Source organism: Stegodyphus dumicola, chromosome 8 (assembly GCF_044657685.1).
Source record: "Stegodyphus dumicola isolate Sdum_Otavi_A_Nest chromosome 8, ASM4465768v1".
In the NCBI taxonomy this organism is placed as follows: domain Eukaryota; kingdom Metazoa; phylum Arthropoda; class Arachnida; order Araneae; family Eresidae; genus Stegodyphus; species Stegodyphus dumicola.
The window spans coordinates 191,932,133-192,508,848 of record NC_140775.1 but is presented as its reverse complement, the minus strand read 5'-3'; the positions used below and the strand labels follow the sequence as shown (position 1 = coordinate 192,508,848).

General features: G+C 33.9%; 1 protein-coding gene and 1 long non-coding RNA gene across 2 annotated transcripts; one reads left to right on the top strand and one right to left on the bottom strand.

Moving 5' to 3' along the window:
* The first annotated feature begins 104,862 nt into the window (after positions 1–104,862).
* Positions 104,863–471,106, top strand: LOC118205105 (uncharacterized). Its single transcript, XM_085822858.1, has 4 exons — positions 104,863–105,008; positions 423,900–424,059; positions 436,321–438,247; positions 470,809–471,106. Exons 2-4 carry the CDS (start codon positions 424,048–424,050, stop codon positions 470,892–470,894), a joined length of 2,025 nt encoding a protein of 674 aa, XP_085678984.1. The 5' UTR covers positions 104,863–105,008; positions 423,900–424,047; the 3' UTR covers positions 470,895–471,106.
* A 19,533-nt stretch (positions 471,107–490,639) lies between these two features.
* LOC146996063 (uncharacterized) lies at positions 490,640–508,776 on the bottom strand. The gene is made up of 3 exons (XR_015042429.1): positions 508,181–508,776; positions 499,412–499,629; positions 490,640–490,855 (listed from the first exon to the last, which is right to left on the bottom strand). It is a non-coding gene; the product is annotated as an uncharacterized LOC146996063 (long non-coding RNA).
* Positions 508,777–576,716: the final 67,940 nt, after the last annotated feature.

The following is a 576,716-nucleotide window of genomic DNA, read 5'->3' as shown; positions in this document are numbered from 1 at the left end:
ATTTTTTAATATTTCCGAAAAATGTATTTTATATTAATTAAAAAACAGCAAAATTTTCAGTACCTAAAACCAAATTTCTTTTAGAAATACTTTTTCTCTTATGTATTAACAAATTTACTTCCATCATTTCTTAATTACATATTTAATAGTGGCTCCAAATTATTTTGTTGCACAGCACAACTAATATTAATACAATGAGAAACTTGCGCTGAAATAGTTTATGTTCTGAAGCTACCTGCTAACTTCATACTCTATAAATAATTTTAAAGTAAAACATGTGCTCTAAATTACTCTTAAATTAGAATAGGTAACTCTAATAAGTACAATTAAAAATAGCGTATATCTAGATGCAAGAAGGAATTAAAACCAGAATCAAGCATCCGACGGTTATATATGAAAAAAGAAAAATGGGATAACTTGAAATTTCATGCTTCCTTTCTAAATAAAAATATTTTTAATAAAAAGAAGTGTATAATTTCTGGCTACTACAGATTAATCGTTTTTAAATTTTGCATATAACAAGACAATTATTTGTCTCGGGTACATTTTGCTCATTGTTAACGTCGCAAAGCGTAGCGGAATTGTAGCGCCCTCCTGCGGTCAGTAGAAATTTCACAGAGGCAACCGAAAACACAAAAGAATATTTTCACACTGGCAGGCCTTGAGTGTAAGTTGGCCTTGCTTTAACTCAAGAATTTTTCCACTTTACTAAAGTGGATCTATTTCACCACTATGACGTTCCCCGTAGGGTAAATAACTGCCGAGTCAAAGTCCTAAGGACTAAATACTCATTGATACTTCAATTCCTGCCAATTCATAAACTTTCAAAAATATAGTTACATTTACAAAAAATTTTCCAAGAAGGCGACTTTTTTTATAGCAAAGCATTCTAAAATATGTGCGAACAAACTTTGTGTTTTGCAAGTAAGCGAACAAACCTTTTTCAAAATCAACGTATTTCTAGGTACCGAACTACTAACTACTTAACATTGCTTTAAAATGTTTGGAAAAGTGGAGGAACGCTTTTGATTGAGGAAAACATGCTACCAAAGTATGATGTTATGTAACTACCTCATATGACAATTCTTTGACTGAAAATGGATTACAGTCCCTATAACAGCATTCCCTATATTGAAAAATAATTTTAAAATGAGCATATCTTTAGAATTTCCGATACACAGTCTCGCGCGCTTTTGATAAAAATGTTTTTTTCCCGTACAGTGTTGCCATTCCTCGCTTTGAAATAACTTAGTTTGTTAATCAAAAACTTGCTGAAGTGTTACAAAACATGAAATCGATAAAAAAGCAAATTTCAAATTCAAATTAGGACTTCCATATGCCCATATTCTATGGAAGATTCCGTTTTTCAAATTTTGATGGCTGTAGGTACCGTTGTTTTATCACAATGCGAGAAACATACATATATTCATGCAGATTCTTCCTTATTTAATTTCTTTAAATATAAAACAGGACGATAATATTTGGTGGCAACAATTTGAAAAATGAAACAACGCTTATCGTGAATCGACGCAAAATGCCAAAACGAAATTAATAGTCACTCTGGGCCAATTTCCCCTTTGGACTTATAAAATTAAAAAAAAGTCTGAAAGGTTTTAGATTTCATATTACACCCTAAGGATGTTCCAGAGAATATCATGTCCTTCGCAATGAAACCATAAAATTCAGTTCAACAGCATTATCGCAAAATAACTTTGATCTTTAGATCAGCATATCTTTAGAATTTCCGATACAGTCTCGCGCACTGGAGATAAAATGTTTTTTTGTTGCCACGCCTCGCTTTGAAACCATGAGTTTGTTGATCAAAAATTCTTTAATTTTTGACAAAATAGGTAATAAAACAAATTCCAAATTCGGGCTTCCAGATGCCTATATTCGAGTGGAGAACAACGTTATTCAAAATCAACGCATTTCTAGGTACCGAACTACTAGAAATTCAACGTATTTCTAGGTTCTGTTGTTTTTTCGAAGCACGAGAAACATACATAAGATTTACGCAGATTTTTCATTTAATTTCTTTAAATATAATGCAGGGCTCTAATATTTGGTGGCAACAACTTAAGTGAAATATAGTGGACGACGCAAAATGCCAAAAGGAAATTAATAGCCCTAAAAATTTGGGCCAATAAAAATAAACTCACTAAATAAAACAGCTCAAATAATTTTGAAATTTATCACTCTGCCAATTCAGAGGTAGAAGCAAGCAAAGACAGCCTAAGCCACGCCCACCGAGATAAGGGTTTCGCTGATAATTCCTAACCGGTTCCGCTCTTTCAGGATCTTCTTGATAATTTTGCTTTGATTTTCTTTGCATTATTAATCTATTAAATCACAAACCGTAATGGACAGTTTTCCTTTTATTTCGAGTTTCGAATGCACTTAATCTGCATAATTAAAATAATATTTTCCAAGCCTTGATATACTGTAACTTTAATGCCAAGAGTTTTGTCTACTTACAAATCTGCAGAATTGAGCTTTGGTTTATTTGATTATGGCAAAGCACTCGAGGGCTATCTGCCTAAGGGTAGAGATGCCTTCACGGAGGATTTTCTAAGAGAAACTGGCTCGTATACACATTACACACGGGGATAACTACAGTGTGGTCCAAATAAAACCTACTAATGTTAAACACAAATAACTTTTTTATTTTTTGATATAATTTTTTTCCCCCCTTTTGTAGGTTATTATTGAATTCTTGGAAATTTATTATGGAACCATGCAGTGCAAAACAACGCGTTAAAATGATAGAGCTTTTCTATTCTTGTCAACGATCAATTGCGTAAATATCGGCATATTTTAATTCAAGTGTACTGTTTGGTGCGGTGTTATGGTAATAGAGTTATCGGCCCATATTTCTACAAGAATCTGGATGGAACGCCGGAAACAATTTCCGGACCTTCTTATAGAACAATGCTTGAAAGGTTTTTGCGGCCAATGGCAGAGCAGAATCCAAATTTGTGGTTTCAACAAAACGGAGCAACTTCGCCTACTGCTAGGCAAACCAATTTCCAAAAAAATACAGGGTGTTTATAAAGTCCCGGACCCATTTTGATGTTTAATAACTCATAAAATAATAAAGATAGATTAAAATTAATAATATAAATGGTTAGATAGACTCAAAAAGTTTCATGACCCTTGTCAATGAAGTTCCACGTGTGTCCCCTTCGTCGCACGGAGAATATCAATTTGATATTCAATTTCACGCCAGGTACCGGCAAACATGTGGGCATCCACAGAGGCTATTGCAGTTGTAATTCTGGATTTTAGGTCATCCATGTTCGACACTCTCCTTCTGCAAACGTTATCCTTTACAAATCCCCAAAGGAAAAAGTCCATAACATTGCAATAGTTGCCAAAAACAAAAGAGAGAAAATGCAATTAATAAGCAGACGATATTTATAAAAGTACAGATATTTAGATTGGAAAATGAAATTATCTGAAATTAACCACACGCGCAGACGATATTTACAAAAGTAAAGATATTCAAACCTGAAAAGGAAAATATATAAGTTATTCCATCAATAAATGCCATAAGTTTGTTTATATCTTCATTATTTTATGAGTTATTAAACATGAAAATGGGTCCGGGACTTTATAAACACCTTGTGTATTTAATGTATAAAAAATTAATCAAAATAAATCATTATTACAAGAGTTATCCGTGTTTAACATTAGTAGGTTTTATTTGGGCCACCCTGTAGGAAAGCGCGCATGCAGCTAGCCCGTTAGCGGGATTCGAACCTCGGACCGAACTACCAGTGTTGAAGCTCGGCCGCCGGTGGGCGGTAGGAATGCGAGATACAGCAAATTATTCGGAAGGTTTTTCGAATACAGTGAAGGTTTGGTTTGGTTTGGTTTAGTTTATTAGATTACGGCAAAGCACTCGAGGGCTATCTGCCTTAAGGAAGGGATGCCTTCGTGGAGCACTTTTTAAGGGAAACTGGCTCGTATACACATTACACATGGGGGGAAAACCACAAAAAACACCCATGCAGCCAGCCCGTTCGCGGGATTCGAACCTCGGACCGAATTACCAGTGTTCAGCGACGTTATCGCTCGCCCGCTGGTAGGCCGGAATACAGTGGAGGAAATTTAGAATGATGTTGTTTTGGGAAGAAGACATTTGCAGCATTCAAAGTGAGACAGGTAATAAAACTGGTAATTCGACTTTTTTTTTTTTTTTTTTCAGTTGTCAAAAAATGAACGGTTATACTGTGAACTACCGTCCATTTTTTAATTCATAAAATTACCAATTGTCGGTAATTTTTTTCAGTTGTCAAAAAATGGACGGAAATACTGTATGTGTGAGCGCGCAGTTTTCTGTTGATATAAAAATTAAAATTTCCTTGAGACAAATCGTTCAGAGTTAATTCTTAAGAACGGTTGCTTAATGCGTACTCATTTTAAAGAAACAATTCAATCTGGTGCAGGTATATTAATAGGAATTCTGTATTTGCTGTAACGAAATATTTGCTTTCCAGTACTTTCACTGGTCTTTAACATCTTAGTACGAACTTCTAAGAATTATGTTAATTTTATTAACAGTTAAATTTTAAGTTCCTTTCCTGTCGATTCTTTAACTTCAACTGCCCACTAGCGGCCGAGTGGTAAAGTCGCTGAACACTGGTAGTTCGGTCCGAGGTTCGAATTCCGCGAACGGGCTGGCTGCATGGGCGTTTTCGTGGTTTTCCCCATGTGTAACGTGTACACGAGCCAGTTTCCCTTAGAAAGTCCTCCACGAAGGCATCCCTTATCTTAGGCAGATAGCCCTCGAGGCTTTGCCATAATCACACACACACACTTTAACTTCAACTTACCACTTCCAGCCAAAACATAGTTTTAGAATAACGTCTGAATACATAATAAGGAAGAGCTGTATTTAACCGCGAAGTTCTTCGGTCTTAATGAGAGAGTTATCAGATATTCTGTCTGCACGGGTCCGTCTTTTTAGGCTACTCCCTCGTAAGCTATTATTACGCTCGGCCGTACTTTAGGCCCTTGATTGCTTCGCAGTCAGTTAGCGTTAAGGCGCCAACTCGGTTAGAATTCTGATAACTTCGGCTATATCTCTTTAGCTTAGATTAGTTTTGGTTTACTTCTTAGCCTCTTAAGTTCAAGCCCTAGTGTCGGCTTTTATTGTACACTCCAAGACGGAGTTCTGTTAAATCTTATTTGAATAATAAAGGGTTATTTAACCTTTCATCTTGTTTCTTCTTGTCACACGAACTCAACCGATTATTCGCTTATCAGTTCTTAAGATTCTTCACGTTCAACTGTAACTTAGCATTTATAAAGTGAGGAACTCTACAAACTAAAGGAAGTGTTGCACTCACGAAAAAAATCCGAGTATCATAGTCGAACGAAACATCCATTCTAACCGCTATCGGATGCAATTCAGCGATGTTTTTTGCGTGACATCTGTACGAAAGAACAGAATAAAGAACTCTTTCCCCCCAAACGAATCATAAAACTGATTTAAAATGGATAGAAGAGATTTTTTTCATGGCGTCTGTGCGTACGTATGTATCTCGCAAAACGAGTAGCCTCAGAACGTTGAAATTTTATATATAGGACTGCTATAACATGCAGCTATGCACCTCCCTTTTTCGTTGCAATCCACCGCACCAAAAGTATGTAAAAATGTATATATATAACCACTCTGTTTCTGGGCTCGGTGAGCTTAGTTTTTTTAATTCTTATAGGTTGGTAAAATGTGCAATTTTGCTTTAAAAATGGTTGAATTATGTTTTTCTTCTTTTCTGCATGCAATAGTTGTAAAATCTGCATGCAATAGTTGTAAAATTATCAATAATTTAAAAGTTGTTTACGCACGGCTATACCTATTTTTTTTTTACCATAGTAACCATATTTGTTTACATTTCAAACTTCATGGAATAGTAAAATAAGTTCTTCTGCACCTTCAGTGTCTTTTTGTCAAGTGGACCAAGAGTAAACTTCCAGTTCTGTGCACCGAAAAACCTGCCTTACTGCCTGCTTGTTTTTGCGTAGAAACTAATTTCAATTGTAAAAATCGTTTTTTAAAATTGCTTTAACTGTATTTGGTGTTTTATGTTTTTCTACATTTTTTGAATTTTTAACGACGTTACTTTGAGCTTTTATGTATTTTTACCTTGCAGCGAAGTGAAAACTGAATTAATTGAATGAGAAATACATCTCCAATGAAATTTGAAGAAATAAGTCTAAATGAAATGCAGCAAAAGATGCGTATAATTTAATATTCTGTACAAGGAAGTGGTATGGTGTACACATCATATTTTTTCCTTTACATTAATATTAAAAGAATAATATTTTCATATTTTTTCTTTTGAAACTTTAATATTTTATCGATGCTCATGCTTTTGGTGTTGACATGATACAATAATTATGGAATGGAGTTATGTTTTTCACAGTCCAAACAATTATTTACTTACTAATTAAATTAATATTTGTGATTTTTAACATCAAATGGAAGTAGTTATCAGTCGAGAAAATGTCACAGAAATCAGTTGTCATGACATCTACAGAATTTCATAATTTACGTTTAGTAAATCATTAAAGTTGCATGTTAAGTGATAATCTCTCAAGTACCTTCGCGTAGATTGCTCAGTAAAAAATACTAATCTGTAACTTCATTCAGAGATTTTTGTTGATAATCTTTTATTTCCTGTTACAGTATGTAGATGGCAGCAGTAACAAGTTAAATCCCAAATCATGCTGAAGGAGGTAATCTTACTTTCTCAAAGAAACTGTATAAAACTGTATAAAACTATTTTCTCAGAATAACGAATAACCGATTTATGCGATCATAAATGGAATTAAATTAAATGCTGTCAAGCTAAAATAAATTTGGGAAAATTTTAAACACCTAAAAAATCACAGCAAAAAAAATATGAACTGGAACACATTCTAACACTAATCTAATAAGATCTTGATTTTTATAATTACGATTTATTTCAAAGAATTAGTTGCAGTTGTAAGGTAACTGCTATAAGGTAATTAGCACGCATCTGTGATTACATAAATATCGTTTTACACACTAAATAAAACTGTTTAAACCTGAAATAGGACAAAGTTATTCCTTTTTATTACACGCATCTTTTCAATATCCTTTTTGAAGTAATTCTATTAAAATTCTTCTACACACACGCACGCATGATTAACCTTCCCCCCCCCAGCAAAATACAAATGAGTGTGCAAAGAGTAATAAATATATTTTGTAATTAAAATCTTAAAAATATTTAAACTGAAGATAATTATTTCTTTACTTCCCTCCCATTAAAAAAAAAAAAAAATTAAATCTTTTACCTAACTTTTAATAAACAGCAAACTCTCGCGAGTATTTTTAAAGTTACGAGGTTTTGTGATGCCCAGTAGATTCGTATTTAAGCAAAAAGCAAAATGTTGTGTCGCTTAGCTCACATAGATGAATATTTTTTTTTTGCTATTATAAATGCTATTAGGTAATTTTGGCCGCCGGCATGACAGGCACACGTTTTCATGAATTTATTTGTCAGGTAATTTCAAGGCGTATTAGTGATGTGTGGTGTGATTAGTGAAGCGCTCACTAATGTGTTAAGAGGAGCGCCGGAATTTAGTTTTTGAGCCGAGAAGGACTAGCGGAAGCTGATAATTATTATAAATCACATTGTAATAATTACTACTTAATTATCAACAGTCTAGTTCTGTGAATGCATGATTTATGTCAACGAACTAGTTTAGTGCTTGCAGTTGTAAGTTAACTACTACAGCGTCATTAGCATGCATCTACGATATATGGTGTCGACGATTGGATTCATATGAAGATTGTAAGAATTATGTTAATTTTATTAACAGTTAAATTTTAAGTTAAATTTCCTTTCCTGTCAAATTCTTAACTTCAACGTACTACTTCCGGCCAGAACGTAAATTTGGAATCTTGCTGAATATTTAATGAGGAGGAGCGGTATTTAAACCACGAAGTTACTTACTGAGTCAGAGAGAATCAGAGTTTCTGATTTACGCGCGTCTGCCTTTTTGGCCACTCCCTCTCTCAAAGCTTTTATTACGCTCGGTCGTACTCAGGCCCTTGCTAAGCTTCGTAGTCAAATAAGTTAAGGGGCCAACTCGATTTGAACCTTGATAGCTTCGGCTATATTTCTTTAGTTAATCTTAGTTTTAGTTTAATTCTTAGTTCCTTAAGCACAAGTGAGGGCATTGTTTGTACACTCCCAGGCCGAGTTTTGTTAAATCTTATTGGAACAATAAAGGGTTAGTTACCCTTCTATCTTGTTGTTTTCTTGTCACCCGAGCTTACGGACGGGTCAAAAATTGATAACGCTGTAGGCAGTGCCTATATAGCCTATATAGATGGAAACATAGCAAAGGAATGGAAGGGCCGTCTGGGCGCACAGAACTCAGTGTTCCAAGCGGAAGTAGTTGCCCTCACAAAGGCAGTGAAATGGGCAATTGACACACGGCAGAGTCGAGCTACGATATTTACTGACAGCCTGTCAAGCATTTATGCTATCAACAACCCTCTCCAGCGCTCCGCACTAATCTCGCACCTGCAAGAAATCCTCCGTCTACCAAGAAAAGTCAATGAGAATCCAAATTTCCTGGGTGAAGGCGCACGCCAGAATCCAGGGAAATGAAGCAGCAGACGCTCTTGCCAAGGAGGCTGCCCAAAATGAGGAAACGGAGCAGATTCAAGTGCCCCTGCCCCGGTCATGCCTAAAGAGGCAAATAGAGGAGACCGCCATTGGAAACTGGCAGAAAGAATGGGACCAAATCCCGCAAAGCCGCAGAGCATATGAGTTCCTGCCCAAGGTAGAGGTGGACCGGCTCATTTCAGTGCACTACCTCACGCGATATACAACAGGCCACGGCCCCTTTCCAACGTACTTTGCAGAAAGGGGTCTAGGAACAACTAATATGTGTGTCTGTGACAACTTGGGCTCACCAGACCACTATGTCACAGAGTGCCCCTTAACAGCAGAATGGCACATCAAATTCCCAACCAACAATGTTCTGCCTTTTAAACGCCTCCTCGTGAAACATCGAGACACGCGGCAAAAGCTTAAAAGCATAATGGACAAGCTAGAAAAAATGGGCATATACCTCTGCAGGCCGGAATAGGGCACATGCAATAAACATAATTGGCATAACGATTCTCAAAGGTTAGCGAAGTAGCTAGGACAGAAATGGTATGTGTATCCGTAGTATGGAAATGTAAGTTTTTAGTTATCCACGAGCCGACGTGCCGTTCAAGGCTATTAGCACAGTAATGGACAGTGCACATATAATATTGTAGATGTAACGTGACATGTATTGAGCACACATCTGTTAAGCGTCTTACAACTGTGAAGTCTCTAGATGGTTGCAGGGCCAGGGTAACACCCGAGTAGTCATAGAAAGCTGTCCGGGTGCCCTGTCCTGCTGTCATCTGTCACCTGTCACCCAAGCTTTAGCGATTATTCGCTTATCAGTTCTTAAGATTCTTCACTTCCAACATTAACTTAGAATTACAAAGTGAGGAACTCTACATTATAGTAGGCTATTACATTAATTGTTAACGACCAAAAGGGTAATTTGCTCAGAGAAAAACTATTAATTCCGTTTTGGCACTTTGCGTCGATTCACGATAAGTGTTGTTTCACTTTTCGAATTGTTGCCACCCAATATTATCGCCCTGTGTTATATTTAAAGAAATTAAATAATGAAGAATCTGCATGAATGTGCAGGGTGCGGCAACGTTCATAGCGTAATATGACTTGCGTAGTACAATGACGTACTGCATGACGTACTGCACGAATGTGGCAGCTCGTGCCACATTCGTGTACTAATGAGCTGCCATTTCGAATGCCGACAGTGATATGGATCGGAGGAGTGCACAGCATCGTGCCTTTGTTGTTGAAAGTTATTTCAAGAATAACTGCTCTGTTATTGCTACCCAGCGACTATTTCGGCAACATTTCAACTTGGGACGTCATGGGAAAGTTCCAGATGGAGGGACCATTGCGACAGACATTTCTAGGTAGAGTAATTTTCCGTTTTGGTGACATTCCTAGCTGCCTCGCTCACCTGAGCTTTCATGTGTAGACTTTTTCCTTTGGGGCCACCTGAAGCAAGAAGTTTTCCGAACACGTTGTGCCACCACGTTGTGAGTTGAAGGATCGCACCAGAACTGCCGTCGTCAATGTCCCAGGGAATACGTTACGCCGAGTTATGGCAAGCTTCCAATGCCGCCTAGATGAATGTCTTGTGCAGAGGGGGCATCATATTCAAAAATTAATCCACGCAATAGACAATGACTTACACATTAGTAAATGGTATACCTTTAACTATTAATTGACATAAGAGGTAATAAAAAAATTACAGTTTCTGCCTTATGGTGTGTTTTTAATATCCTACTATGAATGCTTCCGCACCCTGTAAGAATTGGAGGCTCCCTTCAGCCCACCTGGACACGAGTGTCCCCATAGCTCAAAAGAAGGGGCCCCGTATCTCCACAAACGAGGGCAGCCAGTAACCCAGCTACCCCCAAACAACAAACAAAAACACTAAATCAAAAATAAGTAAGCACATCCAACACAAAATTACTGACCAACAAACAAACAAACAAAAATCCATAAACACAGATTCACAACATAGAACACGACAGATATCTAAAACCCACATAAATACAAAATTCAATTTTTAACAGAAGATTCCTACCAGCGCCCTATTTTCATTGATATACTTCACTAGAACAATAGAATATGATTTAAAAACTTTAAAATTAATGACACTTACATTAAAATCAGTAATGTTAAAAATCTGTCTAATAGGGGCTGTTAAACTACAATCAACCACGAAATGCCTAGCATCACCATCAACTTGACAACTATTACATAATTTATTTTCCTGCAGATTAAATCGGTTGAAATTGAACGGAAACGTACTATGTCCAGTTAAAACCTGATTAAAGTCAATATTGTTCATACATTTCATTTTATTCGTGGTTTTGATTAGTTCCATAAATCCTTTGTTTTTAGGTGAAGAGAACCACTGTATTTTCCATTTGTTAACGTAGAATTTTTTCATTCTTCGAATTGCAATTCTCTTCGAACCTGTTACTTCAATATCCATTGCACTGACATTTGAGACCGCCTGCTTGGCCAGGCTGTCGGCCCTCTCATTACCAATAAAGCCTATACCGGCTTTAACCCAATGTAGCTTAATATTTAAATATGAACTCAAAGTTTCTAAATGACTCTTAATTTCGACAATTAATGGATTGAAATTGTCTGGGCGAGAGAGCGCATGGAGAAGTGACAGGCAGTCAGTGTAAATATTTACAGACGTGGGTATAAACAAGTTATTTTTAATCCATAATAAGGCTTGTTTGAACGTTTCACTTTCTGCCTGGAAAACTGAATTATATATATTCAACTTAAACATTCTATGATCTACATCAGTTCCATAGTAAAAAACAACAAAGGCAGCTCCTACGCTCCCTCCGACCCCAGAACCATCTGTATAAATATCAAACGCATCAACAGTTGGATTACATTTATCAAAAACAAAACCAATTCTATTGGAAGGATGTATTAAATGAATATTGAATTTTTCAAAAACATTCTTTGTAATTAAATAATCTTCATACATTTTCAATTCCATTCGTCCAGTTCTAAATAAAAATTTCTCATTGAGAGAGGAGGCAGCCCTGCCAACACAAAGACGACCTCGGTAGGCACCGCTCTAAAACATCGGGTTAAAGCTAAACCCCAAGCTCTCTGAAATACTGTCTAACTTCAACGTAATCTAACCAATTCCCCTGCCCTGGATCCCCAGGCTCCAATTCCATATATGATAATTGTAAGTACTACATTTAAGTAAAGCTTTCTCAAAATGGAGGATTTTAAGGCTAAAATCTCAGCTGAAAAAGTTCTTCCATAATTTAATAAAATCAGATCAGTTCGTCTTTGTACCAAATTAAAATGTTCTATAAAATTTAATTTGTTATCAATGATAACGCCAAGATATTTCATATTATCTACAAATTTGATTCTTTTGCCTTGATATTTCAAATTTGGTGGTCTAGTCTTTTTACCTCCTCTGGGAAAAAACAATGCACATGTTTTTTTCAATATTAAATTGCAATTTTTCTTTCTTTTGCCAATCACTTAGTATTAGAGCAGTTTCATCAAATAATTTTTCCATTTTTCCAAGAGAATCATGTTTCATAAGAATAATAATATCACCAGCATATGCAATTAATTCCACATTTTGAGGAAACTTCTGCTTCAGCAAGTTATCCACAATAATGTTCCAGAGCAGGGGAGCACTGCAGGAGCCCTGAGGGCATCCTTTATAAATATTCATTACTAAGTCTTTACTTCCGCACCCTGTATGTATGTATGTTTCTCGCACTGTGATAAAACAACGGTACCTAGAGCCATCCAATTATAAATGACGTAATCCTACTGCGAATATGGGTATCTGAAAGCCCAAATTTGAACTTTGTTTTATTATCCACTTCATATTTTGTAAAATTTTCACGAATTTTTTAATATCAAACTAAACAATTTCAAAGTGAGCAATGGCAACACTGTACGAAAAAATAAAAACATTTTTATCTCCAGCGCGCGAGACTGTGCATCGGAAATTCTAAAGATACGTTCATTTAAAAATTATTTTGCAATATTGCTGCTCAATTGAATTTTATGGTTAGAGTACGTAGAACATGATATTTATTAAATAAAGGTAACACACAAAACGCTAAAAAACGCCCCTTTGGATGTAATTTAAAATCTGAAACATTTATTGGTTACATTCATAACTTGCATTTGTTGATTATCTTATAGAGTTCACGCTTAAATTTCTAACCACTTATTTAATTCACTGTCCTGTAGGCCTCATTTCCATTTTTCCTGCCAGAATATAAGTTTCTAGCTCGTGTGATATTGAAAACAGGTAGGAAGAGGATAAAATTCCTTTATGTAGTATCTTCAGAACCACAGCGTGTTCTGCCTGTTTGAAGACCACGTTGCTAATTCGATTCTCTTGCGAATAGTATACTGTGGCGTTGAGAGCCAGCTTGCGCGTTATTCCATTGGTACAGCCGTTGTAGAGTCATTAGGTTAATTGGAAGCAGAAAAGATGAAAAATATGCAACCGCCTTTGACGGGAATTGAACCACGGACCTCTGAAATACCGGCCCAGTGTGCAGAACCACTACACCACGAAGGCTTGCTAGGGAAGTGGGAGAAATACCTTATACCGTTAGGGTGAATTTGCTTTCTTATTTTTGGTTAATGTACTATTTTTGATTTAAGGGGACTCATACACCTTAAAACGTATAAGATTTTCGAATATGGGATATCGCAAGTGTTGAGATGACTTATTTAATTTAAAAGCAATTACTTTCATTTTTTTACAGCCGACTATATAATATAGCTGCTTTCTGAGAGAGTGATCAGAAAATTTGTGTTGCCACAAATATTTTTATAATTTAATTCGTTTTGTGACAAAACGTTTCGTCATCTTTCCACCTCGCGCGCACAGTTTAAAACATTCTGTTGCATAATTGAATTCCATATTTAATATATAGTTTTTATAACATTTGGAAACTACTGTGAACCCAAAATTCTAAGAATTTCATGTTAAACTTTTATTTTATTTGGAGTTGAGTTTATAAAATGTATTTTATTAAAAAATCTGTCATTTTTTCCTGCATAACATTTTTTAATATTGAAATATTCATCAGATTTGGGGTTCCGTTAGAAAATAGTGCCCATATAAAGAATTCCGTCCAATTTCAAATATGTACCATTAGCCATTTTTAAAATATCATGCGCGCAAGGTGGAAACGTGACGAAACATTTTGTCACAAAGCGGATTAAATTACAAAAATATTTGTGGCAACACAAACCTTCTGGGTACTAGTTTCCAAAGCAGCTATATATTATGTAGTCAGCTGTAAAAAGTTGGAAGTAATTGCTTTTAAAATAAATAAAATATCCTAATTCCTGCAACAGTTACGTATTCGAAGACCATAAGGGGTTTAAGGTGTATGAGCCCCCTTAAGCCTGTTGGCTTCTGTAAGCACGCGTTGGTGCCGTCTATTAAAATTTTATTTGACTGAAATAAAAGAGACCTTTGCATCCTTTTCCTGTCTCTGTGGTATCTACAAGATGTACCAATTATTCGCCACTAGTCATTATAAGAGTTAGTCATAAGACACAATAACACGTCGAATAAATACTAATTCAGAAGTCAAAACAACACTTTCAATTTGGTTGGTCCGAAAATCACACTTTTTCTGCTGCTAAAATTATTCAAAAAAAAAAAAAAAAAAAAAAAAAAAAAAAAAAAAAAAAAAAATCGTCCATTGGAGAACTAGATTTTTTAGAGGCATTTCACATTCAAAAAAAATCTTTCTGTTCTAGTTAACGATCCTAATTCCAATCCATCTTTGTCTTCGGCCTTTAAAGAAATTATGTGTTAGTTCTGGTTTCATCAACAGATGGCGCCACTTGCTTATTCTGGTCCAGGCTTTCTTATCTTATCTAATCATTATTTCCTATCTTGTTCATTTGCGCTTTTGCAGCTGAGGATGGTGGTTCGGTGAAACCATCGAAACTAGTCCTGTGAAAATTTTGAAAATATAACGCTGATTTTTGTTGTTTGACTTCTGAATTAGTAAGAGTTAGTCTTGTTTATGTTACCTAACAAGACCAAACTATTAAATCTAAGTAACCTTAGAAAGTTCCCCACGAAGGCAACCCTTCCTTTAAGCAGCTAGGCGTAGATGCTTAGCCGTAATTACATAAACCAAACCAAACCAAACCAAACCAAACTTAATCTAACTAACTAAAGAGCGATCTGCTCTTTCGAATCTATGACGGAATGACTGGCACAGATGTCTCGGAATCTCTACGAGCTTTCACGATCGAAGAAGTACTATTTGTCTTACACATGACATTCAGGAAAAAAAAAAAAAAAAAAAAAAAAAAAAACAATAACACCAATAAAACTGCAACGATGTGTTAAAAATACGATTTGTAAAAACAGTTATAAACAAGTTATAAAAATATAGATATAAAATTAATAAAATTATAAGAAAGAAGGGATACATACAATAGACGATATTACGAGTAAAATATAATACAGAAGGAAGACGCTATATATAATATTGCTGCTCTTAGCTAGTGGCTAAGAGGTGTATTTAATTATGGCAAAGCACATTAGGGCTATCTGCCTAAGGGGAGGGATGCCTTCGTGGATGACTTTCTAAGGGAAACTGGCTCGTATACACGTTACACATGGGGAAAACCACGAAAACACCCATGCAGCCAGCCCGTTTGCGGGATTCGAACCTCTGACCAAACTACCAGTGTTCAGCTACTTTACCGCTCGGCCGCTGGTGGGCCAGTGGCTAAGAGGAAAAGATCTATTATGCATTAATATTTCATAACTTCCCATGCTGATAAATAACTGATGTTTCTATTAAGATTACAAATCTTTTCGTGAGGTTTAATTTTTACTTCTTTGTACGGAAAAAAGGAAGTATTGTATTCGCGAAAAATTTCTGGTACCATATTGCAACGAAAATATCCATTTTGACCGCTGTGGAACGCAATTTAACGATGTTTTCAGTGACATCTATACGTATGCCCAAAATAAAGGACACGTTTTTTCCAAAACGGATTGTTAAATGGACTTAAAATGGATTCAGACGAATCATAACTCAAAAACAAGTAGCCGCACAACGTTAAAATTTTTATATATGCGGTTACTATAATATCTAGCTGTGCACCTTTCTTTTTCGTTATAAATCAGCCGTACCAAACGTATATATATGTGATGTACCAGCTTTAGTCGTAGCTTAAATTATCAGACGATAAGTTTTTTTAAAAAAAGGATCCATTTATTATTATTCAGGAGAAATAGCAGTTACAAAATCAGATATCCGGAGTAAATAAAAAGAATTACTAATAACTTTTTGTATGAAGTTTACTGCAACGTTACATTAAAGAAAAGCCACCGATATTCCTTTGCGAGTTTTTTATAGCCTCTGGAAAGGCGGAGCTTCCAAGAAATGACGTCAGCCTCGTCAGCCAATCCAGTTCGCTTTAAATAGTTCCAGAACATTCTATAACTGTATGTGTAGAAAAGGCGGAAAAAACAACTTGACTACGGGGCTGTAGATTTAATTTCACGTACTTTCAAATAAAAGACCATCGCCATTAAAAATGAAAGGAACATACAGTTAGAATTTTAAGTGTATTCTTAAGTATGGAATTTTATTATTACATATATATAAATTTATATTAGGAGATAATATAATCAATATTTCTTTAGACTCCCTCTTACCAGGCTCAGTGAGCTCTGTTTTTTACTCTTATATATTAGTAAATTGAGTTTTTTTTGCTTTAAAAGAGACTGAATTATGTTATTCTTGTGTTCCGTTTAAGATTTTGTGCCTTTAGTTAATATGCATGCAATAGTTATAGAATTATCAATAATTTAAAAGTTGTAACGAGTCCGCCATTTGTTTACATTTGAAACTTAGTAGAAATATGGAACTAAGCCCCCGGTTTGTGAACCAACTTCAGTGTCTTATTCCCAAAGTTAACTTCCACTTGTTTTTGCTTAGTAACTCTAATTTTAATTGTATCTAAAAATTGCTTATTTAACCGTTTTTAACTGTATCTGGTGTTTTAGGCTTTTCTGTATTTTAAAATTTTTGATGAAGGTTGAATGTTTATGTATTTTTGCCTTGCCGAGAAGTGAGAACTGAATTGACTGAATGAGAAATATATCTCTAACGAAATTCGATGAAATACGGTAAAGGAAGTGCAGCAAAAAATGTGTATAATGTAATAGGCAGTACAAGGAAGTTATGCAGTGCCCGCATCAGATATTTTAAAACAAGTTTACTCTTCAAAAATTCCCTCCTAGTTCACACTGAATTTAAAAGGGCCTATACCACTAAATAAAAGCAGAAATTCCTGCTATAAATTTAAAACTTCATAAATTAATGGAAATAGAAGCAAATAGAGACTGCGCCTTTCAAAACTTACTAAACTAAAAAACTAGCTATTTGTCTGAAAAGGTGGAAACCCAAATAAAAAGGAAATCCTGGAGTAAAAAAGTAAAAGGATCTGTCTTTATTTGAAAGAAGAGTGAAAAATAAATTAAAAAAAGTAATAAAATCCGAAAGCTTTCAGATTTATATTACACCAAAGGTTTTTTTTTTAACGTTTTGTGTGTTACCTTTATTTATCAAATATCATATTCTTCTCACTTAAACCATAAAATTCAGTTTGTACAGACATTAGGCATTTTTGGAAGCAGGCAAGATGAAAAATTAGCAATCGCCTTAGGCCGGGAATCGAATCACGGACTTTTGGAATACCGGCCCAGTGTGCAGAACGAAGGCACGCTAGGGAAGTGGGAGAAATACCTTATAAGTTCAACGGCAATATTGCAAAATAATTCAAAAATGAGTATATCTTTAGAATTTCCGATACACAGTCTCGCGCGCTGGAGATAAAAGTGCTTTTTTTCCCTCTCTCCTACAGCATTGCCAATTGCTCGCTTTGAAATCGTCGAGTTTCTTAATCAAAAACTCATAAATGCTTTATAAAATATGAAATCGATAATAAAACAAATTCCAAATTCGGACTTCCAGATGCCCTTATTCGGGTGGAGATGTTCCTTACTCAAAATTGGATGGTTCTAGGTGCCGTTGTTATATCACAATGTGAGAAACATACATACATTTATGCAGATTATCCATTATTTAATTTCTTTAAATATAACACAGGGCAATGATATTTGGTGGCAACAATTTGAAAAGTTAAACGCCACAAAATGCCAGCATGGAAAATGCCCTTTGGGCTAAAAGAAACAATCAGTATGGAAGGCCACGGCTTCGGACATGCATTTAAAAAGGAACGCAAGGTTGGTTTCATAGCATTTCTTAACTTTAACTCTTTCATTTCTACATATTCATATCCAATAAACAAAATTAAACAGAGAACACCTGTCAAATGCATCGCGAAAGATGATGCATCAACAGAGTTTATTAAAATTTTATTAGTAAATGAATAACTTCAGTAATATGTGGATATTTTTTATAGTTAATATTGATACATAAGTGAACATCAATAGATTTTTAATAGTTAATCTATTGAAATTATAATAGTGATACGAGAATACTGTAAGCCTCAAAATTCCGACCAGTACAGACCTGTTTTCTAAGGAGGCAACGAAGAGATTAATGCGCATCTTGGAAATCTCTTATAATCTGTGCCCTGCTGGGGCGGCAGCCGCGATCATTACTTCCCACCCCCTTTGTGACGGAATCTATTAACAATGTACGAACCTCTTGCTAAGCCACAAGGTACACACAAAAGTGAGCGAAATTCTTCAACGGCGGGTACTGTAACCTTGTTTTTGACAAGAACAACAAAGGAAGAGAGATTAGTGGATGCGGAATTCGAACGTGCGACCCATCCATTATCCTACCCAAGGCGCAGCCTAGGGGGGTTTCAATTATTATTAAAGATTCTTAATCCGCCGCTCCAAGACACAGCGGAAAGGCTTGCACGCAAGACCGTTAATCGTTGCGATGTTTTGTACCGTCCTCGGAGATCCCGGAAGTTTTTGACAACTTTTCTTAATTTAGGAGAAAAGAATGTTTTTCGCGGGCTTCTCTTGCAGCCGCAAAGAATCTAGGAGTGAATAAATTTTAACCGAACAACAGGTCTTTGCGTAATTAATCCTTTTCTGAATTTATTTCTTCTCGCAAAAACTTTTCAGAAGTTATGTGTGGAATGCATTTTCTTTGATGGCACGCGGTTCTGTTGGAACTTAATGTATGATGTAGATGTATTATGTATCTTTGTATGATGTTCCACTTCCAAAGCCACGGCCGATTTTATCTATTAAACCTTAGACCTGATGTACTTTTCATCAAAAGCAATAATACCTTTAATTTTTTTTTAATGGCTCACCAACGGCCGAGCGGTAAAGTCGCTGAACACTGGTAGTTCAGTCCGAGGTTCGAATCCCGCGAATGGGCTGGCTGCATGGGCGTTTTCCTTAGAAGTTTCCCTTAGAAAGTCCTCCACGAAGGCATCCCTCCACTTAAGCAGATAGACCTCGAGGCTTTGCCATAATTACACATACATACATACATACAATTTTTTTTTTAAATTTCATCATTTAATTTCCATTCTGTTTAGTGGGTTGTTTCTGACTTTGATTGGTGTAGTTTTGTTTTAAGTAAGGTATATTTTAAGTAAGGTTGTAGAGACATTAGGATTTTTTGGAAGCCAGAGAGAGGAAAAATTAGCAACCGCCTTCGCCGGGAATCGAACCACGGACCTCTGGAATACCGGCCCAGTGTGCAGAACCACTACACCACGACGGACGCTAGGAAAGTGGAAGAAATACCTTATATACTCCCCTTTTTAAAGGGTGACTAGGGTTTTAGGGGACCTAGTCCAAAGAATCTCTAAGGAGAAGAATGAAAGCTTCCATAGACGCAATGTAAACCTGTTTCGCCTCTGCGCCGCTGTACCGAAGAGCCACGGTTATGCAGTGAAACACCAGCGCAGGGTGAAATTTAAACAGCGCAGTTCGAGGAGATAGTAAATTTTTTACTTTGAAATAACTCAAAATGTTTTACTTTCATACATTTCTGGAGTTTTATGAACAAAAGGATGTTAGTTGGAATTTTGGGGCGAATTATAGAAATCCTGTCCAATTTTTACTTTCAATTTAAACAGCGAGCCGTACGAAGACAAAATTTAAATGAAATAAATTTCTTAATTCTTTTCTTCTGTAAACTTAAAAAGGGGGGAAAACACATGTCATACAAAACGTAATAAATTTTTATGAATCCATAGTTAAATATCTACAGTGAAATTTTAAAAGCAAAATTTGCAATAACTAACTGAAACAGAAAAAAATATTTAAATACAATTAAAGGCACCCCTAAATAAACTGAAAACACTGAAATACATTATAATTATCCGACAAAAACTTTAAAAACAAATTACCATGAAAAAGTTTAGACAATTATTTGGAATGACCATTGTGAAAGCCAAGAGCAAAGTTTTTACCCAATAGCCAAAACCATTTCACTTACAGCATTACATTTAAAAAGTCTTTAAAAGAATTTCACATAGCTAAAACCAAGTACCTCTGACTACAATAACAAAGAACGTTTTCGAACAACGTGGTAGATTGCTAACATGGCCGACGGCATGCTGCTTTCTTTGATGCTGCTTTGTTGCCTCCTGATGTTATTTCGCACATGCGCAGTGAGGTACGGAGGGTGGATAGCTTTGGAATGGTTTGCCCCTTTAAAGTAAGCTTCAGGGATATACATAATGTGTCTCTTCGGTCTGACGGAGCCACATTTGCCCGGAGAACCTTTACTTCTTCTCCTTAGAGATTCTTTGCCTAGTCGTCAAATCCTGGGTGTGGAGAATCATCATCCACAACCCTTTTTTAGTTCGGGCGCCACTGTCGAGGCATTAGGATTTTTTGGAAAAGTCAGAGAATTGCAAAATGAGCAACGCCTTCGCCGGGAATCGAACCGCGAACCTCTGGAATACCAGCCCAGCGTGGAGAACCACTACACCACGAAGACGCTAGGAAAGTGGGAGAAATACCTTATAAGGTATATTATACAGAAACCAGCAGCTAACCCTAAATTCCATTTCTGGTCCTACTTACGGAATCACCCATAGATGGCAGCACGCATAAACGATTAGATCACCACCTCGGCCGGCTTTCGGACTTTATTTTCTACTCCGTTGCCAGTTTTTAGGGGACTTACTTGAGATATTTTTCTTCTCCTTCCTTCCTCTCCCTGCTCCATCCATGGGATTCATGAACCTTTCAACACCATGCCCATTGTGGATTTCCTTCAGGCTTACAGGGAAGTACTGTGAATGCAGTATAACTACCTCTGTATCAACGTATCAAGGTATATTATACATTGTAAGTAAGGTATATTATATTTTAAGTAAGGTATATTATACATTGTAAGGTATATTTTAATTTTAAGACAGTTATTTTAATGTGCTTTCCTATCGATTCTTGTTTCCGCTTACAACTCCCTACCAGAATGAGGTTTTAGAACCGCGTTGAATGCAAATGAGTTAGAAGTAGTATTTAAGAAAGGTTCAACTTACATCGCGCGTGCGAGAGAGATGGGAATCCCGAGTAGCGCGTGTTCGCCTTCGGGCTAAGTCACTCTTGAAGCTGTTACGCTCGGCCGTATTATTACGCGACTTCTGATATTCGCCGGATAGTTTAAAATCGGGACCAACTACGTTAGATCTTGTGTGTAGCTTCGGCTAAGTCTCTATGAGTTAATTATAGTTTAGCCTTTATTTCTTATTTTGAGTTCAAGCTCGAGTGGAGGCTATGTTGTAAGCACGAGAAAGGGGCCACCTGTTCATCTTATTTTGAATGAAATAAAGAATAGTTAACCCTTCTTGAGTCTACATCTTTAGTTATTTGAACTCAGTTATAAGTCGCTTAAAAATTCACTAGGTTCCTTAACGTTCATTTAGTAGAATAAGAGCGAGAAACCCTTTAAGAGTGATAAAACATCCCAAGTTCCTGAATTTTTAATAATTGCGAAATAGACTTATCATAGGAGAGGTTAGGCTATTTAATTACGACAAAGCCTCGAGGGCTATCTGCCTAAGGGGAGGAATGCCTTCGTGGAGGACTTTGTAAGGGAAACTGGCTCGTATACACGTTACACATGGGGAAAACCACGAAAACGCATATGCAGCCAGCCCGTTCGCGGGATTCGAACCTCGGACCGAACTACCAGTGTTCAACGACTTTACCGCTCGGCCGCTGGTGGGATTATCATAGGAAAGAACTGCTACTTCAAATTGACTAATAGCAATAAATATTCGCTTGACTAGACTTTTGTGTTTCATTCAAAGGCTAATCACGAACTGACATCTATGAACGCTTCAATATTAGGACAGCGAATTTACTAACAAAATCCTTCTTGTAAAATGGAATGTTGTTGCCAGTCCATAAGTTATAAAATCCTTCCTTTATCTTTCAAATTATGATAACTATAATAGTATATTGCAATACTTATTGCCGCTCTGTGCAGTACGATGAAAAGCGAAGCCAGCTGGAATATTGTGGGGTCAAAGTTCGAATTCCGATGAAGATACAGATGGTTTGTAACGTCTTAAAAGGGATGGGGCATAGATGTATAACGTCTTAGAGGGATGGGGCATAGATGTGTAACGTCTTAGTGGGATGGAGTTCTTAACTCTTTGAGAGCCAAGAAAGTGCAATTAACTTTTTCAGCAAAACTCGTTTTTTTACTTCCTTGTACTAAGTAAAAAGGAAGGATTGTAATCGCGAAAAGTTTCAGGCAGCATATTTCAACGAAAATATCCATTTTGACCTCTATCGAATGCAATTTAACGATGTTTTTGAGCGATATCTGTACGTAAGGACAGAATAAAAGACTCGTTTCCTCCAAAAAAATTATAAAACTCCTTTAAAATTAATTCTGAAGATAATTTTTCGTGGCGTCTGTGCGAACGTATATCGCATAACCCAAAAACGAGCAGCCTCAGAGCGTTGAAATTTTGTATGTAGGACTGCTATAACATGTAGATGTGCACCTCGTATTTTGGTTGCGACCGGCCGCTCCAAATGCATATAAATATATTTATATATATATCCACTCTGTTACCCGGCTCAGTGATCTCAGTTTCTTTACTCTTATATGTTTGTCAATTGTACATTTTTTGCTTTAAAAATGATTGAATTATGATGTTCTTATCTTCCGGTTAAGGTTTTTATGCTTTAAGTAAATCTGTATGCAATAATTTTAGAATTATAAACAATTTTAAAATTGTTTAAGTGCTGCTAAGCCTAATAATGTGTTTGATGGCGGCCATTGCTCTTGTTTACATTTGAAACAGCAGGATAGTGGATTTGTTGCCAATCTAGAGAAACTTAGCTTCGCAACAACAAATATAACGCCTTCATTTATTATTTAAATCATGCTTAATCCTTTCTGGAATTTTTTCGAGGAAATAAGCGTTTAAGATTTACTTCGTAATTTTTAATACAGATATTTTGAGTTTTATGTATTTTTGCCTTGTCGCGAAGTGAAAAATGAATTAATTGAATGAGAAATACTCAATCGTCTGTGAAAAACTGTTTCTTTTTAGTTTTGTTTTCTTAATTTCTTTTATACATCGTTCTAGCTTTATTTGAATAGAACATCTGGGAACGATTAGATAATTCTTTAAATGATATCAATTTTGTGCGTTTTGAGTTATAATATGAACGAAATATAATACTGTTAAGAGAACCTAGCGCCAGAGTGTCGCTATGGTAAACAAATAGAGTGAATTTTAAAGAATGCATTTATTCTATTGTGGTTTATGCGCTGTCGGCGAAGTAGATTTAATTCAATCCAATAAGTTTAAATGAAATGCAAGAAAAAATGCGTATAATTTAATATTCCGTACAAGGAAGTCATGTGATCTTCACATCAGATTTTTTATTTACTATATTAGTGGTCTCACAGAAGACATCACTACAAATCAGTCTCTATGGTACTCAAGGAAAAAAATTTTTTTTTCAAGCAGAGTGCAAACTTTGCACTGTTTTTATAGGCTTTTTCTTGGTACTACAAATTGCACATCGTCGTGATGTTGCCTTCGATGGCTGATGCTTATTTTCTTGAAGATGCATTGCTGCATCAATTACTGGCTTCTGTTTCTTGATTGGCTTATGTTTCTTTATTGCCATCTACTGGAAGGGGACTTCAGAAGCGGTCAGTCTTGAAAACCATTCACGCGAGTGAGTAAGATGTTCAGTAGAAAGGTGATTACTGTAGGTAACCACCACTCTTCAAAAGTGAGTAAGATGTTCAGTAGAAAAGGTGATTACTGTAGGTAACCACCACTCTTCAAAGAGTTAAAAATATACCAAGTCGAAAGTCTCATCAAGTAGTAGTGATAGAGGAGGAAGAGTACAAGATTCTTCGTTTAATACGATACAGTTAGATGTCCTAGGTCTTAATCAACGATAGGGTTATCGCATCTCGTTCATGAGTGTTTATGTTCTGGTAATTATATTTCCGGGGGTACGGATTAGCAACCCCAACAAATTCATTGCCAACTCTTTAGAACCCATACATGTTTATAATGACATTTTGTTGATTTTCCCGACTAAAAATCTGTTTATTGACATTTACTTCATTAATAAAAAAGACTTTTCTAATTTCATGTATAGAATAGCTTCAAAAGATCCTGGGAATATACACTGAAGTGACAAAAGTCATGGGATACCTCCTAATATTTTGTCGGTCCTCCTTTTGCCCGGCGAAGTGCAGCAACTCGACGTGGCATGGACTCAACAAGTCGTTGGAAGTCCCCTGCAGGAATATTGAGCCATGCTGCCTCTATAGAAGTCCATAATTGTGAAAGTGTTAATGGTGCAGGGTTTTGAGCACGAACTAACCTCTCGATGATGTCCCATAAATGTTCGATGGGATTCATGTCGGGCGATCTAGGTGGCCAGATCATTCGCTGGAATTGTCCAGAATGTTCTTCTAACCAATCGCGAACAATTGTGGCCCGGTGACATGGCCACAAATGGTGACAAATATTGTCACCCATAAAAATCCCATCTTTGAGTACGTGAAGTCTATGAATGGCTGTAAGTGATCTCCAAGTAGCTGAAGGTATCCATTTCCAGTCAATGATCGGTTCAGTTGCACCAGAGGACCGAGTCCATGCCATGTAAAAACTGCCCAGACCATTATGGAACCACCACCAGCTTCAACAGTGCCTTGTTGACAACTTGGGTCCATGGCTTCGTGGGGTCTGCGCCACACTCGAACCCTACCATCAGCTCTTACCAACTGAAATCGTGACTCATCTGACCAAGCCACGGTTTTCCATTCGTTTAGGGACCAACCGATATGCTCCCGAGCCCACGAGAGTGGCTGCAGGCGATGTTGTGCTGTCAGTAAAGGCACTCGAGTCGGTCTTCTGCTGGCATAGCCCAAGGAAGACAAATTTCGCCGCACTGTCCTATCGGACACGTCCCTCGTACGTCCCACATTGATTTCTGCGGTTATTTGACGCAGTGTTGCTTGTCTGTGAACATTGACAACTCTACGCAGACGTCGCTGGTCTCGGTCGTTAAGTGCAGGTGGTCAGCCACTGCGCTGTCCATGGTGGGATGTTATGCCTGAAATTAGATACTCTCGGCACACTCTTGACACTGTGGATCTCGGAATGTTGAATTCCCTAACGATATCCGAAATGGAATGACCCATGCGTCTAGCTGCAACTACCATTCCGCGTTCAAAGTTTGTTAATTCTCGTCGTGCGGTCATAATCACGTTCAAGCCTCTTCACATGAGTAAGACACACAAATGAAAACCCTGCCAAAGCACTTCGCATTTATACATTTTCTACGCGATACTACTGCCATCTGTATATTTGCGTATTGCTATCCCATGACTTTTGTCACTTCAGTGTAATTTCTTGCATGAAATAGTGAAAACAGTGGGAAAAATTTGAAGCTTCAACGACGTCACATATATGGCATGATAGCTACATTACTTTAATAGTAATAATAGCAGCAGGTTTTCCTTTAATGCGCATGTAGCGTACTCAATATTTGATGCAACATTTATGGAGCAGCGAGTTTTAATTTTACCTACGAAGTATATAACATGATAATACTGGAACATTCTACGTATTCGTCCCACACATTTCCCGTTATGTCTGAAGATTTTTCGTAATTTCGTAGCTTGAAATGATAGTGATTCAGATACAGTTATCAAATTCACTGGGTCATATCATCTAATGATACAATCAAAGGTAAAAATATATTTCAAGGTAGCGAAAATTGGTAATTTTTTAGCGCCATTCCAGTTTACGTCCAACTCTCTCTCCAGTAAAATAGGGTCCAAAACGTAATGTAATATAACGTAATTGAAACAAAAAATATGCAGGGTGTCTCGTAAATGTTGCGACAAACTTCGGGGAGAGGTGTGGCAAATCATAAGGGCTAAGAATTGCAATAGGAACCCATGCCCAGAAATGTTAGCGGTAAGTGGTAGCAGAGGTAGGAGACGGGAAAAGAAAGAGAGCGATTAATTTGAACATTTATTGGACATGAATGCAAATGATGTACGACAGCTTTTAATGTTACAACAGATGCTCGAAGTTTGCACCATCAGATGCCAAACATACCTGACACCGACGGACCATTGACTGCCGGACATGTTCGAACACACCGGGAGTTTCTTTCACTGTAGCGCTGCGCAGGCGAGTCTTGCCACGAGATCCATTTCAGACACAATAGGGTTGTGATACACGACACTTTTGGTAGCGCCACACAAAAGAAATCAGGGCTCAATAAATCCACGGAGCGTGAGAGCCAGGGAACCGGTCCACCACTTCTATCAATCCATCGATTCGGGAATGATCTGTTCAAATGGCTACGAACATCCAGTCCAAAATGAGCCAGCCCCTGTATGCTCTGTACATGTAGCGAACTAATTTTATCTTAAGTTAGCTTATTCGGATTTTCTTATTCCTTGTATACATTTATCTCCTTGAACTGTGAACCTTGAATTATGTATTTTGCCTTATTTTATGTATTGTTTCCACTGTTTTGCCTTTTTTTATTTTATGTATTATTTCACTGTTTAGTATTTTACTTCTTATTACTTTTAGTATTTGTAACCACCTATCCATAACTCTGTAAATATGTAACTGAAATTGTTCTTCTCACCTGCAATACAACCTTCTTCCAGCATTTGTTTGCACTGCCCCCAGCAGTCGTCTTGAGCAACAATAAATATGTATTTATAAGTATGTTATTTTGTTCGAGTTATTTCCGCCAGCGGGGCTACCTGGCCGATATGCTAACTACCCAGTGGACCGGCTGCCTCGCTGTCGGTGGAAAGAAAGAAAGTCCAAGATGAACAGGCCCTCCATCATATTGAAACCACATGGTCACAAGCTCTGGGTTCGTATAGAGTTCGATGATCTTCGTATGGTGCCTACCGCTCGAACGAGACAATCCTCACTTTCCATTAGCACTCTCCTGTACAACGTGGTAAAGATGAGCGGTAACAAAGTTTAACTTTTTCGATCTCTCTCTTAGCCCATAGGCTTTCTTTCGTATTTCTTAGCTGATGCTTCTCTCTCAGCCAATTCATTTTATATCAACGAAGATGTGGAGGTTATTGCATTAATTTGCGAAGGTACTCCGTAACAATAATGTAATGCCTTGGTCCTGTACAACACCCCCTGGCGAAGTATAATGACGTTTCTGGGCAGGGGATCCTGTGCCCTACTTTCCCCAGAAGTTGTCGCAACATTTACGGGGCAACCTGTATAATCTCAATAAACTGACTTTTAAATCAAATACGAAAATAACATAAGAACGTAAATACATGTTATGAAATCTACGCAATACAAAAAGGAAATATCGACTTACCTTATTTACAAATTTGTTTCTTTGGAATGCGAGACACACAGAATTCCTTAACAGCATCCAAAATCTATTTAAAATTATCTAAACTAGAATCTGTATACTGCTGTCGCCACATAAATGAACGAAAGTAAATATCAAAAATATTCTCTGCACTGTCGGAGACATTTTTTTTCGTAAATCCCTTTTTATTACACCCCCATACCTATCAGACACTTACTGGAGAAAATTATGATTAATCTTTCGTATGTTAACTTAAATGTTTACATTTGAATTTTGAACTGAATTGTAATTTATCAAGTAAAGAACCACTGAGAACTAGAGTTTCAGTGGTTAAATCGGAAATGATCTTTCTGCTAGTTCGTAATTGGAGTTGGTTTGAATTTCGACTTATTTTGGGAATTCCTCGTTGGGTGTTTATTCCTGGCCCTTCCCGGTGTTTTATTTGTACGGTGTGTTTTGATTTTGTTTTGATGTTCTGCGTGGTTTGTGTATGGGTGTTTGTCGTGCGTTGAATTTTTGTAACGATCCGTATCATATCTGTTTTTATATGTCGCACAGTACTACTTAGGTACTGTGCACAGAACGGTAACTGATTCTTTGGTGCAAATTTATTTCCGTGAATTTATATTATCTTAGTCTCTTCTTTGAACCCTACTTTTATGCAGTTATCTCACTGGCCACCCTTTCCTTATATTCTTATATTCTGTGCAACGTTAACTTTGTGGTCTATATCTTTTAATTATGTATCTAGGAATATTATTTATGTATACCCTATGCCTACTAAATATGTATATTTTCTTTCCTATTTGCGTATGTGTCTATTCATTATTTTATTTATGTCATTTACTCACTGCGTTGAGTATTCTCCCTTGTTTGGACATGTACATATTTTTAAATTTTTGAATAAATTCCCGGTGGCCCTTGGGGTAACGGACGGCGCGTGGGCTTGGATTAGGCGTTGTGTCTCGGTGTTGGGTGTGGGAGGCCCATGTGTGGTTGCTCCTTCACTGGTGTTGACTCTAGACAAGGGTGGACGCAGTGCAATACCGATTAACCTCATGGCAAAGGGACAGTGCCCGCGTCCTCCGTTACTTGTCACTTGTTGGTAGATGTTTGTATTTCCTTCTCTTTTTAGTTTATTAAACTAACAACATTATTTTGATTTAATTATCTTTTGTTTCTCTCTCATTCCTTTCTGAATGAATGTTTTATCAGATTTGCGGCCATACAAGTTTGTACTTCTTATGTTTGCTTTTGTTTCTTTATTTTAACGGTTTTGTTACCCGGACTCATTCCTTGGTTTCTCGTGGCAATTTTAATCTATCTTTTGCTCGGTGAGCACGGACGGGCCGCTGGTCGCCGTCGTTTGTGGTTCGACGGAAGAAGCTCCGATAACCATACGGCAGCAATGCCAGGCGGGTGGACTTCTCTCCTTCTTTCTTACCCCCCCCCATACCTACCATAGTGTTGATATGAGCTACGGTTTCCGTATCCTTAGATCTCACTGCGTAATTTACCGAGAGGTGAACGAAGCCATTTAAATTTTCATTTACACACCAGACAATCAATGTTTTCTTTTCAAATCGTTCTAAAGAATACAGGAAATTGAGGTTAATCGCACCACCAGCAGGTATTTTTCTGCGTAAAGCACAAAATAAGCAACGCACTTCTTAACCAACATCCGACACATAAATAAGCCCTCACAAATACTTTCCCATCAGTCAAGCTCACCGTAATCACGCAACCATTCACGTTATAATAGGGTTTCCAGAACATTTAACTACTCAGGTTACTATAAATGAAAGAACAACTTGGCGATAAATGAAACCACTTGGCGATAATCCAAGGGGTATCCTAAAATATAGACTAACCCAATCAAATAAGGAGCCTGAAGTCCATACTCAGCAGGTTAGTGTTTTCCAGCCACCATATTGGGAAGTGTCATTAAGTATATCGCTAAATTACCGAAATTAAATACTTTTTTCATGCCATTCAGGAAGATTATATACAAATATTTGACGTGGACACCACATGACTTCCTTGTATAGCCTATTAAATTATACACATTTTTTTTTTTTTGCTGCACTTCATTTAAATTTGCTTCCTCGAATTTCATCAGAGATATATTTCTCAATCAATCAATTCAGTTCTCAATTCGCGACAAAGCAAAAGTACATATAAACTCAAGGACACTGAAGGTGCAGAAACTAACTTAATTGACAATTCTGCTAAGTTTCAAATGTGAACAAATGTGGCTGCTGTGTTAAAAAATTAGCCTCGGCTGCACTTAAAAGCAACTTTTAAATTGCGGATAATACTACAACTATTGCATGCAGATTAACTAAAGGCATAAAAACCTTAACCAAAAGATAAGAACAATATAATTCAATCACCTTTAAAGTAAAAAATGTTCAATTTACCAACATACGAGAATAAAAAAACTGAGATCATAGAGCCGAAGTTCGGGCGCCACTGTAGAGTAATTAGAATTTTTCAATATCAGGAAACTGAAGAAATGAGCAGCGCCCTCTCCGGAATTCGAACCACAGAGCTCTCGAATACGCGTCGAGTGTGCTGACCACTACACCACGAAGGCATGTTAAGAAGGCAGGAGAAATACCTTATAAGGTTCTTCGACGTTCGTCTTCGACAAAAGAATGAGGGAACCTACAGGCTGTTAAGAAAGTATACATTGGTAATCTGAAAAACGTTAGAGTATGTGTATATTAGATTACGGCAAAGCACTCGAGGGCTATCTGCCTTAAGGGAGGGATGCCTTTGTGGAGGACTTTTTAAGGGAAACTGGCTCGTATGCTCGTTACACATGGGGAAAACCACGAAAACGCCCATGCAGCCAGCCCGTTCGAGGGATTCGAACCTCGGACCGAACTACCAGTGTTCAGCGACGTTACCGCTCGGCCGCTGGTGGGCGAAAAAAAAAGTTAGAAGTTACAACTTTCTGTTTATTGTTATATACATATTTACATAGAGATTTATACTACTTTTATCCATAAACATTAATATCTTTTGACATGATGCGAAAGCCATAAAAATAATTTCCATTTCCATTTTGTCATTTTTCGAGTAGGTAGACTGAGAATGTTCTTAAGTTAAAAAAAAAAATACCATTTATGCACGGTGAAAGAAGAAAGCACGGAGATTGAAATGTCCAGCATGATTCCCCAAAGGAATGAAACGAATGCTCTTTGTCCTCGATTTTTAGATTCTCTAAGCTATTTCACTATTTCCTAAATCAGGTCAAACAAAAAGAGAAGGCGTTTTCTCCCTTTCTATAGGAAAACTGTTCTTTCTTCGAATGGAAGAATTTTCGAACATCACAAGAAGAAAAGACATTTTTACTTTAGTATAGATGTGCAGAACCGTACGTTCTTTTCTTAGAGTTCGGTACCGAAGTTGGTTCATACCGAATTTATTTCATTTATGTTTGTGAAATGCCCAAGGAAATCTAAAACGTCTAGGGAAAAATTGATGGTGGCATATTTATTGCTTCCACATAATCGCGAAGAACTTAAATATGATGTTAGTTTTTAGAGCTTTTTTTCGACCAGTTCTTGCGTCGGTTTCAATTCTAAGTTCTTCAACATCTTCTTTGAGTTCCAGAATTGGCATTGGCCGTCTGTTTTATCACCATAAATGTTGACATATTGTAGAGACATTAGGATTTATTTGGAAGCAGGCAATATGAAAAATATGCAACCGCCTTCGCCGGGAATCGAACCATGGACCTCTGGAATATCGGACCAGAATGCTACCGTTACATCACGAAGGCACGCTAGGGAAGGGGGAGAAATACCTTATATACTCCCCTTTTTAAAGGGCGACTAGAGTTTTAAGGGACCTAGTCGCCAAATCCTGGATGCGGAGAATCATCATCCGCAACCCATTTAGTTCGGGCGCCGGTTGTAGAGACATTAGGATTTATTTGGAAGCAGGCAATATGAAAAGTATGTAACCGCCTTCTCCGGGAATCGAACCATGGACCTCTGGAATACCGGCCCAGCGTGCTACCGTTACACCACGAAGACACGCTAGGGAAGTGGGAGAAATACCTTATAATATGAGCTGCAAGAATGTCTACAACTTTTGAAACTGAATACATTTATTAACAGTAGAAGAAATTTTGGTTGATTTATTAAATTACATCAAAGGATATCTAAGGCGAGGGATGTCTTCGTGGAGGACTTTCTAAGGGAAACTGGCTCGTATACACTTTTACAGATTAAGGAAAACCACGAAAACCAGCCTGTTCGTCGGTATCGAACCCCGGACCGAACTACCAGTGTTCAGCGATTTTACCGCTCTGCCGCGTTTGGGCACACGAGTAAAAAGGAGGGAACAGTGAAATGAAGAAAGCTTCCTTGCGAGTTTAATTAGACAAACACATGATTTAGAAGTTTAGATTAACCTTTAGAGAAAATCTAGGAAACCTTAATTTGCCTTAGAAATCGCGAAGCTCAAGATCGGCATAGATTTAATCAATAACTGAATTCATTTCGAGGGCAAACAAGTGCAGGTCCTTCTTCATCATTCTCGCAGATTTCTTTGCTCCTGGTGAAGAGGGATCTGTACCTGCTTGTCCTAAAAAATCGACAGAGATTGACTAAATCTAAGCCAAACTAAAAGGTTGTGGATTTGATAATTTTTATCTTTAGAAAAATTTCGTTAAGTCTTAAATTAATGAAAATCAAATATACGCGCATCTGAAGAAATACAGATAAAATAATTCAACATGATACACAATGCATATCAAATTGTAGAGTTAAGTTTTTATAAGAACTGAAAAATTAGCTGTACCTTCTTTGGGACTCAATTTCACAGCTAGACGCACATGTTATCAGCTACACCAAGATGTCATGTCAGGACCTCCGACAGCACGCAAGATCTTACCATCTGCCACTAGTCTCTTTCAGCTACAGAAAGACGAATAACATCAAAAAATATTCTACGGAAGCCATAAACATATCGTATCAGCACTTAAATGATATCACTTACGATAATAGTATAACTGCTATCTGCATCCATAGCGATTCTCAACAACTGAAATTCAGTTATACAAGAGGCGGTTCATACATTTTTTAAACTATTTTGCTTTGTTATTGTTGCTGTAATTTAATAAATCAACCAAACATTCTTCTAGTGTCAATAAATGTATTCAGTTTCAAGAGTTGTAGACATTCTTGTAGCTCATATTATAAGGTATTTCTTCCACTTCCCTAGCGTGCCTTCGTAGTGTAACGGTAGCACGCTGGGCCGGTATTCCAGAGGTCCGTGGTTCGATTCCAGGCGAAGGCGGTTGCATACAAATTCGTCTGCTTGGAATTTTTTTTAACTACAACTATATTTTTGAAAGTATAAATTATCGTCTGCAACTTGACAGCTTTTTTTTCATGCAAAACTAAACTTTTAAAGAAGCAATTTTTTTCAAGAATATCTGTGTTCTTTTCGAAGACTATTCGTATCTAGATATTACAAAATACCGGGAAAGCTATGGTGTTTCAATAGCCAAAGCTACGACAAGTAACATTGTCAACAAGAAAGGGAAAAAAAAAAACCGTCAAAGTTTGGCCTACAGTGGAAAAATTGTCCCAAATACATATCCAACAAAAAAAAAAAAAAAAGGGGGGGGGAATGTTTTGAATGTTGCAAAGGTAAGATTTTTTAATGTTAAAAGAAATTCCGCTAAGTCAAAGGACAGTTTCAAAATCATTAAAATGCTCGGTGTCAATTGTAAACAAAGTGAATAATATTAATTTGAATCTTAAAAATGGGAAAAAATATAACCTGCATTGTCTTTCTGGACGTCATATTACCGAATGCAGGAGACGCAGCAGAAGTCTTTGAGAGAAACGTTTATCCAGACAAAAATGGAAATATGTTGCCACCAGAGATGAATCCTCGATGTTTTTAAAGGGCTGCAATAAAAAGGGAACCATTTATTATCATCAAAGTGGAGAAACAATTCTTAAAACAGGGTTCAAAGAAACCAAAGAAAGTTTTTCAAAGGGATTTATGATTATTGTTGTTTTTTCTTATAACGACAAATTAAAAATAAAGTGTGTTTGTGTGATTCTGGCAAAGCCTCAAGGGCTATCTGCCTAAGAGGAGGGATGCCTTCGGGGAGGACTTTCTAAGGGAAACTGGCTCGTATACACGTTACAAATGGAGAAAACCACGAAAACGTCCATGCAGCCAGCCCGTTCGCGAATTTCGGACCTCGGACCGAACTACCAGTGTTCAGCGACTTTACTGCTCGGCCGCTGGTGGGCTAAAAATAAAGACAGTGGAGAAGAAAAGTTAAAATCAACTACACATGCTGTCAGGAACATATTTTATGCCCAATTTTCAAATATGAAATACACTGCGAAAAAAAAAGGGGGGAAACAATTCTGAATCTTCCAAGCTACTGGGGCGATTGACGAAATTCAAATTGCGTTTTACCTGTCTCGAAAGCGCGACTTAGGATATATATTAGATTTGTATATAACAATTGTTTTAATATAGGTATTTTAACACAAAATCGAACTTTTTCTGAAATAGCATAATTTTATTTTCCGTATTTCGATTCTACGAATCAAATTATGCCTAAATATTAAATTTTGTAAAAATTGACGCGAATTTTACGGAGAAATTTAAAAATTTAACTTGGCGAATTTTTTTAACTTTGCGCCAAGAATAAGTCACTTGGCAAATTTCTTAATATATGGCAACCTATTTTCCTTTCTACTTTCGAATAATTTCAACAAAGTGCCTAAACCACATTTGATGTTATTGTCGCTTTCCGCTTTCAACAAATATGCCAAATTTCAAAAAGCGCCAATATATCATTGGAAATTTTCAATAAAAGCTAATTTTCTGCAGGTATGCTTAGAAGTACATCTACTTTAAGATGATGGTAAAAATTTTATAGGTTATAATTCAAAATATTTTTCAAAAAATTTATATAAATTATTTAAAAATAGAAATTTTAAAAATAAATCATAAAAAATAGGCGAATTTTATTTGGAATGCACCTACGCTTCGAAATATCAAAGGAAGAATCAAATAAGTTTAATAAAAAAAGAGAGATTAATAAATATATACCAAACTCAATTAACACTGAGGAGCTAAAATTTTGAGAGTACATTGTTTTAAAACTACTCGTGTGATTTTAACAAAACTTGGAACTTTGGCACACTTCAGGTCGAATCATTATATGGAAAAGTATTGGCATGCCACTTCAGTAAAAGTCCGATTTTGTGTCAAAATACCTATATCAGAACGATGCTATATATAAATCTAATACATATTCAAGTCGAGGTTTTGAGACATGAAAAACGCAATTTAAATTCCGTCAATAAGCTCAGTAGAACGGGAGATATAGAACTGTCTCATTTTTTTTTATTTGCGCAGTGTACCTTTAACCCATAGAGCCATTAATGAATAGAACTGCATCAAGACAAAGAAAACAGCCACATCTCAAAATCCACTGTTGATTTCGTGGAGAAAATGGCACAGGAAAAGGTAATCAAAACCATACCCTACACCGATATCCCTCCTAAATCTTCAGATGTATCATCCACGGATATTTGTGCTTTTAGACTTTTAAAACGTCGATGTACAACACTCTTTGGACTTTGAAAGGTTGTTCAAGAGGAAGGGGTAAAATACCTCTTCCGATATACTATAAAAGTCTTTACTGTCTTGGAAATTTCGGTTTAGAAAGACAGTGAAGAATAAAGGTTATCAAAGAGAACATTCAAAGAAAAAAAAAAAAAAAAAAAGAAAAAAAAAAAAAAAAAAATTAGGTAAAGTATTTTTGTACATATAATGAAAATCGTCTAAAAAATGTCCGAACAGCTTCTGTAGATTCGAAAATTGGCAATTAGTACTGTCTGCATAACTTTGGCAAACCAGCATTATTCGCGACAACAACGGTATTTGCTCATTCCCCCTCCATGTGGAATATCGCTACGAGTTAGTTTATCCTGTACTGGTTTGGTTTGGTTTGGTTTATTAGATTACGGCAAAGCACTCGAGGGCTATCTGCCTCAAGGGAGGGATGCCTTCGTGGAGGACTTTTTAAGGGAAACTGGCTCGTATACACGTTACACATGGGGAAAACCACGAAAACACCCATGCAGCCAGCCCGTTCGCGGGATTCGAACCTCTATCCTGAACTGATACACGCTGTATATAATAACAATATATGCATATAACAATATAACAAATATTGACAAAATTTTACAATTGCATATTGAGTTTATGAAATTTGAGGGGCTTTAAACCCATCTGACTATTATTCAACATAATTGTGCGTCTCCTTTGTCATAAAAAAGAGGAATCGGATTTTCCAAAATGTCTTAATACTTTGTTTCGAAGGGAGACGTAACGAGATATCAGGAAATTTAATCCACTGATATATAAATCTTATCGAAATGGTTTCATTATATTCTTTTAATTACTTAAATTTTATAGTTATTTCATTTCGAATTTCATAGTTTGACTAAACCTCAGATTATCTGTGAGTTCTAGAACAACAGAATCCATTTTCAAATAACTATTCAAAATCAAATTTTCAATTATTTACAGCGTAAAGGTATCAAACGTAAAAGTTGACTGAAAATTCTATTAAGAGTCTAAATTATAATTAGTAGTAGAAATAAAATATTTATGCTCACCTGGATTGGCATTGCTTTTGTGCGAGTTAAAACGACTTCAGCAACAGTTATTTGTATTATTGATAAATTCTTCGCCTTTAATTATTGCTGGCTCTTTAGGAATTCTTTTAACGTTAGTTCCACTAAAAATATCGGCGTGAGTTTTCTGTTCAGAATTAGATTTCTTTCGAAGCTTTCACGTTCACAGAAATCTGTTTAATTAATGACTTTCAATCCAGAAGCTATGTTTCTAATTTTCAGTTTCTTTATTATTGAATTAAAGTTTGTTCAAAAGTCTATTTCAAAGCTTTAATTACGTCTTTTTTCTTTACCTTATTTACGTTAAAGATTTCCCTCCTTTTTAACGCCACCAAACCTCATACCTGTTACGCAGATGACACTACAGCGGCTGTTCGCACATTTTTTAGACGGTTTGGTAAGCGTTAATAAAAAATCGTTTGCTGCAAAAGAAGTAATTGCAATTGTACTATGTTTTTAAAAGTCAAGATTATCGTCTGTGGCTTGAAAGTTTTGTTTTTAATCAAAATGGCGAATTTAACAAAGCACTGGTTCGAAGGCTACATTTACGCTTTTTGCGAAGAGAAATATGCATACTCCGTTATCCAAAAACGATGTGACAGTCATAGTTTTGTGATATCTAAGGCGTCGATAGGGAATATCATCAACAAGAAAGGAAACAAACGTCAAATTCGAGCCTCAAGTGGGACAAAAATTCCAAACAAGTATCCAAGGAAAAAACGGACATCTTCGACTATTGCAAAGGTACGTTGTTTAATGTTAAAGAAAATCCCCCTAGTCAAAGGAAAGTTGCAAAATCATTAAAATGCTCGGTGTCCACTGTAAACAAAATGATAAACGTTGATTTAAATCTTAAGAAAGCGAAAAAACGCAATGTGCATAGTCTTCTTCCAAAGCATATCGCTCAACGCAGGACACGCTGCTGAATTCTATATGAGAAACAAAGAAAAATGGAAAACAATTGTCACAATAGATGAAGCATGGTGTATGTAAATGATTGTAACAACAACAACAACAACAAAAAAAAACAAAACAAAACAAAAAAAAAAGAGCCATTTATTATTATAAAAGGTGATAAAAAAAATTTAAGTACATGGTTCAAAGAATCGAAAGAAAGTTTTTCTAAGGGATTCATGATTGTTGCTGGTTTTTCTTATAATATCAAGTTAAAAATAAAGAGAGTGCAAAAAAATGTCAAGATTAACTCCAAATACTATCAGGAACATATTTTATCGCCAATTTTTCTGAATGAAATACCATCGCTTTACCCACAGTGCCATCCATCTGTGAGACTCCATCAGGACAAAGCTAGCAGTCGCACATCAAAATCCACTGTAAATTCCCTAAAAGAAATGGAACAAAAAACTGGTATCAAGGCCATACCCTTCACTGATATCCCTACTGAATCTCCCGATGTGTCAGCTATGGATTTTTGTGCTTTCGGACTTTTAAAAACTGCATTATCCAAACGTTGTCCCCAAACCCTAACAGGACTCTGGAAAGCTGTTCGGGAGGAATGGGATAGAATACCTCTTCTGCCACCTCAAAAGGCATTATTACCCTGGAAATTGCGGTGTCGAAAGATAGTTCAGAATAAGGGATGTCAAATATAACTTTTAAAACATAAGAATTTTATGAAATTTAGTTTTGTGAGTACAATATACCTCGTCTAAAAAATGTGTGAACAGCCTCTGTACGGGGCTCTCAAAATACCTTAACCCGGAAAACGCGCTGGTCTGAATACAGGATCGCATGAAGAAAATTGAGAATTAGTGCTTAAATTCGCGTGCTGCCATAAACCTTAATAAGTCAAATCTGCTGTTCGTTAGCAGACATAAATGTCGTCCAGACACTAAGCAATTGCACTTTTTGGAAAGTTCCCTTAGTAACTAATGTTACTTATCTCAGAGTTTCTCTAAGCAATTCGGTTAACCTGAAAAAATCGTAATAAAAGTGTAGTAAGTAAATCCATAAGAATTTTTAATTTGGTCGCAAATGCTTATTTAAAAAAATTCGATGTGTATGTTGCCACGAAAGACAGAAATTGGAGAATGTCTACTTTCACCGGAGAATATCAACATTCACCAAATACGTCGGTGAAAGACCGAATATTGCACTACATTCTTGTACTATATTCGGACCCTCACCGGTGTATGTCGACAATCACAGATATGCTCTGGTGAAAGTCGAAAAGAGAGGTCATAAAGTGCCATAATAGTTTAAGTTGTTGCAATAAATAAGATTTGAATCACATAATTTAGTAAGTTTTTTATGACTGTTATTTTATTTTCTCATATAGAACGTACTGTATAATTAAGTAAGTTTTTAACTTCAATTATTTTCCTTTCTCATTTTGAATGTATTGTGTGTTTTAGGTTCTCATGTTCTAAAGTTCTTATTCCAAGTCTCAAGTGCGTTTATTCGCGACTGAATGACGGAGAAGAAAATATAATATTGTTATACGTTCAACATTCACCATTGGTACATGGTGAATGTCGACATTGACCGGTGTAAGTCAGAAATAAGAGTATTTGGAAAATATTTCGGACATACACCAAGAGACTATGTGAATGTTGACATTCACCGGTGAAAGTCGACATTCTCCAGATTTCGGTGTTTCACCGTAACATGTACGCCACATAACTTCCTTGTAAATTATACGTATTTTTTTCCTGGGCACAAAACTAAAAGTTTCCTTTGGGTCCCACTCTATATTCCTCACCTCCAGTGTCTGAAGACACTGGAGTTACGGAAAACCTTAATTCACTACTCTGCTAAGTTTCAAATGTAAACAAATATGGCAGCTATGACAACAAAATCTGATGTGTGCAACACATGACTTCCTTGTACGGAATATTACATTATACACATTTTTACTTGCACTTCATTTAAACTTTTCGGATTGAATTAAATCTACTTCGTCGATAGCACATAAACCACAATAGAAATAAATTCACTCTTTAAAAGTCACTATATTTGTTTACCATAGCGACACTCTGGCCCTAGATTCACATAACAGCGTTACATTTAGTTCATTTTTTAACTCAGAATGCACAAAATTTATACCATCTTAAGAATTATCTAATCGTTCCCACATGTTCTATTCAAATACTGCAATAAATCTAAAACGATGTATAAAAGAAATTAAGCAAACAAAACAGAAAAGAAACAGTTTTTCACAGAAGCTTCAGTATTTCTCATTCAATTAATTCAGTTCTCACTTCGCGACAAGGCAAAAATACATTAAAACTCAAGATGTCTGCATTGAAAATTATGAAGTAAATCTTAAATACTTATTTCCTCGAAAAAATTCCAGAAAGGATTAAGCATGATTTAATTCGCAATAATAAATGAAGGCGTTATCTTTGTTGTTGCGAAGCTAAGTTTCTCTAGATTGGCAACAAATCCACTATCCTGCTGTTTCAAATGTAAACAAGCAATGGCCACCATCAAAAATATTATTAAGCTTAGTGGCACTTAAACAACTTTAAAATTGTTGATAATTCTAAAAATATTGCATACAGATTTACTAAAGGCATAAAAAACTTAACCGGAAGATAAGAACAACATAATTCAATCGTTTTTCAAGGAAAAAATTCACAATTTACAAACATATAAGAACAAAAACCTGAGATTATTGAGCCGGGTAACAGAGTGGATATATATATAAATATATTTATATACGTTTGGTGCGGCCGATTGCAACCAAAAGACGAGGTGCAGATCTACATGTTATAGTAGTCCTATATACAAAATTTCATCGTTCTGAGGCTACTAGTTTTTGAGTTATGCGAGATACATACGCATAGACGCCACGAAAAATTCTCTTCAGAATTCATTTTAAATAGTTTTACAATTTTTTTTGGGAGAAAAGAGTCCTTTATCCTGTCCTTATGTACACACGTCACACAAAAAGATCGTTAAATTGCATTTGATAGAAATTAAAATAGATATTTGCGTTGAAATATGATGCTTGAAACTTCCTCTTTACTTCGTACAATGAAGTAAAAAATAGCCTTAGACGCACTTAAATAACTTTTAGTTTCTTAATTTTACAATTATTAATTACTGCCTACAGATAAACTAAACGCATAAGAACCTTAACCAGAAGAAAAGACCAACATAATTCCATCTTTTTTAAGCAGAAAATGCACAATTCACTAACACATAAGAATAAAAAAAACTGAGCTCATGGAGCCGAGTAACAGAGCGGATATATATATAATAATAAAATTCCATAGTCAAGAATACACTTAAAATTCTAACTGTATGTTCTTTTCATTTTTAATGGCGACGTTCTCTTATTTGAAAGTACGTGGAATTAAATCCACAGCCCCGTAGTCAAGTTGTTTATCCCGCCTTTTCTACACGTACAGTTATAGAATGTTCTGGAAATATTTAAAGCGAACTGGATTGGCTGACGAAGCTGACGTCATTTCTTGGAAGCTCCGCCTTTCCAGAGACTATAAAAGGACTCGCAAAGGAATTTCGGAGGTTTTTTCTTAAATGTCACGATGCAGTAAACTTCATACAAAATATTATTAGTAGTTCGTTTTTATTTACTCAGGATATCTGATTTTGTAACTGCTATTTCTTCTGACCAATAATAAATGGATCCTGTTTTTTAAACTTATCGTCTGATAATTTAAGTTACGACTAAATTTATGATTCTTCAACAATCTATTTATTCCTGACAAAAGCTGGTACATCACATATATATATATATATATATATAATTTTTGTGCGTCCGATTGCAATCCAAAAGTGGGGTGCACAACTGCATGTTATAGCAGTCCTATATACAAAATTTCAACTTTCTGAGGCTACTCATTCTTTAGTTATGCGAGATACATACGTACGTACAGATGACACGCAAAAACTGTCATTCGATAACGGTCAAAATGGATATTTTCGTTGAAATACGATACGCGGAATTTTTCGTCATTATAATACTTCCTTTACTTCGTACAAAGAAGTAAAAATCTTCTCAACTCGACCTGGCAAGAAAAAGATCTTTATATTTTTCTAAACGCATGCCGCTCCTGCTTGGAGTTCAGCATCTGACAAACTTCAAACAACTTCAAGATTTTCAAAATGGCCATGCTGAGAAAGATTACTTGCTCTCCCTCGTTCGTGCGAAATGAAGTACTGCACAAAGACTTCAAAATCACTTAAACCACCTGAAATTTTTACAATAAAGCAATTAATAATTAATAAGTGAACTATACCGAAAATTTTAAATATGAAATCATACATACCGACTTCCTACTCAGATTATGGGATCCACCTCCAACGGAAACATTCTGTAGGTAGATAACTGTATCTATTCATCTTTTCTTTATTTTTAATCGGGACCTATTCATTGTATTTGCATTTGTATCCTAAATTACTTTTATTTAAGGCTTGTAAATTTGACGGAGGTAAGTTACGGAGGCTGTTCACACACTTTTTAGACGATGTGTGTTGTATTCACAAAACTAAATTACATAAAACTCTTGTGTTTTAAATGTTCTATTTGACATCCCTTATTCTGAACTATCTTTCGACACCGCAATGTCCAGGATAATAATGCCTTTTGAAGTGGCAGAAGAGGTATTCTATCCCATTCCTCCCGAACAGCTTTCCAGAGCCCTGCTAGGGTTTTGGGACAACGTTTGGATAATGCAGTTTTTAAAAGTTCGAAAGCACAAAAATCCATAGGTGACACATCGAGAGATTTAGTAGGGATATCAGTGAAGGGTATGGCCTTGATACTAGTTTTTTATTCCATTTCTTTTAGGAAATTTACAGTGGATTTTGATATGTGACTGCTAGCTTTGTCCTGATGGAGTCTCACAAATGGATGGCACTGTGGGTAAAGCGATGGTATTTCGTTCGGAAAAATTGGCGATAAAATATGTTCCTGATAGTACTTGGAGTTTACTTTACATTTTTTGCACTCTCTTTATTTTTAACTTGCCGTTATAAGAAAAACCAGCAACAATCATGAATCCCTTAGAAAAACTTTCTTTCGATTCTTTGTACCATGTACTTAAATTTTTTTATCCCCCTTTTTTAATAATAAATGGCTCTTTTTTTTGTTAGAATCATTTAAATACACCCATGCTTCATCTATTGTGACAATTGTTTTCTATTTTTCTTTGGATAAGTGTTTCTCATATAGAATTCTGCAGCGTGTCCTGCGTTGAGCGATATGCTTTGGAAGAAGACGATGCACATTGCGTTTTTTCGCTTTCTTAAGATTTAAATCAACGTTCATCATTTTGTTTTCAGTGGACATCGAGCAGTTTAATGATTTTGCAACTGTCCTTTGACTAGGGGGATTTTCTTTTAACATTAAACAACGTACCTTTGCGATAGTCGAAGATGTCCGTTTTTTCCTTGGATACTTGTTTGGAATTTTTGTGCTACTTGAGGCTCCAATTTGACGTTGTTTTCCTTTCTTGTTGATGATATTACCTATCGACGCTTTAGATATCACAAAACCATGACTCTCACATCGTTTTTGGATAACGGAGTATGCATATTTCTCTTCGGAAAGAGCGTAAATTTAGCCTTCGAACCACTGCTTTGTTAAATTCGCCATTTTGTATAAAAACAAAACTTTTAAGCCAAAGACGATAATTTTGACTTTTAAAAACACAGTACAATTGCAATTACTTCTTTTGCAGCAAACGAGTTTTTATTACCGCTTTCCAAAATCGTCTAAAAAATGTGCAAACAGCCTCTGTAGTACCTCCTTATTGAAAAATGTCATTGTGTTTGTGGCAGGTGAGTATTTCATGTTTGGGGTTATTCGAAGATGCCAGTTATAGAGCTAAATTCGTTATTCAGTAATGAAGATCCGAATAAGATTTATAAGGTATGTTTTCCCTTTTTTGAACATGCCTTCGTGTTGTAACGGTTAGCACACTCGGCGCGTATTCAAGATGTACAGGTTAGAGTCCCGGCGAGGACATCGCACATTTTTCTCTTCTCCAAATAAAACAAAATAAAAAAAAATAACCTAATGACTCTACAGATTGACTCCGATTTTCATACAATTTTGGGGTAAAATTTTTACAATGAATAAATATTGCAATAAACTGTTACAATAAGAAAATTTTATAATAATGTTGTAAGTACTAAATGTTATGGTATTATCTAAAATTAATTAATGATGGGAGGTTACCATGCGTGCCGAATCAACACGTTACCTTGAAATAGTATAAACCCATTGCCATCATTTACTATTCATTATATACAATGCAAAAACCCAAACCGTCATTTATTCATTATATACAATGCAAAAACCTGATTTTAAAATTATGATAAAGCTAACCAACTGGGATACTGGTTAGCGACGTTTGACTGGGCCTGGGTTCGAATCCCAGTGAAAACATGGACGTTTGTAAGTGTATCGTGCCAGTACGACATGGAGACATTCTAAATACGCGGCGAGCCGAAGTCCTCTCGATAGGTTGCTGATAAGGAAACAGGGGGGGTGGAGACCAGGGGCGTAGCTAGAGTTTCCAGCGCCCGGGCACAACTGAAGAATTCGCGCCCCCTTTCTGTATGCCCAAAATGGAAAACATTTCATTAAAAAATTTCGTAGCATCAATTTAACGCCTCTTGCATGCTGCGCGCGGTGGGACAGATGTCCCCCCTTGCTCCACCCTAGCTACCCTAGCTACGCCATTGGTGGAGACCCTCCGCAGTTCTGTCCATCAAAATTGTGGTCAGAATTGAGCAATTATTGTCAGCTGCATGCTCAAGACTGTTGCCAACGGTGCTCAAAACTGTTGCCAACGGCAGGCGTAATCTTGCACTTGTTGACCCTATGGAAATTGTGGGCTTATTCTGATGTTACTGTGAAACAAGTTAGATAAGTCACAAAAACAGTAACAAAATTGTGAATAATGTTATCTTTTCATCTATTACTAACAAATTAGAATAACAATTGTTCTTATTCCATACTTAACCAGTGCTAATAAAACGCACTTCAGACAATAAGACCCAGTCTGACATGTGATTGCGTCATTTCTATTTTTTAGTAGCTACTAAATTAATTTTCGGTATTATGTGACATATTTTCAAAGGTACTTCAGATTCCACCATCGTGTTTACAGTCCTCGAGATCCAAATTAATTACACACGGTCATGGGACACATGTCCATCCGTGCTGCTACATGAACTTTTGACGGAACACTGAACACGAAAAAAAAAAAAAAATCATTTCTGTTGATCTGTTCCTGAATTATTCCTATGGAGATTATTTCATAGGAATAATTCAGGAGATTATGGATGGACTTACAAATTAATCTCCATAGGCTGTTCCCATGGAGATTATATAAACTTTTGACGGAACACTGAACACGAAAAAAAATCACTGCTGTTGATCTGTTCCTGAATTATTCCTATGGAGTTTATTTCATAGGAACACTTTTCAGGAGATTATGGATGGATTTACAAAATAATCACCATAGGATGTTACCATAGAGATTATATAAACTTTTGACGGAACACTGAACACGAAAAAAAATCACTGCTGTTGATCTGTTCCAGAATTATTCCTATGGCGATTATATCATAGGAATAATTCAGGAGATTATGGATGGGCTTACAAAATAATCACCATAGGCTGTTACCATACAGATTATATAAGCTTTTAACGGAACACTGAAGACGAAAAAAAATCACTGCTATTGATCTGTTCCTGAATTATTCCTATGGAGATTATTTCATAGGAACACTTCAGGAGATTATGGATGAACTTACAAAATAATCACCGTAGGCTGTTACCATAGAGATTATATAAACTTTTGACGGAACACTGAACACGAAAAAAAAAATCACTGCTGTTGATTTGTTCCAGAATTATTCCTAAGGCGATTATATCATAGGAATAATTCAGGAGATTATGGATGGACTTACAAAATAATCACCATAGGCTGTTACCATAGAGATTATATAAACATTTGACGGAACACTGAAGAAATTTTAGGCGAAAAAAAATCACTGCTGTTGATCTGTTCCAGAATTATTCATATGGAGATTACTTCATAGGAACACTTCAGGAGATTATGGATGGACTTACAAAACAATCACCATAGGCTGTTACCATAGAGATTATATAAACTTTTGACGGAACACTGAACACACACAAAAAAAAAATCACTGCTGTTGATCTGTTCCTGAATTATTCCTATGGAGATTATTTCATAGGAATAATTCAGGAGATTATGGATGGACTTACAAAATAATCTCCATAGGCTGTTCCCATCGAGATTAGTTTGTAAGTATGAAGGAGTTGCACCTAAATTACGTCTACTTTAGGCGACAGCACGTGGCACGTGCACACAATAGCGGGACAAGTTCTCAATCCGAAAAACATCATTGTATGAAGATAATTACTTCAAAATGAAGTTCATCGAACCGTTCTATGTTGTTTTGAGCTTACAGTTGTCTAGATTACACAAGTCAAATTTTGCGAGAGTTGAAGATTTTCATTACAGCATCACTGAAGACATAACGAGAGGAAGAAGGTAGAGTGAGGCTGAAGCCCCCTTCCTTGTAGTTCCACTTTCGAAAAAGCAGGGGACTTGGACTCTATAATTGACCGAGCTATTGCGAAGAGCAATGTTGCCGGTTCCAGAATTAAAGCCCAAGGACACTTGACATAAAGAAATCACGACGTGGAAAAAATCTCAGATGAGAAAATGGAGAAAAGGGGAAGAAGAAAAGTACCAAAAGGAGCAAGACAATCCAATCGGACAAGTTCGCAAAACGTGGCGAGCGATCATAGCTTTCAAGGAGGACCCAAGACAATGCAAATCAATGACAACAATATGAGAGGATACACTACAGCAATGGTTCCAATGACAAATTCAAATACAAACAGGGAACAAAAACATGTCGGTCAGAATTGATGCAGTCGGGACCAACGAATTCGATGAAGATTAATTAATCGCAGTTTAACGTGAGCGCTTGCTTCACAGAAAGCGAAGTTGAACTTTTGCCACGTTTTCTTTTCAAAACAATGTTTTGATGCGCACTTTAAATAAAATCAAGCGAATACGATTCTTGGTGAGTATAAACTATTACAACGAATTTTGTGCTTAGATAAATAATTTTTGTAGCACAAAATTCGTTGTAATTTGTAGAATTTGTAGAGTTTTTGTAGAACTCTACCCTTTAAAATAAAGTAAAATAATTGTATTTTTCTGTGTAATGTAGCGCGAGACCAATTTTAAGAGAAAGCTTTGCAGTGAAAGCAAGAATACAGAGGCACGTGCATTTATGATCAAGTAAATGGACATCTCAGTAATCTCTATTGGAACTGAATAAATGCAATTGACCATTATATTAGCTGTAACCGTAATTCTACCCTCGTATTACTATTCAGTAATTTCGAGAAGTAGAAAGTACTAGAAATATCTCGTGAACGGTTGAAAAGTATTTAAGACCGAAGAGAGAGCTTCTTTAGTTAGCTGCTGCTGTTATTGTTGCGAGTTCAGAGTGAGATCAGATAAGCTTTCTGTTTAGATGCCCTGTGCATTGTGTTTAACGTTTTTAGTAGTTTGAAGTATACTAATGATTATTGCTGCGTGATATTGTAAACACTTGTACGAATATCTCTGAGGAAAATTCAACAGTTGTGATGTATTCTTTTGATAGGAATAAATTTTATTAATCTTATATTGGACTTGCGCATTCAATGTATTACGAATCTGTACGAACGCAACAATATTTTATCCTTTAAACGCAGATGCTTCAGTTGTTTTATCCCGCCTCATTTCATAGCCTCGAGTGCAAAAAAATGGAGACTCGGAAATTCTCTTTTTCTAGCAAATTCTGTTCTAAGCGTTCCCCTTTCTTTGCATTAAATCATGAAAACCGCTACGTCGAAAACTTCACTCTCCGTCTTCGAGAATTCCCATTTCAGGTCGTTGATGGAGCAATTAAAATAAAGATTAGAACTTGAGACTTCTACTTTTGCGAACGGGTGAATTTCTTATTTATAAACTGGGATGTTAATTGTTCTTACTTAACTCTTACACAGATACAGATACAGTTACAGTTAGGCAGACCGTAAGGACCTAATCGTTTTCTTATTTATGTTTCAGCTGGTAAGGCCGATGGCGAGTATCTACTACAGAGAAAGTGTATTAAACAACACACATTAAATGCCGTGTTATTTAGACATGAAAGACGCTAAATTTTAGTTGCAACTGCATCGAGCATCCGTTACAAAATATGAGAAAAAATGTCTGAAAGGTTTCAAAATTTAAATTACGTCCAAAGGGGCGTTTTTTAAACGTTTTGTGCGTTACCTTTATTTATAAAATATCATGTTCTACGTACTAAAACAATAAAATTCAGTTCAACTGCAATATCGCAAATTAATTTTAAAATAAGCATATCTTTACAATTTCCGATACACAGTCTCGCGCGCTGGAGATACATTTTTTTTTCGTACAGTGTTGCCATTACTCGCTTTGAAATCGTTTAGTTTTTTTAATCAAAAATTCGTTGAAGTGTTACAAAATCTGAATAAACAAATTTCAAATACAAATGAAGGCTTCCGCATGCTCATATTCTATGGAAGATTTCGTTATCCAAATTTTGAGGGCTTTAGGTATCGTTGTTTTATCACAATGCGAGAAACATACATACATACATTCATGCAGATTCTTCATTATTTAATTTATTTAAATATAAGACAGTGCGATAATTTAGGGTGGCAACGATTTGAAAAGTGACACAGCCTTTTAAAAGTTTCGGCGCAAAATCGCGAAACGAAAACAGTCCTTCAGGGACAAAGCCCCTTTGGACTAATACTGCTTTTATTAAATATTTTAATTTTATTTGGTTGACATACTTGCCTTTTAATGAAGTTCGTTGAAACACGTAAAGCAGAGAAAGCGTTTTTAACGCAATTGTCACAAAATTGCGCAATTGTTAGTGTAAATTTTTAATTATATTCCTTCCAGATCGTTCCATAAGGATTTAGTGACATTTCCCACAAAACTTTGACTTTCGGATACAATTATATTTAGCCCAAAGGGGTGTTACTACCCAAAGGATTAAAGGACATTTTGCGCGGCTTCACTTTCTGCGTTTATTCACTTTTCAAACTGTTGCCACTAAATATTTTCGCCATGCATAATATTTAAAGAAACTAAATAATGAAGAAGCTGCATGTACGTATAAATGTTTCTCGACATCCAAATTTTGAATAACGTAGTCCTCTGTAAAGATCGTGACTTGTAAAGATCGTGACTCGTAAAGATCATGACTTGTAAAGATCGTGACTTGTAAAGATCATGACTTGTAAAGATCGTGACTTAAAGAGAACGTGAAATATAAATAATAGGACAAGAACTTGCATTTTACGGTGTGGCAACAAGAAAAGAATTCGGAAGATTTATATATATATATTTTTTGGAAGGTTTAAGATTTTAGTATTTTAATAGTTGTAAGAGTTTTAACTAGTAGCTAAGAGTTTAAAAATTTAATAGTTAAGAGCTGCAGCATTTATTTTTTTTGGTTCTGTTCTAAAATTCAAATAAAAGTATTTTGTTCATTCTGAAAATTTAGCTTTGTTCTTCCTGCAAGGTTCAATATCCATTATATTGAAAGAAGAAAAGGATATTTACTTCCTCCAAAGGAATATGGGTACTTGGAAGCCCGAATTTTGAATTTGTTTTATAATCCATTTCAAAATTTGTAAAACTTTAGCGAATTTTTGATTAGCAAACTCAGCGATTGTAAAGCGAACAATGGCAACACTATAAGGAAAAAAACATTTCTATCTTCAGCGCGCGAGACTGTATCGTAAATTCTAAAGATATGCTGTTTTTAAATATTTCGTTTAATATTGCTGTTGAATTTTTATGTGGTTCACGGACGAAGGACGTATTTAATAAATAAAGGTAACACATAAAACGTTAAAAAATGTCCTTTTGGGCGTAATATAAAATCTTAAAGCTAACAGATTTTCCTTTTTTAATGCGTTTGTAATGTCCAACAATTTAAAAGTTTACCCTTTTGGCTACGAATTAAAAAAATAATTTTTTTTACCCCGTTTTTTATCAGAGAGAACAAAATATGTCCTAAATAAGGTAAATTTAGCATTTGGGATTTTTTTGACAAACGGTTTTCAAGCCAAAGACTGGGACACATATGTCCCAGTCGTAGTTAATGGTGGGATACCATAGGTCCCACGCGTAGCGATTGACTTACTATACACGCATCTATTATTCTGGAAAACTATTATATGAAATAGATTTTGCATCGTATGGTACAGGGTAAAGCATTCTTTGTCTAACGGAACATTGGGCAACTCATATTTGTTCTTTTTTCTATATTCATTTATGTACAACGAGAACACTGGCGTCTTGATTTTACAACTATTGGAAGATGATCCTCAACACTCAGGACATTCTAAGTACGTTTTAACCCAGCAGTAATTTTCAAACTTTTAGTAGGACATTTATGTCTGGTTAGTAGTCAAAGGGTTAAGAGGTGCTAAGCGTAATGGTGCTGCCAGTTGTTTACATTTGCAACTTAGCAGAATAGGGATTCAGTCAATTGGTGCACCAACTTCAGTGTCTTTTTGCAGAGTGGGACTAAAAGTAAACTTTCAATTTTGTGCACCAAAAATTCTGTCTTCCGCTATCCGAATTGCTTGCTTTTACGTAAAAACTTTAATTTCAAGGGGTATCAGAAACTCCTATACCGACAATGTTAAATTGGCCATTTTCGATGTACCTTTTCTCAAAATCTGCTGTAGATACAAGCTTGAAATTTTTTCTGTAATTAAAGTATACCTATCTGATTATACTGAATTGAGCTTTTGAAACATTTTGAATTTTAGAGTAAATTACAGGATATTTTGTTAGGCATAGTAAAATTTAGCACTTTTCTCACAGAAAAAAATTAAAAAAAAAAAAAAAAAAAAAAAAAAAAAAAAAACCTTTTTCTAAGTTTATTACAAAAAGCTCATTTCAGTAAATATTAGGGAACCTAATAAATAAGCCATAAAAAGTTTAGATACCTGTGAGCAATAGTTCCTGAGAAAAGGTACATCGAGTATAAAAAAATCACGTTTGGAGAAAAAGTGTGTTTATGTAAAAATCCTCATTGATCAAAGCAGTAGATGACAAATTAAAACTAGATTTCTTTTACAGTTCTAATTTTCATAGAGATTAAAGAATGGTATTTTTAGAAAGATAAAAGAGTAGAGAATTTGAAAATGCAAAAATCCGAAATCACAATTTTTTGAAGATTTTGGGGTTCTAACTCCCCTTAATTATAATTTTTTTTTTTAAAAATTGCACTTGGTGTTTTATGTTTTTCAGTATTTTGAAATTTTTAATGAAAGCGTTTTGAGTTTTTATGTGCCTTTTTTTTTTACCTTGCGGCGAAGTGAGAACTGAATTGGTTGCATTAGAAATATATCTTTAAATTGATATTCGAGAAAATAAGTTTAAATGAAGTGCAGCAAAAATGTTTATAATTTAATAGGCCGTACAAGGAAGTCATGTGGAGTCCACCTCATATTTTTTTCAAAAATAAAAATAGTTTTCTTTTTACAAATAATGTTGCCACTTGCAATTATATAAATCACCACCGGAAATATAAAAATTTAAACAACATGCACATTGCATTATAAATACGTACTTATAATGATCTTTAGTGCTTCTGCTGCCAAGTTATTTGGCGTGAATTTAATTTCCTTCTGTGCTAAATTAATTACTAAGCTAATTTAGCTAAATTAAACTAAATAAATAAAAAAAATCTGAAATGTTTCAGATTTTAAATTACGTCCAAAGGGGCGTTTTTTAACATTTTGTGTGTTACCTTTCTTTATTAAATATCATGTTCCTCGCACTTAAACCATAAGATCCAGTGCAACAGCAATATCGCAAAATAGTTTTAAAACGAGCATATCTTTAGAATTTCCGATACAGAGACTCACGCGCTGGAGATAAAAATGTTTTTTCTGCACAACGTTGCCATTGCTCGCTTTGAAATCCTTGAGTTTGTTAATCAAAAATTCGTCAAAGTTTTAAAAAATAGGAAATCGATCATAAAACAAATTTCAAATTTCAAATTTGGTCTTCCACATGCTCATATTTCGTTGGAGGATTACGTTATTCAAAATTCGATGACTCTATGTACCGTTGTTTTATCACAATACGAGAAATATACATACATTTATGCAGATTTTTCATTATTTAATTTCTTCAAATATAATGCAGGACTCTAACATTTTGTGGCAACAGTTTGAAAAGTGAACCGACATTTATGAGTCCGACGCAAAATGCCAAAACGAAACTAATAGTCCTTCGGGATTCAAATCCCTTTGGACTAAAAATAATTTTTAGCTTCCATATGAAACTTAAGTGAAAGCGACGTAATCTTATATAAGCCAATTTTAATTGGGTATTTTTATTTGCACAATTATTGTATTTTTCATTCTTTAAGAGCTTTTGTCAAACCTAAGAATAACACAATTTGAAACCACCATTCATTATTCGAGAATGATAAAATTATTACTCAAATACATGGAAAATTTGAGCAATAGAAAAAGTTTTATTTCTAGATTATAAGTCTCTACGGATTTAATCCATCCCTTTAGCTGGGATCAGAGTTATGAAGAAAGATTAAAGTGCTGCAAAGATAAAAAGCACCTTCGTTAAGTTGCGGCTACATAATATTTTCCAAGTTCTTAGGTTATACAGAAGCTTCATTAAAACATGTTATTTTTTACCTGGTAAAGCAGACATGCTGAAGGCTCGCAAATTACAGATTTGCCGGCATGAAATGATCAAGAATCATTTTTTTTGACTTGCACGCCATAAGAGGATGAAACAGGATTGAGAAGAACTAGCAGAATTTCCAATTAGTCCGAGGTTTGAGTGAGATGAGAATAAAACGAACACTTCTCAGAAAGACTTAGATCTGTATGGAAAAGATTATTTGTTGATTTAAATCAAATACTTATTTATTTTTATCTGTTTATCTTACGACTGAAATTAATTCGTGAGGATGCTATTGCTAACTTATAATTTTAACTAAAAGATTAAAAGATCCAGATTATTGGATTAGATTAAATATAGGATTATCGGCTAGAATTTATGTTCATAGATATAAATTATAAAAGATAATTTCTGTAGCTGTAAACTGCAATAAATTTCTTGAAATGTACCAAAAGTGCACAATAACTTGCAACGGAAATGTAACGTACTGCTAAATTCACCATAAGCTGAAAAAAAAAATCCTGAAAGGCTTCAGATTTTATATTAAATCAGTTTTTTAAAGTTTTGTGTGTTACCTTTATTTATTAAATATCATGTTCTACGCACTTAAACAATAAAATTCAATTCAACAGCAATATCACAAAATAATTTAAAAGGAGCATATCTTTAGAATTTTCGATACACAGTCTCGCAAGCTGGAGATAAAAAAAATTTTTTTTTTCCGCACAGAGTTGCCATTGCTCGCTTTGAAATAGTTGAGTTTGTTAATCACAAACTCATAAATGCTTTATCAAATATGAAACAGATAATAAAATACCAAATTTGGGTTTCCAGAAGCCCATATTCAGGTGGAGACTTGCGTTATTCAAAATTGGATGGCTCTAGGTACCGTTGTTTTTTCACAATACGAGAAACATACACACATTTATGCCGATTATTCATTATTGTATTTCTTTAAATATAATATAGGGCTGTAATATTTGGTGGCAATAATTTTAAAAACGATTCCGACTTTTAAAGTTTTCGACGCAAAATGCGAAACGAAATTAATAGCTCTTCTGGGCTAACGCTCTTTGGGCTAAGAAATATGGTTAACTCTAGTTAATGAGTAAGGGAATCCGGATCTCGAGGATAATTATGTTATCCTTTATACATTGTTATCAAAACTGGTAATTCACCGATTCTCAAACGCATCGTATAGTGGTTAAAATTAAAATGACCAACCAACGCAATGTATCCTTCTCAACGTTCAACCCTTGTTTTCAATACCCAATGTTCTGTCTCGAACTGAATGTTAATGCAGATGTTAACTCTTGGAGCGTGTGGATCTAAACTTTGTTTTTTAACTCCTAAGGCATCGCTTTTAGATTTCCTTCGACTACCCTCATTTTCGAAAACATTACTCGTAAACGTAAGTATCGTCAGCTGAACGCGGCAACGCCATACACATTTTTTTCTTTTTTCTCCTTTTTGAATCATATTAACCAAATGCTGATGTCGCTGCTGAAGCTGGACATAGTAATTAAAGTAACAATAACATCGCTCAATCATGATAATGGTTATTGAGTCTGACTGCCATAGCGAAGGGCCGAGGTTCGAATCTCTAAAAAAGCATGGATGCTTATGTATAGTGTCTGTGCGGCATGGGAGCACTAATTATGCGACGAGCCGAAAGTCCTCTCGAGAGTATGGAGGTTTTGTTTTGTTTTTGTTTTTGCTAGAACGCCCCAACCCGCCTGATCACAAAGTGATCTTATGGTCCAAAAAGGGGGCGTCCCATTCACACCACATTCCGAGTAACTAAAAATGTTAGCATAATCAACTAAAGAAAACAATAATTATACATCCAGCAAGGTTGCCATACGACTATATAATTTTATTTATTTATTTATTTTTTTTAACGGCTGGATCAACGACACAACAGGAAAGAAGAAAACCAAAAATAACTAAATCGAGAAAACTGTATTAGTAAAAATGAAAGCATAAAATAAGGAAGGAAAACACACTTAAAACACACAACGAAAATATGACATACAGTCACACATATCATCAAAACACGACGAAAAAGACATCCTAAAATAAACACATTGAAAATAAAATGAACTTAGTTAAAAACCCCAACCGCATGTCTATTGCCATTAATAAAGGCCATCAATTCTCTTGCATATAATTTCAAATGTTTAAAATCAAAATTCAATAAATCAAAATGTATATCACAAAAACATCGTCTAATAAAATCAGTCAACTGGCAGTTCACCACGAAGTGTTTGGCATCACCAAAAACATTACAATTTAGACATAGATCATTATCTTGTACATGAAATCTTGGAGGAGGGAGGTATGGAGTATGGAGGTAGGGGAAGAAGAGGGAGGGGAAAGACCATCAGATATGTCTCCCCCCTGGGGTACTTTTTTCTGTCTCCGTCATTAAAAAATATAGCCGTTATTTAAAAAAGAAACATTGACCGCTGAAAACAGCTGTTACGAAGGCAGTTAATGATAACCTGAATCACTAAACACGGACCTGAATGTTAGAAATATAGATTAGATTATAGAAATTATTTCCACTAATTTTGAACATCTGGTCGTAGTTGAACAACTACTTGAACCACTTTTGTAGCTTGAGGAATTTGAAACTGCACAAGAATACGAAGAACAAGTATTGCTTTGGCAATTTTTAGCGAAGCAAGAAAATCGAAGAATTTTGGAAAGTCGTGAAAACCTATGGGCCTGCAACGGCCCCTCAATTAGAACAAATTTCTAACTCTGACAGCAAATACCAAAATGCCATACTTCCAGATTCTGCGGAGATGACGATTCAAAATGGCTTACCATTTGGAATAGTTTCGAAACGGTTCTAACAATCATGAGTCCCTAAACACGGTAGATAAATTTATTTATTTAAAACGCTTATTTGAGAAGATCTGCTTTGAATACTGTCGAGGGTTTTTTTCTATTTCTTCAGAATCCTACGATAAATTTATACAGTAATTAAAAAAATCTGATGTGTACACAACATGACTTCCTTGTACGTTATATTAAATTATAAGCATTTCCCCCTGCATTTCATTTACACTTATTTCCTCGAATTTCATTCGAGATATATTTCCCATTCAATTAATTCAGTTCTTACTTTCCGACAAGGCAAAATACATAAAAAAATGAAATTATCTTTTATTAAAAATTGAAAAATATAGAGAAACGTAAAACGCCAAATACAATTAAAAAATTTTTTTACAATTCAAATTAAGAGCTTCTACAAAAGAACAAGCGATTCGGCCAACGGGCAAGAAGGCAGATTTTTCGGTGCACAGAACTGAAAGTTTATTTTTGGTCCTACTCGGTAAAAAGGTACTGAAGGTGCAGAAACCGAATTCACTATTCTGCTAAGTTTCAAATGTAAAGAAATATGGCTGCTTTGGTAAAAAAATTTAGCCGCACTTAAACTACTTTTAAATTGTTTAATAATTCTACAACTATTGAATGCAGATTAACTAAATCCATAGAAACCTTAACTGGAAAATAAGAACATACTTCAATCATTTTTAAAGCAAAAAATGCGCAATTTTTCAACATATAAGAATTAAAAAACTGAGTTCACGGAGCGAATAACAGTGTGTGTATATATATATATATATATATATATATTGAGATTGCAACCAAAACGAGAGGTGCAGAACTAGATGTTATAGCAGTTCCTACATACAATATTGCAACGCTCCGAGTCTGCTCGTTTTTGAGTTATGCGAGATACATACGTTTCCCTACAGAAGTCACGAAAAAAATCTTTTCTGAATCCATTTTAAATACTTTCTGCAACTCCCATTGTGAGAAAAACAGTCCCTTATCCTCTCCTTACGTAGAGATGTCATGCAAAAAATATAGTTAAATTTCATTCGATAGTGGTCAAAATGGACATTTAATTTTAAATAAGACACCCAAAAATTTTCGCGATTATAATACTTCCTTTACTTCGCATAAGCAAGTAAAATCTGATTTACCAATTCCGAGATATTGATTCAAGGAGACATGAACAAGATTCTAATTTAACAGCCATTAAAAAACTCTAATGATATTAAATCTTTTAAGAAAATTTGTCGATAATTGTAAAGTGCAATTAAGAAGCTTAGTGTCATTAGACGTGTTTATAGTATTTTTTTCATTAGGAAATTAGTCAAGTTTGGCATGTGAGAACAAATAATTTGGTGATATATAAACAAGGGTACTTACGTATTAACGCAACCAGGCCAAAATTCGCATAAATTGCCAAATTTGGCGACCCTACTTACGGCAACCCTACGTGTTATACGTAGTTTTGTTAAAAGAGCATGTGGAGATTCACAAAATTTTCCTGCATTTTCGTGCAAATTTTTGTAATTTATGAGAAAATAGCAGTGTACATGGATAAAGTCAAGAGTGTGCGCAATGCCATTTTTGTGCAATTCTGGGACTTTTTTTAAGTAAAAATAAGTCGACGTGTACATGGTTATGGCGAATACTGTTTTCAATCAGCGCTAAAAGCAATAGCCAAAAGATTTCCGCCGAAAAAATAATTCTGCAACTTATTCAAATTCGAAACCGGAAGGGTTTAATTGCTATTTTATATTTTAAAACAAAATAATATAAAAAACTGTATTAAAAATTATTTGTAATTAATAAATGTACATTTTCTTTCTATTCATACTTTTTTACTCAAACTTACAAATCGCGCCAACCTGGTTGCGATAATACGTAAGTACCTAAACAAGTGCTAGATAAAAACTGCGATGCAATTCTCACTAAGAAAGCGAATGTAAGGAAATATATGACGTGTGTGTGTGTGTGTGTGTGATTATGGCAAAGCCTCGAGGGATATCTGCCTAAGAGGAGGGATGCCTTCGTGGAGGACTTTCTAAAGGAAACTGACTCGTATATACGTTACACATGGGGAAAACCACGAAAACGCCCATGCAGCCAGCCCGTTCGCGGGATTCGAACCTCGGACCGAACTACCAGTGTTCAGCGACTTTACCGCTTGGCCGCTGGTGGGCGGAAATATATGACGAAGAAGCATCAAGATTTATGCAAAATGTTTCATTAAAAAGACTTCATAAAGACCTATATCTGGCCAGACAGAAAAGCTCGTGGGGTAAGAAGAGGAGAGAGAGGTCCACCCGCCTGGCAGTGTTGCCTCATGGTTATAAGGACCCTCCTCCATCCATCCACAAACGATGGCGTCCAGCGGCCCGGACATGATCCCCGAGCAAAGATATTGTTCTGAGTCACGGGAAACCAAAGACTGAATCCGGTAACTTAAACGTTAGAATAAGGAAACCAAAGAAAACCAAAAAAATACAGACCTTAAATGGTCACAAAGCTGATACAACATTCAAACAGAAAGGAAAGTGAGAGAAACCAAAGAAAGCTAAATCAAAATAAAATTGTTAGTTTAATAAACTAAAAAGAGAAGGAAAATCAAACAAAATTCAAACATACAATTAGCAGCCACATCAAACCACGCACATAGACATAAAATCACACTCCCAAAAATAAACATCAGGAAGGGCAAAACTAAACGCGCTTCGAGGAATTCCCAAAAGAAGTTAAAGCTAACCATTGACGAGTTGAACCGATAGAAGGATCACCTCTGATTTGACTGCTGAGACACTAGTTCTCAGCAGTACTATACAGATTATAAATTCAAAATGTAGATATTAAACATTAAGTATGATATAATAAACAGTTAATATATCTCTCAGAGATGATTTCATGTTTAAAGCATTTAGTTGAACATTGGTTAACACTCCATGAGCTAACGCTAACAAAATTAAATACATTATTGCCCTAACAATAACCTTTCAATAGAAGTGTGTAAAAGAAAGGACACAACACAATAAAATCAGAAAATCAAAACTCTTTCGGGTTTACAATAAAATTCAGATCATATGTCTTACTCCATAGGCACGTATTGTACCTTACAATATAAACATAAAATACATAAATTTCACAGCACAGTTAAAACTTTCAAAATCTAAAACAAAGCTTCACAATAAAAACACAAGGCTAAAATAATTCCTTCTATATACATTCTAAATATCAAAGTTAAAATATTAAAATCACAATGTAAATTCATAAAACAATACAAAGTCAATGAATTATAAAATCAGTAAATATCCATAATTATTAAAAACACAAAGGACATTAAAACAGCGTTAAAAAATTCCAAAATCTTCCAATAAAATCATTCATAATAAAATCCAATGATGTACACATAAAGTTAAAAGAAATATCAAATTAAAATACCACATTCATTTCTATTTGCATTCAAGTAGCTCAGAACGGCCTCCGCGTATTTAACATATTTCCTCATATCCATAACATGACTATCTGTAATCCCATATAAATTTCTCAAGTCCTTTAAAATATCACAGTAATAAAAGAAATGATTTGCATCAGCAGGGACTTCACACCTTGGACACAAGTCCGATTCCTGAGCTCGTGAAGCTCGTGGGGTATCGGATAATACTTCTACATTCGTAAACGATATCAGTAAATATACCCAACTATATTTTGACAGAGAGAATACACCATACTGCATGCGTGTTTAATAAATATTATAATGTACCTAGCTCGGGTGCGGACAGCTATTACAGGATCTGCCTGGAAATTTTACAAAGAAAATGCAACGAATTACATTAAGTGCGTTTACATCATGTGAAAGATTTTACCTTATTTACAGGTTTAATTTATAAAGAAGAATGTTTGTGTGTTTGTTCGTGATTAACTCAGTCACTAATATAGTTATCGCCACCAAACTTTCTACAATTCTTTTCCGGGTTCTAGAAAAAGGTCGACGTTCCCTTTTTTCAAATAAATAAATTTAAAAAAAAAAAAAAAAAAAAAAAAAACCGAAAGGTTTTACATTTTAAATTTCGTCCAAAGGAGCGTTTTTTTAACGTTTTGTATGTTACCTTTATTTATTAAATATCACGTTCTTCGCACTTAAACCATAAAATTCAGGTCAAGAGCAATATCGCAAAATAATTTTAAAATGAGCATATCTTTAGAATTTCCGATACACAGTTCCGCACGCTAGAGATTAAAAGGTTCCCCCCCTGTAGATTTTTGCCATTGCTCGCATTCAAATCGTTGAGTTTGTTACTCAAAAATTCGTTAAAGTTTTACAAAATATTAAATAGATAATAAAACAAATTCCAAATTCGGGCTTCCAGATTCCCATATTCGGGTGGAAACATACGTTATTAAAAATTGGATGGCTCTAAGTCATAATAGTCATAATACAGGGAAGACCCAATCCTCCTAGTCCCACTGGACCATATGACCATAAAGGGTCGACCCCCTCAAGACCAAAAAAGGAAAGAAGAGAGAAAAAGAAGCTAATTAACTAAAAATAATTGGAGATTAATTAACGAACTAAAAATAAGGAAGAGACATACAAACAACGAAGCACAGCACGAAACATTCAAAATCCAAAAACAATTAAAAACCCCACGGGCAAACAGAGTGGCGGAAACTCTCAAGAAACATTCATTCACATGAATTTTTGGAACAGGCACAGGCGGTCCAAAGCCATCGAGGAATTCCCAATTTAAATAACCTGTAGAAGGTCAAACCGAATTCCCTACAATATTACTTTAATAGCATATTATTTGTATAATCATAATTCTATTTAAACTATTAATTTATTTCAAAAATTTACTTTAATAGTCCTACCACTATCTGAATTCAAATGTATTAATTATCTTTAATAGTCATAGAAAAGAAGCTCCAAGACTGCCAATAACCAAAAACCAAAAACCAAACCAAAACCAAAACTGGAAAAACTTAAGATTGCCATGTATCATATTAAAACTTTAGCAATTACTCCATTAAGAACAGAATATAAGAAAAATTTTAAAACTTTAAAATTTCAGAACATTTTAAAATCAAAAACTACAATTTATGGCTCTAGGTACCGTTGTTTCATGCCAATGCGACATACATGCATACATTGATGCAGATTCTTCATTATTTAATTTCTTTAAATGTAATACAGGGCGATAACATTTGGTGGCAATAATTTGTAAGGTGAATCTGACATTTATAGTGAACCAATGCAAAATGCCAAAACAAAAATGATTTACCTTCAGGAAAAAAAAAAAAAAAAAAAAAAGTCAGAGATTTTAATTAAAAACGCTAATTTTTTATCCTTATTTTTCCGAGTGGCAACAGTCGCACGCTGGAGATAAAAATCTACTTTGTTTCGAGAAGTGTTGCTACTGCTCTCTTTCAAATCGTAGAGTTCGTAAATAAAAATTTTCTAAGTTTCACAATGAAACAAAAAAACATTGCTAGATAAGATATTAAATACGTAATTTCGGATTCCAAAAATTCGTGGAAGCCATTTATTTCGACTTTAATTAGCCGAGATATTAATTAAAAAATTGAAAGCGCTAATTTTCGCCCTCATTTTTCCGAGTGGCAACAGTCTCGCATGCTAGAGATAAAAGTCTGCTTTATTTCAAGAAGTGTTGTCACTGATCGCTTTGAAATCGTAGAGTTTGTTAATTAAAAATTTGTAAGTTTTACAAAATCACAGACATTCTTCTTTACATATATATATGTGATGTATCAGCTTTAGTCGTAGCTTAAATAATCAGACGATAAGTTTAAAAAACAGGATCCATTTATTATTATTCAGGAGAAATAGCAGTTACAAAAATCAGATATCCGGAGTAAATAAAAAGAATTACTAATAACGTTTTGTATGAAGTTTACTGCATCGTGACATTTAAGAGAAAGCCCCGTTATTTCTTTTGCGAGTCCTTTTATAGCCTCTGCAAAGGCGGAGCTTCCAAGAAATGACGTCAGCCTCGTCAGCCAATCCATTTCTCTTTAAAATATCTCCAGAACATTCTATAACTGTACATGTACAAAAAGGCGAGAAAAACAACTTGACTACGGGGCTGGGAATTTAATTCCACGTACTTTCAAATAAGAGAACGTCGCCATTAAAATTGTAAAGAACATACAGTTAGAATTTTAAGTGTATGCTTGACTATGGAATTTTATTATTACATATATATATATATAAAGAAGAATGCCTCTTTGTGATTTTTTGCTTCGCGTTATGATTTTTGATTAATGATCTATTTCTTGACATATTTAATCGACTAAAATTGAATATAGGTGAATTATTGGATGGAACTTGAGCTTTTACGACTATTTGATTAGAAAAACGGAAATCATTTAAAAACTGCTTGCCATTGTTGCCGATATAATGAGAGATAATTGGCTTATGTTTCTATCGACATTTTTATGCGAGTTCTATATCGCGTCAGAATGGAAAATGTATGACTATGAATCGTATTTTTTGCATCGTTATTAGAGCAGGATTACAGCCGTATTGTTCTCTCTGTTCTTAGTTACATTACTCTCAAACTAACTTAACTGGCATCGGGTACTTTCGCTAGTAATATAACATATGTAGCGCGGGTGCAGGCAGCTGTTACAGAATCTGCCCTTAAAATTCACAAAGAAAATGCAACGAATTACATTAAATACATTTTCGTTATGATAAAGGAGTTTAGCTTACTTACAGGTTTAATAATTTAATACATTAACACTGAAACACTCACTGTAGTGGATAAGTTCTACGACAGATGTGAAAGCCATAGTTCGATAATCCAAAATTTAGATGATTACAATTACCTCATCAATCAACCACTTAAATGCCCTTGCAGTATCTCTCGTAATGAAAGACGATAACTGGTCATTTATCTAAATGGCAGTGCTATTTGCACGCGTGAAATGATAATCAATGTTTCTAAAGGAGTGTTCATAATAGCCTGCAAGTAGAGGTATATCGGGTGGTATTCGGTTAAAATGTAATAATCTTTCGTATCAGATTTAACAAAATATTCACTTCGATAATTGCAAAAACAAAACAGTAAATAAAGACCAACAAATGGGAAAGAATGAGCATGTATCAGCGCGATATAAGTGAGCATTACGTAATGTTTAAGTTCGGTTTACAAGGTTTGGCAACAGCAAAGCCTCGAGGAATGCCTTCGTGGAGGACTTTTTAAGAGAAATTGACTTGTATACGCGTTACACGTGAGTAAAACCAGGAAAACGCTCATGCAGCCAGCCCGTTTGCGGGATTAGAACCTCGGACCGAACTACCAGTGTTCAGCGACTTTACGCTCTGCCACCTGGTGGGCCAGGTAATGTTAAGACATATACGATTTGGTTCGATATTTGCAATGCATGCTTAACTTTTTTAGTGAATCATACACAACGAATTTTATACCATTTACAACAAATAAAAAAAAAACTGAAAGGTTTCTGATTTTGCGGTCGCCCATAAGAGTTTGTTAAGGTTTTTCTACGCTCCCGCTGGGCCCAGCCAGCGAGTTTAATAAGTGGCTTGTACTGTAGTTATTTTTGTTTTTAAAGCGTAATAAAAAGGTTAAAAATATAAATGAAGTTACATCGTGCTTGCAACCATTTATTTTATTTAAAATTTGAGTCTGATGTGGGGCCCACATGACTTTCTTCTATGGCCTATGAAAGAGTACATATTTTTTGCTGCATTTCATTTAAACGTATTTCCTCGAATTTTAATTAGAGCTATATTTTTCATTCAATTAATTCAGTTCTCACTTCACGGCCAGGCAAAAATTCATAAAATCTCAAAACATCTTTCTTAAAAATTGTAAAATAAAGAAAACACCAAATACAGTTAAAAATTGTAAAAACATAAAACACCATATACAGTTAAAAAATTACAATTAAAATTAGAGTTTCTAAACAAAAACAAGCAGTTCAGCCAGCAGTCAAGAGTAGATTTTTTGGTGCATAAAACTGAAAGTTTCCTTTTGGTCCCACTCGGCAAAAAGACCCTGAAGGTGCAGAAAGACTTAATTCACTATTCTGCTAAGTTTCCAGTGTAAACAAATATGGCTGCTACGGTAAAAAAAATAGGCTTAGCCGCACATAAATAACTTTTAAAATGTTGATAATTCTACAACTATTGCATGCAGATTAACTAAAGGCACAAAAACCTTAACCGGGAGATAAGAACAATATAATTTAGTCATTTTTAAATCAAGAAATGCACAGTTTACCAATATATAATAATAATAAAACTAAGCTCACCGAGGAAGGTAACAGAACGGTGTGTATATATATATATATATATATGACTGGGAAAAGGGGAGTTGCACAACTACATGTTATAGAAGTCTCATATACAAAATTTCAACGTTCTACGGCTACTCGTTCTTAAATTATGCAAGATACATACGTACGTACAGGCGTTAACCCCTTAACCTACGATTTAGATTCGAAGATTTTGGGCCGAAATTGTATACAAGCTCGCGCAGCGTTCGGGATATTTGCACGACTTGTATAACACGCTAATCCGGGCAATCGTAAACATGACGAATTATGTAATTTTCGAAGAAAGTATAGGCGAATAATTATTGATGATACATCCGATGACGATCAACTACCAGAGTCCTCGCTTTGGAAAGAAATAGTCAAAAACTCTGGGGCTATACGATGACGCCTGGCATAAGAGAGGAAGCCTTATGTCAATTAGGAGGAAGTAGAGGATAATTTGATATATTTAATCTAATATTTGATGACATATTTTGGAAGAATATTGTAACCGAAACGAATCAGTATGCAGATCAAGTACGAGAAAATCCACATAGAACACGAGTGTCAAAAAAGTTCCGTTACATGTACCAGAATGCACTGAAATATGTCATACCATTACATATTACTAATTTTGTATTTTGGAGTTTTGTATAAATAAACATTTTGTAATACTTGCGTCTACCACAATTATTGCATCAGACTGTAATTGTAAATAATCAAATATTCCACGTAATATTCACTTCTGGCCTGATCACCCGTACGAGGGCTATGGCCGTGAAAGTTAAGTTTGGCCCGACCATCGTACGCGGGCTATGCCCGTCATTGCAGATTAAGGGGTTAAGGGGACTCATACACCTTAAACCCCTCATGATCTTCGAATATGTGACTGTTGCGAGAATTGGGATATTTTATTTATTTTAAAAGCAATTACTTCCAACTTTTTACAGCTGACTACATAATATAGTTGCTTTGGAAACTAGTAACCAGAAATATTGTGTTGCCACAAATATTTTTGTAATTTAATCCGCTTTGTGACAACATTTTTCGTCATGTTTCCACCTTGCGCGCATGATATTTTAAAAATGGCTAATGGTACGTACTTGAAATTGGACGGAATTCTTTATATGGGCATTATTTTCTAACTGAACCAACAATCTGATGAATATTTTAATATTGAAAAATTTTATGGACGAAAACATTCAAAATTTCTTTAATAAAATACATTTTATAAACTCAACTCAAAATAAAATAAAAATTTAATGTGAAAGTTTTAGAATTTTAGGTTCACAGTCGTTTCCAAATGTTATAAAAGCTATATATTAAATATGGAATTAAATTATGAAATAGAACGTTTTAAACTGTGCGCGCTAGTTGGAAACATGACGAAAAATGTTGTCACAAAGCGGATTAAATTATAAAAATAACACAAACTTTCTGATTACTATTTCAGAAAGCAGCTATATTATGTAGTCAGCTGTAAAATGTTGGTAGTAATTGCTTTTAAAATAAATAAGTTATCCCAATTCTTGCAACAGTCACCTATTCGATCAGCTTATGGGTTTTAAGGTGCATGAGTCCCCTTAAGAAAAAAAATCTCATCTGGATCCATTTTAGAAGGCTTTTTTGGCAAATACAGTTTTTTATTCTGTCCATATGTACAGATGTCAGGCAAAAAACATCGTTCAAATGGTTTCGAGAACGGTTGAAATAGACATTTTTATTGAGGAAAAATCATCGCAAAAATGTGCAAAGTCCGTATTACTTAACATTGCGTGCAATTCTTAGATTATTTATATAATTTTTCATTTTACGCTAGAGCTATCTGCCTAGTGAAATCCTCCGATAAAAATTGATAGCTGCACACATAACAGCACATACACAGGTAAAAATTAATTTTCTGGACATTTGTAGCGAAAGATATCATGTCACCAACATAGTAGGCCAACCTTATTTGATTTAGTTCTTTGAACTGGAATCCTTATCCTACGATCTGATTCAAGAGACATTTGTCATGCGCCATTTTTGAAGCTAAAATATACATACATACATTTGTATGCATGTAGATGTATACGAGCTTATTAATCTACGAAAAAAAAAAGAGAATCTTAAGTAAAACTAGCAACTTTAACTCTTTTGATTGCATATGTTGCTTATGTTGGCAAAAGCGATAAAAAAAGAGTCTCTTGTTGTCAAGGGCACTTGAAATTCTTTGTAAACGCGGAGCAAAAGAAAAAAGATGAAAAGTACATAAAAAGTGCCGATTTGTCTATTCTTCATGTAACTGGCACACTAAGGTACGTGTTGTGGAGAAAAATTATTGAATTTTTTTTTAAGCTATCCAAAATTCTGGTAGGGGGTCCACTAAAAAAAGTTATAGTGACACAGTAAATAGGGGTATGAATATGCATTTCACATGCTTCAGCATCAAAGCGCTTCATCCCAGGCAATTTTACGTGATTATGAACACGTGAAAAATAGCGAATATAATGCGGCAGAAATTCTGAAAATCAAATAATGCGACTGTCCATAAATCCAATGATTAGTTTATTAGAAACGATGGCATAAGCTAAACTAGAGTCACTTAACACGATGAACGCGGCGCCGGTCCCTGGGGACCGGCAGTGAACTTTCCGTGTGGCCGGGGCCGGTCCCTGGGGACCGGTACTGGAATTTTCGTTTGGCCGGCGTCGGTCCGCGGAACCGACAGCATTAAAGTTAGAAAATAAATATAGTCTCAATGAAATGTGATCAAATTTAGTTTTAATGAATTGTATTGAAACATTCTAAAAAAAAGAAAAAAAATACGGCTAAACCCGCTGCCGGCTGAATGGACAGGACAGCAAATTCGGCGCCGCGCTCAAAGTGTTAATTGGGCTTTCCCGAACGAAATTTTAGATATCTGTCCCTTATTCGATGCGGTTATTACTATTACTTTACGTATTCCGCCTTAAGGCACTACACGGAAGGGAAAGATGCCTTCGTGGAGGACTTTCTAAGGAAAAATGGCTCGTATTAACACGTTACACATGGGAAAAAGCACGAAAACGGCCGTGCATAGAGCCCGTTTGCGGAATTCGAAACTCGGGCCGAACTACCAGTGTTCAGGGACTCTACCGCTCTGCCGCTGGTGGGCTTTTCAATGCGGTTAGAGTCTCGGAGGTCAATAGATTCCTTTGGATTTTTTCCTCGATTTGTTACACTTTAAATTCATTTATACGAAAATCACATGCAATATATTCTTGTACAATCTTCTTTTAGTTTTTTTTTTTTAAAGTTTTTTTTTAGTCCAAAGGGGCAATTTGCCCAGAAGGACTATTCACGATAGGCGTTGTTTCAGTTTTCAAATTGTTGCCACCAAATATTATCGCCCTGTATTATATTTAAAAAAAAATTAAATAATGAATAATCTGCCTAACTGTATGTACGTTTCTCGCACTGTGATAAAATAAAGGCACATAGAGCCATCAAAATTTGAATAACGAAATCTTCCATAGAATGTGGGCATGTGGAAGCCGGAATTTTGTATTTGTTTTATTATCGATTTCATTTTTTGTAACACTAAATTTTTGATTAACAAACTTAACGATTTCAAAGCGAGCAATGCCAACGTTGTATCTCCCCCCCAAAAAAGAAAAATCTGCGCGCGAGATACTTATCGAAAAATTCTATAGATAGGCTCAATTTGAAATTATTTTACGATATTGCTGTTGAACTGCATTTTTTGGTTTTAGTACGTAGAGCATGATATTTAATAAATAAAGGTAACCCACAAAACGTTAAAAAACGCTCCTTTGGACGTAATTTAACGTAACAGCCCAAGCTGGAGAGGCAAGCAAAACCTTTGGTTTGGTTTGGTTTTATTAGATTACGGCAAAGCACTCGAGGGCTATCTGCCTTAAGGGAGGGATGCCTTCGTGGAGGACTTTCTAAGAGAAACTGACTCGTATACACGTTACACATGGTGAAAACCACGAAAACGCCCATGCAGCCAGCCCGTTCGCGGGATTCGAACCTCGGACCGAACTACCAGTGTTCAGCGACGTTACCGCTCGGCCGCTGGTGGGCCAAAACCATTGGAACCTTTGGAAATAAAGCGTTTTTATCTCTAACGCTCGGGACTGTGGCCACGCGGATTAATAAGTGCGAAAATTATTGTTTTCAGAATTTTTAACTAATATTTCGGCTGATTAAATTCGTACGAAGATTGAAACAGTCCAAATGGCTTTCCAGGAATTTTTGAAATCGGTAATAATGTATTTAATGTTTTGCAATGCTATTTTTATTTCACTGTGAAACTTAGAAATTTTTTGTTAACAAAACTCTACGATTTCAAAGCGAGCAGTGGCAACACTTCTCCAAATTAAGGAGATTTTTATCTCCAGCGTGCGAGACTGTTGCCACTCGGAGAAATAAGAGCGAAAGTCAGCGTTTTCAGGGTTTTTAATTAATATCTCCGATTTCAGCTACTTTTTGTTTGGAAAAATGTCGACGTGGACCTTTCGAAGGACCCAGAAAGGAATTGTAGAAAGTTTGGTGAAGATAGTTATAGTAGTGACTGAGTTAATAGCAAACAAACACAGAAATTCTTCTTTATAATATATATAATAGGGGGACCGGAAAGTAATGTCGCTTTCTTACATTAAATTCAAACGAATAAATTTGTAACAAATTTTTATTTTTGATCAATAATGTAATCACCCTCGCTATCAGCAACCTTTTGCCGTCCAGTATGCCGATTTCAGTCCCAGACCGATAAAAATCAATTGGTTTTTGAGCAATTGGTCTCGAGATGGCATTTTGGACATTATCCAAATTTTCAAAATTTGTGTCACTAAGAAAATGTTGTAGGGATCGGAATAAATGGAAATCCGAGGGGACGATATCGGCGCGAATATGGTGAGTGGGGCAGTACCTCCCATCCCAATTCATTATATTTTTCCAGTGTTCGTCTTGCACAGTGCGGTCTTGCACTGTCGTGTTGCAGAATGACGCCTTTTCCGTTAACAATCGCCGGATATTTTTCGATTAAAGATTGGTTCACTGTTGTCACACTCCAACTGTTCACAATAAAGGTCTGCATTAACAGTTTTTCCAGGTTTCAGCAATTCAAAATGAACAATTCCGCGAATACTCCATCAAACACACAGAAGCGCCTTTTCGGGATGTAAACCCTTTGTAACCCTTATTAAAATTGCCTTTTGAGTTCTGGATTATCATATAGGACTTAATTTTTTGTCTCCACTCATCAAACGATCAAAAAACGGTTCTGTATGGTGGCGTTGAAGCAATACGTTGCATGTGATGGATATGTTGGGTTTTTTTCTTTTCGGACAGATTACGGGGCACTCGCACACCTGCCTTGCTTATTTTTCCATTCTGCTTTAAATGTTCTTGGATGGTCGACCAAGGTTGGTTAAGAGTGTTTGACATGGATTTGCTTCCACTTCTGCCCTTAGCGTGTTGTTGTCGACATGGGCAGAAATATCATTACTTTCCGGTCCCCCTATTAGATTCACCATGGATTTGAAAATTATGACTTACATAATGATGAAACATCTTCCATACGATTTCTTCAGGAACGAGGAATCGTTCCCTCTGGCAGAAAGTACACGAAAAACCACAAAATGAAGTTCCGACTTCAATTCGGAAGAAGCGCCGGAATGGAGATGTGAAGATCCAGATTTGAACATTTATGCGTTAACTATAAGTACAATTTTATCGATGCCGATACTATTTATCAATGCTCAAACTTTTGAAAAGTTACGGGCAGTGCGAAACAGACTTCAACGTGGCAATGAACGTTACCAATTAGATTTTTATTTGGGTTAATTTTAAAACGTTCGTTCTAAAATGCAAATCTAGCGTTCTAAAACGCAAATCTTTTCAGACATTTGAATTGAAATTCGCAGTGTCGCCCCTCTGCATTCACCTAAATTCCCTACCGATTTTTTATTCTAATTTCTCTTGCAAATTGCTTAATTTACATTAAAAATTACGGTACTATTCGGTTTTGAGGGCCGTAAAAAATTCCAAACTATTGTTGATGCCAGTGCTGCCAAAAACAACTGCGGCAACTCTAACGCAAGAAAGGAAGTATAATAGTAAATAACTATCTAAGATTGATGTTTTATTTAGATGAAAGGGTTAATTTCATATAATACATTTTTATTATTATAATTTATATAAAAAAAACTAAACATGACTGAATGGAAGCATAAGAGTAAATAACTATTTCAGATCATTATTAGAATTTATATAAAAATTGCTAAACATAACTGAATGGATGCCTGCATCTCTATTTCGCTACCGAGTTATCGCTAAAGCATAATTTCATCTCGTTGGTTGTTCAACCATAATTTTCTATAATGAATGATGCCTTTTCTTTGAAAAAATTCTCGGTAAAGTGCAGAATCGTGCACTTATTTGTTTGCCGCTTTTTACAAGGGTAAAAACAATTGCATTTTTGTCAATTTTCTTTTACTTTTTAAGTAAAATAGGTCGATGTGTACATAGATAAAGTCAAGGGTGTGCGCAGTGCCATTTTTGTGCAATTCTTGGGGTTTTTTTTAAGTGTAAATAGGTTGATGTGTACATGGATACCGAGTATGTGAAATTCTTAAAAACTCGTCAAGCAGTGAGTGATTCTGCCACTTTACCCAAAATTCTATTGCAGACGTTTCGTCATGGGTAATTCCCAAATCGTTAAATCCATAGGATATCAAAAAAGGATTTAAAATCAAAAAAGGATTTAAAAATTAAACTAGTATTTCAATGGCGTCTTAAGAAATATAGAACTATATAAACTTACGTAGTCTGAAATCAGCGCGTACGCTAGATTTGGCGCTTTTGCGCATACATTTTCGCTGCAATTTTTTTACGGTCCTCAAAATGGAATAGTACCAAAATTACTAATTTTACGAATATCTGTTACGTTATTTTTTTCCTTGGATTTTTCGTTAACTAAACCGTATAATAAATATTTTGGCGATTATTCTTATGCTCGGAATGTTTTGCCAGATCGTCAGCTTTTGGCGATACCCAAGTCTGGCCCATCTAACAGAATAATACCGACTTTCCTTGCAAGACATGTAAAGTAAAAACATGAAATAATAATAGGTTAAGTCGCAAATTTCGGGTTATTGTTTCACAAGATTAACTGAAAGAATTGTACAGTACCTGAAAATCGTTGTTTAAACTTATACTTCACTAGTGGCCGAGCGAGAATCTACTGAATACTGGTAATTCGTCCTGAATTCGACCCCAAGTAAAGAAGCCGGCTCTGTCTTTCATTTTTTGACCTGTGAAAAGTTTGATTTGGTTTAATTGATTATGGCAGGGATATTTGTCTAAGGGAAGGGATGCGTTCGTGGAGGACTTTCTAAGAGACCTATATAACTAATATATATTTCTATAACTAATATATATCTTTCTTCCTATTCTTCTAATATATATTCTATATAACTAATATATATTTCTAAGGGACCTTTTCTAAGGGACCTGATTCGTATATACGTTAGACATGGGGAAAACCACGAAAAGCTCATGCAGCCAACACTGGAATCGAACCCAGGTTGAACTACCAGTGTTCAGCGATTTTACCGCTCAGCCGCTGCTGGCGTCACGTGTAAAGGGAATGTGAGCTATTTTCCCTGACAAAATATTCCACGAAGACTTAGGTAGATAGCCCTTGTTTTACTACATTCAAATAACCAACCTTTCCATATTTATTTATTTGGAATAAATTTAAAATTTAGGTAATATTTAAATTACATAATGATCTTATTCGTTAATTTAAATTTTTAATTTTACTGGGCAATACTTTAATTTTTTTACAACAGCGTTTGTATGACCCTTATTAAAATTTATTAAGAAAGGATCTCATTAACATACTTTTTGTGTATTTAGGTTCTGTAATTTTTATCTGTACAGGCAAAATTATCTAATCAGATGCGTGGATGACTGTAATAGACAGGGTTGTGTCTGCGATGCGGGTGCCTTTTAGAATGTCTGGAAAATTTAAGATTTGATTAATATTTTAGAATGAAATCATGACATAGAAGACGCATGTAAACCGCATAAACTATAAAAATAGCGAAGTACAGTTGTAGAAGTAATATGAAAGAAAAATAAAAGTTGTGTTGAGAAAAAGTGCTTGTTAGTCAGTTTCTTCTTAAAGGGGAGTTGCAGAATAACATGCCAGAATAAAGAAAAAAAAAAAAAAAATTTTTTTTGGCGGGGGGGGGATGATTAAAAGAATCAGGAAGGCTGGAACAGCTTAACAACAAGAATGATACAATTATGAATAAAATGTAGAACTGTTTCTTCAAAAATAAAATTGTATTGTAACAAAAAAAGTACAAACTGACGTTGATAAGGACGAAAACGGTTGTGGTTGATCTTTACAATATGGTAACTGGTAGTTTGGCGACATTTTGGAGGCGATAAAGGTTACTACCTGGCACTTTGGTAATAATGTAAGCAGTACTCAGTTCCGATTACGCATTATTTTGTGTGAGGGAAATGAGAGATCATGGGATATGTCATGTGATATTAATGGACGAATTACGGTTCTTTAATCGGAAAAGGGGGGAAATCGGGAAAAAATCTGGAAATTTTATATTTGGCTTTATTCTGTGTTGTGTGAAACAGTGTTCGTGAATTTTTGGATCCCATGGCCGTAACTAAAGTGAATTCGAAATGGGTATTTATGTATGTATTAATTTAATGTATGTGCTCATTTATATTTTAAGTAGTGTTTTTGAATTTAATTATATTTTAATTAAATGATAGTTATTTTGTAAATTTTATGTTTGTAGGAATTTGGTATACGTTTTAGTTGAAGTAAACGTGCATGGAAATAATTTAAATATCTGACACTAAGTATTTGTAATGGTTGCGGTATGAATTCGTTGGTGATGTGTATAATGTAATAGATGATTTAGAGGTAAAAGTTTTTGGATATTTTATTTATTTTATATGTGGAAATGTTCATATTTGGAAAGGGTAAATACTTTTTCGCGATCAGGTAATTTCATATATGTTCTTTTTATCGGGTTTAAAGATTGAGAAAATTGTCATGTATTTTCGTGAAATTTTTCTAATTTATGAGAAAAAAGCAGTGTACATGGATATAGTGAAGAGTGTGCGCAATGCCATTTTTGTGCAATTCTGGGATTTTTTTTAAGTAAAAATAAGTCGGCGTGTACATGGTTTAGTGATATTTTAATTAAATGATAGTTATTTTGTGAATTTTATGTTTGTAGGAATTTGGTATACGTTTAAGTTGAAGTAAACGTGCATGGAAATAATTTAAATATTTGATACTAAGTATTTGTAATGCTTGCGGTATGAATTCGTTGGTGACGTGTATAATGTAATAGATGATTTAGAGGTAAAAGTTTTTGGATATTTTATTTATTTTATATGTGGAAATGTTCATATTTGGAAAGGGTAAATACTTTTTCGCGATCAGGTAATTTCATATATGTTCTTTTTACCGGGTTTAAAGATTGAGAAAATTGTCATGTATTTTCGTGAAATTTTTCTAATTTATGAGAAAAAAGCAGTGTACATGGATATAGTGAAGAGTGTGCGCAATGCCATTTTTGTGCAATTCTGGGATGTTTTTTTAAGTAAAAATAAGTCGGCGTGTACATGGTTTATGTGTATGTGTTATTTTGAAAAACACGTAAGGAGTATGGTATTGTGCACTTTTTCCCAATTTTGCAGTGAATATTTGTCATGATTAAGCAGTTTTGTTAGATAAAATTTCTAGCATAAGTGTAATTCGGCTAGTAGATTGTTGGAAGAAGTGTTCAGTAGATAAAAAGAAAAGAAACATGTCTTTACTTCGTGAAGACAAAATGGCGGCGGGAAAAAAAATAGAGGGTTGCTGTAGGAGAGTTGGTCGCCAAATTTTCGCCAAAAAAACGCCAAGTTACCATAATGTAAAGATCAACCACGGTTGTTTTTAATGTTTATGAACCATTAAGAACTTAGAAAAATGTCCCCAGGTCAATAATGGAAAGAACACATAAAAAGGAAGTATTAAGGAAAAAAAAAAAAAAACATTTATTATCTTACATGTAACATTTCTTTGCATCGGGTTTACAGACTTCTAAGAGGTGCTCGAACTGCTAACCATGTGCTAGAATGCGTGACTCACAACGGAAAACATTATGCATTCTGTGCGGGAAAGGTGTTGTGTGTCGCACAGACAGCACTTTAACACCAACCACAAGATTGTTGCCGAATTTGATGACGCTGAGCGAAAGGTGTTTATTGGAGGGAAATTGAGGAATTATAATTACCAGAAAGTTGGTTTTTGTAATTATATTTCTAAAATAAACCATATAACAACGGCCAGCTTTTAAATTTCACTGTGCCTGGCAAAACACGGTAAATCGCTCTTTCATGGGGATTTAATCAAAGAGGTTTTGGTCACGCGGCTGCAAAAAGGTTCGCCGCCATGGGTCTAGGGCAACATCCTCCCGGCACCGCACGAGGACCGCATTGGAAGTTTTTGGAAAAAAAAATGGAGGTAGGAGGTTATGGCCACATTTTATGCTTCGTTCAACATATGCGTACATACTAGGCACTTGACAATTAAACATGAACATAAACGTAACATTTAACATGCACTTAACCGTTAAACAGTACACTTGCATATTACGCTTCGTTCAATAAATACTTACATATACTGTGCTCTTCACAGTTAAACACTGAACATACAGTGGATAAAAAAAGTATTAGCAATTGCCTGTAATTGATCATATTAGGTAGTAAATGAAATGTCTGACAATTTCCGCTGAACATAACAAACACGGGAGGCAATAAACACACAAATCTAATGAAACTTTCATTTTAATTTGCCTTTTACACAAAATATTAAAAAAAAAAAAAAAAAAAAAAGTCAAAAAAGTATTGGCAAAGTTCTAACTACAAGTTTTGTTATGTTGAGGTTATTTGTTTAGACTGATAGCAAACCCCGTTAGTATAAAATGTGAATCTTCGGATTATGGTAACTTGGCGATATTTTGGCGAAAATTTGGCGACCAACCCTGTTACAGCAACCTGCTAGTTTTTTTTTTTTGACGCCATTTTGTTTTCACGAAGTAAAAGCATTTTCGGTTGATCTTTACATTACGGTAACTTGGCGATTTTTTGGCGAAAATTTGGCGACCAACTCTCCTACAGCAACCCTCTATTTTTTTTTCCCGCCGCCATTTTGTCTTCACGAAGTAAAGACATGTTTCTTTTCTTTTTATCTACTGAACACTTCTTCCAACAATCTACTAGCCGAATTACACTTATGCTAGAAATTTTATCTAACAAAACTGCTTAATCATGACAAATATTCACTGCAAAATTGGGAAAAAGTGCACAATACCATACTCCTTACGTGTTTTTCAAAATAACACATACACATAAACCATGTACACGCCGACTTATTTTTACTTAAAAAAACATCCCAGAATTGCACAAAAATGGCATTGCGCACACTCTTCACTATATCCATGTACACTGCTTTTTTCTCATAAATTAGAAAAATTTCACGAAAATACATGACAATTTTCTCAATCTTTAAACCCGGTAAAAAGAACATATATGAAATTACCTGATCGCGAAAAAGTATTTACCCTTTCCAAATATGAACATTTCCACATATAAAATAAATAAAATATCCAAAAACTTTTACCTCTAAATCATCTATTACATTATACACGTCACCAACGAATTCATACATGAAGCATTACAAATATTTAGTATCAAATATTTAAATTATTTCCATGCACGTTTATTTCAACTTAAACATACACCAAATTCCTACAAGTATAAAATTCACAAAATAACTATCATTTCATTAAAATATAATTAAATTCAAAAACACCACTTAAAATATACATGAGCACATACATTCAATTAATAAAAATTACCTTACAATCCTAATTACTTTAAACTAAATCATTGCTAATAACAATTTTCCCAATAATACCAAATTTCTTTCCACCTTACATTTCCAACAATGCATAAAAATAATTAAAAATACTAACTTACCTAATCTCCTTCAGAATCTTCATTACGTGGCGGATACACTTTTCTTCATTCTCTTTCAGAATCTTTAAAATCATACTTATCTTTCAAAGCAAGATACCAGGTAAAATAAATAACATAATAAAACATGTTTATTTCTCTCTCACACAACCTTAAAAAACATTTCTTACTATCCTTTTCAATACCACTAAATACCCATTTCGAATTCACTTTAGTTACGGCCATGGGATCCAAAAATTCACGAACACTGTTTCACACAACACAGAATAAAGCCAAATATAAAATTTCCAGATTTTTTCCCGATTTCCCCCCTTTTCCGATTAAAGAACCGTAATTCGTCCATTAATATCACATGACATATCCCATGATCTCTCATTTCCCCCACACAAAATAATGCGTAATCGGAACTCAGTACTGCTCACATTATTACCAAAGTCCTAGGTAGTAACCTTTATCGCCTCCAAAATGTCGCCAAACTACCAGTTACCGTAATGTAAAATCAACCGCATTTTTCTTTTTTTTTAACTCAACATTATTTCCAACAATCTGCTAGCCGAATTACGCTTATGGAACTTTTATGGAACAAAAGTGCTTAATCATGACGAAAATTAGGTACGAAATTGGGAGAAAGTACAGAATCGCCCACTGCTTCGCGCGTTTTTAAGAATTGCACATACGTGTTATCCATGTACACGTCGACCTATTTTCACTTAAAAAAACATCCCAGAATTGCACAAAAATGGCATTTCGCACACCCTTGACTTTATCCATGTACACATCGACCTATTTTCACTTGAAAAGTCAAAGAAAATTGACAAAAATCCAATTCTTCTTACTCTTGTAAAAAGCGCCAAACAAATAAGTGGGCGATTCTGCACTTTAGCAGCGAAATTGTTTCTAAGTGCTTATTAGCTAAAATCACAATCGGAATTTTCCGGAAAATGTCACATTACATGTCTCATGATCTCTCATTTCTCTGAGACAAAATAATCTGTGATTCGAACTGTGTACTTCTCAGATTATTGCTAAAGTCCTACCTAGTAACCTTTATCGCCTTACCAAAATGTCACCAAACTATGTGTTACTATATTCCAAAGATTAGCCCGATATTTTGCTAATGTGATAAAAGGGATTCGAAGTCGAAGGAGTTGTATGTTAAAGTTAAAAACATGATTCTTCAGCACAGAAATGAGGATTTAACTTATCGTGCTATAGGAATACAACTGAACATAAGTTGATTTACTGTTAGGTTAGGTTAGGTTAGGTTAGGTTAGGTTAGGTTATTTAATTACGGCAAAGCCTCGAGGGCTATCTACCTAAGGAGAGGGATGCCCTTCGAGGAGGACTTTCTAAGGGAAACTGGCTCATATACACATTACACATGGGGAAAACCACGAAAACATCCATGCAGCCAGCCCGTTCGCGGGATTCGAGCCTTGGACCGAACTACCAGTGTTCAGCGACTTTACCGCTCGGCGGCTGGTAGGCTGATTTATTGTTAGAAGTGTTGTAAAAATATTCAACGAGACAGGATCGACGGATAATAACATTACAAAGAGACGGCCTCGAATGTTTTCTGCAAGGGAAAACGGGCGTTATCAAAGATGTTAGGAAAAACCCTAAAATAAAATGCACTCCAGTTAGTCAAAGGTGGTGTGGCTAATATTTCGCATAAAACTTTCAATGCACAGACTATACGAAATGTTATACTTGGAAATCAACCCAATTTCAACAATACCAAATTCACAATGTATTATTTCAACCTTTTAACGATAATTAGAATTACGGTTTTTTAATAAACTTCATCCTAGATAAGTAGAATATCACTTGTATAACATAAAATTCACAATGTATTATTTAAACTTTCTAACGATAATTAGAATATACAGATTTTTAATAGACGTATTAGAAAGCACACCAGAGAGAAGTAGAATATCACTTGTATAACATAAAATTCCCAATGTAATTATTTAAACTTTGTGATGATAATTAAAATACACAGTTTTTTAATGCAAACAGCAGAGCAATTGAGAACACTCAACATTTAATCGAACATACTTATTTAGTTAAGATTAAAAAAATTAGAATAATTATTGAATTTTTAATGCTTAAATTGCGTCAAAATATTTAATATACGACTTCATACAAGTTAATCGGAGTCACAATGACTTCAGTTTCGAAGAGAATTTCATTAGAATGCTATATAACTTCTTAACCACAATCTATTTAAAACAGATCACATTTATTTACCTACTGCACGTCCTTTTACGGTGGAAATCTGTTTATTAGCAAACCTCGAAATTTATTAGCACCGAAATTTATTAGCTGTTTCTTAGCATCCTCGAAAAAGTTCCATAAATATTTATAAGGGGATTACAAGTCTCAGAGTCTTTCCGCAAATTCAGTAACAATAACATATTGAACCTGCTGTAAGATAACATGAATAACTCATGGAAGTAGGATGAAATTTGTGACAGTATATACTAAAGAAATTTTGTGAAGCCACGCACACCAACCAATAAAACAGCAAGCAACTGGGAAAGCCTTCCTTTTCACCCTTGGCAAGTTTCTACCGTAACCTGCAGCTACTTCACAATCAGCAAATACTTTTAGGTTTGCTTTACAGAGAATGAATGAAGAAACACACTAGAATGAGTTTCCTTCCACGTAAAGTATCGAGCTATATATACTTTTAAGAAATAAAGTGATTGAACACTGTTCTGGGATTTTGCCATACAGTATTCATTCCAATGGAACTCTTGTTCGATTTGAGAAAAGAAAGCTTCCGAAAAGCTGATGTTCTCAGTTGAAAAGGAGAAAACACAGCTAAGAAAGAGAATTTCTCCGAGTTAAATTCAAGCATTTTAGTGACACGCATAAAGAATCCCGCCAAATTGAAAATCAGATAAAATTAAATTTTGAGAAATTAATTTTTACGAAATACCGTCTGCCTTAGGATATGACACGTCTCTCTTTAATCAGGAGGTAAATATGATGCCAAATTTCATAGCTTAAAATCTCTACATATAATAAAAGAAAGAGTTTGTCTCTCTCTGTGTGTATGTCTTTCGTTCGTGATGCGCTAAGCTAATAGACCCACGGCTACGAAATTTAGTACATAGGTGCATCTAGACAAGAACCAGTGCACCTCGAAGCGATGCTTTCGAAATTCGAATTCGAATTTTTTATATTTTATGTTTTGTGACGAAATCGCGTCATTTTGAGACATAATGGGTTACAGGAAATCGAGATTTTACTCTACACACTCCATTTTCACATCGTCATGAAACGTAGGCACTTAGCTATTTTACGAACTTAAAATAAATTTCCTGTTTCAATAAATCGATTAAATACGAATTTATTTAACAAAGTGAGCTTAACATCTTTTCAACGGGATTTTTTCTAAAAAAGTTTATTTTAAAAAATGTACAGATTATTATTATTATTAGTCCAAAGGGATTTGAATCCCGAAGGACTATTAGTTTCGTTTTGGCATTTTGCGTCGGACTCATAAATGTCGGTTCACTTTTCAAACTGTTGCCACAAAATGTTAGAGTCCTGCATTATATTTGAAGAAATTAAATAATGAAAAATCTGCATAAATGTATGTATATTTCTCGTATTGTGATAAAACAACGGTACATAGAGTCATCGAATTTTGAATAACGTAATCCTCCAACGAATATGAGCATGTGGAAGACCAAATTTGAAATTTGAAATTTGTTTTATGATCGATTTCTTATTTTTTAAAACTTTGACGAATTTTTGATTAACAAACTCAAGGATTTCAAAGCGAGCAATGGCAACGTTGTGCAGAAAAAACATTTTTATCTCCAGCGCGTGAGTCTCTGTATCGGAAATTCTAAAGATATGCTCGTTTTAAAACTATTTTGCGATATTGCTGTTGCACTGGATCTTATGGTTTAAGTGCGAGGAACATGATATTTAATAAAGAAAGGTAACACACAAAATGTTAAAAAACGCCCCTTTGGACGTAAATTAAAATCTGAAACATTTCAGTTTTCAGTTTTTTTTTTTTTTTTTTTTTTTTTTTTTTGATTTTTGGACACGTTAAACTTTTATCCTTGCGACAGCTTTTACAAAAAGAATTTTGGAAAAATGATAATATTTTGCATTTAAAAAAATTTTTTAAATAAAGCTTCCGAGTACACTTCTCACATCTTTAAAAATGTGATTTTGGAAACAATTTTCCTTTCTTATTGTTGTTGATAGATTTTTGATGCAATCGCATCATTTTGAATAGTTTCATTCTTTTAGAAATATGGGTTTGGCAACAATATTTCATCGTATTTCTTATGTCACTGTTTTTAAGAGATTGGCATATTTCATTGCCTTTTTTTATATATATATAATACATTTTGTTTGATAAAGTTGTTCTGCAGAGTAAAATTCTGCGCGGAATTTTTTGTTTTTTGAGTTGCTTTCATGTTATTGTTTGCTTATTTCACTGTTTGTAAGATATTGAAAAGTTTTGCATGATTTTTTTTCTTCAACGGAAAGTTGGTTAATTTTTTTTTATTAGGATAATTAATATTTGTATTAAGGGATATAGCTTATTTCATTGTAATTTTTTTCTCTTGGAAATGTAAGATAAAATATCATTAATTATACTTTTCAGAAATTTTTGTTTTTGTATTCTTTTATGTTATTTATTGTTCATTTCACTGTATTTACGATACTGAAAAGTTTTGAGTGATTTTTTTAGGAAACAAAGTTCTTAACCTCCTTTATACCATTTGAGTTCTTAAGATTCTTCAAAGGGAAGTTGGTTAATTTATTTATTAGGATAATTAATATTTGTATTAAGGGATATTGCTTATTTCATTGTAATTTTGTTATACGTAATAACTTTTTTTATGAAGTAGTTTTGCAGAGTAAAATTCTACGCAGTTTTTAAAATTAACGTTTGGTGTTCCCTTCAGCCATTTTTACGGTACATTTAAAAGCCAGACGGAGGCTGGTAGCGAAGCTGCTAGTGCAGAATAAAATTATAAATAACGAAAAATAAAAATGCAGGCAAATTACTAACATAGTTTCTTTTTACATTCTGTTATTTAAGTTTCTTTTATGAATTACTTTAATACATAAATACTCAGAAAAAAATCTGAAAGCTTTCAGGTTTTACATTACACCCAAAGGTTCGTTTTTTTAACCTTTTGTGTGTTACCTTTATTTACAAAATATCATGTTCTTCGCACTTAAATCATAAATTTCAACTCAAGAGCAATATCGCAAAATAATTTTAAAATGTGCGTATCTTTAGAATTTGCGATACAGTCTCGCGTGGTGAAGATAAATTTTTTTTTCGTAGAGTGTTGCCATTGCTGCTTTGAAATGTTTGAGTTTCTTAATCAAAAAATCATAAATGCTTTACAAAATATGAAATAAATAATAAAACAAATTCAAAATCCAAATTCGTGCTTCCAGATGTCCATATTCGGGAGGAGACGTACTTTATTCAACATTTGATGTTTTTTTTTTATACTTAAATTAGGTGCTATCATTTTATCACAGTGCGAGAAACATACATACATTTATGCAGATTCTTCGTTATTTAATTTCTTTAAATATAATACACGGCTGTAATATTAGGTGGCAACAATTTCAGAAGTGAAACAAGCATTCAGAAACTTTCATTTCTTTGAGTCTGTTAATGAAAGATCCATTAACGGGTTTACAAAATATGACATATAAAATTCGAGTTCCAGGTCGGTATTCGGGTGTAGGACTACATTAATCAAAACAGTCTCGCGCGCTGGAGATAAAAATGCCCTTTTTTTTCCTTGCAGTGATGCCACTGTTTACATTGAAATCTTTGCGTTTGTTAACACAGACTTCGTTATAAAGTTTTACAAAATATGGAACTAAGAAAACAAATTCGGAAATTCAAAATTTATGCTTCAAGTTGCGTGGGGACTACTACATTACTCAAAATATAAAGGTTCTAAGTACCTTTTCTTTACAGTACGAGAAACAAGCATACATTCCTGTAGATTCTTCATTATTTAATTTCTTTAAATATAATGCAGGGTGATAACATTTGGTGACAACGATTTCAAAAGTGAAACGCTGATTATAATGAAACGCCACAAATTGCCAAAAGGTAATAGTTAATAGCCCAGGGCTATTACCCTTTGGCTAATAAGCCGATCTATAGCTATGTTTGATAATATTCTTCAGAAAGAAAAAAAAAATTCCTGAGTTTAATTCCCATTTTAACAGATTTTTTTTTTCTAATCTAATATCTAATTTTTCCAGCATTAAAATCAAATGATCTTAAACTTGTGTTTTATAACTGACAAAAACCTATGCCATTCGCTGCAGTGTCAGGTAAACTGATTAAATATAATTAAACCAGATGACGACCTGATTAGGCTAAGCGCCATGACAATTTTGCAACTGTTGCATGCAGATTAATTAAAAGGCAGAGAAATCTTAATATAAGAACATGAGTTTTGATTTGTATTTGAAGTATCTGAGTTGAATATAAGTTTAATAGAATGGTAAAATATGTACTAAAATATCACAAATACTGTGGTGTATAGTTCTCATGTAACTGGTCCTCTTGGTTTAAATTGCAACAACACTATTCAAGTATTGATAGGTTAAAGAAGTTAATAGTAATGATAAATAGGAACTTTGCTTATGCTATGCTGTAAAGCTAACATAATTCTGCTATTTTACGGTAAGATGCCTTTAGAGGTTTTTAGAATTAAAACTCTACGTCCTATTTAGGAAGTTCTTTTTGAAAAAAAAAAAAAAAAAAAAAAAAAAAAAAAATTTGGCTTAAAATTTACTGGTGTACCAATGTTTTCTTGTATCCCTAAGACTCTAACGTTAAATTGTATATAATTGTCTGAATAAGAAATGTTTTATAATTATATATCTAAGATGTATGTTTATGCAGACTATTTATTTTTCTGAAAACAGTAATTGTAACCCTGGTCACAGGAATTATTTATAGAACTGTGTAAAATTGCATGTCTGAAATCAATATTAATGGCTTAATTATGTCGCAAAGGACTGATTGTAAATAAGCTGTGATAAATGTATGACGCATGTATTAGAAGAAAAAAAACTGTAAATCCAGACTATGTATTGAAACCTCTGTTGCACACTGGCCTTGTTTGCCCATGTATCTGTTTGTTTTAAGACTCAGTAATTGCCGTCTGACCTGCCACCCACCCCGGTTGTGGGGGAGCGGGTTCTCTGGTGTATAATAATAATAATATAAGAACATGAGAACAACATAATTGAACCACTGTTAAGGCAAAAAATGCACAACTTACCAACATGTAAGAATAAAAATATTGAGCTCAACAAGGCGAGTAACAGAGTGGATATATATTATATATGTTTGGTGCAGTCGATTGCAACGAAAACTGGAAGTGCACAACTACATGCTGTAGCAGTCTCATATACAAAATTTCAACGTTCTACGGCTATTCATTTTTGAGGTATGCAAGATACGTAAGTACGTACGTACGTACTAACACCACACAACAATCTATTTTGAGTCTATTTTAGAATCTGTTTCGGAAGAAAGAGACCTTTATTCTGCCCGTAGTACAGATGTCATTAAAACAAAAAATCATTCAAATGGATTCCAGAACCGTCAGAATTGATATTTTCGTTGAAATATGATAACCGACATTTTTGCGAGATTAAAATACTTCCTTTATTTTGTACAATCAAGTAATAAATTTTAGGGTAAATTGCCTCAACTTTCGTTTGCTAAACACAGGCTGCTAGGTAACCTTCTCCGATTATTTTCTCACTTCCGTAATTTACTTTGGTGGAAATCTAGTGAAAATGAATTACATCAGTTAGATTTTTAACTCATGAGTTCTTGATTTTGTCTACGAAGGATACCGATTGAAAACAATCAGGTTCTTCGAACTGTTAGGCGAAAGCAATTTTACACATTTTTATAAAAAAGAATTTATAACAATTCGGTAAAATAAAACACAAAACGAAATAAAGTATTTCGCTCTTAGGACATAAATTTTCTTAATAACAAAGTTCTCGTGATTTCACAAAATGTAATGATGGAAGTCTTTTATTTTTTTTTTAAGAAACCAAATATAAAAAGCATATTGTGGGGAGATGATTGAAGTAAATAAGATTAGGATATCTTGAACGAAACATTTTATTTAATCCACATCGGAGCTGAATTTGAGACAAGAAAAGTGAGACAAACGTTTCTAGAAGTGACCATATGGTTGTAAATAAATGTTGAATTCTTTATCAGTTATTTCTCTCTATCTGCAAGGGAACGTGCTCAGATAGATAGTGTTCCTTAAGTAATATATAGAGACATGTTATATATTTGTAGTAAGACAACGTTAGGACAAAACGTAGAATAGGGATCTTTGTATTAAACATCTCTGCTTATTTAATGTGTAAGTCGTGAATTGCTTTAGAGTTCTGTCTCCATATTGCAGGCGATAATTTCCGTGCTTAGAAAGGAATAAAATATATGTATCACATTATACATATAAGCCCACAAGGGGCGAAGCGATAAAGTGGCTGAACAATGGTAGTTCGGTCTGAGGTTCGAATCCCGCGAGCGAGCGGGCTACATGGGTATTTTCAAGGTTTTTCTCCACGTGTAACGTGTATACGAGCCAGGTTCCCTTAGGAAATCGTCCGCGTATAAGGTATTTCTCCCACTTCCCTAGCGTGGCTTCGTGGTGTAACGGTAGCACGCTGGGCCGGTATTCCAGAGGTCCGTGGTTCGATTCCCGGCGAAGGCGTTGCTAATTTTTCATCTCTCTGGCTTCGAAAAAATCTAATGATTCTACAAGTGGCGCCCGAACTAAAAAGGGTTGTGGATGATGATTTTCCGCACCCAGGATTTGGCGACTAGGTCCCCTAAAACCCTAGTCGCCCTTTAAAAAGGGAAGTATATAAGGTATTTCTCCCACTTCCCTAGCGTGCCTTCGTGGTATAACGGTAGCACACTGGGCCGGTATTCCAGAGGCCCGTGGTTCGATTCCCGGCGAAGGCGGTTGCATATTTTTCATCTTTTCTGCTTCCAATTGACCTAATGACTCTACACACGAAGGCATCCCTTCCCTTGGGCAGATAGTCCTCGAGGCTTTTCAATAATCATATACACCAGTTGTTACACAAATAAATCTTAAAAGCTCCTCACAGTGTAAAAATTCGGCACTGTTTAATATTCAGTTACTCAGTTCAAGCAACATGTTATAATATATATATATATATGACTGAAACTGATATATTTTCTACCAGTTTAAGTCTACAATTGCTGGTAAAAACTTTTGCGCACAAAACTGCTCTTAATTACTGCTCTTATTAGACCCTTATTAGATTAAGGAAAGTCAGTCACAAATGCATGTTTCTCGCATTGTGAAAACACAACGGTACCTCGAGCCATCAAATTTTGAATAACGTAGTCCTCCAACCGAAGATGGGCACCGGGAAACCCGAATTTTGAACTTCGAATTGGTTTTATTATCTATTCCATATTTTGTAAAACTTTAATGCATGTTTGATTACCAAACTGAACGATTTCGAAGAGAGCATGGAAACACTGCGCAGAATAAAATATTTTTATCTCCAGTGCGCGAGACTGTCTACCGGAAATTCTAAAGAAATGCTGTTTTTAAATATTTCGTGATTTTGCAGTTGAATCGAATTTTATGTGGTGTAAACGTCAAGAATGTGATATTTAACAGATAAAATAAACGCATAAAATGTTAATAATAAAACTACAGAAAAAAGTTTTGTAAAACGATTTTAGTAAGAAAACAACATTTTTGTAATTTTGCTGTTGAATTCTATATGGCGTAAGGGCGAAGAAAATGATACTTAATAATAAAGCTAAAAAGACAAAAAAAAAAGGTTAGTAGGAATGAGTGTAACAGCAGGCTGGTAGACTGCGAGCTCAGCGAGAGTGTAGGAAGACCTTAACAAAACCTTTTGTGCTACCGTTAAATTCCGAAACCTTTCTGATTTTTTATTTGATTATTTATTTAAATCATGTGATTTTACTCTGTGCTTTACAAACTACACTCCTCTTTTATCCCAACCACAATTATTCTTTTTATTTAAAAAGTTTCTTAAGAATATTGTCTTTCGAAAACTCTACATCAATTTAAGAAGGGCGAAATGATGAAAATACGTTAGAAAAAAATCTACGAGAGATTTCAGGAACAATTTTACCAAACGCAGTCTCGTAGACGGAAGTAGTGACACAGAGGTGTATAAAGTGGTGTCTTGAATATAAAGTGGTGTTCAGTAAAGAAAATAATGGATATAATTTCCCGATATTTGCAAGCAACAGTTATGATAAGCGTGAGGATCGCAATTTTCTGCTTAGATTTTTTACTTTCGTCTTTTTATCTGAGTATTATCTCGCACTGTTAGAAAAGATGTACTTTTAAGAATCCGAGATTTCTAGAAAAATCCTAAAATTGCAACGATAACTGTAGATATACAGAAATACGCTGTCACGTTTCAGAAATTAACCTCATTTTTATATAAAATAAGATTATATATCATTATTACGAAAATGGAAGCTAATGACAATTTTCTTCTAATTAAAATTGCTACAAAATATAGTAATATCCATATAATATCGTGTACCTGCATTTATATGCTTAGCCAAGTGTTACCTTTTCAACAGCTGTCCAATCGATTAGTGTATTTGACTGCTTACCGAAGGGCCCGGGTTCAAATTCCGGAGAAAACATGGATGTTTGTAAATGTATAGTGTCCTTGCGGCATGAAGGCACTCTAAATATGCGGCGAGCCGAAAGTTCTCTCGAGAGGTTGGTGGTAGGGGGGGGTGGTAGACTTTTTGACCCATTGCCTTTCCTTTACTGTTGTTACTTAAAATACAGACTTCCTCTATATATGAACTCGTAGCGTCCTGTCCACTGAACCACATGAAATGAAATTTCAGATATTATTAGTTCAAGGTATGTGCTCGAGATTGGGATGAGCTCTCACGATTACGGTTACAGCGAAAATAGCTCGAAATTTTGGAATGGCAAGATTCGCTGTGTTTTTTTCACAAACTGATCGCGCACTGAGAAACCATAAATGGCGTTGGAATGATACATGCATGAAGGAAATTGCCGGCGTAAAACATTTGCAAAGAAAAGCACTTTTGGGTTTAAATCTTCAGAATCTCGAGCTCGTACCTCCAAATAATATGTGAAATTTCATTTCGATTGGTCGAGCAGATAGGCCGGTAGGGCTTCCTATATCCGTGAAGTTTTTTCTTAATGACCACCTTGTATGCAGGGCACCAGTGACCAGTGGCCTACACAGCCATCGGTGACCAACTGTTTTGGTAGATTCTGATGTCCATTGATTTAAGTTTTAATGTTACGAAGTATGATTTATTGTACCATGCAACATTGATGATTGATGTCTCGGTCCAAGTGAACCTTAGTCGTAAACGATTTCGATTAAGTTTTAATCTTTCGATCTTCGATTTTATATTAATAGACTGGATAATAACACGAACAATGCCTGGGCGTAACTTGAAGAGGCTGATACAACCCAGTAACATGCTGTGTAGTGCTCTTAATTTGTGAGGTTTGCCTATTTATTTTGAACTAATAGTTAATTTTAAGTTAGTACTTTCCTATTACTCTCTTTTCACCAGGGCTTTTCATGCCAGAATGTAAATGAGACAGCGAGCGTTTATTCAGATTAAAGAAGAATGAAGTGTTATTTAAGCGAGCGTTTATTCAGATTAAAGAAGAATGAAGTGTTATTTAAGCGAGCGTTTATTCAGATTAAAGAAGAATGAAGTGTTATTTAAGCGAGCGTTTATTCAGATTAAAGAAGAATGAAGTGTTATTTAAGCGAGCGTTTATTCAGATTAAAGAAGAATGAAGTTTTATTTAAGCGAGCGTTTATTCAGATTAAAGAAGAATGAAGTGTTATTTAAGCGAGCGTTTATTCAGATTAAAGAAGAATGAAGTGTTATTTAAGCGAGCGTTTATTCAGATTAAAGAAGAATGAAGTGTTATTTAAGCGAGCGTTTATTCAGATTAAAGAAGAATGAAGTGTTATTTAAGCGAGCGTTTATTCAGATTAAAGAAGAATGAAGTGTTATTTAAGCGAGCGTTTATTCAGATTAAAGAAGAATGAAGTTTTATTTAAGCGAGCGTTTATTCAGATTAAAGAAGAATGAAGTGTTATTTAAGCGAGCGTTTATTCAGATTAAAGAAGAATGAAGTGTTATTTAAGCGAGCGTTTATTCAGATTAAACTTTTGTTTAATTTTGTTTTAAAATCATTTAAAATCAGACTTTTGTTTAATTTCATTAAAGAAGAATGAAGTGTTATTTAAGCGAGCGTTCATTCAGATTAAAGAAGAATGAAATGTTATTTAAGCAAGAGTTTCGGAAGTTAGTTTCAGAGCGTGTCTGCTTATTTCAGGCTACGTTGTGCCGTGATTATTAGCGACAGGATTTAATGGCGTTGAATGCATCTAGCCATTCGGCTTTGTCTCGCCGGTTTCCTACAAGCCAGAGCCTTCCCTGCGTGTTAAATAATACTGAACCTCGTTCAAAATCTACCTCATTTTGAATTTATTAAACGTTACTTATTTATGTTAAGCCAGAAGTGCTTGGCTTGTGTAAACCTTAGCTCGGTTGCAGACACATTAGGTTATTTCGGAACAGAAGAGATGAAAAATGAGCAATGCTCTCACCGGGACTCGAACCACGAACCTCTCGAATTCACGGCGACCGTGCAGACCACTACACAACGAAGACATGCTAAGAAGGCGAGAGAAATACTTTATAGGGTAATTGTTAGGTTTGTGTTTGAATAAAAAGATCTTTTACACTTTTCTTCTGACTTTTGTTTTGTTTCCTAAGGCTAGAAGATAGTCAATAGTCATTTTTAAAGTATGTATGCTTCCTAAAAAACATATACTTTATAACTTATAATTTAAATATTTATACTATTTAAATAGCTATATTGAAGACTATTTGTGCTTCATAAAATTTTGAAGATTTTGCGAGCAAACGAAATTTCATACATTCATAATTTTTAATACAGTATTTCAAGATACTTTTCTCAAAATTTATGATTTGTAAGTCAGTAGAAACTTTCATTACATGCGTTTAACATAAAAACCTAATGGTGTGAAGTTATTAAAGCTGGAATAGAACATAGTGATAGCTAAGACACAATAACACGCCAAACAAGTATTAATTTAGAAGTCAAACAACAAAAATCAGCATTATATTTTCAAATTTTCGCATAGAAAAATTTGACAATAAAATTTGAAAATTTCACAGAAAAATTTGAAAATATAACGCTGATTTTTTTTGTTTGATTTCTAAATTAATTAATGATAGCTCTTAGAAGCCTTTTATTTTGAATAATTTTACTTGAGTGTTTATAACTTATTAGTTTCAAAATTATTCCCAGTAGTGGAAAGCAACCCACGGCCGAGCGATAAAGTCGCTGAACACTAGTAGTTTGGTATCAGGTTCAAATCTTACGAACGGAGTGGCTGGCTGGCCATTTTCGTGGTTTTCCCTCATGTGTAACATGTATACCAGCCAATCTACCTTCCAAAGTCCTCCACGAAAGCATCATTCCCCTTAGTTAACAATGACATAGTTTTGATTATCCTGACGGGTATATAATCGGAGTCATTAAAACTCTAACGAATTTCTGATTAACAAACTCGACGATTTCAAAGTGAGCAGTGGCAACAATGTACGGAATAAAATATTTTTATCTCCAGCGCGAGAGACTGTCTGTCAGGAACACTAAAGATACGCTGTTTTTAAATATTTTGCGATTTTGCCGTTGAATCGAATTTTATGTGGCTTGAGCGCCAAGAATGTGATATTTAATAAATAAAAGAAACACAAATAATAATAATAATAATGAAAAAAGAAAAAAAAAATTGTAACGCCATTTTAGTTAGCAAATGAATATGAAATACGATGAACTGAGAAAAGTGTGTGAAAAACATAAAACGTTATGCCAACACACTTAACGTTGCATTAACAAATCTAAACGTATGCTGCTTTTAAATTTTTTGTAATTTGTTGAATTAAATATGGCGTAAGTGTGAAGAAAATGATGTTTAATAATAAAGCTAAAAAGACAAAAAAGGGGAGGTTAGATAAGAGCGAATGTAAGAGCAGACTGGTAGACTGTGACCTCAGCGAAAATGTAAAAACCTTAACAAACCCTTCTGCGCGATAGTTAAAATCTGAAAGATTTCTGAAAATTTTTAAAATTAATTTTGTACTTTAATTGAAACAACCCTTTCTTAAAGAACTAAAGAAACATATATGATTAACTGAATTTTACTTCTTTAACTATTCTAGTAAAAAATGTAATGCTAAGGTCTTCATTGCGTTTCTTTTTTAACCATTTCGTAGGTTACTTAATTTAGTTTGGGTTTATTCGATGAAATATTTCATAGCTATATATGTAAGAGAATGAATTCACTTTCGACGTTTTCTCTGGAGCAGTAAATTCATGTTAAAATATCTTAGATAAGGCGGTTGCAGCATCTAGTGAAAACGCTTAAATTTTAGTTTAACTTATGACATATCGTATCTAATCTGCGTATCTATCTATATATATAAAGAAGAAAGTCTGTTTGTTTGTTCTCTAATTAAGTCAGCCACTACTATAGCTATCGTCACCAAACTTTCTAAGATTCGTTTTTGTGCCCTGGGAAAGGTCGACATCCACTTTTTTTCCATAAAAGAGCGGCTAAAATTAGATATATTAAATAAAAACTCGGAAAATGCTAAATTTCGTCTTCATTTTTTCCAGTGGCAACAGTTTCGCAAGCTGGAGATACAAATCTGGTTTATTTCGAGAAGTGTTGCCACTGCTCGCTTTCAATTCATAGAGTTTGTTAATAAAAAAATTTTCAAGTTTTACAATGAAATAAAAATAGTATTACCAAAATTTAAATAGATTATTCCCTATTCCAAAAATTCGTGGGAAGCCACTTTGATTGTTCCCATATTCGTACGACTTTAATCAGCCAAGATATTAATTAAAAACTCTGAAAACATTAATTGTCGCACTCATTTTTCCGAGTGGCAACAGTCTTGCGCGTCGGAGATAAAAATGCTTTATTTCCAAAAGTGTTGCCACTGCTCTCTTTCAAATTGTGGAGCTCGTAAATAAAACATTTCCAAGTTTTACAATGAAATAAAAATAGCACTGCCAAATAGTAAATACATTATTTCTGATTACAAAAATTCGTGGCAATCCATTCCGACTGTTTAATCAGCGGAGATATTAATTAAAAACTCTGAAAACATTAACTTTTCCACTCATTTTTCCTAGTGGCAACAGTCTCGCGCGTTGTAGTTTTGCCACATTTAATGGACTGAAATTGAATATAGATGAAATATTGGTTTAAACTTGAGCTTTCAATACCGTTTGATTAGAAAGACGAAATTCATTCAAAACTGCGTGCGATTGTTGCTGATATAATGGGAGAGAATTAGTTTATTTTTCGATTGCAATTTTTTATGTGGGTTCCATATTGTATCAGACTGAAAAATGTATGACTATGAATCGTATATTTTGCATCGTTATTAGAGAAGGATTACAGTGGTATCGTTCTCTCTATTGTTAGATACATTATTCTGAATCTAAGTTAACTGACATCAGGTACTTCCCCTAGTGTTTAAATAAACTCGTAAAAGTTAATATGTAAAGAAGCAAATTTCAGAGAAACAGTCAAGTTATAACAATGTCATTCTTCGCTCAGTTGATACAAATCAACTTAACTCGCATAAAAATACTGTCAAGTATTTTGATATTTTATATCAACCGCACTGCGTTTTGTTCGTGACTGTTGAAATATGTTTTCCAAGAACTGTTTGCAGTCCACAACAGGTAGGCACGCATTAAAATCGATTTTTAGAACGTTTCTAGTTTTGCAAATTTGCATTTCTGTCTAATTCATTAGACATATGAGAAAGGAAAGAGATCTTCCAAAGCCATCAGATATGACAGGACAAGACATTATGGTAGTCGTACGAAATGAAATGAACAAAATTTAAGCAAAAAATATTACTGAAATGAATTCCACTAAATATTTGAGAACTCAATCGCACCAACATTTCATATTTTAGTTAGATTTTCCGATTATTGTCTTCCATTTCTAAAATAAGAAATTATATTTATATAAAAAATAAATTACTAAAAAAATCTGAAAGCTTTCAGGTTTGACATTACGCACAAAGAGACGTGTTTCTAACGTTTTGTGTGCTAACTTCTTTATAAATATAAGCGGCTGAAGTGTGTGTCGCCGATAGTTTATTGTTGCCACTCGGAAAAGTGAGCGCGGAAATTAACGTTTCCGAAGTTTTAATTAATATCTCCGCCGATTAAAGTCGTACGAAGATGAGAACGGTATCGATGGATTCGGAGAATTTGTTCGAATCCGAGGATACGCGTCCCGAATTTCAACTCGGCCTCGTTCCGTAGATATTCGAGAAAAAAGAATTTGTCACGTAGCCAAATCCCTCTAATAGGAAAAACCCAAGAATGAAAGCAGATAATGTAGGGAAAACGTAGGAGAAAATTAGTTTTTAATTAGTATCTCGGCTAATTAAAGTTCTAAGAAGACGCGAATGGTCAAAATGGCGTGCCACGGACCTGCGAAATCCAACGGTGTGCTTCACTAAGCCCGGGAGCCAGCCGTTTCGGAGGAGATGATGTTACTTCACCCCATATATATATATATATATATATGCGGCTTAAGTGTCCGTTTGTCGCGGATAGTTTATTGGTTGCTTGCGTAACTGTACTAGCCAATGTGGTGAAGTTGCCACGGCACAGGATTGCCGTTTCAATTGAGACGTAGACAATTTCCTGTAAAACTTGCCTTTGCTATGACCATCAATAAGTCTCAGGGTCAAACGCTTAAGCGTGTTGGCATTTTTTTACCTGAGCCTGCATTTGGACACGGTCAATTTTATGTTGCCTCTTCAAGAGTTCGTGAAAGAACGGACGTAAAATTAAAAATAATGGATGGTCCTCTGCAAGGCGAGCTTAAAAATGATGGAAAGATCTACACAAGAAATATTGTGTACAAAGAGATCTTTGACATGTGAATTAACATTTTATTATTTAAATCAGCTTTATTTATTGAGCTGATTTAATGTTGTGTACAAAGAGATCTTTGACATGTGAATTAACATTTTATTATTTAAATCAGCTTTATTTATTGAGCTAACGGTGGCTCTTAAGAAATGTACTGCCAGTGGTTTCCTTCATTGCACTCTACTTTAAACAATTAAGCAAGTAGAAGGGGGAAACCCCGTGGGCAGTTAAGCAAAGAGGCATCCTCGCCGCCTGCCCTGCGTAATTCAGTTTAAATTAGCAGACACTTTTGCGCAAATCATTTTAAGTACAATTTATTATATCTAAAACAGCGGTCATTTCGTATGACCGCCAGGCTTTCTAGTAATTCATTAAATATCATGTTCTTCGCACTTATACCATTTTGTTGAATTCATCAGTAATATCGAAAATAATTTTAAAATGAGCATATTTTTAGAATTTCCGATACACAGTCTCGTGCGCTGGAGATAAAAATATCTTTTTTCCCCGTACAGGGTTGCCATTAAGCGCTTCGAAATCGTTCAGTTTCTTAAACTAAAATTCGTTACACTGTTACAAGGGTGTCCGCCGTTAACATCGCGGACGAAAACGTCGCAGAGAAAACAACGCAAGGCGAAAACGTCGTGCTACAAAACATCGTGAGAGAAAACATCGCAAAGAGAAAACGTCGCAGTTCTAAAACATCGTGGTACAAAACATCGTCGTCGAAAATAAAGCGGTTCAAAAACTTCGCAGTTAAAAAACATCGTCGTCGAAAATACCGTGGTAAAAAATAAAGTATCTACAAATCATCGCGTGACGATAACATCGCAGACATTCTTTTTTCAGACTTTAATAACTGTAAATGGATATTCCCATAATAATTTGTGAGCGAAAGATAGAAAGAAGGATAATTTGTTTTTCATATTTTATATTAACTAATAAATTTTTGCTGACAAAATAAGAAGGAAACTTAAGCATAGAAAATTAATGCAACTTATAGCACTTAATAGAATTTTAAACCGGCATAGTTAAACTAACAAAGACCATTAATAAATCATTTTTTATAAAGTTTTTACTGGTGATTGTTCATATAAAATATAATCTATAAGTTGCATTTAATTTTCTATGCTTAAGTTTCCTTCTTACGTTTTCAGCAAAAATTTATTAGTTAATAAAAAAATGTGAAAGTAAAAATTATCCTTCTTTACATCTTGCGCTCACAAATTATTACGGGTATATCTATTTACAGTTATTAAAGCCTGAAAAAAGCATGTCTGCGAAGTTATCATCATGCGATGATTTGTAGGTACTTTATTTTTTACCACGATATTTTCGACGACGATGTTTTCAAACTGCGAAGTCTTTGAACCGCTTTATTTTCGACGACGATGTTTTGTACCACGATGTTTTAGAACTGCGATGTTTTCTCTTTGCGATGTTTTCTCCCACGATGTTTTGTAGCACGACGTTTTCGCCTTGCGTTGTTTTCTCTGCGACATTTTCGTCCGCGATGTTTTTGCCGCGGTGTTTTCGGCTGTAACCGTTACAAGATATGAAATCGATAATAAAACAAATTCCAAATTTGTGCTTCTAGATGTCCATATTCGGTGGAGGATTACGTTGTTCAAAATTGGATGGCTCCAGGTACCGTTAAAATGCCGAAACGAAAGTAATAGTCCTTCTGGGCTAAGGCCCCTTGGGTTAGAAATATCTTAGCCTTTAAAACGATGTCAGTTTTGCAGAGCAACTAACGATTTTGAGAGATGTTGAGACGGACTTTGTCCGTCGAGAAGCAAAAATATTTTTCTCTAAAAATACTGGAAATACATCACTGAAATGGACAGTATAAAATAAAGAGCTAAAAAAATAATAAAAATTTGAAAGGATTCAGATTTTAAGGGCCTCCAAAAGGGTTTATTAAGGCTCTTAAGCTCTTGTTGAGCTCGCTGTCTACCAATCAGCTGTTACATTCACTCCTAATTAAACCCTTTTGTGCTGTCTTTTAAACTTTATTATTGAGTACCATTTCTTCGCACTTCTGCCATATGCAGTTCAACTGCAAAATTACAAAAATTTAGAATTCCAGATGCAGCAGTAAGTGTTGGTATACTTTTTTTTTTCAGTCTTTTGTCAGTTCAGTTCATATCAATGCTCAGTTTTCTTACTAAGATGAATTATGAAAACATTTTTTCTATCGTTTGATTATTAGCGTGTAATGCGTTTATTTTATTTATTAAATATCACGTTCTTGGCGCTAGAGTCGCATGAAATTCGATTCAACGGCAAAATCACAAAATATTTAAAAACAGCATATCTTTAGCCTTTCCGATATTCCGACATTTCCGAATAACTTTAAGTTTTCAGTGTCGCGTCTGGCGATAAAATTTTTCTTCCGTACAGTGTTGCCACTGCTCGCTTCGAAATCTTTGAGCTTCTTAATGAAAAATTCGTTAAAGGCACATTCTGACAAGATATAAAACATGCCGTGACAATGCGAATTTCATTACTTTTCCTCCTCCTATATGCTATCATTGTGTTAAGCAGCTCTGATTTTCTGTATGTGTAGTGATTGTCTTAATTTTTGACGTAATAATCGAAATGTTGTTAATAGTAAACGATTGAGAACAATTAATAGAGTTTAATAAATATTGTTGCGTACGTAGGGGTTCATAATACATTGAATGCACAAGTCCGAAAAAAAAAGGTTAATAAAATTTGTTCTTATGGAAAGAAGTATAACATAATTCTGGAATTTTCCTCAGAGATACTCGTACAAATGCTCTCAATATCACGCAATATAATCAGTAGTTATTCTTCAAGCTACTAAGAACGTTAAAATACAGGAGAATGCAAAGATAAAGCTACTAAGAACGTTAAAATACAAAAGAATCCAAAGATAAAGTTACTAAGAACGTTAAAATACGAAAGAATGCAAAGATAAAGCTACTAAGAACGTTAAAATACAACAGAATGCAAAGATAAATCTACTAAGAACGTTAAAATACAACAGAATGCAAAGATAAATCTACTAAGAACGTTAAAATACAACAGAATGCAAAGATAAATCTACTAAGAACGTTAAAATACAACAGAATGCAAAGATAAAGCTACTAAGAACGTTAAAATACAGCAGGATGCAAAGATAAAGTTACTCAGAACGTTAAAATACAACAGAATGCAAAGATAAATCTACTAAGAACGTTAAAATACAACAGAATGCAAAGATAAAGCTACTAAGAACGTTAAAATACAACAGAATGCAAAGATAAAGCTACTAAGAACGTTAAAACACAGCAGGATGCAAAGATAAAGTTACTCAGAACGTTAAAACACAGCAGGATGCAAAGATAAAGTTACGCAGAACGTTAAAATACAACAGAATGCAAAGATAAAGCTACTAAGAACGTTAAAATACAGCAGAATGCAAAGGTAAAGCTACTAAGAACGTTAAAATACAACAGAATGCAAAGATAAAGCTAATCCCATCCTACGTTGAACTCGCAGCAATAACAATAGCAACTAAACTGAGAGGTTCTCTCTATGGCTTTTTATCGGTCGAGAGAGAGTTCTAGTAATTCCCTTTGCTTCTTGAGATTTCTGAAAGACCAATAAGAAGATGGAACTTTGGTTACAGATAACATAGTGTGTTAGCGGATGGAAAGTAGACACCAACGTTCGTTACTGCGTTTATTAAACTGTGTGAAGAACAAGTTCGTACAATAGATATACAAGTAGTTCGGCGCTCGCAGGCGCCCTCTTGCAGGGAACAAAATCAAAATTTACATAAGGCGCGAACATGCCGCCCACCTTGAAATACTATTTCAACATTTAGTGGTTAAAATTCAGTAAATTTAAAACACAATACAATATTAAAATTATGATGTAATACTTAATTTATAATACATGAATTAAAACTCAAATTGGTAATGGACACAATTTTGTAATATTTCTTTTAACCATGCCATCTGAAGTCTTAATAGTCACAACCCTAACAATATTATCAAGACCAGGATGTAACTGAGTAATTCTACCCATTTTCCATTTAGTTGGAGGTAAGTTATCCTCCTTTATGAGACACAGATCATTAACTTGAAGATTTTTAGTTGGCAAAAGCCATTTTGGTCTTTGTTGTAATCGACACAGATATTCTTTGTGCCAACGCTTCCAAAATTGTTGAACCATTTTTTGAATATGTTGCCATCTGGTGAGATGGGAAACTTCAATGTAATTTGGTTCAGGAATGCTTGTTAATGATCTACCAATAAGAAAATGACCAGGCGTTAATGCTGATAAGTCATTTGGATCATTAGACAAACTTGTTAAAGGTCGCGAATTACGACAAGCTTCTATTTGTGTGAGAAATGTTTCAAATTCTTCATATGTCAATCTCGCCTCACCAACTACTCGTTTTAAATGGTATTTTGTTGATTTTATGCCAGCTTCCCAGAGTCCACCCATATGTGGCGCACCTGGAACGTTTAGATGCCATTTAATGCCATTATCAACCAAATATCTGCTAACATTTTGGTTATAAGTTGCAGACCTAGCAAGCCTTTCAAATTCCATCAGTTTGCGTTTTGCTCCAACAAAATTGGAACCACAATCGCTATATATATCACTGCTTTTGCCTCTGCGGGAAATGAACCTCTTAAGAGCTGCAATAAAAGCATCTGCTGAAAGATCAGTCACTAATTCTAGGTGAATAGCTCTTGTCGTAAAACAAACAAATAGAGCTATATATGCCTTGAATGACCTAGAGCCTCGACCCTTATTTGCTTTAATTTGAAAAGGACCTGCGTAATCCACTCCACAGCGCAAAAACGCAGGAGCAGGCGAAACGCGACTAGACGGCAAATCGCTCATCAATTGATTAGCGACAGATGCTCTAATTTTGCAACACTTTATAAATTTCCTAACTAAATCTCTGATAACAACTCTACCATTTATGATCCAATATTGTTCTTGAATGCAAGATTGCATAAGTTGTGGACCTGCATGCAAAAGTCTTTCATGGTAATGTCTAACAATGAGATGAGTTAAAATGTGCTTCTTTGGAAGCAAAATTGGATGCCTAAAACCATATGCAAGGTTTGCATGTCGCAAGCGACCGCCCACCCTGAGAATACCTAAATTATCTAAAAATGGATTCAAAGATAAAATTTTGCTTGTACCAGATAATGATTGATTTCTGCCTAAAGTGTTAATTTCATTCTTAAATTCAACATATTGCATTAATTTAATTAACACATGCATAGCTTTAGTTAATTCCCTTGTTTTTAGAAATCCACTTACCTGATCTTCTGAATTTTTACAGTTATTTACAAACCTCAGACATAATGCTACAACACGTTTAAGTTTAGTGAGAGAGGAATATTTATAAAATAAATCATGAGCGTCTGTCAAGTGACTGGCAGCAGTTGTAGACTGTAAAGCACATCTTTGCTCTGGCACAGAATCATCCAGTAGTGGTGCAGATAATGCTTGCTGAAAAGGAAATAAATTATACAATAAATCTGGACCACGTAACCACAATGAAGTAACCAGTGCAGATGATGACACACCACGGGTTGCAAGATCAGCAGGATTAGCATTTCCACTCACATGATGCCACTGGACAGGAGAGGATAAAGTCTGGATTTTTGCTACTTTGTTGGCGACGAAGGTCTTCCATCGGCTTGCATGAGATCTTATCCAGGCTAATACAATAGTGGAATCAGTATGAAAATAAACTTGCGATATAGGAGTATTTAAAGCCCTACAGGTGAAATCCATTAATTTAGTCAACAGTAATGCTCCACAAAGTTCCAATCGGGGAAGTGATATGGTTTTTAGTGGTGCAACTCTTGTTTTGGCTATCACTAACTGAACATTAATTTGTCCAGCATCTAACACAGAACGATAATAAATTGCAGCGGCGTAGGCCTTCTCTGAGGCGTCACAAAACCCATGCAGTTGAAACTGGTTATCTGATTCAACCAACAAGAATCGTGAAATTTTGATACTTTTAATGAATAACAAATCTTCTGTAAGTTGTTTCCACTCACATTCAATATCTGGAGGAACCTTTTCATCCCACTGAAACTGATGTTTCCACAATCTTTGCATAATCAATTTATACCGAACCGTGATCGGTGCCAACCATCCAAGAGGGTCAAAGGTCTTTGCGATTATTGAAAGTAATGTTCGTTTGGTTAAGACTTCAGGATATGATGAATTGACTTTGAATAAAAACATATCTGAAGCTGGATGCCACAGGATACCTAACGTTTTTACAGTATCATCATTGTCTATGTTCAAAGAAACATTTGATAAGCACAAATCTGGATTAATTGAATTCAAGACTTCTTTGCTGTTAGAAGCCCATTTTCTTAGAATAAATCCTGCACGTGACAACATCTGATTCAATTGCATTTGTAATTCTATAGCTTCAGTAACTGAATTGGCTCCGGACATCAAATCATCAACGTAGAAGTCCCTAAGACATGTCTTGGAAGCCGAAGGAAAATTAGTTGCTTCATCTATGGCTAACTGCTGTAAACATCTTACCGCAAGGTACGAAGCTGATGCAGTACCGTAAGCAATCCTAGTTAATCGAAAATCCTGAATTGGTTTATAAAGTGAATCGCGCCAGACTATTCTCTGAAAGTCTGCATCTTTTAGTATAATTTGTCTGTACATTTTCTCTATATCTGCAGTTATAGCTATTCTGTGAATTCTGAAACGAATAATTAATGTTGTCAGATCAGTCTGCAACTGTGGACCAACCATCAATTTCTCATTAAGAGAAATCCCGCCAGAAGATTTTGCAGAACCATCAAATACGACTCGAAATTTATCACCATTTTTATCTGGAACAGAATGGTGCGGAAGGTAAAAACTAGAATTAGCTGGAACATCAATTTCATTTTCTGGAATCAATTCCATATGACCAAGTTGTTGATAGTCCTCCATAAATTTGTGATATTGACTGGAAAGAGATTTATTCTTAATAAATTGACGTTCAATGCTTTGTAAACGATGTACAGCAACATCCCTTGATGACCCAAGTTCATTTCCCGATCTACGAAATGGAAACTTAACAACAAATCTACCTGTTGAATCACGAGAAAAATTCCGCTTGAAATGATTTTCACATTCAATTTCCTCTTCTGTGTAATGCTTTATCTCCGAAATTTCTTCCAATTTCCAAAATTTTTCAAGCTGGAGCTGAACATTGGTACAACTAGCATGATTCGATACAATTGTCTGCGATACACTTTTAGTCTTTCCGATAATGACCCAGCCGAATATTGATTCCAAGGCTGTTAACGAATGACCCGGAACAGTTAAACGTCCATGAAGCATTATCTCGCCAAATACATCTGCGCCCTAAAGAATATCTATTGGGCCAGGCTGGAAACAATTTGTATCTGCCAACCACAAATGTTTGAAAGATGTCAAAACAGATCTATCAACTTGATATTGAGGGAGGTCACACGTGATCTTGGGTATAATTAATGCATTAACTGAAATGCTTGCGTTTTTATAAAATGGAGATGTTACTTGTAATTGAACTGAACCTGAAACCTTTCCAATTTTTTGCGAGCTCAGGCCATTTACACTTACGTTTGCACTAGTGCGCTTTAGCTGCAGTAAATTTACACAGTGCTCTCGAATAAATGAGCCCTGGCTACCTGAATCAATTAGCATCCTGCATTTTTGTAAATCGCCATTAATATCTTTAACATAAACAACCGCAGTAGGCAATAAAACTGCTTGCGCAACAGGCACCGTGGTGTTATTGCTACTAATAGCAGAAGTTCCGTGTTCCATGGGTATATGACATTTTTCATCATTTGAATTTTTCGAACATAACACTGTATTATGTGGCTTTGAACAATATTTACACATTCCTGCACGACATTTAAAAATGGGATGCGTTTTACTATCTTTCAAACAATTAGCACATAACTTATTCCTTTTAATAATATCCCATTTTTCTTTGATAGGGAGTTCTAAAAAACTATCACATTTAAATAACTGAGAATGAGAATTACTCTTACAATGAACGCACACATTAGCCACAAGTTGGGACGAAAAAGCGTATCTGCTACCTGAACCGCGAGTTTTAATTTCAGAAGGCAAAATTGACTTCTCCCTCTGGCACCTCGCCAAAGAGGCAATAGCATTCGCTCTGTTTAAAACAAAACGCTTGAATTCAGCGAAAGCAGAAATTTTCTTGTTCGAATGCTCTATCGTCCACTCTTTTAGTGTTTCATGATCAAGTTTCCCTTTTAACAGAAAAATAATCATAGTATCCCAATGCTCTACCGGCTGTTTAAGGATTTTTAATGTATCAATACACTGTTGTGTTGTATCAATTAATCTCCGCAAACCTGAAGCTGATTCATGTTTTAGAACAGGTTGTGAAGTTAATTTATTTAATGCTGCGTTTATTATTTCTATTTCGTTTTCATAACGTTCAGTAAGCGCTTCCCATGCCTTTTCATAATTCGCGTTTGAAATTTGAACTGATTGTAGTAAAACAGCAGCTTCACCTTTCACAGAAAGCTTAAGATATTGAAATTTTTGACTGTCACTTAATGTACTATTATTTCCAACACTGGCAAGAAATAAATCCCTAAATGATACCCAGTCAACATAATTAGAAGTAAACACTGGCAATTCCACGCGAGGAAGTTTCAAGCCGTTTGCATTAGCATTTATCATATCTTTGCCTGAATTACTAAGTTTTCTTGATTCTTCCTTTAAAGTAATTTTTAATGCATCTAATTTGGAAAATAATTCATTCATTTCTATTTCATATTTACTAAACTCTGCGTCAGAACAAGTACCAAGAATGTTATCGTTTAAACAGTTCACTTCAACACTTAATGCACCAACATCATTTTCGTACACTTCAATGGCAGAAAAAGAATTTTCTTGATTTTGTAAACCATTTACTTGTGAAATTAAACGAGTCAACTTACCGTTAATGATTCGCCTTTGCTTTAAAATCAACTCCATGTTCCTGCCGCTGTTTTCACAATCCAGACAAAATATAAATCCGTTTTCCCTGCACGAAATGTCCTTCTATACCAGAACGTTAAAAATTCATTCACATCATCCAAAGAAATGCGCTGGCTCACGACGGACCATGTTAGCGGATGGAAAGTAGACACCAACGTTCGTTACTGCGTTTATTAAACTGTGTGAAGAACAAGTTCGTACAATAGATATACAAGTCGTTCGGCGCTCGCAGGCGCCCTCTTGCAGGGAACAAAATCAAAATTTACATAAGGCGCGAACATAGTGTTCGATTACATTTATTCAGCTTAAATACGAATTACTGAGGTAAACGTTTACTCAATGTTAAGCTCCTGTATTTTTACTTTTCCGGCACGTCTTTCTCTCAACTCGTCTCGCACTGCATTGCATGGAGAAATAAAACAATTTTAATTACGATTCTACTAAAATTAGCCATCTAAATACAAAATTCATAACAATAATTTGAGGATTTTCTATTTCAGATAGTGAACTTACTCACTGTCTAAAATGATAAGATTTAATTAAGATGTAGAGATATTAGGTATATTTCTGCAAGCAGGAAAGATGAAAAATAGCAAACGCCTTCGCCGGGAATCGAACCACGGACCTCTGGAATACCGGCCCAGTGTGCAGAACCACTACACCACGAAGGCACGGCTAGGGAAGTGGAGGAAATACCTTACAAATAAAAATATCGATTACTAATTTTATTTACGAAATCTCAGTCGAATCGGCTTTTATTTAAAGAAGATCAAAAATAATATCCTTCAGATTTGATATTACGCCCAAAAGCGCGTTTTTTTAACGTTTTGTGTATCACTTATTAAATATCATGTTCTTCGCACTTAAACCACATAAAATTCAAATCAACAGCAATATCACAAAATATTTAAAAACAGCATATCTTTAGCATTTCCGATACAGAGTGTTGGAGATAAAATGTTTTTTTTTTCGTACAACGTTGCCATTGCTCGCTTTGCAATCGTTGAGCTTATTAACCAAAAATTCGTTAAAGTTATATAATATTTGAAACTGATAATAAGACAAATTCGGAGTGCCAAGGGCCCATGTACGGTTGGGGGACCACGTTATTCTAAATTGGATGGCTCTAGGTACCGTTGTTTTTTCACAATGGGAAAAAACATTCATGCAGATTCTTCATCATTTAGTTTCTTTAAATACAATACATGGTGATAATATTTTGTGGCAACAGTCTGAAAAATGAACCAACGCAAGAAACCGAAACGACGCAAAATGCCGTTTTAGGACTAATATCCCTTTGGCTCTTATGCTCCTTTGGGATAAAAATATCTTTCGTTTTTTACTTCTTTGTACGAAGTAAAAAGGAAGTATTGTAATCGCGAAAAGTTTTAGGTAGCATATTTCAACGAAAATATCCATTTTGACCGCTATCGAATGCGATTTAACGAGGTTTTTTGCATGACATCTGTACGTAAGGACAGAATAAAAGACTCTTTTCTTCAATATATATATATATAAGACTGCTTTAAAATTTATTCTGAAGAGAATTTTTCGTAGCGTCTGTACGTACGTATCTCGCATAACTCAAAAACGAGTAACCTCAGAACGTTGAAATTTTGTATATAGGACTGCTATAACATGTATTTGTGCACCTCGTATTTTGGTTGCAATCGGCCGCACCATACGTATATAAATATATTTATATATGTATCCTATCTGTTACCCGGCTGAGTGATCTCAGTTTCTTTACTCGTATATATTTGGAAATTGTGCATTTTTTGCTTTTAAAATGAGGGAATGATGTTGTTCTTATCTCCCGGTTAATTTTTATGCCTTTAGTAAATCTGCAAGCAATATTTGTACAATTATCAACAATGTAAAAGCTGTTCAAGTGCGGTTAAGCCTAATTTTAAATAACCTGGAGGGCATATTTGTTTGCATTTGAAACAGCAGAATAATAGATTTGTGGCCAATCTAGAGAGACTAAGCTTCGCAACAACAAAGATAACGCCTTCATTTATAATTGCGAATTAAATCATGCTTAATGCTTTCTGGAATTTTTTTGAGGAAATAAGTGTTTAAGATTTACTTCGTAATTTTTTATATAGAAATTTTGAGTTTCTATGCATTTTTGCCTTGTCGCTAAGTGAGAACTGAATTAATTGAATGAGAAATACTAAGTCGTCCGTGAAAAACTGTTTTTTTTGTTGTTGTTTTGTTTGCTTAATTTGTTTTATACATCGTTCTAGATTTAATATAGTATTTGAATAGAACATGCGGCAACGATTAGACAATTCTTCAAATAATATTGCGCATTCTGAGTTATAATATGAGCGAAATATAACTCTGTTAGGTGAAACTAGCGCCAGAGTGTCGCTATGGTAAACAAATATAGGGAATTTTAAAGAATGCATTTATTCTATTGTGGTTTATGCGCTGTCGACGAAGTAGATTTAATTCAGTCCAAAAAGTTTAAATGAAATACAAGAAAAAAGGCGTATAATTTAATATTCCGCATAAGGAAGTCATGTGGCGTACACATCAGATTTTTTTTTCTTTGTACACTAGCGGGAAAATGGTCATCGTTTATACTTTCAAATAATTTTGACAAAGTGCGTAAATCACATTTGGTGTTATTATGGCTCATAACAAATATGCCAAATTTCAATACGCTCCAATATGTAAATTCACATATATATTACGAAATTTTGAATACAAAACTGTTATTTTTTGCAAGTATGCTTAGAAATGCATCTAATTTAAGATGATTATAAAAGGTTATAATTCAAAATTTATTTTGGAAAAATTTATAAATATATTTAAAAATACAAATTTGAAAAAAAAAAAAAAAAAAAAAAAAAAAAAAAATAAGTCATATAAAATGATGAGCGAATTGTATTTGGAATGAACCTAAATTTCGAAATGCGAAAGGAATAATCAAATAAGTTTAATAAAAAAAAGAGATATTTATAAATATACATGAAATTCAATTAACATTAAGGAGCTAAAATTTTGAGAGCCAATTTTTTAAAAACTACACGTGCGAGTTTTACAAAAGTTGTCAGTTTCGCATAATTTGAGTCTTAGAATCGGAATACGAAAAAAAAAAAAAAAAAAAAAAAAAAAAAAAAAATGGCATGTCATTTCAGAAAAAGTCTGATTTTGTGTCAAAACACCTACATTAGAACTACATTAGAATTTTCCTCATTCTCTTTCAAAAAAAAAAAAAAAATCTAGTAGCTCTATAATAATATGCGCCACATTGCAAAACGATGCGGTTAATTATAGAGGAGTCATAACATTTGAGTAGGTTTTAGTATAAATAAATGCTGGAATGTTTAGAAAAATAGCAAAGTGCGTAAAACAAAATTTTCCATTCCAATAGGCATTTCTTGTTTAAAGAACCACCCATTCAAGGATTAAGGAGAGATTGAAATAAAAACAGGAGATATATTTTAAGGGAGGGAAAATTCCACAACCTACGCGCCAGGAAATAAGAAACAGCGCGGACGCACAAGAGATAACCAATAGGCGGTCTTGTAACAGCGTATGACGTCAGTGGATCTATGCTAATTCACTGCGTGCGCGTCGGATAAAAGTTGATTTTGAGCAAACGATCCGACCATTCAACGACTTTGCCTGAATCCGCCTTGTTCCAAGAACTTGTCGCGTCTCAACTAACTTTTAAAGAATTCTTCACTCAACCGTAAGAGGTAAGATTTTTCCCCCCTCCAAATTTTGACGATATATGTAATAAAATACAATCTTAGCGGTATAAAGCTTTAGCGATGGTTGAAAAATTTCGATAAATAAATTTATAAACTTAACCGGACAAGCACATTTTGGAAAACTCTTCACAAAAATCTTTTTTACAAAATATTTAAAGATCGTTCAACAACTCATATTTCATTTGTTATGTTTAGTGATATATAGTAAACAATATAATAATTTATTGAGGCGCATCTTGAGTTTTTGTATTATAGATGTTGCTTTTATTGAATTAAAAGCAAAAACGTGAAAAAATTAATATTACTAATCTTTTGGAAAATTTAAATGTCTTCAAAACTATATAGGCTATCTTACTACTGTTGCAAATTTTCATTAAAAAAAAGAAAATTAAAAAAAATCCTTTTTAAAAATTACTTGTTTTATTTTTTAACACTAATAAATTATAATCGTCAGCATTTACGGATATTATTCGATGAAAAACTGGTCGTCTGTGTCTGAATTTTTAATGCTTTAATGTTTTGCTTCAATATCAAATTGAATTATAAACGTTTGGAATAAGGTTCAAGAAATTAAAAATATATTAAAACACGGACATCAAAATTAACTTCTGGATTAACTGCCACTACCCTCACGAAAATAAAGAAATTTAACTGAGAAAAGCTTTAAAGAATTCTCACAATTTCTTCTTTCACAGAAGTTACTTACTTATATGAGTTTTAAAATTTCGTGAAAATAGGAGTCTTGCCATTTGCAATGTAATTTAAACTTTTGAAATGATTCCATGATTATGATTTGATTACTTTATTGATTATTTTCATTCAAGATTTATGAATAAGATCTTAGAGCATTTGAATTTAAAATATGAAAAAAATATCTAAATCAACGAATATCTAAATCAACGGCGTGGCAGCAGACTTGATTTGATTTGACTTGACTTATTTTTACTTGACTTACTTAATCCATTTTAAATTTGTGCCTCCCTCGCATTTTATAAGTACTTTATATGTTCTATCTTTGGCGCGGTACAATTCCGATCCAAATTACATCTTACCTCTGGAACATGATACATATTCTTACAAAATTTTAAAATCTATGGCAGAATATTAGATGCGGTTCAATTCTATATTAGTTCGCCCAAATTCCTTATCTCCTTTCTTCTTGCTTAAAAGCAAGATTTGAGCTTTGAACTTTGAACTTGAGATTTACGAGTTAAGATCTTAGAAAAACTGAAATTAAAGTATGAAAAATCTGATTATCTAAATCAAAGTCGTGGCAACAGGTTTTAATTTATATTTTAGTCGTGGCAACAGACAGGATTATTTTTACTTCTGATTTATGAATAAGATCTTAGGATACTTCAATTTAAAATACGAAAAACGTGAATATATAAATCAAAGTAGCGGCAACAGACTTTTAGTACATAAGGCAAATGTCCAATGAAGGTCACTGAATGTTTTTATATCATTTTCAAATTAGTATTCAATTTAAACTATTTTAATTTTGAGTCTCCACTCGCATTTTATAAGTACTTTATACGTTCTATCTTCGGCGGGGTTCAATTCCGATCCAAATCACATCTCATCTCTGGAACATGATGCATATTTTTATAAAATTTTAAAACCTATGGCAGAATATTAGATGCGGTTCAATTCTATATCAGTTCAATGAAATTTCTCCATGTTTGTAGAAGTATGCGTTGTTAATTCTTTCAGAAGGCGGGCAAGATACAAATATGTATTTAATACAGTTTACAGAGTATTAAGTAAAAATATTTTTTATAACAAACATGAATAACTTGACAGATATAAGACAATAATGTTTTCTGCATAATTACCAAAACTATTAACAATTTAATTAGCTTTGATAATTAACAAAATTCTTTAACGTTGATAAAAGGTATTGTATTTTTACTAACTAAGCTATCTCTCTATGTTCTTCGATAAGAATAATAATAATAAATAAATAAATCTAACCTAAAGAAATTCTCGAATTTTGATTTCAAAAGGACTGTAAACCTGTACATTTTATATAGACTGTCAGTTATAAAAATGTAAATATTATATTAATATCTCTTTAAAATTAGAATAATGAGCTAAAAATGTGGTAAGTAATTAGGAAAAACTTCATGCAATATATTTGCGAATAAATAATTTTCCTAAAACTTTTCCAAAGAAGATAAATATTTGTTTATATGACGACTTAACATGTTTATGAGAGCCGCTTTCAAAAATGGTCATACTTAAGAATTTGTAGCAAAAGCGCTATAGCCCGGATTGGAATTCGAATATTAAGCCCAATATTTATTAATTTCAACGTCATGTGATTTTGAATAAAACCGAGCTTTTGATTATTTCATTGACTCACTTTAATTTTCAAAAATTGAAAATGTAAGGATGTATAGATAAGACATTCCACAAAAGTGATCGTACATCGAAGCTCATTTTCGTAAAATTTCATAAATAAACTTAGCATCTACCACTTTTTTTTATTTTTGCATTTTGGTGATGTTTAAAAAATCGTTTGAATTTATTCTTTGCTTGTTTACTTCGTTATATTTCATCTAATATTTAAAAATGCCTCGTAGTCGTAAGGAAACAACGAGTAGCATTCGAAAATTGATAAATTTTTCTAAAGGGTGGAAAAATCGGCCCGGAATATCGCTAAATTAGTAAATTTATCCCATTCTACAATGCTGCATTGGAGTTTTATTATTTGAAAACATACGTCTCCGCGTGAACCACATATGTACAACACGTGGCTTACAGAAGTATAACTTAAACATTAAAAGTTACATGCATAAATAAAACGAACAAAAGCAGAGAACAGCAGTCTGTACTTCACTAAAACAGATAAGTTCACTGACCAAGTCACTCCGAACATTTTCGAATCGTTCTGCAAGCATAATCTAGGGCCATCAAATGTAGGGCCTGAGAAAATCAAATGTTCCACATCTTGAAGTACTCTTTTTGAACATTCACATAAATTGTTTGACCTTAGATTAAAACGAAATGGGTAACTTGCAAATTTACGTAACCAGATAAAAACTGAGAAACTGAGAAAATTTATAGAGAGGAAAGACTCGGAATGTAGTCTATGGTAAATAGAAGGAAAGATCTTTTTGGTGTCTTCAGCATTACAAGATTAAATATATTCCTCATTCCACTTAGTTAAAAGCTTCGTATAATGAAAGGACTTACAATAGCTCTTTGGAATGTTAATGTTGATATCAATAGGTAAATTTAAGGCATCTTCAGCTAAGAAATCTTCTCTTTCATTTCCACAGAAACCGTGATGAACACGCACATAAGCAAAGCGGATATCAATTCCTATATTTCTAAGCGAACTGACAGTTAATAGGGTTTCGATAACTAATTTGTCGCAGCTGGTAAAATTTGGGTATTGGAAACAACTTTATTTTTTTTTTATCAAGATAAGGATCGTAAGCACACGGCCTTCAATGTTCGCCTCATGTGCACCTTTAATTGTCCACTAGTTCTGAAACCACCAATCTCTACCATATTTAAACCCAATAGAACACATCTGGAGAGAATTTAGAGGTAGAATACGAAGACGCAACATTAAAACGAAAACCGAACTAAAAACAGAAACAGTGAATGATGAAAGAATGGAGGAACATTTTGGTAGATATTACCAAAAAACAAATCCTGTGAACTCTATCCCCAGCCGTTTAAAAGTTGCCATAAATATTGCAAGATATCCTACAAAATACTTACTAGAAGATACACTACAATATTTACTAATATGTGCAGATTTCTGTAAAGTGTACGAAGGCTTTTGTGAGGTCACTTTTCTGTTATATTTCGATTATTAATTCCCCCCCCCCAAATCTTAGTATTTTCATAAAATAATTAACGCTAAGAGAAATTTATATATAGATATGTGATGTACCAGTCGTAGCTTAAATTATCAGACGATAAGTTTAAAAAAAAACAGGATCCATTTATTATTATTCAGGAGAAATAGCAGTTACAAAATCAGATATCCGGGGTAAATGAAAAAGAATTACTAATAACTTTTTGTATGAAGTTTACTGCATCGTGACATGAAAAAGCCCCGATATTCTTTTGCGAGTCTTTTTATAGCCTCTGGAAAGGCGGAGCTTCCAAGAAATGACGTCAGCCTCTTCAGCCAATCTAGTTCGCTTTAAATATTTCCAGAACATTCTATAACTGTACGTGTAGAAAAGGCGAGGAAAACAACTTGACTACGGGGCTGTGAATTTCATTCCACGTACTTTCAAATAAGAGAACGTCGCCATTAAAAATGAAAAGAACTTACAGTTAGAATTTTAAGTGTATTCTTGACTATGGAATTTTATTTTTACATATATATATTATTAAAAATTCTCATTCTCAAATATTAATTTTTATTAATGAATAAAGCAATATTTAATTGAAACTCGTAAGTGTGGGAACACGTTTTGAAGACATTATATGTCGGTCATGGTTTACAAAAATGATAATTAAATGACCGAACTACCATAATCCGAGATAAGAAATTTATTTGCTATCTTTTCTATTAATTGGGGAGTAAATAATAAAATTAAGGAGTCAGTAATAAATGACTTTAGTATAATTCTTAGATATTAGGACACCTTATATAACTTGTGTAGCTTTCAGATGAAGAAGCATAAAAATGTCGTCTTATGAGATATTATTTTAACATATATAAAATGAAAAGGTAAATTAACTTAAAAGATGAAAAAATAAAGGATCAATCATATTTTTCTCAAAAAAAAAAAAAAAAAAAAAAAAAAAAAAAAAAAAAAAAAGGGGTAATCGAATATTATTAAAATTTGTTATAGAAAATCTTTACATCCGAAAAAAGTGCGAAGGCTGTTCACACATTGTGGTGTGGTGTTAATGCTTCAAAGGTGTGGTGTTGAACTCCAATGAAAACGCTAATGATGAAACATCGCATGAAAAGTTTTATTGAACGCCAAAAAAATGGCTACATACAATCAACAAGAGAAAAAACCTACGTATTTTTTCAAACAAATTTCAACATGTCTGTGGCTCTCGAGTCTGCATTTGAAACAATGCCAACATATTAATATTATTTTTAAAACAATTAATTTAACTTTACAACTATTGAAAACGTATTCGGAAGTTAAATAATAATAAAAAAAATAAAACAAAATCTGAAATGTTTCAAATTTTAAATTACGTCCAAAGGGGCGTTTTTTAACATTTTGTGTGTTACCTTTCTTTATTAAATATCATGTTCCTCGCACTTAAACCATAAGATCCAGTTCAACAGCAATATCGCAAAATAGTTTTAAAACGAGCATATCTTTAGAATTTCCGATACAGAGACTCACGCGCTGGAGATAAAAATGTTTTTTCTGCACAACGTTGCCATTGCTCGCTTTGAAATCCTTGAGTTTGTTAATCAAAAATTCGTCAAAGTTTTAAAAAATAGGAAATCGATCATAAAACAAATTTCAAATTTCAAATTTGGTCTTCCACATGCTCATATTCGTTGGAGGATTACGTTATTCAAAATTCGATGACTCTATGTACCGTTGTTTTATCACAATACGAGAAATATACATACATTTATGCAGATTTTTCATTATTTAATTTCTTCAAATATAATGCAGGACTCTAACATTTTGTGGCAACAGTTTAAAAAGTGAACCGACGTTTATGAGTCCGACGCAAAATCGCAAAACGAAAACAATAGTCCTTCAGGGACAAAACCCCTTTAGACTAATAAACGCAAAAATACAACAAAAAGATTTAAATTTTGAATCTACACAAATATAATTCCAAAACGCTACAACAATCGTTTTCACCAATTTTTACCTTACATTCTATCCTCTAGTGATATTCAGTCACTAGACTAGGGCACGACTCAAGCCATATGCATTGACGTGTAATTTGCCTGGCCTAAGAACAATTTCAAAGTTGTACTGTAGGAGACACAATGCCCAGCGAGTCAAAACAGAATTTGACCCCATCATTTTGTTGAAAAAAGTCAACGGATTATCATCCGTCTGGACCTTGAATTTTTGTCCGTCTAAGTAGTGATTTAGTTTCTTCAGTTCATAAATAATGGCCGCTAGTTCTCTTTCAATGGTGCTATAATTTCGCTCCGCTTTAGTAAACCTTTTGCTAAGATACAGTATCTGGTGCTCCTCCTCATCCTGAATTTCTCATTAAGAATTCTGCAGCGCCTTCTGCGATATGTCGGCTGAGAAAAACAATGCACATGACGTTTTTTCCACCTTTTTAAAGATTAAATTAGCATTAATCACTTTGTTTGCAATTAACACTGAACATTTTAATGACTTTGCAACTGTTCTTTGATTTGGCGGACTTGCTTTTAACATTAAACATCTTACTTTTGAAACATTAGAAACATTCCGTTTTTCTCCTACCTATTTAGAACAATTTTTCTACTTGAAGCTAAATTTTGACTTTTGTTTACTTTGTTGTTGACAACATTACCTATCGTAGCTTTAGATACAGCAAAACCACGGTTTTCACAGAGTTTTTTAATAACTAGATATGAATAATTTTATTCGGAAAGAACACACACACAGCCTTTCATCCATTGCGGTTTAGAGTTCCTCATTTTGTAAATTCTAAGTTACTGTTGAACGTGAAGAATCTTAAGAACCGATAAGTGAATAATCGGTTGAGTTAATGTGACAAGAAAAAACAAGATGAAAGGGTAAATAAACCTTTATTATTCAGATAACATTTAACAGACCTCCATCTTGGAGTGTACAATAAAAGTCGACATTGGCTTAAACTTAAGAGGCTAAGAAGTAAACCAAAACTAATCTAAGCTAAAGAGATATAGCCGAAGCTATCAAGATTCTAACAGAGTTGGCCTCTTAACGTTAATTGACTGCGAAGCTATCAAGGGCCTAAGTGCGGCCAAGCGTAATAATAGCTTACGAGGTAAAAGAATAAAAAGGCGGACGCGTGCAGGCAGATTACCTTCTAACTCTCTCCCTAAAACCGAAGAAATTCGCGGTTTAAATACCGCTCCTCCTCATCATATATTCAGAAGTTCGACCGGAAATAGTAAGTTAAAAATTTGACAGGAAAGAAGTTTAACTCAAACTGTTAATAAAATTAACATAATCCTTACAGCGTCTTTAAAAGCTATATTTTGCATGAAACAAAACCACCGAACAGCAGACGAGAATTTATACATTTAAAAAGTATAGCTGCAATTAAAAAAATTCAAGCAGAAGATTTTTTTTTACATCAAAGCAAAATCGCCTAAATATGGGCGAACAACCTGAGTAAAGAATTTTGTAATTAAGTTTCTTAAACAGCGCAGATGTAAAAGTATGCCTTTTAAAATTTTCGCAGTTTTGACAAAATGAATTTTTGTATAAACGAAATTTGAAAAATGTCAAATGCAAAATACCTGTGATCAATAGAAAAAGCCTTACTTGAGAGTCACAAAAAAATTTAAAAAAAATTATCCGAAGAATGGTACGATGAATTCCGAATAAGTGGTAATTAATGTATGACTAAAACAAATATAGATATCTTTAATTAAAAATGTTTGGAAGTATATACTACTTACTAGAATCCTAATTAAATCACAGCATTCTGTAGGTAAAAAAAACAGTTTTTAATTTGCAAAATTTCTTACCTTATTAAGTTTACATTGTACAATATTAATAATTCATATCGTTGTTCTTGATGGTTTACGAAATTTTTAATTATTCAAATTCTTTTATTTGAATTTTTTAATCAATTGCTCAGCACATAGTAAAAATATTTATTTAAATCATGAAATGTTATTAACTCAATGCTAAGTAATCATAAATGTCATAAATATTTCAGATCTAACCCAAAGATAAGCATTATGTGAATAAAACGTTTACATATATTAAAATATCTCAAATGGTACGAATCGTTTGCTCTTCTGGGTGAATTCTTAAATTATTTTGCTGTGTTTCATAAATAAGATTCTAAATATTTATATTTCGATGCATTTCGTTACGTTAAATTTCGTATATGTTAAATGCATTTCGTTCTAGAGCTTCCATGCGATCGTTTGCTTTCAGTAAACTCTTTAAAATGTGGACATTAAATATTCTTTGAATGTTCACATTTCGTTGTGAGTTACAATTAAATTTTAACCGCGCATCTCATAACTCTTCACACAGAAAATGAAGCAACTGTGCTACCGTTAACCAATTTCAGTAGCAAATAGCATGAAATATATATGAGTGGTATCTATCAGATTGGTTTACTGCATCTGAAACAGCTGCAGTAAATATTTTACGATACTGTTAAACACATTTAGTGGTAAGCTAATTGGAAATATATTCTCTTGTGAACTGAACTTTAAAAATGTTTTTGTGAAAGTTACCAGATTTAACGCGATTCGTAAAGGATCCTGTGATTTTCTCGTAAAGAAACTAAAAAGAATAAATAAACAGACAACAGAATGTTCTTTTGATATTGTTTCCGTAAGTTATGTAGAGAGATGTAGCAGAAGAAAGAATAGAACATGAGAGCCATCTTCTCGGGAGGGCTGTTTTTATGAAAGAGGTTTTAAAAAAAGAAACTAACTTTTTAACCCTTTCCGGCGCGTTACCTTTTAAAGTTGGGGTTTTGATAAAACAAACAAAAAAAAAATAGGCAGTCTAATTAGGCCTAGAGGCGTACACAAGTCAAATTTTGTGAAGATAGCACTTATCGTTTTAATTATGTGGGTATGCCCAAAGAGGGCACATTGATTGAATAGAGCTTCGAAAAGATTGCTGAAACGAGCATTGTTGTCAATGAACTGACCGATGAGATGCGGAGAAACAACGAATACAGACTCTCAGTTGTCCTAGATGATCGGTGAGCCCGGTCTGGGCACACCTAAGGTTCGCCGTTTGATAATAAGCAAGATTTCAAGGTAAAAATTTAAAACTAATATAGAATAAGGAGATTAGCATACAGCCAAAAAAATAACACAGAAATTTCTTTTCAAACAATTCCTTTTATATCCTAAAAAAAATCTGGAAGATTTCTTTAAAAAATGAGGGTCTTAAAAAACTAAACATGCCTAAAACATATGGACTGGTTTGTTTTGAGCTGCCATCTACTGTAAATAAAGAAGGTTCAGAGTAACCTATAGTAATCTATACATTCTTTTTCATTCAATTTTTCTGTGCGTACAGACGGGAAGTTTTAGGTGTGTCCAGATCGGACACACTGTGCCGCAAAGGGTTAAAAGTAGGCATAGTAAAATTGCGAAAGCTCTTACGCAAATGGCTCTTCCTATCTGTCTCAGATGAAGACAGACAGAAATAGTAGTTTAGTCCATTATATTATGGGTTTAGACGTGCCATCCGTTTATAAGAAATTTGTACGTTGAGGATAGATTTTAAGAGAACAGCATAACAACATGTACTTAGATTAGAGATTAGAATTAAGATTTGAGAATATGGGTATAATTATTTGATGTATGTACACTGTGTACAGAAAAAAAAAGGGAGGATCAGTTCTATATCTCCCGTTCTATTCCGCCGATTGGCGAAATTTATATTGCATTTTTCACGTCGCAAAGCGCGACATAGGATACATATTAGACACATATATAGCATTGTTCTAACATACTTATCTTACACAAAATCGGACTTTCTTTCAATTGACATACGGATTTTCTGTTCCACCTTTCGGTTCTAGTACTCAAATTATGCTCTTGGCAAACTTCGTAATTTTTAATAACCTATTTCCCATTCCCTCTTTTTCATTCTGCACGAGCGGAAAAAAAGTACACTGCGAAAAAAAAGGGGGCAGTTCTATATCTCCCGTTCTCCTGGGGCAATTGAGGAAATTCAACTTGCGTTTTTCATGTCTTGAAAGCTCGAATCAAGATATATATATATATATATATATATATATATATATATTAGATTTATATATAATATCATTCTAACATAGGTATTTTGATACAAAATCCAACTTTTTCTCAAATGACATGCCAATTTTTTTCCCTATTTAGATTTATGACTGAAATTATACCTACATATTAAATGTTGTAAAATTTGGTGCGAAATTTACGGAGAAATTCAAAAATTTATCTTGGCGCATTTCTTTTAAGTTTTCGCCAAGAATAATTTACTTTGCTGACTTCTAAATTTATAGCAACCTTTTTTACTTTTCTTTTCCATTGCAAACAATCGGAAAAAAAGTCATCGTTCATACTTTCAAATGATTAAGTGCGTAAACCACATTAGGAGTCATTATCGCTCAAAAACAAGATGCCAAATTTCAAAACGCTCCAATATGTAAATTCACGTTTATCTTAGAAAAGTTGGAATAAAAAACTCTAAATTTTTGCAGGTGTGCCTATAAATACATCTACTTTAAGACGATGTTAAAAATGCTATAGGTTACAATACAAAAACGGTTTTGAAAAATTTATAAAAAATATTTAAAAATAGAAATTTTTAAAAAACATCATAAAAAACGTGCGAATTATATTTGAATTAAGCCTAAATTTCGAATTTTGGAAGAAGGAACCATGTAAGTTTAATAAAAAAGAAGAGATTAGTAAATATATACGAAATTCAATTAATATTGACGAGCTAAAATTTTGAGAGCTAATTTTTTAAGAAATACTCGTGCGATTTTTACAAAACTTGGCAGTTTGGCATAATTGGAGTCGTAGAATCGAAATATGGAAAAAAAAATTGGCATTCATTTAAAAAAATGTCCGATTTTGTGTCAAAAAACCTATGTTAGAATGATGCTATATATAAATTTAATATACATCCTAAGTCGCACTTTTGAGATATGGAAAACCAGTAGAACGGCAGATATAGAATTGTTCCATTCTTTTGTGCAAGATATACATATCCCTAATTTCACATATTTCATGGAAAAGAACTCAAAGATTACATTATCAGTACAGTGGCATACAGAGTTACAGCCGAAAACATCGCGGCAAAAACATCGCGGACGGAAACGTTGCGGAGAAAACAACGCAGGGCGAAAACGTCGTGCTAGAAAACATCGTGGAAGAAAACATCGCAGTTCTAAAACATCGTGCTTCAAAACATCGTCGTCGAGGGAAAAAAAAAAAAAAAAAAAAAAAAAAAAAAAAACGGGTCAAAAACTTCGCAGTTTAAAAACATCGTCGTCGAAAATATCGCGGTAAAAAATAAAGTATCTACAAATCATCGCAGACATGCTTTTTTCAGGCTTTAATAACTCTAAATGGATATTCCCATAATGATTTGTGAGCGCAAGATGTAAAGAAGAATAATTTTTACTTTCACATTTTTTATTAACTAATAAATTTTTGCTGAAAAAGTAAGAAGGAAACTTAAGCATAGAAAATTAAATGCAACTTAATAGATCATACATTTTATGAAAAATTACCTGTAAAAAATTTATAAAAAAATGATCTATTAATGGTCTTTGTTAGTTAATTATGTCGGTTGAAAATTCTATTAAGCGCTATAAGTTGCATTAATTTTCTATGCTTAAGTTTCCTTTTTATTTTCTCTGCAAAAATTTAATAGTTAATAAAAAATATGAAAGTAAAAATTATCCTCCCTTACACCTTGCGCTCACAAATCATTAGGGGAATCTCCATTTACAGTTATTGAAGCCTGAAAAAAGCATGTCTGCGACGTTATCGTCACGCGATGATTTGCAGATACTTTATTTTTTACCACGATATTTTCGACGACGATGTTTTTAAACTGCGAAGTTTTTGAACCGCTTTATTTTCGACGACGATGTCTTGTACCACGATGTTTTAGAACTGCGATGTTTTCTCTTTGCGATGTTTTCTCCCACGATGTTTTGTAGCACGACGTTTTCGCCTTGCGTTGTTTTCTCCGCGACGTTTTCGTCCGCTATGTTTTTGCCGCGATGCTATCGGTGGACACCGTCATACAGGTATTCTGTGGAATTCAATGTAATGAAAATAATCAGAACAAAACGTAAAAGGTTTGGATAGTTAAACCATGCATATGTTTTTAAAGCACCCAAAGCATTGAGAATATTTAAAAAGACGGACTATTTAACTATACAATTGAACTACAAAACTCAGAAACCACACTCCTGACTTTTCCTTTCATTTAAGCAACCTCATCTTATATCCATTAACAAGAGGAAGGAATCACATTGTAGCATATCACTGCAGAACAGTTTTATTAAGAGGAGGTAATGAGTAAGTATACTGGCGTGTGGAAAGGAGAATTAAAGTACCTGAGAGCTTTGACCCAAATCATGTTCCAACAGTTTCAGTAAAACTATACTCATTTACGAAGACGAAACCCTAAATTGTTTTTATTGTGGTTACTATTTGGTTGGAGTGTAAGCAAATGCCCCAAATTAAATTCATGGTTGATGCAAAGAAAGCGGTAATTGGTAAGTAATTCGTCTACAAATAAGAATGCCGCAAAACATTCGATGGATTCAAATTCATCTTAATTCCCAAATTTACTGTCGAAATAGATTTTACAATGACATCCAATAAAACTGAAGACTTGAAATTAAAATGTCCAGTCCTGTTTGATTTTGCTGATAGTACGAAACATTTCCACCAAATCTGTATAAAAATATCTATTCCTTTCATACATAGATTAGTATGAATCTAAACCATACATAGATTAGTTCGTATATGATTTAATGTACGGTTAGATTCATACTAATCTATGTATCCTCTTGGAGAGTCATTAGGTTAATTGGAAGCAGAAAAGCTGAAAAATAGCAAACGCCTTCGTCGGGAATCGAACCACGGACCTCTGGAATACCGGCCCAGCGTGCAGAACCACTACACCACGAAGGACGCTAGGAAAGTGGGAGAAATACCTTATATACTCCCCTTTTTAAAGGGCGACTAGGGTTTTAGGGGACTTAGTCGCCAAATCCTGGGGGCGGAGACTGATACGCAGTCGCATGCACCTCCGATCTAAGGTTCTACACCAATCAGAGTTATATGTCCATGCGACGGAAAAGAATCTACCATCCACCGCCAGCGGCATTCACAGAATCAATGATAGTAATATTACAATGCTAAATTGACAATGTCATCCATACAATAATTGTTACGTAATAAATCCATACGAAAAATAAATATACGATCAATTAATAATTACATTGTCATGGATAGGATCTATGTTGTGGAGAGTGGAACTTATATATTAACCAGTTTTTAAACCTATGTCTTCTTCAATACATCATAACTTCATGTTCTTATCAGTTACACACCTAATGATGTGTGTCCGTATTATTTTTGCAGTTATCCACAGAGTAAGCCAGTCACATCACATGGATAGGATCTATGTTGTAGAGAGTGGAACTTATATATTAACCAGTTTTTAAACCTATGTCTTCTACAATACATCATAACTTCATGTTCTTATCAGTTACACACCTAATGATGTGTGTCCGTATTATTTCTGCAGTTATCCACAGAGTAAGCCAGTCACATCACATGGATAGGATCTATGTTGTGGAGAGTGGAACTTATATATTAACCAGTTTTTAAACCTATGTCTTCTTCGATACGTCATAACTTCATGTTCTTACCAGTTACACACCTAATGATGTGTGTCCGTATTAATTTTGCAGTTAACCACAGAGTAAGCCAGTCACATCAGTTCAGGCAGTTGATAGTTCCATAGCCCAAAGTATATGATGTTGTGTAGGCTATTCTATGTTCACTTTTGTTAAGTTCATCGTTCAAGTAAATACTACTTGTCCACTTCGATACATCATAACTTCGTGTCCTTAACAGTTTGCACACCTCATAAGTGTGTCCATAGCAATTTGCACACCGCTGTGTCGCAATTATCCACAGGTCAATCACGAAATTGCAATTGGGAAGTTCATTGTAATATGTACACTATTTTACTATTATCCACAGAAGCAAATGTTTTGTAAATAATGACTTGGCTCCCAGATGATAAAAAAAATTGAAGGAAACTAATTCTTAAATTTTTCAATACAATTCTAAATTGTGCAAAACTACAAATTTGTTAAACAGTTCCAGTCAATACAAATTGACTGGTATTCCAACAATATAAAGCACATATTCTAAAATAAAACGTCTGATTGAAAACAGGAACTAATTCCCAATTAAAATAGACATAAAATACATAATTATTCAGCACATATTATATACCAATCATCATACCATAAAAATACACATGTTTCAAATGCTGCAACTAATTTTTCATTACAGTTAGAATATTTACCAATCAAACATACTACAAATCTACATGTTTAAAAAAAAACTGCAACTAACTTTTTTTCATGCAGTTAAAATAATATGGGGGCGGAGACTCATCATCCACAACCCTTTTAGTTCGGGCGCCACTTATAGAGTCATTAGGTTAATTAGAAGCAGAAAAGATGAAATATAGCAAACGCCTTCGCCGGGAATCGAACCACGAACCTCTGGAATACCGGCACAGCGTGCTACCGTTACACCACGAAGGACGTTGGGAAAGTGGAAGAAATACCTTATAGTCTAACCAAAAGATCGTCGACGCAAAATGCTAACGTTCCTTTGGGCTAAATATAAAATGCAATAGTAGAGATATTTCGGTTCAAAATCATTTATTGGGATAAAAAACTGGTTGCATTCGAAAGAGTGAGATGAAATCTCAGTTGAAGTTGGAGTACATAATTAACTCAGTAAAATCTGAAAAATTAAATTCTATTATCAGCGCAAACAGCAGAAGGTTTTCGATCTAATTAACTCAAACTCCCGCCATTGGCTAACATTCTGAAAGTCTTGTATTTCTTAGTAGGAAATTAATAGGAAAATTCTGTTATATAATTAATAAGAAAAATATTTGCTGCTTCCTTTTCTTTCTACGCCACCTCAAACATCTGCGAGATATATGCTTTCTTTTTAGTTTGGAAGAAGGCAATTTTTTTGCCATTTCGTTTTTAACACGACCGAAGAGAATTTTGTTATGAATGAGCTGATATCATTTTCGGTAAGATTTAAATGGGCGCAAGCTACGTTAAAGAATGGCATAAAAATATTCCACGCTTTTTAACCAGTTTCACAAATAAAAATTCGTTTTAAATTAAAGTAGATTTCAAACATATTATTAGGTATTTAAAGTATGTAGTCATACTCTTGCTTTTAGAATATATGACATCATCATTATCTAAGTAATAATAACTAATTCAGATATTAAGCGACCAAGGAACGCCAAACAGGTAAAATTGAAAACCTCTGGTAGTTCATTACAGATTCAACTGCAAGCCTTTGAACGGATGTGTTTTCCATAGTTCATTATTTAACGTAAATTCTAGCAAATTGCTTGCTTACTTTACCACCAGCTGAGTTGCTGTATCGCCTGTTATGTGACTATCAGCATTTGTACCCAATCGGTATTCTATTATCGCTAAGCCTATCCTCATGGAGCATTCTATTATCGCTAAGCCTAGCCAAAAATCTTTAAATTATTATCTAAATATTAAAATTTAATTAAAAACTAAATAAATTTGTAGCTGAATTTATAAAGTTATTTCGGAAGAGAGGTATTTGTGACCTGTGGTTATTAAGGAGACTCTGTCAAGACTTTGACTGTGCTGCATGGATTTTTTCTTGACATATTTCCTGACGGCACATGGCCCTTTTGCAGCCTATCTGTTTCGCTTCGGATTGCATCACACTGACTCATGCATATGCGGCTCAACAGTTCGGTCACTATATGTTCGAGTGCGAAATCACCAAAGACCTAGATTTCCTGCCTTACACAGCTGAAAATGCCCAGATATGGCTGAAAAAACTCCAAAAGAGTAAGCTACTACGAAACAAACTTAAAACTCTCATAGACTATAACATGTAGATGTGCACCTCGTATTTTGGTTGCAATTGGCCGCACCAAAAATATATACATACAACATATTTATATACAGGGGTTGGACAAAAATATGGAAACACCTTTAGAAAAAAACATGTTTCTTTGCTTAATATGGTGTAGGAAACCCGTTGGCATCCAAAACAGCTTGCAGTCTTCTCGGAATGAATAAATACAGTTCCTGTATGTTTGCCAAGGGAATATTATACCATTCTTCCTGCAAAACGGTGACAAGTTCAGATAACGATGTTGACGGAGGATAACGAGAATGCACTTTCCGTTCCAATGTAGACCACAAAGGTTCGATAATATTCAGGTCTGGTGACTGTGGTGGCCAGAGAAGATGGGACAACTCATCCTCGTGCTCAGAAAACCAGTCCTGGACAGTGTGAGCTGTGTGAACAGGGGCTTTGTCGCCTTGGAAGACACCATCACCATCGGGGAACAAAGTTTGTACCATGGGATGAACTTGATCGGCCAAAATGTTCACATAAGTCTTGGCAGTCATGTGCCCTGACACAGTTATCATGGGGCTAGCAGAGAACCACGATATGGCTGCCCAAACCATAACAGAATCCCTGCCATGTTTCACTCTTGGCAACAAGCAGGCTTGAGATGGCGTTCTCCGAACTTAAACCCGGCCAGAAGTGGGAAACAATGTGAAAGAAGACTCGTCAGACCATATTACTCGCTTCCACTGCTCTATAGTCCAGGCTTTATGACTTAAACACCACCTTTTCCTGTTACGGGCATTAGCATCACTGATGAGTGGCTTCTCAATTGCAGCACGGCCAGCAATTCCCTGTTTATGAAGCTCCCTTTTAATTGTTTTGGTACTCACAGAGTTCGGTAATACAACATTCATTTCAGCAGTAACTTTTGCAGCTGTGTTCTTCTTATTTTTCGTCACAATTGCCCTTAATGATCATCTGTCACGATCACTCAGGACACACTTTCGTCCGCGCTGTGATTTAGCAGATGATGTTTTTCCGCTTTTCAAATATGCGGAATAAATCTTCGATACAGTACCTCTTGAAACACTAAACACCTCGGCTACCTTGCTTACATAAGCACCTACCATACGTGCTCCAACAATTTGCCCACGTTCGAAGTCTGTTAACTCTGACATAATGCAATGACAACCTCACATAACAGTACTCCGACAACAACTGAACTGTTTATCACATTTACGAAGTTATATAGGTGGCGTCAGTAGTCAAAACGCCAGCGCCACCTACATATTTCATTAAAATCAATCTTTCTTTTCAAACATGCATTTCACAAGGTGTTTCCATATTTTTGTCCATCCACTGTATATATCCATTCTGTTACCCGGCTCAGTGATCTCAGTTTCTTTATTCTTACATGTTTGTAAATTGTGCATTTTTTGCTTTAAAAATGAATGAATTATGTTTTTCTTATCTTCCGATTAAGGTTTTTATGCCTTTAGTAAATCTGCAAGCAATATTTGTACAATTATCAACAATTTAAAAGCTGTTTAAATGCGGTTAAGCCTAATTAAGAGAATTCAAGTGTATAGTTTATTTTAATTGAGCTGAAAGGGCTTGCAAGCGTTACAATGAATCTAGTGTTTTCTTATTTCAATGCTTGCATTCTTTGTTTTTAAAGTGTAAGATTCAGAATGCATGTTACGTATGATCTGATTATATCTATTGTTAACATTAAAAATTATATGTTAATAAACTGAATATATTCGTTGTGAATAAGATAAATTTATTCTGTTTAATGAGTATTTCTTGTGTAGACAGTACATTTAAGAGTAAGTAGTAATTAAATGTGAAATTTAACACACTAAATGTATACGAATGCAAATTAGTAAAGTTCACTTTGAATAAAACTCTGCGTTGGCTATTATTATAAAACATCTTTTTCATATAGACAGCAATAAGAAGTGCTGACTTCTATTTACATATATAATTGGTGTAAATATTTTTCTCATATGCACAGTTTTATGTAAAGATAGCATTTGTACTCAGATGTTTATCACATATTTCTTTCTTCATCTTAATCAAGTAATATTTCAGAAGGATATTTTTGCGGAGTATCCAACATGTGTTTGTATTTACTATTTCAAATTCTTTCAATCAGGTAGTGAAATCTTCACAATTGCTTATATTTGATCTAACTTTTGCAATAAAAATTTGCAGAAGAAATGAGACGATGCTTTAATTACTTTGTACAGAAAATTGCGTGGCAGAATATTTTCAACCATCTTGCTTAAATCTTAAAGCACGCGAAAGGTCGTTGGACATGACAGAAATATTACTGGATGCTTATTGGTCCATCATGGAAGCCACTCCCTCGGTGGCTATACATATGTGCACTTGTGAAATATGATAACGGTAGCACACTTGGCGCGTATTTGGAGAGGTCCAGATTCAAATCCCGGCGAGAGTATTGCTCATTTTTTACCTCTCCTGCAGTCTACACTACAGTCTTAAACTCATGATATTTCTTCCAAACCGGTCTGATGCATATTGGTTCAATTATGAGTGTATGTAAACTAGTTACGTGTAATTAAGTCAGACATGAATATGTATGATTTATTATCTAATAAAGATGCTTTAAGAAAGCTCAAAGAACCATTGCATTAACTGAATCGTTCATAAAAACATTTCAGAACAAGAATAGCGAACAATGTTAAAAGTTTCGTTCTAAATGAATATGTCATAACAAATTTTCGTCTTAATATTTTTTATTAGAGTTTTTGACGTAACTAAAAAAACTCTGCAATTGCAGTCGTATATCTTTTTATGCAATTTGACTATTATAATGCAGCACAAAAACTGAGGTATGAAATAATTTTGCTCATTAAAATGCAATAATAAAGAAAAGTAGATTTTTGTTTTGCTTAAAGTTAGATGGGCAACAAAAACTTGTCTTCTTAAAAACAGGGTTGCGGTTTCGAAAAATTAGGGAAGCACTGGATCTAATCTAAATGTAAATTTAGTTATTAATGAATAATGGATTAGAAATAATGTAGCTAGGCTTTGATTTTATTTATAAAAATAGCTATAAAACTAAGTTTCCTAGACCTTCTTTGAATTTTCATTATTAAAGATTTAAACAAATTTATGAGTATTTACTACACATTTTTATTGCAGAAAGTCAAATAAAAGTCTTTCAGAAATTAATAATAAAGAATTAATTGCTCAAATAACTTGAAACCAATTACTTTTAACAATGAGCCAGTATGGTTTAATTTGCATTGGCCAAACTAAGAGAGCCTTAAAACTTTATATTGACGCATTTTTTTTCATAATAATAATTCACTTAACGAACTTCTTAATTTCTAGTAACCCATTTTCCTTACCTTTTTACTTCCTTGTACGAAGTAAAAAGGAAGTATTGTAATCGTGAAACATTTCAGCCAGCATATTTAATTAATTTAAAATATCCATTTTGAGCGCTATCGAATGCAATTTAAGGATGTTTTTGCGTGATATCTGTACATAATGACAGAATAAAAGCCTCGTTTCCTCCAAAAAAATTATAAAACTGTTTTAAAATTAATTATGATGAGAATTTTTCGTAGCGTCTGTACGAACGTATGTACGTACGTATCTCGCATAACTCGAAAATGATTAGCCTCAGAACGTTGAAATTTTGTATATAGGACTGCTATAACATGTAGATGTGCACCTCGTATTTTGGTTGCAAAGCACCAAACGTATGCAAATACTATATTTATATATATAATACACTCTGTTACTCGGCACAGTGATCTCAGTTTCTTTACTCTTATAAGTTTGTAAATTGTACATTTTTTGCTTTAAAAATGATTGAGTTATGTTGTTCTTATCTTCCGGTTAAGGCTTTTATGCCTTTCGTAATTCTGGAAGCAATATTTGTACAATTATCAACAATTTAAAAGCTGTTTAAGTGCGGTTAAGTTTTAAATAACATGGCGGACATATTTGTTTACATTTGAAACAGCAGAATTGTAGATTTGTTGCCAATCTATAGAGACTAAGCTTCGCAACAACAAAAATAACGCTTCCATTTATTATTGCGAATTAAATGATGCTTAATCCTTTCTGGAATTTTTTCGAGGAAATAAGTGTTTAAGATTTACTTCGTTATTTTTAATACAGATATTTTGAGTTTTTATGTATTTTTCCCTTGTCGCGAAGTGAGAACTGAATTAATTGAATGAGAAATACTCAATCGTCTGTGAAAAACTGTTTCTTTTCTGTTTTGTTTGCTTAATTTCTTTCATACATCGTTCTAGCTTTATTATAGTATTTGAATAGAACATGTGGCAAGGATAAGATAATTCTTCAAATGATATAAATTTTGTGCATTCAGAGTGTCGTTATAGCAAACAAATATAGTGAATTTTAAAGAGTGCATTTATTCTATTGTGGTTTATGCGCTGTCGACGAAGTAGATTTAATTCAATTCAATCAATGTAAATGAAATTCAAGAAAAATGCGTATAATTTAATATTCCGTACAAGGAAGTCATGTGGTGTACACATCAGATTCTTTTTTATTGTATACGAGAGAAAGAGAAAGGCCATGTTCATTACTTTCAAATAATTTTATCAACGTGTGTAAACCACATTTGGCGTTATTATCGTTTGTAACGAATATGCCAAATTTCAAAACTCGCCAATATGTAAATTTACGTGTATCTTAGGGAATTTGAGTAAAAAAACTCTAATTTTTTTTCCAAGTTTGCCTAGAATGCAAACTTGCAAAAGATGATGTTATAACTTTTATAGGTTATAATACAAAAATGTTTTTCAAAAAATTTATAAATATTATTTAAGAATACAAATTAAAAAAGTAAATCATAGGAAATGAGCGAATTATATTTCGATTCAGCGCAAATTTTGAATTCTGGAAGAAGCAATCAAGTAAGTTTAATAAAAAAAGAGATATTAATAAATATATATCAAATTCAATTAACATTATGGAGCTAAAAGTTTGAAAGTTAATTTTTTAAATACAACTCTGGCGATTTTTACAAAACTTGAAGTCCGATTTTGTGTCATAGTACCCACATTAGAACAACGCTATATATAAATCTAATACATATGCTAAGTTGCACTTTTGAGACATGAAAAATGAAAGTTGAGTTTCGTCAATCGACCCAGTGGAACGGAAGATATAGAACCGTCCTTTTTTACTTCCTTGTACGAAGTAAAAAGGAAGTATTGTAATCGCGAAAAGTTTCAGGCAGCATATTTCAACGAAAATATCCATTTTGACCGCTATCGAATGCAATTTAACGATGTTTCTGTGTGATCTCTGTACGTAAGGGCAGAATAAAATAATCTTTTCCTTCAAAAAATATATATATATATATATATATATATATAAAACTGCTTTAAAATTAATTCTGAAGAGAATTTTTCGTGGCGTCTGTACGAACGTATGTACGTACGTATCTCGCATAACTCAAAAACGAGTAGCCTCAGAACGTTGAAATTTTGTATATAGGACTGCTATAACATGCAGATGTGTACCTCGTATTTTGGTTGCAATCGGTCGCACCAAACGTATATAAATATATTTATATATATATCCACTCTATTACCCGGCTCAGTGATCTCAGTTTCTTTACTCTTATATGTTTGTAAATTGTACATTTTTTGCTTTAAACATGATTGAATTATGTTGTTTTTATCTTCCGGTTTAGGATTTTATGCCTTTAGTAAATCTATGTGCAATAAGTTTAGAATTATCAGCAATTTTAAAGTTGTTTAATTGCCGCTAAGCCTGTTTTTAATGGCGGCCATTGATGTTTACATTTGAAACAGGAGACTAGAGATCTAGAGAAACAATCTAGAGAAACTTATCTTGTTGTCAATCTAAAGAAACTTAGCTTCGCAACAACAAAGATAACGCATTCATTTATTATTGCCAATTAAATCATGCTTAATTCTTTCTGGAATTTTTTCGAGGAAATAAACGTTTGAGATTTACTTCGTAATTTTTAATATAGATATTTTGAGTTTTTATGTATTTTTGCCTTCTCGCGAAGTGAGAACTGAATTAATTAAATGAGAAATACTCAATCGTCTGTGAAGAACTGTTTCTTTTTTGTTTTGTTTGCTTAATTTCTTTTATACATAGTTCTAGCTTTATTATAGTATTTGACTAAAACATGTGGCAACGATTAGATAATTCTTTAAATGATATACATTTTGTGCGTTATGAGTTATAATATGAATGAATTATAATACTGTTAAGTAAACCTAGCTCCAGAGTGTCGCTATGGTAAACAAAGTGAATTTTAAAGAATGCATTTATTCTATTGTGGTTTATGCGCTGTCTGCGAAGTAGGTTTAATTCAATCCAATAAGTTTAAATGAAATGCAAGAAAAAATGCGTATAATTTAATATTCCGTACAAGGAAGTCATGTGGTGTACACATCAGATTTTTTCCCCACAGTGTACAAAAAATTTTGCAACCTTTGCGATCCATATGTCTGGTGCCAGTTTCAAAGCTTGTCAGTACAGTATTAAGGATTAATCAGGAAGATCCAGAACATCTTCCCTTCAATGAAAGTTTGCGCCGTTTTATTGCTAGCTGATTAAATGCACTAACGCGATTTCTTATAGATTTGTAATTTGTATTCGCGTAATTTTAATTTCTGTATCCATTCTTAATGCAGATAAACACCTGAGCTTACTGTAATTGCTGTACTAGGGTGCGTACATTTAACGTTGTAACGATAAAATACTACAAAAGTAATTTTCACTGTATTGAAAGATATGATCTCAGTTTGATCACATTTTTAAAGGAATTTACACACATCACATTTTTAAAGGAATCAAATCTTCTCTTTTTATAAAGCATAAGATTATTAGTCTTAAACTATTTCTTGATAGAATTACTGCTACAATAATTATTTAAATATAAAACGGTATTTAGGTTCTTTAAAATTTCAGCAAAATATGTGTATAATTTAATAGACCTCGGAAGGAGAAAAATTTGTTGTCCACGTCAGATTCGTTTCCTTCTGTTCTAACAGAACGGAAAGAACTATCATTTTATCTTGATTAGTAAATTAAATACTGTTTTTTTTTGAAAGACCAAATGATAATTATTTCAAATTTGAGTAAAATGCTAAAACATTTGTATAAATTAACCTAAAAAAGTCGAAGCACTTCGTTCTTAAACCGCTTTATTTTTATTCCTTTCCAAAGAAATTCAGTTTAGAATCTTGCCTCCTTCAGACTTGCTATTCAACTGAGAGGAAAGTGTAGTATGTTTCGGTCTGGAAGGATTTATTCAAGCAATATTAATCTACTGACCTGATTTGTAACATTCTGTGGCTAATTAACTAGCGTGATTACACACTTCGTCTTCAGACTTCGTCTGCGTCCATACTACGTCAAGGTTACAACACAGGACATGGTATTCTGCTTAATTAAAAGGAACTATAATTTTAAGTTTCGAAATTAATAATTTCTTTGAAGTTTTAATGTAAATGTTTGTTTATTTATTATGCGTTTGTTTTGAAAATGGCAAACAAAAGTTGTAGGAAGAACAAAAGAAAATGGCTTCATGCAACACATAAATACAAGTTTTCTTTTCATAATATAATTCCTTAGCTTCTAAACTTTTAATTTTACGTCTAACTGATAAATGATTATTTTCTATCATGGACTAAAAAATAATAATGAAAAAAAAAGGTAAAGGAGATTTTATTTTACACTGCTCATCAAAATTAAAAGATAATAATAATAATAATAATAATAATAATAATAATAATAATAATAAAAAAACTGATTGATTGAAGTTTTGAACCAATGAACAACAGTATAATTTGCACTGATTATTTGTAACTGAACTGAAAACTGGACTTCTGCTGAATGGTTTGTACATAAAATATGTAGATTAGGCAGCAGACGGCGAGTTGCGCAATGGATGAATACCTGAATTCGGGTGTACAGTGGTATTTAGTTCATACGGTTCCTTAGAATGATAAATAATTATTAGTTACCCCGAAATTATATCATTTAAGTTCGGAGCAGAATTGGCGGTTAATTGGAACACTTAAAAATACGACAAACACAAGTGGAGGCCATCCTATAAGGTAATTCTCCCACCTTCTTGGCATGCCTTCGTGGTGTGGTGGTCTGCATGCTCAGCGCATAATTGAGAGGTCCGTGGTTCGATTCCCGGCGAAGGCGTTGCTAAGTTTTCATCTTTCCTGCTTCCAAAAAAAAGTACTTAATGTCTCTACAGTGACGCCCGAACTAAAATGGTGTTGTGGATGATGATTCAACCAGGATTTGGCAATTGAGTCCCCTAAAAACCCCAGTCACCCTTTAAAAGGGGGAGTATATAAGGTATTTCTCCCACTTTCTTGGCATTGCTTCGTGGTGTGGTGGTCTGCACGCTCAGCGCGTAATTGAGAGGTTCGATTCCCAGCGACGGCGTTGCTAATTTTTCATCTTTCCTGCTTCCAAAAAAATACCTAATGTTTCTTCAATCCAAGATCTAAATATCCCCCAAAGAGTCGTACTAAGAGATTGGAATAGATTTTTAAGCTGTGGTGGACAAAATTAAGAGATAGGAAACATTTTCCCAAGTTTCTTCTAAAATACCACACAAAACTTGGACAGCTGGTAGCCATATAATGTCGCTGTGGCGCTAGTGTCGCTGAGATGGATTTACGTATTTCTGTGGGCAACACTATTCCAGAAGGAGGTACAAAGGTTTACATTGAGCTACTCAGCTTATTTCACTCTTACACACAGTAGCGATTTTTGTTGTCTTTCTTGAAAAATCTTCTTGTTTTTTGCTGTTGTTTGGATGAAATGAATACACATCATCATTTACACGAGAATATTAGAGGGTGAATCGTGGTTAGGCTTGAGGCCGAGCAGTTCGAAGCTGATGTTGAAAAACAACTGGATGTAACACTAAATGTCATCTCTAATTTATGGAATTAGTTTAAAAACAGCTAGACAGTGTTAAGAAGACCGTAGAATATACTAAGCCTATTTTGATACCTAAAAAAATTTCATTCATTTCTATCCAGTATTTTTCGAGAAATTTGGGAAAAAGTGTTCCATCTCTTAATGTTTTCCACTAGTGTAGATATTAAACAGCCTTTTCAAGGTTACGCAAGCGCAAAACCTGCCACCGAAGACCGTTTTCTTTCTTTGATGGAACTGAATTAATTGAATGAGAAATACTGAATCGTCTGTGAAAAACTGTTTCTTTCTTTCTTATATTTTTGTCGTTGTTATTGTTCTTTGCTTAATTTCTTTTATACATCGTTTTAGATTTATTGTAGTATTTGAATAGAACATGTGGCCACGATTAGATAATTCTTAAGATGATATAAATTTGGTGCATTCCGAGTTAAAAAAATGAATGAAATGTTACGTTGTTAGGTGAGCCTAGGGCCAGAGTGTCGCTATGGTAAACAAATATAGTGAATTTTAAACAGTGCATGTATTCTATTATGGTTTATGCGCTATCGACGAAGTAGAGTTAATTCAATCCAATAAGTTAAATGAAATGCAAGAGAAATGGGTATTAATATTCCGTACAAGGAAGTCATGTGGTGTATACATCAGATTTTTCTAAATACTATACAATGCTGTTGTTCTCAGAAAGCCTTACAAAATTTAAGAAGGTTCCAGGGAATGCACAAAAAACATAAAATTTTACCGAAATAAAGTTTAAGCGTTTAGTATGATTTTCATAAAACTTAATTTTTGAAAACTACACGATGTTAATAGAAAGCTGTATTTAGAGAAATTTACTATTTAGAGACATTTAAAGGAATTAAGATCTTTTCATTTTCGGTTTACGAGCTTTGAATAAAAAACTCTACTTTGTTGCAGGTATGCTTAGAAATACATCTGCTTTAAGATGATGTTAAAACTTATAAAAGCTTTACCACAATTTTGAATTACAACCTATAAAGGTTATAATTCAAAACTGATTCCAAAAAAATTGTAAAAATTATTTTAAAATACAAATTTAAAAAATAAATCATAAAAAGTGTGTGAATTCTATTTGGATGAAGCCATCATTTCGAATTCTGGAAGAAGGGCTCAAATAAGTTTAATAAATATACAGTGGTGGCCAACATTGTGGACACTTTTATGTTTCTGAACTTTGTATGCTTATAGAAAATGTTACGTTTCGCAAAATGCAAACTTGTATATATCATTTTAAAGAAATTTAATTACTGAACACAAAATTCAATTATTTGCAATACAAAAAAAGTTATATATATACTTTAATATAAATAAAACACACAGTTATGAAGTGGTTGGTAATGTCTAGCTTTCCTGGCCAATCACTGTTCTTGTTCTGAGAACCAATCAAATGTTAGTAACTGCCAGTAGAAGATCATGTTTACACTTGAAACAATTCATTACTTTGCTTTGTTCTGTAGAAGGAGGACCTGGTTCTTATACACTGCAATTATAAGTGGAAATTTTTGTAAAAATTTTTAATATTTAGTCAAGAAGCAATGACATCAAATAAAAGAGTAGATTGGACACCTAGAAAGAGATGTAATATTATTGTGTTACGAGAAAGTGGTCTTTCCTATGCTTAAATTACAAGACAGGTGGGTGGTTCAGTGACTAAATCTGGAGTCCGAAAGTTTTGTTTACGATATCAGGAGACAAATTCAATAAAAATCAAAGAAGGAAAAGGCCGAAAAAGGTGCACCACATCTATTCATGACAGAAGAATAAAAAGACTGTCTCCAAGATAGAAAATTGTCATCAGCGGCCATCAGAAGTGATCTGAATGATGCTGGTGTTTCTGTCAGTTCAAGAACAATCAGAAGATTAACAGATATTGGACTGAAAGGTAGAATTCCACGAAAAAAGCCTTATCTTAATTTTCAGCAACGAAAAAAAAAGACTGCAGTGGGCAAAGGAACTCATTAATTGGACAGATGATCAGTGATCACAAGTTATATAGAGTGATGAAACTAAGATATCGTTATTTGGTAGTGATTGGTGAAAATATGTAAGACGTAGAATAGGAGAAGAGCTACATCCTGACTGCATTCAAGCAACTGTGAAGAACCCAGTTAGCGTTGTGATTTGGTCATGCATGTCAGCAGATGGTATTGGTCGCCTTCATGTCATCGATGGGACACTGAATTCCAGAAATACGAAATAAAATATCGAAAGCGTGGTTTCGTACAAAGAGCATTAAATTGTTGTCATGGCCAGGAAACAGTCCTGACCTCAATCCTATCGAAAATTTGTAGCACCGTTTGAAAACTCTTGTCCGAATGAGGCGCCCATCAAATAAAAGTCAACTAATTGAGGCTATAATTGTTTCCTGGCATCATGTAATAAAGAAAGAAGAACTTAAAACTCTTGTCAGCTCAATGAAACGTCGATGTGAAGCTGTAATCAAAAATAAAGGGTACCCTACTAAGCACTGATAACTCACTGCAATCATCAGTATCTAATGTACATCGATAACTATTATCGTTTAACGTTTTTTGTGTTCAAAATAATTGAATTTTGTGTTTTGTATTGAATTCAGTAATAAATTCTCTTTAAAATAATATATACAAGTTTGAATTTTGTGAAACGTAACTTTTTCTATAAGCATACAAAGTTCAGAAACATAAAAATTTCCAAAAGTGTCCACAATTTTGGCCACCACTGTATACTAAATTCAATTACCATGGAGGAGCAAAAGCTTGGAGAGCTAATTGTTTAAAATCTCTTCGTGTGATTTTTACAAATCTCGGCAGTTTGGCATCATTGAAGTCGTAGAATCAAAAAATAGAAAAATACTGGCATCGTCATTTCAGAAAAAGTCCGTTTTTGTGCCAAAATACCTACATTAGAACAAAGCTATACATAAATATAATACATATCCTAAGTCGTGCTTTTGGGACAGGAAAAACGCAATTTGAATTTCGTCAGTCGCCCCAGTAGAACGGGAGAAAGAACAGTCCCATTTTTTTGTTTTGCGAAGTATACAATTAAATTTTAGTTTTTTAGTTCTTTTTTATTATATACAGTTTAATCAAAACTGATTTCATATTTACTAGAAATGTAAGTTTAAAGGCAATAAACACATGTAAGGTTTCTTTAAAAAATTCGCAGTTCTTTTGGTGGGATTTAAAAATGGCACAGTAGCTCAAAAACTTTCCGAAGTTTGGCGACCACTGGCGTCTATACTCTAAGAATCCTTTCACTTTCTCTACCTTCTGTTATTGGAAAATAATTGATTAAAGGAAATCTATTATTTCGAGATGAATACAGGCATTATTTGCAAAGATATCTTGGAATTCACGGATCATTAGTCATAACATGCTTCTTTTGTACGAAGAAAGATAGAAAGTTTGCAAATAATTCATGCCTGATAATATACTGAGGTAAAAATTTTTGTTCGTAAGTTTTGCTATTCTAATAAATGTTTCACTGCATTAAACCAATTTTGTATTTTTTCGCTATCAAAGGCGGTTAAATATATGTATATTTTCTTCATTTGCATTTGTTCAGTTCATCTTTTTGGTCATTGATATTCTTGTACTTATCTCAAGCACTAACGGAGACGGAGAAATTAAGTTATTGAACAGAATGATTCGGTGTTATTTAGTAGATGTTTCTTCCTTTGATTTAATGAAGAAGAACTAGACCTTCATCTATTGCATAAATATTAATTTTTTGTTTTCAGAATCTTAGTTTGTATGAAAATTTTATATCGATTACGGAGAAATCTAAAGGAAGCATTGTAAGGGCTAAAAACTTCGGGTATCATATTTAAAAGAAAATATCCATTTTAATCGCTATCGAATGCAATTTAACGATGTTTTTGAGTGACATCTGTACGTAAGGACAGAATAAAGGACTCGTTTCCCCCAAACGAATTATAAAACTAATTTAAAATGAATTCAGAAGAGATTTTTGTGTGGCATCTGTACGTACGTATCTACATATATATCTCACATAACTCAAAAGTGAGTAGCCTCAGAAAGTTGAAATTTTGCATGTAGGGCTGCTATAATATATAGGTTACTTCTCCCTTTCTGGGTGCAATAGGTAGCACTAAAAGTATATAATAATATATATATCCACCCTGTTATTAGGCTCGGCCAGCTCAGTTTTTTCATTCTTATATGTTGGCAAACTGTTAGGCATTTTTTGCTTTAAAAATGGTTAAATTATGTTTATCTTCCGGTTAAAGTTTTTATGCCTGTAAGTTAATCTACGTTCAACAGCTGTAGAATTATTAACAATTTAAAAGTTGTTTAATTGCTGTTAAGCCTAATTTTGTTACCATAGCAGCCATATTTTTTTACATTTGAAAGTTATCAGAACACTGAATTAAAGTTTTCTGCACCTTCAGTGTCTTTTTGCCTAGTGAGACCAAAAGTAAATTTTCAGTTTTGTGCACCGAAAAATCTGCCTTCATGCCCGCTGACAAAATTACTTGTTTTTGCGTAGAAATTTTAATTTTAATTGTAAAATTTGGTCTTTAAATTTTTTTAACTTTATTTTTGTTTTATATTTTTCAATTTTTAGTAAAGATATTTTGAGCTTTTATATGTATTTGCCCTTCAACGAAGTGAGAACTGAATTCATTGACGGAGAAGTAAATCTTTAAAGAAATCCCAGAAAATAGGTTTAAATGAAATGAAGGGGAAAATGCTGTTAAATTGCATATGGCATAAGTACGAAGAAACTGATGCTTAATAATAAAGCTAAAAAAACCCAAATCCCCCCCGCCAAAAAAGGGTTAGTAGGACTAAGTGTAATAACTGACTTGTAGACTGACAGGGATTAGAGAGGGTGTAAAAAACCTCAACAAACCCTTCTGGGCGACCTTTAAAAATCTGAAACCTTTCAGATTTTTTTTTTAATATTCTCTCTATAGTACTAAAAAAAGCCGAAAATTTTTAGCCCTTTTTGCAGTTCCTTCAGCAAATCATTTTAATTCCCATAGATTGTACTATTTGAAAAATGTATATATAATTAGAACTTCTTAAATTTGCTTAGATCATGGCTGTTATGCGAAGTCTTTAACCCTTATCATTACGAGTTGGGATAAAATTGTTCAAGGCTTCTTAAATGTAGACCTCATTATCGGAAATGAGAGAAGTAGATCGGATTTCGTTCCTTAATTTCTACCTCGACTTCCTGCCACGGTTTATCCGAAGGAAAATTTCGCCAATTCCGGGAAGTTTCTGCGTTTATTACCGAAGTCTTTGCGAGAAGTAACAAATATTCTACCAAAAAGTTAGAAAGCCACGGGGAAATAAAGTTCATTGAACTTTTTTTATCTTTACAGGTTTATTTAAGAGTGGACTAAAGAAACACATGAATGCTGAAGACAAATCGATTTTCATTCTAATCGTATCGATAAATGAGCTTTGATTCCAGAAAAATATCTTGAACGAATTGGCTTACGATATAGGATTTTGATAGAGTTAATTAACGAATTAATTCCTTTTGGAAACTTTGATTTGGTTTGGTTTATGTGATTATGGAAAAGCCTCAGGGGCTAGCTGTCTAAGGGTATGGATGCCCTCGGGGAGGACTTTCTATGAGAAACTGGCTTGTATATGTTACGGTGAAACACCGAAATCTGGAGAATGTCGACTTTCACCGGTGAATGTCAACATTCACATAGTCTCTTGGTGTATGTCCGAAATATTTTCCAAATAGTCTTATTTGTGACTTACACCGGTCAGTGTCGACATTCACCATGTACTGATGGTGAATAATGTTAAACATATAGCAATATTATATTTTCTCCTCCGTCATTCAGTCGCGAATAAACGCATCGAGACTTGAAATAAGAACTTAAGAACATGAGAACCTAAAACACACAATACATTCAAAATGAGAAAGGAAAATAATAGAAGTTATAAACTTACTTAATTATACAGTACGTTCTAAATGAGAAAATAAAATAACAGTCATAAAAAACTTACTAAATTATGTGATTCAAATCTTATTTATTGCAACAACTTAAACTATTATGGCACTTTATGACCTCTCTTTTCGACTTTCACCAGAGCATATCTGTAATTGTCGGAATATACACCGGTGAGGGTCCGAATATACAAGAATGTAGTGAAATATTTGGTCTTTCACCGACGTATTTGGTAATGTTGATATTCTCCGGTGAAAGTCGACATTCTCCAATTTCGGTCTTTCACGATAACATATACACGTTACACATGGGGATAACCACGAAAACGCAAATGTAGCAAGCACGTTCGCGGGATTCGAACCTCGGATCAAACTACCAGTGTTCAGTGACTTTACCATTGGCCGCTACTAGGCCTGGAAACTTTGAGTTTTCGGGGTTTTTCACTGTGTAAAGTGTATACGAGCCACGTTTCCTTAAAGATTCCTTCCCGGAGGCATCCCTTCCCGGAGGCATCCCTTCCCTTAGGCAGATAGCCATCGAGGCTTTACTGCACTCAAATAAACCAAAACTACCAAAGAATTTACTTCAAGACATGACAAGTGTTGCCATACTCAAACTTCAAAGAGTTATCATTCGTACAGTTATCATTCGTATTCGCTTGCAAAATTGCTGATTCTCACATATTGCCATTCGTCGGGGTATGAGATCTTTAATTGATCTTTCTAATTAAAACGAAATATTTAACACATTTAAGCCTTTGATTACGAATAAAAAACAATTACCCATTTTGTATCCAAGTGAACGAAATATGTCATTAATAAAGTAAATTTAGCATTTGGGATTTTCAGACAAACGTATTTTAAGTATTTTAATAAGTCTGGGCCACATATATCGTAGCCGTAGTTATTGGTGGGATACATATGTCCCACATGTAGCGATCGGCCCAAATCGACACGTAGCAATCGATCGACTCGTAGCACAAATACCTTATACATTATTTGACTAAAAACATTTTTATAGGAAACCAAATTACAACAGGATAAAGGAATTCTTGATAGTCGAAGATTTTGTAAAAATAATAATAAAATGATTGTTGTGATTTACTAATTACGATACATGAAAATGGCGTTGCAACCTTAGATCTCGCCGACGTAGCATAGGTGACACTTGATTTGAAGCATCGCGCCTAAATTTCCTTACAGCTGTAAAATTTATCTACTGTTCACACCATGAACTGAGTCAGTTGAGTTTTGTAATATGCAAATAAAAAGGAATCACATTACACTCGTCATCGACTGGAACAATTATATGCGGAAGTTCTGCTCTAACGCCTTGTTATGTAGACCTGAAGTTAAAATTGGTGGAAATAACAAAAGAGTAGAGGTTGACGGAAGTCTTTTTGCAAGAAGAAAGAGTAACTTTCTGCGTGTTCTTCCTTCACAGAGGGTTTTTCGAGGCCTATGTAGAAAAACAAAAGAATATTTTCTTGTAGTCGTTTCGGTTCGCTCGGCTAAAAGTTTACTTGACGAGATTGGATTGGATTGGATTATTTAGTTACGGCAAAGCACACGAGAGCTATCTGCCTAAAGGGAGGGATGCCTTCGTGGAGGACTTTCTAAGGGAAACTGGCTCGTATACACGTTACACAAGGGGAAAACCACGAAAACGCCCATGCAGCCAGCCCGTTCGCGGGATTCGAACCTCGGACCATGTTCAGCGACTTTAACGCTCGGCCGCTGGTGGGCCACTTGACGAGATTGAAAAAGATGTCTCTGATGGTAGTGCAAATTTTTCTGATTGCTGGAAAGCATTGGAAAGAGCGGATTTGATGTTTGGTTTGATTTATGTGATTACGGCAAAGCCTTGAAGGCTCTCTGCCAAAGGGAAAGGATGTCTTCGTGGCTGACTTTCTAAGGGGAACTGGCTCATATTAACACGTTACATGTGGGAAAAACCACGAAAATGCTCATGCAGCCAGCCATGTTCTCGGGATTCGTACTTCGGACAGAGCTACCGTTGTCCAGTGACTTTACCGATAGGTAGCATACAAAACACCACATTGGGCGTAATGTAAAATCTAGAAGCATTCAGAACTTTTTCTTTTAATTCTGATTTGTTTTTTTATATTTCTTCAATCAGAATATTTTTTAAATATGATTTTACGGTATTTCAGAATTTAAAATTTAAGAAATGTTTTAATTAATTATTGTATAAACAAATCCAAAGTAACATGCCTTAATTTATATTATAAAGCTATATCTTAATTGCAATATCTGACATATTTAATAATATTTAATAATTTGTAATATCTGACACTTTAATATTAATAACAATAAAATACCAAATTTATCAATTTAAAGTTTCATAGTATTCTTTGTTTATGTGATTACGGCAAACCCTCGAAGGCTATTGTAACAGCTTTAAATACTATTAAAATCTTGTAGTTTAAATAATTTAAATAGATGAACATTAAGGTATTTGTGAATGGCAATATTTGAAACCAGACTCGAGTGCGACGTGCGACTCTCGCACGAAGAATGTAATTTATTTTTAAATGTTAGAATATGTTTTCTCTTCTTGTTTGTATGTCGCCATTTTTGTGTGTTAAATGAAAGTTATTGCTGTGTTCCATCATTGGAGTTTACTTCCAATTGCTAAAGAAGTATCACAGCCATATTATTTTGGAGGCACCGACCGAGATCGAATAATCGTGCGTATTTTTATTTTATTAGTTCATCACTGAACGTAATATTAGTGATACCAGATTATTACATCCTGTTGATATTAAATTGCCTTATTTTATTAGTTCATCACTGAATGTAACTTCCTGTTGATATTGAATTGCTTTATTTTATTAGTTCATCACTGAACGTAATATTAGTGATACCAGATTATTACTTCCTGTTGATATTAAATTGCCTTATTTTATTCATTCATCACTTGAACGTAAACTTAGTGATACCATTTTAATGCCGTTTCTGCTAGAGCTCAAAGGAAAACAAAAATAGCTGAAGAGTAGATGTTGGAACCGATGAAGCAAGAAAATAAAGCATCCAGAGATATCTTTGAAGAAGAAGTTAAATCACCGGAATTAAACGTGGAAAATTTTCACGTAAATTTGAAATATTGAGAATCATTTTGCAACGCAGCGTTATCATCATCTTTCGGCTTTCGATTTAATATCAAAGCCGCTACTAATAGACGAAGAAAACAATTGCCGAAACAAATGGCAATTGAATATTATCCGAAAGGCATAGAGGAACTGAGGAAACGCTTTGCTGTGAATTATAGCCAAGGAACTGGTCCAACATGGAAGAGATCTAGAACATCAACTTGGAAGAGATCTGGCGCCGTCAAAAAAAAAAAAAAAAAAAAAAAAAAAAGGAAGACTAATTTGAACACTGTCCATTTTCTTCCTGTTTAAATGTGGTGTAAAAATATTTGTTTAAAACTTAAAAATTTTGGCCTGAAGTTTGGAAACTTATCAGAGAAGTTACCTTTTCTCCTTAAGCAAATGAGCAAGCCGAGCTTATTAAACTGTCGAATTTTACAGAACTTTTCCCTTCGGAAAAAGTCTCTCCGTTGGGGGAGAGGTTGTAACAGCTTTAAATAGTATTAAAACCTTGTAGTTTAAATAATTTAAATAGATGAACGTTAAGGTATTTGTGAATGGCAATATTTGAAACCAGACTCGAGTGCGACGTGCGACTCTCGCACGAAGAATGTAATTTATTTTTAAATGTTAGAATATGTTTTCTCTTCTTGTTTGTATGTCGCCATTTTTGTGTGTTAAATGAAAGTTATTGCTGTGTTCCATCATTGGAGTTGCTTCATATCGCCAGAGAAGCATTACACTATCTGCGTAAGAGAAAGAACGCCTTCGTGGACGGCATTCTGAGGGAAACTGGGATTCGAATCTCGGGACCGAACTACCAGTGTTGAGCGACTTTACCGGTCGGCCTCTGGTGGGCCTTCACAGTATTCTACCAATACTGTTAAATTTGAAAGGTCAAGTAGTTTTCCAGTGAAACGTTTCAAAGTGATGCCGCCCAGCCGGTAAAGTGGTCAGGGAAGCTGACTGCGATGCCAAAGGGCCTGCGTTCGAATCACGGAGAAGACACGGTTGTAACTGTGCGTCCCGTCATAGGAAAGGCGATGGGTGGTCCACCTATTAGGTGCCTCCATAATGAAGAGACCACCACATCCGGTCTTGTACAGATTAATGAACTGGGTTACATTTTTAACTGTTCACAATCTGCCATTGGGGAAAAAAAGTTTCAAATTGATAAAATTACATACAAAGTTTTGAGTTTTACAACATTCTGAATACAGAAGAAGAATATATGTAACTATTCACTTACATTTGTAACTATCCTGCTCATAATATAGATATAAAATTCGTAGGATATACTTATTCATGTTTTATAAACAATAACAACAAAAAATTCTGAAAGCTTTCAGGTTTCACATTATGCCCAAAGGGGCTTTTTTTTAACTTTTTGTGTGTTAACCTTATTTATTAAATATCATGTGTTTCGCACTTAAACCATAAAATTCAGTTCAACAGCAATATCGCAAAATAATTTAAAAACGAGCCTATCTTTGGAATTTCCGATACACAGTCTCGCGCCCGCTGTAGATAAATAATGTTTTTTTTCCTTCCGTACAGTGTTGCCATTGCTGGTTTTGAAATCGTTGTGGTGGTTAATTTAAAATTCGTTAAAGTGTTACAAAATGTGAAATCGATAATAAAACAAATTCCAAATTTGGGACTCCAGACACCCATATTCGGAGGAGGATTACGTTATTCATAATTGGATGGCTCTAGGTACCGTCGTTTAATTAAAATGCGAGAAATATACATACATTTATGCAGATTCTTCATTATTTAATTTCTTTAACTATAACACAAGGCGATGATATTTGGTGGCAACAATTTGAAAAGTGAAACGGATATTTAAAGTTTCCAACGCAAAATGCCAAAACGAAATTAATAGCTCTTGTGGGCTAAAAATTCTTTAAGAATATAAAATAATCAGTAGTTTTAAATCTAGAAAAAAGTAAATTTTCCGGAATACTGAATATGACGTCAAATATCACTGAAAATCTACTCCATTAGAGGGGAGCTTAATCGATGAAACGACTGCAAAACAATGTGAACAAAATCACTACACTTGAAAATATGTGCATGTTTCCAAGCGATTTAAGTCCATTAGATGGTAATGGAAGCGAAAAATCTCTTGCGGAAATTGCATGCGCATAAAGCAGTCTCCTTCCCCTCCTAAAGAAGATGCAAATAGAAACGTCAAAACGTTTTATTTACATGACTCCTAAAACGTTCAATTAGAGAGGTTTTTGCTATTCTGGTGGTGACAGAACTTGTTTTGCATGCGTCAAGGACTTGCTTGTTGGTTTCTTGGAAAGAGGCCAAAAGATCTAAAAGGCCAAGTTAATGCATCAGAATACACAGATACGAAAAAGAAGCATGAAAATGGCAAAATATACTACAGTTCTCGTCTATTATCATCAAAACTAAGATTTGTTGAACTGTTGATGCTTTTTGATTTTCCATCTTTGCGTGTTCATTTCGAATCGTGCAGGGTTAATAACGCAACGCTTTTTAACCCTTTAACTGTCAAGTTATTTTGATGATTTGGGTACACAAATTGTCAAATTTTTTTATAGCAAAAACCAAACGTTTAGTACAAAATAAAATATACTTAAGTAGTTAAAAATTGATATTTTGACGTACATGGGTAAAATTTTTAAAGTTTTGTAGCCACTGCATATTTGCTTTGAGGCGGCTGCCACTCAACATGGCAGTTGCAAAGTTCGCTTCTAGTGGAGCATTATTTTATAAAAATGAAAAAAAAATTAATTATTTTCTAAAACATAAATAAATATAAGTGAATACCTATTAGTAGTTCAGTAATTCAGTCTTGTGTGGTACAACTGGAAACACTTTTCCAAGCCCAAACCAACTCCACAATCACTACACCAGAATCGTGATTCCTTCCTTATCTTTTCCCCATTTTTATCCTTTTTCGAACAACACACTTTGCACTGTCTTGTAGGCTCACGTTTCGCAGAAGTAAGAGGAAAATGGGATATAAAATGTCGTTCAGTAAGACGGGCAGGGTTATCTATTGTAGGTGGTCTGCCAACATTCTTTTGTTTAGAAGCTGCATCATCATATTTATGTAAAAGCTCTTCTACAACTTGGATTCGAAATTCTAAAAATGTAATACGTTTCCCAACTACATTTTTATAGAGCAAATATGAGTTCCAGAGTACCTTGTCTAGTAAATGTAAAAATATCTTTTTTATAATATTTTTTCTGACGTTTTCGGATTGTTGGATGAAAGGATATTTCCTGATCACAGCGATCTACACCACCCATAGTTAGACCGTAATTAGAAACAATATATGTATTGAGTATATCTCCATTTTTTATTTTTGAGGCTGACCATGGAAGTATCATGAATACTGCTCATCAAACACACATCCTTCCCCTTCGGTTGAAGAATCTAAATCATCTATATAACGTTTCAAAGAACTGTAGGCAACAAAAAGACCCCATGCACTTTGTACCAAATAACCTCTAACCTTTGAAATCTTCAGTAAAGTGCTGTCATCTATTGAACTGAGCGCACATTAACTTTTCCCGAGATACAGACGGGTTTGACAAAGAGATGAAGCCGAAATAAACGTCTCCCGATATATATTCGGGTATAACAATACGATGCACTCAAAATAAAAATTACCCCGAGTAATACTCGGGCGTGACATTTTCGAACACCAGTGCTGTACCCGAGATTATCTCGGGCATGACAGTTAAAAGGTTAAGTATGCAACAAATATATATTAAGTACAGATATTGCAACATCATACAGATAAATACAATAATTGCATAATTGCACATGTAATTTTTCACTAAAATTATCTACCTGTGTACAAAATTCATAACAGTATTTTGCTTCAATAGAGGCATTCTCATTTTTAACTGTAAATCTCAGTAATGGAACTCCGGATCTGTCTTAACATATCTCTAACTATATCATTAAATAACATAATATGCTTTAACAGTATGCCGAGAAGGAGTACTGAATCGTAACTGTTTCCATTTTACCGATCGCAGATGTTTTTCGATCACATTTTTCCTTTGCGATAACTTCCGTCGTAAAGAGCGTCTTGTTTCCGCTTGGACTCTTTTTACGCTTCGTCAATGAGGCGGCTTTTATCTGCCTTCTGAATAATAGCGTTAATCCAATTTCCACCCTTCCTCGACAAAGGCTTTCAACGGTTTCTCACCTACTTTTAAGAGCGTTTTAAGACGCCGTTTAATAGAGGTGTGAGCAAGATTTTCTAAATTAATGTTTCGCGATCCCAAAATGCTTTTAAAAGGTTTTGGGAGTACAAGAATTTTGAACTGCGTGTAATGTAATCATAAATGTCGTGTTTAATGCTTCTTTTTATAGATTTAAACTTTCAGAAGAACTTGCCTCGGCCGCTTACAGTTATCGATTTTTGTAGATTGATTATTATACAAGAAACGTATCGAAAGCATGTTTCACTAATAACATACAAAAACTAACGAACGTTCAGAACTGTCAGTTGCAGAAAAAGTTTCACAAATGTAAAAGTATCAGAAGCATCTTCGCTTATAAGCATAAACATTACGTGATGATTAAATGCATTTCTAATCATTACAAGGATGCTATATACTTGTCAAAACATACCAGGCGTTTGTAAAGTTCTCAAACTGGGAATTAAAACAATGTATTGCTATTGAGATTTACAAAGTTAGAAACTGGTACAGCAACAAAATTCTAAGTTGCTAAAGTTGATAAACACAACAAAGGTTGCTAAATTTCTGAAAGCACTTGAATATACATAGAATGTTCCAGATGTAAAAAAAAAAGTATAACTTATAACCACCAGGATTTGGCGACTGGAGACATAAAACACGAAATACAGTTAAAAGCTGCTAAAAAAACCATGTTTACAGCTAAAATTATTAAATTAAAACTAGGCAGAAAGACATATATTTAGGGTCACAAAACTTTTGGCCCCACTAGGCAAAAAGACACTGAAGTTGCTGCAGAAACTGACTTAATTCACTATGCCACCAAATTTCAAATGTGAGAAAATGGCGGTGGCGTTAGGCTTAGAGGAACTTAAACAACTTGGTAATTCTTAATAATTCTACAGCTATTGCATGCAGATTAACTAAAGCCATAAAATCCTTAAGCCAAACATAAGAACAACCTAATTCAATCATTTTTAAAGCACAAAATGCACAACTTATAAGGTATTCCTCCCGCCTTTTTAGCATGCCTCACGGTGTAATGGTCAGCACGCTTGGCGGGTATTCGAGAGGACCGAGGTTTGAGTCTCCGCGAGGGCACTGCACATTTTTCATGTCTCCTACTTCCAAAATAACCTAATAACTCTAGCGCCCGAAATAAAAGATGGTGGATTATAATTATTCAGCACTAGGATTTGGCGACTGGATCCCCTCATCTCCAGTCGCTATTTAAAGGGGGAGTATATAGGGAAATTTCTCTTTCCTCTAGCATGCTTCGTGGTGTAACGGCAGCCAAGTAAAGGAAGTCTGTAATCACGAAAAATTCCGGGTATCATATTTCAACAAAAATATCCACTATCGAATGGACCGCTATCCAATGCAATTTAACGATGCTTTTGCGTGGCATCTGTACGTAAGGACATAATAAAGGACTCTTTTTTCCCCAAACGAAATGGATTCAGAAGATATTTTTTCCGCGGAGTTTGTACCTATATACGTACGTATGTATGTATGTATCTCGCATAACTCAAAAACGAGTAGACTCAGAACGTTGAAATGTTGTATATAGGACTGCTCTAATATGTAGTTGTGCACGTTCTGTTTCAGTTGCTCTCGGCCTAAACAAAAGAATATCTATATTAGTATGAAATGTTATTTCTCATACATTATTTGTTTTGTGCAGCCGGGGCAACAGGAATGAGATAAATTTTGGAATATAAAGTGGTAGGTTTATTTTAGCATCCATCTCACAAGCGTTTTTTTTTTCGTACCTTGAGCAGAAGCCCTATTTATACATATGTGTGCGTCACGAGGCTCATCCAATAAGCGATTCAGCGATATTAATTGAAATCACTAGGTGACGCTATCTTCTCATCAGGAGTGTTCTTAAGGACTTTATGTAGTATGACAGATTTATGAGTTTGGCGATTTGGCGGGCGCCAACAGGTTAATATATTTTATACTAAAGAAAGGATTTCGCCAAAATTTAGGAACAGGGATGCAATTTAGGTAGAGAATCGCCAACACATTATTAAGCAATATTATTAGAATTTAATTTAATCAATTATTTAAAAATATCATTACATGTATATATATATATTTAACAAATTTTCTAATTTGTATAAAGCTAAAGTAATTTAAATTTTAAATTATGAAAATTGAATAGGGTACAAATAAAAATTAATTATTGCTACGAACTAATTTGCAATATCACTTAAATTCAGAGTGCAAATTTGTTCTCAGCAATAATTAATCTTTCACTTGCATATAATTAAATTTTCATAATTTAAAATTATCACTTTAAATTAGCTTTAAATCACTTTAAATTAGCATTATACGAATTAGAAAATTTGTTAAATTCAAATTTGATTCCTTGCAGCAATGACGCAAGAGAATTATTTATATTTAATTTAGCTTTACTATTTCTTCTTATATATATATATCTCTTATATATATACTTCTTATATATACATTCTGTTACTCCGCTCGGTGAGCTCAGTTGTTATTCTTACACGTTGGTAAATTGTTGCATTTTTTTGTTTTAAAAATGGTTGAATTATATTACTCTTATCTCCCAGTTAAGGTTTTTATGCCTTTAGTTAATTTGCATGCAATAGTTGTAGAGTTATCAATAATTTAAAATTTGTTTAAGTGCGGCTAAGCCTAAATTTCGCTTACCATAGCAGCCAAGTTTGTTTACATTTGAAACTTAACAAAATAGCGAATTATTTCAGTTTCTGCATCTTCATACTTAATTTCTTTTTTAAATGGAACTAAAATTATATTTTAAAAGGACCCAAAATAGAATTTAATTTTCCATGAAACTATCTGATGATAAGTCTATTTTAAATTCCAGTTTTCCTCATTCGTCTAATGTGTTATGAAAAGCTAGAGACTCTGCGCTAAACAATCGCGCGTAAACAAAATGGGAAACAGCGAGGCATAAATCCAATATAACACTTTCGGTAAAGAAAATTACGCCTGACAAATTTCAACAGAATAAAATATTCCCAGAACACGGTTATTTGTTAACTAAGCCTTCATAAATATTATCAGCATAATCACAACTCCAGACTTTATTAAAAATAGTTACATATCATGTGTTTGTGTGGTAAATATTTAATACCAGTCTTCTATAACGGACTGTTCCATTATAGAATTCTGAGTCTATAGTTCCATTATTCTGAGATTTTAAAGGTAGAAATCTGCAGCTACGAGATATCACACCCGGTAGTTCTAACTTAGTTAGAACTGGGGATGGATGCTACAATGTGAATTTAAAAGTAATTTAGCAGTTATAAATCTACCACACATATGGCATTATGTAGATACCTTTACGGTATTTATGTAGTATTATCTTTAGGTTACACTCTACGCATGCATATACACAAAAAAATCTGATGTGTACACCACATGACTTCCTTGTACCGAATATTAAATTATACGCATTTTTTCTTGCATTTTATTTAAATTTATTAGATTGAATGAAACCTACTTCGCCGACAGCGCATAAACCACAATAGAATAAATGCATTCTTTAAAATTCACTTTGTTTATCATAGCGACAGTTTGGCGCTAGGTATACTTAACAGTATTATATTTCGTTCATATTATAACTCAAAATGTACAAAATTTATATCATTTAAAGAATTATCTAATCGTTGCCACATGCTCTCTTCAAATACTATAATAAAGCTAGAACTATATATAAAAGAAATTAAGCAAACAAAACAAAAAAGGAAAACGTTTTTCAAAGACGATTGAGTATTTCTCACTCAATTAATTAAGTTTTCACTTCGCGAAAAGGCAAAAATACATAAAAACTCAAAATATCTGTATTAAAAATTACGAAGTAAATCTGAAACGCTTATTTCCTCGAAAAAATTCCAGAAAGGATTAAGCATAATTTAAATAATAAATGAAAGCGCTATCTTTGTTGTTGCGAAGCTAAGTTTCTCTAGATTGGCAACAAATCCGCTACTCAGCTGTTTCAAACGTAAACAAGAGCAATGGCCGCCATCAAATTAGGCTTAGCGGCACTGGAACAATTTTAAAATTGTTCATAATTCTAAAAATATTGCATACAGATTTACTAAAGGCATAAAACCCTTAACCGAAAGATAAAAACAACATAATTCAATCATTTTTAAAGCAAAAAATGTACAATTTACAAACATATAAGAGTAAAGCAACTGAGATCACTGAGCCGGGTAAAAGAGTGGATATATTTATAAATATATTTATATACGTTTGGGGTGGCCAATTGAAACCAAAGTACGAGGTGCACATCTACATGTTATAGCAGTCTTATATACAAAATTTCAACGTTCTAAGGCTACTCGTTTTTGAGTTATGCAAGATACGTACGTACATACGTTCGTAGAGACGCCACGAAAAATTCTCTTCAGAATTCATTTTAAAGCAGTTTTTTAGTTTTTTTGGGAGGAAAACGTGTCTTTTATTCTGTCTTACGTACAGATATCACGCAAAAACATCGTTAAATTGCATTCGAAAGCGATCAAAGTGGATATTTTCGTTGAAATATGCTGCCTGAAGCTTTTCGCGATTACAATACTTCCTATTTACTTCGTACAAGGAAGTAAAAGGGGCAGTTCTGTATTTTCCGTTCTTTTGGGTCTACTGACGAACTTCAACATACGTTTTTTATGTCTCGAAACCACGACTTGGGATATGTATTAGATTTATACATAGCATTATACTAATTTAGGTATTTTGACACAAAATCTGACTTTTTCTGAAATGACATGCCAATTTTTTTCCATATTTCGATTCTACGACTTAAATTATGCTCAGTGCTGTGTCCTAGCACAAGTGTTTTGACACAAAATTGGACTTTTATCTGAAATGACATACTTATTTTAAATCACAAGTAATAAACCTTCTATTTGACAATTCTTGGAGAAGAACAGTGTGGTACTACTTACTAAATCTTACTCATTGCTATTTCTTTATCTGTTTCCCGAATAGAGAAAGCTACCCAAGAATCATTTATTTCATAAAAAATAATTAAGGGAAGGGAAGTTTGAACTGTGAAGAAGTGAAGAACTTCTAGTGAAGAACTCTTCTAGTGAAGAACATTTGAAGAGATATTAGGATTTTTTTGGAAGCAGGAAAGCGGAAAAATGAGCAAAGCCCTCGCCGGGACACGAACCACGGACCTGTCGAATACGTGTCGAGCGTGCTGACCACTACACTACGAAGCCATGCTACCGTATATACTCCCCCTTTAAAGGGCGACTGGGTATTAGGGGCCCAATCGTCAAATCCTGGTGGTGGAGAATGATCATCCACTACCTCTTTAGTTCGGCAGCCACTGCAGAGATATTAAAATTAAGCAAGAAATATGAAAAATGAGCAATGCCCTCGCCGGGACTCGAACCACGGACCTCTCGAATATGTGGAAAGTGTGCTGGCAATTACACAACGAAGGCATGCTGAGAAGGCGGGAGAAATACCTTATACACTTTGAAGGGAACTAAAAAATGCTACTGTAAATATAATACAGTCGCTTAAACGTAATTCTCTTACTTTTACATACTCCCACATAACCACATATAGATACTCAACGTTTACGTTATATTATACTTCACGAAAGTATTGTCAGAAATTTTTCAACTAAAGTAGCAAAAGAAGACTAAAAAAATTTGCAAATGACGTCAGAGATCACGTGATTTTTGTGAAGTCATAGTTACGCATGCTCACAGAGATCATGTGATTTTTGTGAAGTCATAGTTACGCATGCTCACATGACCTCTGACGTCATCACGAATTTACTGTCAGTCTGTTTCGTAAGTTACAGGCTGTATTCGATTCTTAGTCTTTTTAGTTATAACGAAAATTTTAAAACCGTATAGCTCATTTTAAATTGTTTAAATATCTATTTCTTTTTTTAATTAATTCTCATTTAATTTAGGTTTTTAATTTTAAATTAATTTCTGCACATCCATTCTAAAGAGATTCCTCGCGCTTCGATTGTCAGCGCTTAAATTTGATTTTCCAGTTATTTTTTTTTAATTCATTGTTTTTTTTTTTTGCTTAAATTCGAACATTTTAATTGAGAAATGTTTTTTCAGTGAGTTTTCCTTTTTGCGTGACGGGCTTGTTTCAGATTCTGATTACTTAAGACAGCTTTTTTTTTTTTTTTTTTTTTTCAATGTTAAATTTATTTATTGTTATTTAGAAAAACGTCATTGCTTTAATTTTCAAGTCATTTCCATTGCTTATTTGTTAGCAGTATTAAAAAATTTATTAGAATAGATTTCATTTCTTTCTCTCTTTGGGTACGCGATCTATGGGGGGCAAGCTGCAAGTTCTATTGTTCGATTCGTTATGACCATATACCATTATATATCAAGTCCGTGGTTCGAGTCCCGGCGGAGGCACTGCTCATTTTTCATGACGCCTGTTTCAAAATAAGCTAGTGTCTCTACAAAATAGGGGTGGAGGACGGAGACGAAGTGGGTAGGTGAGAGGTCCCAAAGAATTTTCTTTTCCTTTCTTTCCTACTTTACTCCCTACCCTCTTCTCGTCATACCGGTGTCAGTCTGTGCAGTCCACATGTAAACTTGAAAAGAAAAGCCCACATTTAAACTTGCAAAGGAAAGCCCACATGTAAACTTGCAAAGGAAAGCCCATATGTAAGCTTGAAAAGGAAAGCCCACATGTAAACTTGAAAAGGAAAGCCCATATGTAAACTTGAAAAAGAAAACCCACATGTCAACTTGAAAAGGAAAGCCCGTATGTCAACTTGAAAAGGAAAGCCCGTATGTAAACTTGAAAAGGAAAATCCACAAGTAAACTTGAAAAGTAAAGCCCATATGTAAACTTGAAAAGGTAAACCCAAATGTAAACTTGAAAAGGAAAGCCCACATATAAACTTGAAAAGGAAAGCCTAATGTAAACTTGAAAAGGAAAGCCCACATGTAAACTTGAAAAGGAAAGCCCACATGTAAACAGAATTGTCAGATAGCAATTTCTATTTAAGCCTAAATAAACTGTTTTTTCTCCTGAAAATGTTATTTTTAATTGATACATTATTTAATATATAAGCATTTTAAGGTATATTAATAAAATCTTTGAAGTCGCAAAAAATAGTATTAGGAAATGATGGAGGTGGCAAAAATTTCGCAAAATTGCAAATACCAAAATTTTGGTAGCACATGTTTGTCAAAAGTCGGGAATTTGCGAAACATCGCATGATATAGCAACACTGCTTTACGTTTTAGATACTCCACGTTAACACGTGGGGGTATGCTTGCATGTGTGAATAACATTTCAGAAAGTTGAAGGGCTCTGTGAAATCTGAAAATTGATTCAACAATTAGACAGTGATGAAAACGCTGGGATATCTTTAGTACACTTTCAATAGGATAAAAGGAAATAAATTATCGAGTTATTTATTCATTATTCGAAAGTAATCATTCTTTATATTGCGCAAAGTATTATGTAAAACCTTCAAATAATTAATTTAAGATATGAAAGCATTTAAAGCGTTAATTAATTCAGCTTCTTTGATTTATTACAAATACTTTTCTCTTCCTTTGCATTTAATAATGAATAATCGGTTTCTCCTTAAATGAGAACATACGTTACTATCTATTTATTTCTTTTGTAAGGAAATGCACTTTCCACTCAAATTGTAATCAAATTTGCTCATTACCGTTATGTTACGTGTGCTTCAGGTATGTATGAATACTTTCGTAACGGTGTAACTGATACGTAGACTATTTTACAATAATACTTATGAATATTCTAATCTACACTTGCCAAAAAAAAAAAAAATTGTTTCCCAAAACTGAATGATTTAGCAAATTATACCACCCTTCTTCTGAAAGGAAATAACGTATTGTTAAAATTATTGCCTTTTGTCTTTAGTTCAAGACTGATATTTTATTTCGAACATAATCATTAATAAACTTAACTGCGCGATTAGGTTTCATTTAAAATATTTGAACGAACAAAAGGCAAATGAATTGTAATGCATATTCAGTCTTTTATTGCAGAGGAATCTTTCATACATTTCCCCGTCTAGTGAAATAATGCATAAATTTGTATCTTTCTCTGTTTATGAGGATTTATAAGCCCCAAAATGCATTACCCCAGATTTCGTCTTGAGATTTTGCGTAGGTTCACCATGAAAGTTTGAACCACTTTTCAAATTGTTGCCATCCAATATTAGAGCCATGCATTATATTTAAAGAATAATTCAGAATCTGCAAGAATGAACGTATATTTCTCTCATCGTATAAAAATAACGTTACCTATAAACATCAAATTCTGAATAACGTAGGCCTTTACTCGAATATGGATATCTGGAAGCCTAAATTTGGAATTTGTTTTATTATCTATATCATATTTTGTAAACATTTAACGAAGTTGTGATTAAAAAATGATTTTTAAGCGTTCAATTAACATTAACATCACGCGCATCTTCAAGCAAGGATATTTTACGCGTGAGGTTTCTTTACATTTATTACTGATCTTATGGTGGCAGCGCAGCAATATCAACGTTGCAGTATCTAACGGTATTTTACTTCGAATGACTTTAAATGTCTGTATCACTTTTCAAATCCCGTTTCGCAAGTTAAACAGGTGCTACAAATTCAAATTTATATCAGTCAGACATTCTTAAGTGTAATAAAAATATAAATACTACATTTAATAGTCCAAAGGCACTTTGTCCCAGACAGACTATTGTTTTCGTTTTGCGATTTTGCGTCGAATCACTTTTGAATGTCCGTTTCATATATCAAACTGTTGCCACTCAATATTATTGCCCTGTATTATATTTGAAGAAATTACACTCATGTCCATAAATTAAGGATAATGCAAAATCAGGCAAAGGAAGAGTTAGAAGCAAAACAAATTTGACTTATTTGTAAAGCTTATTTATTAAACAAAAGGTAAAAAACAAACAAAAAAAAATGCTATATGTTTGACATTATTAAAAAAATTAGCGATTTTTTCTCCCTGGAGCAAATTACAAAACCAACCTATTTTCAAAAAACCAATATTACATGGTTGGTATGATTGTTAATACATTGTATGTCTCGCAGACGATGCAATACAGTCCGTACAACACCTAGGCATGCTGAGTATCAAATTATCGATCCGATTTTGGGGGATATTACACCACTCAAAAAGCAATGTTCTCCGAAGTTCCGGTAGACATGTAGGAGAAGGTTAAGGGGTTGCAACTCGTTCGCCAAGCATGTCCCACACGTGCTGTACTGGATTCAAGTCCGGTGAGAATGCTGGCCAGTCCATACGGGTGATATCCTCCGATTGAAGGCATTCGCTTACGATGTTTGCACGGTGAGGACTGGCGTTGTCATCCATAAACACAAATTGTGAGCCCATGGCGCCCCGAAACAAACGTACATGTTGTTCCAGAATGACCTCCCGATAGATTTGGCTTGTCATGGTTCCAATTTGAGCATGCAGGTCAGTTCTGGAACCCAGAATAATTCCACTCCAAACGAGCACTCCTGCACCACCGTAACGGTGTCGTTCAATGATGTTTTCTTGGTGGTAACGGGTACCTGGAGCTCTCCATATGAACGTCCGGCGAGAATCAGACTGCAAGCTAAACCTGGACCCGTTGGAAAACATCACACAAGCCCACTGTTGCTGTGTCCACAATGCATGCTCTCTACTCCAGGCTAACCGCAGGCGACAGTGAGTTGCAGTAAGTGGAACGCATCTGACAGGTCTACGAGCATATAGACCAATCTGCCCTAAGCGTCTGTACACGGTCTGCCTTGAAATTGTCGTACAAGTTTCTGAAGAGAGCTGACGAGACAGGTCCGAGGCTGTGCTCCGCCTGTTTCTTTTGGCAGTAACTGCCAAATACCGGTCCTCACTCGGCGCTGTAACTCTGGGGCCACCTGTGCTGTAACGTCTACTCACATTACCATCATCTTGGAATCGTTTGCCAAAGCCTGGAGATGACACTCTGGGCAATTCCAAGTTCGTCTGATACTTCCAGTTGGGTACGCCCACATTCCAGACGGCCGATAATTCTACCACGTAAAAAATCATCCAAATGCGTCCTTTGTGTCATAACTATTCGGTTATTGCACTGAAATGCTTATAAAGCGCCTACGAACAATTTTACTTCTTTGCCTGTATTCCTTATATATCACTCTCTTACACTCTCGTCATTGTGACGTACCATCGGTGTCATCTGGTTACTTCCTGAAATTTGCATATGATTTTTGAAGATGTGATTTTACAGGTGATATATTTATTTTAGAGTTCAATTTCCGCGTGACTCCGAATTATCCTTAATTTATGGACATGAGTGTAAATAATGAAGAATCTGCATAAATGTTTGTATGTTTTTCACGTTGCGATAAAACAATGGTACCTAGAGTCATCCATTTTTGAATGACGTAATCCTACTGCGAATATCGGCATCTGGAAGACCAAATTTAAAATTTGAATTTGTTTTATTATCGATTTTATATTTTTTAAAATTTTAACGAATTTTCCATTAACATTCTCAACGATTTCAAAGCGCGCCATGGCAACGTTGTACAGAAAAGACCTTTTTATCTCCAGCGCGCGAGACTGTGTATCGAAAATTCTAAGAATAGACTAAAATTAAAATTATTTTGTGATATTGCTGTTGAACTTAATTTCATGGTTTAAGTGCGAAGAACATGATATTTAATAAATAAAGGTAACACACTAAATGTTAAAGAAAGCCCCTTCAGACATAATTTAAAATCTGAAACCTTTCAAATTTTTTATATTTATTTATACGCACCGAGTGTGCTAACTGTTATACCATGAAGGCAAGCTGAAAGGGGGGGATACCTTATAAAGTTCTAGAAATTCAAATTTTTATCAGTCATATTTGTTAATATAATAAAAATGTAATTAGCAATTTTTTTTATACCTCTACTTTTGGTAACCGGTTACTAACTGAATAAATTTGAAATATAAACTATAATTTGTTAAGGCAAGACATATACATGGCAGCTTAATGTTGTATAATACGATGGTCCAAAAAATTTGGAAAGACTTCACTCAGAGCGATTTTGATACAACATCTGAATCATCTCGCTGAAGACTTTTATGGAAAAAATTATCATTAAAACGGCAGCTATGCATCTGAGATGGAAAATGGCTAACTCTTATAAAAACATAAAAATAAATGATCGAATACAGAAACTCTATTCTTTCTACTCCAATAGCATTTTCATGAGAAAGCAAATATTACTATTGCTTCAAATAAAAATTCCTTTTACTGCCAAAACAATGATTCGCCTTCTAGAAAGGAAAAGTTCAATTAGAGAAATTTATGGTGCAGGAAACATTGGAAATGAGACAATTGTGAACGAACTTTTCGAGCTGCTCCCAATTTCCGTCTGCAATTCTACAGCGTCACGTGTTAGATAAGAATCGGAAGTTCAGAATAAATGCTAACAGTTTTTTCCCCTCGGAATTTATCGAATTCAACTAGCGACGACTTGTAGCACGTCAAATATATGATGACCATAATAAAACGCTATTTACTTTTCTGATGGTTTGCTTTGTAGAAAAAGAAATATATCTCTCGCATCGATTGATAACATGAAATTTCCAATTTCTCAGCTAATTTATTAAATCTTTGTATATAAAGAAGAAAGTCTGTGTGTTTGCTTGTGATTAACTAAGTCACTACTATAGCTATTGTCACCAAACTTTATATCATTCTTTTCTGGTTTCTGCAAAAGGTCGACGTCCAATTTGTTCCAAAAAAAAAATTAGCTAAAATCAGAGATATTAATTAAAAACTCTGAATACGCTCATTTTCGCCCTAATTTTTCCGAGTGGCAACAGTTTCGCACACTGCAGATAAAAATCTGATTTACTTCGAGAAGTGTTGCCACTGCTCGCTTTCAAATCGTAGCTTTTGTTAACAAAAAATTTTTACAATGAGGCAAAAATAGTACTGCCAAACATTACACACATTACGTCCGATTTCAAAAATTCGTACGAAGCCATTTCGATTGTCCCCATCTTCGTACGAATTTAACCAGCCGAGATATTAATTAAAAACTTTGAAAACATTCATTTTCGCACACATTTTTCCGAGTGGCAACAGTCTCGCGCGTTGCAGATAAATATGCTTAATTTCGAAAAGTGTCGCTAACGCTCCCTTTGTTTTTAATAAAAAATCTGATGTGTACACCACATGACTTCCTTGTACGGAATATTAAATTATATGCATTTTTTCTTGCATTTCATTTAAACTTATTAGGTTGAATTAAACATACTTCGCCGACAGCGCATAAACCACAATAGAATAAATGCATTCTTTAAAATTCACTTTGTTTACCACAGCGACACTCTGGCGTTAGGTTCACTTAACAGTATTCTATTTCGTTCATATTATAACTCAGAATGCACAAAATGTATATGATTTAAAGAATTATCTAATCGTTCCCAGATGTTCTATTCAAATAAAGCTAGAACGATGTATAAAAGAAATTAAGAAAACAAAACTAAAAAGAAACAGTTTTTCACAGACGATTGAGTATTTCTCATTCAATTAATTCAGTTTTCACCTCGCGACAAGGCAAAAAAACATAAAAACTCAAAATATCTGTATTAAAAATTAAAGTAAATGTTAAACACTTATTTCCTCGAAAAAATTCCAGAAAGGATTAAGCATGATTTAATTGTTAATAATAAATGAAGGCGTTATCTTTGTTGTTGCGAAGCTAAGTTTCTGTAGATCGCAAACAAATCCGCTACTCAGCTGTTTCAAATGTAAACAAGAGCAATGGCCGCCATGAAATTAGGCTTAGCGGCACTTAAAGAATTTAAAAATTATTAATAATTCTAAAAATATTGCATCCAGATTTACTAAAGGCATAAAAACCTTAATCGGAAGATAAAAACAACATAATTATATCATTTTTGAAGAAATAATGTACAATTTACAAACATTTAAGAGTAAAGAAACTGAGATCACTGAGCCGGGTAACAGAGTGGATATATTTATAAATATATTTATATACGTTTGGCACTGCCGATTGAAACCAAAATACGAGGTGCACATCTACATGTTATAGTAGTCTTATATACAAAATTGCAACATTCTGAGGCTACTCGTTTTTGAGTTATGCGAGATACGTACGTACGGACGTACGTACATACGTTCGTACACTAAAAATTCACCACTAAAAATTCTCTTCAGAATTCATTTTAAAGCAGTTTTTTAGTTTTTTTTTTGGAGGAAAAGAGTCTTTTATTCTGTCCTTACGTACAGATATCACGCAAAAACATCGTTAAATTGCATTCAAAAGCGGTCAAAGTGGATATTTTCGTTGAAATATGCTGCCTGAAGCTTTTCGCGATTACAATACTTCCTAAGGAAGTACAAATTGTTAATAAAATCGTTTGTTAATAAAAATTTTGTAATTTTTACAAAATCAGTATATATAAAGAAGAATGTCTGTTTATGTGTTTGTTCGTGTTATTGATTTCTGTTCAATTATGACCAATTTTGGGCCACATCTGATAGATTCAAACTGAATGTAGGTGAAAAATTGGATGGAACTTGAGCTTTCAGGATCATTGGAATAGAAAGACGAATATCATTAAAAACTGCGTGCCATTGTTGGCGATATATTGAGAGAGAATTAGCTTATTTTTCTACCGAAATTTTTACGTGGGTTCCGTATCATATCAGAGTGAAAAACGTATGATTATGAATTGCATTTTTTACATCGATATTAGAGAAGGATTACAGCAGTATCGTTCTCTCTGTTGTTAGATAAATTACTCTCATTCTTACTTAGCTGGTATCGGCTACTTCAGCTAGCATTATACTAAAAATGAAAACGTATGTAACTGTGCAGATATTTGCATTTTCTTTGGGTAGATGGAAGCTTTAATTGATACATGGATCCCTGAAGTTAATTTTTGATTGGAAGGGATTCTACATCAATCAGAATGACAAGTTTCTTTTTATTATTAACACAAAATGGACATTATTCCCGATCGGATTTTAGTCTGGAAAAGGCATTTTGCGTCGAAACATTTAAATGCGTTGTATCAATGCATTGTTTCAAATTGTTGCCACCAATCATTATCATCCTGTATTATATTTAAAGACATTTAATAATGAAAAATCAGCATGAATGTATATATGTTTCACGCACTGTGAAAACACAATTGTACCTAGAGCCATCCAGTTTTGAATAACGTAGTCTTCCACCTTAACATGGGCACTTGGAAGCCCGAATTTTTTGTTTCGAATTTGGTTTATTATTTGTTTCATATTTTGTAAAACTTTAACGAATTTTTGATTCACTAACTCAACGATTTCAAATCCAGCAGTGGCAACACTGCACGGGAAAAAATATCTGCAGGGTGTGCGAGATTGTCAATTGGAAATTTTAAAGATATGTTGTTTTTAAATATTTTGTGATTTTGCAGTGGAATCGAATTTTATGTGCAAAACCAAATATTAATTAAATAAAGCAAACAGTAAACTTCAATAATAAAAATTCAAAAAAAGTTTTGCAAAATAATGTTGGTGAGAAAAAAAAATATTGATATGATAAACTGAGAGAAGGCTTACAAAAATAGAAAGTAGTTCAGGTAGTTCGATCAGTAGTAGTAGTTCTACCAGTGTTCAGGTAGTTCGATCCGAGGTTCTAAAACCCGTTTCTTTTATATTTTTAGCGGCCGCTGGTGGCCGCTAAAAATATAAAAGGCAAAAGAAACGGGTTATTAAACGTTTATATTACTGGTAGATTGCGAGCTCAGCGAAAGCTTAAAAAAACCTTAACAAATCATTTTGGGGGACTGTTTAAATCTGAAATCTTTCAGATTTTTAGCCCAAAGAAGCATTAGCTCAGAAGGGCTATTAATTTCGTTTTGGCAATTTCCGTCGATTCACTTTCTGCGTTGATTCTCTCTTCAGGAATCAACGCAACGGATTAATCTTTTGCGCCAGACAGTGTATGAAAAAATTAGGCTTAGCTGCACGGAAACAGCTTTTATATTGTTGATACTTCTACAACTATTGCATGCTAATTAACTAAAATAATAAAATCCTATCTTAACCGGAAGATAAGAACAACATAATTCACTCATTTTCAAAGAAAAAATGCACAATTTTTTCTTTTCGAACTGTTGCCACCCAATATTATCGTCCCGTTTTGTATTTAAAGAAATTAAATAATGAAGAATCTGCTTAAATGTACATACATATCTCGCGCTGTGATGAAACAACGGTACCTAGAGCCATCCAATTTTGAATAACGTACGTCTCCACCCGAATATAGGCATCCGGAAGCCCAAATTTGGAAATTTGTTTCGCTATCTATTTTATATTTTGTACCACTTTAACGAATTTTTGAACAAGAAACTGAACGGTTTCAAAGCGAGCAATGGCAACACTGTAAGGGAAAAAAAAAAAACATTTTTATCTCCAACGCGCGAGACAGTGTATCAGAAATTGTAAAGATATGCTCAATTTAAAATTATTTTGCGATATTGCTGTTGAACTGAATTTTATGGTTTAAGTGCGAAGAACATCATATTTAATAAATAAAGGTAACGTACAAAACGTTCAAAAATGCCCCCTTGGGGGTAATATAAAATCTGAAAGCTTTCATATGTTTTATATTTTTATATTTTTTACTGATAAAGTTGAATTATGTCTGGAAATCAAACTCGTTGATTATTTAGTAAGCATAGTGCTTGCCCTTCGCGTGAAATTTGAAACTTTTTATTGCGTGTTTCTTTATCGCAGCATAAGGTACCAGTAAATGAATTTTCTTGCGTGAATGTTTTGTACATTGTAGATGTTGTTTGCATGGGAAAGTTTCAAGGCTCAATACTTATTTTTCACTAATTACATGCTGTCGCTATCTTCGAGTTAATTTATGATAAACCTGTAATAATGTAGATACAGATTTTCTAGTTTTTGCTTTCCAGTTTTTCAGTTTTTTGCTTACACTGTTGCCATACGTTACTTAAAAATTAATCTTTTGCTTAAGACATGTCTTATCCTCATGCTGTTATATTCGAGTTTCTGGTTAATTTCAAGCGAGATTTTGAAATCTGATTAGGAAAATTTGACGTGTACACCACATGACTGCTTTGTACCGGAATATTAAATTATACGTATTTTTTCCTGTATTTCATTTAAACTTATTTCCTCGAATTTCATCAACGATACATTTCTCATTCAATGAATTCAGTTCTCGCTTTGCAACAAAGCAAAAATGCGTAAAACCTCAAAATAGCTTTATTAAAAATTGAAAGATATAGAAAAACAAACAACAATTAAACAACAATGTTTACAATTAAAATTAGAGTTTTTTTAAGCAAAAACGAATATTTCGGCAACAAGACAGATTTTCATGTGAACAAAACTGAAAGATTAATTTTGGTCCCACGCCGCAAAAAGACACTGAAGGCGCAAAAACTGATTTAATTCACTATTCCGCTAAGTTTCAAATGTAAACAAACATGTCTGGTACAGAAAAAATTAGGCTTAGCTGCACTGCAACAGCTTTTAAATTGTTGATACTTCTACAACTATTGCATGCTGATTAACTAAAATAATAAAATCCTTAATCTTAACCGGAAGATAAGAACAGCATATTTCAACCATTTTCAAGGAAAAAATGCACAATTTACCAACATATAAGAATAAACAAACTGACTTCACGGAGCCGTGTAACAGAGTAGATATGTATATATATATGTTTATATGCGTTTGGCGCGGCCGATTGCAACCAAAAAGGGGGGTGCACAACTACATAGTATAGCAGTCCTATGTACAAAATTTCAATGTTCTCAGGCTACTTGATTTTCAGCCATGCGGGATACATACATACATACGTACAGACGCCACGAAAAAATCTCCTTTGAATTCATTCTAAATCCTTTTTGCAACGGGAAAAAGAGTCGTTTATTTTATCCTTACGTACAGATATTACGCATAAACATCGTTAAATTGCATTCGATAGCGACTGAAATGAATGTTTTTGTTGAGATATGATTTCTGAAAACTTTCGGGATTACAATACTTCATTTACTTCGTACAAAGAAGTAAGAAGAAGAATTAAAATAAATCACCATTGGTTGGAACTTATGCTATGTGATATAAGCAAATCAACTAAAGGGCACACTCTGATCTTATCAGAACTTTTGATTTACCGAAATGAGGTTAGTCCTACCGGTTCAGATAATCAACGTTAAAATATCATTAAATTCATATAGTTTTTTTAAGCGAGGTGATTTTGAGACGATGGCAGAAAAACAAAATTTTTTAGTTTTACTTACAATCTTGCATAATTAAATATGCTTCTGCGGAAGAGAAAAAGAGCTTAAGCAATTTTTTTAACTTTAAAAATATCATAGGCCTATCAATTCACTTCCCTAAATGTAAAGGAAAATTGACGTCTTTCAGCAACAGTTTTTATTGATCGTATATTTTTAATGCTGGATAATCTCTAATTCAGGTTGCCAAAAAAATCTGCCGATAAATCAATAATTGTAAATTAGTCTGATGTCATTAATCTTTCAGATATCACTAGGCAGTGGTAATCCGCAAAGAGGAAAATATATGTAACAGAGCAAAATCGGAGAAATTTCTTTTCCTTTTACTTCCTTGTACGAAGTAAAAAGGAAGTATCGTAATAGCGAAAAGTTTCAGGCAGCATATTTCAACGAAAATATCCCATTTTGACCGCTATCGAATGCAATTTAACGATGTTTTTGCATGATATCTGTACGTAAGGACAGAATAAAAGACTCTTTTCCTTCAAAAAAATTATAAAACTGCTTTAAAATTAATTCTGAAGAGAATTTTTCGTGGCGTCTGTACGAACGTATGTACGTACGTATCTCGCATAACTCAAAAACGAGTAGCCTCAGAACGTTAAAATTTTGTATATAGGAATACTATAACATGTAGATGTGCACCTCGTATTTTGGTTGCAATCGGACGCACTAAACGTATATAAATATATTTATATATATATATCCACTCTGTTACCCGGCTCAGTGATCTCAGTTTCCTTACTCTTATATGTTTGTAAATTGTGCATGTTTTGGTTTAAAAATGATTGAATTGTGTTGTTTTTATCTTTCGGTTAAGGATTTTATGCCTTTAGTAAATCTGTGTGCAATATTTTTAGAATTATCAGCAATTTTAAAGTTGTTTAATTGCCGCTAAGCCTGTTTTTAGTGGCGGCCATTGATGTTTACATTCGAAATAGGAGACTAGTGGATTTGTTGCCAATCTAGAGAAACTTTGCTTCGCAACAACAAAGATAACGCATTCATTTATTATTGGCAATTAAATCATGCTTAATTCTTTCTGGAATTTTTTCGAGGAAATAAGCGTTTGAGATTTTCTTCGTAATTTTTAATATAGATATTTTGAGTTTTTATATATTTTTGAATTCTCGCGAAGTCAGAACTGAATTAATTAAATGAGAAATACTCAATCGTCTGTGAAAAACTGTTTCTTTTTTGTTTTCTTTGCTTATTTCTTTTATACATAGTTCTATCTTTATTATAGTATTTGAATAGAAAATGTGGCAACGATTAGATAATTCTTTAAATCATATAAATTTTGTGCATTCTGAGTTATAATATGAACGAAATATAATACTGTTAAGTAAACCTAGCGCAAGAGTGTCGCTATGGGAAACAAAGTCAATTTTAAAGAATGCACTTATTCTATTGTGGTTTATGCGCTGTCGGCGAAGTAGGTTTAATTCAATCTAATAAGTATAAATAAAATGCAAGAAAAAATGCGTATAATTTAATATTCAGTACAAGGAAGTCATGTCGTGTACACATCAGATTTTTTTTCTTCAAATTCAAGGCGCATCAAGAAAGCCAATTTACTCATTTTCTAAGAACTGATTTACTTTCTGTATCAAAAGAAATATTAATAAACAATCTGAAAGTTTTCACATTTTACATTACGCCCAAAGGTTTCTTTTATGTTTATATACACAAAAACGTTTCGAAGCATTTGGGCTAAAAATATTTAAAAGCCACATATCTTTAGAATTTACGATAGACAGTCTCCCGCACTGGAGATAAAAATGTTTTATTCCGCACACTGTTGCCACTATTCCCTTTCAAATCTTTAAGTATGCAATTGAGTATATAATCTTTGAGTATATATTTTCAAATCTTTGAGTAAATAAAATATTTGTTAAAGATTTACAAAATATGAAATAAATAATAAAAGAAATTCGGACATTGAGGTACACTGCATATACTCAAATATAGGTAGCTGCAGAAAAACAAAATGGGACAGTTTTCTATATCGTCCGTTCCACTGGGCGGATTGACGAAATTCAACTTTCGTTTTTCATGTCTCGAAAGCGCGACTTAGAATATGTATTAGATTTATATACAACATTGTTCTAATATAGGTATTTTGACAAAAAAAATCGGACTTTTTCTGATTTAACATACCAAGTTTTTCCATATTTCGATTCTACGACTCAAATTACGCCAAACTACGAAGTTTTGTAAACATCACATGAGTAGTTTTTAAAAAATTAGCTCTCAAAATTTTACCTCCTCAAGATTAATTGAGTTTGGTATATTTTTATTAATCTCTCTTTTTACTTCCTTGTACGAAGTAAAAAGGAAGTATTGTAATCGCGAAAAGTTTCAGGCAGCATATATCAACGAAAATATCCATTTTGACCGCTCTCGAATGCAATTTAATGATGTTTTTGCGTGATATTTGTACGTAAGGACAGAATAAAAGACTCTTTTCCTTCAAAAAAATTATAAAACTGCTTTAAAGTTAATTCTGAAGAGAATTTTTCGTGGCGTCTGTACGAACGTATGTACGTACGTGCGTACGTACGTATCTCGCATAACTCGAAAACGAGTAGCCTCAGGACGTTGAAATTTTGCATATAGGACTGCTATAACATGTAGATGTGCACCTCGTATTTTGGTTGCAATCGGCCGCACCAAACGTATATAAATATCTTTATATATATATATATCCACTCTGTTACCCGGCTCAGTGATCTCAGTTTCTTTACTCTTATATGTTTGTAAATTGTACATTTTTTGCTTTAAAAATGATTGTATTATGGTGTTTTTTATCTTCCGGTTAAGGTTTTTATGCCTTTAGTAAATCTGTATGCAATAGTTTTAGAATTATCAACAGTTTTAAAGTTGTCTAAGTGCCGCTAAGCCTTTTTTTAATGGCGGCCATTGATGTTTACGTTTGAAACAGGAGACTAGTGGATTTGTTGCCAATCTAGAGAAACTTTGCTTCGCAACAACAAAGATAACGCATTCATTTATTATTGCCAATTAAATCATGCTTAATTCTTTCTGGAATTTTTTCGAGGAAATACGTGTTTAAGATTTACTTCGCAATTTTTAATATAGATATTTTGAGTTTTTATGTATTTTTTCCTTCTTGTGAAGTGAGAACTGGATTAATTGAATGAGAAATACTCAATCGTCTGTGAAAAACTGTTTCTTTTTTGTTTTGTTTGCTTAATTTCTTTTATACACCATTCCAGCTTTATTATAGTATTTGAATAGAACATGTGGCAACGATTAGATAATTCTATTCTTGAAATGATATAAATTTTGTGCATTATGAGTTATAATATGAACGAAATATATAAGTTAACTGTTATATAATTATTGTATTATATAACAGTTAACTTAGTTTCCGTTACATAATTATTATATAAGTTAACTGTGATATATTTATTAATACTGTTAAGTGAATCTAGCGCCAGAGTGTCGCTATGGTAAACAAATACTAGAGTGAATTTTAAAGAATGCATTTATTCCATTGTGTTTTATGCGCTGTCGGCGAAGTAGATTTTATTCAGTCCAATAAGTTTAAATGAAATGCAAGAAAAATGCGTATAATTTAATATTCCGTACAAGGAAGTCATGTGGTGTGCACATCAGATTTTTTTTATTAAACTTATTATTTGATTCTTCCTTTCACATTTGAAAATTTAGGTTCATTCCAAATAAAACTCATACATTTTTATGATTTATTTTTAAAATTTGTATTTTAAAATAATTTTTATAATTTTTTTTTTAAATTTGTATTATGATCTATAAAATTTTTACCATCATCTTAAAGTAGACGTATTTCTAAGCATACCTGCAAAAAATTACAGTTTCTTATTCAAAAGTTCCGAAGATATACGTGAATTTATATATTGAACGTTTTGAAATTTGGCATAGTTGTTGAAAGCGATAAAGTACCAAATGTGGTTCAGACACTTTGTTAAAAATTATTTGAGAGTAGGAACGAAGTGACTTTTTTTCTGCTCGTGCACAATGTAAAAAGGTAAGTACGAGAGACAAATGCACACAGATTTTATTGGTATATAGATTCAGGAATCTATTCAGTGTTATGGGTATTTCGTAACCATACAAATTCTTAAAAAAATCCTGCTAAATAAAAACTGCTTTCTGAAATTTATTTCTGGTTATAGTTACAGAAATTCATCGAGTGACGTAAATGAAAACATTCAAATATAAAATACATATATTAATACATTCAGCGTATAAATTACATAAGATTAATATAAATAAGAGGTATATTTTTTTATGAAGTTTTCGGAGGATTGAAAACTGAATTATTTGCTAAATGAGTCCAACCGATTTGCATCGATATAAGTCTTGAGTGCCTTGTAAATAAAAACGTGACGAAATGCGCTCTTAAATAAAAGAGGGAAGATGGAATACAAGCTCATTGTAATGGTCACGCAGACGATATGTTCGAATAAGTGATCACGCTACATGTTTTGAGGGAAATTAATGGCTTCTCCAGATACACTCCTTAAATGGGGATATTTTTATGATTTTTCTAAAAGAATGAAAAAAAGTAAATAAGTATTCCGAACCGTTACATATCTATACTATAAAAAGTGAATAAAAATAGTTTGATTTCGTGTCGAATCTATAAAAAAAAAAAGTAAATATGTTTTTTTTCCCCAATTTACTTTTCATACGTTTTATTATTTTAAAAGTACCATGTTGTATATTTCTTAGGGCTTTGAAAATCATATGAGGCTGAGGAAGTAAAATATACTTTTGATTTGTCATATTTTTACTTCTTTGTACGAAGTAAAAAGGAAGTATTGTAATCGCTAAAAATGTCTTATAAAACTGATTTAAAATGATTCGGATGAGATTTTTTTTCGTGGCATCTGTACGTACGTATGTTCGTTTGTACGTATCTCGAATAACTCAAAAATGAGTAGACGCAGAACGTTGAAATTTTGTATATAGGACTGCTATAACATGTAGATGTGCACTTTCTCGAAATGTTTTGACCTTTTTAATTTTACTTTAAAACTTTAATTTTAAAAATTTCAGTTTTACTAATTACTTTAATTATTTACAATTTTCACAAAAAAAAATTTCACTTAACGTTATTTACAATATTTACACAATTTTTCAACAGAACACACATTTCACATTACAAACAGTTTACATTTTTTAATTCACAATACCACTTAACTTTATTTTACTTCAAGCAAACTTACATCTCTTGATTGGCTCAGCTACTTAACTCCCTAAATAATTGATAATTACTACCTTTAGGATTTTTAATTTAAATTTTTATATATTTTAATATTAATGTTTGCAAAAAATTTTTAATATAACAAAGATAGCAACTTTACCTACATAAGCGCCTCTATATAATTTGAAGAACACACTTACTTCTCTTTAAAAACACTTTTGCAGACCCCAACACTCATATAGTAGGTAAGTTAGAATTAAAACTTACTATTTACTTGCTTTAAGTATTTTTTAAAATTTTTTATGTAGTATTTAAGTATTTTCTAAATATGAAATTATATTTTTAAGTATATATTGGTTTTTAAAAATTGTGAAATAGTTCTTTTTGTTTCTTATTGGTTTATATGGATTAAAAACTTATTTTGATCTCATTTAGAGAATTTATTTCGATTTGCAAAATTCATTCGATACCATTAACGAATTCGGGACCACAGAAACCGATGTGTTTTCCATATTTTCGCATAAAAACAGGAGGGGCATCGGCAATTCGACAACAGAATCTGAATGGTAGCATTAACCGCAATCTCATTAAGCTGAGTCTACTACAGATGCTGTTCACACATTTTTTAGACGATGCATATTGTATTCACAGAACTAAATTACATAAAATTCTTGTGTTTTAACTGTTCTATTTGACATCCCGTATTCTGAACTATCTTTCGACACCGCAAGTTCCGGGATAATAATGTCTTTTGAAGTGGCAGAAGAAATATTCTATCCCATTCCTCCCGAACAGCTTTCCAGAGTCCTGTTAGGGTTTGGGGACAACGTTTGGATAATGCAGTTTTTAAAAGTCCGAAAGCACAAAAATTGTTGGTTGTAAAACACATATATAAATTCCTACTTAATAATTACAAATGAACACCATATCTGTGAAACAACTAGAGCAAAAGTTCATTCTGGGTTATGCGGTAGGTAACTGTGTGTATAAGTCACTTATCTGAACATATCAATGAATATTGTAACAATAACATACTATGTGAGCAGTCATAGTGAAACATAAAAACAAAATATGTAAACAATTCAAAAATTGCGTTGTGAAAATTTGTTAACCCGTTCTAGTTTTAGGTCCAGTGTAAAAGTTAATTACAAAAAATACAAACAGGATAATAGAATCAACTGACATTTATTTATGGTAGGAAAATATTATGATTACAAAACATAAGAGAGTCATGCCCTCACTATACATTACAATTAAAACGCGGTGGCTGGATATTTAGCATAGCTGAAGAACACTAAATAAAACATACCTTTAAACAAACAGGGTTAGTGGGGGCCCCAACACCATAAAGGAAATTCACACAAAAATCTTGAGACTTAACAGGTAATACGACTCAGGTATCTTTACAGGCATTTCGGCATAACTGTGGGAAGGAAAAGATAGAAATTAGCGTAACTAAAAGAAAACAAGATATGATATCAACATCGTCGAGGTCTGGCTCCGTTCTGCCGCTCAAACAGCAAATTCCGTCATGAAGGTTCGTTGAGGTTATCATCTGTAGTCACTTCAGTTTCCCTTCACGGCTTAGCATATCGAGTATGATGTATATTTCCCGAACTCTCGGGGTCTGCCAGGCAGAAGATAGAAGAAGGTCTCATCTAGTCGCTGCAGCTGCGACAAGCCTCAGGGAAAAAAAAATGTCAACGTCGATCCATTCCTCCTCTCCGTCTCTCTTCTTTCGTCTCCGTCTCTCGAAAAACACTGCGCAGCCGCTTTAGTAGCTGGCGCGTTTTTTGAAAACTTGGCGTAGATGTTGACTAGCAGGAAGCCAAAAAAAGGTAACCCATACTCTGGATCTTCACGAGAAGGGGTTTCGCGACTACCAAAAGGAGCCGTTTCTCGCCATTCCATCGTTCAACTTCCAAGGCCACACCAATGGGTCATCAAAACTGCAGGCGGAAACAGGGGGGGGAAGAAACTAGCCTCACTCCAGGGTCCCAGTCGATAATGCAGATCTTCTGTCTCAACGAATATTTTCCCCCACCATAAGTATGCTGTAGAACATCACCCTGCTAGCCTGGTCCAGCAAAACAGGGTCCTCTTTTCGTGAAAACACATGGTAAAACTATCAAGCACTTCGCCCCCCACACATGGTGGAACGCTTAGTAGAAAGGAATTTTGGGGTGCAGTACAATTGCTGATAAGAATTTCCGCTGGAACGAAACCCAAGCCGAAGGCAAGGGGTGAAAATCTCTGAACTAAGTTAATACAAAATGACTTTGGGAAATTAAAAAAAATGAAGCTACTAATTACACAACATTATAATTCATAATAAAAATGTCAGCACTGAAATAACTGTTTCCTCAGCCACAAATTGAGACTAAACACAATTTATCCAAAATGAAATACAAATAAAATCAAATTATTTTTCTTCTACCGCCAGTCAGAAAGTATGTATTCGTTTAACGTTAAAAGAACGAGGGATATAAATTAAATTACATAAGTTAAGAAAAAAAAATTAACACACCAAAAGTGCAACAGCAAGGCTTTAAAATAAAAAAAAATAAAGTTAAAAGTTAAACAACCTTAAGGGTTAAAACAACTAGATACAAAAACCAAAAGTCTTAAGTCCCTAAAATTAAATTAAACAACTTCAACTCAGAACTTTAAAAGCAACCTAACCAAAAACTTAAAAGTTTATAAAAGTTACGAATTAAACTTACAAACCAACTTTAAACAGAAGAAAAAAAAAAAAAAAAAAAAAAAACTTCAATTACAAATCAAAACTGAAATAAGCAAAACAACTTAAGCTTAAAAAAATAGAACAATTAATACATAACAAAATCCATAGCTGATACATCGGGGGATTTAGTAGGGATATCAGTAAAGGGTATGGCCTTGATACCAGGTTTTTGTTCCATTTCTTTTAGGAAATTTACAGTGGATTTTGATGTGTGACTGCTTGTGTGAGTCTCACAGATGGATGGCACTGTGGGTAAAGCGATGGAATTTCATTCAGAAAAATTGGCGACAAAATATGTTCCTGATAGTATTTGGAGTTAATCTTGACATTTTTTTTGCACTCCCTTTGTTTTTACTTGCCATTATAAGAAAAACCAGCAAAAATCATGAATCACTTAGAAAAACTTTCTTTCGATTCTTTGAACCATGTACTTAAATTTTTTTTCTCCCCTTTGATGATAATAAATGGCTCTTTTTTTTTGTTACAATCATTTAACTACACCCATGCTTCATCTATTGTGACAATTGTTTTCCATTTTTCTTTGGATAAGTGTTTCTCATAAAGAATTCTGCAGCGTGTCCTGCGTTGAGCGATATGCTTTGGAAGAAGACGATGCACATTGCGTTTTTTCGCTTTCTTGAGATTTAAATAAACGTTTATCATTTTGTTTACAGTGGACACCGAGCATTTTAATGATTTTGCAACTTTCCTTTGACTAGGGGGATTTTCTTTTAACATTAAACAACGTACATTTGCAACAGTCGAAGATGTCCGTTTTTTTCCTTGGATACTTTTTTGGAATTTTTGTCCAACTTGAGGCTCAAGTTGGACGTTTGTTTCCTTTCTCGTTGATGATGTTACCGATCGACGCTTTAGATATCACAAAACCATGACTCTCACATCGTTTTTGGATAACGGAGTATGCATATTTCTATTCGGAATGAGCTTAAATGTAGTCATCGAACCACTGCTTTGTTAAATTCGCCATTTTCAATAAAACAAAACTTTCAAGCCACAGACGAAATTTTGACTAAAAAATTTCGTCTGTGGCTAAAAACATAGGACAATTACAATTACTTCTTTTGCAGCAAACGATTTTTTATTATCGCTTACCAAAATCGTCTAAAACATGTGCGAACAGCCTCTGTACATTATTAATGTTGAATTTTATGAGGTTTGTTTTCTTGACAAAATTTCAGTTTCTGAAAATATTCTAGAAACATAGTATCTTCTAGAATCTTTTCTATGTATGGCTGAAAATCTCACAGAGAAGCAGCATGACGTGTTTCCGCTGTCATTTCTTATTAGAAAACAAAGTACTTGATTCATCAACTATTCATTTATCAACAACAAATACAAGAATACGGCAGCAGCGTCGACGAAGTTGGGAAGTTTTAAAATCGAATTACTACTTCGTGTAAGTATTACGAAGTTTCCGAGAGCAATAAATAAAACATCTAAAAGCGCCAGGCAGGTTTAGAGATTTAAAAATGAATAAAGGAAAAAAAATATCTGAAGATTCAATAGTAAGACGTACTTTCTAATAAAAGCGCCAACTTACATCTGGATCTTCGTTTATTTATCGTCTGTCTTTAAATTCGCAAAAGGAACGATATGAACTTCGAGAATTTTCTAGATGTATTTAAAATTCTTAAGAGAAATTTTGTATCTGTAAGGCAAAATGGTGGAGTCCAAGTGAGAAGGGTTCTTTTTCTTAGGTTATATTTATGCCTTTAGTTATTGGAAAATTTCATTTTTTAATCTACAGTGCTCGGATTCGGATTTGCTTTGCAAAAAAATCTACTTTTACTGGACAGACTGCTGTATGAAACTGTTTACTGGACAGACTGCTGTATGAAAATTATCTGAGAAGTGAAAGTAGAAATACATAGTTACTATTGATGAATCGTAGATATACTTATCTGATTGCGATAGAAAAAGATCGATTTGCTACTGAGAAAGATAATATGTTGGTTCAGAGAAAACAAAGAAAGTTTTTCTAAAGGTTTTATAGTTAATTCTAGATTCTCTTATAACGGAAAACGTAATATAAGTACAAAAATGCCATAATTAATTCAGATTATTATCAGAAATATATTTTAACGCCTATTTTTAAAGAGGAAATTACATCTCTTTATCTAAACCATCTTTAATGCGTTAAGTTCCCACAGGATAAGGTTCAAGCCATACCTCTAAATCTACTGCTTTATCCTTTTTGAAAACATCTGATGTGTACACCACATGACTTCCTTGTACGGAATGTTAAATTATACGCATTTTCTTACATTTCATTTAAACTTATTGGATTGAATTACATCTACTTTCTCGATAGCGTATAAACCACAATAGAATAAATGTACTCTTTAACATTCACTAGATTTCTTTACCATAGGGACACTCTGGCGCTAGGTTCACTTAACAGCATTATATTTTGTTCATATTATAAGTCAGAACGCACAAACCTTATATCATTCGTTGAATTATCTAATCAATGCCACATGTTCTACTCAAATACTATAATGAATCTAGAACGATGTATAAAAGAAATTAAGAAAAAAAAATAGTTTTTCAAAGACGATTGAGTATTTCTCATTTAATTAATTAAGTTCTCACTTCGCGACAAGGCAAAAATACATAAAAACTCAAAATATCTATATTAAAAATTACGAAGTAAATCTTAAAAACTTATTTTCTCTAAAAGATTCCAGAAAGGATTAAGCATGATTTAATTCGCAATAGTAAATGAAGGCGTTATCTTTATAGTTGCCAAGCTTAGTCTTTCTATATTGGCAACAAATCTACTATTGTGCTGTTTCAAATGTAACCAAATACGTCCGCCGTGTTATTTAAATATTAGGCTTAACCGCACTTAAACAGCTTTTAAATTGTTGATAATTCTACAGATACTGCTTGCAGATTTCCTAAATTCTTAAAAAGTTTAACCGGAAGATAAGAACAACATAATTCAATCATTTATAAAGCAAAAAATGTACAATTTACAAACATATAAGTGTAAAGAAACTGAGATCACTGAGCCGGGTAACAGAGTGGATATATATATATAAATATATTTATATACGTTTGGTGCGGCCGATTGCAACCAAAATAGGAGGTGCACATCTACATATTATAGCAGTCCTATATACAAAATTTCAATGTTCTGAGGCTACTCGATTTTGAGTTATGCGAGATACGTACGTACATACGTTCGTACTGATGCCACGAAACATTCTCTTCAGAATTCATTTTAAAGCAGTTTTATAGTTTTTTTGGAGGAAAAGAGATTTTTATTCTGTCCTTACGTACAGATATCACGCAAAAAGATCGTCACGCCAAGAAAAAATCTCTTCAGAACTCATTTTAAATCAGTTTTACAATTTTTTGGGCAAAAAGAGTCCCTTATTCTGCCCTTACGTAGAGATGTCACGCAAAAATATCATTAAGTTTCTTTCGATAGCGGTCAAAATGGATACTTTCTTTGAAATATGCTGCCTGAAACTTTTCGCGATTACAATACTTCCTTTTTACTTCGTACAAGGAAGTAAAAATGAGAAATGAAACCGGTATTGAGGGTGTTTCCTTTAAATGCGTCCCACGCAAGTCCCCCGATGTGTTTCCTTTGTATTACTACGCATTTGGAGTTTTAAAATAAAATATTTATAAGCGGCATCCACGATTATTGAATGGACTGCAGAAGATTGTGAAGTAGGCGTGGAATAAAATCAACCTTGATGTTTTAAGAAAAAAGAACTTTTATACTGGAAATCACGATGCACTATGATAGCTGAACAAAAGGGCTATCAGACTGAACATATTAGAAAAACAAATTCTAAGTTTTGTTTATACATAAATGTTTGCAAAATCGTTACAAAAATTGTATGTGGATGCCCTCTGTATTTCTGGCAGTCAGGATTCTATTTATTTTGCTTTAAGTTGAGAAGGAATGTGCTACTTCAGTGGTATACTTCGAAGCTTACGTTTCCACCCTTTCATTTTAGACAACTGAATGATTTCATTTTAAAAGTGCAATGTATGTTCTCTTCAGCGCAGGCAGTAATTCTCTCAACTTCATTAGTGTCAAGCAGTGGGCTTAATAAAGTTAAGTCTTCTCACTGATAGCCCTCGTCTGTCATTTGATTAAGAAAATGTATTGCATTTAGCGGTATTACTGAATTCAGTTTGCGGTCATTCCCATTTAAGCAAAACTGACGGAAATTGTGGGTTGAGCTCATATGCATCAGGTATGAGTGTTGTATATTGTAACAGCCGAGGCTTAAGATTCAGAAACTAGGTTCAGTTTCCTATTGTAGGCATTTTCACCATGTAGCAGGTTTGAGAATTGATTTTCCTTTGCCTTCACGTGCACCTGCGATTGGGTACAGAAACTGTGGGAAAATATATGAGTGCTTATATTTAGTCCATTGAATATGTAAGCTTCAACAAGTTAATTAAACCGAATTTATCTTTAAGCTTGAAACTTGCTTATACAAACTACACCCATTTCTAGGGAAACTGACACAAATCATCGTTTTCAAAATGTAGCGCAAACAAAAAAAGAATGAAAAGTACGTAAAAAAAAGATTACGAAAAATAAAAAATCTGATGTGTACACCACATGACTTCCTTCTACGGAATATTAAATTATAAGCATTTTTTCTTGCATTTCATTTAAACTTATTGGATTGAAATAAATCTACTTCGCCGACAGCGCATAAACCACAATAGAATAAATGCATTCTTTAAAATCCACTTTGTTTACCATAGCGACACTCTGGCGCTAGGTTCACTTAACAGTATTATATTTCGTTCATATTATAACTCAGAATGCACAAAATTTATATGATTTCATTATGAAAGAATTATCCAATCGTTGCCACATGTTCAATTCAAATACTGTAATAAATCTAGAACGATGTATAAAAGAAATTAAGCAATCAAAACAAAAAGGAAACCGTTTTTCACAGACGATTGAGTATTTCTCATTCAATTAATTCAGTTCTCACTTCGCGACAAAGCAAAAATACGCAAAAACTCAAAATATATGTATTAAAAATTACGAAGTAAATCTTAAATACTTATTTCCTCGAAAAAATTTCAGAAAGGATTAAGCATGATTTAATTCGCAATAATAAATGAAGGCGTTATCTTTGTTGTTGCGAAGCTACGTTTCTCTAGATTGGCAACAAATCCACTATTCTGCTGTTTCAAATGTAAACAATCAATGGCCGCCATAAAAAAAAGAGGCTTAGCGGCAATTAAACAACTATAAAATTGTTGATAATTCTAAAAATATTGCATACAGATTTATTAAAGTCATAAAAATCTTAATCGGAAGATAAGAACAACATAGTTCAATCATTTTTAAAGCAAAAAATGTACAGTTTACAAATATATGAGACTAAAGAAACTGAGATCACTGAGCCGGGCAACAGAGTGTATATATATATAAATGTATTATATACGTTTGGTGCGGCCGATTGCAACCAAAATACGAGGTGCACATCTACATGTTATAGCAGTCCTATATACAAAATTTCAATGTTCTGAGGTTACTCGTTTTTGCGTTATGCGAGATACGTACGTACGTACAGACGCTACGAAGAATTCTCTTCAGAATTCATTTTAAAGCAGTTTTATAATTTTTTTTGGAATAAAAGAGTCTTTATTCTGTCCTTACGTACAGATATCACGCAAAAACATCGTTAAATTTCATTCGATAGCGGTCAAAATGGATATTTTCGTTAAAATATGCTGCCTGAAGCTTTTCGCGATTACAATACTTCCTTTTTACTTCGTACAAGGAAGTAAAAACATAATAGAAGAGGTACAAAAGGTAACCAAAAAAGATAACACAAAACATGCTCTAAAATGAATGAACAGGATGAAAAAAGAAAGATAATGAAAAACTAATAGTAGAGGTATAAACGATACCCCAAAAATGATAGGACAAAAACACCATATAGCGAATGAAAGTAAAAAAAAAAAAAAAAAATGAAATTTTATGAGAAATGAAAAAATAATAGCAGCTCCAAAAACATTGCAGTTGGTTTATATACATTGTAGAGACATTAGGATTTTTTGGAAGCGAAGGTGTGAAAAATGAGAAACGCCTTCGCCGGGACTCGAACCACTTCTCGAATACGCGCCGAGCGTGCTGACCACTACACTACAAAGACATGGTAAAAAGGGGAAAATACCTTATAACATTATCTTTTTAATTTATTCCCACGGCAATATTTTTTTAATAATATTTTGGTATTTATTTTTGTGCAGTAAAAAAGTTCCGGCTTTAAAACTAAATAACTTTTTGAATAAGGTTTTAATTTTATTTACTTAACACTTAAGATTTGACTTTTTCAGATGGCAGCAGTAAGTGTTACTTTTATTTAAAAAATGAATAGAAGTATTTCTATGATTTAACAAATAATAATGACTACCCCCTCTTCAAAGAAAAGGGCCTTTAACGTGTATATAGTTATTCTTGTGCTTTTGGATCATCACTACATGTATGCTACTGTCAATTCATTTATTTTATACGGATAATATAATGAATAAATAACATGTGTATATTACACATTTCAAACTCCTGAGGACTTCTGTAAAGGGCAGTTCTTGTACCAAAGTTATTTTATTCTTTATACCAGACAACTGTATAAACTGTGGGTACTTTATAAGCAAAATTTTGCTTATAAAGTACTGTGGGTACTTTAAAAGCAAAATGTCCCCTTTACCTTCTCTTTGTGAAGTATACAAATAAAGGAACATCGAAACTTTTGCTAGATTTACTTTTTAAGGTATTATCTTATAAGGTATTTCTCCCACTTCCCTATCGAGCCTTCGTGGTGTAGTGGTTCTGCATACTGGGCCGGTATTCCAGAGGTCCGTGGTTCGATTCCCGGCGAAGGCGGTTGTATATTTTTCATCTTTTCTGCTTCCAATTAGCCTAATGAATCTACAATCTAAGTTAAGCTAGAAAACGCGTAACTAACGAATTCGAAAGGTCTAGCGAATTATTAGAGACTCAAATCCGAATGGTATAACTAATATTTATTATATATATATTATATACGTATTATACCATTTGGAATATAATTATTTTCCTGTTTGTCATATGTTCGTCATTCGAAATCTCCATAATATTTTTTTATCTTAGGAATCCTAACTCGAGTGAATTAAATATTTCTCATTGTGAAAGCTGATTTCTCTTATTTTTTAAATTACATATCATACACATGTATGAATAAATACTTATTATAAAAACTGATGAATACACCACGTGACTTCCATGTACGGAATATTAAATTATACGCAATTTCTGTTGCATTTCATTTAAACGAATTTTCTCGAATTTCATTAGATATATATTTCTCATTTAATTAATTCCGTTCTCACTTCGCGGCAAAGCAAAAATGCATAAAACCTTAAAAATGTCATCATTAAAAACTGAAAAATATAGGAAAAAACAAATAATTAAAAAAAATAGAAAAGAAATCTGAAAGGTTTCAGATTTTAAATTACGTCCAAAGGGGCGTTTTTTAACATTTTGTGTATTACCTTTATTTATCAATTATCATGTTCTTGGCAGTTAAACCATAAAATTCACTTCAAGAGCAATATCGCAAAATAATTTTAAATTCAGCATATCTTTAGAATTTTCTATACACAGTCTCGCGTGCTGGAGATAATTTTTTTTTTCTGCACAACGTTGCGACTGCTCGCTTTGAAATCCTTGAGTTTGTTAATCAAAAATTCGTTCAAGTTTTAGTAAATATGAAACCGATGGTAAAACAAATTCCAAATTTCAAAATTCGGCTAAGTTCAAATTTCAAAATTCTGCATGCAAACAAATACGGCTTCTAAGTTAGGCTTAGCCGCACTTGAACAGCGTTTAAATTATTAATAATTCTACAACTACTGCATGCAGATTAACTAAAGGCATAAAACCGTTAATCGGAACATAAAAGCAACGTAATTCAATCATTTTTAAGTAAAAAAATTGCACAAGATACCAACATATAAGATGCTCATCTCAGATGATCGGGAATTATTTTCGTGTTTCATATTACCTTAGGAATTATTTTTAATATATTTGCAAAACTTTTTAATTTTATATATATTCGCAATAATTCCTCCCTGGAACCATTTTTTAAAATTTGTTACAAAAGTTTCTATTCGGAATCATCTTAACTAAATTTTCCTTATTTCTTTTTCTATTGTCAGGCAATGTGCCCTGTAATTCGAAAACCGAAATCCAACCGTAACCCGAAATCGAAATTTTCAAAACAACAGCCGCAAAAAAATTCTCCATTTGGAGCAGGCCACGGATACCAAATACATAAACAAACTAGATGGTCTCAAAGAAACATTCCCAACTTTTTTTCTCTCGAACCATTCGACCAGTATGGTGTCTCATAAAGCGATAACCCCATTTGTACGAAAGGGAAACGTGCGTCTTGAATACATTCATAAGTCTCTTCTCATTCTACAAGATCGTTCTTTTCTTTTTCCTTTCTACACTTCCGGTTTCTTTCCTCATTCTTCCATCCTCGATGGTATACTCTCACGAAACTTGGTGCGTGAACACAGAAGAATATTTATCAGACAGACAAGGGTTCAAAGGCGGGGAGAACAAGATGACAGCAGCAGATTGAGATCTTGTTTAGCGGTGCCTGCATTTTTGTTTCCCTGCGCAAAGCATAGCTATGCAAAGAAGATGGATTTACAGGCAAAGTATGAAATCTTCGTTATGACCTCCGAGGGAGAGGGGGAAAAGCGTCAAAAAGTTTTTAAAAGGAAAAATAACGGGAAAGGAAAAATCAATGAAATACAATAGGTACAGTTTTCTTTTTTTTATTAATGGGGACTCATACACCTTAAAACCCATAAGATCTTCGAATATGTGTGTTGCAAGAATTGGGATAACTTACTTATTTTAAAAGCAATTACTTCCAACTTTTTACAGCTGACTACAAAATATAGCTGCTTTCTGAAATAGTAATCAGAAAATTTCTGTTGCCACAAATATTTTTACAATTTAATCCGCTTTGTGACAAAATTTTTCGTCATGTTACCTCCTTGCACGCCCAGTTTAAAACATTCTGTTGCATAATTTAATTCCTTATTTGATATATAGCTTATATAAAATTTGGAAGATACTGTGAACCAAAAATTCTAGGAATTTCATGTTAAATTTTTATTTTATTTGGAGTTGATTTCATAAAATGTATTTTATTTAAAAAAATCTGTAATATTTTCGTGCATAAAATTTTTAATATTAAAATATTCGTCAGATTTTTGGGTTCAGTTAGAAAATTGTGCCCATATAAAGAATTCACTCAAATTTAAAGTATGTAAAATTAGCCATTTTTAAAATATCATGCGCGCAAGTTGGAAACATGACGGAAAATTTTGTCACAAAGCGGATTAAATTACAAAAATATTTGTGGCAACACAAACTTTCTGGTTAGTAGTTTCCAAAGCAGCTATACTATGTAGTCAGCTGTAAAAAGCTGGAAGTAATTGGTTTTAAAATACGTAAAATATCCCAATTCTTGTAACAGTCACATATTCGAAAATCATAAGGGGTTTACGGTGTACGAGCCCTCTTAAGAAAGCTGCTGTAACGATATGAGGTCTAGAAAGCAAAATTTCCGATTCAACAGGATGGACAAGTTATTTAATTTTGTTATTATAAAATATTACTTGTCAACTACTGATCAGATTTGTTAAATTTAACATAATCGAGTCTTCTAGGCTAGTTGATAGCGGTTGTTAGAAACAAAGAATAGCAAAAATTAAACCGCATCTGTAATAAATGAGCTATTGTGGTATGTAGATCTAAAAATATTTGAGGTCAAAGTCATTCAAAAATTATTTGTGTCTCGATCTTTAGGCTATATGCCTGCTATACTGAAAGAACAAAGGATTAAGGAACTACACTGCACACAAAAAAGGGACAGTTTTATATCTCCCGTTCTACTTGGCCGATTGACGAAATTCAAATTGAGATTTTCATGTCTCGAAAGCGCGACTTAAAATATGTATAACATTTATGTATAGCATTGTTCTAACATAGGTATTTTGACACAAAATCATACTTTTTCTGATATGACATGTCAATTGTTTTCCATATTTCAGTTCTACGACTGGAACTATGCCTAAATATTAAATTTCCTAAAATTTGGGCGAAATTTAGGGAGAAATTCAAAAATTTATCTTGGCGTAATTTTTTCAGTTTGCGCCACTTGGCAAACTTCTTAATATTTGGCAACCTATTTTCCTTTCCTTATGCCGGAGCGGAAAACGCACCTCGTTCTTACCTTTTTATATTGTGTTTGAGCGCGAAAAAGTCACATCGTTTCTACTTGCAATCCATTCTGATGCTAGCACGCAGCCACAGATATGCCTTACTGCATGCCTAGGGAATAGATAACATTTGCATTTACACCGCCTGACATCTATAGGAGAACTATCTCAACGCCTGCTGTATCTGAAGACTCTAAAATTGCACTTTCACGAGATTTTTTATCTCAGTTACGAACTTTGTCACGTTAGGTTAGAAAAGATATGCCTTTTCCGTACGAGTTCTACACAGGATGTGGTTTTATAACCCGGGTGCCTGCTGAAAAGTGTTTCTAACACCTGAGTCTTCTACTTCCAAATAATTTTAGCAAAGTGTCTAAACCACATTTGGTGTTTTATCGCTTTCAACAAATATGCTAAATTTCAAAACGCGCCAATATATAAATTCCCGTATATCTTCCGAAATTTCGAATAAGAAACTATAATTTTTTAAAGGTATGCTTAGAAATACGTGTACTTTAAGATGATAGTAAAGATTGTATAGCTTATAATTCAACGATTTTTTTGAAAAATTTTTAAAAGTTATTTAAAAATAAATTAGGGAAAAAATGGGTGAATTTTATTTGGAATGAACCTGAATTTCGAAATGCGAAAGGAAGAAAAAAATAAATTTAATAAAAAAAGATTGATTAATAAATATACACCAAACTAAATTAACTTTTAGGAGCTAAAATTTTGAGAGCTAATTTTTTAAAAACTCCTCTTGCGATTTTTACAAAACTTAATAGTTTTGCGTAATTTGAGTCGTGGAATTGAAATATGAAAAAAAAAAAAAAAAAAAGATTGGCATGTAATTTCAGAAAAAGTCCGATTTTGTGTCAAAATACCTATACTAGAACAACGCTATATATAAATCTTATACATATCCTAAGTCGCGCTTTCGAGATATGAAAAATGCGAGTTGAATTTCGTTAATTGGCTCAATAGAATGGGAGATATAAAACCGCCCCCCTTCTTTTTTTCGCAGTGTACATTGCTACATTGCTAAAGGTGCTACGTACATTGAAAAGAAAGTAAAGTAAATGAACTGATTTCAAATTGTTCTTATAAGAAATTCAAAATTCGAAATTTTGTAATTAATGCAAGTTAACTTTATTTAAATCCTCAATTATTTTCTCTTCCATTTCTTTAAATGGAAAGTGGTTTACGTCATACATTTGCTCATATATGTTTCAAGAGATATTTTCTTCTAAAAGATTTTCAGTGGCATGGGGAGAATTTTAAAAGATTTTCAGGGGGTTTACTAACACAAACATTCTTAATAGATGGACGCATAATGCTAAAATTTTTCATATTTATAATCGTTTTATGCGCAAAAAATTACTGTACTATAACTCTATTTTAATTTATTTATTTCTTAAAATGGGATTATAAGTCTACCAGCATCTGGCCGTGGAGAGTTTAGTCAGATGTCTCTTGAAAGATGTTGCGTATAAATGAATTTATGGTACTTTTCCATTTTGCCGGCGCAAGAGATAAAGTCGCCAAAAATGGTACAATCGATGCTAAACGAAATTTCGTCGCTGGTAAACATTTTACGCCTCATTTTCAAAACAAAGTCGCAATCATTTCTTCCCAGATTGATACTTTCAATACTGGCATACAATTATATAGAAGTTTCACCAGATAGTTCAATTTTATGCCCGAAGGTCATTCGCGGTAATTAGGATGCAATCACACCGCTCACCCGAACGCGAAAATATAAAAAATCTGATGTGTACACCACATGACTTCCTTGTTCGGAATATTAAATTATACGCATTTTTTCTTGCATTTCATTTAAACTTATTGGATTGAATTAAATCTACTTCGCCAACAGCGCATAAACCACAATAGAATAAATGTATTCTTTAAAATGGACTGTAGTATTTGTTTACCATAGCGACACTCTAGCGCTAGATTCACTTAACAGTATTATATTTCGTTCATATTATAACTCATAATGCACAAAATTTATATAATTTAAAGAATAGAATTATCTAATCGTTGCCACATGTTCCATTCGAATACTATAATAAAGCTAGAACGATGTATAAAAGAAATTAAGCAAACAAAACAAAAACAAACAAAAAAAAATTTTTTTTCACAGACGATTGAGTATTTCTCATTCAATTAATTCAGTTCTCACTTCGCGAGAAGGCAAAAATACGTAAAAACTCAAAATATCTATATTAAAAATTACGAAGTAAATCTTAAACACTTATTTCCTCGAAAAAATTCCAGAAAGGATTAAGCATGATTTAACTGGCAAAAATAAATGAAGGCGTTATCTTTGTTGTTACGAAGCTAAGTTTCTCTAGATTGGCAATAAATCCACTAGTCTACTGTTTCAAATGTAAGCAATCAATGGCCGCCATAAAAAAAGGCTTAGCGGCACTTAAACAAATTTAAAATTGTTGATACTTCTACAAATGTTCCTTGCATATTTCCTAAAGCATAAAAACCTTAACCGGAAGATAAGAACAATATAATTCAATCATTTTTAAATTAAAAAAAATGCATAATTTACAAACATATAAGAGTAAAGAAACTGAGATCACTGAGCCGGGTAACAGAGTGAATATATATATAAATATATTTATATGCGTTTGGTGCTGCCGATTGCAACCAAAATACGAGGTGCACATCTACATGTTATAGCAGTCCTATATACAAAATTTCGACGTTCTGAGGCTACTAGATTTTGAGTTATGCGAGATACGTATGTGCGTTCATACGTTCGTACAGACGCCACGAAAAATTCTCTTCAGAATTAGTTTTAAAGCAGTTTTATAATTTTTTTGGAGGAAACGAGTCCTTTATTCTGTCCTTACGTACAGATATCACGCAAAAAAATCGTTAAATTGCATTCGATAGCGGTAAAAATGAATAGTTTCGCTGAAATATGCTGCCTGAAACTTTTCGCGATTGCAATACTTCCTTTTTACTTCGTACAAGAAAGTAAAAAGGCAAAGTCAAGGGTTAAATTTACCCATTCTAATGAGAATGCACTATTGAAGTAACGCACTGCGGTTTCATATAATTTCTGAGTAAGTTATTTATTGGAATTGAAATAATTCTTCATTTAAACTTGTATTCCAAATTAAGATTTAACTTGAAATTAATGTAGATAATTACTGAGAGAATTAGATTTTTGTAGCGCAGTTTCCGTGAGATACGATCACTCGGGGTCACGTGGTATGAACCGGCGAATCAGGATGATGAATCATGAAAGCGTAGTAAATTCTTAAATTAATGTCTTTTTACAAACTTATTGTCTTTAATTATTGTCTTTTTACACAATTTTAAACGATATTAAAAGTTTTACGCCTTCAAAATAAAAATTTCTTAAAGCTAATATTTGATAACATTTTTTTTCGTGTATACTGTATGTTGTCACCAATGAAGTCTGCTTGGCGAGATTTGCGCCGGCGAAACGGAAAAGTACCGAATTTATTTATGGTGAATCAACAACAAATTTCATGTATAAAAATGTACGTTTAAATTATAAAACTACTGATTTTTTTACACGTAATTTTGCTTAATTTCACTTACCTTTTTTGGGTCTTTTCGAAGGAAGAAAAATCAAGAAATCTGCAAAGTCCCTCGCCGAGATTCGAGCCGCGACGTCTCGAGTGCCTCCGATTACAGCACAAAGCCACGCGGAAAGGAGGAAGAAAATGCTTTATACCCTAAGAGGAAAATAATTAAAATTTGTATCCCGTATTATATATACTAATACTGCGTACGTACAGGTTCGTAATAGATTAAATGCACAAGCCCGATAAAAAATTAAGGGGTGTTGGAAGCCAAAAATCTTCAAAAAATGGTGATTTTCGGATATTTGAATTTTCAAATTCTCTAAACTTTTAGCTTTCTAAAAATACCCTTCTTTAATCTCTATTAAAATTACAACCGTAAAAAATCTAGTTCTAATTTGTCATCGAATGCTTCGATAAATGAGGATTTTTACATAAACACACGTTTTTCTCCAAATGTGATTTTTTTTATACTCGATGTACCTTTTACCGGGAACGCAGGTATCTAAAATTTTTAAAGCTTATTTTTTATGTTACCTAATATTTACTAAAATGAGCTTTCTGTGATAAACTATGAAAACAAATTTGAAACATTTTTTGTGGGAGGAGATTGCTAAATTTCACTATGCCTAACAAAACATCCTGTAAATTACTCTAAAACTCAAAACGTTTAAAACACTCATTTTAGTATAATTAGATAGGTATACGTTAATTACACAAGCAATCTCAAGCTTGTATCTATAGCAGAGTTTGAGAAAAGGTACATCGAAAATGACCAATTTAGAATCGTCGGTATAGGGATTTCCAACACCCCTTAATAAAATTTATTGGTACTATTCGGTTTCGAGGGCCGTAAAAATCGCCAAACTATTGTTGATGCCAATGCTGCCAAAAATAATTGCGGCAAGAAAGGAAGTATAATAGTAAATAACTATCTAAGATTGATGTTTTAATTTAGATGAAAGGGTTAATTTCATATAATACTTTTTTATTATTATAATTTATATAAAAAAGGCTAAACATGACTGAATGGAAGCATAAGAGTAAATAACTATTTCAGATCATTATTATAATTTATATAAAAATTGCTAAACGTAACTGAATGGATGCCTTCATCGCTATTTCGCTACCGACTTATCGCTAAAGCATAATTTAATCTCGCTGGTTGTTCAAACGTAATTTTCTATAATGAATGATGCCTTTTCTTTGAAAATATTCTCGGTAAAGTGCAGAATCGCTCACTTATTTGTTTACCGCTTTTTACAAGGGTAGAAACAATTGAATTTTTGTCAATTTTCTTTTACTTTTTAAGTGAAAATAGGTCGATGTGTACATAGGTAAAGTCAAGGGTGTGAGCAGTGCCATTTTTGTGCAATTCTCGGATTTTTTTTTAAGTGAAAATAGGTCGATGTGCACATGGATAGCGAGTATGTGCAGTCCTTAAAAACGCGTCAAGCAGTGGATGATTCTGCACTTTACCCAAAATTCTATTGCCGACTTTTCGTCATGGGCATTTGTTAAATCCATAGGGTATCAAAAAAGGATTTAAAATAAAAAAAGTATTTAAAAATTAAACTAGTATTTCAATGGCGTCTTAAGAAATATAGAACTATATAAACTTACGCGATCTGAAATCAGCGCGTACGCTAGATTTGGCGCGCTGTTAAATGGGCGCGTTTGCTAGATTTAGCGCCTTTGCGCATACATTTTCGCTGCAATTTTTTACGGCCTTCAAAACAGAATAGTACGAATTTATTTTTATCATAAGAAAAAAAAAAAAAAAAAAAAAAAAAAAAAAACAGAATTTTTCCTCACAGATATTAGTAAAATATCACACAATAGCTATATCTTAAACTACTAAAACGTTAAATAGAACACAATTCAAAGCGCAGATAAAGATAATCCGTTTTCAAAATTACAGCGGTTAAGTAAACAACAACTTAGTAAAGAACTAAACTGACTAAGATGTTTTTCTCAGGCTTTTAAATCAGACACGAGAACATTCTCGTAATTTTTATTTTCTGGAGGTTTCTGGAAAGCAAAAGAGTAGAATTACAGTTACAGCTAACACACAATTGCATTTATTCAATTTTAATATAAATTACGAGATATATATTTGTTAACTGCGCGTTTTCCTGTTCTTTTCAGGCGCTCTCTTAAAATATGTCTCGTGCTGCACTGCACGAGGATATAAATCAATTTTAATTACAGTTCTACTAAAAATAGCTAACTAAATACCAAATCCGTAACAGTATAAATGAATTTATTTATGGTGAAAGAAGAAGGAATTTCACACATAAAGAAAGTAAATTTATATGATAAAATTACTGTATTTCTATACTTAATTTTATTTCATTCCTACAGATCAGCAATCTCCAAAAGTTTTGATCGCGCACTTTTGAACAGAACGTTTTTGCAACTTTTCGAAGGAAAAACAAAAACGAAGAAATCTGCAATAACCTCGCCGGGATTCGAAAATCGATCTCCCGATTACGGGAGTGCTTCCTATTACACCCCAAAACCACGCGAAAAGGAGAAAGAAAATACCTTATATCCTAAGACGAAAATAATTAAAAATTGTATACCGTCTTATATAATCTAATATAATACTTGTGTGCATGTAGTTAAAAATGAAGTGATTTTTCATTTATTTATTTTATAAGGTATATCTCCCGCTTTTCTAGCGTGCCTTCGTGGTGTAGTGGTTCTGCACGCTGGGCCGATATTCCAGATGTCCGTGGTTCGATTCCCGGCGAAGGCGTTATTAATTTTTCATCTCTCCGGTTTCCAAAATAAAAATTTATATTTTGTGTTAGTTGGTTGATTGGAGGTTTTTGGCACAAAACTCATGGGGGTTATGTTGCACCAAACAGAAGGTTTAAAAGATAAAAACACATGCAACATTCAGTGCATACTCATATTTGGAGTTAAAATTCAATGTGAGCGTGTATGTGGGCGTAATGTACATGTGTTTTTCTTTAATAATATTGCAAAAAATCTGGCTTGATAGAGTCCTTTGATGCAGTTCCAAGATTTGGTTCTAGCTAATTAGCCCAGAAGGGCTATTAATTTCACTTCGGCATTTTGCGTTGATTCACTATAAATGTCGATTCACTTTACAAATTGTTGCCACCAAATAATACAGTCCTGTGTTATATTTAAAGAAATTAAATAATGAAGAATCTGCATCAATGTATGTATGTTTCTCGCATTGTGATAAAACAACGGTACTTAGAGCCATCCAAGTTTGAGTAACGTTTGTCTCCACCCGAACATGGGCATTTGGAAGCCTAAATGTGGAATTTGAAATTTGTTTTATTACCCATTTCATATTTTGTAACACTTCAACGAATTTTTGATTAACAAACTCAACGATTTCAAAGCCAGCAACGGCAACACTGTACGAGGGGGAAAAACATTTTTTATCTCCGGTGCGCGAGACTGTGTATCGGAAAATCTAAAGGTATGCTCATTTTAAAATTATTTTTTATAATTCAATTTTTTTTTCGAAAAATTTATGAAAATTATTTAAAAATACAAATTAAAAAAATAAATAATAAAAAATGGAAGAATTTTATTTGGAATGAAATTAAATTTCGAAATGTGAGAGGAAGAATCAAATAAGTTTAATAAAAAAGAGATATTAACAAATATACACCAAATCCAATTAACAGTGAGGAGCTGAAATTTTGAGGTCTACGTTTTCAAAAACTACTCTTGCGATTTTTACAAAACTTGGCAATTTGATATAATTCGAGTCGTAGAATTGAAATATGAAAAAAAAAAAAAAAAAAAAAAAAAAAAAAAAAAAATTGGTATGTTATTTCAAGAAAATTCCGACTTGGTGTCAAAATACCTATATACGAGTGCTATATATGAATCTTATACATATCTTAAGTCGCGCTTTTTGACATGAAAAACGTAAGTTGAATTTCCTCAATCGGCCAAGTAGAACGGGAGATATAGAACTTATAAGGTATTTCTACCGCTTTTCCAGCTTTACTTCATGGTGTAGTGGTTCTGCAAGCTGGGCCGGTACTCCAGAGGTCCGTGGTTCGATTCCCGGCGCAGGCAGTTGCTATTTTTAATCTTTCCTGCTTCCAAAAATACACCTAATGTCTCTACAGTGACGCCTGAACTAAACGTGTGTTGGATGAGGTTTCTCCGCACCCAGAATTTGGCGATTGGGTTCCCTAAAAACCCCGGTCGCCCCTTAAAAAGGGGAGTATATAAGGTATTTTTCCCTCTTTCCTAGCGTGGCTTCGTGGTGTAGTGGTTCTGCACGCTAGGCCGGTATTTCAGAGATGCGTGGTTCGATTCCCGGTGAAGGAGGTTGCTATTTTTTATCTTTTCTGCTTCCAAAAATACACCTAATGTCTCTACAGTGACACCCGAACTAAACGTGTGTTGGATGAGGTTTCTCCACACTCAGAATTTGGCGATTGCGTTCCCTAAAAACCCCGGTCGCCCCTTAAAAAGGGGAGTATATAAGGTATTTTTCCCTCTTTCCTAGCGTGGCTTCGTGGTGTAGTGGTTCTGCACGCTAGGCCGGTATTTCAGAGATGCGTGGTTCGATTCCCGGTGAAGGAGGTTGCTATTTTTTATCTTTCCTGCTTCCAAAAATGTGCCTCTACAAAGTGCCTCTACAAATGTGCCTCTACAAATGTCTCTACAAATTGTCCCTTTTTTTGCGCAGTCTACATAAACCTTAGTTTGAGAATCGGTGATCTAAGCCAAAGCAAACCAAATCCTTGTATTATCCCCAAGTATCATTTTGCGTACTTCATTTTGGGGAATACTACTATAGATAATTATAATTCATTAGAATCGACAATGATTATCCCCAAGTATCATTTTGCGTACTTCATTTTGGGGAATACTACTATAGATAATTATAATTCATTAGAATCGACAATGAAATCAATGTAAATTCCGAGCACGTGCGCTTAAATTTCATTAACAAAAACTTTGTAATGGAATTTCAGTTAAAAAATGCACAGACGTGAAATATGATGACAAAATAGTGGAACTAATTGCAAAGAAAAATGGAAACTGGTGGTTTGCATTTTATCCGAATTCAGAAACTTTTATTTTTCTATGCTTTTCTGTAGCAGAAAGCGCAAATGTTTGACTGTGATATCGAAAACCATGATTTTAGTTTTTTTTTTTTTTTTTTTTTTTTTTTTTTTTTTTTATAAAATATATATCGGATGTTAAGAGACTTGAAAACACTGGAAAAGTCCGAGTGGCTTAGAGTTTCTCATTCAACACAAAAATAGCCCAGGAATTTAATGCCATAATGTACCTTGGAATTTTCAGCTGAATGCAGGACATTTCTTATGTTTCGTTTCTAACAGCACTTTACATGCTTTCAGCAAGACTTTAACTAAATAACTTTGAAATGAAACTTTAAGAAAGTATTGCCATTTTGCAAAAATGAAAAAGGAAACTTTTATCAAGCAGAATAACAGAGGTTTTAAATTAAAGGAGGATCCATTTATGAGATTTAGCTTGAAAACTATATACGTGGAACCGCGTTTAAGTGGAAGGTCTTGTATTATGGATGCTTTTAACTTTCAATGAATTTTTTAAAATTTTGCAGCTCTAAAAGAGGAAAAGCAAGAATGCCTTTTTGAAACTTAAAATTTAGTGAAATTCTATACTAGATTCCAGCTGAATTTAAAGAAAATATTCGAGGAGAAATCTGATAATGATTGTTTCATACTCCAAAAACAAAACTATTTTGTGCTAATTAGCTAATTAATTGGAATTAGTTATTTAAGGAGGCGTTAGTACTTCTGGATGACTTTTTTAATATAAGAAATGTCATCGATTGTTCACGAATGTTATTAAATGTTTTTATAGATAAAATAATATTCAGTTTAATTAATTTTTTTCAATTAAAATATTTTTAAGAAAACAATTCTAAAAATTAATATTTTTCTTCCTCTAAAATTTTCAATGCTTTTGCCCAAAAGTATTTTGCTTTGGTTATTATAAGGCTTTTCTCAACTTTAAAGATCGATTTTGCAATTAATGAATTAGTTTCTGAGAAAAAAATTAAAAAACATATTTATGCGTAAAACTTTGAATAAATAGAGGTTTCGAATCACATTTCCATTAGCAATGCATTTCCTTTTCAATATTTTGCTAAAGCCAAGCATAAAAATACCTGTCGAAAAATGCAGTTTAGAGAATGAAAACTTAAAAGTCAAATAGTGATTAAAATATTGCCAAATTTGTAAATATTTTTCTTATTCAATTTTACTACACATGGTGTTTCAGCAAATCGGCTACAAACTTTCAGGAAAGATAGAGTACACCTAGCCGATGGCAAAACACATAGCAATGTGTGGTTGGAAACTCTTTCCTGGAGCATTAGTTATAGATACATTAGGTAATTTCGAAGCAGGAGAGATGAAAAATGAGCAACTCCTTCGCCGGGACTCGAATCACGGACCTCTTGAATACGCGTCGAGCGTGCCGACCACTACACCACGACGACACTCTAAGAAGGCGGGAGAAATACCCTATATACTTACCTTTTTAAAGGGTGACTGGGGTTTTAAGGAACCCAGTCGCCATATCCTGGTGGTAAAGAATCATCATCCACCACCTTTCAGTTCGGTCTCCACTGTAGAGACCTTAGATAAATTGGAAGCAGGAGATATGAAAAATGAGCAGTGCTCTCGTCAGGACTCCAATCATGGACCTCTCGAATACGCGTCGAGCGTGCTGACCACTGCACCATGAAGGCATGCTAAGAAGGCGGGGGGAAGAAATACCTTATTACCTAACCGATGGTAAAACACATAGCAATGCGTGGTTGTAAACTCTTTCCTGGAGCAGTAGCTACCTTTATTGTTTCTCCCACGCATTTAAACTTTGTTAAAGCTACTCAATTCGGAACAAAGTGAGATTTAAGCGGAAATGCAAAGGATACAACTTAAAAAGAAACTGAACAGTTAATAAAACCTGCATAGAAAAGCTAAAATGGAGGGCAATATTTAATTATGTTTCGAAGACCATAAAAATTAAAATACGAATAAATTGAAAGATTTTACTATGATACAGTTAAATACATGTTACATTAGATTCTTTTCTCAGTTGTTGTTCTTTCCATCTACGGCATAACGGTAAAATCACTGGATACTGGTAGTTTGGCCCGGGCTCGCATATCGGAGAACGGGTTGGCAGCATTGGCGTTTCCACGGTTTTTCTCATGGGTAACGTGGATACCAGCCATCCTTCCCATCATGCAGTGCTTTGCCATAATCAAATAAATCAATCTTCATTTCATCTACTCATGTCAGTGCAAAGATATCTAATTGAACAGAAGGTCTTGACAGGTGGAAAGATTAATTTTGTTTTTAGGCTTTTGAAAGAGGAAAGCCAAAAATGTATCTGAAATTCATCACAGATTATTTAATGAAAGAATTAATTAACTCAGGTCTTAAAAAAATCTGATGTGTACACCACATGACTCTCTTGTACGGAATATTAAATTATACGCATTTTTTCTTGCATTTCAGTTAAATTTATTGGATTGAACTAAATCTACTTCGTCGATAGCGCATAAACCACAATAGAATAAATCCATTCTTTTGCATTTGTTTACCATAGCGACACTTTGGCGCTAGGTTCATTTAACAGCGTTACATATCGTTCATATTATAACTCAGAATGCACAAAATTTATATCATTTGAAGAATTATCTAATCGTTGCCACATGTTCTATTCAAATACTGTAATAAATCTAGAACGAGGTATAAAAGAAATTAAGCAAACAAAGCAAAAAAGAAACAGTTTTTCACAGACGATTGAGTATTTCTCATTCAATTAATTCAGTTCTCACTTCGCAACAAGGCAAAAATACATAAAAACTCAAAATATCCGTGTTAAAAATTATGAAGTAAGTATTAAACACTTATTTCCTCGAAACACTTCCAGAAAGGATTAAGCATGATTTAATTCGCAACAATAAATGAAGGCGTTATATGTTGGGAAGCTTAGTCTCTCTAGATCGGCAACAAATCTACTATTCTGCTTTTTCAAATGTAAACAAGCATGTCCGCCATGTTTTTAAAAATTAGGTTAAACCGCTCTTAAACAGCTTTTAAATTGTTGATAATTCTACAAATATTGCTTGCACATTTCCTAAAGGCATTAAAACGTTAACCGGAATATAAGAATAACATAATTCAATCATTTTTAAAGCAAAAATGCACAATTTACAATCATATAAGAGTAAAGAAACTGAGAACAATGAGCCGGGTAAAAGAGTGGATATATTTATAAATATATTTATATACGTTTGGTGCGTCCGATTGCAACCGAAATACGAGGTGCACATCTACATGTTCTAGCACTCCTATATACAAAATTTCAACGTTGTGAGGCTACTCGTTTTTGAGTTATGCGAGATACGTACGTACAGTTCATACAGACGCAACGAAAAACTCTCTTCAGAATTCATTTTAAAGCAGTTTATAATTTTTTGGAGTAAAAGAGTCTTTTATTCTGTCCTTACGTACAGATGTCACACAAAAACATCGTTAAATTGCATTCGATAGAGGTGAAAATAGATATTTTCGTTGAAATATGCTGCCTGAAACATTTCGCGATTACAATATTTCCTTTTTGTTCGTACAAGGAAGTAAAAATGAATTAACTCAGATATAAAACAATGAATTAACTCAGGTCTAAAACATGAACAAAGTAAGGTCTAAAAATTAACTTAAGTCTAAAAAAATGAGTTATCTCTTGCCGAATAATTTTTGCAAAGACATAAAACAACCTAGCGAGTATTTTCATGAATATGTTTAATGTCTGAGAGAATTTACATTAGAATTTATCTTATTTGTTCATATTTAAAAAATTTCTTTAATTCTAAATTTTGTTCTCAAATTTTTAGTATTTAATTAAAAATTACCTTCCTATTTAATTCATACACGAAATAGCACTATTACATCAGACACACTTGGTACTTCCAAATACGTGCTTCAAACGAAATTAACTGCATAATATGTTTATGTTAGTTTATAGACTTTGGAAATAATTTACAATTTAACATTGTGAATTGGCAACAGACGTATTTCACACAAAGTATTCAAATTTTCAGCTTCCTTTGAAGTTTTTAATAAATTGCTTGTTATTTCACAAACTTAATTCAAACTGTCACTTCTAATTACGCTTTTTAATCTCCACTACTTCTGAACATGCATCACAAAATATTTGGCGCTGAGTATGAAAATGACAGTACTTCAGACACATTCTATTTAATTTGTAGTTAACTTCAGGGCTAAATAAAAATTTATATCCCTTTTATTAAATATTTTCCAGTTTTCCAGAAAATAATTCAATCTTTAAAGTACTCTGTGACTTTATGTTTATTATGTTTGGAGAGTTAAAACATATCCTGTTACTTTTTATTAAGGAAACATTTCTGATCTCTTGAGGCGTTCTTTTATAATGCTTTAACTTTTAAATTCGTCTTTAGCAAATAAATTTATGTACATATGAAATAATATTTCAAGAAACTTCTTTTATTTTTCTCTTTCGGAAATGAAGTTTCGAAACTTTGGTGTTTCAACATCTTTGAACTATGAAGAATGTTGTGATGCTGAAAAACTAATGGACATATTGTCACGAAATGCCCAGCTGCGGCAAGACAGCTTCCCCGCGAATACCATAGGCGAAGAGAAAACATTCTAGAACGAATTCTTACTGGTTTTCCCTAGAACGTTCTCGAAGGCAGGTCAAAAGCTATAAACCCTGTCTATACGGGGAGTAGCATATCAAGCAGTATGTCTAGATTATCGTTAGTTTATTGTCGTTAGTTCCAAGTATTATATTCTAATTCTTTCATGATTAACAGCGTTGCCTGTTTTCCATCATTAAAGTTGGCTACTGCTTAATTTGCAGAAATTTCTACAATTTTCCTACTATTGTTTGTTCTTTTCGGACAAAACGTCCAGATCAACGAATTTAGCGACTCGTTCACATTTCATGTTCGACCACCAATGCATCTCTTTAGCAAGACTGAGTGGGGCAAATCTTTAAATACGGATTTTATAGCATCCATAATTGCTACAGGAACTGAATTTATATGTTTAAAGTTTTTATTTGTGCCACTTACAACTGCTCTTTTGTATGCGCGCGCCAAGAATCAACACCATCGGGGCAAAAGTCATGAGTTACTTCATTATCATTTGAACGTTTATGGTACTAAACAGCCCATATAGCCTTTTGCATAACGTGGTAGTTGTGAAAATGCTTCCTAATGGTATTACCATTAATGTAGGTTGACCTATCAACACATCTGTAAGTCGATCTTTACGTTAAGAGGTTAATTGTCATACAGTTTCTTGGCACAGGATTTCTGTTTTAGTTTCCCCAAACCTATTCGTTTTTGAATGTGGCTCACACATTCTATCTTCGAAATCGGAACATTATACGGGTTATCCTTTGTAAGGTCTAAGAACGTTTTACAATCTCCATTACCAATATAATTAACGTAACGAAGACCATACTTTTCTTCGAATCGCGAAAACATACTCAACATACCATTCGCTTCCAGTTGTGCAGATAAGCCTGAATGATTCCTAATGCATACTTTGTTATGTTCTATTTTCCATTTAAAATATCTTTCTTTTGAGGATATATTTTTTCCATTCTCACAGCCTTTGCAGTAGGAACTTGAAACATAACGATGAATAACTTTACCCGTTTCACCACCAGTGACGGAAGTTAACCGAACTGTGAAGAATGTTCTCTGGTTTTTCATGTTCCTTTTCCGCTAACGGTCAAATCTGAAGAACCAGTTATTTTTATTTCTTCGTCAGCTGCTATCTTCATACTATTTTCCACAATATTACGTGTAGTAGCATGCATATGAATTTCAATTTTGTCGTATGACTTCTGCGTTACAGCTGGTGATAGATCCCTAATTCCACAAAATGTTCTGGTATCATTTTCCAATACACCTCATTTCTAAAATCTTCAGTTTAAATCAGAAGCAGTTTGTTTTTCACTACAAGTTTGGAATTTTTTATAGATGTTAGTACTCCACAAGAGCAGCATGAAATACTTATTTTTATGGTTAAACCATATACTGCTTCAGAAATAATACTAATTTTTATTATGGCAAATATGACAGCATAAGTATTCTTCTAATACAGAAAATAATAAACTTTTAATAATTGCATACGCTTTAAATTCGCTGTCACCGGAATTTACTAAATGATCTAGAAGTTTTTTTGCTGATGCAAAGACATTTGCATTTTTATCATTACTTCTTGTGCACTGATTTGCAGAAAAATTATTCCTTTTCTTCGGTCTTTGACCTGAAGCTCTTTTCATATTATTATTCATTTTTAAATTTCAAAACAAATATCTTTATATAAACATTTACTCAGCAAAAAAAAAAAAAAAAAGATACGAAAGACCGATATAGAAACACTTAAAAGGACGTTAGAGTCAGCGTGGAAATAAGAATTATCATGTAAACAAACTACCGCCAGTGAAGTTGAGTAGTTGCCATCCTTCTTCCCCTACACCAAAAGGAAATTAAAAAAAAAAAAAAAAAAAAAACAGTATTAAATATTTCTGTGTATAATGATAAAAATATGAGCTCGTATACAGCGTAACCAAAATGTAAACAACCACTATAGTTGTCCCTTTAAATAAACGAGCGTCGCTGGTATACTATCCCATATAAACTTTCATAACTCAAGAAATAATACGAATTTTAGAACGCGGTTTTTTGCATTTTGTTCAGAAATGTTCATATATTCATAAAATGTAAAAATCTGAAAATCGATATTTTGAAGATTTAAAGGTCCTTAAGGTATCTATCTGCCTACGTTAAAAAAACGATTTCAGCGAAAAAATTCGATTTTTTTATTGCCCAATTTAAAAGGTCAGTTTTGTAGGATTCCGAAAATGATTCATTTTTACGTTTGTGATAATTAGAAGAGAAGGTATAGCCAATTAACTGCACTGGAAGTAAAAGCAGAAAGACCGGAAGTGCCATTTAAAAGGCTCAACTTAAAGGAAAACCGTGTTTTTTTTAACCTGTTTGTGTGTAAAATTGTGCTAAAACATTTCGTTTTAATTCTGGGTACTTTTTTTTGTTTCTGGCAATAATTATTTGCGTTAATTCTTTGAATTGGGACTGGCAACATTGCGGTTTTTTTAACTGGGTTTGGCAACATTGCGATTAGGTATAAAGACTATATTGCTCGGTGCATATATAGCCGTTTTAATTTTTAATTCAGGGTATCTTGGATTACTTCCTGTGTTTGAACATTTAGGCGTATCAATTGAACAAGAAATGATTAAAAATTACTTTGGAATTGATAACGAAAGAATAAAGAACTCGAAACGTCATTCGTCGCTCATTTCGAAAATAGCCAGAAAAAAATTAAAATCAAATAGGAAATCAAAATTACTTAAGTATAAAGATATGGAGGGTGTGATGTACAAATGTGGAGAATTTTTAGTCTGTAAATACAACAGAACAGTTTTTCTGTTAATGTGAAATCTTTAAATGCGTTTTCTGGAAAACTAATTTTTCTAGTGTTTTTACATACAAGAAATGTAATTACTCAAAATGTTCTAAAGGTATCTCTATTAAATTTCACTAAAATGTTTTCTATATTATTTATTAGGTTTTAAGCTACAATCTAAGTAATATTTATTAATTTGATTGTTTTATAAGTATTTCTATATAAAACGATAAGAAATATTTTACAAAAAACTGTATTTTTTCATGTAATTACACATATTTTAGTAAATTTTAGAAATATCATAAATATTTTAGTTCATAACACAGACAAGTGTTGTAGTAGTATACAGTATAAATAAAATTGAAATATATGCTGTGAGGAAAAAATATACGACATTTAACGTAAGCGTTAAATTCTCCTAAAAATTTGCATAAAATTGCATATATTTCAAAAATTTATTAAAATATTCCCAAAAATTTACCTATTTTCATGATTTGATATCATATTTTGACTAAATAAATATATATTTCATCAGAATTCTATTTTTTAAAAAAAAGTGCTCCGAACGTAGGCAGATACCTCTACGCGAGAAAATTTCAGGGCTAAGTGTTCAAAGTAGGATACCTTTCTGTAGGATTTATGACTCGTATTAGGATTACATTAGGAAGATTGCTTTGGCTTATGTGATTACGGCAAAACCTCAAGGGCTATATGTCTAAGGGGTGGGATGCCTTTATGGAGAGGATTTTCTAAAGGAAACTGGCTCTTGTGCACGTTACAAGTGGGGAAAACCATTAAAACGCCCATGCAGTACCCCGTTCGTTATTTATTTTAAAAGCAATTACTTCCAACTTTTTACAGCTGACTACATGATATAGCTGCTTTGGAAATTAGTAACCAAAAAGTTTGTGTTGCCACAAATATTTTTGTAATTTAATCCTCTTTGCGACAAAATATTTCGCCGTGTTTCCACCTTGCGCGCACGATATTTTAAAAATGGCTAATGGTACATACTTGAAATTTGATGCAATTCTTTATGTGGGCACTACTCTCTAACTGAACCAACAATCTGATGAATATTTTAATATTGAAAAATTTTATGGACGAAAACATTAAAAATTGTGTTAATAAAATACATTTTATAAACTTGACTCAAAATAAAATAAAAATTTAACATGGAATTTTTAGAATTTTAGGTTCACAGTAGTTTCTAAATGTTATAAAAGCTATATATTAAATATGGAATTAAATTGTGAAACAGAATGTTTTAAACTGTGCGCGCAAGGTGTAAATATAACGAAATATTTTGTCACAAAGCGGATTAAATTATAAAAATATTTGTGGCAGCACAAACTTTCTGATTACTATTTCAGAAAGCAGCTATATTATGTAGTCAGCTGTAAAAAGTTGGTAGTAATTGCTTTTAAAATAAATAAGTTATCCCAATTCTCGCAACAGTCACCTATTCGAAGATCTTATGAGTTTTAAGGTGTACGAGTCCCCTTAAGTTGAAAAGTACTGTATTTATTTTTAGAATTTTTCGACGCCAGCCTGTGCTGTTCTAAGTCACGCGCAAGTTGTACTGCGAACATATCCGAGCGAAATTAATATCAAAGGCAAAATTCGAGTTAAAGATGAATGGCCTTTATGAAATTGATCTTTTCCCGCAGTGATGAAACATAAACTTGTTGTTTGTTTGCCCTCATGAAAAGAGTTTTGGAAAATTCTAAGCAATGCTTTTGATTTTCGCGACCTGACTAAGTACTTGAACGGAAGTTTACCGTTGTGTAGCAAGTCAAAATGAAAAACCCATTAACGAGGCGCATTAATTCCGAATTGGGGGCGGACGGAAAAGTAAAACCTATCATATTCTGTTCCATCATCTGAAAAGGAGCAGCGCGGGCACACCTCCCCACTTCCCCTAGGAAATAATCACTCGGGATTTGGCGAAATCACATTGACAAACTTCATCGATCCAATGACCAAATTACTGCGTGTTGAAAGCAAGCAAACTTCCCCCTTTTGTTCTATTTCTTGGAAATAGAAATTGCTGTTTTGACTAAAAAGCGAAGAAATTCTTGACATGGAGTGAAAAAGTCTACCTTCGTTCCTAAGAATGAGCAATTACTTTTAGTACTCAGTTTAATATGCATTTAAAAACTCAATAACAATTCATATCGGAAAGGCCTATAATTGAGTTCGTAGTACGTCTTGTACGCAGTGAAGGAAGTATTGTAATCACGAAAAATTCCAGGTACCGTGTTTCAAAGAAAACCTCCATTTTGACCGCTATCGAATGCAATTTAACTACGTTTTTGTGACATCTGTATGTAAGAACCGAATAAAACACACTTCCCCCCCCAAACGAACTATAAAACTAATTTAAAATGACTTCAGAAGAGACTTTTCTTGGCGTCTGTACGTAAGTTTGTATATATCTTGCATAACTCAGAAACGAATAGCCTCAGAACGTTGAAATTTTGCATATAGGGCTGCTATAACATGTGCCTGTGCCTCTCTCTTTTTGGTCGCAATCGGCCGCTCCAAAAGTAAATATATAAAAATATCATAATTTGAATTAAATTTTTTTAATTATTAAATTTGCTTTTTACGAATAAAGAATGTTTGTTAAATTATATATATATATCCTCTCTGGTACTCGGCTCAGTGAGCTCAGTGGTTGTTTTTGTTCTCATATGTGGTAAATTGTGCATTTTTTGCTTGAAATATGTTGTTCTTATCCTCTGGTTAAGGTTTTTATGCCTTTAGTTAATCTACATGCAATAGTTATAGAACTATCAACAATTTAAAAGTTGCTTAAGTGCGGCTAAGCTTAAATTTTTACCAAAGCAGCCATATGTATTTACATTTGAAACTTAGCAGAATAGTGAATTAAGTCTTTCTGCACATTCAGGGTCTTTTTGCCGAGTGAGACCAAAGAGAATCTTCCAGTTTTGTGCACCGACAAATACCGCTGGCCGGATTGCTTGTTTTTTCGTAGAAACTCTAAGTTTCATTGCAAAAATTGTTTTTAAAACTGTTTTAACTGTATTTGTTGTTTTATATTTTTCTATACTTTTGAATTTTTAATGAAGATATTTTGAAATTTTATGTATTTTTGCCTTCCCGCAAAGTGAGAACTGAATTAATTGAATAAAAAATATATCTCTAATGAAATTCGAGGAAAAAAGTTTAAATGAAATGCTGGGGAAAATGCTTATAATTTATTATTCTGTAGAAGGAAGTCATGTGGTGTACACATCAGATTTTTTTTTACTCGGCAAGCTGCACGTTTAGTAACTGCATTTAAAATTTCCGGCTAATTTTTCACACGTTTTTTTTTATCAAACTGCCTTAACGACTGCTTAAACAAAATGCATTTTTCAGATTAGTCTATCACGAAATTCTAAGCAAAGCTTAACAAGCAAGTTCTCTTTGCGTGATACGTTTTGTCCAATTTGTAAAACTTGAATTTTGTATTTGTGGCATGCACGTGTACTGGTAGGGGTTTTAATTGCTATTGTGTGTGTGTGTGTGTAATTTCATGATATGCAATCTAACCACGTAAAATAATGCGTCATTAGGACATTCCATTAAGCTAAAAGGGGGAGAAGTATGGACAGAAAAGGAAAGCAAGTTGAAAGCTGTCGCAAACATTGCTTGGATTCCATTCTATAGTAACACTTAACTGGAATGCTGTTAGTATTAGAGCGTAAAAAATATTAATAGTTTGGACTTTAAATTTACATTCCTTCATATTTGTTCTCCTTCCTCAGGTTTTTCAGACTGTTTCTGTTTTAAACGAATCATTTTCACCTTTCTCTATATTTTAAAAAAAGAGTTTAAGGGGATATTGTAAGGCATTTATTTTAAAAACATCCATGTAACGATCGTGGTATCCTTATGAATTAAACCTTCAGGGAGGTTTTACTGAAACGAAAAAGGACATCTGAATATAAGGTAAAGTATTATCCTTCATATTTAAAACTTTAAAAATGGTTACTTAACATTTAATAAGTACTAACCATAAAAACTAGCGCAACACAGTGAAAATTCATATTTCCTCTTCATGCGTAGTGTTATTCAGTATCATATTTCTGTTTAACAAACTATATATTCTTCATCATATTAGTTCATAACTTTTTATATACAACTAGCGCAAGTACCCAATGCCAGTTAAGTTAGATTAAAAAATCATACTCTAATAATGATGTGAAAAATACGATTCCTAGTCATACCTTTTTACTCTGATTAGATATGGAACTCACATACAAAGTTTCGATAGAAAAATAAACTAATTCTCTCTCATTATATCAGCAAAGACGGCGCAAAGGTTTTAATGGTTTTCGTCTTTCTAATCAAATGGTCGTAAAAGCTCTTGTTCCATCCAATATTTCAACTATGTTCAATTTGAGTCGATTAAATCTAGCAAAAAATGCATCATAATTGATCAAAAAACAATAACGCGAACAAAACGCAAACAAACAGGCATTATTCTTTCTATATATATAGATATATATAGATTTTGTAAAACTTACAAATTTTTGATTAGCAAACTCTACGATTTGAAAGCGAGCAGTAGCGACACCTTTCGAAAAAAAGCATTTTTATCTCCAACGCGTTATACTGTTGCCATTCGGGTAAATGAGTGAAAAAATTATTCGCTTCCAGAGTTTTTAATTAATATCTCGGCTGATAAAAGTTGTAGAAAGAAGGAAACTGTCGAAATGGCTTCCCACGAATTTTTAGAATCGGAAATAATGTATTTAATGTTATTTAATGTTTGGCAACGCTATTTTTATTTCGTTGTAAAACTCCGAAATTTTTTTATTAACAAACTCTACGATTTGCAAGAGAGCAGTGGCAACACTTTTCGACTTTTATCTCCAGCGTGTGAGAGTGTTGCTACTCTGAAAAATGAGCGTGAAAACCAGCATTTTAAGATTTTTTAATTAATATGTCTGATTTTAGCTATTTTTTTAAACAAAAGTGGACCTCGACCTTCAGGACCCAGAAAAGAATTGTAGAAAGTTTGGTGACGATAGCTATAGTAATAACTGAGTTAATCGCAAACAAACAAACACACAGACATTCTTCTTTATATATATATATATAATAAAGAATTAAGAGCATTGCAAATTACACTAGTCAGAATAATAATTTTTACAAACATTTGTACTAACTGTAAAGTCAACAAAAGGTATGTATCTCTAACACTTTGACTGAGTAATTTGGTCAGAATAATTATTTTCACACGTCTCACACTGAATGTTCACATTTTATTCTTTTTTTCCCCTTGAGTTTAAGCAAATCCTTTAACTTATACTAGTAAAAATGAATATTTAGATTAGATTGTCCAATAAAAATCGCTTCACGAATGAAAATTATATTTCATAAATAAGCTATTATAATTGAAATCAAACTTAACAGTATTGTCTTCCTCATAAGTTAACCTAAACTCATTTTTCGTTTTTCTCTCCGCATTTTATACCTGAATAAACTATCCTCTCGAAATCATTAAAATTTTAATAAGCATTAACAGATTCATTTTAATTTTAGACGTATGTGTATGTTCTTTAACAAAGAGTTTTTTATTATGACATTCTTACTTATCTTCTTACTTTACACTCTTTGGCTATTAAAAGCTGTACAACATATTATGCAATGTACACTGCGGGAAAAAAAGGCGACAATTCTATATTTCCCGTTCTACTGGACCGATTGCCGAAATTTAACTCGCGTTTTCCATGTCTGGAAAGCGCGATTAAGAATATATATTAGATTTATATATAGCATTGTTTTGATATAGGTATTTTGATACAAAATCGGACTTTTTCTGAAATGACATGATAATGTTTTACCATATTTATATTCTACGACTCAAACTATACCTAATTAATAAATTCTGTAAAATTTAGTACGACATTTACAGAGAAATTCGAAAATTTATCTTGGCGAACTTTTTTCAGTTTTCGTCAAGAATTGACTTCGAATTAAGAAATTATTAAGAAATAAAGAATTAAGAAATTCGTCAAGAAATTCGTCACTTGACGATTTTCTTAATGTAACCTATTCGTTTTTCCTTTATTATTATTATTATTTTTTTTTTTTTTTATTTTTTCATTCTACCCGAGCAGAAAAAAAAGGTCATCGTTCGTGCTTTGAAATAATTTTAACACAGTACGAAAACCACATTTGGCGTTATTATCGCTTATAACAAATATGCCAAATTTCAAAAGACGCCAATATGTAAATTCAAGTACACCTTAGGAAATTTTAAATAAAAAGTGTAATTTTTACAGGTATGCTTAGAAATACGTCTGTTTTAAGATGATGTTGAAAGTTTTATAGGTTATAATCTAAAACGTTTTTCGAAAAATTTATAAAAATATTTAAAAATACGAATTTCAAAAATAAATTATATAAAATGCACAAATTATATTTGGATTAAGCCTAAATTTCGAATTCTGGAAGGAGGAATCAAGTAAGTAAAAAAGGATATTCATAAATATATATCAAATTCAATTAACATTGAGGAGCTAACACTTTCAGAGATGATCTTTTGAAAACTACTCATGCGATTTTACAAAATTTGGCATACTTTGAGTCGTAGAATCGAAATATTTAAAAAACGTGCATGTTATTTCAGAAAAAGTCCGCTTTTGTGTCAAAATACCTATATTAAAACAATGCTATATATAAATCTAATACATATCCCAAGTGACGCTTTAGAGTCATGAAAAACGCAAGTTGAATTTATTCAATCGGCCTACTAGAACGGGAGATATAGAATTCTCCCATTTTTCCCACACTACTATCCCGAATCACTATATCCCCAAATCACTTAAAAAGGAGAAGACGACCCAACCGAAATATGGTGAATATTAGCCTAGAGACAAAGGAGACCAGTTAGCCCTTTGTGGTGCACTACACTTTAAAGTCGGTATTTCAACAATAAAAGTTGTATGTCTATCTAGGCCTAAGGGAGTATATAATTTTGTAAAAATTGCACTTACCGTTTCAATTCTGTGGGTGTTCCATGAGGTGGAACACTGCGCCACCAGAGCTCTTAAAAGTGCGACTAAGCGAGCATTGCAGTGAAGCACGGAAATGAGTAGTAGCTTATGTATAGTAATGAAAAAACACTGTATTATAGCTGTATACATGGTTTCCTGGATATATACAGTTTTCTTGAATATATATGGATAAATGAGATAAATATATGTATATACAGAAGTCCTATATACAAATTTTTCGATTGCATAGCTTCGTGGAATTTTCAAAGCATGTCACATCTTTTTGATAGAAGCACAAACCAACTTTGCAGGTTTTGAACAAAAAACTTATTTTGTGCTTCTTCTGTTCCGTGCAACAATATGTTTGGAATTCCAAGTAAAAAGAAAGAAAAAGAGAAAAAGAAACTCTTTTCTTCTTCGGAACGAGTTTTCCTGCTATTTATGGAAAATTAATAATAAAAAATTAACTGCAATTAATATTAACAATGAAGAAAAATAAGCTATATACATATACAAAACATATCTACACAATTATTGTAAGTAAATGGGAATGGGACTATAAATAATTCACGGAGCTCCCCTAAGTAAAGATGACTCAAGCTACTGATAAAATTCCCGCCTGAATCCTACTCACAAAAATTTCACGATGCCCATATTAGGGCTTTCATAGCACAAACCACGCGTCACCCCTCAAGACTGCTGAAGTGTGATGTTTGAATTCATTCCCCCAAAACAACGTAAATAGAAAACATATACAATTGATATTTTCTCCTAAGACACATGTTCTGATTCGTAATAGCATGAGATCGCTAAAGGAGCTGTGTTCCCGCTAATGGAACACCCCGTTTAATTTAAAGATTCTGCGCGTGCTTTTTGTATGAAAAATGTAAACAAATGTATAACAAATAATATAGAGTACAGCCATCAAAATTATACGGAATTTTTTTTCAAACAAATTTTTTTTTTGCGTCACAAAAAATATAGAAAATTACTAGAAAATAAGTGGATTTTAATAACACTTCATAAATGAAAATTCTGGGTGTCCTTGTGATATGCTGCCATCGCCTATTTAAAAAGAGAAGTTTGAAGTATATTATAAAGGCATTTTTATCCATTTACGGTTGAATTTAACGGTTTCAGAAGCGATTCAATTTGGGTGTTCCATGTAGTGAAACACTGAGCAACAAACGGTTAGAAGCCTAAGGTAGTAAGTGCAGCATTAAAGCGGAGAAATTTGATTTGATAAATATTTCCGATCATCACATTCAAAGATAGCCACAGAGCTGTGAAAGATTCAGCATTTTCCGACATGCACTACGAGAAGGACTGCTACACCATACCGTTCCATACTGCATCCTTTTAGCACTTTAACTCCTGCATTTGACAGCTCCTTGGTTCATTTCTGTAACATATTAATCTCCGCCAAATCAAAAGGATTGTTTATTGACTTTGCGGCAATTGCAACGAAGCATTCAAATAGAATTCTAGGATCATAGTGCCGTCTTTAATGCAGCGACTCTCGTCTGCTACGTCAAATTTACAACCTTGAAATCTTCGATAGAAGTATTTTAGACTAAATCCTTTTGAAATCGATTACGATAACGATATTCAACAAAGTTTTCCGCTCTGCAATATTATAAATGAGTTGAGTGGTCCGCAAGATGAATAGGCGTAACGAGAATCTTCTCAATTATGTATCAGATAAATATTTACGCTGAACCTCTTTCTCACATCTGTTCGGTACATGTCCAATCGAAGTATGATATCTGTGCGGTTATACGAAGTGATATTATGGACTTCCAGCGTGAGTTACTATTCTGATTTTTAATTAAATCTGATATTTTTAAATTTCTAACGAGACAAATCTGATGCGGATACAATAGGCCCTCTTTGTACGGAATACTAAATTATACGGATTTTTGCTGCAATTCATTTAAACTTTGTTTCATTAGAGATAAGAATTCCCATTTAATTAATTCAGCTCTCACTCCGCGGCAACACAAAAGTACATAAAACTTCAAAATATTTTCATTAAAAATTGAAAAGTATAGAAAAATATAAAACAACAAATACAGTTAAAACAGTTAAAAAAATATTTGCAATGAAAATTAGAGTTTCTACAGAAGAAACAAGCAATACGGCCAGGGGGAAGAAGGCAGATTTGTCGGTGCACAAAACTGAGATTCCCTTTGGTCTCACTCGGCAAAAAGACCCTGAATGTGCAGAAAGACTTAATTCATTATTCTGCTAATTTTCAAATGTAAATATATGGCTGCTGTGGTAAACAGTTAGCCTTAACCGCACTTAAGCAACTTTTAAATTGTTGATAGTCTACAACTATTGCATGCAGATTAACTAAAAGCATAAAAACCTTAACCAGAGGATAAGAACAACATATTTCAATCACTTTTAAAGCAAAAAAATGCAAAATTTACCAACATATAAGAACAAAGACAACTGAGCTCACTGAGAAGAGTAACAGAGAGGATATATATATATATATATATATATGTATATATATATATGTATATATATATATATATATATATATATATATATATACATTCTTTATTCGTAAATAGAAAATTTAAAGTTAATTAAGCATTAAATTTAAGTTATGAAATTTATATATATATTTATATATATACTTTTGGAGCGGCCGATTGCAACCAAAACGAGAGGTGCACAACCACATATTATAGCAGTCCTATATGCTAAGTTTCAACGTTCTGAGGCTATTCGTTCTTGAGTTATGCAAGATATATACATACTTACGTACAGAGGCCAAGAAAAAGTCTCTTCTGAAGTCATTTTAAATTAGTTTTATAGTCCGTCTGGGGGGGGGAAGTGTGCTTTATACTGCTCTTACATACAGATGTCACGCAAAAACGTAGTTAAATTGCATTCGATAGCGGTCAGAATGGATGTTTTCTTTGAAACACGGTATCTGGAATTTTACGTGATTACAATACTTCCTTCACTGCGTACAAGACGTATTACGAATTCAATTACAGGCCTTTCCAATAAGAATTGGGCCCACCAGCGGCCGAGCGGTAAAGTCGCTGAACACTGGTAGTTCGGTCCGAGGTTTGAATCCCGCGAACGGGCTGGCTGCATGGGCGTTTTCGTGGTTTTCCCCATGTGTAACGTGTATACAAGCCAGTTTCCCTTAGAAAGTCCTCCACGAAAGGCATCCCTCCCCTTAGGCAGATAGCCCTCATGTGCTTTGTCATAATTAAATACACCAACACCAACCAATATGAATTGTTCTTGAGTTTTTAAATTCATATTAAACTGAGTACTAAAAGTAATTGCTCATTCTTAGGAACGAAGGTAGACTTTTTCGCTCCATGTCAAGAATTTCTTCGCTTTTTAGTCAAAACAGCAATTTCTATTTCCAAGAAGTAGAACAAAAGGGGGAAGTTTGCTTGCTTTTCAAAACGCAGTAATTTTGTCATTGGATCGACGAAGTTTGTCAATATGATTTCGACAAATCACGATCGTAAAATATAAAACACCAAATACAGTTAGAACCAGTTAAAAAAACAATTTTTTTTTCAATTAAAAATCAGTTCTAAGCGAAAACGAGCAATTCAGCCAGCGTCAAGACACATTTTTTCCGTGCACAAGAAAGAAAATTTTTTTTTTTGTCCCACATGGCGAAAAGACACTGAAGGTGCAGAAACTGAATTTACTATTTTCTGTTTTAAACGTAAACAAATATGGCTACTATAATAAACAAAAATTAGGCTTAGCTGCACTTTTAAATTTATTAAAATCAACAACTTTTAAATTGTTGATAATTTTGCAACTATTAGGCGCAGATTAACAAAAGGGATAAAACCCTTACCGGAAGATAGAAACAACATAATTCAACGATTTTTAAAGGAAAAAATACACCGTTTACCAACATATAGGAATAAAAAAACTGAGCTCACTGAGCCGAGTAACAGCTCGGTAAACTCCCTCTCTCTCTGTCTGTCTATCTATATACAGTTTATATATATATATATAGTTTTGGTGCAGCCAATTGCAACCAAAAATGGAGGTGCACAACTTCATGTTATAACATTCTCAGATAAAAAATTGCAACTTCTGAGGCTACTCGTTTTTGAAATATGCGTGATACATACGTACGTACAGATAACACGAAAAAAAATCTCCTCTGAATCAATTTTATAATCCGTTTTGGGGAGTCCTTTATTCAATCCTTACGTACAGATGTCACGCAAAAACATCGTTCAATTACATTCGGTAGAGATCAAAATGGATATTTTCGTTGAAATATGTTACCCGTAATTTTTCGTGATTACAGTACATCCTTTTACTTCGTACAAGGAAGTAAAAATGATTGATTTCAAAAATATTTCAAACTGCGTGTTTATTAGTGGGTAAAAATAATTTTGTAAACCCAAAAGTGTGCAGAAAGCAAAAGACACGAGAAAGCTACCTCGAGGAACACCTGAACAACACTTCCATGCCAGCAGAACATCCCCCATATCGTGATACTCCCGCCAGACCCTTGCACAGTGCGAGTAAGGCAAGATGGATTCATGGCTTCATGAAGTTCCCGCCAAATTCGACGTCTTCATCAGTGCAAAATAAGGGAATTCATCCGACCACAGTACCCGTTTCCAATCCTCAGATATCCAGTGTCTTCTTTCCCGAAACCCCTGCAAAATAATCCTTTCATGCTAGGCAGAAATGAGTGGTTTTCTCACACTATTTGTATTCCTATATATACATATATAGTATGCATAGTCTGGTGCCAATGAATTAGAAACCCAAGATCAATATTTTATTGGACCACCTTTTGCACGGATAACTACTCTCATTCGTTTGGGCATCGAGTCTGCATGCTTCAGGAGTGCATTTACGTCCAGAGAATACCATGCATTAGCTATGCACCTTTTTAGATCTTCTAAATTAGATGGAAGAGGAGAGTGCTGTAGAATGCGTCTTTCCACCATATCCCACACATTTTTTATGGGGTTAAGATCCGGGCTATGCGGTGGCCAGTGAAGGTGTTAGAAGTCAGACTGATGTTCAGCGAATCAATTTTCAACACTTCTGCTACGATGTATAGTTGTATTATCGTTCATGAAGGGTAAAAATGCAACATTGCAGGGTGCACCTGATCTGTCAGTATATTTAGGTACCTAATGGCTGTTAGTTTACCCTCGAGGAACACCAAGGCACCATTTCCATGCCAGCAGAACATGTCCCACATCATGATACTCCCACCAGACCCTTGCACAATGCGAGTAAAGCTGTAGAGAGAGACATTAGGTATATTTTTCGAAGCAAGAAAGATAAAAAATTAGCAACGCCTTCGTCGGGAATCGAACCACAGACCTCTGGAGTACCGGCCCAGCGTACAGAACCGCTACACCACGAAGGCACACTAGGAAAGCGGGAGAAATACCTTATAAAGCAAGATGGCTTCATGAGGTTCTCGCCAAATTCGACGCCATCCACCAGCGCAACATGAGGTGTAGCGTAATTCATCGGTCAGCATTTCCCGTTTCCAATCGTCACATCTCCAGTGTCTTCTTTTCCGACACCACTGCAAACGAATTCCTGCATGTCGAGCAGAAATAACTGGTTCCCTCACAAGCACCCGATTATGTATTCCTATCCTTGACAACTCTCTGCTTATGGTTCGAGCCGAAATCTGTTGGGAGGAACCTTGTTTAACGATTTGTGTCAGTAGAAGTACAGTAGTCCCTGTTCTGCTATATAATTCGTCAGAGACAACGCCGAACACCCTCTGGGAAAATTGTGCAACGAACCGCAGTTTCCTCGTCTTAGAGAAGGACTGTGGGTTCTGATTCCAACTTCTGAAAACTCTTAATATAGCTGCTTTTGAGCACCCAACGAGATTTGTTGTATTGGAAATCGAGGTTTCTTCTAAACGGGCACCAACAATAAGCCGTTTTTCAAATGGTGAAAGATCTGTCGTCGTTTCCATTTTACTTCATTCATCGTGAAAAGCTCTCTTACACTTTGCGTATACTGGCATGGAACTCACGTGATTAAAAAAAAAAGGGATACGTCATCCCTAGCACGCATTCAAACGAAAATCTCAAAGGTTTCTAATTCATTGGTCAGTGTGTGTAATTACGTCACTTTCCTTCCCAACATGCATTTCCAACAGTTTCTTCCTTAGTAAAATTATTACTAGTTTCATATTGTTAATATATACCCGAGCAGGTTACTTGTTACCATTTCAAGAGAGGCTTAACTACTCCGCACGCAAACTCCCCAGTAACTAGTTTAATTAATTTGAAATGAAGTTCATCTCACAAGTTTAAAATAGCTTCGAGAAATATAGCGTGAAAAGAGCATTCCCAGAGGGATTCTAACATACATTCGCCAGTGAGAAGTAAGGAATATTAATACAACAACTCGTGTATTACCAGCTCTGTTGAATATTAATTATCGTTTGTTTTCAATTCCGCAGTGATTTCGTAATGTATTTAAAGGCAGTTAGAGTGTCAGACATGGATTAACACTTAAGAACTAAAGTCAAGGGCACCTAATTTCCCATGCCATGAATGACAAGTGTTTATGAGCAGTTTTGTGAAATGATAAGCATTTTTGCGTAAAAAGATTATAAATTTAGAATGTTTTGCAAAACGAACTGCAGCTACAGACTTGATGTAACGTTATACACAAATGTTTTTCTTTGCATTGTAGAGATATTAGGTATTTTGGAAGCAGAAATGATGAAAAACGAACAACCGCCTTCGCCGGGAATCGAACCACGGACCTCTGGAATACCGGCCCAGCGTGCTACCGGTACACCACGAAGACACGCTAGGGAAGTTGGAGAAATACCTTATAGCATTACATCTCGTTGCTCATAAAACTCATTTGCAAGTAAAGTATTAAGGGGGCTCATACAACTTAAACCCCTTATAAGCTTCGAATTATGTGACTGTTGCAAGAATTGAGATATTTTATTTATTTTAAAAGTAATTACCTCCAACGTTTTACAGATGACTACATAATATAGCTGCTTTGGAAACTAGTAACCAGAAAGTTTGTGTTGCCACAAATATTTTTGTAATTTAATCAGCTTTGTGACAAAATGTTTTGTCATTTTTCCACCTTACGCGCATGATATTTTAAAAATGGCTAATGGTACATATTTGAAATTGGATGGAATTCTTTATATGAGCACTATTTTCTAACTGAACCAAAAATCTGATGAATATTTTAATATTAAAAAATTTTATGCACAAAAGCATTACAGATTTTTTCAATAAAATACATTTTATAAACCCAACTCATTTTATAAACTCAAATAAAATAAAAATTTAACATGAAATTTACAGTTTTTTTTTTTGGTTTACAGTTGTTAACAAATGTTATAAAAGCTATATATAAGCTACGGAATTAAAAAATACAACAGATAATTCTAAATTGTTCGCGCAAGGTGGAAACATGACGAAAAATTTTGTCACAAAGCGGAATAAATTATAAAAATATTTGTGGCAACACAAACTTTCTGATGACTATTTCAGAAAGCAGCTGTATTACGTAGTCAGCTGTAAAAAGTTGGAAGTAATTGCCTTTAAAATAAATAAGTTATCCCAATTATTGCAACAGTCACATATTCGAATATCTTATGGGTTTTAAGGTGTATGAGTTCCCTTAATTCAGCATTGACTTTAAGCCTCGAAGTTTTACTTTTAATTTCTATGTTTTAGTTTCGCACTGGAATAAACAAATAACTAAAAAATACATCAATCGGTGTTTAAACTCCAGCATGTACGTAGAGCTATCAAATGCATAAAAAGACTAAACATACAAATGTGTTCTTACGCTTAAGATAACGAAGCCGCAGTATGTTAAAAAAATCGGTTGAGAAGATAGATAATACGCAAAACTAACTTCAACTACTCATTTTATTCGCTAATCGGAAAGAACGATAAAGTGAATTTCCGTGTACAGGAAGTTCGGTTTAGAACATCTGGAGGAAACAAATTCGCTGAGTTTTCAGCGTTTTCGAGCTCTGAAGTGGAAAGTTAACGAAGGAGAATAAATATCGTCTGCTGCTTTTATTTTTAATTTATTTTTAGCAGCTTGATGATCAAGTAATCTCCACAGGTTTCCAATTCCATTTGGATGAATACTAGGGCAGGAAAGACGGCTCGGCCGCGGATTTGCTTGCTTCGTCATAAAAATGTTACCCGTTTTACTGCTTAAAGTTGTTCGAAATTCTGTTTATCTTCAGCATCTAGCCCGCAATGTAAGATTACAACCCTTTAGCATAAAATGTTGGTTTACGAAAGTCTACAGGGATATTTTGTTTCTAAACTTTGAAGCAACTAAATTTTAAATTTCGAATATAATTTCGGAGAGTTCTAAAGAAGCTTCAAGAAAAGTTCGTTCTCAAGAAACTACGTATATATTTTATACTGTTTAATATATTGTGCATTTTTAATTAAAATAATTAGCTATATAAAGGCGGGATAAAAAATAAAAAGTTTTAAGTTAAAAAAAAATTAATGTGGGTATCCAGTTTTTTTTTAGCTCAAAGGACGTTAGTTCAGAGGAGCTATTATTACCTTAATAGGTTATAATGCCTAATAGGTAATAATGCCTAATAGGTACTGTAACTGATATTGTAATTGAATAAAATAGGTAATAGGTATTGTAATTGAATAAATATAGTAGATCACTATATTAACTTTAACCGTAACTCCGCCTTCATATTGCCTTACAGTAATTTCGCGAAACAGAAACTACCTTATCATCAACAAGAAAGGGAAAAAACGTCAAATTGGAGCCTCAAGTGGGACAAAAATTCCAAACAAGTATCCAAGGAAAAAACGGACATCTTCGACTACTGCAAAGGTACGTTGTATAACTTAAAAGAAAATCCCTTTAGTCAAAGGAGAGTTGCAAAATCATTAAAATGCTCGGTGTCCACTGCAAACAAAATGATAAACGTTGATTTAAATCTTAAGAAAGCGAAAAAACGCAATGTGCATCGTCTTCTTCCAAGGCGTATCTCTCAACGCAGGACACGCTGAAGAATTCTATATGAGAAACACTTATCCAAAGAAAAATGGAAAACAACTGTCACAATAAATGAAGCATGGATGTATTTAAATGATTGTAACAAAAAAAGAGCCATTTATTATCATAAAAGGGAAGAAAAAATTTAAGTACATGGTTAAAAGAATCGAAAGAAAATTGTTCTAAGGGATTCATGATTGTTGCCGGTTTTTCTTATATTGGCAAGTTAAAAATAAAGAGAGTGCAAAAAAATGTCAAGATTAACTCCAAATACTATCAGGAACATATTTTATCGCCAATTTTTCTGAATGAAATACCGTCGCTTTACCCACAGTGCCATCCATCTGTGAGAATCCATCAGGACAAAGCTAGCAGTCACACATCAAAATTCCACTGTTAATTTCCTAAAAGAAATGGAACAAAAAACTGGTATCAAGGTCATACTCTTCACTGATATGCCTACTAAATCTCTCGATGTGTCACCTATGGATTTTTGTGCTTTCGAACTTTTAAAAACTGCATTATCCAAACGTTGTCCCAAAACCCTAACAGGACTCTGGAAAGCTGTTCGGGAGGAATGGGATAGAATACCTCTTCTGCCACTTCAAAAGACATTATTATCCTGGAAATTGTGGTGTCGAAAGATAGTTCAGAATAAGGGATGTCAAATAGAACATTTAAATCACAAGAGTTTTATGTAATTTAGTTTTGTGAATACAATATACATCGTCTAAAAATGTGTGAACAGCCTCTGTAGGGCGTCACTGTTATCTGCTATGAAGGGACAGAGAATTTTACATCCCTACCTTCTCCAGGATTCGAAACCGACCCCTTCATATTGCAGTAAGGCTTTCGTAGCCACTATATCGTCTGTGAGACAGAGTGAACGTGATCTCTCCAAACAAATATTTATTCGCTTTATTTTGTACCTTAAGTTTATACCCGGAAATCGTAAAAAGGATTCCATTTCATTTGCTACTGCTACGGATACAATAGATGCTTCAGTATTCCAAAGAAAATGTAAAATATTTACATATGTTTCTGTTCAAGCTTCCATCAATTGCATGGAACTCCGTATTCATTCTCTGTCTAGATCGAAGTACATGACATTTTTAGTTTTTCTCTTACGGCAACTTAATACTTAGCTATCCTAAAACGTTCCATCGGTCGATAGTTGGTAGTTGCAACGGAAGATTCAGTCATAATTCTTTTGACGTGCGCCATTTTGTGTTTTTCTTCCATATTCCGTGTAAAATCGTTTGCTAGCTGGGCCCGAAATGGCTATTTTGTGGATCACGAAAGGCAAATTAACATTAAACTCGATAGGATCGACAATCGCTAGCTGTTTATTTTACTGATTATGTTTACACGGGGTACTTAAGTTGAAACAGTGCAACAGACTTCCTTGATCGGGGAAAACTGATGAGCTATTTTAAACTACATAAAATTCGATATGCCATTACTCAGGTGTATTCCATTTTGTCTTATAAAAATGAATAATACTTACGGAAGAAACATCCATTTAATTAAGCGGATTGTTTATTTAAGCGATTACTGATACATCAGAGAATTTAGTTTCTAACTTTCGCCCTACCATCAACCTCTCGAGAAAACATTCGGTTCGCCGCATATTTAGAGTGCCCTATACATTTACAAACATCCATGCCTGCCTTTTGCGGGATTCCAATCCTGGCCCTGCGATATCGCAGCAGGCTTCCTTAACTGCTATGCCGTCTGTGTGTCTGTGTGGCTCTCGTCTCTAATTTAATTTTATTTTTATCTGCTTCACATTAAGACTATATCTACTACTACTACACATCCCTTCGATTTCTTATTATATTACAATTAATGCTCAGATTACGAAAGCAGCGTTAATATTTTTTTCCATTTTTTAATATCAAACCACGGTTTGCATGAAAACTCCTTATTGCATGTATGAAACACTTTCTTATCCATTCTTTGGGTTTACATTCTCATTAATTGATAAAAAGAAAAAAAAATTTTTTTTGGAAACACAGTACGCCGTAATGCATTTTTGCCTATCATTATCTCATTAAATAAACCTATTAATGACACGATTAGCTGCAAGAACGGTAATTGCGAAAATTCGTAAGAACGTAAGCTTATTACGACGGTTTCAGTTCTGTCTCTCGAAAACATAGCTCATTATTTTTTTACCAATTTAATGAACAGTGGAAAAAAGAAAAAAAAAATATACTTGTATGTGGATACATATAACGATTTGGTTTATTTATCGAAAGCATATTGATTGAGAACAAATGGGGCGTTATTCTGACTGCTCTTAAAAATATTTATCTTTACTATTCCATTCAAATGATATCAACGAAAAAATACCTTGTAGAGGCATTAGGTTTTTTCAAAGAAGGAAATGAGCAGTGCTCTCGACGGGACTCGAACCATGGACCTCACAAATACGCGTCGAGCGTGCTGACCACTACACCACGAAAGCATTTTAAGAAGGCGATATACGCCCTTTAGAAGGGGAAGTATATCGGCTTATATACTTCCCCTTTTAAAGGGCGACTGCGGTTTTAGAGGAACCTATCGCCAAAACCTGGTGGTGAAGAATTATCGTTCACCACGTTTTAGTTCGGGCGCCACTGTAGAAAGATTAGGTTATTTCGAAGCAGGAGATGTGAAAAATGAGCAATGCCCTGAAGGGCATTGCGAATTAGTTCGGGACTCGAACCACGAACCTCTCGAATACGCGCCGAGTGTGCTGACCACTAAACCACGAAGGCATGCTGAGAAAGCATACAATGCACTCTGTAATCTGTTGCTTTAGAACAAGGATGTCAAACTCGCGGCCCGCGGGCCACATGCGGCCCACAAATATTCTTCATTATTTAATTTCTTTTACTATAATACAGAATTGTAATATTTGGTGGCAACAGTTTGAAAAGTGAACTGACATTTGAATTTTCAAAGAACATTGAATTTAACATTGAACATGAATGAATTTTAACATTGAAAGAATTTTCAATGTTAAATGCCAAAACGAAATTAATAGCCTTTAATAAACGTTTAGCCCTTAATAAACGTTTTACAGTTTAAAATATTTTTGCATTGCTCGGATATAATTTTATATTCCGTAATATATCGGATCACAGTTCTATATTTAGAAAAGATTCTACAAGTTCACAAGAATTTCTAAATGAAATTGTGACTCTTAACAATTTCCGCTTATCTCTTAAACAATGATATGTTTTATTATTTGGGGCTTATTTTAAAAACACGTTTGAGTAATAAATGCACTCTACGATAATTATAAGTATTTATTTGATTTGAATTAATGTTCATTTGCTTTATTTCTCCTAATGACCAATGTATTTTCTCGGTTTGAATTTTTGAATAAATTAACTCTGCTTCATGATTCTTTCTCACATTTCGTTACCTAGAATTAAATGAGCTCAAATTCGAAATGAGCAAACATTTTAAGTTACTTCATTCTAATAAACCATAAACCTAAACATAAAATTAACACCTTGCTCGAAAATGGCTTTCCATGTAGGTCATTTTCTTCTCAAATGGGTGTATTATCAGTTCTAATTGCCATCGGAAAGCAAATGGAATATGTTTAATGCGGAGCAAATTCGGGTAGATGGTCTTAATAATTTCAGTTAATTTCTTAATTTGGATTCCTTAATTTTATTGTACTCTTTTAATGCTGTGTGCATATTCTCCCTTAAAAAGTTTTAAGAGAATTTAATCTTTTATGATAAGGAATAAAGTTCAGACCAGAGAAAATTCTCTACAAATTTGAATGTCTAAACGTTTCGTTGCAAATGTTGCCATTCCTACCGCACATAAGGGCTTTCATTTATAGCCAACAGGACAACAGACTGCGAGTTTTCAGAGGAGCTGCCTTTTCGATGTATTGCACGATCTACTCAATTTATTAAGGTATTTCTCCCACTTATCTAGCGTGCCTTCGTGGTGTAACGGTAGCACGCTGGGCCAGTATACCAGAGATCCATGGTTTGATTCCCGGTGAAGGCGGTTGTTAATTTTTCATCTCTCTGCTTCCAAAATGACCTAATGTCTCTACAGTGGCGCCCGAACTAAAATGGTTGTGGATGATGATTCTCCCCACCCAGGATTTGGCGACTAGGTCCCCTAAAACCCTAGTCGCCCTTTAAAAAGGAGAGTATATAAGGTATTTCTCCCACTTCCCTAACGTGCCTTCGTGGGGTAACGATAGCACGCTGGGCCGGTATTCCAGAGGTCCGTGGTTGGATTCCCGGCGAAGGCGGTTGCATATTTTTCATCTTTTCTGCTTCCAATTAACCTAATGACTCTACAAATTTGTCGTTCGAATTAAAAGCGTAGATTGTACTGATTTAAAATCTACATTTGTAATTCGTCGAACTGCAAAGTTGAATTCTCTAGAAGTACATGACACTGAACTAATTAAGAATGGCTAGAAGGTTTGGTTTGTTTAATTATGGCAAAGCACGCGAGGGCTATCTGCCTAAAGAGACGGATGCGTTCGTGGAGGATTTTCTAGGAGACACAGGCTCGCACACACGTCACACATGGGGAAAATCAAAGCCCATGCAGTGAGTCCGTTCACCTGGGAAATAGAACCCAGCGAAACTACCAGTGTTCATCGATTTTACCGCTCGCCCGCTGCTGGGCGAATTTCTAGAAGGTAAAGAGACCCTTACTAGTTGAGTAACGAAGCCTTGACGTATAGAGCTTTAAATCAAAAGGGGTTAATGCAAAGATAAAAATTGCTGTAAGAACGTAAAGAAGTTTTAAACAGGTGGTCGTTAGTGGGTTTCGCAACACACGGTTCATTAATTATTTATTCTGTTCCAATCAGTAACGTCTTGCCCCAATTTCAATTAGAAATAAAATAGAGATGGCCATTGAAACTGCGGGTTTGAAATGCTTCTTTTTCATTTATACATTGTTAGAAACGTTATAAGATATTTTTCTCCTTCTTTCTGCATGTCTTTGTGGTGTAATTGTAGCACACTCGCCTCATATTCGAGAAGTCCCAGGTTCGGGTCTCGGTGAAGGCACTGCTTATTTGTCACGTCTCCAACATAAAAAAACTCTAATGATTCTACAGTGGCACCCGAACTATAATATTATGTTTCACATAATGGGAAACGTTCACTTAAAATACGTTGTGACATACAAATCTACTCCACTGATAATTTATTGAATGCTTGAATGCTTTCCTTATGGTAAATTATCAACTTTCCCAAAAATCTTTTAATATAGTACATATATTAATAGATATATTTTTAGTCCAAAGGGGCTTTGACCCTGAAGGACTATTTTTTTCGTTCTGCTATTTTGCGTTGGTTAGCTATACATGTCCGTTTTACTTTTCACACTGTTGCCACCAAATCTTAGAGAGTCCTGCGTTATACTTGAAGAAATTAAATAATAAAAAATCTACATAAATGTTTGTCTATTTCTCGCAATGTGATAAAACAACGGTACATAGAGCCATCGAATTTTGAATGACGTAATCCTACTGCGAATATGGCCATCTGAAAGCCCAAATTTGAAATTTGGAATTTGTTTTATGATCGATTTCATATTTTGTAAAACTTTAACGAAATTTTGATTAACAAACTCCATGATTTCAAAGCGAGCAATGGCAACGTTGTACAGAATAAAAATTTTTACCTCCAGCGCGGGAGTCTCTGTATCAGAAATTCTAAAGATATGCTTATTTCAGAATTTTAAAACTGTGATACTTAATAAATAAAGGTAACAGACAAAATGTTAAAAAACGCCTCTTTGGACGCAATTTAAAATCTGAAGATTTAGATTTTTTTTTTCTTTTTACTTCCTTGTACGAAATAAAAAGGAAGTATTGTAATCGCGAAAAGTTTCAGGCAGCATATTTCAACGAAAATATCCATTTTGACCGCTATCGAATGCAATTTAACGATGTTTGCGTGATATCTTTACGTAAGGACAGAATAAAAAACTCGTTTCCTCCAAAAAAATTATAAAACTGCTTTAAAATTAATTCTGAAGAGAATTTTTCGTGGCGTCTGTACGAACGCACGTCTCGCATAACTCAAAAACGAGTAGCCTCAAAACGTTGAAATTTTGTATATATATCTGCTAGAACATGTAGATGTGCACCTCGTATTTTGGTTGCAATCGGCCGCACCAAACCTATATAAATATATTTATATATATGGTGTATTTAATTACGGCAAAGCACACCGGGGCTATCTGCCTAAGGGGAGGGATGCCTTCATGGAGGACTTTCTAAGGGAAACTGGCTCGTATACACGTTACACATGGGGAAAACCACGAAAACACCCATGCAGCCAGCCCGTTCGCGGGATTCGAACCTCGGACCGAACTACCAGTGTTCAGCGACTTTACCGCTCGGCCGCTGGTGGGCCTATATATATTTATATATACCACTCTGTTAGCCGGCTCAGTAATCTCAGTTTCTTTACTCTTATATGTTTGTAACTTGCACATTTTTTGCTTTAAAAAAAGGATTGAATTATGTTGTTCTTATCTTCTGGTTAGGTTTTTATGCCTTTAGTAACTCTGTATGCAATATTTTTAGAATTATCAAAAATTTTAAAGTTGTTTAAGTGCCACTAAGGCTTATAATTTTTTTGATGGCGGCCATTGTTTGTTTACATTTGAAACAGCAGAATAGTAGATTTGTTGCCAACCTAGAGAAACATAGCTTCGCAACAACAAAGATGTTCATGCAAAATTCATCTTCTTAATATATTATTGCGAACTAAATCATGCTTAATCCTTACTGGAATTTTTTCGAGGAAATACGTATTTAAGATTTACTTCGTAATTTTTAATACAGATATTTTGAGTTTTTATGTATTTTTGCCTTGTCGTAGCCTTAGAACGTTGAAATTTTCTATATAAAAGACTACTATAGCATGTAGATGTGCACCTCGTATTTTGGTTTCAATCGCTAATAACGCCAAACGTATATAAATATATTTATAAATATATGTACTCTGTTACCTGGCTCATTGATCTCAGTTTCTTTACTCTTATATGTTTGTAAATTGTACATTTTTTGCTTTAAAAATGATTGAATTATGTTGCCTTTATCTTTCGGTTAAGTTTTTTATGCCTGTAGTAAATCTGTGTGCAATATCTTTAGAATTATCAACAATTTTAAAGTTGTTTAAGTGCCGCTAAGCCTTTTTTTATGGCGGCCATTTATTGCTTACATTTTAAACAGAAGACTAGTGGATTTGTTGCCAATCTAGAGAAACTTAGCTTCGCAACAACAAAGATAACGCCTTTATTTATTATTGTCAATTAAATCATGCTAAATCCTTTATGGAATTTTTTCGAGGAAATAAGTGTTTAAAATTTACTTCGCAATTTTTTATATAGATATTTTGAGTTTTTATGTATTTTTGCCTTGTCGCGAAGGGAGAACTGAATTAATTGAATGAGAAATACTCAATTGTCTGTGAAAAACTGTTTCTTTTTTGTTTTATTTGCTTAATTTCTTTTATACATCATTCTAGCTTTATTATAGTACTTGAGTAGAACATGTGGCAACGATTAGATAATTCTATTCTTTAAATGATATAAATATTGTGCATTATGAGTTATAATATCAACGAAATATAATACTGTTAAGTGAATCTAGCGCCATAGTTTCGCTATACTAAACAAATACTAGAGAGAATTTTAAAGAATGCATTTATTCTATTGTGGTTTATGCGCTGTCGGCGAAGTAGATTTAATTCATTCCAATAAATTTAATGAAATAGAAGAAAAAATGCGTGTAATTTAATATTCCGTACAAGGAAGTCATGTGGTGTACACATCAGATTTCTTCTTTCAAATTTTTAATCGATATAATTTTTAAAATTCATCTACAGCATAATAGATTTCTGAGTCTACTATTTTTGCATATAAATATACTTGAAAGTTGTAATGCATTTAAGGTATAATGTGCATCTGAGTACATATATAGCTATTGCACTTCTTGATTTCCACGGCAGCTGTCATCAAAACGGCGTCAAGATTATGCACAAGTTTAAACTACTTGCATAGAGTTTATGACTGCCATATCTCCGCGTTTGTTTTTAATATACCTTCAAAGCTTCAAAGGGCTTATCTGTCCCAAAGGATTCCCGCGGCACCAATTCCCAAAGATTCGGCTTTAGATGATGTTGAGCCGTACCCTTCCGTTTTTGGTTTCGCCATTTAACAGATTCCCCCCCCCCTCACAATCGTTCCACATTTTGGGTGTGAGCACCCGTTGTTGGGTCAGCAAAATTGAATTTGTGATTCGCACTTAAATGATTGCAACCAGCCTTCTCAAGCTCGTCGGCTCACAAACAATCTGGGTTATATTGTCGATCTGTCGAATATGTGATCTACAGTCGTTCATATCAGAAGCCTTGCTTCCTGATTTGGAACCTAATGAAGAAAGCACTCGCCGCGTTCTCAACATATCCTACCGAACCTGCCGTGGAAGTAGCCTGCCAGTTTTGTTTTTTCACCACAAGATCTCTCGTCAATTTTAACTATTTTTCCAGGCCCACCCATTCGTCCTCTACTCTTTCGAAGTAGATTTATCGAACAAATCTCGCTCAGAATATTGTTACAGTCAACTTTGGTGTTTTCACACATATTGAGTTACATATCGCACCATTTTAAGCGACGTCAGTTCGTCTGCCCAACAAAAATTTAAACGCAACGCTGTTAGGAATGGTTGTTTTCTGGTTTAGAACTTTTCGCGTTGCACCTTCAGATACTCTCATTCACATGCAATTCCCTTCAGTGGCCATTTACGCATATTCGATTGCTTTTTCGTCAGAAAAACGATACAGCATCTTCCTGACTCTTCGGTAAATTAAAAATTACAAAAATTTTGTTTACAACGTTTAGATTGAAAAAAACAAAAACTACTAAGATGTTACTCTGTTCATCAAATTCGGCAAATAGAAGTCGAAAGTGAAAGTATAAGGTATTTCTCCCGCCTTCTTAGCATGCCTTAGTGGTGTAGTGGTGACCACACTTGATGCATATTCGAGAGGTCCAAGTTTCCAGTCCCGGCGAGAGCACTGCTCATTTTTCAAGTTTCTCAGCATCAAAATAACGTAATGTTTCTACAATGGCCCCCGAACTAAAGAAGGTGGTGTATTATGATTCTCCACCACCATCATTTGGCCAGTGGGTCCCCTAATCCCCAGTCGCCCTTTAAAAGGGGGTATATATAAGGTATTTCTCCCTCCTCCTTAGCATGCCTTCCTGGTATAATGGTTAGCACACTCGGCGCGTATTCGAGAGCCCGAGGTTCAAGTCCAGGCGAGGGCATTGCTCATTTTTCACGTCTCTCAGCATCAAAATAACATAACGTGTCTACAAAATTACTGTTTTTCACGTAAATGTTTAAACTGAAAAAATATTACGACATCAGGCGGTTCATCAAATTCGGCAAATACGAGTCGAAAGTGAAAGTACCGACTTTGACATAAATGTTTAAAGTGAGAAAAGACTATTTTGATTTCACGTGATTTACATAGTTTGACAGTTTATCACGGGAGCGGTGAAAATCAAGTAGTACCGTATTTATTTCCGAAAACTGAGAAAAATTTTAAATCGTTTAATAAGAATCGAAAATGAATGATTTTGTTGCGAATTACCTTACTTCTCTGGCAGTAACATCAGAACAATCCCCCCCTCCCAATATTCATCGTGGCAAGGAGTACAAGATTTTGCTTGTCGTTGTCAACAAGAGCCTTCAGCAGCATGCAAGTGACAGTACGATTTTGCTCAGTTCATCCCCCCAGGTTTCATAGAGAGCACCCCGGAGGGAATGGGTCCGAAGGTCACCCCCCTCTTTCCCTGCCTGCAACCTCTCGAGAGGAACTTCAGCTTGCCGCATATGTAGAATGCCCGCATGCCGCACAGACACGATACATTAACAAAAGACCATGCTTTTTTCGAGACACTGTCTCAAAAACATCACATTAATATCACAATAACTTAGCCAAGATAATAATATTTAATGTTTTCCATTCAGTTCTATTTGTGGCCCGCTAGCGGCCGAGCGGTAAAGTCGCTGAACACTGCTAGCTCGGTCCGAGGTTCGAATCCCGCGAACGGGCTGGTGGCTGCATGGGTGTTTTCGTGGTTTCCCCCCATGTGTAACGCGTATACGAGCCAGTTTCCCTTAGAAAGTCCTCCACGAAGGCATCCCTCCCCTTAAGCAGATAGCCCTCAAGGCTTTGCCATAATAATAGACAATCAATTCTATTTGTTTATTTGTGTACATATATTTATATTTATAATTTCCTCATCAACTGTAATGTATGGTATTGTTTTGTAATGTCATTGTCATCAGCAACTCTTATCTCCCGGCCATGCTCTGTACCACAAGTTCTCTATGCCCTAATGACCAACGCTTCAATTAACACCGACGCGTGGCGTACGTACGCCCTATGGAGGTGTTCATCTCAAGACGGTTAGTGTGAAGGAGCGACACCAGTTCTGCCAGTGGTGATGTGTTGGTGCTTCCCACACTTAGTCCTGTCCTGGGTACGGAAGTTAGCACTGCTAACCACTGTCCAGGTTGGGTGGTAAATTGAACGATAATGATGCTTAACAAATCTGTCTTTCTTTACATCCCCGTTGCTACTAAGTTGGGTTGCTAAGGAAAAATTCATTTCTCCGTTACTAAGGAAAATTTCATTAAGCAGGATTTTTCTTTGCAAGATAAATAAGGTTTTCTTTGCAAGATAAATAAGGTAAGGGTTTCTGTACAGTTGACGGTAAGGTTTCATGATTTTTGAGTTGATAATTGCTACGATATTTGACGTTATCTGAACAATCATTGAATAATAGTCTCCAAAAATTGCATTCTGGAAAAAAAAAAAAAAAAAATCCCTGTCTAACACATAATATCATGGTAAGAAATATTTTTCCTCTCTAAAAGAAAATATTTTTCCTCTCTAACTCACACGATATTGATGTTTAACAAATCTGTCTTTCTTTACATCCCCGTTGCTACTAAGTTGGGTTGCTAAGGGAAAATGCATTTCTCCGTTGCTAAGGAAAATTTCATTAAGCGGAGTTCTTCTTTGCAAGATAAATAAGGTTTTCTTTGCAAGATAAATAAGGTAAGGGTTTCTGTACAGTTGATGGTAAGGTTCATGATTTTTGAGTTGATAAATGCTATGATATTTGATGTTATCTGAACAATCATTGAATAATAGTCTCCAAAAATTGTATTCTGGAAAAAAAAATATTTTTCTTCTCTAACACATAATATCATAGTAAGAAATATTTTTCCTCTCTAAAAGAAAATATTTTTCCTCTCTAAAAGAAAATATTTTTCCTCTCTAAAAGAAAATATTTTTCCTCTCTAAAAGAAAATATTTTTCCTCTATAACTCATACGATATTGATTTGTTATAAGACAAATCTGTCTTTCTTTACATACTCGTTGCTACGAAGTTGGGTTGCTGAGGAAAATTTCATTAAGCGGGATTTTTCTTTGCAAGATAAATAAGCTAAGGGTTAACGTAAAAGAAGCATTATAATTGTGAAAAATTTCAGGTATCATATTTCAATATATCAATATATCAAATTGTTGCCACCAAATGTTATCGCCCAGGATTATATTTAAAGAAATTAAATAATGAAGAATCTGCATAAATGTATGTATGTTTCTCGCAATGTGATAAAACAACGCTACCTAGAGCCATGGAATTTTGAATAAAAAGTAATCCTCCGGCGAATATGGGAATCTGGAAGCCCAAATTTTAATTTTTGGAATTTGTTTTATTATCGATTTAATACTTTGCAAAACTTTAACGAATAATTTATTAACAAACTCAACGATTTAAAAGCGAGCAATGGCAACACTCGGAAGAACCTTTTTATCTCCAGCGCGCAGAACTGTGTATCGGAAATTCTAAAGATAGACTCATTTTAAAATTATTTTTCGACATTGGTGTTGAACTGAATTTTATGGCTTAAATGCGAAGAACATGGTATTTAATAAATAAAGGTAACACAGAAAACGTTAAAAAAACGCCTCTTTGGACGTAATTTAAAATCTGAAACCTTTCAGATATTTTTAAAAATGTTTTCCTTTTTTAGTGTTTGGTTTGAGAGTAAGTCATACGATAAAAAGTTTTAAAAACGAAGAATGAGACTGCGATACCATAAATTCCTGGAAACGTTTGTTATAAGAAAAGAACATGCATTTAAAATGTGGCAGTCCTGAAATTTTCTTGAGATTTTCAGTTGCTGGTAAGATTTCATGATTTTTGAGTTGATAATTGCTATGATATTTGACGTTATCTGAACAATCATTGAACAATAGTCTCCAAAAATTGCATTATGAAAAAAAAAAGAAAATATTGTTCCTGTCAAACACATAATACCATAACAAGAACTATTTTTCCTCTCTAGCACATATAATTTTTTTAAGTATCGTTAGAATCGTTATCGTTTCTTAAGTATCGTATAGAATATCGTTTGAAAGAACCTGACAGCAAAGGGTTTCTTCACAAAGGGGGAATAAACTTACTGCCATGGCATTAAGCGGAATAATGTTTTCGCTGCTCGTATCTAAAGCTTCTAAATGAAGCCATATCCAAAAATAGTCAGGAATGCATCAGGGAAATCATCTGTCACCACTAACAAACATTCGATACCGATGGTGACAGTATGCTGTTTGCCCATTCCATCTAAATTTTGATCGACGACACCTTAAGGTATATGAAACCTGTAAGCTTATACCTCTTTTGCTTCTCCATTAGTATCTTAAGAAAATTTCAGGACTGCCACATTTTAAATGCATGTTCTTTTCTTATAACAAACGTTTCCAGGAATTTATGGTATCGCAGTCTCATTCTTCGTTTTTAGAACTTTTTATCGTATGACTTACTCTCAAACCAAACACTAAAAAAGGAAAACTTTTTTTAAAATATCTGAAAGGTTTCAGATTTTAAATTACGTCCAAAGAGGAATTTTTAACGTTTTCTGTGTTACCTTTATTTATTAAATACCATGTTCTTCGCACTTAAGCCATAAAATTCAGTTCAACACCAATGTCGAAAAATAATTTTAAAATGAGTCTATCTTTAGAATTTCCGATACACAGTTCTGCGCGCTGGAGATAAAAAGGTTCTTCCGAGTGTTGCCACTGCTCGCTTTTAAATCGTTGAGTTTGTTAATAAATTATTCGTTAAAGTTTTGCAAAGTATTAAATCGATAATAAAACAAATTCCAAAAATTAAAATTTGGGCTTCCAGATTCCCATATTCGCAGGAGGATTACTTTTTATTCAAAATTCCATGGCTCTAGGTAGCGTTGTTTTTATTACGATGCGAGAAACATACATACATTTATGCAGAATCTTCATTATTTAATTTCTTTAAATATAATCCTGGGCAATAACATTTGGTGGCAACAATTTGATATATTGATATATTGAAATATGATACCTGAAATTTTTCACAATTATAATGGTTCTTTTACGTTGTATAAGGAAGTAATTAAAAGTGCTGTTTTTAATCTGTAGTATTTTTACTTCCTTGTACGAAGTAAAAAGGAAGTATTGTAATCGCAAAAAGCTTCAGGCAGCATATTTCAACGAAAATATCCACTTTGACCGCTACCGAATGCAATTTAACGATGTTTTTGCGTGATATATGTACGTAAGGAAAGAATAAAAGACTCTTTTCCTCCCCCCCCGAAAAAAAAAAAAAACTAAAAAACTGCTTTAAAATGAATTCTGAAGAGAATTTTTCGTGGCGTCTGTACAAACGTATGTACGTATCTCGCATAACTCAAAAACGAGTAGCCTCAGAACGTTGAAATTTTGTATATAGGACTACTATAACATGCAGAAACATGTAGACGTGCATCTCGTATTTTGGTTTCAATTGGCCGCGCCAAAAGTATATAAATATATTTATAAATATATCCACTGTGTTACCCGGCTCAGTGATCTCAGTTTTTTTATTCTTATATGTTTGTAAATTGTACATTTTTTCTTTGAAATTGATTGAATTATGTTGATTTTATCTTTCGGTTAAGGGTTTTATGCCTTTAGTAAATCTGCATGCAATATTTTTAGAATTATCAAGAATTTAAAAGTTGTTTAAGTGCCGCTAAGCCTATTTTGATGGCGGCCATTGCTTGTTTACATTTGAAACAGCTGAGTAGTAAATTTGTTACCAATCTAGAGAAACGTAGCTTCGCAACAACAAGGATAAACGCCTTTATTTATTATTGCGATTTAAATCATGCTTAATCCTTTCTGTAATTTTTTCGAGGAAATAAGTGTTTAAGATTTACTTAATTTTTAATAATTAGTAATTTAATTTTTAATAATTAGTAATTTTTAGTAGATATATTTTGAGTTTTTATGTATTTTTGCCTTGTCGCGAAGTGAGAACTGAACTAATTGAATGAGAAATACTCAATCGTCTGTGAAAAACTGTTCCTTTTTTGTTTTGTTTGCTTAATTTCTTTTATACATCGTTCTAGCTTTATTATAGTACTTGAATAGAACATGTGGCAACGATTAGATAATTCTTTAAATGATACAAATTTTGTGCATTCTGAGTTATAATATGAACGAAATACGTATAATATTGTTAAGTGAACCTAGCGCCAGAGTGTCGCTATGGTAAACAAATAGAGTGAATTTTAAAGAATGCACTTATTCTATTGTGGTTTATGCGCTGTCGGCGAAGAAGGTTTAATTCAATCTAATAAGTTTAAACAAAATGCAAGAAAAAATGCGTATAATTTAATATTCCGTACAAGGAAGTCATGTGGTGTACACATCAGATTTTTTATATTTGACTCTAATCTGAACTAAAACTCAAAGTCTAATCTGAATTAAACGTAAAGCTATTTTAGTGATGCATCAAAATCACTTACTGAACGGTACGGAAATAAATCCTCGTCTTTCACAATTAGAAGAGTTTGCTGAAACGAGAAAACGATTCTTTTCATTCTAAGCAATAGACTTGCATAGTAATCGTATAGATAAATCCTACTCTTCGAAATCGTGAGGTCTTTGCACCATACGTATTGCAGATATACCCAAATTTCAATTCTCAGTATTATTCCGCACAACTCATAATCTTATTTAAGGGAGCAAAGCTTCTAAAACTGATATTATAGTCTCAAAATCTTTCTACGTATTCGCTTTTAACTGATTTTCCAGTCTGTTATTCTATTTGTGGCTCATTGAACGAGTATCTGTGAAATGGCGCTGATTACCGTTTTGCCCAACCAAAGTTTCGCAATTCCTTTCCAAGAATTTATTCCATGGAATATCACAACTTAAACTATTTATCATATTTTGAAAATAACTTTGCCTATCTATATTGAATGCACAGTGATAGAAAGATTTTCACAATTTTGGTGAGGAGTATTAATGAACGAGAAATCACTCCTACAATTTCAGTGCCATAAATTCCTTTAAAGATTCATTAATTTAAAGGAAGGAATGAAATATGCAGATATAGAGTTAAACTTGATTTGTATAGTTTAGGTAAAATACACCAAAACCTTATTAAGAATTCTTGAGTTTCCATGGTAACGCAGCATATGTTTAAAACTAAAGAGTTCGAATAATTTTGAACTAAATTATTACACAAAAATGTTTTACTTATCTGTCTAATCTAATGATTTCCTCCACAGATGCGAATTTAGTGCATGGAGGATTGAGTTTACGTTATAACATACTTTCTCCCTCCTTTCTGCATGCCTTCGTGTTGTAATGGTTAGCACGCTCGGTGCGTATTCGAGAGATCCAGGTTCGAGTCCAGGCGAGGGCATTGCAAATTTTTCAAGTCTCTTCTTATAAAAAAAAATCCTGGTGTCCCTACAGTGGCTCCCGATCTACAAAGAGGATGAATGATGATTCTTCACCACCAGTATTTGGCGACTGTGTTCCCTAATCCCCAATTGCCCTTTAACAAAGAGGAAAACGAGGAAGAAAAGACCTTCTCCTTGCCTTCGAGGTGTAACGGTTACCACTAGTGATGAGTCGGTACTACCGAACCGGGTATTTTGTAACGGGTACTTAGTTGTAACGGGTACTGAAAATCGGTACATCCAAGTACCCGTTACTTCTGTACCGAAACGAGTACTTTTCGGTATTCGTTACTTCTGTACCGAAACGGGTACTTTTCGGTATTCGTTACTTCTGTACCGAAACGGGCACTTTTCGGTATTCGTTACTTCTGTACCGAAACGGGTACTTTTCGGTATTCGTTACTTCTGTACCGAAACGAGTGCTTTTCGGTATTCACTACTTTGTAACGAAAATATGCGTCTCTTCTCGGTATTTCGGTATTCGTTACTGGAGGATCGATGAGGGTTCAGCTCACTTCGGCTTTGGTACGAGGACAGTAGTATCTGGTTGTATTTGCGAAATGGTGATATGCGGTCCTTGTGTCCATGAATGGTCTGCGCCTCAGACACTTCCGTAGTTGACATGTTTTCTGATATTCAAAATCTACTCCGTACAGATAAAATCAAACACGTGGTAACGTGGCAGAGTTCCTTCAGTGCGCAAAATCGTTAGCTGCGTATTTCGGTACTCCAAATCGTTACTAGGGCACTTCGGTACTCCAAATCGTTACTAGGGTACTTTGGTACTCCAAATCGTTACTAGGGTACTCCAGTACAGCAAACCGTTACTACGGTATTTCGTTACTTCGGTACTCCAAATCGTTACTAGGGTACTCCGGTACAGCAAACCGTTACTCCGGTATTTCGTTACTTCGGTACTCCAAATCGTTACTTGGGTACTCGGTACTTGAAATCGGTTTTCGGTACTTTTCAAAGTAACGGTTACTTGAGTAACGGGTATTTTGTACCGGGTACTTGTCTGTACCCGTCACTCTCGTACCTGGTACAAGAAAGTACCGAAGTTGCCCATCACTAGTTACCGCACTACACAACTGCCTTCTTGGAGGACTTTCTAAGGGAAACTGGCTATTATTAACACGTTACACATGGATTATAAACACACAAACACCCACGCTACTAAACCGTCTGCAGAATGCGAACCTCGGACCGAACTGCCAGTGTTCAGGGACTTTACCGCTCGTCCGCTGCTGGGCCTAACCAAAACTGTCGTAGTCTAAAAGTCTCCCTTATTTCATTTCAAACCGATACCGTGGGTCTACGAGAACTTGCTCAGTCGTGCATTCTTTTCTAATCATCATGATATTAAAAAAATTAATTAGAATATAAAAAAATCAAACCTGGCTGACTAATAAAATTCGAGGAAATCTGATTGTTAAACAGTATCTTTTAAGGTGCCTTTCTCCACGAGTAACACAAGTTTTAGTCAGTTTCCTTAGAAAATCCTCCACGAAAATATATGTCATCTTTAGCAGGCATATTTTATTACTGCGCGTTAATTAATAAATCCAGTCCACTGGTTTATAAAGCCTTTCGCGAAGAAATCGTAACTCTGGAATGCTTTGCTGTATTAAATAATTTATCTGAATTAATGTATATTAAATTAAGTAAATTATATTAATTTATTTAGTATAATAAATAATATAACCCTCTGAATGGCACGGGGTTCCATTGCGAAAGCCATGGGCGTTTTCGTGGTTTTCCCCATGTGTAACATGTATACGAGCCAGTTTCCATTAGAAAGTCCTCCACGAAGGCATCCCTCCCCCTTAGGCAGATAGCCGTAGTGTGCTTTGCCGTATTCACAATACACCACACCATACACACACCATTGCGAAAGCCCAAATTTCTGAAAACTGCTACGAGAAAGAGGTACTTCGTCGATTTTAATGCCAAATGCTCATAGTTCTTTGTGCCTGGATTTGTGTACTTTTAATTCATTGACTAATTTGGCAAATTTCAAGGTGCACGTATATATACGTTTCTACAGACATCCGAAAACATAATCTAGGCCGTATATATACGGCCTTGCCGATAAAGGGTTCTAGCCTAATTTAACCTGTTTCACTCGACTTTATGCAACTATAAACATAGCACATTCAGCCTTTTTAAGTGAAAAATCAAAATAATAATAATAATAATAAATAAATAAATAAATAAATAAATATAATAAAGTATTTTGAAATTTCAGCTTTATAAAGCCGTATAAGAAAAAGATATTTTTTATTGTAAATTATGAAACAAAGCAATAAAGTCTCTGTTAAATAATTATTCCCTAATTCCATTGAAAACATAAATTTATGATGCATTTAATGCATGTAGGAGGCTGTTAATTTCAAGTATAATAATTGTATCGGGGATTATTTGGGACTTTCTCTAACATTTACACTGTAGTCTTCCATTACCGTTGTCAAATTAATTAACCATTATTTCATACGCATCATTAAAATTGGATATAAATTTAATGAATTAATTCGGCATGCCATTTCAGAAAAGTCCGATTTGTATCAAAATACGTATGTTAGGAAAATACTATATATAAATCTGATATATATCCTAAGTCGCGCTTTCGAGACATGAAAAACGCAATTGGAATTTCGGCAATCGGCCCAGTAGAACGGGATATATATATATATATATATATATATATATATACGTAATAGAGTAATAATATACAGTGTGAATCTGAACAAGTAGGCAAAACATTAAGGGGTAATAGAAAGCAGCTATAGCAGCAATAATCATCATAGAATGAATGGTCGGAACTCAAAAGGTGGCATTGAAAATAAATAGTACAAAAATGTTTTAAAAAAAAATCTGAAAGGTTTCAGATTTTAAATTACGTACAAAGAGGCGTTTTTTAATGTTGCGTTACATTTATATATTAAATATCATGTTCTTCGCACTTAAACCATAAAATGCAGTTCAACAGCAATATCGCAAAATAATTTTAAAATGAGAATAGCTTTAGAATTTCCGTTACAAAGTCTCGTGCGCTGGAGATAAAAATAATTTTTTTTTCGTACAGTGTTGCCATTGCTCGCTTTGAAATCGTTGAGTTTCTTAATCAAAAATTCGTTGAAGTGTTGCAAAATATGAAATCGATAGTAAAACAAATTTCAAATTCAAATTAGGTCTTCCACATGCCTATATTCTATGGAAGATTACGCCATTCAAATTTTGACAGCTCTAGGTACCTTTGTTTTACCACGATGCGAAAAACATAGATACATTCATGCTGATTCTTCATTATTTAGTTTCTTTAAATATAATACAGGGCGATAATATTTGGTGGCAACAATTTGAAAAGTGATTCACCGTTTATAGTTTTTAACGCAAAATGCCATAACGAGTCAGAAGACTTTTTACAAGAGTGAGAAGAATTGGATTTTTTTTCAATTTTCTTTGACTTTTTAAGTGAAAATAGGTCGATGTGTACATGGATAAAGCCAAGAGTGTGCGCAATGCCATTTTTGTGCAATTCTGGGATGTTTTTTCTAAGTAAAAATAAGTCGACGTGTACATGGATACCGTGTATGTGCAATTCTTAAAAACGCAGCAAGCAGTTTGCGATTCTGCACTTTCTCCCAATTGCGCACCTAATCTTCGTCATGATTAAGCAGTTTTGGTCCATAAAAGTTCTAGCATAAGCGTAATTCGGCTAGAAGATTGTTGGAAAAAAATGTTGAGTTAAAAAAAAAAAAAAAAAAAAAAGCATGCCCTTTACTTTGTGAAAACAAAATGGCGTCTAAAAAAAACTAGCAGGTTGCTGTAGCAGGGTTGGTCGCCAAAGTTTCGCCAAAAAATCGCCAAGTTACCATAATCGGAAGATTCACCATATCTCCTTTCATTCTTGTGTTGATTCTTTAAATGTGACAGTAAAAAACTACCTTTTAACTTTTAACCGCTTGTATTCCAACCATACATTCTATGACAATTATTGCTCGTATAGCTGCCTTCTATCATTCCCTACAGTTCTGCCCAATTGTTCAGATTCACACAGTAAAGCTAAATTAAGGATAAAAGTAACATAAACATTAATAATTTTTAAGCAATAATTTCTTTAAAAGTATTCAGTGGCAACATTTAAAAATTTCTAACGCAATATCTAACAATGGTATGCAATATATTGCGTTAGAAATTCTCAATTATTGTCACTGAAAAATATCCAGATATTGTTAAAGAAATTACATTATAGAAAAAAAAATCCGAGAGGTTTCAGATTTTAAATTACGTCCAAAGTGGCGTTTTTTTAACATTTTGTGTGTTACCTTTATTTATTAAATATCATGTTCTTCGCACATAAATCATAAAATTCAGTTCAACAGCAATATCGCAAAACAGTTTTAAAGTGAGCATATCTATAGAATTTCCGATACACAGTCTAGCGCGCTGGAGATAAAAATGTTTTTTCTGTACAACGTTGCCATGGCTCGCTTTGAAATCCTTGAGTTCATTAATCAAAAATTAGTTAAAGTTTTACAAAATATGAAATAGATAATAAAACAAATTTGGTCTTCCACATGCCCATATTCATAGGAGGATTACGTCATTCAAAATTCGATGGCTCTATGTACCGTTGTTTCATCACAATGCGAGAAACATGCATACATTCATGCCGATTCTTCTTTATTCAATTTCTTCAAATATAATGCAGGACTCTAACATTGGGTGGCAACAGTTTGAAAAGCGAAACGGACATTTGTAGTGAACCAACGCAAAATTGCAGAACGAAAAAAATAGTCCTTCAGAGACAAAGCCTCTTTGGACTAAAATTTATTAGGAACAACTAATTGCTGAGAATTGTTTCTTACGCATTTTAACTACTAAAATAAAAATGCATGTTCTTTTCGGGCAGTTGATTCAAAGTTACAGCTTGGCAAATTTATACCAATCAGCTGTAGTTATTGAGGTTTATATTATTTTCATAATCCAGTATAACAGTGAAAGCTAATTGTCCTATAAACGGCAGCCTATACAAAGTTGCAACAAATTCAGAAGATCATATTGTTGCATGCGTACGGGTTCGTAATAGATTGAATGCACAAGTCCGATAAAAGTTTATAAAACTTATTCTTATCAAAAGAAATATAACAGAACGCTAAAACTTTCCTTAGAGATATTCGTACAAGTGTTCACAATATCACGCAGTAATTATCAGTAGTTATATTCCAAACTACTGGAAAAATCGTTGAACACAACGCAATGCACAACGCGTCTAAAGAGAAAGCTAATGCCATCTCACGCTGAATTCGAATCAATAACAACATCAGCTAACTAAACAACTGAGCTGAGATGTTCTCTATCTGGTTTTTTATAGCTTTCAATCGGTCGAGAGATATTTCTAGTAATTTCTGCTACTCGAGATTTCTGGAAACAATAAGAGGATGGAATAACGGTTACAGATAACAGAGTAGCCAATTACATTTATTCAATTTCAGCACAAATTAGTAAGATATCCATTTATTTAGTATTAAATGGACGTGCTGCATGTATTTCTACTTTCCCGGCGAAGTTTTCTCTTAAAATTTGTACAGCGTTGCATTGTACGGGGAAATAAAACAATTTTAATTATATACTATAGTTACTTATCTAAATACAAAATTCGTAATAATATTTTTCCTCAATGGATTAGCGTGTTATACTAATAAACAATGCATTCATATAAATTTGGAAGATAAATGAACAATCTTAGCAAAACCTCCCCTTTTAAGGATATTATTGCTATTAACAATAACTTCCTCCTTTGTCAAAACACGTATTTCTTTTCAAACTGAAAACAATAACACCTTACAAATGCTTTAGAGACTTAAAAAGAAATTTATGATATAATGACAATTTTTTTAAACTCTGGTAGATTTCAGTGAACTTTTTACGCGATTAGCTTCAAAACGCACGTGCGTGTTTCTCAAATTTTAATCGCAGCAAAAGACGAAGACCGTAAAATAAATTGTTTACGCTTGGTTTACAACAAGCTGCAGTTATCCGAACCTAATCAATTACTTCAGAGAACAATGTGAGTTTGAAACCGAAATTAAATTAAACAATTTACTTACAAGCAGAATAGGATTAGAGACGAAAAAAAAAAAAAAAAAAAAAAAAAAAAAAAAACATAGCTTCCAGTTACATTAATTATGAAACAGCGAGCTTTATAATTTGTTAATTCTCTTATGCTGGGGAAAAAAATGCAGTCGTAGCGTAAGCATGAAAAACACAGAAAAAAGTTGTGATTAAAAAATTCGATGTTGTTTTGGGATTTGAGATGAATTTGAATATTCTGAGTGAAACGTAATTTATAAACTCTCGCTATTTCAGGGAATTCACGGAAATAGAATTCAATAATACTAAAAAATAACATTGTTATTCGAAAGAAGGGAGGGGGTCTGCACTCCCCCTCCTTTCCTTCTGATCTCTGATATAACACTAATCCTGGAAAAAATGCGAGACTTAGGGTGTTAGAGATAAAAAAAAGCAGTTGAAAAAGCTCATTTATTAAAGGCAGATGATTATTCAAACTTCATTCTCATTATTGACGCTAATTAAAGTGCGATTATTTGTTTTGCCTTTAAGGTAATTGGATTAGGCTTAATTTCTCAACAGTAGATCTCAAAAGCGTACATTTAACAAACTTTTGTCTAGTAGTTTGTCAGGAATTAATTGCGAATGGAAAGAAATGATACATACAGAAGGAAAAAATTAATTTCCTAATTGCATAAGGGAAAGCTAGCAGTAAACAGGAAAAAAAAGGGGGTGAAGAAAAAACTATCAATTTATTATGCCTATTATATGTATAGCAAGTTGTCGAAATGAATAATAAAAATTCGCTACTTGTTAAACTAAGATGATGTTTCATTGAAATTTGTAAAAACATTAACTAAATTTGAAATGATTGAACAGAAAATAATTCAATTTAAAACGTCTATAAAAATTGTGTATATTATATTTGAAAAGATTTATAAATACATTTTGTATATATAAAAAAGCATTTGCATTGTATCTAAATACAACGTCGTACTGTTTCAAAAATTATCCTGCATTATGTCTCGAAAAATATAGCAATATCTTTTCTAAGTTCCTCATATATTATCATTCCGCAATCATGCGCATAAAATGTGACGATAAAAGTATCCTTCATAAATAACGCTATTTCTTCAATAAAGATTAATTGGTTGTAAATTTATAATTAGCGATTAATAATCTGTTTCAGTTTTTTACAATTTAATACAAGTATTTTACAGCATCTTTATATATAAAGAAGAAAGTCTGTGTGTGTTTGTTCGCTAATAACTCAGTAACTACTATAGCTATCGTCACCTACAATTCTTTTCTGGGTCCTAGAAGAGATCGACGTCAACTTTTATTCCCAAAAAGTAGCTAAAATAAGACATATTAATTAAAAATTCAGAAAAGCGATACTTTTCGCTCTCATTTCTCCTAGTGGCAACACTCTCGCAAGCTGGAGATGAAAATCTGCTTTATTTCGAGAAGTGTTGCCACTGCTCACTTTCAAATCGTAAATTTTGTTAATAAAGAATTTCTAAGATTTATAATGAAATAAAAATAGCATTGCCAAACATTAAATACAATATTCCCGATTCCAAAGATTCGTGGGAAGCCATTTCGACTATTCCCAACTTCCTATGACTTTAATCAGGGGAAATATTAATTACAAATTCTGAAAACACTAATTTTCACGCTCATTTTTCCAAGTGGCAACAGTCTGGCGCGTTGGCGATAAAAATGTTTTATTTTGAAAAGTGTTGCCATTGCTCACTTTCAAATCGTAAAGTTTGTTAATAAAGAATTTCTAAGATTTAGAATGAAATAAAAATAGTGTTGCCAAACATTAAATACAATATTCCCGATTCCAAAGATTCGTGGGAAGCCATTTCGACTATTCCCATCTTCCTATGACTTTAATCAGGCGAAATATTAATTAAAAACTCCGGAAACACTAATTTTCACGCTCATTTTTCCAAGTGGCAACAGTCTGGCGCGTTGGAGATAAAAATGCTTTATTTCGAAAAGCGTTGCCGCTGCTCGCTTTCAAATCATAGAGTTTGTTAAGGAATAATTTTTGTTTTACAAAAGCTATACATATAAAAAAACAATGTCAGTTTGTAAGTTCGCGTTATTGATTTTTGATCAATTCTGATAAATGTTTTGCCACATTCAATCGCTTAAGTTAAATAGAAATATTGGATGAAACTTGAGCTATTACGATCATTTGATTAAAAAGACGAAAATCATTAAAAATTGCGTGCCATTGTTGCTGATATAATGAGTTAGAATTAGCTTATTTTTCTATGGAAATTTTTTTATGTGGGTTCCATATCGGATCGAAGTGAAAAGGTTTCATTTATAAATTCACTAAAATTATTTACATACAGTGTCTCACAAAAGTGATGGGACACTTGTGCTTTACGAAAGGAAACTGTAGTAAAATAAATTAAAAAAAAACATGTAAAACTTTTTGTGGGTGTGTTTCATACTTAAAGTTAGTAACAATTATTACATAACATACATTTTCTCAAAATATTAAAATAGTAATTTAATAAAAATACAATTGTTTAGAACGGAGCAAAAAATGGCTCACATAAGTGATGGGACACTTACTTTTCCATCAAATATTTATCCGAAAATTTTACTTCTTAAAATGTTTTAATATTTTGTTGGATTTCCTTTTACTTTTAAAACGGGATTTAATCTTCTTGAGATGGATTCGACTAATTTTTTTGTGATTTCTGGAATGATTTTACCCGATTCTTCTTGAAGCAATGATTTTAATTATTGTTTTGAAGAAATGGTGTGTTTGCGAATTCTTGATTCCAATTCTCGCCAAATATTATCTATGGGATTTAAGTCTGGAGATTGTGGTGGTGTTTTTATTATTTCAGGACAGTTACACAGCATCCAGAGTCTAACGTTCAAATCAGTGTGCTTGAGGTCATTGTCCTGGTAGAATTTAAAATTGTTATGAAGGTTCAATTTTCGTGCTGAAGATTTTAAATTTTGATTTAAAATGTCAATATACATGTACTGATCCATTATACTATCAATAAAAAGAAGATTACCAATTCCAGCGGACGACATACAGCCCCATACCATAACTCCTCCTCCACCATGCTTTACTGTTGGCACCAAGTTCTGTTTTCGAAATTCTTCCCTGGGTTTTCTCCACACCAAGATTCTACCGTCAGAACCAAATATATTAAATTTACTCTCATCAGCAAATATAACTTCATTCCAGTAATCAGAATTCTTATTTATGTTGGATTTTGCGAAAGCCAGTCTGAGTTTTCTATTCTTTTCACTTATGAAGAATTTTTTTCCTGGCTGCTCTACCGTGATATCCAGCAGATCGAGTTACTCTTCCAATAGTCTCAGGATTAACAATTACTCCATATAATGCTTGTAAATCAGAAGCAACTTTAGGAGCACTCATTCTTGTATTTTTTTTTAGTATTTCGAACGATAATTTGCTTTATTTCATTGGATAGCTTCGAGGGTCGGCCAGGTCGTCTTTTATCCTGAATCATATGATTCTTTTTATATTGTTTAATGATATTGAAAACTGTTGAATGACTCAGGTTAACTGTTTCAGCAGTTTCTCTAATAGATTTTCCACGTTCAATATGTCAGACGATTTTTGTTGCATAGTACGTAGTAGTATCTAATGGTGTCCCATCACTTATGTGAACCATTCTTTGCTCCGTTCTATACAATTGTATTTTTATTAAATTAATATTTTAATATTTTGAGAATATGTATGTTATGTAATAATTGTTACTGAATTTAAGTATGAAACACACCCACAAAAATTTTTACATGTATTTTTAATTTATTTTATTACAGTTTCCTTTTGTAAAGCACAAGTGTCCCATAACTTTTTTTGAGACACTGTATGTATATTAAGTCGTAACAGTATTATCTATGCTTCGTTAACTTAAATTCCAAAATTTGTATTGTCTATCCATAACCTAATACCTGGAAGTGCTATACCTGGAATTTTCTGATACTCGCATTAAGAATCCAGTTAGCTGTAGTTCTGAATTACAATTTTTAGTTCTTTGTTATTAGCTAGTTTAGCTGATTAAAGTCATAGGAAGATGGGAACAGTCTAAATGGCTTCCCACGAAGTTTTGGAATTCAAGCAGTCACTTAGGTCACTTCAAGCCGTCACTTATTGACTTTATAAAAGCGAAAACATAAAATAAACAATTGAGTAAACGGAACAAATAAAAATTATTTGGGGCCAATAATTTTTTTCTTTACATCGATCTTAAAATTAGCTGCTACTGTAGCTCATAGATATACGCAATCATGTACAGATATAAAAAACCAAGCACCTGTGAAATATGTTTAATTAATATAATACGACAACAAATATTAGTCAAAGTCACAAAGTCTAGTAAATTAAGAACTTAAAGATTTATTTCCTAAAACTATATCGTGTAGTTATAGCCTTAAATCAGTGTGTTGTAATTTAGCGTAATTTAGCGATGGTTCCACTTTCCGAATTTTCAGAGCCGTAAGTCCTGATCATAGAGACTATAACTACATGATATACATTTTATAACTCTACGTACAAGGCTTATATATTACTCAGGAAATCTGAAAATAAAAAAGTGGTGGTTATAAAATTCTCTCCAGGTGCCAATTAATTACAGTTAAGGCATACAGAGTTAAGGCATAGAATAAAATTATGATTGGAAATCACATGAGATAACCATACAGAAACACTGTACAGAAATTGTACAGAAACATTGCCGTTTAATAAAACTAGGCGTTGAAGCTGCTACTCATAGATGGCGAAAGTAGACCTACGTTCTAAACCTGCATAGAAAACTAAGTTAAATTTCGACATCTAAAAGCTATCTAAGCTATCTTTATTAACGAAGCGAATTGAGTACAGTTCGTTTCGTTAATAAAGATAAGGTTCAATGATAACTTTATCATCTTGTAGCCTTCCTAACCGAAATCGTTCTTTTGTTTTCTGAAGTCAGTCTTATTTATGCGATAACAATCCATATACAGTGCAAATAAAGGTTATCAGGAAGTCGAAACAAAGGCCTGTTTGTTGTAGAGCTTCAAATAAAAATCTGATGTATACACCACATGACTTTCTTGTACGGAATATTAAATTATACACATTTTTCTTTCATTTCATTTAAACTTATTAGATTGAATTAAATCTACTTCGCCGACAGCGCATAAACCGCAATAGAATAAATGCATTCTTTAAAATTCACTCTAGTATTTGTTTACCATAGCGACACTCTGGCGCTAGGTTCACTTAACAGTATTATATTTCGTTCATATTATAACTCAGAACGCACAAAATTTATATCATTTGAAGAATTATCTCATCGTTGCCACATGTTCTATTCAAATACTATAATAAAGCTAGAACGATGTATAAAAGAAATTAAGCAAACAAAACAAAAAAGAAACAGTTTTTCACAGACGATTAAGTACTTCTCATTCAATTAATTCAGTTCTCCCTTCGCGACAAGGCAAAAATACGTAAAATCTCAAACTGTCTCTATTAAAAATTACGAAGTAAATCTGAAACACTTATTTCCTCGAAAAAATTCCAGAAAGCATGAAGCATGATTTAATTGAGAATAATAAATGAAGGCGTTATCTTTGTTGTTGCGAAGCTAAGTTTCTCTAGATTGGCAACAAATCCACTAATCTGCTGTTTCAAATGTAAACAATCAATAGCCGCCATAAAAAAAGGCTTAGCGGCACTTAAACAACTTTAAAATTGTTGATAATTCTAAAGATATTGCACACAGATTTACTAGAGGCATAAAAACCTTAACCGAAAGATAAAGACAACATAATTCAATCATTTTTAAAGCAAAAAATGTACAATTTACAAACATATAAGAGTAAAGAAACTGAGATCACTGAGCCAGGTAACAGAGTGGATATATTTATAAATATATTTATATACGTTTGGCGCGGCCGATTGAAACCAAAATACGAGGTGCACTTCTACATGCTATAGTAGTCTTTTATATAGAAAATTTCAACGTTCTGAGGCTACGACAAGGCAAAAATTCATAAAAACTCAAAATATCTGTATTAAAAATTACGAAGTAAATTTTAAATTCGTATTAAAATAGGAAGATTATGTACAAGATAGTAAATGATTACAATTTCAAAACAATTGAATGATTTATTTCATAGTTACAAAGTAACGGGCTCAATAAGGTGTTGACCCACCTCTAGCCTGGATGCAAGCTCCCACACCCGGCGTGCCATAGACTGATAAAGCTTCCGGATATCTCCTACAGTATTTCTTGCCAATCTCCAGTTATCGGGCTAGGTCATCATCGTGCCCTAGTAGATGCAGTCGCCTTTCCATCATATTCCAGACTTGCTCGATGGTAGACAAATCTGATGATTTGATTGTCCAAGGAAGTGTTTGACAAGCTGTAAGACAGTTCATAGCAAAAGGCGCGGTACGCGGTCTAGCATTATCTTACTAAAGAATAAGGCCAGGGTACTGCAAAAGGCAGGGTAGCAAAACAGGCTTAACTCTTTCGCATCGAGAGAGGACAAAATCTCAATTTCCCAAACATCGAAAACGCCCGTATCTAAGAATTTCTCCTGGAATGCTTTTCCTTTCCCCATGACAAGTTGAATACTACAGCGCTAACAATAGCCTTACTTAAGTAAAGCGAGAACTTCTTTCTTCGACGCTTTGACACTGGGATTGCAACTTCGGGCATCAAAAGCTAAACACTGACAGTAAGCAAAGGAAAGGAAGGAACAAAGGAAACAAGGAAATTGACAACAAAGAATGATTGACGTGTGATTTAACAACACCTGAAAGCAATGAGTAATGCAGTAACGTGATGGGGGAAAGCACTGGGTAGGAAATTATTCAGGCGTTTCGGGCGTCGAGCCGATGTCTGAATGCTAGGGCGCTTTGGGCGACTTCGATGCGAAAGAGTTGAGAATATCGTCGATGCTGCAACTGTGCCTGTAATGACAACTAAATGGGATCCGGCTAACAAGGAAAATGCCCCTTTCAGACCATAACTCCTGGTTGAGAGCTTGTATGGCGTGCAATAGTGAAAGCCGAATCGACAGACTGCACTGTGCGTCTCCAGACACGTCTTCGATGATCATCACGACACTGTTGGAAGCGGGATTCGTCGCTAAAGACTAGTCAACATCATTCCAACCTGGTCACCGTAATCTGGCTCGACAGGGTGCAGGCGTGAGTGGCAGGTGGCGTAACGGTTGTTACGAGCATAGATTTCGCTCTATCAGCCGACCGTGTATGGTCATGGTGGACACTCGTGCGCAGGTCGCACTGTCTGATGGTTGATAGCGATGAATCAGGAGCTGTGGCAGCTGATCTGACAATCAATCTACCCTCCCGATGTGTTGTGGCCTTAGATCGACCGCTACCATTCATGACCCTGAAATCTGCCATTGTCCACCCATTCTTGCCAGCATCTTCTAACGCCTCGTCGCTTCGACTCATACGACGAGGAATTCTCCGATTTGCCCAAACTCCCTCTTTCAATCCAATGATACGACCTCAATCAAACTCTGACACTTGCTCGTATTGAGCTCGAATCCTGCGGCGAGGCATTTCTTCAGTCGGTGAAAGGAGTTCAAGTAGCAATGCAACGGACATTTTTAACTACAATTCAAGAACAGTTCCTAATATACATCTGGCTGGCTGGAATTCGCACCAGTGGACACCAAATTTCAATCATTTCCATATATGGTCAAAACGTTTATGCATAAGTAACTTCAAAGCAATTGGATGATTCTTTCTTGGTACGTCGATTTTTTGCTATATAGAATGTACTTATGAAACTCTTATGTGCAAAATAAAATTTGACGCAAAATTTTAAGAAGAAATCAGCATAATTTCAACGTTTTGAGGTTACTTGTTTTCCAGTTATGTGAGATACATACATACGTAGTCACGAAAAAATGTCTTCTGAATCCATTTAAATCAATTTTATAATCCGTTTGGGGAAAAAGAGTCTTTTATTCTGTCCTTACGTACAGATGTCAAGCAAAGCCATCGTTAAATCGCATTCGATAGCAGTCAAAATGTATATTTTCGTTGAAACAGAATACCCGGAATTTTTCGTGATAACAACACTGCCTGAATACGTACGAGTCTTACGAGAAAGTAAAAAGGAATTATTTCTTAATGTAAGTAAATTGAAAGATGCATTCAATTTCATTCCATTAAATTTGAACTCAGACATTATTTGCTTCACTGAAATTGTTGAGGCATTAGGATTTTTTTATGCTGGAAGACATAAAAAAGGAGCAACGCCTTCGCCGGGACTCAAATCACGGGGCCGAGCGTGCTGACCGCTACACTACGAAGGCATGCTAAGATGGCGAGAAAAATATCTTATATACTCCCATAAAAATCAAGTAAGGAATCAAATAATGAATATACTCCCCCTTTTAATGTCCGACTGGTGATTAGGGGCCAAAACCTGGTGGTGGAAAATCATTATCCACCACCCTTTTAGTTCAGGCGCCACTGTAGATAGATTAGGTTGTTTCGAAGCAGATGTGAAAAATGAGCAATGCCGTCACCAAGACTCGAACCACTGACCTCTCGAATTATGCGTCGAGCGTGCTGACCACTACACTACGAAGGCATGCTAAGAAGGCGGGAGAAATACCTGATAATGTAATATACCAAATATGCATATTTATTAAAGTTTTGAATTTCGAAATAAATCTGATTTTCGTAAATAAATAAAAAAGTTGCAAATAAATTCACAAAAAACTTCATTTTGTTTGATTAAAAAGAAAAACAAGCTGTCCAGATAACTGGAAGTCTGGAAGTCTGTATTTCGCTTATTTGGAGATCTAATATATGAATATAAAATAAAGTAAACGTTAGCTCACATTTATCCCATTAGCCTCTAATACTCTCTACATAGGAATTTAAAACTATTTTGAAAATGTTTAAATGATCCAAATTGTGGTGAGAGCATAAAGACACAATTTAAAATTTCATTTAGGTTTTGCTCTCCTTCCCTTTTCATGCACCACCTCTTTGCTTCCACCAAAATGTTACAAAAGAGGCCAAACGCCCCTTCGTCATCAATTTCCTAACTGTCATCGACACATGCGCATACCGATTCCGATGTTTCGGATTTCTCAGACGACAAGTATTCTAAATAAATCATGAGCGACGAATCTCAAACTAGTAATTTATTTTGGCAAAATAACCATTTGATGACGATGTGAGTTATTTTGTACTGTTTCTCGCATTCATGCATTTAACTTCCTCGTACGAAGGAAGTATTGTAGTCGCGGAAAATTTTCGGTATCATATTTCAACAAAAATATCCATTTGGACCGCTCTCGAATTCATTTGAAAGATGTTTTTGTGCGACTTCAGTATGTACGGACAAAATAAAGGACTGTTTTCCCCAAAACAGGTTGTAAAATGGATTCAGAAGAGAATTTTTTCGTGACATCTGTACGTATCTGTATATGTATGTATCTCACCTAACTCTAAAAAGAGTAGCCGTAGAACGTTGAAATTTTGTACTCGGGTCTACTATAATATTCAGGTCTGCATCTCCATTTTTTCGTGACAAATTTTTTTTCGTGACATCTGTACGTATGTACATATGTATGTATGTATGTATCTCGCCTAACTCAAAAAGAGTAGCCGTAGGACGTTGAAATTTTGTACTTGGGACTACTATAATATTCAGTTGTGTATCTCCATTTTTGGTGACCAATTTTTTTCTTGACATCTGTACGTATGTATACATGTATGTATGTATCTCGCATAACTCAAAAAAAAAAGTAGCCGTAGAACGTTGAAATTTTGTACTTGAGACTACTATAATATTCAGTAGTGCATCTCCATTTTTTGGTGACCAATTTTTTCGTGACATCTGTATGTATGTATGTATCTCGTCTAACTCAAAAAAGAGTAGCCGTTAAACGTTGAAATTTTGTACTTGAGACTACTATAATATTCAGTTGTGCATCTCCATTTTTTGGTGACCAATTTTTTCGTGACATCTGTATGTATGTATGTATGTATCTCGCCTAACTCAAAAAAGAGTAGCCGTTAAACGTTGAAATTTTGTACTTGAGACTACTATAATATTCAGTTGTGCATCTCCATTTTTTGGTGACCAATTTTTTCGTGACATCTATACGTATGTACTTATGTATGTATGTATGTATCTCGCCTAACTCAAAAAAGAGTAACCGTAGGACGTTGAAATTTTGTACTTGGGACTACTATAATATTCAGTTGTGTATCTCTATTTTTGGTCACCAATTTTTTCGTGACATCTGTACGTATGTACATATGTATGTGTGTATGCATGTATCTCGCATAACTCAAAAAAGACTAGCCGTAGAACGTTGAAATTTTGTACTTGAGACTACTATAATATTCAGTTGTGCATCTCCATTTTTTGGTGACCAAATTTTTCGTGACATCTGCACGTATGTACATGTGTATGTATGTATGTATGTATCTATGTATGTATCTCGTCTAACTCAAAAAAGAGTAGCCGTTGAACGTTGAAATATTGTACTTGGAACTACTATATATTCAGTTGTGCATCTCCATTTTTTATGACCAATTTTTTGGTGACATCTGTATGTATGTACATATGTATGTATCTCGCCTAACTCAAAACAGAATAGTCATAGAACGTTGAAATTTTGTACTTAGGTCTACTATAATATTCAGTTGTGTATCTCCATTTTTGTTTTCGTGTGCACCAAACGTATGTTAGGTGTATATATAGAATACCCTCTTTGTTACCCGGCTCGGTGAGCTCAGTTTTTTATTCTTATACGCTGATAAATTTAGCATTTTTTGCTTTAAAATAATTTAATTATGTTGCTCTTATATTCCGGTTAAGGTTGTTATGCCTTTAGTCAAATAATCTGCATGCATTAGTTGTAGAATTATCATTAATTTGAAAGTTCTTTAAGTGTTGCTAAGCCTAACGAAGTTGTCATTCAATTACATTTGAAATTCATAGTAGAACAGTGAGTTAAGTCAGTTTCTGCACAGAGTTTTGTTTTTTGCCGATAGGGACGAAAATTAAACTTTCAATCTTAAGCACCGAAAAATCTGTTTTATATTTGTATTATATTTGAAGCCTGTATTATATTTGAAGAAATTAAATAAAGAATCTGCATAAATGTATGTATGTTTTTTGTATTGTGATCAAACAACGCTACCTAGAGCCATGCAACTTTGAATAAAATAATCCTCCTGCGAATATGGGCACCTGGAAGCCCTAATTTGAAATTTGGAATTTGTTTTATTATCGATTTCATATCTTGCAAAACTTTAACGAATTTTTGATTCACAAACTCAACGATTTCAAAGCGAGCAATGGCAACACTGTACGGGGGAGGGGAAACATTTCCAGCGCGCGAGACTGTGTATCGGAAATTCTAAAGATAGGCCCATTTTAAAATTATTTTGCGACATTGCTGTTGAACTGAATTTTATGGTTTAAGTGCAAAGAACATGATATTTAATAAATAAAAGTAACACACAAAAAGTTAAAAAATCGCCCCTTTGGACGTAATTTAAAAGCTGAAACCCTTCAGATTTTAATTTTTTTATGGTAATGTTTTTTACTGTCTTTCTGGTTTTACTTATTATTTTATTATTAAAGTGTTTAGTATACACCTTTGGTAACAACGAGAAAATAGTTTAAGTTAGAAACAAGTTTTAAGCAAAGCAAAGTCGCTTTTCAAGCCTATCATTGCTCAAAGAAGACAGGTTTTATAATACATCTGTGAATAAATAAATGGGAAAAGGGTATAGAAAATCAATTACTACAACAAAACCTGATTAGGAACAAGGAATAGAATCAATATGCTTCGGAAGCAGATTCTCTGTAACCAGACATAATCATAACAGTAACTTCCACTCTTTTGTTCGTTATATTTTTACAAAAAGCTTTAAAATCCTACTTGTTGATGGATGGAAATTCTATTGAGGAACTATAACCAACATCTTCAAAAGTTTTCTTACAAAATGACAAGTGATGCGAGCTTTCAAAATTCGCATTCCTTAATTTTGTTGTTGCTAAGTTGATTTAAAAGATAAATTTTTTCAAACTGCCTTCAGAGGGAGTTTTTTTTGGGGCGTGAAATACACTTTCTTTGGAAGTGACACTTCGTTACAAAAAACTGGAAGCAAAAGTGCGTTTGTACCCTTCAGAATCTGAACATTACTGAACATTTAGCTTGCAGCTATACTTTTCTCCCAGGATCTAAAAGAAACTTAATCAGCTACACTGAGTGAGCAGTTTAGATTATCAGCTTTTGAGCCTAGAAGGGAAGTTTTAATTATTAATTTTTTTTTTTTTTGTAGCTGAATAAGAAAGAAAGAATGGTCATTGTTAAAAGAACTCTCGACAGAAGTGAAGATTCAAAAACAATGCATTTCTAAGCCTTATAATTTTATCCTTATCTTTAGTTGATCTGTTTTCATTCCATCAAATGAATAAAAAATGTTATCTAGGTTGAACATGATTGATTCTGTAGATACAGAGTTTTTACAACTGAAATATATATATATATATATATATATATATATATCCTTAAATTTCATATCTCCCTTGCAAAAAGTGTAGACAGCTTACTACAACATCCTTATAAGGTATTTCTCCCGCCTTCCTAGCATGCCTTCGTGGTGTAGTGGTCTGCACGCTGGGAAGGGTATTCCAGAGGTACGCGGTTCGATTCCCGGCGAAGGCGTTCGCTCATTTTTCATCTCTCCGGCTTTTCCAGTTAAACTAATCTCTCTACAGTGGCGCCCGAATTTAAAGGGTGGTGGATGATGATTCTTCACACCCAGGATTTGGCGAGTGGGTCCCCTAAAAGCTCCAGTCCTTCTTTGAAAGGGGGAGCATATAAGGTATTTCTCCCGCCTCCTTAGCATGCCTTCGTGGTCTAAGAGTCAGCACGCTCGGCCCGTACACGAGAGGTCTATGGTTCGAGGTCCAGTGGGGGCTTTGCTGATTTTTCATGTCTCTTGCTTGGAAATAAGCTAATGACTCTACAATGTGAATGTGAGGAAAAAATTATTTTAAAATGCAAAATTTCATCTTTGCAGTTTTAAAATGAAATTAAAAAGTGATACTTGCATGAATTTTTTTTAATGCCAGTAAAGGAGTTTTTAATTAGTAGCAGTTCTAGTTATAAAATAATCTCTATAATAATTTTATTCGAATTAAAATTTAAACATTTGCGTTATATATATATATATGTGATGCACCAGCTTTAGTCGTAGCTTAAATTATCAGACGATAAGTTTAAAAAAACAGGATCCATTTATTATTATTCAGGAGAAATAGCAGTTACAAAAATCAGATATCCGGAGTAAATAAAAAGAATTACTAACAACTTTTTGTATGAAGTTTACTGCATCGTGACATTTAAGAAAAAGCCGCCGATATTCTTTTGCGAGTCCTTTTATAGCCTCTGGAAAGGCGGAGCTTCCAAGAAATGACGTCAGCCTCGTCAGCCAATCCATTTCGCTTTAAATATTTCCAGAACATTCTATAACTGTACGTGTAGAAAAGGCGGGAAAAACAACTTGACTACGGGGCTGTGGATTTAATTCCACGTACTTTCAAATAAGAGAACGTCGCCATTAAAAATGAAAAGAACATACAGTTAGAATTTTAAATGTATTCTTGACTATGGAATTTTATTATTACATATATATGTAATAAAACCCTTAATTTGTAATATTTCTTTAAAGTATGAAGTTCATGTGAGACTTTTAATCTTGTAACGGAACATAGATAAATATGCAAAGGAAAACTGTTAGAGTTATCTTCTCTAATATTTCATTTTTTCCGGTACTATGATAGATATCAATTTCATTTTATTAAATTCTTAATTTTTTTTTCTGTGTGAGATATATATTCCATAAATATGCGTTTCAGGATGTGGTCTACAATAAATAAATCCAGTTTATTATTTTGAGATTTTGGTATAAATTATGGGTCAGAATTACCTTTATCAAGTTTTCAAATACTTAATTTATTATCTTTAACAGAACATAATTATATATCTCTCAATGTTGCTAATGTCAAACACTTTCTGAATCGTTTTAATCATAATCGTAATACTTACTGAAACACTCACGGAAATCAGGTATATGAATTTCTTTATTTTTTAATAATATTCCTTTTTAGAGAGAAAAATTCAATGCTTTTAATACAAATAGATGAAAAATATATATATTTGTGATGTTTATGAAGAGCAGAATATAACTATCGAGAATTCCATCTTTAATGGCTACTGGACAACAAATTCGTTTAAAACGATTTTCTTTTAGCAAGCGCCAGGCCAAAAAAAAAAAAAAAAAAAAAAAAAAAAAAAAAAAAAAAACTCAAGAATAGGTGTATTGTGTATTGGTGTATTGAAAATAAGGCAAAGCACACTAGGGCTATCTGCCTAAGGGGAGGGATGCCTTCGTGAAGGACTTTCTAAGGGAAACGCTCGTTTACACGGTACACATGGGAAAAACCACAAAAATGGCCATGCAGCCAGCCCATTCGCGGGATTCAAACCTCGGACCGAACTACCAGTGTTCAGTGACTTTACCGCTCGGCCGCTGGTGGGCAATTCGAACCTCAGACCGAACTACCAGTGTTCAGCGGTTTTACCGCTCGGCCGCTGGTGGGACCCCCAAGAATAGGAGTTTGATATTAGCGAGAGATAATTAGATTAGAATGCATTAATTAGTTTGATAATTATTTTATATTAGCGAGAGATATTAATAATAATTATAATATATTAGTTTAATGATAATTCTTATTAATATCTGTCTTAATTATAATTCTTATTAATATCTATCTAGAAATATTATATATATATATATATATATATATATAATATAATTAGTTTGATATTAGCGAGAGATACTTAGATTAGAATGCATTAATTAGTTTGATAATTGGTTTATATTAGCAAGCGATATTAATAATAATTATAATATAATAAAAGATATCTAGCTTGATATTAGAGGGATATAATTAGATTAGACTTGGAGTTTGACATTAGTGAGAGATAATTAGATTAGAATGTTACTAATGATAATTCTATCTTTAATGGCTTCTGGAAAAAATGCATTTAAAAAAATTTCCATTTAACAACTCCAGGCCAAAAAAGGAGCCATAGAATAGGAATTTGACATTAGGCGAGAGTTAATTGGATTAGAATGCATTAATTAAATTGATAATTAGTTAATATTAGCGAGAGATATTAATAATAATACAATAAAATGTAATTAGTTTAATATTAGTGAGATGATTAGATTAGAATGCATTAATTAGTTTGATAATTAGTTTATATTATAAGGTGTTTCTCCCGCCTTCTTAGCATGCCTTCGTAGTGTAGTGGACAGAACGCTAGGCGCGTATTCCAGAGGTCCGTGGTTCGATTCCCGGCGAAGGCTTCGCTCATTTTTCACCTCTACTTGTTTCAAAAATAACCTAATGACCTTACAATATTAGCGAGCGATATTAATAATAATTATAATATGATAAAGGTTAATTAGTTTGATATTAGCGATATATAATTAGATTAGAATAGGCGTTTGATAGTAGCGAGAGGTAATTAGATTAGAATGCAACTAGCGAGAAATTTATCTTTAATGGCTACTGGAAAAAATGCGTTTAAAAAATTTCCATTTAACAACTCAAGGAAAAAAGAAGAAGAAGACCGTGGAATAGTTTGAAATTAGCGAGAGATAACATATCGTTAATTTCAATATTTTTTAAAAAATCCGGAACCTGCGATTTTTAAGATGTTTTCTAATTAGAGATTATTAATAGGTTTTTAATTAAAACCTACTATCGTCGAATACCTACGGCTGAACTAAGCTTCAAGGATGCGTTCATAAAGACACATAAAATCATCATTGCTTAACTTTACATCTTAAAATATTTCTGTAGATACCTGTTTGAAGAATTTTCTTAAAACAAAATCCGCATTATTCCATGTAGGCGTTGTAAAACTCTGAAATAGCCCTTAGCTATAAGAATGTTTTACGGGGATCGAAAAGCCATTTATTTCACTGAATTTCCATTGGCTAAGCAATGTCACCCAAGTTCCTGTTGTGCTTTGCATTTTTATGAGAATGGCACTTCAAAAGAATAGAGTTGTTTCTTCCTTGAAAGCAATTTTCCGAAAGAATTGACCCGTTTATTAGTCCCTCGTCTTGGTAACTGCTTATAAAGTTAATTTATTTCGCGTTTTTTTTTTTTTTTTTTTTGTTTTTTTGTTTTATCTGACGTTGTTGAGAAGGTAGATTTTAAAGGTGTGCGCCTTTTTGTCAGTTGGAAATTGATGCCGCTGCTGCTTCACTTCGGACCAAAAATGGATGTTAGTTTATAATACTCAATCCTACGTAGAAAACGGGGTAGCGAATTCTCGCTACCTCTTTAAGGAACGGATAACGAAGAAGGTTTTTAAATAACCTTTTTACCTCCTTGTATGAAGTAAAAAGGAAGTATTGTAATCGCGAAAAATACCGGGTATCATATTTCAACGAAAATATCCATTTTCACCGCCATCGAATGCAATTTAACGATATTTTTGCGTGACATCTCTACGTAAGGACAGAATAAAGGACTCTTTTCTTTCCCCCAAACGAATTACAAAACTGATTTAAAATGAGTTCAAGAGAGTTTTTTTCGTCGCATCTGTACGTACGTACGTGCGTACGTATGTACGTACCTATCTATCTCGCATACCTCGAAAACGAATTGCCTCAGAACGGTAAAATTTTGTATGTGGGATTGCTGTAACATGTAGATGTGCACCTCCCGCTTTGGTTGCAATCGGCCGCACCAAAAGTATGTAAATATATATATCCACTCTGTTACTCGGCTCGGTGAGCTCAGTTACTTATATGTTTGTAAATTGTACATTTTTTGCTTTAAAAGTGATTAAACTATGTTCTTCTTGTCTTACGGTTAAGGATTTTATGCCTTTAGTTAACCTGCATGTTATAGTTGTAAAATTATCAACAATTTAATGTTTGTTTAAGTCCGGCTAAGCCTAATTTTTTTACCATAGCAACCATATTTGTTTACATTTGAAACTTAGCAGAATAGTGGATTTGTTGCCAATCTACAGAAACTAAGATTCGCAACAACAGAGTAACGTCTTCTTTTATTATTGCGAATTAAATTATGCTTAATCCAGCCTGGAATTATCATTTAAGTTATTCAATTATGTCACATATTGGCTCAGAATAGCGTCTATATCAAATTAAGTGAGTTTCTACGCCTTCAGTGTCTTTTTACTGAGTGAGACCTAAAGTAAACTTTCAGTTTTGTGCACGGAAAAATCTGCCATCTTGTACGCTGGCAGGATTCCTTGCTATTGCGTAGAAACTCTAAATGTAAATAATAATAATAATAATAATAATAATAAATAAAAAATAATTAACTGTATTTGATATTTTATGTTTTTCTATATCTCTCAATTTTTAATATAGTTATTTTGAGTTTTTGTGTATTTTTGCCTTGTGGCGAAGTGAGAACTGAATTAATTGAATGAGAAATGTATTTCAAATGAAATTCGAGGAAATAAGTTTAAAATGAAATGCAGCAAAAATTGTGTATAATTTAATAGGTTGTGTAGGGAAGTTGTGTGGTTTCCGCATGCGATATTTTCCGAAATTATCCTTCAAAATTATCCAGAGTTGTATTAATTTTATTTGCCCAAAAGGCGGTAGCCCAGATGGCTATTAATTTCGTTTTTAATATAAATTTCGTAACTAATTAGTTAAAAATAAACAAAGTTTCCGAATTTTCAACACATCTTCCACAGCACAAGTTTGTTTGTTTACATTAGCAGTTCTTACGTCACGTGATCTCCGACGTCACCGGAATATATCTCATTCAATTCGAGCGGAACTGAAACAAATCGCAATAACAGTAGCTAAGCAACTGAGCTGAGATGGCTTACTCCAGCTTTTTAAAGCTTTCAATCGGTCGCGAAAGAGCTCTAGTAATTTCTTTGCTTTTCGAGATTTCTGGAAACCAACAAGAGGATGGCATTACGGTTACAGCTAACACAGCAATCTATTACATTTATTCAAATTCAATACAAATAAAAGAGCTATCTATTTGATCAATGTTAAATGCACGTGCTGTTATATTTTTACTTTTTCGGCATAGCTTTGTCTTAAAACTTGTCTCCCGCTGCATTTCAGAAAGAAATAAAATAATTTTAATTGAAATTCTCCTAACATTAGCTACTTAAACACAAAATTCGTAACAATATGAATATACAAAGCGTATTATTTTGAACATAATTTATTTATTTATCAGTCCAATTGAGAGTTAGTTCGAATGAGCTTTTAGTCTCAAAACGTTTTATTTTATTTTTTATTTATTTATTTATTTTTTTTTTGTGTGTGTGTTGGATTACTTAAATGAATTTCATCACTTTTCAAATCGTTGCTACCAAATAGTATCGCACTGTATTATATTTAAGAAAATTAAGTAATGCAGAATCTGCGTAAATGTAAGTATGTTTCTCACAATGTGAGAAAACGACGGTACCAAGTGTCATCAAGTGCCGAATAACGTAACCCTCCACCCGAAAATGGGCCCCTGAAAGCGCGAATTTTTAATTAGTAATTTTATATTTCTCACATTTAAAAACTTTGTAGAGACATAAGTTTTTTTTGAGGCCGGAGAGAGGAAAACTTAGCAACGTCTTCGCCGAGAATCGAACCACGGACCTTTGAAATACCGGCCTAGCGTGCAGAACCACTACACCACGAAGTCTCGCCAAGAAGGTGGGAGAAATACCTTATAACTTTAGTGAATTTTTGATTAGCGCACTCAACGATTTGAAAGCGAGCAGTGGCAGCACTGTACGGGTCATCTCCAGCAATGATTACCTCCAGCTCGCGAGACCTGTCTATCGAAAATTCTGAACATATGCTCATTTTAAAATTATTTTGCGACATTGATCTTGAACTGAATTTTATGGTTTCAGCCCAAAGAACGTTATATTCAATAAATAAAGGTAACAGACAAAATGTTATAAAAACGCCTCTCTGCACGTAATTTAAGGAGACTCATACACCTTAAACCCCTCATGATCGAATATGTGACTATTGCAAGAATTGGAATATTTTATTTATTTTAAAAGCAATTACTTCCAACTTTTTACAGCTGACTACATGATATAGCTGCTTTGGAAATTAGTAACCAAAAAGTTTGTGTTGCCACAAATATTTTTGTAATTTAATCCTCTTTGTGACAAAATATTTCGCCATGTTTCCACCTTGCGCGCATGATATTTTAAAAATGGCTAATGGTACATACTTGAAATTTGATGGAATTCTTTATATGGGCACTATTTTCTAACTGAACCAACAATCTGATGAATATTTTAATATTGAAAAATTTTATGGACGAAAACATTACAAATTTTTTTAATAAAATACATTTTATAAACTCAACTCCAAATAAAATAAAAATTTAACATGAAATTTTTAGAATTTTAGGTTCACAGTAGTTTCCAGATGTTATAAAAGCTATATATTAAATATGGAATTAAATTATGAAACAGAACATTTTAAACTGTGCGCGCAAGGTGAAAACATGACGAAAAATGTTGTCACAAAGCGGATTAAATTATAAAAATATTTGTGGCAACACAAACTTTCTGATTACTATTTCAGAAAGCAGCTATATTATGTAATCAGCTGTAAAAAATGGCAGTAATTGCTTTTTAAATAAATAAGTTATCCCAATTCTTGCAACAGTCACCTATTCGAACACCTTATGGGTTTTAAGGTGTATGAGTCCCCTTAAAATCTGAAACCTTTCAGATTTTTTTATTTATTTATTTACTACTTTTTTCATTATCGAATGAGAAAAATCTTTCACTTGTATTATTCAACAGCTGCATTAGTTAATGCATAAATCTTCTTATTCTAATTCGCAAGTTTTGTTTCAAATTATGCTAGCTATACATAAAATTAATTTCATTTCAAATTAATTAGTCATGCAAAGATTCTTACTTTCAGTGCATGGATTTAACAGTTGAATTTCATTGTTATCTGTGATCGAAAATTGTTCAAAATCTTACAGTACTTATGAAAGCTGGTTTTCGATAAATCCTATCCCTTATCTGTAGTAAATTAGCTTTATGTGGTTTAGTTATTGCATTGAAATATTAAATTTGAGTATCTTAATTTAATCAGATTGCTAAATACGACGCGAAGGGATATATTCATGGTTTATGATGCACACAGAATATTTTTCCAAAGCCGCTAATCAATCTTCTCTCTGTAATATGGCTTTTCGATGATTATAATATCATCAGCAAAGGGTTTGCCCTATCTTTTGCCATTTGTGTCCACTTTTGTGGATCAGAACACGTTTGATATAATATGATATGTCGAACAGCTATTCACGGAAATCTGATTTCTCCCTCTGTGCATCTCGACAGCAGAAAATAATATTTGGGGAAGAAGAGTCATTATGGAACTAAATGCAGTCTCCGTGGGCAAAGATAAATTCGCCAAATCCCTGAAAAAGTAAATTTCTTCCTTTTGAAAAATATGAAAATACATTCTTACTTTTCGTATGTACCTTTTAATAAAAACTCTCATGTGGCTACGACATATTTCGCACTTCATTTAAACATATTTCCTCTAATTATTCTAACTTAGTTAATCGATCCATCGAGACAAGTTAAAAGGGAAATTAAAAACTGCAAATTTTGAAATTAAGTATCCCGGTCAATTTTTGTGGTACAGAAGTTAAAATTCATATAATTATTTTTTCATAAAGAGTGTAAAACGTTCCGAAATATATTAGTATGATAACCGAGATAAACTGAAATTTATATTTCGCTATTTGTCGAAAAAAATTTGCTTTAATTTGACAATGCCAAAACGGGAATATTTTAGTCTTTCAAAATATTTCTGTAATTGGAAGTTTATAACTACGATCAATGATTGCGAAAGTAAAAGCCGGGCAAGACCAGGTAAGAAGAACGGATATATACATTTGGTACTGCTCGATTGCAATAAAAAAGGAGGTACACAAATATATGTTAAAGCAGCCCGATATGTAATATTTTAACATTATACACATTTTTTCTGCATTTCATTTTAAACTTATTCCCTCGAATTTCATTTGAGATATATTTCTGATTCAATTAATTCAGTTCTCACTTCGCAGCAAAGCAGAAGAAATACATAAAACCTGAAAATATCTTCATTAAAAATTGAAATAAAAAAAAAATCTGAAATGTTTCAGATTTTAAATTACGTCCAAAGGGGCGTTTTTTAACATTTTGTGTCTTACCTTTCTTTATTAAATATCAAGTTCCTCGCACTTAAACCATAAGATCCAGTGCAACAGCAATATCGCAAAATAGTTTTAAAACGAGCCTATCTTTAGAATTTCCGATACAGAGACTCACGCGCTGGAGATAAAAATGTTTTTTCTGCACAACGTTGCCATTGCTCGCTTTGAAATCCTTGAGTTTGTTAATCAAAAATTCGTCAAAGTTTTAAAAAATAGGAAATCGATCATAAAACAAATTTCAAATTTCAAATTTGGTCTTCCACATGCTCATATTCGTTGGAGGATTACGTTATTCAAAATTCGATGACTCTATGTACCGTTGTTTTATCACAATACGAGAAATATACATACATTTATGCAGATTTTTCATTATTTAATTTCTTCAAATATAATGCAGGACTCTAACATTTTGTGGCAACAGTTTGAAAAGTGAACCGACATTTATGAGTCCGACGCAAAATGCCAAAACGAAACTAATAGTCCTTCGGGATTCAAATCCCTTTGGACTAAAAATATAGAAAAACATAAAACACCAAATACATTTAGAAGAATTTAAAAAAATTGCAATTAAAATTAGAGTTTAATAGAGAGTTAATCTTAATGGCATAGCAAAGTAGGTAATCAAAATAATCGTAGTTCTGATAAAGTATACTAAATGATTTTCGATATTGTGATCACCTCTATACGTTTCAACAGCCTTTACATGAAATGCTCCGAAACTGTCTTTGAAAATAACGGCACTTGAGTTGTCAAAAATTGGATTTTACTGTAATAAAACCCATTTTTTGACAAACTAACTGTCACCTAGAGTAGTAGCAACGCGAAGTTTATTTATTTCATAGCTAGCAGCTTCGTTGGCAGCTTCATCTGGCTTTTAAATGTACCAAAAAATTGGCTGAAGGGAACACCAAACGTTAAATTTAAAAACAGCGTAGAATTTTACTCTGCAGAACAACTTCATAAAAAAGAGTTATTACGTATAACAAAATTACAATGAAATAAACAATATCCCTTAATACAAATATTAATTATCCTAATAAATAAATTAACCAACTTCCCTTTGCAAAATCTTAAGAACTCAAATGGTATAAAGGAGGTTAAGAACTTTGTTTCCTAAAAGAAATCACTCAAAACTTTCAATATCTTAACAATAGTGAAATGAGCAATAAATAACATAAAAGAATACGAAAACCAAAACATTCTGAAAAGCAAAGTATAATTAATGATATTTTATCTTATATTTTCCAGAGAAAAAAAATTACAATGAAATAAGATATATCCCTTAATACAAATATTAATTACCCTAATAAAAAAATTAACCAACTTTCTGCTGAAAAAAAAATTATTCAAAACTTTTCAATATCTTACAAACAGTGAAATAAGCAAAAAATAACATGAAAGCAACTCAAAAAATCTGATGTGTATACCACATGACTTCCTTGTTCGGAATATTAAATTATACGCATTTTTTCTTGCATTTTATTTAAACTTATTAGATTGAATTAAACCTACTTCGCCGACAGGGCATAAACCACAATAGAATAAATGCATTCTTTAAAATTCACTTTGTTTACCATAGCGACACTCTGGCGCTATGTTTACTTAACAGTATTATATTTCGTTCATATTATACTCGTAACTCTGAATGCACAAAATTTATATCATTTAAAGAATTATCTAATCGTTGCCACATGTTCTATTCAAATACTATAATAAAGCTAGAACTATGTATAAAAGAAATTAAGCAAACAAAACAAAAAAGAAACAGTTTTTCACAGACGATTGAGTATTTCTCATTCAATTAATTCAGTTCACACTTCGCGACAAGGCAAAAATACGTAAAAACTCAAAATATCTGTATTAAAAATTACGAAGTAAATCTTAAACGCTTATTTCCTCGAAAAAATTCAAGAAAGGATTAAGTATGATTTAATTGGCAATAATAAATGAAGGCGTTATTTTTGTTGTTGCGAAGCTAAGTTTCTCTAGATTGGCAACCAATCCACTAGTCTTCTGTTTCAAATGTAAACATCAATGGCCGCCATCAAATTAGGCTTAGCGGCACTTAAACAATTTTAAAATTGTTGATAATTCTAAAAATATTGCATACAGATCTACTAAAGGCATAAAACCCTTAACCGGAATTAAAAAACAACATAACTCAATCATTTTTAAAGCAAAAAATGTACAAGTTACAAACATATATGAGTAAAGAAACTGAGATCACTGAGCCGGGTAACAGAGTGGATATATGTATAAATATATTTATATACGTTTGGCGCGGCCGATAGAAACCAAAATACGAGGTGCACATCTACATGTTATAGTAGTCTTATATACAAAGTTTCAATCTTCTGAGGCTACTCGTTTTTGAGTTATGCGAGATACGTACGTAGGCACGCACGCACGTACGTACATACGTTCGTACAGACGCCACGAAAAATTCTCTTCAGAATTCATTTTAAAGCAGTTTTTTAGTTTTTTTTGGAGGAAAAGAGTCTTTTAATCTGTCCTTACGTACAGATATTACACAAAAACATCCTTAAATTGCATTCGAAAGCGGTCAAAGTGGATAATTTCGTTGAAATATGCTGCCTGAAGCTTTTCGCGATTACAATACTTCCTGTTTACTTCGTACAAGGAAGTAAAAACATAAAATTCCGCGCAGAATTTTACTCTGCAGAACAACTTTATCAGAAAAATCAATAAAAATGTATTATATATATATATATATATAAATGATAATGAAATATGCCAATCTCTTAAAAACAGTGACATAAGAAATACGATGAAAAATTGGTGCCAAGCGCATATTTCTAAAAGAATGAAACTATTCAAAATGATGCGATTTCATCAAAAATCTATCAACAACAATAAGACAGGAAAATTGTTGCCAAAATCACATTTTTAAAGATGCGAGATGTGAGAAGTGTACTCGGAAGCTTCATTTAAAAATTTTTTTAAAATACAAAATATTATCATTTTTGCAAAATTCTTTTTCTGAAAGCAGTCGCAAGGATGAAAGTTTAACGTATCCAAAAATCAAAGAAAAATAAACTGTACATTTTTAAAAATAAACTTTTTAAATAAAAAATCCCGTTCAAAAGGTTTTAAGCTCCCTTTGTTAAATAAATTCGTAATTTAATCGATTTATTGAAACACGAAATTGATTTTAAGTTCGTAAAATAGCTAAGTGCCTACGTTTCATGACGATGTGAAAATGGAGTGTGTAGAGTAAAATCTCGCTTTCCTATAGCCCATTATGTCTCAAAATGACGCGATTTCGTCACAAAACATAAAATAAAAAACTTTCTAATTCGAATTTCGAAAAAATCGCTTCGAGGTACACTGGCTCTTGACTAGATGCACCTATGTACCAAATTTCGTAGCCGTAGGTCTATTAGCTTACGCGCAGCGCGAACGAAAGACACACACACAGACAGACTCCTTCTTTTATTATATTGTTGCGTGCGTACGGGTTCGTTATGAAATGAATGCACAAGTTCGATGAAAAATGAACAAAAATTTATTATTATCACAGCAAAAATGCTTAAATTTTCTCAAATTATCATGCAGTATTACAATATGTCACAGTAGTTATCTTTTAACTACTCAAATGTCCAATAGAACGTAATTCAAAACAGCTAAAGAACGCGAATCCGCGAATTCGCTACAATCAACAACAGTAGTTTTCTAAACAACAACAAACTAAGCAACTACTACAAACTGAGATGTTTTCCTCCTTTTATAAGATTTTAAAATCACGCGCTAGAATTTTCCAGTACTTTCTCGAAATCAAAAAGAGATATTTATTTATTTAATGCACGCGCTCTTGTATTTTCAATTTTCCGGCTTAGCTTTCTTTTAATATTCGTCACGCGCTGCACTGCGCGAGAAATAAAACCATTTAATTTATAATTGAACTAACATTAGCTTTTTAAATACCAAATTCGTAACAATATGTAGAGATACTATAATAATACAAAGCAAACGCAAATTACTGGAGTCACCTTCAGTAGCAGAACACAACAGATTTATCAGAAAGGAACTCCATATTTTATAAATTAATATTCTCATTTGACGTGTAGGCAAGACAGGAGCGAAAGAATACAGAAATTTGACCGATAGCAAATAACTGTTCCTTCAATAGCTATCGAAGCTTTGCAACGTTTGCTTTAAAAGTGACAGACAAAAGCTTGGTAGATACCGATGGCCGGCCTGGAGATAGCCTCATTTACATTTTCTAAGTAAATTAATGAGTTCACGACGGGGAAGCACTCCCGAACACTGACAATTTAATCCCAGGAGTTCACTTTTGCAGCCTAGTGGCTTTGACACCTATTCCAGAGGAGTTCCGATAAAGCTTTGTGTTTCTCGCAGTTGGTCGTTGAAAGTGATGCGTTTTTGAAAGAGTCTGATAATCTGTGCAGAGGGCTTTTCTAATACTAAAGCTTGTTTAGTGTTCAAAGATTGTAACCGTGTTAGCTGTCTTGTGTTTCAGGGTCAAACGCTCATTTTCAGATTGTTCCATTAAAAGCTCCGGTGATGTTGTCAAATAAAATGTCCAAGCTGTAGTTGTAAGTTATTTCGTGTTAGAATTCTCAAAGGATAAATTCGAAGTACTTCCAGAGTGACTTCTGAAAGACTTCTTTTGTGAAAAAACTGTGTGTGACTTTTTCTGAAAGAGTGACTTCTTTTGTAATTCTTATAACTCTACGTAAGATGTATTTAACTTAACTCGAAAGTTCTTTAATGCATTATTATCGTTGTCATTTTAAGTTGTAAGTGTAATTGCTAATATTATCCATTAATTAAGACACAATAACACTTCGAACAAATACTAATTCAGAAATCAAACAACAAAAATAAGCGTTATATTTTCAAAATTTTCACAGGACTAGTTTCGATGGTTTTACCGAACCACCATCCTCAGCTGCAAAATCGCAAATGAACAAGATAGGAAATAATGATTAGATAAGATAAGAAAGCCTGGACAAGAGTAAGCAAGTGGCGCCATCTATTCAAAAAAAACTTTGTGTTCTAATTAACGATCCTAATTTCAATCCATCTTTGCTTTCGGCCTTTAAAGGAATTATGTTTTAGATTCAAAAAAATCTTTCTGTTCTAGTTAACGATCCTAATTCCAATCCATCTTTGCCTTCGGCCTTTAAAGAAATTATGTTTTAGTTCTGTTTTCACCAACAGATGGCGCCACTTGCTTTCTCTTGTCCAGGCTTTCTTATCTTATCAAATCATTATTTCCTATCTTGTTCATTTTCGGTTTTACAGCTGAGGATGGTGGTTCGGTAAAACCATCGAAACTACTCCTGTGAAAATTCTGAAGATATAACGCTGATTTTTGTTGTTTAACTTCTGAATTATCCATTAACTCAAAGGGCGTTAGCCAAGAAAGGCTATTAATTTCGTTTTGCCATTTTCGGTCGAAACCTTTAAATGACCATTTCACTTTTCAAACAGTTGCCACCAAATATTACCGTCCTGCGTTATAGTTAAAGAAATTAAGTAATGAAGAATCTACATAAATGTAAGTATGTTTCTTGCACTGTGCTAAAACAACGGTACCTAGAGCCATCCAGTTTTGAATAACGTAATCTTCCACCCGAATATGGGAATCTGGAAGCCCGAATTTGGAATTTGTTTTATTATCTACTTCGTATTTTGTAAAACTTTAACGAATTTTTGATTAAGAAACTCAACGATTTCAAAGCAAACAATGCAACACTGTACGAAAAAAAAAAAAAAAAAAAAAAAAAAAAAAAAAAACATTTTTATCTCCAGCTTCCGAGAATGTGTATCGGAAATTCTAAAGATATGCTCTTTTTAAATTATTTTGCGATATTGCCGTTGAACTCAACTTTATGGGTTAAGTGCGAAGAACGTGATATTTAGTAAATAAAGGTAATACTCAGAACGTTAAAAAAAAAAGCTCCTTTGGACGTAATACAAAACCTGAAAAAATTTCTGATTTTATTGTTTATTCTGAACTTTTAATTGGAAGGATTGTTTTGTAACCGTTTACATGTATTTGTAAAAGCAAATAATAATTATAATACTCTTCTGAAGATTAAGGAAAGAACAGGAGAGAACATTCTAGAATGAGGCTTTCACTGCTTGCGGCTTTGTTAATGCAACTTTAGCTCGATATCACAAATCATAATATTAAAGCCTAAGAATATGGTTCCTATTGCTAATGTGTTTCTCAAGGGCTGCAAGTGAAAATTTAACTCACCAGCTCTTAGTTGAACCAACAATAAGAAAACCTGATGACCGAGGTGCGATTACCAAACTCTCTCTCTAAACTTAAATTCTTTCTTGTTATTTGAATCCATTTCATTTATCGTTTCTGGTGGAGTGGAGGAAACAGTAGAAGCACAGGAAAGAGTAAACACAAGAAATAATGTGCGAAAACCCTGCAGGTTTAGTAAAATGTTTTTAATAATTGAACTTGTAGAGTCATTACGTGTATTTCGGAAACAGGCAAGATGAAAAATTAGCAACCGCTTCGCCGGGAATCAAACCACGGACCTCTGGAATACGGCCCAGCGTACAGAACCACTACCCCACGAAGGCACGCTAGGAAGGCGGGAGAAATACCTTATATACTCCTCCTTTTTAAAGGGCAGCTGGGGTTTTTTTAGGGGACCCAATCGCCAAATCCTGGATGAGGAGAATTATCATCCAACACCCTTTCAGTTCGGGCGCCACTGTAGCTGACATTAGGTATATTTTTGGAAGCAGGAAAGATGAAAAATAACAACCGCCTTCGCCGGGAATCGAACCACGAACCTTTGGAATACCGGCCCAGCGTGCAGAACCACTACACCACGAAGGCACGCTAGGAAGACGGTATAAATACCTTAACTTTTTTTAAAATCACTTGTAAGTATACTCTGTCACCAAAACCATAAAATTAAAATATTGTCGTCTTTACATTTAAACCACTGAAACCACTGAAAGTACATTTTTTTTCATTTAAATTTAATTCACGTGTACAAGTAATGCCAAGTAAATCACTAACAAAGACTCATCTCTAGAAAAAATCTCAAGGCCGCCCAACCGATATAGTGGTTAGCGTCGCGGGCAGCCGTGCCGAAGGTCCCGGGTTCGAATCCCGGAGAAGTTTGTAAATGTATAGCGTCCGTGCGGCATGGGGGCACTTTAAGTATGAGGCGAGCCAAAAGTTCTCTCGAGAGGTTGGTGGTAGGGAAAGAGGGGGTGGCAAACCCTCAGACCCTTTCTCTCTGGGGGCTCTTCATCAAAATTGGGGGGGCGGAATTGTGCTAAATCGCACTGGCACTAGTAAATCACTAACAATGGTAGGTGCTCAAGGCTGTTGCCAACGACACGCGTAAACTTGCCACGAGGAATTTCATGGGATTGGGCTAATTATAAGTCAGACAAGTGAGAATTTGCAAGAACAAAAGTCTTAAGTTTTGTTTCCTCCAAATGCTGGCTAGTTATTTAATTAATTGTGATAAAGCACTTAAGCTCTGTCTGCATAAGGGGAAGTATGCTTTTTAGAAGGACTTTCTAAGGAAAATTAACTGGAATTTGCTTTACACATGAGAAAAGAAATGACTCACCTGCCCGCATACTGTATTTCTTGTTCAGAAAATTTAGAACATTGTTAATACAGTTCTATGTAGAAAGTTTTATTATTCGGTTGGTGCCTTTACTGTAGTTGACGCAGTTGTACTGAAATGGTATTTCTATGCATATTTATACAATAACGGGAGAACCTACACATATCGCGTTTTGTTCGCAACGACACATACCTTAATGCAGTACAAAATCATTAGTAAATGGCAATTACGTCATTGCGGAACATGTCAGATTCGAGAGCCAGTTGTCACAGAAATCATCCTCTTAATTACTGTTTCATTAATATACAACCTCAAATGGTAGTACTGAATGAATCCAAATAACAGCTGGCATGGAATTGAAAACGAGCAATGAGCTACAGTAGAACTTGTTTATTTGAACCAATGACAGGAACATCCCTTCAGATGGCATTTTATTGCCATAAAAAGATGCGTAATTTATTGTAGGCCGTTTTTGATAATATCGTTCCTTTGAAATGGATGTCATAAAAAATAAACGTCTGAATTGCTTTTTAAAACAACTTTTGTTTAAATTATATAAACAGGTAGCATATTCTTTTTTTTTTTTTTTTTTGTTTTAAAGATGTGTTAAATTTTTAATTTCTTTATAATTATCACTTCTTTTTAGTCACTGGATCAATTCGGCAATGACGTAAATGACCTTAGGAATGAAACTGAGAAACCTGTACAAGGAAAAAAAAATTCCATTTCTAAAAATTAAATGCATGGCTATGTACAAAGTGATCTCATAAAAGTCATGAAGCAATATATTCATATTGTTGCATTCTAAAAATTCGTGGATTTGGAGCGATTGTTTAATTCTACGAATTCGTGGATTAGGAGTGATTGTTTAATTCTACCAGTTCGTGGATTGGGAGTGATTGTTTAATTCTACCAGTTTGTGGATTTGGAGAGATTGTTTAATTCTACTAGTTCGTGGATTTGGAGTGATTGTTTAATTTTACCAGTTCGTGGATTTGGAGTGATTGTTTAATTCTACCAGTTCGTGGATTTGGAGTGATTGTTTAATTCTACCAGTTCGTGGATTTGGAGTGATTGTTTAATTCTACCAGTTCGTGAATTTGGAGTGATTATTTAATTCTACCAGATCGTGGATTTGGAGTGATTGTTTAATTCTACCAGTTCGTGGATTTGGAGTGATTGTTTAATTCTACCAGTTCGTGGATTTGGAGTGATTGTTTAATTCTACCAGTTCGTGGATTTGGAGTGATTGTTTAATTCTACGAGTTCGTGGATTTGGAGTGATTGTTTAATTCTACCAGTTCGTGAATTTGGAGTGATTATTTAATTCTACCAGTTCGTGGATTTGGAGTGATTGCAGTCGTCTAAAAACTACCACAAATATGCTGAAACTATCAGCAACAGAGACTTCAAGCTATAACGGTGAAGACAACTTCATGGCAAAGCACTAGAGTACAGCTCCACATTCGATTTTGTCGCTCTCAAGGTAATCTCTGAACTACAAACACTATTACTGAACATAATACTATTCGATATTTCCAAGATACACTCCTACTCCATGTACAGGCACAGTATATATAGCTTTCGATTTGCCTTTAAGAAAATTCTCTGGAAAACCGACAAGAATTCGTTCTAGAATGTTCTCGCTCCGTCTACAGCATATCGCCAATTTTGTAGCCAAATAGGCGATTTTGTGCCAAATCTGGCAACCCTCCCTTTCTTTGCCCCTTTCTGGCAACCCTAGCCCCTCTTTGCGGTGAAGTTATTATCCCGCACTGAGCATTTCTTAGCACTATATTACATTACAGTATCAGTTACTTCGTGTTTCGCAATCAGTATTGTCAGCGATGAGACGGCTAAATACCAAAGAATTTTACCATAATTTCTGAATATTACCTAAGCAGCATGTGCCCGGAAGCTGGTAGAGGAAAACGTTCGTTAATAACTATCCTGATTATATTTGTTGATGAAATGTTTGATTATTTGTAAGTTCCCAGTATAATAAATACTGCTTTATATCTACGTTTTCTGCGAAGACAATCTAGAAAGACAATAGCTCTATTTGTTTAATTAAATATGTAAGAGTATTTCTCAATAAAAGATAAAATCACTTGCGGTGGCGTACAATTTACAAACTGTTCGAATATCTTACATAAAAAGGGATTTTACACGGTATACTTTTATGTGCTACATAATTTAACGTAGATCGGTCACGACTTTCTAAATTTACTGGACATGGAGGATATCATTCAAATCAGAAGCTAGCGGTAGGGCTGTAATATGTCGTGTCCCCGCATTTTCAATCTCTCCTGCTTCCAAAAATACCTAATGACACTACAGTGGCGCCCGAACTAAAAGGGTGTTAGACGATGATTCTCCTCACCCAGGATTTAGCGATTGGATTCCCTAAAAACCCCAGTCGCCCTTTAAAACACGATCCAGTAGAATGGTGCCCTAACACCAGGGTACCTGGATTCCCAGACCCTACCACTTGTGAGCGATAAGTGATAAGTGACGGAGGACGTGGGCACTGTTCCTTTACCATTAGGTTAATCAGTACAGCACCACATCCACCCTTATCTAGAGTTGGCCAGTTGGTGTGGCCACAGGAGAGCCTCGCACAAGATTCCCAGCATCCGGTGAGCAGTCAAACAAACCAATATGCCCCCCCACGAGAATTCACCCTCATCCAATCGCCCGGACCCAAAATTTATTGAAACAATAAAAGAAGTTTCCGAATCTTAAAACATAATAACCTGAGTATTATTCGCGAACGAGAATATGAAGAAACTAAATTAATAAGACTGAAAGCAATTTAAGATGAAAACATTAATATTGCATGAAAACCCTTTAAAAGGGGGAGTATATAAGGTATTTCTCCCACCTTCTTAGCGTGCCTTCGTGGTGTAGTGGTCTGCACGCTCAGCGCGTAATTGAGAGGTCCGCGGTTCGATTCCCGGCCAAGGCGTTGCTAATTTTTCATCTTGCCTGCTTCCAAAAATACTGTTTTATATTTAAACTGAATAAACGTATTTTACTACTTGTTAGCTGCGACCGTAATTCTACTCCTTTGCTTTCTATAAATCTCGAGAAAACTGAAATTACCAGAGCATTCTCGTGGCCGATTATAAAGCTATAGAAAGCCGGAGAGAAACATCTCAGTTCAGTTGTCTACTTAGTTGTTGTTATTGATTGTAGCGAATTCGCGATGAGATCGGATTAGCTTTCTCTGCGCTTTGGATCGAGTACTATTTAACGTTATAGCAGTTTAAAATATAACTACTGTGAGATATTGTGATATTGTACGAATATCTCTGAGGAAATATTTCAGCATTTTGTTTTATTTCCTGCGATAAGAATAAATTTTATTAACTTTTTATCACACTTGTACATTCAATCTATTACAAACCCGTACGCACGAAATAATATATTTTTATTACACTGTACAAATAAAAAGAACCGTTAGTAAGCCGCGAATGAGAAGTATGAAAAATAAAGTGCGTTTGCATGCTAAATAATTCTTTCAATAGTACAAAAGAATGGATTGAAACGCCTTAATATTATCTTTAACGAATGAATCCCTCTCATTCACTATGAATGATTCCCATTTGCAAAAAGTACGCATTGTAGCGAACTTGTATTTTAACTAACGTGTACCCAATACCAATGTTTCTGGGAATTAGATAAGATCCGAAAGGCTATGGGAAGCCTCTTAAAATGTGCGAGGGTGTTTAGTTAAATTGGAAACAATAAAGAGCTAATAATCCGAAACAATAGCCATACGAAAATTGCTTGGTTTCATATTGATACGAATTTTGTACTTAGGTAATTTTAGTAGTACTTAGGTATTTTAGTTAAGTAAAATTGTTGTATCTTTCGGTGTAATATAGCGCGAGACAAATTTTAAGTAAAAACTATGCCGGAAAAGTAAGATTACAGAGCCAAATGCATTTAACAGTAAGTAAATGGGTAGCTTGGTAATTTGGCGAGATAAAGCCTAGCTGACAGCAGTTTTGGCGACTTATTTTGTCGCCAAATTTGTTGAGAAATCACCAAAAGTCGACAAATGTGGCGATCATTTTGGTCTTTTTTCCTGTATTACCGTAATAAATATTGTAACTGAATAAATGTAATTGACCGCATTGTTAGCTGTAACCGTAATTCCACCCTTGTACTGCTTTCTAGTAATTTCGAGCAGCAGAAAGTACTAGAAATATCTAGGCGGAAATTTATTTAAGGCCAAAGATAGAGAGTATCTTCCGTTGCTTAGTTATCGTTGTTGCGAGTTGTTTAGTTTGCGTGAACTGAGATATTCATGTTGCTTTCCGCTTTAGATGAGCATTGCATTGCATTGTGTTTAACTTTCTTAGTAGTTTGAAGTGTAACGACTGATTGTAATGAGAACACTTGTAAGAATATTTCGGTGGAAAATTCCAGAGTTTTTAAATGTTTCTTAAGATAAAAATAAATTTTAGTAGCCTATTATCGGACTTGTGCATTCAATCTATTACGAACTGTACACAAACAGCAATATTTTAGGGATATGTAAAGATAAACATTGCTTTAGATATAAGAAGTATTGCATCTGAAAAAGAAATGCAGGCTTTCTTTGCAAAAGAAGATGCAAATATAAAAATATAGGAATAATAAATAAATAATAATAAAAGACGAATATAATAATAAAAGAATAATAAAATATATAAGAATAATAAAATAAGATGCAAAAACGAAATGCAGGCATTTCGTTTTTTGCATCTTCTACACTAAGGGGCTAACAAATGTAATAAATTTTCAAACGCATTCCGTCTAATGATGTACCAAACGAATTCCTAGTTTTCTAAAAGTATTCCAAAATGGATATAGTGAAATACATTTCACACACTAACAAGTAGAAACATTTATGAAATACTAGCAGCTTCGCTGCCAGCCTTTGTCTGGCTTTTAAATGTACCGAAAAAATGGCTAAATGGAACACCAAACGTTAAATTTAAAAACTGCGTAGAATTTTACACTGCAGAAAAACTTCATTAAAAAAATGGTATTACGCATAACAAAATTATAATGAAATAAGCAATATCCCTTAATACAAATATTAATTATCCTAATAAATAAATTAACCAACTTCTCTTTGCAAAATCTTAAGAACAGAAATGGTATAAAGGGGATTAAGAACTTCGTTTCCTAAAAAAAATCACTCAAAACTTTTCAATATCTCAAAAACAGTGAAGTGAGCAATAAATAACATAAAAGAATACAAAAAACAAAAAATTCTGAAAAACAAAATTAATTATCCTAATAAAAAAATTTACCAACTTTCCGTTGAAGGAAAAAAACAGCAAAACTTTTCAGTATCGTACAAATAGTGCGTACAAAAAAAAAGCAAAAAAATCGTACAAAAGCAAAAAATAACATGAAAGAAACTCAAAACAAAAAATTCCGCGCAGAATTTTACTCTGCAGAACAACTTTATCAAAAAATAAATAAATAAATAAATAAATAAAATAAATAAAATAAAATAAATATATTATATATATATAAAAAGACAATGAAATATGCCAATCTCTTAAAAACAGTGACATAAGAAATACGATGGAAAATTGTTGCCAAACCCATATTTCTAAAAGAATGAAACTATTCAAAATGGTGCTATTTCATCAAAAATCTATCAACAACAATAAGAAAGGAAAATTGTTGCCACAATCACATTTTTAAAGATGTGAGATGTGAGAAGTTTATTCGGAAGCTTCATTTAAAAAATTTTTAAAAATACAAAATATTATCATTTTTTCAAAATTCGTTTTGCAAAAGCAGTCGCAAGGATGAAAGTTTAAAGTGTCCAAAAATCAAAGAAAAATAAACAGTACATTTTTTTAAATAAACGTTTTTAGAAAAAATACCGTTGAAAAGGTGTTAAACTTCCTTTGTTAAATAAATTCGTATTGAATCGATTTATTGAAACGCGAAATTTATTTTAAGTTCTTAAAATAGCTAAGTGCCTACGTTTCTTGGCAGTGTGAAAATGTAGTGTGTAGAGTAAAATCTCGCTTTCCTATAGCCCATTATGTCTCAAAATGACGCGATTTCGTCACAAAACATAAAATAAAAAACATTCTAATTCGAATTTCGAAAAAATCGCTTCGAGGTGCACTGGCTTTTGTTTAGATGCGCCTATGTACCAAATTTCGTAGCCGTGGGTCTATTAGCTTACGCGCAAAGTGAACGAAAGACACACACACACACACAGACAGACTCTTTGTTTTATTATATGTAGAGATCAGGAGTAATAATTTGAAGGTGAATGAATAACCATAAGAAAAGACAGCAAAAATTTAAACATTTCCCTAATCAAAGTACAGCTGAATGGGTTAAAATTAATAATCCCAGCAGCATTTAAAATTTGGAAAATATTTACCGACGGGTGCTAGTTTTTTTATTCTTAATGGATTTAGCAACGGTAAATATGCTTCGATCTCTCAATCGTTAAGTAACTTCTATTACTGTTTACAGTATCTTCAGCTTGTTCGAAACGATACTGCTTACCTTTTGTTTGCACGCCTCCTCCCGATTCAAAGAAAAGATAATGTTTTTATTTCCTTTCTTCGATGCTTACCCCACTCACTCTCGCCATTTTCATTTCTCCCCTAACACCCTTTCCTTAATCTCTGTGGAGACGCTGATGTATAACTCGCGAGATCTCCGTTCGAGAATTCTTTTAAATTCACGGTTTTCGCGGCAGGTAAGAAACAATGGCCTCGAAACAAAAAACTTCTCCCAAAAGGGCGGAAGTATGTTACACGATTTTGCACTCAGATAACTCTCCGGGTCCCAAGATTATGGGTCTGTTTTCTAGAGGTGTTATAAAGGAGACGAAACGGACTATTTATATTTTATATATATGCATAGAATTTTCTTTTGCTTCTGGTTGAGTCCATAGATCAACAAGACGGATGTTTTGAGGACGAATGGTATCAGACGCTGATGGAGATTGAAATAAAGTAGAAGGATTTTTTTACTTGTGAACGAATTTTATCGTAAAATTATAGCTATTTAAGGGGTATCAGAAACCCCTATACCGACAATGTTAAATTGGCCATTTTCGATGTACCTTTTCTCAAAATCTGCTGTAGATACAAGCTTGAAATTTTTTAGATAATTAAAGTATACCTATCTAATTATATTGAAATGAGCTTTTGAAACATTTTGAATTTTACAGTAAATTACAGAATATTTTGTTAGGCATAGTAAAATTTAGCACTTTTCTCACGCAAAAGAATTAAAAATTTTTTTTTTCTAAGTTTATTACAAAAAGCTCATTTCAGTAAATATTAGGAAACCTAATAAATAAGCCATAAAAAGTTTAGATACCTGTGAGCAGTAGTTCCTGAGAAAAAGCACATCGAGTATAAAAAAAATCACGTTTGGAGAAAAACGCGTTTTTATGTAAAAATCCTCATTGATCGAAGCAGTAGATGACAAATTAAAACTAAATTTTTTACAGTTCTAATTTTCATAGAGATTAAAGAATGGTATTTTTAGAAAGATAAAAGTGTAGAGAATTTGAAAATGCAAAAATTCGAAATCGCAATTTTTTGAAGATTTTAGGGTTCCAACACCCCTTAATCCTACTTTTTAATTTAAAATTACTTTTCAGAATAATAGGTTTATGAAAAATTTTAATATTTGAATTGGGATTTAAATTAAAGTATAAAAAAATGTACATTTGGATTATTTTTAAATGCATTATGAATATTGCAATGTAGTCAAATAAAGTCTTGTAAAAATTTGAAAAGTATTTTAGAAATCTATAAACTAAGAATTGTATATTAAATAATGATATTACTATAAACTAAACTACACACTAAACATTTTTGTCAATTCAAGCTAGGGGTTCCTATCCTTCTTTGCTTTATAAAAATAATCTTACATAACAAATTATATTACAGAATAAAATTATTTTACAGACTCATGCAAATTATATTACAGAATGCAAAATGTTTCCCCATGTTTCTATAAATTTGAGTTCATTTGTTTAAAAAATGATATGTTTATTCTTATTAGAACGCAAATGTAAAATTAAATAATAAGCTAAAATAATATTTAAAAATGATAAAAATTCTGAAGGCTTTCATATTTTACATTACGCCCAAAGGGGTCTTTTCTTAACGTTTTTGTGGGTTACCTTTATTTATTAAATATAATTTTCTTCATATTTAAACCATAACATTCAGTTCAAAAGCAAAATTGCAAAATAATTTCAAAATGAGCATATCTTTAGAATTTCCAATACACAGTCTCGCGCCCTAGAGATAATTTTTTTTTTCGTACAGTGTTGCCATTCTTCGCTTTGAAATTGTTGAGTTTGTTAATCAAAAATTCGTTAAAGTGTTACAAAATATGAAACAGATAATAAAAGAAATTCCAAATTCGGGTGGAAACGTACGTTATTTAAAATTTGATGGCTCTAGGTACCGTCGTTATACCACAATACAAGAAACCTATATACATTTATGCAGGGCTGTAATATTTGGTGGCAAAAGTTTGAAAAGTGAACCAACATTTAAAGTTTTCCACGCAAAATGCTAAAACGAAATTAATAGCCCTTCTAGACTAACGCCCTTTGGGCTAAAGTCACTATTTTACAAAACACAACTGACATATTGTGTAAATAATTTTCAATATAAAAATATAGTTTGCTTTAATTTTATAGCAAAAAAATTAGAATCATTGTGTAATTTATATAGAAAGAATCTTCATTTTTACTTCCTTGTATGAAGTACTGGAAGTATTGTAATCACGAAAAATTCCGCTATCATATTTCAAAACAAATATCCATTTTGACCGCTATTCAATGCAATTTAACCGCTATCCAATGCAATTTTGACAGCTATCCAATGCAATTTTGTCCGCTATCCAATGCAATTTTGACCGTTATCCAATGCACACGCGATTTTTTTGCGTGACATCTGAACGTAAGGGCAGACTAAAGGACTCTTTTTCCTCAAACGAATTATAAAACTGATTTAAAAGGAATTCAGATGACATTTTTTCGTGGCGTCTGTACGTACTTAAAGTAATGTATGTATCTCGCATAATTCAAGAACGAGTTGCTTCAAAACGTTGACATTTTGTATATAGGACTGCTACAACATGTAATTGTGCACCTCCCTTTTTAGTCGCAATCGGCCGTATCAAAAGTATATAAATATATATACTCACTCTGTTACTCGGCTCGGGGGCTCAGTTTTTTCTAATTCTTATATGTAGATAAATTGTGCAATTTTTGCTTTCAAAATGGTTGAATTATGTTGTTCGTTTGCTCCGGTTAAGGTTTTTATGCCTTCAGTTAATCTGCATGCAATAGTTATAGAGTTATCGACTATTTAAAAGTCGTTTAAGTGCGGCTAAGCGTAATTTTTTCACCATAGCAGCCATATTTGTTTACACTTGAAACTTAGCAGAATAGTGAATTACGTCAGTTTCTGTACCTTCAGTGCACTGAAAAATCTGTCTTCTTGCCCGCTGGTCGAATTGCTTATTGTTCGGCAGAAGCTATAATTTTAATTGTAAAAAAAATTATTGTTTTAATTGTATTTGACATTTTTTGTTTTTTTATATATTTCAACATTTAATGATTATATTTTTCGGTTTTATGCATTTTTGTCTTGCCGCGAAGTCAGAACTTATTTAATTGAATGATAAATATGCTATATCTAATGGAATTCGAGGAAATATGTTGAAATGAAATGCTGCAAAAAATGCGTGTAATTTAATAGGCCGTACTAGGATGTTATGTGGTGTACATATCAGATGTTTTCTAAAATGGATTTTAAAATGGATTATAAAGAAAGTATGATGATGAGAGACGTGAAAAATGCCTTCGCCGGTACTCGAACCTCGGAACCCTCGAATACGCTCCAAGCGCGTTGACCATTACACCACGAAGGCATGATACGAAGGTGGGAGATATACCTTACGTACTCCATCTTTTAAAGGGTGGCTGGAGATTAGGGGACCCAGTCGCCAAATCCTGGCGGTGGAGGATCATTGTCCACCGCCTTTTTTAGTTCGGGAGCCACTGTAGAGACATTAGATATTCTTTGAAACAGAAGAGATAAAATATTAGCAATGCCCTCACCGGTACTCGAACTTCGGACCTCTCGAATATGCGCTCAGCGTGCTGACCTTACACCATAAAGGCATGCTAAAAAGACGGGAGAAATACTTTGTATCTGTAGAAGAAATATCAGCTAATATTTGACTTGCATTTCATAACATCTCAGAGGACATTTCCTGTGCCGTTTCTTCTTCAGTTTTTAAACTATTGTAACTGTTTGACACTGTGTTTTTAGGGGGCTCGGTACCCCAAAATCAATGAAATTAGCGATTTTTCAATTTTTTGCTGAAAAAGTACCTTAATACACTTACTACACTGAAGATGAATTTTTAAATGATCTGACGATAATAAATGCTATAAAAAGGTTTTTAAAGTTTTGACACCCCTTTAAATGCCAAACCCCCTCAGGATTTATTTATTTTTTTTTTTTAATTCTTAATTTTTTCAGTAACTTACTAAAAATCAGTGTAAATGAAAAGGAGTGTAATTAAATATGACTCCAGCTATCAAAAAACTCTATTTATGAGTATATACTGATTTATTTAAATACAAATTAAAGTTGAAAAAAATTTTATTCATGTTTAAACTGGCAAGTTTATATATTTATACTGAGCTCAGCAAATAATTTTATGTGTATTATCAGTCAACAAAAATGCTATGCTTATTCAAAAGTTGAAATTATCCGTGATTAGATACGAACAGAAAGAGGTGGTGTAATGAAAGTGATCAAATTTCTGACCGTAGCTGAATAGTGCTGGAATAGTGCTGGAAATAGTGCTGGAACAAACACTAAATTTTTAATTAATTAAAATGCACATAAATTAATTTTTAAAATGCAATTTATATACGAGAACAAATGGCTAAAATAAGAGAAGAAATCACATAAGCTGCTGAGTGGTTTTAAATAAAATGTTTTATGTCCGTGAAAATTTCAAATTTTGCTTTTTAAAAAATGAATAAAACGACAAATTAATGTTATTAATAATAATTATAAGTGTTTTAGAACATATATTATAATTAATTCATACATTAAAATTGTTTTGAGCGTGTTTTAAAAAACAAAAACAGGTAAAGGAAAATTCTACTTGCATTTTATGATATTTTTGCAATATTTCTAGCCAGATAAGGTTTTAAACAAAAGCTTGTAATTTATATTCATATTAATCAATTGAGCAATACTAAGTTTTATTATATATATATATATATGTATTGAAATTCAGTAATAAAGTTTTTAAGAAATTTGAAAGGATTTAATGACCGTCCAGACAGTTTACATTTTTTAAACAGCGATTTCTCAGTTTGCAATTTTTTAATATATCCTTTTACTTAAAGTCCTAAAACTTGTTCAGATATGGACCAAATTATTTAATAATTTTACTGCTTATTTCAAATTATATACTAAATAGAATCAAGGATGGGATTTGAAAAATGGTGAAAAGAAAAATTATTGGAATTAAAAATGTTACTGAAATCATATTTTTTTTTAAAGTTTTTATATCAAAATGTGCTTTTTATTTTTTTTCCTCAGAAACTAATTCATTAATTGAAAAATCGAATCGTAAAGTTATTAAGAATACTATTATGAATACAATAAAAAATTGAAGCAAAAATATTTAAAATTGTGACAGAAGAAAGAATTTTTAATTGTTCAATATTTTTTTTAAAAAATTCAAATTAAACAAAAATTAATAGCACAAATTTTTTTTTCAGCTTAAAACCATTTGGCCTCATAAAACCACTTAATATTATTCATAAAAAGTACATGAAAGGTCTTAAATAAAAACAATCATTCAACAGGTACCGAGTTCCCTTAAACTGTTTTATGTAAACCATGATTTACGCAAATTAAAATATCGGACTTAGCATTCTTTTCCTCTCAAAGGAAGCAAGAAAAGAAAGCACTACCTTCAATTGCTATCGGCAAACAGAGCCATCGTCATTAGTTCGTAACGTAAAAATGATGTTCTTCTCTCCCTACCCATGTTCATGAGTATTTTCATTGCCTTATTCCTAAGTGGTTTTGTAAGGAAGCACTTGAGACAAGATTGGGGGTGAGAAGAAAAAAGCTAGAGTTCGGGGAATTATTCCTTTTCATCAATATTCGAAATGTGGAAGTACTAAAACACTGTAGAGGAACATCTGCAGCAACAAAAAAGTACAAATGGTTATTTTCTAACAAATCAAAACCCTTCTTTCGATCTAAAAAATATTTTTACGGTATTTATATCAAATACGTAGGAACACAAGCGTTGTGGGAAATGAAGCAGCAAGTGCAGCACATTTTTAAAGTAAGTTCCTCGGAGAATTTTGTATTGTTTACCATTTCTCTAAAACCATAAAAGGAATTGGAAAGAGAAAAAATGTTAGGAAAATGTACAGCTTTATATGCTGCTAAAATGATCCTTTATAAATGTAAATAACTACAATCAAAGAATCCGTGAAATGATATGTTTTAATGTGTGTATAATCTTGGAATGTGTTCCATTTGTAGGGAATATATTTGTAAGCCTTTTCGATGTTCCGTTTAGATGGTTCCAATCAAAGTAAGCAAAATGATATTATTGCCAGAATATGTAATGTTGAGCTTATTTTATGGTTAGTAAGTTTATTCCCGAAAATGTTCTTAAGAAAGCATACTTGTCTTCGATCTACTTAAATTATCTGACCACTTATCCTAGAGATAATACTGTTTTCAAGAGTTGTAATGTATTCGGCAAAGCTGAACAAACCTACTTCACAATCATATCTTTCACTATTTAAGTATTATAAAACAATCGATTGTACGGCATTCCAAAGAACTCAGCTAAAAATAATATGTAAATCTTCTCTTATCAAAATGCCGCATTCATTCGAAGTATTAAAAGGTATTTTCTCCCTCTTTCTTGCATGCCTTCGTGGTGTAACGGTAGCTCACTTGTAGACTAGGCAGAGGTTCTAGTCATTGCGAGGGCACTGCTCACATTTCAAACCTCTCTGCATCAAAAAATCCTAATTATTACTTCCTTGTACTAAGTAAAAAGGAAGTATTGTTATCACGAAAAGTTTCAGGCAGCATATTTCAACGAAAATATCCATTTTGACCGCTATCGAATGCAATTTAACGACGTTTATGCGTGATATCTGTACACAAGAAAGAACAGAATAAAACACTCTTTTCCTCCAAAAAAATTATAAAACTGCTTTAAAATGAATTCTGAAGAGAATTTTTGGTGGCGTCTGTACGAACGTATGCACGTATCTCGCCTAACTCAAAAACGAGTAGCCTCAGAACTTTGAAATTTTGCATATAAGTCTGCTATAACATGTAGATGTGCACCTCGTATTTTGGTTGCAATAGGCCGCTCCAAACGTATATAAATATATTTATATATATATATATATCTACTCTGTTACTCGGCTCAGTGATCTCAGTTTCTTTACTCTTATATGTTTGTAAATCGTACATTTTTTGCTTTTAAAATGATTGAATTATATTGTTGTTATCTTCCGGTTAAGGTTTTCATGCCCTTAGTAAATCTGTATGCAATATTTTTAGAATTATCAGCAATTTTAAAGTTGTTTAAGTGCCGCTAAGCCTAATACGTTTTTTGATGGCGGCCATTGCTTGTTTACATTTGAAACAGCAGAGTAATGGATTTGTTGGCAATCTAGAGAAACGTAGCTTCGCAACAACAAAGATAACGCCTTCATTTATTATTGCCAATTAAATCATGCTTAATCCTTTCTGGAATGTTTTCGAGGAAATAAGTGTTTAAGATTTACTTCGTAATTTTTAAAACAGATATTTTGAGTTTTTATGTATTTTTGCCTTGTCGCGAAATGAGAACTGAATTAATTGAATGAGAAATACTCAATCGTCTGTGAAGAACTGTTTCTTTTTTGTTTTGTTTGCTTAATTTCTTTCATACATCGTTCTAGCTTTATTATAGTATTTGAATAGAACATGTGGCAACGATTAGATAATTCTTTAAATTAGATAAATTTTGTGCATTCGGATTTATAATATGAACGAAATATGATACTGTTAAGTGAACCTAGCGCCAGAGTGTCGCTGTGGTAAACAAATAGAGTGAATTTTAAAGTATGCATTTATTCTATTGCGGTTTATGCGCTGTCGGCGAAGTAGATTTAAGTCAATCAAAGAAGTTTAAATGAAATGCAAGAAAAATTGCGTATAATTCAATATTCCGTACAAGGAAGTCATGTGGTGTACACATCAGATTTTTTTAATATAACACTGGGTGATAATATTTGGTGGCAACAATTTGAAAAGTGATTCAGATTTTTAACATTTTCGATGCAAAATGCTAAAACGAAATTAATAGCCCTTCTGCTTTTCACTTTCCATATTTGAAACCAAAAAATCCTGCGTAGAAACAATCGAACTTTTTTTGCAAATACGCCTTGCTATAGCCTTGCTATATCAGCTGCCAAAATATACAGGGTGTACCAGCACAGCGTTGACAAACTTTCAGGAGAGATGGAGTACACCTAGACAATGGGCAATCACATAGCAATGCATGGTCGGAAAGGCTTTCCTGGCCGATAATAACGACACAAAACGCAAACAGTGAGGCAAAGCCTGTTTTATTATGCTAAGTACAGCAGAAACCTACTAATATAAACAAAAACAAGCAACGATCATCATTAAAGAAGATGTTCAAAATTGCACACCCGGAGCTTGATGATCGGCCTCGCTTCTCTGGCGCATGGGAGATCTGCACCACGAATGGAAGATACATGACGCACGGCTCCTGCACCACAATCTGGGTCGTAATTTCGAACACCTTTGATGATGATCGTTGTCTCTTTATTTTGTTTTTCCTTTCTTTTGTTGTCCTCCGAATATTAAGCACGTTTTCTTACCCCGTTCGTGTCCTTTCTTTCTTGACTTTTGTGTTGTCGCTACCGCACCAGGAAGGTATTTCCTACCATGCATTGCTGTGGGATTTCCCATAGTCTAGGTGTACTCTATCTCTCCTAAAAGGTTGTCAACACTGTACTGGTGCACCCTATATAATGATTATCCGGCTTAAGAGAAGATGGCTGTGAAAAAGTACAATTACTCCCTCTGTTGAGAAAAAACGAAATTACTTTACGAACACTCCAATAATATAGAGGCTGTTCGCACATTTTGTAGACGATTTTGGTAAGCGGTAATAAAAACTCATTTGCTGCAAAAGAAGCAATTGCAATTGTACTATGTTTTTAAAAGTCAAAATTATTGTCTGTAGCATGAAAGTTTTGTTTTTATTCAAAATGGCAAATTTAACAAAGCAGTGGTTCGAAGGCTACATTTACGCTCTTTCCGAAGAGAAATATGCACACTCCGTTATCCAAAAACGATGTGAGAGTCATGGTTTTGTGATATCTAAAGCGTCGATAGGTAATATCATCAACAAGAAAGGAAACCAACCTCAAATTGGAGCCTCAGGTGGGACAAAAATTCCAAACAAGTATCCAAGGAAAAAAACGGACATCTTCGACTACAGCAAAGGTACGTTGTTTAATGTTAAAAGAAAATCACCCTAGTCAAAGGGCAGTTGCAAAACCATTAAAATGCTCAGTGTCCACTGTAAACAAAATGATAAACGTTGATTTAAATCTTAAGAAAGCGAAAAAACGCAATGTGCATCGTCTTCTTCCAAAGCATATCGCTCAACGCAGGACACGCTGCAGAATTCTATATGAGAAACACTTATCCAAAGAAAAACAATGTCACAATAGATGAAGCATGGGTGTATTTAAATGATTGTAACAAAAAAAGAGCCATTTATTATCATAAAAGGGAAGAAAAAAATTTAAGTACATGGTTCAAAGAATCGAAAGAAAGTTTTTCTAAGGGATTCATGATTGTTGCTGGTTTTCCTTATAATGGCAAGTTAAAAACAGAGTCCAAAAAGAATGTCAAGATTAACTCTAAATACTATCAGGAACATATTTTATCGCCAATGTTTCTGAATGAAGTACCAACGCTTTACCCACAGTGCCATCCATCTGTGAGACTCCATCAGGGCAAAGCTAGCAGTCACACATCAAAATCCACTGTAAATTTCCTAAAAGAAATGGAACAAAAAACTGGTATCAAGGCCATACCCTTCACTGATATCCCTACTAAATCTCCTGACGTGTCACCTATGGATTTTTGTGCTTTCGGACTTTTCAAAATTGCATTATTCAAACGTTGTCCCAAAACCCTAACAGGACTCTGGAAAGCTGTTCGGGTGGAATGGGATAGAATACCTCTTCTGCCACTTCAAAAGGCATTATTATCCTGGACATTGCGGTGTCGAAAGATAGTTCGCAATAAGGGATGTCAAATAGAACATTGAAAACACAAGAATTTTGTATAATTTAGTTTTGTGAATACAATATACATTGTTTAAAAAAATGTGTGAACAGCCTCTGTACACAAGACTATAGAACGTAAATGGTACATATCCCCATCATTCCAATTTGTATAAGTTGTATTTCTAGTTAAAAACCTTAGGTGTGTTTCAATTTGAATTAATACCAGATTTCAAAAATATAAAAAATACTGTCACTATATAAATCTCCAACTGGCGGTGATTGACTTCGGGGTTCTTACACACGAAGATTCATATTGAAAAGAGGTTGTAAAAAGAGATTTTTTTTATATTGAATTCTATACCTATATATAATAAAAGAAAGTGTTTTGTGTCTTTCGTTCGTGTTTGCGCGTAAGTTAATAGACCTAAGGCTACGAAATTTGGTACATGAATGCATCTAGACAAGAGCCATTTCACCTCGAAGCGATTTTTTCAAAATTCGAAACAGATTTTATTTCATTTTATCTTTTCGATTTTATCGCATCATTTTGAATAGTTTCTTTTTTTTTTTTAGAAATGTGGTTTTGGCAAAGTTTTTCATTCAATTCTATAGTGGACTACTGACTGTTGAAAATCAGCACTGCTGCCACATGGAAAAATGAAGGCAATCTTTATGTGCAGTTTTTAAATTTAATGTTTCTCTTGGATACTGGATGCTTGTTGAGAAAACGCAACGGGAAGTTAATTTATTTATTAGGATAATGAGATACAGTCCGCAAGAGAAGAAGAGGATGACCTAGCTTGTTTTCATTAGCTGTGCATAACTCACGTGATCTCTGAGGTCATCTCCATTGTCTGTTTACAAAAGGTATACATAAGTCACGTGGTCTATGAGGTCAGCGGAATGTATCTCATTGATATTCGTGTTAAGGTATATTGCTTAATTCATTGTAATTTTGTTATACGTAATACTTTTTTTTAATTTGTGGGTTTTTTTATTTCTTTTTATTTTTTTTTTAAGTCTAAAGGGTTTAGTCCCTGAAGGACTATTGTTTTCGTTTTGCGATTTTGCGTTGAATCACTATAAACGGCGAATCACTTTTCAAACTGTTGCCACCCAATGTTAGAGTCCTGCATTATATTTGAAAAAATTCAATAATGAAAAATCTGCATAAATGTATGTATTATTGCGTGCGTACGAGTTCGTTATGAAATGAATGCACAAGTCCGATGAAAAATGAACAAAAATGTATTATTATCACAACAAAAATGCTTAAATTTTCTCAAATTATCATGCAGTATTACAATATCTCACAGTAGTTATCTTTTAACTACTCAAATGTACAATAGAACGTAATTCAAAACAGCTAAAGAACGCTAATCCGCGAATTCGCTACAATCAACAAGAGCAGTTTTCTAAGCAACAACAACAAACTAAGCAACTACTACAAACTGTGATGTTTTCCTCCTTTTATAAGATTTTAAAATCACGCGCTAGAATTTTCCAGTACTTTCTCGAAATCAAAAAGAGATATTTATTTATTTAATGCACGCGCTCTTGTATTTTCAATTTTCCTGCTTAGCTTTCTTTTAATATTCGTCACGCGCTGCACTGCGCGAGAAATAAAACCATTTAATTTATAATTGAACTAACATTAGCTTTTTAAATACCAAATTCGTAACACTGCCCCCTTCCCAAGGACTGCACGTCCCGGACAGTACAATCCCTGGTCAGGAAGCTAAACTTACAACTGTGGCATAAATGCATTAATAAGCATTACATTACAATAATAAACAACATGAACAATAAATGCAATAAATAAAACAAATCAAATACTAAATACAAATCAAATAAAATACACATTCAAAAACAAAATGGACCATGGTCTTATACTATTTACAATTATTTACATTACGTACTATGGCCATAGCAATGAGCTAACCTGTCGTAATGAATGGCTTTACGTTTAGAGTTCGAAGACGTACGAATCCGAACCATGACGTCATTCAGTCTGTTCAGCACTGTATACGGATCATTCGAAGGTGACTGTAATTTAGGACTCAGTCCTTTTCGTTGAATCGGGTTCCACAACCATATCTTGTCTCCTTTGTTGGATCTATGTCTAGTAGCTCTCGTGTCGTATCTGGTCTTCACTTTCTCCGTCGCCAAGTTGACTCGCTTTCGTGCAGAACGGTGCATCCCCTCAAACCGGGCCTGGACATCTTGGATGTGTTCCTCAGGCGATGAAGGCGCATCCGTAGGGCGACCAAACACGCGGTCACAAGACAGACGAAGGTCTCGACCGAAAAGCTTCTGGGATGGAGAATAGCTGGTAGTCTTGTGTTTCTGTTCGACCCTAGCATGATTTCGGCGGCTCCCCGAGCTGGGCCTTTCGGACAAGGCGTCGGCATTTCCAGGTGAGGATCTCTTCTGAGGATGGATAATCGTGTCACCAGATGCTGAAAGCAGTTTGTTGTTTTTGAAGTCTAAGGAAAAACTGTATTTCCTTAAAAAGTCCAATCCGAGTATGCATGGATCTGTAATATCCGCCACATATGCCGTGTGATGGTAGGCGGCACTTCCAAACGTGATGTTCACGTTTAACTTCCCAGCTATCTCGATCTTGTCACCAGACGCAGTCTGAAGGGTAACACAGGATGGCGTCCAAATAAGTTTATCTTTAAACTGTTGAGCTAAATCTTTCCTAATGATGGTAACATTAGCTCCTGTGTCAATGATCATATTGCAAGGAACTCCATCGATATTCCCATTAATGGACATTCCGTTACTGTTGCCACTCACTGTATAAATTTTAAGCGCTTTAAAACAAGGTTTTTCATTATCTGGCAACCTCCGTTCCTCGATATGGTCACTAATTTGTTTACTGCGTCGTTGCTGGGAAATGGTCTTATTTTCCGTACCTCGGGGTGTTCTACAGTTTCTTCGTATGTGGCCTTCAACTCCGCAGTTCCAGCACTTTAGAATTAGTTTCTTTTCACTTCTGTTCCGTCTCAAGCCACTGACTTGTCTGGTAAAATCATCTGCTTTATATTCCGTACCCTGGGGTGTTCTGCAATTCTGTCTTAGGTGACCTTCACTACCACATCTCCAACACCTTAGAGCCACTTTCTTCTCGCTTCTACTCCGTATCAAAGCCTCGAATTCTCTGGCTAAATCATCCAAACGAGCTATCAGTTGATCCATTGGCTCATGGACTCGCACAGCTCTAACTGGGTAGCGATCTCTACTAGTTGCTTGCTGGGCTGCCTCGAACTTCATGGCGTACACTAAAGCGCTTTTCAAATCTTTAACATCCGCCATTCGTAGACCCTTCTGTATTTCGGGATCCCGGATGCCATCGATAAAGTACTGCAGGGACAGGATTTCCCTCGTTTCTCTCGGGCACTCCGTAAAGGCGAGGTGGGACAGCCTTTCAACATCTGTGGCGAGTTCCTGGAGTGATTCGGTGAGCTTCTGTTGACGGCATTTTAATTGAAGCCTGCTGTAGTCTTTTAAACATTTCTCGCCAAAGCGCAACTCCAATGCGCCGGATAAAGCTTCGAAGTCAAGTCTTTGGTTTTCTGGAAGCGTCTGCAGGATATCCGCTGCGTCTGCTCTCAGAGAAGCGGCGAGATGGCAGGCCTTAGTTTGGGAATCCCATCCATTCGCATCCGAAACGACAGAAAATTGTGTTTTATCCACTTGCCAGGATGTCTTCCCATCGTATGTGCATAGCTTCAGAGAGGAGCGAGCAGGCATAGATAGAAATTTAAAACCTTCAGAATTGCTTCCTGCCATCGCTATGCACTTCTTTAGGCTGTCAACTTCTTTGGCGACGGCAGCACAAACCCTATCATCAATTTGGGATTCGATTTGTTGTTGAACAGAACAAACTCTTCCTTCTATTTCTTCTTTGACAGAATCAACTCTGTAACCTATTTGTTGTTCCACTGCCGAAACTCTGTCTTCTATTTGCTCTTTCACAGAAAAGACTTTTTCTTCAATTTGTCCAACTTTAATTTCAACCGCGTCTATTCTGCCTCCCATAACCTCAAATTTATTTTCTATTATGCAGGTAATTTCTCGTTTCATCTCTTCTTGACCTGCTTCAATCTTTTCCTGTCCTGCTTCAATCTTTTCCTGTCCTGCTTCAATCTTTTCCTGTCCTGCTTCAATCTTTTCCTGTCCTGCTTCAATCTTTTCCTGATTAGATTTCATATCTTCTTTCAACGAGGCAAAGGCTGAGATCAACTGCCTTAATTGCTCTTCCATCGCTCTTGTTATTGGCATTCAAATCCCACTTCTGACACCAAAAATTTATTGCGTGCGTACGAGTTCGTTATGAAATGAATGCACAAGTCCGATGAAAAACGAACAAAAATTTATTATTATCACAACAAAAATGCTTAAATTTTCTCAAATTATCATGCAGTATTACAATATCTCACAGTAGTTATCTTTTAACTACTCAAATGTACAATAGAACGTAATTCAAAACAGCTAAAGAACGCTAATCCGCGAATTCGCTACCATCAACAAGAGCAGTTTTCTAAGCAACAACAACAAACTAAGCAACTACTACAAACTGAGATGTTTTCCTCCTTTTATAAGATTTTAAAATCACGCGCTAGAATTTTCCAGTACTTTCTCGAAATCAAAAAGAGATATTTATTTATTTAATGCACGCGCTCTTGTATTTTCAATTTTCCTGCTCAGCTTTCTTTTAATATTCGTCACGCGCTGCACTGCGCGAGAAATAAAACCATTTAATTTATAATTGAACTAACATTAGCTTTTTAAATACCAAATTCGTAACAGTATATTTTTCGCATTGTGATGAAACAACGGTACATAGAGCCATCGAATTTTCAATGACGTAATCCTCCTACGAATATGGGCATGCGTAAGACCAAATTTGGAATTTGATGTGTTATCGATTTCATATTTTGTAAAACGTTAAAGAATTTTTGATTAACAAACTCCACAATTTCAAAGCGAGCAATGGCAACGTTGTACAGAAAAAACATTTTTATCTCCAGCGCGCGAGTCTCTGTATCGAAAATTCTAAAGATAAACTCGTTTTAAAACTATATTGCTGTTGAACGGTATTTTATGGTTTCAGTGCGAAGAACGTGATATTTAATAAATAAATGTAACACACAAAATGTTAAAAAAATAAAACGCCCCTTTGGGCGTAATTTAAAATCTGAAACTTTTCAGATTTTTAGGGGGGGGGATGAAGTTGTTCTGCAGAGTAAAATTCTGCACAGTTTTTAAATTTAACGTTTGGTATTTCAAACGCTAAATTTAAAATTTAAATTAAATTTAAATAAAATTTAAATACCTTCAGGCATTTTTCCGGTACATTTAAAAGCCAGACAAAGACTAGCAACGTAACTACTAGTAAGTAATAAAAAAATCTTTAAACAAATAACTGAACCTAAAAGTTATAAACCTTCTCTGTTTGTAGAGGGCAAAAATACAAGCATATTATTTGGTATGTGTGTGCTCGCATGTTATTTTATCCTCAAGCAAACCAATAACGCCTAGATCGTTCTTTTAGAAGGCCAAAAGGTTCCCCTGTTTCGTGTTACCGCGAAATAACTGTTGTCTTCTATCTACTTTTCAACGCATATAATTACGTATAATCATCAACTTTAAGTATCTCCTCTTTAGTATTTTCCAAGATTAATGTCAGAAACCTATTCCGCTTCCTGTAGAATTGTTGTTAACTTTTGGATTAAACTATCAGCTTTATAATCTCATTGTTTGCACGAACCATCGAAATAATGAGACATGCAAGACTGTGGCGGACTATGTAATGTCTGTTCAAGACTCAAATGTAGATATTATTATTCTCAAAAGAGCACTTCCCTCGCGCTAAGGGCCCACTTAAATTTTTCGCGCTATCTTTCACTGCTAATAAGAGGATAATTTCGTTGAATGCTCGTTTTCACACTTTTGTTGGACTTTCTGTAATTGAAACTGGGATTAATATAAATACAATGTTCGTTGGTGATGTTAAAAATTCCTCTTTTATTACCTTTTTGTTTTATTAGCCCAAAAGGCTATAAAGTTCGTTTTGGCATTTTGCGTTGGAACTTTTAAAAGTCTGAATCACTTCAAATTGCTGCCACCAAATATCATCGCCCTGTGTTATATTTAAAAAAATTAAATAGAGAAGAATCTACATCAATGTATGTATGTTTCTCGCATTGTGACAAAACAACGGTACCTATAGATATCAAATATTGAATAACTTACCTAAGATGAATTTTGAATTACCTGGGCATTTAGTAACAATATAATTTCAGTTCTAAATATAAATTCAACGAAACTAAGTTTACTCTGAGGATATTTATTAGTGCTTTCTTTAAAACTTCGTCGGATACTTAATTAAAACAATTTCTGGGCTATATGGTAGATTTATCTTTCGACATTTTTATACGTATGATTTTATTATGTATAGTGCATGAATATAAAATTTTCGTTCATAGTATAACTCAATAATTTTCTTAAAAATTAGATCTCTTTGATTGCACTATCTTGGAAGTATTACATTGACACCTAAAATGCCGAAATTTTAATTTCGGATCGTTTTTTATTATCTATTTAATGTTTTTTAAAACTTAAACGATTTCTTCACTAACAAACTCAAGATTTAAAAGTGAGAAATTGCAAAACTATATGAAAAAATCTAATGTGTACACCACATGACTTCCTTGTACGGAATATTAAATTATATGCATTTGTTTCTTGCATTTCTTTTAAACTTATTGGATTTAATTAAATATATTTCGTCGACAGCGCATAAACCACAATAGAATAACGGCATTCTTTAAAATTCACTCTATTTGTTTAACATAGCGACACTCTGGCAATAGGTTCACTTAACAGTATTATATTTCATTCGCATTATAACTCAGAATGCACAAAATTTATATCATTTAAAGAATTATCTAATCGTTGCCACATGTTCTATTCAAATACTATAATAAAGCTAGAACGATGTATAAAAGAAATTCAGAAAACAAAACAAAAAAGAAACAGTTTTTCACAGACGATTGAGTACTTCTCATTCAATTAATTCAGTTCTTACTTCGCGGCAAGACAAAAATACATAAAAACGCAAGATATCTGTATTAAAAATTACGAAGTAAATCTTAAACGCTTATTTCCTCGAAAAGATTCGAGAAAGAATTAAACATGATTTAAATAATAAATGAAGGCATTATCTTTGTTGTTGCGAAGCTAAGTTTCTCTAGATTGGCAACAAATCCGCTACTCAGCTCTTTCAAATGTAAACAAGAGCAATAGCCGCCATCAAATTAGGCTTAGCGGCACTTAAACAATTTTAAAATTGTTGATAATTGTACAAATATTGCTTCCAGAATTACGAAAGGCATAAAAACCTTAACTGGAAGATAAGAACAACATAATTCAATCATTTTTAAAGCAAAAATGTACAATTTACAAACATATAAGAGTAGAGAAACTGAGATCACTGAGCCAGGGAACAGAGTGGATATAATTTTTTCGTGCATTAGCAAGTCTTCCAGCATTAATTTGGCTGTTTTTTCGCGTGTTTACAGTTTTTTCCCCGTTTTTCCAGACAAATTCCTTTTTATTTATGTAATACTGCGTTATAATATTTCGTGGAGCTACAGCTCCTGGTAACTTTTTAGCACGATCGCTGCAATGTTTCAACCTACTACTATTATTTCATATCTTTTTGCAGCATTATGCACAAAGGTTTTTGAGACCAAATAGGTCTTACGTCTAATTACCAGTTAGCTTTACATTTTCTTTTTCAATTAATATATAAATATATTTATATACGTTTGGGGCGGCCGATTGCAACTAAAATACGATGTGCAGAAATGCATGTTATAGCAGTCCTATATACAAAATTTCAACGTTCTGAGGCTACTCGTTTTTGAGTTATGCGAGATACGTACGTACATACAGACACCATGAAAATCTCTTCAGAATTCGTTTTAAAACAGTTTTATAATTTTTTTTGGAGAAAAAGAGTCTTTTATTACGTACAGATGTCACGCAAAAACATCGTTAAATTGCATTCGATAGCACGGTCTATCGCAACAAAAATACGAGGTGCACATCTACATGTTACAGCGGTCCTATTTACAAAATTTCAACGTTCTGAGGCTACTCATTTTTGAGTTATGGGAGATACGTACGTTCGTACAGACGCCACGAAAAATTCTCTTCAGAATTCATTTTAAAGCAGTTTTATAATTTTCTTGGAGGAAAAGAGTGTTTTGGTCTATCCTTACGTACAGATATTACGGAAATACATCGTTAAATTGCATTCGCTAGCGGTCAAAATCTATCTTTTCGTTTAACTATGCTGATTGAAACGTTTGGCGATTACAATACTTCCTTGTTACTTTGTACAAGGAAGTAAAAAAACGGGTTAGTTAGTAGTAGTGAGTGTAACAGCAGAGTGGTAGACTACGACTAATCGAGAGCGTGAAAACCCTTAACAAACCCTTTTGTGTCGCCGTTAAAATCTGAAATCTTTCAATTTTTTTTAATTGTTACTATTATTCAAATTCCTGATACTACCAAGATTAATGAGAATATATATAAATAGGTTGGTAAACTAAACTATTTTTGTTTTTAAGAAGTACGATTGCGATAAAACCTGGTGCCAGTTGTCAGCGCTAGTAATGTCCCGAAACCGTCTTCGGAACATATGAAACAAATTGTATTTCCTTTCAGCCTTTCGGCTGAAGAATCCAAACAGAATATATTCAACAAGCAATGCGAGGAATGCAAAGGTTGCTCCATATTTCCGAAAAGCTCTGAAGATTTTCCCATTGCCATCACCGAGATTTCAAAACTCATCAGAATGCGTGACACCCCCTGACGACAACAGCACATCAAAATCACGAGCAGAAAACACTTTGGGGTAGCACTCCCTCAGCTTTTAGATAAAGTCGTGTCGGAACTGGCCCACGTCGTGTCAAAAACCGAGGAAATATTTGTCAGAAAAAAAAAATTCCGTGAAAACTGCGAGCAGTGGGTCGAAAACAAAAATTCAATTTTCCGCTTCGTCTCGCAAGAGCTAAACTATACGCGTAAATTTATGGTCTCAAAACAAAAATGCAAAGTGTATCGATATGAACTTAAAATTTACTAGCCTCTTTACCGCAGCTATTGCGATATTTTTTATCAGGCGTTTATCAGAATAATTTTGAAAACAGCTTTCAAATATAAATGTAAAAAATCTGATGTGTACACCACATGACTTCCTTGTACGGAATATTAAATTATACGCAATTTTTCTTGCACTTTATTTAAACTTATTAGATTGAATTAAACCTACTTCGCCGACAGCGCATAAACCACAATATAATAAATGCATTCTTTAAAATTCACTTTGTTTACGATAGCGACACTCTGGCGCTAGGTTCACTTAACAGTATTATATTTCCTTCATATTATAACTCAGAATGCACAAAATTAATATCATTTAAAGAATTATCTAATCGTTGCCACATGTTCTATTCAAATACTATAATAAAGCTTAACTATGTATAAAAGAAATTAAGCAAAGAAAACAAAAAAGAAACAGTTTTTCAAAGACGATTGAGTATTTCTCATTGAATTAATTCAGTTCTTACTTCGCGAGAAGGCAAAAATACATAAACACTCAAAATATCTATATTAAAAGTTACGAAGTAAATCTCAAACGCTTATTTCCTCGAAAAAATTTCAGAAAGAAATTAAGCATGATTTATTTGACAATAATAAATGAATGCGTCATCTTTGTTGTTGCGAAGCTAAGTTTCTCTAGATTGGCAACAAATCCATTAATCTCCTGTTTCAAATGTAAACACCAATGGCCGCCATTAAAAACAGGCTTAGCGACAATTAAACAACTTCAAAATTGCTGATAATTCTAAAAATATTGCACACAGATTTACTAAAGGCATAAAATCCTTAACCGGAAGATAAAAACAACATAATTCAATCATTTTCAAAGGAAAAAATGTACTATTTACAAACATATAAGAGTAAAGAAACTGAGATCACCGAGCCGGGTAACAGAGTGGATATATATATAAATATATTTATATACGTTTATTGCGGCCGATTGCAACCAAAATACGAGGTGCACATCTACATGTTATAGCAGTCCTATATACAAAATTTCAACGTTCTGAGGCTACTCCTTTTTGAGTTATGCGAGATACGTACGTACGTACATATGTTCGTACAGACGCCACGAAAAATTCTCTTCAAAATTCATTTTAAAGCAGTTTTATAATTTTTTTGAAGGAAAAGAGTATTTTATGCTGTCCTTACGTACAGATATCACGCAAAAACATCGTTAAATTGCTTTCGATAGCGGCCAAAATGGATATTTTCGTTGAAATATGCTGCCTGAAACTTTTCGCGATTACAATACTTCCTTATTACTTCGTACAAGGAAGTAAAAACGTTAGCAAGATGAAGGAAACATGTAGGTGATTATATATTCGTCGTTTTAAGAAAGTTTAAATTTATTCCGCTACTTTTGAAGAAGTAAAAAACGAGAAAATATCGCTAAGGGTCTGCTTAATGCTGTAGTAGAGATATTAGGTTATTTCGAAGCAGGAGACATGAAAAATGAGCAATGCCCTCGCCGGGACTCGAACCACGGACCTCTCAAAGACGCTCCGAGTGTGCTGACTACTACACCGCGAAGACATGCCAAGAAGGTGGGAGAAATTTCTTATGCAGTGATAGAAGAAAGGTACGAATTTAATGGTGAAAAACGCTTAGATTTATGCAGAATAGCGATACATTTTGATAACCTGCAAAAACACTTTATTACAGAAAGTATGCATCAGTATAAACAATCAAGCAAGATCAATCAATCAATACGAATATTAATGTATTTAAGACTTTCCACATCGACCCCCATTCAAACAACAGATCTTAGTTTTCGACATTCAATCAAGTATGCCAGGCAAATCCATGGCACGGAGAAATTTTTAACAGATTGAAAAATTAAAAGATTTGAAAAAAATAAAAAAATCAAAATATAAAAATTTGAAAGTTTTCAGATTTTGTATTACGTCCAAAGGGGCGTTTTTTTAACGTTCTGTGTGTTACCTTTATTTATTAAGGGGTATCAGAAACCCCTATACCGACAATGTTCAATTGGACATTTTGGATGTACCTTTTCTCAAAATCTGCTGTAGATACAAGCTTGAAATTTTTTCTGTAATTAAAATATACCTATCTGATTATACTGAAATGAGCTTCTGAAACATTTTGAAATTTAGAGTAAATTACAGGATATTTTGTTAGGCATAGTAAAATGTAGAACTTTTCTCACACAAAAAAATTAAAAAATTTTTTTTTTCTAAGTTTATTACAAAAAGCTCATTTCAGTAAATATTAGGGAACCTAATAAATAAGCCATAAAAAGTTTAGATACCTGTGAGCAGTAGTTCCTGAGAAAAGGTACATAGAGTATAAAAAAATCACATTTGGAGAAACACGCGTTATTATGTAAAAATCCTCATTGATCAAAGCAGTCGATGACAAGTTAAAACTAGATTTTTTTACAGTTCTAATTTTCATAGATATTAAAGAATGGTATTTTTAGAAAGATAAAAGTGTAGAGAATTTGAAAAACCAAAAATCCGAAATCACAACTTTTTGAAGATTTTGGTGTTCCAACTCCCCTTAAATATCATGTTCTTCGCACTTAAACCAAAAAATTCATTTCAAAAGTAATATCGCAAAATAATTTTAAAATTAGGACGTCTTTAAAATTTCCGATACATAGCCTCGCGCGCTGGAAATAAAAATGTCTTTTTCAGTACAGTGTTGCCATTGTTTGTTTTGAAATCGTTGAGTTTATTAATCTAAAAATTCTTTAAAATTTTACAAAATATGAAACAGATAATTAAACAAATTTAAAAGTAAAGCTTCCAGATGCCGATATTCGAGTGTAGACATACGTTATTCAAAACTAGATGGCTCTAGGTAACGTTGTTTGACACAATGCGAGAAACATAGATGCATTTATGCAGATTCTTCATGATTTAATTTCTTTAAATATAATACAGGGTTGTAATATTTGGTGGCAACAGTTTGAAACGTGAACCGACATTTATCGTGAATCAACGCAAAATGCCAAAAGGATATTAATAGCCTTCAGGGATAGAACGCAATTAGTTACAAATAGCGTCATTATATTAATAAATTACACATTTATCCACAATTTTAATATAATTTTATAATTGTACAAATTTTGTTACGAAAAAATGCATGTTCCACATAATGGCCATCTTTTTCGGCTACCGTCTGAAATCGCACGATGGCATGATCCACAATTAACCGAAGTGTGTGCTGGGAAATGTTCAGCACGTGGCGGGAAATGATAACTGTCAGTTGAGGTAAAGTTCTTGGATTCTCACGACTTACAAATGTCTTCAAAGGCAAAAATCGTTTGGATTGAGATCTGGAAATTGGAGTCACACATTACAAAAGTGCGGGCTAATGACACGTTGTTCTGTAAAATGACGTTTAAGAGCATGCGTAACACAGCGGGCAATGTGTAAAGGAAATTCATGTTGCATAAAGATTGTGTGTGTAAGGCACCCACGTACTTTAGTGACGGAACACTTCCATTCTCTAACATCGATGCATTAGAGTGTTGCCGTTGCTCGCTTTGAAATACTTGAGTTTTCTGATCAAAAATCCAATAAAGTTTTACAAAATATGAAATAGGTAATAAAGCAAATTCAAATTTAAAAATTCGGTTTTCCAGATGCCCATGTTCGCCTGGAGGATTACGTCATTCAAAATTGGATGGCTCTAGGTACTTTCGTTTCTTTCAGTGCGAGAAATATGCATATATTGATTTAGATTTCTTCGTCATTTAATTTCTTTAAATATAATACAGGGCGATAATATTTGGTGGCAACAATTGGAAAGGTAATGCACCGCTTATAGTAATTCGATGTAGAATGCCGGTTCGAGAGTATTAGAGCTTTCGGGCTAACGCTAATATCGGCTAAGAAGATGTTATGAATAAAAACTGATCAGGATATTGTATTACAAAATTTACCGTTTTTGATGCCATTTTCAACTTGGGTTGAGGGATCGGTTACTCAAGTTAGAATAATTCGAGGAAACAAATTTAAATGAAGTGCAACCAAAAGTGTTAAGCCTAATAAGGAGGTCATGTATTGTCCACATCAGAAATTTAATAAGAGATTACAGTTAAAAAGTTACCTTTATACCAACTCATAACACTATCAACTATTGTCCATAACTTCTTCATTAGCATAATACATTGTATAACCAGAAAGGAGATAAATGTTTTAGAAATCGGAAGAAACGGATTCGAATTCTAAAACAAATGTCTGTAATAATTTTAAATAACTATTATAATGTGATCTAAGGTAGTAGAAACACCAACGATAGCAATTGATCAAAACGAACAACAATAAATTACATTGAGTGCAATTGTAACAAAAATGCTAATTTCATAATTCTTTGCAAGGAAGAAAAAAATAGCCCTTTTCTGCGCAACACTGATTATACTACTAAAACATGTTCATTTTCATCCTTCATGCATTTTAGTTGCGTAAGGGTACAAAACAAACCTTGAGAACAAATATATGATGGACTTCTTTTATGCAAATATTGTTGAGAACTTTAAAAAAAAGAGAAGTAATTTCTAGACGGTAAGGTATATTTGTGGAAGTAATTTTTTCCCCGCTCAGTGTTTTAATTATCATCTAACTAACTTTTTTTCTTGCGCTTTTATCCTGGAACATATGTTCTCCTTTTTTTTATGCCATTAGCCGACATATCTTGTTCTTTGTTTTATCTGCATTTCTAGACTTCTAATTTAGCGCTTTGGATGTTACACTTATTAAAGTGTATCGTATGTTAGGGTACTGTTCAAATGGTTACAAACCCTGTGTTTGGGGGGGGGATTGAAATTCCCTGGCTTTTGATCATTAGAAGAATTATTCTTTTTTTGTTTGTCACTGTAAATAACATTATTAGGATTTAATTAATTTTTAATTAAGATATTTTGGATTATATAGATAGTTCGTTATGTTGTTACTTAATTAGGTTATTTGATACAGTTTAATATGCAAACATTTGCATTTTGAATTAAAAATGCTATATGTTTTTTTCACTGGATTTTAAATATTTCGCTAAAATAACGCTTTTATAAGACTCCGCGTATTTTAACAATTAAATACTCATCCAATACGATTATTCTTTGAAACCTGTTGAGTCATTAGGTTATTTGGAAGCAGGATAGATAAAAAATGAGCAATGCCCTCACCGGGACTCGAACCGTAGACCTCTTGAATACGCGCCCAGCGTGCTGACCACTACACTACGAAGGCACACTAAGAAAGCGGGAGAAATACCTTATATACTCCACGTTTTAAAGGGCGAATGGGATTTTAGGGAACCCAATTTTCATGTCTCAAAAGCGCGACATAGGATATATATTAGATTTATATATAGCATTGGTCTAATATAGGTATTTTGACACAAAATCGGACTTCTGAAATGGCATGCCACGTTTTTTCCATATTTCGATTCTACGACTCAAATTAGGCCTAAATATTAAATTCTGTAAAGTTTGGTGCGACATTTACGGAGAAATTCAAAAATTTATCTTGGTGATTTTTTTCAGTTTGCGCGAATAATTCGCGAACTTCTTAATTTATGGCGACCTATTTTTAGTCCAAAGGGGCTTTGTCCCTGAAGGACTATTGTTTTCGTTTTGTGATTTTGCGTCGAACCACTATAAATGTCCGTTTCACTTTTTTTAAACTGTTGCCACCAAATGTAGAGTCATGCATTATATTTGAAGAAATTAAATAATGAAGAATCTGCATAAATGTGTGTATATTTCTCGCATTGTGATAAAACAATGGTACATAGAGCCATCGAATTTTGAATGATGCAATCCTCCTACGAATATGGGCATGTGGAATTTGTTTTATTATTGATTTCATATATTGTAAAACTTTAATGAATTTTTTATTAACAAACTCAAGAATTTCAAAGCGAGCAATGGCAACACTCTACGGGGAAAAAAAAAGCTTTTTATCTCCAACGTCAGGAACTGTATCAGAAATTCTAAGGATATGCTCATTTTAAAATTATTTTGCGACATTGCCATTGAACTGATTTTTATGGTTTAAGTGTAAAGAACATGATATTTAATAAATAAAGGTAACACACAAAACGTTAAAAAAAACGCCCCTTTGTACGTAATTTAAAATCCGAAACCTTTCAGATTTGTATTCGTTTTTTCACTGTAAAGGAGGAAGAAAAATGTCATCGTTTATTATTTCAAATAATTTTAAAGATATGTGTAAACCACATTTGACATTATTATTCCTTATAACAAATATGCCTAATTTCAAAACTCGCTAATATGTAAATTTACATATATTCTAGGAAATTTTGAATAGAAACTCTAATTTTTTGCTGGTAAGCTTAGAAATGTATCTACTTTAAGATGATTGCAAAAATTTGATAGGTTATAATTAAAAATTACTTTCGAAAAATTTATAAAAATTGTTTAAAAATACAAATTTTAGAAATAAATAATACAAAATGGGCGAATGTTATTTGGAATGAACCTGAATTTCAAATTCTGGAAGGAGGAATCAAGTAAATTTAACAACAAAAAAAGATATTAATATATATATATATGTGTGTGTGTGTGATGTACCAGCTTTTGTCGTAGCATACATTATCAGACGATAAGTTTTAAAAAACTGGATCCATTTATTATATTTCTGGAGAAATTAGCAGTTACAAAATCAGATATCCGGAGTAAATAAAAAAGAATTACTAATAACGTTTTGTATGAAGTTTACTGCATCGTGACATTAAAGAAAAAGCCCCCGATATTCTTCTGCGAGTCTTTTTATAGCCTCTGGAAAGGCGGAGCTTCCAAGAAATGACGTCAGCCAATCTAGTTCGCTTTAAATATTTCGAGAACATTCTATAACTGTACGTGTAGAAAAGGCGGGAAAAACAACTTGACTACGGGACTGTGGATTTAATTCCACGTACTTTCAAATAAGAGAACGTCGCCATTAAAAATGAAAAGAACATACAGTTAGAATTTTAAGTGTATTCTTGACTATGGAGTTTTATTATTACATATATATAATTATATATAATTCAATATATATATATATGGGGTCCGCCGATAACATCGCGGCAAAAACATCGCGGACGAAAACGTCGCGGAGAAAACAACGCAAGGCGAAAACGTCGTGCTACAAAACATCGTGGGAGAAAACATCGCAAAGAGAAAACGTCGCAGTTCTAAAACATCGTGGTACAAAACATCGTCGTCGAAAATAAAGCGGTTCAAAAACTTCGCAGTTTAAAAACATCGTCATCGAAAATATCGTGGTAAAAAATAAAGTATCTACAAATCATCGCATGACGATAACTTCGCAGACATGCTTTTTTCAGGTTTTAATTATTGTAAATGGATATTCCCATAATGATTTGTGAGCGCAAGATGTAAAGAAGATTAATTTTTACTTTCACATTTTTTTTATTAACTAATAAATGTTTTGCTGAAAACGTAAGAAGGAAACTTAAGCATAGAAAATTAAATGCAACTTATAGATTATACCTTTCATGAAAATTACCAATAAAAACTTTATAAAAAATGGGCCTTTGTTAGTTAACTATGTCGGTTTAAAATTTTATTAAGTGCTATAAGTTGCATTAATTTTCTATGCTTAAATTTCATTCTTATTTTCTCAGCAAAAATTTATTAGTTAATAAAAAGTATGAAAGTAAAAATTATCCTTCTTTCCATCTTGCGATCACAAATCATTATGGGAATATCCATTTACAGATATTAAAGCCTGAAAGAAGCATGTCTGCGATGTTATCGTCATGCGATGATTTGTAGATACTTTATTTTTTACCACGATATTTTCGACGACGATGTTTTTAAACTGCGAAGTTTTTAAACCGCTTTATTTTCGACGACGATGTTTTGTACCACGATGTTTTAGAACTGCGATGTTTTCTCGTTGCGATGTTTCCTCCCACGATGTTTTGTAGCACGACGTTTTTGCCTTGCGTTGTTTTCTCCGCGACGTTTTCGTCCGCGATGTTTTTGCCGCGATGTTTTCGGCTGTAACCATATATATATATATATATATATATATATATATATATATACATAATTCAATTAACATTTAGGAGCTAAATTTTTTAAAGCTCGCGCGAATTTTACAAAACGAGGCAGTTTGGAATAATCTGACTCGTAGAAAAATGGGAAAACCTTGTCATGTCATTTCAGAAAATGTACGATTTTGTGTCAAAATACCTATATTAGAACAATGCTGTATATAAATCTAACACCTATCCTAAATCGCGCCTTCAAGACATGAAAAATGCAAGTTGAATTTCATCAATCAATGAATGAAATATATATAGAACGGTCCACCATTTTTTTTCCACAGTGTACCAATAGTCTGAACAAGCTGCACATAATGAAAAAACCAAAAAGAACGAAATATATAAATTAGAGAGATGAGAGTTTTTGAATATTTTATAGTATTTATAAAATGAAAGAAAACCAGCAGGATATTGTAATAAAGGGAAAACAAACTGAAACATTAGGTGAAATTTGTTCAATAACATTCATGTCAAAAAAGCGCATACCGATTAAATGTCGTAAACAAATCAGCTACAAACACCGGGAAAGTTTGAAAGGTAGGGAGATATTTTTAAAATAAAAATCAAAGTTCTGCAATCCTAACAGATAAGCCCATTTTACAAATTAAAAATGTTTCGATTCTAATTCTACGAATAGAAAGGCTTGATCTTTCATCTTCTCGCTTAGATCTTAAATAAGATTTTTATTATTTACTTCTCCTTGATTGCTTGCAGAAAGAGCACTCAAATAATTTGTTTCATCAATTATTCTCGGAAAAGCTTAAAACTTGCAAAATTTCTCTTAAGTTCCTCGCTCGAATAGATTGTTTATGAGTGTTTGTTAATGTTGAAACTTGATCAAAGATAGATCACGGCTGAAAAAGAAGCGTGGACATGACACCGCTTCTTGTGAATTATTAAAAGCTGCAAGACTCGTTAATTTTCTGAATTACACCAAAAATTTTCTAATGACATTGACTTCGAATTCTTCTGAGATCAAATTAGAAACAGTTTCTTCTATTAATTAGCTGACAATCATGAAAACAAACAATAGCAAACTAGATTGCCATAAAATGGCAGGTAATTTCAGCAGTGCCATTTTGAATTGTTAATCTAACGACCAAGTCCCAGAAACTGCCAATTATTAAACACAGTTTGAATATTTGGTGATCTGAGCCAAAATTAGAATTAAAAATAGATAAAAGGAAAAATAAAAGAAAAAATCTGATGTGTACACCACATGACTTCCTTGTACGGAATAATAAATTATACGCATTTTTTTCTTGAATTTCATTTAAATTAATTGGATTGAATTAAATCTACTTCGTCGACAGCGTATAAACCACAATAGAATAAATGCACTCTTCAAAATTCACAATATTTGTTTACTATAACGACACTCTGAATGCACAAAATTTACATCATTTGCACAAAATTTATATCTTATCGTTGCCACATGTTCTATTCAAATACTATAATAAAACTAGAACGATGTATGAAAGAAATTAAGCAAACAAAACAGAAAAGAAACAGTTTTTCATAGACGATTCAGTATTTCTCATTTAATTAATTCAGATCTCACTTCGCGACAAGGCAAAAATACATAAAAACTCAAAATATCTGCATTAAAAATTACGAAATAAATCTTAAACACTTATTTCCTCGAAAAAATTCCGGAAAGGATTAAGCATGATTTAATCCGCAATAATAAATGATGGCGTTATTTTTGTGTTGCGAAGCTAAGTCTCTCTAGATTGGCAACAAATCTACAATTCTGCTGTTTCAAATGTAAACAAATATGTCCGCCATGTTATTTAAAACTTAACCGCACTTAAACAGCTTTTAAATTGTTGATAATTGTACAAATATTGCTTCCAGAATTACGAAAGGCATGAAAACCTTAACCGGAAGATAAAAACAACATAATTCAATCATTTTTAAAGCATGATTTTCTCATACAATGTAAAGGAAATACATCCAGTTATTTATGTATCCGGGTACTACTTCTCAAAAGCTCGTACAGCCTAGCTTTTACAGTTTTGAAACAAGAAGTGTAAAAAATATGCAATACCCTCACCGGGACTCGAACCTGGACCTCTCGACTACCTCTCTCTATTAATTTCGTTTAGGAATTTTGCTTTGAAAGCTTTAAAAGTCCATTTCACGTTTCAAATTGTTGACACCCAACATTATCGCCTTATATTTAAAGAAACTAAATAATGAACAATCTGCATAAATGTATAGAGGTTTTCCGCACTGTGATAAAACGACGATATCTAGAGCTATTCACTTTTGAATAAGGCATCTGGAAGGCCAAATTTGGAATTTGTTTTATTATCTATTTCATATTTTGTATAGCATTTATGAATTTTTTTTAAATTCCTACTATTAATTATTAGCTCCCACTCTCGCCATTTCTTGTTCAAATTTTCAATCGTTAATAAAACACTTTTTATTCATCCACTCAAGTTCAAATACATGTTTTTAAACTTGTAGTCGATGACACTTGATGTTAATTTTTTTTTTGTATTATTATTATTATTATTATTATTATTTAAAATTTTTTTCTTGTATTTTTTAAATTATTCTTTGTTGACCTAAGTAGGAAACGTCTTTAAGGGGTATCAGAAACCCCTATACCGACAATGTTAAATTGGCCATTTTCGATGTACCTTTTCTCAAAATCTGCTGTAGATACAAGCTTGAATTTTTTTCTGTAATTAAAGTATACCTATCTGATTATACTGAAATGAGCTTTTGAAACATTTTAATTTTAGAGTAAATTACAGAATATTTTGTTAAGCATAGTAAAATTTAACACTTTTCTCAAACAAAAAATTTTTTATAATTTTTTTTCTAAGTTTATCATAAAAAGCTCGTTTCAGTAAATATTAGGGAACCTTATAAATAAGCCATAAAAAGTTTAGAGACCTGTGAGCAGTAGTTCCTGAGAAAAGGCACATCGAGTATAAAAAAATCAAGTTTGGAGAAAAACGCGTTCTTATGTAAAAATCCTCATTGATCGAAGCAGTAGATGACAAAATAAAACTAGATTTTTTTACAGTTCTAATTTTCATAGAGATTAAAGAATGGTACTTTTAGAAAGATAAAAGTGTAGAGAATATGAAAATGCAAAAATCCGAAATCACAATTTTTTGAAGATTTTGGGGTTCCAACACCCCTTAATTTTTTTTATATTAATTGCTTATTAAGAAACAACTATTTCAAAGCCAGCAATGGCAACAACGTTGGGGGGAGGAACATTTTTGTTCTCCAGCGCGCGAGACTATGTATCGGAAATTTTAAGATACTCTTTTAAAATTCTTTTGCGAAACTGCTGTTGGTTTAGGTGCCAAGAACATGATATTTAATAAATAAAGGTAACATCCAAAACTTTAAAAAACGCACCTTTAGGCGTCATAGAAAATTTGAAAAAATTCAGATTTTGTTTATTTATTTTGGCTTACCATCTAGTTTAAGCGTTAACTGTGCGGTGAACTTCCCAGAAGCTTGCATATTAAAAAGTCTCCTGGAATCCAGGAGTTTTACCTCACGAAATGCCTCTGACAATAAAACCAGAATGCTAATCAAAGAAAAACTAATAAAGTCGTGTGTTTCGACAGACATATATCCACAGATTCATCGCAATGCTTTATGAAAAAAATCTGATGTGTACACCACATGACTTCCTTGTACGGAATATTAAATTATACTCATTTTTTCGAGCATTTCATTTAAACTTATTAGATTGAATTAAACCTACTTCGCTGACAGCGCATAAATCACAATAGAATAAATGCATTCTTTAAAATTCACTTTATTTACCATAGCGAAACTCTGGCGCTAGGTTCACTTAACAGTATTATATTTCGTTCATATTATAACTCAGAATGCACAAAATGTATATCATTTAAAGAATTATCTAATCGTTGCCACGTGTTATATTCAAATACTATAATAAAGCTAGAACTATGTATAAAAGAAATTAAGCAAACAAAACAAAAAAGAAACAGTTTTTAAAAGACGATTGACTATTTTTCATTCAATTAATTCAGTTCTCACTTCGCGAGAAGGCAAAAATACATAAAAACTCAAAATATCTATGTTAAAAATTACGAAGTAAATTTCAAACGCTTATTTCCTCGAAAAAATTCCAGAAAGAATTAAGCATGATTTAATTGGCAATAATAAATGAATGCGTTATCTTTGTTGTTGCGAAGCTAAGTTTCTTTAGATTGGCAACAAATCCACTATCCTGCTTTTTCAAATGTAAACAAGCAATGGCAGCCATCGCAAAATTCATTAGGCTTAGCGGCACTTAAACAATTTTAAAATTGTTGATAATTCTAAAAATATTGCATACAGATTTACTAAAGACATAAAAAACTTAACCGGAAGATAAAAACAACATAATTCAATCATTTTAAAGCAAAAAATGCACAATTTACAAACATATAAGAGTAAAGAAACTGAGATTACTGAGCCCGGTAACAGAGTGGATATATATACACTCCCGTTTGTGAAAATTGCAACACCAAGAAGGAATCGTCATAATTGAATGCAATTTAATACACAGTTGAGTGGTAGTGGTACAAATAAATGATTAAATGTTCAAAGCAAACAAACAAGAACAAGAGATCAGAATCAGTATTTTGTGTGGCCACCACGCGCCGCAATAAGTGCTGCTACACGACGTGGCATGGAGTCAAACAAAGTTTGAATGTCTGACTGAGGAAGAGCATTCCATATCGTTTGTACGCGTACCCAAAGTTCGTCTGCAGACGCAACAGGACGAGGATCACGAGCAAGACGCCGACCAATGACATCCCACACATGTTCAATTGGCGACATATCCGGGCAACACGCAGGCCAAGGAAGAAGCTGTACCTGCTGCGCTGCAAAGAAGGATTTAACAGTTCGAGCAGTATGAGGGCGGGCATTGTCCTGTTGAAATACAGCGCCTGGCAAGCTTTGAAGGAAGGGAACAGCTTCGGGCTGTAGAACTTCACGGATATACCGGTTGCTGTTCAGATTGCCCACAATTCGTAGCAATTGAGATCGTCTATGATATGCTATGGCGCCCCAGACCATAACTCCGGGTGTTCGTCCACTGTGGCGTTCGATAATGCACTCCGGAAGGTGGCGTTCACCGGCATAGCGTCTGACACGAATGCGGCCATCATGGTACCACAAATTAAAGCGGGATTCGTCAGAAAACACGACATGCTGCCAATCAGCACGCCAGTCTCTATGCTGATTGGCCCATTGTAGCCGCAGGCGGCGATGGTCGTGCGTTAGGGGGATCCTGTATAAAGGAGTCCGTGCGCGCAGTCCACACTGCAGCAGGCGTCTACGAATTAATGAAGCACACAATGAAACACCTGTAGCTATTGACCACAGTGCTGCCAATTGTCTAGAGGAAGCTGTACGGTCCGTCCGCGCCATGCGGACCAGGTGTCTATCATCGCGAGCTGACGTCACATTTCGGGGTCCACTCCCGGATTTCCGAGTTGTCCGACACTCGTCCGTCCACTGCTTCCAAACGCGCATCACTGTGCTGCTGTTACGCTGCACACGAGAGGCTACTGCACGATACGACAATCCAGCTTCACGAAGGCCGATGATTCTCCCTCGTTCAAACTCTGTTAGTTCAAATCTCGCTCTCTTTCGTCGACGAGGCATAAGTACAGATTGAGTTAACGTTTACCACTAGCAGATAACCACCGATAACCATACACGCCTCGCTACAGCCGTCTATTTATTCGGATCCATCAGCCGTTCAGAGGGCGCTGCTCAGCATACGCATGCGCTACGAATTTGCAATTCTAATCATTTGCATATCATGCGCTACTTTGCATTTCCTGAAAATTTCAGCTCACTCGCGTAAGTCCTTCATGGTGTTGCAATTTTCACAAACGTGAGTGTATAAATATATTTATATACGTTTGGTGCGGTCGATGGCCACCAAAATACGAGGTGCACATCTACATGTTATAGCAGTCCTATATACAAAATTTCAACGTTCTGAGGCTACTCGTTTTTGAGTTATGCGAGATACGTACGTACGTACATACGTTCGTACAGATGCCACGAAAATTTCTCTTCAGAATTCATTTTAAAGCAGTTTTTTAGTTTTTTTTTTTTTTGGGGGGGAAGAGTATTTTATTCTGTCCTTACGTACAGATATCAAGCAAAAACATCGTTAAATTGCATTCGAAAGCGGTCAAAATGGATATTTTCATTGAAATATGCTGTCTGAAGCTGTTCGCGATTACAGTACTTCCTTTTTACTTCGTACAAGGAAGTAAAAAAGCTGAATTTATCTGATTAGTATTTGATTACTCGTAGAAATGAAAATCTTTATTTATCTCTGTGGCAAATTTGAATGACAGGTCTGTCATTTTGTTCCTTATTCATTAAGAATTGATTAGAGTTTTGAAATAGTGCGTTTCTCTTTTATTTGCGAGCTTTCGAAATTCTTCTGTTCGTTTCTTCATATAAAAAACACACATCTCAGATAGCAATTACTTTTGTGATGAAACTGTGTAAATCAGGTTAGTATTGCACGCATTTGTTTGCTTTTCAGCTATAATTTTGATGGAACCCGAGATCAATTAGAAACTAGATGTCACAACAGATTAAAAGAATTGTGCGTCATAATTACGTATGACACAAATTGAATTTGGAAGGTTTTTGATTTGGTTTGTTAAAAAAAAATCAAAATTTTTAAGGAAACTCATCACTTAACCTTTTACATAGAAAGGTTTTAAGAAAAGTGTTAACAATAGCACACTCTAAGTTTCACACATTAAAATGCATATACTTACTAAAACAGAATTATGGCCTAGGAACAGAAAGGAAAACTGGAAAGTTTAAAGCTATTGCAGTAAAAAAAACTAAAGGCTTTTAGGTTTAACATTCGGTCCAAAGGGACGTTTGTTAACGTTTTGTGCGTTACCTTTATTTATTAAATATCATGTTCTTCGCACTTAACCATAAAATTCAATCTAAAAGCAATATCGCAAAATATTTATAAGCTCATATCTTTAAAATTTCTGGGCCCACCAGCGGCCAAGCAGTTAAGTCGCTGAACACTGGTAGTTCGGTCCGAGGTTCGAATCCCGCGAACGGGCTGGCTGCATGGGTGTCTTCGTGGTTTTCCCCGTGTGTAACGTGTATACGAGCCTGTTTCCCTTAGAAAGTCCTTCACGAAGGCTTCCCTTAGGCAGATAGCCCTAGTGTGCTTTGCCATAATTAAATATACTCACACTTTAGAATTTCCGATACACAGTCTCGCGTCCTGGAAATGAAACTTTTTTTCCCCGTACAATGTTGCCATAGCTCGCTATGAAATCGTTGTTTTTATAAGGGGTGTTGGAACCCCGCAATCTTAAAAAAAAATTGTGATTTCGGATTCTTGCATTTTCAAATTCTCTACATTTTTATCTTTCTAAAAACACCATTCTTTAATCTCTATGAAAATTACAACTGTAAAAAATCTAGTTTTAATTTGTCATCGACTGTTTTGATCAACGAGGATTTTTACATAAAAACGCGTTTTTCTCCAAAAGTGATTTATTTTTATACTTGATGTACCTTCTCTCAGAAACTACTGCGCACATATATCTAAAATTTTTAAGGCTTATTTATTATTATTTAAGGCTTATTTATTATAAGTATATTTTTTGAAGCAGGAAAGATGAAAAATAGCAACCGCCTTCGGGAATTGAACCACTGACCTCTGGAATACAGGCCCAGCGTGAAAAACCGCTACACCACGAAGGCACGCTGGGAAGGCGGGAGAAATACCTTATAGACTCCCTCTTTTAAAGGGCGACTGGGGTACTTAGGGGACCCAATCGCCAAATCTTGGGTGCGGAGAGTCATCATCCACAACGCTTTTTAGCTCGGACGCCATTGTAGAGACATTAGGATTTTTTTGGAAGCAAGAGAGATTGAAAAATATGAATGCTTTCGCCGGGAATCGAACCGCGGACCTCTGGAACACCGGCCAAGCGTGCAGAACCCTGCACCACGAGAGCACCCTATGAGGGGGGGGGAGAAATACCTTATAAACCTGAAAGATACAACTGAAAAATTATAAGAAGGGTGACATCATTACTCTAAGTTTCTGATATTAATATGCATATATTTAATAGAACAGAATTATCTCCTAGGAATATAAAGGAAATTTTAAAGCTAATGCAGTAAAAAAATCTTTGAGTACGAGCTACAGCATATATAAAAATCCGCTTGCGTCGAATTGAGAACTGAATTGATTGAATGAGAAATATATCTCTATTGAAACTCGAGGAAATAACTTTAAAGAACTGCAGTAAAAATTGTGTATAATTTAATAGGCCGTTCAAGGCCATAAAAAAATCTGAAATGTTTCAGATTTTAAATTACGTCCAAAGGGGCGTTTTTAAACATTTTGTCTGTTAACTTTCTTTATTAAATATCAAGTTCCTCGCACTTAAACCATAAGATCCAGTGCAACAGCAATATCGCAAAATAGTTTTAAAACGAACATATCTTTAGAATTTCCGATACAGAGACTCACGCGCTGGAGATAAAAATGTTTTTTCTGCACAACGTTGCCATTGCTCGCTTTGAAATCCTTGAGTTTGTTAATCAAAAATTCGTCAAAATTTTAAAAAATAGGAAATCGATCCTAAAACAAATTTCAAATTTCAAATTTGGTCTTCCACATGCTCATATTCGTTGGAGGATTACGTTATTCAAAATTCGATGACTCTATGTACCGTTGTTTTATCACAATACGAGAAATATACATACATTTATGCAGATTTTTCATTATTTAATTTCTTCAAATATAATGCAGGACTCTAACATTTTGTGGCAACAGTTTGAAAAGTGAACCGACATTTATGAGTCCGACGCAAAATGCCAAAACGAAACTAATAGTCCTTCGGGATTCAAATTCCTTTGGACTAATAATAGGCCTTGTACGGCCTTTTAAACAGCCGTAATAATAGGCAGTACAAGAAATCCGTGTACAGATGTAAATGTAATTATAGTAAAGATCTTAACAAAAATCTGTGATTTTCAATTTCGTTACCAATGCAATTATCCAGATCCTTAAAATATGTTTTGAACTTTAAAAACTCATCAAAGAGCGACCTTTTCAAAATTACGCCTTCGTAGACGTTTAATAAACAAAGCAAAAAATACTACTATTTAAAAAATGAAGTAAAACTTTATTGAATGATGACAGACGTTAATTTAACTAAAAGAAAATTTTTAGAAGATAACGGGAAAATTTCTAAGAAAAATTCCTTTTGAAAATTATCCTAACAAATAAACAAAGAAAATTTATCCATATTTAGAGATTAATTACCAGAAAGCTCGTGCGATTTTAACTACAACTGATTTTTTTGATTGCGTGGTTAAAACTGTTTTGAATTAAAAAGGAAATGCCAAGAATATTATTAGGCGAAAAGAATTCCCAAAACAACTCACATTAATTGCTAAAGAAAAACAAAATATTGAGCTTTCATGTTAAACAAATGAGTTTTCGTAATCGCAGTTATTTCAAGATGAGCGAAGAAATATATCTAAAGTCTAGATGTCGTTAATAATGGAATTTAGAAAAATACATACTCTAATAAAATTTATAAACTGATGTTCTGAAAATAACGCAATGAATTCTGCAGTCTAGAATGTATTTGCTTCGTTAAAAGGTATTATGATTATATTGGGCTGGAAAGAATTTAATTTCGGTTTGTACAAATAGATAGCGTTATATTCGTTTCGTTAGTCTTCGATCAATTTTCTAATTTTTTTACTTCCCTGTACGAAGTATTGAAATCACGACAATTTTCGGGTATCATCTTTCAACGAAAATATCCATTTTGACCGGTATCGAGTGCAATTTAAGGATGGTTTTGCGTGACAACAGAATAAAGGACTCTTTCCCAAAACCGGTAACAAAAAGTGTTTAAAATGGATTCAGAAGAGATTTGTTTCGTGAGGTCTGTACTTAGGTACGTATGTATCTCGCATAACTCCAAAGCTAGTAGCCTCAGGACGTTGAAATTTTATTTATGGGACTGATAAAACATGTAGTTGTGCACCTCCCTTTTCAGTTACAATAGGTCACACCAAAAATATATGAATGTATATGTACATATAAATATACCGTCTTTTTCTGAAAATAAGACATCCTCCGAAAATAAGGCCTACCGTGATTTTCGGAACTTTTTGTAAAATTAAGACATATCCCGAAAATAATCCCTAGTTAAAATAATGTGAAAAAAAGGATTCGTTAAAAACTGCTGTTGATTTATTAAGTATAAGTAATAATATGTTTAGCTTTCCTAATACTCTTATTTCAGAGAAATGTTTGAAACAAAATATTCCAAGAAATTAATTGTTTATGTCTACAGTTCGTTTCAAATTAATTCTTGGAATTTATCTTAACCAGTTCACCGTTTGCCCCGAGAGAGTTACTTTCACAGGAAAGGCATCGTCATCCTTTAGCGTCGGCAGACTCTCCTCGGGATGAAACTTGGGCTGAATTTGGGCTGAACCGTAACCCCCGAGACGGTTACAGCCGAAAACATCGCGGCAAAAACATCGCGGACGAAAACGTCGCGGAGAAAACAACGCAAGGCGAAAACGTCGTGCTACAAAACATCGTGGAAGAACACATCGCAAAGAGAAAACATCGCAGTTCTAAAACATCGTGGTACAAAACATCGTCGTTGAAAATAAACCGGTTCAAAAACTTCGCAGTTTAAAAACATCGCGGTCGAAAATATCGTGGTAAAAAATAAAGTATCTACAAATCATCGCGTGACGATAACATCGCACACCTGCTTTTTTCAGGCTTTAATAACTGTAAATGGATATTCCCATAATGATTTGTGAGCGCAAGTGATGTAAGGAAGGATAATTTTTACTTTCACATTTTTTTATTAACTAATAAAGTTTTGCTGAAAAAATAAGAAGGAAACTTAAGCATAGAAAATTAAATGCAGCTTAATAGATTATACTTTTTATGAAAAATTACCTGTAAAATCTTTATAAAAATGATTTATTAATGGACTTTGTTAGTTAACTATGTCGATTTAAAATTCTATTATGTGCTATAAGTTGCATTAATTTTCTATGCTTAAGTTTTCTTCTTATTTTCTCAGCAAAGATTTAATATTTAATAAAAAATATGAAAGTAAAAATTATCCTTCTTTACATCTTGCGCTCACAAATCATTATGGGAATATCTATTTACAGTTATTAAAGCCTGAAAAAAGCATGTCTGCGATGTTATCGTCATGCGATGATTTGTAGATACTTTATTTTTTACCACGATATTTTCGACGACGATGTTTTTAAACTGCGAAGTTTTTGGACCGCTTTATTTTCGACGACGATGCTTTGTACCACGATGTTTTCTCTTTGCGATATTTTCTCCCACGCTGTTTTGTAGCACGACGTTTTCGCCTTGCGTTGTTTTCTCCGCGACGTTTTCGTCCGCGATGTTTTTGCCGCGATGTTATCGGCGGACACCCCCGAGACACATACGACGCAGCGACCTTTTCCAACCCCCACAGAATGAGTCGAAAATCAAAAGGGGTGATAGAAGGGTAAAAAATTCATTGGACAAAATAACTGATAGTGATGTTTCCAATGCACTACGAACAGGCTACTTAGACAAGAAGTATTCATTTAACGATAGCTATATCGCAAGACATGAGAGATTTGGACCAATGATTCAACAGGAAATGGATTTCGAAGAAAATCATAAAATAATTCAGAATTTTATTTATGACGATGTTCCAGAAGAAGATAACATGACTGTAATTGAATACATTTAAATTTCTGTATTCTGTGTAAAATAAATATTAAATAAATATATATAAATATACTTTTATTTTTGACCTTCCCCGAAAAAAAGCCCTAGCGCGTATTTTGGACCAAAAAAGAAAGTAAGACAGTGTCTTATTTTCGGAAAAAGACGGTATATACCCATTCTGTTATTCGATTCCGTGAGCTCTTTATTTTTATTCTTATATGTTCGAAAATTGTTCATTCTTTGCTTTGAAAATGACTGAATTATGTCTTCCGGATAACTTTTTAATGCCTTTAGTTAGTCTGTATGCAATATTGTCAAATTATAAACAATTTAAAAGTTATTTAAGTGCGGCTAAGCCTAATTTTTTAGCATTGCTGGCATATTTGAAAACTATTTCTTTTTTGTTTCGTTTGCTTAATTTCTTTTATACATCGTTTTAGATTTATTATAGTATTTGAACAAAACATGTGGCAACGATTAGATAATTCTTAAGATGGTATAAATTTTGTGCATTCTGAGTTAACAAATGAACGAAATATAACGTTGTTAAGTGAACCTAAGGCCAGAGTGTCGCTATGGTAAACAAATAGAGTGAATTTTAAAGAATGCATTTATTCTATTGTAGTTTATGCGCTATCGACGGAGTAGATTTAATCCAATCCAATAAGTTTAAATGATATGCAAGAAAAAATGGGTATAATTTAATATTCCGTACAAAAAAGTCATGTGGTGTACACATCAGATTTTTTATTTATTGCAAACGATTTTAATTAGAAATTATGAAAATGTACGACTAATTTTGTGATATCGTTTTTTCTCCATTTCAGCCTAAAACTTTATTTTTTAAATTTACTATTTAATTTTCACAAATTTATTTAGTACAAATAGAGAGTTACGAAAATGTGTATGCAAAGGGAAAGTAGTCTTTATTATTTTATTTTAAAGCTTTTCTCTTATTACTTTAAAAAAAATACAGTTGCTAATCATTTTTGTGAAACATTGTACAACTAAAAAATTTCTGCGCCTCGCAGACAGCAGTAAGAAAATTTATGTAAAAATCTCTTCCGGAAACAAATTTTCCGTTTTCATGAAAAGGAAAAAGCAAAAAATATAAATATTTAAAGCGAGAGAGGAAGAATTCTTTTGCAACAGAGAAAGGAAAATATTTTTCCGCCAGTAGATGTATTTAATCTTGTGGTTTCATCCATTTTTCTTTTCAAGATTACTGAACTAGAATATAGAGTTAAAACTTCTGACAGACATTGTCAGTTGTAGCTTAATTATTGCTATGTTTTCACACATATCTAAGCGATTCCCTCCTTCGAAGAAGTACTTATTTTTCACATTTCCTCCCACCGCTTGTCCTTTGAATAACAATACGTTCCTGTAATTAGCCTTCGAAGGAGAAAAAAAACAGTTTGGAAAGATAATTGCTTGGCGAAGGAATTCGATAAACCGATTGGAGATTGGAACTTTTAGATTTTATCTTCCTTTCATTTTCTTTTTTGTATTCTGGCAATTATTTTACATAATTACAAAACGAGACATTCTTTTTCATAAGGGAAAAATACTTAAAAGCTTTTTCGAATTAATTAAATTCATTTTTTTATATATATTTTTCATGCGTAGTTTAAATTCCGCTAATTTGTGACAGAAGTGTTAAATCCTTTGTTTATGAAAATTTAGGGAAAAAACATATATTGCTTGAATAACATACAATTAGGTTTCTCTTTCACCGAGCAGGTCAGTGATTGTTAACGGTGTACAGACAAAAAGAAAATATTTCGCTCAAATTTTATTTAATTTATATCTTACTCCTTATTAGGATTTCAACTAATAGCCCCTGGGAAAGTAAATTATTTCGAATTTTTATAAGACATTAATTTAAAATATGCGAAAATAAAACAAGAAATCAGCTTAGAAAAATAAAATATCTAAAAAAATGATTTAATTCACGCATACAAGCGAGACCACCAGCGGTTGAGCGATAAAGTCGCTGAACACTGGTAATTCCGACCTCTAGTTGTTACATTCCAGTTGAACGGGCTGACTGCATGGGCTTTTTAGTAGTTTTCCATGTGTACAACATGTATAGGAGCCAGTTTCTTTTAGAACGTCTCCCACGAAGGCATCCCTCCACTTACGTAGTCCTTGCCTGCTTTGCCATGAATAAATAAACCAAGCCAAAACTATTTATATAAGCAAATGTTTAATCCGAAGCCGAAGATGAATAGAAGAAACGTAAGGTATTACAGAAATAATACATTAAATCACCTTCTATACCAGCGTGTCGCGTCCCCCAGAGGTTCGCCAAAACATTTAGCAGTTTTGAAATTTCTGAAACTTATTAGTCCAAAGGTGTTTGTCCCTGAAGGAATATTGTTTTCGTTTTGCGATTCTGCGTTGAATTACTGTAAACGTCCGTTTCACTTTTCAAACTGTTGCCACCAAATGTTAGAATCTTGCATTATATTTGAAGAAATTAAATAATGAAAAATCTGCATAAATGTATGTATATTTCTCGCATTGTGATAAAACAGCGGTACCTAGAGCCATCGAATTTTGAATGACGTAATCCTACTGCGAATATGGGCATGTGGAAGACCAAATTTGAAATTTGGAATTTGTTCTATTATAGATTTCATATTTTGTAAAACTTTAACGAATTTTTGAGTAACAAACTCAACAATTTAAAAGCGAGCAATGGCAACACTCTACGGGCTGGGGGAACCTTTTTATCTCCAGCGGGCGCGGAAGTGTGTTCTAAAGATACGCTCATTTTAAAATTATTTTGAGACATTGCTACTGAACTGAATTTTATGGTTTAAGTACAAAGAACATGATATTTAGTAAATAAAGGTAACATACAAAATGTTAAAAGAACGTCTCTTTGGACATAATTTAAAATCTGAAACCTTTCAGATTTTTTATAATAATTTTACAATTACTACATATTTTTACACAATATATCTGAAACTAGATAAAGATAAGACAATACAGAGAAAGAAAAAAGGGAAACGTTTCAACGCATTCTTTTCATGATACCAACGTTCATTTTCCTTACCTTGTACGTGACGCTCTCATTTCGTCTGTTACTTACTTAAACTTTTCACATTGTTCTATGTCTTAAAATTACAAATTAAAATTAATGACCTAAAACTGCGATAGTATATCACAGTAAAAGTGAAAAACATTGACAGTTTCACACACGCGTGTGTCGGATTTTCGCAATGCTTATGGGGTCCCACAAAATTTTCGTAAATATTATGGGGTCATGGGGGTCGCGAAAGAACCTCAGTGATAAAAAGGGGTCGCGGCTGAAAAAAGTTCTCCTCCAGAACCGCGGGGAGATGAATTTCTAGAGAAGTACCCCCGGTTTCCGCAAATTCGGGGGAAGCCATTTCGATCATTCTCATCTTTGTACGACTTTAATTAGCCGAGATATTAATTAAAAACTCGGAAAACATTCATTTTGCACTCATTTTTCCGAGTGGCAACAGTCTCACGCTCTGGAGATAAATTTCTTTATTCCGAAAAGTGTTGCCACCGCTGGCTTTCAAATCCTAGAATCTGTTAATCAAAACTTTGAACGTTTTAAAAAATATGAAATTGTGTTGCCAAAGCGTAAACAAATTATTATTATACAAAGTCACATTTTGACGTTGCAGAAAGCACGCGATTGTTATGTGACGTCATTCTATGTCAAAAATGTTTCGTTAATTCAGCATTTGAAATAAAACAGCTGCTGTTGACAACTTTTTGCATCAGGTTAGAATAATTGACACGATATATTATTGCCACGTTAATTCGTTTATTGATATTTGGAAAACTTATACTATCTTAAATTATGCCGTCATACGCATTGATCTGAAGTGTCGAAAGGTTTTGTTTCATGGTTTTGGAACAAAAAATTATTTACGAATTGGTTGTTGTTTGGAAAGTATTCATGCTGCAATGCTTTTATACATTTCCTTTTCAGGTGTACATAGAACTTAAAATTTTTGCTTTGCCCGTTAGTATACTTCTATAAATTGAAAGATAAGCGTCATTAATGTTGTAATAGCGTAATAAAATCCAGTATAAAGTGCGGTAAAATTTGTTTAGAGATGTCTATAATGTAATATATATGTAATGAATCCTACATTTTTGATAAATTTTCAAGATAATTTATTTCTCTTTCCATCATCGGACAATACGAAAACATTTTCTACAGAAAGATACATTTGTCAACGTTGTCTGTGTGTTCAAAGTCACTTTGTTTCGTTATAACGAAACAAATCCGATAAATTTTTATCTTGGAAATTTATCTGAGACTAAGATAAATTCTGCGCAATTTTGGCATTTCTAGATTCAAACTGCAGAGTGTTAGAGATATTTAGATTGCAAATAAATATTTTACTTACATTCAGAATTTTTAAGAACTACTTTTCGTATATTTGAGTTAAAATAATTATGCTTTAACTTTTAAAATTTTTTTTAAATGTTTGAGAGAGAGCAATTGATTGTGTCGTTCTTGTGATCGTTACATAAACGTTAGAAAAGTATTTTAACATCTTCTATTACTTACAGTAATGTTTCTTTTTGCGAAAAAAAAATCGTCTGTAAAATGCACATTCTTCCTTATATAAACGTTTTCGAAAATAGGATTTACCTTAGATTCGAAGGTGTTCCGAGACTGAAGATTTTCCCAGATTTGTACTAAATACTCCTAAACAGTTAATTTTTCTAAATTACCAGGTTAAATGGAATAGAACTGAATTAAATAAATATCTAATTATTGACAATAACTAACCTAAGCAGTATACTTTTTGTGCTTAGAAAATCTTTACTGGAGTTAAAAATAGCCGAAGAAGATGATATATTTTCTCCCAGGAAATATCTTGCTAGAGAAAATTGTTTGGTTATAACGAAACAAATCCGATAAAGTTTTATCTTGAACATTTATTATTTATCTGAGATTAAGATAAATTCTGCGCATATAAAAAAATAATATACAAGATAAATTTTGGCATTTTTTTAGATTCAAACTGCAGAGTGTTAGAGATATTTAGATCGCAAATAAGTATTTTAAGTTATATTTAGAATTTTTTAAGAACTACTTTTCGTATATTTGAGTTAAAATAATTATGCTTTAACCTTTAAATTTTTTTTTAATGTTTGAGAGAGAGCAATTGATTGTGTCGTTCTTGTGGTCGTTACATAAACGTTAGAAAAGCATTTTAGCACCTTCTATTACTTCTGTGTAATTAATTAAGACACAATAACACGCCGAATAAATACTAATTCAGAAGTCAAACAACAAAAATCAGCGTTAATTTAAAAAATTTACAATACACAAATATTTAAAAAATACAAATATTTTCTCCCAGAAAATATCTTGCTAGAGAAAATTGTTTGGTTACAACGAAACAAATCCTACAAATTTTTATCTTGAAAATTTATCTGAGTCTAAGATAAATTCTGCGCATATAAAAAAATAATGTATAAGATAAATTTTAGCATTTTTTAGATTCAAACGGCAGAGTGTTAGAGATATTTAGATCGCAAATAAATATTTTAAGTTATATTTAGAATTTTTAAGAATATTTGCTACTCATTCATATTGGTTTCTTGGGCCATTTTTCCCCTTATGCTAATAAAATTTAATTGCGCTTCTTCCATTTGTATCATATCCTGCAGACATTAGGTTATTTCGAAGCAGGAGACTTGAAAAATATGCAATGCCCTCACTAGGAATCGAACCACGGACCTCTCGAATACGCGCCGAGTATGCTGACCACTACACCACGAAGGCATGCTACGAAAACTGGAGAAATAATTTATATACCTCCCTTTTAAGGAGCGACTGGGGATTAAAGGACCCAATCGCCAAATCCTGGTTATGGAGAATCATTATTCACCACCTTTATTTTAGTTCGGGCGCCACTGTAGACACATTAGATTATTTTGGAGCAGGAGACGGGAAAAATGCTCTGGTCGGGACTCGAACCATGTACTTCTCGAATACGTGCCAAGTGCGCTGACCATTACACCACTTAGGCATGCTAAGAAGGCAGGAGAAATACCTTATAATCCTTGGAAGATGGTAATATAAATCCCATACACTAAATGAATTACATCTGCTGGGAATTCAATTTAACTTCTTAAATATATATGCTTAAGAAGTATACAGACTAATTTATGTGGTCCATTAGTTACGCAATATACTATTTAAATTCAAAAATTAAATTTACAATATTGTTGAAAGTAGAATGGCAACATCACTGAAAACTCGCTATTTGCCAGGTAACGAATATGCTAAATAAAAAATTTTATCCTCTTACAACGCGCATTTGGCAGGCTATATGGATTATAAATATCCTTGTAACGTAACATAACGTAGCAGAGCGTTAGAGGCAACATAACGGAACGATTGTTGTTGCAACATAACGAAAACATTTGCTGTTGATTCAACCAATATTTCTAATGTATAGATACTGAAGTAAACCCTAATAATTTATATTTATACAAGAAAAAAATGAAAGCTCTGTCTAAAGTTTCCGCAACAAATTTGAGCACATCTTTCATCATTACTAAAATATGTGTTTTGCATCTTTAAATGAAAAGACGCAACAAATCCAAATAAAATTAAACTTAAATGCAATGAAATGAAATGTACATGTTCTCGCAATTCCTTTTCAGGAAAATTAATGGCGGAAAATTAATTTGAATACAGTTTGGACGTCCATCATTTGGGATATTCTTTCATAAATTACTGCACTGAATCATTTAATTCCCTCGACGAATTTCTAAATTCCAAAAGTTTAATGGACATTGCGATAGAAAAGCGGATATTCATCTAGTTATTTAAAAATTTAGGAAGCGAAACGACGTTTTGAGAACATTTAACTCTCGGAAACAAAATTTTAAATTCCTCGTTAAACTGGTAATTTGGTATGACTCAGAAAGACGCTCATCGTGCGTGATCATTAAGAGAGATGAATTTTAAATTATCATCTCTTATGATTTGAGAGGCGACGTATGAGTTGGATGATTCATTCATATATCAGGTTATTGGTTAACTGATTTTGCAGCTTTTACTAATGCACTTTTTCTTACGATCGTCTGAACGAACTCACTAATGCAAGTTTTAACATTTCTTCCCTGAAATATTCGATGAAAATAATCCATACTTTTAAAATCTCGGAAACGGCGGGGAGTTGAGCTTCCGGAGAGAAACCCCCGGATTCCAAAATTTCGTGGGAAGGCATTTTGACCATTCTCTACTTCGTACGACTTTAAGTAGCCGAGATATCAAATAATTATCATATAATATCAAAACAAAGCTCGGAAAAATACTGATTTTCGCACTCATTTTTCCAAGTGCCAACAATCTCGCAAGCTGGAAATCAAAATCTGCTTTATTTCAAAAGTCATTATGTTAAAAAAGTCCGTTTGGACATAATATAAAATCTGAAACCTTTCAGATATCTTTTATGTTTAATTTGTCCAGTTATCTTATTAGTTTCCTTTACTTTCACTTCTACTTTCATCAACTACCACAAGGACGCAAACTTTCTAAAGTAAAAGCAGAATTTTGAGTTTGAGAGAGAATTTTCAGTATCCCTAGCTGAGCTATTATTCTATTTATGCTTCTTTCTTACGTGAATTGATTTATCAGCATTAGCTTCAGTAAGCCGCATTTGCTTTGCGAATACTTAGAATACGAATCAAATCTTATTTAATCGAGAGATAAATTGCACTCACATTTTAGTTGGTCTTAACATCTGTTCTACATTTAAATCTTTGTTTATCGATGATAACATATCTAAATAATATCATAAAAATTACGTTTCATTTAAAATATATTCCATTCCTTGCAATAATTCTTTGATTGAAATTCGTCATACATAGTACGTAGTATTACAGTAATAAGCGAAAAGGTTTTCTTCAACATATATATTACATACATCAGTACGGTATTTTTCTTCTTTAAAGAAATCGTTTGTTCATTTTCTTTAGCTGATTAAAAAAATATTTTCTTTTTTGTTGCAATTTAACTCAACATAGATTGACGAAGTAATAGGTTTATTTTAGTAAGAACAAAAAATAGGTGTTTTTATTTCGGGGGGGGCAAAATTAAACAATGGATTTCCACCCTAAATACATAAATAACTTCTGTTTAATATAACAACAGAATTAAGTTTTGTTTACATAATCTCTAAAAATTAAGCATATAATCTTATTTTTACTGAATTTAATTTTAAAATAAATTGCTTTTTACTTAAACGAAACAAATTGCAGAACTAACATTTGGTGGTCTAAATTAAACAATGATATTATTTTTTTTATTGACATAGAATAATAAAATAACAAAATTAACAATGAAATGCGTATTCTTACTTTTTTTCATTATCAGTTTGTTAATAAATTTTAATTTTTATCAAAAATTTACTTTCTTGACAATATTTTCTTATTCTACACATTTATTTAAACAACTTTAATTAATCCTTAACAATGTATACTCGGCTGTATAATCTTTGTTCATTATTATTATTTATTTATTCATTATTATTATTCATAATATTAATTAAAAATTTTTAAATTGTAATAAAAAATAAAACAATTCTGAAAGCTTTCAGATTTTATATTACGCCCAAACGGGACATTTTTTCATTTACACGCATATACATGTTCCAAGATCACTTGGGCTAATGCCCTTTTGGAATAAAACTATTTAAAAATAGCAGAAATTTAGCATTTCCGGTAAACAGTTTCGCGCGCTGAAGAAAAAACTGTTTTATTCTGTTCAGTGTTGCCACTATTCGTTTTGAAATCGTTGAGCTTTTTAATAAAAATTCATTAAAGTTTTACAAAACGGATAATAAAACAAATTCGAAGTACAAAATTCGGATCTCCACGTGCCCATATTCCCGTGAGGACTACGTTATTCAAAATTTTATCTCTAGGCGTCGCTGTTTTTTCTCAGTGCTAGAAACATACATACATTCATGCAAGTTCTTCATTTTTTAATTTCTATAAATATAACACAGGGCGATAATATTTTGTGGCAAAAATTTGAAAAGTGATACGCCGTTTATAGTGACTCGACGCAAAATGCCGTTTGGAGACAAATAGCCCTTCCAGTCTAACGCTCCTTTGGGTTAAGAATAATCATATTAATAATAATTATATAATAAAATGTAATAAAATAATAAGAAGCTTAATTTTACTTGCCCTAAAAATATTAAAATATGTCCGGATAAGAGGGAATTCGAATATCTGGATTCCAGATAATTGGAGTTCTATTGGAAGAATCTTTTTTTAATAAATTTGTCTCTCATTTTGTATCTTTTACACTGTAGATCAACAGTGAATCTGCTTCTTCTTTCACATCTCTCTGCTTGAAAAATATCCAACAGTGTCACTGTAGGATATTTTTCAAGCAGAGAGATGTGAAAAATGAGCAATGCCTTCGCCGGAACTCGAACCTGGACCTCTCGAAATACGCGCCGAGTGTGCCAACCGTTACACTCCGAAGGCACGCAGAAAGGAGGGGAAAATACCTTATATTCTCCCCCTTTATTCTCTTATTTTGTATATTTTACACTGTAGTGTCATTAAGATATTTTTGAAGAGGAGAGACGTGAAAAATGAGCAATGCCTTTGCCGGAACTCAAACCTGGACCTCTCGAAATACGCGCCGAGTGTGCCAACCGTTACACTCCGAAGGCACGCAGAAAGGAGGGAAAAAATACCTTATATTCTCCTCCCTTTTATCTCTTATTTTGTATATTTTACACTGTAGTGTCATTAAGATATTTTTGAAGCAGGTAGACGTGAAAAATGAGCAATGCCATCGCCAGAACTCGAACCTGGACCTCTCGAAATACAAGCTGAGTCTGCTAACCGTTACACCCCGAAGGCATGCAGAAAGGAGGGAGAAAATACCTTACATACTCCCCCTTTTAAAGGGCGACTGGGGAATAGGGGACCCAGTCACCAAATCCTGGTGGTGAAGAATCATCATCCATTACCTTTTAGTTCGGGCGCGCCTGTAGAGTCATCAGGCTATTTCTGAAGCAGGGAGACGTGAAAAATGAGCAATGGCTTAACCGGGCTTTATAACATTATACCTTAAATACCTTAAACACATGCTTAGCATTTTATTTACTGAAATCCGAAAGAATCAAATATATACCACTTTTTCAAACAATGAGTAAAACAAAGGAAATATGAATAATTAAAACCTGGTACAGTAAGAAAGATAAGTAAGTAAAGATAAGCAAGAAAGATAACATGATGTATGTATTCATATTCTAAGTGCATAGTTTATGCGGTGTTAATGGAATATAAACTGGCAAGCGCGTGTTTATCTTACAACTAGTCTTATCTGGGAACATTAAAAAATAATTAATTGAAAAGAGATTAACTGGATACTATGCTATTAGCGGATCGCAGAAAAGGTTCATTGATTAACAGCGGAAGCTAAGTATTGCCATTTATCATTTATTAATAACATAAGAAATCGAAATACGATATAGAAATAGGCAAAAACAGAAATGTCCACAAACTTTTAATACATTTTCCGGTGGGTTACATTTTACATCCTTTTAATTTTGCTCATATGTACAACGTGAACTTATTTTTTTAATTAAAAAAAAACCTGAAACTGGAATGAAATATTTTACCAGATATTTAATCGGATTAAAGAACTTTCAAACAAAACGATGATTAGTCCGATAACTGTTTAACACAGTTCAAAGAATAAATCAGATATTTTGATTTAATAATTTAGTAATTTCAGAATACTCCTCTGTAACTTTTGATTTGGAAAGAATTATAATGTTTCGGCCGCTAATTTAAAGTTTACGCGTCGTTGTTTGTTAAATGCGAATAAGAAGTAAATAAAAGAATAATTCAGATGATGATTAAGATATTATATTAAAGATTGGGTGTTCTAAAAATAAAATTAATGACTCCCTTCTTTTTAATAATGAGCTTGTTAATAATTCATAAAAATGGTATTAAAATGTCACATGCAAAAAATTAAATGTGTCTCATAACGAAGATTTCTGGGAATTTTTCAGCTATTTTTGGTAAAATTTTATTATAAAAAGCTCAGTATTATTTCAGGTATCAAAATTTCTTTTTGTCATCCAAATCCATTTTTGTCCAGTGTTTTTTGAAGCGTAGTACTCAGATTTAATTCTTCTTCTAAATGAATTATTCTTTTTAAACGAAATTCGCAATTCCACTTCTGTTTTGACTGAATTTTATGTGGTGATATTTAATAAATGAAGGTAACACAAGGTAAACGTTATAAATGAAGGTAAACGTTAAAAAACGCCCCTTTAAGCGTAATATAAAATCAGAACGCTTTTAGATGTGAGTTTTTTTTTTTTTTTTTTTTTTTTAGCCTTTTGTCATTTCATCGTATCAATGTTTAGTTCCCAGTTCCCTGAGTAAGATGGCTTACAAAACTTTTTGTGCGTGAATATTTTTATTATTAACCTTTGCGTGTTAACTTTATCTGTTAGATGTCACATTCTTCGCACTTTACGTCATATAAACATCAATTCAACAACAAAATAAAGAAATATTTAAACCGGTATATTTTTAAAATTTCCCACAGTTTCGCGCGCTAGAGATAAAAATATTTTATTCCGTACATTGTTGCCATTAATCGCATTAAAATTGTTGAATCAAAAATTCATTAAGTTTCACGAAACATGAAATATAAAAAAGAAAGTATAAAAGACCAAAAAACTCTTTAAAACTTTCAGATTTTATATTACGTCTAAACGGGCGTTTTTTTAACGTTTCGTGTGTTACTTCTATTTATTAAATATCATGTTCTTCGCATTTAAACCATAAAATTCAGTTCAACAGCAATATCGCAAAATAATTTAGAAAAAGCGTATCATTAGAATATCCAATACGCAGTCTCGTGCGCTGGAGATATATTTTTTTCCCGCACAGTGTTGCCATTGCTCGCTTTGAAATCGTTGAGTTTCTTAATCAAAAATTCATTAAACTGTAACAAAATATGAAATCGATAAAAAAAATTCCAAATTCGAGCTTCCAGATGCTCATATTCGAAAGGAAGACTACGTTATTCAAAACTCGATGTCTCTAGGTACGTGTTTTTTTTTTTTTTTTTTTTTTTTTTTTTCAGTGTAAGAAACATACATACATGCATTCATGTCACATAACATTTATTATTTAATTTTTTAAAATATAATACATTTCTTTAATATTTGGTGGCAACTGTTTGAAACGTGAAATGCCGTTTACAGTGCAACGCCACAAAATGCCAAAACGAAATTAATAGCCCTTCTGGGCTAACGCTTTTTGGGCTAAAAATTCTAAATTCTAAATTCGGTATTATAGGTATCCATGTTCTGGTTGAGAACAACATTATTCAAAATTTAATGGATCAAGGTACCGTCCTTTTTTTTCATAATGCAAAGAATATATATACATTTGCGTGCAGGTTTTTCATTATTTAATTTCTTTAAAGATTATGCAGGGTGATAGTATTTGGTGGCAACAATTTCAAAAGTGATTCGCCGTTTGTAGTGGACGATGCAAAAATCCTGTTTCGAGACTAATAACCAATTCTTGCTAAAGCCTTTTGGGTTAAAAATGGCTAAGCGTTTCAAACGTGGATTGACTTTTACATTATTTTTAAATTAAGTATTTGTCGCCAGATAATGCACAGTTTTTATTGACCCCACTTTTAAAATTCTAAGCAACAACACGCATAGAAACTGCGTAAATATACCAGAAGGAATTTTGACGAATTACTGTTATATTATTTTGGAATACAGCTATTGAGATGCAATCCTAAGCAACTCCCACGTAATGTCCCAGACCGTCGTACGTCTAGTGAGGTCATAACCAAAAAATACCGTACCACTAAGAATATCATTTCATACTACCATGACTTTCAAATTTAATTTATATTCTGATTACTCATTCATAAAATTTATCCCAAAGATTAGGAAAAGCTAACGATTGACTGATTATTCGAGGAATCACATTGGAACCATTTACAGATTTAGAATTTTATTCTGTTCTGAGAATTAGATTACTTATCATACATGCCACTGAAATCAGAAGTAAAAAAAAAGAAAGCCAGCCTGACAACTGGAGAAATTTTCTTCCATGGCGAAACAATGTGATTGAAAAATTCTATTATACGCGATCCAGATCGAAGAAAGTTCCTTATCAGAAGGAATAATTTAATATCCACTGTGTCAGTTCGACGTCTCCATTATCAACAAAACAGAGCCTTCAGTTTTTTTCCCCTCGCTTTACTACAGTACGATAACATTTGGCTATCAGATTTTCTTTACTGAATTTTTGTCCGGGAGAAGAATAGCTTTCTTCTTTCGTGTGACATTTACAAAGAAATTATTAGATATCTAAGATGAAAATGTTCTTGGTATTTTTACACAGCGTAGGAATTTTTGCAGATTAAGAAAAAGGAATGTTTTTATCAGATATTAAATTTATTCATGTTCTTCTCCATGTTATATATCAAAATGAGTTTAAAATATTATCCGTAACATATCAATATATATTATCACAGACTTCAATACGTAAATTGTAAATGACATGTACAACTATAATGCTGTTTGTTTATAGTTCAGAATGCAGAATTCTTTATTGCAGCCAATTAGCTACAGAATCTATTGGGTTGACAACTAAGTAATTGCGGATTTTTTTTAGAAAATCAAAGACAATTTTTTCATGGAACTAAATAACTTTATTCTGTAATGAATTGCCCATTTTGATCAATGACCTTTTGCCATCTTTCAGGCAGCATCGTAATCCCACGTTCATAAAACGTCTGTTTTTTATTAGCAAAAACCTGAATCAGGTACGATGTGACATCATCATCATTATTGGAATTTTTTAACATTCAAGGAGTTTTGTAAAGATCGAAACAAAAAGTAATCAGATGGTGCAAGGTCAGGACTATATGGTGGATGTGGCAAAACATCCCAACCAAGCTCCAATAATTTTTGCCGAGTGACCAAAGATGTGCGTGGCCTTGCATTGTCATGATGGAACACCTTTTCGATTTGTCAATTCGGGCCGCTTTTCTTCAACTGCATTGTTTAATTTCGTTAGTTGTTCAGTGTAGACATCAGAATTGATCGTTCGGTTGGGTGATAAGAGTTCAAAGTACACAATTCCTTTGTAATCCTACCAAACTGGTAACAAAACCTTCTTTTGATGAATATCAGCTTTTGAGGTTGTTTGAGTTGGTTCACCTGGCCTGCAACAACGATCTTTTCCGCTTGATATTGTTGTAAACAACCCATATTTCATCGCCAGTTATCAGGCGTTTTAAAAATGGATCATTTTCATTACGTGTCTTTAGCAAATCGCGGCTGTTAATGCGTTGCGTTAAATGCGTTTCTTTCAGTTCGTGAGGAATCCATGTATCGAGTTTTTGAACATAGCCAAGTTGTCTTAAGTGATTTTCAATTCATGTATGTGATACATGAAGCTTCTATGCAATCTCACGTGCTGTACTGTGGCGATTCGAATCGATTATTGCTTTGATTAGGTCGTCATCAACTTCAACTGGACGACCAGAGCGTTTTTCATCTTTGAGTGAAAAGTCACCAGAATGAAATTTGGTAAACCAATTTTGACACTGCCGTTCTTTTAAGGCTTCGTCTCCATAAACAGCACATAACTTTTTAATGAGCTTGCGATGCGTTTTTCCCTTTGCGGAAATAAAAAAGCAAAATATGACGAAAATGTTCCTTTTGATTTTCCATTTTTCAACGAACGCCAAACGAAAACTACGCAACCGATCAAAAAACGTTTTTTCCTGATTGACAGCTGAATTGCCAACTATCAAATAACAAAATGTGTTTCACATTTGTACTAAGTCTGCAACCCTAAAAATTCAACGGAAGCCATCTAAGAGTGAAATCCGCAATTACTTAGTTACCAACCCAATATATTACTAATATTATCTGTGCTCGTCTGGCAACATTCTCGCCCGTTTGAGATAAAAATCTACTTTATTTCGTAAGGTGTTGCCACTGTTCGCTTTGGAATTGCAGAGTTTATTAATAAAAAATTTTAAAAGTTTTACAATATATGAAATAAAGAAAATTCTTAAAGCTTTCAGATTTTACATTAAAAAAAGAGCTTCTTTAACGTTTTGTTTGTTACCTTTATTTATTCAATATCATGTTCGTCGCACTTACACCGTAAGATTCAATTCAACAGCAACATTCCAAAATAATTTAACAAGTGCATATTTTAAGAAATTCAGATACACAGTCTCGAGCACTGGAGATGGAACTGTTTTTTATTTATTTCTTTCCCATACGGTGTTGCCATTACTCATTTTGAAATCGCTGAGTTTGTTAATCAAAAAATCTTTAAAGTGTTACAAAATATGAAACCGATCAAAAACTGATTCAAAATTAGAGCTTGCACATGCCATATTCGAATGGAGGATTACGTTATTCAAATTTTGATCGTTCTACGTAGCGTTGTCTTGTCATAATGCGAGAAACATACATACATTTATGCAGATTCTTCATTTATTTAATTTATTTAAATATAACACAGGGCAATAATATTGGGTGGCAACAATTTGAAAAGTGAAACGGACATCTATGATAATGATGACATCTATGACGCAATGAATAAAGCACGTGATTGCATATGACGTCACTATATGTCGAAAATTGTTCGTTAATGCCAGCATAATATGTTGCTGTTGGCCACATTTTTGCTTCAGGTTAGTAATATTGACACGACATATTATTGCCAGGTTAATTCTTTTATTGATATTGAAGAAATTTGTTATATTACATTTAATTTAAATCATGACGTCGTACGTTTTAACCTGAAGTGTCAAGTTTTTGTTTCCTGGTTTGGCAGCAAGAAATTGTTTACGAATGGGTTGTTGCCTGCAAAGGATAAACTAATATCTTTCAAATTGAAATGTTTTCATACATTTGCTTTTCATGGGCACATAGAACTTATTTTACTTAGCCCGCTCATCCAGCGGGCTTGCCTGCTAGTAAACAGTTAACCCTTTGCGGCACAGTGTGTCCACTTTAGACACACAGAACAATTGAATGAAAAAAAATTTATAGGTTACTATAGGTTATTCTGAACCTTCTTTATTTATAGTGGATGGCAGCGCAACACAAACCAGAGCATATATTTTAGCCATGTTTAGTTTTTTAAGACACTCAATTTTCAAAGAAATCTTCCAGATTTTTTTTAGGGTATAAAAGGAATTGTTTGAAAAGAACTTTCTATGTTATTTTTTTGGCTGTATGCTAATCTCCTTATTCTATATTAGTTTTAAATTTTTACCTTGAAATCTTGCCTAAAATCAAACGGCGAACGCTAGGTGTGCCCTGCGGGGGTTCACCGATCATCTAGAACAACTGAGAGTCTGTATTCTTTGTTTCTCCGCATCTCATCGGTCAATTCATTGACAACAATGCTCGTTTCAGCACTGTTTTCCAAGCTCTATTCAATCAGTGTGCCCACTTTGGGCACACCCACAGAATTAAAACGATAAGTGCTATCTTCACAAAATTTTACTTGTGTACTTCTCTGGGCCTACTTAGACTGCCTAAGTTTTTTTTTTTTTTTTTTTTTTTTATCAAAACTCCAACTTCAAAAGGTAGCGTGCCGGAAAGGGTTAAGGCCTGTTCTTTAGAAGAGAATGATGTGCTAACATTTGAATCTATATTCGACTTTCGTAAACGAGATTTTAAGCTTGAACAACGGTTCTATTTTTACTTCTGCTGTCTCTTAGTTCTCATTTTAAGTTCAAAAATGTCCACTGATTTAAAACCATATGTAACTAGTAGAAGTACCTGGTGCCAGTTAAGTTAGAGTTAGTTACTCTCAAGTAATGCATCTAACAACAGAGAGAACCATATCGCCGTAAACCTCCTGCAATGCGATGCAAAAAATACGATTCATACTCATACATTTTTCAGTTGGATGCGTTATGGAACCTACATAAAAAATTTCAATAGAAAAAAACTCATTCTTTCTCATTTTATCACCAGCAATGGCACGCAGATTTAATGACTTTCGTCTTTCTAATCAAATGGTCCTAAAGGCTCAAGTTCCATCCAATATTTCACCAGTATTCAACTTTAGTCGATTAAAATGTGGCAAAACATTTATCATAATTGATCAGAAATTAACAACGGGAACAACGAAATGAACACACAAACGGACATTCTTCATTATATCTATAGATTTTGTAAAACTCACAAATTTTTTATTAACAAACTCTACGAGTTGAAAGCGAGCAGTTTCAACACTTTTCGAAATAATGCATTTTTATCTCCAACACGCGAGACACTGCCATTCGGGAAAACAATTGAGTGCGAAAATGAGTGTTTTCATAGTTTTTAATTAATATCTCGGCTGATTAAAGTCGTACGAAGATGGAAACACTCGAAATGGCTTCCCGCGAATTTTTGGAATCGGGAATAATGTATTTAATATTTTAAAATGCTATTTTTATTTCATATTTTGTGAAACTTAGGAATTTTTTGTTAACAAACTCTACGATTTCAAAGCGAGAAGTGGCAACACTTCTTGAAGTAAAGCAACTTTTATCTCCAGCGTGCGAGGCTGTTGCCATTCGAAAAAATGAGAGCGAAAATTAGCTTTTTCAGAGTTTTTAATTAATATCTCTGATTTTAGCAATTTTTTTTTCTGAAAAAAGTAGACATCGAACTTCTTTAGAACCCCGAAAAGAACTGTAGAAAGTTTAGTGACGATAGCTATAGTAGTGACTGAATTAATCGCGAACAAACACAGACATCCTTCTTTATATATATAGATAATTTCTACAGGTTTCAAGCTATCGTTTGAAAATTTTTATAGATAATTTCTGTACCAAATAACAAATAAGACAAGATTTAAACAGGTCACAGGTTCCTACTATTTAGTAAATTATAGAGTTAAGTTTGGTGAATGCTGTGATTATTTGTTCTGACATAATTATTCATCATTGGGAAATACATGGAGTAATTATTATGCTTAAAACTGCGCACGGGTTACTTAAATGAAAGATATTTTCCCGCAAGGATGCTTCTAATAAGATTATCAATAATTTTTTTTAATTATCCTCGATTTTAAAAAGATAAGACGCATCTTCTCATCGATAGAAAAGGTTTTTTTTAAAACTCGCTTCTTTAAGTTCTTCTGTGAAATTAATATTCAAGATATAGAATAGCTAATCTAAATTCGGCTCATAGCTTTCTTGAGGTTAAAAAAAATCATTTCACACGAAGGCGTAACAAAAGATTACGAAAAAAAAAAAGAGGTTGGAGTGAGTCATAATTAGATTATCACTCCTCCAACACAAAACAAAATGGCGCAGAATTACCGAACATAAAGTTATTATTTTTAATTATTCCCTTAGGTTTTTTTTCCAAGACGGCAGAAGCAAAGTGTTCATTTTTGTAAAAATGCATTAATTGTTTTTCTTTTATACCTTCGGAGAACGTAAAGAGAATTCAAATAAATTCCAGTGAGGCGAATATTTAAAATTTTATCATCCGATGCTTTAGGAAATGAAACAAGTAAACAAATAAATATTCAGAACTTAGAAAGGTGAAAGCTTAAAACTCTCTTGAATCATAGAAATCAATGCAAGACGTAATATCTTTAGATCCCCGCACAGTGAAAATTATATCTTGGGGGTCAGCGTGTAAATTCGTGGAATAAAGAAGAAAATTTGATTAAATGTAAAAATGAAAAAACACTCTTCAGGGCTCATAAATTGAGTTATTTTAAACAAGAGGATTTAACGGTGAGATTTATTCGTAACCGTGTTACACCATTCATTGATGCCAGCTTTGGAATCAGCGTACTAAAACTCGAATATTTTCGAAATAATTAAGTGAGAAACACAATACCCTTGCGATAATCGATCATTTCTGGTAAAAAGAAATTTATCCATAATGTAAAGCAGGATATTTACATTATGGATAATGTAAATTTATCCATAGTGTAAAGATAAAAAGAAATTTATCCATTATCCATAATAAACACAATACCCTTGCGATAATTTTTGGTAAATAGAAATTTATCCATCTATTTAGAGCTGAAAAATATTACTGATTTTTGAATTTTTTTTGAATCATTAGATTACTAGTCCAAATTTTAATTAATTTAGTCCAATTACGTCCAATTAATTAAGTCAAATTTAATTTGCCTTGAAAGACTATTGATATTGTTTTGGGATTTCGCATTGAAAACTATAATCAGCGAATCGCTTTTCAAATTGTTGCCATCCAATATTATCGACCTGTTCTATATTTAAAGAAATTAAATCATGAAGAATCTCCATGAATGTAATTATGTTTATCGCAAGGTAATAAAACAACGGTAGCTAGAGCCATCAACATATCAATAACGTAATCTTCCATAGAATATGGGCATGTGGAAGCCATAATTTCAATTTCAAATTTGTTTTTTATCGATTTCATGTTTCGTAACCCTTCAACTAATTTTTGATTAACAAACTAAACGATTTCAAAGCGAGCATTGTGGCAACACTGTATGAAAAAAAAACACATTTTTATCTCCAAAGGGCGAGACTGTGTATCGGAAATTCTAAAGATATGCTCATTTTAAAATTATTTTGCGGTATTGCTGTGGAACTGAATTCTATGAGTACTTAGAACATGATATTTAATAAATAAAGATAACACACAAAACGTTAAATAAATGCCCCTTTAGACGAACTTTGAACTCTGAAATATTTCAGATTTTTTTTACTCCATTTTCTTTTGTCTAACAAATTTGCTGGGCTGACAGTTTCTACATCAGTGGGTAAGGAATCGAGTCATAAACGTTTGTAAATAACATTTTTTATCGCCCAAACGGTATAGTGTTTAGGGAAGTACTAGGGTATCGAATGGTCCAGGTTCGAATCCTGAAGAACACATGGAGTTTGTAAGTGTGTAGTGTCGGTGCGGCATGGCGGCACTCTAAATATGCGGCGAGCCGAAAGTCCACTAGTGTGGATTGGTGGAAAGGGAGTGAGACCCCCGGTTAGCTCTCCTTCAAACTGGAGGTGGAAAATAGAAGTTCAAACCTCTCTTAGGAATAGGCTGTGGCAACGATTGTTCCATGATTTACGGACAACAAGGCAACCACTGTTCCATGATTTATGGACAACAAGGCAACCATTGTTCCATGATTTACGGACAACAAGGCAACCATTGTTCCATGATTTACGGACAACAAGGTAACCATTGTTCCATAATTTACGGACAACAAGGCAACCATTGTTCCATGATTTACGAACAAGGCAACCATTGTTCCATGATTTACGGACAACAAGGCAACCATTGCTCCATGATTTACGAACAACAAGGAAACCATTGTTCCATGATTTACGAACAACAAGGAAACCATTGTTCCATGATTTACGGACAACAAGGTAACCATTGTTCCATGATTTACGAAAAACAAAAAAATTAACATTTTTTTCTAAGCAGATGTACATAGAATCCATCATTTTGAAAGCCAGTCTGAGATGGGGAGTCATTAGGATTACTTTTCATGCTGGAGATATGAAAAATATACAAGTCTATCGCCGCGACTCGAACTTGGACTTCTCGAATACGCGCCAAGTTCGCTACCATTACAACACGAAGTCATAAAGAAAGAAGGGAGAAAATACCCTTTTTTTGCACTCAATAAAACCCCACGTCATTTCTAGCATCTGTGTCAGTTTTTAACCTCTGTAAGTACATTACTGCATAAATAATTGAATTTTCAAATGTTAACAGACTTTTGGTCAATATATATGTAAAAATAAAATTCCATAGTCAAGAATATACTTAAAATTCTAACTCTATGTTCTTTTCATTTTTAATGGCGACGGTCTTTATTTGAAAGTACGTGGAATTAAATCCACAGCCCCGTAGTCAAGTTGTTTTTCCAGCCTTTTGTACACGTACAGTTATAGATTGTTCTGGAAATATTTAAAGCGAACTGGATTGGCTGATGAGGCTGACGTCATTTCTTGGAAGCTCCGCCTTTCCAGATGCTATAAAAGGACTCGCAAAAGAATATCGGGGCTTTTTCTTAAATGTCATGATGCAGTAAACTTCATGCAAAAAGTTATTAGTAGTTCTCTTTTATTTACTTCGGAGATCTGATTTTGTAACTGCTATTACTCCTGAATAATAATAAATGGATCCTGTTTTTTTAAAACCTATCGTGTGATAATTTAAGCTACGACTATATTTATGATTCTTCAACAATCTATTTATGCCTGACAAAAGCTGGTACATCACATATATGTACCTATAAAAATATATATACATATAAATAATATATGTATATTATTTTGAACAATAATATACATATATTATTTATACGTATATAACAGAAAATAATTTCAACAAAATATATTGTGTCGATAAAATCTCTTGCATTTTTAAATAAAACAAGTAATATAAAAAAAAATTTAAAGACAATTCCTACTTAGTTCAACAAAGAAAAATTTATATTAATATTTAGGAATTTAAAATGTAAATATCCTGAAGAAAATATTTATATTTTAAATTTACTTAGGTGAACAAAGGAAAATTTCACTTTAATCACTTTTCATTAACATTGTTTCGTTTCTAATTTATGAAACTTATAAATAATAGTAACATGTGAAAAACCTGTATTAAGATCAAGTGTCACCCAGTACAAATTTAAAAAAAATGTATTTGAACTTGAGTGGATAAATAAAAAGTATTTTATTAGCGAATGAAAATTTGAACAAGATATAGGAAGAGTGTGAGTTAATAGTACGAATTTAAAAAAGTAAGTCAAAATTATATGTCTGAGTTTGGAATATATTCTATAATAGAAATGAAACAAAAGAATGGAATTTGTATTCCTTAAAATAACTAGAAACTGAACAGTGTCACCCGACAATGTGTATAACGAAGCCAACTTCAAGAAAATACTACAAAATGTTTCTTAGAAAAACCTTTGATATCTAGAGATTTATGAAAAAAAAAAACCTACTAAAATATGAGCCAACTATACCAAAAATAAATCCCTAATATTTTGGAACGGTAAGATCGCTGAACACTGGTCGTTTAATGCAGGTTCAGCTCCCAATGGATCGACTGGTGGTATGAAAGTTTTCAAATTTTTTTCTTTGCGCAACGTAAGTATCTCCAGCGTGAGAGACTGTTGCCAGTCCAAAAAATGAGAATGATAATTAGTGTTTTCAGAGTTTTCAACTGATATCTTTGATTTTAGCTATTTTTTGGGGGGTGGAAGTGGACATCGACCTTTCGCAGGACCCAGAAAATAACTGTAGAATGTTTGGTGACGATAGCTATGGTAGTGACTGAGTTAATCGCGAACAAACACTCACAAAAGCATTCTTCTTTATATAGAATGTGTATGTGTGATTATAGCAAAGCCTCGAGTGCCTAAGGGGAGGGATGCCTTCGTGGAGGACTTCCTAAGGGAAACTGGCTCGTATACACGTTACACATGGGGACAACCACATGCAGCCAGCCCGTTCCCGGAATTCGAACCTCAGACCGAACTACCAGTGTTCAGCGACTTTACCACTCGGCTGCTACCAGTGTTCAGCGACTTTACCGCTCTCTATATAAAGAGGACCCATTGGGTCCTCTTTATATAGAGAGATATGCGGCTTAAGTGTGAAGTTTCTGGGAAAAATACCCTTAAGCCTTCTGCTGGTAAAATAGAAAATTCCTTTCCGATTATGGGGTATCAGAAACCCCTATACCGACAATGTTAAATTGTCTATTTTTGATGTACCTTTTCTCAAAATCTGCTGTAGATACAAGCTTGAAATTTTTTCTGTAATTAAAGTATACCTATCTGATTATACTAAAATGAGCTTTTGAAGCATTTTGAATTTTAGAGTAAATTACAAAATATTTTGTTAGGCATGGTAAAATTTAACACTTTTCTCACACAAAAAAAAAATTTTAAAAAAATTTTTCTAAGTTTATTACAAAAATCTCATTTCAGTAAATATTAGGGAACCTAATAAATAAGCCATTAAATACCTGTGAGCAGTAGTTCCTGAGAAAAGGTACATCGAGTATAAAAAAATCACGTTTGGAGAAAAACGCGTTTTTATGTAAAAATCCTCATTGATCAAAGCAGTCGATGATAAATTAAAACTAGATTTTTTTACAGTTCTAATTTTCATAGAGATTAAAGAATGATATTTTTAGGAAGATAAAAGTGTAGAGAATTCGAAAATGCAAAAATCCGAAATCACAATTTTTTGAAGATTTTGAGGTTCCAACACCCCTTAACCCAATATCTAGAAATAGTTACCATTATTAAAGACCTTAAGTTCCCAACTCTATTCGTTTTTTACTGTAAATCCAAATTAAAATACATGTGAATTGGGAGAATCTAGTTCTAATCTACAATAAATGTACATGTTAAAAGGAGCACTCCATCATGAAGCACACGCGAAGTATTTCTCTTTCGCATCCTCCATGTTGTGCAGTAATGCCGGATACATCCACAAACCTCATGAATTATGCAAAGTTATTCTAATCAACGTCATAACAGTTTTAAAATTTTCATTACTTTTTCTCATTCAGTTTGGATAGCATGCTGAGAGATTAAGTAAGGATTTAGTTATTTTTTTTTTCTGCCTTCAGTCTTCTGAAAGCGTCTTGTCTCTTTTCGTAAACTCGTAATAAGTCTTTTCAAATCTAATTAAGGAACGAGTTTTTCAGTTTTTAATTAATTGCACTCATTTTCGAGCTGGAAGACCTGGAAATGGAAAGTTTCGAGCGAGTTGTCAGTATTTTCTCGAAGAAAAAAACAGATAATTCTTAAAGAACAAATTGGATTAGGAATAATAGTTCAACGTGAACTGTAGACATTTCTACTTTCGTGACTTATATTATTGTTATATTTTATTTCTTCCATTTTTATTTGGAAAAGTTATAATACATATTAGCCAGCGCATTTTTCTATTTCGAAATAGTACTTATTGATGTGAGCTCATATCGTATGTTCTTCAGAAAATTATTAAATGCGAAGTGGAAAGTACTTCCTCAAAAAAGGCCAGAAGGAACCAAAGTAAAAGAGAAAATGATTATTGCAATAATATCAAGGAACTCTGAATGCGCAAATCTAACCTCAAGTCGCCATTTTATTTACGTAAAGCGATAAATGACCTTTAGTGCATAGCAGGTAAAATTTTCGATCATTTTCTTTCTAGGAGAACTCAAGCACACAGCAAAAAAAAAGAAAAATACTTCTACAGCTGTCATTCTACTAGGTCCATTGACGAAATTCAAATTACGTTTTTCAAGTCTCGAAAGCGCGACTTGGAGTATATATTAGATTTATATATAGCATTGCTCTAATATAGGTGTTTTGATCCAAAATGGGACTTTTTCTGAAATGACATGCCAATTTTACGAAAATTACGGAGAAATTTAAAAATTTACCTAGGCAATTTTTTTCAGTTTGCGCCAAGAATAATCATCTTGGCGAACATGTTAATTTATAGCAACCTATTTTCTTTTCCCTTTTTTTCAGTGTACAAACAAAGTGCATAAACCATATTTGGCGTTATTATCTCTTATAGCAAATACGCCAAATTTGAAAACACGCCAGTATGTAAATTCGCACATATCTTACATAATTTTGAATAAAAAGTTGTAATTTTTTGCAGGTATACTTACAAATACATCGTTCCGTAATCTTTTTTCAAATTACCCCCTCAAATATCATCAAATGGAAAGGCCATCTCCATAATAATAATAGTGTTTTCCAAGCGGAATTGTCAGCTATAAAAGCAGCGATTGAAATAGCCATTCTCAAAAGTCTCAACGAATTTAGCATAAAATCTGACTCCCAAGCAGCTATTCTAGCTATTAAAAATCCCTTACCTTCCTCTCCAATGATATCCGGCATAAATTCTCCTCTTGGCAAAATTCCAAACTACCAAATTCAAATTTCATGGATCGAAGGATATAGTGGCCATTTTGGTAATGATCAGGCAGATGAACTAGCCAAAGAAGCAGCTATTAATCAAGATGGTACTGAAATCGTCATTCAGTGGCCTTCCTCAAATTTCAAGTACCAATTAAAACAACTTGCTTCAAAATCTTGGCAAGATTTGTGGAACAACGCTCCACAGGGAAGACGCACATATAACTTGATCCCCAATTCTCATGCCCCTTAACTGAGGATATTCACATAAAATCCTCAAGAACTGACCTCCTGGCATTCCAAAGGTTTTTAATTAAAGATAAGCATCAATATCCAAAGTTTCAGAAAATTATGCAACGACTCTCTTCCTACGACCTAGATCTCTGTCAAGTGTAAGTCCACATACAGTTTAAACTTAGTGAACTTTTACATGCTGTGATTATGGACAAAATGGATCCGCTCGTGAACTTTATAATAACTGCAATAAACCAATATATCTGAAATAACCTATGGACACCCACCTCTTTAGCATTATTATAACAATTCATTTTAACATTGTGTTGCCAGTACTAATTACAATTATCTCATTATGTTTATTTGTTTATTAATTATGTTTATCTCCTATTTTTGTTGCACCAAATCAGATGTTTAATTTATCTTGTGAATCTCAAATTGTATTCCGACTATTTTGTAATATATATATGCCCTACACCATTATTTTTAATAAATACTGGATGAGGGGCCTACTGTGCAATTGCACAATGTACCATAATAGGCAAACTCTAGACCTTTTGGAAAGCTTCAGTCTATACAAATTCTTATAAAATTTGCAATTACCCCCCCCCTTTTTTTTTCAAAGAGTTAGTATGGGAAGGCATTACCAGTTGACCTATGGTACATCGCTGGTATCCCCCATACTTTACCTCTACCTTTACCTTGTAGCGTTGCGCGCCTCCAACTTGCACGCAACCAAGAGGTGACTGTGAAAACTGGATAAAAGACAGAGTCTTGTTAAGGGTTTAAATCCCTTTTTATTCAACGTAATAAATTACAAGTGCGTGCTCTTGACGCTCACAAACTGCGCCAACTCGGCGGTCAAATAAAAATAATAACCTGAAAAGAAACTAAAGACAAGACTCTAACTACGAGGCTCTCTAAAAGTAACTAACCTCACCGCGTTTTACAATACCGCTGCTAATTCAGCAAACTTGAAGATCACTTGAACGATTAACAATTCTTCCAGGCAAGCACACAGGCCGAAACGCGGGGTTCTTCAATTTCTGGCTAACTACCTCCGCGCTCGTGAAGTAAGAATATCACACCTCGAACTCGTTTCCTTTCTATTTAACTCGGAATACTTCCGCTGATAATTTGAATCCTTGCGCGTTCTACTAAAATGTACATACTCTGGCATTGGCAGTTCCAGGGGAAAGTAAGGCTTGACAGGAAAGATAGTTTAAACTTAAAATAAATGTTAGTTAAAATAAATATAAACCCTACAACCTTTACAAATATATCTACTTTAAGATGATGGCAATAATGTTAGAGGTCGTAATTCAAATTTTTTTCGAAATATTTATAATAAATATTTTAAAATACAAATTTTTTTTAAATTTTTTTTAAAATTTTTTAAAAACATTTTTAAAAATCATAAAAATTGGGAGAATTTTATTTGGAATAAACCTAAATTTCGAAATAGGAAAGGAAGAATCAAATAAGTTTAATAAAAAAGAGATATTAATAAATATGTATTCAATTAACATCGAGGAGCTAAAATCTTTAGAACTAATTTTTTAAAAACTACGCATAGTAATGACTGAATTAATCGCGAACAAACAAACACACAAACATATATTCTTCTTTACATATAGATAGATAAGGAGCTTACTAGTTAAAAATAATTTGATTAGTTGCAAATATAATAGAAGTTTCTGAAATAATCAACTTTATCAATAAAACGAATTACGTGTATTACTTACCTCTGGCATTTGCCTAATCTATTACGGTGATTAATTTCAGCGATTAAAAGCATCGATTAACGAGCTAAAGACAAATACAAGGGAACTATACGACAGTTTTTCATTTGTTTCCGAATCCTTCTTGATAAATTGTTGACTTAATACTTCGATTTATTTTTTAGGCAAGAAAAGACTAGGAAATTAATATTCAGAGAAGGTTTTAAATAAAACACGCACGTTAAATTAATTTTTCACGTATTATATACGTTGTCTGGTACCTATAATTTATTGCAAGGGCATAAAAAGTACTTTCAAGCAAAGCTTATGTTATTTAATTGTATCCTAGGCATACCTTTCTTAAAAGTTCTTTAGAGATAGGGATTTCATAGATTTTTTTTTCGGTCGCTCTTTGTAGTATTTGTTTATACTTCATACGAAGAAAAAAGGAAGTATTGTAATCGCGAAAAGTTTCAGGCACCATATTTCAACGAAAATATCCATTTTGACCTCTATCGAATGCAATTTAACGATGTTTTTGCGTGATATCTGGACGTAAGGACAGAATAAAAGATTCTTTTCCTCCAAAAAAATTAAAACTGCTTTAAAATGAATTCTGAAGAGAATTTTTAGTGGCGTCTGTACGAACGTATGTACGCATCTCGCATAACTCAACAATCAGTAGCCTGAGAACGTTGCAATTTTGTAGGACTGCTATAACATGTAGATGTGCACCTCGTAGTTAGGTTGCAATCGGCCACACCAAACGTACATAAATATATTTATATATATATCCACTCTGATACCTGGCTCAGTGATCTCAGTTTCTTTACTCTTATATGTTTGTAAATTGTACAATTTTTGCTTTAAAAATGATTGAATTATGTTTTTCTTATCTTCCGGTTACGATTTGTATGCCTATAGTAAATTTGTATGCAATATTTTCAGAATTATCAACAATTTTAAGGTTGTTTAAGTGCCGTTAAGAATAATAATGTTTCTGATGGCGGCCATTGCTTGTTTACATTTGAAACACCAGAATAGTGGTTTTGTTGCCAATCTAGAGAAACTTAGCTCCGCAACAACAAAGATAACTTCATTGGGAATTAAATTATGCTTAATCCTTTCTGGAATTTTTTCGAGGAAATAAGTGTTTAAGATTTACTTCGTAATTTTTAATACAGATATTTTGTGTTTTATGCATTTTTGCCATACAGATATTTTGAGTTTTATGCATTTCTGTCGCGAAATGAGAACTGAATTAATTGAAGTAGAAATACTCAATCGTCTGTGGAAAACTGTTTCTCTTTTGTTTTGTTTGCTTAATTTCTTTTATACATCGTTGTATCGTTATTATAGTATTTGAATAGAACATGTGGCAACGATTTTAAGTGATATAAATTTTGTGCATTCTGAGTTATAATATGAACGAAATATAATACTGTTAAGTGAACCTAGCACCGGAGTGTCGCTATGGTAAACACATAGTGTGAATTTTAAAGAATGCATTTCTTTTATTGTGGTTTATGTGCTATCGGTGAAGTAGATTTAATTCAATCCAATAAGTTTAAATGAAATGCAATAAAAAATGCGTATAATTTAATATTCCGTACAAGAAATTCATGTGGTGTACACATCAGATTTTTTCTATTCAGAGCAGAATTTATTTTAATACTCTTGTTTGTGATAATGACATAATTGCACTTTTCGCTTGAACCAATTCGAAATCACGATATCAATAGTTTCCGCGTAACCTTATTTATTGTAAGTTAATTATTGTAAGTTAACAGACCGGCAAACTTGCAGGGTGTGTAAGGGGTACAGAAACGACTCGGAATCACATAGGGATGCGAGGTCGTAAATGCCGTAATTGGCGAACTATGGTGCAAAGAAAATGATCAAAAAAGACAATACAGGGCAGAAAACATTTGTTGAAAGGTTTTACTACAACAGGTGTTCGAGATGACGACCAGAAGTCGTCTGGGAGGCCTGACAGCGGCGCTGAACGGAAATCCTTACGTTGTGGAAGAGTCCTGGTATGTCACGTGCCTTTCCGGCAGCTACAGATATTCGAACGACGAGGTCTTCAAATGAAGGAACGGGCGTCTCATACACCAAACTTTTCATGTGACCCCAGAAGACTTATATAGTTCACCGTTTTGGCCTGATAACTGAATTGCTGATTGTTTCAGAGTTTTGTCGTAGTTTTTCGATTACTGTAAAAGTGTTTTTAGAGCTGTCCTTAGTAATACTGGCTGATAAATTGTCTTTTCATTCTTCATCAAGGTCTTCTTGCTAGTAACTCCAAATCCACGAATCCGTGGAAGGCAATAATATATTTTTCCAACTGCAAACTATTGGTAGAGATTTTTGCCAAATAGAATAACTGTACCAACAAGAAGATCCCCATCGAAAGAATGCAAGCGAATGGTTATAACAAAGCCCAATTAGAAACAATTTAGAATTGTATTGAAAAATTTGAGAATTAGTTTCCTTTTTTTTTATCATCTGGGAGCCAAGTCATTATTTACAAAACATTTGCTTCTGTGGATAATAGTAAAATAGTGTACATATTACAATGAAATTCCCAATTGCAATTTCATGTTTGTTTCATCTTTTCTGCTTCTAATTAACCTAATGACGACTCTACAAGTGGCGCCCGAACTAAAAGGGTTGTGGATGATGAGTCTCCGCCCCCATATTATTTTAACTGCATGAAAAAAAGTTAGTTGCAGTTTTTTTTTAAACATGTATATTTGTAATATGTTTGATTGGTAAATATTCTAACTGTAATGAAAAATTAGTTGCAGCATTTGAAACATGTGTATTTTTATGGTATGATGATTGGTATATACCATGTGCTGAATAATTATGTATTTTATGTCTGTTTTAATTGGGAATTAGTTCCTGTTTTCAATCAGACGTTTTATTTTAGAATATGTGCTTTATATTGTTGGAATACCGGTCAATTTGTATTGACTGGAACTGTTTAACAAATCTGTAGTTTTGCACAATTTAGAATTGTATTGAAAAAATTAAGAACTAGTTTCCTTCTTTTTTTTTATCATCTGGGAGCCAAGTCATTATTTACAAAACATTTGCTTCTGTGCATAATAGTAAAATAGTGTACATATTCCGAATATATATATTCGGAGGTCCATGCGACTGCGTATCAGTAAGTGAGGTGAACAGTATGTTGCAAAATGAACTACAAAGATTCTCGTGTTCCCGCTTAGCCGGTATAGTGGTTGATCACACTGACTGCAGTACCATTGGGCGTGGGTTCCAATCCCGGAGAAGGCATGGATGTTTGTAAGCGTGTAGTGTTCGTGCGGTATGGGGGCACTCAAAATACACTGCGATCCGAAAGTCCTCTTGTGAGATTAGTAACTTCTCACACCACGCAGTTTGACGGCATCACAATTTTAATCGTAATCGCGGAACTGCACGTGTGTATATAAGCACCGGTCAGACTGGTTTCTACCCTTTCCCTTTTCCCTTCTTCGCCCGTGTCCTTCCCGCTGTCGCTAAGCGATCAGCGGCGCACACATTGTGTGGATTTGTGTTCCTGCATATCGCGCTAATGGAGTTTCATCGTTCCTGCATATTTTCACATGGAGTGTCGTCGTATTTTTGCATAAAAAAAAAGCAGAGCTAAAAGATCCCAATATATTTAGATGAAAATGCTCAGCTTAAAATCCATCGGCCACGGACGGTAACGTTCTAAAACATCTCAAGCAGATTATCAATAGGGGGTCGACTCCAGAATGTGCATTACCAGCGGTGTGTCACCACGTGATGATATTTTATGTGTGTTAAAGGATGTGAAAGTAAAAAAAAAAAATGATCTCGCACGTGTACAACAAAGATGCGTGCCCTGCACGAAATTAATATATGAAAATTTCGACTGCATATGTGTACTATGAGACAGGATTGTGATGTATCTCCGAATATTCACGTTTTCAGTATTCGTCTACTGTTCCAATTTTAGGTTCTCACGTTTTGTGTTCTAAGTTTATGTATTTTGATATTTTTTATGTGTGTGATAAGTGTTACATATTTAATCCAGAAAATGTGTTGTTGATAAAATAAATGTGAGATTAGAAAAAGAAATGTGTCTCCGCAAGTCTCATGCATGTGGGTTATTGGGTAAGTGAAATATTTAATTATTCTTGAGGCTAGGGTTTAATTCGCAATGTACGATCACCAAGAATTCAAGCCAGTAAATATTGGGCACATATAAATTAAGGATTTCTAGATAGATATTTGGTTGGATTGTCACAACGACTCCAAGTAGTGCACACCACTACACCTCTGTAGAGATTGATGGTATGTGTGTGTGTGTATTTAATTATGGCAAAGCACACGAGGGCTATCTGCCTAAGAGGAGGGATGTCTTCGTAGAGGACTTTCTAAGGGAAACTGGCTCGCATACACGTTACACATGGGGAAAACCACGAAAACGCCCATGCAGCTAGCCCGTTCGAGGGATTCGAACCTCGGACCGAACTACCAGTGTTCAGCGACTTTACCGCTCGGCCGCTGGTGGGCCAGAGATTGATGGTAGGAGAAGAGGGGGGGAGATACTTCAGTCGCTCCCCACGAAGATCTTCCTCAAAACTAGGTCGGAAGTTTCCCTTGAGATAAAATGACGTTCGGGAGACGTCTTTGATTTCATGTGCCATTGTAGACTTTGACATCTCCGAGACATCAAGAACTGTCTTCGGCGAACGCTGTGCAGTATATTACTATTATAGTTATATTATAAAGTAATTCTCCCATCTTCTTGGGATGCCTTCGTGGTGTTGTGGTCTGCACGCTCGGCACGTATCCAGAGGTCCGTGGTTCGATTCCCGGCGAAGGCGTTGCATATTTTTTCAGTCTCTCGTGCTTCCAAAAAATCTTAATGTCTCTACAGTGGCGCCCGAACTAAAATGGTGTTGGATGAGGATTCTCCTTACCCAGGACTTGGCGACTGAGTTCCCTAAAAACACCAGTCGCCCTTTAAAAGGGGGAGTATATAAGGTGTTTCTCTCGTCTTCTTGGCATACCTTCGTGGTGTTGTGGTCTGCACGCTCGGCGCGTATCCAGAGGTCCGTGGTCCGATTCCCGGCGAAGGCGTTGCATATGCTTCATCTTTCGTGCTTCCAAAATACCTAATGTCTTTACAATATAGCAATGTAAATTTGAAAATAAAACGTTCTGTTTCTAAGCTTGCACATGAGTGTCCAAATTAAATCGTATTCTTCGGACGCCTATTTTATTTGTATGTCAAGAGGTTAATAATTAGCTAGGTTCAGCAATACCTCAATCACCCATGGTACTATGGAGGTGTCGATCTACCTGTACCTCCAACGCCCATGGATTTAAAATAAAAGTTGTGCTGCCTTTTCTGCTTGTGAAATGCTTACCAGAGTGAGGTATCTAGGTTTGTTGACCATGTTCTGTCGAGAATGATGTTTCCTGAAATTCCTTCTTTCGCACCATTTTGTTTTTATAATTTTCGAAAAGGGTTAGCTTACAGTTTAATTCAAATTCCCATAAAATAGTTTTCGTCTCATTTACGTTCATTGGCTACGTCAAGAGTTTCACGAGAGAAACATTTCGAGTGAGTCGAGTTTCTGCATCTATTAAAATCCTAGAGAAGTTAGAAGCGTAGAAGAAGAAGGAAAAAAGAAAAAAAACGCTTTCGTTTAAAAGCAATCCTTAACTTCCTGCATCCGCTTTTAACTTTCACGCTCATTTTTGTTAATGCAGAGAGAGACTAATGGAGCATTAATTCCAGCGGCGCCCCGTGTTTTCGCACGAGGTGCCGGGGCAGTGCCATACAGCCTGGAACGCCATTAGTTATCTCCGAGTGGGTTTGGGTCAGTCTACCAATTAAGAAGATTATGCTATCTTTATTGATTTAACGTAAGTTACAGCCAGTAGCGCGATGGTTACTAATAAGCTTTACAGTGCTTCGGATTGTGCAGTATATGCCATTTACCTTTAAGTAACTCGTTTAAAATTCAACTACTGCACTGGAAATGTATTCTAAGGCTTTGCGGATTATCAGAAGCACATGATTGGAATGAAGAGATTGAAGGCTGCGCCAGATGGCGCTGACGGCAATTAAGACTAAAACGGGGTATCTCTCGCGATTTCCTATTGACCTTTCTAATCTTTCATTAAAAGCAGAATATTATTATAATAGCTTTTAACCACCCAAATGAGATAGATTTGCCTCCCCCCCCCCTGCGACAAATACAAAAATCCTGTCCTGATAAAATGAACGAGACTTACCAGTGCCATAAATCAATAATTAGTAATTATATTATATTGGCAAAATAACAACTAAAAGTTGTGGAGACATTAGGAATTTTTTGGAAGCAAGCAAGATGAAAGATTAGTAACCGCCTTCCCCGGGAATCGAATTAATGACCTCTGGAACACCGGCCAAGCCTGCAGAACCACTACACCACGAAGGCACGCTAGGAAGGCGGGAGAAATACCTTATATACTCCCCCTTTTACAGGACGACTGGGGGGTATTTAGGGGACCCAATTGCCAAATCCTGTATGAGGAGAAATCATCATCCACAACTCTTTTAGTTCGGGCGCCACTGTAGAGACATTAGGTTAATTCGAGGCCGGAGAGATGAAAAATTAGCAACTGCCTTCGCCGGGACTCAAACCACGGACCTCTGGAATACCGGTCCAGCGTGCAGAACCACTACACCACGAAGACGCGCTAGGAAAGTGGGAGAAACGTTATAAAGTTTGACTAGGAGATTGAAACATAAAATATCGTTTGTGCCCATTCATTATTTATTAAAGTAAAAGCTACTATCTAAAATTAGCTGTAAATAACTGCAATACAAGTTTAATATCACTAACAAACTGCACACCAGAAGACGCTAAAATCATTTAATAGCAATAGACAATTCAGAATAAAGTACGGCTTTTCACCCCAAAAGAAAGACATTAGCCCCAAATGGGATACTAGTTTCGAAATGGCATTTTGCATCGAAATACTGAAATGCGTTGTATCACTTTTCAAATTGTTGCCACCAAACATTATCGTCCTATATTATATTTAAAGAAATTAGCTAATGAAAAATCTGCATGAATGTATGCACGTGTTCTCGCATTCCGAAAAAACAACGGTACCTAGAACTACCCAATTTTGTTAAACGTAGTCCTCAATCCGAACATAGGCACTTTGGAAGCCCTAATTTTGAATTTCGAATTAGTTTTGTTATCTACTTCACATTTTGTAAAACTTTCATGTTTTAAATTTTTGTATAACGAACTCAACAATTTCAACGCAAGCAGTGGCAACATTGTACGGAAAAAAAACATTTTCATCCTTAAGCCCCAGCGAGGGTAATGCTCATTCGTTAATGCTCGTTCTTATTACATTAAAGTTCTTTCCGCAATTTTTTAACTCCATCATACGAAGTAAAGGAAGTACTGTAATCGGGAAAAAATTTTCGGGTATCATACTTCAACACAAATATCTATTTTGACCGCTCTCGAACCCATATCTATTTTGACATATCTATTTTGACCCCTCTGTGGTTTGGGATGACGTACGGACAGAATAAAGGAACTCTTTGTTTTTTCAAAAATAAATTAATTTAATTTGTAAAATGGATTTAAATGGATTCAGAAAAAATTGTTTTCGCGATGTCTGTACGAGCGTATGCATCTCGCATAACTCAAAAATGAGCAGCCGTAGAAAGTTGAAATTTTGTTTTTAAGACTGCTATAACATATACTCTTGAATCTTCCTTTTCGTCGCAATCGGCCGCACAGAAAGTACGTATACAGTGGTGGCCAAAATTGTGGCCACTTTTGGAAATTTTTATGTTTTTAAAATTTGTATGCTTATAGAAAACGTTACGTTTCACAAAATGCAAACTTGTATATATCATTTAAAAGAGAATTTATTACTGAATTCAATCAAAACACAAAATTCAATTATTTGCAGTACAAAAAAAAGTTAAACGATAATAGTTATCGATATACATTAGATAAAGATGATTGCAGTGAGTTTTCGGTACTTACTAGGGTACCCTTTATTTTTGATTACAGCTTCACATCGACCTTTCATTGAGCTGACAAGACTTTTAAGCTCTTCTTTCGTTATTGCATGATGCCAGGAAACAATTATAGCTTCAATTAGTTCCCTTTTATTTGATGGGCGCCTCATTCGGACAAGAGTTTTCAAACGGTCCCACAAATTTTCGATAGGATTGAGGTCAGGACTGTTTCCTGGCCATGACAACAATTTAATGCTCTTTGTACGAAACCACTCTTTCGATGTTTTGGCCGTGTGTCAATTAGTAGAATCCTGCTGAAAAATAAACGAAGCATTGTTGGGAAAGAGATCTCTGATGGAAGGTAAAAGTTTTGGTTCTAGAATAGTGTCAATGTATTTTCTGGCATTCAGTGTTCCATCGATGACATGAAGGCGACTAATACCATCTGCTGACATGCATGACCAAATCATAACACTAACTGGGTTCTTCACAGTTGCTTGAATGCAGTCAGGATGTAGCTCTTCTCCTATTCTACGTCTTACATATTTTCGCTCATCACTACCGAATAACGATATCTTAGTTTCATCACTCCATATAACTTGTGACCACTGAATCATCTGTCCAATTAATGTGTTCCTGCGCCCACTGTAGTCTTTTTTTCGTTCCTTAAAATTAAGATAAGGCTTTTCTCGTGGAATTCTGCCTCTCAGTCCAACGTCTGTTAATCTTCCTCTGATTGTTCTTGAACTGACAGAAACACCAGCATCATTCAGATCACTTCTGATGGCCGCTGATAACATTTTTCTATATTGAAGACATAGTCTTTTTATTCTTCTGTCATCAATAGATGTGGTGCACCTTTTTCGGCCTTTTCCTTCTTTGTTTTTAATTGAATTTGTCTCCTGATATCGTAAACAAAACTTTCGGACTCCAGATGTAGTCACTGAACCACCCACCTGTCTTGCAATTTCCGCCTTTCTCGTAACACAATAATATTACATCTCTTTCTAGGTGTCCAATCTACTCTTTTATTTGATGTCATTGCTTTTTGACTAAATATTAAAATTTTTTACAAAAATTCCTACTTGTAATTGCAGTGTATAAGATACAAGTCCTCCTTCTACAGAACAAAGCAAAATAATGAATTGTTTCAAGTGTAAACATAATGTCAGCTTCTACTGGCAGTTACTAACATTTCATTGGTTCTCAGAACAAGAACAGTGATTGGCCGGGAAAGCTAGACATTACAAACCACTTCATAACTGTGTTTTTTATTTATATTAAAGTACATATAACATTTTTTGGTATTGCAAATAATTGCATTTTGTGTTTGAATTCAGTAATAAATTCTCTTTAAAATGACGTATACAAGTTTGCATTTTGCGAAACGTAACATTTTCTCTATAAGCATACAAAGTTCAAAAACATAAAAATTTCCTAAAGTGTCCACAATTTTGGCCACCACTGTATATATATATATGTAAACACACACAAATGCTAACTTTGCTGTAAAGCTCGGCGGATTTTTGTCTTTTTTATTCTTATATATTGGTAAATTGTGCATTTTTTAGTTTAAAAGTGATTAAATTATGTTGTTCTTTGTCCGGTTAAGGTTTTTATGCCTTTAGTTAATCAAGTTATTAGTTATTGAAATTTAAAAGTGGTACTAAGCCTAAAGAGGCCGCCATTTCTCTACATTTGAAACTCTTAACAGAATAGCGAATTAAGTCAGTTGGTGCACCAATTTCAGTGTCTTTTTTCCCCAGCGGGACCAAAGGTTAACACTCAGTTTTGTGCACCAAAAATTTTGTTCTCTTTCCCGCTAGCCGAATGGCTTTTAGCGTGGAAACTCTAATTGTAATTGTAAAAATTGTTTTTTAACTGCCTTAATTGAATCTTGTGTTTTAGGTTTTCTGCTTTTACAATTTTTAAGGAAGATGTATTGAGTTTTTATGTATTTCTGACTTGGCGCGAAATGAGAACTGAATTGAGTGACTGAGAAATATATCTCGAATAAAATTCGAGGAAATATGTTTAAATGAAATTCAGGAGAAAATATGTATAATTTAATAGGCCGTAAAAGAAAGTCATGCGGTGTCCACGTCACATATTTATCTTTTATACATCCAAACAGTAGTAATTTATTTTAGATTTAGCTCCTCATTGTTGACTGAGTATGATATATATTTATTAATATATCTTTTTTATTAAACTTAATTGATTCCTTCTTCCAGAATTTGAAAATTTAAGTTCATTCCAAATAACATTCGCCCATTTTTATGAGTTATGTTTCAAAATTTGAATTTTTAAATAATTTTTATAAATTTTTCGAAAAATATTTTGAGTTATAACCTATAAAAGTTTTTAATTAATTGGCGCGTTTTTAAATTTGTCATATTTGTTATAAGCGATAATAAAGCCAAATGTGGTTTACGCACTTTGGTTAAAATTATTAGAAATACTGAACGATGACTTTTTTGCGCTCGTTTACAATGAAAAAAAGGAAAGGAAAATAGGTTGCTATAAATTAAGAAGTTCGCCAAACCAATTATTCTTGGCGTGAACTGAAAAAATTCGCCAAGATAAATTGAATTTCTCCATAAATGTCACAATACACTTTACAAAATTTAATAATATTCAGGCATGATCTGACTGGTAGAATCGAAATATGGAAAAAAATTGGCATGTCATTTCAGAAAAAGGTCTGATTTTGGGTCAAAATACCTATTTTAGAACAATGCTTTACATAAATCTAATATATAGCCTAAGTCGCTCTTGCGAGACAAGAAAAATGCAATTTGAATTTTGTCAATCGTCCTAGTAAAACGGGAGACGTAGAATTGTCACCCCTTCCCACCCCCGCAGCGTACGTTTAATTTAATTCTATAGTCTATTCCTCTCTGTAGTTGAAATTTTTCTTTATTGGTAAGGAATGATAAATTTTATAAATTGGTCTTTTAATTAAATATAAATTATATAAAGAGGAAAATATTTTTGACTACCAAAAATGATAATTTTACTTGCAATGGAACTATCTTTGTAACTCAATTTATATTTTCTTCCGACATAAAATAAATAAAAATTCCACTAATAAACACTTCTCCTTTTTTATTAGCCCAAGCGTTTTAGAAAAAAAAATGGTAAAAGCATTGAATATTATAATTTACACAGAGCTTGAGTAATATTTCATTAAGTTAATTTGTTAATTCATCAGCATCGTTTTTTAAACAGACGAGTTTTATAAGTTTTTCAATTAATATGAAAAAAATGCTTTTTTTATGAATAAAAAATATTTCGCATTTTAAAAGTGTGTAAAACATTGCTTACCAATAGTGTTAAAAAAAATTGCTAAATTTTAATTAACTGTTCAATTGCGTCTGAGCTTATTCCGATAAGTGATTTCTTGATCGATAATGATTAAACTTCAAGACGATTAAATATAATTGGCTTGATTTCAAATTACTTCTGTAATTTAAAAAGATAAAGTAATTAGTAATGCATGACTAAAATGAAACATTTTAAGGTTTCCTATGAAGTTAAGAATAAATAATTTTCAACTGCTCTGAGTGTTTCGAATTATGCCAGCAAATTTTGCATGTTTTGATAACGAAAAAATAATTAATAAAAAATCTGATGTGTACACCACATGACTTCCTTGTACGGAATATTAAATTATAAGCATTTTTTTCTTGCATTTCATTTAAACTTATTAGATTGAATTAAACCTATTTCGCCGACAGCGCATAAACCCCAATAAAATAAATGCATTCTTTAAAATTCACTTTGTTTACCATAGCGACACTCTGGCGCTAGGTTTACTTAACAGTATTATGTTTCGTTCATATTATAACTCAGAATGCACAAAATTTATATCATTTAAAGAATTATCTTATCGTTGCCACATGTTCTATTCAAATACTATAATAAAGCTAGAACTATGTATAAAAGAAATTAAGCAAGCAAAACAAAAAACAAACAGTTTTTCACAGACGATTGAGTATTTCTCATTCAATTAATTCAGTTTTCACTTCGCGATAAGGCAAAAATACATAAAAACTCAAAATATCTGTATTACAAATTACGAAGTAAATCTCAAACACTTATTTCCTCGAAAAAAATACTCCAGAAAGGATAAAGCATGATTTAATTTACAATAATAAATGAAGGCGTTATTTTTGTGTTGCGTAGCTTAGTCTCTCTAGATTGGCAACAAATCTACAATTCTGCTGTTTCAAATGTAAACAAATATGTCCGCCATGTTATTTAAAACTTAACCGCACTTAAACAGCTTTTAAATTGTTGATAATTGTACAAATATTGCCTCCAGAATTACGAAAGTCATAAAAACCTTAACCGGAAGATAAAAACAACAAAATTCAATGATTTTTAAAAGCAAAAAATGTATAATTTACAAATATATATGAGTTAAGAAACTGAGATTACTGAGTCGGGTAACAGAGTGGATATATTTATAAATATATTTATATACGTTTGGCGCGGCCGATTGAAACCAAAATACGAGGTGCACATCTACATGTTATAGTAGTCTTATATACAAAATTCCAACGTTCTGAGGCTACTCGTTTTTGAGTTATGCGAGATACGTACGTACGCACGCACGTACATACGTTCGTACAGACGCCACTAAAAATTCTCTTCAGAATTAATTTTAAAGCAGTTTTATAATTTTTTTCAAGGAAAAGAGTCTTTTATTCTGTCCTTACGTACAAATATCACGCAAAAACATCGTTAAATTGCATTCGAAAGCGGTCAAAGTGGATATTTTCGTTGAAATATGCTGCCTGAAGCTTTTCGCGATTACAATACTTCCTTTTTACTTCGTACAACGAAGTAAAAATGTATATTCTTTAGTTTAATACATATCTTTTATTTAGTTGAAGTTATTGGCAATTGTTATTAAATTAATATTCTTGCGTTTTCCGAGCATTTAGCCGAGAACGGTCTCGAAACGGAATTTTGCGTTGCATCTCTAAAAGCATTCTATGACTTCCCAAATTACTGCCGCCAAATTTTATCGCTCTGTATTATCTTTAAAGAAAATAAATAATGAAGAATCTGCATGAATTTTTGCATGTTTCTCTCCCTGTGAAAAAACAACGGTAGTTACATATAGCAATCAAATTTTGAATAACACAGTCCTCCAAACGAAAACCTGGAACACGGAAACCTGGAACCCCGAATTTTGAATTTGATTTTTTCTTTATTTTATATTTTGCAAAACTTGAAAACAATATATACTTATTTTCAAAAATAAATTTTTGAATAATAAACTCAACGATTTAAAAGCGAGCAGTGGCAACACTGTACAGAAAAACACATTTTTACCTCCAGCGCGAAAATTCTAAAAATATGTTGTTTTTAAATATTTTTAGCCTAAATGCTCTCGTAACGTGTAACATGTTTGCAAATGGAAAAAAATCTCATGTGTACACCACATGACTTCCTTATATTGGAATATAAAATTGGAATATTAAATTATACGCATTTTTTCTTGCATTTCATTTAAACTTATTGGATTGAATTAAATCTACTTCGCCGACAGCGCATAAACCACAATAGAATAAATGCATTCTTTAAAATTCACTCTAGTATTTGTTTACCATAGCGACACTCTGGCGCTAGATTCACTTAATAGTACTAATAATTATATAACAGATAACTTATATAATAATTATATAACGTAAACTAAGTTAACTGTTATATAATCCAATAATTATATAACAGTTAACGTATATATTTCGTTCATATTATAACTCATAATGCACAAAATTTATATCATATAAAGAATAGAATTATCTAATCGTTGCCACATGTTCTATTCAAATACTATAATAATGTATAAAAGAAATTAAGCAAACAAAACAAAAAAGAAACAGTTTTTCTCAGACGATTGAGTATTTCTCATTTAACTAATTCAGTTCTCATTTCGCGAGAAGGCAAAAATACATAAAAACTCAAAATATCTATATTAAAAATTACGAAGTAAATCTCAAACACTTATTTCCTCGAAAAAATTCCAGAAAGAATTAAGCATGATTTAATTGGCAATAATAAATGAATGCGTTATCTTTGTTGTTGCGAAGCTAAATTTCTCTAGATTGGCAACAAATCCACTAGTCTCCGGTTTCAAAAGTAAACATCAATGGCCGCCATTAAAAACAGGCTTAGCTGCAATTAAACAACTTTAAAATTGCTGATAATTCTAAAAATATTGCACACAGATTTACTAAAGGCATAAAATCCTTAACCGGAAGATAAAAACAACATAATTCAATCACTTTTAAAGCAAAAAATGTACAATATACAAACATATAAGAGTAAAGAAACTGAGATCACTGAGCCGGGTAACAGAGTGGATATATATGTAAATACATTTATATACGTTTGGTGCGGCCGATAGCAACCAAAATACGAGGTGCACATCTACATGTTATAGCAGTGCTATATACAAAATTTCAACGTTGTGAGGCTACTCGTTTTAGAGTTATGCTAGATACGTATAGGTCTATACGTTCTATACGTTCTACGTCTATACGTTCGTGTAGACGCCACGAAAAATTCTCTTCAGAAATTATTTTAAAGCAGTTTTATAATTTTTTTGAAGGTAAAGAGTATTTTATTCTGTCCTTACGTACAGATAGCACGCAAGAACTTTGTTAAATTGCATTCGATAGCGGTCAAAATGGATATTTTCGTTGAAATATGCTGCCTGAAACTTTTCGCGATTACAATACTTCCTTTTTACTTCGTACAAGGAAGTAAAAAGCTCTTTTGGGTGTAATGTAAAATCTAAAAAACTTTTTTTTTGGGGGGGGGGACTCCAAAGGGGCTTTGTTCCTGAGGCACTATTGTTTTCGTTTTGCGATTTTGTGTGGCATCACTCTGAATGTCCGTTTCACTTTTCAAACCGTTGCCACCCAATGATAGAGTCCTGCATTATATTTGAAGAAATTTAATAATGAAAAATGTGCATAAAGCTATGTATATTTCTCGTGTTGTGATAAAACAGCGGTACATAGAGCCATCGAATTTTGAATGACGTAATCCTTCTACGAATATGAGCACGTGAGAGACCAAATTTGGAATTTGTTTTAGTATCGATTTCATATTTTGTAAAACTTTAACGAATTTTTGATTAAAAATCTCAAGGATTTCAAAGCGAGTCATGGCAACGTAATACACACACACACACAAAAAAAAAAATTTTATCTCCAGTGCGTGAAACTGTATATTGAAAATTCTAAAGTTAGGCTCAATTTAAACCTATTTTGCGATATTGCTGTTGAACAGAATTTTATGGTTTAAAAGTGCGAAGAACATGATATTTAATAAATAAATGTAACACAAAAAAGGTTTAAAAAAACGCCTCTTTGGACGTAATTTAAAATCTGAAACTTTTCCGATTTTCTTTTTATCTTTTTGCTTTTTTATTTCTTTTCAAAATTTCCCTTAAACACAAGTCACTGCCTATGAGTATAAACAAAGCCAAATCTAGTAAAACTCGATACCTTTTCTATCATCCTGCTTTATGTTGTTTAAATATAATAGGGATAGAAACGTTCAAAACAGATTTTATCTAATAGATGGTAACATAAGACAGAAAGATATTAAAAAACTGTGAGCTATTTTATGACATTTTTTTAAATTTTTAACATGAATAAAAAATAATCAGTTAAAAATATGGTATATGCAGTTTATACCCAAAATACCTCGGTACCACACTCTGGCGACCACGCGTAATCAGGCAGCCATGCGTATGAAAAATACTGAGTTTCCAGTATCGCCATTTTCCTATTCGTTCTTTTGTTGTACTTCAATTTGCAACGGCTTTTACAAAAAAAAATAATGATTATTCTTTGTCTTAAGCTTGATTTTAAAATTTGTACTTTTATAATTTTCCTATAGAAGAAGAAAGATCAAATTTCGCGAGGAATATAATATTTTGCTAGCAAATCGCTAAAGAACAATGCTTCGAATTCTTTCTCAAAGCGATCGCTTTACTGATTGTCTTTTGAAATAAATATAAAGTTGAAAGCAGAATATGTATGTAATAATATTTTTGTACGAAAAACATAATTTTTTACAATAAGCGTAATTCTTCTTACTCTTCCGTAAATTTCGCCAAACCGTGCCAAGGTAGTTTGTGATAATGCGTAAGTACCAAGATCTCATTTAATTCGATATGTTTATTAACGGTTTATTTAAGTTTCTTGAAACCTGGTTGTCATTTATTCGTCGAATAGGAAATGCTGGTATTTGAGGCTAATCTACTCAGCATCTCCAGATAGCTTATTGTTATAACATATTGTTACGAATTTTGTATTTAGATAGTTAATTTTAGTAGAATTATAAGTAAAAGTGTTGTATTTCCTAGTGCAATGCAGGGAGAAATAAATTTTAAGAGAAATCTGGGTACTTACGTATTATCGCAACCAGGTTGACGCTATTTACCCTTCCGGTTTCGAATTTCAATAAGTTGCAGAATTATTTTTTCGGCGGAAATCTTTTCGTTATTGCTTTTAGCACTGATTGAAAACCGTATTCGCCATAACCATGTACACGTCGACTTATTTTTACTTAAAAAAACATCCCAGAATTGCACAAAAATGGCATTGCGCACACTCTTGACTTTATCCATGTAGACTGCTATTTTGCATGTGGAGATTCACAAAATTTTCCTGCATTTTCGTGCAAATTTTTGTAATTTATGAGAAAATAGCAGTGTACATGGATAAAGTCAAGAGTGTGCGCAATGAAATTTTTGTGCAATTCTGGGATGTTTTTTTAAGTAAAAATAAGTCGACGTGTACATGGTTATGGCGAATACGGTTTTCAATCAGTGCTTAAAGCAATAGCGAAAAGATTTCTGCCGAAAAAATAATTCTGCATCTTATTCATATTGGAAACCGGAAGAGTTTAATTGCTAATAAATTACAAAAATTTGCACGAAAATTTTGTGAATCTCCACATGCTCTTTTTACAAAACTACGTATAACACGTAGGGTTGCCGTAAGTAGGGTCGCCAAATTTGGCAATTTATGCGAATTTTGGCCTGGTTGCGTTAATACGTAAGTACCGAAATCTATAGAGATATTAGAATTTTTTTAGAAGCAAGAGAGATTGAAATATTAGCAAACGCCTTCGTCGGGAATCGAACCACGGACCTCTGAAATACCGGCTCAGTGTGCTGACCACTATACCACGAAGGCACGCTAGAAAGGCGGGAGAAATACCTTATAAAGCTATGCCGGAAAAGTAAAACTACAGGGGCACCTGTCTTTAAAGTTGAGTAAATGGTTATCTCGGTAATTTGTATTGAAAGTGAATAAATGTAATTGACCACTATGCTATCTGTAACCGTAATTCCATACTCTTTTTGCTTCCCAGAAATGTGGAGAAGCAGAAAGTACTAGAAATTTATCACGACCGGTTGAAAACTATAAAAGGCCGGGGAGAAATCGTCTGAGTTCAGGTGCTTAGTTATTGCTATTTGGAGTTGTTTAGTTCGGGGTAAACTGAGATATCTAAGTTAGTTTTTTCTTTAGATGCGGTTTGCATTGCATTGTATTTAACTTTCTTTGTGGTTTGAAGTGGTGGTGTTTTTGGTGAACATCTGTGGTTTACTGATTATATATTCTACGTGATACTGTGAACACTTGTACGAATATTCTTGCGGAAAATTCTAGAGTTCTGAAATACTTCTTTTGATAAAAATAAATCTTCATTAATCTATTACCGGACTTGTGCTTTCAATCTATTACGAACCTGTACCACACGCAGAAATGTTTGTATGTGGCACATAACTTTTTTTACCATAAACTTAATTGTTCCTATTCTTCCGTAAACGTCATCAAACTGTGCAAAGGTGGCTGCGATAGCAGGTAAATAAATACCTTTATCTCATTTTATTTGATATGCTTATTAACGTTTTATTTAATTTTCTTGTAATTAGTTTAACTTTTAGTTATCCAGTAATAAATACTGGATGTTTGAGCTAACCTATTCAGCATCCCTATATATAATTCATCTATAACATATTTTACACAATTTTCACATTCAAAATGTTTATTAATGATTTCTAATTAATTTTTAAATTATGTCATCTGACCTTAGAGTTTAATATAAGACATATATTTTCTTTATGAAATCTTAAATATAATAAGAAGTGTGAATGGTATTTCCTCACTTCTTCCAGCATGCCTTCATGGTGCAGCGGTTAGCACACTCGGTGCATATTCGAGACGTCCAAGTTTGAGTGCCGGCTAGGGCATTGCTCATTTTTTTTTGTTTCTTGCTTTAGAAGTCCTAATGGCTCTACAGTGGCGCCCGAACATAAAAAGGTGGTGGATGAGGATTCTTCACCACCAGGATTTTGCGATTGGGTCCCCAAATCCCCAGACTCACTTTAAAAGAAATTTTCTCCCTCCTTCCAAAATGCTTAATGGTGCAATGTTTAGCACACTCGGCGCGTATTTAAAAGACCCTGGTTCGAGTCCCGGCGAGGGTATTGCTCAGGTTTCACATCTCCTGCTTCAAAATATCCTAATGATTCTACAAATTTTTTAATTACTTCTGTATAGGCCTATTTTTAATTACTTCTCTAAATCAAATAATATTTTTAGTCCAAATGGGCTTTGCCCCTGAGGCATTATTGTTTTCGTTTTGCCATTTTGCGTTGAAATTTTTAAAAGACTGTATAACTTTTCAAACTGTTGCCACCAAACGTTATTGCCCTGTATTATATTTAAAGAAATTAAATAATGAAGAATCTGCATAAATGTATGTATGTTTCTCGCATTGTGATAAAACAACGGTACCTAGAGCCATCCCGTTTTGAATGACGTAATCCTACCGTGAATATGGGCATCTGGAAGACCAAATTTGAAATTTGTTTTATTATCTATTCCACATTTTATAACACCTCAACGAATTTTTGATTAACAAACTAAACAATTTCAAAGCGACCCATGGCAACACTGTAATGAAAAAAAAATTTTTTTAATGTCCAGCACGCGGAACTGTGTATCGGAAATTCTAAAGATACTCTCAATTTGAAATTATTTTGCGATATTGCTGTTGAACTGAATTTTATGATTTAAGTGCGAAGAACAGGATATTTAATAAATAAAGGTAACACGCAAAATGTTAAATAAACGCCCCTTTGGACGTAATTTAAAATCTGAAACCTTTCAGAATTTCTTTTTTTTTTTTTTTTTTTATTTATTTATTTTCATTTTTACCTAAGCAAATGAGATTTCATTCACTTGATAACGTAACGTAACATATCCGCAATGATATACTTTGAGTTTATCATTTGGCGACTCCATTAAGCATTTCCTAACGCCGTAAAACGTCAGCCCATTATCCCAAACTCGCAAAGACCTAATCTGTCAGTGCGTTCGGGGAAAACGTTTACTTTCCGAAACCCATCATCCTCGGTGCGAAAGCACATCTGTACTATTGAAAAAAATGCGCCTAATTCTCTCACAACATTTTAATGAGAATGTGAGCACAACCAATCTTTCCCTGTGATTTCTAAGATATGCCTTAAAGAATAAAAGTTGAGAAACTTTATTAAACTTCCTCGACTAACATTTATTATCCTTGCCAAAGATTTTCGTTTACTCACATACGGTCTCTTACCGAATCGATCAAAAGTTTACACAGCAAAATTAGCTCATATATAAACACCTGTAATCTTGCCTCCGTTTCACAAAGCCATTTGACAGCGGTAGTTTAAACTATGTATACTTTAAGAAATGCCGTTCAAAATCCACTACTTTTTAAGGGGGCTTATACACCTTTAACCCCTTTATGACCTTCGAATGTGTGACTGTTGCAAGAATTGGGATAACTTATTTATTTTACAAGCAATTACTTTCATTTTTTAAACCAGAAAAAGCTCATGCATCCCGAACGCCGGAGCGAACTACCACTGTTCAGCGATTTTACCGCTGTGTTGCTGATAAATTGAAGAAGTTTTAATATGAAATACATTCCGTGTAATCAAAACTATTATCAATTACTAACAAATGTTTTCCAATTACTATTTTGTTTAATAACCTTAAAATTAAAATGTGTTGTCATGATTTCATTTTAATATTTCTTAACAAATTCTCAAAATTTTTCTGAGACCAAAATGACAATATTTATCCTAATTTTGTTCAAAATCCTAATTATTGAGGCCATCGCATTTTGAGCTTTTACAAATTGATTTTGTAGTTGGAGATGATGCACTATTTTTTGTAAATGTTCATTTACTAATTTATTATAATCATCTTTATTGGCTTTGTCGACCACAGTATATGCGACATAAATTCTTCATCGAACCCATTTATCGATAAAGTGTCATCAAACTTCATAAATTCATTTGATGTCAATAATAAAACTAACATCTTTATTATTTTGCAATCGAACAATATTAAAATAATTGGGGAATGGAATTTTAGTAATTGTAAATTGATTTCCTTATATCCATCATCACCATTTATGACTGAAATTTCATTTAAATTCGATTCCATTGTATTGAAGCTGTTTCAGAAAATAACGGAAGTAATAATATTCCATCCATTATTCGGTTAATTTACGGCATATTTGCACAGAATCGTTAATTTAATAAATTAGATATAGAGATACAATATTTTCAAGTTCTCATAACATTTTGTTTCAATGGTTGCGTTCTCGCACCAGCTATGTATTGTTTTGTGGGTTTTTTCAGCAATATCACAAGCAAAAGAACTGTTAAATACAAATATGCATACAGAACATTGCGCACTCTCACTTCTCATTTTCTCATTTTCTCACTCTATCCGTCTTTTCTGCAATCAGGATCGTTGATGATCATTTCCCATCGCAATTTAAAATTGCGTAGAAACAATTGATATAGTTGTATCATGTGCACGAAATTAAATGAAATCACAATGGTTCGTTAACTCTGATGGTAAACATTCATATTGTCTTGCCCCAGAATGGCCAGTTCAGAATTTAATTAATGCATTTAATAAAAATACCCGAGTACATATTGAAGAAATAAATAATTTGTAATTTTGATTAATTTGAAGGCTCCATTTATAAGACGATTATAATGTCGCACGCAGAATTGAGGCTCGGATTTATTTTCTGGTAATTTTTCTTCACAATTCCCTTACTCGTTTTAAAATTATGCAAAAATTGACTGAAAACATTATAAGCTTTTTCTCCCGGCTTCTTAGCGCATGCCTTCGTGGTGCGGTGGTCTGCACGCTCGGCGCGTATTCTAGAGGTCCGTGGCTCAACTTCCGGCGAAGGAGTTGCGAATTTTTCATGACTCCTGCTTTCCAAAAAATACCTAATGTCTCTATAGTGGCGCCCGAACTAAAAGGGTGTTCGATGATGATTCTCCTTACTCAGGATTTGGCGACTGGGACCCCTAAAAAAAAACCAGTCGCCCTTTAAAAGGGGGAGTATATAAGGTATTTCTCCCGGTTTCTTAGCGCATGCCTTCGTGGTGTGGTGGTCTGCACGCTGAGTGCGTTTTACAAAGGTCCGCGGTTCGATTCCCTGCGAAGGCGTTGCAAAGAAGTTAGTCATTTTGAGTGTGTTCTTTGTTCATGTAACTTAAAATATATACTTCGTTTCGGATGGTGGTACCGTTCGTGATCGGATGTCTTCGGCGAGGACTGTTTAATGGAAACTGGCTTTTATACACGTCATACACGGAGAAAACCACTGAAACGCACATGCAGCATGTCCGTTCGCGGGATTCGAACCTCGAACCGAACTACCAGTGTTCAGCGACTTTGGCGCTCAGTCGCTGCTCTCCGCTACCCAGCCGACATGAGAAGTGCTGGATTATATCTATTTCTTAGTTAGGTCGAAAAGGTAATTTTTGGTGAGATTAAGATTTAGGTTTTTTGAACTCAGGTTTAAATTACTTCAGTTATAAGGTCAGTCCCACCTTCTTGGCCCTTTGTGGCATTCTCGTATTCCAGAGGTCCGTAGTTCGATTCCGGGTGATGACGTTGCATATTTTTCATCATTCCTGCTTCCAATTAACCTAATGTCTCTACAGTGGCGCCCGAACTAAAAGGGTGGTGGATGATGACTCTCCATACCCAGGATTTGGCGATTGGGTCCTCTAGAAGATTCAGTCGCCCTTTTAAAGGGAGAGTATATAAGGTATTTCTCCCACCTCCTTGGCATGGCTTCGTGGTGTGGTGGTGTGCACCATGGAGGTAGGAAGTAAGATGGAATCGTCCTAAACAAGTTTCTCCCGTACCCTGCTCTGAAGCACCGGCGATCCCTACGTGGTGACCAAAACATTAGGTCATTTACCATTGAGTTCTATGGTATTTGACGCGTTCGGATGTAAATATTTTGTAATTACGTCGTAAATATACATATAAATGTATATATTTTCTTTTTCTACAACACTTCAGAGTCCTAAGTATGTGAAAACAACATATTTTTAAACATCATTTCATTCTGAACGGAATTAAATGCTATACTTTTCACAGGACAGTTTTCTCAGAATGGTTTAATTTGAATGAAATATTTTCACAAGTTTTCGTTAATTACATTAGAAAAAAAATTAAGGTAATTCGATTTTATTCGGTTAAGGTACAAAAATTAAGATCAAAGTTTATTGTATTATTAATATTAAAATTATGCATTATTTCTTTTCTATTTATAGAGCTTCTTCCTAAAATACTTTCTTAAATATGACATGATTTTTTGGCTTTTGAGGCCTCTTTTAAATCGAAAAATGTAAATCAATTTATAATTAATGCTCTATTCGATTCATTTTAAATTAGAGAATTATTAGGAATTAGCGAAATACTTTAAATAATACTTGACTTTCTCTGAACATTTCTGAAAGGGAATAAAATAAGTTTTTTTTAAGTATTATTTAAAACTTGTAACTGAGTTATAAAATGTAAGGGGAATAATTCTTTTAATTATACTTATATGTTTTACTCTTCATTTCAACAATACATATTCCAAAACTCTTTATTACGTTCTTAAGTGCGCATCTCATAGCATTTGCTTTACAATACCTTTCAACAGATTGCTTTCCAATACGAACAATTCTTGCTTAAATAGTTTTATAACGTATTTGTCAACAGGATTTCAATTTATGTTTACAATTCAATATTAAGGTTATTATATATTTAGATAACATTTATAATCATTATAAATTAGATATATTTAATAATTAGATTTCTTCACAGTACTTTCACAGTTGTTTATAAGTGAATAAATTCTTCATTTCAAATACATTTATAAATAATTTAATGAATATTTACGTATTTTGTTAAAGGCAGATACATGCTTTTTGCAAGCACATGCATAAATACCCATACATATTTCCTATTTATCATTCCGGCATGTGCAAATCTTTAATTTCTGTGCATTCACTATATTTTTCGTGTAAAGAAATTTACACTAATTTAGCATACACCCGAAAGTTTTACATAAAAAATATATATGAATATAATTTGAATGAAAATTATAAGTATTATTTTTAATACCCACTCAAAGGTCAGTTTTTCTTCAAAATTCCTCCACGATGGCATCTCTCTCTTTTTAGGCAGATAGCCCTTGCATGCGTTACTCTATTTAATAAAAACTTAATCTGACCTATGTGCCTAATTACAAATATTTTAACATACATAATTTTATATTTATAAAACGTGTAAGCCCAAAGTGATTATTTTTCAGATATATAAAATTAAAACGATGGGTTTAAAATGAGTTTAAAAGACAATGCTATATATATCCTAAGTCGCGCTTTCGAGACATGAAAAACGCAAGTTGAATTTCGTCAATCGGCCCAGTAGAACAGGAAATATAGAACTGTATCCCCCCCCCCATTTTTTTTTCTTTTTGCGCAGTATACGTGGGACTAATAATCCATCCCATATTAAATAACCCTCAAATAAGTAATATAAAAAAAATTAAGTAAATTTATATTTAGGTGAACAAAGAAAACCTTTAACGGTCATTATTTGCAAGTCTTATAATATATTTAAAAATAGCATATCTTTAGTTCCGATAAACAGGAATATATAAGTAGAAACTGACATTAATATGTGAAAAAACTGTATTAACATTAAGTGTCATCCATTACCAAGTTTAAAAAAATGTATTTGAAATTGAATGGATGAATAAGAGTTTTTTTTAACGATTGAAAGTTTGAACAAGATATAGGGAAGTGTGAGGTAATAGTAGGAATTTAAAGGGAAAAGATCTGATGTGTACAACACATGACTTCCTTGTACGGAATATTAAATTATACGCATTTTTTCTTGCATTTCATTTAAACTTATTAGATTGAATTAAACATACTTCGCCGACAGCGCAAAAACCACAACAGAATAAATGCGTTCTTTAAAATTCACTTTGTTTATACCATAGCGACACTCTGGCGCTAGGTTTACTTAACAGTATTATATTTCGTTCATATTATAACTCAGAATGCACAAAATTTATATCATTCAAAGAATAGAATTATCTAATCGTTGCCACATGTTCTATTCAAATACTATAATAAAGCTAGAACGATGTATAAAAGAAATTAAGCAAACAAAACAAAAAAGAAACAGTTTTCCACAGACGATTGAGTATTTCTCATTTAATTAATTGAGTTCTCACTTCTCGACAAGGCAAAAATACATAAAAACTCAAGATATATGTATTAAAAATTACGAAGTAAATCTTAAACGTTTATTTCCTCGAAAAAATTACAGAAAGGATTAAGCATAATTTAATTGGCAATAATAAAGGAATGCGTTATCTTTGTTGTTGCGAAGCTAAGTTTCTCTAGATATTGGCAAAAAATCCACTAGTCTCCTGTTTCAAATGTAAACATCAATGGCCGCTATTAAAAACAAGCTTAGCGGCAATTAAACAACTTTAAAATTGCTGATAATTCTAAAAATATTGCACACAGATTTACTAAAGGCATAAAATCCTTAACCGGAAGATAAAAACAACATAATTCAATCACTTTTAAAGCAAAAAATGTACAATATACAAACATATAAGAGTAAAGAAACTGAGATCACTGAGCCGCGTAACAGAGTGGATATATTTATAAATATATTTATGTACTTTTGGCGTGGCCGATTGCAACCAAAATACGAGGTGTACATCTACATGTTATAGTAGTCTTATATACAAAATTTCAACGTTCTGAGGCTACTTTTTGAGTTATGCGAGATACGTACGTACATACGTTCGTACAGACGCCACGAAAACTTCTCTTCAGAAGTAATTTTAAAGCAGTTGTATTATTTTTTTGGAGGAAAAGAGTCTTTTATTCTGTCCTTAGGTACAGTTATCACGCAAAAACATCGTTAAATTGCATTCGATAGCGGTCAAAATGGATATTTTCGTTGAAATATGTTGCCTGAAACTTTTCGCGATTACAATACTTCCTTTTTACTTCGTACAAGGAAGTAAAAAACTGTAATTTAAGTTTTGTCACCGCGTATTTATTATTAGAAGTAGTGAAAGTTCTTTTATAAAAGAAAGAAATTCATCGTTGTGCGCGTTGCATTTGTTAGGGTAATATGTGTGTGTTTTATTATTTCTATTCTGCACTTATGATTTTGCGCTTCTGAATGAGTATTAATGATTCATGGAATTAGGCTAATAAATTCCTTGCTCATAACTGTTTTATTATTTAGAAACCTGTAAGGTGTGTTTTTCCTTGAGATATTGTATGCGGCAGAAAAGCATACTTACAGGCTAGTTTTGTTGCTACCACGGCTTCTGATATAAATTCGCTTTGCTTGTTATTAGGAATTAACTTTTATATGTGAGGAAACTGTATTAACATCAAGTGTCATCCACTACAAGTTTAAAAAATGTATTTGAACTTGAGTGGATGAATAAAATGAATTTTATTATAGATTGAAAGTTTGAACAAGATAAGATAATAGAGAACTAATAGTAGGAAATTAAAAAAAAAAAAGGAAAGGAATGGGAAAAAAAGAAATTTTGAAAGTTTTATATGTGTTTACAAAAAAGGAGTAATTAGGTGCTTTCGTATATATCGCTAACGAATTCATCAGCGGTGTGAATGATGTTGCAAAGTATAAAAAATTCTGATGTAGACGCCACATGACTTTATAACGCCTCATTTACACTTATACAATCTGTTAAACTATAAATTTTGCACATTTTTGTGCTGCGTTTCATTTACACTTGTTTCCCCGAATTTCATAACAGATAAATACCTCATTCAATGAATTCCATTCTTACTTCACGGCAAGGAAAAAATATATAAAAACTCAAAACATCATCATTAAAAATTGCAAAACACACAAAACCCTAAAACACCAAAAAGTGTTTAAAACCGTTAAATTTTTTTTACAATTAAAATTAGGCAGAAATACAGATTTTTCCGCGCGCAATACTTTCGGTCCCACTCGGCAAAAAAACACTGAAGTTGGTGCAGAAACAGACTTTATTCACTACGATACCAAGTTTCAAATGTAAACAAATGATGGCGTCGTTAAGCTTAGCGGAACTTCAATGACTTCATAATTGTTTATAATTCTATGACTATTGCATGCAGATTAACTAGAGGCAAAAAAAACCTTAACCGGAATATTACAGCAATGTAATTCAATAAATTTTAAAGCAAAAAATGCACAATTTAACAAAATATAAGAACAAAAAAAATAAGCTAATCGAACTGAGTAAGGAATTGGGTATATATATATATGTATGCAATAATAAAATACTATAGTCAAAAATACACTTAAATTTCTAACTGTATCTTCTTTTTATTTTTAATGGCGACGGTCTCTTATTTGAAAGTACGTGGAATTAAATCCACAGCGCCGTAGTCAAGTTGTTTTTCCCGCCTTTTCTACACGTACAGTTATAGAATGTTCTGGAGATATTTAAAGCAAACTGGAATGGATGACAAGGCTGAAGTCATTTCTTGGAAGCTCCGCCTTTCCAGAGGCTATAAAAGGACTCGCAAAGGAATATCGGGGTCTTTTCTTTAATGTAACGATGCGGTAAACTTCATATTCAGTTATTAGTAATTCGTTTTTTTATTTACTCCGGAAATATGATTTTTGTAACTGCTATTTCTCCTGACCAATAATAAATGGATCCTGTTTTTTAAACTTTTCATCTGATAATTTAAGCTACGACTACATGTATATTTCTTCACCAATTTATTTATTTCGGACAAAAGCTGGTACATCACATATACATATACTATATATATATTCGGTGCAGCTGATTGCAATCAAAACGGGACATGCACATCTGCAAGTTATAGCAATCCCACGTACAAAATTTGAACGTTCTGAGGCTACTTGTTTTTGATTTATGCGAGATACGTACATACGTACGTACAGACGTCACAAAACAAATCTCTTCTGAATCCATTTTAAATTGTAAAAAGATTCCATTGTACTGACCGTACTTACTGAAGTCACGCGAAAACATCGTAGCTGGCTTAAAGCTGGGTACTTACGCCAATTCGTATGTACCCAGCTTTAAATCAGCGAAATATCTTTCTAGGGCAGGAAATCTTTCAAATTCGAAGATTCGTTATTTATTGCAAAGACATTAAAACGATTACTTGAACTTTGGTACGATAAGACTTTATCATAAGTCTTAAAACAATTTCGAGTTCTCGGATTAAAACACGTGCTTGTCTGTTTAGTTAAGCCGAATGTTTTGTTTGAATTTCACCTCTGGTTCGATTAAGTTGTCAAACTTTAAAAGTTTGAAAAGTTTTAAATCGTAATTACGACTTTAGTTTGTGTAATGCACAGGACCCTGGCTATTGTCGTTAACTAAATGATCTCTTGTTATTTTCTTTCCGTCTAGGTATTATGTAGATTAATGGCGGCCGATTTCTCTGGCCCGTCACTGATCTACATAATTAGTGCTGATCCATGTAAGTGCAGATTAAGTTATGTGTTAGGACTGTGGGTTGCATAATTCTTATCCTTAGCAAATATTTAGAAACACATCCTGGAATAACAAAGACTGGCTATTTCGAGGTTCTTGTAGTACTGATTTCAAATAATATTTCTATGAAGGAACACCTAATGCAGTTTGCGTATAAATGAATGTTGGGATTTTGAAGATTTAAAAATCTGAAAGGTTTCAGATTTTAAATTACGTCCAAAAGAGCGTTTTTTTAACATTTTTTCTATTACCCTGTAGGGTTTATATTTATTTTAACTAACATTTATTTTAAGTTTAAGCTATCTTTCCTATCAAGCCTTTATTTTCCTCTGGAATTGCCAATGCCACAGTATGTAAATTTTAGTAGAACGCGCAGAGTATTCAAATTTTCAGCAGAAGTAATTTGAGTTAAATAGAACGGAAACGAGTTTGTAGGTGTGCTTTATTGATTCACGAGCGTGAAGGTTGCAAGGTAGAAATTTAAGAACCACGCGTTTCGGTCTGTGTGCCTACTTCGGCAGTTAGTTGTATCTTTCAACTTCTTATTCAGAAATTTTTCTGAAATCTCAGCTGTATCTTAGAACGCGGTTAAGTTAGTCACGTTTATAGAGCCTCGTAGGTAGTGACTTGTTATTTATTCATTTTTAGTTGTACTTTCTTATTTTTATTTAACCGCCGGGTCGGCGTAGTTTGTGAGCGTCAAGTGAACGCATCTGTAACTTCTAAAGTGGAATAAAAAGGGAGTTAAACCCTTCTTAAGAGTTTGTGTAATTTCCAGTTCATGCAGTCACTACTACTGTTGCGGGCAAGTTGGGGCCACGCAACACCACAACCTTTATTTATTAAATATCACGTTCTTCGAACATAAAAATTCAGTTCAAGAGCAATATCGCAAAATAGCTTTAAATTGAGCGTATCTTTAGAATTTCCGATACAGAGTGTCGCGCGTTGGAGATAAAAAGGTTTTGGTACTTTTCCGTTTTCCCGGCGCAAGCGATAAAGTCGCTAATAATGGTGCAACCGATGCCAAACGGAATATTCTCTCTGGTAACCTTTTACGTCTCATTTTCAAAACAAGTCGCAGCTTTTTCTTATCAGATTGATTGTTTCTTTCAATACTGACATATAATTACATAGAATTTTTGTCAGATAGTGCAGTTTTATGTCCAAGGCCATTTTCGGTATATAAGTCAATGAGGATGCAATCACAGCGCTTACCCGAAGCCGAAAATATAGAAAAGGTAAACTCAAGAGTTAAATTCATCAATTCTAATGAGAATGCATTAGCGAAGTAAAGTACTGCAGTTTTACATAATTTCTGAGTAAGCTATTCGTACGAATTGAAATATTTCTTGCATTTAAACTTGTGTTCCAAATTAAGATTAACTTGAAATTAATGTAGATAATTACTGAGAGCATTAGATTTTTGTAGAGAGTAGTTTACGTGAGATGAGATCGCTTGGGGTTACGTGATATGAACCGGCGAATCAGGATGCTGAACCATGAAAGCGTAGTAAATTCTTAAATTAATGTCTTTTTACAAATTTATTGTCTTTATTTATCGGTTTTTTATAAAATTTTAAGCGATATTAAAATGTTTATGCCTTTAAAAAAAGAATTCTTAAAACTAACATTTTTTTAAATATTTTTTATGTGTATACTGTATGTTGTCGCCAATAAAGTGTGCTTGGCGAGATTTGCGCCGGCGAAATGGAAAAGTACCAAGGTTTTTTCTGTACAATGTTGCCATTGCTCGCTTTGAAACCCTTGAGTTTGCGAATCAAAAATTCGTTGAAGTTTTACAGAATATGAAATCGATGATGAAACAAATTCCAAATTTCAAATTTGGGCTTCCACATGCCCATATTCGCAGTAGGATTACGTCATTCAAATTTTGATGGCTCTATGTACCGTTGTTTTATCACAATGCGAGAAATATGCATACATTTATGCAGATTTTTCATTATTTAATTTCTTCAAATATAATGCAGGACCCTAACATGTGGTGGCAACAGTTTGAAAAGTGAAACGGACATTTATAAATGTGAACCAACGCAAAATCGCAAAACGAAAACTATAGTCCAAAGGGACAAAACCCCTTTGGACTAATAATAAATCGATGCATTATTTTATACGGGCAAAACTTGCATCATCAGCAGGGGCAATTGTCCAAGCTTTTGATGCATTAATTAATCGCAATCCTTCTATATGTTTCTCCCCTAGTCACACGACGCACATCTACACAGTTTTACTCGGTATAGCATGTCCGCCGTTACGGTTTGCAGTGCATGCTTCATCCAATCACAAACAGCGAACCATGAGTCTGACTAGGAACCTCCTCAAGGAACACGGTATTGCCATTAGCATAAATTCGGTTTTTAACAAACCCCCCAAAGAAAGAAATCACATGGTGTTAATTTCGGTAAACGAGGTGGCCAGGGCAGAAGGTTGTTTGTAGTTGCAGCACGTCAAATCTAGCGGTGGTGAAGAACACGCTTAAGAAGCTGTTACATTCCAATAAAAAGGGAGTTAAACCCTTCTTAAGAGTTTGTGTAATTTCCAGTTCATAGCAGTCACTACTACTGTTGCGGGCAAGTTGGGGCCACGCAACACCACAACCTTTATTTATTAAATATCACGTTCTTCGAACATAAAAAGAAGAAATTTGAACTCTGAGAAGTACAGAGTTCAAATTTGACCTGTAAAAACAAATTTCTGTGCACGTTTTGTTCCACTACTTCCCGTAAAATTCCGATCGTAATTTGGCTAAAGTGCAGAATCGTCCACTTATTTGTTTGGCGCTTTTTACAAGAGTAAGAAGAATTGCATTTTTGTCAATTTTCTTTGACTTTTTAAGTGACAATAGGTCGATGTGTACATGAATAAAGTCAGGAGTGTGAGCAATGCCATTTTTGTGCAATTCTGGGATGTTTTTTTAAGTGAAAATAGGTTGACGTGTACACGGATACCGAGTATGTGCAATTCTTAAAAACGCACCAAGCAGTGGGCGATTCTGCACTTTCCCCCCGTGATTTTAGCTAACAGGCACTTAGAAACAATTTCGCACCGAATCTTCGTCATGATTAAGCACTTTTGTTCCATAAAAGTTCTAGCATAAGCGTAATTCGGCTAGCAGATTGTTAAAGCATAAGCGTAATTCTAAAAGCATAAGCGTAATAAAAGATAAAGCATAATAAAGTTAAAGCATAAGCGTAATAAAAGTTCTAGCATAAGCGTAATTCGACTAGCAAATTGTTGAGAAAAATATTGAGTAAAAAAAAAAAAAAAAAAATCTGAAATGTTTCAGATTTTAAATTACGTCCAAAGGGGCGTTTTTTAACATTTTGTGTTACCTTTCTTTATTAAATATCATGTTCCTCGCACTTAAACCATAAGATCCAGTGCAACAGCAATATCGCAAAATAGTTTTAAAACGAGCATATCTTTAGAATTTCCGATACAGAGACTCACGCGCTGGAGATAAAAATGTTTTTTCTGCACAACGTTGCCATTGCTCGCTTTGAAATCCTTGAGTTTGTTAATCAAAAATTCGTCAAAGTTTTAAAAAATAGGAAATCGATCATAAAACAAATTTCAAATTTCAAATTTGGTCTTCCACATGCTCATATTCGTTGGAGGATTACGTTATTCAAAATTCGATGACTCTATGTACCGTTGTTTTATCACAGTACGAGAAATATACATACATTTATGCAGATTTTTCATTATTTAATTTCTTCAAATATAATGCAGGACTCTAACATTTTGTGGCAACAGTTTGAAAAGTGAACCGACATTTATGAGTCCGACGCAAAATGCCAAAACGAAACTAATAGTCCTTCGGGATTCAAATCCCTTTGGACTAAAAAGTCTTTACTTCGTGAAAACAAAATGGCGTCCAAAAAAAAAAATTAGCAGGTTGCTGTAGCAGATTTGGTCGCCAAATTTTCGCCAAAAAATTGCCGAATTACCATAATCCGAAGATTCACCAAAAAATGTAGTCACCATAACTGGTGTTTAGCTTAGAGTAACAACCAGGTTGCCAAAAAATGAGTATAAAAATGTCTAAAAATGAGTCACCGATAACAATTTCTTGTTCGAAAACAAATGGGCCGTGCTCACGGATCACTGTACAGAAAACGTGCACGAAACTCACACTGCACTTCAAAGCGGAGCTCACAGAAAGTATTTTCCTGATGCGACGCCATCACTGTACCAAAGACACTGTACTACACAGTACTAATCTAGGGTCTAACTTTTAATTCACTGTACTAATTACTTATTCCAGCATAACATTGCGCACCTAATATTTCAGTATGTACATGTCTTCTGTAATCTAGTGATAATGCTTCAAAGGGTCATAGTGTACTCAACATATGAGTACACACGTTATGTATATATGCTATCGTATCCATGCTTTTGCATACACGTTGTAACATGGCAATGTATTATCCAGTGTCTAACATTAATTAGCTTTAACGCCACTGTATGAAGTACCAAATTTGTATATATGTTTATATATTAGTATATTAGCACAATGAACACGTATGATTATCTAGATAAAGGTGGACGTGGCGCTATACCGATTAATCGTATTGGTAGAGGGGTGGTGCCTACGTCCTCCGTCGCATGTCGCATGCGACGCCATCTTGGAACTGACGCTGCGGCTACGCAGCAAGCATAACAAGCAAACCGCAAGTAACACATGAGAAACTTGGACAGTTGCCAATGCTTACGGAGTAGATTTTATACGGGTAATGTGATACACCGATTTAACATTAATTTTTAAAACCTTACCATTCATTTATAAGCAACCCGTATAGACGGAAACAAAACAAAATAAGCATAAACTGGAAAATTTGATCAATAATAATGAATTGTGTTAATTTAGCCCCAGGTAGCAGTGATGCCGTCTTTGGTTACAGGCTCACCTTCAGTGATGTAGATGTAAGTTTATTGTTGTTGTTGTCAGTAATCTGGCCTGGAGTCATGATTGCACCTGTCGTTGAGCATAGCACTATGCAGGTGCACTATGCAGGTTGACAGTATGGCTTTGCTTATATCCTCCCCTATTTTGAAGTAGAGCACCCCGAAAAAGCAGATCCGAGAGTCTCCTACTCCTCTTCCCTTACCCTCAGCCTCTCGAGAGAACTTTCGGCTCGCCGCAAATTTAGAGAGCCCTCATGCAGCACAGAGAATATACATTTACAAACATCCATCCGGGTTTCGAATCCACGCCTTTCGTTACGGCAGCCAGTGTCGCTAGCTACTGTCCCGTTTGGGCGGTAGATATAAGTTCACATCATTTAAGGCGACAGAGTAGCTGCTTAGAGTAGCATATTAAAAGAGCTAAAGCTTTATAAAAAGTTTTTAAGGTACTAAGCAGCTAAATTTTACGAAAAATAGTCATGCGTTATCTATTAATATTTTACCAATGATGGAAAACATAAAAAAATCGAAGCATTTTGCACAGATAAAAAACAAACTATTATTTTAGAAGAAAAGAATATAAAAATAGTTCTCACATTTAAGTCTGATTTATTAAGAGGGCTCATACCCCTTAAACCCCTTATGATCTTCGAATATGGGACTGTTGCAAGAATTGGGATATTTTATTTATTTTAAAAGCAATTACTTCCACCATTTTAAAGCTGACTACATAATATAGCTGCTTCGGGAACTAGTAACCAGAAAGTTTGTGTTGCCAGAAATATTTTTGTAATTTAATCCGTTTTGGAACAAAATGTTTCGTCATATTTCCACCTCGCACGCATGATATTTTAAAAATGGCTAATGGTACATACTAGAAATTATATGGAATTCTTTATATGGGCACCTGAACCAAAAATATGATGAATATTTTAATATAAAAAAATTTTATGCATGAATACATTACAGATTTTTTTTAATAAAATACAATTTATAGACTCAACTCTAAATAAAATAAAAATTTAACATGAAATTCTTAGAATTTTTGGTTCACAGTAGTTTTCAAATGCTATAAAAGCTGCATATTAAATATGGAATTAAATTATGCAAAAGAATGTTTTAAACTGCGCGCGCAAGGTGGAAACATGACGAAAAATGTGTCAGAATGCGGATTAAATTACGAAAATATTTGTGGCAACACAAACGGTCTGATTATTATTTCAGAAAGCAGCTATATTATATAGTCAGCTGTAAAAAGTGGTTTTCCCCATGTGTAACGTGTATACGAGCCAGTTTCCCTTACAAAGTCCTCCACGAAAGGCATCCCTTCCTTTAGGCAGATAACCCTCGAGGCTTTGCCATAATCACACACACACACACACTCACAGCTGTAAAAAGGTGGAAGCAATTGCTTTGAAAATAAATTAGTTATGCGAGTTCTTGCAACAGTCACATATTCGAAGGCCTTATGGGTTTTAACGTGTATGAATCCCCTTAACATACTTAAATGTTAAAATATCAAATTTATTTTGTTGTACAACTACCGCATATGAGCCTCACGACGCGAAAACGAGGCAGTTTTCCTTTGTTATTTTTCAAAGAATTTAAAATTCCTGTTGACAGGATTTCAAAGCGAGCAATGGCAACGTTGTGCAGAAAAAACATTTTTATCTCCAGCGCGTGAGTCTCTGTATCGGAAATTCTAAAGATATGCTCGTTTTAAAACTATTTTGCGATATTGCTGTTGCACTGGATCTTACGGTTTAAGTCCGAGGAACATGATATTTAATAAAGAAAGGTAACACACAAAATGTTAAAAAACGCCCCTTTGGACGTAATTTAAAATCTGAAACATTTCAGTTTTTTTTTTTTTTTTTTTTTTTTTTTTTTTTTTTTCAGTGTTGCCATTGCTCGCTTTGAAGTCGTTTAGTTTGTTAACCAAAAATTCGTTGAAGTGTTACCAAATATGAAATCGATAATAATCGAAATCGACAAATCTCATTAGTGATTAATCGCCGATCAGATTAGATCAGTACTTTACCTCTGGATTCTAATTTTTTTTAAAAAAATCAAATCATAAGATATGCAATCAATCAAAAAAGTCCTGATGAAGAAATCCCTTTATCTTTTCACTCGTATTTCTTTCCATAATGATGTCTGCAGCCCTCAGAAGCGATAAAGGAGTACCGACTCCTACTTCTTTGTTGGCTCGAAGATTTCACATGTATGTGTGCAGTTTTGAAATCGATAATTAGTCTGCAACGTGAAGTCTTATTTTTTCATTTTTAAGACCACTCAGAGGTGAATTAAATGTTATCGTGGCATTCAATAACCGTTGGTAATTCAAAGAAAGCACCGAAGTACTGCAAAGCACCTTTGCATTTAAAATGTAGATAGAATTTCTAGATTAAGTTGTAGTGTCATTCGGTTATTTAGAAGCAGGAAACATGAAATATATGCAATAACCTCGCCAGGACTCGAACCTGGATCTCTCGAATAAGCTCCGAATGGGATATCGTTACACCACGAAGGCGTGCAGAAGAGAGGGAGAAAATACCTTATATACTTCCCCTTTTAAAAGGCGACTGAGAACTAGGGAGACCCCTGTCGCCAATCCCTGGTAGTGAAGAGTCATCATCCACCATCTTTCATACTTCTGGCGCCAGTGTAAAGTGATTAGGCATTTTTGATACGAGAGACGGGAAAAATTGTCAATGCCCTCGCCGAGACTCGAACCTGAACCTCTCGAATACGCGCCAAGTGTGCTACCGCTTGCACCACAGACGCATGCAGAATGGAGGGATAAAATACCTTAGGAAGTCTCTACAGTACATCCTCGAGGGATTGTTTCAGAATTTGAGGAATTAAGTTTAAAATTAATTTTAACGATCCTTTTTTAACATTTACTTCATTGTCGATTAATTATGAAATTTATTAACACTGATCACCGGGCAGTGCCCTTGAATTCCACATATGGTTTTTTTTTTTTTTTTTTTTTAGTCCAAAGGGATTTGAATCCCGAAGGACTATTAGTTTCGTTTTGGCATTTTGCGTCGGACTCATAAATGTCGGTTCACTTTTCAAACTGTTGCCACAAAATGTTAGAGTCCTGCATTATATTTGAAGAAATTAAATAATGAAAAATCTGCATAAATGTATGTATATTTCTCGTATTGTGATAAAACAACGGTACATAGAGTCATCGAATTTTGAATAACGTAATCCTCCAACGAATATGAGCATGTGGAAGACCAAATTTGAAATTTGAAATTTGTTTTATGATCGATTTCCTATTTTTTAAAACTTTGACGAATTTTTGATTAACAAACTCAAGGATTTCAAAGCGAGCAATGGCAACGTTGTGCAGAAAAAACATTTTTATCTCCAGCGCGTGAGTCTCTGTATCGGAAATTCTAAAGATATGCTCGTCTTAAAACTATTTTGCGATATTGCTGTTGCACTGGATCTTATGGTTTAAGTGCGAGGAACATGATATTTATTAAAGAAAGGTAAGACACAAAATGTTAAAAAACGCCCCTTTGGACGTAATTTAAAATCTGAAACATTTCAGATTTTTTTTTTTTTTTTTCGTTTGGATTAGTCTAAGATTTGCCAAAATTATTTTTACCGCCACAAAACGTATATCGATATAAATACCGCCACAAAACGTATACCGATATAAAACTTAGATAAAACAGTTTATGTAGCCAAGCTTCACAAAACGCTCGTAGATGGCGGATTTTGATAGGATAGTTTAATCTGACCTTTAAAATACATCATCATTTCTGAAATGAATAATCGAACATTTGCATAGAAGCATCGGGACTAAAATATTCCTATGATTTTTATTTATTCAGCGAAACTAAAATACAGGATTTGTCTGGAAAGTAGTAGTACTGAATTTTTAAAAAAAAACCATAAAAATAAATAAAAATCTGAAAGGTTTTTAGATTTTAAATTAGGTCCAAAGTGACTTTTTTTAACATTTTGTGTGTTACCTTTATATATAAAATATCGTGTTCTTCGCACTTAAATCATAAAATTCTCTTCAACAGCAAAATCGCAAAATAATTTTAAAATGAATGAAAATCTTGAGAATTTTCGATACACAGTATCGCGCGCTAGAGATAAAAAAATAATAATAATAATTTAGTGTTGCCATTGCTCGCTTTGAAGTCGTTTAGTTTGTTAACCAAAAATTCGTTGAAGTGTTACCAAATATGAAATCGATAATAAAACAAATTTCAAATTCAAATTAGGGCTTCCACGTGTCAACGTTCTATGGAAGATTACGTTATGCAAATTTGGATAGCTCTAGGTATTGTTGTTTTATCACAATGTAAGAAACATATATACATTCTTGCAGATTCTTCATTATTTAATTTCTTTAAATTATAATACAGGGCGATAATATTTGGTGGCAACATTTAGAAAAGTGATTCGCCATTTAGTTTTTAATGAAAAATGTCAAAGCGAGATCAATAGTCCTTCTGGTCCTTCTGGACATTATCCTACATACATTAGTTATAAGTACTTAGTATGGTTATTGACACTTATATATACAATAATTCTTGGATACATAAAGTTCGTATGTATCGCAGTTTACACTGAATACATAAATTCACGTAAGCTTGAATATTTATATACCTCACTGCTTGATTACTTGATTAATTACTTTTTACTGCTGCAATTCTGGCACTAGTGGCACTCGTTGGCCCTGTCGCTGGTGAGTAGAGCATACTGTTACGAAATGTCCAGGCGCTTCCCCGCGATAATGAGATAGCTTCCCCGCAAAGCAGGTTTAGGTTTGCCATAAAATGGGAATGAAAGACAGTGTTGACACATTTGGCGAGAAATAGCCCGTTTGGCGACATTTGGCGACAAAATTGGCGATATGCCGTGGACGGATGGAGAACCTTCTGGAACGAATTCTTACCAGTTTAGCCCAGAATGTTCTCGAACACAAGCCGAAACCTATATAAAATCTGCTGGTCCACAGTCAGTGTCGTATGTCTCATCTAGTTAGTCCGCGCGGAGACGATCGAGTTGACAGCCGGCCAGCGAGTGTCGAGTTGGTCGTCGAGTGCACCGAAAGAGTCTCTTAGTGTATCGCGGTTAGTGCATCGTCGAGAGGGCGTGTTGAGCTCCGGAAACGACTGAACCGAAGAGTCGGGAGCTGTACTGTGGTGCTTGGCGGTGTAGCTGTCCCCACCGTTATTGTCTGACAGTGTGAAGGCTGTGTCGTTGATTGTTCCAACGTGTTTATAGTAGAGCTTCGACGACTGTAAAACGTGACTTTGGACCTGTCCTGGTAAATAAAGTGAGTTTCGATATTCCATCAAGTGCTATCGGCCTTATTCACTCCAAGTCCACACGAACCCCTTACGAACGTGAAGGAAGAAAATAACGTAACAACTGGTGTCAGGGAAAAAAAACGTAACAATATATTTGCTTGTACAAACGCCACGAAAACATTTCAGGAAGACAATTGACATAGCTGTTACTTAGTTCGTGGCCACAATATCCAGTCCTGATGACATTAGCAGGTTAATAATGATGTAGATTCTCTGTCGTAGGGCTGGAGTTTTCAATATGAACCGTCTGAATGGGTTGATATTGGTGGCTTTAATACTTACAAGGAATTTTTATTAAAAATGCAAAGCTTCAATTTCAATTAATACACCACTTCGCCATTTTATGATCTTGTATTTTGGCATCGCATATTAGATATAAAAGCAGAAAGGGGGCTGATACAATACAATTTATGATGCAAAATAGTTTTCAGAACGGAACGCTTCGACGCATTCTTATAAAATTTAATTTTCTTACGAGATGTTCGCATAATGTTAATGCTTATTGTTGATGACAGTGTTTGTTCCATACTACGACAAAGAGGTCGCTCTCTCTCTATATCAACAAAAGGGGCCGGGAAACAGGTTCTGAGTCTCGTGCGTGTTCCAAATGCTGCTGCCCAACTAATTCGAAAATTTAACGTATTAATCATGCGATGGTCGTTTCGCAGTTGACACTGCGATTAGAGTACCCGCACGCGTTTTCGCTGTTCATCACTTCGTAGGGTTGAAGGTAAATATTGCTCGTCTCGTCTCATTATTATCCGACGAAGTATAATATAATCGAACATTATCCGTTTGGCGGTCATATTATTTATGGTACCAAGATACATTATTTATCTCACAAGGTGTAGATAATATATTTTCGGGACAAGACTTTTAATACGGAGATTTAAGAATTACAAGTTATGGACGCATTGAATTTTTTTATGAATTTATAGAATTATTTATTTATAAAATAGATTTATTTATTTATAGAATAGATTTATTTATTTATAGAATAGATTTATTTTAATATATTTATTTATACATTTTATTATATTTATTTAATATATTTATTTATAGAATTTATTATTTTTTTATGAATTTATATTATCCGTTACCAAGAGTAATAATTTTCTGTAATTTATAAATAGTATCTCAACTTACAGCATTGAAGATTTTCGATTAAAAAATAGTATCATCCGGTCTATATTTCTCGAAGTCAAATTATATAGATTGATGTAAAATCACTGAAATCGTGTATTACGGGGTATCAGCAACCCCTATACCGACAATGTTAAATTGGTCATTTTCGATGTACCTTTTCTCAAAATCTGCTGTAGATACAAGCTTGAAATTTTTTGTGTAATTAAAGTATACCTGTCTGATTATACTGAAATGAGCTTTTGAAACATTTTAAATTTTAGAGTAATTTACAGATTATTTTGTTAGGCATAGTAAAATTTAGCACTTTTCTCACACAAAAAAAATATTTTAAATGTTTTTTTTTCCTAAGTTTATCACATAAAGCTCATTTCAGTAAATATTAGGAAACCTAATAAATAAGCCATAAAAATTTTAGATACCTGTGAGCAGTAGTTCCTGAGAAAAGAAACATCGAGTATAAAAAAATCGCGTTTTTATGTAAAAATCCTCATTGATCAAAGCAGTCGATGACAAATTAAAACTAGATTTTTTACAGTTCTAAATTTTATAGAGATTAAAGAATGGTATTTTTAGAAGGATGAAAGTGTAGAAAATTTGAAAATGCAAAAACCCGAAATCACAATTTTTTGAAGATTTTGGTGTTAAAACACAACCTCCTGTATTAAGAATCATGGGAGTTTATTAAAAGTATCCAAAATTCTGCAGAGGAAATACATAATATAAGAAGTTAAAAAATTATTAATCAAATTGCAATTAATTGCGATTTAGTATCATAAACATTAAGATTATTAAAAAGATTATTATTACATTAATTATTAAGATTATTATTAATATTATTACATAATTTATCTCGCAAGGTGTAGATAATATATTTTCGGGACAAGACTGAAGATAAAAAAAATCTTTTTTACCGCTCAATTTTTGTGGTCATATTATTTATGGTATCAAGATACATTATTTATCCTACAAGGTGTAGATAATATATTATATATTTTTGGGACAAGATTGAAGGTAAAAATCTTTTTTACCGCTCACGTTTGGTGGTTATATTATTTATGGTATCAAGATACAATACCGCTCAGTTTTTACCGCTCAATTTGGTGGTCATATTACTTATGGTACCAAGATACATTATTTATCTGTTTCGTGGTCATATTATTTATGATAACAAGATACAATATTTATCTCACAAGGTGTATATAATATATTGTCGGGACAAGACTGAAGATAAATATCTTTTTTTAACAAATTCGTTAACGTTTTACAAAATATGAAATGCATAATAAAGCAAATTCCAAATTCGGACTTCCAGATGCCCATATTCGGGTGGGCACTTACGTTATTCAAAATAGAATGATTCTAGGTACCGTTGTTTATTCACAATGCTAAGAAACATTCATGCATATTCTTCATTACACAAGGCGATAATATTTTGTGGCAAAGTGAATCAACGCAGTAAGTGAAACGACGCAAAATGAGATTTTGAAACTAATAGCCCTTTGGGTCTAACGCCACTTTGGGCTAAAAAATAATGTATATTGCTTTAAATCATTCAATTTATTCATCGACAGTCCTCCCTAAAGGCATCCTGCTTCTTAGGCAGATAACACACGTCTGCTTTATCGTATTTACATAACCTAAAATAATCTTTTGTGACATAAATTAGTTTCTGCTTTTAGATCAGGCAGTTTGCCTAGAGGCACTTGTAATTAATGAAATAAGATAAAGAATTGAGATTTAACAGAGGAACATTGCATGATGGGAAAATTGAAAAAAACAATCTTTAGATGTTTACAAGGAAAAAACATATGGAAAAAGATAATAACAGAAGAAAAGCAAACATTGTTCTGACTTCTCTCGCTAAAGACAAAAATTTTAAATATAGATACAATAAATTATTAACAAAAACTCTGCAACTGCCATTTAACAAAATGGAAGATGTTAATTCAGGAATATTAATAAACAGTAATAAATATCGAATCAAATAATAATTAAAAATGAAAAATCTAGAAGTTTTCAGATTTTATATTACTACCAAAGGGGCTGCTTTTTAACGTTCAGTGTGTTACCTTTATATATTATACATCATGTTCTTCACACTTAAAGCACATGAAATCCAATTCAACAGCAATACCACACATGATTTAAGAACAGCAAACCTTTAGAATTTCCGTTACACAGTCTCGCGCACTGAAGATAAAAATGATTTGTTTCCGTACGGTGTTGCCATTGCTCGCTTTGAAATCATTGGGTTTGTTAATCAAAAATTCGTTAACGTTTTACAAAATATGAAACAGATAATAAAACAAATTCCAAACTGGCTTTCCATTTTTTTTTACCTCAAAACGCATTAGCTCAAATGGGCTATTAATTTCGTTTTGGCATTTTGCTTCGAAACCTTTAAATGTCGGTTTCACTTTTCAAATTGTTGCCACCAAATATTATCGCCCTTTGTTATACTTAAAGAATTTAAATAATGACGAATCTGCATGAATGTATGTGTGGTTCTCGCATTGTGATAATACAACAGTACCTATAGCCATCCAATTTTGAATAATGTAATCTCTACCGAATATGGGCATGGAAACCTTAATTTGGAATTTGTTTTATTACCGATTTCATATTTTGTAACACTTTGACGAGTTTTTAATGAACAAACCTAAAGATTTCAAATCGAGCAATGGCAACACTGTACGGGGGGGGGGAACATTTTTATTTCCAACGCGCGAGACTGTGTATCGGAAATTCTAAAGCTATGTTCATTTTAAAATTATTTTGAGATATAGCTGTTGAATTGAATTTTACGGTTTAAGTGCGAAGAACATGATATTTAATAAATAAAGGTAACACATAAACATTAAATCAGAAACCCCTATACCGAAAATGTTAAATTGGCCATTTTTGATGTACCTTTTCTCAAAATCTGCTGTAGATACAAGCTTGAAATTTTTTGTGTAATTAAAGTATACCTATCTGATTATACTGAAATGAGCTTTTGAAACATTTTAAATTTTAGAGTAATTTACAGAATATTTTGTTAGGCATAGTAAAATTTAGCACTTTTCTCACACAAAAAAATATTTTAAATGTTTTTTTTCCTAAGTTTATCACATAAAGCTCATTTCAGTAAATATTAGGAAACCTAATAAATAAGCCATAAAAATTTTAGATACCTGTGAGCAGTAGTTCCTGAGAAAAGAAATATCGAGTATAAAAAAATCGCGTTTTTATGTAAAAATCCTCATTGATCAAAGCAGTCGATGACAAATTAAAACTAGATTTTTTACAGTTCTAAATTTTATAGAGATTAAAGAATGGTATTTTTAGAAAGATAAAAAGTATAGAGAATTTAAAAATGCAAAAATCTGAAATCACAATTTTTTGAAGATTTTGGGGTTCCAACTCCCCCTTAAAAAAACGCCCCTTTGGGCGTAAAGCAAAATCTGAAAGCTTTTATTTATTTATTTATTTTAATTTTAGCTATTGGAGGAAACGTTTAGTAATCATTACAATAAGTTAACAATTTTGAGTTAATTTATACTTTTTAATAACAGTGTTGAGAAGATTTAATTAAAATTCGGAAGGTACTTTAAGTACTTAAACCCTCAAAAGTCTTTAATTTACAAAAGTGTGAATTTGAATCCTACAGTCCAATAAAGCTTTTGAAAATCGTCCAATAATATGCTACAGAACGTTTCATTTAATAAGTCCAGAAACTAACTATATTTTTATTCACGCGAAAAAATGAAAGCAAACATAATGTACAAGGACGACGCTCAGAAAATTGTACTTTCAAGCCGCCAGATTAATTTTCATCAATCAGTGTAATCGAAAATCCTTTATCATTCTCTTCTGGGAATAGCTTTGAGGGATGAACTTTTAGCTTGTGCCTGACAGAACTTGAGTACATAGATTAGTTAACAACATGGGATTAAGATAAAAACGAAAGGAAACTCCCCTGTATATTAATTTGAACACATATTCCACGAAAGCTGGCCATATCGATATTTATTCTTGCTTGCAGTCTTTTGCAAATTATGAATATTGTAGTAGCTTATAAAACTTTGTTTTGTATGCTTGTATTTTGTAGCCTTCGAAATAAGTGATCATACGTCACTCGTCTTTGAAATTCAAAAGTCAGACAAAAGTTCATCCTGAGGTGTAGAAATGCTATGTGCATTCTAAACGAAACTGGCATGGATGTTTCTTCTTCAGGAAGCAAGCACTTTTGGTGTTTTTTGTTTTTGCTAATGCTCCGAGTTTTGATGGAGAGCACCTTCCACCAAACCACACGAGAGGACTATCGGCTCGCCGCATATTTACAGTGCCGCCATGCCGCACGGACACTGTACATCCACTATACCGGTTGGGCGGCACTTGTATTCGTAGGCTTCGAAATAAGTGATTATACTTCACTCGTCTTTGAACTTTAAAAATTCATCTTGAGGTATTGAAACGCGATATGCATTTTAAACGAAACTGGCACGGATGTTTCTTCTTCAGGAAGCAACCACTTTGAACAATCCTTATCGGTATGGTTTCTCATACTATAACCATAGTGGTTTATTTGATTATGGCAGAGCACTTAAGCTATGTGCCTAAGGAGAAAAGATGTCTTCGTGAAGAACTTCCTAAGGGAAACTGGCTCGCCTCATGGGGAAAACCACAAAAACGCTCATGAAACCAGCCCGTTCCCGGGAATCGAACCTCAGACCGAACTACAGTGTCCAGCGACTCAACCGTTTGGCCGTTGATAGACTCGTAACCAGACTGAGCGATTATCGAAATATAAGTCTGCGAAATACAAAACTTACCTCAAAAAATTTGATTTATTATTGATTGAGTACTGGGACTTTATCTAAATCAGAGGTTCCCAACGGGGTCGATAGTGACCCCCTGAGGGTGGAAAACTTTCAGCGGTAATTAAGGGGTCGACTAGGCGTCGATAGCTGAATATACAAGTGTAACTGGTTAGGATAATCAAGATCCATAGATTACAAAAAACATTCTTAGTGAAATTGATAATTAACTGGTTATTGATGTAAAAAGAAGAGATGATGGAAGATAAATATAAGAGAAGAATTATTTAATGGACTTTTTAAATCAATAATGTGCAATAAATGCAATATAAAAAATTAAAGATTAAAAAAAAGTAAAGATCCTCGAATTTCATTAGATATATTTCTCATTCAATCAATTCAGTTCTCACTTCGCGGTAAGGCAAAAACACATAATAACTCAAAATATCTTCATTAAAAATTGAAAACTGTAGAAAAATATAAAACCAACAAATGCAGTTAAAACAATTAAAATACAATTTTTACAATTAAGATTACAGTTTCTACACGAAAACAAAAAATTCGGCTAGCGGGCTAGAAGGCACATGTTTCGGTGCACAAAACTCAAAGTCTACTTTTGCTCCCACTCGACAAAAAGACAGTGAATGCGCGAAAACACGTAATTCACTATTCTGCTAAGTTTCGAATGTAAACAAATATGGCTGCTAAGTTTAAAAGCAATTAGGCTTAGCCGCTCTTAAACAAATTTAAATTGTTAATAATTCTACAACGATTACGTGCAAATTAACTAAAGGCATAAAAACCTTAACCGGAATATAAGAACAGCATAATTTAATCATTTTTAAAGCAAAAAATGCACAATTTACAAACATATAAGAATAAAGAAACTTAGATCACTAGCCGAGTAACACAGTGGATATATATATACATATATTTGTCTCATAAGAATAAATTGAATTCAATTAAAAAATTAAATTTAAATACAAATTTAATTAAATATTCTTTGTGCCATTGCTGCAAGGAATGAAATTTAAATTTAAACAAATTTAAATTTAATTTTTAACAAACACGTATAAAAGTAAAAAAGCAAATTTAAATCCTAAAAAAAGAAAAAAAGCCAAAATAATTTTTAAAATTTTTTTTTAAAAATGTGCAAACATATAAAAGATTTAATTTTCGAACTAATCTACAATATCATTTAAATTCAGAAGCATAAGCAAATCAAGTGCAAAATCAATCCATGAAAATAAATTCACTAATTTGGCAAATTAAAATTAAATTAAACAACTTTTTTAAAAATGCATAAGTGAATGACCGTTGAGTAGGCAGGAGACAGACTTATCAAGGGAAATTTGCCTCCAAACCTAACTCTCCAATCATTCAATTCGTGTTTCGTCATTCATGCAGGCAAGGGTAAAAGTCACAACCAAAAGTAATACAAATAAAGTGGTACCCTTAGAAATTAACATTTAAGAATTAACATTTAAGAATTAAATTTAAGAATAAAGTTCTAAAAGGAAAATACTAATGAAGTCTTTTGAGAAACAAGCAAGTAAAGTCAAGAATTAAATTAAACTTCTTTTTTAAAAAATTAAATTTTTTTTTAAATTAATTTTTTATAAAAAATAATAAATAATAAATAATTTAGAAACCAATGTATTTTAGAAACCCTTGTCTACAGAAACCTCCCGACACGAATATGCATATCAATAAAAAGAAACTAAAAAAGAACTAGACATAATCCATGTAAACCAATAAGAAACAAAAATAACTAATTCACAATTTTTAAAAAACAAATATATATTTAAAAATATAATTTCATATTTAGAAAATACTTAAATACTACATAAAAAATTTTAAAAAATACTTAAAGCAAGTAAGTTTTAATTCTAATTTACCTACTATATGAGTGTAGGGGTCTGCAAAAGTGTTGTTAAAGAGAAGTAAGTGTGTTCTTCAAATTATATAGATGGCGCTTATGTAGGTAAAGTTGAGTGTCAAGCTGCTATCTTTGTTATAGTAAAAAAATTTTTGTAAACATTAATTAAAAATTAAAAATCCTAAAGGTAGTAATTATCAATTATTTAGGGAATTAAGTAACTAAGCCAATCAAGAGATGTAAGTTTGCTTGAAGGAAAATAAAGTTAAGTGGTATTGTGAATAAAAAATGTAAACTGTTTGTAATGTGAAATGTGTGTTCTGTTGAAAAATTGTGTAAAAATTGTACAAAACGTAAAGTGAAAATTTTTTTTGTGTGAAAATTGCAAATAATTAAAGTAATTAAGAAAAACTGAAATGTTTTAAAACTAAAGTTTTAAAGTGAAATTTCCCAAAATTTTTGAAACGAAGTCCTTAAAAAACTTCTAAAAAATTCCCAGAAATTTCAAAAAAATTCCTTTAGGAAGTTAATCAAAAGTTATAACCAGGTGCACATCTACATGTTCTAGCAGTCCTATATACAAAATTTCAACGCTCTGAGGCTACTCCTTTTGGAGTTACGCGAGATACATACATACGTAGGTACATACGTAAGTATATACGTACGAACAGACGACACAAAAAAAATCTCTTCTGAAACCATTTTAAATCAGTTTTATGATATGTTTGGGGGAAAAAAGTCCTTTATTCACTCCCTACGTGCAGATGTCCCGCAAAAACATCGTTAAATTGCATTCGATTGCCGGCAAAATGGGTCTTTTCGTTGAAATATGGTACCTGAAATTTTTCATCATTACAACACTGCCTTTACATAGTACAAGGAAATAAAACTCCGAAAATTGTATTAAAAATGCTTGCAATTAAGCAGACCTCAATTTCTGCCTGCTTTGGCTGAATACAAAGAAGTGGAAGTTTATTTTTTTTCAGTGCGGGGTTAAGCAGCCGAAAGAATGGTATTCGAAGTGGATTTGTTTCATATGTGGAATTAGAAAACCTTTTTACCCTTTTAAACAATTTGTTTTATTTCTTTTAGGAGAAAAATTTTTATTTATTTTATTGCCTTTTCCACCGCGGAGAATGGCTTTCCCTCCCCCCTCTCTCTCTCTCTTTTTATTCTTCTTCTTCCTCTTTTTTTTTTTCCATTCTTTCCCCAGTGCAATACCGAAATAAGCTAATCCGCCTGAACCCCTGCAATGCAATATTCAAATCCGCGAGTTGGTTGATAGGCTTAAATGGTTTTCAACTTCAGCAATTTTCTACAATTCTCCAATCCGACTTTATTACAAACGCTTCGGCGACGAGATTTGAAACTATTTTGCTATCATACGATCCGTTAAATGACATGGACAATTGAGAGTTGTTTTTACTAACAAAAAAGTGTCATTTTATCTCGAATTCCATATGCGGAATTTGCAAGCATTAGCGACAGGTTTCAAGATATTTGTGTTTCTAAATTGATTTTATCGTTGCTCTATTATTCTCTGTTTTAATCTATTACATAAAACTACCACGTAACAAAAACGAATGGCCTGTCAAAAGCTCTAGGTACACATTATACAAAAAAATTCTATTTGTTTACCATAGCGACTATCTGGCGCTAGATTCACTTAACAGTATAATATTTCGTCCATATTATAACTCAGAATGCACAAAATTTATATCATTTAAAGAATAGAATTATCTAATCGTTGCCACATGTTCTATTCAAATACTACAATAAAGCTAGAATGATGTATAAAAGAAATTAAGAAAACAAAACAAAAAAGAAACCGTTTTTCACAAACGATTGAGTATTTCTCATTTAATTAATCCCATTCTCACTTCGCGACAAGGCAGAAATACATAAAAACTCAAAATATCTGTATTAAAAATTACGAAGTAAATCTTAAACACTTATTTCCTCGAAAAAATTCCAGAAAGGATTAAGCACGATTTAATTCGCAATAATAAATGAAGGCGTTATCTTTGTTGTTGCGAAGCTACGTTTCTCTAGATTGGTGTAAGAATTATGTTAATTTTATTAACAGTTAAACTTTAAGTTCCTTTCCTGTCAAATTCTTAACTTCAACTTACTACTTCCGACCAGAACGTAGTTTTGGAATTTTGCTGAATATTTAATGAGGAGGAGCGGTATTTAAACCACGAAGTTACTTACTGAATCAGAGAGAATCAGAGTTTCTGATTTACGTGCGTCTGCCTTTTTGGCCACTCTCTCTCTCAGAGCTGTTATTACGCTCGGCCGTACTCAGGCCCTTTCTAAGCTTCGTAGTCAAATAAGTCAAGAGGACCAACTCGTTTTGAACCTTGATAGCTTCGGCTATACTTCTTTAGTTAATCTTAGTTTTAGTTTAATTCTTAGTCTTTTAAATTCAAGTCCAAGTGCGGGCTTTGCTTGTACACTCCCAGGCGGAGTTTTGTTAAATCTTATTGGAATAATAAAGGGTTAGTTACCCTTCTATATTGCATCTTGTCACCAAACTAAAGCAATTATTCGCTTATCTATTCTTAGATTCTTCACTTCCAACTTAGAATTCCAAAGTGAGGAACTCTACATTGGCGACAAATCCACTACTCTGCTGTTTCAAATCTAAACAAGCAATGGCAGCCATCCAAAAAATTATTAGGCTTAGCGGCACTTACACAACTTTAAAATTGTTGATAATTCTAAAACTATTGCATACAGATTTACTAAAGGCATGAAAACCTCTACCGGAAGATAAGAACAACATAATTCAATCATTTTAAAGCAAAAAATGTACAATTTACAAACATATAAGGGTAAAGAAACAGATCCCTGAGCCCGGTAACAGAGTGGATATATATATAAATATATTTATATACGTTTGGCGCGGCCGATTGCAACCAAAATACGAGGTGCACATCTACATATTATAGTAGACCTAAATACAAAATTTCAACGTTCTGAGGCTACTTGTTTTTGAGTTATGCGAGATACGTTCGTACAGACGCTACGAAAAATTCTCTTCAGAATTCATTTTAAAGCAGTTTTATAATTTTTTTGGAGGAAAAGAGCCTTTTATTCTGTCCTTACATACAGATATCACGCAAAAACATCGTTAAATTGAATTCGATAGCGGTCAAAATGGATATTTTCGTTGAAATATGCTGCCTGAAACTTTTCGCGATTACAATACTTCCTTTTTACTTCGTACAACGAAGTAAAAAAGGGGGGAACAATTCTACATCTCCCCGTTTGGGACCGATTGACAAAATTCAACTTGCATCTTCCATCTCTCGAAAGCGCGACTTAGGATATATATTACATTTATATATAGCATTGTTCTAACACAGGTATTTGACACAAAATTGGACTTTTTCTAAAACAACGCACCAATTTTTCTCCATATTTCGATTCTACGAATCCAATTATGCCTAGATATTAAATTTTGTAATTTTTGGTAGGAAATTTATAGCGAAATTTAAAAATTTATCTTGAGGCATTTGTTTCAGTTTGCGCCAAGTATAATTCACTTGGCGAACTTCTTAATTTATAGCAACCTATTTTCCTTTCCTTTTTACTTCTTTGTACGAAGTAAAAAGGAAGAATTGTAATCGCGAAAACAGGCAGCATATTTCAACGAAAATATCCATTTTGACCGCTATCCAATGCAATTTAACGATGTTTTTGCGTGATATCTGTACGTAAGAACAGAATAAAAGACTCTTTTCCTCCAAAAAAAATTATAAAACTGCTTTAAAATGAATTCTGAAGAGAATTTTTCGTGGCGTCTGTACGAACGTAGGTACGTATCGCGCATAACTCAAAAACGAGTAGCCAGAAATACTATAAAATGTAGATGTGCACCTGGTGTTTTGGTTGCAATCGGCCGCGCCAAACGTATTTAAATATATTTATATATATATCCACTCTGTTACCCGGCTCAGTGATCTCACTTTCTTTACTCTTATATGCATGTAAATTGTACAATTTTTGCTTTAAAAATGATTGAATTATGTTGTTCTTATCTTCTGGTTAAGGTTTTTATGCCTTTAGTAAATCTGTATGCAATATTTTTAGAATTATCAACAATTTTATAGTTGTTTAAGTGCCGCTAAGCCTAATATTTTTTTGATGGCGGCCATTGCTTGTTTACATTTGAAACAGCAGAATAGTGGATTTGTTGCCAATCTAGAGAAACGTAGCTTTGCAACAACAAAGATAACGCCTTCATTTGTTATTGCGGATTAAATCATGCTTAATCCTTTCTGGAATGTTTTCGAGGAAATAAGTGTTTAAGATTTGTAATTTTTAATACGGATATTTTGAGTTTTTGTGTATTTTTGCTTTTTCGAGAAGTGAGAACTGAATTAATTGAATGAGAAATACTCAATCGTCTGCGAAAAACTGTTCTTTTTTGTTTTGTTTGTTTAATTTCTTTTATACTAGCTTTATTATTTCTATACTAGCTTTATTAGTTTTTCTAGCTTTATTATAGTATTTGAATAGAACATGTGGCAACGATTTTAAGTGATATAAATTTTGTGCATTCTGAGTTATAATATGAACGAAATATAATACTGTTAAGTGAACCTAACGCCAGAGTGTGGCTATGGTAAACAAATAGAGTGAATTTTAAAGATTGCATTTATTCTATTGTGGTTTATGCGCTGTCAACGAAGTAGATTTAATTCAATCCAATAAGTTTAAACGAAATGCACGAAAAAATTCTTATAATTTAATATTCCGTACAAGGAAGTCATGTGGTGTACACATCATATTTTTTTCATTGTACACGAGCGGGAAAAATATCATAGTTTATACTTCCGAATAATTTTAAACAGAGTGCGTAAACCATATTTTCCGTTATAATCTCGCTTGTAAGAAATATGCCAAATTTCAAAACGCGCCAATATATAAATTCATGTAAATCTTAGGAAATGTTCAATAAAAACGCTCTAATGTCTTACAGGTTTACGTAGAAATACATATACTTTAAGATGACGGTAAAATTTTAATAGGTTATAATTTAAAATGTTTTTCGAAAAATTTATAAAAATTATTCAATAATACAAATTTTAAAAATAAATCATAAAAATTGGGTGAATTTTATTTGGAATGAACCTAAATTTCTAATTGTGAAAAAAGGAATCAAATAAGTTTAATTTTAAAAAAAAAGAGATATTAATGAATATACACCAAATTAAAATAACATTAAGGAGCTAAAATTTTATATTCTAATATTTTTAAAAACTACTCGTGCGATATTTACAATATTTTGCACTTTGCTATCACTTGAGTCGCCGAATTTATGTATGAAAAAAAATAGGTATGTCATTTCAGAAAAAAGTTTGATTTTGTGTCAAAATATCTATGTTAAAACAACCAGTGACTTCTGCGTAGAGCTACATATAACTTTAATATACACTGAAGTGACAAAAGTCATGGGATAGCAATATGCAAATATACACAGGGCAATAGTATCGCGTAGAAAATGTATAAATGTGAAGTGCTTTGGCAGGGCTTTCATTTGTGTTCAAGTTATTCATGTGAAGAGGCTTTGACGTGATTATGGCCGCACGACGAGAATTAACAGACTATGAACGCGGAATGGTAGTTGGAGCTAGACGCATGGGTCATTCCATTTCGGATATCGTTAGAGAATTCAACATTCCAAGATCCACAGTGTCAAGACTGTGCCGAGAGTATCTAATTTCAGGCATAACATCCCACCATGGACAGCGCAGTGGCCGACCACCTGCACTTAACGACCGAGACCAGCGACGTCTGCGTAGAGTTGTCAATGTTCACAGACAAGCAACACTGCGTCAAATAACCGCAGAAATCAATGTGGGACGTACGAGGGACGTGTCCGATAGAACAGTGCGGCGAAATTTGCCTTCCTTGGGCTATGCCAGCAGAAGACCGACTCGAGTTCCTTTACTGACAGCACGACATCGCCTGCAGCGACTCTCGTGGCCTCGTGAGCATATCGGTTGGTCCCTAAACGAATGGAAAACCGTGGCTTGGTCAGATGAGTCACGATTTCAGTTGGTAAGAGCTGATGGTAGGGTTCGAGTGTGGCGCAGATCCCAGGAAGCCATGGACCCAAGTTGTCAACAAGGCACTGTTCAAGCTGGTGGTGGTTCCATAATGGTCTGGGCTGTTTTTACATGGCATGGACTCGGTCCTCTGGTTCAACTGAACCGATCATTGACTGGAAATGGATACCTTCAGCTACTTGGAGCTCACTTACAGCCATTCATGGACTTCACGTACTCAAACAAAGATGGGATTTTTATGGATGACAATGCGCCATGTCACCGGGCCACAATTGTTCGCGATTGTTTGAAGAACATTCTGGACAATTCCAGCGAATGATCTGGCCACCTAGATCGCCCGATCTGTAGAAAGAAATCTGTAGAAAGAAACCCGATCTGTTCTGTAGAAAAAGGTATAAAAATTTAGATTTCTTTTTTATTATTTTGAAACCAAAATCTTCTGTAGGAAAATGGTATAAACAATTAGATTTCTTGTTTATTATTTTGAGACAAAAGTTTTCTGTAGAAAAAAGGTATAAAAATTTAGATCCCATCGAACATTTATGGGACATCATCGAGAGGTCAGTTCGTGCCCAAAACCCTGCACCGTCAACACTTTCACAATTATGGACGTCTATAGAGGCAGCATGGCTCAATATTCCTGCAGAGGACTTCCAACGACTTGTTGAGTCCATGCCACATCGAGTTGCTGCACTTCGCCGGGCAAAAGGAGGACCGACAAAATATTAGGTGGTATCCCATGACTTTTGTCACTTCAGTGTATAACCTAAATGATGCTTTCAAGACATAGAAAACGGAAGTTAAATTTTGGCAATTGGTCCAGTAGAACGAGAGATATAGAACTGCCCCGTTTTCTGTGTGTGTAAAAAAATTTCTGACACGTAAACCTGACACCATTCCTGACACGTAAATTCGAGTTGCTAAATACGTTATGCAGGAAAATGCAAGAAGCAACTAGCTGAAATTTTTAAAAGTAATTCTAGCATTTTTCTCAAATTTATAAATAACGATTTGAAGTTCCATTCATTAAATTCAGTATGGTGATAAGCAGACGGAGGCTTCACGCTGATTGGCTTAAGTATTATTAAGATAAAATGTTCTGGGGTGCTCTTGTTCAAAACTGGGATAAAGCCATAAAGATAGTACTCATATGTTTTCCCTTTTTCTTTAAATAATTAATCCAGACCTTCAGGTTCTTAAAACGAAGAAGAAAGTACAAAACCCATCAGAAGATATTCTTTTTCAGTTTCGAGATTTTAAAAAAAATTCAGCGAGTAAAACTGAGATTGTAAAAAGAATGTAACGAGGAGTTAAAGGTCTACACAAATCAGTCAGATCAAGTCGTCAAGGTTTAATCATACAAGTCCTGAAAAGTTATCGAAAAACAGAAGCAACTTCACCGCTGAAGGACTCAAGCCTCGAGTTGATATCATTGCTAGATGACTTCGTGAAATGAGTTAGGACAAATTTCGGAACAGAAAAAAAAATTAATATTTTACAAAAGGTTTACAGGGTTTGCTCTACCAAAATTTTCTGTAGAAAAAAAGGTATAAAAATTTATATTTCTTTTTTATTATTTTGAAACCAAAATTTTCTGTATAAAAATTTACATTTCTTTTTTATTATTTTGAAAGCAAAATTTCCTGTATAAAAACGGTTTAAACATTTAGATTTCTTTTTTATTATTTTGAAACCAAAATTTTCTGTAGAAAAAAAGGTAAAAAAAATTAGATTTCTTTTTTATTACTTTGAAACTAAAATTTTCTGTAGAAAAAACGGTATAAACATTTAGATTTCTTTTTTATTATTTTGAGACAAAAGTTTTCTGTAAGAAAAGGTATAAAAATTTAGATTCCTTTTTATTATTTTGAAACCAAAATTTTCTGTATAAAAACTGTATAAACATTTAGATTTCTTTTTTATTATTTTGAATAAAAAATTTTCTGTAGAAAAAAGGTATAAAAATTTAGATTTTTTTATTATTTTGAGACTAAAATTTTCTGTATAGAAAAGGTATACAAATTTAGATTTCTTTTTTATTATTTGGATGCCAAAATTTTCTGTATAAAAACGGTATAAATATTTAGATTTCTTTTTTATTATTTTGAGACCAAAATTTTCTGTAGAAAAACTGTATAAACATTTAGATTTCTTTTTTATTATTTTGAAACCAAAATTTTCTGTATCAAAAAGGTATAAAAATTTAGATTTCTTTTTTATTATTTTGAGACTAAAATTTTCTGTATAAAAACGGTATAAACATTTAGATTTCTTTTTTATTATTTTGAGACCAAAATGTTCTGTATAAAACGGTGTAAAACATTTAGATTTCTTTTTTTTTTTTAATTTAGAAACCAAAATTTTCTGTATTAAAAATAGCATAAAAATTTAGATTTCCTTTTTTGTTATTTTGAGATTTGTCTTGCGTATAGAGTTAAAAGTTTCTATATCCCTAACGTCTTCCAGGAAATTTTACATATTAATTTCAATGCTTAAGTCTGTCATCGTCTTGGTCGACTGCCAGCGTATGATTCATTCTGCCCCATTAATATATTGCAAATAACTTTTAAAGCCAAAATTTTATTTCCAACTAATTCATTGGTTACTTTCAATATCTAATCTGTAATACCAAAGCAAAACCATCGGCAATTTTGGTAAAAGCTTGTCTTGGTGAATGATAGGGAAAATGTCTAGCCATTTATCATTCAAATAAATATCCAGGTTACTTATTTATGCAACCATCCTTCGTAAAGACTTCGTTGCGTATATTCTTGTTGCTGCTCTTTCATCTAATCTGCCAGTATTAGCAAGCAGGAAAAAGTAGACAAGAGAAGGTTGATAGGAAGATGGTTGGTAGATTATATGCAGATACTACAAAGATCATCATACCGCACTGCTATATATAAAACATGAAAGTAATAAATAGCAATTGCAATATACAAATGGGCTGCAAATCTCGTGGTTGATACTAATTGGCTTCATGGTTAATGCAATGCACCCCACACATACAAACAAAAATACAGTTAAAAGATTAAAACAGAAATACAGTCAAAAACATCAAACCAAAATTTTCATTATGTGTTATAACCTAAAGTATTCCTGAGGCTTTCCATATTGATTTGTTAATAACTGTGGCATTAACCACGGAAGGGCCATTGATGGTGTATGCAATTTATGTACAATATGTTATGTGACACATGTAGTCACTATTTAGGTACTTGGTTTAAGTATTCTTATGTACTGTTTTATACTGTTACTTTTTTTTCTGACACCAGTTGTTGCGTTTTTCTCTTCCTTCACGTTCGTACGGGGTTCATAGATTTGGAGTGAATAACGACGACACTTGATGAAGTATCGAAACACACTTTATTTACCAATATTAATCAGGATATCTCCAAAACACTTTTACAGTCATCGAAGATCTACTATAAATACGCTGACACGATCAGCGACACAGCCTCCAGCTTATCAGGCTATCACGGTGAAGACAGCTTCACGGCAAAGCACTATAGTACAGCTCCCGACTCTGCTCGATCGTTCTCGGAACTACACGTACTCTCGAGACTCTCCACGCTACAGCTCGCGATAAACACTTTCCAAATTGTTGCTACCAATTATTATCGCCGTGTAATATATTTAAAGAAATTAAATAATGAAAAATCTGCATGAATGTATGTACGTTTCTCGCATTGTAATAAAACAATGGTACCTAGAACTCTCCAATTTTGAATACTGTAATCTTCCATAGAATATGAGCATGCGGGAGCCCTTAATTTGAATTTGAAATTAGTTTTATTATCGATTTCCTATTTTGCAAGAGATAAAAGAATTTTTGATTAACAAGCGAAACTATTTCAAAGTGAGCAATGGCAACACTGTACGGAAATGAAAACATGTTTATCTCCAGCGCGCGAGACTGTGTGTCAGAAATTCTAAAGATAGGCTCATTTTAAAATTACTTTGCGATATTGGTGTTGAACTGGATTTTATGGTTTGAGTACGTAGAACATGATATTTAATAAACAAAGGTAACACACAAAACGTTAAAAAAAACTGTCCTTTGGGCATAATTTAAAATCTGAAACCTTTCAGGTTTTTTTCACCCTCCGTGTGTTATGTGAAGACAGATTTTTTCGGTGTACAAAACTGAAATTTTACTTTTGTTTCCACTAGGCAAAAGACATTAAAGGTGCAGAAACTGGCTTAATTAGCTATATCATAGAGTTTCAAATGTAAACAAATGGCGCTTTAATTCGGATCACAAAAACCACTTAATTCAATCACTTTTAAACCCAAACGTATGCAACGTAGGTCGTTTCAAATGTAAACAAGCAATGGCTGACATAGCAAAAATTATTAGGCTTAGCAGCACTTAAACAACTTTTAAATTTATGATAATTCTGAAAATATTGCATACAGATTTACTAAAGGCATAAAAACCTTAACCGGAAGATAAGAACAGCATAATTCAATCATTTTTAAAACAAAAATTGCACAATTTACAAACATATAAGAATCAAAAACTAAGCTCGTCGAGCCAGTAACGGAGTTATATATAAATTTATATACGATTAGTGCAGCCGATTGCAACGAAAAAGGGAGGTGCACAACTATATGTTATAATAGTTCCATACACAAAATTTCAAAGTTCAACGGCTAAACAAAATCTCTTTTTAATTCATTGTAAATCCATTTTACAATCTCTTTTGGCAAAAAGAGTCCTTTATTCTCTCCGTACGTGCAGATGTCACACAAAAACATCACCGAAATGGTTTCGAGAACGATTGAAATTGATATTTTCGTTGATATATGATACCAGAAATTTTTCGCGATTACGATACTTCCTTTACTTCGTACAATGAAGTAATAAAAATATTTTGGGAAAAATATGAGAAATATTCCAGTTTTATTTAACCTCGAAATATTCAGTTCTTTTTGTTTACATTAGGTTGATTGGAAAAGCCGGAGAGATGAAACATTAGCAACCGCCTTCGCCGGGAATCGAAACACGGACCTCTGGAATACCGGCCTAGCATGCAGAACCACTACACCGCGAAGGCACGCTAGGAAGGCGGGAGAAATACCTTATATACTCCCCCTTTTAAAGGACGACTGTGGTTTTTAGGGGACTCAATCGCCAAATCCTGGGTGTGGAGAATCCTCAATCCAACAACACCCTTTTAGTTCGGGCGCCACCGTAGAGAAATTAGGATTTTTTTTAGAAGCAGGAAAGATGAAAAATCAGCAAACACCTTCGTCGGGGATCGAACCACGGACCTCTGAAATACCTGCCCAGTGTGCAGAACCACTACACCACGAAGGCAGGCTAGGAAGGCGGGAGAAATACCTTACATTTTCACTGATACAAAAATTAAAGTCTTCTTAAAGGTCAACACGTAAATTTTAATTAAGCATATTTCAGCGTTCAAATCCGTTTATCTCTGTTTTGTTAAATAACAGTTGTGGTCTGATAGTTAAGAAATTCATTATCAGAACTAAATGAAAGAAAAATATCAAAATGAAATAAAAATGTCCCTGTCATTTGCTTTTACGAATTCTGCCTTATTTGTTTAAAAGTCAAATCAAAGACAATTCTATTTCAATGATAATTTTTTACACTAGAGTTAATTTAATATTTTAAAAACTCTTTCTCTCTCTCTCTCTCTCTCTCTCTATATATATATATATAAATATATAGAGACAGAGAGATTGGCGTAAGAAATAAAACTTCTTAAGTTTTCCTTCTGAAGCATATGTCTACATAATCTCTGGCAGCGCGTTAATAATTATTATTTATTTCAAATTCTATTTTAGATGCGTTTTGTTTTAATATCTGTCTTGATCTAGAGCACGTGACGCGTCCGATAAATTTCAGATAGCAAGTAGAAAATAACAAAAGAAATATCATTTCCGGGGAGAAATACTCTTCACGTATCAATTTGAAGTTTTATGAAAAAAGTGTTGTTTACGCAGCAGATGTTTCTAGAAGTGTTGAAAATTTCATTAAATGCATTAATGCGCACCATTTATCTCCAAACGTTCTGAATTTATCAGCTGGGTATTATTGTCATATGTCGTCGTTGCTTTTGTATAAAACTGTTTATTTTTTTAATTTTTATTTTTTAAAAATAAATAGACGGGTGATAGTTCTTGTAAAATAAATATATTTGATATTTATCTATTCGAATCGGCTGGATAAATAAGAGATCTTTGAGATATATTACAAAAAGATATGTTATGTAAATTAGTTGAAATCCGCATGTGATAACTGTATATTGATAACAAATCTGATGTATAACACCACATGACTTCCTTGTACAGAATATTAAATTATACACACTTTTTCCTGCATTTCATTTAAACTTATTTCTTCGAATTTCATTAGGGATAAATTTCCCATTCAATTAATTCAATTCTCATACCGCGGCAAGGCAAAAATACATAAAAATTCAAAAAGATGGTCATTAAAAATTGTAAAATACAGAAAAACATAAAAACATAAACAAATACAGTCAAAACATTTTTAAAAAATTTACAATTAAAATTAGAGTTTCTAGCAAAAATAAGCAATTCGGCTAGTGGCCAGAAGGCAGATTTTTCGGTGCACGAAACTTAAAGTTTACTTTTAGTCCCACTCGGCAAAAAGACACTAAAGATGCAGAATTAGTTCATTGTTCTGCCAAATTTCAAATGTAAACAAATATGGCTGCTATGGTAAGAAAAATTAGGCTTAGCTGAACTTAAGTAACTTTTAAATTGCTGATAATTCTAAAACTATTGCATGCAGATTAACTGAAGGCTTAAAAACCTTAACCAGAAGATAAAAACAACATAATTATGTTATTTTTAAAGCAAAAAACGCGCAATTTTCCAACGTATAAGAATAAAAAGAACTGAGCTCACGGAGCCGATTGGTTTTACATAAATATATATTTGTGTACTTTTGGTGCTGTTGATTGTAATCAAAAAGAGAGGTGCACAACTATATGTTTTAGCAGTCCTATGCACAAAATTTCAACGTTCTACGGCTACTCAATTTTTAGTTGTGCGAGATACATACATACGTACGTACCTACGTACGGATGCCAGGAAAAAATCTCTTTTGAATCCTTCTTAAATCAGTTTTATAATTCGTCTTGGGAAAAAGAGTCCTTTATTCTGCCTAGATTTCGATTATGTTTTTCTGTATTTTGCAATTTTAATATTTTGAATTTTTATCTTTTGAATTTTTTTTGTGAAATTTGAATTTTTACAGATGTCACGAAAAAACATCATTAAATGGCATTCGATAGCGGCCAAAATGGATATTTTCGTTGAAATATGATATCCGGAATTTTTTGTGATTACAATACTTCCTTTACTTTGCACAAGGAAGTAAAATCATAAAATAAAACTATCAGTGAACATAACTTTTTTGTAAACATGAATTAAGGAACATAACTTTTTTTTAAACATGAATTAAGAAACATAACTTTTTTGTAAACATGAATTAAGGAACATAACTTTTTTGTAAACATGAATTAAGGAACATAACTTTTTTGTAAACATGAATTAAGGAACATAACTTTTTTGTAAACATGGATTAAGGAACATAACTTTTTTGTAAACATTTATTTTGACTTTTGTTTCGACCTGCGCAATTTCATCAAAATGCCGATCTTGCTTGACATTTTGAATGTTCAACTTATTGCGTTGAATTTATAAACCTAGATATTTTCCCTTTTTCCTGTGTGTCTTAAGCAGTGCTTAAAAGATTACCAATGTAGCAGAGCTCTAAAGTATTAAAGATGTCTAAAATCATCCAAAAAGAAGCAATCTAAAATTTAACCTATTTAAATTTGCCCTAAACTAATAATTCAGAATATCTTTCCTTAGGACTGTTTTCGGTTTCATGCAGAGAATTTTCAAAACCTTAAAAGCTATATTTGACTTTTATTCGAGCTATATTACATGCAGACATTACATTTTTGAAAATATTTATTAAACAAGAGAAAAAAATGTTCTTGCATGTAAGATAAGGTGACCAGGTTTTAACATTGGTAAAGTGGGACAGACACCATTGATCGGGGAGAGGAGATTCTTGATTAAAAATTTGGCCTATATGGAGCAACACAAATTTCCATAAAACGCAAAAATAGTATTGTATTATATATATTTTTTAATTTCAACATAAGTACAATTTACAAATATAATACATTAAATTTACGTATAGTATTATTTTATTCTTTGGCATATTTCCCATTTGAATGAATTCTTTTAGTAGATGGCTGTCGTTTTTTGTTGAATAACTTTTGGACAACTTGTAATGTACAAGATCGGAAGGAATGATTGTGATTATTAGCATAAAAAGACATAAGTCTTTCTGCTAATGCTAATTTCTTTTCTTCGTCTCCATAAATTGTTTTCTGAAATAATTCCTGCATTGAGGAAGATGCAATAGTATTTAAATATCTTTTATGTTTCTGTGTCCGCGAATGCTTTGAAATATCATTCTTCCAGCCGGGCGAAAAAGAAAATTCACCATTACATTTCTCACATTTTACAGTGTCCGCCGATAACATCGCGGCAAAAACATCGCGGACGAAAACGTTGCGGAGAAAACAACGCAAGGCGAAAACGTCGTGCTACAAAACATCGTGGGAGAAAACATCGCAAAGAGAAAACATCGCAGTTCTAAAACATCGTGGCACAAAACATCGACGTCGAAAATAAAGCGATTCGAAAACTTCGCAGCTTAAAATCATCATCGTCGAAAATATCGTGGTAAAAAATAAAGTATCTACGAATCATCGCATGACGATAACATCTCAGACATGCTTTTTTCAGGTTTTAATAATTCTAAATGGATATTCCCGTAATATTTTGTGACCGCAAGATGTAAAGAAGAAAATTTTTACTTTCACATTTTTTTATTAACTAATAAATTTTTGCTGATAACGTAAGAAGGAAACTTAAGCATAGAAAATTAAATGCAACTTATAGATTATACTTTTCATGATAAATTACCAGTAGAAACTTTATAAAATATGATTTATTAATGGGCTTTGTTAGTTAACTATGTCGGTTTAAAATTCTATTAAGTGCTATAAGTTGCATTAATATTCTATGCTTAAGTTTCCTTCTTATTTTCTCATCAATAATTTATTAGTTAATAAAAATATGAAAGTAAAATTTATCCTTCTTTCTATCTTGCGCTCACAAATCATTATGGGAATATCCATTTATAGTTTCTAAAGACTAAAAGAAGCATGTCTGCGATGTTATCGTCATGCGATGATTTGTAGATACTTAATTTTTTACCACGAGATCTTCGAGGACGATGTTTTTAAACTGCGAAGTTTTCTAACCGCTTTATTTTCGACGGCGATGTTTTAAACCACGATGTTTTAGAACTGCGAAGTTTTCTGTTTGCGATGTTTTAAACCACGATGTTTTAGAACTGCGAAGTTTTCTGTTTGCGATGTTTTAAACCACGATGTTTTAGAACTGCGAAGTTTTCTGTTTGCGATGTTTTCTCCCACGATGTTTTGTATCACGACGTTTTCGCCTTGCGTTGTTTTCTCCGCGACGTTATTGCAGCGATGTTTTCGGTTGTAACCCATTTTACGATGCGCTGGCTTTTTTTTTTTTTTTTTTTTTTTAACAAAAGGAAATTCACTTCTTAAATCATCTTTGAATTTTCATCTTCTGTTCTTACTCATTATATTAAAAATCTAAATTTATAAATTATATTATAAATTTTTATCTATATATATTGCTTAAAAACACAGTAAGGAGGTACATAATTACATGAACATATTTTATTGTTAGTTTATTTTAAAAATTAAATTAATTTGTTTGTTATAAAATAACTATATTTCAAAAACATTATTTTAATTTTAATCCTATAATACTTTCTAAACAATAACAGTATTAACTTGTATTATTTTTCCTCTGAATTTGCCATAACGTTAAGTCGTAAGAGTCATTTTCAAGACTGACACTAGACCTTTTCCCGCCACTATAAAATATAAATAATAACAGTACTGTCTGCTAAATTCAAGAAAATTTGTGTTTTTATAACATAAATAAATTACGTACCTAAATTATCTGAATAGCTGATTTGTTGATATCACTTGTTTAACTAGCACTAGGACGCAGTAGTGTATCGTCTGAGAGACAGTTACAAAATGTTTCCGTCAACGCCAATGCAAAAAAATGCCATTACGTCCAAACAACGGTGGTCGAATTCTAACAACTGATCAACAATGCGAACTTTGATAAGCAGGTGCCAATGGGTATACGATTTCAGAAAAAGTCCGATTTTGTGTCAAAATGCCTATGCCACAACAATGCTATATATAAATATAATATATATCCAAAGTCGAGCATCGAGGCATAGAAAACGCGAGTTAAATTTCGACGATAGCTCCAATAGAACGGGAGATATAGAACAGTTTCATTTTTTGTGCAAGTTGCACAGATGTAAAAAGCAAGCGCCTGTTAAATAATTTTAATTAATAAAATAACAAACATTGGTAAAAATCACGCAAAGTCTGGTAAATTAAAAACTTAATTATTTATTTTGTAAAACTATATCTCGTTATCATAGCCTCCAAAGTAAGACTGTTTAGTCGGTCTTAGAGTGCTGTAATTTAGATTCAACCCCCGGATCAAATTACAGCATCCTAGAACCTGAGGCTATAACCACGCGATATACATTTTATAATTCTACGTCCGAAGTTTATATCTTACTCAGGGAATCTGAAATTAAAAAAGTGGTAGTTATAAATTTTTTCCCTCAGTTACCAATTCATTACAGTTAAGGCATAACATAATATTATGAATGGAAATCACGTAAGCTACGCATACAGATGCAGAAACTTTAGCGTTTAATAAAACTAGGCGTTGAAAATGTTACTCATCGATAGATGGCGCGATAGATAGCGAGAGTAGACCTATTTTCTAAAGCTTTGAATTCGTTTCGTTAATAAAGATAAGGTCCGGTGATAATTTTATCACCTTGTAGCCTTCCTCCCCAAAATCGTTTTTCGATTGCTCAAGTCTGCCTTATCTATGCGATAATAATCTATATACAGTGCGAATATAGGTTACTAGCCGTCAGGCGTTTAAATGTACCAGAAAAATGCCTAAAAGGAATGCCGAACATTAAAAGCTGCACAGAATTTTACTCTGCAGAAGAACTTTATAAAAAAAAATCTGATGTGTACACCACATGATTTCCTTGTACGGAATATTAAATTATACGCATTTTTTCTTGCATTTCATTTAATCTTATTGGATTGAATTAAATCTACTTCTCCGACAGCGCATAAACCACAATAGAATAAATGCATTCTTTAAAATTCACTCTAGTATTTGTTTAACATAGCGACACTCTGCCGCTAGATTCACTTAACAGCATTATATTTCGCTCATATTATAATTCATAATGCACAAAATTTATATCATTTAAAGAATAGAATTATCTAATTGTTGCCACATATTCTATTCAAATACTATAATAAAGCTAGAATGATGTATAAAAGAAATTAAGCAAATAAAACAAAAAACGAAACATTTTTTCACAGACGATTGAGTATTTCTCATTCAATTAATTCAGTTCTCACTTCGCGAGAAGGCAAAAATACATAAAAACTCAAAATATCTATATTAAAAATTACGAATTAAAGATTAAACACTTATTTCCTCGAAAAAATTCCAGAAAGGATTAAGCATGATTTAATTGGCAATAATAAACGAAGGCGTTATCTTTGTTGTTGCGAAGCTAAGTTTCTCTAGATTGGCAACAAATCCACTAGTCTCCTGTTTCAAATGTAAACATCAATGGCCGCCATTAAAAACAGGCTTAGTGGCAATTAAACAACTTTAAAATTGCTGATAATTCTAAACATATTGCACACAGGTTTACTAAATGCATAAAATTCTTAACCGGAAGATAAAAACAACATAATTCAATCGTTTTTTAAAGCAAAACATGTACAATTTACAAACATATAAGACTAAAGAAACTGACATCACTGAGCCGCGTAATAGAGTAGATATATACATTAATATATTTATATACGTTTGGTGCAGCCGATTGCAACCAAAATACGAGGTGCACATCTACATGTTATAGCAGTCCTATATACAAAATTTCAACGTTCTGAGGCTACTCGTTTTAGAGTTATGCGAGATACGTACGTACGTACATACGTTCGTACAGACGCCACGAAAAATTCTCTTCAGAATTCATTTTAAAGAAGTTTTATAATTTTTTTGAAGGAAAAGAGTATTTTATTCTGTCCTTACGTACATATATCACGCAAAAACATCGTTAAATTGCATTCGATAGCGGTCAAAATGGATATTTTCGTTGATATATGCTGCCTGAAACTTTTCGCGATTACAATACTTCCTTTTCACATCATACAAGGAAGTAAAAACAAAACCGAAAACCTTTCAGATTTTACATTACTGTTAAAAGTGCGTTTTTCTAACGTTTTGCATGTTACATTTATTTAATAAATATCATGTTCTTCGCACTTAAACCATAAACTTCGGTCCGACAGCATTATCGCAAAATAATTTTAAAAGGAACAAATCTTTAGAATTTCCGATACACAGTCTCGCGGGCTGGTGATAATTTTTTTTTTCGTACAGTGTTGCCATTGCTCGCTTTGAAATTGTATAGTTTGTTAATCAAAATTCAGGCTTCCAGATGCCCATATTCGGTGGAGGATTACGTTATTCAAAATTGGGTGGCTCTAGGTACCGTTGTTTTATCGCAATGGGAGAAATATGCATACATTTATGCAAATTCTTCATGATTTAATTTCTTTAAATATAATACAGGGCGATAACATTCGGTGACAACAATTTGAAAAGTGAAACGGACATTTAAAGTTTTCTTTATAGCAAAATGCCAAAACGAAATTAATATCTCTTCTGGGATAACACCCTTTCGGCGAATAAATATTGGCTTGATAACATACCATGTCCTGTCTTCTTTAATTATCTTTCGCGCAAGATATTTAATAAATTTAGTTGTCTGTACTATGAGTACGGGTAACACCGCTCGCCCAACTGTTGACAGATTTATCAGTTATCATCAAAGGGATATAAAAGACACCAACATGCACTTATTATTTAAGACAAAGCTATGTCTCCTTCGATAAACCCGCCAGCATTAATTATCATCTAACCTAACCATGTAAATGCATCTACCAACCACTTAGTGAAGCCATTTCCTTGTTAATAGCTTATCAAGACATCCGGGATCTCGTCTGACACATCTTACGCGTCACGTCCCACATGACAAGCGTTGAACTCTGATTGGTTTCTGTGTACCTTTGATGTTTATCCATAGCAGCGAATCGGATTATGTGACCTTAAGCGAGCTGCAACAGAAGTCCTGTCGCTTCTCATCAACAGATGTTGAGGATGGCACATAATGCAATATGGAGTGCGTGGAAGATTAAGCTCTTCCCGACAAAAAGTTGTTTTCTGAAACTTCTGTTTATCTTGAAAGCTAAAATCTCGCGTTATGTCACAATCCTGAATCCTGTTGGCAGTCAACATTCCGTCTTAATAAAGAGATTATGAAGGATTTTGAAGGGATAAGTCTGGACTGATTACTTGCTTTTATTAACACATCGGAGAATTTTACATTGAGTTAAATGTTCTCACTTCTACGAAGCTTTCGAAATAAAAATAACCAATTCAAAAGCTAAATTAGATTACCAAGTAGCGTTCCTTTTAATATGGGAAGATAGCTTATTTTCGCCAATAAAAATTGTAGTGTCTCTTAACATATTGTTGCGTGCGTACGGGTTCGTTACGAAATGAATGCACAAATCCGATGAAAAATGAACAAAAATTTATTATTATCACAACAAATATGATTAAATTTTCTCAAATTATCATGCAGTATTAACAATATCTCACAGCAGTTATCTTTTAACTACTCAAATGTTCAATAGAACTTAATTCCAAAACAGCTAATGAAAGCTAATCCGCGAATTCGCTACAATCAACAAGAGCAGTTTTCTAAACAACAACAAACTAAGCAACTGCTACGAACTGAGATGTTTTCTCCTTTTATAAGATTTTAAAAATCACGCGCTAGAATTTTCTGGTACTTTCTCGAAGTCAAAAAGACATATTTATTTATTTAATGCACGCGCTCTTGTATTTTCAATTTTCCGGCTTAGCTTTCTTTTAATATTCGTCACGCGCTGCACTGCGCAATTTTAAAATGCGCAATTAATTTTTGAACTGCGCAATTATTAATTAATTTTTAAACTGCGCAATTAATTTTTAAACTGCGCAATTAATTTTTAAATTTCCATTTTTAAAACCATTTAATTTATAATTGAACTAACATTAGCTTTTTAAATACCAAATTCGTAACAATATTCATAAATTTGATAGATAAATTTTAGAAGTTATTCAGTTTAAGAAAATTCAGTGTAGTGTTGTTTAAAAAATAATAAATTTTAAGCCATCTGTTTATTTTACTCTTCTTATACCTATTTTCCTCTCAGTTGGTCTGAAATTATTTAATGGAATAACTTAAAACTATTTTTCAAAAATATTTACAATTTTAACGAAATTAAAATCATATTTAGTTTATACTTTCCATTTTTACTTCCTTGTACGAAGTAAAAAGAAGTATTCTAATCACGAAAACTGTCGGGTACCAAAAACATCCATTTTGACCACCGTCGAATGCAATTTAACGATGTTTTCGCGTGATTTCTGTACGTAAGGACAGAATAAAGGACTCTTTTACACCAAACGAATTATAAAACTGGATTCTTAAGAGATTTTTCGTGCCGTCTGTACGTAGGTATGTATCTCGCATAACTCAAAACGAGGAGCCTTAGAAAGATGAAATTTTCTAACTAAAGTATAACATGTAGTTAAAATAATTTTTAAATAAATATAACATGTAGTTGTGCACCTCCCTTTTTGGTCGCAATCGACTGCACCAAAATTATATGCATACATACCCAATCTCTTACTCGGCTCAGTGAGCTCAGTATATATTTTTATACCTTGGTAAATTGTGCATTTTTTGCTTTAAAAATGATTGAATTATTTTATTCTTTTCTTCCGGTTAAGGCTTTCATGCCTTTAGTTAATCTGCATGCAATAGTTGTAGAATTATCAACAATTTAAAAGTTGTTTAAGAGCGGCTATGCCTAATTTGTTTACCACAGTAGCCATATTTGTTTACATTTGAAACTTAGCAGAATTTTGAATTTAGTCAAGTTCTGCACCTTCAGTAAATTTTTGCCGAATTGGACCAACAGGAAACTTTCAGTTTTGTGCACCGAAAAATATGCCTTCTAGCCCGCTGGCCGAAATGCTTGTTTTTGCGTAGAAACTGGAATTTTTAATTGTGAAAATTGTTTTAACTGTATTTGGTGTTTTATGCTTCTCTATATCTTTCCATTTTTAATGAAAATATTTTGAGTTTTTATGTATTTTTGCCTTGCCGTGAAGTCCGAACTGAATTAACTGAATGAGAAATATATCTCCAATGAAATTCGAGGAAATAAATTTAAATAAAATACAGGAAAAAGTGAGTACAGTTTAATATTCCGTACAAGGAAGTCATGTGGTGTACACATCAGATTTTTTCAATCATGTTACGTTACGCTATCGTTGCATTAATCACTCGCTAGACAAATTGACAGAAGTTTCAGATCTTTGTCAAACAAAAACCTTTATCATACACCTTGTAAATGCAAACTCAATTGAGGACTAATATAAAAAATTGACTTAATTTAAAAGCCACGTTTCTGCTTCTCAATGATGCTTTTTTTAATTATCTCGCAAATTGTTGCACAAAAATAAGCACTTTTAAAGTTATACGCTTTTTATAATTCACGTTAGAAATTAAAAAAAAAAAATCATGTATTTTACTAAACGCTTCGAAGGCGGCTTCTAATTCTCACAATTGTTTCTTCTATGAAGTTTGAAAACATTGCTATTTTAAATATTTGTTTCAAGCTCGTGTGCAAGTGATACAGCGAGATAAAGATATAGATACATCTTGAATAACTGCATTTTATCCTTATTAAGTTGTGGAGACATTAGGTATTTTTAGTGTGGTGTGGTGTGGTGTATTTAATTATGGCAAAGCACACTAGGGCTATCTGCCTAAAGGGGAGGGATGCCTTCGTGGAGGACTTTTTAGGGGAAACTGGCTCGTATACACGTTACACATGGGGAAAACCACGAAAACACCCATGCAGCCAGCCCGTTCGCGGGATTCGAACCTCGGACCGAACTACCAGTGTTCAGCGACTTTACCGCTCGGCCGCTGGTGGGCCTTTAGGTATTTTTAGAAGCAGGCAAGAGGAAAAATGAGCAATCGCCTTCGCCTAGAATCAAACGCGGGACCTCTGAAATACTGGATCAGTGTGCTGACCACTACACCACGAAGGCACGCTAGGAAGGCGGGAGAAATACCTTGTAAAATAAATACGCAAATCCCATCATAGCGCTATTTTGCGAGGAAAACATAATTAAAAAAATCTGAAAGGCTTCAAACTTTAACGGTTGCCCAAAATGGATTGTTAAGGTTTTTTTTTTTTAACTCTCGCTGAGCTCAGTTTACCAATCTGGTGTTACATTCATTCCTACTAACCCATTTTGTAGTCTTTTTAGCTTTATTATTAAGCATTGGTGAATCTTAGGATTATGGTAACTTGGCGAACATTTGGTGACCAACCCTGCTACAGCAACCTGCTAGTTTTTTTTTTTTTTTTTTTTTTTTTTTTTTTTTTTTTAACTTTTATGGAACAAAAGTGCTTAATCATGTCGAAGATTAGGTGCGAAATTGGGAGAAAGTGCAGAATTGCCCACTGCTTAGAACACGGGTTTTTAAGAATTGCACATACGCGGTATCCATGTACACGTCGACCTATTTTCACTTAAAAAAAAATCCCATAATTGCACAAAAATGGCATTGCGCAAACTCTTGACTTTATCCATGTACACATCGACCTATTTTCACTTAAAAAGTCAAAGAAAATTGACAAAAATCCAATTCTTTTTACTCTTGTAAAAAGCGTCAAACAAATAAGTGGACGATGCTGCACTTTAGAAGCGAAATTGTTTCTGAGTGCTTATTAGCTAAAATCACGACCGGAATTTTCTGGAAAATGTCATATTACATGTCTCATGATCTCTCATTTCTCTGAGACAAAATAATCTGTGATTCGAACTGTGTACTTCTCAGATTATTGCTAAAGTCCTAGCTAGTAACCTTTATCGCCTTACCAAAATGTCGCCAAACTACCTGTTACCATATTCCAAAGATTAGCCGCATCATTTTCTTCGCACTTAGGCCATATACAAACCAAACGTAAAATTACAAAATTTTGTAATCGCCATAACAGCATGTGTTTGTAGTTCACCATGCAACCTTAAGTGTCGGTATACATTTTTACATTTTTTTCGTAGTCTTGTCTCACTTTATGATATCAGTGTTCAATTTTCCTTACTAAAATGGCTTTACAAAACCTTTTTTTTTTTTGTCTTTTTATTATTAACGTTTGCTGTTTATTTATTAAATATCCCAGCGTTTACGTCACATGAAATTGGATTCAACAGCAAAATCGCAAATTTTTAAAAACTGTATATCTGTAGAATTTCCGATTGCCAGTCTCGCGGGCTGGAGATAATAAATATTTTATTCCGTACAGTTTGGTAACAAAAAATTCGTTAAAGTTTTACAAAATACGAAATAAATAATAAAGCAAATTCGAAATTTGGACTTCCAGGTACCAGTGCTCGGGTGGAGGAGTACGTTACTCAAAACTGGATGGTTCTGAATACCGTTATTTTTTTTTTCCACAGTGCGAGAATCATACATGCGTTCATGTTTATTCTTCATTATTTAATTACTTTAAAATATAATACAGGGAGATAATATTTGATGGCAACAATCTGAAAAGTGATAGAATGCATTTAAGTGTTTCGACGTAAAGTGCTGTTGTCGTTTCGAAACTAATACCCCAGTTGGAAAAAACATCCCTTCTAGGCTAACAATAGCACAGAAATTTTTCCACCATTTAATTTTGCTATTTTGCAAAGCTCATTTTCAAAAATAAAATTTTACGTTCTATATTTTTAATTTCTGAGAAAATAATTATTTAACTAGTAGCCTATCATAATTATCCAGCTTGAAACTGTTTCTGCTTGAAACTGTAAAATTCAGCTTGAAACTGTGAAATATTTTTATTTACGTACATTATGTATTTTTTAATTACGTACATTAAATATTTTATTTATATATTTTTAATTTTTTAAGTATTATTTTAAACTTTTTGAAGTTTTAAATTGTAAACTCTTCTAGCTGCTAAACTATAATATATTCAGATTTTTTTATAATTATTATAAATACTTTTTATGATATTAAATAAATATTAATAATGCATCAAACTGATAATTTTTATAAATGTTTGGTCCCTTATTATTATCAATAAAAGACCTTCCTAATTCTATACCTTGGTGTTATTAGTATTAGACTACAGAATAATTAATTGCTTATGTGAATACTTTAAGCTCTATTTTTACAGTACCGTATAAGGTCTTTCTCCCGCCTTCCTAGCGTGCCTTCGTGGTGTAGTTGTCTGCACGCAGGGCCGGTATTCCAGAGGTCCGTGGTTCGATTCCCGGCGAAAGCGTTGCTCATTTTTCATCTCTCCGGCTTCCAAAAAAATACCTAATGTCTCTACAATCGTACTAAATTTAGTTTAAAGCAGTTTTTTTACAATTCTTACGCAGTCACAAACACTGCGTAGATTTTTCATCTTATATATATGCGGCTTAAGTGTTTGTCGCCGATAGTTTATTGGTTGCTTGCGTAACTGTAAATCGCTTTATTCCCAGTGCAGTGCCGCGCGTGACGAATATTATGAGAAAGCTAAGCCGAAAAAATTAAAAATACAAGAACACGTGCATTTAACATTTACTAAATAAATTTAACATCTATATATAATAGAATTCGAAAATATGCAACCGGCCAAAACCGGCAACGATGAAAAAACAAATAAAATTAAATAAATAAATATCTTTATTATATGCGGCTTAAGTGTCTATTTGTCGCCGATAGTTTATTGGTTGCTTGCGTAACTGTACTAGCCAATGGGGTGAATTTGCCACGGCACAGGGTTGCCGTTTCAATTGAGACGTATACAATTTCCTGTAAAACTTGCCTTTGCTATGACCATCCATAAGTCTCAGTGCCAAACGCTTGAGCGTGTTGGCATTTTTTTACCTGAGCCTGCATTTGGACACGGTCAGCTTTATGTTACCTGTTCAAGAGTTCGCGAAAGAACGGACTTAAAATTAAAAATAATGGATGGTCCTCTGCAAGGCGAGCTTAAAAATGATGGAAAGATCTACACAAGAAATGTTGTGTACAAAGTGATCTTTGACGTGTGAATTAACATTTTATTATTTAAATAACCTTTATTTATTGAGCTAGAGGTGGCTGTTAAGAAATGCACCGCCAGTTATTTCCTTCATAGCACTCTACTTTAAGCAATTAAGCATGTAGAAGGGGGAAACCCCGCAGGGCAGTAAGCAAAGGGGCGTCCTCGCCGCCTGCCCTGGGTAATTCAGTTTGAATTAGCAGACACCTCTGCACAAATCATCTTAATTACAATTTATAATATCCAGAACAGCGGTCATTTCGTATGACCGCCGGGCTTTCTAGTTACTTTATATGTTATATGTTGAACCTGAATTTATTTGATTGCGGCAAAGCATACTATGGCTATAAACTCTATACTCAATAGCTTTATTATTCAGAGCAGAATTTTATAAAACTTATAACTACAGGACAGTTCTAGAATCAATAATTAGGAAAGTAAAACCTGCATGCATCTGTCCCAAGTACTGCGTAACTGAGGAACTCTTTAAGTGAAAATAATACATATTTATGGTCAATATTTAAAGAAATAAAGTATATAATTTTCCTCTTTGAAATATGCTACACCTCATTAATAATAATACGGCAATATAACGATATATACAGAGACTGTTTGCACAATTTTAGACGATTTTTACTGCATTTACAGAAATATTTTACCTAACACTTATAAGGCATTTCTCCCACTTCCCTAGCGTGCCTTCGTGGTGTAACGGTATCACGCTGGGCCGGTATTCCAGAGGTCAGTGTTTCGATTACCGGCGAAGGCGTCGTTAATTTTTCATCTTGCCTCTTTTTAAAAAATACCTAATGACTCTACAAGTGGCGCCCGAACTAAAAAGGGTTGTGGATGATGATTCTTCGCGCCCAGGATTTGGCGACTAGGTGCCCTAAAACTCCCGTCGCCCTTTAAAAAGGGGAGTATATAAGGTATTTCTCCCACTTCCCTAGCGTGCCTTCGTGGTGTAACGGTAGCATGATGGGCCTGTATTCCAGAGGTCAGTGGTTCGATTCCCAGTGAAAGCGGTTGCATATTTGTCATTTTTTCTGCTTCCAATTAACCAAATGACTCTACACACTTTTGTGTTTTAAATATTCTATTTGATACCTCTTATTCTTCATTACCTTTCTACACTGCAATTTCAAAGACAATAAAGCCTTTTTTAGTATCGAAAGAGGTATTTTATCCCATTCCTCTTGAAAAACCTTTCCAAAGTCCAAGGACGATTGTAGGTCGACGTTTGGACAATTCGCTTTATAAAAACACAAAAGTGCAAAATTCTGTGGATGATACATCAGGAGATTTAGTAAAGATATGAGTAAAATGCATGGCCTTGATACCTGTTTCTTGTTACATTTTTTTTTTTTTTCAGGAAATTGGCAGTGGATTTTGACTAGTGGCTGCTAGCTTTATCTTGATGTAGTTCTTCCGTTTGATGGCACTGCGGGTAAAGAGAAAGTATTTCATATTTGAAACTTGGATATAAAATATGTTCTTGATAATACGTGGAGTTGATCTTAACGGTTTTTTGCACTCTCTTTAATTCTTATTTGTCATTATATCAAAAACCAACAACAATCATAAATCCCTTTGAAAAACCTTTCTTTAGATTCTTTGAACCATGTTCTCGGATTTTTTTCTTCTTTTCCATGATAATAAATGGATCATTTTTATTGCGGTCTTTTAAATATGACCAAGATTCATCTATCGTGACAACATTTTTCCATTTTTTTTCAGAACAATTGTTTCTCATAGGGAATTCTGCAGCGCCTTCTGCTTTTGGCGATATGTCGTGAAGAAAAACGATGCATGTTACGTTTTTTTCTCTTTTTTAAGATTGAAATTAGCATCACTTTGATTATAGCATTTTAATGATTATGCAACTGTCCGTTGACTTCACAGATATTCTTTTAACATTAAATTTCTTGCCTTTGCAACATTCCGGTTTTTATTTGGATACGTATTTGGAACAATTTGTCCACTTGAAGCCAAACTTTGATGGTTTTTTTCCATTTCTCTTATTGACAATATTATCTATCGTTGCTTTAAATACCAAAACATTATGCATTATTTAATAATTAAATACGAATAATGTTCGGAAAGAACACAAACATAACCTTCCATCCAACGCTTATTGAAAAGCGCAATTTTACATGAAACTAAAATTGCCAAGTAGCAGACGATAATTCACATTTTCAAAAATATACAGTGTCTCACAAAAGTGATGGGACACTTGTGCTTTACAAAAGGAAACTGTAGTAAAATAAATTAAAAAAACATATAAAAATATTTTGTGGGTGTGTTTCATACTTAAATTTAGTAACAATTATTACATAACATACATTTTCTCAAAATATTAAAATATTAATTTAATAAAAATACAACTTTTTAAAAGGTTTTAATATTTTGTTGGATTTCCTTTTACTTTTAAAACATGATTTAATCTTCTTGGGATGGATTCGACTAATTTTTTTGTGATTTCTGGAGTGATTTTACCCCATTCTTCTTGAAGCACTTATTTTAATTGTTGTTTTGAAGAAATGGTGTGTTTGCGAATTCTTGATTCCAATTCTTGCCAAATATTCCTGTGGGATTTAAGTCTGGAGATTGTGGTGGTGTTTTTATTATTTCAGGACAGTTATACAGCAGCCAGAGTCTAACGTTCAAAGCAGTGTGCTTGGGGTCATTGTCCTGGTAGAATTTAAAATCGTTATGAAGGTTCAATTTTCGTGCTGAAGATTTCAAATTTTGATTTAAAATGTCAATATACTTGTACTGATCCATTATACTGTCAATAAAAACAGGATTACCAACTCCAGCGGACGACATACACCCCCATACCATAACTCCTCTTCCACCATGTTTTACTGTTGGCACCAAGTTCCGTTTGCGAAATTCTTCCCTGGGTTTTCTCCACACCAATATTCTACCGTCAGAACCAAATATATTAAATTTACTCTCATCAGCAAATATAATTTCATTCCAGTAATCAGAATTCTTATTTATGTTGGATTTTCCGACCAGTCTGAGTTTTCGATTGTTTTCACTTAGGAAGAATTTTTTCCTGGCTGCTCTACCGTGATATCCAGCAGATCGAATTACTCTTCTAATAGTCTCAGAATTAACAATTACTCCATATAATGCTTGTAAATCAGCAGCAACTTTAGGAGCACTCATTCTTGGATTTTTTTAAAATATTTCGAACGATAATTCGCTTTATTCCATTGGATAGCTTTGATGGTCGGCCAGGTCTTCTTTTATCCTGAATCATATGATTCTTTTTATATCGTTTAATGATATTGAAAACTGTTGAAAGACTTAAGTTAACTGTTTCAGTAGTTTCTCTAATAGATTTTACACGTTCAATATGCAAATTAATAACTAATTTTCGAATTTCGGGCAAAGTTTCTTTTCGTTTAGCATTCATGGCTGCCCAGAGCTAAAAAACACAAAAATTCCAAAACAAACTGGAGAGAAATACTGAAGACGATTTTATAAATTATCGCCAATTGCTTTTAAGTAACAATAAAAAATCCCAAAAAGTATTTTTATTGTAGTACGTAGTAGTATCTAATGGTGTCCCATCACTTATGTGAACCATTTTTTTGCTCCGTTCTAAATAATTGTATTTTTATTAAATTAATATTTTAATATTTTGAGAAAATGTATGTTATGTAATAATTGTTACTAAATTTAAGTATGAAACACACCTGCAAAAAAATTTTTACATGTTTTTTTAATTTATTTTATTACAGTTTCCCTTTGTAAATCACAAGTGTCCCATCATTTTTGTGAGACACTGTAACTGCAGAATTTTCAAATAGAATTGTTCCAGCATTTGAAATAGAGGATTTTCAAATAGAGGCAAAAATTTTTCAAATTGAGGATTTTTCAAGCAGAGGCAAAGAATGTTCAAATAGAGTTTTTTTTAATAGCAAAGCAAATTCGTCTAAAAAATGTACGAGCAGCCTATGGCAATATGGCGACGTATTGCTAAACGCAAAAACACCATTTGACTTTCAATAAAGAAATAATAATAAATGAAAATGATTACCATTTTAAATATAGCAACTTTTGTGATATTCTGGTATAAGTTCAATAAAAAGAAGATTATACAGTTTGGATATAATTACTTTGTCGACGAGATTTATGTTTATTTTCCATCGAGCGAAATAAAAGGCGCTAAGCTAACATTGCTTCATTAATTAGGACCAATGTTCAGCACAGATCTAACAACGGTTGGCGGCGAAGCCCCAGATAGCCAACAAATTATGCTTAGCTTAATTAATGATCTGTGTTTGTACTAAGAACGTCTTCGCTTATTGATGGTAGTTTCAACTGAACTCACTTCTGCAGAACTCAGTTAATAAGCCTAATCAACAGAATCAAAGGTTTACGAGGTATACTGTAATTTATCTTAACGTGCAGTGAAATATACGAAAACGAATAATTCTATCAAGTATTTATTCCTCTTCTATATAATACGAATATATATAATATACTTCTATATAATACGAATATATATAATATACTTCTATATAATATGCAGAATTAAGTGTTCATTTGTTTTAGATTAAAAGATGGGGAAACTAAAATAAAATTCTGAGTTCACGCGCTTCAAAATTTCAAACGGCAAAACGTAATTATTATCCGAAGATCATGTCGTTAAATTTCGTCCAGGAAAATTATATAACAAAATTTCTTCCCATTGCACAAAGTGCTTCAACAAAGTTTTAAAACTGTCCTTATAAGAAAACAAGTTTTAAAAATGTCTCGTTGTTCAGCGTTGTACACTTTATACTAAAAAATAAATGGGACTGTTATATATCTAATATAGAACTGTGTAATAGATATAGAATAGATATAGAAACTGGGCTTATAAACGAAATTAAATTTGAGTTTTTCATTTCTCGAAAGGGCGACTTAGGATACACAGGGTGATCAGCGAATAAGCCCTGATTTCAAAATTAAATATCTCTACAACAAAGATCGATAGAATTATGCGGTAAACTGGACGTTTAATAACAAAACTGTAAAAATGGTGTACAAAAGTTTATAAAATTTAGTTATGAAAATCGTTAACAGATGGCGCTCTAATCGCAATGACCTATCAATAGCCTTTAAAATGTGCTTCGAAATCGAAAGTGATCAGTACAACTGTTGGCAGAAAGAAAATGAAATAATGTATTCCATTGAACAACGTGTATTATAGTTCTGGAATTTCACCAATTAGAACACAATCCTACGGCAACACGTCACAGTTTTCAAAACCGATTAAATGTTCCACTTGGACCTAATGTGAAAACTATTCGCAAGTTCTTCGCGAAATTCGAATGGACTGGCAGCGTGGCTGATGATCGAAAGAAAAAATGTTGGACCTAAGCAAACTATAGTCACTCCTGAAAACAGTGGCGTAGCTAGGGTGGGTCAAAGGGGGACATCTGTCCCCGGGCGCAGCATCCAAGGGGCGCCAAACTTATGCTACAAATGTTAGAATGAAATCTTTTCCATTCTTGGAACACAGAAAGGGGCGCAAAATCTTTAGTTGTCCCTGGGCGCTTAAAACCTTAGCTACCCCTCTGCCTGAAAATGCAGCCAAAGTTTCTGGATTTGTTCAGCAAAATCCTAGGAAAAGCATCCGACGGATTGCATCACAGACAGGTTTGAAGTACACGAGCACACAAAAAATATTTAAAAATAGCCTACGGCTGTTTCCATACAAAATCCAAAGTTATCAGGCCATAACCCATGAAAGCTGTGCAACAAAGGGTTGACTTTGCGAATCAGATTCTAACAATGATCGACAACAACAGGTTTGATGTGAGCTGCATCTGGTTCACAGATGAGTCACATTTTCATTTGAAGAAAATCGTTAATAAACAAACCTGAAGATTTGGGGGTACCGAAAAAGCACTGCATTCGCCTAAAGTTATGGTATGGGCTGCGGTATGCGCCAGAGGCATTATTGGACCCTTTTTCGTACTAGAAACAATAACTACTGAACATTACGTTACAATTTTGGAACAATTTGTCAGCACTCAACTGGCGTTGGAGGATCGACCAGGTATCGACTGGTTCCTGCAAGATGGAGCTCGACCACTTCGAACAAATAAAGTTTTTCACTTTCTTCATGAATACTTTGGGAATAGAGTAATTGCGTTAGATTATCCTCAATTTACTTAAACAGGAATAGCTTGGCTTCCATATTCTTCCGATCTGAGTCCTTGTGACTTCTTTCTGTGGAGAGCATTGAAAGACGCTGTCTATCGAAACAATCCTGCTACTCTAGATGAGCTTGAATCTTTCATTGGTGTTGCATGTGATTCCATTTCCGTCGAGACATTGCAAGAGGTGATGTCAGATTTCATTGTTTGTTTACGCCACCTCATTGTTTCGAACGGTGAACATTTTGAAAAAATTGTATTTTGATTGCAAAGGCTGCTTCACTTTATTTTTTTTACTCCTTTCAGAGAAAGTTTTCAGTGCAGAGCGCCATCTGTTAACGATTTTCATAACTAAATTTTATAAACTTTTGTACACCATTTTTACAGTTTTGCTAATAAATGTACAGTTTACCGCATAATTCTATCGATTTTTTTTGCAGAGATATTTAATTTTGAAATCAGGGCTTATTCGCTGATCACCCTGTATATTGGACTTAATGTACAGTAGTGTTCTAATGCAGAAATTTAGACACAAAATCAGACTTTTTCCGAAATGACATACCGATTTGTTTTTCATATTTCGAGTCTACGACTCAAATTATGCCTAAATATTAAATGCCATTAAATTTGGGGAGAAACTTACCCGGGAATTTAAAAATTAATCTCGGCGCACCTTTTCCAGTTTCAGCCAACAATCACTTGGCGAAATTCTTAACTTATGGTAACCTATTTTCCTTTCCCTTTCGTTGCTCACGACCTGAAAAAATGGTGAATCGTTCACTCTGTGGTATCAAACCACACTAAATTCTGCACTCGGTGAATCGGTGGTATCAAAGTGGAATAAGGTTTAGCTATCGTCTGCAACATTAAAAATGTTCTTTTCTTTAAAATGTCGCTGAACAATAAACAATGGATCGAAAGCTATATTTTTAAGCTGTCCGAAAAGAAATACTATTATTCAATTATTTAAAAAAGATGTGAAAATTATCGTTTTAATATTTCCACACGTCAAATAAGTGACATAATTAATTTGAAAAGAAAGAGACGTCAGAGATAATTGTAACAAAACATGCAAACCACAAATGGCGTTATTATCGTTTATAATACTATGCCAGATTTCAAAACGGGTCAATATATAAAATCACGTATATTTTAGAAAATTTTGAATAAAAACTAATTTTTTTCAGGTACGCCTAAAAATACATTTATTTTAAGTTGATAGCAAAACTTTTATAAATTAAAATTAAAATTTTTTAAATCTATAAATATTACTAAAAAATACAAATTTTAAAAATACAGTGTCTCAAAAAAGTGATGGAACACTTGTGCTTTACAAAAGGAAACTGCAATAAAATAAATTTAAAAAACATGTAAAATTTTTTGTGGGTGTGTTTCATACTTAAATTTAGTAACAATACATAATTAACATACATTTTCTCAAAATACTAATTTAATAAAAATACAATTGTTTAGAACGGAGCAAAAAATGGTTCACATAAGTGATGGGAAACCATTAGATACTACTACGTACTATGCAACAAAAATCGTCTGAAGTAAGCAATAAAAATATTTTTTGGGGTTTTTATTTTTACTCAGCAATTGGCAATAATTTATAAAATCGTCTGCAGTATTTCTCTCCAGTTTGTTTTGGAATGTTTGTGTTTTTTTATCTCTGTGCAGCCATGAATGCTAAACGAAAAGAAACTTCGCCTGGAATTCGAAAATTAGTTATTAATTTGCATATTGAACGTGTAAAATCTATTAGAGAAACTACTGAAACAGTTAACTTAAGTCTTTCAACAGTTTTCAATATCATTAAACGATATAAAAAGAATCATATGATTCAGGATAAAAGAAGACCTGGCCGACCATCAAAGCTATCCAATGGAATAAAGCGAATTATCGTTCGAAATATTTTAAAAAAATCCAAGAATGAGTGCTCCTAAAGTTGCTGCTGATTTACAAGCATTATATGGAGTAATTGTTAATTCTGAGACTATTAGAAGAGTAATTCGATCTGCTGGATATCACGGTAGAGCAGCCAGGAAAAAATTCTTCCTAAGTGAAAACAATCGAAAACTCAGACTGGTCGCAAAATCCAACATAAATAAGAATTCTGATTACTGGAATGAAATTATATTTGCTGATGAGAGTAAATTTAATATATTTGGTTCTGACGGTAGAATATTGGTGTGGAGAAAACCCAGGGAAGAATTTCGCAAACGGAACTTGGTGCCAACAGTAAAACATGGTGGAAGAGGAGTTATGGTATGGGGGTGTATGTCGTCCGCTGGAGTAGGTAATCTTGTTTTTATTGACAGTATAATAGATCAGTACAAGTATATTGACATTTTAAATCAAAATTTGAAATCTTCAGCACGAAAATTGAACCTTCATAACGATTTTAAATTCTACCAGGACAATGACCCCAAGCACACTGCTTTGAACGTTAGACTCTGGCTGCTGTATAACTGTCCTGAAATAATAAGAACACCCCCACAATCTCCACAATTAAATCCCATAGAGAATATTTGGCAAGAATTGGAATCAAGAATTCGCAAACACACCATTTCTTCAAAACAACAATTAAAATCGTAGCTTCAAGAAGAATGGGGTAAAATCACTCCAGAAATCACAAAAAAATTAGTCGAATCCATCCCAAGAAGATTAAATCATGTTTTAAAAGTAAAAAGAAATCCAACAAAATATTAAAACCTTTTAAAAAGTAAAATTTTTGGATAAATATTTGATGGAAAAGTAAGTGTCCCATCACTTAAGTGAGCCATTTTCTGCTCCGTTCTAAACAATTGTATTTTTATTAAATTAATATTTTAATATTTTGAGAAAATGTATGTTATGTAATAATTGTTACTAAATTTAAGTATGAAACACACCCACAAAAAATTTTACATGTTTTTTTTAATTTATTTTATTGCAGTTTCTTTTTGTAAAGCACAAGTGTCCCATCACTTTTTTGAGACACTGTAAATCAGAAAATATCTGCGAATTTTATTTGGAATGAACCTACATATCGAACTGAGAAAGAAAGAATCAAGTAAGTTTAATAAAGAAAAAGAAATATTAATAAATATATAGCAAATTCAACTAACACTGAGGGGCAAACATTTTGAGAGCTTATTTTTTAAAAACTTTTCGAGCGATTTTTACAAAACTTAGCACTTTGGCATAATTTGAGTCTTCGAATCGAAATATGGGAAAAAATTGGTATGATATTTCAGAAGGTCAAAATACCTATGTTAGAATAATGTTATATATAAATCTAATACATATCCTAAATCGCGCTTTCGAGACACGGAGAATGCGAGTTTAATTTCGACAGTCGGTCCAGTAGAACGGGTGATACAGAACTGTTCACTTTCTTTTTACGCGACGTCTACCTGTGTACATATAGAAGATGTTTACAAATTTTTGTAATGATTTTGGTTTTCTGCATGAAATTAAACATTAATTTTAGGATACAAACGTGACTGGTATCAAACTGGAATAAGGTTTAGCTATCGTCTGCAGCATTAAAAATATTCTTTTAGGCTAATCTTTAGAATATGGTAACAGGTAGTTTGGCGACATTTTGGTAAGGCGATAAAGGTTACTAGCTAGGACTTTAGCAATAATCTGAGAAGTACACAGTTCGAATCACAGATTATTTTGTCTCAGAGAAATGAGAGATCATGAGACATGTCATGTGACATTTTCCGGATAATTTCAGTCGGGATTTTAGCTAATAAGCACTCAGAAACAATTTCGCTGCTAAAGTGCAGAATCATCTACTTATTTGTTTGGCGCTTTTTACAAGAGTAAGAAGAATTGGATTTTTGTCAATTTTCTTTGACTTTTTAAGTGAAAATAGGTCGATGTGTACATGGATAAAGTCAAAAATGGGCGCAATGCCATTTTTGTGCAATTCTGGAATGTTTTTTTAAGTGAAAATAGGTCGACGTGTACATGGATACCGTGTATATGCAATTCTTAAAAACGCGGCAAGCAGTGGGCTATTCTACACTTTCTTCCAATTTCGCACCTAATCTTCGTCATGATTAAGCATTTTTGTTCCATAAAAGTTCAAGTATAAGCATAATTCGGCTAGCAGATTGTTGAGTTAAAAAAAAAAAAGCCTTTACTTCGTGAAAACAAAAATGGCGTCCAAAAGAAAACTAGCAGGTTGCTGTAGCAGAGTTGGTCGCCAAAGGTTCGCCAAAAAATCGCCAAGTTACCATAATGTAAAGATTAACCTTCTTTTCTTTAAAATGTCGCTGAACAATAAGCAATTGATCAAAGGCTATATTTTTAGCCGTCCGAAAAAAAAAATACTTTTATTCAGTTATTAAAAAAAATGTGAAAAGCATTGTTTAAATATTTATAAGTGACAATTAATTTGAAAGGAAAAAAACGTCAAATTTTACATTGGATTGGGAAAATGGCAGAACAACCATACCCAACACGTACAGATTTTATTAAGTCGCATCTCATATTTTAAAGGAAAATCCATCCGCCCAAAGAGCTATTGCAAAATCTTTAAATATCTCTGAATCTGTAAGAACAAGGAACAAAATTATAAAATCTTATTTAAAGCTAATCAAAACAAAAAAAAAAAAAAACAGGATGTTTATCGCCTAACGCCTAAATATGTTTCTCGACGTAAGGCTATATAAAGATTGCCGATAGAAAATATTTTGGAAGGTAAGAAATAAAAAAAATATATTATAATTGATGACGCTTGTATATACTTATCTGATTGCTATTGAACAAGATCGATTTAATGCCGAAAAAGAGGAGAAAAAGACTTAATATATTGGTTCAAAGAAAACAAGGAAAGCTCTAAAGGTTTTTATGATTATTACTGGATTCTCATATAACGGAAAACGTAAAATAAAGAACGTAGAAAAAAATCTCAAAATTAATTCGGATTACGATCAGAAACATGTTTAACATCTATTTTTAACCCGGCGGAAGTCGCACCAAGAAAAGTTACTAGAGTAGGCGCATGGGGTATCACATACCCCAGTATTTAAAATATGATCAAAATAGTTTTATTTTGTTTTAAAGCTGTTTTTCTTGTTCTAGTGTATTATAAATACGTGAATAATGATTGGGTTTCAAAAAATTAATTTCCGAAATAATCTTAGAGTTAAAATTAAGATAAATGAAAATAATAAAAAATAAACATCATGCCTCTAAATTTCATTGCATCTCTAATACACAATGCTTATTTTATTTCTTTACACTTTGAACGAAATACATTCATGTGTTCTTGGCACAGAATGTTTTCACATTTTGAACATTGCATTCACGTTCTTCTGTCCTTGGTGCGAGGGCAATTTATCACATCTTTCATACTTAGTTGTTTCAAATTTCATGTATTCGTTTTAATTCTTCGTCGGAACTTTTGCTTTTGTTTTGCATGCACTACGTCAGTTTCTTGGTAAAGTATTAATCTCTGATTCTTTGTTCAATACATTTTTTTCATTAATTGTAATGCTAAGTCCTTCAAAAACAGACTTCTGTTTCTAGTTGCTAATCCACCAACCAGAAGCAGTTGAATGTAATATAATTCAAGCATTTATTACAGCAGTATTCAGTGCAGGAAAGAAAATTACCATTGGCCACCTCCTTGTTATACTGGCAATTGAGTAATTGGCTGACATTTCATTCCCCATATCCACTGCTCCTTTAGTCATATTATAAAAACCTATAATTCCTGATGTTTTATTTTCTCCAATAGTATCATCTATAGTACGATCGTTGTATAATGTTAAAAGCATAAGAACAGTTTTTCCTTTTTTAGGAGCATTAGGAATTAATGTTTTATCTTTTGCGAAACCAAAAACAGTGTAGAAAATATTCCTAGTTTCATCTTCAGTTTCCGAAATGCAATCTTCATCGCTTTCAAATATTTCTAATAAATCTCACAGGCGTTGCATCTTCAACTCATAGGGAGTCATTCTTTTTACCATAATGCGGTTAGAAAGTTTTAAGAATTTAATGTCAAGTACTTTAAAATCACTTGAGAGTAGAAATATTTACTGTTACACTCTAGAAATAAATTTCTGAACTAAATATTCAGTCAGAAAAACACTTACGCGGACAGGCGCGTGGGGTGTCTCATACGCCAGTTCCAACAAAATACCGATAAAACTTTTTCTGAAACACACAGGCAAAGAAAAAGCGATTCTGAAAGTCAACCACAACTAGAAACTCAGCTACTGAGTGCAGCATAGAATTTTAGATTCACAAGTTAGTAATATTCCACTTTTATGTAGGGGTGGGGTATGATACACCCCACGCGCTTTCCCGTGGGCTAAAGAAGAAATTCTATCTCTGTATCCAAACAAGCTTCAGTTTGTTAAGTTCCATCAGGATAAGGCTCCAAGCCCTACCTCTAAATCTACTGCTCTATTTTTTTTTTTTTTTTTTTTTTTGAAAAAAATCGGAAACGAAATCCAAATTAAAGACATTCCCTTTAAATGCATCCCACCCAAACCCCCAATGTGTCTGCTATGGATAACTGTGCATTTGGACATTTAAAAAAAGCGCTCTTTTAAACACTAGGATGGTCTCGGGAAGATTGTGAAGGAAGAGTGAAAAAAAATCAACCTTGATATTTTAAAAAGGCTTTTATCTTGGAAATCAAGATGCAGTATGATAGTTCAAATAGAAAGGACTATCAGACTGAATATATTAGAAAATAAAATTATAAGTTTTGTTTGTATATAAATCTTCGCAAAGTCGTTACAAAAATGTGTGAACACTCTCTGAATATGCGAGGTATGACAGAAAAAAAACGAGACTGGTCCAATAAATCATTGTACTTACAGAATCAGATCTATCATCTTCAAAGTAGCCCCTTCATCATTCCCAAACTTCTGCATTCGATGCTGCCATTGTTGGTAATAGTTCTGTAACGAGGTTTATGGAAGGCCTTTCAGGAGATTCTCCGTTTTTGGCTGAACCTCTTCAGCTGAGGTAAAATGGCTTTCCTTTAAGGAAGATTTAACTTTAGGAAATAAAAAGTCGCATGGAGCCAAATCAGGTGAATAAGGAGGATGCCCCATCATAGTAATGTTTTTGCTCGTCAGAAACTGCTTGACAGATAGGGCTGTGTGAGCGGGTGCATTGTCCTGGTGCAACAGCCATTCATCATTCCACAACTGTGGCCTTTTTTTTTCCTAATTTCTTCACGAAGTCTTTTTAGTACTTCAGTGTAATAGTGTTGATTAACAGTTTGACCACTGGGAACCCACACGATCATTACAATTCCATTAATGTCGAAGAAGACAGTTAACAATACCTTGAATTTTGATTTTGACATGCGTGTTTTGTCCCTTCCTTCTGAAAACCGCTTATCCCATTCAAATACACGTGCAGAAGACAAAATTTCATCTCCTTAAGTTGAAATGTTCCTGTGGCTGATTTCGTAAGTTTTGCAAGAAACTTGATGTTGATTCGCTGTTCGGTTTTTACATTAGACATTTTTTCCGGCAGAATACAGTTACACATGTTCGCATACTCCCAATCAGTGTGATCGATTAAGTCGAAAGTGGCCGCATGGACAGAGGAGATGTGTAGGATGACGTCACCAAAACAGTTTTTGCCAACCTCACTCTTTATTCAAGCTACACACTTTTAGTATCGAATTTTTGGTAAAAGTTTACAACTGGGTGCCCCTTGTTTCTTGGCGATTCTTTTTTGATGCCAAGATAGGCGCCAGGTAAGCACAATTTCAAGATGGCTGCTGCACAAAAACCAAAATAAGAAGTCAAAGAATTGCACAACATCTGTGTCCATGTACACATCGATCTGTTTTTACTTAAAAGAACATCCTAGAATTGCACAAACTAGGCATTGCGCACTGCCTTAAATATGTCCATGTACACATGAATCTATTTTCATTTAAATAAAATCCGGAAGCTAAAACAACGTGGTAATCAGAAGTGAGGTTTTATCGCCAAAATTTTAAAACAATTGTCGCCAATCGAAGGGGCACCCAATTCTACACTAGAGTTGTGTGTGTGTGTATTTTATCCGCTAGATCCTGCGTGTAATAATATCATTTCATATAAATCCTATAAAAACATATATATCATATGATGAAAATAGAACCATAAACTTCGCCAATATTTATGTTTAATCCTCTTAACGAAGATTTCATGCGACATATAAAATGATTAGATTAATTAATTTTCGTAGGTGTTATGAAAAAATATAATTTAATTAAAATTAATCCTTCATCAAAATCGATTTAAGCTACTGTACGAATATCGTTAAACAATGCTTTAAACAATTTGTAACACTATACTTTACACAAAATTAATGTTAACGGAAAATAAGTGACTTTTTACGCTCAACTCCTACACAAGTCATCATATTAACGGAAAAAATACAGATTTAAAGATTAAAGGGATGAAAAAAGTAAGCTAGCACTTTCTAATGTTACAATCAGCTTATTTCTCTTCCAAGTAATAAGGAAAATTGATATCTCCGCAGTTAATTCACGAATGAATTACCTAAGTGAATTTGATAACCCTGAATTAGATATAACTCGTTCGTGAATTGACTTGACAGTTCTCAATGAAATTTTTAGTTATTTCGGAACTGTTATTTTAAAATACTTCGCATTTTTATTTTTTTACACGTACTTTTAAATGTTCTTTAACTTTACTCGGAAGCATTTCGTATCTTTAATTAAGGAATTAGCTAACAGTTTTTCAATTTGCTTGGATTTGATTGGCGGAAATTTATTGTTATTTATATTAGTTATTAGTCCAAAGAGGCATTGAGATCCTCAGGGCTATTAGTCTCAAAACGGCATTTTGCGTCGTTTCATTTTCTGCGTTAGTTCACTTTTCAAACTGTTGCCACGAAATATTATCGCCGGGTATTATATTTAAAGAAACAAAATTAAGAAGAATCTGCATGAACGCATAAATTTTTCTCACATTGTGAAAAAACGACGGTACATAGAGCCGTAAAATTTTGAATAACTAAAAATTTATTTTGGTCCTACTGGATAAAAAGACACTGAAGATCCAGAAACTGACTTAATTCAGTATTCTACTAAGATTCAAACGTAAACCAATATGGCTGCTATGGTAAAAAATAATTAGGCTTAAGCGCACTTAATCAACTTCTAAATTGTTGATAATTCTATAACTACATTACTAATTCTACAATACGATGTTTCTCGCGTTGGGAAAAAGCAACGTTACCTAGAGCTATTGAATTTATATATAAATATAAAATGATTAGATTAATTAATTTTCGTAGGTGTTATGAAAAAATATAATTTAATTAATTTTTTTAATTAAAAAATATAATAATGAATTTTGAATAACGTAGTCTTCCAACCGAACATGGGTACTTGGAAAGCCGAATTTTGAATTTCGAGTTTGTTTTATCATCTATTTAAAATTTTAACGAATTTTTTATTAACAAACTCGACAATTTCAATGAGCGAGCAATGGACGAAAAAAAAACCTATGGACGTAAAAACGAGCAATGGACGTAAAAAAAAACCTATTTATCTCCAACGAGGCTGTGTATCAGAAATTCTAAGGATATGCCATTTTTAAATATTTTGCTGTTGAAATGAATTTTATGTGGTTTAAGTGCAAAGAATATGATATTTAATAAATAAAGGTAACACACAAAACGTTAAAAAAACGCCCTTTTGGACGTAATATAACATCTGAAAGCCTTCAGATTTTTCTTTTTTGTTTTAGTTTTAAATAATTATTCAGTTCACATTATTGCTGCTTTTAGCTTGTAATTATGAATAAATAATTCAATTAGTAATAATTTCGAGTATGTTTACACACTGATATTCATTTCACACGATTCGGATTTAACACAGATTAATAAATTTACTTTTTGATGAGATTCATTTGGATCTAACACGACTCAGAGGGGGAAATTTAATTTCGAAAACTTATCCCTTTTCATGAAAACTAAAAAATTTACATTTACAACAAAAATTCTGCGTTTGCTAAAGTAGTATTGCTAAAGTCGTTTGAGTCGTAGAATCGAAATATGGGAAAAATTGGCATGTCATTTCAAAACAAATCCGATTTTGTGTCAAAATACCTATATAAGAACAATGATATATATAAATTTAATATATATCCTAAGTCGAGCTTTCCTGGCATTAAAAAAAGCAAGTTGAATTTTGTGAATCGCGCAGTAGATCGGGTGTGTGTGTATTTAATTATGGCAAAGCACACTAGGGCTATCTGCCTAAGGGGAGAGATGCCTTCGTGGAGGACTTTCTAAGGGAAACTGGCTCGTATACACGTTACACATGGGGAAAACCACGAAAACACCCATGCAGCCAGCCCGTTCGCGGGATTCGAACCTCGGACCGAACTACGAGTGTTCAGCGACTTTACCGCTCGGCCGCTGGTGGGCCCGCAATAGATCGGGAGATATAGAACTGTCCCATTTTTTTTTCGCAATGTACGCAGGAAAATTTCCAGAATTAAAATCAGATGATTACAATTACACCCCAGATGTACAGAAAGAGCACTTTGCCATTGGACGTCAAGAACAAAATATTTCAAGATGAGAAAGATTTCTTACTAATAACGCGAAGTAATGCATTTGCTTTAAGAAAATTACAATGAATAATTTCTCGTTAATAAGCACGCCCGTAAGTTCCTAAGCAGGGTCAAATCACTCTTTATTAAGCTAACTGATTTCATTTTTTAAAAAAATATTTTATCTGTATTTAATTGCTTCGCTTTCCTGTAACTGAAGTACTCTCTTTTGGAGGCTAATTTGCGCTGAATAACTTCATTTTTAGCAGCTAAAAAAGTCATTAACCACCATCACATATTTATTCTTTAATTTTTTTTTTTTTTTTTTTTTTTTTTTTTTTTTTTTTCGTGTGTGTTTTAATGGGAATAAATTCCCTTTTGGTTTCTTTATACGAAGTGATTGTATGTATTAGCGGTCGCGCAAAAAGATAACGCGCGTGGTGACCTTTCCTCCCGATACCTAAGAATCTGTTGAAGATTTCATCAGATAGCAGGCACTCGTGAAAAAAATTCTGGCGTTGCCTCATCATTGATGTTCAACATCTTACAACTCATAAACTAAGCATCTTCCTCTATACGGCTATGGACATTTTTTCCACGTTGTTAACGACAGAATAACCTGCCAGCATTTGGAGACGACATTATTCAAGCACATTTTGTATAATATTTTCCATTTTTTATAAACATTTCACTATTAGACTACTTTAACGTAACATATTATGGGCTTTAACTTTTAAGGTATTTCTCCCACTTCCCTAGTGTGCTTTCGTGGTGTAACGGTAGCACGCTGGGCCGGTATTCCAGAGGTCCGTGGTTCGATTCCCGGCGAAGGCGGTTGTATATTTTTCCTCTTTTCTGCTTCCAATTAACCTAATGACATTATAAGTGGCGCCCGAATTAAAAGGGTTGTGGATGATGATTCTCCGCACCCAGGATTTGGCGACTAGATCCCCTAAAACCCAAGTCGCCCTTTAAAAAGGGGAGTATATAAGGTATTTTCTCCCACTTCCCTAGCGTGGCTTCGTGGTGTAACGGTAGCACGCTGGGCCGGTATTCCAGAGGTCCGTGGTTCGATTCCCGGGGAAGGCGGTTGTATATTTTTCATCTTTTCTGCTTCCAATTAACCTAATGACTCCAATTAACCTAATGCAGACAGTGACCATGTTTCAAACATCGCGAGCGCAAAGTTTCGTGAAGATTGGAATAGTTTGGTTTACTTAGTTATGGCAAAGCACTATTTAGTTATGGGCTATCTGCCTAAGGGAAGGAATACCTTTGTGGAGGACCTTCTCAGGAAAATATGCTCGTATACACGTTGTACATGGGGAAAACCACGAAAATACCCATCAAGCCATTCCGTTCGCCAGGTATTCCAAACCCGACCGAACTACCAGTTTTCAGTGACATTACTGCTCAGCCGCTGGTCGGCTCAAGATCGAATAAAAACTATAGATTTATATTAATTATACACAAACAAACGGGAAATTTTCTTTATATATAGAGAGAGAGAGTGAGAGAGAGATTTGTTTTAAATTTCAGCTTGTTATTTCCATTCTTGACACTTGATAATTTGAATTCCCTATTTTCTTTCCAGGGCAAACGACAGCGATACTTCTCCCCGCATGGATATCAGAAAGTGGGGGAGTCCCTGTAGGTGGCGCTCTATACATCTACTTTTCCTTGCCTTTTGCCTACTCAGGTTGGAATATGCAACAGCCTCGGAGAGCGGTTACGCTTCCCAAATGGAAAACCAGGTAAAAATTTCGAATTCTTTTTCAGATATCATTTTGTAAGTTTTCCCCTTATTGTTCTCCCCTGGGGGTCGAAGTAGAGTACTCTGCGCAGTGTTGGCTAGGATCTGTACCTAGGCAGTCTCGGCCACCGGCGTATAATATTTTTGAACTTGGCGGTTCCTGATGGTCCATGGGGTAAGTCTATACTTGCTCTTCATGGGCCGGGAGGTGTTAGTCCCCTCCACCAGGGTATTGGTAGCCAAATAGCAAACTGGACCATTGAGAGTCTGGTCACTGCTGTCCTTGGTATTCCATGTAAAGCCTAAGGAGAGGGGCATCCCGTGTAGTGCTGGCAGGTAGCCTCAATCAACGGCCAGACATCGCTCCAAGTTGTCATCGCCCACCAAACCGTTGTCTCGGTCCAGCCGGGACGGTGGTCTTGACTGGTCCGTGTTTAGCGGTGGGCTTGCTGTTCGTTGAGCGATCAGCGGAGGGAGTTCTAAATTTGTTGGTCTCTCGGGAATGTGAGACCCCGGGCCCAGCAGGGGTGTTTTTCCATCCTTAGGGTGGCTTCTGACTGATTTCAGTCCCTGTAGTGCTTTTAAGTTAGCGAGGCAGGTATAAATTTAGTTAGTTAGTTAGTTCCCCTTATTGTTTGTATTAGTATTACACTTTCTGTTTGCGCCTAAGCACTGCAGCTGATATATTTCAATAGGAAAAATTCATATGCTTGAGAAAAACTGAGCCATTTTCTTGTTCTGTTAGAGTAGTTCTGGGTTAAGTAACAGAAGCGAAAACAGTTCTGTATTTATACGAGTTTTAAATATATGTGATGTTCCATGTCGTGATTGTGGTTTTTGTTTGTAGTTTTTTGTTAGATGTGCTTCCTCATTTTTAATTAATTTTTTTATTTATTGTTTGGGGGGGCGGCTGAGCCGCTGGCTGCCCTCGTTTGTGGAAAGACAGGGCCGCTTCTTTGGAGCTATGGAGACACTCGTGCCCAGGTGGGTTAAAGGGAGCCTCCAGTTCTTATAATTTTTATATATGGTTGCTTATTACGATCAACGATCCAGATCATTGCATCTTTGACAGGAACAAACAGTCAAAGGATATAGTAATTCAGATCTCCAAAAGCACCACATGACCACAATTCTTCGTTCTTCAGTACAAAGCAAAGCAAATGAACAGCAAAGGCCCAGTGAAACATTTTTATAAAGGCAGCGTGTTTTCTATGAATGAAACTGGTTCGAATGACATAGTAGTACAAAAGAAGACCATAATATGAGACATATGATGAGTCACTTAAGTAATATGGTTGGCTGTCGATTGTTTTATATGGTTGGCTGTCGGTTGATTGTTTTCGGCTGTTAATCTGCTGTCTCCAACAGCGGATCTAAATAATAATAATAGAAAAGTTCCAGTGAATCTAAATTTCTTAAACGTAGCGTACTTCAGCTTTAGATTAGTATTATACCATAGTTATAACATCGTCGGATAAACAAAACTTGTTCTCGGCTAAATACTTGCTTATATACATACAACTATGCACAAATTACATTTGAGAAAAACTTTAGAATATATTTTCACTACAATAGAGCTCGCAAACCCACGTCTCCTCTTCCCTTTTCCCAATCTCAATATCTTCTTACTCCCGGCCTGGGGGGGGGGGAGTTCCGCCCTGTCTTCTGGCGGAGGCGAGAAGAGGGTTCTCTGCCCGTTCTTTGAGGATGGGTGAACGAAGGAATGCTCTTCAGAGAAAGCGAACGTTACAGTATTAAATTTATATAAACTGCTCAAATGATTTCCAACTACAGAATTTCTCAAAATCATGTATAGAAGTTTTACAAAAGTGTTCTCAGCTCATTCATAAATCACAAGATATGGGATTTATCTTATACATTTTGCTGTTTTTCATAAGATGTGGGAAGATTTATCTTACATAGCTTGCTGCTTTTCATAAGATATGGGATTTATCTTACATAGTTTGTTGTTTTTCATAAGATATGGAATTTGTCTTATATAGTTTGTTATTTTTCATAAGATGTGGGATTTATTTTACATAGTTTGTTGTTTTTCATAAGATATGGAATTTGTCTCATATAGTTTGTTATTTTTCATAAGATGTGGGATTTATCTTACATAGTTTGTTGTTTCTCATAAGATATAGGAGGATTTATCTTACATAGTTTGTTGTTTTTCATAAGATATAGGAAGATTTATCTTACATAGTTTGTTGTTTTTCATAAGATATAGAAGGATTTATCTTGCATAGTTTGTTGTTTTTCATAAGATATAGGAGGATTTATCTTACATAATTTGTTGTTTTTCATAAGATATAGGAGGATTTATCTTACATAGTTTGTGTTTTTTCATAACATATGAGATTTTCCTTAATATTAATATTAATTTAGAAGTCAAAGAACAAAAATCAAATATATTTTCAAATTTTCACAGGACTAGTTTCGATGGTTTTACTGAACCACCATCCTCAGCTCTGAAAGCGCAAATTAACGAGATAAGATATAATGATTAGATAAGGTAAGAAAGGCCTGGACAGGAGATAAGCTACTGGCGCCATCTGTTGATGAAACCAGAACTAAAACATAATTTCTTTAAAGCCTGAAGGCAAAGATGGAGAAGGCTGAAGACTTGAGGCATATGTTAGAAAAAAGAAAACCCGGAAAACTTCTGTTGCCCAATATTGTTGGTCGGAAAATCACACTTTCAATTTTTCTGTTGCCAAAATCATTCAAAAAAAATCTTCCATTGTTAAACTGGATTTTATAGAGGCAGTTCACATTCAAAAAATCTTTCTGTTCTAGTTAACGACCCTAATTCCATCTATCTTTGCCTTCAGCCTTTAAAGAAATTATGTTTCGTTCTGGTTTCATCAACAGATGGCGCCAGTCGCTTATCTCCTGTCCAGGCTTTCTTATCTAATCATTATATCTTATCTCGTTCAGTTGCGCTTTTGCAGCTGAGGATGATGGTTCTGTAAAACCATCGAAACTAGTCCTGTGAAAATTTGAAAATATATTTGATTTTTGTTCTTTGACTTCTAAATTAATATTAATATTAAGGAAAATCTCATATGTTATGAAAAAACACAAACTATGTAAGATAAATCCTCCTATATCTTATGAAAAACAACAAATTATGTAAGATAAATCCTCCTATATCTTATGAAAAACAACAAACTATGTGAGATAAATCCTCCTATATCTTATGAAAAACAACAAACTATGCAAGATAAATCCTTCTATATCTTATGAAAGACAACAAACTATGTAAGATAAATCCTCCTATATCTTATGAAAAACAACAAACTATGTAAGATAAATCCTCCTATATCTTATGAAAAACAACAAACTATGTAAGATAAATCCTCCTATATCTTATGAGAAACAACAAACTATGTAAGATAAATCCCACATCTTATGAAAAATAACAAACTATATGAGACAAATTCCATATCTTATGAAAAACAACAAACTATGTAAGATAAATCCCACATCTTATGAAAAATAACAAACTATATAAGACAAATTCCATATCTTATGAAAAACAACAAACTATGTAAGATAAATCCCATATCTTATGAAAAGCAGCAAGCTATGTAAGATAAAAGCTATGTAGATGAAAAAATACCGCTCAATTTTGTTGTTTGACTTCTAAACGAATATTTGTTCGGCGTTTTATTGTATCTTAATTACCGTACACAGTTTGTGGTTTTTCATAAGATATGAGATTTATCTTATATATTATGTTGTTTTTCATAAGATATGGAGAAACTTTGTAAATACAAAGACCTAAATTTTATTTCGCTACCGCGAAACAAAATGTCTGATCACTAAACGTTAAATATAAGGTATTTCACACTTGTAAGCGCAAAATTCTGGTGATATTACTAATTTCATGGAACCGATTAGCAAAATTAATAATGAATACTGTTTTGTAGTCTATGGAGGCATTAATTATCGAAACAAGCAACTTTTATTTCATGGTTTCTCCCAAAATGTTGAGCAAAATCTGCTAAATTTTTTTATTGGTAAACACCAAAAAACTTATCTAAATCAATAAATTAGTTTTGAAATATCTCGACTAATTCTGCTCGTAAATCTTAGAAATGCTTTCTATTTAATTTATTAAACATAACGAACATTTCATTAAATGAACCTTTTTTCTTTCATGGACCAAATAATAAGTTGCATTTTATATGTACAGAACTTTCCCTCCTCTAAACTTACACTGTTATCTAAGTACAAAGTTAGCTATCATATTTTCGAAACTTTGTAATTTTTCCTTCTCTAATTTGCACTGTTATCGTAGGTATAGTGTTAGCTTCCATATTTAAAAAACTTTGGAAGTATACATGTAAACTCAAGCCATAAGAATTGAAACCATTCATTATTATTTATTATGACCAAATAATATATTTCCAGAAACTTCCCTGCTCTAATTTACACAATTATCATAATTATCATTATTACAATTAGCATCCTATTTTGCGAAATTTTGAAAGTATAAATCTAGAATCAATATAAAGAACAATCAAGCGTGTACCACCTTACCTCAAGTGTGCTTTTAATGAACTCTGAGACTTGTTTTTCTTTTCGTAATTCTTTTCACACTTCCTTTGGGGATATAATAAGCATAGAAGCACATACAGGAAAAACTAGAATAAGAAATAAAATAAATGCAATAAATCTGCATTAAAAACTATTATTTTATTATGTCAGAACACATTAACGAAATACAACCGACAAATAAATTAAAAGAGATAAAATAAAAAAGAGGGGAAAATAAAATATATTTAAGAAAGATGCAATATAAAAAGCGTCAGAAAACACAAAAACAGAATTAGCGAAAACAAATAAAAAGGAAAAACGTTTTTAAATCGTGGTTAGTAACAAACTAATAAAAAGTGCAAAACAATATGAACAAATAGGAAGAAAAATTAATATCAAAATAACAGAAGTTCCAACAAAGTAAAATCTTAAAGATCAATTCAGAAACGAATCACTAACAGAATTACACATGAAACTAACAAAAACAAATTCTGAAATGTTTCAGATTTTAAATTACGTCCAAAGGGGCGTTTTTTAACATTTTGTGTGTTACCTTTCTTTATTAAATATCATGTTCCTCGCACTTAAACCATAAGATCCAGTGCAACAGCAATATCGCAAAATAGTTTTAAAACGAGCATATCTTTAGAATTTCCGATACAGAGACTCACGCGCTGGAGATAAAAATGTTTTTTCTGCACAACGTTGCCATTGCTCGCTTTGAAATCCTTGAGTTTGTTAATCAAAAATTCGTCAAAGTTTTAAAAAATAGGAAATCGATCATAAAACAAATTTCAAATTTCAAATTTGGTCTTCCACATGCTCATATTCGTTGGAGGATTTCGTCATTCAAAATTCGATGGCTCTATGTACCATTGTTTTATCACAATGCGAGAAATATACATACATTTATGCAGATTTTTCATTATTTAATTTCTTCAAATATAATGCAGGACTCTAACATTTTGTGGCAACAGTTTGAAAAGTGAACCGACATTTATGAGTCCGACGCAAAATGCCAAAACGAAACTAATAGTCCTTCGGGATTCAAATCCCTTTGGACTAAAAATCTATAATAAAACAAATTCCAAATTTGGGATTTCAGATGCCCATATTCGCAGTAGGATTTCGTCATTCAAAATTCGATGGCTCTATGTACCATTGTTTTATCACAATGCGAGAAATAGACAATCATTTATGCAGATTTTTCATTATTTAATTTCTTCAAATATAATGCAGGACTCTAACATTTTGTGGCAACAGTTTGAAAAGTGAACCGACATTTATGAGTCCGACGCAAAATGCCAAAACGAAACTAATAGTCCTTCGGGATTCAAATCCCTTTGGACTAAAAATTAAAATATTAATAAAAAAATCAGAACCTTATAAATATCGAAAAAGAAATTAGGAGAATCAGAACATTAGCGAAGAATAAAATAAAAAAAAAAAGTGAAACGGGGAGAGGAGGAAAAAATAGAAAATTTTGACTCCTTGAAAAAGAGAAATTTACGAGCTGCTAGGAGCTCTTACTCAAAGCTAAGATTAATTTATATTTTCCTAATTAAAACGAAAGGCTGAAAGATGTCACCATTTCATCATCATTTCATCTTTGTTATTCAATTATAAGACATGAACAAATGTACTTTACTTTTAGAACAAATGTACTTTACATTGTACTGAAATCGGGAATATTTTGGACTATAAAAATATATAAAATTACTATTCTTTAACATTTAATAGCGTGCAAAAAATCGATAAAAATAATCGATAATTGATTTTAAAATCGATAAAAGATGTGCCTAAATGTCATGAGAGTTAAAGTACCTTTTAAGATATTTTCTCCCTTCTTTCTGTGTGCCTTCGTGGTGTAACTGTAAGCACACTCGACGCGTATTCGAGAGGTCCAGGTTAGAGTCCCGGACATTTTTCACACATTGCACATTTTTCACCCCCCCTGCTTCAAAAAACCCTAACGACTCTGCCAACCTACCAATTCGTTCTCGAGTTCGTTGTTTCCTCCATACGGTTCAAGTTGGTACAAAAGTTAAAAAGATGTAGAAGATTAATTCTTAGCATTCATGAACTATCTTCCCAATAATTATTTTTATTGCAACCATAACTGGCATACGTATCAAAACTTTAAGACCTTTGCACACGTGCTACAATAGGTAAGCAGCGAAGGCAAGTATCTTTGCAATCAAAGGAGATATCGTTGGTAAATTCCTCAAAGTAAGACTAAATTCGTCTTTATATTTTCAGATGGTATAAAATTTGAAGACCGTAAAAGCGAAAGCCCTTGAAAATATTCCCCGATTCCCCCCCCCCTTTTTTTTTTTTTTTTTTTTTTTTTTTTTTAATTTCCTACGGCGGGCACAAATAGTTAAAGCGTTGGCCATACTAAGGCCGGAACGGTAGTCATGTTATTATAGATGCTCTAATAGGGGGGCCTCGTATGAGAAGGGACAAATAATTTACATCCATTTTCATCTGAGATTCTAACTCGGAACTATGCTCAAAAATTCCGGCGTATTTAACTCATTGAACATTGCTCAAACATTTAACTCATTGAACATTGCACAAACACAATTTGAACATTACTCAAAAATTCCAGCGTATTTAAAAGAAGGTAGGCTTACATTTAGTAGCTAGTATTGTGATTAATTTTGCCGCCCAACCGGTACAATGGTTAGCGTCGTTGACTGCCTTGCCGAAGGGCCCGGGTTTGAATCCCGAAGAAGGCATGGATGTTTGTAAATTTGTTTGTTTGTGTGCGTGCGGCATGGGAGCATTCTAAATATGCGGGTAGCCGAAAGTCCTCTCAAGAGGTTTCTGGTAGGGGAAGAAGGGAGAACCTCGCATCCGTTCCCCCGGGGTGCTTTCCATCAAAACTGGGGGCGAAAACAACCTTTTAGTTCGGGCGCCACTGTAGAAACTTTAGGTTAATTGGAAGCAGGAAGAATTGGATTGGATTAGATTATTCAATTATGGCAAAGCACACTTGGGCTATCTGCCTAAAGGAAGGGATGCCTTCGTGGAGGACTTTCTAAGGGAAACTGGCTGGTATATACGTTACACATTGGGAAAACCACGAAAACGTCCATGCACCCAGCCCGTTCGTGAGATTCGAACCTCAGACCGAACTACCAGTGTTCAGCGTCTTTACCGCTCGGCCGCTGGTGAGCTGCAGGAAGAATGAAAAATGAGCAAACGCCTTCGCCGGGAATCGAACCACGGACCTCTCAATTACGCGCTGAGCGTTCACACCACCACACCACGAAGGCATGCCAAGAAGCCGGGAGAAATACCTTATAAAACGCTGCATGAAAAACAGAATTTTGTACTAATGCTGGTATCCAGTTTTACAATGAAGTATCAGAGCTTCGAAGTACTCCATACGGATTTAGGATACTTTTCAAAAATTCACACATACTGAAGTCGGGTTCTGGTATTTGGACACCATCATGATGTGCCACCAGTATTTGATAAGGTAGCCGTCTAAGGTAATAAAATTATAATTCTACTAATATTACCTATCGAAGTACAAAATTCGTAACAATGTGTAAGGCAATAACGATGCGATTGTAAATACATAGATTACCAATTTTCACATTCAAGAATTAGTTGAGGTACTCTCAAAAGAGAGTCTGACTTCTGCAATCATTAACCCTATCGATTTCTTTCTCTAGCGCCATTTGAGAAAGATGATTTACTGGAGAAAAATCGTTTGCACAGTACAGAAAGGCCTACAACCTATCGCAGTTCTGAATTCTGTGCAATGATTGTGCAATGATTAATTTCCAATAAACCATATTGAGTTAAAGATGCATGCATAGAGCATACAATTTCTGGTTCTAGTTCGTTATCTCCATTGTGTGGAAGATATCTATTGTCTTGTAAGGCAAGAATTTAAAACCTGTTCGTTTATTTCCTTCCTGTAAAAAGTCAGATCATATTCTCAAGCTGATTACTAATAAAACTGTTGATCACTCAGATGCTAAATATTAAGTATTATGTACATCTTTCACAAAAAATGAAGCAGTTCGACATCTTACGTTCTAATAGTTCTGAATTCTGTGCAATGATTGTGCAATGATTAATTTCCAATAAACCATATTGAGTTAAAGATGCATGCATAGAACATACAATTTCTGGTTCTAGTTCGTTATCTCCATTGTGTGGAAGATATCTATTGTCTTGTAAGGCAAGAATTTAAAACCTCTTCGTTTATTTCCTTCCTGTAAAAAGTCAGATCATATTCTCAAGCTGATTACTAATAAAACTGTTGATCACTCAGATGCTAAATGTTAAGTATTATGTACATCTTTCACAAAAAATGAAGCAGTTCGACATCTTACGTTCTAATAGACCGATTCTCGAAATTTAACTTACGTTTTCCATATCTCGAAAACGTGACTTAGGATATGTATTAGATTTATATATAGCATTGTTCTAACATAAGTATTTTGACACAAAATGGGCCTTTTTCTGAAACAACATACCAATATTTTTCCTTATTTCTATTCTACGACTCAAATTATGCCAAACTGCCAAGGTTTGTAAAAATCGCACGAGTAGTTTTTAAAAAATAGCTCACAGAACTTTAGCTCCTCCATGTTAATTGAACTTAGTATGTATTTATTCATATCTCTTTTTTATTAAACTTATTTGAGTCTTCCTTCCATGTTTCGAAATTCAGATTTATTCCAAATAAATTTCGCTCATTTTTTATGATTTATATTTAAAATTAGCATTTTTAAATAATTTTTATAAATTTTTTGAAAAACATTTTGGATTATAACCTATAAAAGTTTTACTATCCTCTTAAAATAGATGTATTTCTAAGCATCCCTGTAAAAAATTAAGAGGTTTTTATTCAAAAATTCCTAAAATATGCATGAATTTACATTTTGGCGCATTTTGAAGTTAGGCGTATTCGTTCTAAGAGATAATAACGCCAAATGTAGTTTACGCACTTTGTTAAAACTATTTGAAAGTAGGAGCGATAACCTTTTCCGCTGGTATACAATGAACAAAATCCGATGTGTGCACCACATGACTTCCTTGTACGGAATATTAAATTATACCCATTTTTTCTTGCATTTTATTTAAACTTATTGTATTGAATTAAATCTACTTCGTCGATAGCGCATAAGCAAAATAGAATAAATGCACTCTTTAAAATTCACTCTATTTGTTTAAAATAGCGACACTCTGACCCTAGGTTCACTTAACAGCGTTACATTTCGTTCACTTTTTAACTCAGAATGCACAAAATTTATATCATCTTAAGAATTATCTAATCGTTGCCACATGTTCTATTCAAATACTATAATAAATCTAAAACGATATATAAAAGAAATTAACCAAAGAACAACAAAAAAAGAAAGAAACAGCTTTTCACAGACGATTCAGTATTTCTCATTCAATTATTTCAGTTCTCACTTCGCAACAAGGCAAAAATATATTAAAACTCAAGCTGTCTGTATTGAAAATTATGAAGTTAATCTTAAAGACTTATTTCCTCGACAAAATTCCAGAATGGATTAAGCATGACTTAAGTCTCAAAAATAAAAGAAGGCGTTATCTTTGTTATAGCGAAGCTTACTTTCTCTAGATTGACAACAAATCTACTGTTCTGCTGTTCTGCTGTTTCAAATGTAAACAAGCAATAAAAGAAAGCAATGGCCGTCATAAAAAAAAACTATTAGGCTTAGCGGCGTTTAAAATACTTTTAAATTGGTGATAATTCTAAAAATATTGCATACAGATTTACTAAAGGTATAAAAACCTTAAGCGGAAGATATAAAAAACATAATTCATTCATTTTTAAAGCAAAAAAATGCACAATTTACAAACATATAAGAATAAAAAAACTGAGCTCACTAAGCCGAGTAACAGAGTGGATATATATTATATATATATATTTTTGCGGCCGATTGCAACCAAAATGCGAGGTGTGCATCTACCTGTTATAGCAGTCCTATATACAAAATTTCAACGTTCTGAGGCTACTCATTTTTGAGTTATGCGAGATACATACGTAGGTACGTACGCACAGACGCCACGAAAAATTCTCTTTAGAATTCATTTTAAATTAGTTTTACATTTTTTTTGGGGGGAAAAGAGTCCTTTATCCTGTCCTTAACGTCGAGATGTCAACGCAAAAACATCCTTAAATTGCATCGTTCGATAGCGGTGAAAATGGATATTTTGCTTTGAAATAGGCTGCCTGAAACTTTTCGCAATTACAATACAGTAAGACCCCGCTTAACGCGGAGGATACGTTCCATCGAAGTAGAGCGTAATGCGAAACAGCGCTAAGCGAGGCTATCTTAACATGTAAATAATGGGGTTAGGGGAAGACGGATAAAAAATGGTTAGGCATTAAATTTAATAATTTTTTTAATAAAAATAAAATCAAACATTTATTTCTTACAAAAATAAAAACAATATAAACGCATATACTTTTAAAAACAAATAAAATTCTCAGTCAGATCATTCAGTCTATTCTGGATTTCCAATTTTCTGCCTTTTTGTTAAGAAGGCATTATGATAAATTGGCTTAATGGCATATTGCGTTCAATTTCGTCGTCAATCCATATAGACAGTCGTTTTTCCATTTCCTCTATAATGTTATTTCTAGAACGGGTAATTCTAGTTGCAGAGCTTGACGTAGTTGCAGTTGCCGATGACAGTATTTTTTCTTTATTCTTAAGAATTGTCCTTATTGTTGAAGTTGCAAAAATCAATGCAGCACTAATTTGAGATTGACGTTCACCAGAATCTAATCTTCTAATCACTTGCATTTGAGTTTCCAGTGAAATGCTTTTTCTGGTTGCTTTCTTTTCTTGTTTTTTATTATCACCCATGATAAAAACTAAAGATCATAATATTTGTCACTGTATTAATCGTTATAGAATTATACAAATTTAAACTTACAATAATGTCAACAAATGTTTCAAATGATTAAAATGCGTCCACCAAGCAAGAAACACAACTACACTGTTTCGGATATGTTATTTGGAAACCTAGCGCTGCGCACAATTTCGGAGAATTGCCGGGTTGAAATAAAAGAGCGCTAAACCGAAACAGCGCTAAACGAAACAGCGTTAAGCGGGGTCTTACTGTACTTCCTTTTTACTTCGTACAAGGAAGTAAAAAGAAAAGAAAATAGGTTACTATGAATTAAGAGTTTGCCAAGTGAATTATTCTTGGCACATACTGAAAAAAATGAGCCAAGGTAATTTTTTTAATTTCTCCATAAATTGTTCACCCAAAATTACAAGATTTAATATCTAATGTTGTAATTTTGCATTATTTGAGTTGTATAATCGAAATAAGGAATTGGTATGTTCTTTCAAAAAAAGTATTATTTTGTGTCAAAATACCTATATTAGACAAGTGCTATATATAAATTTAATATATATCCTAAGTAGCGCTTTCAAGACATGGAAAACGCAAGTTAAATTTTGACAATCGGTCCAGTAGAATGGGAGCTATAGAACTGTCGCTTTTCTGTGCAAGATGTACTTGCTAACAACTTCTGTAGCGATAAATCTCTTGTTTTAGAAATGTTATTACTTGTATTAATATTATATAACATTAATTCTGTAACATTAATTCTTTGAAATGTAAATTTCTATTTATGTTTTGAAATCTGTTCGCCATTTATTATTTCTCATTCACGTAACTGATTTTTTTTTCTTTGTTTAAGGAATCCAATGAAGAAGATACATCTCGAAACAAGCTAGACTCTTTAAATTCGCTCCTGCCATTCGATTTAGAACAAGACTCGGAATATAAAAGAGGTAGTTCGTTTTTTCCACTGAGAGGCAAAAAGTTATCGCTCGATGAAGCTATTGCTGCTCACCAACAGCTGATGTCTGACCAAGAAGATAAACGAAGTCAATTTTTTCCTCTAAGAGGGAAGAAGATTCCTTTCGAATTAAAGAGAGCGAGCTATTTCATGCCAATGAGGGGCAGAAAAGATGAAGGCTGGATGCCAGACGATATTCCGGAAGACAAGAGGGCATCCTCTTTTATGCCCATGCGAGGTAAAAAGAGCAGTGGTGACTCAACTTACCAACATCTCGGAAAATCTGGTATGTATTCCAGTGACGTAACTGAAGTTCTATATCCCTCTAGCAGTTACAACAACCAGATACCAGGTAAAAGAGCTTCCTCATTTTTGCCAGTAAGAGGAAGGAGATCTGAAAAGGATCCTCCAGAACCTCTTCAAAATGATGACATATATCCCGTCGGCAAAGAAGGAAACGTAACTTCTCAACAAGATGCGCCAAAAGATCATGTAATTCAGAAAAGATCCGTATCTTTTATGCCAATGAGAGGCAGAAGAATATTTTCCCCAGAAACCCCTAACTCTTTTGGTCCTGGAGAAATCACTACAAGTTTACTTGACAAAAAGCAATATTCTTTCATGCCTATGAGAGGTCGCAAATTCTTTCCTTCTGCAATAAATGACAGTTCCTTAGATGGCCCAACACCTATATTTCCAGCAGACAAAAAGGCAGCTTCTTTTATGCCAATGAAAGGCATACGCATATTTGAGCAAGAAGACGAACAGCCCAATTCACTTCAGTCTGTTGCACACGATGTGCCTGAACCAGTATCAGACAAAGAATATGCAGACTACTCAGATGAAAAACGAGCATCGTCATTCATGCCCATGAGGGGTCGCAGAATCCCTTTGGACGAGGTTCCGAGTTCTGGTTTCATGGATTGGACTGAAAACAATGATGACTTGGAAGAAACAAAGAAAGCGTCGTCTTTTATGCCAATGCGTGGTCGTCGAGTTGAGGTTCATCGAGAAAACAAGTCTTTTCCCATTTCGGATGGTATAATTTCTAAGCCAGATATTAAAAGATTATCCTTTATGCCAATGCGTGGACGTCGCATCTCTGAAGATCTGCTGGACATTGACGACAAGCGAAGATCTTCTTTCATGCCCATGAGAGGTCGCAGAATCTCTCTGGATGAGGTTCCGAGTTCTGGTTTCATGGAGTGGACTGAAGACAATGATGAATTGGAAGAAACAAAAAAGTCTTCTTCTTTTATGCCCATGCGCGGGCGTCGAGTTGATGATGATCCAGAAAACGAGTCTTTTTCAATTTCAGATAGTAGAAGTTCTAAACCAGATATTAAAAGATTATCCTTTATGCCAGTGCGTGGACGTCGCATCTCTGAAGATCTGCTGGACATTGACGACAAGCGAAGATCTTCTTTCATGCCTATGAGAGGACGTCGCCGGAATTTCTCAGATGTAAGTGATTCTCATAGCTATTATAATCCTTATCCGTATTTCATGGCCGGCATTGGATCGTCTTTTATGTCAAGACCCTATCGTAATGGGCGGGTAACCGTCAGTTCCATTCGAGATCTTGCCGACAAGAAAAGAAGACTTAAAATCAACTGGGACTCCGTAAAGAGAGCATTCCATGCCACTCGTGGCAAGAGGTTCAGTAAAGTGGATGATTTCGTAAATAAGTTGAAGGAAAACTACATTTATGGAAGTCAAGATTTCACAAATGAAGAAACGGACAACAACCAAGACAAACATTCCAGAAAGAAAAGAAATGTCGTACAGCATCGAGTATCATTACAGCCACAGGGACAGTATATAGGTATCGTGTTTTTCGGATGTCCATACATGTAATGTTTAGGCAATAAATCAACGAAAAAATATTTAATTATAAGTAAGCATTTTAATGGAAAAGGCAACATTTTAAAATGGCAAATAACACTCAATGTTTGGAAACATTAATTAGAAATTTAGATTGGTGACTAAACGTAAACCAATGCTATTTTCATAATTGTAGCTTTAATTAAATTTGAAAAGATTTATGGTTCTTAAATTATTGATGTCTTTCTCAATAAGCATTGCTATTTTAAATTTTATATTCTAAAAAAAAATAGTGTGAAAATCGGTTAAAAATCTGCAAGGTTAGCTAACACAGTCAACGAGTTAAATTAATCATAAATATTGAAATTCTATGAAATTAATTCAATGAAAGAAGATTTATTTTTTGTTCATATTTTCAAAACCATTATTATGTTAATTAAAATAATTAAGTTTCATAATGGGGTCAATAAATGAACATATTATGGAACAATACACAAAAGTGATCAGCAAAGAATCTGGCAGCTAATTGCACATGCAAGTTCAAGCCGTATTTTGGTTTAAACTATGATGAAAACACAAACTTAAATGTTAATAGATTTAATGATGCTTGTTTGCCTAATTTTACGTTAGCGTGTTTCTGTTTCAAACCGATCTGCAAAAAAATCAAAGTAAATCCGTCTCGAACTGTAATTTTATCTATCAGCACTATCATTGTAAACTCTAATTTTATCATCAACTGTAATTTTATCTATTAGAGGCTGTTCACACATTTTTAGACGATGTATATTGTATTCACAAAACTAAATTACATAAAATTGTTGTGTTTTAAATGTTCTATTTGACATCCCTTATTCTGAACTATCTTTCGACACCGCAATTTTCAGGATAATAATGCCTTTTGAAGTGGCATAGAGGTATTCTATCCCATTTCTCCCGAACAGCTTTCCAGAGTCCTGTTAGGGTTTTGGGACAACGTTTGCATAATACAGTTTTTAAAAGTCCGAAAGCACAAAAATCCATAGGTGACATATCGGGAGATTTAGTAGGGATACCAGTGAAGGGTATGGCTTCGATACCAGTTTTTTTGTTCCATTTCTTTTAGGAAATTTACAGTGGATTTTGATGTGTGACCGCTAGCTTTGTCCTGGTGGAGTCTCATAGATTGATGGCACTGTGGGTAAAGCGATGGTATTTCATTCAGAAAATTTGGCGATAAAATATGTTCCTGATAGTATTTGCAGTTAATCTTGACTTTTTTTTTTGCACTCTCTTTATTTTTAACTTGCCATTATAAAAAAAACCAGCAACAATCATGAATCCCTTAGAAAAACTTTCTTTCGATTCTTTGAACCATGTACTTAAATTTTTTTCTCCCCTTTTATGATAATAAATGGATCTTTTTTGTTACAATCATTTAAATAGACCCATGCTTCATCTATTGTGACAATTGTTTTTCATTTTTCTTTGGATAAGTGTTTATCATATAGATTTCTGCAGCGTGTCCTGCGTTGAGCGATATGCTTTGGAAGAAGACGATGCACATTGCGTTTTTTCGCTTTCTTAAGATTTAAATCAACGTTTATCATTTTGTTTACAGTGTACACCGAGCATTTTAATGATTTTGCAACTGTCCTTTGACTAGGGGGATTTTCTTTTAACATTAAACAACGTAACTTTGCAACTGTCGAAGATGTCCGTTTTTTCCTTGGATACTTGTTTGGAATTTTTGTCCCACTTGAGACTCCAATTTTACGTCTTTTTCCCTTTCTTGTTGATGATATTACCTATCGACGCTTTAGATATCACAAAACCATGACTCTCACATCGTTTTTGGATAACGGAGTATGCATATTTCTCTTCGGAAAGAGCGTAAATGTAGCCTTCGAACCACTGCTTTGTTGAATTCGCCATTTTGAATAAAAACAAAACTTTCAAGCCGCAGACGATAATTTTGACTTTTAAAAACATACTACAATTGCAATTACTTCTTTTGCAGCAAGCGGTTTTTTATTACCGCTTACCAGAATCGTCTAAAAAATGTGCGAACAGCCTCTGTATTTCTATAATTTAATTGTAGAAATATATTTAATATATATGGTGCATCTGAACAAGAAGGCAAACTTTAGGGGGTGATATAATTCAGCTTTACCAGCAACATTCGTCATAGAATGTACGGTCGGAACGCGAAGGGCGACCCGCTAGGTGGCATTGTAAATAAATGGTATAGAAAGTGTCGTTGCTCGCACCCAACGGCATTTGATACCGTGGGTTGTCGAGAGGATTGCTGGTAATAGGAACCACAAAATTCCCAGGGCGATGGATTGGTCGAGGTGGTCCCATAGCTTGGCCACTAAGATCGCCGAATCTCTAGAGTTTCGACTTTTTCCTGTGGGGCTATATGAAAAGCCTAATTTTCGAGTCCCCCATTGAAACCAATATGGATCTAGCCGTTGTTACCGGCGATATCAGGGAAATCCCTGATGTCTTCGCAAATGTGGGTCAATCCCCCTTATCCCGCAGGTGAGAAGCTTGTATCACGGCTGGCGGCCTCGGGGGCACTTTGGTCGCTGGACTGCTATCCGGATGAATAGGGTGCTGAGTCTGGGAGTCTGGTGCGAGTCTCACATATGGCCTCTTCTGGCCTTGCTCTGGATGTTGGAGGATGGAGCGCTAAACCAATTAACCATAACGGTAAAGGGATGATGCCCACGTCCCCCGTTCCTAATCCTAATCACGACTGGAGGAAGTTCTTTTGAGCAATTTCCATGTGCATTTATGTTAATAAAATGCTTTTTGAAGTATCTCATCTCATTCTTGTGTTAATTCTTTAAATGTGACAGGGGAAAACTACCCTGTAAGTTCTCACGGTTTTGGGTTCAAACCATACATTCCATGACGAATATTGCTCGTATATCTGCCATCACCCTAAAGGTTTGCCGCTTTTTCCCCCCTGAATACATATATTTCGAAAACGAAGTAAAATAAAAAATCTTAATATCTCTTAAATAATCGCATGTTTCGAATTTCAGAAATCCTGTTTTGAAAAAGAAAGGGATTCTTTAAAGTTAATACGTTAAATTTTCACATTGAAAGTGTTTCAAGTTGATAACTTAATTATGAGCAATTAAGTTAAAGGTCACTGAATCAACTTGAAATCAGTCCAAAACTTCGTTGAATAAACTTACTCCTAAAATGGTCAAATTTCATCTGAGGTTTATTGCAGTTTTTTATGGAACAGAACTGAAGTCTTTGTTGGTTTTGGTCCTTCACTTATTATCAGCATTTCTGTATTAAGTAAATTAAGATCGATATAATCCTTCAATGAAATGTAAAAATTTAAAACTCTCTCTTGGGCACAGATATGAAAATCCATTGTTAAAGCATTTCACGTTGACAATTTCTTGTCTGCACCGTAAGATGTACACTGAGCCAAACAAAAAAGGGACAATTCTACATCTCCCGTTCTAATTGGGCCGACTCAAAAAATTCATGTTGAGATTTTCATGTCTCGAAAGCTCGACTTAGGACATATATTCGATTCATATATAGCATTGTTCTAATATAGACACAAAATCGGACTTTGTTCTGAAATAACATACCATTTTTTTCCATATTTCAATTCTACGACTCAAATTATGTCTAGATATTAAATTTTGTAATTTTAGTGAGAAATTTATGGAGAAATTAAAAAATTTATCTTGGCGCATTTTTGTAGTTTGCGCCAAAAATAATTCACTTGGCGAAATTCTTAACTTATAGTAACCTACTTACTTTTCTTTTCATTGATGCATGAGGGGGAAAAACTTCCATCATTCATTCTTTCAAATAATTTTAACAAAGTGCGTAAATCACATTTTCGATATTATCGCTTATAATAAATATGCCAAATTTCAAAACGCGCCAAACCGTAAATTCACAGATATCTTAGGATACTTTGAATAAAAAAATAATTTTTTGCAGGTTAGCTTACAAATATATTTTCTTTAAGATGATAAAAATTTTGTAGATTATAACTCATAATTTTTTCAGAAAAATTATTTAAAAAAAAACAAAGTTTAAAAATAAATCATGAAACATTGGACGAATTTTATTTGGAATGAACTTGATTTCGAAATGTGAGAGGAGGAATCTCAAACAAATTTAATAAAAAAAGAATGAGAAAAATTAGGGTTTTAAAAAACTAAACATGGCTAAAATATATGGACTGGTTTGTGTTGAGCTGCCATCTACTATAAATAAAGAAGGTTCAGAGTAACCTATAGTAACTTATAAAATCCTTTTTCATTCAATTTTTCTGTGCGTACAGAAGGAAATTTTTAGGTGCAAAGGGTTAACCACAATTTTCCTACGGACTTATACGAACTTACCTAAAAGACCTTCATACTTCTGAATAATCTCAGTTCAAGGTATTTTACGGCGACGAGGGAAAGCATGTTTCCGAAACAAATGTCCAAGTCATTATTCCACAATCCATCTTCTCTGCTGCCTTAGCTAGCCAGTCTAAGCTAATTCCCCAACACTGGGAACTAATCAGCCTTCAGATATATATCAAATTTATGTTGCTTTATGTATCAATTTATGATAACCCTAACTCTTAATTTAAATAGTTTTAACTTATTGATCAGAGTATGTAAGAGTAAGAGTATGTAGTATATTTAACTTATTGATCAGAGTACAGAGGTTGATCTAAAATTTAATCAACTTTTAAAAGCTTTTCATTTTAATAAGATTTTAGTGTATATCATTTAATGCATAGCGCATAGTGTATAAAATCAAATGTTATTAAGGAATTCTTTAACTAGATCCATTTAGAGCATCATCTATTAAAGAACCAATATACCTCATAATAAATATTGAATGTACACTAAGGAAAAAAAAAGGGGGGACCAAAAAAAAGGGGATATCTCCCGTTCAACTCTGATGATTAACGAAATCCAACTTTCATTTTTCATGTCTCGAAAGCATGACTTAAGATATATATATATTAGATTTATATATAGCGTTGTTCTAATATAGATATTTTGGTACAGAATCGGACGGTTTCTGAAATGGTTATAAGGTATTTCTTCCATTTCCCTAGCGTGCCTAGCGTGGTGTAGTGGTTCTGCACACTGAGCCGGTATTTCAGAGGTCCGTTGTTCGATTCCCGGCGAAGGCGGTTGCATATTTTTCATCTTTTCTGCTTCCAATTAACCTAATGACTCTATACATGGTATGCCAATGTTTTTCCATATTTCGATTCTACGACTCCAAATATATTTCGATTCTACGACTCCAAATATATTTCGATTCCATATTTCGATTCTACGACTCCAAATATATTTCGATTCTACGATGCCAAACTGGCAACTGTTGTAAAATTCGCATGAGCAGTTTGTAAAAAATTAGCTCTCAAACTTTTAGCTTCTCAATGTTAATTGAATTTGATATATGTTTATTAATATATCTTTTTTTATCAAACTTACTGGATTCCATCTTCCAGAATTCGAAATTTAGGTTCACTCCAAATATATTTTGTACATTTTTTCTGATTTATTTGTTAAATTTGTATTTTTAAATATTTTTTATTAATTTTTTGGGAAAAGATTTGAATTACAATCTATAAAATGTTTACCATGATCTTAAAGAAGATCTACTATGTCTAGGTATACTTGCAAACAATTAAGAGTTTTTTATTCAAAATTTCATAAGATATAAATGGATTTACATATTGCCGCGTTTTGAAATATAAAGAAAATGTGATTTACGCACTTTGTTAAGAGTTATTTGAAAGAATGAACGATGATCTTTTTTTCCACTCGTCTAGAATGGGAAAAAAAAAAAAAAAAGATTGATGTACATAATGAAGTTCGCCAAGTAAATTATTCTTATCGTAAACTAAAAAAATACACCAAGATAAAGTTTTGAATTTATCCGTAAATTTCGCCCCAAATTTTACGAAATTTAATATTTAGGCATAGTTCCAATCGTAGAACTGAAATATGGAAAAACATTAACATGTCATTTCAAAAAAAGTCCGATTTTGCGTCAAAACCCTTATGATAGAATGATGCTATATATAGATCTAATATATGTAGAATTTGACTTGATTCACAGCATGAGAGCACGAAGTAATATTTAAATGGTTTATTTAATATAAAGAAATAAAATTAATTAAGAAAAGTATATAAAGATGAAGTTAACGGTATGCAGGATTAACATAATGATGCACCAACAGTCCTTTTATAAACTCTTGAAGACGTGTGAGCCGTCTGCTCACGTCTGCCCTCAACTCTCGACCAGGTCTCAGCGCTGTCTGGGATGATTCTTACTGCGCTGGGTGATGCTATACTGATGACGTCATAACGGGCAATTCTCATTCAGCATTGGACGGTATGATTTCCCACAGCTTCGGCCAGCCTGAAGAGGCATCGTCCTCGATGTCTGTTGAATGGACATCACTATCATGTACCTGCAAAGATAATAAAAAAAAAGAAAGAAAGAGAGTATCAGGTCCTTAGGTTTTGAGCTGATACAAGCATTAAATCAATTTGACCATGGCTTCATATGGTCAGCCGCAGTAGATGTCAAATTTGGTCCTTCATGGCATCCTACTTTCTCGACTTCATATCTATCATTTAATCGAACAGCTATGATTTTATACGGTCCATGAAACTTAGGTCGTAGTTTCAAACCAGTCCCATATTGAGTTCTCTGAATGGCTACCAAGTCGCCAATCTTGTATAGTTTCGGTTTCTTGCGTTTCTTGTTGAATTGCTTACGATTCTCTTCTTGTATCTTCAAAATGTTGTTTTTCGCATCTTCTCTCATTTCATCACGTTCTTGCATCAATTGTTTTAGATATTCTTCATTCAATATCTCACTAATTCTCAAATCTTCTTTGTCCTTCATTTTCGTGCCTATGAGAAGCTCAAACGGTGAATATTTTGTACTTCTCGTAGTTGTACTGTTGATTATTCTCTGAACATCTGAAGCATATTTAAACCATTTCGTTGAATCTTCATGTGATAATTTTGACAAAACAGGAATCAAAATTCTATGAATTCGCTCAATTTGTCCGTTACCTCTTGGAATACCGGTAGTAATTTTGACATGTTCTATTCCTTCTTCAGTACAATAAGCTGAAAATTCTTTCGATGTAAAGGCACTACCTCGATCTGAAATGATTCTGGCTGGATTTCCAAATACAGTCTGTTGTTACTTCAATTTTGAAATAACTTCTTGTGTAGTTGGTGATTTCACTGGATAGAACCAAGTAAATTTCGTAAAAGCGTCAACAACAGTTAGAATGTGTTGGTATCTCTTGTTCGTCGATGGAAGAGGTCCAATAAAGTCGATATGATACGTACTCAAGGGAACGTTTTCTTTCGGTACAGGATGAAGAAATCCTTCTGCTTTTCCTTGCTTCTTGTTGTACAGTATACATTCTATACAGTTAGCAATTACTTTTTCAACTTTGCATTTCAGTCTGGGAATATAGAATTCTTGCTCTACAGCATTCACAGTTTTATCTACAGCAAAGTGACCTTTTTTATGTACCTTCTGTATGATTTCATTCTGTAAGGATTCTGGCACTACTAGAAGATCTTTACCATTTTCAAATTTGTACAAAATATCATTTCTCACGAAGAATCCATTTTCTTCTCCCTTCTCAACTAAATTCTTGATTAATTTCACATGTTCATCTTCATTCTGTTGTTGTACTAACCGAATCTTCTCAGTTACATCGGATGTGCATGATGTTAAAATTAAAGCATTTCTACTTAAAGCATCAGCATGTTTCATTTGGCTTCCTGAACGATGTACAATTTCGTAATCGAATTCTTCAATAAACATTGCCCATCTTGCAATTTTAGGAGTTAAATCTTTCTTATCTAAAGTTTTCTGAAAAGCGCTACAATCAGTTACAATTTTGAATTTAGTCCCTAACAAATAGTTTCGAAATTTCTTCAGAGCTTCTATTACTGCAAGGGCTTCTAATTCGTAACTACAGAGTTTCTCTTGCTGCGGTGAAGTCTTCTTACTCATATACTGGATTGGGTGATAATTACCATCATCAGACAATTGGAGTAATACCGCACCAAAGCCTTGACTACTAGCATCAGTATGAAGTTCTAATGGATATCCTTGCCTAAATATGTGTAGAACAGGTGCCTGAGAGAGAATTTCTTTTAATCTGCAAAAAGCTTCCTGTTGTTCGGAATCGAACTTAAAACCAATACCTTTTCCAAGTAAGTCACTAAGAGGTTTAGCTATTTTAGCATACTGAGGAATGAATTTACGAAAATATCCCGTTAGTCCTAAAAAGCTTTGTAGTTGTTTACAGTTACGCGGTTGTGGAAAGTTTCGAACAGCAGCAGTTTTGGAAGGTGATGGTCGAATAGTTCCGTTTTCAATTACATGTCCCAAAAATTCAATTTTACGTTTTAAGAATTGGCACTTTTTGAAATTTATTTGTAATCCATACTCCGAAGCAGTTTTGAATACTCTTTCTAATTTGTCTAAACATTCAACTTCATCATTAGCCGGTATAACTATATCATCCATATAAATAATTAGTACACCTTCATTTAGCAAGTCACGAAATACTGAATAAATGTACCTTTGAAAAACATTTGGACTAATACATAAACCAAAAGGAGCTTTAAGAAATTCGTAGATACCATTATGTGTTACAAAAGCGGTATATTTGGTGCAATTTTCGTCTATGTCTACATGGAAAAAGCCATTTTTCAAATCTAGTGTCGTGAAGACTTTTGACTGTTCTAAGCGATCAAGTACTTCCGAAATTAAAGGCAGTGGAAATTTGTCTTTAATAATCTTCTTATTCAATTTCCGATAATCTATACATAAACGTTTCGAATTATTACGCTTGTTACACAAAACAATAGGCGCCGAATAATTAGAATTGCTAGGCTTTATTATGCCCTCTTTCAACCATTCCTTAATTTGATCGTCAACAACTTTTTGTTCCGCGAAAGACATGTATCTTCTATTTTGACAGACAGGAATATCATCGCATAAATTTATTTGCATCTTGAAGTCAGATTGTCTATTTTTCCGAGGCTGGTACGAATTAATTAAATTACACAGTCTTTCTTTATGTTCTGCATTTGAAATATGCGATAAATCAATCTCGTTGACAGAAATAGCATCCACCAGATGTGAAAGGTAATTAAACGTCGAGCTACTTCCGCTTTCGGGACTTTTGTTTACATTAACAGAGACGCCAGACGATCGCGAAGGATCATAAGCATTCTTCAATGAGACAGCAATATTCAAATTTCCCATAACGCAACGAACGTTAGAATTTCGATATGACTCAGCAGTTATCAAGTTTACATTACTTTTATTCCGATGAGAAATTATTTGAAGGCCATTCTCAGTAAAAGAGAAGTTAAACTGACTCAATACATCCAAACCTAATACAATTTGATTACATAATGACTTAACAACATAAATTTTCGTACGAAGTAAAAAACTATCAATTGAAATATCAGAAATGAAAAAGCCGATAGGGTACGTTTGTTTTGATTCAATTCCGTTTAATGTGATATCACTACAATTTAAATTAGGAGAACCAATCTGCTTGTATAACTCTACGCTGCATATCGTTACATCTGTACCAGTGTCAACTAAACTATCAACTAAATGATTATTTATCTCTACAGTCTTCATAATTCTATCCTTGTCACAAATTCGTTGTAATAAAGCTGCTTGATGTGTCTCGGTGGTCTGATCTGGACAGTCCGTTGAATAATGCCCGAACTTCTTACATTTTATACATTTTACACCCTTTGATTTGTTTACACAATGCTTAGAATAATGCCCTAATTCCTGGCAATTAAAACATTTGACCTTATTAACGTTAGATTGATTTCGGTTTGATGACGAAAGCTTACTTCTATCTTTAACTTGAGTGTCTACTTTCGGTTTCGGGTTTTTAAACTTATCATTGTCCGATCTCATTTTATCATAAATTTTAAGCCTTTGTTTAAATTCAGATATTGTTTCGCAACCATATAATATCGTTTTCCTAACCACAGAATCGGGAATACCATCAATAACATATTTAATTAATGAAGCATCTTCAATGTTACCTCGCGAACACATTTCTTTCATTTTCAAAAAATACTCATCTAAAGATTCATTAGGCATTAATTTACGTTTACATAACATTTCATGCAACTCAGCAGAATTAAAAGCTTTACCATATTCAGATTTCAAAAGCTTTTTTAACTTACACCAATCATTAACTTTAGGTTCACTCTGAATAAATAGTTTCGCTTTACCTTTTAATGATCTTTTAGCAAAAACTAATTTATGCAAATCACTCAATTTTAAAGAATTTATAACATCTTCAAATTCATCAATCCATTTATTAACATTTTCATATGCATTACCAGAAAAAGGATTAACAATACTTTCAATATCAGAAAAACTAAGATGAGGTTTAAAATGATCTTGAATTGGAAGCTGCATACTGTTATTTACTTGAGACTCGTTAAAACCAGGATTGTCTCTTTGATTATCATCAAGCATTACTTCAGAAAATTTATTAATAGTTTCATCTTCAATATCACTATTTTCTTCATGCAAAATATTTTCAAATAATACAGATAAATCACATAGGAAAGAGACAATTCGGGTTACGACTTCCGTTTTTGAACCTTCTGAATTTATGCACAGTACATTGCAAATTTTAATTAACTCATTCAAAGTAAAACTATTCTGCACTGTATCTATTTTCTTATTATATTCTTCAGAATCTGGTTTAAATATAAAGCCAGAAAATTCACGTAATCTTTTCCGGTTATTTCGGTCTCCATCAGTATTAAAAATAAGCTTATGCAAACTTTTGATTTCAGAACTTTTACGGTTCTTTAAAGCTGCTTCCAATTCTGGAATTTCTACTAACTTCATATTGGAAAGAAAGTTTTGTACTCACCCGACAGATGATCGTCGTCAATTGGGTAATCCACACTTTATACGAGTAATCCAATAAATCGAATAACTTGTGACAACAGTTCACTCAGTTCACAGTTCAAAGCACAGTTCTAGTACTCGCACATTTTGGAATTCGAGGCCGCACGGTTGGTCGCCATATTTTTTTGTAGAATTTGACTTGATTCACAGCATGAGAGCACGAAGTAATATTTAAATGGTTTATTTAATATAAAGAAATAAAATTAATTAAGAAAAGTATATAAAGATGAAGTTAACGGTATGCAGGATTAACATAATGATGCACCAACAGTCCTTTTATAAACTCTTGAAGACGTGTGAGCCGTCTGCTCACGTCTGCCCTCCACTCTCGACCAGGTCTCAGCGCTGTCTGGGATGATTCTTACTGCGCTGGGTGATGCTATACTGATGACGTCATAACGGGCAATTCTCATTCAGGATTGGACGGTATGATTTCCCACATATATATCCTAAGTTGCGCTTTCGAGACATAAAAAACGAAAGCTGAATTTTGTCAGCTGGCAACGAGTAGAACGGGAGATATAGAACTGTCCTTTTTTTCCCCACAGCGTAGCTATATTATTGATAATTGTTACTTTGAAGGGCCAAAAAAATCTCCAAAATGCATTGATAATTGTTATAGTGTTGTCTAAGACACGTGGATGTAAACAGACTTTTGGAAAAGTTCTTAATGCTTCTTCAGTCGTATAATGACTTTTCGCTTTGTGAGTGATCTGATTTGAAAAATGGAATTTGTGCTTAAGTTATTTCCGATAGTCCCACTAAATAATTATAGGATTTTCTATATATTTCTATATATTGGGTTGTTCGGAAAGTAATTTCGTTTTTCCCAACAGAGACCTTAATTTTTTGTTTGTTTGTTTGTTTTTTTCTGCGCCAATTTCACGTTCCCGATTATGCGAGTTGGCTGTGAAGAAATACATATTAAATCCTTTTAAGAAAAAACGAAATTACTTTCTGGACAACTAAATGGACATCTGGAAGACCATTTATACAATAATTGATTTTTAGCCTTGCCACGAAGTGAGAAATGAATTGATTGAATGAGCAATGTATTACTAATGAAATTCAAAGAAAAGTTTAGATGAAATGCAGCAAACAGTGTGGATAATTTAATAGGCGTACAACGAAATCTTGTGACGCTCACGTCAGATTTTTTTTAATATTGCTATCACAGTTAACTTCGCTATTAACATTTAAGCTTCCTTAAGAAGCAATTAAAAGCGCCAGTTGATTTTTTAAAATTCAAATATATTCTGTTTCAAGCAATTAATTTCCTAAAGCTGGTAAATAACTACTCACACTTTACTCCTAAACCAGGAGAGTGCTAATTTGATCAGTAGAAACGACACACTGAATTAGTTATGAATACATAAAATTAGTTAAATTCACTTTACATTCATTTCAAAGATTTATCTTTTGGCAAACATGAACGCCGATTGGTTTGTTAATATTAGTGGTTTCAAGGAAAAACTACGATTTTATTACATGATAAACCTAATCTATACTATTTAAATCTGTGCGCTTCTGTCTGTTTACTTTTTGTTGGTTGGATCGTTTGTGGCACTATCTCGTCTGGAACGGTGGGGAATTGAATTTCGAGAGAGGTACCTGCAGCTTCTAAAAATTCGTCGGAAGCCATATCGACTATTCTTATCTTCATACGATTTTAATTAGCCGAGATATTAATTAAAAACTATAAAAACGCTTAAGTTTAGCCCTCATTTCTCTGAGTGGCAACAGTCTCGCATGCTAGAGATAAAAAAAACTGCATTATTTCGAGAAGTGTTGCCACTACTCGCTTTCAAATCATAGAGCTTCTTAATAAAAAATTTCTACGTTTTACAAAATATGAAATAATTAAAAACACACAAAAAAATCTGAAGTGCTCCAGATTTTAAATTACGTCCAAAGATACGTTTTTTTAACGTTTTGTGTGTTACCTTTATTTATTAAATATCATGTTCTTTGCATTTAAACCATAAAATTTAGTTCAATAGCAATGTCGCAAAATAATTTTAAAATGAGCATATCTTTAGAATTTCCGATACACAGTTCGATGCGCTGAAGATAAAAAGTTTTTTAGAGTGTTGCCACTGCTCGCTTTTAAATCGTTGAGTTTGTTACTCAGAAATTCGTTAAAGTTTTACAAAATATGAAATCGATCATCAAAAAAATTCCAAATTTCAAATTTGGGATTTCAGATGCCCATATTCGCAGTAGGATGACGTCATTCAAAATTATATGGCTCTAGACACCGTTGTTTTATCACAATGCGAGAAATAGACATACATTTATGCAGATTTTTCACTATTTAATTACTTCAAATATAATGCAGAACTCTAACATTTTGTGGCAAAAGTTTGAAAAGTGAACCGACATTTATAGGAGTCCGACGCAAAATGCCAAAACGAAAGTAATAGTCCTTCGGGACTCAAATCCCTTTTAGATTAAAAATAGCACTGCCAAACATTAATTAAATTATTCCCGATTTCAAAAATTCATGGGACGCCATTTGGACACTTCCCATTATTGAACGATTTTAATTACCTGAGATATTAATTAAAAACACTGAAAACACTAATTTTCGTGCTCATTTTTTCGAGTGGCAGCTGTCTCTCGAGTTGGAGATAAAAATGCTTTATTTCGAAACGTGTTCCTGCTACTTGCTTTCAAGTCGTAGAGTCTGTTAATCAAAAATTTGTAACCTTTACAAAATATGAAACAAAAATAGGCTTACCAAACAATTAACTATATTGTTATTATATAAGGTCATATACTGACGTGAGACGCTATTTCATGTGACGTCATTGTATGTCGAAAACTGTTCGTTAATATCGGCATTTAAAAGAAACATGTGCTGTTGGCTTGTTTTTTTGTTTGTTTGTTTTGTTTCAGGTTAGTATAAGTTACACGATATGCTATTGACACGTTAGTTTTTATAAATATTTTGAAAATGTTGTAATATTACATCAAATTTAAATCCTGACGTCATAAGTATTAACCTGAAAAGTGAAAAGTTTAGTTTTCGAGTTAGGCAATAAAGAAATTAATTACGAATTGGTAAGTAAACGAAGTATTGTATTCACGAAAAATTCCGGCTACCATCTTTCAACGAAAATATCCATTTAAACCGCTCTCGAAACCATTTGAATGATGTTTTTGCGTGACACCTGTACGTACAGAGAGAACAAAGAACTGTTTTTGCCAAAAAGGATTGTAAAATGAGTTTAAAATGGACTCAGAGGAGATTTTTTCTTGGCATCTTATACGTACATATTTATGTATGCATCTCGCATAACTCAAGAAAGAGTAAACACTAGAACGTTAAATTTTTTTATGGGACTGTTATAACATGTAGTTGTGCACTTCCCTTTTTCGTTGAAATCGGCTGAACTAATCATATATATATTCCCACTCCGTTATCTGTCTAGGTGAGCTTAGTTTTTTTATTCTTGTAATGTTTGTAAATTGTGCATTTTTTGCTTTAAAAGTGATTGAATTAGTGGCTTTTATGTTCCGGTTAAGGTTTTTATTTCTTTTGTTTATCTGCATGCAATAGTTGTAGAATTATCAACAGTTTTAAAGTGGAGAGTTAAGCCTAACGAACCGCCATTTGTTTACATTTGAAACTTGGTAGAATAGTGAATTAAGTCAGCTTCTGCACCTTCAGTACCTTTTTGTCGAGCAAGACCGAAAGTAAACTTTCAGTTTTGCTCACCGAAAAAAAATCTGCCTTCTTGCCCGATGTCCGAATTGCTGTTTTTGCAAAGAAAATCTAATTTTAATTGTTAAAAATTTGTTTAACTGTTTTAATTGTATTTCGTGTTTTATGTTTCTTTGTATTTTATAATTTTTAATGAAGATGTTTTGAGTTTTTATGTATTTTTGCTTTGCCGCGAAGTGAGAAGTGAACTAAATGAATGAGAAATAAATCTCCAATGAGATTCGAGAAAATACATTTAAATGAAACGCAGCCAAAAATATGTATTAATAACCCATAGAAGGAAGTTATGCGATATCCACATCAGAATTTTTATTGTATAAAAGCTCTCTTATCTGCATAATGTATTGAAACTAGATTTCGCCTATCCCCATTTAAACTTAATGTAAAAAGTTACATGTACGTTGCTCTAGTCCACGCCATTTACCAATTAATACATAAAAACAACTACAAAACTAATTTAATGATTTGGTTTGGTTTGGTTTAGTTGATGATGGCACAGCGCACTAGAGCTATCAGCCTAAGGGGAGGGATGCCTTCGTGGAGGACTTTGTAACAACAACAACAAAGATTTATACCGCAGCTCGTGAACTCAATCACATTCTAGGAACGGGATAAATCCCGTAGGCGTCACCCAACGATGGCATTGAACACTCCTGCTGGGCCCAGAGTCCCACATCCCCGAGACACCAACAATTTTATGAACCCTCTAATGATCGCTCAATGATCCTCTAGCCCACCGCTAAACACGAGCCAGTCAAGACCACCGTCCCGGCCGGACCGAGACCACGGTGGTGTGGGCGATGGAAACTGAGGGTCGATGACCGGCCGTTAATTTGGGCTACCTGCCAGCATTACACGGGATGCCCCTCTCCTTAGGCTTTACATGGATTTCCAAGGACAGCAGTGACCAGACGCTCAATGGCCCAGTTTGCTATTTGGCTACCAATACCCCGGTGGAAAGGACTTACACCTCCCGGCCCATGAAGAGCAAGTATAGACTTACCCCATGGACCATCGGGAACCGCTAAGTTCAAAAATTTTATACCCTCGTAGCCGAGACTGCCTAGGTACAAATCCTAGCCAGTACTGCGCAGAGTACTCTAAGTCGACCCCCGGGGGGGCTTTTTAAGGAAAACTGGCTCTCATACATCTTTTAAACATGGGGAAAACCACGAAAATGCCCATGCAGCCCAAAATCGTTCGCTTAGAGCCGATCCCAAGTCATAACTACCACTGATCAGCGATTTTGCCGCTCGGCCGCTGATAGGCACATTTATTTAAGGATTCTCCGTATACAGTGGATGGACAAAAATATGGAAACACCTTGTGAAATGCATGTTTGAAAAGAAAGATTGATTTTAATGAAATATGTAGGTGGTGCTGGCGTTTTTGACTACTGACGCCACCTATACAACTTCGTAAATGTGCTAAACAGTTCAGTTGTTGTCGGAGTACTGTTATGTGAGGTTGTCATTGCATTATGTCAGAGTTAACAGACTTCGAACGTGGGCAAGTTGTTGGAGCACGTATGGTAGGTGCTTCCGTAAGCAAGGTAGCCGAGGTGTTTAGTGTTTCAACAGGTACTGTATCGAAGATTTATTCCGCATATTTGAAAAGCGGAAAAACATCATCTGCTAAATCACAGCGCGGACGAAAAGTGTGTCCCGAGTGATCGTGACAGACGATCATTAAGGGCAATTGGGACGAAAAATAAGAAGACCACAGCTGCAAAAGTTACTGCTGAAATGAATGTTGTGTTACCGAACCCTGTGAGTACCAAAACAATTAGAAGGGAGCTTAATAAACAGGGAATTGCTGGCTGTGCTGCAATTGAGAAGCCACTCATCAGTGATGCTAATGCCCGTAACAGGAAAAGGTGGTATTTAAGTCATAAAGCCTGGACTATAGAGCAGTGGAAGCGAGTAATATGGTCTGACGGGTCTTCTTTCACATTGTTTCCCCACTTCTGGCCGAGTTTACGTCTGGAGAACGCCATCTCAAGCCTATAATACAGACTGCTTGTTGCCAAGAGTGAAACATGGCGGGAGTTCTGTTATGGTTTGGGCAGCCATATCGTGGTTCTCTGCTAGCCCCATGATAACTGTGTTAGGGCACATGACTGCCAAGACTTATGTGAACATTTTGGCCGATCAAGTTCATCCCATGGTACAAACTTTGTTCTCCGATGGTGATGGTGTCTTCCAAGACGACAAAGCCCCTGTTCACACAGCTCACATTGTCCAGGACTGGTTTTCTGAGCACGAGGATGAGTTGTCCCATCTCCCCTGGCCACCACAGTCACCAGACCTGAATATTATCGGACCTTTGTGGTCTACATTGGAACGGAAAGTGCGTTCTCGTTATCCACCGCCAATATCGTTATCTGAACTTGCCACCTTTTTCCAGGAAGAATGGTATAATATTCCCTTGGCAAACATACAGGAACTGTATTTATCCATTCCGAGAGGACTGCAAGCTGTTTTGAATGCCAACGAGTTTCCTACATCATATTAAACAAAGAAACATGTTTTTTAAAGGTGTTTCCACATTTTTGTCCAACCCCTGTATAGCTTAAACTACCCCTAGCAGTATTTAACAACATGTTAAAAATCCTGTTAAACCAAAACACTAACCTAAGATACTGTTGCGTGCGTACGGATTCGTAATAGATTGAATGCACAAATCTGGTGAAAATTAATAAAATTTATTATGACAAGAAATAAAACGAAGTGCTGAAATTTTTCCTCACAGATATTCGTACAATAGTACATGGTAGTTATATTTTAAACTACTAAAACGGATTAGCAGAGAAAGTTAATCCGATTTCAAAATTACAGAAACTAAGTAAACGACAACAGCTCACTAAAAGAACTGAACCGAGATGTTTTTCTGCAGTTTTTTATAAGCTTTTTAATCAGCTACGAGAAGAAGCTTCTCGTAATTTCTCGAGGTTTCTGGAAAGCAAAAGAATATAATTACAGTTACAGCTAACACACAATTTCATTATTTTAATTTAAATACAAATTACGAAATATCTATTTGTTAAATGGTCATTCTCCTGTATTTGTACTTTTTCGGCGAAGCTTTCTCTTAAAACTCGTCACGCGCTGCATTTCGCGGGGAAATAAAACAATTCTAATTACAATTCTACCAAAAATAGCTAACCAAATACCAAATCCGTAACCATACTATTAAACCAGGACCCACCAGCGGCCGAGCGTTAAAGTTGCAGAATACTGGTAGTTCGGTCAGAGGTTCGAATTTCGCAAACGGTCTGGCTGCATGGGCGCTTTCGTTGTTTGCCCCTTATGTGAAGTGTATACGAGCCGGTTTCCCTTAAAAAGTCATCCACGAAGGCATACCTTACGCAGGTAGCCTTCGGGGTTTTGCCGAAATTGGGCAAACCAATCAATTAAAAGAAAAAGTATTAAAGCAAGGAATATCTGCAGTGGAGATAAACCAAATACCTAAGCTAAGAAAATTCCGATTGATGAAGCTCCAATATATAAATCAACAATTGTCCCACAGACATCTTTTAACAGGTTTCATCACAGCGCTTCAGAAATGCCTCGTTTCAAGCTGTATTAATCCTAAATACAGTACTAATCTTCCAAGCTGGGTAGCAAGTAGATAATCCTATTTCTCTCCTAGCTTTGTCCTAGTCTTGCGCGTTGCTCGTACTGTTAAGGCTAAAGATCATTTACCTCATTTAGTTTTCCGTCGTTCCAGTATCTTATGTTTGATATTATCTAAAGCTCTCGTCGTTGTGACTGGATTAGGATGGTGTGCCCTTTATATGTAACATTAGTTACAGAAGTGCTTTTATTACATAGCAAAGTGATGTAGGTTAGGTCAGAGTATTGCTCCAAAATGACTCTATTTCTCAAGCAAGGAGAGTTCAAAGTAAAGCCAGAGAAATGTTAGAAAGTCTTAGTTTAAATTAAGGACTGCTATTTATAGTCGTAACAAATATTACAAAATGTCACTAATAATTTTTAAAAAGAGAAAAAAAAATTGAAAGCTTTCAGATTTTACATTACGCCCATTATGTCAGCAATAATGGCACGCAGTTTTGAATGATTTTAATCAAATGGTAGTAAAAGCTCATGTGCATCCAATGTCACCTATAATCAATTTGAGTCAATTCAATGTGCCAAAAAATTGATCATAATTGATTAGAAATCAACAACGCGAACAAACATACTCGTACAAACAGACATCCTTCTTTATGTCTTCTTTATATGTAAAAATTACAAATTTTTGATTAACAAACTCTACGATTTGAAAGCGAGTAGTAGCAACACTTTTGCAATTAAAGCATTTTTATCTCCAACGCGCGAGACTGTTGCCACACCGAAAAATGAGTGCGAAAATTAGAGCTTTCAGAGTTTTTAATTACTATTTCGTCTGACAAAAGTCGTACGAAGATGGGAACAGTCGAAATGGCTTCCCACGAATTTTTTGAATTGGAAATAATGTATTTAATGTTTGGCGATGCCATTTTTATTTCATTGTAAAACTTATAAATTAATCGTAGATTAATAAATTCTACGATTTGAAAGCGAACAGTGGCAACACTTCTCGAAATAAAACAGTTTTTTATTTCCAACGTGAGAGACTGTTGCCACTGGGAAAAATGAGGGCGAAAATTATCGTTTTTCCGAGTTTTTAATTAATATCTCTGATTTTAGCTACTTTTTTTACGAAAAAAATAAACGTCAATCTTTTCCAGGACCCAGAAAAAGAATCGTAGAAAGTGTGGCGACGATAGGCTATAATAGAGAATTATTACAGGTGAAACACAGACTTTCTTCTTTATATATATATAGAGAGAGAGTGAATATGTTAATTGATGAAGTTTACGTCAGATATTGTCAAATGTAATTCGAAATTTTTTTTGAGATAATTTAAATGACAACTGTATTAGATATCGAATATGTCAATTGATGTAAGTTTAGCACTATATATGATATATGGTTTTCTATACAGCGCCCTGGTATTTATCAAATTATAAATTTTCTCGTTAAGATTTCTTTTTCTTTGAGATGTTTTCTGTCATTTACAATGCACTTTGTTAGTAACAAAAATTGAAGCTAATTTCACCTATAAATTGAATGGACAGAGCTTTTGTTAAGAAAGCGCAAATTTTCTAAAACTACTATGAGAAGAAATTATTTTCTTGATTTTAATGTAAACGTTCTCCTGGTATTTTATACCTGGATTTGTGAATTTAGATTTAATTTCTTTGACGTATTTTAATAAGCACGTATTCTTATAGATATCACAAAAAATATTCGAGGCCGTATATATTCGGCCTTGCCGGTTAGAGGGTTAAAGAAAGAGGCATTTTCTATAATTTGTAATTCATTTTGTTAGTAACAGAAATTACGATCAATCTGACCTAAATTATTCTTTAAATAGATTTGTTGTTTGTAGAAATTCAGATCCAGTCCTGTCATTTAAGTCTATCTGAGATTATAAAACTCCTTTTAAACATTTTTGGAGAATTATAATTCTCGGAAATTTATGGTTTCCCTTTTAAAACGTAAGTTTGTTTTTTAAGATGCGGAAATTCTATTGCTTTTTCTTTACAATGGGAAATGTGCATCTTTCTCTTGAATAAAATCTTTATTTTGCTTTTTTTTAAGATGATAAACCATCAGATTTATAAGCCGACTTTTCGTTGATAATACTTTAAATGTTATACACTTTAAAAAAATCTAATGTGTACACATGACTTCCTTGTATGGAATATTAATTTATACGCAATTTTCCTGCATTTCCTTTAAACATATTTAATTAACAGTTAACGAATTTTGAATTAAATCTACTTCGTCGATAGCGCATAAACCTCAATAGAATAAATGTACTCTTCACTATGTTCATTTACCATGGCGACACTTCGACGCTAGGTTCACTTAGCAGCATTACATCTCATTCATTTTATAACTCAGACTGAAAAAAAAAAAAAAAAAAAAAAATTATATCATCCGAAGAATTACGACAAGTTCTATTCAAATACTGTAATAAATCTAAAACAATATATAAAAGAAATTAAACAAATAAAAGATGTTTTCCGCAGACGATTCAACACCGCTTACCCAATGCGCATGCTCTAATAATTAATTCAGTTCTCCCTTCGCGGCAAGGCAAAAATACATAAATTTTAAAATATTTTCATTAAAATCTGAAAGGTATTAAAAAAACAATTTTCATAATTAAAATTATAGTTTCTACGCAAAAATAAGCTAATAACTTAAATGATAATTCCAGAATGAACCAAGCATAATTTAAATCGCGATATGAAAAGAACACTCTACTTTCTTGTTGCAAAGCTTAGTGTCTTTGTATTGGCACCAAATCCACTATTCTGCTAAGTTTCAAATGTAAACAAACATGGCTGCCATGGTAATAAAAAATTAGGCTTAGTCGCACTTAAAAAAACTTTTAAATTGTTGATAATTCCACAATTATTGCATGGAGGCATAAAACTCTTAACCACAACAATATAATTCAATCATTTTTAAAGCAAAAAATGCACAATTTACAAACAATAAGAATAAAGAAATTGAGTTGACTGAGCTGAGTAACAGATTGGATATATATATTTACTTTTGGTGCGGCTGAATAGCAGCAAAAATACGAGGTGCACGTCTACATGTTATTGAAGACCTATATACAAAATTTCAACGTTCTGAGGCTACTCGTTTTTGAGTTATGCGAGATACGTACGTACGTACATACAGACGCCAAGAAAAAATCTCTTCAGAACTCATTTTAAATCTGTTTTACAATTTTTGGGGCAAAAAGAGTCCCTTATTCTGTCCTTACGTACAGATGTTACGCAAAAACATCATTAAGTTTCTTTCGATAGCAGTCAAAATGGATATTTTCGTTTAAATATGATACCCGAAAATTTTCGTGACTACAATACTTCCTTTTTACTTCGTACAAGGAAGTAAAGATGGGCTAAATGTATACTGTTTTGGAATTACGGGACCTTCTACTTAAAAATAAATAAATAAGTATCTCTAATGTTTATGACATCTTTACCACTTATTGACAAGTTCAGTCAGTTAGCTTCATCTTGTGCGAGCCAGTATCAAACGAATCAAAGAAAAAAATAATAAATGCTATTAGGTTGACTGAAAATTCATGTTGCATTTCTATTTGTAAATGTTCAGTGTCTGTGCCGCATGGAGGCACTAAATATGCGGCGGGCCGAAAGTCCTCTCGAGAGAGTGATGGTAGGGGAAGAGGGGTGAGAGGCCCTTGCTGCGGTTGTCTGTCAAAATTGGTTACGGAACTGAGCTAAAGTCGGGCTGTCATCTATATCTTGCTCAAGGTTCTTGCCAATGACAAGCGTATATCAGATTGTCAGATAATGAGATTGGTAACAACAGCAACGAGCAAGCGTTAATATTTACTCCGTTTTGTTCGATAACAGTTTGCTTCCTTTTAATTGGCTTCGTAGTTTCTTATTCACAAAAGAATCTAGTTTTATGGGTAAAAAGCTGAAACATGTGCCAATTTACGGCCTACATCTGAATTGAATATTACACCGGAAAAGAAATTTTGAAGAGACCGAGACAAGTCTGAGGGCACAAGATTAAGCCGAGTATGATACTCGTAGAAACACTTTTCATCCAAACTCCAGTTCTGTCTGTGATCAAACTAGTATGTGGCCTTGTTTCCAAGCTTCTTCGAAAGAGCCAATAAATCAGTTCGAAAGTGTGTTGCTGTCAACTGAACACTTTCAACGAATCCATCTTCCAGACACTTCCAGAGATCATTCATTAATCTTTATAGGAACTGCATTCCATCCCGATAACAGGAGACCACATAAAAGTTCATCACGTGACAAAAATGATTGGAGTTTTAAAATGAAATGTGTTGCCACGCAGAATCATACTCGGATGAACTTGTGCTGTCAGACTTTCACTTATTTCGCTGCCTTCAAAATTTCTTTCGTGGTATAACATTCAATTCAGATGAGGCCATACATCAGAACCTTGTTCAACTTATCCACCCTCAAGCTCGGTTCTTTCGTGAATGCCAAACTGCGAAGATCATTAAAAGAAAGCAAAAAGTTATCGAACAAACAGGGCAATATACTGTTGAAAGCCCGCTGTTTTTTTATATATATAAAGAACCTCTGAAGAACAGGAAAAAAAGTGTCAAGGCTCTTCAGACAACCCAATATTTCAAAGTAAAAGATTATTATATTCATAGTGAAACTGATTTAAATTAAATTGTAAGACAATTGCAAAAGGATGGAGTCCATAAAACTTTTCGCGAAATTTTTCTTCAAGAAGAGAGGGTTCTCTAGCGGCCGAGCGGTAAAGTCGTTGAACACTGGTAATTCGGTCCGCGGCGCGTAATGGCAAACTGCATATTCAGTTGATCAATGTTAAACGAAACTGCGCATGCCGAGAAGAGAATTTGGCGTAATTACGACTTTGGTCCAATTTTAAAAGAAGATAAATGCGGTGTGTGGTTGATATTCTGTTATCTGGGCGTAAAAAATTTGAGGGCTTAAAACTTGTTAGGTTGTAAGTTACTTTATTACTTAGAGGGTACCTATCGATTGTAAACGACTCAAATTACGTTTTAAGAATGATTACAAAACAAGAAACATTACAGGATATATTAGCTGAATCTTTATTGAATATACTTGTGAGAAATAAAAACAACTGCGTATGGTAAATAACTATATGTTCCATTCGTATATACTTTAACAAATTAAAGAGTAACTCCAGTTTAAATTACTGAATTAAAGTCAAGAAATTATTATAAATAACTGATATTAAATATAACATTTATGAACAAAATAAACCAAAATGAAATGAAACAGAAGGAACGCACAAATAAATTATTGCAGCATTACGCACAAATAAATTTCGGTAGTGTTGTAATTGTAAATAGTCGATAAGACCTACATGATGAGCAGGCTTGTGTAATGGTTGCTTACGCATAGCCGCCAGTATTTCCTGCCACGCCAACGGTACACCACTGAGCATGCGCATTAAACGAAATTCGTTAACATTGATCAAATGAATGTGCGGTTTGCCATTACGCGTCCGGGGCTCGAATCCCAGTGAACGAGCTGGTTGCGTGGTTGTCTTCCCCATGTGTAACATGTATACTAAGCCAGTTTCTCTTAGAAAGTCCTCCACGAAGGCATCCCTCTCCTTAGGCAGACAGCCCTCGAGAGCTTTACCGTAATCAAACAAACCATACAGAAGTGAGGTCATTAACATATTCTGTCTACCTCTAGGTATGGTTATAAAAGTCACAAAGTTACAACATAACAGAATTATGGTTATAAAATTACAATATAACATATATGGTTGCAAAATTTAACAGAGTCGAATAGTTTCGCATTGTTAACCATGTGATAATAAGAAAAAAAAAGACTCGTATTAACCGTCGAGTTCCATTTATTATGCAACGAAACCCTCTATAGCAGCATACAAATATAACAAAGCAAAATCTGTAACACCTTATAAAAATTCATTTTGACATTTTATACTCAGTCTTATGATAAATATTTGAAGTTAATATAAAGACTTATATTGAACAAATTAAAAACCATATGACTTTTTAATTCTGCAAAACTCCTAATTAAATTAGAATTTAAGAGGAGGTTTGCCTCCTACCTATCAAATAAAGCTAAGGGAAAGGCCTGGGTTTTATATATATGTTACGGTGAAACACCGAAATCTGGGAAATGTCGACTTTCACCGGTGAATGTCAACATTCACATAGTGTATGTCCGAAATATTTTCCAAATACTCTTATTTCTGACTTACACCGGTCGACATTCACCATGGTGAATGTTGACCATAATAACAATATTGTATTTTCTTATCCGTAATTCAGTCGCGAATAAATTCACTTGAAACTTGAAATAAGAACTTAAGAACATGAGAACCTAAAACAACACAATACATTCAAAATGAGAAAGGAAAATAATAGAAGTTAAAAACTTACTTAATTATACAGTACGTTCTAAATGAGAAAACAAAATAACAGTAATAAAAAAACTTACTAAATTATGTGATTCAAATCTTATTTATTGCAACAACTTAAACTATTATGGCACTTTATGACCTCCCTTTTCGACTTTCACCAGAGCATATCTGTGATTGTCGACATACACCGGTGAGAGGCCGAATATACAAGAATGTAGTGACAAATACGTTTTCACCGACGTATTTGATGAATGTTGATATTCTCCGGTGAAAGTCGACATTCTCCAATTTCGGTCTTTCACGGTAACATTTTTATATATATATATGCTGCTGATTGTCACCAAAAAAAGGAGGTGCACAACTATATGCTATAGCAGTCCTATGCAGAAAATTTTAACGTTCTGAGATTACTTGTATTTGAATTATGCGAGATGCATACATACGTACAGACGCCACGAAACAATCTCTTTTGAATAAATTTTAAACCAGTTTTATAATTCGTTTATTGAAAAGAATCCTTTCGCACAGATGTCAAGTAAAAACATTGTAAAATTGCACACGATAGCGGTCAAGATGGGTATTTTTGTTGAGAGATGGTACCCAGAATTTTTCGTGATTACAATATTTCTTTTACTTTGTACAAAGCATAAAAAATGACAACTAATTATCAAAACCAAGATGAATATAGTTGTCTTTCATTTTAGTAATGAGAATAAAATTCTGCAAAGTCATATCGTAAGCATCAGTGCTCAAGTTTTATGATAAATGACCAGACACACTCCTGTTCCATTCATTCTTATTAATTGTTCTATTGGCATTTAAATACTGTTGATAAACCATTGCAGTTTATAATTAGAGTACCAAATATACTACCTAATAAATCAAAGAAGGCGCGATAATTTGGGCAGGGGGTGTAATTATGCATTACGCATGTATTAAACTATAGTAAAGTCTAATACAATTAATAACGTTAGGGAAATTTTCTTTGATTATGGGATGCGCGTGCTATCTTTCACTTTGAAGGAATCATAAGCGAAAATTTTTCGCTATGTAATCACATTTAAAATTCATTTAATAATTAAATGAAAAACACCCAATATAATATTATTAATTTTCTTTAAAATACAAAAAGTACTAAAAAAGTAAATAAAAAATCTGAAAGTTTTCAAGGCCCAAAGGAGCCTTTTTTTAATGCTTTGTGTGTTACCTTTATTTATTAAATATCACTCTGTTCTTCGTACTTAAACCATTAAATTCAGTTCAACTACAATATCACAAAATGGTTTTAAAAAAGCATATCTTCAGAATTTCCGATACACAGTCTCGCGAGCTGGAGATAAAAATGTTTTCTTTTCGTACAGTATTGTAAGTTGAGTTTGTTAATCAAAAATTAGTTAATGTTTCACAAAATATGAAACAGGTAATAAAACAAATTCCAAATTAGAGCTTTTGGATGCAGGATTACGTTATTCAAAATTGGATGGCTCTAAGTACCGTTGTTTTAATATCCCTATACGACAAACATAAATACCTATATTCAGATTCTTCATTACTTAATTTCTTTAAATATAGTGCATATAATTTCTTTAAATATTTAAAACACTTACAGTTGACAGCGCGAAATTTTGACCACCCCTCTCCCCTTCCAACACACCACACAAGAGGACTTTCGGCTGGCCGCATATTTAGTGTGCAGCCATGCATCACCGACACTAAACATTTAGAAACATCCGGGACTCGAGCACGGCAGTCAGCGAAGCTAACCACTATACCGGTAGGGCGGCCTGCAGGCCTAATAGTCTGACTGATAGGCCGAATAGGCGACTGATTTGTCCTGGTTTAATCCAGTTTAAACCGATTGATCCGCTTCCTCGAACCGGTTTCATCCAGTTTCATCCGGTCTAGAACGATTTGAACTGGTTTAATCCATTTCAGACCGGTTTGAACCAGTTTGCATCCAAGACCGGTTTCATCCGGTTCAATCCGGTCCAGGTTAAACCAGTTTAAACAGGTTGCTCGCTTTCTCGAACCGGTTTCATCAAGGTTAATCCGGTTGATCCGTTTTAAACCAGTTTCATCCGGTTGATCCGGTTTAAACCAGTTCAAACCGGTTTCATCCAGATTGATCCGGTCCAGTTTAAACCGGTTGCTCGCTTCCTGGAACCGGTTTCATCCGGTTAATCCGGTTTAAACCAGTTCAAACCGGTTGATCCACTTTTTCGAACCGGTTTCATCCAGTTTGATCCGGTTCTGACCGGTTTGAAGTGGATTAACCGGTGTAAACCGGTTTAAACTGGATTAAACCAGTTCAAATCGGTCTGAACCGGTTTAAACTGGATTAAACCGGTTCACATCGGTCTGAACCGGATCAAACTGGATGAAACCGGTTCGAAAAAGTGGATCAACCGGTTTGAACTGGTTTAAACCGGATCAATCGGATGAAACCGGTAAGAGGAAGCGAGGAACCGGTTTAAACTGGTTTAACCTGGACCGGATCAATCTGGATGAAAAACCGGTTGAACCCTTTACCTCAATTAAACCGGTTGGTTTAATTGAGCTCAAACCGGTTTCATCCAGTTTGATCCGGTTCGGTGAAACCAAACTGGTTCAGTTCGGTTTTATCCCGTTTTAGCCGGTTTAATTGAGCTCAAACCGGTTTCATCCAGTTTGATCCGGTTCAGTTATCCGGTTAATCCGGTTTAATCCGGCGACGCTCCGGGATTTGAGCCTGGGACCTCCGGTAACCTGTACATTGTCTGCCGGCAAATGTAAAAATATAAATAAATAATTTATATAGAGAGGAGGAATTCGATTTATTGTGTCCGAAACTACCCAGTTATGGCAAACGTCATCAAAAAGCTTGTGAAAGGAGATACATTCAGGAGGATTTTCGAAGTTAATTTGCCCTTCATACACTTTGCACATGAAGAAAATTATTAAAACCACACGAAGCTGTAATAATCAACCACTACAAGCAAAAACCGGGCAAATTCGCAACGTTTCACAGTTTTAACAACCGGACCACTGATTAGCCTGGCTCAAACGAATCATCTGAATCCCATCATTTGTGGACAGAAAAAGGGAGAAAAAAATTCAAGCTTCAACTGCGGACAAAGATTTCTACAACACTGATGTACATCAAGATCAAGAACTATTACACATCCTATTCCAGTGATACCAAAATAGATCGCATAATCCTGGAAAGCTTCTGAAATAGCCGCTATTCCTCGCGAGGTAAGAAGGAAAAAGAGACCATCGACACTTGTATTCCCATCTGGGGAGTTATAAAGGAGAAAGAAACACTTAGGGTCAAGTCTCGTTCTATAACTTTTAAGCGCCTTTTCAGAATAATACCTCACTTTCGTAGTAGTACCGTTTCAGAGACCATTGGGGGCGGAGGAAGCAAATGAATCACATACTGAACTATTCTAAATGCAGTAGAAAAAAAGCAGAACCTCTATTTCTTGGATTAACCGGCACCGTAAATCAAAATTATTATCCTATATTCGAAATCTCACATAGTCAGACTGTCTTATGTCTATACGTCAAATATGAAATTATTTTTAAGGGAGCGAATTTTATCTTTTTAGCCCAAACGGCGTCAGCGCAGAAGGGTTGTCAATTTCGTTTTGGCATTTTGTGTCGGTTCACTATAAATATCGGTTCAATTTTCAAATTGTTGCCACCAAATATTAGAGCGCTGCTTTATCTTTAAGGAAATTAAATAATGAAGAGTTTGCATGAATGTAGGTATGTTTCTCGCTCTGCGAAAAAACAACGATACATAGAGACATCAAATTTTCAATAAAGTAATCCGAATATGGAAGCCAGAATTATTGTTGTTTTTATTATCTATATCATATTTTGTGAACCTAACAAATTTTTGACTAACAAACTCAGCGATTTGAAAGCGAGCAATGACAATACTGTACGAAGGGGGGGGAAAAAAGGAAAAACATTTTTATCTCCAACGCGCGAGACTGTGTAACGGAAATTCTAAAGATAGGCTCATTTTAAAATTATTTTGAGTTTTATGATTTAAGTGCAAAGTACATTATATTTAATAAATAAAAGCAACACACGAAACCTTAGAAAAGGGCGTTTCGCGAATTTTTTATTAACAAACTCAACGAAGTCAAAGCGAGTAATGGAAACACTGTACGAGTAAAAAAAGAAAAGGTAAAACATTTTTATCTCCAACGCGCGAGACTGTGCACCAAAAATTCTAAAGATATGCTCTTTTTAAATTAATTTCTGATATTTCTGTCGAATTGAATTTTATGATTTAAGTGCAAAGAACACGATATTTAATAAATAAAAATAACACACAAAACGTTTGGGCATAATATAAAATCCGAAAGGTTTCAGTTTTTTGGGGGGGTTTTTACATTGTATAATATTTTGCTTTAGTAATTATTTTGTATTTGCTAAAAAATAAAATAATATTCACAGAGATTTATAGTCGAAGAAATGCCGCTGATATTAAATAAAAACATGCACCCCCTCCCCCTTGAATGGTAGTTAGTGATTCTAGCTTTCATAGTGTAGGGGCCGAGTTCGATTCCGAAGAAGACATCAATGATTCTAAATGTATAGTTTCTTTGCGGCAGGAGTCACTCTAAATATGTCGCGACCTGAAAGTCCTCTCAAGAATTAGTTGGTAGGGAAAGTGGCGTGGAAAACCCGGGGACCCGTCTTGCCCAGATACTGTCCTTCTAAATTCGAAGGCGGGGCATAAAGTCCTACTGTCACCTACATGGAGGCCAAGGCTCTTGTCAACGACAGGCTCAATCTTACCTCCTTGCCAGGACGAATTTCGTAAGCTTCCTCTGATATCAGATAAGCGATATAACACCAATAAATTAAGCAAGAATCAACCTCACATTAACATCCGTTTCATAAAAATGTCTACCGATTTCGAGACAGTCCATTTCCATCAAGATTCAAAAATGGGCCACTTTATTTTAATAGGAAATTCTCTTCCTTCTTCAAGAAAGGGATCTTTGCCTCTTTCCATCAAAATGGTGGGGGTTTCTACAAGGTCTACTTCAAATGCAAGGCATGTTTTTGTCTAGTTTCACAAATAACACTGAACCACTGAAAGTCACTGTAGTGACCACACTGAAACATGGAATCGGGGTCCATGTTTCAGTGTGGTCACTACAGACTTTCAAATTACCCTTCCTTCAAACCACCGTAGGAAAAAACTGGCAGTTTGCATGGGCATCACTTTGTTCTCGACTGTCAACGTGCGTGGAATCCATAAAGTATACTTTTCTTTAATGTGAAGGTTTTCCGAAAACGTTACGTCTACAAGATTAATACTAACTGAAAGCATGGACCCAAGTGTGGCCTATTCTGATAAATAACCGCATACACATGATCAGTGTTTGCTTGAGTAATGGATGTTTCCCATGCGTTCTTGACCCTCTGTGAAGTACTTAACCACTAGAGACACTGTTCCTCATGCGGTGCTTGGTATCACTGCCAAATTTCAGGTATCTGGGCGTTTTCCCGAACTAGAAATTCGACCGCAATTCTTTGTTCCACGCTGCAAGCCAGCTGTTGTTTGCTCAACATTCTCGCGACAGCCGGACTTGACTCAGCAAATTCTAATCTGCACGGCAAATAAGGTGGGGTAGACTCAAAGAGAAATCAATTAAGAAAGACCATCAGGTATGCAAGATTGATGTAAACACAGAAATTATAAAGACCATTATTAAAATGAGAACCTGCCATTTCATAGGAATGAAAATTAACGAAGATGGTAATGGATCATATAAGAATTTGTAGAAACTGCCCCGAAAAGAAATGTTCTCCAGAACACGTCTTCACCTGTCCGGCAATACTTGCAGCTCAGCAAAGCTTGGAAGAATTTCCTTTCCAGGAAGATCCTGTATAGTTGAAAGATTGTAGAACTGCCAAAAAGCTGGAATTTCCACCATGGATCCATTTGAATTCTCAAAGAACACGATACCAACCAACTAAGTAAGGTGGGGTTATGTGGCCCAAGGACACTGAGCTCTGTGCATGGGTAGTGATTTGTAACAGCAACAGTCCATGTCATGTTTGAATCCCTATATAGTATATTAATAAAATTTTTATTGGTGTAAAAAGATAACAAGCTGTTCGGATAACTAAAGTTTCGGATATCTGCAGTTCCGGAAAACTTGACTTCAATTGAACAAACTATCTAATAACAGTATATTTGCTTTTCTAATTACCATACTGAAAATTACTAATAACGTAAAACATGTACTTTGTATATCAAAACAAAAAAGTAACGAATTTATTATTGATCAAAGTTTCTAAAGCATTGTTAGATGGCATGATTTGACGCACCGCATTAGGATCATTAACCGTTAAATGCCCTAGAGAGAAGAAAACACGGGAAGATCTTTTAAAGCCTAAAAATAGTCAAACCACTTTAAGCACATCTTATTAAAATATCAAGAGAAATCGCAGTGATAAAATAACGATAACCTAGAGCCATCCAATTTTGAATAACGTACGTCTCCACCCGAATACGGGCATCTGGAAGCTCGAATTTGGAATTTGCTTTATTATCAATTTCATATTTTAAAAAGCATTTATGAGTTTTTGATTAAGAAACTCAACGATTTCGAAGCGAGCAATGGCAACACTGTACGGAAAAAAAAAAATTATTGCTAGTGTGCAAGATTGTATCGGAAATTCTAAAAATATGCTCTTTTTAAGTCATTTTGCGATATTGCTGTAGAATTGAATTTTGTCGTTTAAGTAGAAAAACAGTTTAGTAGCTTTATGGTAGAACATGATATTTAATAAATAAAAGTAACACACAAAACGTTTAAAAAGGTGTCCCTTTGGTAGTAATATAAAATCTGAAAGATTTCAGTTTCATTTTTTTTTTCGGGGGGGGGGGTCTCGACGTGACATGAGACGAACAAAAAGTATAACAGCAATCAAAAAAAAACTAAACACACCGTTTTGTAAGCAAATAATTCTCTGTTGACTAATATTAAACCTTTGTCAAGACAATTTACTTTTCACTCAAAATTTTCATTAAAAAAAAAAAAGGATCACAAGGACCTATGGGCCGGGATGTGCGTATAATAATGGTTTGCATTCTTTAAATTTCATCTGATTATTTGGAGAATGAAATGTAATTACCGTATTTACTTGCGTAATAGTCGCACCCCCAGTTTTGAAGCAGAAGAAATCCTCAAAAATGCGCAATATTGTGTAGTACATTTCCTCACATAAAATAGTCGCTCCTAGACTTTTACAATGAAAGATTGACAACCAAAGTGCAACTGTTATGCAAGTAAACACGGTAACTTTCCATCTAAACCGTCATTTGAAGTTTTTTCTTTTAATAATCAAGGTAGTTTTAAACCTTTTCCTGTTAATTAGGTTTACAAACCAGGAAATAAATTAATAGCTCATACAAATCTTGCTAGCAGTTGAATCCTAAATGACTTTTCTTCTGTAAATAGGTTTCCCATTCCGTTCAGAGGTGATTTATAACACTGCGCAAGTCACAATTGCGAAAATTACCAACTTCTAAGATACTCCAAAATTATTAATTAATTTTAGAAAAATACTAAATATAACCGATAATTTAAGAAGAGAGCCTTCCACTCCCAAGCGATTGATTGTTCCTCTTCCTAAATGCGCCACTGATCATTAACCTCTTCCTAAATCCGCCACTGATCATTAACCTCTTCCTAAATCCGCCACTGATCATTGACCTCTTCCTAAATCCGCCACTGATATTGTTTATGTCCAAGGGTAGTGATGAAATTTGATAGATTAGAAAACTGCATTTATATTGAAATATTTCTTTGATATATCTATTTTATCAAAACTAAATTTTTTATTTTTCTCTTTCAGCCTTGAAGCGACCCATGTCGTTTTTTGCAACCAGAGGAAAAAGGTTCGATGATTCGATAGTAGGCAGAATGTCCAAACTGCATTAGAAAATAATTTTCCTTTCTTTTGGTGTTATCAAGTGTGTTTCTGTTAAATAAAATATGATTATGTCTACAGATGTAAAATGAAGGAAAGTTCTTGCGATTCATTTCTATAAACTAACCAGAGAAAAAAAATATCCGATGTTAAAAAAAAGCTGTTTTACGATTAGATGAATTAATGTAAAATAAAAAAGATAATAAAAGATACGAGTTTAAAATATCTTGTATATTTTTTAACACCTCAAACTTATTTCACACATTTACCATTATTTAAACATTCACGTTTCACAGTTCGTTACAACAATGATATAAAAAGAGTACTTTTTGAATTAAATAATTTACAGATGTACCATGCAGTGAGTGAAATGACAGTTATCGTTATTAATCAAAACATAGTTAAATTCCTTGACACATATCCTCGCTTGCAGAAGGTATAATTACTCAGATGCAAGTCCACTTCTGAATCAGCAGGAAAATGAGAATAGCGAAAACTATTACTTTATGTTATTTTACAGTAATAAAAAAACTGAGTTTCGGCGTATTCAAATTTCGGTATTGTTTTGGGTAAAAGTTTACAATTGGTGTGCCCTTTGTCTTTTCGGCGATTCTTTTTTGACGCCAAGAAGACACAATTCCAAGATGGCCACTACACAAAACCAAAATAAGAAGTCAAAGGAATTGCATAAACTCGGTATTCATGTACACATCAATCTATTTTTACTTAAAAAAACATCAGACAATTTCACAAACTCGGCATTGCGCACTGCCTTTGTGCACGTCATCGATATATTTTCATTTAAAAAAATTCAGGAAAATGATGATGTCATATAAGGTTAAAACAAAGTTACGGATCCTGATGGTGACGCCAATGAAAGCTAAAACTAAATTAAAACGGCACTTCTCCGTTTCCCCGGCGCAAATTTCGCCAAGCAGACTTTATTGGCGACAATATACAGTATACACATAAAAAAAGTTAACAAATTGCTAGTTCTAACAATTTTTTATTTTGAAGGCATAAAAATTTTAATATAGTTTAAAATTTTGTAAAAAGACAATAAATAAAGACAATAAATTTGTAGAAAGACATTAATTTAAGAATTTACTATGCTTTCATAGTACAACATTCTGATTCGCCGATTCATATCACGTGACCCCAAATGATATCATCGCACGTAAACTATGCTACAAAAATCTAATCTCTCGGTAATTATCTACATTAATTTCAACTTAAATCTTAATATGGAATACAAATTTAAATGCAAGAATTACGTACGAACAGCTTACGCAGAAATTATGTAAAACCGCAGTGCTTTAATTCGCTAGTGCATTGTCATTAGAATAGATGAATTTAACCCTTGACTTTGCCTTTTCTATATTTTCGCCTTCGGGTGAGCGGTGTGATTACATCCTAATTGACTTAATTACCGCGAATGGCCTTAGGCATAAAATTGAACTATCTTGTAAAAATTCTATGTAATTGTATGCCAGTATTGAAAGAAACAATCAATGTGATAAGAAATGGCTGCGACTTGTTTTGAAAATGAGGCGTAAAACGTTACCAGCGAGGATATTCCGTTTGGCGTCGACTGTACCAGTTTTGGCGACTTTATCGCCTGCGCCGGCAAAACGGAAATGTACCGTTAAAACTATCATAGTAACCAGAAATGGGTTTTCATTGCCAAAACTGAACAAATTTGTCGGCAATCGAAGGATATCCAATTGTACACTAAAGCCTTGTTCTGTTATCGGGACCGAATTCAAATATCACCAAGAGCTGATGATCTGGTGAAAAATTCGAAATGTAAAAATAATGGTCAAAATATTTACGACATGGTTTAATTGAAGAAAAATACAAGGTAAAAAATAAGATAACAGCTATTTGTATAATTAGATATTTTTAATGTAAATTTAAACAACTTAAAAAATTTTTTAAAAAGCTGGTTAGGGAATTTAATGAATTAAGAAAAATGATTAGGCATGAAACTGAGAATATTATTTTAAATGTCTGAAAATATTAGCGTTATAGAACGCTACTGCCGCCACATTAACTCAAATAAAAATCTAATTGGTTACGTTCATTGCCGCGTTGAAGTCTATTTCGCACTATCCAATAACCTTTCAAAAGTTTGAGCATTGATAACTAGTATCGAGAACGATAAAATTATACTTACGGCTCACGCAGTAATGTTCAAATCCGGATCTTCACATCTCCATTTCAGTACTTCTTTCGAATTAGAGCAGAACTTAGTTGAATGGTTTTTTTTTTTTTTTTTTGTTTTTTTTTTTTTTTTTTTTTTGTAAAACCTCCTACTAAAGTGAATGATTCCTTGTTCCTGCAGAAATTAGGCACTGTTCTGTTATCGGGAACCGGATTCAGATATCGCCAAAAGCTGATGATCTAGAAAAAAATTTGAAGCATAAAAATAATCACCAAAATTTTTACAATGGACTTCAGCGAAGAAAAATCCAAAGGAAAACAATAACATATATTCGTAAAATTAGAAGCTTTTAATGAAAATTAAAGAGCTTCCCCAAAGGAATCAGGGAAATAAATTCGGTTATCGAACTAAAATTAATGCGAAGACTGTGCATATCATTCAAAATGTCTAAAAACATACGCAGGTGCGCATATCTCTGCAAATCCCGCCGTACACCCACTGGAGAGGAAGGACACGACCAGCGTTATTTTTTGGCGCGAAAACAGACTTTCGTCAACTTTGATAATATTACCAGTGCCTCCAATTTTAACTGACGGTCTAGATATTACTGCATGACCATAGACTTCCCATATGCAACTGTTCCAAGCCACAAGAATGTAGTGATTCATATCAAGTTGATACTGACCAAATTCAGAGGAAGATAATTTTAAACACCACACATGTTTCATCATTAGATAAGTCCTAAATCTTCTTAGCCGCGTTAAATCCAGTAATAATCCGGTTTAAACCAGTTCAAACCGGTTGATCCGCTTTTTCGAAACGGTTTCATCCAGTTTGATCCGGTCCAGGTTAAACCAGTTTAAATCGGTTGCTCGCTTCCTCGAACCGGTTTATCCAGTTTCATCCAGTTGATCCGGTTTAAACCAGTTCAAACCGGTTGATCCGCTTTTTCGAACCGGTTTCATCCAGTTTGATCCGGTTCAGACCGATTTGAGCTGGTTTAACCGGTTGAACTAGTTTTTATCCAGTTCAAACTGGTTCAGTCCGGTTTGATCCGGATTCATCCAGTTTGGTCCGTTTCAGACCAATTTGAACCGGTTTAATCCAGTTTAAACCGGTTTAAACCGGTTTAATCTGATTGAACCGGTTTTATCTCGTTTTAACCGGTTTAATTGAGCTCAAACCGGTTTCATCCAGTTTGATCCGGTTCGTTAAACCAAACTGGTTCAGTTCCGTTTTATCCCGTTTTAACCGGTTTAATTGAGCTCAAACCGGTTTCATCCAGTTTGATCCGGTTCGGTTAAACCAGTTCAATCCGGTTTAATCCCGCGACGCTGCGGGATTTGAGCCTGGGACCTCCGGTATCTCCCACCCTACATTGTCTGCCGGCAAATGTAAAAATATAAATAAATAATTTATATAGAGAGGAGGAATTCGATTTATTGTGCCCGAAACTACCCAGTTATGGCAAAAGTCATCAAAACTATCTGCTTGTGAATGGAGATACATTCAGGAGGATTTTCGAAGTTAATTTGCCCTTCATACACTTTGCAAATGAAGAAAATTATTAAAACCACACGAAGCTGTAATAATTAACCACTGCAAGCAAAAACCGGGCAAATTCGCAACGTTTCAGTTTTAACAACTGGACCACTGATTAGCCTGGCTCAAATGAATCATCTGAATCCCAACATTTGTGGACAGAAAAGGGAGAAAAAATTCAAGCTTCAACTGCGGACAAAGATTTCAATCCAAGGAGCACTTAGGCAACCGGATCTACAACACTGCTGTACATCATGATCAAGAACTATTACACATCCTATTCCAGTGATACCAAAATAGATCGCATAATCCTGGAAAGCTTCTGAAATAGCCGCTATTCCTCGCGAGGTAAGAAGGAAAAAGAGACCATCGGCACTTGTATTCCCGTCTGGGGAGTTATAAAGGAGAAAGAAACACTGAGGGTCAAATCTCGTTATTTAACCTTTAAGCGCCTTTTCAGAATAATACCTCACATTCGTAGGAGTACCGTTTCAGAGACCATTGGGGGCGGAGGAAGTCAATGAATCACATACTGAACTATTGTAGATGCAGTAGAATAAAACAGAATCTCTATTTCTTGGATTAACCGGCACCGTAACCAATCCCATATTCGAAATTTCACATAGCCAGACTGTCTTATGTCTATACGTCAAATATGAAATTATTTTTAAGCTACAGAGTGAATTTTATCATTTTAGCCCAGACGGCGCTAGCCCAGAAGGGTTGTCAATTTCGTTTTGGCATTTTGTGTCGGTTCACTTTTTAAATTGTTGCCACCAAATATTAGAGCACTGCTTTATATTTAAGGAAATTAAATAATGAAGAGTTTGCATGAATGTAGGTATATTTCTCGCTCTGCGAAAAAACAAAGGTACATAGAAACATCAAATTTTCGATAAAGTAATCCTCCTGCGAATATGGGCATCTGGAAGCCCCGAATTATTGATGTTTTTATTATCTATATCATACTTTGTGAAACTAACAAAAACAAATTTGAAACTCAACGATTTGAAAGCGAGCAATGGCAATACTGTACTAGAGAAAAAAAGAAAAACATTTTTATCTCCAACGCGCGAGACTGTGTAAGGGAAATTCTAAAGATAGACTCAATTTAAAATTATTTTGCGATATTGCTGTTGATCTGAGTTTTATGATTTAAGTGCAAAGTACATAATATTTAATAAACAAAAGCAACACACGAAACCTTAAAAAAAGGCGTTTCTAAAACGTAAGCGAATTTTGTATTAACAAACTCAACGAAGTCAAAGAGAGTAATGGCAACACTGTACGAGTAAAAAAAAAAGGTAAAACATTTTTATCTCCAACGCGCGCGACTGTGTATCAAAAATTCTAAAGATATGCTCTTCTTAAATTAATTTGTGATATTTCTGTCGAATTGAATTTTATGGTTTAAGTGCAAAGAGCACGATATTTAATTAATAAAAGTAACACACAAATCATTTGGGCATAATATAAAATCCGAAACGTTTCAGTTTTTTGGGGGGTTTTACACTGTATAATATTTTGCTTTAGTAATTATTTTGTATTTGCTAAAAAATAAAATAATATTCACAGAGATTTATAGTCGAAGAAATGCCGCTGATATTAAATAAAAACATGCACCCCCTCCCCCTTGAATGGTAGTTAGTGATTCTAGCTTTCATAGTGTAGGGGCCGAGTTCGATTCCGAAGAAGACATCAATGATTCTAAATGTATAGTTTCTTTGCGGCAGGAGTCACTCTAAATATGTCGCGACCTGAAAGTCCTCTCAAGAAGTAGTTGGTAGGGAAAGTGGCGTGGAAAACCCGGGGACCCGTCTTGCCCAGATACTGTCCTTCTAAATTCGAAGGCGGGGCATAAAGTCCTACTGTCACCTACATGGAGGCCAAGGCTCTTGTCAACGACAGGCTCAATCTTACCTCCTTGCCAGGACGAATTTCGTAAGCTTCCTCTGATATCAGATAAGCGATATAACACCAATAAATTAAGCAAGAATCAACCTCACATTAACATCCGTTTCATAAAAATGTCTACCGATTTCGAGACAGTCCATTTCCATCAAGATTCAAAAATGGGCCACTTTATTTTAATAGGAAATTCTCTTCCTTCTTCAAGAAAGGGATCTTTGCCTCTTTCCATCAAAATGGTGGGGGTTTCTACAAGGTCTACTTCAAATGCAAGGCATGTTTTTGTCTAGTTTCACAAATAACACTGAACCACTGAAAGTCACTGTAGTGACCACACTGAGACATGGAATCGGGGTCCATGTTTCAGTGTGGTCACTACAGACTTTCAAATTACCCTTCCTTCAAACCACCGTAGGAAAAAACTGGCAGTTTGCATGGGCATCACTTTGTTCTCGACTGTCAACGTGCGTGGAATCCATAAAGTATACTTTTCTTTAATGTGAAGGTTTTCCGAAAACGTTACGTCTACAAGATTAATACTAACTGAAAGCATGGACCCAAGTGTGGCCTATTCTGATAAATAACCGCATACACATGATCAGTGTTTGCCTGAGTAATGGATGTTTCCCATGCGTTCTTGACCCTCTGTGAAGTACTTAACCACTAGAGACACTGTTCCTCATGCGGTGCTTGGTATCACTGCCAAATTTCAGGTATCTGGGCGTTTTTCCGAACTAGAAATTCGACCGCAATTCTTTGTTCCACGCTGCAAGCCAGCTGTTGTTTGCTCAACATTCTCGCGACAGCCGGACTTGACTCAGCAAATTCTAATCTGCACGGCAAATAAGGTGGGGTAGACTCAAAGAGAAATCAATTAAGAAAGACCATCAGGTATGCAAGATTGATGTAAACACAGAAATTATAAAGACCATTATTAAAATGAGAACCTGCCATTTCATAGGAATGAAAATTAACGAAGATGGTAATGGATCATATAAGAATTTGTAGAAACTGCCCCGAAAAGAAATGTTCTCCAGAACACGTCTTCACCTGTCCGGCAATACTTGCAGCTCAGCAAAGCTTGGAAGAATTTCCTTTCCAGGAAGATCCTGTATAGTTGAAAGATTGTAGAACTGCCAAAAAGCTGGAATTTCCACCATGGATCCATTTGAATTCTCAAAGAACACGATACCAACCAACTAAGTAAGGTGGGGTTATGTGGCCCAAGGACACTGAGCTCTGTGCATGGGTAGTGATTTGTAACAGCAACAGTCCATGTCATGTTTGAATCCCTATATAGTATATTAATAAAATTTTTATTGGTGTAAAAAGATAACAAGCTGTTCGGATAACTAAAGTTTCGGATATCTGCAGTTCCGGAAAACTTGACTTCAATTGAACAAACTATCTAATAACAGTATATTTGCTTTTCTAATTACCATACTGAAAATTACTAATAACGTAAAACATGTACTTTGTATATCAAAACAAAAAAGTAACGAATTTATTATTGATCAAAGTTTCTAAAGCATTGTTAGATGGCATGATTTGACGCACCGCATTAGGATCATTAACCGTTAAATGCCCTAGAGAGAAGAAAACACGGGAAGATCTTTTAAAGCCTAAAAATAGTCAAACCACTTTAAGCACATCTTATTAAAATATCAAGAGAAATCGCAGTGATAAAATAACGATAACCTAGAGCCATCCAATTTTGAATAACGTACGTCTCCACCCGAATACGGGCATCTGGAAGCTCGAATTTGGAATTTGCTTTATTATCAATTTCATATTTTAAAAAGCATTTATGAGTTTTTGATTAAGAAACTCAACGATTTCGAAGCGAGCAATGGCAACACTGTACGGAAAAAAAAAAATTATTGCTAGTGTGCAAGATTGTATCGGAAATTCTAAAAATATGCTCTTTTTAAGTCATTTTGCGATATTGCTGTAGAATTGAATTTTGTCGTTTAAGTAGAAAAACAGTTTAGTAGCTTTATGGTAGAACATGATATTTAATAAATAAAAGTAACACACAAAACGTTTAAAAAGGTGTCCCTTTGGTAGTAATATAAAATCTGAAAGATTTCAGTTTCATTTTTTTTTTCGGGGGGGGGGGGGTCTCGACGTGACATGAGACGAACAAAAAGTATAACAGCAATCAAAAAAAAACTAAACACACCGTTTTGTAAGCAAATAATTCTCTGTTGACTAATATTAAACCTTTGTCAAGACAATTTACTTTTCACTCAAAATTTTCATTAAAAAAAAAAAAGGATCACAAGGACCTATGGGCCGGGATGTGCGTATAATAATGGTTTGCATTCTTTAAATTTCATCTGATTATTTGGAGAATGAAATGTAATTACCGTATTTACTTGCGTAATAGTCGCACCCCCAGTTTTGAAGCAGAAGAAATCCTCAAAAATGCGCAATATTGTGTAGTACATTTCCTCACATAAAATAGTCGCTCCTAGACTTTTACAATGAAAGATTGACAACCAAAGTGCAACTGTTATGCAAGTAAACACGGTAACTTTCCATCTAAACCGTCATTTGAAGTTTTTTCTTTTAATAATCAAGGTAGTTTTAAACCTTTTCCTGTTAATTAGGTTTACAAACCAGGAAATAAATTAATAGCTCATACAAATCTTGCTAGCAGTTGAATCCTAAATGACTTTTCTTCTGTAAATAGGTTTCCCATTCCGTTCAGAGGTGATTTATAACACTGCGCAAGTCACAATTGCGAAAATTACCAACTTCTAAGATACTCCAAAATTATTAATTAATTTTAGAAAAATACTAAATATAACCGATAATTTAAGAAGAGAGCCTTCCACTCCCAAGCGATTGATTGTTCCTCTTCCTAAATGCGCCACTGATCATTAACCTCTTCCTAAATCCGCCACTGATCATTAACCTCTTCCTAAATCCGCCACTGATCATTGACCTCTTCCTAAATCCGCCACTGATATTGTTTATGTCCAAGGGTAGTGATGAAATTTGATAGATTAGAAAACTGCATTTATATTGAAATATTTCTTTGATATATCTATTTTATCAAAACTAAATTTTTTATTTTTCTCTTTCAGCCTTGAAGCGACCCATGTCGTTTTTTGCAACCAGAGGAAAAAGGTTCGATGATTCGATAGTAGGCAGAATGTCCAAACTGCATTAGAAAATAATTTTCCTTTCTTTTGGTGTTATCAAGTGTGTTTCTGTTAAATAAAATATGATTATGTCTACAGATGTAAAATGAAGGAAAGTTCTTGCGATTCATTTCTATAAACTAACCAGAGAAAAAAAATATCCGATGTTAAAAAAAAGCTGTTTTACGATTAGATGAATTAATGTAAAATAAAAAAGATAATAAAAGATACGAGTTTAAAATATCTTGTATATTTTTTAACACCTCAAACTTATTTCACACATTTACCATTATTTAAACATTCACGTTTCACAGTTCGTTACAACAATGATATAAAAAGAGTACTTTTTGAATTAAATAATTTACAGATGTACCATGCAGTGAGTGAAATGACAGTTATCGTTATTAATCAAAACATAGTTAAATTCCTTGACACATATCCTCGCTTGCAGAAGGTATAATTACTCAGATGCAAGTCCACTTCTGAATCAGCAGGAAAATGAGAATAGCGAAAACTATTACTTTATGTTATTTTACAGTAATAAAAAAACTGAGTTTCGGCGTATTCAAATTTCGGTATTGTTTTGGGTAAAAGTTTACAATTGGTGTGCCCTTTGTCTTTTCGGCGATTCTTTTTTGACGCCAAGAAGACACAATTCCAAGATGGCCACTACACAAAACCAAAATAAGAAGTCAAAGGAATTGCATAAACTCGGTATTCATGTACACATCAATCTATTTTTACTTAAAAAAACATCAGACAATTTCACAAACTCGGCATTGCGCACTGCCTTTGTGCACGTCATCGATATATTTTCATTTAAAAAAATTCAGGAAAATGATGATGTCATATAAGGTTAAAACAAAGTTACGGATCCTGATGGTGACGCCAATGAAAGCTAAAACTAAATTAAAACGGCACTTCTCCGTTTCGCCGGCGCAAATTTCGCCAAGCAGACTTTATTGGCGACAATATACAGTATACACATAAAAAAAGTTAACAAATTGCTAGTTCTAACAATTTTTTATTTTGAAGGCATAAAAATTTTAATATAGTTTAAAATTTTGTAAAAAGACAATAAATAAAGACAATAAATTTGTAGAAAGACATTAATTTAAGAATTTACTATGCTTTCATAGTACAACATTCTGATTCGCCGATTCATATCACGTGACCCCAAATGATATCATCGCACGTAAACTATGCTACAAAAATCTAATCTCTCGGTAATTATCTACATTAATTTCAACTTAAATCTTAATATGGAATACAAATTTAAATGCAAGAATTACGTACGAACAGCTTACGCAGAAATTATGTAAAACCGCAGTGCTTTAATTCGCTAGTGCATTGTCATTAGAATAGATGAATTTAACCCTTGACTTTGCCTTTTCTATATTTTCGCCTTCGGGTGAGCGGTGTGATTACATCCTAATTGACTTAATTACCGCGAATGGCCTTAGGCATAAAATTGAACTATCTTGTAAAAATTCTATGTAATTGTATGCCAGTATTGAAAGAAACAATCAATGTGATAAGAAATGGCTGCGACTTGTTTTGAAAATGAGGCGTAAAACGTTACCAGCGAGGATATTCCGTTTGGCGTCGACTGTACCAGTTTTGGCGACTTTATCGCCTGCGCCGGCAAAACGGAAATGTACCGTTAAAACTATCATAGTAACCAGAAATGGGTTTTCATTGCCAAAACTGAACAAATTTGTCGGCAATCGAAGGATATCCAATTGTACACTAAAGCCTTGTTCTGTTATCGGGACCGAATTCAAATATCACCAAGAGCTGATGATCTGGTGAAAAATTCGAAATGTAAAAATAATGGTCAAAATATTTACGACATGGTTTAATTGAAGAAAAATACAAGGTAAAAAATAAGATAACAGCTATTTGTATAATTAGATATTTTTAATGTAAATTTAAACAACTTAAAAAATTTTTTAAAAAGCTGGTTAGGGAATTTAATGAATTAAGAAAAATGATTAGGCATGAAACTGAGAATATTATTTTAAATGTCTGAAAATATTAGCGTTATAGAACGCTACTGCCGCCACATTAACTCAAATAAAAATCTAATTGGTTACGTTCATTGCCGCGTTGAAGTCTATTTCGCACTATCCAATAACCTTTCAAAAGTTTGAGCATTGATAACTAGTATCGAGAACGATAAAATTATACTTACGGCTCACGCAGTAATGTTCAAATCCGGATCTTCACATCTCCATTTCAGTACTTCTTTCGAATTAGAGCAGAACTTAGTTGAATGGTTTTTTTTTTTTTTTTTTTTGTTTTTTTTTTTTTTTTTTTTTTTGTAAAACCTCCTACTAAAGTGAATGATTCCTTGTTCCTGCAGAAATTAGGCACTGTTCTGTTATCGGGAACCGGATTCAGATATCGCCAAAAGCTGATGATCTAGAAAAAAATTTGAAGCATAAAAATAATCACCAAAATTTTTACAATGGACTTCAGCGAAGAAAAATCCAAAGGAAAACAATAACATATATTCGTAAAATTAGAAGCTTTTAATGAAAATTAAAGAGCTTCCCCAAAGGAATCAGGGAAATAAATTCGGTTATCGAACTAAAATTAATGCGAAGACTGTGCATATCATTCAAAATGTCTAAAAACATACGCAGGTGCGCATATCTCTGCAAATCCCGCCGTACACCCACTGGAGAGGAAGGACACGACCAGCGTTATTTTTTGGCGCGAAAACAGACTTTCGTCAACTTTGATAATATTACCAGTGCCTCCAATTTTAACTGACGGTCTAGATATTACTGCATGACCATAGACTTCCCATATGCAACTGTTCCAAGCCACAAGAATGTAGTGATTCATATCAAGTTGATACTGACCAAATTCAGAGGAAGATAATTTTAAACACCACACATGTTTCATCATTAGATAAGTCCTAAATCTTCTTAGCCGCGTTAAATCCAGTAATAATCCGGTTTAAACCAGTTCAAACCGGTTGATCCGCTTTTTCGAAACGGTTTCATCCAGTTTGATCCGGTCCAGGTTAAACCAGTTTAAATCGGTTGCTCGCTTCCTCGAACCGGTTTATCCAGTTTCATCCAGTTGATCCGGTTTAAACCAGTTCAAACCGGTTGATCCGCTTTTTCGAACCGGTTTCATCCAGTTTGATCCGGTTCAGACCGATTTGAGCTGGTTTAACCGGTTGAACTAGTTTTTATCCAGTTCAAACTGGTTCAGTCCGGTTTGATCCGGATTCATCCAGTTTGGTCCGTTTCAGACCAATTTGAACCGGTTTAATCCAGTTTAAACCGGTTTAAACCGGTTTAATCTGATTGAACCGGTTTTATCTCGTTTTAACCGGTTTAATTGAGCTCAAACCGGTTTCATCCAGTTTGATCCGGTTCGTTAAACCAAACTGGTTCAGTTCCGTTTTATCCCGTTTTAACCGGTTTAATTGAGCTCAAACCGGTTTCATCCAGTTTGATCCGGTTCGGTTAAACCAGTTCAATCCGGTTTAATCCCGCGACGCTGCGGGATTTGAGCCTGGGACCTCCGGTATCTCCCACCCTACATTGTCTGCCGGCAAATGTAAAAATATAAATAAATAATTTATATAGAGAGGAGGAATTCGATTTATTGTGCCCGAAACTACCCAGTTATGGCAAAAGTCATCAAAACTATCTGCTTGTGAATGGAGATACATTCAGGAGGATTTTCGAAGTTAATTTGCCCTTCATACACTTTGCAAATGAAGAAAATTATTAAAACCACACGAAGCTGTAATAATTAACCACTGCAAGCAAAAACCGGGCAAATTCGCAACGTTTCAGTTTTAACAACTGGACCACTGATTAGCCTGGCTCAAATGAATCATCTGAATCCCAACATTTGTGGACAGAAAAGGGAGAAAAAATTCAAGCTTCAACTGCGGACAAAGATTTCAATCCAAGGAGCACTTAGGCAACCGGATCTACAACACTGCTGTACATCATGATCAAGAACTATTACACATCCTATTCCAGTGATACCAAAATAGATCGCATAATCCTGGAAAGCTTCTGAAATAGCCGCTATTCCTCGCGAGGTAAGAAGGAAAAAGAGACCATCGGCACTTGTATTCCCGTCTGGGGAGTTATAAAGGAGAAAGAAACACTGAGGGTCAAATCTCGTTATTTAACCTTTAAGCGCCTTTTCAGAATAATACCTCACATTCGTAGGAGTACCGTTTCAGAGACCATTGGGGGCGGAGGAAGTCAATGAATCACATACTGAACTATTGTAGATGCAGTAGAATAAAACAGAATCTCTATTTCTTGGATTAACCGGCACCGTAACCAATCCCATATTCGAAATTTCACATAGCCAGACTGTCTTATGTCTATACGTCAAATATGAAATTATTTTTAAGCTACAGAGTGAATTTTATCATTTTAGCCCAGACGGCGCTAGCCCAGAAGGGTTGTCAATTTCGTTTTGGCATTTTGTGTCGGTTCACTTTTTAAATTGTTGCCACCAAATATTAGAGCACTGCTTTATATTTAAGGAAATTAAATAATGAAGAGTTTGCATGAATGTAGGTATATTTCTCGCTCTGCGAAAAAACAAAGGTACATAGAAACATCAAATTTTCGATAAAGTAATCCTCCTGCGAATATGGGCATCTGGAAGCCCCGAATTATTGATGTTTTTATTATCTATATCATACTTTGTGAAACTAACAAAAACAAATTTGAAACTCAACGATTTGAAAGCGAGCAATGGCAATACTGTACTAGAGAAAAAAAGAAAAACATTTTTATCTCCAACGCGCGAGACTGTGTAAGGGAAATTCTAAAGATAGACTCAATTTAAAATTATTTTGCGATATTGCTGTTGATCTGAGTTTTATGATTTAAGTGCAAAGTACATAATATTTAATAAACAAAAGCAACACACGAAACCTTAAAAAAAGGCGTTTCTAAAACGTAAGCGAATTTTGTATTAACAAACTCAACGAAGTCAAAGAGAGTAATGGCAACACTGTACGAGTAAAAAAAAAAGGTAAAACATTTTTATCTCCAACGCGCGCGACTGTGTATCAAAAATTCTAAAGATATGCTCTTCTTAAATTAATTTGTGATATTTCTGTCGAATTGAATTTTATGGTTTAAGTGCAAAGAGCACGATATTTAATTAATAAAAGTAACACACAAATCATTTGGGCATAATATAAAATCCGAAACGTTTCAGTTTTTTGGGGGGTTTTACACTGTATAATATTTTGCTTTAGTAATTATTTTGTATTTGCTAAAAAATAAAATAATATTCACAGAGATTTATAGTCGAAGAAATGCCGCTGATATTAAATAAAAACATGCACCCCCTCCCCCTTGAATGGTAGTTAGTGATTCTAGCTTTCATAGTGTAGGGGCCGAGTTCGATTCCGAAGAAGACATCAATGATTCTAAATGTATAGTTTCTTTGCGGCAGGAGTCACTCTAAATATGTCGCGACCTGAAAGTCCTCTCAAGAAGTAGTTGGTAGGGAAAGTGGCGTGGAAAACCCGGGGACCCGTCTTGCCCAGATACTGTCCTTCTAAATTCGAAGGCGGGGCATAAAGTCCTACTGTCACCTACATGGAGGCCAAGGCTCTTGTCAACGACAGGCTCAATCTTACCTCCTTGCCAGGACGAATTTCGTAAGCTTCCTCTGATATCAGATAAGCGATATAACACCAATAAATTAAGCAAGAATCAACCTCACATTAACATCCGTTTCATAAAAATGTCTACCGATTTCGAGACAGTCCATTTCCATCAAGATTCAAAAATGGGCCACTTTATTTTAATAGGAAATTCTCTTCCTTCTTCAAGAAAGGGATCTTTGCCTCTTTCCATCAAAATGGTGGGGGTTTCTACAAGGTCTACTTCAAATGCAAGGCATGTTTTTGTCTAGTTTCACAAATAACACTGAACCACTGAAAGTCACTGTAGTGACCACACTGAGACATGGAATCGGGGTCCATGTTTCAGTGTGGTCACTACAGACTTTCAAATTACCCTTCCTTCAAACCACCGTAGGAAAAAACTGGCAGTTTGCATGGGCATCACTTTGTTCTCGACTGTCAACGTGCGTGGAATCCATAAAGTATACTTTTCTTTAATGTGAAGGTTTTCCGAAAACGTTACGTCTACAAGATTAATACTAACTGAAAGCATGGACCCAAGTGTGGCCTATTCTGATAAATAACCGCATACACATGATCAGTGTTTGCCTGAGTAATGGATGTTTCCCATGCGTTCTTGACCCTCTGTGAAGTACTTAACCACTAGAGACACTGTTCCTCATGCGGTGCTTGGTATCACTGCCAAATTTCAGGTATCTGGGCGTTTTTCCGAACTAGAAATTCGACCGCAATTCTTTGTTCCACGCTGCAAGCCAGCTGTTGTTTGCTCAACATTCTCGCGACAGCCGGACTTGACTCAGCAAATTCTAATCTGCACGGCAAATAAGGTGGGGTAGACTCAAAGAGAAATCAATTAAGAAAGACCATCAGGTATGCAAGATTGATGTAAACACAGAAATTATAAAGACCATTATTAAAATGAGAACCTGCCATTTCATAGGAATGAAAATTAACGAAGATGGTAATGGATCATATAAGAATTTGTAGAAACTGCCCCGAAAAGAAATGTTCTCCAGAACACGTCTTCACCTGTCCGGCAATACTTGCAGCTCAGCAAAGCTTGGAAGAATTTCCTTTCCAGGAAGATCCTGTATAGTTGAAAGATTGTAGAACTGCCAAAAAGCTGGAATTTCCACCATGGATCCATTTGAATTCTCAAAGAACACGATACCAACCAACTAAGTAAGGTGGGGTTATGTGGCCCAAGGACACTGAGCTCTGTGCATGGGTAGTGATTTGTAACAGCAACAGTCCATGTCATGTTTGAATCCCTATATAGTATATTAATAAAATTTTTATTGGTGTAAAAAGATAACAAGCTGTTCGGATAACTAAAGTTTCGGATATCTGCAGTTCCGGAAAACTTGACTTCAATTGAACAAACTATCTAATAACAGTATATTTGCTTTTCTAATTACCATACTGAAAATTACTAATAACGTAAAACATGTACTTTGTATATCAAAACAAAAAAGTAACGAATTTATTATTGATCAAAGTTTCTAAAGCATTGTTAGATGGCATGATTTGACGCACCGCATTAGGATCATTAACCGTTAAATGCCCTAGAGAGAAGAAAACACGGGAAGATCTTTTAAAGCCTAAAAATAGTCAAACCACTTTAAGCACATCTTATTAAAATATCAAGAGAAATCGCAGTGATAAAATAACGATAACCTAGAGCCATCCAATTTTGAATAACGTACGTCTCCACCCGAATACGGGCATCTGGAAGCTCGAATTTGGAATTTGCTTTATTATCAATTTCATATTTTAAAAAGCATTTATGAGTTTTTGATTAAGAAACTCAACGATTTCGAAGCGAGCAATGGCAACACTGTACGGAAAAAAAAAAATTATTGCTAGTGTGCAAGATTGTATCGGAAATTCTAAAAATATGCTCTTTTTAAGTCATTTTGCGATATTGCTGTAGAATTGAATTTTGTCGTTTAAGTAGAAAAACAGTTTAGTAGCTTTATGGTAGAACATGATATTTAATAAATAAAAGTAACACACAAAACGTTTAAAAAGGTGTCCCTTTGGTAGTAATATAAAATCTGAAAGATTTCAGTTTCATTTTTTTTTTCGGGGGGGGGGGGGGTCTCGACGTGACATGAGACGAACAAAAAGTATAACAGCAATCAAAAAAAAACTAAACACACCGTTTTGTAAGCAAATAATTCTCTGTTGACTAATATTAAACCTTTGTCAAGACAATTTACTTTTCACTCAAAATTTTCATTAAAAAAAAAAAAGGATCACAAGGACCTATGGGCCGGGATGTGCGTATAATAATGGTTTGCATTCTTTAAATTTCATCTGATTATTTGGAGAATGAAATGTAATTACCGTATTTACTTGCGTAATAGTCGCACCCCCAGTTTTGAAGCAGAAGAAATCCTCAAAAATGCGCAATATTGTGTAGTACATTTCCTCACATAAAATAGTCGCTCCTAGACTTTTACAATGAAAGATTGACAACCAAAGTGCAACTGTTATGCAAGTAAACACGGTAACTTTCCATCTAAACCGTCATTTGAAGTTTTTTCTTTTAATAATCAAGGTAGTTTTAAACCTTTTCCTGTTAATTAGGTTTACAAACCAGGAAATAAATTAATAGCTCATACAAATCTTGCTAGCAGTTGAATCCTAAATGACTTTTCTTCTGTAAATAGGTTTCCCATTCCGTTCAGAGGTGATTTATAACACTGCGCAAGTCACAATTGCGAAAATTACCAACTTCTAAGATACTCCAAAATTATTAATTAATTTTAGAAAAATACTAAATATAACCGATAATTTAAGAAGAGAGCCTTCCACTCCCAAGCGATTGATTGTTCCTCTTCCTAAATGCGCCACTGATCATTAACCTCTTCCTAAATCCGCCACTGATCATTAACCTCTTCCTAAATCCGCCACTGATCATTGACCTCTTCCTAAATCCGCCACTGATATTGTTTATGTCCAAGGGTAGTGATGAAATTTGATAGATTAGAAAACTGCATTTATATTGAAATATTTCTTTGATATATCTATTTTATCAAAACTAAATTTTTTATTTTTCTCTTTCAGCCTTGAAGCGACCCATGTCGTTTTTTGCAACCAGAGGAAAAAGGTTCGATGATTCGATAGTAGGCAGAATGTCCAAACTGCATTAGAAAATAATTTTCCTTTCTTTTGGTGTTATCAAGTGTGTTTCTGTTAAATAAAATATGATTATGTCTACAGATGTAAAATGAAGGAAAGTTCTTGCGATTCATTTCTATAAACTAACCAGAGAAAAAAAATATCCGATGTTAAAAAAAAGCTGTTTTACGATTAGATGAATTAATGTAAAATAAAAAAGATAATAAAAGATACGAGTTTAAAATATCTTGTATATTTTTTAACACCTCAAACTTATTTCACACATTTACCATTATTTAAACATTCACGTTTCACAGTTCGTTACAACAATGATATAAAAAGAGTACTTTTTGAATTAAATAATTTACAGATGTACCATGCAGTGAGTGAAATGACAGTTATCGTTATTAATCAAAACATAGTTAAATTCCTTGACACATATCCTCGCTTGCAGAAGGTATAATTACTCAGATGCAAGTCCACTTCTGAATCAGCAGGAAAATGAGAATAGCGAAAACTATTACTTTATGTTATTTTACAGTAATAAAAAAACTGAGTTTCGGCGTATTCAAATTTCGGTATTGTTTTGGGTAAAAGTTTACAATTGGTGTGCCCTTTGTCTTTTCGGCGATTCTTTTTTGACGCCAAGAAGACACAATTCCAAGATGGCCACTACACAAAACCAAAATAAGAAGTCAAAGGAATTGCATAAACTCGGTATTCATGTACACATCAATCTATTTTTACTTAAAAAAACATCAGACAATTTCACAAACTCGGCATTGCGCACTGCCTTTGTGCACGTCATCGATATATTTTCATTTAAAAAAATTCAGGAAAATGATGATGTCATATAAGGTTAAAACAAAGTTACGGATCCTGATGGTGACGCCAATGAAAGCTAAAACTAAATTAAAACGGCACTTCTCCGTTTCGCCGGCGCAAATTTCGCCAAGCAGACTTTATTGGCGACAATATACAGTATACACATAAAAAAAGTTAACAAATTGCTAGTTCTAACAATTTTTTATTTTGAAGGCATAAAAATTTTAATATAGTTTAAAATTTTGTAAAAAGACAATAAATAAAGACAATAAATTTGTAGAAAGACATTAATTTAAGAATTTACTATGCTTTCATAGTACAACATTCTGATTCGCCGATTCATATCACGTGACCCCAAATGATATCATCGCACGTAAACTATGCTACAAAAATCTAATCTCTCGGTAATTATCTACATTAATTTCAACTTAAATCTTAATATGGAATACAAATTTAAATGCAAGAATTACGTACGAACAGCTTACGCAGAAATTATGTAAAACCGCAGTGCTTTAATTCGCTAGTGCATTGTCATTAGAATAGATGAATTTAACCCTTGACTTTGCCTTTTCTATATTTTCGCCTTCGGGTGAGCGGTGTGATTACATCCTAATTGACTTAATTACCGCGAATGGCCTTAGGCATAAAATTGAACTATCTTGTAAAAATTCTATGTAATTGTATGCCAGTATTGAAAGAAACAATCAATGTGATAAGAAATGGCTGCGACTTGTTTTGAAAATGAGGCGTAAAACGTTACCAGCGAGGATATTCCGTTTGGCGTCGACTGTACCAGTTTTGGCGACTTTATCGCCTGCGCCGGCAAAACGGAAATGTACCGTTAAAACTATCATAGTAACCAGAAATGGGTTTTCATTGCCAAAACTGAACAAATTTGTCGGCAATCGAAGGATATCCAATTGTACACTAAAGCCTTGTTCTGTTATCGGGACCGAATTCAAATATCACCAAGAGCTGATGATCTGGTGAAAAATTCGAAATGTAAAAATAATGGTCAAAATATTTACGACATGGTTTAATTGAAGAAAAATACAAGGTAAAAAATAAGATAACAGCTATTTGTATAATTAGATATTTTTAATGTAAATTTAAACAACTTAAAAAATTTTTTAAAAAGCTGGTTAGGGAATTTAATGAATTAAGAAAAATGATTAGGCATGAAACTGAGAATATTATTTTAAATGTCTGAAAATATTAGCGTTATAGAACGCTACTGCCGCCACATTAACTCAAATAAAAATCTAATTGGTTACGTTCATTGCCGCGTTGAAGTCTATTTCGCACTATCCAATAACCTTTCAAAAGTTTGAGCATTGATAACTAGTATCGAGAACGATAAAATTATACTTACGGCTCACACAGTAATGTTCAAATCCGGATCTTCACATCTCCATTTCAGTACTTCTTTCGAATTAGAGCAGAACTTAGTTGAATGGTTTTTTTTTTTTTTTTTTTTGTTTTTTTTTTTTTTTTTTTTTTTGTAAAACCTCCTACTAAAGTGAATGATTCCTTGTTCCTGCAGAAATTAGGCACTGTTCTGTTATCGGGAACCGGATTCAGATATCGCCAAAAGCTGATGATCTAGAAAAAAATTTGAAGCATAAAAATAATCACCAAAATTTTTACAATGGACTTCAGCGAAGAAAAATCCAAAGGAAAACAATAACATATATTCGTAAAATTAGAAGCTTTTAATGAAAATTAAAGAGCTTCCCCAAAGGAATCAGGGAAATAAATTCGGTTATCGAACTAAAATTAATGCGAAGACTGTGCATATCATTCAAAATGTCTAAAAACATACGCAGGTGCGCATATCTCTGCAAATCCCGCCGTACACCCACTGGAGAGGAAGGACACGACCAGCGTTATTTTTTGGCGCGAAAACAGACTTTCGTCAACTTTGATAATATTACCAGTGCCTCCAATTTTAACTGACGGTCTAGATATTACTGCATGACCATAGACTTCCCATATGCAACTGTTCCAAGCCACAAGAATGTAGTGATTCATATCAAGTTGATACTGACCAAATTCAGAGGAAGATAATTTTAAACACCACACATGTTTCATCATTAGATAAGTCCTAAATCTTCTTAGCCGCGTTAAATCCAGTAATAATCCGGTTTAAACCAGTTCAAACCGGTTGATCCGCTTTTTCGAAACGGTTTCATCCAGTTTGATCCGGTCCAGGTTAAACCAGTTTAAATCGGTTGCTCGCTTCCTCGAACCGGTTTATCCAGTTTCATCCAGTTGATCCGGTTTAAACCAGTTCAAACCGGTTGATCCGCTTTTTCGAACCGGTTTCATCCAGTTTGATCCGGTTCAGACCGATTTGAGCTGGTTTAACCGGTTGAACTAGTTTTTATCCAGTTCAAACTGGTTCAGTCCGGTTTGATCCGGATTCATCCAGTTTGGTCCGTTTCAGACCAATTTGAACCGGTTTAATCCAGTTTAAACCGGTTTAAACCGGTTTAATCTGATTGAACCGGTTTTATCTCGTTTTAACCGGTTTAATTGAGCTCAAACCGGTTTCATCCAGTTTGATCCGGTTCGTTAAACCAAACTGGTTCAGTTCCGTTTTATCCCGTTTTAACCGGTTTAATTGAGCTCAAACCGGTTTCATCCAGTTTGATCCGGTTCGGTTAAACCAGTTCAATCCGGTTTAATCCCGCGACGCTGCGGGATTTGAGCCTGGGACCTCCGGTATCTCCCACCCTACATTGTCTGCCGGCAAATGTAAAAATATAAATAAATAATTTATATAGAGAGGAGGAATTCGATTTATTGTGCCCGAAACTACCCAGTTATGGCAAAAGTCATCAAAACTATCTGCTTGTGAATGGAGATACATTCAGGAGGATTTTCGAAGTTAATTTGCCCTTCATACACTTTGCAAATGAAGAAAATTATTAAAACCACACGAAGCTGTAATAATTAACCACTGCAAGCAAAAACCGGGCAAATTCGCAACGTTTCAGTTTTAACAACTGGACCACTGATTAGCCTGGCTCAAATGAATCATCTGAATCCCAACATTTGTGGACAGAAAAGGGAGAAAAAATTCAAGCTTCAACTGCGGACAAAGATTTCAATCCAAGGAGCACTTAGGCAACCGGATCTACAACACTGCTGTACATCATGATCAAGAACTATTACACATCCTATTCCAGTGATACCAAAATAGATCGCATAATCCTGGAAAGCTTCTGAAATAGCCGCTATTCCTCGCGAGGTAAGAAGGAAAAAGAGACCATCGGCACTTGTATTCCCGTCTGGGGAGTTATAAAGGAGAAAGAAACACTGAGGGTCAAATCTCGTTATTTAACCTTTAAGCGCCTTTTCAGAATAATACCTCACATTCGTAGGAGTACCGTTTCAGAGACCATTGGGGGCGGAGGAAGTCAATGAATCACATACTGAACTATTGTAGATGCAGTAGAATAAAACAGAATCTCTATTTCTTGGATTAACCGGCACCGTAACCAATCCCATATTCGAAATTTCACATAGCCAGACTGTCTTATGTCTATACGTCAAATATGAAATTATTTTTAAGCTACAGAGTGAATTTTATCATTTTAGCCCAGACGGCGCTAGCCCAGAAGGGTTGTCAATTTCGTTTTGGCATTTTGTGTCGGTTCACTTTTTAAATTGTTGCCACCAAATATTAGAGCACTGCTTTATATTTAAGGAAATTAAATAATGAAGAGTTTGCATGAATGTAGGTATATTTCTCGCTCTGCGAAAAAACAAAGGTACATAGAAACATCAAATTTTCGATAAAGTAATCCTCCTGCGAATATGGGCATCTGGAAGCCCCGAATTATTGATGTTTTTATTATCTATATCATACTTTGTGAAACTAACAAAAACAAATTTGAAACTCAACGATTTGAAAGCGAGCAATGGCAATACTGTACTAGAGAAAAAAAGAAAAACATTTTTATCTCCAACGCGCGAGACTGTGTAAGGGAAATTCTAAAGATAGACTCAATTTAAAATTATTTTGCGATATTGCTGTTGATCTGAGTTTTATGATTTAAGTGCAAAGTACATAATATTTAATAAACAAAAGCAACACACGAAACCTTAAAAAAAGGCGTTTCTAAAACGTAAGCGAATTTTGTATTAACAAACTCAACGAAGTCAAAGAGAGTAATGGCAACACTGTACGAGTAAAAAAAAAAGGTAAAACATTTTTATCTCCAACGCGCGCGACTGTGTATCAAAAATTCTAAAGATATGCTCTTCTTAAATTAATTTGTGATATTTCTGTCGAATTGAATTTTATGGTTTAAGTGCAAAGAGCACGATATTTAATTAATAAAAGTAACACACAAATCATTTGGGCATAATATAAAATCCGAAACGTTTCAGTTTTTTGGGGGGTTTTACACTGTATAATATTTTGCTTTAGTAATTATTTTGTATTTGCTAAAAAATAAAATAATATTCACAGAGATTTATAGTCGAAGAAATGCCGCTGATATTAAATAAAAACATGCACCCCCTCCCCCTTGAATGGTAGTTAGTGATTCTAGCTTTCATAGTGTAGGGGCCGAGTTCGATTCCGAAGAAGACATCAATGATTCTAAATGTATAGTTTCTTTGCGGCAGGAGTCACTCTAAATATGTCGCGACCTGAAAGTCCTCTCAAGAAGTAGTTGGTAGGGAAAGTGGCGTGGAAAACCCGGGGACCCGTCTTGCCCAGATACTGTCCTTCTAAATTCGAAGGCGGGGCATAAAGTCCTACTGTCACCTACATGGAGGCCAAGGCTCTTGTCAACGACAGGCTCAATCTTACCTCCTTGCCAGGACGAATTTCGTAAGCTTCCTCTGATATCAGATAAGCGATATAACACCAATAAATTAAGCAAGAATCAACCTCACATTAACATCCGTTTCATAAAAATGTCTACCGATTTCGAGACAGTCCATTTCCATCAAGATTCAAAAATGGGCCACTTTATTTTAATAGGAAATTCTCTTCCTTCTTCAAGAAAGGGATCTTTGCCTCTTTCCATCAAAATGGTGGGGGTTTCTACAAGGTCTACTTCAAATGCAAGGCATGTTTTTGTCTAGTTTCACAAATAACACTGAACCACTGAAAGTCACTGTAGTGACCACACTGAAACATGGAATCGGGGTCCATGTTTCAGTGTGGTCACTACAGACTTTCAAATTACCCTTCCTTCAAACCACCGTAGGAAAAAACTGGCAGTTTGCATGGGCATCACTTTGTTCTCGACTGTCAACGTGCGTGGAATCCATAAAGTATACTTTTCTTTAATGTGAAGGTTTTCCGAAAACGTTACGTCTACAAGATTAATACTAACTGAAAGCATGGACCCAAGTGTGGCCTATTCTGATAAATAACCGCATACACATGATCAGTGTTTGCCTGAGTAATGGATGTTTCCCATGCGTTCTTGACCCTCTGTGAAGTACTTAACCACTAGAGACACTGTTCCTCATGCGGTGCTTGGTATCACTGCCAAATTTCAGGTATCTGGGCGTTTTTCCGAACTAGAAATTCGACCGCAATTCTTTGTTCCACGCTGCAAGCCAGCTGTTGTTTGCTCAACATTCTCGCGACAGCCGGACTTGACTCAGCAAATTCTAATCTGCACGGCAAATAAGGTGGGGTAGACTCAAAGAGAAATCAATTAAGAAAGACCATCAGGTATGCAAGATTGATGTAAACACAGAAATTATAAAGACCATTATTAAAATGAGAACCTGCCATTTCATAGGAATGAAAATTAACGAAGATGGTAATGGATCATATAAGAATTTGTAGAAACTGCCCCGAAAAGAAATGTTCTCCAGAACACGTCTTCACCTGTCCGGCAATACTTGCAGCTCAGCAAAGCTTGGAAGAATTTCCTTTCCAGGAAGATCCTGTATAGTTGAAAGATTGTAGAACTGCCAAAAAGCTGGAATTTCCACCATGGATCCATTTGAATTCTCAAAGAACACGATACCAACCAACTAAGTAAGGTGGGGTTATGTGGCCCAAGGACACTGAGCTCTGTGCATGGGTAGTGATTTGTAACAGCAACAGTCCATGTCATGTTTGAATCCCTATATAGTATATTAATAAAATTTTTATTGGTGTAAAAAGATAACAAGCTGTTCGGATAACTAAAGTTTCGGATATCTGCAGTTCCGGAAAACTTGACTTCAATTGAACAAACTATCTAATAACAGTATATTTGCTTTTCTAATTACCATACTGAAAATTACTAATAACGTAAAACATGTACTTTGTATATCAAAACAAAAAAGTAACGAATTTATTATTGATCAAAGTTTCTAAAGCATTGTTAGATGGCATGATTTGACGCACCGCATTAGGATCATTAACCGTTAAATGCCCTAGAGAGAAGAAAACACGGGAAGATCTTTTAAAGCCTAAAAATAGTCAAACCACTTTAAGCACATCTTATTAAAATATCAAGAGAAATCGCAGTGATAAAATAACGATAACCTAGAGCCATCCAATTTTGAATAACGTACGTCTCCACCCGAATACGGGCATCTGGAAGCTCGAATTTGGAATTTGCTTTATTATCAATTTCATATTTTAAAAAGCATTTATGAGTTTTTGATTAAGAAACTCAACGATTTCGAAGCGAGCAATGGCAACACTGTACGGAAAAAAAAAATTATTGCTAGTGTGCAAGATTGTATCGGAAATTCTAAAAATATGCTCTTTTTAAGTCATTTTGCGATATTGCTGTAGAATTGAATTTTGTCGTTTAAGTAGAAAAACAGTTTAGTAGCTTTATGGTAGAACATGATATTTAATAAATAAAAGTAACACACAAAACGTTTAAAAAGGTGTCCCTTTGGTAGTAATATAAAATCTGAAAGATTTCAGTTTCATTTTTTTTTTCGGGGGGGGGGGGGGGGTCTCGACGTGACATGAGACGAACAAAAAGTATAACAGCAATCAAAAAAAAACTAAACACACCGTTTTGTAAGCAAATAATTCTCTGTTGACTAATATTAAACCTTTGTCAAGACAATTTACTTTTCACTCAAAATTTTCATTAAAAAAAAAAAAGGATCACAAGGACCTATGGGCCGGGATGTGCGTATAATAATGGTTTGCATTCTTTAAATTTCATCTGATTATTTGGAGAATGAAATGTAATTACCGTATTTACTTGCGTAATAGTCGCACCCCCAGTTTTGAAGCAGAAGAAATCCTCAAAAATGCGCAATATTGTGTAGTACATTTCCTCACATAAAATAGTCGCTCCTAGACTTTTACAATGAAAGATTGACAACCAAAGTGCAACTGTTATGCAAGTAAACACGGTAACTTTCCATCTAAACCGTCATTTGAAGTTTTTTCTTTTAATAATCAAGGTAGTTTTAAACCTTTTCCTGTTAATTAGGTTTACAAACCAGGAAATAAATTAATAGCTCATACAAATCTTGCTAGCAGTTGAATCCTAAATGACTTTTCTTCTGTAAATAGGTTTCCCATTCCGTTCAGAGGTGATTTATAACACTGCGCAAGTCACAATTGCGAAAATTACCAACTTCTAAGATACTCCAAAATTATTAATTAATTTTAGAAAAATACTAAATATAACCGATAATTTAAGAAGAGAGCCTTCCACTCCCAAGCGATTGATTGTTCCTCTTCCTAAATGCGCCACTGATCATTAACCTCTTCCTAAATCCGCCACTGATCATTAACCTCTTCCTAAATCCGCCACTGATCATTGACCTCTTCCTAAATCCGCCACTGATATTGTTTATGTCCAAGGGTAGTGATGAAATTTGATAGATTAGAAAACTGCATTTATATTGAAATATTTCTTTGATATATCTATTTTATCAAAACTAAATTTTTTATTTTTCTCTTTCAGCCTTGAAGCGACCCATGTCGTTTTTTGCAACCAGAGGAAAAAGGTTCGATGATTCGATAGTAGGCAGAATGTCCAAACTGCATTAAAATAATTTTCCTTTCTTTTGGTGTTATCAAGTGTGTTTCTGTTAAATAAAATATGATTATGTCTACAGATGTAAAATGAAGGAAAGTTCTTGCGATTCATTTCTATAAACTAACCAGAGAAAAAAAATATCCGATGTTAAAAAAAAAGCTGTTTTAACGATTAGATGAATTAATGTAAAATAAAAAAGATAATAAAAGATACGAGTTTAAAATATCTTGTATATTTTTTAACACCTCAAACTTATTTCACACATTTACCATTATTTAAACATTCACGTTTCACAGTTCGTTACAACAATGATATAAAAAGAGTACTTTTTGAATTAAATAATTTACAGATGTACCATGCAGTGAGTGAAATGACAGTTATCGTTATTAATCAAAACATAGTTAAATTCCTTGACACATATCCTCGCTTGCAGAAGGTATAATTACTCAGATGCAAGTCCACTTCTGATTCAGCAGGAAAATGAGAATAGCGAAAACTATTACTTTATGTTATTTTACAGTAATAAAAAAACTGAGTTTCGGCGTATTCAAATTTCGGTATTGTTTTGGGTAAAAGTTTACAATTGGTGTGCCCTTTGTCTTTTCGGCGATTCTTTTTTGACGCCAAGAAGACACAATTCCAAGATGGCCACTACACAAAACCAAAATAAGAAGTCAAAGGAATTGCATAAACTCGGTATTCATGTACACATCAATCTATTTTTACTTAAAAAAACATCAGACAATTTCACAAACTCGGCATTGCGCACTGCCTTTGTGCACGTCATCGATATATTTTCATTTAAAAAAATTCAGGAAAATGATGATGTCATATAAGGTTAAAACAAAGTTACGGATCCTGATGGTGACGCCAATGAAAGCTAAAACTAAATTAAAACGGCACTTCTCCGTTTCGCCGGCGCAAATTTCGCCAAGCAGACTTTATTGGCGACAATATACAGTATACACATAAAAAAAGTTAACAAATTGCTAGTTCTAACAATTTTTTATTTTGAAGGCATAAAAATTTTAATATAGTTTAAAATTTTGTAAAAAGACAATAAATAAAGACAATAAATTTGTAGAAAGACATTAATTTAAGAATTTACTATGCTTTCATAGTACAACATTCTGATTCGCCGATTCATATCACGTGACCCCAAATGATATCATCGCACGTAAACTATGCTACAAAAATCTAATCTCTCGGTAATTATCTACATTAATTTCAACTTAAATCTTAATATGGAATACAAATTTAAATGCAAGAATTACGTACGAACAGCTTACGCAGAAATTATGTAAAACCGCAGTGCTTTAATTCGCTAGTGCATTGTCATTAGAATAGATGAATTTAACCCTTGACTTTGCCTTTTCTATATTTTCGCCTTCGGGTGAGCGGTGTGATTACATCCTAATTGACTTAATTACCGCGAATGGCCTTAGGCATAAAATTGAACTATCTTGTAAAAATTCTATGTAATTGTATGCCAGTATTGAAAGAAACAATCAATGTGATAAGAAATGGCTGCGACTTGTTTTGAAAATGAGGCGTAAAACGTTACCAGCGAGGATATTCCGTTTGGCGTCGACTGTACCAGTTTTGGCGACTTTATCGCCTGCGCCGGCAAAACGGAAATGTACCGTTAAAACTATCATAGTAACCAGAAATGGGTTTTCATTGCCAAAACTGAACAAATTTGTCGGCAATCGAAGGATATCCAATTGTACACTAAAGCCTTGTTCTGTTATCGGGACCGAATTCAAATATCACCAAGAGCTGATGATCTGGTGAAAAATTCGAAATGTAAAAATAATGGTCAAAATATTTACGACATGGTTTAATTGAAGAAAAATACAAGGTAAAAAATAAGATAACAGCTATTTGTATAATTAGATATTTTTAATGTAAATTTAAACAACTTAAAAAATTTTTTAAAAAGCTGGTTAGGGAATTTAATGAATTAAGAAAAATGATTAGGCATGAAACTGAGAATATTATTTTAAATGTCTGAAAATATTAGCGTTATAGAACGCTACTGCCGCCACATTAACTCAAATAAAAATCTAATTGGTTACGTTCATTGCCGCGTTGAAGTCTATTTCGCACTATCCAATAACCTTTCAAAAGTTTGAGCATTGATAACTAGTATCGAGAACGATAAAATTATACTTACGGCTCACGCAGTAATGTTCAAATCCGGATCTTCACATCTCCATTTCAGTACTTCTTTCGAATTAGAGCAGAACTTAGTTGAATGTTTTTTTTTTTTTTTTTTTTTTTTTTTTTTTTTGTAAAACCTCCTACTAAAGTGAATGATTCCTTGTTCCTGCAGAAATTAGGCACTGTTCTGTTATCGGGAACCGGATTCAGATATCGCCAAAAGCTGATGATCTAGAAAAAAATTTGAAGCATAAAATAATCACCAAAATTTTTACAATGGACTTCAGCGAAGAAAAATCCAAAGGAAAACAATAACATATATTCGTAAAATTAGAAGCTTTTAATGAAAATTAAAGAGCTTCCCCAAGGAATCAGGGAAATAAATTCGGTTATCGAACTAAAATTAATGCGAAGACTGTGCATATCATTCAAAATGTCTAAAAACATACGCAGGTGCGCATATCTCTGCAAATCCCGCCGTACACCCACTGGAGAGGAAGGACACGACCAGCGTTATTTTTTGGCGCGAAAACAGACTTTCGTCAACTTTGATAATATTACCAGTGCCTCCAATTTTAACTGACGGTCTAGATATTACTGCATGACCATAGACTTCCCATATGCAACTGTTCCAAGCCACAAGAATGTAGTGATTCATATCAAGTTGATACTGACCAAATTCAGAGGAAGATAATTTTAAACACCACACATGTTTCATCATTAGATAAGTCCTAAATCTTCTTAGCCGCGTTAAATCCAGTAATAATCGGTTTTAAACCAGTTCAAACCGGTTGATCCGCTTTTTCGAAACGGTTTCATCCAGTTTGATCCGGTCCAGGTTTAAACCAGTTTAAATCGGTTGCTCGCTTCCTCGAACCGGTTTATCCAGTTTCATCCAGTTGATCCGGTTTAAACCAGTTCAAACCGGTTGATCCGCTTTTTCGAACCGGTTTCATCCAGTTTGATCCGGTTCAGACCGATTTGAGCTGGTTTAACCGGTTGAACTAGTTTTTATCCAGTTCAAACTGGTTCAGTCCGGTTTGATCCGGATTCATCCAGTTTGGTCCGTTTCAGACCAATTTGAACCGGTTTAATCCAGTTTAAACCGGTTTAAACCGGTTTAATCTGATTGAACCGGTTTTATCTCGTTTTAACCGGTTTAATTGAGCTCAAACCGGTTTCATCCAGTTTGATCCGGTTCGTTAAACCAAACTGGTTCAGTTCCGTTTTATCCCGTTTTACCGGTTTAATTGAGCTCAAACCGGTTTCATCCAGTTTGATCCGGTTCGGTTAAACCAGTTCAATCCGGTTTAATCCCGCGACGCTGCGGGATTTGAGCCTGGGACCTCCGGTATCTCCCACCCTACATTGTCTGCCGGCAAATGTAAAAATATAAATAAATAATTTATATAGAGAGGAGGAATTCGATTTATTGTGCCCGAAACTACCCAGTTATGGCAAAAGTCATCAAAACTATCTGCTTGTGAATGGAGATACATTCAGGAGGATTTTCGAAGTTAATTTGCCCTTCATACACTTTGCAAATGAAGAAAATTATTAAAACCACACGAAGCTGTAATAATTAACCACTGCAAGCAAAAACCGGGCAAATTCGCAACGTTTCAGTTTTAACAACTGGACCACTGATTAGCCTGGCTCAAATGAATCATCTGGATCCCAACATTTGTGGACAGAAAAGGGAGAAAAAATTCAAGCTTCAACTGCGGACAAAGATTTCAATCCAAGGAGCACTTAGGCAACCGGATCTACAACACTGCTGTACATCATGATCAAGAACTATTACACATCCTATTCCAGTGATACCAAAATAGATCGCATAATCCTGGAAAGCTTCTGAAATAGCCGCTATTCCTCGCGAGGTAAGAAGGAAAAAGAGACCATCGGCACTTGTATTCCCGTCTGGGGAGTTATAAAGGAGAAAGAAACACTGAGGGTCAAATCTCGTTATTTAACCTTTAAGCGCCTTTTCAGAATAATACCTCACATTCGTAGGAGTACCGTTTCAGAGACCATTGGGGGCGGAGGAAGTCAATGAATCACATACTGAACTATTGTAGATGCAGTAGAATAAAACAGAATCTCTATTTCTTGGATTAACCGGCACCGTAACCAATCCCATATTCGAAATTTCACATAGCCAGACTGTCTTATGTCTATACGTCAAATATGAAATTATTTTTAAGCTACAGAGTGAATTTTATCATTTTAGCCCAGACGGCGCTAGCCCAGAAGGGTTGTCAATTTCGTTTTGGCATTTTGTGTCGGTTCACTTTTTAAATTGTTGCCACCAAATATTAGAGCACTGCTTTATATTTAAGGAAATTAAATAATGAAGAGTTTGCATGAATGTAGGTATATTTCTCGCTCTGCGAAAAAACAAAGGTACATAGAAACATCAAATTTTCGATAAAGTAATCCTCCTGCGAATATGGGCATCTGGAAGCCCCGAATTATTGATGTTTTTATTATCTATATCATACTTTGTGAAACTAACAAAAACAAATTTGAAACTCAACGATTTGAAAGCGAGCAATGGCAATACTGTACTAGAGAAAAAAAGAAAAACATTTTTATCTCCAACGCGCGAGACTGTGTAAGGGAAATTCTAAAGATAGACTCAATTTAAAATTATTTTGCGATATTGCTGTTGATCTGAGTTTTATGATTTAAGTGCAAAGTACATAATATTTAATAAACAAAAGCAACACACGAAACCTTAAAAAAAGGCGTTTCTAAAACGTAAGCGAATTTTGTATTAACAAACTCAACGAAGTCAAAGAGAGTAATGGCAACACTGTACGAGTAAAAAAAAAAGGTAAAACATTTTTATCTCCAACGCGCGCGACTGTGTATCAAAAATTCTAAAGATATGCTCTTCTTAAATTAATTTGTGATATTTCTGTCGAATTGAATTTTATGGTTTAAGTGCAAAGAGCACGATATTTAATTAATAAAAGTAACACACAAATCATTTGGGCATAATATAAAATCCGAAACGTTTCAGTTTTTTGGGGGGTTTTACACTGTATAATATTTTGCTTTAGTAATTATTTTGTATTTGCTAAAAAATAAAATAATATTCACAGAGATTTATAGTCGAAGAAATGCCGCTGATATTAAATAAAAACATGCACCCCCTCCCCCTTGAATGGTAGTTAGTGATTCTAGCTTTCATAGTGTAGGGGCCGAGTTCGATTCCGAAGAAGACATCAATGATTCTAAATGTATAGTTTCTTTGCGGCAGGAGTCACTCTAAATATGTCGCGACCTGAAAGTCCTCTCAAGAAGTAGTTGGTAGGGAAAGTGGCGTGGAAAACCCGGGGACCCGTCTTGCCCAGATACTGTCCTTCTAAATTCGAAGGCGGGGCATAAAGTCCTACTGTCACCTACATGGAGGCCAAGGCTCTTGTCAACGACAGGCTCAATCTTACCTCCTTGCCAGGACGAATTTCGTAAGCTTCCTCTGATATCAGATAAGCGATATAACACCAATAAATTAAGCAAGAATCAACCTCACATTAACATCCGTTTCATAAAAATGTCTACCGATTTCGAGACAGTCCATTTCCATCAAGATTCAAAAATGGGCCACTTTATTTTAATAGGAAATTCTCTTCCTTCTTCAAGAAAGGGATCTTTGCCTCTTTCCATCAAAATGGTGGGGGTTTCTACAAGGTCTACTTCAAATGCAAGGCATGTTTTTGTCTAGTTTCACAAATAACACTGAACCACTGAAAGTCACTGTAGTGACCACACTGAAACATGGAATCGGGGTCCATGTTTCAGTGTGGTCACTACAGACTTTCAAATTACCCTTCCTTCAAACCACCGTAGGAAAAAACTGGCAGTTTGCATGGGCATCACTTTGTTCTCGACTGTCAACGTGCGTGGAATCCATAAAGTATACTTTTCTTTAATGTGAAGGTTTTCCGAAAACGTTACGTCTACAAGATTAATACTAACTGAAAGCATGGACCCAAGTGTGGCCTATTCTGATAAATAACCGCATACACATGATCAGTGTTTGCCTGAGTAATGGATGTTTCCCATGCGTTCTTGACCCTCTGTGAAGTACTTAACCACTAGAGACACTGTTCCTCATGCGGTGCTTGGTATCACTGCCAAATTTCAGGTATCTGGGCGTTTTTCCGAACTAGAAATTCGACCGCAATTCTTTGTTCCACGCTGCAAGCCAGCTGTTGTTTGCTCAACATTCTCGCGACAGCCGGACTTGACTCAGCAAATTCTAATCTGCACGGCAAATAAGGTGGGGTAGACTCAAAGAGAAATCAATTAAGAAAGACCATCAGGTATGCAAGATTGATGTAAACACAGAAATTATAAAGACCATTATTAAAATGAGAACCTGCCATTTCATAGGAATGAAAATTAACGAAGATGGTAATGGATCATATAAGAATTTGTAGAAACTGCCCCGAAAAGAAATGTTCTCCAGAACACGTCTTCACCTGTCCGGCAATACTTGCAGCTCAGCAAAGCTTGGAAGAATTTCCTTTCCAGGAAGATCCTGTATAGTTGAAAGATTGTAGAACTGCCAAAAAGCTGGAATTTCCACCATGGATCCATTTGAATTCTCAAAGAACACGATACCAACCAACTAAGTAAGGTGGGGTTATGTGGCCCAAGGACACTGAGCTCTGTGCATGGGTAGTGATTTGTAACAGCAACAGTCCATGTCATGTTTGAATCCCTATATAGTATATTAATAAAATTTTTATTGGTGTAAAAAGATAACAAGCTGTTCGGATAACTAAAGTTTCGGATATCTGCAGTTCCGGAAAACTTGACTTCAATTGAACAAACTATCTAATAACAGTATATTTGCTTTTCTAATTACCATACTGAAAATTACTAATAACGTAAAACATGTACTTTGTATATCAAAACAAAAAAGTAACGAATTTATTATTGATCAAAGTTTCTAAAGCATTGTTAGATGGCATGATTTGACGCACCGCATTAGGATCATTAACCGTTAAATGCCCTAGAGAGAAGAAAACACGGGAAGATCTTTTAAAGCCTAAAAATAGTCAAACCACTTTAAGCACATCTTATTAAAATATCAAGAGAAATCGCAGTGATAAAATAACGATAACCTAGAGCCATCCAATTTTGAATAACGTACGTCTCCACCCGAATACGGGCATCTGGAAGCTCGAATTTGGAATTTGCTTTATTATCAATTTCATATTTTAAAAAGCATTTATGAGTTTTTGATTAAGAAACTCAACGATTTCGAAGCGAGCAATGGTAACACTGTACGGAAAAAAAAAAATTATTGCTAGTGTGCAAGATTGTATCGGAAATTCTAAAAATATGCTCTTTTTAAGTCATTTTGCGATATTGCTGTAGAATTGAATTTTGTCGTTTAAGTAGAAAAACAGTTTAGTAGCTTTATGGTAGAACATGATATTTAATAAATAAAAGTAACACACAAAACGTTTAAAAAGGTGTCCCTTTGGTAGTAATATAAAATCTGAAAGATTTCAGTTTCATTTTTTTTTTCGGGGGGGGGGGGTCTCGACGTGACATGAGACGAACAAAAAGTATAACAGCAATCAAAAAAAAACTAAACACACCGTTTTGTAAGCAAATAATTCTCTGTTGACTAATATTAAACCTTTGTCAAGACAATTTACTTTTCACTCAAAATTTTCATTAAAAAAAAAAAAGGATCACAAGGACCTATGGGCCGGGATGTGCGTATAATAATGGTTTGCATTCTTTAAATTTCATCTGATTATTTGGAGAATGAAATGTAATTACCGTATTTACTTGCGTAATAGTCGCACCCCCAGTTTTGAAGCAGAAGAAATCCTCAAAAATGCGCAATATTGTGTAGTACATTTCCTCACATAAAATAGTCGCTCCTAGACTTTTACAATGAAAGATTGACAACCAAAGTGCAACTGTTATGCAAGTAAACACGGTAACTTTCCATCTAAACCGTCATTTGAAGTTTTTTCTTTTAATAATCAAGGTAGTTTTAAACCTTTTCCTGTTAATTAGGTTTACAAACCAGGAAATAAATTAATAGCTCATACAAATCTTGCTAGCAGTTGAATCCTAAATGACTTTTCTTCTGTAAATAGGTTTCCCATTCCGTTCAGAGGTGATTTATAACACTGCGCAAGTCACAATTGCGAAAATTACCAACTTCTAAGATACTCCAAAATTATTAATTAATTTTAGAAAAATACTAAATATAACCGATAATTTAAGAAGAGAGCCTTCCACTCCCAAGCGATTGATTGTTCCTCTTCCTAAATGCGCCACTGATCATTAACCTCTTCCTAAATCCGCCACTGATCATTAACCTCTTCCTAAATCCGCCACTGATCATTGACCTCTTCCTAAATCCGCCACTGATATTGTTTATGTCCAAGGGTAGTGATGAAATTTGATAGATTAGAAAACTGCATTTATATTGAAATATTTCTTTGATATATCTATTTTATCAAAACTAAATTTTTTATTTTTCTCTTTCAGCCTTGAAGCGACCCATGTCGTTTTTTGCAACCAGAGGAAAAAGGTTCGATGATTCGATAGTAGGCAGAATGTCCAAACTGCATTAGAAAATAATTTTCCTTTCTTTTGGTGTTATCAAGTGTGTTTCTGTTAAATAAAATATGATTATGTCTACAGATGTAAAATGAAGGAAAGTTCTTGCGATTCATTTCTATAAACTAACCAGAGAAAAAAAATATCCGATGTTAAAAAAAAGCTGTTTTACGATTAGATGAATTAATGTAAAATAAAAAAGATAATAAAAGATACGAGTTTAAAATATCTTGTATATTTTTTAACACCTCAAACTTATTTCACACATTTACCATTATTTAAACATTCACGTTTCACAGTTCGTTACAACAATGATATAAAAAGAGTACTTTTTGAATTAAATAATTTACAGATGTACCATGCAGTGAGTGAAATGACAGTTATCGTTATTAATCAAAACATAGTTAAATTCCTTGACACATATCCTCGCTTGCAGAAGGTATAATTACTCAGATGCAAGTCCACTTCTGAATCAGCAGGAAAATGAGAATAGCGAAAACTATTACTTTATGTTATTTTACAGTAATAAAAAAACTGAGTTTCGGCGTATTCAAATTTCGGTATTGTTTTGGGTAAAAGTTTACAATTGGTGTGCCCTTTGTCTTTTCGGCGATTCTTTTTTGACGCCAAGAAGACACAATTCCAAGATGGCCACTACACAAAACCAAAATAAGAAGTCAAAGGAATTGCATAAACTCGGTATTCATGTACACATCAATCTATTTTTACTTAAAAAAACATCAGACAATTTCACAAACTCGGCATTGCGCACTGCCTTTGTGCACGTCATCGATATATTTTCATTTAAAAAAATTCAGGAAAATGATGATGTCATATAAGGTTAAAACAAAGTTACGGATCCTGATGGTGACGCCAATGAAAGCTAAAACTAAATTAAAACGGCACTTCTCCGTTTCGCCGGCGCAAATTTCGCCAAGCAGACTTTATTGGCGACAATATACAGTATACACATAAAAAAAGTTAACAAATTGCTAGTTCTAACAATTTTTTATTTTGAAGGCATAAAAATTTTAATATAGTTTAAAATTTTGTAAAAAGACAATAAATAAAGACAATAAATTTGTAGAAAGACATTAATTTAAGAATTTACTATGCTTTCATAGTACAACATTCTGATTCGCCGATTCATATCACGTGACCCCAAATGATATCATCGCACGTAAACTATGCTACAAAAATCTAATCTCTCGGTAATTATCTACATTAATTTCAACTTAAATCTTAATATGGAATACAAATTTAAATGCAAGAATTACGTACGAACAGCTTACGCAGAAATTATGTAAAACCGCAGTGCTTTAATTCGCTAGTGCATTGTCATTAGAATAGATGAATTTAACCCTTGACTTTGCCTTTTCTATATTTTCGCCTTCGGGTGAGCGGTGTGATTACATCCTAATTGACTTAATTACCGCGAATGGCCTTAGGCATAAAATTGAACTATCTTGTAAAAATTCTATGTAATTGTATGCCAGTATTGAAAGAAACAATCAATGTGATAAGAAATGGCTGCGACTTGTTTTGAAAATGAGGCGTAAAACGTTACCAGCGAGGATATTCCGTTTGGCGTCGACTGTACCAGTTTTGGCGACTTTATCGCCTGCGCCGGCAAAACGGAAATGTACCGTTAAAACTATCATAGTAACCAGAAATGGGTTTTCATTGCCAAAACTGAACAAATTTGTCGGCAATCGAAGGATATCCAATTGTACACTAAAGCCTTGTTCTGTTATCGGGACCGAATTCAAATATCACCAAGAGCTGATGATCTGGTGAAAAATTCGAAATGTAAAAATAATGGTCAAAATATTTACGACATGGTTTAATTGAAGAAAAATACAAGGTAAAAAATAAGATAACAGCTATTTGTATAATTAGATATTTTTAATGTAAATTTAAACAACTTAAAAAATTTTTTAAAAAGCTGGTTAGGGAATTTAATGAATTAAGAAAAATGATTAGGCATGAAACTGAGAATATTATTTTAAATGTCTGAAAATATTAGCGTTATAGAACGCTACTGCCGCCACATTAACTCAAATAAAAATCTAATTGGTTACGTTCATTGCCGCGTTGAAGTCTATTTCGCACTATCCAATAACCTTTCAAAAGTTTGAGCATTGATAACTAGTATCGAGAACGATAAAATTATACTTACGGCTCACGCAGTAATGTTCAAATCCGGATCTTCACATCTCCATTTCAGTACTTCTTTCGAATTAGAGCAGAACTTAGTTGAATGGTTTTTTTTTTTTTTTTTTTGTTTTTTTTTTTTTTTTTTTTTTTGTAAAACCTCCTACTAAAGTGAATGATTCCTTGTTCCTGCAGAAATTAGGCACTGTTCTGTTATCGGGAACCGGATTCAGATATCGCCAAAAGCTGATGATCTAGAAAAAAATTTGAAGCATAAAAATAATCACCAAAATTTTTACAATGGACTTCAGCGAAGAAAAATCCAAAGGAAAACAATAACATATATTCGTAAAATTAGAAGCTTTTAATGAAAATTAAAGAGCTTCCCCAAAGGAATCAGGGAAATAAATTCGGTTATCGAACTAAAATTAATGCGAAGACTGTGCATATCATTCAAAATGTCTAAAAGCATACGCAGGTGCGCATATCTCTGCAAATCCCGCCGTACACCCACTGGAGAGGAAGGACACGACCAGCGTTATTTTTTGGCGCGAAAACAGACTTTCGTCAACTTTGATAATATTACCAGTGCCTCCAATTTTAACTGACGGTCTAGATATTACTGCATGACCATAGACTTCCCATATGCAACTGTTCCAAGCCACAAGAATGTAGTGATTCATATCAAGTTGATACTGACCAAATTCAGAGGAAGATAATTTTAAACACCACACATGTTTCATCATTAGATAAGTCCTAAATCTTCTTAGCCGCGTTAAATCCAGTAATAATCCGGTTTAAACCAGTTCAAACCGGTTGATCCGCTTTTTCGAAACGGTTTCATCCAGTTTGATCCGGTCCAGGTTAAACCAGTTTAAATCGGTTGCTCGCTTCCTCGAACCGGTTTATCCAGTTTCATCCAGTTGATCCGGTTTAAACCAGTTCAAACCGGTTGATCCGCTTTTTCGAACCGGTTTCATCCAGTTTGATCCGGTTCAGACCGATTTGAGCTGGTTTAACCGGTTGAACTAGTTTTTATCCAGTTCAAACTGGTTCAGTCCGGTTTGATCCGGATTCATCCAGTTTGGTCCGTTTCAGACCAATTTGAACCGGTTTAATCCAGTTTAAACCGGTTTAAACCGGTTTAATCTGATTGAACCGGTTTTATCTCGTTTTAACCGGTTTAATTGAGCTCAAACCGGTTTCATCCAGTTTGATCCGGTTCGTTAAACCAAACTGGTTCAGTTCCGTTTTATCCCGTTTTAACCGGTTTAATTGAGCTCAAACCGGTTTCATCCAGTTTGATCCGGTTCGGTTAAACCAGTTCAATCCGGTTTAATCCCGCGACGCTGCGGGATTTGAGCCTGGGACCTCCGGTATCTCCCACCCTACATTGTCTGCCGGCAAATGTAAAAATATAAATAAATAATTTATATAGAGAGGAGGAATTCGATTTATTGTGCCCGAAACTACCCAGTTATGGCAAAAGTCATCAAAACTATCTGCTTGTGAATGGAGATACATTCAGGAGGATTTTCGAAGTTAATTTGCCCTTCATACACTTTGCAAATGAAGAAAATTATTAAAACCACACGAAGCTGTAATAATTAACCACTGCAAGCAAAAACCGGGCAAATTCGCAACGTTTCAGTTTTAACAACTGGACCACTGATTAGCCTGGCTCAAATGAATCATCTGAATCCCAACATTTGTGGACAGAAAAGGGAGAAAAAATTCAAGCTTCAACTGCGGACAAAGATTTCAATCCAAGGAGCACTTAGGCAACCGGATCTACAACACTGCTGTACATCATGATCAAGAACTATTACACATCCTATTCCAGTGATACCAAAATAGATCGCATAATCCTGGAAAGCTTCTGAAATAGCCGCTATTCCTCGCGAGGTAAGAAGGAAAAAGAGACCATCGGCACTTGTATTCCCGTCTGGGGAGTTATAAAGGAGAAAGAAACACTGAGGGTCAAATCTCGTTATTTAACCTTTAAGCGCCTTTTCAGAATAATACCTCACATTCGTAGGAGTACCGTTTCAGAGACCATTGGGGGCGGAGGAAGTCAATGAATCACATACTGAACTATTGTAGATGCAGTAGAATAAAACAGAATCTCTATTTCTTGGATTAACCGGCACCGTAACCAATCCCATATTCGAAATTTCACATAGCCAGACTGTCTTATGTCTATACGTCAAATATGAAATTATTTTTAAGCTACAGAGTGAATTTTATCATTTTAGCCCAGACGGCGCTAGCCCAGAAGGGTTGTCAATTTCGTTTTGGCATTTTGTGTCGGTTCACTTTTTAAATTGTTGCCACCAAATATTAGAGCACTGCTTTATATTTAAGGAAATTAAATAATGAAGAGTTTGCATGAATGTAGGTATATTTCTCGCTCTGCGAAAAAACAAAGGTACATAGAAACATCAAATTTTCGATAAAGTAATCCTCCTGCGAATATGGGCATCTGGAAGCCCCGAATTATTGATGTTTTTATTATCTATATCATACTTTGTGAAACTAACAAAAACAAATTTGAAACTCAACGATTTGAAAGCGAGCAATGGCAATACTGTACTAGAGAAAAAAAGAAAAACATTTTTATCTCCAACGCGCGAGACTGTGTAAGGGAAATTCTAAAGATAGACTCAATTTAAAATTATTTTGCGATATTGCTGTTGATCTGAGTTTTATGATTTAAGTGCAAAGTACATAATATTTAATAAACAAAAGCAACACACGAAACCTTAAAAAAAGGCGTTTCTAAAACGTAAGCGAATTTTGTATTAACAAACTCAACGAAGTCAAAGAGAGTAATGGCAACACTGTACGAGTAAAAAAAAAAGGTAAAACATTTTTATCTCCAACGCGCGCGACTGTGTATCAAAAATTCTAAAGATATGCTCTTCTTAAATTAATTTGTGATATTTCTGTCGAATTGAATTTTATGGTTTAAGTGCAAAGAGCACGATATTTAATTAATAAAAGTAACACACAAATCATTTGGGCATAATATAAAATCCGAAACGTTTCAGTTTTTTGGGGGGTTTTACACTGTATAATATTTTGCTTTAGTAATTATTTTGTATTTGCTAAAAAATAAAATAATATTCACAGAGATTTATACACAGAGATTTATCACAGAGCATACAGATGATCAGTGTTTGCCTGAGTAATGGATGTTTCCCATGCGCTCTTGACCCTCAGTGAAGTACTTAACCACTAGAGACACTGTTCCTCATGCGGTGCTTGGTATCACTGCCAAATTTCAGGTATCTGGGCGTTTTCCCGAACTAGAAATTCGACCGCAATTCTTTGTTCCACGCTGCAAGCCAGCTGTTGTTTGCTCAACATTCCCGCGACAGCCGGACTTGACTCAGCAAATTCTAATCTGCACGGCAAGTAAGGTGGGGTAGACTCAAAGAGAAATCAATTAAGAAAGACCATCACAGAAATTATAAAGACCATTGTTAAAATGAGAACCTGCCATTTTAGAGGAATGAAAATTAATGAAGATGGTAATGGATCATATAAGAATTTCTAGAAACTGCCCTGAAAAGAAACTTTCTTCAGAACACTTCTTCACCTATCCAGAAATACTTGCAGCTCACCAAAGCTTTGAGGAATTTCCTTTCCAGGAAGATCCTGTATAGTGGAAAGATTGTAGAACTGCCAAAAAGCTGGAATTTTCACCATGGATCCATTTGACTTCTCAAACAACACGATACCAACCAAACAAGTAAGGTGGGGGTATGTGGCCAAAGGACACTCAGCTCTGTGCATGGGTAGTGATTTGTAACAGCAACAGTTCATGTCATGTTTGAATCCCTATGTACTATATTAATAAAAATGGTACCATGAAGATGGTAATGGATCATGTAAGATTTTGTGCAAACTGCCCCGAAAAGAAACTTTCTTCAGAACACTTTTTCACCTGTCCGGCATTACTTGCAGCTCAGCAAAGCTTGGATGAATTTCCTTTCCGGGAAGATCCTGTATAGTGGAAAGATTGTAGAACTGCCAAAAAGCTGGAATTTCCACCATGGATCCATTTGACTCATAGAACACCATACCAACCAGCCAAGTAGGGTGGGAATATGTGGCCCAAGGACACTCAGCTCTGTGCATGTGTAGTGATTTGTAACAGCAATAGTCCATGTCATGTTTGAATCCCTATGTAGTATATTAATAAAAATTTTACTTGGCGTAAAACGAAAACAAGCTGTTCGGATAACTAAAGTTTCGGATATCTGCAGTTTCGGAAAACTTGACTTCAATTGAACAAACTATCTCATAATAGTATATTTTCTTTTTTAATTACCATACTGAAAATTACTAATAACGTCAAATATGTACTTTGTATATCAAAACAAAAAGATAACGAATTTATTATTGATCAAAGTTTCTAAAACATTGTGAGATGGCATGATTTGACACACCGCATTAGGATCATTAGCCATTAAATGCCCTAGAGAGAATAAAACACGGGAAGATCATTTTAAAGCCTAATTTAGTCAAACCACTTGAGCACTTTCTTATTAAAATATCAAGCGCAAAATCTCCCTGTAGGGTTTTGGTTTTGTTTTATTTAATTATGGCAAAGTACAAGTACAATTAATGAAGATCGTAACACGAAGTCTGATAGGTATCATGAGGCCTATCTGCTTAAGAGGATGGATGCCTTCGTCGAGGAACTTTATAGGAGAAACTGGCTCGTGTACACGTTACGTATGGGGAAAAGCACGAAAACGAGCATGCAGCCAGCCGTTCGCGAGGATTCCAAACCTTCACAGAATTACCAGTGTTCAGCTACTTTACCACTGGGTCGCTAGTGAGCCCTTCTTTAGGGTTAGCCGAGCGAAAAAAACGTAACCGCCTGTTGTCGTTAACACGTTGAGCGCCACGTCAGCCATTTGTGGCTGACACTAGACTTTCCGTTTAGGCCACGTCAGCCATCTGTGGCTGACACTGGACTTTCTGTTTACGCCGCGTCAGCCATCTGTGGCTGACACTATACTTTCCGTTTAGGCTTCCATTTTCGGGTCATGACATTCTCCAACAATCTCCTCCTCGTCGTCAGAAGATAATAAAAATACATTCTCTCTGGGCAGTTTTCTAGCAAGAATAATTTCACTGCTGCCATCGGTTTCACACTCTTGAACTGACTTTTTGACGGTTAGTGTTAAAGAAAATTTTTGTCTGCACGGGGCCAAGAACTGCAATACTTCTTTCGAATTAGAGCAGAACTTAGTTGTATGTTGTTTTTTTTTTTTTTTTTTTTTTTTTTTTTTTTTTTTTTTTGTAAAACCTCCTACTAAAGTGAATGAATCCTTGTTCCTGCAGAAATTAGGCACTGTTCTGTTATCGGGAACTGGATACAGATATCTCCAAAAGCTGATGATCTAGAAAAAAATTTGAAGCATAAAAATAATCACCAAAATTTTTACAATGGACTTCAACGAAGAAAAATCCAAAGGAAAACAATAACATATATTCGTAAAATTAGAAGCTTTTAATGAAAATTAAAGAGCTTCCCCAAAGGAATCAGGGAAATAAATTCGGTTATCGAACTAAAATTAATGCGAAGACTGTGCATATCATTCAAAATGTCTAAAAACATATGCAGGTGCGCACAGCAACTAAAAAATATCTCTGCAAATCCCGCCGTACACCCACTGGAGAGGAAGGACACGACCAGCGTTATTTTTTGGCGCGAAAACAGACTTTCGTCAACTTTGATAATATTACCAATGCCTCCAATTTTAACTGACGGTCTAGATATTACTGCATGACCATAGACTTCCCATATGCAACTGTTTCAATCCACAACAATGTAGTGATTCATATCAAGTTGATACTGACCAAATTCAGAGGAAGAAAATTTTAAACACCACACATGTTTCATCATTAGATAAGTCCTAAATCTTCTTAGCCGCGTTAAATCCAGTAATAATAAAAACACAAGTTATCTTTACATCTATAGAATTTGTATTCTCGTTGCCAACATTGATAACGCATTCTTAAACTTTTTTAAAAAAATAAACATTATAACGAATTTAGAAGTAGACATTGGCGATTTCATATGAACCATTTGGCGAGTTTAGCGAAACATTTGGCGACGACTCCGGTCCTGATAACATAACAGTACCAGGAATTAATTGCATAGAAGATGTTTAATTAATTAGGCGAGTTCCAAATTTTTTAATCCATGGTAAATTCAAGAATAATTAAAACAAAAATAACCGTTAAAACTTTAGAATTTGTATTCTCGTTGCCAATTTTGAAATGCATTCCTTAACTTTTTTAAAACGTAAACATTGTAACTGTTTTAAAAGTAAACATTGGTGACTTCATTACAGAGGCTGTTCACACATTTTTAGACGATGTATATTGTATTCACAAAACTAAATTACATAAAATTGTTGTGTTTTAAATGTTCTATTTTACATTCCTTATTCTGAATTATCTTTCGACATTGCAATTTCCAGGATAATAATGCCTTTTGAGGTGGCAGAAGAGGTATTCTATCCCATTCCTCCCAAACAGCTTCCAGAGTCCTGTTAGGGTTTGGGGACAACGTTTGGATAATGCAGGTTTTAGAAATCCGAAAGCACAAAACTCCATAGGTGACACATCGGGAGATTTAGTAGGGATATCAGTGAAGGGTATGGCCTTGATACCAGTTTTTTGTTCCACTTCTTTTCGGAAATTTACAGTGGATTTTGATGTGTGACTGCTAGCTTTGTCCTGATGGAGTCTCACAGATGGATGGCACTGTGGGTAAAGCGATGGTATTTCATTCAGAAAAATTGGCGATAAAATAGTTCCTGATAGTATTTGGAGTTAATCTTGACATTTTTTTGCACTCTCTTTATTTTTAACTTGCCATTATAAGAAAAACCAGCAACTGTCATGAATCCCTTAGAAAAACATTCTTTCGATTCTTTGAACCATGTACTTAAATTTCTTCTCCCCTTTTATGATAATAAATGGCTCTTTTTTTGTTACAATCATTTAAATACACCCATGCTTCATCTATCGTAGACCATGATTATGCTTCAAGCTAAACAAACACTTCAGATTTTTACCCATAACTTAGAGGCTTCATTGCCCATAGGCGATAATATATACGGTCATACAAAAGCAAGGTAATAAAGAGTAAAATATCGCTGCGGTTGCAAAAGCAACATGAGATGTAAAATATAGCTGAAAAGTAGAAAAGCACAGTGAGTTCTTGGAGTCAAATTGTTGTTGGTTGCTATAATAGTAGCAACCACATAGTATAAATTACATGCCGCAAAGAAAATGAACATTGGGTAAAATGAAATAACTACAAATATTACATACAACATACACACTGAAATGGATATTTTGCACTATTATGGTTAACTATTATGGCACTATTATGGTAGATGCTTAAAAGGATTCATGATCATAGTTGGCAAGCATAACAATATATATGTATTCATCGTTTTGAAGTTGTGAAAAGAAATTATGTGCAGTGATGAGAATTAAGTCCTGAACATGTTGAATGTCGAATTTTTGACATAACTGTGTATTTCTTGATAGTGGCTCTATACACTTTATTTTGTAAAATATAAAGCTCCCTTCGGTACTTACGGACAATCCCGTCGACCATTTTTGCCTATTAAAGAAAAGACGCCAAACTACGCGATTTTTCGCCAAAAATGGAAAAAAGTCCTTCTTCAAAACGCTGGGTTTGGTGTAACTTTGTGTGTGTGTGTGTGTGTGTGATTATGGCAAAGCCTCGAGGGCTATCTTCCTAAGAGGAGGGATGCCTTCGTGGAGGACTTTCTAAGGGAAACTGGCTCGTATACACGTTACACATGGGGAAAACCACGAAAACGCCCATGCAGCCAGCCCGTTCGCGGGATTCGAACCTCGGACCGAACTACCAGTGTTCAGCGACTTTACCGCTCGGCCGCTGGTGGGCCATTTTGGTGTAACTTTGATTACACGTGTTAGTTATTATTCTTGAGTAAATCCTTTCCCCCCCCCGTATCACGCATTTTCGAGGGGGGGAAATCATTAAACTTTGGGACCTGCCTACTACAGAAGAGTACGCTGTTGAATATTTCCAAAATTATGGAATCTTACCAGCGATTAAATTAAAAACCTAGAAAAAATAATGGTACTTATTCTGTTTTGAGGGCCGTAAAAATATTGCAGCGAAAATAAATGCGCAAAAGCGCCAAATCTAGCAAACGCGCCCATTTAACAGCGCGCCAAATCTAGCGTACGGTCTGATTTCAGATTGCGTAAGTTTATTTAGTTCTATATTTCTTAAGACGCCATTGAAATACTAGTTTAATTTTTAAATACTTTTTTTATTTTAAATCCTTTTTTGATACCCTATGGATTTAACAAATGCCCATGACGAAAAGTCGGCAATAGAATTTTGGGTAAAGTGCAGAATCATCCATTGCTTGACGCGTTTTTAAGAACTGCACATATTCGGTATCCATGTGCACATCGACCTATTTTCACTTTAAAAAAAAATCCTACAATTGCACAAAAATGGCACTGCGCACACCCTTGAAATTATCTATGTACACATCGACCTATTTTCATTTAAAAAGAAAGAAAATTGACAAAAATTCAATTGTTTTTACCCTTGTAAAAAGCGGCGAAAAAATAGGTGAGCGATTCTGCACTTTACCGAGAATATTTTCAAAGAAAAGGCATCATTCGTTATAGAAAATTACATTTGAACAACCAACGAGATGAAGTTATGCTTTAGCGATTAAGTCGGTAGCGAAATAGCGATGCAGGCATCCATTCAGTTATGTTTAACAATTTTTGCATAAATTATAATAATGAAATAGTTATTTACTCTTATGCTTCCATTCAGTCATGTTTACCCTTTTTCATGTAAATTATAATAATAAAAAAGTATTATATGAAATTAACCTTTCATCTAAATTAAAACATCAATCTTAGATAGTTATTTACTATTATACTTCCTTTCTTGCCGCAATTATTTTTGGCAGCATTGGCATCAACAATAGTTTGGCGATTTTTTACGGCCCTCGAAACCGAGTAGTACCAATATGATTGCTATTGAAGTATATCTCCTTAAGAAAAAACAATGGAAATTCTTAATCAAAAATTAAATATGAATATATGATAATATAATAAATTTGAAAGAAAAATAAGAATAGAACGTTTTTTCTCGTATTTAGTTTCTTTTTTTGGGGGGGGAAGCTATTGGCGCCGTCTTTTGTGTCGACGGAATTTTCCGCAAGTGATCTTTCTTCTGTACGATGTTGCCCATTTAGGAATCGCATAGTAAAGAACAGGATAACTTAGAGTTGCATAAGAAAAAAGTTATGTAAAGAATCATTTTGACGGGGAGATCCACGTCCAGTGGGTAAGCACTCAAGCATGAAAGCACAATTAGCTTCCTGTAACTCAATCTTTAAACTTTTGACTACAAATTTTAAAAAAAAAATATTATCCCGTTTTCTATCTAAGTGAACAAAATGTGTCATAAATAAGGCAAATTTAGCATTTGGGATTTTTATGACAAACCGTTTTCAATCCAAAAGCTGGGACATATATCCCAAACGTAGCGATTGACGTTTAACTATAAGTACACCTATTCTGGAAAAATACTATATAAAATAGATTTACACCGTATGGTCCATGGTAAAAAAAAGCATTCTTTGCATAACCCAGCATTACACATTGGCAACTCATATTTGTTCTTTTCTGCGTGTTCATTTGTGTACGGCCAGCACAGCGGCGTTTTCATTTCCCAACTGTTGGAAGATGATTCCCAACATTCAGGAGATTCTAAGTACTCTTTTAAGCAGCAGTGGCTAATCTTCGGAATATGATAACAGGTAGTTTGGCGACATTTTGGTAAGGCGATAAAGGTTACTAGATAGGACTTTAACAATAATCTGAGAAGTACACAGTTCGTATCACAGATTATTTTGTCTCAGAGAAATGACAGATCGTGAGACATGTAATGTGACATTTTCAGGAAAATTCCAATCGGGATTTTAGCTAATAAGCACTTAGAAACAATTTCGCTGCTAAAGTGGAGAATCGCCCACTTATTTGTTTGGCGCTTTTTACAAGAGTAAGAAGAATTGGATTTTTGTCGATTTTCTTTGACTTTTGAAGTGAAAATAGATCGATGTGTACATGAATAAAGTCAAGAGTGTGTGCAATGCCATTTTTGTGCAATTCTGGGATGTTTTTTTAAGTGAAAATAGGTCGACGTGTACATGGATACTGTGTATATGCAATTCTTAAAAACGTGGCAAGCAGTGGGCGATTCTACACTTTCTCCCAATTTCGCAGCTAATCTTCGTCATGATTAAGCACTTCTGTGCCATAAAAGCTGTAGCATAAGCGTGATTCGGCTAGCAGATTGTTGGAAAAAATGTTGAGTAAAAAAAAAAAAAAAAAATGCCTTTACTTCGTGAAAACAAAATGGCGTCCAAAAAAAAAATAGCAGGTTGCTGTAGCAAGGTTGGTCGCCAACGTTTCGCCAAAAAATCGCCAAGTTACCATGATCCGAAGATTTACACCAACAGTAATTTTCAAACTTTTAGTGGGACATGTATGTCCCTTTAGTAGTCAAAGAGTTAAATTTAATTTCGGTACTTTTCCGTTTTGCCGGCGCAGGCGATAAAGTCGCCAATAATGGTACAACTCATGCCAAACGTAATATCCTCGGTGGTAACCTTTTACGCCTTATTTTCAAAACAAGTCCCAGCTATTTCTTATTAGATTGATTGTTTCTTTCAATGTTAGCATACAATTACATAGAATTTTTACCAGATAGTTCAGTTTATGCCCTAATGCCATTCGCGGTAATTAAGTTGATTAGGATGCAATCACACCCCTTACCCGAAGGCGAAAATATAGAAAAGGCAAAGCCAAGGGTCATCAATTCTAATGAGAATGCACTAGCGAAGTAAAGCACTGCGGTTTTACATAATTTCTGAGTAAGCTATTCGTACGAATTGAAATAATTCTTGCATTTAAACTTGTATTCCAAATTAAGATTTAACTTGAAATTAATGTAGATAATTACTGAGAGAATTAGATTTTTGTGCGTAGTTTACGTGAGACGTGAGATGAGATCGCTTGGGGTCACGTGATATGAACCGGCGAATCAGGATGTTGTACGATGAAAGCGTAGTAAATTCTTAAATTAATGTCTTTTTACCAATTTATTGTCTTTATTTATTGGCTTTTTTACAAAATTTTAAACTATATTAAAATATTTATACCTTCAAATAAAAAAATTCTTAAAACTAACGTTTGCCAACACTTTTTATGTGTATACTCTGTGTTTTCACCAATAGTCTACTTGGCGAGGTTTGCATCGGCGAAACGGAAAAGTACCTTAATTTCTTGATTTTGTAAATTCCAGCGCATTTTGGTGAGCTAGCCACTGGATGAAAATTCAGCAACCAAAATTAGTGTTACCATTATTTACATTAAAAACTGGTGTTTAATTGTCAACTCAAAAAAGCTCAAATCTTCCACTCTCTTCAATCTGGTTTGCCTTTATATGGGATACAAGAATAAGCCGCTTCGTTACTTCTTCATTATAGCTGCCCCCCAACCATATTTGGCGATTTTAAATTTGCGTCATGATCTCGGCTATAATTTCGTTAAGCTAGTGAAGCTCGTATGTAAAAATAAACAGCAAAATATATAATAACAATAATAGTCACATGTCGTTTTCCAAGAATACTTTTAAGAACCCTTACCTTTATTATTATTATTATTTTATTGCATGTCATTGTTCCAGTCAACTGCAGCACTTCCACACGTATTAAGCTGTTCGTTACACCATTTCATGAACGTCAACACCTCTGCCCAAGAATACAGAAGTCAAATAGCAGCGACTCTGGAGCCACTGAACCATTCCCAACCCGAGGCTTTTTTTTTTTTTTTTTTTTTTTTTGCAATTTTTAACCATTGCATCTCCAAATGGTTTTGTCGTTAACATAAAGTTTCATGTTTCAGCCATTTTCGCCTACTCGTTCGTCAGGTAAAGGACTTCTTCCTTGAAAAAACGATATGGCATCCACCTTATTACTTGGTAAATTAAAGACTGCTAACGTCATATTCACAAAAAATAAAGCAAGGAATTGCTTTTAAATAAACAAGGCGAATTCGTAAACAACATCAAAAATGAACAACGTAAGAACACGCGGCGAGAGCAAAAATGCCACACAGTGCTAATATACGATTGCGTGGCGCGGTAGAAGAACAAGCAGCCAGATTTTGGCGAGTTATCTCCTTTGATTGGCAATTCAATCACGGGGGCCGCTGTAACAAAGAAAAACATATAAATTACATGGGGAAAAGAAAATCGGATCAAATGAATTAACCATTATATCCCATTCCTGGAATACCTTTTGATAATCATATAAAAGTTTAACGCGTTTAACCTTTAACTTAATTTTTCATGTCTCTTCTACGCAAGTTCTTTATTATCAGGATAAATGCATGTTATTATTATTTACCTGTTTCGCTCTAAGGCACTACACGGAAGGGAGGGATGCCTTCGTGGAGGATTTTATAAGTAAAACTGTCTCGTATTAATACGTTACACATGGGGAAAAATCATGAAAACGCCTATACAGCCAGCCCGTTCTAGGGATTCAAACCTCGTACCGAACTACCAGTGTTCACAGACTTTACCGTTCGGCCGCTGTTAGGCCTAGATAAATGCATAGAATCGCATTTCCAGGGCAATTCTAGTTCGTATGTCCCATCGGGAAGAATTTTCATTTTTTCTTCAAAATTAATTGAACTTCCTTTCTCCTTAACAATTTGGGATGATTCAGCTATACCTAAAATTTCTAACATATTTCTAACATTCAAAGACAGTTAAAGCATTATCACCTGTGTATAAAAACTGTTTCCCAATTACCGTTCACTTAGTTTTCACAGCTATTAACCCTCTACTAACGTAAGTTGAGCTCCCATGAACAGTTTTCCCAAGGCATTCGTCCCAGTCAAAAGGTCAGTTCGCTCACAGAAAGAATCTCTTAACTTTCAAGTCGTTCAAAAGTCCACAGTCATTAACTTTTGGAATAAATCCGCTTATATTATGCTCCGAAAGAACTTCAAAACTGCACGTATATGACTTTCTTAAGGGGACTCATACACCTTAAAACCCATAAGATGTTCGAATAGGTGACTGTTGCAAGAATTGAGATAACTTATTTATTTCAAAAGCAATTACTGCCATTTTTTTACAGCTGACTACATAATATAGTTGCTTTCTGAAATAGTAATCAGAAAGTTTGTGTTGCCACAAATATTTTTATAATTGAATCCGCTTTATAACAACATTTTTCGTCATGTTTTCAAATTGCGCGCACAGTTTAAAACATTCTGTTTCATAATTTAATTCCATATTTAATATATAGCTTTTATAACATCTGGAAACTACTGTAAACCTAAAATTCTAAAAATTTCATATTAAATTTTTATTTTATTTGGAGTTGAGTTTATAAAATGTATTTTATTAAAAAAATTTGTAATGTTTTCGTCCATAAAATTTTTCAATATTAAAATATTCATCAGATTGTTGGTTCAGTTAGAAAATAGTGCCCATATAAAGAATTCCATCAAATTTTAAGTATGTACCATTAGCCATTTTTAAAATATCATGCGCGCAAGGTGGAAACATGGCGAAATATTTTGTCACAAAGAGGATTAAATTACAAAAATATTTGTGGCAACACAAACTTTCTGGTTACTAATTTCCAAAGCAGCTATATCATGTAGTCAGCTGTCAAAAGTTGGAAGTAATTGCTTTTAAAATAAATAAAATATTCCAATTCTTGCAATAGTCACATATTCGAAGATCATGAGGGGTTTAAGGTGTATGAGTCCCCTTAAATCAATGACTTCGATTTAAAAATGCTTTACTTTTCTTCAGTTTCGTTTCATTCTCCGCAAACGACGCGCGTATTACAGTTTTTAGCCCAAAAGGGCAATCTGTTCAGAAGGGCTATTAATTTCGTTTTGGTATATTGCATTGGTTCACTATAAACGTCGGTTCACTTTTCAAATTTGTTGTTGCCATCAAATATTACAACCCTGTGTTATATTTAAAGAAATTAAATAATTAAGAACCTGCATAATTCTATGTATATTTCTCTCACTGTGATAAAACAATGGTACCTAGAGCCATCCAATTTTGAATCACGTACGTCTTCACCCGAATATGGGCATCTGGAAGCCCAAATTTGGAATTTGGAATTTGCTTTTTTATCTGTTTCATATTTTGTAAAGCATTTCTGAGTTTTTGATTAAGAAATTCGACGACTTCTAAGCGAGCAATGGCAACACTGTACCAAAAAAAAAAAAAGGAAAAAAAAACATTTTTAGCTCCAGCGTGCAAGATTGTGTATCGGAAATTCTAAAGATATGCTCTTTTAAATACACTCTTACAAAAAAAAAAAAAAAAAAAAAAAAAAAAAAAAAAAAAAAAAGACGCACCAAGAAGGAATTATCCGAATGGGACGAAAATCGGTAGAAGTGATGTACATGTACAGAAAAACAAATGATTACAGTTTGAGAAAAATTGGATGATTTAATTGAAGTGATAGAGCTTCACAAAGTGAAAAATTCAGTAACGCGTTTGTCACCTATGGCCCTTGTGCAAGCAGTTATTCGGCTTGGCATCGATTGATAGAGGTTGCGGATGTACTCCTGAGGGATATCGTGCCAAATTCTGTCCAACTGGCGCGTTAGATCGTCAACATCCCGACTGGTTGTAGGGCCCTGCCCATAATGCTCCAAACGTGCTCAATAGGAGAGAGATCCGGTGACCTTTCTGCCCAAGGTAATGTTCGGAAATACAGCTAAAAAGAGCTGCAGGCAAGCAATAGAACTAAGGCAAGCAATAGAAACATGTGCAGTGTGTGGGCGGGCATTGTCTTGCTGAAATGTGAGCCCAGGGTGGCATGACATGAAGGGCAACGCAACGGGCCTTAGAACTTCGTCGACGTACCGCTTTGCGGTAAGGTTGCGACGGATGACAATCAAAGGGGTCCTACTATGAAATGAAATGGCACCCCAGACCATCACTCCTGGTTGTCGGCCTGTCTGCCGGAAGACAGGCAAGTTTGTATCCTCGTATCTCCGGACTCGCCTTCGCTGGTCATCGGAGCTCAGTTCAAAGCGAAACTCGTCACTGAAGACTATTCTACTCCAGTCAGTGACATTCCAGTGCGAACCACTACAAACAGAGCTCAATGGCAGTCGGCGAAAGAGGCGGCGTGATCTCAGCCCTCCTTTCTGTGAGCCATCTATGAATGGTCCTTGCGGTCACTGAAGCACTAGTCGCAAGTACAATCGATGATAATGTTGCATCTGGGGCTGTCAGTGCCGCTCTGACGATTGCTCGGTCTTCACGTTCTGTCGTTTCTCTAGGCCTACCGTTTCCTTCTTGACGCTGTGTGAGGCCATTGTTAACCCATTCCTGCAAACATCGTCTAATAGTGGCATTGCTTCTGCTCAAATGTCGAGCTATTCGCCGATAAGACCAACCGGCTTCTTTGAGCCCAACTACACGACCTCTCTCAAATTCTGACATCTGCGCATATCTTTCGCGCGCCTGTTTGAGAGGCATAGTTACTGTGTACTAGAGTACACGGAATGAAATTAATGAAGAATTTAAGACCTGGAATCGTAAATTCTCCTCTTAAATATCCTGCCAGTTGCGCATATCAGGTGCGCTGTAGCGACAACCGTTCATTCATTGGCAACCAAAATATAAAATTCTGCATTTTCCGTTGAAACCTGTATACATATCAATTTGTGTGTTACTTTATATCTTCTCGGTGCGTCGTTGTTTTTTTTTTTTTTTTTTTTTTTTTTTTGTGTGTGTGTGTGTGTGTGTGTGTGTGTCTAAAAGTGTATTTTGCGATACTGATGTTGAATAGAGTTTTATGGTTTAAGTGCGAAGAATATGATATTTATTATGTGAAGGTTACACGCAATACGTTGAAAAAAACACCCCTTTGGACGTAATATAAAATCTGCAGCTCTTTTTAGCTGTATTTTTAAATGGTGGGCACTTGCCTATAACGGCATTGGCCACTCCTAAGGCCAGAAGTGGTAGCTGTTTTATTGTGCAGATACCTAATATGCGGCCACCGTTGTCTCCTTATGAAGGGACAGACAATTTTGCATCCAAATGCCTTCTTGGGATTCGAGCCCGAGATCTTTCATATCGCAGTCAGGCTTCCCTAACCACTATACCGTCTGGGCGGTTTCGTGACTTAATACAGGAGATTTGGCATTTTTGACGACATTATGATGTCGAAGTTAGCGAATACCGTACTGGCTGATTGGCGAATACCGTACAGATGCTGGTTAGCGAATACCGTACAGATGGTACGACCTGTTCCAGCTCGTAAGGAATAGTGCCGCGAGTACGCATAACAGTATTGATTGATGAACCGTGGTTCTCGAAGAGAGAGGGGATGAAGGGTGACAGAAGACCACCGCGAGACATCATAGGCTCTAAGCAATGGCATATCATGGTCTCGGGTGTGCTTGGTGTGGGCGTTACTAATACATTGTATATTTGTACAGCTACCGAATTCTGTTACAGATGTTATAAATAAATACATGTCTATACACAATCACTATTTACAAAATTTAATTGGAAACATTCAGTATCGCCCACCTGCAAAATTTGGCGCATTTTTTACCGTCAAACCACGCCAAATGCCGTGTTTTGGAAAATAGTTACCATCAAGATTTCCGACGAAACCTACCCCCAAAACCCCAATCACATTCTACATAATGCCCTCTATTGTACTTCCTTTTATCAATTTTGATTCGCCTACTTCCACAACTTTGCCTACCCCACCCCAATTTTATTTGACGTTAATTCAACATGATGTAATACTTGTTCATTAACGAATTAACGCCAGTTTGCTAAGAAGTCCAAGAAGAAAAGGCAAAATCCTCTTCAATATCACAAGACGCCGTGCTCTTAATTAATCCCCATGTTAAGAACAAAATTTCCCGTAAATTAAGCTTACTGCAGGAGAACCAAGATCTTAGCCTAATGAATTTCTCAGCCATAAACTTCTTACATCTCCAAATAGTCCCATTCGATGACTTTTTCTGACTAACTAACCCACACGGTATCTTATCCTTCAATAATACACAATCCCTCTAAAAACTCTCTTCTTACTCCTTACTAATTCATTCCATTCACAAAATATCTATTTACCTTGAACTTTTCTTATAAACACAACAAAACAATCGTTTTTCAATGGATCCCTTTACATGTAGGTATCGACGGTAACGAAGGGCAGACTCGCTAGCCAAGTGAGGAATACTTACGCCATAAGACAGCAAACCACTTTCTCTAGAGTCACTTAAAAAGCATATTTTTGAGAAATTAATGGATACTCTTAAATCTGACCAGTCAGCGAAATCACAGGCAAATCTTGGGCTAGCATTCAAGACACATGGAAAAGGTTTTTGTCAAAAACTCCGTAAAGAGGCGGTGGTAAACTTCAGGCTCCAAACTGTCCACGATTGCCTGGCACATCGTGTTAATGAAATTGGCATCCTTTCCTCTAGTATATGCCAAATCTGCAATTCGGACATCATGAATGCAGAGCATTTGCTTATATGCCCAGGGCTATGAGTGGATCTCATGTGGCCCTAACATGGGTCAGCTTTAGATAAGGGTGGACGTGGCGCTAAACCAATTAACCATAATGGTAAAGGGGTGGTGCCCACGTCTCCTCCGTCACTAAACTAAACTAAATTATATGCCCAGGACTAGATAAAGAGTCTCAGAAACGTGGTGAGATAAGTAAACTATATTGGAATGCCAGAGCTTTCATGAAATCCTTGTAAAGACTACATCTCTTACGTTCCTTTCCTTGTTGTTTAAATGTTTAACGTTTTACTTTTGTTCCCATGTTCATTTATTCTGATTTTTACTTTAAACGTTCGTTCTTTTTTATTAATTATTATCATTGTTCTTGTGATACTTGAGCTGTTTTATACGTTTGGATTGATCTTTCTAATAAAGCCATATGTAAACAACCTATCTAGGTGAAATACCCGGCTTTCCCAAACTTTTACGCTTATTTGGGAACTCCCACCTTAAATTTTCTATAAACTCTCCTGATACTTGATTACAACATCACTAACAGCATGTTTAGGGCAAACCATAACTAAAAATACAAATAAAAACATGCAAAAATCTCACCTCCAAAGTAGCTAAACATCTGATCCTCAAAACAGTATGCTTACTCCACGATGTCTAAACATTAAATAATTGCCATTTACAAGACCTTTACTAAAAGGTGGCGCTGCAATCGGTGCTCGGCGATTACCCGAATGATTTGGGTCGCTACATACTATCATTTATCGCCATGCTTAGGGGTATTTTTTAATAAAAATTCTGTGTGAACTATACTAAAGGATAGCCAAATTTTTCAAACCGTGACTCTCCGCATCAACGGACTGTTTCGCAAAATGTAATCAAGAAGTAACAAGCAATCTTCACGGTTATAACGTTGATGCAATCCTTTCTGAATTATAAAAGCAATAAAGAACCACAGTATGAGGTTATAGAGTCTATTATATTTGGGGGGCACAGAATGTGAAAAATTCACCTATGTAGTCGCCAGGTTCGACCTCCGAATCTTCCAGCTCATAGTCGGACATGCAACGAAATACGCTACGAAGGTATGCAGTGAGAAAGGCGAAAATTCCCTACAAAGCATGTCAAAACGACAACATGAATAATCTTGAACTGTATTTTGGCAGATTCAGCAACTTCAGGGAAATACTTATGATTAAACGGTATTCCCTGTAAAACACAAGTTTTAAATTTATTGGTGAATGTTTGTTATGCACCCTTCAAAATAATCCCCTCCAAATACAATGCACTTATACGAAGGCTTTTCCAATCACCGAAACACACTTGCAAGTTGCTTTCGCATAACCCATTTAGGGATGTCAGAAACTTTTCTTGTATTAATTATTGTATCAACGATAAAAAAAAAGTAACTAAAGGAACAAAGTAGCCATGGAATAAGATATATATCACATGATACTTCAACTGATGACCAACTTTAACATAGCAAGTGATTATGCAACTTGAGGCTTAATTCTAGTATACGGTACACCCGGGATATGGCGACATTCGAAAGATGGTAAAGTTTACATTCTGTATCAGTGGTTTTAGCGAGATTTGGCATTTTTTTTTTTTTTTTTTTTTCTGGCGTGCAGTGGGAATTCCTATCCCTGGCTCTTTCCAGATTCATGAGTGAATCCTGAATTGGGCCTGACGTGTGAGGAAGTCCGTATATGGTAGTCTCGAGATGAGGCATAAGCTAAGGTGGGAAAAACTTTGAAGGCCATTGTTTCCTGCGAAAAAATGCCGAGACTGGATGGAGCTGTAGAAAGGGATGAAAGCGTTTGACATTGAACTTAGTGGCTATGCTGGCTTTCAGTAGGGAAAAAGTATCCTGCTCTTGCCAGTTCTTGACGTAATTCCATACAAGGCCTGACAGTGAAGAAACCTGAGGAAAGGTTCCCAAAAATTAACAACGCTGAATTTTTTCCCAAAATTCAACAACAGCAAGAGCACTGTGACCAAACGCATTATCGTGGTGCAAAATCCATACGTTATCTAGCCAAAATTCAATGGTTCTCTAACAGTTATTTCACATAAAGTCGACCACTCTCATAATACTCTCTGTTAACGTTTTTTGTACAGTTGATAAAAATACATGATGCATATCACTACGACATTCAAAGAAAATATTAGCGCTGCCTTAATTTTTAATCGACTTTGAAATGCAGTTTTTGGTTTGCATGATTTACTTGATTATTGAATAGTTTGTTGCCTCAGAAGCGTAGATTAGTGCTTTATTAAGGTACAGTCTCTCTATCATAAGAAAAGCTCTCGCCAGTTAGTCTGCAGCTGTCTGTTGCAGTAGAAACGAGCCTCGACCGATTTTACGTAGGGGGGTCTAGAAGATTTACTTTTCAGTTTGCCATTTTGGTGCATTTAAAGATAAGTTACCAAACCTTGGTTCGGCCTTATTTGAAATATACTAGCCCTGTTGCTATAGCGACCGCTAGACACTGTGGCTGGAGCTATTCTTCTCGTAGATATACAGTAATCAATACTGCGTTTTAAGAATGAGTCACCTTGTCAAAGCATCTTGTGGGTCGTATGAAAGCGTTGCTGTTACGGTGGAAAATGCAATATTTTTTGAAGGATTCAGGGAAATGTAAGACTAAAGGATTTTTCAAATTCTTTCATAGGATCCAGATTTATTCCTCATTGCCAAATTCGATCGTATGAGATTTCCTACTTGATTGATGTTGTTGCTTATCAGTTGAAGTCGATGATCTACCAGATGATGGTTAATCTTCGACGCATTCTCTGCCTTCCTTAAATATCGTACACCTCTCAAATGTTATTGTTTTCAATAAAGTATTCAGTGGCCTTTTTGCAAAATTTTAATCGCTTTTTAACAAAAAGTCCTAATTAAAATTTAACAAAACGTCTATTGCGAAAAAAGAATTTAATGCACGTTGTTTGCTGAATTATATTCGCTGTTTTCAGAAAGCAAATATTCCTCATTCACTTAAGTTGAATTTTTCTGCGAACGATATAATATATATTGTTGCGAAATTTCGATAAAAATTCTAACAATTTCTGAAAATCTTCCCGAAAGATTTCTTTTTTGCTCAAGCGCATACATCTACAGAACTATTCTTGACACTATTTGGGATTATAAGGCTGAAACGAACTTTCAAACATATTTTAAAAAAACTAATTCTAAACAAAATAAATACGGATAAGCATGGTTGGTGTTTACTGATATATTAGATACACTGCCCCGTATACCACAAATAGAAATCTAAAAACAGATTAGACAAATGATTATTTCGAAATGAGGCTATCAAATTATTCCTTTCATTTAAACTTCAGCCAAACTAATTTACATTGCTATTCAAAAACTTATCCCCATGTAAGACTGAAATTATCAATGATGAAACATTCAAAACCTCCGAATCTTAAAAATATTAAAAAACTGAGGTGTGAGCATTCGAATCATTGCTCATTTTTAGCTCAACGGGGCTATTAATTTCGTTTTGGCATTTTGCGTTGCTTCACATTCGAATCACTTTTTAAATTGTTGCCACCCAATATCAGATCCCTTTGTTATATTTAAAGAAATTAAATAATGAAGAATCTGCATGAATGACTTTATGTTTCTAGCATTGTCATAAAACAACGGTACCTAGAGCCATCCAATTTTGAATAACGTAATCTTCCACCCGAATACGGGCATCTCGAAGCCCTAATTTGGAATTTGTTTTGGTATCTATTTCATACTTTGTAACACATTAACGAATTTTTGATTAACAAACTCAACGATTTCAAAGCGAGCAGTGGCAACACTATACGGGGGAGGGGAAACACTTTTATCTCCAGCTGGCGAGACTATGTATCGGAAATTCTAAAGATATGCTCAATTTAAAATTATTTTGCGATATTGCTCTTGGATTGAATTTTATAGTTTAAGTGCGAAGAACATATTTCATAAGGTAGCACACAAAACGTTCAAAAAATGCTCCTTTGGGCGTAAGGTAAATTCCGAAAGCTTTCAGTTTTATTGCTATTATTATTATTATTATTTGTTAAATTAGTTAGCTAAGCAAGATACTGTACGATTTCGATTTTGATTCTATTTTCAGTTGGAAAGGAATAAGTTACTAGAATATAATAATTACTTAAATAACATCTTAATAAACTGTGAAATAAAATTTATATATCCCTTTTCCTGTAGCTTTCCATGTAAGGTTTTTCCCTAGCCTGGGTCAGGTAGGTTGAGGTGCTAGTAATAGCGTGATGAAATTCACACTGACACCAGCCTAAAATTCAGTATCAAAATATATATCTATTTTTACAAATGAGTGAAAAATGTATTTTTTATAGAGGTTTAGTTTTAAATGCTGAATAACTTTTTTTTTTTTTTGGCATGAATTGAAGTGAGTATGAGTATTTATTCCGAAGGCTTTTACTCAGCAATTATTTACCCTACGGGGTGCGTCATAATGAAAAAGAAAGTCAATAAAATTGGAAAATTTTTTAGTTCTAGTTGCTTGCTGGATGAAGATTCTGAAGTAGTAGACATCTATTGGTGAGAAGGAAAAGCATAATTTGAAAAACTGAGCAATAGTAATATGGCATAATCTAGGTGAAGGAAAGTGCAGAGTACAATATTTGAAGCATATTTAAAGTAAAACAAGTCCTAATTAATTTGTAGTATCTTGAAAATTAAGTGATGAAATAAGCGTTTTTAAGAAATTTTTTAAAATGTAGAACTCTGAAGAGTGAATGCAAAGTCATTGATTTTCAAAGTAAGCTTAATTATTAACAAAATAATGATTTATTGTTAATAATAAGCATAATATATAATAATAGTATTTAACAATTAATTGTTACAACCTCAATTTGGAATAGATTTTGAACAAAACTCAAAAATAAAGTTGGTTCTGACCTAATTTTAACATTGCATCGAAATATTTCGCTTTCATTTTACATCTTTTTAATTGATTTGCATTCACATTAATAACAGTAGAGTGTATTGCAGCAACTTACAGTTTAAAACTTCATAAATAATATACAGTCATACATAAAAAAAAAGTTAGAAAGGAAAATTACCTTCTATTACCGAACTCTGTTTCAGTCTTAGAACGATTTTCCTTGCATTTACAGAGATATTTTACCTAAAATTTTTGTGTGTTTGGTAACCCTTATTCTTCACTCTCTTTCTGCACCGTAATTTATATGACTATAATGCCTTTTTTTAGTATTAAAAAATTATAGTATTAAGAGAAATTTTTTTGATCCATTTCTCTTGAACAGCTATCCAAGATCCAAGGAAGGTTTTAGGTCGATGTTTGAATAATTCGCTTTTTAAAAATTCAGCGGTGCAAAAATCCGTGGGTACAGCCATCCGTGGGTACGTGTAAAAGAGTACAGCCTCGACACACGTTTCTTATTAAATTCTTTCCAGGAAATTAACAATGGATTTTGACGTGCAGCTGCTTGCTTTGTCTTGATGTAGTTTTACTGATTGATCGCACTGTGGGTAAAGAGAAGGTATTTCATATATAGAGACTGGATAAAATATGTCCTTGATAATATGTGGAGCTGACTTTATAGGATCTACTTCTTATCTTGTGCCACATAAGTTAATCTAGATCCTACTAATGAATATGGTGACTTCTCGCAGTTCAGTTATCTGATTTAGACAGCATTTAGCAGCCCACTGCTTTAACTGCCTGTCATGGTATTGCCCTAAGGCTTGGAAAAAATGAGAATAAGGCGGTAACCGCCGCGCCTCTATAGGCGGAGCTAGAATAGTACACGAGTACACAATGAAATTTAGAATTTAGAAATCCATCTGGGAAAACTATTATAGGTGGCAACAAAATATGAAAATATTTTAAGTTATGAAGTAAACTAGTGATGAACAATCATAATTAAATCACTAATACTTTGAATTTCATAATTTAAATCAAATGGCACTTGCCAGGCTGAATTGCAATGAGTTCTACCCAGTGGGTGTGGCTTGAAACGTCGTAGGTCGGCGATGGTGACTTTTCGCTTAGGTCTTAGGTCCTCGCTTATTCAATAGGTATACGACCCTGAAGTCTTTACCTATCTATAACTGTCCTTAATAGGAATCCTAAAAGTGAAAAAAAAAAATTCGTAGGTACTACGGTTGAGTGTCCTCCTTCCTCCGTGTCTTGGAGCAACAGAATAGCATGAGCATAATAGTTGAGGCATATAACAGTAGTGGGCGGAGCATAGTTGCACTGACCAAACGTTGAAGTTTCATACACATAAGACAAATCAAAGTCCTGCCTCCGGGGACGCAAAGTCCATATCGCTTTGCAATAATTAAGCAATAATTAAGTAAATATAAATACGAGTAAACAATGAAAAGTAGAAAAAACATCAAATTCACTATGTACATCCATCACCATAACTCGTTATGGTGTATCGTTCTTGGTCTTTTGCAGCGTTGAATGACTGTATAGTCATAATCTCCTATGCTACGTACAGCTTCATTTTCGTGATTATCACAGTTGGTGTAGAAATTATGTGAAGCAATTAAGATCTCGCTATCTAATGGTTTGATTTTCATTCCACGATGTATTGCAGTGTTTCTTACAAACCACGGTGAGTCTGTGATAGTTCTAAGAAATTTATTTTGCAATCTTTGCAAAATCTGACGATTTGATCTGGCTGTAGCGGCCCATGCTGGTGCTGCGTACAATAAAATCGGTCTTACTGCTTGAAGATAGAGAATTCTCTTAGTACTTAGTTGTAATTTTGAATATCTCCTTATTAAGGCATAAATAGACTTAAAAGCTTTGTGAGCTTTTTCACGAGTATACATAATATGCGGCCTGAATGTAAGCTTATCGTCAAGAATTACACCCAAGTATTTAATATTTTTAACTGTAGGTACTGTGGCACCATCTAATGTTATGTTGTTTACTTCTTTGAGGTTGTGTCTAAAAAATACGACTTGAGACTTAGTTGCATTGATTTTGATCTTCCAAGCGTAAAACCACTTGGTGAGGATATTAACGGCTTTTTGAAGCTTATCTCTTGCTTTGATGGAGCTAATAGAACTGCACATGATTGCGGTGTCATCCGCATAGCAAGCAAAAGTAGTATCTGGGATATTTGGCATATCGTTGATGTATAGACAAAATAATATTGGCGAAAGTAAACTTCCTTGCGAAAGACCGGCCTGAATAATTTTCTTGCTGGATAAAGTATCTTTAATTTTAACCTGAAAAGTTCTATTGTCTAGGTAGCTGAATATTGTCGTAATAAGGTCCGGAGGAAATTGATAATTTATTATTTTGACAAGGAAGCCAGCATGCCAAACCTTGTCAAAAGCCTTCTCGATGTCCAAAAATAGGGCAGCAACAGTCTCTTTCTTATTCAGATGTTGTCCGATAATTTCTGTAATTCTTGTGATTTGGTGTACTGTAGAATGACCTAGTCTGAAGCCAAACTGGTAATTCTTTAGCAAGTTGTCACTTTCAATGAAGTTATTAACTTGAATTACAATAATACGTCCAAATAATTTAGCAAGAGTAGGGAGCAAGTTGATTGGTCTATAACCGCTCGTAGTGGACCCGTCTTTTCCTGGTTTTCTTATGAGGATAATGGTAGACAGGCATGAAAGAATACCAGCTCAGAAGAAAGGTGAAAACAGCGGTGGAACTTAAACGTTATTACACAAATGATTTCCAGTCTTAAAAAGAATACTGCTGAATTAGCACGTTAAGTTATTGCTAAACTAGGTTGACTCGACAAACCTAACAGACATAATTATTCGAAAATAGCCAAAGGGTGTATCAGCATAACAGCAAGGTTAGAAACGAAACATGTGCTGGCTAACGAAAAACGTTCTAAATAAATTCCAAAATTCACCCGTTTAAATATTCACTTCACTTAACTTTAAATTAGTATCCTGGCGAGGATATTCAAGGGGAAGTTGAGGAGTTAAAGAAAGATAACGAAAATTTGAATAATATGTTAGTTGAACTAAAGGAAACCCTATAAACTTAACAGTTTTTTGCATTCTCTTTAATAATCTCTAATAATTGTTTGAATAAACAAATGTTGACTGAATTAGAATTTTCTTCCTCATCCGTTTTGTTAGTTTGGGTGTGTGTGAGAGTGAGTATACATTTTTTATGGTGCAAAAGGGAGCTAAAAAGCGCGCCATAGCAGTGATGAATGTGTTACGAATTGTTTCGCAGAAATACAACAAAAGCAGAAATTCAACAAACAAAAATATTGTATACTTGGAGAAATGTTCAAATAACCAGTGTCGAAACCTTGCAAGAGATGATTCTTACTTAGGTCTTAGGTCTTCGCTTATTCAATAGGTATACGACCCTGAAGTCTTTACCTATTTATAACTGTCTTAGGTAGAAATCCTAAAAGTGAAAAAAAAATTCCAAATATTGGAATAAACCTGTACACTTGAAGTGTTGAATAACATCCAATGTGGCAGTATGTAACAGTGGCATAACTTGGGCAAAATAGCGATTTAACATCTGAAGCATAACTTTCACATCGTAAAAGAAATTTAACACATCTGTAGCATAAAATCTTTGGCATAACTTTCTCCTCGTAGGTATTACGGCTGAGTGTCCTCCTTCCTCCTTGTCTTGGAGCAACAGAATACCGTGGATATAATAGTTGAGGCGTATAACAGTTGTGGGCGGAGCATAGTTGCACTGACCAAACGTTGAAATTTTATACGCATAATACAAATCAAAGTCCTGCCTCCGGGGGCGCAAAGTCCATATCGCTTTGCAATAATTAAGTAAAGATAAATAAGATTAAACAATGAAAAGTAGAAAAAAACATTAAATTCACTATAAACATCGATCACCATTCAACGCTGCAAAAGACCAAGAACGATACCGTTATGGTGTATCGTTCTTGGTCTTTTGCAGCGTTGAATGGACTGTATAGTCATAATCTCCTATGCTACGTACAGCTTCATTTTCGTGATTATCACATTTGGTGTAAAAATTATGTGAGACAATTAAGATCTCGCTATCTAATGGTTTGATTTTCATTCCACGACGTATTGCAGTTTTTCTTAGAAACCACGGTGAGTCTATGATAGTTCTAAATTTATTTTGCAATCTTTGCAAAATCCGAATGTCGTATACCTATTAAATAAGCGAAGACCAATGAGTAAAGACTCAGTTATTTAAAGCGCAGCGAATCCTTTTCACTCGATCGCCTGCAAACGTAGTTAACGCATGAAACAAATACTCAGAATACCTGCCGCTTTTTTAGCCACCAGTACAAATGTTAAATACATTGCTTTATGAGAAATTTTCTACAAAATCTCAGCGTCATCAAGTAGGGTCAATTCATGACCTGAAATATGCGCCATGATGATGTTGGGTGATGATTCTTCGTGATTTAAGTCGCTCGGGTGCTCATATTAACGACCAAATGAGCATCACCATCTGAGCACATACTGGTGACGGTTTATAAATCTGAAAGGAATTTGATCTAATCATAGAATAAACTCCGTCAAATGCAACTAATAGTACTGCGAAGTATTAGCTTCTGTGTTAAGCACTGTACTTTCTCCAGAGTAAAAAAAAATCGTGTTTAATTGCTGTAATTTTGTTCTAAAAATTGTAGGATAAATAAAATAATAAGTGAAATTGCATGAGAAATCAATTCTCATATACTACATACGAATACCTGCACATTTATATACTAATAATTACGGTGTGCATAAAACTGCTTAATATTATAGCCACATCTAGCTCTGAGATTTCAATTTAGGCCTCCATCCACAATATTGTCATCGCACGCCTGAAAACAAATAGGTATTTAGCAACGGCACTGTTATTTCAAGGAGACTGAAGGAAGAAAAGTATTAAAATTCAGTTTTTCAGAATTGCGGCCTTGTCGGGAAAGTGATTAGTGATTCTGACTGCTGTACCGATGGCTCGAATTCCTGAGGAGTATAATTTAATTTATCCGTCCCTTCATAGAAGGCAAGGCTTTGCCTTCCCATGAGGTACTCCGCCTCAAGCGGCTCTACTTTTTACCTTTAAGGTCTTCTCATTGCTGTTTTCACAATCAGATGGCGACTGCCGCCAACTCCTAGTTGTGAATTCGCCGATTTCTCAGCTCTTCGACTGTCTTTGATGTTCTCCCACCTGCGTATCAACTATGTGCAAGGGGGAGAGCGAATTTCATTCCTTTAAATTTTATTCTAAAATCTAAGGACGGTCTTATTTTCGATTGTAAACAGTATTATAAATTAAATGTATTTAATCTAAATTGTTGATTTCACAAAAGTCTTAAAAACTTTCCTAGTGTTAACCTAATGTCAATTTTGCATAAAATTTTCCCACTGCTAATCAATCTAGTGTTGTCAGCACTTTTAATGCTAGATCTAGCATTTTTTCGACGAATTTAACAGGAAATGTTTTAAACCAGCATCTAGCAGGGAAAAGGGATGGCATTTTTAAAAATTAATTCAGCATTAGAAAATTTTTTTTTTTCAATTGCTTAATTTTTTTTTTCTTTAATTTACAGATTAAAGATGGCTTTCAACCTACTAAACATACCAGAGTAAGTTCAATTTTACTGCATTTTTTATGTTCTGTATCTTTACATTTTTTTATTACTTTTATTGATAGGTATGTGATGTTTATGCTTACGATATTAGATTTTGATCTGTGGGTAAGAAGTTTTATGTTTGAAAGATTTTAATCTTGCCTGTTTTAATCATTTCAAAAAAATATTTTCCTTCAAAGTTTTATGAATGAAATAAAGTTCCATATAACAGGAATAATTCTAAATTTAGTAGTTACATAAATGCCAATAATTTGTAAATGCTTTCTAGTATACTGTGCAGGCAGATTCTGTAGTTATTCCAAATTTATCATAATTTATATGACAAGGAACTACTAAGTAATCATAATAGGTTTCATTTTAAAATTTTTGTAATGATATATGAAAGTTTGGTATGATGTATTCAAGGTAATTATTTGTATTTGGTAACCAGTGTTTGTTGTAAACAATTATCTCAAATATATAATTTTCTTTAAATGTAAATAAAGCTGTAATCATTATGATGAGCATTCCAGATTTTACAAATTATACACGTAATTGAAATGATATTACTGGTTTTTTAATTCGTATTTATGTATCAAATTATTTATTTAAATCATAGGGCTTATTGACTTCTGTTACTAAATATTAACATGCATCTAACTTTTGTACTCACAACAAGTTGATTTTTGAATATTTTCTTTTATAGGTATGTGAATTACATTTTCGATCAGATGAAATAATACGAGAAATCGAAATGTATGATGAGAAATCAGCGAAGTTAATTAAAGCCCCAATTTCTAGGCCACGTTTGAAAAAAGGATGCATACCTTCTCAATTCCCTGATGGCCCATCCTACATGTCATCAAATTCTGTATCGAGAATGTCACCAGAAAAGAAGAAAGCTCGTTTAGAAGAGAAATACCTGGAGAAAGCGATAGAAGAAAGTTTGAAAATGAAAGAACGGTATGATAATGAACGATCATTTGAAAGTTTAATTGAATTCAATAATTGCCTAGAACATCAGATTTTAGAAACATTTTGGACAACTGTACATACTGAAAATTCAACTATGTTACTTGATATTTTAAGTGACCCAGCTCCAGAAATTCAGAAATCGGTAGTAATAAATGAGGATTTAACAGTATGTGTTTATATTAAAAACATCGCTATAAAATCTATTGGTAAATTTGTTTTCCCTCTAAAAATTAGTAATGTAAATATGTTTCTAGAAGTACTAAAGGAAGTTGAAAGTCTGTCTCATAACTTATAAAATGAAGAATATATTAAGAATTCTATACAAATTGTGGATGATATGCTTTCAGAATTGAAAAGAGTGTTACCTGAAAAAGAAACTGAACTGAACTTCTTTTCAGAGCAAGTAAATAAACTAAATGTAAAGAAAGAGAAGTATCGATATACTCCAGATTTACTTATTTTTTGCAGTTTGTTAAACTCGATCTCACCGCATGCATACAAGTTTTTACGACATTCAGGTTACATTTCTATTCCCCATCCACGTACTATTCATAGAATTTGTTCAATGTTTTCTCTTAATCCTATTACTGAGCAATTTAATGATGACTTTTTAGGATATGTTAAACAAAGATGCAAGGATTTAGAAGAAAATGATAAAACTGTAATTATTATGATGGATGAAGTGCATTTAAATTCATGTTTCGATTTTAAAGGAGGAAATTTGTGTGGCATGGCCTACAACTGTGAAAAAGCTGCTACAAGTGCTTATGTTTTTATGATATGTAGCTTATTATCACCTTTCAAGGATGTGGCACATATATTACCAGTTAAATCATTAAATGCTGAGGATCTGTATCAATATCTTAAGAAAATTATAATTGGCTTAGAAAATATAGGTTATAGAATTGTGGCAGTTGTCTCTGACAATAATTCAATAAATAAAAAAGCCATGTCATTATTTTGTATGCCTCCAAAAATTAGTATTGTGTATAAAAACCCTGCAGACTTATCTCGGCCACTATTTTTTGTTATTGACTCAGTGCACATCTTGAAGTGTGTCAGGAACAACTGGATAAATCAAAAAACTTCTGGGCAATGTTTATTTTATCCAAATTTTGAAAATTTTTCCAAGGTCGAAACAGCGGCATTTGCATGCATAAAAAGTCTCCATTCTGATTCAGAAGTCAAACAACAAAAATCAGCGTTAATTCACAAAATTTTCACAGTTTGGGGCTTCTATAATTAAGACACAATAACACGCCGAATAAATACTGATTCAGAAGTCAAACAACAAAAATCAGCGTTAAATGATGTTGTTTGACTTCTGAATCAGTATTTATTCGGCGTGTTATTGTGTCTTAAGTCTCCATTCATTAGAGGCAGGCAGAATTGTAAAATATAGTTATGGTTTGACTCTGAAAGCTCTGTATCCAACCAATTTGGAAAGACAAAATGTCAAGCTAGCATTACAAATATTTGACAGTCGTCTTGCAGAGGCAATAATGGTTATTGGTAAAGAAAATAGTATTTTAAATTACGAAACAACAGCTGAATTTATTAAAATTATATCTACATGGTGGTCAATAGTCAATGTCAAAAGTATCTTTAAAGGACACCATAAGATGAATGAGTATCAAAAGCCGTTAACTGTGCAAAATGATGATGTTAGATATATTTATTTAAATAAGTTACTTGAGTGGTTAGATCAGTGGAAACTTTTAGGCTGTTCTAGTGGTGGACTAACTAAGGAAACACATTTTGCATTAACACATACTAGCTATTCGTTGCTCGAAATGGCAAGGTATTGCATTGAGGAGCTAAAATTTACTTACTTTTTACCAGGAAAAGTTCAGACAGATCTCCTAGAGAATAGATTCGGAAAATATAGACAGCTGGCTGGTTCACAACATAATATTTCTATAAGGCAAGTATATGAAACTGAAGCAAAATTAAGATTACAAAGTCTTCTGCCAACTGTTATTAAATCATCAAAGTATGGAGGAATTCCTATTTATCTAAATTGTAAAAACCTGTGTATTGAATCTCTGGAGCAAGAAAATATTGGATGCACTTTCTCAGGAAGAATAACTATTGCAAATGAAGATATACAAAATGTTCAAAATGACATACCAATTTTAATGTATATAGCTGGTTACTGTAGTTATAAAGTTGTGAAACTATTAAGCTGTGATATTTGTAAAGGCAATCTAACTATTGATAAAGAATTAATTGTAGAAAATGAAGGACAGTCTTGGATAAAAAGATTTGATAGAGGACTTCTATATCCTCATCCTGATGTACTAAATTCAGTGGTGTGCGGAAAAAATGTCACCCGGAAAAAAGGGAAACGGAAAAAATGTCCCCGGAAAATAAGGAACGGAAAAAATGTCACTCGGAAAATAAGGAACGGAAAAAAAGGAACTCTAAAATCTCGCCGATTGGAGATAGGGAAACCTGCCAAACGGGCAGGGTTATAGCGGGCTCTCTTGAGGGAGGTTTTAAGGGTAAGACGTTGAGCTGGCTGCAGCTGAGCAAGGTCATTTCGATAGCAGGTTTTTCCAACTTGCCTGCGGGAAAATCGTATGTTCTCCCCCGTGGTTTGCTTCACCCGTTTCCTTAAAGAAACCGACCCACCTCACCCGGAAGGAAAGAATTCACGGGGAGCAAATGTCAAATGTTTCTCCTCTGTTAAATAATGATTGCCGGTCTTTAAACTAAATTTCATCCATCCGTAACTGGAAACTAACAGCTTGTTCACATTAAAGTGTTGATAAATGACGAATTGTCAGTAAAGACGGCACACGAAAGCTGCTAAACAGAACTATTGGCTAGTATAGTCTGTTATTTTTTATTACGATTTAACTAATCTAGCAATAATATTATATTATGCATTCCGTTATTATTTAAGCTATCCGTAATATGAAATATAATTTTCTAAACATTAACGGTTTATCATCAGTTAATTTATAAAATGACAGGTGTTTTATAGTGTAATTTTTTTTCCACTTTAACGGTTTATCATTAGGTGGTGTTCCAAAGAGACTTTGATCCTGGAGGACTATTCTTTTCGTTTTGCGATTTTGCGCTGAATCACTATAAACGGCGAATCACTTTTCAAACTGTTGCCACCAAATGTTAGAGTCCTGCATTATATTCTAAGAAATTAAATAATGAAAAATCTGCATAAATATATCCATATTTCTCACATTGTGATAAAACAACGGTACATAGAGCCATCGAATTTTGAATGACATAATCCTCCTGCGAATATGGGCATCTGGAAGCCCAAATTTGATATTTGTTTTATTATCTATTTCATATTTTGTAAAACTTTAACGAATTTTTGATTAACAAACTCAACGATTTAAAAGCGAGGAATGGCAACACTATACGAAAAAAAAAAAAAAAAATTATCTACAGCGCGTGGAACTGTGTATCGGAAATTCTTCTAAAGATATGCGTTCTTAAAATTCTTTTGCGACATTGTTATTTAAATGAATTTTATGGTTTAAGTGCAAAGAACATGATATTTAATAAATAAAGGTAGCACACAAAACGTTAAAAAAAAAAACGCCTTCTTTGGACGTAGTTTAAAACCTGAAACCTTTGAAACTTTTTTTTTTGTTGTTATTAAGTTTTTTTTTTTTTTTTTTTTTTTTTTTTTTTAATATGAATGATGGTCTTTCAGCCGACTTCGACTTGACCAGAAGCAGTTGTCATTTTATTATGCAGTCACCTAATAGGTGGGCCACCTTTCCCTCCTATGAAGGGACGGACAATTAGAACTATGCATTCCCCTGGATTCGAACCCAAGCCGTTAGGTATCGCAGTTGGCTCCCCTAACCACTACACCGTCTGGGCGGCATTTATGATTAGTTAGTTTACAAAATATTATATTCTATACTAATTAATATAGTTATTTTAAAATAATTAGCTAAACCGGCTTGGCTAGTTCCCCCACCCGCCAAATACTTATTCGAGGAAATAACTTAATTATACGCTTTAACGGTAACATATATTTTACAATTTATTTATTTTATAATAAAATTTTTCCCATATATAAATAGATACAGCCATACACGCAATCGAATCGGCTTAATGTACTTTCATTTATAGAATAATGCACTTCCGAATGTGAACAGGGAACTTTCTTCTGGTGATTATCTTCCTATGATGATCAGTATTTCTGAGAACTTGGACATCAGTGCTGAGAGCTATTTCTCTAATTCGCAAAAGCTCAAAATCTTATGAACCTGTGGTCATCTTAGAAAGGGTTTACTGTACTTTCTGTCTCTAACTCTGGCAATTTATTGGTATGAAAAAATTTCTTGTAGTAGAATATAATCCATTCATGCAAGCCCTGTTATAAGAATAATTTAATAAAGAAGCAAAATTATCATTTTATTCAAAATTGCATTTTTCGAGTGAGGTAGTAAATAGTTCTGACTTTCTTATCGGTTAAATGTTGCTATTTCTGACTTTTAACTTGGTAATTTAACATTTATTTATTTTTTTTTTTTTTAGCCCAAAGGGGCGTTAGACCCAAAGGGCTATTAGTCTCAAAACGACATTTTGCGTGGTTTCACTTTCTGCGTTGATTCACTTTTCAAACTGTTGCTACAAAATATTATCGCCATGCATTATATTTAAAGAAACTAAATAATGAAGATTCTGCATGAATGCATGAATGTTTCTCGCATTTTCAAAAAACAACAGTACCTAGAGCCATCCAATTTTGAATAACGTAGTACTCCAATCGAACATGAGCACTTGAAATTCCGAATTTGGAATTTGTTTTATTAGCTATTCCCAAAAAATACATTTTGCAAAACTTTAACAAATTTTTTAATTAACAAACTCATCGATTTAAAAGCGTGCAACGGGAACACTGTACGAAAAAAGAAATGTATCTCCAGCGCCCGAAACTGTGTATTGGAAATTCTTAAATTTTGCGCTTTTTAAATATTTTGTGATATTGCTGTGGAATTGAATTTTATGGTAAAGTGCGAAGAACATTATATTTAATAAATAAAGGTACCACACAAAACGCTAAAAAAATCCTTTTGGGCGCAATATGAAATATGAAAGCTTTCAGATTTTCCTTTAAATAATGAAAAATATGCATAAATGTATGTATATTTCTCGCATTGTGATAAAACAATGGTACATAGAGCCATCGAATTTTGAATGACGTAATCCTCCTACGAATATGGGCATGTGGAAGACCAAATTTGAAATCTGGAATATGATTTATTATCGATTTTATATTTTTCAAAACTTTAACGAATTTTTGAGTAACAAACTCAGCGATAAGGGAGCAACGGCAACACTCTACGGGTGGAAAAAACCTTTTTGTCTCCAGCGCGCGGAACTGTGTATCGGAAATTCTAAAGATATGCTGCGGCATTGCTATTGAATGGAATTTTATGGTTTAAGTGCAAAGAACATGATATTTAATAAATAAAGGTAACACACAAAACATTAAAAAAACGCCCTTTGGACGTAATTGAAAATCTGAAAACTCAGATATTTTTTTTTTTCCCAGTGGCGTGGTAAAATGAATCATTAAAAACGAAGCTGAGCTTCTTAATTACATTTTGCAGCTTTAGAATGATACCGCCAATTTGATTATCCAGAACTCGAAATATTGAATAAATTTGAGTTAAATAAAATTCAAAATTAATGCGAAAGAATTTGTTTTAGCAAACTTCGTGAGATAGATTATGTTCTGCTGTTCTGTAATTTTTAATTAAGACCGTAAAAGAAATGTTTCTTGACGAAGAGGTGAAAACTGTTGAAAACAGTCAATTCCCTATTTATGAGAAAACTTATGACTTTGGAGATAAAAAAGTACATATAAATATTATAGTTCTCATGTTCATGTTTAAATAATTAGTAAGAAATATGGATTCTAATGCAGCAATTGTAGTGTAATTCTAAATGAACTATTTATAACATTGTTATCAATGAAGCAACAATCGTATAATTAAAAAAATGAATGCAAAATTCTATTCTTATTGTTTTGAGCTCAAGTTCTATGTTTCAAGAGCTTTCAAGTCTGAATTAATTACTTTTCAGACTTAAAATTGCAGTATAACTTTTGTATTTAAAATTTTGTTATCAGTTTCTTAGCAGTTCTAAAACAAATATCATGCAGAATTTTAGCAGTATTAGAAAAGGACTCAAAAACAAGGAAACTTCCTATCTTTTGGCTTTTTTAATTGTTGAAGTGTATGGAGTCAAAATTAAAGCTACTAACAACCAGTTTTTAAGGTTGTTATTAATTAAAACATCTGTAATTTTTAATAAGCATCATGTTTATGAGAAAATGACAATTCAGATAATAAGTATTATCTGAATTATCGTTTCCTAGTCATTCCTAGTATCATCAGGCCTGGTGCCAGAGCATATGCAATCGGTGTGGCCGCACCTGGCGGCAGAATTGAGAGAACGCAAAATTTTTAGAACTTTGGAAAGAGCTGGGCGGCAGAATTTTGAAGTTGTAAAGCAGGCACCGTGCGGCAAAACGTCTCGCTCCGGCCTTGAGCATCATTCCAAGTCTTAGTAAATCAGCTTAGAATAATTAGAACTGATTTATAATAATTTAGCAAAACTGCGCTACAGTAACATATCATTGATAAAAGTATATCCCAGGAGAAAATATTCTTATTATTATACTATAATGTTCCCTTAAAAAGAATGTAATATTTAGCAATCATACTTAGTATTGCCGATTTTTCAAGAAACACAAAATTCACAAGGTTTTGCAAGCGAGTACACCATTCAATACTTTACAAATGAATCGCACTTGATCAAACAAACCATAGGCACAACCGTCCAGGAGTAATTTAGTCAGGTATTTTTTTAAATGTTAATATGCAAAATATAGAATTAATACTAAATATGCATAAATTTTAGACTTGAGCCTTCTTGACGTGCTTTCGTGGTGTAGTGGTCTGCACGCTGGGCGCGTATTCCAGAGATCCGCGGTTCGATTCCCAGAGAGGGGGTTGCTCATTTTTCAAGTCTTCTGCTTCCATAAAATATCGAATGTCTCTACAATCTAAGTGAAGAAATATTCGACATAACAGACATTTAACTTTTTCTTATAATATAAATTTTGCGTGGGAACAGTTTTACATTGAGCTGAAAATAAATTTATGTATTCTGCATTAAAAATTTACATTCATTCAATTAATTATTTATGTGTACTGAAAATTGTTTTTTCATTTTATGTAAAATTTATCTGGCGAAATTGAATTTAGAAATTTTCTGCATTGGCTATAATTTTCTTCCTTCTGCAAAGATTGGTATATACGTAAACGAGACATATTTTGTCGAATGCCGTAACAGCATTGCCGTATCCTTTTGTGTTAATATATTCAAAAATTTTAAATGCTATTACGTAAATTACAGCATTATATGTTACATGAAGGGGATTAAATTGAATCCAAATTCAAAATATATACATGTCTTTTCACTCATATTTCTGACAATTTCATTTTCATAGGAAAAGTTACCAAACACTGACGATATAATAAAATTGACAGTAATTTGTGTTCTATATTCTTAAGCAGAATACATAATGCAGCTCATCAGCGCTCCAGCGGTCGCCAGGGCCGTAGCTAGAAGGGGTCAAGGGGGGCATCTGTCCCCTGGCGCAGAATCCAAGGGGCGCCAAACTGATATTACGACATTGTAGAATTAAATGTTTTCCATCCTTGGCAAGCAGTAAGGGGCGCGAAATCTTCAGTTGTTCCTGGGCGCTGAAAACCCTAGCTACGACTCTGGCGGTCGCTTAACACTGATAGTTCGACAGGGGCTCAAATCCCAGCAAACAAGCTGGTTGCAAGATAATTTAGTTATTTCTTCATGTGTAAGGTAAATACAATCAAGTTTCCCTTTCTCATACTTCGTTAAGTCCTCCACGAAGGCACCCCTTCTCTTAGACAGACAGTTCCCGTGCTTTGTCATGATTCAAATAACCACCAAAGAAGAAATGAGGAGAAAATGCAGTAGATACTAGCTATTCAAGGGATAGAACAATTATTAATAGATGTAGAAGAGCATTTTTGAAATCATTTCTTGAGTACCGATTCCGGGGAGTTCTAAATCACCGAGAGTTCTTAAATGTTAAATAACTTCAGTGCCTTTAATTGAGTCTGAAAATTGGATTGATGGAGTTGAATTTTTTGAATTTTAAAATTTGCAATTTGCTAGAAAAGACGAATTTTCTGCTCAAGTGCTTGCAACAATATTGAAAATTCAAAATTTGCGAATCTATGGGCGACGTGCGTCATTAATTACATCAAATGCTTCTAATAATTCTTCTAATAACTATTTTAGAGTTTAACATAAAAACTCTAAAATTGCAGGGACTGTAAATAATCTAAAGATATTTAGAAATACAACAAGATTTGACAGTTGAGGAAAATTGAAAAATACACTATTTATCATAAAAGATGAACTGAAAATAATTATAATGTAAGAAAGAAAAATGTTTTCCTTTCTTTTTGTTTATTTTCACAATTTAAAACAAAATGATATAAATCTAAAATTTGGTTACTTAGGGAAATTGCTATAAATTACGCATAAAACAAATCAGTGCGAGAATGGTTTTGCATACGAACTGCGACTGCAACACTTTTCAACCAGTTTTAACCAGCTTCAGATGTTAAAAAGTTCCAGAATTAAGATCTTCTTATTGTAAATGCACAAAGTTTAAATCTTGGCATAAAATTAAATAACTTGGGCATTTAAAGCCCGAATATTGGAAAATATCATAATTAAGAATTTTAAAATTTTTGCAATAACATACGTACAAAATAATGATCAACAATTGATTCAAGGCTTTCGTACGAATACAATAATCCGAATGGAATGTAAAAGATTATTACTATTCTATTTTATATTGAAAGTTGTTACACTACCTTGAAAAATCAATATTATAATTTTTAAGGCATACATGTAACTGAAATTATTAAATGCCACAAAAATGCAAATATAATGAGACTTTTCTATAATGCGACCACTAATGGCCGCTTCAAGCGATTTTTAAGCCACTTATATAGATGGTTGCATTAGAGAGGCAAATTTATAAAAGCCTGTTTGTTTATGTTGTAGGAAACACTTTTGGAGTTCACCGTCATGAGATTCTCTGTACTTATATGTAAAACAGTTACAAATAATACGTCTTGATAAAGCGATCTGACATATTTAGGCTTCTAAAATGATGTCAAAAATTTCAAAAAGGAAATGTAACAGAAAAAAAATCCTGATTTGGTTAATTTAAAGCAGTTAACACAGTTTATGATAAATAAAACATTAATTAAAGCATCACAGGCTTCAGTATGAGAAAAAATTAGCATAATCATCAAATCAGATTATTTAGGTTATGACAAAGTACCATAAGATTATCTGCCGAAGTGAATATGGATGCCTTCATGGAGGACTGTTTATAGCGAGTAATTGACAAAAATTATTTCATACGTCTGATAGAAACTGACTCGTATTTATGTTACACATGGAGAAAAACACGAAAATTTCCTGGTAAGCAGCACATCCGCCATGGTTTGAACACCAGTCGAACTACCAATATTCAACGATTTTTACCTCTCGACTGCTAGTGGTCGAAGGCCATTTAAGTTATCCTCTGAATTTCAAAGTTATCGGTCTATGCTTTATTACACAATTATTCATGCTCAGAGTTTTGGAAACAAGAGATAAATTAAAAACTGGAATTCTAGATAACCAAGTTAAATAATTAAATTTATTTAATTTTCCATTTTGATACGTTTTACGTTATGAATACGAAAAGCTCCCACGTATGACTTATTTGGAGCTCAATTTGGAGAGTAGAAGGAATAAGCTTCTTTAATTTGGTTTGATTTACTTGACTATAACAAAGCGCACGAAAGGTATCTGCCTAAGAGAACGGTTGCCTTCGTGGAGGGCTTCCTAAGGAAAACTAGCTCGTAACCACGTTATATTGGGGAAAAACCACGAAAAGCTGCTTTGCTAGGAATCGAACCCAGATCTAACAACCAGGGTATTCAGCAACTTAACCGGTCGGCCGCTTTTAAGTTTCCATAAGCTTTACACGTAATTGTAATTAATATAACTACTATAAGTAAAAATACTTTCTAAGATATCCATCAGCCATCCATCAGATTTCAGCCTATCAGCGGCCGAGCGGTAAAGATGCTGAACACTGGTAGTTCAGTCCGAGATTCCAATACCGCGAATGGGCTGGCTGCATGGGCACTTTCGTGGTTTTCCCCATGTGTAATATGTATACGAGCCAGTTTCCCTTAGAAAGTTCTCCACAAAGGCATCCCTCCCTTTAGGTAGATAGCCCTCGTGCGCTTTGCCATAATTGAATAATCCTAATCCATCCATGTTTCTAGTTGATTTTTGGTATTCTGTGAAGATCACCACCCTAGAAAGATGATATTCAGTGCAAGCGTTTGTTTATACCTATAGAAATGCCTGTCACTTTTGGAAGTGATCGTCTTAAGGAGATGGTCGCCAATCGTTTATGAGCTACTAGATGGTCAGGCTCTGAGTAGGTTACGCATTGGTGCATTGTAAAATGCATTAAATCCTCTCTAATACGATCATCCGCGTTTCTAATTATTTTGGCCTTTGGTGGAAGTGGTCGTCTTAAAGAGATAATACTCGGTACAAGTGTTAATTTCTACTCTGAGAAATTATTTTGGAAGAGGTCGCCATAAGAGGGTTCATTGCATATTAAATGTTTAAATCCAGATCGCGTGGTTATAGGATCCATTTTAATTAGATTTTAAAATTTTAGTAAGATAAAAAATCTGAAAGGTTTCAGATTTTAAATTACGTTCAAATGGGCCTTTTTTTTAACATTTTGTGTGTTACCTTTATTTATTAAATATCATATTCTTCGCACTTAGACCATAAAATTCAGTTCAAGAGCAGTATCGCAAAATAATTTTAAATTGAGCACATTTTTAGAATTTCCGATTCACAGTCTCACGCGCTGGAGATAAAAATGTTTTTTCTGTACAACGTTGCCATGGCTCGCTTTGAAATTTTTGAGTTTGTTAATCAAAAATTCGTTACAAAATATAAAATCGATAATAAAACTAATTCCAAATTTCAAATTTGGGCTTCCAGCAGTAGGATTACGTCATTCGAAACTCGATGGCTCTAGGTACCGTTGTTTTATCACAATATTTGGTGGCAACAGTTTGAAAAGTGAAACGGACATTCAGAGTGATTCGACGCAAAATCACAAACTGAAAACATTAGTCCCTCAGGGACTAATAATTTTGAAATAAACCTCTTAATTTTAATAACTGTGGTATTCTTGTTTTCAAACTTAAGTGCAAAATTAAACAATTGTTTCCTGTGCAGATGCGTTACTTTTAATCAAAATCAAATGAGAAAAAAAAATTATGCGAAAATTAATTAGGTAAAAAATTTAGTCCTGTTCTTATCGCAAACCGTAACTTGAAATTGCATCTACAACTGTTGCTTATACCAAAGCTCAGGATGAATTAGTTTTCTATAGTGCGTCAATAAATGTTTCACTAAACCGCAGCTTAAGGCTATAACTACATGGGGTGCGAGGAGAGTAATTACTAAAGACCTGACAATAACCGACGCTGGACAACCCGCTTTCCCCCCTGGCTTCCATCGCGAAAGCTTTCTTCTCTAAACAACCCTCTATTTTTAACCTTAACGAAGAAACCATGGAGGTAGGCTCCATGGAAGAAACAAGCAGCCAACACATCTGCTTGCTTCTACTCGCACATATTTCCGGTCATCCGAAGTTACGGTTGTTGAGAGATAAAACTTTTATCACCCAGCTTGGCGATCTTTCTAAACATGCCTTATATTTCTCATTGCAAAGGAAGGGTGACATTTTTTCCTTTCCTTATTTTCCGGGGACATTCTTTCCGTTTCCCTTTTTTCCGGGTGACATTTTTTCCTACAACCAAATTCAGTAATATATAATTATGTTGTTATTCAAAAACTTGTATCTGAAGAATTTGAGAATGAATTTTTATTTTCTGCAAATCAGAGGGATATAGCATGTAACTTAACTCTAGACATACTGATAGAAAATGACATTTTTTTAAATCTAGATGATTGCCCTAAAGCTCATGAGTCACAGAAAGTGTTAAAGCAGATTCTTTGGTCATCAACGAACACATTTTTAAATAATTATTGCAAATTAAAGAATGATACACTAAACCAGAAAAGCATTGCAAAAGAGCGCAAATTGAAAACTTTAAAGCATAAATAAAAATATAATGGGTGTTTAGCAATTAAACATTTAAAAAATGTAGGTTTTAATTCAAATGATGCTGTATTTCATAGACTAGTAAGTTTAGTAACTTTAATGCATGTAACAAGACACAAAAAATTAATTGCAAAGCCTAGTGATGTTAGTTCAGATTTATTTCTGTTGAAAAAATATTTTCACATCTAACAGTTACTGTTACACATTATTGTGAATTCCTTATTATTTTTTTTCTACTCATGTATGCTGTCTGTTTAACCTTGAGATCACTTGAAAAGTAATAGTAACGAAAAATTCATTTCTATGCATCTATGTAAATAAGTGTCTGGGTTGTATTTTAAGTGGTCCTTATTATTAATGTGGATATCAAATTAGTGTTAACATATGGTAAGATTCTTTATCATTATAATTGACTTGAAATATTGAAAAATTCATTTCCTTGCCCTTAATTTGTTGTGTAAAAAAGTGTCTGCGTTATGTTTTTATGTGGCCACTACTTTTATCATTTGGGTATAATTTTGGTGTTAACATGATAAAATACTTTATCAAAGTAACAATTATATGTTTCAAAATGTTATGTATATAATAACTGCCACTGTTATACTGGTAATGGGTCATTATACTTTTGTTGATATGGACAGATATTGACTGTTTTACATTCAGATGACTTGAAATATTGAAGAAAGCATGTCCTTTTTTTAATTTGTCATCACGTAAAAAAGTGTCTCGGTTTGTGTTTTAGTGCGGCCACTACTTTTATCATTTGGATATAAGTTTGGTGTTAACATATGGTAAAATGCTTTCTCCTGATAAAAGTGATATGTTTCAGCATGGGTACAAAATGATATGTATATAATAACTGCCACTGTTATACTGGTAATGGGTCATTATACTTTTGTTGATATGGACAGATACTGACTGTTTAACATTCAGATGACTTGAAATATTGAAGAAGGCATTTCCTTGCCTTTAAATTGTCATTGCGTAAAAAGGTGTCTCGGTTTGTGTTTTAGCGCAGCCACTACTTTTATCATTTGGGTATAAGTTTGGTGTTGACATATGGTAAAATGCTTTCTCCTGATAAAAGTTATGTTTCAGCATGCTTACCGAATGATATGTATATAATAACTGCCACTGTTATACTGGTAATGGGTCATTATAATTTTGTTGATATGAACATATACTGACTGTTTTATATTTAGATGACTTGAAATATTGAAGAAGGAATGTCCTTTTTTTAATTTGTCATCGCGTAAAAAAGTATCTCGGTTTGTGTTTTAGTGCGGCCACTACTTTTATCATTTGGGTATAAGTTTGGTGTTGACATATGGTAAAATGCTTTCTCCTGATAAAAGTGATGTTTCAGCATGCTTACCGAATGATATGTATATAATAACTGCCACTGTTATACTGGTAATGGGTCATTATAATTTTGTTGATATGAACATATACTGACTGTTTTATATTTAGATGACTTGAAATATTGAAGAAGGCATGTCCTTTTTACTTCGTTGTACGAAGTAAAAAGGAAGTATTGTAATCGCGAAAAGTTTCAGGCAGCATATTTCACCGAAAATATCCATTTTGACCGCTATCGAATGCAATTTAACGATGTTTTTGCACCATATCTGTACGTAAGGACAGAATAAAATACTCTTTTCCTTCAAAAAAATTATAAAACTGCTTAAAAAAACTTAAACTAAAATTAATTCTGAAGAGAATTTTTCGTGGCTTCTGTACGAACGTATGTACGTACGTTCGTGCATACGTACATATCTCACATAACTCAAAAACGAGTAGCCTCAGAACGTTGTAATTTTGTATATAGGACTGCTATAACATGTATATGTGCACCTCGTATTTTGGTTGCAATCGGCCACACCAAACGTATATAAATATATTTATATATATATCCACTCTATGACTTGAAATATTGAAGAAGGAATTTCCTTGCCTTTAATTTGTCATCGCATAAAAATGTGTGTGGGTTATGTTTTAAGTGGCCACTACTCTTATCATTTTGATATATTGTGTTAACATATGGTAAAATGTTTTATCGAGGTAACAGTTATATGTTTCCAGCATGATTAGAAAATTGTATGTTTATAATAGCTGCTGCTATTATACTGGGAATGGGTCATTATAATTTTGTTCATATGGACATGCACTGACTGTTTTATATTCAGAGCACTTGAAAGATGATAATATTGAAAAATTCATTTTCGTGCTGTTGAGTGTTTGCTGCATAAAATGGTATCTGGGTTGTATTTAAATGGCTACCACTTAATGTTTAGTAAGTGGTTATCATTTGGTGTTAACATACTGTAAAATGCTTTCTCATGATAAAAGTTGTGTTTCAGCATGCTTACAAGATGACAAGTTTATGGTAACTGCTGCTTTTATACTGAGAATGGGTCATTATAATTTATATTTTTTATATGGGCATGTACTGACTGTTTTACACTTAAAAATATTGAAAAATTCATTTCCTTGTCTTTAATTTGTTGTTGTGTAAAAAAGGGTCTATGTTGTGTCTTTAAGTGGCGATTACTTATATCATTTGAGTATAATTTTCATGTTACCATATGATAAATTACTTTATCAAGATAACAGTTATGTGTTTCAGCATGGCGACAAAATAACAGGTTTGTAATAACTCCTACTATTATTCTGGGAATTGGCTGAATAAAGGGTGTCTCTGATTAGGAGCACTCATTTCACAAACCTGTGATTTTCATGTGCATTTTGAAATTACCGGTGTCCCATAATTAAGACTGGTGGCTTTCTAGACAAATCATTTTGATATATTCTTTGCTTAAATTAAACAAGCCTGATAGCGAGTAACTTAGAAGATCACGATTTTAGCTTGGAAAAATTACAACAAAATTGTGTTGCATGTAGTGACCAGATATTTTCAAATTGGATACTGGTGCATAGGTAAAACATTTTTATTATTTTCTATATTTGAAACATTAACTGATAATCACTTCCTTTACACAACATCAATAAATGTTTTTACATATACTGGTGATGCTGACATCCATTTGCTGTTGAATGTATCTTTATATGCTTCATAAATAATAATAGCCATCGTATAAAATTTAATATCATTTGTGCACCTGAAGTGTTTTAAATGGTAATGGACAGTCTTCTCAAGTGTTTGCCCGATATTTATCCATATTATGGCAGTATCGTAATACATTTTGAAACTATTAATTGGCTGTTGTAAAAAGTTAATAACGGTGTTTGTAATTGCCAGACAAAATGGGTTGAAATTTAACGAATAGAAACTTGAACTTGCAGTATCAAAATTTAAATATTAAGGTCACATAGTCTCATCTTATTGTTTCTGATGAGACCCAATTAATATAGAAGCAGTTTTGAAATTTTCACACCTGTTAATAAATAAGAATTGATGAGATTTCTTAGTATGGCAATATGCTTAATGAGATTTCTGCTTCAATTTTTACAAGAAAGTTTGAATAATTTATTGATAAAAAGAGATCAGCTGGTTTTAACTTATTTGTATGTTATAACTTAGGTGTTGTGTTGTTATGCTGACTGCTTGCATAAAATTGTAAATAAATTTTTTTTATTTTTCACTTGTGAATCTTTATTTTCAAGTTCAGCTATATAACTAACACAATACAGTTAAGTACATATACAACTAATATTATTGGTTCTACAGATTTAAGCAATAATTTTAAATTGCACATTGAATTATTTGCTAAGCAAACCTCTGATATACTAATTTATTTGAAACTTGCAAGACACATAGCATATTATAGACAAAATTTAGTGCATTTTTATACCATTTTCTTTTAAAGACAAATTACTGATTGGAAGAAAAATGAAATGATAAGTAATAGTTTGTATGCAGATAATTTGGGTTTTTTTCATAAATATTAGAAAAATATAAAGCAATATTAAATTATGAGGGAAAAGTCAGAAATTCCTTTTTTGAGTTAGTATGGCTGATTTTTAACTTTTTAAATGCTGCTGTGAAACCTACAAGGAAGTATAATTCATTCAAGTCAAGAAATAAGAAACAAAAAATTCTTAAATTTATGTCAAATTTTATTGTGTTAAATTTTGAAGTAATTAAATTATTCATTATATATAATTGAATCTCTGAATAAAATCCCACCCAAGTATCTATATCAAATAGTGAAATCAACGTTAAGTACGCGCAGCCTGTTTTGTTTCGTTGCTCTCTCGGGGTTTCGACATAGACGACTACGCGTGACGTCACAATCCAGTGTCCCGGCTTCCTTCTATAAGGAGGTGTTGGTACGGCTGCCAAAACTCATGTGAAAAAACTTCAATCCTTTCAGAGTAAAACACTACGTATGGCACTGAACGCAGCCTTAGTACGTCCGTACAGATGTGATTCATTCGGACTTAAACATTAAACCTGTGGATTATGTTATTAACAAACTTAGTCAAAATTTATTCCTCAAAATTGAACAGACTGATAACCGAGCATTGCAACAACTACCAGAGTACGACCCTGCTATTCGCAGCTCACGAACGAGACCAAGAGCCGTCATTGTTCGGAACTACGGCATCTACCCACGACCTAAAAGGCGTAGACACACCCCTCTAACACCAGTTCCAGACACCGCCCCGTGAGCGTAGGACGTCCCCTCAGAGAGCTGCCACGTTGGTGCTTATTTTGCCAAACTTTACCATCATCCTTTCCTGCAACCTGAGAAGTGGTCATTATGCAAAGTTATCATTCTGTTCCCCGCAGAATTTAATTCTGCCTTGAATATTAGCCTTAACTCTCGGTAACTTCATTATTTGCACTCCCACTGTATGAAACATGCCAAAGAGCCTATTAATCGTAAAATTTTTCAACTCCGCTTTATGCTTTTGTGTTTATATAAAATACCAAAATAATTATAAAAAATCAAAAACTTCAAAAAAAAAATGATTAAAAATCTAGAAACTTACAAAAAAATTATGTATTCTTAAGTTTTATAAATTTCGGTATCCCAAAACTTTTCTTGAGCCATGTGGCTCCCTCTATTGAGCATCAAGTTTACTACTTATGCAATTTTCCTATTTCTGCTCGTTTTTATGTAATTCTGATGAGGAGGTACATGGTTTTCAACCATAGGCACTCCGCAATTTTTAATCATTGGCACTGGCACAAAGAACCAAATTTAGTTTCTGTCAGAACTCAAGCTAGGTTTTTAATGAACAAATTTAAATAATGTTTTATTCAAGCATTGCGTATTGCAATTTTTAATCATTGGCACTGGCACAAAGAACCAAATTTAGTTTCTGTCAGAACTCAAGCTAGGTTTTTAATGAACAAATTTAAATAATGTTTTATTCAAGCATTGCGTAATGGTTTACTAGTTTACCTTTTACTTGTATATATTTACAATTTTCTCCAAAAACTTCCTTAATTAAACGAAAATAGTTCTATCTATTTATTTATTGTTAAAAAAATTTAGAAACGAGGAATCAGACAAAATAATAGTAAATAAGTGAAGAGTGCAAAAAGGCGAATGATGAATTTGATGATATAATTTGCGAAATTACGATAGGTTATTGATGAGTTTGAACTAGAAGCTACAAATATGGTAAATGGCTTATATCTTAGCAATGCCTTAGTTGGCCTTGATCTTAGGATTGGGCACGCCTTTTAATGACTAATTCATTGGACACACCTCTTACACGAGATAGTACAAAGTAATTTCACATAAAAAGTACCTTTAAATCGTTATTATACTAATCTGCTGTAAAAAAAATTCCTTTTCCAAATTTTCGTTAGCATCGAAGCTTAAATTTTAGCACGTATTTTTATAGTTTTCTTGAAATCCTGCATTTACTTTTGAGGTAACTCCGTATCGGCATTTCACAATATAACAAATGAAAAAATTCAAAATGTTATATGATGATAATTTTGAAAAAAAAAAAAAAAAATTATCTCATTGAAAGCAAAGTTTTGTAAATTTAGAAGTACTGTATTGCTAGTAAAGAGCTTATCGACTCGTAGCTACACTCACTATCACTGAGCACCGCCCACTTAAATATTTGTACGGCTCAAATCAATCGCAATAATCGTAATCGTAAATCATATCAATCGTAATATCATGAACTAACTGGTCTTTTAAAATCATAGATGTGTTCTTATTTTTTTCATTTTTTAATCTGATTGATTTGAATAAAAAATGCATTTTTATTCATGATGTGTCTGGATAAAAACATTAAATAATTTTATAAAATTATGTAATAGACTTATTTACTTTTCAAATGTACAGGTATTCTGATGTTAGTCTAAATTTAAATTAATCTAGTAACCTACAAAAAGTTTTGCAATGGATTACCTTCGCTGATAATCCATATCACGCTTACAAAAAGCCCTCCTGAGCCATCGTTAAAATATAAAACAATTTCAGATTTATTTATTTTATTTGGATAATTTATATAGCAACGTTCTCTTAACTTAAAACTGGCGGAATGTGCTGGCTCTCCCTTATAGGGGCCATAATGTAATACTTTTTAACTCTCTTACTCAGCATGCTGTACGACAGTTTACTGTGGACAACAGTTATTACTCTGATCTGAGAAATGCGATAATGAATTAATTGCAAAAAATTATAACACGAAATAAATACAGAAAAATTATAGACCTAGTTAGTATGTCGTTGTTATAATTATTAAACAAGCCTGCGCAGGATGAGATTCCGTTAATCAAAGAAATGACTGCGTAATTTTTGGTAGCTGGGACTGCGTTCGCGCTGTCCCTGTAATTAGAAAAATAGAGAAAACCTGTAGGAATCTGTATCAGTGATGCGTAGTAACTATGGCGAGCTTGCCAACTAGCGAAGCATTGTTTCAAAATTTATTTGAAGCATACGTCACTAAATTCTAGTTCATGATAAGAAGTACAGAAACCAATGCCAATGATTTGAAAATTACGGAGTGCCTATGGTTAACGTATTTATACCAACTAGCTTGTTTCGGAAGAGCTCCAACCCATTGAACCCCGGCTTTTTCAAGAACACCTTTCAGGAACCAATAATATATAATATGGACCAAGTAGCAAAACAGTTCCATTCTTTTAATCTTTACTTCACTATGATTAGTGCTATATGCCAATGAGCCTATTAATCTTTCCTTTTTACTTTAGTGTCGTGTTATCAAATTAAAAAAATACAAAAAAAGTTTAAAATCATAAAACTTCTAAAAAAATCTAAACTTTCTCGAGCTAATGTAGCGCCCTCTAGCATGCATCATGAAAACCAATTATGCAGTTTTCCTATTTCTGCTCACTACTTAGATATTTTTCTGATGTAGAGGTACATGGTTTTGAACCATAGGCTTTCCGTAGCTTATAATCATTGGAATTGGCAGTTCCATTCTTGCAAACTCTGTTTCCACAATAAAAATCAGTTGACATGTCTCGCAAGTTTAAATGATTTCATTTCTGATAGTACTAAATAATATCAAACTAACAAAACTTGAAATAGAAAGGGCATGTCTGAATTTATTACTATTCAGTCCGCCTTTTACGCGCTAATGCGAGTCAAATAAAAAAAAATCTAAAGGGGTTTAGATTTAAATGCTAAAAGAGCTCTATTAGAGTTTAATATGGTTTATTAAATGTCAGTTATTGCTGAATTTTGCACAAATTGCCAATGCACACTGGTCATCAAAATTAAAGGATAATGACAGAAATAAAACGTAGCTAATACTTAATGAAAAATTATTAATAAAAATTTGTACAAAAGCATTAGTTAACATTAACTACAATGTTTAGCAGCTGATTATTCCCAAAATATTAAAATTAAGAGCGTTTAATACCCCTTTCTCATGTCGATTTTTAATAACAGATGGCGCTACGAACGTTGAGCGCTAAAGACTCAAATCTGTGAGACTACCTACAGCCCGGTTACTATGGCAACGACGCTTCACTTTCTTTGTACTCGTTTCTTTGTACTCGTACTTTTGTGTTGAATGAAAGATATCTATGAGATACGTGCAGCAGTCGCTATTTCTTTTCGCAAAATTTGTTCATCACGCTTTTCAATGTTGCGTAATGTTTCATAATTTGCCGTTATTCTGCGGAAGAAAACAGTTTTTAAAAATAACTAGATTTTTAAGCATTTCGGTAATTTCATCGCGACATAAAAATTATATATAAATGAATTTATACTTGATGATATGTGTATACATATATAGCATGCACATAATATTCCATTTACTTATCCATCCATAATATTCCATAAATATGTGTTAGCACTTTCCAAAGCTTTATATATATTTTTTACTTGTATTATAAAATCGTATAACACTCCTAACTATTATTTTTTTATTTCAAAAGTGGATAAATCATTATCAAATTTTTCTAGTACACGGCACATTATCTGAGATCCGCTTTGAATGAAAACTACATAAAGTGTTATAATGAACAATCAGTTTCAAGATTTCACTTGATACTGAAATGCATAAAATCAAATTGCATTTCTGTGTTTCAGATTTATAAAATACAGCTGATAATTCAAGGGGTAAAGTACAAGCTGATAATACATGATAAGGGGGAAGAAATTCCTAAATTACAAAATTGAATATTATATTTTACTAAAGTAAAATGATACATATTATAGATACATCCTAAAAAACGATAATATTTATATATATATATTGTATATCGTATATATATATATTGTATATCATATATATATATATATATTATACATTTATATGTATATGTACTCTTTTCCGGATGCAACTGTAATTACGTACTGAGCTGGTTTATCATCTTCCTGTAGCGACGCATTTGGATTTGCTGTGAATGAATTTGTTTCATTGAACAGGAACAAATAGGAAACAGAATATTGAAAATTGAATTTGTTTTAAGCATTAGTAATTTATATATGTTAGATTGACTAAAAAGAGTATATTCATGCATAACGTATAAATAAGCGAAGTGAATACTTTTTGGCAATCACCTTTCTAGGATGATCATTTTTGAAAATAACCAGTACTGTTGATAACATAAACACCGGTACGATCTATCTGCCTAAGGAAAAGGATGTCTTCGTGGAAGACTTTCTAAGGGGAATTGACTCCTATACGTTACACAGGGTAAAACCACGAAAGCGCAGCCAGTCGGACCGAGCTACTGGTGTTCAGCTACTTTACTGCTTTGTGCCTCATTTCAGAGTGGATTCGCTATATATGAAACAGAGCAATGTGCTGTTACCGTATTTAGCAGAATGCCTTTTTCCTTGACCTACCAAGGTTAGGGAAATATGAAAATGATGGAAAAATTAAGTCACCTAGTGTGGAAAACATTTTTCTTGTATGGTGTATGATCACCTCAAACAGATATGTATATCTCACATCTTGATTTCATAGACTTTACCGAAGTGCTGATCAAGTCATGTGGAATTGCATGTGGAATGCACTCGTCAGTAAACAAAACTGGGTCCCAGTCGTCTTGGCTCCACTGAGCGTGATGACGACACCAGGTTAAACGGTCCCCCTTTGAAAGCTGGAGTGAGTGGGACACAAACCATTGGTTTTCTAGCCTATGGTCCAACCTCGTTAAGTCTTTGTGTAGCATTAGAACGCCTCACTCGAGTTCCTGTGGCAGCCTGAAGGTCTAAAACCAAATCTCTTGAAGTCACTTTGCGGTTTCTTCGAGCTGATAACAAGAGTAAACAGTCTTCTAATGCTGTTGTGGCCCTTGACCAGGCTATCTATGAACTGATCCACCGCTTAAAAAGCAGTTTCAATCTCTTGATATGACACTTTGAGGAATAATCAAATCTTGTACAGCCTCCATTTGTATTTGAATTCCCTGGATTCTACCAATACCTCACAAATTTTGATCTTTTCTTAAATAATGCCTTTGAGCCATAACTACTAAATACTGATCGCTCTCAGAAACTACATTCACTTTAAATGACACTACAGACCGGAATTCCAACATTTGTCTATTGTGCACCACATTGTCAGTCACGGAGTTTGCACATTTCTGGCGCTGACGAATGTGCCGAATTGCAATTTTGTACTCAGATGCATTTAATTAAGACAAATAATTGCAGAATTGGGCATTGTTTGCAACATTAGCTTGGAGAACACATTTTTTATAATTATCCTTTAATTTCGATTACCAATGTATGTCCACTGAGTCAGACCCGAACTAATGACGTTAACACTTTTAGGTTTACCAGCGACTGCGAAAGTCATGTTACAAATTTTCACGTTTTCTATCTATTAACTTGTAAAATTACTTCTGAAGTAGGAGAGATGAAAAATGAGCAATACCAAGACTCGAACCTGGACCTCTCGACTATACGCCCAGTGTGCTACCATTACACCACGAAGGGATGCTGGAAGGAAGGAGAAAATATCTAATAAACTTTATTAGTCCAAAGGGGCAATTTGCCCAGAAAAATTTCGTTTTGGCATTTTGCGTTGATTTACTACAAGTGTTGTTTTACTTTTCAAATTGTTGCCATCAAATATTATCGCCCTGTATTATATTTAAAGAAATTAAATAATGAAGTATCTGCATAAATGTATGCATGTAATTTTCTCGCATTGTGATAAAACAACGGTCCCATCCAATTTTTAATAACGTAATCCTTCTGCTACTATGGGCATCTGCAAGCCCAAATTTGAAATTTGTTTCACAATTGATTTCATACTTTGTAACTAATTTTTGATTAACCTCAAGGATTTCAAAGCGAGCAATGGCAACTTTGTACAGAAAAAGCACTTTTATCTCCAGCGCGCGAGACTGCTTATCGGAAATTTTAAAGACATGCATTGCGATATTGCTGTTGAACTGAACTGTATGGTTTCAGCGTGAAGAACATGATATTTAATAAAGAAAGGAAACACACAAGTGTTTAAAAAAAAAAAAAAAAAAAAGCCTCTTTGGATGTAATTTAAAAACTGAAATCTTTCAGATTTTCTTTTATTTATTTATTTATTCATTTATTTATCTGAAACCTTTAAATTACAGTCATAGTGAAAACAATTAAAATCGTTCTTATTTTAAATTAGCACTGTGTAACAGTTTAATTCTGTCAATGTTACCTCTTTTACTGAACATCTTAAGCAAAAGGCTTGGTGAATATGAAAAAAACAAAAAATCTCAGAGAGTTGCAATTGATAACAAGACTTGTCATATGAAGATTACATATTGTAAGATCTTGTGAGAAGATATTCTTTCATGATGTTTATAAAAAATTTTTAATTAAAATAATATAATGCATTTAGTTAGTTTTATTGTTGTAAATAACATTTCAAAAACTACAGTGAAAAAAAGCGTTAAAAAGACCAGCTTTATGAAGCATGGACTAATAATTAGACTGGAGGTGGGAAATAGCCTAATAGTTTTAGTAGAACCTAGTATTAAATCTACGCTTATTAAAACAAAAGTTTCATGTACTGTGTGATATTTATGTATATAAAATTCAACGAAAGAAAAATATTGATTGAAGTAATAATAATAATAATAATAATAATAATAAAAACCTGAAACCTTTCAGATTTTTACATTATGCCCAAAGGGGCGTGTCTCTAACGTCTTGTGTATTACGCTTATTTATTAAATGTCATGTTCTTCACACTTAAACCTTAAAATTCAACTCAATAGCAATATCACAGAATAATTTTAAAAGAGCATACCTTTAGAATTTCCGATACAAAGTTCCGCGCGCTGGAGATAAGTGTTTTTTTTCCCCCGTACAGTGCTGCTATTGCTGGCTTCGAAACCGTTGAGTTTGTTAATCAAATATTTGTTAAAATGTTCCAAAATATGAAACAGATAATAAAAGTAACTCGAAATTCCGAAATTCGGCTTCCAGATGCCCACATTAGAGTGGAGGACTACGTTATTCAGAATTTCCTGCCTCTATGTACCGTCGTTTTTTCACAAAGTTAGAAACATACATACATTCATGCAGACTCTTCATTATTTATTTTTTTTAATGTAATGTAGGGTTCTAATATTTGGCGGTAACAATTTGAAAAGGAAAAATAAAACTCCGTTTACAGTGAACCAACTCAAAATGACAAAACAAAATTAATCGGCCTTCTGGGCAAATTGTCCCTTTGGGCTAAAAATAATGTTATTAATTATCAGAAGAATTTAAGTTAATCAGTGATTTTGATCGTTTTGATTCATTAATCTTGAGGAAACGCATGAAAATGATTATCTACTAAAGAAAGTATGCTTTTTAGGGGGAATTTTCTGATTCGCATGGGGAACCCAACTCACACATGGGGAAAACCACAAATTACTTATGCAGTTAACCTTTTCATCGCGATTCTAGCGCTTAGAACTTAGAACTTACATCCACTATTGGCATTTAGAGGAATTATTGCTTTGACCTGTTATTTCTCATGTTATCCTAGGGCCTTTTACACAGTATTAGAATTTTTGCATCAAATTTAAGTACTAGATCTCCCTGTTTTCCGTAAACGAAATCAATATCGTCCGGAAAATATTCCGGAGGGGAAAAAAAAAAAAAAAAGTTCTCCACACAAATCTCGAATGTAGAAGGCCGTTGAGTCATAGGTCATAGGTCATCGCTTATTTAATAGGTATACGACCTAAAGTCTTTATCTATATCTGTCCTAAGTGTGTATCCTAAAAGTGACAAAATAAATCCAAATCTTGGAACAAACCTGTGCACTTGAAGTGCTGAATCACATCCAATGTGGTATAATGTAACAGTGGCATAACTTGGGTAAAATAGCGATTTAACATATCTGAAACATAACATTTACATTGTAAAAGCAAATTTGCACATCTGTAGCATAAAAACTTTGGCATAACTTTCTCCTCGTAGGTGCTACGGCTGTAGCATCTTCCTTCCTCCATGTCTTGAAGCCAACACAGTATCGTGGGCGTAGTAGTTGAGGTAATCATAATCTCCTATGCTATGCACAGCTTCATTTTCGTGATTATCGCATTTGGTGTAGAAATTACGTGAGGCAATTAAGATCTCGCTATCTAATGGTTGGATTTTCATTCCACGATGTATTGTACTGTTTCTTATGTGTGTGACAAACCACGGTGAGTCTGTAATAGTTCTAAGAAATTTATTTTGCAATCTTTGCAAAATCTGCCGATTTGATCTGGCTGTAGCGGCTCATGCTGGTGCTGCGTACAATAAAATCAGTTTTATAGCTTGAAGATAGAGAATTCTCTTAGTACTTAGTTGTAATTTTGAATGTCTCGCAATTAAGGCATAAATAGACTTAAAAGCATTATGAGCTTTTTCATGAATATACATAATATGCGGCCTGAATGTAAGTTTATCGTCAAGAATCACACCCAAGTACTTAATTTTTTTAACTGTGGGTACTGTGGCGCCACCTTTGAGGTTCACTTCTTTGAGGTCGTATCTAAAAAATATGATATAGTTGCATTGGTTTTGATCTTCCATGTGAAAAACCACTTAGTGAGGATATTCAAAGGGCTGATAGAACTGTAGATCGCGGTGTCATCCGTATAGCAGGCCAAAGTAGCATCTGGGATATTTGGCATATCGTTGATGTAAAGACAAAATAATATTGGCGAAAGTAAACTTCCTTGCGAAAGATCGGCCTGAATAATTTTCTTGCTGGATAAAGTATTTTTAACTTTGACCTGAAACGTTCTACTGTCCAGCTAGCTAGATATTGTAATAATTTCTGTAATACTAAGACCGTTGAACTAATACATTCTGGGACTCCTTGATACCTTCTTGAAGACAGTTCTGCTCTATTTCCTTTATTATTTCTGTGCCTCCATTTGTTTTAATTTATTGCTATAAAGTATTAATTGCACCGAAAAGTAGTTCGGATAATCTTAATTTTTATACGTGTCCATTTTTAGCTAAGGTAGTTATAAAAATTTTGAACATATTTTTTAAATAAGATACAGGCTTGCGCCTCACTCAACAGATAAAATTCTTCTAAAGTAACACAGTGTTATCATTTTCTGCCGTATGAGACAATATATAAATTGTAAAAAGTATAAAAGAATATTTGATTCTAAAGGCAAGGTATGCTAGAAGAGATGGTGGAATTACTGGCCCCTCTTTTTTGTTTTCGAATTCTACCAGTTTTTTAAATGGTATTTCAGTCGCACATGCCCCAGTTTTCCAGAAGTTTACTACAGTTTGAGTTTTTTTTTTCCAAAGATCACAAACGACTTTTTACAGTTTTCTTTCATAAATTCAATTAACTTTCCTCATATCTTTAAAAGAGCTTCAAAGGAATAGATTACACTTTCTATTTCATTGTAAATAACATTCCCGTAATTCTGCTTTTAATATTCATACCATGCCCACAAGCGGACGAGCGGTAAAAACCGCTGAACACTGGTAGTTCGATCTGGGGTTCGAATCCCGGTGACGGGCTGGCTGCATGGGCGTTTTCGTGGTTTTTCTTCCGTGTAACGTGGATACGAGCCAGTTTCCCTTAAAAAGGACCTCCACGGGATATCCCATCCTTTCCATATAGCAGAGCGTGTAATTAGTAAAAAAATTTCCACACCATTTACTAATTTATGCTAAATTTAATATTAAATTAGTAATAAATTTTAAAAAATGATACTAAATGCAACATATTTTTTAGTATATCGAGATTTTAAAAAATTGCAAGTAACACATGAAGGTGCTCAATCTTTACGTTTGTTTCCGCCTACTTAGAAGGCTGTACAAACTGTTATGATTGACAGTGAGTATTCGTGTACTTATGAATTGTGTTCTTCCCTTTCAACACGTTTTAATTTTCAAACTATGCTATTGCATTTTACGTTTAAATTACGTCTCTAAGCTCTGAATATTGGTAATAATTCGATATCGTGTAAGCAAAGAACAGAACTCTGGTATGTATCGAATACTTTACATTTGATGTAAGTCCCTATCCTTTTGAGGCTTTAAGCTTGTACAAAATTTACAGTTCCATTATATGACATTTAATTGAAGATAGTAATATGCACAGGGCCTCCAAAGAGAGTAGTAAAATTTTTTTAGAAATGCTGAAAATACTTCTAACTTCCTTGTGAAAGTTCGAGCGCCACCTCAATTCAGGAAACAAACGCGAGACGAAGGCGGGGTTTGCGGCAACCCACTCTGTGACATCAGATGTCCCTTAACCAAAATTAAACTAGATACGTAATATTTAGCTTCGCACCACATGGCGCAAAAATTTCATTAATTAAGCGTAAAAGATAATTTTAATGTATTTAACTTTTACTTCAACTTCATTCATTTTAGTATGGGTTGCATGAGGGCAATATAGATAATTAAATTAAAATTATATACATTAAAAATAAAATTATGTAACTAAACATGAGTTAATACAGGCAGATTAAACTGAGTATATTTTACATATTAAGTAGGCATTTTAAAAATTAAATTAAATATGCATATTTTATATATTTAAGCGCCTCTGAAAACTACTTCCCTATAAATTATAGGAAAGTAAAATTACTTCCCTTTTATAAAATTACTTATAGGAAAGTAAAATTACCTCTGAAAATTACTTCCTTATAAATCATAGGAAAATAATTTTCAGAGGAAAGATTCAGTACAGAAAGATGGGGATCCAGAAATATGCAGTCTTCTCACCAAAATGTGGGATCATACGGAACAACCTAACATAACTAGGCCTGACTTCTTAAGCGGATATGCACATATTTATAAATAGTTTAATTTTTTTTTGAACTTTTTTAATTCAGCTTGAACAACTGAATGCCTAGTAAAAATTAATTTCACATTATTTGCTAGACATTCATTTTCAAATTTTTTAGGGACCTTTCCTCTTCATTTAATAAAATTTTAAAAATTATTAAAACTTTATACATATCAGATTATTAAATTTAGGTTTCTGCATGATATCTTAATGATGTACCTATAGAAAATTTACCTAATTCCTTAAAGTGGGATACGCTTTTGAATTCTTTTTTACCTGTTCTATCTCTTCATAGAATTATAAATCCAATAATAATTTTTAATCCGGTTAAATGGAATGCTGCATCCCCCCATAATTTTTCAAGATATTGAGAAAAGTATTTTCTCAAATACATTTGGCACTACTTTAAATTCAAAGGATCACTGTCTTTTTTCTTTTTTCCATGCGTTACACATATCACTTGTCATACTTCTTTTATGGCGTGTAAATCTGTGTTTGAAGAAGACATTTTGCATGAGCAATGTAATGTTATTAAATATAAGAAGCCCGAAGCAATTTTTTTTTTTTTTTTTTTTCTAATGTACAAGGTGTTTAAAATTAAAACACCCCTATTCTGAGCTCTCGGTACATCGAACCACTGAGTGTAGAGTGTAAAGGCCCCAAAATTGTTAAACATACTATTCAAGACATGGGAAACGAATTATGTGAAACAAAATTAATTCCAGAAACACTATAAAAGGTCCACAAAAGAGAATTAAATAAATTACAGGTAACGCAGAATAAGCTTCTCATAATGATGACCAGGGCCCATTGCTTTGTTTCAAACCAGGCGCTCCACAATGACCTAAATCTTGAGACGTCGGAAGAGTATCCACATAAGGTGAATACAAATTTCTTCAAAAATGTGCAGGACTATAGGCACATGGGAGACCTTAATGTTTTTAACTATATTGTTCTCGAGGAAGACTCTAGTGGACCACCTCACTCGGGACCGCTAGTGGACCTCCTCACTCGGGACATGAATTTTTCCACTTAATTAATCTTACCGTTTTGTATATATATTGCAGTCAAAAGTCGTTAATTCGGACACCCATAATCCATAATGATCTATAATCTGGACCTCAAAGCTACAAACTTTCTGTGCATGCGTCGCGTTGACACATGCGCGTAAGACCTTTACGGCTGCGTATAATATGTTTACGCATGCGCGTTTAATGTATAATGGACGGTATAAGCTAAAATTATCTAATTATCCATTTCAGTTAATTTTGCAGATTGCGTTGTTCCTTAATATTTGAGTTGGATCCGGCTTATTATTTTTTGCAGACTGTTAGAACAATTTTATAAAAGTAAGCTTGAACTTTCGATTATGTCAAATAGAATTTCCGATGCTGGAGTTCCCAAAGGATCTACAAAGCGAAAGTATGTTTTGATGTCCATCAAACTAAAAGTGGAATTGCTGCAAAAAATGGATCTTTGTTTCTCTAACCATTCCGAAATCTGTTTATCAATTTCACGCTGCTCTGTGCGGGGGGGGGGGAACGTCGTGGAGTGCAATGAACTGGAAGTTGATCTGTCAGCACTATCCTTATCTCCAAAGGCAGACGTTTTTATTTTATTCGGCTTATAATTCCTTACTAAATGTAGTATTTCATCTCGATGTACTTCGTCTTTGATATGATTTAAATCATATTCTTCATCATTATAATTCGCTTTCGATAGTGAAAAAGGGACACAGAGGTTGTTGAAAACGAAAAAATTTCGATTGACAAATTAGTTGGTATTCTCGACACAGCAATTATAGGACTTGAACAGCGGAACTTTGTAACTGAACAAGAAATTATGTCCGTTTATAGAATTAAAGAGAAAGTATTATCACATAAAATGCAGCAACTTAAACAACTTACATTGAAAGAAATGTTTAATAAAGTAAACAAACAAATATTAAGCTTTTTTTTTTTTTTTTTTTTTTAATTTTGATACCCCTTTAGATCATAAATGTTTTTTATTTCATAAATTACGGTTTCATATTTTTAATTTTATAATTTCTGCATGCCATCTTACCAGATTTAAACTGATGATCTATAATCCGGAAAAATCGATAATCCGGAATCGCCAAAGTCCCGACGAGTCCGGATTAACGACTTTTGACTGTAGTATATTTCTATATGCATCTCATATTGTGAACTTGTATTCTAATTTGTAACTTGTATTTAATTTATTGTGTATACTCCGTAATTATTGTGTATACCAAGGCCAACTTATACTCTTGAGTATAAGTTGGCCTTGGTGTATACACTTGTACTTTTATATGTTACTTTCCCATGTACTCCTTAAATTATGTTTTTGTATTACTTGTTTGATTTGTCTCTGATATTCAATGCAACGACACAAACATGCACCACAGTATTCCTCACAGCTCCTGGATCTGGCCCTTCTTGTATTCTGGCTCTTCTATGGCTAAGTGACACATGGTCACCCCTCTTTTACTACCTTAATAACTTTACCGTCTTATCAGGAAATTTTATCGTCACGTGCCTCCTGGGCCGCGCTTCATGAGCCAGACACATTGCGCGATATTCCGGCAATTCTAGCGCGGATAAGGATAAGATGGCTTCAATTGTCTGTTTTATATTTTTATGGAACTTTCTCAAATATTCTTGGTATTGCATAAGCACAAGCTACTCCATCATTTTCACTCATGCAGCTGAACAAGAAAAGTTTATGTTGAAAAATCTTCGAAACGAGTAATTCAAAATTTATTTTTCTAAATATCTTAAGCGATAAGCAGGGTGAATAAGAAAAAGTTACAGAAAAGGTGTTTCCGATCCCAAAATTTATATTCTCATGTAGATCAAAAGTTTAGGTTAAATTGTTTAAATATACCAAAGCACACGAGAGCTATCTGCTTAAGAAAACAGAACACCTGAGAATAACTTCTGTCCTGATTTTTTTTCAGGGAAGCTGAAACCTTTGAGGAAAAATCGTCCAATCTCCAGAAGACCATCTAAGCGGGCATAGCCCCTGCTGTCTCTCCAGGCTTTATATACATAGCACTGGACGAAAAACAACGCTCAGTCAGTAAAAAGTATGATATCTTTTTTGCAGCCGAGCACCACTCCGGTCGTAACAAGTAAATTCAATTTGGTGTTCCATCCGCTCAGTCAGTCCCCCAGCAGAGGACCGAATGGAGCCAATCCCTCAAAGAAAGCCTCATATCTAACCAGGTTGCCAAGGGGCAGATAAGACAGTACCATATGGTCTCTACCGAATCTGAACCATTCTCCGAATGAATGGAGAGTTTAGTCCTGTGAAGACTGGTGACATACCGTCCGTGGCCAAGATTGGCTACAGATCGTAGTCAGTAACTTCATCGGTTTTCCGGGGGGGCGAGCTATCTGCCCAAGGAAAGGGTTGCCATCGTGAAAGATTTTCTAAAGGGACACATGGGAATTGCGAAAACCAGTCACACGACCAAGCAAGCCGGTCACCTGGGATCGCATTCTGAAGATAAGATGTGACTCTGTATCGCTTATAGGTCTTTTTATAGTAAATATAATAGGATATATTATACTCGTTTTATTAGTTATAAATAAAATTTCAAAAACTGCACTGAAAAGTAGTGCTAAATTTCTCAAGTTCTGGATTTCTTCTTCTTATTTTTTTGGGATTATTTATGTCCTTTGCACGGTAAACCAATTTCGCTTTTCTGATATTGCTTAGGTTTCAATTAAAATTGGCGGAACGTATTCCTCCCCTATTATTGGTGCCCTAGTGTTGGCATTCAAGCATATACAGTCAAAAGTCGTTAATCCGGACTCGTCGGGACTTCGGCGATTCCGGATTATCGATTTTTCCGGATTATAGATCATCAGTTTAAATCTCGTAAGATGGCATGCAGAAATTCTAAAATTAAAAATATGAAACCGTAATTTATGAAATAAAGAACAATTATGATCTAAAGGGTATCAAAATTTGCAAAAAGAAAAAGCTTAATATTTATTTGTTTACTTAAATAAACATTTCTTTCAATGTAAGTTGTTTAAGTTTTGCTTTGTTTCATGTGATAATACTTTCTCTTTAATTCTATTAAACAGACATAATTTCTTGTTCAGTTACAAAGTTCCGCTGTTCAAGTCCTATAATTGCTGTGTCAAGAACACCGACTAATTTGTCAATCGAAATTTTTTCGTTTTCAATAACCTCTGTTACTTTTCTTCGCTATCGGAAGCGAATTATAATGACGAGGAACTTGTTTTAAATCATATCAAAGACGGAGCATATCGAGATGAAATACTACATTTGGTAAGGAATTATAAGCCAAATAAAATAAAAACATCTGATCTTCAATTATAAGCCAAATAAAATAAAAACATCTGTCCTGAAGATAAGGATGGTGCTGACAAATAACTTCCAATTCATTACACGCCCGCCGCGCGGCGTTCCCCCCCGCCGAGCAGCGTGAAATTGATAAACAGATTTCGGATTTCAAAACATACTTTCGCTTTCGATCCTTTACATATTAACAAATATATATCGGAAATTCTATTTGATATAATCGAAAGTTTAAGCTTACTTTTATAAAATTACTCTTACAGTTTGCAAAAAATAATAAGCCGGATCCAATTCGAAAATTAAGGAACAACGCAATCATCAACATTAACTGAAATAGATAATTAGATAATTTTAGCTTATACGTCCATTATACATAAAACGCGCACGCGAAAACGTATTCTGCACTTGCGCACACTCATATGCGCAGTCGTAAAAGGTCTTACGCGCACGCGTAAACGCCTATGCGCATGTGTCAACGCGGCGCACGCGCAGAAAGTTTTTAGTTTTGAGGTCCGGATTATAGATCATTCCGAATTATGGGTGTCCGAATTAACGACTTTTGACTGTATAATGATAATAAGAAATGTATTTTTTTGAATGCTAACATCGAAGATTGGCTACTTTCCGTGTTACTTGCTACAGGAGCTGGCCAACCACTTTGGCTTTACTCCTTTTTTGACCTCACTCTCACTTCATATTATTCTAGCGTCTTTGCTTTTACATATTATAGCTTGTTTGAAGTGGACTGTGGTTCCCTTCGTAATTTGTAACACATTAATCAGTTTCGATGGAGGTTGAACTCTGTGACCGAGAACAGGGGTTCAACACTCTATTTCTACACTTATCGTAAAAAGGTCTTGCTTCAGTGTAAAATGACTTTTATTTACCATTGAATTTATCATAGGTCTTGCAACTTGTAAAATTTTGACTTCGGATTTGAAATTTTTTTTTATCCACCACCTTTTAGAATAACACCTTCTTTAGTGATATAATGAAACGCTAGTATGATTTCATGATAAACTTATGTGTTTCCATTATTCTATTGTAGAAGCCACGGCTACTGAAGAATGCGAATTTTCCTGGCCGTTGTAAGCATTAATTGAAGGCAGCTTTGGAATGATACATGAAATTTAGCGTCATAAATTTTTACCTATTGTTTTTGTTTATGTATATTTTCTTTTACCTCATCTTGGACTCTTCCAGCAAACAATAGAATACGTTCCTGGATTGAGCGCCTACTCATGAGTAACAAAAATGTTTTCGATGTAGATGAGATCACTGAATATAAAGAAAGAGGTGTAATCCTCATGCATCTTCAAATTAAAAACCATTTCATTTATTTTTCTGCTACTGAGAGAATGCCGAACAGATAGATCATAGATTATCACTCATTAAAAGGGAATCGGAATCATTCCTTAGCAGTTGGTCTCTACCACCTATCTTATCTAATAATTTCACTCAGAAAAATATTCTTAGCTTTCAGATAATGCAAGTAAAGCGTTTTATTATTCAGTGTGGGAAACTCACGTGAAATCAACTTTTTCTTAATTTTTATATCTCATTTTTGAATATTTTTTATTTTGAAATACTAATATTGAACAAGTGTAAGAAATATTCGTCAATAAATTAAATGGAAAAAGCACAATCATTAGAAAAGTTTCAAATTATTTTATTATTATCATTTAAATTTTATTATTACCATTAGAAAAGTTTCAAGTTATTTAAAATATATAGATAGCTATTCTTTTCTGTGGGCATATTGACTAGTATGCCTCATAAGGGGCGTGACTATGTGGATGATATGGAATATGAAAACGAAATTTATTTTCAGTTTATTCATATTCATAGGCATAGAATATAAGATTATTATTCAGTAACGATGCGTTTCTAAATTTTTGGTCTGCATCTAAAATAAATTTGATAAATTCGATTTAAAATCAATATTTACTCGGAAAGAGGTGTGCCTAACCTGAATACAGGCGTGTCAAACCGGAACGAATGTAGATTATATATGTATTTATAGAATCAACACATAATATTTTATTCTTACAAATTCTTTGCGATTCAATAACGGCTCTTATTCTTAAAATAATATTCTGCGGTTACTCAAGTTAATATTCTACTGTTATTTTACAGAACACCATCCAAGAGAGTCGAATAATTAAACTAGGGTGGGGATTGCTTCTCAGAATATTCCACCTCAATAGTAATATTTAGAATATTCTAACTTCTTGTTCTGTTGCTGTACTTAATTATAAATGCTATTTTAAGCAAAAAAAACTAGTGTTTCTACTTCGTGAAGCCCGAACTGAGTTCGTTTTCACTTCAGGATATTCAGCTAAGACTTAGTTCACTAGTTTCATAATAGATGGCGGTACCGGTTTATATTTTCTATGGATTTCAGTCGGGAGCATGGACCTTATAAGAAATAGACTAACCCAGATGGGTTTTCTTCCTCTTCTGAGGCGTTCCCGTCTGTCACCTTGATCACGTCCTACGGGACGACTTGCAGAAATTTAACAGTGGTTCCCTATTGTAGCCTGTATAATTGTCAAGAAAAAGCTGGTTTTAGCGCCTCATTTCACAAATTACAATTTCTCCATATTTTTATTTTTGAAATTGAGATTCATTTTTAAAAATTTAGCATATTTATTAAACATAATTAACGTTCCAAATAATTATAAACCTATTGCATGCTTTCAGGGCATTATTTTTTTCAGCATTTCCTATGCTGTACGGAAATTTGTAACTAGCTCTTTTAGAAAACCATATTTTTAATTTGACCTAATAAAAATTTCGAACAAGCAATTTTCTCTTGCACTTTTTATGCTTTTTATTGGTGTAAAATACTGAAAAATTTAAAAAGGAATTTTTGAAAGTTTTGTTTAAAATTCTAAATTGTGCTGCTTTTTTAAAATTATAGATGAATATTATAGCACAATTTCTATAAAGGGATTTTATTTCAATTATATTTTGTAATACATCATAGTGATAAACACTTTTGACTCCTTAATAATTTTTATACATTTAATTCTAATATTAAAATTGTATTTAACCGTAATAATTAATTTTGCTTGTATTTTATAGTGATTATTTTTTTTAATTTATTTTTAGTTCTACATAAGATTTTTTTTATTTACTGTTAATTTAATTTATTATCCCAAAGGGGCGGTAATCTAGAAAGGCTGTTAGTTTCGAAGCGGCATTTTGCGCTGTTTTAGTATAAATGTCTGTGTCTCCTTCCAAATTGTTGTTACAAAATATTATCGCCCTGTATTATATTTAAAGAAATTAAATAATGAAAAATCTGCATGAATACATGTATGTTTCTCGCACTGTAACAAAAACGACAGTATCTAGAACCAATCCTCCACCTGAACATGGGCATCTGGACGGCTGATTTTCAAATTTGTTTTAATCTATTCCAACGAATTTTTGATTAACAAACTCAGCGAGTTCAGAGAGAGCACTGTACGGAAAATAACAGTTTTATCTCCAGTGTGGAAATTCTAAAGATATGCTGTTTTCAAATGTATGTGGTTTACAGATGAAAAACATGATATTCAATAAATATAGGTAACACACAAAACGTTAAAAAAAGGTTCATTTTCAGCGTAATATAAAATATTAATGCTTCTAGATTTTATTTTACCTTTCCCCCCTTCATTACACTATGAAAATTTTATGCTCCGAATTCTATAATGATATAAATATTCCACTTTAATGTTAATAAGTTAGTTAATGATGATATAATCAAATAAATGATTGTCTTGTAATGTTATTATAGTTTTGAAAATCACTGCCTGAAAATGGTCATTAAATTTTTTAAAAAAAGTTAGATTTGATTTTACGTTATTTGTACGCAAAATTAAATTCATAAATTTTGTGCTTAGAGTTTTTACCGTTTTACCAAAGTAAAGATGTTTGTACAAGAATTACACGTGAAAAAAATACGCGAAATGCACTAAAAAGTGCTTTAATGAGATATATTAAATCCTATTTGGAAAAAACCGTGGCTTTCATAATCTCATCACTATACAACGTATCACATTTAATAATTAAAAAAAGAGTTATGTGATACAAACGCCATAGGTTACAGTGTTAAAGTAAACCAGATCGTCCCTACTCTTTCTTGCCGACATATCGGTGACGCATGCCCCCCCCCCCACTGGGTTAGTCTGTGTCTTATAAGGTCCATGTCGGGGAGAGGCGTGGGCGTGTTCAGCTAAACAAAACCACATGTTGAGAATATACTGTTTCGGTTGTTTTTCCGAGAGTTTTATATCAAAAAGTTTCCTTTTTTATGCCACGTATGTTTAAGACGTCGATGAGGAATATAGTTTAAATTCGGATATCGATATTTCTTCATATGAAAAGACGGAACGACATGATGACAGTGATATTTCTTCCTTTAGAGTTTGGAAGCCGTTATGTTCGGATATTTTCCTCTTGCCCCTTCAAGGCGTCCGTTTCGGCCAACACAAATAGGTGTAACAGTTAATTCCTCAAATTTCACATAAGGAACAGAATATTTTGAGCTGTACTTTGATAACAATTTGTTGCACATTATTACCACAAAAATTAACACATATGCCCAACAATGTATTCAAAGCCAAACCCTAAAATCAAAAAGATAGGTTCCAATCAAGTAGGTTAGAAGGTTCTAACCTCCTTGGTTCCACTGAATGAAAATGAAATGAAATAATTTTTCTTGCCTTGCACATTTTAAGGGTATTGTAAAGAAGCCAGCTTTAGAGATGTTTTGGTTGAAAAAGGAATGTACTTCTATTCAAACTTTTCTGTACTTCCATTGATTGTAACCTCCACCACCTTGGTCAAAACCGAATATCGAACTATGCATATTCTGTTAGAAAAAGAAACTGGAAAAAGTGAAAACACAAACGATATATTTTACTCAGAACATAATTTTGTCTACTTTCATCCTAAGTACTTAAAAGGGCCTACCAACGGCTGAGTAGTAAACTTTCTGGACACTGGTAGTTCGCTACAAGGCTCGAATCCCGGCGGCTTTAGTGATAGCTTTTATTTGGAGGCTGATAAGCGAACATTTATCTAAATATACGAATCATGTCAGTTCTATGAAGAGATTTTCCTAAACCACATTGTAGCAATAGCATTTTTATTGGTACTTCTTTATTACTAAAGTCAGTAGCTGATCATTTTCAATATTACAAATGCTAATAAATTGAAATTACATAAATAGTTTTTAATGTTATTTGCTAGTAGTAATATTTCTGAAAAGCTTGGTTTCAGTCTGATAACGTATTAAAGAGATGGCATAAGAAAATATCATGTAGAATTATGAAAGGAAGGAGGAGAGGGACTAAAATATGAAAATATTTTTGCTACGTAAAATGTACGAAATCGTAAGAATAACGAAAAACGTACGAAGAAAAACACGTACAAAAATCCGAGTTTAAATTATCGCGAAAAGTCAAAGAAATGTTTTGTCACAGACCGTTTCTCCGTAACAATATTCCGCAATTTCCTGTACACATTGCAGAGACAGAAATTATCGTCGTCAGATTTCCTCGCCAAATCCCATGTCGAATTTCTCCGTGATATAGCGGCGCAGTAAGTCAAACTGGTTTACATTATGAAGTATCAATTTAGAAGTCAAACAACAAAAATCAGCATTATATTACATGGTTTACATTACTTCTATGGAACCTTTCCTTCTTTACATAGATGTTCTTTGGGCTGGCTACTTGGACCTTTTTCGTGGTTTTCCCCATGTATAATGTTTATACGAAACAGTTTTCCTCAGAAAGTCGCTCCACGAAAGCATCCCTCCCCTTAGGTAGATAGCCCTAGCAAAGAATCTATAGTGAGATTCTTTGGCCCTAGTGTCCAGTCCAGTCCAGTCCACTCGGGTATTGCCGGAATGTATCCGGTCCTGATACATTTGCCACAAGGGCTCCTAACATAGAAATGTCGGAACCGGTGGCGTACGAAATTTGTCCTAATCAGATAAATCCTGTCAAACTTAAGTACTAAACAGTGGTTAATTTGCCTTCTCCACATATGTCCCTAACACCTTTCTTTTGTTTTATCCTAATATTTGCATATGGAAATAAATTAAAAGAGACATTTTTGGTTTCGATGTGGTCTGTGGCATGTAGTAATACATCATCCTGCTATATTATAGAAAATAATAACATATTTAAATATATCGAATATCGTCATCTTGCTTCAGGTCTCAACTACAAAAGAGTTTTTACGAGTATATTGAAATTCATAACAAGCAACATTTGTTTGGTTTTCAAAAACACTAAAATACAGAGTCTTAACAAAAACACCATGCACAGAGGCAAGAATACGTAAATAAATACATGAAATTTCAATCGTAACTGTAGAGTTCTAGTCGGTGAACAGTCCAGGAGGCTCAGCTTAGGAAAATATATAAATATATCTTAGGTCTTCGCTTATATAATAGGTATATGACACCGAAGTCTTTACCTATCTATATCTGTTTTTAATAGGTATTTTAAAAGTGAAAAATAAATCCAAATATTGGAACAAACCTGTGCACTTGAAGTGCTTAGCACATCTGTAGCATAGAAACTTTGGCATAACTATCTCCTCGTAGTTGCTACATGGCTGTAGCGTTCTCCTTCCTCCGTGTCTTGAAGCTAAGAGAATATCGTGGGCGTAGTAGTTGAGGCATATAAGAGAAGTGGGTGGAGGATAAGGGTGAATATCGGAAGCTCAAGCAGAGGGACAGTCCTTCGTTACATTGAAGAAACGTCAAGAGTTACGTAAATTTAGTTAAGAAATTTCGTAGTGTGTACCTAAGACTTCTTAGTAAGGAAAGGACTAATTGCTTATGCAATGCTCCGCCCACCGTAAATATTATTCATGTTCGCTTCTTCCATTTTATGGCATGTTTACAAGATAGCTATAGACTATCATTTAATTTATCGATTCTTAGAGATAGGCTGTTAAGTCAAGGTACTCTTTTCTTGTGACTGGACTTTAGTTAATAAGAAGAAACTCCCAAATTACATCCTAGTAAACCTGTACGGCCAGTAGAGAAAGAGGAGGGGAACCCTA

Excerpts from the sequence above, each read along its gene's own strand:
- LOC118205105 (XM_085822858.1), top strand. Across the intron at positions 438,248-470,808 it reads GCCACAGGGACAGTATATAG|CCTTGAAGCGACCCATGTCG; the intron begins GTATCGTGTTTT and ends TTTCTCTTTCAG.